Source organism: Gopherus flavomarginatus, chromosome 2, assembly GCF_025201925.1.
Source record: "Gopherus flavomarginatus isolate rGopFla2 chromosome 2, rGopFla2.mat.asm, whole genome shotgun sequence".
Taxonomy (NCBI): Eukaryota; Metazoa; Chordata; order Testudines; family Testudinidae; genus Gopherus; species Gopherus flavomarginatus.
Window position 1 is genome coordinate 88012457 of NC_066618.1, and position 576716 is coordinate 88589172.

General features: G+C 41.9%; 1 protein-coding gene across 11 annotated transcripts; it reads left to right on the forward strand.

The window, feature by feature from the left end:
* The first annotated feature begins 106613 nt into the window (after positions 1 to 106613).
* ARPP21 (cAMP regulated phosphoprotein 21) lies at positions 106614 to 372310 on the forward strand. 11 transcript variants are annotated; one of them, XM_050937943.1, is made up of 21 exons: positions 106614 to 106754; positions 228886 to 229054; positions 230760 to 230962; positions 231789 to 231830; positions 232568 to 232657; positions 236714 to 236864; positions 238165 to 238243; positions 239657 to 239716; positions 240682 to 240822; positions 263253 to 263361; positions 265202 to 265303; positions 271552 to 271589; positions 274914 to 274973; positions 283348 to 283577; positions 292171 to 292401; positions 298318 to 298487; positions 300620 to 300724; positions 303136 to 303396; positions 313299 to 313425; positions 367651 to 367802; positions 371509 to 372310. In XM_050937943.1, the coding sequence occupies exons 3-21, from the start codon at positions 230795 to 230797 to the stop codon at positions 371764 to 371766; spliced, it is 2574 nt and encodes an 857-aa protein (XP_050793900.1). In that variant the 5' UTR covers positions 106614 to 106754; positions 228886 to 229054; positions 230760 to 230794; the 3' UTR covers positions 371767 to 372310. The 11 variants fall into 11 exon arrangements, 10 of the variants coding, with proteins under 10 accessions (XP_050793900.1, XP_050793897.1, XP_050793905.1 ...); XR_007772330.1 differs by lacking the exons at positions 106614 to 106754; positions 371509 to 372310 and adding exons at positions 181289 to 181637; positions 346704 to 346912 and having other exon boundaries at positions 367651 to 367721; XM_050937940.1 differs by lacking the exon at positions 106614 to 106754 and adding an exon at positions 181289 to 181637.
* The last annotated feature ends 204406 nt before the right edge of the window (positions 372311 to 576716 follow it).

The following is a 576716-nucleotide window of genomic DNA, read 5'->3' on the forward strand; positions in this document are numbered from 1 at the left end:
TTGATAGTGCCACAATCTTGTGAACTGTTCTTGTGACATTGGCTGCACCTAAAGGAAAAAATAGGCCTCTTCCAGCTATGATCTGTCCCAGAACCGAAATCTTAGGGACAGGTTCAGAGAGGAGGATTCAAATGTAACTCTCCCCTCCTTGACTGGTTCTGAATTTGTCTCATCTCTAACAAATTCTACAAGAGACACAAACTCAAAATGGTGAAACCTGATGAATGCATCTGAAAAAGATTCAGATTAGTTCAGAGAAGTATCTAAAGTTTAAAATGTTCATCTAGATCTTATATGGACTCATTGAGTCTGAAAAACTGAATTTGAAATCTCAGGGGGGTGGGGAAAGCTCAAAGGTTTAGCTCATATTGTCACTGGAGAACATTTTAGCTGGTGTTAGACTAGCCACAGGGTTGCTAATTTGCACTGGAAAGCCTGGTTCACCTTCTGGCAAGCCCAAGATCAAGGCAGGTGTGAAGATAGTTTAGACATACCCCTTATTTGCACTGAATAGGAGCTTAATGTAGTTTGGGACTGAGCCCAGTGGGTGTGAAATTCCTCACAACATAATGATCATTTTTCTGCAAACTTTTCCTAAAAACTTTCAGTGGTTGCTTCCAGTTCTAATGATGAGTCTAATGGACAATGTACTACCTGTTATGGAAAGAAAAAAGTAATTCTTACCAAAGTAAGAAGAAAAGCCAAGATTTAAAAAAATAGGAAGTTAAAGTTAGGCTTCTAACAAAGTGGCCTGGTTTTGAGAAGTACTGAGTACCCAGCCGCTTTCATTGATTTCAGTGATTTTGAAAATCAGGCCACGTAAGTTCCTAAACATGGATTTTATATAACTAGTATTAGCCTCTACTTTTTACAATTTATACCTCTATGTTATCATGTATGCAAACCTTACTCTCAAACACAGTAATGCACAGACTGGATTGAAAGCTTTTTAGTAAAGATAGCAATGTAATATCATATGAAGACCTCATTGTATAGTAATTTTCAAGTGCATTATGTTAGCATCATATTACATTATTACTCATGTTCACTAATATGGTGTTTAGCAGATAAAATTACATTGTCATGCCAGACTAGTAAAGAGAGGCCCTAATAGGATCTGATGGGAATTGCTGTTACGAAAGATGTTTGCTAATCTGATAGGATAGATTTCCTCTAGTAATGTGTGTTATGAAATTTCCCATAACCCCTTTCAGCTCTCCTCACCCAGGAAATAAGAAGGAAAGGCTGAGTAGAAAAACTCATGTTGAAGTTAAGGCACTGGATTGGGTCTCAGAAGATCTGGCTTCAGTTACACACTCACTCTCTCTCTCACACACACACACACACACCCTACCTACCTACCTAGGTTACATTGGGCTGCTTGATCTCTTTGTGCCTCAGTTTCCACTGGAAAAATGGGAGCAATAATCTTTCCATTCTTTATATTGTCTATTTTGACTTGTAAACTATTTGAGGCTTCTAACTAAATGTATGTACAGAACTTAGCATTACAGGGCATTGATTTTTGGTCTGGACCTGTAGCTGCTACTGTAGTACAAATTAAAAAACAATAGTAGTAATCTGCACAAGGGGCTAGGGCAAGTGATGGGTGAAGCTCAAATGGGTCAAAGGTTTGGATAAGTATACATAAGTTCGGATGCTTTATCTGAACTTCCCAAGACAGTCAGATCTCACTGGAAATCACTGAACAGGCTGTCTCATGAGTTCAGGTGTAACCTACTTCAGATCAAGGCAGCAATACCTTGAGAACACCTTGCGTCTGTCATCTGATAACTTCTGCTTCCTATTCCAGTTGGACTCAGAAGTGCAGAAATTAGTCCAAAAAAAAAAAGGGGGAGAGTGACTATGGGATTCATCAAACATTTTGAACCCATCTGTTTATGAATGATGGTTCAACCTGTGTTGTGTTTAATTCAAAATAGTTTTCCTCCCCCTGCCTATGTTTGGACTAGCTTAGCAGTTTGTGGGTCAGGACAAAGGTAAATTGACAGATGTTGAGACAACTTGCACACTGCATAGTCACATTGTAGCTGCCGTGACTAACATTATCCTCTAACTTTTATATAATCATCGTTTGCACAGGACAAATGAAAAATCTCTGTATAATATACATGCACCCACTGTATATTGGGTGTATGTGGGGAAAAAATTCTCTCAATCTCTGCAGCATGCAGAAGGCATCCACATTCTGCTGAAGAAGCTAGACGTTCCCTTTTGCAGGACCTTAACAGTTCATCGTGCTCTTGAATAACAAGTGATTGATCATGTACCTTAATTACAAGAGCAAATTGAAGGCAGTTGTATATTCATCAACAGAAATGGCATATTAGTTAACTAATAAAAAAGTCAACAGAGTGAGGAATAATACTGCCACAGTGTTAGTAAACATTAGGGCAAGATCTTCCCCTGGTATAACTGGCATTGCTCGGTTGACTTCAGTACAGTTAGGCTGAATTACACCATCTGAGGATCTGATTCTAGTCTGGTAAATGAAGATTTTTGAATAGCTATTTACATTAAATTTTGCAGTGAAAAAATCAAGAAAAATGTTGATCTCTGGCTGATGTTTCTATGTGCATTTTTTGGTGTAAAAAAATTAACCATGCTTCTGATATAATGGGACAGTTTTGTTTTCATTCTGTAGAAACATGATTTCTTAATTCCCATCTTCCATAATTATTTCACACATTTACATGCAGATATTTAATGTTGGGGATTAGATAATTCAGTCACCTGGTGAAATGTGACCCAATAAGTATGAATAAACCCATGGTATCACTTCTGGAAGACTTTGAAATCTAGCTAGATAAGAAGTTGAGTGCCAAGGAGTTCCGTGTGCATGAAGAAGGAAGCATCACATGTAAAGTTAACTATTTTCTTTTGGAAGAGAGCAATGCTCATTTCCGGTAAGTGTTAGGTCACATCAATTAGCATCACTCTGGGCCCAGTCCTATATTATTGTTACTGTTTTGTCTGAAGGAGTGCTTTTGTTTGAAGGAGTACTCTAGGTGATTTCCAGATGTTCAAAAAGGGATGGTCCCTGCCATAAAGAGCTTGTGGTCTAAGAATGGATAAGGAGATTAGGGAAGAGGACCAACAAAAACAATTTTCAATATGAATCAATAAGATTCACTGTAGGCAGCAGGGCAGAAGTGGGTTTTGAAGTGGGACTTAATTACAAGGTGCTTACTCTCTCCACTTTTGAATTAGTGAAGGTCCATCCACACATAGAGAGGACCACATGGAGATAGGCATAGAGGTGATTGTTTGAGATGATGACAAAGAGGCAGCAAAAAAAATCAGAACTGTGGCAGAGAGGTGAGTGGGCAACACAGTCAATTTTCAGGTTGAAGCCAAATATCTGTGTGACATTTAAAAAAGATTTTGAAATCATTCATTTACTAATTGCACACAAAACCAGTGTTACAAGACTATTTGGGTTGCAAAGCTAAGCACTCCAAAGTTAGGAAATGCCAAACTTATAGTAGCCAGGCAACTTTGTTTCTGCCCCTTTGGACATTCATCCTGGGCACTGGATGAGGCAGGGGTCCATAGGAGAAAAATAGTGTTAGATAATGTAATGAAAGACTACATCATAATGCATATGGACAGAATGATGCTTGCACAGGCAATTGTAAATCTGGCATTCCCTAACTTTCAAGTGCCTGACTTTGCTGCAGCCTAACTAATGTTCCATTACCATAGGCTTTTTTGTATGAATTTTCCCAGGGCTTTTCCCTTAAAAAATTACAAAAAACCTTTTTAATGTGTAACCTGTATGTCATCAGGGTTTGCACCCTGAACTTCCAGCAATACTGCATAGACTTGTGCTACTTAAATATGAAACTAACTACATCATCTGGGGGCTGAGGCGGTGGGGGTCTGTCCAACAATGCTTGAATACTGGATGGCACACCACAGGCAGTTTCAGTTGTGTCATTTACCCAAAGGGAGGAGCTGTAAGTCTGTGTGGAAGCTGGCTGATACGGAGAGAAGAGACAGATCTGGGGGAAGAATTGTAGAGCAAGACCTATCCTGTCTTCACCAGGTTATTGTATCCGTGTGGGAATCTGAGAACATGCCAAATAATTTCAAAGATAAAGTCATTCCTTGTGTAGACCTGGATGAATGCTGCATATTCATGAAATTTTTTTAGAAGAAAGAGTAGATTCATTTAATCACCCTGTGATGGGGTCTACATAAGAACGGCCATGCTGGGTCAGACCAAAGGTCCATCCAGCCCAGAATCCTGTCTTCTGACAGTGGCCAATGCTAGGTACCCCAGAGGGAATGAACAGAACAGGTAATCATCAAGTGATCCATCCCCCATCGCCCATTCTCAGCTTCTGGCAAACAGAGGCTAAGGACACCATCCCTGCCCATCCTGGCTAATAGCAAATTGATGGACCTATCCTCCATGACTTTATCTAGCTCTTTTTTGAACCCTGTTATAGTCTTGGCCTTCACAACAACCTCTGGCAAAGAGTTCCACAGACTGACTGTGCATTGTGTGAAGAAACACTTCCTTTTGTTTGTTTTAAACCTGCTGCCTATTAATTTCATTGGGTGACCCCTAGTTCTTATGTTATGAGAGAGTAAATAACACTTCCTTATTTACTTTCACCACCCCAGTCATGATTTTATAGACCTCTATCATATCCCCCCTTAGTCGTCTCTTTTTCAAGCTGAAAAGTCACAGTCTTATTAATCTCTCCTCGTATGGAAGCTGTTCCATGCCCCTAATCATTTTTGTTGCCCTTTTCTAAACCTTTTCCAACTCCAATATATCTTTTTTGATTTGCATTGACCACATCTACATGCAATATTCAAGATGTGGGCATACCAAGGATTTATATGGAGGCAATATGATATTTTCTGAATATTATCTATCCCTTTCCTAATGATTCCCAACATTCCGTTAGCTTTTTTGACTGCCACTGCAATTGGGTGGATGTTTTCAGAGAACTATCCACAATGACTCCAACATCTTTCTTGAGTGGTAACAGCTAATTTAGACCTCATTATTTTATATGTATAGTTGGGATAATGTTTTCCAATGTACATTACTTTGCATTTATGATTATTGAATTTCATCTGCCATTTTGTTTTCCAGTCACCCAGTTTTGTGAGATTCCTTTGTAAATCTTTGCAGTTTGCTTTGGTCTTAACTATCTTGAGTAGTTTTGTATCATCTGCAAATTTTGCCATCTCACTGTTTCCCCTTTTTCCAGATCATTTATGAATATGTTGAACAGCACGTGTCCCCTGGGAGACACCACTATTTACCTCTCTCCATTCTGAAAACTGACCATTTATTCTTACCTTTGTTTCATATCTTTTAACCAATTACCAATTCATGAGAGGTCTGAGAGGGTCTTTCCTCTTATCCCATGATAGCTTACTTTGCTTAAGAGCCTTTGGTGAGGGACCTTGTCAAAGGCTCTCTGAAAATCTAAGTACACTATATCCGCTGGATCCACCTTGTCCACATACTTGTTGACCCCATCAAAGAATTTAGCAACACACACACTGGGCCCAAAGGGATTAAAAGGCAGTACTGCACCCAGATAGCCCTGCCTGTCCATGCCTGCCAAGCATGCTCTAACTGGAGGAGCAGGTTAAAAAGAGTTCAGAAGCCCAGGTAATGTGTAGTGGACAGGCTGAAGGTGAGAAGAATCCTTCTCTGGGAAGCCAGATGGAATGTTGAGCCTGAGAAGGGACCACAGAGCGGGTAAGGCCCTGGCAGTGCCTTCTCCAGCCACCACTCACCTCCTTTGAGAACCTTCAAGGTCCTGCTCCTTTCGACTCTTCTTGTTAAAGTACAAACAGTCAACTACTTAGGAGCTATGCCCCAAACTGAAGGGCCATACAGGTAGGAAGTAGCCCAAGGCAACTGACTTAGACTCCTACAGGAAGGACCTGCTCGTGTTGCTTTCCACAGGGTCCTGGGCTGGGACTCAGTGGACAAGGAGGGCCTAGGCCCCTCTACCACCCCACTTCCTATAGGAGCTGAGGCCCAGATTGGATGGAGATGTCATAAACAGATAGCTAAGGGTTAATGTCTCTTTCACCTGTAAAGGGTTAACAAACAGTGACCTGCAACACCTGACCTGAGGACCAATCAGGAGACAAAATACTTTCAAATCTCGGTGGAGGGAAGCCTTTGTTTGTGTTTTTTGGGTTTTGCTTTGTTCTCTCTGGGCTCTGAAAGTGACCACACGTACCTACAGGCTCTCTAATCTTCTATTCCAATGTTGTAAGTATAAAGGTAGAAAGGCGGTATAGTCTTTTTATTTGTTTTCCTTTATGTGCAAATGTGTATTTGGCTGGAAGTATTTTAAATTGTATTTCTATAGGAGGAGGCTATTTCTCCAATTTCTTAAGCTGACAGACCCTGTAACTTTTTACCATCTAAATTGCAGAGGTAGACCTTTTACTTTTTTCTTTCTTTTTATTAAAAGTTTTGCTTTTAAGACCTATCTGATTTTTTCCCCTTGTTGAGGCTCAAGGGAATTGACGCTGTACTTAACAGGGAAGGAGAAGGGAGGGGAAGGGTGGAATCCCTTTGTTTTAGATTCACGGAGCGTGAATCTGTCTCTCTCTCCAGGAGACCTAATTTCTCTGTGTTGTGATTCAAGGGGTTTGGATCACAGTAATTTTCCAGAGTAACCCAGGGAGGGGAAGGCTGACAAAGGCAACGGTGAGGAAAGGGGTTTACTTTCCTTGTGTTAAGATCCAGGAGGTCTGGGTCTTGGGGGTCCCCAGGGAAGGTTTTGGGGGGATCAGAGTGTATCAGGCACTCGATTTCCTGATTGGTGGCAGCTTATCAGATCTAAGCAGGTAATTAAGCTTAGGGGAATTCATGCTAATACCCCAACTTCTGGACTCTAAGGTTCAGATTGGGGAAAGATACTATGACAGGAGGCCAGAAGATTCCCAGTTTATGGACAGGAATCAGTCCCCTTTACTGCCCTGACAGAAACAATGGAGTTTGAGTGCATTAATCACTAGCCTGTATTGCCCTCCAAGCACCCCATCACACATCTTTTATTTGTTTATATGGGTAATTTCCTTTAACAAAAGAAAAGCATTGCAAATTTATGTAGAAATTTGCATTTCTGACAAAACAGAAAGTGTGTGTGTGGGGCCATCTTGAAAGCTATTTATGGATGTTAGGAGACATCCACTCAAATAGCAGAAACAATATCCTATGACTTAGGTGATCAATCACACAGCATGAATAATGAGTAATGAATAACAAACATTCAAAGCAATAGCCATATTTGCATAAGGCATTCATTGAAAAATTCTGAATAACTGCCAAATTAATAAAAATCAAAGTCAGTTCATGCATAATTTGAATGGGAAAAAAGGATAAATTCTTTGAATAAATGGCTCACTGAAAATAACTGGCAAAGCTCTGTTTCTTTAAGAAAAAGAATGGCAGATTAGTGTGGAAATTACCAGGCTACCACCTTTATGGCTCTTCTTGCTAAGACTCTGACAAGAATCCTTCTCAGTCAGCTCCAAAATATGTCATATTAGCTCTTCCTCTGATTTCAGAGCAAGAAAGTGTGCCTCCTGTATGATCTCTGCTCTCCGCCTACCTCTAGGAAAAAGCATGTGAAAAATACTTCCACTTAGTTGATCTAATAGGGACCTTTTGCAGTTGAAAGAGGTGTTGTAACAACTCCTTAGGAAACACAGTTGCCTAGAGAAGTTTGTTGCCAACCATCACCTGTTTATTTCATTAGGATATATCTGGAACAATTCCTTGTTATAATGCCTCTTCTGATACCTTTCAGATTGGGACAGGTGTCAGAGGGAAGTATGCAGGCACCTTGACTGTTCAATTTTCTCTTCACTTTTCTGGGATTGCTGAAACTACTGACAATCTACTAGCAGGAGCTGAGATCCAGGTTCCAGAAAGTAAGCTTTTCAAGCTGTCAGACCTGAAGGCAAAAATTAAAATCAATGACTAGCTTATCCCCAGGTGCTTTTTGCTTCTGCAGCTGCAGCTTTTGAGCGTGTTACCATTTCTTGGAGAGCCTTCTCCAAATGTTTCTACATTTAAATGGTTCTCTCCGGGCCAAATTCTGTGCTCCTTAACTGAGCAAAACTCCCACCAAAATCAATGGGAATTTTGCTGGATTGAGGATCACAAAACATGTCCCTATGACAGTTTAAAAATAAAGACAAAACTTCTGCCAGTCTGTCTGGTTACCTACCCTCTGCAGAATCTGAAACTTCCCTTTGTGAGCAAATATTTCTCTTGCTTTCACCTACCTTGGAAATGTCTACTGATATTTTTATGAATGCCAAAATTACCACCCAAATTACATTAGAACATAAGAACAGCCATACTGAGTCAGACCAAAGGTCCGTCTAGCTCAGTATCCTGTGTTCCGACAGTGGACAATGCCAGGTGCCCCAGAGGGAATGAACAGATAATCAAAGTGATTCATTCCATCACCCATTCCCAGCTTCTGGCAAACAGGCTAGGGACACCATCTCTGCCCATCCTGGCTAATAGCAATTGATGGACCTATCCTCCATGAATTTTTCTAGTTCTTTTTTGAACCCTGTTATAGTCTTGGCCTTCACAACAACCTCTGGCAAAGAGTTCCACAGACTGACTGTGCATTGTGTGAAGAAACACTTCCTTTTGTTTGTTTTAAACCTGCTGCCTATTAATTTCATTGGGTGACCCCTAGTTCTTATGTTATGAGAGAGTAAATAACACTTCCTTATTTACTTTCACCACCCCAGTCATGATTTTATAGACCTCTATCATATCCCCGCTTAGTCGTCTCTTTTTCAAGCTAAAAAGTCACAGTCTTATTAATCTCTCCTCGTATGGAAGCTGTTCCATGCCCCTAATCATTTTTGTTGCCCTTTTCTAAACCTTTTCCAACTCCAATATATCTTTTTTGATTTGCATTGACCACATCTACATGCAATATTCAAGATGTAGGCATACCAAGGATTTATATGGAGGCAATGTGATATTTTCTGAATATTATCTATCCCTTTCCTAATGATTCCCAACATTCCGTTAGCTTTTTTGACTGCCACTGCAATTGGGTGGATGTTTTCAGAGAACTATCCACAATGACTCCAACATCTTTCTTGAGTGGTAACAGCTAATTTAGACCTCATTATTTTATATGTATAGTTGGGATAATGTTTTCCAATGTACATTACTTTGCATTTATGATTATTGAATTTCATCTGCCATTTTGTTTTCCAGTCACCCAGTTTTGTGAGATTCCTTTGTAAATCTTTGCAGTTTGCTTTGGTCTTAACTATCTTGAGTAGTTTTGTATCATCTGCAAATTTTGCCATCTCACTGTTTCCCCTTTTTTCAGATTATTTTTGAATATGTTGAACATTACTGGTCCCAGTACAGACTTCTGGGTGACACCACTATTTACCTCTATCCATTCTGAAAACTGACCATTTATTCCTACCCTTTGTTTCCTATATTTTAACCAGTTACCAATCTATGAGAGGACCTTCCTTCTTATCCCATGAAAGCTTACTTTGCTTAAGAGCCTTTGTGAGGGATGTGGGTAAAGGTTTTCTGAAAATCTAACTACACTATATCCATTGGATTTCCCTTATCCACATGCTTGTTGACCCTCTCAAAGAATTCTAGCAGATTGGTGAGGCATGTTTTCTCTTTACAAAAAACATGTTGACTCTTACCCAACAAATTATGTTCATCTATGTGTCTGACAATTTTGTTCTTTACTACAGTTTGGCAGGTACTGAAGTCAGGCTCAGTGGCCTGTAATTGCCAGGATCACCTCTGGAGCCCTTTTTCAAAAATTGGCATCACATTAGTTATCCTCCAGTCATTTGTACAGAAGCTGATTTAAATGATAGGTTACAGTCTACAATTAGTAATTCTGCAATTTCACATTTGAGTTCCTTCAGAACTCTTGGGTGAATACTATCTGTTCCGGGTGACTTATTACTGTTTAGTTTATCAATTTGTTCCAAAACCTCCTCTAATGAACCTCAATCTTGGACAGTTCCTTAGATTTGTCACCTAAAAAGAATGGCTTAGGTTTGTGAATCTCTCTCATATCCTCAGCCATGAAGACCGATGCAAAGATTTAATTTAGTTTCTCCTCAATCGCCTTATTGTTCTTGAGTGCTCTTTTAGCATCTCAATCATGCAATGGCCCCACTGGTTTGTTTACAAATTAGAAAAGCAAGTGACAAATCCTATATATATATAGACATCAGTCTTGGATGCTGTCAGAGGGTCCTACAACTTATTTTGCTCTTCTTTGGCCTGGACTCTTTGAGTGATGTCTTCCGTCTAGCGTTTTATTAGGATTTTCAGGATCAGCCTACAGGGCCAAGTCTCCAGTGTTATAGTTCTTGATCAGTTAAAGCTATTAAGTGCTGCTACTAACTTCAGAAAATTGTCTCTTTTTTGTGTAGTTTGTCTTTGTCTATTCTCCCTCTCTCCCTCACTGCTTTTCAAGAATTTCAAAGTGGTTCATTTTCCTAGTGGTGCTGCCCTTGCTGCATTTCTGTGACACAGAAATCTTGACAGAACCTTATATCGCTGTTATGCCGGAGTCTCATGTATCCTTATTTATTTCTCTGATATTTCACATCTAACTCTCTTTATTCCTACCTTACTAAATTCGTTAGTGCTCCTAAATTTACTGATTTGAGATATTCATGAACAATTCTGGGAAGACTGAAGAAGTATTTTCCCAATTACTGAGATCACTTCTGTTGTAGAGAAAGGATGAGCAAAAATGTTCCTGCTGTGTTAGCTACCATGAAGTCAGCCCACCTAGAAATCTGTGATTATCTGCTCTAATGCAGTAGCACAAAGTGTATTAATAAAGGCTGTCTCAGTGCCTAGTAACAATGAGAGCTCTACTCTCAAACATGAGGTTAAGTGCTGAAATCTCAGTTTGGGTGCTCAGTTTAGCATGTAGTAATCTGAGGCAGGCATTTTGAGTGCCTAACAGTTGGCCCAAACTTCAAAATTGGGCCTACTTCGTATGTGCTTCCGTATTTGTTCTTTGGTTTGGAATTCAACATGGCAAAAATGGAACTTCTCAGTTACTGCACTTCCTCCTGCCTTTGTTTTGGTCAAGAGCCTGATGTTATAATTGCTTCATCCTCTTTCCTGTGTAATTCCCCAACCCTCATCCAAGTCATTGGTCATTGCTGCTGGTCTTCCTCTACAGTATACAGACATTCCTATTAATACTCAGGTAGCCTTTCCCCTGAGGTATGGCTCACACCGCTTGCTGGTGCTTGCTACTCGGTGTGGCTTCTCCCCTTTCCTCAGCTGGGTGTAGTGCTGGTTCCTTTTCTATGATGTTCCTTTCTTCTACTCAGGATGACTCGTTACTGTGCCCCAGATACAAGGGGTACTATCCCTTGGGAAAATGAATAATGCTATCACTGCTGGCAAGGAGTATAAAACCCAATACACAAGAAATAGTGAAGTACATCAACGCAATCTCTAGCACACAAGTGATACATCCAAAAATAACAGTGTGACAAAGGTGGACTTGATTGGGAATTGGCAACTAGGATCTGGGGATAGCAATGGTTAAGTTTAGTTAATATTTAGTACTTATTCGTTAATCAACAAATTTCCCACCTCCCAACTTTCACAACGCTTACCAACCCCCAGCTCCCTCCTGGGCAGATGGTACACTCAGGATGAGTCTAGAGATGACTGCTGCAGCATTGTGAACATTGGCCAGCTTAAAAAAAAAGGGAGGGAGGTCCTCTTACAGTGTCTTCACTTCCGGGTGGGGAAGGATCCTCGCCTGTCTCCCTGGCCTGGAGTCCTGTGGAGATATCAGCTGGCTCTAGGTAGCTACCACTGGGATGATTCTGTGGGGGAAAAGATGACCACCCAGCTGATTTTGAATCAGACAAGCCGAGGCTCCTTTATTACTATAACAAAATTACAAGTATGCATACAGGGAGAGACAGCGTAACCCCATGCAAGGGGTAGGCTGCTCTGCCCTTTACAATTTTTACCAAGCTTATAAAGGTTAAAACCGCAAAACGTCATATTGATTACACAAGTTATTTGCCTTTTCTGGTAAATTAATATTGCAAATCAGCAGGTTATTTTACTGTTAGTTCAGTTTGGGGTATTTCCTGTTATTGTTCTTTTGCAATTATGCTAACTGTTCTATAACCCCCTAATTGCAATTACATATTGCAAAAGCCATTACCATATAAAATATTGCACATTAGCAAGCTATTTTAACATATTTCATGTGTTTTGGCAGTGATTGAGCTGGTCATTCGGTAGCCCCTCCTAGCAGTTACCCTGAGCAAGCAATAATTATCACCCTATATTTGCTTATAGCTGAGCTGGCACTTAAGGGACCCCTTGTTCCCCGCCCAGTTCCTCTTTTGTCAGTGCTTCATACCCTGTTTCTTCATACTCAGTTTTATCACACCCCAGTTTCTTTATGCCCCAGTGCTTAATATGCTGATAAATGATTTTAGCAGAAGTTTGTAACTTTTGCCTTTATTTAGCATAGTTTTATGCTAAAGGCTTTGGGCCTGAAAGGTCGAGGGAGTATAGGTTATTCTTATTCTGAAACTCTGAATCAACAAGGGGGGTGGCTATTTTCCCTATCAGTTCTCTGCCTCCCTGTATGGTTGTCTCCACAGGGCTACAGCTGACTGACCCATGCACTAGATCCCTCAGCAGTTCAAAGATTCCCTTTCCATAGAGTGGGAATTAATCAGAGACTCCCCAAGTCTTCAGCTTATCTCTTGGCTCCCAAACTGAAAGCTCAGAATTGAAACTAAAACTTGTCTGAGTCAGTCTGTCCCCTCCTGCTGAGGCACTGCTGAGCAGCCTTGGCTCCTGACTGGCCCAGAAAACCATTTGTCCAGATCACCCTATGGGCCTCAGCAGGACTTTCTAGTCCATTCTAGCCCCACCCCAACTCCAAGCATGCTGGGAAATGATGTGAGAGGGCTCTGTTATCTATTGTCATTGTAGTCGATAGGGTAGGACCCCCTAGAGGCTCAAGCAAAATTTCCATGAACTGGCAAACTCCACATGGGGTTACTCCTCCATCCCTACTGCAGAAACCTTAGTCCATGCCCGTGTTCGTTCTTCTCCAGTGCTACAGCCTCTCTGGCCTCCTGGCCTCATCATGCTCTTCAAATCCATCCAACAGGCTGCAACTAAAATCAGTTCCCTTGCTTACTCTCTTGTGTCATCCCATTTCTCAAATCCCTGCACTGTCTTCCACATGAAATCCAAACTGCTGTCCTCACCTTCAAGGCTCTGCATGTTTCATCTCCTATCTAAATCTTCTCTCATTTCCTACTATATTCCTCTCTCATCCTCTTCGCCATACTACCGCACTCTGATGCTTCACTAACCTTGTCTCATGAGTAAGTCTAGGTCTTCTCACACAGAGCTCCCAATCTCTAGAACATGCTCCTTGTTCCTGTATGTCATGCAACGTCATCCTTCTACTCGATTAACTTCTTCCACTTAGGCTTGGTCTACACTACGCTTTTAAACTGATTTTAGCAGCGTTAAACCAATTTAACGCTGTACCCGTCCACACTATGAGGCCCTTTATATCAATATAAAAGGCTCTTTAAATCGGTTTCTGTACTCCTCCCCGACGAGAGGAGTAGCGCTAAAATCGGTATTACCATACCGGATTAGGGTTAGTGTGGCCGCAAATCGACGGTATTGGCCTCTGGGCGGTATCCCACAGTGCACCACTGTGACCGCTGTGGACTGCAATCTCAACTCAGATGCAGTGGCCAGGTGAACAGGAAAAGGCCCGCGAAATTTTGATTTTCATTTCCTGTTTGCCCAGCGTGGAGCTCTGATCAGCACGGGTGGCAATGCAGTCCCAAATCCAAAAAGAGCTCCAGCATGGACTGTACGGGAGATACTGGATCTGATCGCTGTATGAGGAAACAATTCTGTTCTATCAAAGCTCCGTTACAGAAGACGAAATGCCCAAGTGTTTGAAAAAAAAATCTCCAGGCTACACAGTGCTGCGTGACAAGCGTAACGGGAAGCCAGAGACTCAAATGGACGCTCGTGGAGGGAGGGAGGGAGTACTGAGGACTCCAGCTATCCCACAGTCCCCAGCAGTCTCCGAAAAGTATTTGCATTCTTGGCTGAGCTCCCAATGCCTGTAGGTTCAAACACATTGTCCTTCGTGGTTCAGGGAATAGATCGTCAATTTACTCCTCCTGCCCCACGTGAAAGAAAAGGGAAAGAAATTGTTTCTTGACTTCTGTCAATGTCACCCTATGTCTACTGAATGCTGCTGGTAGACGCGATGCTGCAGCAGTGAAGACCTCTCCCCTGTCCGGTGGCAGACGGTGCAGTAGGACTGGTAGCTGTCCTTATTATCAACCCGTGAGTGCTCCTGGCTGGGGACGCCTGGGTGAAAATAGGAATGATTCTCTGTCATTCCCAGTAGATGGTACAGAACGGCTGGTAACTGTCCTCATGATAGCAACTGGGGGCTGAGCTCCATCAGCCCCCTCCCTTTCCTGTGTAAAGAAAAGATTCTGTCCTGTCTGGACTATCATAGCAGCGGCATGCTGGGCCCCTCTCCCCCGCACCACTTAATGTCCTGCCTGGACTGTCATAGCACCGGGAAGCTGCCTCCCCCCTCATTTTATCTCACTAACAAGTCATTGTTTCTTATTCCTGCATTCTTTATAACTTTATGACACAAATGGTGGGGACACTGCCACGGTAGCCCAGGAAGGTTTGGAGGAGGAGCGAAGCAACGGGTGGGGTTGTTGCAGAGGCACCCCCCATGAATGGGATCTGACACAGAGCAGCTGTGCTCTCTGATACACTGGTTCTCTAGTACACTTGCCCCATATTCTAGGCAGGACTGACTCTATTTTTAGAAACCATAAAGGAGGGATTGATTCAGGGAGTCATTCCCAGTTTTGCCTTTGCGCCTTCGGCCGATCTCAGCCAGGGGCACCCATGATAGCAGCAGACAGCACAGAAGGACAGATAACCGTCATCTCATTGCCAATTTACACCGGCAGCAGACGGTACAGAACAACTGGTAACCTTCTCTGCTATCATGCAAAAGCAAATGAATGTTGCTGTGTAGCGCGGCAGTATCGCCTCTGTCAGTGGCATCCAGTACACATACGGTGACTGTAAAAAAAAAAAAAAAAAAAAAAAGGCTGAACGGGCTCCATGGTTGCCGTGTTATGGCGTCTGCCAGGGCAATCCAGGGAAAAAGGGTGTGAAATGATTGTCTGCCGTTGCTTTCCTGGAGGAAGGAATGACTGACGACATTTACCCAGAACCACCCGCGACAATGATTTTTGCCCGAGCAGCCACTGGGATCTCAACCCAGAATTCTAAGGGGTGGGGGAGACTGCGGGAACTATGGGATAAGTACGGAATAGCTACCCACGGTGCAACACTCCGGAAATCGACGCTAGCCTCGGACCATGGACGCACACCGCCGAATTAATGTGCTTAGTGTGGCCGCGTGCACTCGACTTTATACAATCTGTTTTACAAAACTGGTTTATGTAAAATCGGAATAATCCCGTAGTGTAGATGTACCCTTAGCCTCCTGCCAGCTTGCCTGCCTTGACTCCCTCAGATGTAATATTCACATTACAACAAAATTAAACACTCTTGTAGTATTGAAGGTAATTCATTATTAATTATGAAAATATAGAGTATGTAGCAAAAATGTATCCTTCTGCCTGACTATCACCTTTGCCCCTCACTGCGCTTTGTCTAACTTAGGCTCTGGTGCTGCAAGCTATTGTGTGCAGGTGGATGTGTGTGGAGAGACTACTTGAGGTCAGCAGGGCACCAAGTGAGTGTAAGGGCACTTCTGAGCACAGGGACAGCTTTAGGGCAATTCCCCCAATTCCTGGAAATCGGGCTCCGCAGCATCTGGAAGACAGCAGCAACCGATTGAGCTGCCACCAAATTGCCACCATCTTCGGTGGCATTTCAGTGGCAGCTCTTTCAAATCGGCCCCTGCACATTCTAAAGCCGGCCCTGTCTGAGCAGGATCAAGACCTTAGATTGCAATATCCTCAGGCCAGTCACCTGTCTTGTCAAGTGTCCGTTGAAGTGAAGTGAGACTCATCGGCACAGCACCTCCTGCTGGTCATCCTGGGAGCAGAGCATCCTTTGCGCGCCAGTGTCTGCTGGACCCCGGTGCCTCAGAGTTCTGCCCCTTGCAGTACCCCCACACACTGGGTCTCCGCTCCCAGGGGAACTCCCAACCCTTTACACCCACCTTGTCTCAGTGGCTACTACCAGTCATCATCTAACTCCTCTCACTGGGGCAGACTGCAGTCTGTAAAATGCCCCTCTTCATTGGCAAGGGGGGGTCCTGACCACCTGCCTCTGCCTAACCCCGGGCTGCACCTCTCCAGCCCCAGTACTTGCTTTGGCCTTTCCTACGGCCTGCAGCCTGGGGAGCTGCCAGGCCGGAGCTCCCCAGCTCCTCTTTCTTTCCCCTAGTCCTGCTCTATTCCCAGTACCCTGAGCTCCCAGGCAGCCAGGTCCTTCTCCCTCCAAGGCTGGAGAGAGACTGGCTCAGCTCCTGGCTCACAGCTCTTTTATAGGGCCAGCTGTGGCTGCTTCCCTAGTCAGCTCAGCCTTTTTCAGAAGCGGGGCAACTGCCTCCCTACATCCATAAAGTACCATTCAGAGCTATGGTGCTATAGAAGAAATAAATGATAATGTGGAGAATTTCATCACATCACATTGCTTTGAGATGGGAGCATGCTACACACAATGCCTATTCAGACTCCAACTTTGATGATGACTTCTTCCAGCCCTTTTGGTGTGCATTCCTCTATAGACATAAGAGTAGCATGGAGATCCTGGTGGTGGTTATGTGATGCCACTGGATAGTCTACCATAGCTACATTTTCCTCCTCCACAACCTCACCAGAGGCTTTTCAGAATTTGTGAATGCCATCTGCTCCCCTCCAAGCTATGTAATGGAGAAGCAAATATGGCCTGAAGTTATCCACATCTGAGAATGTGAGCAAAAATCAAACATCTGAACTGGATATTCCTGCTTTATTCTAAGCCCAGTGAATAGTTTTATAATTAGTGATTTTCAATTTAACACTGCACAGAGCTGAAGGGTATGATATCATGTACACTTCATTCCCACATGAAAAGTGATAATTCTTCTAAATATTCATGACACTTTAATGCAGGTTATCAAAACCAAAGGCATTGCCAGCTTTTAATTAAGAGTACAGCTCAGACATTTTTCACTTGTAGCCATAAGAGGTTTTTTTTATTATTATTTCTTTTGCCAGATTTCATTTTGAGTCTGGAGTGTGCATACAGATGGGCCATAAATCATAAACTTCCACTGTCACAAGTAGACCCTTATTTATTTATTTATTCATTAAAAAAAAAATTACTCCGGAAACATCCATGTTGGTACATTTTTAATTACTACAGAAGCATCCATGTTTATACAACCAATCAACACAATGCACCAAGACACAAAACAATAGGAAGGCAGTCTTTGATTGTTACTTTCTTCTCCTCTTTGGTTATGTGCATCAAAATAAAACGTACACATCAGTGCAATAGACTGTTTAGTGTATCAGTCGGTGGGTACTTGCCCAAGAAAACAGAATGTGCTCAGTAGATCTGAGTTTATTCAGGAAAAAATAGGACTTGCTTCAGTAAGAATAGAAACAAAACATTGTTGAGGCTTTCATCAGCCAAAGTCAGAGAGAGAGAGAGTTCCTTGTAACTTAAAGGAAACAACTGAGAGAGCTCTTGCAGCTCCAATTTCCAGATTCAAAAGAGCAGGAACTTCCCGCTGTTCTTCTTGCCCACTTTTATTTTTCCTTTCCTAGGAAACCATTTGCAGCATGCAAGTTAAATGCCCAGGTGGACAGCAGGAGTAAAATGTTCTCTTCTGGATACAGGCAGCAAAGAGCCTCAAGTGGTTGTTTTCCTCTTTAACCACTCAGCAGGGCCCATCTTGGGCAAGGTTTTAACTCCCTGGTTCCCAGGTCTCTTATGAAGTCCACCTACACCATCCTGAACAGTCTTTTCTAAATAGCCCAAAATGGGAGGAAGAAGGGGCTTTCAAGGAAGCTGGCAAAGGTGGTAGATGTGCATTACAGAAAATGAACTTGAGGTGGAGGAGGAGGTTTTTATTAGAAACCTTTTTTAAGGTCTGACAGGAGCACTGTTCTATAGGGTTCCTGGTAGGTACATGCATGTTAGTCAAAACCCAGCGGTCTTGATTTGCTTCACATCTGATCAAGAGGGGGAATAGTGTCCGTGCAATGGAAATGTTGGGGGTTCCACTCCCCACAATAACTCATGCACACCTGGAAGAGGTGGGATGGAGGGAAAAGTGGAACACAGAGGTGCTGGAGTGGCTACCATGAGGCCTGGGATCAGGCCCAAGAACAGGTAGGAACCCCCCAAACTTTCTTTGCCCAGAGTAGGCTGTTCTACCTGCCCCCCTTCCCAACACACACACGTACCCTAGTGAGTCTCAGTACCTCCTTCCGCCTCCCTATTTGCAGGGAGCTTCTGCACCCCCTGCTCCCTGCATCTTATGATGTTGGTGCTTTTTTTGCTGTAATTTATTACAGTATCACTTAAATGTCTCAACTGAGATCAGGAACCCTTTACGCTAGGCACTGTAAATAAACGTAGCAAGAGAGTCCCTGCACTGAAGAACTTACAGTCTACATGTACAAAGTAGACAAAGGGTGAGAGAGAGGCAGTATTATTATCTTTCTTTTTCAGATGAGGAACTGAGGCACAGAGAGGGAAAGTTATGTGCCTAAGTTCAATTAGGAAATTTATTACAGTTTGGGAATGGAGCCTAGATTTCCTGCGTCCCTGTCCAGCACACTGTAGTTTGTCAAATTTCCATTCTATCTTGATGCACCAAGATATATAACTATCTGGTTAATTGGTTAAAAGATGCCTGAGCATAAACTTGCTGAGCTCAAATTCCCTACATTTGTAGTGCTCGTGAAAATTATCCGCATATTTGTGAATATTCAAGTTGCAATGAAACTGGTTCACCTATCCTTAGTCTTCACATCAGTGGTGGCTTTTCTGCAGCTAGAGACATGGCTGCATTCCATCAAATTACCAGTGCCAACTTAAATGGCCTTCTAGTGGGAAAAAGTTCACTTTAGAATCTCCTAGGATCTTCTTGATAAAGTTTGAATGATTGTATATTGATCCTTCTATGTCATTTTTAAGGCTGTTGCTTTTGGCAGCTTTGAAGTTTGGAATTAAATTGATACTTGTGTAGCAAAGTGGTGATTTCAAAATGATGCTTTGGGTCTTCTTGTCCTGTCAGAAAGGCCCTGATCAATTTGACTACATAAGTCCTTTTAGACATTTTGAAGCAGCACCATAAACACTTGGTGTTGAGTTTCATGTTTCTTTGACTGAAATACTGTGTCTCTGCATGTCTTTAAAGAGGAGATTGTGAAGTATGAAGAACCCTCAAATCCCATCACATTGAATTAAGAGATTTGGATTATTTCCTGCCTGATACAGATGATTGCTTAATCTTAAATTGTATCCATAAAGGAGAATGAAGTAACTTTAGAGTTTTCGTTTCTTTCTATTGCTGAACCCTAAGGAAAGTTGAGGGGCACCTGATGGAAGAGGTTATTAAATTCCTTCTTAAGGACTTAAAATATGTTTGTTTTAGTTTTCCAGTTGTGTTTAACTACACCTAAACGGTGTTTTGTTTGAGACTAACACTAGTGAAAGTTGCTGGGTTGATGTCCCTAGATATTAAGGCCCTGAAGCCTAACTTCCATCAGGAGAGTTAGGTGCCTAAATGCCTTTTGAGAATCTGGGCCTACAGTCCTCCATTTATTCACAGAACAGGTACAATGGGTAGCACCAGCAGATTTCCTCACAGTGCTCTACCAATGTGTCTCAACCCTATTCTAATGGGACAACCTACAGGGGCAGTGAAAGTACAGTAGTTTGGCATCCATTGCCTGTTTGGAGCAGTCGAGGCAAGGAGCACCAATTGCTAGTTTCTGAGTGCCCTGTGTTAAAGTTTTAATTTTTGGCCTCCCTGCTGACATTGCCAACGAGATCCTGTTAATACCCATGTTGGGAGTGGTTTAAGTAATGTGGACACTGCCCACTAGGCAGTGGAGAGAAGCAACCATCTAATTGTACACAGACTACTGCACTGAACAGTTGTCAGATGGAAAGACTTATGCTCAGTTCCAACATGGACTAAATTTGAACCAGCAACCTCGAAATGAAAGCTGTCATTAAAGTCCCCACTCTTACAGTAGGGGAAATATACTGTTAAATAAAGTAGATCTTTAATTACTAGCAGATACCTCCCCCATCCAGGTGCTTTGCTGTACTCTGTATTTAACTAGGAGAAAGAATTATGTGCAATGAAATTATTTTCAAATTTTGCTGTGGACTTTGTACGAAGATTGTGATGAAATCATAAAGTGCGAGGTTTGAAGAAGATAAATCTGAACACCTTGATGCAGTAATTTAATCTTATAAATATTAAAAACAAATCCTACCCATAATTATGAAGTGCAGTAAAGAATAACAATTTCTATTTTTATAGTTGGGTTTTTTGTACATAAGTGACTGTCTTTAAAGGGCATTTAATTCCCTCCTGGAAAGGTGGACTGAGAAATCTGGCAGCATTCCTGCATCCAGCAGTATCCCATGTACAGCTGAGAAGTTTAAAAAGATTTTTTTCTCTCCTTCCTTCCTTCTCACCTCATCCCCCCATTAAAATATATATGTAGTAAATGTTGTGCTGTGTTGACAGTCCTGAAGACTGACCCCCTCAGTTTGCCAGCAGAGGTGCACATATTCTCATCTCATTTTACCAATGGGCATTAACCCTGATCTGACAGGATGCTCTCACACATAGGGGGTGGGATTTTCAAAAGTGCTCAGCCCTGCCCCAACTGACCACTGAACAGTCATCACATTTGGGCACTAATGGCATAGGCCCTATTTGAGCTGGTGACCTTGAAGTGAAGGTATCCTGCTACCCAAATTGATTGGTCATCCAGGCCTACCCAACACAGATACATTTCTAAGGAAACAATGAATACCTTCAAAGCACATGCTCTGGAACACATACAGGAGGAAATGGATTACTGTCACAATGCAAAATGCTTGACAGTCTCCAATTTTGTAGATTGGGTGAGGCCCTTCATTTTTATTTTTTCTGATTATTTTTTTAACTGAAAATTTCCTGGATTTTACAAAAAAGCTATTCACTTTGCTGACTGGTTTTTTTCACTTGAATTTTGGACCACTAAAGTACAGGAAAGTACCGATTGTGTTAAGAAAATCCAATATATTAGAAGTGTTTATGTTAATAAGAAGTTAGACTAAGTGTAAATGTGAGAATGTCAAAGTAATGCAATGTAATAGATGATGCAGACTCATGCATGTGTGTGCATATATGAACATACTGTTAAAATACAGTTCATGAAATAAAAGCAGTTTAATGCTGTGGTTTCAATATGCTTATTTTTCTCTATTTGTTGCTTTTTGTCTGTCTTCCTGTCCCGACAATGTTACCACTGATATTTATCCAGAAAAGTATGGAGTTAATTGTTCCCTGATTTTCACCCATTTTTTAATTTTTCTAATAAACACTGATACAGTCCCAAGAAATTTTAACTGAAATGAAAACTGAAAATGAAGGGTTTTGGCTATGGGTTTCATTCACCACTACATTGCTCTAGTTTTATGCCTCCACTGAGGTCATGGAGTGTAAAACCACGTAACTCAATGGTGAATTGGGACCTATGGCTCTTTCCTGCTGTTGACAATAAAAACAGTCTGTTATTTATTTATTCTAATGCTCGTCCATGCACACACCAATACACCCATTTCACATCTCATCAGTTGCATTACTTATGAATAGTTGATGATTAAAACTCAACAATTTATTTAGTACGGACTATTTGATGGAATAAGAAAAGAGCCTCTAGATGTTGGAATAAGAAAAGAGCCTCTCTGTTCTACATGGGTATTAAGCATGGTACTTTTCATAAGATTTGCCCTAGTTTATTTGGACAAAATTTCCAATCCCTCTTCCCATTATTATGCAGCATGTTTTGTGCTAGTTAGCTATTGTCCTTCACCCTTAGCTAGCTGGAATCAATAGTATTGTATTTCTATAATTGCTTAAACCTTTTGGAAGCCTTCATAATAAAAGGCACTATATAATTAAAATAGTATAACAACTAGCTAATACTTTGTTCTGTATGGGGCACAGTGAGGCAGGAATGTGTTTATTGTTATGCTCCCCTGCCCCCAGGCATCCTTATCTGCTTGTTTGACAGGGGAGGATATTGAAAGGCTTTTGATTGTTTGTCTTGTGAGGTGGAAATCTTTCTATATGGTATTCAGCACTGAATCATTAACTGGTTAAAGTTGTCAAGCCATGGTTTTTACTCAGCAACACAAAGTGCCTTCACTTTTATCTTAGCTTTTTTTTTTTTATTCCTATATCCCATATTGTCCCTTTGGTTATGCTTATGACTCATGTTTTCTGACTGTAGTGGCTAAGTTATTAGCTCTACAATAATTGTCTAAAACTACAGCCTAGTTTGTTTTATTAGAACACATCATAGTAAGCAGTGGCATGTTTCTGTTCTGCTTCAGAAGTACCCCAATGAAAGAACTGTGACTTACAAAAGTGTAATTTCTAAAGTTGGCTGAAAAGCGGGCAGTTCTTTCCTGTGGAAATTTTTTTTTAACAGAAATTATTATACCAAAACACTTCACCAATTAACCAAAAATATTGGTTTTTGAAATGCTGCCATGGTGCCAGATGGGAGTTGTAGGTCAGGTATCTCATGCTCCCATTTTCCTCTATAGACCGACCAACCTCCCTGGCTGGACTACAGTTCCCACAGTGCATCATGGTCTCCTCTTTTGAGAAGAGCAGAGATTGAGTCCCTGGTCCTAGCACATCTTGGAAGATTTAGACTGGCGAGGAGGCCCTATAATGAGGAATGGGCGCACGAGACAACCAAACTATCACTCCCATGAGGGGCTATGGCAGCATTTACAAATCAAAATATTTCAGGTTTGGAACGTTCATTTTGACAAAAAAAATCAAAATTTCTGTGGAAAGCAGACACATTTTGTGAAAAAAAATGATTTAATTGAAAACCCAAATTTTCACTGTAGAACTATTTGGACTCTTCAGATACATTCATGATTTTTTTAAAATTACTCATATGACTGTAGAAAACAAATATTAAAAAGTCACAAATGTGAAAAAACAGGTCTTATTCAAGCACGCTTGTGGAACTTCTTTGCACTACTGCTTAGATGCAGCAGTATCTACGTGTTACTTTTCAATTTAATTTTAATATAAATTCATTTATCTTTGTGGAAGTGTCTTTAAAGCTAATAATCCTAAAAGAATTCAGATTAGAAAGTAATGCTATCAATGACAAAGCTCATTAACGACTTTCATCATTAGAAGCTGGCGAACTCTAACCAGGATAATTGGCCTAAATAGAATAAATTGTTTCTTTAGCCAGGTATTCTTTATCATGCTTTACAGTGATAACCCAAAGGTTTAATTCTGGTCAAATAAAAATTGAATAATTCATCCATCTTCTCTCTTCTAAAAGCCAGAGGAAATGCCAGGAGGAGTTGTTGGTGTACATCTGTGTGGAGTCAGTAAGGGCAAATCTGCCGCAAGCAAGATTAAGACATAAAAGAAAGGCACAAAGGGAGGGCAGTCCAACTGGCAACATTGATAATTGGAAACTAATTGCAGGTGAATCTCAAAAGATGAAGCTTTCAGACGTTAGCACGCTTATCCATAGCTGAAGAGTTCAATGAACCACTTGCATGCTGGAAGCAGAGGCAGGCATCTTAGGAGAAATGGGAAGAGAAGTTCAGGCTAAAGATGTTTATCCTCTCAGCCAGTGAAAAGACTGGATCAGGTTTCCTTGAGGTATGAGTTGTTTTTTTTCCTCCCTCTGAGTTTACAAATTGTTTGAAAGCCTAGTGAATGGGAGAGACTCTCCAGGCCTCCTTGAGACAGAGGAGGGTTGGTTCCTTTAGAACTGATCATCAATCTATGTCTGGCTTGGGGTGCCTAAATTATAATTGCGAGTAGAAATTTTTTCTCAGTCCTATCCTACATGTCTCTTTTCTGGCTCTTGCTATGATGACTTGGCTCTTCGTACCTGTGATTCCTGTTAATATGCATACTGTGACCAGTGTTGCTACTTTCTCTCCTTGTTTCTTGTCTTTATTAAACTTTACAAGGCCAGGTGAAGGAATGTTGGTTTTTGTTATTTTATTTTATTTTATTTTATTTTATTTTATTTTGTGGAGCCAGCTGAAATGTTTGAGAAGCTTTTGTTTGAAAAATGAGATTTAATTGAAAACAAAAAATTGTGAAATATTTACACAATGTTTTATTGAAAAATTTTAAGTACATATTTTTTGTTTTGAAATAGTGGAGATATTTCCCCAAATACCTCAGATTTGAGGGGGTTTTGTTTGTTTTAACACACACACACCAACCACCACCACTGGCAGTGAGACTAAACCATTTTCTCTCACTTATTGCTTCCCATTTGCAAAAGTTTGGAGAGAGGGAAAGGTTGTTTTTTTGTTGTTGTAAAAAAGCACGAGATTTGCAGGGGGAAGTGAAGGACAATTTTTTGAATTTATCAAAAAAAAATCCAATGCAAAATAGAAGTGCCTAGGGGGTGTGAAGGAGGGAAAAACCCAAACCTTGAAATTTAAAAATGAATTTTTCCATAACAAAAGAATATCTTTTTTTAAAAAAAAAACACAGTATTTTGTTTAGAAGGCTTTCATGGAAAAAGTGTGTGTGAAAGAGAGAACGAGTGAGAATGAAGACTATAAATTTCAGCTAGCTCTGTCTTGTATTCCGGTGTCATTTTTGACTCAAAGACCCCCTGCTACAAAGTCACTTATGCTAAGCCTGGAGTTTAGGCACCTAAGTTCCTGTGGGAGTCACAAAATTCCAACCAAATGCTGTAGGTGCCTAACCTTACTTGACCCCTACATTTTTAGGGTAAAATTTCCCTTGTTACTTAAGTTTCTCCCTGTAGCATCCAGATTCTTGTCTCCTTCCTAAGCCCCAGAGCAATCCACAAACCAGAGGAAGAGAGGCGCTCAGCTGCCTATCTTATGTACTCAGAGGCCACCTACTGGATACGGTCCCATTCACAGTCTGGCTAGAGGAGATGCCACTGCCCACATTTTAACTTTTTGCCCAGCAGATAGAGAACTGGCCTGGAATGTGAGAGATTCAGGTTCAATTCCTCCCCTCAGCCCATCCTGAGGAGGAGACAGAATTTCAGCCGAAGTCTCCCTTCTCCCCATCAGGTGTGTTTTGGGGGGAATTGAACCTGGCCACAGGGTTACATGTTACAAAGTGAGCAGCACAATGACCTCCTCCTTCAGATGTTTCGTGTGGAGTGAGGCAGATACCTAACTCATTCCCTTAAGAAACTACTTAGATGCTTAAGCCACCTGACTTCAGGAGACAGATTGCAGCTTGTGGATCATTAAGCAAACTAGGTGCTTCCCTGTAGCCAAGACTTAGGTGCCTATCTCTGTGAGGATTGGGTCTTAGGATGCATCTGTCTTATCAGCATCTCCCATTGGCTAGCTTAGGTAGCTCCCCACCTACTGTGCTGGCTTTTGTAGATTGCATTCTAAGCTGTCTTATTCTCCCTATTCATTGTATACAGAGCCTAATTCAGGCTTTGTGGATCATAGTGTTGTTCCTGTGTTTTTTTTTAATAAGATCCTAAAAGTTAGGTGCCATGATACTCAGCATTGCAACACCTAAGTCCCTTCATGGATCTAGGCCAAAGGGCCTATTTGTCAGCTGTCCTAGACCTGGTTCACTCCTTCACACCTGAACCTGGCTTATAGAGCCTCTCAAAGCCTAGCGAATTCAGTGCAGTTGGATGCCAAGTAAACAGATTCACTTATGTTTCTATGAACTAATATGTAACTATAACATTTTAAATACCTTTTATCACACAGTGGGTGATACCTCTCCCAAAGCTTTGCCATATTGGTGAATAGTCCCACTACCCAGGATATGTGCAGTTAAATGAAGTAAAATAGATACTTAAACATTCATATAACACATTTGCAATTTTCTAACTGAATTCAAAGCATGATATATACAGCTGAGATTAAAAGACTTTCATATCCATTCATCAATTGCAGTTGCAATAATGAATATACCTTCATTAGAAGAAAGCTGATGCATGTTGAAAAGAATGACCAATACTCTTTATTTCCATGTTGAAATAATGGTTGCCATTATAAACTTTTTTATTTTAAGAGGATACGGATTTATAATGCCCATGTGATTGCTACAGGGCTCTTTTCTTTTTAATCTTAAATCACCTCACAAGAATTGACCATGTACTACTATAACCTAAGGGCTAGATTTATGTAAACCTGTGAAGCAAATGTTAAAACAAACAGCAAGTGCATAATTACATTCTGGGATGCCTGCAAATTGAAGTGCGCTATTATAGCAGATCCATCCTCCTTCCTCAACTCTGAGCTCAGAATACTCATAATTGTAGTTCAGTCAGCCATAGAAGATGTGGCTGGCTTTTTTTTTTTTTTTTAATAGCTACATGTCCTGAAGGTGTCATCTCCTTGCTGACTGAGCACCTAGCACAGCCCTGGAGACCAGATGGAGCCTCACCCGAGTGATGACTGGAGAGGAATTGAAGGGCTTTAATTTGATCACTTGAACCCATAACTGTAATAAGGGTAGAGGTCCCACCACTGACTATGGAGACTGAAGACAGGTGGTCCTTTCAACAGCCTGCCTCCAGTAATCAGTAACATCTCTCCCATCCCAAATGTATGTTAATTGAACAAAAAGGGAATCTGCCAGGGAGCAAGGATTGATCTGTCTCCCCTTCATTAGGCCACATGCTACAGATGCATATAACACCAGGTTTGTTGTAACACCTATGGCTTACACAGATGTCAGAGGCAGAGAAGAAATGAGCAGAGTTTGCTTACATGGGCTCTCCTTTTCATCACCTCCTGCATCTATACTGAGGCCCTGTGCTGTCAAGCTGGGTATTCTCTTCTTGCCCTGGCCTACTAAGATAAACTTTTCCCCTAGGTAGCTCATCACACTGCATAGCCAGCATATATGACCTGCGTGCCTGCAGAAAACCATATTCCAGACATGTCTCTCTTCAACTGAATGCATTAAGATTTTTCAACAGAGCACGTTGTACCTAGCGCATAAGTGATGACCACCACATCTATAATAACACAGTGTTTCATTATTGTATGCACTCCTTTTTTGATAATTTCTCCAACTTGGTTTTGAAATTAACCATATTGAGCACATCACTGTGTGTGGGATTGGGGTGGGTGAGCCTTTTTAAAGAAAGATATTGGAGAACAGTGTATCCACCAAAGTGACAAACAGCTGCAGTTCAGTAGGACAAATAAGGCTATCTAGATAAACTGATTGTGCACTGTTGTATTGTCTTTAAAATTTTTCTTCAGTGACAGTCTCACCCGTAAACTAGGGCTGCAGTGACTCACACACAAGATCAAAGTAAAAATTATTTATAGTATGACTGTAGTATGTATAATGTACACAAGGAAATTCTAGTGGGATCTGCATTACTGGATTTTATATACAATTGAGTTATTAACCTAACACATACATTAGTTGAGGATACTGTATTTTAATCAAGTGCCTTGCATTCAGTCCACTTACTGGGACACAATGCCACTAAGAATTTAAGTATTAAACAGTGTTGAATGAATGAGCTCATGTGTTAACATTTGCCTTTGGTTACATATTACTTCTAGTGTACTTCCTGTGGCTAGCAGTCTTGTGTTTGATGGAGATCCCCATCTGGATATGCTTACCTTCTTTAGTCTTGGGGGTATATCCTATAATCTGCTTTCTTTACCTCAGGTTCAGGAGCATTCCCAGTGTCAAACTCCAAGCTATTGGAGCAGACCAATTAACTCCAGAGTGGTCCTGTACAATGGGGGGTGGAAAGGTTTGTAAGCTTTGGTTCTAAAGAAATCCAAACTCTTAATAACATAACATATGTGTCATATATTGTAAAATATATTAAAAATATTATTTTTTTTACCCAAGGAATTATAAACAAGACAGATAGTTGCGAAGCTGGTATTCTGCAGAGCATTAAACTGAGTTTATGTCTGTGACTTGAAGCTGAGTTAGAAAAAGAACATTATTGTTACCATACATGCAGAATTGAACTTGATGAGGAATCTAAGGTGCAGCCCAATGACGCTAGCTTGGAAATGTTGACTGTGGCAGAGACCTAATTACATCTAATATCACATACAAAAAAAAGGGAAAATGTACAGTATAACTTAAGTGTAGGAAAAATCTTCTTTGTCTCATATATTTTGTTGAAGGAGCAGGATAGACAGTAAGTCCTCATGGCATGAAAATGTACTTGCATGTATACCTTGGTAGGCATCTCAAGTCTTTTCCATACTGTTGCCCCATGTTACAAGAGAAAAATGTTGGGATCCTCTTCCCATTGAGCCGTAAAAAGGGAGGGAGGTCATGCTCCTCCTGGACTTGTTTGAGACCCCCACGGGTAATGACCCCCCAGGATGAGTACCCATGAACTAGGGAACACAGTTTGTGTTACCTTTATTAAGGGAAAAAGTTACTCTCGGTATATTTCTGTCCCATCCAGACAGAGACTTATTATTCTCTCTTCCATCTCTTCTTCTCATAGGCTACTGGCAACAGAAGTAAATGCAATAAACATTGGAGAGGTTAGAAACTGCAACTTGACCAGTGCTAGCATACCCAATCAGGTAGAACCCAAACCTGGTAAAATCAATCTCAGGACTAAAGTCAGCCATCTTTTGTTGTACAGTAGGGAGAAGGAATTTCAAAGGTTTGTCACCCTTACATAAAACTAACATTATCCCTGTGTTTTCATGTCCTGTATTTAACAGCCAAGTTGTATGGTTCTATAACATACTGTGTAATTTACATATTTGTAATATAGCATTTCTATGGTCTGTATACAGGAAAATCCATATTAAACATCAGCTTTTTGAACAGTCAGTTACATCTTTATAAATAGTGTTTGGAAGCAGAAGTTCTAGAGGAAGAACAACTCCTTGTGTATATGAGCCCATGAAGGAAACCGCAATTCTGCACTTCACTTCCTCCCTGTTCCGTATTTCATGCCACACTGCTATGTTTGCATCTTCTGTTCAACTGAGATTTCGGCCAATATTAACGTAGCCATTTTTTTGTGCTCGCAAATTCAAGCCTTATTTGCAGGCGTCAGTTCATTTTCTGCATTCAGTTCAGCTTAATCTCCATGGAGTTCACCCTCCATTGCTCTTGTAGGGCTGAAAGATCTTTCTTCACTTCTCAGAGTTTCAGCATCAAGAATTGTTGTCTTTTCTGTGTCAAAGACTAAAATCAACCGATGGTAATTCCTCCTATCCACTCCATGGTGCCTGTTCCTTCCAGGAGTTATTTTCCAGTCAAAAATAGCTTCACTCTTATCTGAACTTTCTACTTGGGGCCACTTTATAAGACATCCCTTCTCCAACAAGTCTTGTGCTAGTGAGAAGTTTGTGTTTTTTCTTGTTCTCCACCTAAAGAACATTCTTTTAACTTATACTCCTCTATTCTATTTAAGAATTAAACTCTAGGTTTCCCTCCATCAGTTTTCTGTTAGTCACACTTACAAAAATTTTATACTGGGTTAGTAATTAACAGTGATTAATCAATTGATATAGATGTTAAAGACCAACAGATCAGTAGATTCTTTTTAACCAAGTAGAACCATCTAGAACACAACTACTGATGTATTTATACCTATCTATGACACATAGTACTCATGTCTGTAATATGCTTATTTATTAACCCTATAAAACTATTTAGAAATGTGCCCTTAATATAAAGTGTGACTATTATTTCTCAGAACTAAGAAAAGTCAAGCTCTAGTTCTCACTCCTTCTGTCCAAGACATGATCCTTCCACCATCATCTCCATCAACTTTTACCAGGATATTTACAGCAATCTAACAGCACATGACCAAATGATCTCTTCTAAATCTCAATCCTCCCACCCAGATATAGCTGGATCAAGCAAAACAGAGCCCATTATGATGCTAGTCAATTGAGCCCATGACCTCAAGATGGATGGTCGCTGTGTATAAAACCACTTCCTCTCCCACTTACTCCAAACTGTTCTGCCATGGCAGTTGGATCAGAATTGTAGGCAGTGAGAATGAGCCCGAGAGGTCTATAATTGAGGGGTGGGTGTTTTATGGAGTGAGTTAACAGAATAGTGGGTGGAGGTATCCTGCTAACAGAACAAAGGGGAAGGCTCTGTGTTCCAGACAGGCCAAAAGACATCATGATTCCCCATAGGACTCAAGTAATTGCTGTGTAGACATACCCCCAAATAGCAATAAAACACCTGTGGCTGGCCTCACAAGGCTTGGGCTGTGGGGCTGTAAAACTGCTGTGGTGACATTTGGGGTGGAGTCCAAGCGCTGGGATCCTGTATGTCTACACAGCAGTTTTTAGCCCCTGAACCCAAGTCAGCTGACCAGGGCCTGCTGCAGCCGTATCTCAGGTCTTTTATCCCTATGTAGACATATCCCTAAGAGATCTCATTCAGGGTGGAGGAGCTTAGTCTACGCCACTTGGAGCTAGAGTAGGTCCTGTGTATACTGCAGTCACACAGCCACATCATTGTACATTACTTTTCAATTGCTATGTAACTGAGCTCTGGAAACTAAGCTTTTTAAAAAAAAATAAAATAAATACACAGTAAACCTCACACTGACATCTCAGTTTAACCTGGTGGGATGGGACATCCCAGATTAGGGGAACTAGGAAACCTGTGACTGCAGGTTTTGCTTCAGTGTAGTAACTAGCCCTGCGCAGACTTCAGAAATAATGAATTTTTCACCTTCTCCCTCCCATTCCAAATCCAGCTCACTCTTTCCCCTATTCTACAAGAGTTGTTAACCTTTGCTGTCATTTCATTCATTCTCCCCACTCATGTCTGATGCTCTGGCCCTATTCAGGCATCCTGACTCTCTCAGCCTAGGTTATGGTACATCTGCAACCCACTCTTCTGCATCTTGTTCTCTCACACTCTTTTTTGGTTCAGCAAGACATGATTGCTCTTGTATTTTGCTGAACTGATGATATCCTAGTCCCTGAGCATAAACTCTACCTCTCTGTGGAGACCCAGTATAAGAACTATACAACACTTGGTGCCTAACCTATTGATTATATATTAATGATATTGATTACTTAAGAATGCCCAATTGACAAATTAATACACTGAGGCTTGTAGGTTCTAGTCCCCGTCCCCCCCTCCAGATTAGGCTCAGTGTTAGAATTACATTAATTTGGGAATCCCAACGTGCACGTTGCAATACTCTCACTTAGGAAAAAAGTCTATGTTTGTAATGCAAAGTTACAAACATTATAACCCAGCAAGGTAAATAGAGATAACGTAAAACAGGTTTCTGAGCATCCATATATTCTCACCTTCCCTTGCAGAACAACCTGAAGTGTTAATTATCTTCCTAATCGCCATCACCAGTGGTAGCCCATACTGACATCTCCCAAGGCACGCAGGCCGGAATAGAGCTTTTATAATGTGTTATGTTGATGCCATTATGCCTAATGTATATTCAAAAGGGTTTCAGCCCCTTTTCCTTGTCTGTATTTCCTTATCCTACTAATATTGGGGTGCCCTGTTTTCTCTTAGGCTAACTCATTAGTTTCCTGTATGGTCATTAATATTTATATCACTTAGTCATCATGACAACTTGTGGCTAGCACATTGCTGACAACCTATATTGGCAAAATCCCCAAAATACTCTAACTGGCTAACTGGTACATTGCAGCATATATAAATACCAGCAGTTTAACACACTTACTCCATGCAGCATTCTGTATGGTAACTTATGATCTAGGGTCACTTACTGGTTAGGTGCTTATGCTAAGCCTGTTTTTGGCCCTATGTCTTGATTAGTTAGCTATTTTCTTATGGGCTTTGAGCTTGTAGGCTTATTGCATTACTTAGGGCTTGTCTACATTACCTGCTGAATTGACGGGCAGTGATCAATCCTGCAGGAGTTGATAGACTAGAAGCGATAAATCGACCGTTGATGCCAGTACTCCACTAGGGTGAGAGGTGCAGGCGGAGTCAATAGGAGAGCGTTAGCCATCAACTTAATGCAGTGAAGACACTGCGGTAAGTAGATCTAAGTATGTCAATTTCAGCTACTTTATTCATGTAGCTGAAGCTGCATAACTTAGATTGACCCCTTCCCCTCCCTGCTGTAGACCGGGCCTTATTGCCTTATCTAGCAAATATCTGCCTCTAAAGGCTACATTTTTAAGTTTGACTTAAGACCTCAAAATAAATGGGACTTAAATGGTGCACCATTGTTTTCTGGCCCTATGCAGTGGTGTCAATTCCAACACCACCAATTATTCCTTTCTCAATCCTGGCATTTGGCATTACAGGCCGGTATGTTCAACTGTAAAAATACAACTGTATTTGTGCAACCGTGTTCGGTACAATGATATGACAAAGAGTAGGAAAGGATTCTGTGCTCCATCTTCAATAGGCAGCAGCACTTTCCTGCTGTAGCTATATGCAATATATCGCAACAATGCATTACCATTATTTCTCCCATTCTTTAAACATTGTAAACAATAAGTATATTAATCTGTGCTGGGCCTGATTCAGTACTGACACACGTGCCCAGCTTTAAATTAATGAAATTACTCACATGCTTGAAGTTAGGCAGATGTTTCAGTACAGTGTTGAATCTGAACCTTTCTTACATCCTCTTCAGTACTTGGCTAGCAGTTCACTATGTATGTTTATATAATCTCACACCTAGAAGGTAAAATGCTTTACTTACACCTTCCAGGCCTGAAAGGTCCCTCTTGTTAGGCACACCTTGCATAGTCCTATCTTTGTTGCAATCACCTTGTAAGTAACGTTAATCTTTCAATTATTAACTGTCTTCATTCTCAGGCTTGGTTTGATTAATTATTGTCTAGCTGAGGTTTTCTTTCAGTTACTGTCCATTTGGGTAAGAACATAATGGCATACAGGGCATGACCAGTGGTGGTTCATGCATTATTCAAGCTGTGGGCATATAATGGATTTATATAGCGGTATTATGATATTTTCTGTCTTATCTATCCCTTTTCTATTTGTTTCTTACATTCTGTTAGAATGACTGCTGCTGCACGTTGAGCAGATGTTTTCAGAGAACTATCCACAGTGACTCCAAGATCTTTCTTGAGTGGTAACAGCTAATTTAGAACCATTATTTTATATGGATAGTTGGGATTATATTTTCCAATGTGCATTACTTTGCATTTATCCACATTGAGTTTCATCTGCCATTTTGTTGCCCAGCCGCCCAGTTTTCTAAGATCCCTTTGTAACTCATTGTCATCTGCTTTGGACTTGACCATCTTGAATAATTTTGAATCATCTGTAGATTTGGCCACCTCACTGTTTACCCCTTTTTCAAGATCATTTATAAATATTTTGAACAGCACTGGTCATAGTACAAATTCCTGGGGGACACCACTATTTACCTCTCTACCCTGTGAAAACTGATAATTTATTCCTACTGTTTCCTGTGTTTTAACCAGTTACTGATCCATCCCTTTTATCTCATGACTGCTTACTTTGCTTAAGAGCCTTTGATGAGGGACCTTATCAAAGGGTTTCTGAAAGACAAGTAAACTATATCCACTTGTTCACCCTTGTCCACATATTTGTTGACCCCCTCAAAGAATTCTAGTAGATTGATGAGTATGATTTTCCTTTACAAAAGCCATGTTGAATCTTTCCCACCAAAGTGTGTTCCTTTTTTGTGTCTCATAATTCTGTTCTTTACTATAATTTCAACCAATTTGCCTAGTACTGAAGTTAGGCTTACTGGCCTGTAATTGCCAGAATCACCTCAAGATCCTTTTTTCAAAACTCATGTTGTATTAGCTATCCTCCAGTCAGAGGCTGATTTAAATGATAGGCTACATACCACAGTAAGCAGTTCTCCAATTTCATATTTCAGTTCCTTCAGAACTCTGGTCCTGGTGACTTATTACTGTTTAATTTATAAGTTTGTTTAAAACCACCTTTTATCAACACCTCAGTCTGGGATAGTTCCTCCAGATTTTATCACCTAAAAGTAATTGCTCAGATATGTGAATCTCTCTTACGTCCTCTGCAGTAAAGACTGATGCAGAGAATTGATTTAGCTTTTCTGCAACAGCCTTGTCTTCCTTGAGTGGTCCTTCAGCACGTTGCTTGTCCAGTGGCCCGACTGATTGATTGGCAGGCATCCTGCTTCTGATGTACTTAATTCCATCCCCCCCTACCTGTTTTCTTGTCCTTTGCTACTTGCTCTTCAAATTCTTTGTGGGTCTGCCTAGTTATACTTGACTTGCCAGAGCTTATGCTCCTTTATTTTCCTCAGTAGGATTTGACTTCCAATTTATAAAGAATGCCTTTTTGCTTCTAACTACTTATTTTACTCAGTTATTTAGACAAGGGGGGAAGCGATGCTTTTGCTCGGTTATTTTTAATTTATTTTTTATTTGAGATACACATTTAATTTGAGCCTTCATTTTGGTGTTTTTAAAAACAAATCTCCATGCAACTTGCAAGTATTTTGCTCTTGTGACTGTTTCTTTTAATTTTCATTTAACTAGCATCTTCATTTTTGTGTAGTTCCCCTTTCTGAAGTCAAGTGCTACTCTGGTGGGTTTCTTTGGTATGCTCTTCTCTTCCCCCTCCCCCCACCCCACATATAAAATTCAATTACATTATGGTTTCTATTATTGAGCAGTTCAGCTATATTTACCTCTTGGTCCAGATCCTGTGCATCACTTAGAATTAAATCAAAAATTGCCTCACCCCTTGTGGGTTCCAGGACAATCTGCTCCAAGAAGCAGTCATTAATGGTGTCTAGAAATTTTATCTCTGCATCCTGTCCTGAGGTGACTTGTACCCAGTCAATAGGGGGATAGTTGAAATCCCCAGTTATTATTTGGATTTTCTATTTGTATAGCCTGTCTAATCTCCCTGAGCATTTCACAATCACTATCCCCATCCTGGTCAGGTTGGTAGTATATTCCCCTGCCGTTATATTATTATTATTCTATAATGAAATTTCTATCCATAGAGATTCTGTGGTGCAGTTGATCTAAGATTTTTATCATATTTGACTCTACACTTTTTTCCCACATATAATGCCACTTTCCCACCAGCGTGACCTACTCTGTCATTCCTATATATTTTGTACCTGGTATTACTGTGTCCCATTGAATGTCATCATTCTATCAAGTTTCTAGGTTGCCTGTTTACATCAATATGCTCATTTAATACCAGGCACTCAAGTTCCCCCCCTCTTAATATTTAGATTTCTATCATTTGTATACAAGCACTTATAAAATTTGTCAATATTTAGTTGTCTACCTTCATATGATCTAATTGATGGGACATACTTTTATCCCATTCCAGTTGAAACTCCCTCCTAATACTGTCTGTCCTCACTAGTGTTCCTTACATAAGCATGCCTATATTAAGTAATAGTGGTGGTTGTGTACTTCAACAAATCTATAGCAGTTTGCTGAAATTAAAAACATTCTAATTTCCTTCATCTGTGTTCATGTAACAGCCACCATCTTGACAGATACCAGGGTTTCTATCTGGAACTTTTAAGGCTAAGAACTTGAGCTAATGATCTTGTCTCGCTGGCTGAGAACTGTAACAGACTGCTGTGATAATTGGGCCTACCAACTTGTTTTACAGTTGAGTTCACAATTAGGGCAAAGTGAAAGTTCAACAGCTGTCACAATAACCTGTGCTAACAAATGTTGATGGGGAAAAGGCTCAAAGGAGAGACAAACACTGAATTGGTACAAACAAAAACGCCTACATATATAACTGTAGGACTATGTTAAAATCATGTTTGGTAAACAAGAACGGTGTGAAACCAGAAATCAGTGAACCAAAATTGGTGTGTCAGAAACTAGGCCTAATGGTTGGACAAAATTAATGAAGGAATAGGCTATTCCACCCACCATTCCCTTTGTTGGTCATTAAAGACAGAATTTGTGGAGAAAAACTGGCTACTGAAGCAAGCTTCACCATTGTGGCTGCCACGCTCACACACATGCACCCCAGCTCCTGGGGCCCCGACCTTGGTTATCCTGATCCTGAGAGACTTCCTAACCAGACCAGCGAGGGGGCCTATATGACATTGCCACCTCTACCAGCTCCAGCTGAATCCCAAACTCCACTTGGGATAAAATTTGGATTGGATTTCAGCAGCTCCAGCCCATCTCAGTTAACCACTTCTCTTTTCCCCAGAAGACCGTTATTACCATCTAAGGCCATGTCTACACTTACCAGGGATCTACACTGCTGTGATCAATGCAACGGGGGTTGACTTAGCAAGTCTACCGAAGACCTGCTAAATCAACATCTGAGCGCTCGCCAGTCAATTTGAGTACTCCACTAGAACAAGAAGAGTAAGGTAAGTTGACCAGAGAGTGTCTCCCGTAGACACAGCGTGGTGAGACACCCAGTAAGTCAACCTAAGGTACATCGACTGCAGCTATCTGAGTAGTGTAATTTAGGTCAATTTATCCCCGTAGTGTAGACAAGGCCTAAGAGACTGTCAAACAATTGGGTTTTTCCTTCTGAAAACTCTTTTTCCACTACAGGGAATAAGGCATGTTGTCAACATGAAAGCCTCACTTCATACTTTACATTTCAAATGCTTTAACTGTTTTTCCTTTTAATAAATAATCTCTTAAAGACAATTGTCTTTACCTCAGGAGTCAGGAAGACTTCCTGGGGGGTGCAGATTCTTTCTCCCAGTTTGCTCAATAAGCTGTTTCCTCAACTGTTTGCTTGGTTTACCTTATACATAAATATACTTTCATTGTCCCCTGCCTGTGATCAAGCCAGTCAGACAGATAAATTCGCTTTCCTTTTTCTAGGGCTGGCTTGATTTGTGCGCTGACCCCAAAATGCATTTTAATGATGTTTCCAACAAACATGTATAACTCGTACAGACATCACACAATGATATTCCTGACCAACGCATCACCAGTGTATACAATACCTTTTAGATACACACCCAGCCCCACACGGTTATAATATGTATCAGGCCTGATATAAGTTATAGTGCCCCCTCTCCTCCTGCCAATGAGCTTTGAGGGGCTCTAGAGTTAAACTTGTCCAACACTGTTTAATGTTGGACAGTGACTGGGTTACATTAATTCCATCTAAATTAATACAAGACTCGCATCCTCTGGATCAGGTACAGAAGAGGACACAACTTACACTGATCAATGGGTTACATTCACTCCCCTTTGTATGTTCACTTCCCACAAACAGTCTGCTGAATAAGTTCACTTTCTTAACACCAAATTTTAAGCATCTCATAGAGACTATTCACAGAGAGCAAACTTGGAAGTTTTATGTGTAAACGGTCACACTGGAGATCTGATTCTAGGAATTGTGCTGAGCCAATTAGGGAACAGGAACACCATGTGACCTAATGTTCAATTAACAGTAATGCAGCTCAAGATGAAAATATTATAAGCTCACGCAAACTGTCTACAGAACAAGATTCATTTGTAGAAATTGATTTGTTGAATAGCTTTGAATAACAAATTTGAGACTAATCATAAGCTTCCCATGGACAATTCATAAAAGAAGCTAAATTTTTGTCAGATAAACGTGCTAGGAATCTTTTCTAGCTGTATTCAGTAACTACATCATATAGTGTAAGCGCTTGTTTTTTTGAACGGTGTCCCCAATCCTACAAATGGTTATGAATCTGCTTACCTTGACTGCCACGAGCAATCCCATTGAAATCCAGGGAGTAGTTAAGTGAAGCACATACTTAAATATTTGCAGGTTTGAGGCCTGAATTTGTACTTTGCTTCCAGCTTCAAAATTCTTTTATGGTGTATCACATCCTCATCTTCCAGTGGTGAAAGGCTGTTCCTGATCATTGATCTGCCTCAAAGTATTTCCTTCTGCTGCATTTCCAGGGGTGTATGGTTTTTGCAAGACCTAATTGTTAGGCTGTTCTCCCTGAAGGCATGGGAGTCCTTCATATAATTTGTGTCCTATTAAATGTTCTAAAGGAGAGAATCTGCATTCTAATAGTGCTGTGAGATAAGCAATTTAGCTTCTCAGCTAGGCCTAAGCAGGCAGTTCAATTCAAATCTGACATGCTCTGTGCTTTCCTGGGTCAAGTATCAGAGGGGTAGCCGTGTTAGTCTGGATCTGTAAAAGCAGCAAAGAATCCTGTGGCACTTTATAGACTAACAGACGTTTTGGAGCATGAGCTTTCGTGGGTGAATACCCACTTCCTCAGATGCATGTAATGGAAATTTCCAGGGGCAGGTATATATATGTGCTAGCAAGCAAGCTAGAGATAACGAGGTCAGTTCAATCAGGGAGGATGAGGCCCTGTTCTAGCAGTTGAGGTGTGAAAACCAAGCCAATTACAGAACCAGTTTCTCTTCTCTTGCTAGCACATATATATACCTGCCCCTGGAAATTTCCATTACATGCATCTGAGGAAGTGGGTATTCACCCATGAAAGCTCATGCTCCAAAACATCTGTTAGTCTATAAGGTGCCACAGGATTCTTTGCTGCTTTTCCTGGGTCAGTGGCTCTCCAAAAGTCCCCTATCACAAATCCTCCTCATAGTCCTGCTGGGCTAGCTATGTCCTTCATTAACCATTCTCGATCACTTTCTAGGTCTTTGGAGAGCACCTTTTATCCACAGAGTTTTCTTCCTTGTGTGAGACTGTCACTATTACAAACTATCTTTGGGTCAGGAAAAAGAATTTTCCTATGCCATGAAGCAAAGTCACTTTTGGGACTTTCCCTAATATATATATTTTTTTAATACTTCGATAGGTTTCCCCCCTTAAATCACCTCTTCCTCATTCTCTGCTTTCCTCTATCTCTTGGCCGTTCCCTCACATTAAAAACCTGAACTGTGTGCCTTTTGCCAAGCTGGAGAGGGAGAGTTACAAATTTAAAAGATGTTTGTTCTCTCCCCTGATGCTGTGTGAAAGACCCACATAAACGAGGTGGCACTGATTGGCTATAGAGGGGAAACAATAAAAGTGACCATACAAAAATATCTGGCAAACACACAAAAAGAGCCTCTTTTTTGCTAATCTTTTCCAGTTATAGTAATGTTAGGTGTTACTCGTAGCAATAGTCATAAGTGATTCAGTGATTGTTTTTGTTTTTCAATGTAATTTGACTGTCCCTTTAAGCTTCCTCTCTGCTTAAACTGCCTGGGTTAGCTTCTCAAGGCCCTGCTGAAATCAATAGATATTTTGCTATTAACTTCTCTTGGAGCAGATTCTGCCCCTTATTGTCCAGACACGAACACCAGAATAAAGGTTTCATCAACACAAGAATAGTATTGCTGCAGGGATGCTGAACTAACCATGTGTAGGACTCTATATTTGTCATGTTATAGTTGTCCGGACGAGTTACCGCATTTAGCTTACGGTAGTCCACGCAAAAGCGTATTTCCCCATCTGGTTTGGGTACCAGAACCACTGGAGATGCCCATGCACTGGTAGATGAGCGGATTATACCCATCTGTAGCATGTTCTGGATCTCCCGTTCTATAGCAGCTTGGGCATGAGGAGACACTCGGTAGGGTGGGGTTCTGATTGGGTGAGCATTACCTGTATCAATGGAGTGGTATGCCCGTTCAGTCCGTCCTGGGGTGGCTGAGAACAATGGGGCGAAGCTAGTGCACAGCTCCTTGATTTGTTGCCGCTGCAGACGTTCCAGGGTGGTTGAGAGGTTCACCTCTTCCACGCCACCGTCTTTTTTTCCGTCGTAGTAGACACCGTCAGGCCACTCAGCATCCTCTCCCTGGACTGTAAACTGACAAACCTGTAAGTCTCTGGAATAGAAAGGCTTGAGAGAATTAACATGGTACACTTTAGGCTTTAGTGAGGAATTGGGAAATGCTATGAGGTAGTTTACAGCTCCCAGGCGCTCTTGGACCGTGAATGGCCCTTCCCATGATGCTTCCATCTTATGGGCCTGTTGCGCCTTCAAGACCATAACCTGGTCTCCTACCTTGAAATAACGTTCTCTGGCATGTCTGTCATACCAGGCCTTTTGCTCTTCCTGAGCATCCTTTAGATTCTCTCTAGCAAGGGCTAAAGAGTGTCGGAGGGTGCTTTGCAGATTGCTTACAAAGTCCAGAATGTTAGTTCCTGGAGAAGGCGTAAACCCCTCCCATTGCTGCTTCACCAACTGTAATGGCCCCTTAACCTCGTGACCATACACAAGTTCAAATGGTGAAAACCCTAAACTGGGATGTGGTACAGCCCTGTAGGCAAACAGCAACTGCTGCAACACTAGGTCCCAATTATTGGAGAATTCGTTGATGAATTTTCGTATCATGGCCCCCAAAGTTCCATTGAACCTTTCCACCAGGCCATTGGTTTGATGGTGGTACGGGGTGGCAACCAAGTGATTCACCCCATGAGTTTCCCACAGTTTTTCCATGGTCCCTGCCAGGAAATTAGACCCTGAATCTGTAAGGATGTCAGAGGGCCAACCTACCCTGGCAAAGATGTCTGTTAGGGCCAGGCACACAGTGTTAGCCCTGGTGTTGCCTAGAGCTACTGCTTCTGGCCATCGGGTAGCAAAGTCCACTAAAGTCAGTACGTACTGCTTTCCTCTGGGCGTCTTTTTTGGGAAAGGGCCCAGAATATCCACAGCTACTCGCTGAAATGGGACCTCAATTATGGGGAGTGGCTGGAGAGGGGCCTTGACCTGGTCTTGAGGCTTTCCCACTCTTTGGCATACCTCACAAGACCGGACATACTTGGCAACGTCCTTGCCCATCCCCTCCCAGTGGAAGGACTTCCCCAACCGGTCCTTGGTTCTGTTCACCCCAGCATGGCCACTGGGATGATCATGGGCTAAAGCTTAAGAGCTTCCCCCGGTACTTAGTTGGAACCACCAACTGTTTTTGCGGCTGCCATTCTTCCCGGTGTCCACCAGAAAGAATTTCCTTGTATAAAAGTCCTTGGTCTATAACAAACCGGGATCGATTAGAAGAGCTGAGAGGCGGTGGGGTGCTCCGTGCCGCCGCCCAAGCTTTCTGAAGGCTGTCATCCGCTTCCTGCTCAGTCTGGAACTGTTCCCTTGAGGCTGAGGTCACCAGTTCTTCCTCAGACTGTGGACTTGGGCTTGGTCCCTCTGGAAGCGATGTAGGTGATGGGGTTGTTTCCGTTGCTGGTGAACCGCTCTCCGCTGGTGCACCTGAGGGTATTTCAGGCTCTGGCTGAGCCTTTTGGGTATGGCTGTCTTTTGCTTCTGCCAGTTCTGGCTCGCTGGCGCCCTCTGGCGTTGAGGTTGAAGATGTGGTTGCACTTGCTGGTGCTGGTTGCTGTTCCAGTTCCGGGCCTGGGACTGGAGATGCTGTGGCTGTTTCAGTGGTAGGCATGGAATCCGGGTCCACTACCTCTGTCTGGGTCTCTGGTAACACAGACGGGGCCTCTGTGGACGGTTCAGGAACAGGAATGGGTCTGGAAGCTTGCCTGGTTTGGCTACGTGTAACCATTCCCACTCTCTTGGCCCGCCTCACCTGGTTGGCCAAGTCTTCCCCCAGTAGCATGGGGATAGGATAATTGTCATAGACTGCAAAAGTCCACATTCCTGACCAGCCTTTGTACTGGACAGGCAGTTGAGCTGTAGGCAAGTCTACAGCTTGTGACATGAAGGGGTAAATTGTAACTTTGGCCTTTGGGTTGATGAATTTGGGGTCAACGAAGGATTGGTGGATAGCTGACACTTGTGCCCCCGTGTCTCTCCACGCAGTAACCTTCTTTCCGCCCACTCTCAAATTTTCCCTTCGCTCCAAGGGTATTTGAGAGGCATCCGGGCCTGGGGATCTTTGGGGTGATGGTGGTGTAATGAATTGCACTCGCATGGTGTTCTTGGGACAGTTGGCCTTGATATGTCCCAGTTCATTACACTTAAAGCATCTTCCATCTGATGGGTCACTGGGCCGAAGTGAGTTACTGGAGACTGGTGAGGTGGAAGAGTAGGGCGTCTGTGGCTTGACTTGGGTTGTATGTGGGGTCTTTGGCTGTCCTCGGTTGTAGGGTTTATGGTCTGTGTGCCCCCTGGGGTAATCGTTCCCCTTGACAGTAGCTTTCTTGCTTTCTGCCAGTTCCATCCATTTGGCTCCAATCTCCCCCGCCTCAGCGATATCTTTGGGATTTCCATCTTGTATGTACCGTGTGATGTCTTCAGGAACACCATCCAAGAACTGCTCCATTTGTATGAGGAGGTTCAGTTCTTCCAAGGTTTGAATGTTGTTTCCTGTTATCCAGGCCTCATAGTTTTTTGCAATGTAGTAGGCGTGTTTGGGAAATGACACCTCTGGTTTCCACTTTTGGGTTCTGAAACGCCGACGGGCATGATCTGGGGTTATCCCCATTCGGTATCTGGCCTTGGTTTGAAAAAGTTTATAGTCATTCATTTGCAGCTTAGGCATTTCAGCTGCCACCTCTGCTAAAGGTCCACTGAGCTGTGACCTCAATTCTACCATGTACTGGTCTTCGGGGATGTTGTACCCAAGACAGGCTCTTTCAAAATTTTCCAAGAAGGCCTCGGTGTCATCACCTGCCTTGTAGGTGGGAAATTTCCTGTGCTGTGGAGCAATATTTGGCGCCGGGTTGTTAGGGTTGGCTGGCACAGGCAGCCCAGCTTTTGCCAACTCCAGTTCATGTTTTCTCTGTTTTTCCTTCTCTTCATTTTCTTTTTGTTGTTTTTCCAGTTCTCGGTGGTGGGCCGCCTCCTCTTCTTCTTGCTTCCTTCTGTGGGCCAACTCTTCTTCTGCTTGTTTCCTTCGGTAGGCTACCTCTTCTTCTTCTAGTTTTCTTTTGTGTGCTGCCTCTTGGGCTGCTTGTTCTCTTTGGTAGGCTGCCTGTTCTCTTTGGTAGGCTGCCTCTTTGATCTGTTCTTCTCTTTCTTTCATCTCCATCTCTTTTTGTTTTATTTCCAGTTGTCGCCTGTGTTCAGCTTCTTTGATTTGTGCTTCGGCCTCAATTTTTGCCTTAGAAGTCATGATTCCTGTTTTCTTGTGTTGGGGTGCCCTCCGGTGTTTATCTTCTGAACTGCAGGTTCTCTGTTGCCTCCTGAAGTCTGCCTAGCAACAGTGCCTTTAGCTAATTTTCCTTTTCTCTCTCTAGCTAATGTTCAATGAAGGGAAACCAGAAAAACCACTTTATTTGCATGCATATAAGTGCTGGTACTTGCCTCCTAATGGGAGGGCTATTGCATGACAAAAGACCCTCAACAGTTTCTTAATGGCTTCTCGCTTAACATGCAAGCCACAAACTGCCAGAGAGAGCAGAAAAAAAAATTCTCTCTGGTTCCCTTTTAAAACCAACTGTTTCTCTCTGCTAAAAAGCCCTTAGCAGAGAAAAGAAAAATATAATATTTCTACTGGCTTCTGGATTCTGTCTATATCCCACCACTGCTACACCATATCATAACCTTAGTCCCAGATTTGGATCTTAGCGTCCAAAATATGGGGGTTAGCATGAAAACCTCCAAGCTTAGTTACCAGCTTGGACCTGGTACCTGCTGCCACCACCCAAAAAATTAGAGTGTTTTGGGGCACTCTGGTCCCTCTGAAAAACCTTCCCTGGGGACCCCAAGACCCAAATCCCTTGAGTCTCACAACAAAGGGAAATAATCCTTTTTCCCTTCCCCCCTCCAGGTGCTCCTGGAGAGATACACAGACACAAGCTCTGTGAAACTACACAGAGAGACTCCCCCTCTCTGTTCCCAATCCTGGAAACAAAAAGTACTTTCCTATTTCCCCAGAGGGAATGCAAAATCAGGCTAGCAATCCAACACACAGATCTCCCCGATTTCTTCCTCCCACCAATTCCCTGGTGAGTACAGACTCAATTTCCCTGAAGTAAAGAAAAACTTCAACAGGTCTTAAAAGAAAGCTTTATATAAAAAGAAAGAAAAATACAAATAAATGTTCTCTCTGTATTAAATGATACAATACAGGGTCGATTGCTTAAAAGAATATTGAATAAACAGCCTTATTCAAAAAGAATACCAATCAAAGCACTCCAGCACTTATATTCATGCAAATACCAAAGAAAAGAAACCATATAACTTACTATCTGATCTCTTTGTCCTTACACTTAGAAACAGAAGATTAGAAAGTAGAACTACTTCTCCAAAGCTCAGAGAAAGCAGGCAGGCAGACCAAAGACAAAAGACTCAGACACTCAATTCCCTCCACCCAAAGTTGAAAAAATCCGGTTTCCTGATTGGTCCTCTGGTCAGGTGCTTCAGGTGAAAGAGACATTAACCCTTAGCTATCTGTTTATGACACATGTGTAGGATTCTGTGACTTCCTGCGACCTCCGTGACTTCTGCAGCAGCCAGTGAGGCTGACCCTGGGGCTGCCCGAGCAGCTGGGAGGGGGCTAGCTGCTCAGGCAGCCCTAGGGTCAGCTACGCCGGCCACTGCTGGAGCGGCTCTGCAGCCAGCCACTTGGGCGACCACGCAGTCAGCCACACCAGCCGCTGCTGGAGCAGGCTCGGCCCTGGGGCCGGCTGCACCGATCGCTGCTCTGACAGGCCCAGGCAGCTGGCCACAGGGACTGCCTGAGCAGCAGCCAATGCAGCTGGCCCCTGGGACTGCCTGAGCAGCAGTCCTGGATGCTGCAGGAGCAGCCGCAGTTTGGTGGCTCTTATTAGGGCTTGGCTACACTCAAAACTTCAAAGTGCTGCTGCGGGAGCACTGCCGTGGCAGCGCTTTGAAGTGCGAGTGTGGTCGCAGCGCCAGCGCTGGGAGAGAGCTCTCCCAGCGCTGCATGTACTCCACCTCCTCATGGGGATTAGCTTGCAGCGCTGGGAGCTGCGTTCCCAGCGCTGTGGCACTGTTTACACTGGCGCTTTACAGCGCTGTATCTTGCAGTGCTCGGGGGGGGGGGTTTCACACCCCCGAGAGAGGAAGTTGCAGTGCTGTAAAGCGCCAGTGTAGCCAAGGCCTTAGAAGTGGTCCTGGGGCAGCCAGAGCAGCAGCTGGTCCCAGGTCTCCCTCCCACAGGGGCAGACAGAGTGGCAGCAGGACCCTTGGGGTTCCCACCCCCACCACACAGCCACCCCCCCCCCCCGAAGATTCAATCAAGGGCATTTATGGTATAAGTCATGGACAGGTCACGAGCTGTGACTTTTTTTGTTGCTTGCCCTGACCTGTCCATGACTTTTACTAAAAATACACATGACTAAATCATAGCCTTAACTATGTGTCATTGTTTGCCATTGAAAAGCTGCCATCAAAGTAATACAGTATGCCTTCAGATGATGATGATAAGGTGTGTCTATTGATATTTTCCATTAACTTCTGAGAGGCCAGATTCCTTTCACATAGTATGTCACCCTTGGCAAGTGACAGAATCTGAGCAACTCTTGGATTTTGATGATCTACACCAGAAAGTCCTTAGTTTTGGAATAGTTCTGACTTATGCCTCATTTCTCATTAATGGGACAGCATATGTTGACTATAGTGCAATTCGAATGTCCTGTAGATAAAACAGAATAACTTCACAGCACAGCAAGTAATAATTCTTCACAAAGAGGGAATACTCTGGTTGAGAATGTCTTACGTATATTGTTTTTAATTTAAGTTTTGTATAAGCGATTTTTACATTTACTATAAACTGACAAGCAGGCTATGATTTTTTTCAGAACTGTTAGGAACTCCTTAGTTAAAAAGAAAAACACAAAATTCTAAGGTGTGTTGGGTTGGTTTTGTTTTTTTTTATTGTACCATGCTATTCAATTTCCCTCTCCTCCCCCCATGTTCATCCATTAACACACAGATAATGAGCTCATTGCGTTGCTGCAGAATACACTTATCACTGGGATTCATTATTCTGTCACGGCAAGGCTATTTTTAGCTCAGACTCCAGCTGGCAACTAAAAAGAAACAGAATAAAGGAAATTGTCTCAGGTGCTATTAGTGCTCCCTTGCCCCATGCAGTGTCTAATGTTCAACACGGAGTGCGCTGGAGTGCACGACTCCGAAATTAATTTCCTAGACTGAGAAACAATATTCCAATTTGGCTTGTTCTTGAAACAAATATATGCCACCTGGTTTGAGGGAAGCAATTTAAAGTTAATAGAGAAGGGCAGGAAAAACTGGAAATATAAAGCGGACTGGACTACTGAGTGAATTTACTATATTGAGTGTATATAGTATTAGATGTACTGAGCTGAAGCTAACATCATGCTGCTGTTGCCACATGGTTGGAAGATGTTCGTCTAGCAACTGGTGCTATGAAGTGCCAGCTGAATTTTACTTTTCACTAGCCCATACCTTACTTTTATTTCTTGTCAGTATCTGAGAAGGGATTTAAATAAGATTGAAAACTTGTTAAGAATTCACATCAGCAATTTCTTAATGGTTCTCACACTAATAGGGATCATATTTTTAAAAGGAAGTATTTTAAATTTATGAATAGCTTCCTGGCCCATCTCTGTAGGGCTGAGATTCAAACGTGCGTAGTGCAGGGATAGCAGTATCTAATAGCATAAAACTTCTATGGCACTATGCTTTGCAGCAGAGATCACTTAAATAAATCCAACTCAAGTCAGTAGTTGAAACTTGCTGCCATATGCCTGACTGTTGGCTTTAAGGAAGTGAGTTTGAGGATCTTAACTGTGCTCCCAGTATACAGCTTGCTGTATCTCAAAAGCCAGCATTGGTGGTTTCAGAAAAGAGGCAGAGGGTTGAATGGGCAGGGAGCCTGAACTACCTCTTTAACCCAAGAAGCCCTCCTTGGTCTGGATTTACGCGCATGTGTTGGAGATGATGGTCAGTCTTGGGCTGCTTGTTTCTTCCTGTGACTTGCCCCTCCTGGGTCTAGTCCTGCTTCCTTTGAAATCAATGAAAGCAGGACTTCACACTCTAGAGCTAAATACTGTAGTTCTGGAATGATCATTCTGGTCCCTTTTGAAGCACAAATAGTTAAATAATTTTTAACATTTTTCCCTCTAAAATAATATCAACAAACGCCTTCTTTCTGCTGAATGTAATCCACTTGCATAATTCTCAGGTGTATATAAAAACGTCACAATTTTACTATAGCCAAATCAATTTTGGAAGAATGTTTTACAAACAAAAATACCCTGGGATTATTTAGCACAGGATCAGGTATATCAAATTTAATTCCTTGCTGGCAAAATTCATTTCAACTCCTTAAAACCCAAGTAATAAGGCTTTATGTAGATGAAGAGGGAAGAATTGGAAGGGAATATCTGCCCCAAACTGGAAGCTCAGAGGCAGGGGTGTATCTCAGTGATCCAGCAGCTGCAACTCTGTTCTGTGGGTTTGGCTAGTGGCCACCGCCTCTCTGTACCCATGGCTCATGATGCTAGGAGTCACAGTGGTCCACAAAATATTAGATCCTGTGGCCTCTCCCAATAGCTTATTGGTGCAAGGACCATATTTTCCTTACATGTATATGCATAGTGCCTATCCCAGGAGGTACCAGTCCCTGCTTGACTGCAGCCTATAGGCACTACCACAATACAAATAGGTTAATAATGCTGACTCCCACACCAGTATCTGGGGGGCCAGCATGAAGGTCCTCTCCACTCCTGTACACTAAAGACTAGACAGCAGTGGTTAGAAACCCTTCCCTATTGATATTTTATTGGCAAATCTTCCTTTTCCATAAACCTTCACAATGAAACTTAAGCACCAAAAGATATTTGCTTTTGGGTGAAATTCACTCTGAATATATAGGCTATGCAGGTGCTTAGATGTCAGTGATGAGATCCACCTAAATAACTTGGTTGTATGCTTCATCTATCAATCAACTATAGGAAACACATGTCTCTGCGAAGAAAACTTTATGCCAATTTATAAATGGCAAATTATTCATTGAGAGAGAGTCTCTATATAAAACTTAACACTGTGCTGCTGGGAGTCATGACACATATGAAATTAAAAAAATTAATTATTAGGGAGGAAAAAAGTAACTGCAAATTATTTCAGAAAATTATATCCTCACTAAGATCCTTTGTAAAGGGTATTGCCAACAGTTGTAAATTGATTTGAATTAAATCAAACTCTCTGCTTTGCCTCAGGCCTCATTACTTCCAAACAAGCCTAAAATGACTATAATATTTTCCATTATATCCTTAATTAAGCATCACAGGACAAAGAACAAAGATGCGTAGCAAACATAGAACATCTTTTGTGTGAGTTGTGGGGGAGGGATTTGTTTTGGATGACATCCTTCATTGTTCTGGGCCAGCACTACGGAGAAAACCTTTTCAATATTTTTAAGTGATAACTTTAATCAAATTATGTTATGAACCTATGGCTGGATAACGGCCCAACTCTGAGGGGGAACACCAAGGCAATTATCAAAAATAAACTTTAAAGATAGACAGCCATAACATCTTTTCAGTGGTAAATATAATGTGGTCACAATATTTAAATCCATTATCCTCATTCCTATAATTCCAAATAATTGGATTTAAATAATAGACAATATAATAGAGATGAACCAGCAGTCTCTTTCTTTTAAGCTACTGGATATCTTATTTGGCAGCATTCAGCGAGAGAGAAATGAATTTAAAAAAGATAATTTAAAAAACATAAAAGAGTAGAAGATCAAACCAACTAACTAACAAGCCATGAGGTAAATTGATTGGCTAAGAAAATAGCCATTTCATTGAGTCACTTGGAAGCTAGTTAATTAATAAAAATATGTCAAATTATATTAAGCTAAGAATAAGCTAGCTTCCAATTAAGTCTAAATGCAATATTATTCACTGTAGCTTTTCAAAATGTCTCCTCTAAATAATTCTGGCTACTCTTTCGACAATTTGATATGTTGTTGTGATTGTTATTTGTATTACAGGAGCACTAAGAGATCCCAATCGAGTTGGCTCCCCATTGTATCAGGTGTTATATATCTCCATAACAAAAGACAGTCCCCCTTTGAAAGAAAGATCAGGAGTTTTGAAGGGCACTGGTGTAGCCCTTATTGGGATACAAGGATATTTTTGGAATGATTCAAGATCAAGATAAAGAATTTGGGATTGCCAAGGAACATCACAAATGCAGGATACCCATGGGCAATTTCCTCTGCTACTTAGCATTTCAAATATAGCTTTTTAAAAGTAAGTAGAAATAGTGCTGCATCAGTCACTGAAAAAATATTCAATGGCCTTCACTACTTAAAGGTAGAAATCCACTGTTTATTGTACCCATAAGGTTTTCAACAATTGCTAATGCGCAAATTTCTTTCCAAACTATTACTTCCCATTAGTGCAAGTAGAACATTGCTGATTACTTATAAAACCAACATTCCTTATTTCCACCCCACCTGCTCCAAGGGAAGTACTCAGGTGGCACAAAGCAGCCAAAAAGCTGGCAAATTCAGATATGCGAGGACTCCCTTGAGGGGCATCCTCAAGTCAGGAAGAGCTATTTTAGTGGCTTCTATACTACCATTCCATGCCATCTTGAGGCCAAGAGGACATATTGGGTGAGAAAGGGCATGGCAAAGCCTTCATTTGTGTTGATCTCTGATTGTCAGGACTTGACCACTGGCAACCAGAAGACTGAGTAGCTTTTAGATAGCTCTAACTTGTACCAGGGAAAGAGCAAGTGATGGCAACCCTGAAACTGGGAGAACAGCTCAGCCTAATTTGTTTGGCAAATATGACTCCTGTTTTGCAAATATTTAAGATGCATGAATAATTCCTGCAAATAACATCTGAGATGAATGTACCATCTCTTTTTGGTCCAGGAATTTTCTACTTTATTTTTCATTTATTTTTATTCAAAAATTTGTCTGAATTTCTGCAAATAATTGTATTGTGGATTAGCCAGCAGCTCACTATGTAGATTATCTAAAACTCAAATGTTGTTGGTTAGTTCTCATTGGACTCAAGGGTCATATGGTAATTTTTCATTTCTTAATCAGATGAACATGACTCTGAGGAGACCTGATCCAAAACCCACTGAAGTCAGTGGGAAGATACTCATTGACTTCAATGGGCTTTTGGACCAGGCCCAGAACAAGGTTTCTGGCATAAGTACTTGCAATACAAGTTTAAAATTGATTTTATTTAATATTTGCTTAAAATCAATTAATTCTGAAAGTGTTCTTGCCAGTCACTTGCTGGAATAATAATGGAAAATGAACACCAAAGGAGCACGAATGTAGCCAAAGTGAACTCAGTTTTTTTATTTCAGTGACTGTTTCAAGAAACTATGAGGTATTCTTCTAGCTGTAATATGTAAGCATGTTTTTCTGAGTGTTCAGAATATGATTAGTGAGTATAGTGTTGTTAACTTTATGATTTTAACCAATTTGTGCACTGTGATTGTCTTTAAGTAAATAATTGGAGGTAACTGGAAAAAAACTAAGATTATACTTGTCTGTCTTTTTTAGAAAGTTTTTTTTCTCCAATTACTCCCATTTATTCACTGAAACATTTCTGCATCTATCTCTTTCTAATTCCTCAACATAAAATGAGCAGGTCGGTTTTGTTTTTCTCTTTAAACATAGCCATGGTTTCATCCCCTTTTCTTCTTTTTTGAATGATAGTCAGAGATTGATTACGTTTTTAAAGATCACATTCTCTCCTGGAGAACTGTGTCCACAATACATTGTTTTGATCCAGTACAATAAGGAAAAATTCCTTGTTTACACTACTATATTTGAGGTTGGAATAAAATGATCTTTAAAGAAAGCTCTGTTTATACATACAACTGTTGCACACAAGCCAAAGTTACTATAGGGTCAGTGGTTGTTCTACTGTAGTTTATTGAGGGCATGGCTACACTTGCAAGTTAGAGCTCATTAAAACAGCCCAGTGCACTCTAACTCACTGTCATAAACAGATAGCTAAGGGTTAATGTCTCTTTCACCTGAAGCACCTGACCAGAGGACCAATCAGGAAACCGGATTTTTTCAACTTTGGGTGGAGGGAATTGAGTGTCTAAGTCTTTGTGTCTGTCTGCCTGCTTTCTCTGAGCTTTGGAGAAGTAGTTCTACTTTCTAGTCTTCTGTTTCTAAGTGTAAGGACAAAGAGATCAGATAGTAAGTTCTATGGTTTCTTTTCTTTGGTATTTGCATGAATATAAGTGCTGGAGTGCTTTGATTTGTATTCTTTTTGAATAAGGCTGTTTATTCAATATTCTTTTAAGCAATTGACCCTGTGTTGTGTCATCTTAATACAGAGAGCCCATTTGTATTTTTCTTTCTTTTTATATAAAGCTTTCTTTTAAGACCTGTTGGAGTTTTTCTTTACTTCAGGGAAATTGAGTCTGTACTCACCAGGGAATTGGTGGGAGGAAGAAATCGGGGAGATCTGTGTGTTAGATTGCTAGCCTGATTTTGCATTCCCTCTGGGGGAATAGGAAAGTACTTTTTGTTTCCAGGATTGGGAACAGAGAGGGGGAGTCTCTCTGTGTAGTTTCACAGAGCTTGTGTCTGTGTATCTCTCCAGGAGCACCTGGAGGGGGGGAAGGGAAAAAGGATTATTTCCCTTTGTTGTGAGACTCAAGGGATTTGGGTCTTGGGGTCCCCAGGGAAGGTTTTTCAGAGGGACCAGAGTGCCCCAAAACACTCTAATTTTTTGGGTGGTGGCAGCAAGTACCAGGTCCAAGCTGGTAACTAAGCTTGGAGGTTTTCATGCTAACCCCCATATTTTGGACGCTAAGGTCCAAATCTGGGACTAAGGTTATGTCATGAGTGGCAGTGGTGGGAGGATCTAGACAGAATCCAGAAGCCAGTAGGAATATTATATTTTTCTTTTCTCTGCTAAGGGCTTTTTAGCAGAGAGAAACAGTTGGTTTTAAAAGGGAACCAGAGAGAATTTTTTTTCTGCTCTCTCTGGCAGTTTGTGGCTTGCATGTTAAGCGAGAAGCCATTACCAAACTGTTGAGGGTCTTTTGTCATGCAATAGCCCTCCCATTAGGAGGCAAGTACCAGCACTTATATGCATGCAAATAAAGTGGTTTTTCTGGTTTCCCTTCATTGAACATTAGCTAGAGAGAGAAAGGGAAAAAAGGCACTGTTGCTAGGCAGACTTCAGGAGGCAACAGAGAACCTGCAGTTCAGAAGATAAACACCGGAGGGCACCCCAACACAAGAAAACAGGAATCATGACTTCTAAGGCAAAAATTGAGGCCGAAGCACAAATCAAAGAAGCTGAACACAGGCGACAACTGGAAATAAAACAAAAAGAGATGGAGATGAAAGAAAGAGAAGAACAGATCAAAGAGGCAGCCTACCAAAGAGAACAGGCAGCCTTCCAAAGAGAACAGGCAGCCCAAGAGGCAGCACACAAAAGAAAACTAGAAGAAGAAGAGGTGGCCTACCGAAGGAAACAAGCAGAAGAAGAGTTGGCCCACCGCCGAGAAATGGAAAAGCAACAAAAAGAAAATGAAGAGAAGGAAAAACAGAGAAAACATGAACTGGAGTTGGCAAAAGCTGGGCTGCCTGTGCCAGACAACCCTAACAACCCGGCGCCCATTATTGCTCCACAGCACAGGAAATTTCCCACCTACAAGGCAGGTGATGACACCGAGGCCTTCTTGGAAAATTTTGAAAGAGCCTGTCTTGGGTACAGCATTCCCAAAGACCAGTACATGGTAGAACTGAGGTCACAGCTCAGTGGACCTTTAGCAGAGGTGGCAGCTGAAATGCCTAAGCTGCAAATGAATGACTATAAACTTTTTCAAACCAAGGCCAGATACTGAATGGGGATAACCCCAGATCATGCCCGTCGGCGCTTCAGAACCCAAAAGTGGAAACCCGAGGTGTCATTTCCCAAACACGCCTACTACATTGCAAAAAACTATGAGGCCTGGATAACAGGAAACAACATTCAAACCTTGGAAGAACTAAACCTCCTCATACAAATGGAGCAGTTCTTGGATGGTGTTCCTGAAGACATCACACGGTACATACAAGATGGAAATCCCAAAGATATCGCTGAGGCGGGGGAGATTGGAGCCAAATGGATGGAACTGGCAGAAAGCAAGAAAGCTACTGTCAAGGGGAACGATTACCCCAGGGGACACACAGACCATAAACCCTACAACCGAGGACAGCCAAAGACCCCACATACCACCCAAGTAAAGCCACAGATACCCTACCCTTCAACCTCACCAGTCTCCAGTAACTCACCTCGGCCCAGTGACCCATCAGATGGAAGATGCTTTAAGTGTAATGAACTGGGACATATCAAGGCCAACTGTCCAAAGAACACCATGCGAGTGCAATTCATTACACCACCATCACCCCAAAGATCCCCAGGCCCGGATGCCTCTCAAATACCCTTGGAGCGAAGGGAAAATTTGAGAGTGGGCGGAAAGAAGGTTACTGCGTGGAGAGACACGGGGGCCCAAGTGTCAGCTATCCACCAATCCTTCGTTGACCCCAAATTCATCAACCCAAAGGCCAAAGTTACAATTTACCCCTTCATGTCACAAGCTGTAGACTTGCCTACAGCTCAACTGCCTGTCCAGTACAAAGGCTGGTCAGGAATGTGGACTTTTGCAGTCTATGACAATTATCCTATCCCCATGCTACTGGGGGAAGACTTGGCCAACCAGGTGAAGCAGGCCAAGAGAGTGGGAATGGTTACACGTAGCCAAACCAGGCAAGCTTCCAGACCCATTCCTGTTCCTGAGCCGTCCACAGAGGCCCCGTCTGTGTTACCCGAGACCCAGACAGAGGTAGTGGACCCGGATTCCATGCCAACCACTGAAACAGCCACAGCACCTCCAGTCCCAGGCCCGGAACTGGAACAGCAACCAGCACCAGCCATTGCAACCCCATCTTCAAACTCTACGCCAGAGGGCGCCAGCGAGCCAGAACTGGCAGAAGCAACAGACAGCCATACCCAAAAGGCTCAGCCAGAGCCTGAAATACCCTCAAGTGCACCAGCGGAGAGCGGTTCACCAGCAACGGAAACAACCCCATCACCTACATCGCTTCCAGAGGGACCAAGCCCAAGTCCACAGTCTGAGGAAGAACTGGTGACCCCAGCCTCAAGGGAACAGTTCCAGACTGAGCAGGAAGCGGATGACAGCCTTCAGAAAGCTTGGGCGGCGGCACGGAGCACCCCACCGCCTCTCAGCTCTTCTAATCGATCCCGGTTTGTTATAGACCAAGGACTTTTATACAAGGAAATTCTTTCTGGTGGACACCGGGAAGAATGGCAGCTGCAAAAACAGTTGGTGGTTCCAACTAAGTACCGGGGGAAGCTCTTAAGCTTAGCCCATGATCATCCCAGTGGCCATGCTGGGGTGAACAGAACCAAGGACCGGTTGGGGAAGTCCTTCCACTGGGAGGGGATGGGCAAGGACGTTGCCAAGTATGTCCGGTCTTGTGAGGTATGCCAAAGAGTGGGAAAGCCTCAAGACCAGGTCAAGGCCCCTCTCCAGCCACTCCCCATAATTGAGGTCCCATTTCAGCGAGTAGCTGTGGATATTCTGGGCCCTTTCCCAAAAAAGACGCCCAGAGGAAAGCAGTATGTACTGACTTTAGTGGACTTTGCTACCCGATGGCCAGAAGCAGTCGCTCTAGGCAACACCAGGGCTAACACTGTGTGCCTGGCCCTAACAGACATCTTTGCCAGGGTAGGTTGGCCCTCTGACATCCTTACAGATTCAGGGTCTAATTTCCTGGCAGGGACCATGGAAAAACTGTGGGAAACTCATGGGGTGAATCACTTGGTTGCCACCCCGTACCACCATCAAACCAATGGCCTGGTGGAAAGGTTCAATGGAACTTTGGGGGCCATGATACGAAAATTCATCAACGAATTCTCCAATAATTGGGACCTAGTGTTGCAGCAGTTGCTGTTTGCCTACAGGGCTGTACCACATCCCAGTTTAGGGTTTTCACCGTTTGAACTTGTGTATGGTCACGAGGTTAAGGGGCCATTACAGTTGGTGAAGCAGCAATGGGAGGGGTTTACGCCTTCTCCAGGAACTAACATTCTGGACTTTGTAAGCAACCTACAAAGCACCCTCCGACACTCTTTAGCCCTTGCTAGAGAGAATCTAAAGGATGCTCAGGAAGAGCAAAAGGCCTGGTATGACAGACATGCCAGAGAACGTTATTTCAAGGTAGGAGACCAGGTTATGGTCTTGAAGGCGCAACAGGCCCATAAGATGGAAGCATCATGGGAAGGGCCATTCACGGTCCAAGAGCGCCTGGGAGCTGTAAACTACCTCATAGCATTTCCCAATTCCTCACTAAAGCCTAAAGTGTACCATGTTAATTTTCTCAAGCCTTTCTATTCCAGAGACTTACAGGTTTGTCAGTTTACAGTCCAGGGAGATGATGCTGAGTGGCCTGACGGTGTCTACTACGACGGGAAAAAAGACGGTGGCGTGGAAGAGGTGAACCTCTCAACCACCCTAGAACGTCTGCAGCGGCAACAAATCAAGGAGCTGTGCACTAGCTTCGCCCCATTGTTCTCAGCCACCCCAGGACGGACTGAACGGGCATACCACTCCATTGATACAGGTAATGCTCACCCAATCAGAACCCCACCCTACCGAGTGTCTCCTCATGCCCAAGCTGCTATAGAACGGGAGATCCAGAACATGCTACAGATGGGTATAATCCGCTCCTCTACCAGTGCATGGGCATCTCCAGTGGTTCTGGTACCCAAACCCGATGGGGAAATACGCTTTTGCGTGGACTACCGTAAGCTAAATGCTGTAACTCGTCCGGACAACTATCCAATGCCACGTACCGATGAGCTATTGGAAAAGTTGGGACGTGCCCAGTTCATCTCTACAATAGACTTAACCAAGGGGTACTGGCAAGTACCGCTAGATGAACCTGCCAAGGAGAGGTCAGCATTCGTCACCCATGCGGGGGTGTATGAATTCAATGTCCTTCCTTTCGGCCTTCGAAATGCACCCGCCACCTTCCAGAGGCTGGTAGATGGTCTACTAGCTGGACTGGGAGAATTTGCAGTTGCCTACCTCGATGATGTGGCCATTTTTTCAGACTCCTGGCCCGAACACCTACTACACCTGGAAAAGGTCTTTGAGCGCATCAGGCAGGCCGGACTAACTGTTAAGGCCAAAAAGTGTCAAATAGGCCAAAACAGAGTGACTTACCTGGGGCACCAGGTGGGTCGAGGAACCATAAACCCCCTACAGGCCAAGGTGGATGCTATCCAAAAGTGGCCTGTCCCAAAGTCAAAGAAGCAGGTCCAATCCTTCTTAGGCTTGGCCGGATACTACAGGCGATTTGTACCACACTACAGCCAAATCGCTGCCCCATTGACCGACCTGACCAAAAAGACCCAGCCAAATGCCGTTAAGTGGACTGATGAGTGTCAAAAGGCCTTTACCCAGCTTAAGGCGATGCTCATGTCTGACCCTGTGCTCAGGGCCCCGGATTTTGACAAGCCATTCCTAGTAACCACAGATGCATCTGAGCGTGGTATAGGAGCGGTGCTCATGCAGGAAGCAACGGATCACAACTTCCATCCTGTCGTGTTTCTCAGCAAGAAACTGTCTGAGAGGGAAAGTCACTGGTCAGTCAGTGAAAAGGAATGCTATGCCATTGTGTACGCCCTGGAAAAGCTACGCCCATATGTTTGGGGACGGCGGTTCCAACTACAAACTGACCATGCTGCACTACAGTGGCTTCATACTGCCAAGGGGAACAACAAGAAACTTCTTCGTTGGAGTTTAGCTCTCCAAGATTTTGATTTTGAAATTCAACACATCACAGGAGCTTCTAACAAAGTAGCTGATGCACTCTCCCGTGAGAGTTTCCCAGAATTCAGTAGTTAAAAAGTGTTCTTAAAATGTAGAAGTCTGTTAGTTATATACTTAGTGGTATATGTAAAGGTGTATGTGTTGTATTAATCTGTTTATTTTCAAGTTCTAGAAGGAAATCGCCGCCAGTGAGCTTCCCCACTGTCTGCAATTTGGGGGGCGTGTCATAAACAGATAGCTAAGGGTTAATGTCTCTTTCACCTGAAGCACCTGACCAGAGGACCAATCAGGAAACCGGATTTTTTCAACTTTGGGTGGAGGGAATTGAGTGTCTAAGTCTTTGTGTCTGTCTGCCTGCTTTCTCTGAGCTTTGGAGAAGTAGTTCTACTTTCTAGTCTTCTGTTTCTAAGTGTAAGGACAAAGAGATCAGATAGTAAGTTCTATGGTTTCTTTTCTTTGGTATTTGCATGAATATAAGTGCTGGAGTGCTTTGATTTGTATTCTTTTTGAATAAGGCTGTTTATTCAATATTCTTTTAAGCAATTGACCCTGTGTTGTGTCATCTTAATACAGAGAGCCCATTTGTATTTTTCTTTCTTTTTATATAAAGCTTTCTTTTAAGACCTGTTGGAGTTTTTCTTTACTTCAGGGAAATTGAGTCTGTACTCACCAGGGAATTGGTGGGAGGAAGAAATCGGGGAGATCTGTGTGTTGGATTGCTAGCCTGATTTTGCATTCCCTCTGGGGGAATAGGAAAGTACTTTTTGTTTCCAGGATTGGGAACAGAGAGGGGGAGTCTCTCTGTGTAGTTTCACAGAGCTTGTGTCTGTGTATCTCTCCAGGAGCACCTGGAGGGGGGGAAGGGAAAAAGGATTATTTCCCTTTGTTGTGAGACTCAAGGGATTTGGGTCTTGGGGTCCCCAGGGAAGGTTTTTCAGAGGGACCAGAGTGCCCCAAAACACTCTAATTTTTTGGGTGGTGGCAGCAAGTACCAGGTCCAAGCTGGTAACTAAGCTTGGAGGTTTTCATGCTAACCCCCATATTTTGGACGCTAAGGTCCAAATCTGGGACTAAGGTTATGTCACTCACTAACCATCCATGCTGGCCAGGCACATAGAGCGCTCTGACTCTGTGGCTAGAGCGCTTCTGGTACTCCATCTCAGCAAGTGGAATAACATTTAATGTGCCCCCGCTGGAGTGCCACAGTGCTAGTTTGGATGCCCTGGTCTGTTAATGTGCTCTGATTGGCCTCCAGAGGTGTCCCACAATGCCTGTTCTAGCCACTCTGGTCATCAGTTTGAACTCTACTGCCCTTCCTTCAGGTGACCAACTGTCAGACCTGCCCTTTATATTCTCTGGGAATTTTGAAAGTCCCCTTCCTGTTTGCTCAGCAAGGCGTGGAGTGCTGTCAGTGAATCTTTCTAGGTGACCATGCCTCCACACAGCAAGCAGTCCCCAGTATGGAGCAATGGAGAGGTGCTGGACCTCATCAGTGTTTGGTGGGAGGAAGCTGTCCAGTCCCAGCTGCACTCCAGCCGTAGGAATTACGATACCTTCGGGCAGATAGCAAGGGACTTACCTGATGGAAAGGGGCCATGATCGGGACGCACTACAGTACAGGGTTAAAGTGAAGGAGCTGAGGAATACCTACCGCAAAGCCCACGAAGCAAACCGCTGCTCTGGTGCTTCCCCCGCAACCCGCCATTTTTACAAAAAGCTGGATGTGATATTTGGGGGCAGTCCTACCTCTACTCCAAAGACCACCATGGACACTTCAGAGCCCAGTTCAGCAAGGCAGGAGGAGGAGAAAAGTGGGAGCAAGGGTGCTGAGGCGGAGTAAGTGGCTTTTATTTTGTGACAGAAGTTACTTGGTGTGAGCTCTTGGGGAGAGGAGGGTTAGGGCTGCATGCATGCCTAGATGCAGAAGAGGGCTTTGATGCAGTATTTCACATCACGGTAATCAGCCTTAGTGATCTCTTCAAAGGTCTCAGCCAGAACTTGGGCAATGCGCTTATGCGGGTTCTTGAGAGAGCCACTGTGGTCCTTGTCCCAGTCAGGCTAACATGTCCGCGCCACTGTGCCATGAGGGGCGGGGGGACCATTGCTGCACACAGGCAAGCTGCATATGGGCTAGGGCGGAAACCACATTGTAGTAGAAGACTCTCCCTTGCTTCCAATGCTTCTATATCCTGGGAAATTTCCCAAAATCTGGGAATTTTTGAGTAAAATATTTTGAATGAAAATTCACAATTTCCCAAGTTGAAACATTTTACTCACAAATTCCCAGATTTTGGGAAATTTCCCAGGATATATAAGCACTGTAAAAACCTTCATCTGGGAATTTTTCACCAGATTTGGGAAATTTTTAGCACTAGGTTGGGAAAAGTTGGCATCACAATATAGAAGCACTGGTAGCCATGCAGGCTGGAGCACTACTGCACTCCCCACCCCGCAGCCCTTGTACCAAAACTCTTTCCCTTGTTCCTCCATGTCACCTCCAACCCACTTTCCCCCACATCTGGGTTCTTATTGCCACCAGCTGCCTCCAACACCTGTAGCTTCACCACCCAGCCTTGAAAACTACTACCATTACCCACTGTCCTCAACCCGATCACCATGCAATATAGCTAGCCTGAAGTGCAGCACTCATTGCATGGCACTCCAGACAGGGAGGCTGAGTATGATAACAGGACATTCACAGATTTGTGTTTGTTCTGTTCCTCACTCCACCTCCTTGCCCTTTCTGTTTCCCAAGCAGTTGTGTTTCTTTTCAATAAGTGGATTTTTTGGCTTTGAAAACCTTCTTTATTATTGCATACAGTAAAAGATACCTTAGCCTGGGAAAGCAACAGGCCCTGCAAGTCAGCATAGCAAACATAGATTTCTAGTAACATTGGAACTGCTGCACTTCATGCCCATGCAGGGCACCAGACATTACTGGTGGCTTTCAGCCTCAAATTGCTCCCTCAAGGCATCCCTAATCCTTGCAGCCCCATGCTGGACTCCTCTAATAGCCCTGCTCTCTGGCTGTTCAAATTCAGCCTCCAGGTGTTGAACCTCCGAGGTCCATGCCTGAGGGAAGCTTTCACCCTTCCCTTTACAAATGTTAGGGATATAACCGTGGGGATGCTGTCATCAGCCAGATCCAGCTTCCCATACAGAGAGTGCCAGAAGCCCTTTAAAAGGCCAAAAGCGCACTCCACAGTCATTTTGCATCAGCTCAGTCTGTTGTTGAACCACTCCTTGCTGTTGTCAAGGCTTTCTGTGTAGGGTTTCATGAGCCATGGCATTAAAGGGTAAACAGGGTCTCCAAGGATCACAATGGGCATTTCGATTTCACCTATGGTGATCTTCTGATCTAGGAAAAAAAGTCCTGGCTTGCAGCTTCCTGAACAGGCCAGTGTTCCAAAAGATGCATGCATCATGCAACTTTTTGGGCCAGCCTGCGTTCATGTCAGTGAAACATCCACGGTGATCAACAAGCACCTGGAGAACCATAGACAAATAGCCCTTCTGATTAACATACTCAGAGGCTAGGTAGGCTGGTGCCAGAACTGGAATTGTGACAAAGTTCCTCCTCTACCTTGGTGGGTTCTGCACTTATTGCTGGATTTGCTTGCCTCACAGATTTACCCTGTGTGTCAAGAAACAGCCCAGAGACCTTCCCTCTCTGGTAGAAGCCACAGTCCAGGTCAATTCCTCCTGTGTTTGATCAGGACTTGGGTGGTTTGGGGGGAACCCAGGCCCACCCTCTATTCCGGGTTCCAGCCCAGGGTCCTGTGGACTGCAGCTGTCTAGAGTGCCTCCTGGTACACTGGTGCGACAGCTACAGCTCCCTGGGCTATTTCCCTATGGCCTCCTCCCAACGCCTTCTTTGTCCTCACCACGAGACCTTCCTCCTGATATCTGATAATGCTTGTACTTCTCAGTTCTCCAGCAGTATGTCTTCTCATTCTCAGCTTCTTGCACGCCTCTTGCTCCCAGTTCCTTGCACGCACTTCCTCTCCTCTGGCTCCCTTTGGCCTAACTGGAGTGAGCCATTTTATAGCATCAGGGAGCCTTAATTAGAGTTAGGTGCTTAACAGCCTCACCTGACTCTTAGCAGGTTAACTGGAGTCAGGTGTTCTCATTAGCCTGGAGCAGCCCCTGCTCTGGTCACTCAGGGAACAGAAAACTGCTTATCCAGTGGCCAGTATTTTTCCCTTTTACTACTCTGCTGTTCCCAACTCTGGTCTATCACAGAATATGCGTCCCATCTATCGCCCCTCCACAGTTAGGTAAACCCATTTGTGCAAAGCCAGCCACAATGTCATGCATGTTACCCAGAGTCACGGTTCTTCTGAGCTGGATGCAATTAATGGCCTTACAAACTTGCATCAACACGATTCCAATGGTCAACTTCTCCACTCCAAACTAATTAGTGACTGATCAGTTCCAGATTGCAATAGCCACCCACTTCTTAACCGTCAAGGCAGCTCTCAATCTCGTGCCCTTGCACCGCAGGGTGGGGCGAGCTCATCACACAGTCCCATGAAAGTGGCTTTTCTCATCTGAAAGTTCTGCAGCCACTGCTTGTCATCCCAGACTTCCATGACGATGTGATCCCACCACTCAGTGCTTGTTTCCCAAGCCCAAAAGCACTGTTCCACGGTGGCAAGCATGTCCATGAATGCCACAAGCAATCTCATGTCGTATGCATTACTCAAGTAGATATCATTGTCTGAGTCCTCACTGTCAGTTTGGATCTTAAGGAGTAACTTGACTGCCAAACGTGATGTGCTGGCGAGACTTGTCAGGATATTCCTCAGCAGTTCAGGCTCCATTCCGCAGACCGAAAGGGAAGACAGAGCGTGTAGCACAAAAAAGGTTGAAAGATGGTGCCAAATGTGGATGGAAGCAGAGGGATTGCTGGGACGCAAACCGATGCATCAAGGGGCGTTGGGACATGACCCAGTATGTCCCACACCCCTTGCCCCCTTCCCACAAGCCACAGCGCCAGAATGGAAAGAGGTGCTCTGTGGGATAGTTGCAGTGGCATTGGGAGCAGTGCATTATGAGCAAGTGCTGCAAATGTGGCCATGCCAGTGCGCTTGCAGCTGTTTGTGTGGACAGACTGCAATGCTTTCCCTACTGTGCTCTCTGAAGGCTGGTTCAATTCAAAGCGCTCTACATCTGTAAGTGTAGCCATGCCCTAAGCAATTAGGTGGATAGAAAAACGTAACTGTATATATCCTAACATAAGATGACTATTTTTAACACTGCCATGAAGTGTGTTAAGAAACAGATTTTAAATTGTGATGTAGTTTTATTTATTTTATTTTTTGCAAGGGTTGGAATAAGGAACAAATTTTACCAAAAAAGAGAGAGAGACGGGGGGCTGGAGGAAGAAAAAGAAATCCCTTCCTTGTCCTCTGTAATGTGAGTTTTACCAACCTCAGATTGACTAGTGAGCTTACTTATTGTTTTGAGCAGCTGTGAGATGAAGAAAACTGTCATATCAATGCCTAATGTACTGAATAATGCCCTTCTACAGACAGTGCATTTGCTTTGTTCCTATAATGACAGATGCATGGAATTAATTTTTCTTAGCAAGAAATGTTCACTGAAGATAAGGCCTGAAACAAATGCTGGCACACAACTGTGAAACGCCCTGAAACTGTTTCTTGGTGACAAATTACTGCTGAGGAATATAGACTCTTCCATGGAAGTGACACCTATTGAATTTATTAGACAGGTTATAGAGAGAGAACTGCATCTTTTTTGTTCTGTTTGCAGAGCTGACATTTATCAGCTTCTACTAATGAAATGGATATGGGCTGATGAAAACAAAATGAAGTCTGAAGTCTGTAAAAATGTAGAGGACTAATAGCCATGAGCCATATAGATATAGATGCATCGTGTATGCATTGTAGTATTTGTGTATGAATTTGAGAGTTAGATCATTCACCTTTTTATAGGGAATTGGGCGTGAATTGCAAGTGAACTTGTGAATCCCTAGTAAACAAGCCTATTAAAGCATGCAAAAAATGGTCTTTTGCCCACTAGGTTTGATCTTCATCCTAAGCCTGAGTGCACCAACTAAATTCTCAGCAAAGAAAGAACGTAAAAATGTTAAAAATCATGCTACTGAGTCAGTGGGAAATTTAAACTTTATCAACTCTAATGGAATTTAAACGGATGGAATTTAAACTAACATTTTAAAGTCAACTCACTTATAGGGAATAAGTGCAATCACCTAGTTCTGTAGACATTCAGCTCTGGAGACTTCAAATCCTACATTGGGTTACAAAGTTAGAATGAGTTTGTTCTAATCCAAGTTGTTGTCATTTGTCCACACCACAAAATCATCCCAACAATTGATGGCCTCAACTCGTAAGAGGCTCAAGAATTCTATAGTGGTATAGATTAGGTGGAGTAGGATACAAGGGCATAAGTGAAATGAAATTTACAAAGTGCTTGTGTGTTATTACTCTAGGACTTCATTTCCATGGGAATTTATTTCAGTCCTATATTTAAAACACAAATGAGAAAATAAATGGTGTTTTAGTGTTGCTGTTCTACCAGAATTACTCTTAGCTGTAGAGAAATTTTAAATCATAAAAGGAGGTGAAGGTCACTAAGGTTTCTGAAGTAGGAAAGGATAAAGTATCCTATGGTGACTCAAAGTCCTGGGAGGCTGTGAAACATTGGTGATGAGCCCACAGCCCAGGGTGAAGGAGGATCTGCAAGGATGTGTCAGCAGATTGTCTCTGTCTGTTCTTTCTGCAACTGTGTATGATGCCTGTTCCTCCCTCCCCCACACCACTGAGCAAAAGAAATCTGTCTGGGAGCAAGTCCAAAAGCAGAGGCACATGCCACACAAGAAAGGAATTACTGGCGGTGCTGAATGTATGCTACAGCTGATACATCTGTAGGATGTGGCACATGCCAGTTGCTTCACTAAGGGTGAAATTCACCCCCTGTGCAGAGTGCCAGCGCAAGGGCTATGCACCATGTAAGTCTCACTTCAACTCTGTTTTGTGGCTTAAATGGGGAATAAGTACTGGTGTGAATTTCACCCTTAGAGTGGGCAGTTGCAGGAGATCCATGGATGAAAGAGTCCATGGTATTAGATAGTCGTATTAACAAACAACATGCTGTTTCTTCCTGTTTACCTAACGTGGGTACTTTAAATACTCTATTGATTTTAGTCAGATGGTTCAACTTGCCAGCCTTGAAGTGTTCTCCAAGCCTTCAAAACAAGGGAGACTACTCTTCATGAGCTTCCCTATAGAGCTATTGATTCTTCTCCCATTGCACTCAGTGGGGCAAATTTCATTCATGCACGGGGCATTGGTGGGGAGGGAGGAGAGGGGCTGCACTTGTCTCATTCTTGGGCTGCAGTAGATGGTTTGGTCCTGGTGCAGACAGAGGCAATCCCAAAGGCTGCCCTAATTTACACTCAGTAGTTTGAAACAGGTAGGGGAACACTCCTCACACCAGCCAAAGAAGGGGGGAGTTGTGATCCCTCTTATTTTACAACCTGATTGTTTTCTCTAGTGCCATGGCTCCTATGAGTCTGGGGTAGGAGGGAATTGCTGGGACCAGGAATTCTCTGGCCACACCTCCTCCTGTGCCCAATCTGCCCTCTCTCTTCTATTGCCCACTCAGGGCTTCACAGAGCGCTGTCTGTGTTTGTCATAGAGCAGTGGTTCTCAACCAGGGGTACATGTACTTCATGGAAGACCTCTATGGACCCCAAGGGGTACAACAGCTCATCTAGATATTTACCTAGTTTGACAACAGGCTGTATAAAAAGCACTAGCCAAGTCAGCACAAACTGAAATTTCATACAGACAATGACTTGTTTGTATTGCTCTATATACTATACATTGAAATGTAAGTACAATATTTGTATTTCAATTGATTTATGTTATAATATATGGTAAAAATGAGAAAGTCAGCCTTTTTTTTCCCCAGTCAGTGTGCTGTGACACTTTTGTATTTCCATGTCTGATTTTGCGAGCAAGTAGTTTTTAAGTGAGGTGAAACTTGGGGCTACACAAGATAAATCAGACTCCTGAAAGGGGTACAGTAGTCTGGAAAGGTTGAGACCCACTGTCATAGAGGCTCCCTGCACCAATGCTGTCCACCAGAGAGCATAGCCAGAGCCAGCACAAAGGGATTGTGGGGCAGCTCTGAATCAAACTAATGCTGACAGTGCCATTAAAGTTCAGTGAGCAGGATCGGGCCCATTTAGACAATTGTAAAAATAGTCACATCAGAACAATGACAGTCCCGAATGCTTTGGATCGCAGAAAGATTGTTTTGATATTCCGCCATCTGTGTACCATTAGTATTTTTCCAGTGATTTAAGTGAATTTGAATCAGCTCATTAGGTTTCAGACTGGTGCAGAATATCATGACTCATCCCTAAATTAATTTTGTCTACCCTGGACTACTCCTGTCTGAATCGCTTTAATCACTGGGAAGATTCAAACTCCTCAGAAAGACTGCTCCATTCAAATGAATTCTGCAACAGTTCATTAGGTAATGATGTAATTTATGTGCCCTGGGTCAGCAAACGTTTTCCTGCTGCAATTTAAAATGCACTGACCATAGGTAACTAAACAGGTACTCTGTATGCTTTTGACATTTGCTAGTGTGGAAAAAAGAGTTGTGAAAGTAGCTTAAATTGGGGCAAAATTCAGCATACAGAATATTATACATTTCCAGCTCCAACCTCTCTCTTTTCCTAGGATAATGTAACATTATGTAACAAACCTGCATGTCTCGCCACAAATTCTGTTTTATAAATGATGTGCCTTGACACCAGCACTTTACTCTTTCAAGTATAGTAAAGAAATCTGCTAGTGTGCAGAATAAATGCACATAATTAGAAAGAGTTCAGTGGTCTAGGTTAAACCTTTGTATAACTGAAGTCAGTCATTCTAGATGCTTGCAGTACATGGGTGCTCTCCTGTTCCTGTATCGTTGTACCATGTACTAATTGTGCTCTATTTTAGTCACTCTGTTATAGCAAGTCACTCTGTCATACTCGAAATTAAGTGGGCCAGATCTCCAGCTGGTGTAAATAGCATAGGTCCACTGAAATTTACCTCCTCACTGATTTACACGAGCGGAGGATCAGACCCAATATGTTTAATTGTTATGCTGATTCCAATTTTGGCCAGGGGCTATTTGTTTATGTTCCCAAGCCCGCTACTAAATTACCTGCTTTTCTGTACACCTTGACTGAGAGGCCATGAGATTTCAGACTCTAGACTTATGTAAGCTTGGGTATCCTTAGGGGGAAGAAGCTATGAGTTGTTCCGTATAATGAATGGTATTTTTGTGGTATGAGGCATTGCCTGTAGTATTAAGCTGCAAAAAAGCATGTCTGTGTTAGAGTACGAAATGCCAGCTACTAGTTATGGTAGCTTTTATAATGAATTATTGAAGGATATATCTTAACATGCCTCATTTTATTACATACAATCTTTATTTAATTTTCTGTTTTTTTCATGAACTAACATTTCTACCTAAATCACTTTTTGTCCTCTGTCTTCATTTTTATAATCCAAAATACTTCTGTGCTCGCTCCTTCCTCCTCCCTCCCCACCACCACTTCAGTTGGGATAGGTGGTACACATAGGTATAATTCTCATAATATTCTTCTTTTCTGAGTAATAGGCAGAAATTAGTCACTGGTGAATTATATGACCAGTCTAGCCTGCATCAAATACTTCTGTAACTTGCACATGTTAAATTTAGCAGAGTTTAAATGTTTCATCATATTTACCTATTGTTCACAGGAAGTGAAGTCACAGCTTTAGAAGTCTGAAGGAACTGCTTAGCTGAACAAAGGAAAGGTTAAGGGCTGATTTGATCAGTCTGTAAGGACCTACATGGGGAACCGATACTTGACAAAGGGGTCTTTAATCTAACACACAAAGAAGTAACAAGATCCAGTGGCTGAAAGCTGAAGTAGACAAATTCAGACTGGAACTAAGGCATACATTTTTAACAATGAGGGCAATTAATCACTGGAGCAATTTACCAAGTGTTGTGGTGAATCTTCCATCACTGGCAACTTTTAAATCAAGATTGGATGCACTTCTAAAACCTATGCTGTAGTTCAAATGGGAGGTTATTTGGCCTTTGTTATGCAGGAGGTCAGACTAGATGATCAATGGTCTCTCTGATGCGAATGATATGATTTAAGTTGCATCCACTATGCTAATATAGAGGGCATCTGAATAATTAAAACACCACAAATAACCAGTGCTTTTAAGGTGCCTGTGGATAAGCAGTATTCGTATTAACATATGTTAGTTTCTTATATTCTGCTTTCTCAGAGGACTTCCAGTATTTCTGGCTTCCATTTGGGTTGGAAATTCTGTAATATGAGATGTTTAATGGCTTATCACAAAAGATCAGAGCCATTATAATGATCAAGGAAAATTTCAACAAACATTTCAGATCATTCAGTAAAGGATTGCTTAGGGTTTGGTCCTACAAATGAATAATGACTTATTTTCATCCATTCTTCTTAACTGAAGGTTTAAAATATATGTGGATTTATACATTACAATGTATGTCAGTAGAAATTCACTGATCGAAGCATTGAAACAATAAACACCAAAGAACCTCCTCAGTGAAATATTTCACTGCAATTCTATAAATGCTATTGTTCAATCATGTAATTTTCTCCTTTAGCAGATTTTCAACATTTTCAAAATATAGATTGTTCTGTAATTTTACTCCACACAGCTGTGGCATGGTTAATTTCCTTACTAGTGAAGCCAATCTGCATAATCAGGATATGAAACAATAGTCTCTACTGGTTTTCCTGCTAAATGCCTGCTTAAAGAAATTCCTGTCCTATGACCTGTAACTTGTAGGAGTACAGTGCATAAAGCAACGCTGTAACATATGATAGCAGAATAATCTCATATGCAAGTATACAAGCAGTGATATTAATACTCATGCAAACTGAGGTGTGTCTTTTACCAGTGCCAGGGAATGTATATTTGCTAGTATTTATCATTTGACAGTCCACTCTTCACTTCATACTGATATGTTCCTGCTCTGCACTAAACAGCACCACACTCTTCATTTATTCAGATGATTTAAAGAAGACATCATCCTCGGGGCAGAGGGAGTAGTAGGGGTTGTCATAAACAGATAAGTAAGAGTTAATAGCACAGAAGTACTTCATATCTCTTTTGCCTGTAAAGGGTTAACAAGATCAGTGAGCCTGGCTGTCACCTGACCAGAGGACCAATCAGGGGACAGGATACTTTCAAATCTTGAGGGAGGGAAGTTTTTGTGTGTGCTGTTAGGGTTTGGTTGTTGTTCACTCTAGGGGCTCAGAGGGACCAGACGTGCAACCAGGTTTCTCTCAAATCTCCCTGATACAGGTTCTTATAGATTCAAAATAGTAAGTACTAGGTGATAAGGCAAGTTAGGCTTATGTTTGTTTTCTTTATTTGCAAATGTGTATTTGGCTGAGTTCAAATTTGTATTTGACTGAAAGGATTTTACTTTATACTTGTATACTTAGGCTGGGAGGGTATTCCCAATGTCTATAGCTGAAAGACCCTGTAACATATTCCATCTTAAATTTACAAAGATCATTTTTACTGTTTTTTCTTTCTTTAATTAAAAGCTTTTCTTGTTTAAGAACCTGATTGTTTTTTTTATTCTGGTGAGACCCCAGGGGACTGGGTCTGGATTCACCAGGGAATTGGTGGGGAGAAAGGAGAGAAGAGGGAGAGAGAGGTTAATTTTCTCTCTGTGTTAGGATCACTTTCTCTCTCAGGGAGAGTCTGGGAGGGGGAGAGAGAAGGAGGGGGGAAGGTGGATTTTCCTCTCTGTTTTAATATTCAAGGAGTTTGAATCACAGTGATCTTCCAGGGTAACCCAGAGAGGGGAAGCCTGGGAGAGGCAACGGTGAGGGAAAGGGTTTACTTTCCTTGTGTTAAGATCCAGAGGGTCTGGGTCTTGGGGGTCCCCGGGCAAGGTTTTGGGGGGACCAGAGTGTACCAGGCACTGGAATTCCTGGTTGGTGGCAGCACTACAAGTACTAAGCTGGTAATTGAGCTTAGAGAAATTCATGCTGGTGCCCCATCTTTTGGACGCTAAGGTTCAGAGTGGAGAATTATACCAAGACAGGGGTAGCGAAGAATTAAGTTTATTCAAATTTCTAGAGTTTAGCCTCTTTACGATGTGTATAATAAGAGAGAGAATGATAGACTAATATGCTGTCAGGTGCATGCTACAGTGAGATTTTATGAGATCTATAACATTCCAGGTTGTTGTAAGCATATGAGTTGCATGTACGATGAGCACACTAGACAAACCCAAGGTTATGTATGAACCTTGATAATAAACGCTATCATAAATTATTTGGGAACAATTTCAGTGGTGCCAGTGAGATTTAGAGGGGTGAAATAGCAAAATGATGTGCAGGGCTCCAATCAGTGATTTTGAGACTGGAAACTCTTGCAGATCAGGGATCAAATCCTGATCTCAGTGAAGTTAGTGGTTGTTTTGCCACTGATCTCAGTGGGGCAGGATTTCATCCCAGGTCTTTCTACTTTACATACTCCTATGACCCACATAACTGTGGCATCTGCACACCTTTACAGTCTCTTAATGCATTTAGCCTCATGACACCCCTGTGAGGTAGGGCAATGCTATTATCCCTATTTTAGAGATGGGGGAATTGAGGCACAGAGAAGCTAAGTGACTTGTGCAAAGTCTGTGGCACGCAGGGAATTGAACCCTAGTGTCCCAAATCCTACACTTGTGCCCTAACCACTGGACCATCCTTCCTTCTTTTCAGTGCTCTGTACAGTGTGCTGCATGACTTATGCCTCTTTATGCCATGCAGAGCATGGGGCCTTCACAACTGCCTTCCATCTTTGGTAATCTCTTGCTACACTCTTGGCTTTTTCTCCTGTCATTTTGATGACCTTCAGTTCTGCTTCTGTTGTATGTTTCCATGTTGTTCTTGGTCTACTCATCACCTCTTGCATTTGGGCTTCCAGTCCAATACCTGTCTTATGTTGTTTGGTTCCTTCCTTCAAGTGTGTCCTAGTCCTCTCCACTTTCATTCCATAATTTTCTATCCTATTCACTTTGATTTCATCATCCTCCAAAGATCTTAATTTGTCACACACACACACACACACACACACACACACACACACACACACACACACACACACACAACCCCCTGTCCATTTGATATTAGGGATTCATCTAAGGCAGCTGTTTAAAAAAAAAAAGACGTTTAGATAGTAAGATCTTGATAAATCTCCAACTTTCAGTGCCAGATAGCAAGACAGACTTTTACAGTAGTATTAAATAGTCAAGGTTTGAAGGTCCAGATAGGCTTACAAATATGAAGGCTGGTCTGGCTTTTGCTATTCTAACTTTAGTGCTCTCTTCTGTCCCACCTATTTTGCTTACAATGCTGCCAAGGTATGTGAAATGTTGGACCTCTTTTATGTCAAACCTAGAAAATGTTATTGGTGTGTGTTTTGTTGTGTGGTGATGCTCATGGTTTTAGTTTTCTCAGTGTTGATTTTCAGTCTTAACTCTGTGTAGGTCTGGAGATAATTCGTTTTAGCTTGTATATATCTGGGTGGTATGGACAACAGGTTGAGATCAGTTGCAAAATTGAGGTCTTCTTGGTTCTGTGAGAAAATCCATTGTATACCCCTTATTTTCTCTGTGGTCTTTCTCATTACCCAATCCATTGCCAGTGAGAAGGTCATGGGAGACTTAAGAGATCCTTGTCTAATGCTGGTAGTTATCTTGAATGGGTTAGTCAATTCATCGTTATGTATTATTTTACGTGTTATTTTTGTTGAAGTTGTGAATGGTATTCCAAAGGATATTTCTGAAGGATTCCATAATGGCATAGCAACTTCCATAAGATTGTACTATCTATTGTCATCTATGGAAATCTATTATATTAATATAGAGCAATGACTGCCATTGCATCGACAGTTCTATAATGACGTGTTGGGCTTCTATACAATTATTTCTTCTGTCTGAACCCTACCTGTTCATGTTGTAGCCTTGAATCTATTGCTTTCTTTAATCTAGCTTCCATAATGCATATAAATATTTTATTTGGGATGGACAGCAATTGCATGCTCCTCCAGTTTTTATGCTGACTGAAATCTCCTTTCTTTGGCAGCTTCACTATATGACCATTTTCCCACTCATTTGGTTCTTTTCTTCTTCCCATATCTTTTGCAAGAGACCTATCAAAGTATCTACTGTGTTGGGGTGCTGGAACAATTTTTATATTGGGGGGGGGGTGCTGAGAGCCATTGAACCAAACTGTCAGTCCTGTATATGATGGAAACGACTTCAAGCCAGGGGGTGTGGCAACACTCGTAGTTCTAGCACCTGTGTACTCTCTTCTTTGCGTCTACCTTATGGACCTCATATGGGATGCTGTCTGGACCTGGTGTCTTTCCACTTTTAAACTCATTTACTGCCCTCTGTACTTCTACTCTAGTGATAGGTCCTAATTTCCAGCTCTTCTCCTTCCACTATGTCGGGGGGCTAACCACTGACTTGCCTTTCAGTGACTGACTGAAGTACTACTTCCAAATATTTAATTGTTCTGATGTCTTTGCTGTTAAGTTGCCCTCATTGTCTTGAACTGGTCAGCTGGCTTTTATTCTTCCTGACCTCTGTCTAGTGATATTATACAGTGTCTGCACGTCATTTTGTGTTGTGGCAATCTGTGCATCATTTTGTCTATACAATCTGATTTGTGTGTTCTGGTGTTCTTTTTTGACCTCTTTGTTCTCTGTGCCATATTACTCCTGGAGTCACTGTTCCTGTGTTCTTGCTTGATTTAGTTTGTTCAGTTTGGGGTCCTCCTTCTATTTTTTGACACATGTCCTCAGACAACCATTCAATGTGGTGTTTCATCCTGAATCCCAGCACTTCTCTCACTGGTCTTGGTGAAAGTTTCCCTTTATATATTTCCATTTGCCTTCTACTGTTTCATCGTCTTCCTTTTCCTTTTCAAGTGCGTAGTATCTGTTTGCTACCACAATTCTAAACTCTTGTTGTGTTGTCATCTGTTTTAGCTTAGCTATATTGTAATGTGGGCATCTCTATTGTCTGACTCTTTTTTTGTTCTTATTTTTATTCTCAGTTAGCTGCCACTAATACATATTCAATTCCCTTTTCTGTCCCATTCCTGCATCATACCTTTTATAAAGTTTTTCTCCATTTGTGCTGACTTGTAATGTTATCACTGGTTCCCTGTTCTGTGGTCTGGTGACCTCCAAGTTATCTTATGAACAGTACAGTTAGTGTAAATAGTTCCTGCAGTGGTCAGGTTATTAATTCATAAGAATCAGCAAATATTTCACCATTTTAATTCATTTCACCAAAGCCTTGTTTCCCCATTATTACGTCCCTGCCAGTATTATTATTCCCCATATTAACATGTAGTCTCTAATTAATAGGAGGGCATCCCAAATAAATCCATGCTGGAGGTCAATCACTGACTGGACACTTATGCAACAAGTTACCAATAACAGAGAATTGAACAGGAGCTTAACCCTCAAAATTTACCCTAAGAAGTCTGACTCTATATTCTTCTAATACAAAGAGCTTCCATTTAAAAAAGTGGGAGTTCTTGATGTGCAAAAAATTAATAATCCTAGCACTAAAAAGCCCAACTTCTATTCGTAGATCTCAGAGCACTTCACAAAGGTGCATAAGTATCACTATTTCCATTTTATAGATTAAAGAACTGAGGTGCAAAGTGCTTATCTTGTCCAAAGTGTCACAGTGAGCCAGTGGTGGAGTCAAGACTAGGATCCAGCATTCCTAATTCTTATCAGTGCTGTGTTCTATCCCCGGACCATCACTTTTCTCTCATGAAGAACTGAGCTCAGGGTGATGTAAGTCATAGAATGTAAGGCCATAAGGGACCAGAAGGCCAGACCATCTAGTCTGACCTCCTGTGTACCACAGGCTACCAATATACTCTTTCTAAACCTAACAACCAAAATTAGGCCAAAGTATTACAGTCCACAGGAGACTAAATTATTATGTGCCGCAGGCAGAGGATAGGATGGAGCAAGGTGCACCAATGCATGAGGCACCTGCAATGGCAGGGAATTAAATGAGATATATCCAGATAATACCAGCAAGTGACCACCATGCTGCAGAGGAAGGCAAAACCAAACCCTGAGGTCACTGCTAATCTGACCTAGGGGAAAATTCCTTCCCAACCCCATGTCTGGAATTAGTCCTTGAGCATGCGAGCGAGCCCCAGTCAGTTAAGCATCTGAGAGAGGGAATCCTTGGTGCCACCCCAGAGCACAGGCCCCACACCATCCAGTGTCCTATCTCAGCTGTGGCCATCTTTGATGCTTCAGAGGAAAGAAACAAAAAATAAATAAAATCCAGAACATACCTGGGAGAAAAAAAATCACTTCCCGACCCTTGAAGGTGCCCAGCTGAAGCCCTGTAGCATGAGCTTTTGGGAACATAAGACATAAACCAGAAGTGAGCTCCGTGGCTGTTGAGCCCTGCCCTGTATCATCGCAAGCAACCCCATGGCACAATTGCATTCATAAGTTTGTCCAGCTCTCTCTTAGAACTAATTGTTGTTTGCCCCCACAACTTCTATTGGCAGGCTCACTTCTCACTTCTCTAATGGTTAGAAGTCTTCTTCTAATTTCCAGCCTGAATTTGTTCATGGTCACTTTATATCCTTTTGTTCTTGAGTCAACATTGTCCTTTTGCTTAAATAGCTCTTCACTCCCCTGGTGTTCACTCTCCTAATATATTTATAGAGAGCAATCATATCCCCTCTCTGTCTTATTTTTGCTAGACTAACCAAGCAAAGTTCTTCCAGCCTTGTCTCTTAAAGTAGGGCCTCCATTCCCTTCACCAGTTTATTAGCTCTTCTCTGCACCTGTTTGTTTGAATTAATCTTTCTTGAACATAGATGACCAGAACTGAAGATACTATTCCAAATGACATCTCACCAGTGCCTTGTACAAAGGAATTAATACTTCACTATCTCTACTGGAAAAGGTTATGGTCACATTTGCCTTTTTTACAGCCACGTCACATTGGTGACTCATTGTCATCCTGTGACACACCCAGATCTCTCTCTCTTCCTCTGACTTCCAACTGATGAGCCCACCACTTGTAGCAGAAATTCTTTTGATTAGACCCCGAAGTACATGACTACATTTTGTACAATTGAATTTCATCTCATTTGTGTCAAGGGCATCCAGATTTTCCTGTAAAATATTCTGATCCTCCTCTGTATTGACAGTGCCTCCCAACTTCGTATCATCAGCAAACTTCATTTAGCGCACTCCAGTTCTTTGATCCAAGCCTTCTCCTATTTGCTGTTCAGTATTAGAGACTATTATTCAAATCAGCTATGAACAATAAACAGAAAGACATTTAGAAGTACTCTTTTTTTCATAAACATAGGAGATGTATCTATTTAATTAAGAAAACCGGCTTAAGTCTATTAACTTTTTAAAAAAAGTAATAAACATTAAATGCTGGAGTCTGATTTTTGATTTCCATTGTGCAGTTTTTTTATTAGCCTAAAAGGTATTGCACAAATACTTTGTTTATTCATGCAGACTAGTGTATTGCTTGATAAAGATGTACCACCCTCCTTTCCAGTGATTTTTGAGATATTATTTTAATTGCACTAAATAATTAAACTGTTTTGCATATACAAATAACATTTTATTATTTCACTGCTGTGCAGGATTTTTTTATTTCCATCATAAGCAGGATGCAGCAGAGATTAGATAAATCAGCACTTGTTACTGATGCTAAGAGTCAAGGCTCTATTAATTCTTTCTGAATCAAATATGGTTTGCTCTACTAAATATTCATTAATTTTCAAATTCCTAATATATCTGAATATTGAGTGCCATTATTTTCTTTGTGTCCCCTGCTGTTCTATGTCATCCCACCTCTTGAGACAACAACCAATGTGTGATAGTGTATGCTGCTGCTTCCATCTTTGTAGATGTAGCCTGCTTTACCTGATGAGACTCTACGGCTGTCAGATTTCTTTTAATAAAGCTCAGAACTTGGGAATGAATTTACTGCTCAGGAAAATGTTCTTGGCTGCAGTCTGCAACTGTTGTAGAGGTGTAACTGTGACCAGAACTTGGCTAGGAAGCTTTAACCGGGCTTTCAATAAGGTTTTCTCTTGTGAGTGCATACTTACTGAGCTGGCTGAGCCTGGCACATTCGCAGGTAACCATGAAAAGGAGTAGCTTCTGCCAGAGTGGAAGGACTCTTGTCTGAGGATGTAACTTGGAGAGGAAGTTTGGGGTGTGTGTGTCTCCTCTACCTGGGGAGAAAGCAAAACTGCTTGTGCACCAACTGCAGGACAGGTGCTGGCTCTCCAACCTCTTCCAGTAGTAAGTGCATGATCTGTTGTTTACTGAGCTCACATCTGTTTTGTTATTCCACAGATGCCTGCCTGCTTGGGCTGAACCACCAAAAAGGACACCATGAGGTCATGTAACAATATCTTTATCTTCATCTGCAGCAACAAATGCTATCCCAGTCCTCAAGTTTCATTGAGTGGAGATCTGCCACTCATGCTGATCTGTATGGTGGTTTTATGATGCTGAACGTACAAGGGGTTTTATTTAATTTTTTCAGTTGAGGCCTTGAAAGCAAGGGGCAATGTTCCAATAATAGTAATAAATAATAATGACTATTTCTTATATAGAACTTTTCATCTGTAGGTCTCAAAGTCCTTCACCATCTTTAATGTAGTTAATGTATTCATTTTATCCTCTGATCCATGTGGCGGATCTGACCTTGCTCTCCCTGACTGTGCAAAACTCCTACTGATTTCAGATGAAGCTCTATGCCTGTCGAAACAACAGAATATCTGAGGTGAGATCCACCAGGGGGTCTGAGAGCAGAATTTAGTCTAGATCTTGTACTTGGTTCTGCATAAGTGAAAGGCTAAGGCAAAATCACTGCATCATAAGCTACTCAGGGCACCATTAGTTTAAAGGAAAAAAGGGTAAAGTTTTCAAGACAGGGGGCCTAAAGTTAGGCTCTGGCATCCATATTTAAGCTCCTAAATAAAAGCAGCCTGATTTTCAGAGGTAGTGTACGCCTATTGATTTTGACATCTTGAAATATAGTGCCCAAAACTGGACATACTACTCCATTTGAGGTGTAATCAGCACAGACTAGAGTGGAAGAATTACTTTTCTTACAACACTCCTGCTAATGCAGCCCAGAATGTTTGCTTTTTTTTTGCAACAGCTTTACACTGTTGACTCATATTTAGCTTGTGGTCCACTATGACCCCTAGATCCCTGTCCGCAGTTCTCCTTCCTAGAAAGTCATTTCCCATTTTGTACATATGCAACTGATTGATCCTTCCTAACTAGAGTACTTTGCATTGGTCCTCATTGAATTTCATCCTATTTACTTCAGACTATTTCTCCAGTTTGTCCAGATCATTTTGAATTTTAATCCTACCCTCCAAAGCGCTTGCAACCCCTCCCAGCTTGGGATTGTCCACAAACTTTGAGTGTACTCTTATGCCATTATCTAAATCATTGATGAACATATTAAACAGAACTGATCCCTGTGAGACCCCACTCATTATGCCCTTCCAGCTTGACTATGAACTACTGATAACTATTCTCTGGGAACCGTTTCCAGTCAATTATGCACCCACCTTATAGTAGCTCTATCTAGGTTGTATTTTCTTGTTTGTTTATGAGGAGGTCACACGAGACAGTATCAAATGCTCTACTAAAGTCAATATATACCACATCTACCGCTTACACCTCCCCGCCATGCATTCTACTCCCCAGCTCAGACCTGTGATTGCTAAGCTCTCTGAGTAAGAGTGGGGGTCAGCACAAGGCCTTTGTGCTCCACTAGTCCTATTGAAGCCCTAACTGATGCATAGACCTTATGCTGGCATTCTGTACAGGGGTGATTGTCATCCTCTTACTTTACCATACGTTCCTTGTTCTCTCCTTCTCAGATGAGACCTGTGACAGAATATTACACAACTTTCCTCTTCTAACTTTCAACACCACCTTATTCCTAAAGTTTGCACTCCACTTGAAGCAGTGGAAGAGTTTTTCTGTCTTTAACTTTATTTTTTCCACCTTGCATGTTTCCTAGTGAACTTCAGACCATTGTTATGCCACTGTGGCTTCAAGTCATGCTGTTTCTCTAATCCTCTGCTGACTGGCTGACTGCAGAGGAATATTAACTACTCTTGTCTTCAGAGTGCTGTAGGAATGACAGAGCTACCGGTAAAGTTTGTTTTCAGTTCTTGGGACTGAAGTGGTTGACAGATGCTTTGAGGATTTCTTGTCTCTGGACCAATGCTTCATCTGTTCAGAGTTATTCAAAACACAAACACCAGGTTGGCATGAGGGAAATATGCTCAGGACTTGGGATATCAAAACAAAAATATATTTTTTAAAAGACAGGTATCAGAAGTGTTAGTGCATTTTTTAGCAAGATATACTTAAATATCTCAGGGTGTTGTTTTTTTTTAACCCCCTGAACACCTATCAAAAGTAAAATTCAACTGATGCTGGAACAGTTTTTCAACTTTGTGAAGTGTGTTGTGTGTTTGTTCTGGTCCTTAGTGTATTGTGATGGATCTGCTAAGCAGAGCACTACAACTCCCATCAGCCTCCTCCCCATTGCACAGCTCCTTCCTCCCAGCCGGGTAAAGAGGAAGTTCCTGAACCATGAAGCAGTTGGCTGTGTGGGGAAACAGTGGCTGCATGGAGAACCAGGAGCTGGAGAGAAGCTGGATGCAAAGAAGATTCCCTAGGAACTGTATATAGAGATGCGTGTGGAAGAGACTGTGACTGCTGGACATTATAGCCAGGTGCAGGCCTGTTTGGGACTTATGGAGGTGGAGCAGAAGCAGCTGGGCAAGGAGCCAGTGTGTTGGGGTCCCAATGAGAGACACTAACTGAGCCTGGGCTGAAAAGCTGTAAGCACCTATTTTGCATGAATAGAAACTGTACTGGAAAAGGCACCCCAGGCACAAGGCCTGAAAAGCCCTAATTCTCAGTTGGACTGCTCCCAGGTGCCCAAACATTTATCTGTATTGCTCACTTTGAACATTGACTGTTTAAGTCTCTTTACTTAGGTGATTTGAAACCTTTCCCTTCCCTGCCAGCGCTTATAAAATATCCTTTCACTTAACCATGGGTCTGAGTATCACAACCTACCTGGGCTAGCACCTACAAGGCGTAGCTGCTGAAGCGTCTACAGTAGCTACTAGGCAAGCTAGTGGTTTGGTGTACTCTGGCACTGAGCAGCCCCAATAATTATAGTATTGATGGACCTATTAATGTGGTAGTCTGGGATTGGACTTTTTATTAAACTAGTGTGATTCAGCAAGTTTGATGACAAAATTTCACCAGTTAACAAAATGGCAAAAGAAGCATTTAGTTACTTAAATCCATTCATTGGCTGTATCTTGTTTCACCCTCTTGGACTTTAAAATCACAAAAATGAGTGTCAAATGGAATTGGTCAAAAAGCGGGAGGAAAGAATTGCAAAACATTGTTGGAAAAATTTCCCAAAATTTCAAAATTTTGAAATTAAAACCATGTTGAAGTGAGTTCAGGATTTGAGCCCTGGTGCACAGCCCCATAATGTTTGTTCCCTGTTTTAATAGCCTCCTGCCACTCAGGTGGCAAGTTCTGCTTAGTAAAGCAAGACTCATTTTTGGTGAATCATCCTGGTGTCATCTGCTACAATCTTGTGAAGAGATGCTGAATTTTTTACTGACTCACTCAGATGCCAATAGTCTGACTAGTAGCTCCAGTCCAAGAGTACCAAAGGGTCTGAGTTTTTCTCTGTCTCAGAGAGAAACCCTAGGACCAGCCAAACTCAGAAGTAACTGCAGACTGAGGTTAATGTTTGTTGTTTGACAATGAAAGCATGGCCCTGATAGGATGAGTTTAAACTCTATCCAGTGTGTATTTAGTTTCTTGGAGTAGGATGGTAACTCCACCTCTTGTAACTATTAAAAACAGTCCCCTAACCCCACACACAATTTTAAAAGTTGTCATTTCCTGATTTGGTTGGTCAGCATGAAGAAAGCTCACTCTTCTATAGCAAATGGTATAATCCAGCAACCTCTACATTTGTAGCACTTAAATATTTCTGCAACTGGAGAAAGTCAAATGAAGAAATATTACTTTGTCATTGATGTGGTGCTTGTATTTCATGTATTGCTGACCCCTACATCAGTTTCCATTCTAGTTATAATCCTTGCCATTAGGATACAGTCATGAAGTGATTTTCTCTGACCTCATGATAATCTCTGACCTGAAAATTAGACCGTTACCATGTATTCTCCTGAGAATCTTTGCTGTGCGAATGGGTTAATGTGATGTTGTCGCCACTTGTTTTCATGACAATGTGTTCAATAGAAACACAATTTTTTAGATCCATTTTTAATTCTTGTTGCAAATGGAATTGTTGCTGTGGCATTTTCCGTTCCTGTCACAATCTTTGGCATGAGAAAGAGATCCAAATATGAATGCCTGATGGGTTTATGAGTTATAGCATAGAGCTGTGCTATTTTTATTACCTTTTTCTGTGGTCTGAATTTTGATCAAGTGTTCATTCCACTCTCCTACAGAGACTGATTCTCCTCTCATCAATGAGATTAAGGAACCACTTTGCACTCAGGCAGTCCCATTATGCCACACCTGCATGTATGGTCTGAAGGAGGAGCTCAAAAGGAGATCAGTAGCAGGAGGTGAATAGACTTACTCTCTTATCTCCTGGGAGGGAGCATTGCAGGAGGTTCATCTGCCTGGGACCTCTCACTATTGCGATGCTGTCAGAACTGCTGAGGGAAAAAGGACTCTGGGCACTCAAAGGTAAATCTCAGACCTCTTGATTTATTTTATTTCATGTCTTCACTTTGCCCTTTGAGAAAAGGGGACTGGTGGGAAGCAATCCCTGGAAGCAGTGGTAAAGCGCCTCTGGATGTAGACATTTGCTGCTCAACATGGGTCCCTGGATTGGAACTCAGTGGTGAGTATGTGCCTGGGTTCCCACTGCCAAACCCTAGGGCATGTGGAGGCCCATGAGCCTACCCTGGCACAAGAGAATTTTGAAAGAAAAAAAGGCCTCAAAACCTGGGAGTAGGGACCTTGAGACATAGATTCAGGGGAAGCCTGGTGACCCCTTGACTGATCCTTTGACTGGGCTCCTTCAATATCCCAAGAATTGGCCTATCTGACAGGGTTTTCAGGCCTCTGGAACTAGCATCTCACACGTGAGGTCCAAACCAGATGGCAGATGAATGACTAGGAGCAGTCTTGCCATGACACTGCGCTCAGGTATAAGGGGCCATCCCGCCAGTGAGTGGCCTACTATATAGACATTCATTCTCAAGTTAGATTTTAACGTAAACAGACCTTACATATTCATAAAACCATATAAAATCAAAGAAGGAAAACACCTTTCTGGGGCAGGGACTGTCTTGTTTCCTCTCTATTTGTACAGCATTTAGCACAATGGAGTCCTGCTCCATGAATGGGCTCCTAGCTGCTTTATGCAAATAAATAATAACCTGTTGAGACAATTTTTCAAAGAGGCCTCAATGCAGCCAGCTTTTGTGCATGTGCGGTAACCTGCAGTAGCACAGTGTGTATCTTTGTCCCTCCCTAGTGGCTGGTCTATATAAAAGTCCACTACTACTAAGCTAGAAGAGTTATTCCTTTAACTAATACAGCAGAGGCTCTTCCCTTTACTGCTGTGGTCTTGTGTTCAAACCCTGCTGATGGCACAAGCAGAGTGGTTGTATGAATGCTTTCCAGGGATCTATTTATATGCACACAATACATGAGTATAAAGTGGTAGCACACAAATAAAAGCTGGGTTTTGAAAAAATGTGGCCCATTGGGTCAGCTTGTCCATTACCCTGCCAAAATATTTCTGGTTTTGAGTGGAAGAAGGATGAGTCCCTTTTTCTAGTCATGTTAATGTATCTTAACAAGATTGGGGTCCCAAACCCACAGCAGCTTCAGGATGTTATTCCAGATGTACAAGAGTGTAAATGGGAACAGTCTGGGCTAAGGGCGCAGGAATTGTGTAAACAAAATTCTGCAGTCATTAAAGGCATTATGGTCCAGGTGACAGGAAACCAGCCTGCGATGTAGGAGTTGTGGGTTCTATTTCATGTTTTGTTACTGACCTGCTGTGTGACTTTGGCCATGTACCTGTTTCTCTTCCACCCTTGTCTGTTTTTTGAGTGTAAACTCTTTGGGTTGAGAACTCTCTCTCTCAATAAGTTTTTGTAAAGTGTCTCTCACAATGGGACCCAGATCGTGGTCGCGGCCTGTAAGCGCTACCATAATACAAATAATGGCATTATTGTCTCTACTCTTTCCTTTTATTCCAAACGTCTAGTTCCATAACTTCTTTTAACTTCCTTCTAGATGGCAACCACCACTACACCAAAATCCCCTGGCTACCCCGGAACATCAGTCTCAATATTTGTTCTTTCTCTTTATTCATCTTTATTTTAGAAAAAAAACTCTCTCTTGTAATTTTATTTCATTATTTGTGTCTCTGCTCATAGCTACAGTATCTGCATTCATTACATAGATTGAGGACCCGATTCTTGACCTCAGTGAAAGCAAGTGACAGGGTTTTAAATTGAGCTGTCCATACTGCAACCATCCTTTGTCCTTGTATCTCCTCACCCAGCCATAAATAACCTGGCAACAGAAGGCAGGGAGTGTTATAAATTGTCAAGCTACACAATTGCCTCATGTTCAGCATTCTGTTCTCTTCCTCCGTTATCATCCATTTTAAATTAATGGTTCCTCAATTTGTGGTTCTGCTATGAGATGGTGCCAAATAAATTGGTAGCATAGTATTTAAAAAGTGCTAAAGGATACAACTAATAGATCAACATACTGAGAATGTTCAGCAACTGAAGAATTATGTTGTATGGTAGCTGTTAGCTGGATAGTAGCATTCTGTTACTGCCATTTAGAAAACCAGAGGGAATGAAGTATAATACGGCGAAGAATAACTATTACATCATAGTGTCCAGTGTAAAAAGATGAGCACTGGTTTCATCTATCACAGTGCTCTATGATCTACTAGGTCTGTTTCCCTTTACAGTACGTACTCATAAAGCGCTTACCGTTTCCTTCTACCAAGCCAATATGTCATCTCTCTTGTGCTTTTATACCAACTCCACTGAACAGTCCCAGAAAAGAATACTAATGAGTTATAAGCATCTTACTTTTTCTAAACCCTTGGCCCAAAATGATGTTTGTTATGCAGTAAATGCTGGGCTTCGACCTACTCTGCCTTGGTTTTGGATTTCTACTTTCTCTGCATTCCCAACTGCTGCTTTTCAGGCTGTTTAAATCTATCCTACCACACTCGTGTGGGGTTCTTTTTCCAGGGGCGCTACTATGTGTGTAACTTCTTCCACATTGTAATTTATTTTTTTTTAGCGCACACCTTCACTGTTGTCATCACGATTGGCATTGGTTTTCATTTTGGAACAGTGCCATCATAGTCCTTTTAAAAACCATAGTTGCCATCCACCTATTACTTTGCCTTTGTAGCACTGCTGGGGAAAAACTTGCTCCATTCTTCATTGCCACTACAAGCTACTTCACAAACACCCTGACTGGAGTGAAGAGTCGGGTTTGTGGATTAGTCAAGCTCATCAACCTTCATTGTAACTTGACATAACTTTGCAATTCCCAGTTCTTTACCTTGGCGTCATCCTGGCTCTGGGTTTCTACAGCAATTGGTCGAGCCCTTGGTGTACCTTAGGACTTGTCTTAACTGCAGGTGAACCACAATGTAACCAGTCACAAGTTAGTCAACCCCTGGTAGCCTAACCTAAGAGAGTAAGACTGCATGTACTCTGCTGTCATCCCCTGTGTTCGTGCTGGCACTGTATCTGGCCGTGACAAGCAATACAGCTATCTGGGGGTGTATCTCAAGATTCATAGTACCACAACTCACTGTCACTGTATGCCGCATTCACCGGGTTTTGTGGGGAAGCTCTGGAGATTGGGGCGGGAGTAGTTTAATAGAGAGAACACTTCTGTAAATTCCTTATTTTGAGTATATAACAAATGCCTATCAAAAGAGGAATTGAAATCAACTAAAATAACATCAAATAGCACAAAATGAGTCAAAAGAAAACAATTATAAAATCTAACTATTTATTCTCGCAATGAACTGTATGGTCAGAGAAGTGTGGAAAGAGGAAGTTCTTTTAAAACTACCTTTAAATGCTTGGAACAAATCCAAATTTAGACCAGGCTATCAAGGAGTTAATGACTCTCACTCAAATCTCAACTGCAGGTGCTAAGGGAGTCTGGGTGTTATCTGCCTAGTGAACTGCGAGAGGGGGAAAGAGATTTGGAGTGTTTGAAATGTAAGGGTAAGTCCTCACTACAGATTGACCTGGGCTTTTTCTTGGATCACTTTTAACTTAAGCCGTCCTACTGTCTACATACAAAACTCTTAAGCCCAGTCTTATATGTGCTTTTGAACCTGGGCTTGCTCGTCCAGCTGGGGGTATAGAGTAGAGCCTGTGTTTTGCTTTAACATGAGTGCTAACCTACCAAGCTTGCCATGAGGATGCAGCTGAAGTCACTTTGTAGAGCTCAGGTTTTGATAGTCCTCCAATGCCATCCCACAATTCTCCGGGCCTGTATCTTCCAGCCCTTCTACTTATTCACCAGAAGCTACCTGCTATTTTACGAACACCTGTTTAACCCCTCATTTCACAGTCCCATGGGATTTTTAGTGGGCATTTTTCTACTGTATCAACCACCAGAGAGGGGTTCAGCTGGAGAAACTGCAAGCAAGATGCTGAGCAGAGGTAGAATGATAGTCCACTACTTAAAGGAATACTACTCTATTCTTAGGCACTACAAAGTTTGTCCTTGCAACAAATTCTTTGCCAAACCAGTTGGTCAGCGTATGACTAGAATTTTGCCAGTAGTGAGTCCGGTGTAATTGTTGCTCAGTGCTGGGGTTGCTCAGTGCTGGAGTACACTAAACCCCCTAAGGTACCACTGGCACGGGTGGTGTACTGCAACTCAGAGGTAAGCACCATAAGTGCTTCAGCAGCTAAGTTTTGTAGATGCTAGCTTCTGACAGTGATGGATTGAGAGGTTATATCAGTTCATGATGAGATGCTCCAAAGTCAAAAAGAATCCTCTGAATATTTATCCATAGCAGCTCTTAAGGTCTGACTTTCCAAACTAGGCAGGGGAGGGAAAGATTGCAAATAAACTAGGTAAAGAGGCTTAAACACTTACGGTTTAAAGTGAGCAATAGAGGTAAATGATTGGTCCCTGGTGCAGTCCATTTGAGAATGAGGGCTCTTCAGGCCTAATGCCTGCTGTGCCCTCTCCAGTCCTGTCTCTATTCAAGCAAATTGGCACTTGCAGGTTTCCAGGCCAGGCTCAGTTAGTGTCTCTCATTGGGGCCTGCTGCACTGAGTCCCTGCTCATATGCTGCAACTCCTCCCGGTAAGTCCCAGCACAGACCTGCATCCAGCAGTAATGTCCGGCAGCCGCAGCCTGTTCCTCCCACAGCTCTGTGTATGGTTCCTGGGGAATCTGCTCTGAATTCATCTTCTCTCCAGCTCCCTAGTTGCCCTATGGCCACTGCTTTTCAAATACAGCCCACTCACATCATGGTTGAGATGGTTCCCCTGGCCTGACCATCAGTTTTTAAGCAGAACCACTCTCCCATCCCAATGAAATTAATATGGGGGAGAGATGATGTAGTATGGCCCACTAGTTTGTTGTAAAAAACTAAACCAGCTAGCTAGATGGACCTGTACTTTTGACAGCACACTTAATGCAAAGCTTATTGTGTCTGATTTTTGCAACCCTTGGATGGAGGACAGGTGTGATGTTAATTAAAAACCAGTATCAAGCTGGTATCGGTCAACTCCCTTCCCCTCCTCAGTCTTCTAAAAATCTTAGGCCATGTTTTTGCAAGTATGCATTTGTGTGTAAATACTTCATGGAACAAATGTGAGAATGGAAGAATCTGCCTAGGGTACCTAATCTATTTTGCTCAAGCCAAGATTTCAGATTTCCTTTCATGCCTCACATAATAGCGCTGCCAATCTGGAGAAATCTAAAGAGATGGTGACAGAGAAAGCTGAAGATTAATGCCCCAAAGACCAATACGGTCCTAGAAAGAGAATGATCAAACAGACTGGAGCATCCCTCTTCCTATATCTCTTGATTTTCATGCTATGACTTCAGTTCTTAAAACAGGACTTTTAGAAAGGAGATAGAACTGTTGCCACTGACACAGCAAAGCAGTAGGTAGTATCTATGCTGTCATTTTCCAGAGGAGATTTAAATACACACTCTGGGTATGTCTACGCTGCAAGTGACGGTGTCATTGTAGTGTTGGTAGGCGTAACTGTGCTAATGCTACTTTAGATAGCATGGGTATGATAGTAGTGTAGACATGGTGGCATGGCTTAATCACCTGAGTACATACCCAGGGCCCTCAGGCTTGTAGTCAGGCACCTAGCCTGAGCTGACATTTGTGCTGCCAGGTCTACACTGCTATCCTCATTAAAGTTAGCCTGAGTATGACTACCCGTGCTACAGTCACACTTTCCCTTGCAATGAAAACATACCCATGGAGTCAGTGGCTCTGAGGGTATGTCTACATTGGAGCTGGGGGTGTAATTTCTATCTTGGGTAGGTCTATGCATGCTAGCTTTGATCGAGCTAGCACACTAAACATAACAGTGCAGCCGTGCTGGCATGGGAACTGGATGGCCTAGCCATCTTGAGTAGAATTCTCTCCGATACCCTACCTAGCCCTTCCTGCTGCTCCTGCCACTGCGGCTACACTGCAATTTTCAGTACACTAGCCCAATCAAAGCTAGTGCTCTGAGGTGTACCCAAGCTGGAAAATACACCTCTCTCTGCAGTGTAGACATGCCCTTAGGTAAAGAACAGTAGGTTTAGTGAGAGGCTTCATGGACAGCAGTATGGCACCAATACAGAATAGCAGGCTAAGGAATCATCATGAGGTACATGTGTATTTGCCGAGCCTGGTATCAACTTCACCAGCTGAGCTGGCTGACAACAAATCTAGATAGCCAGTCTTGTAGGATTTACAAAAAGTGCGTCTCCCTTCCCCTCCCATATTGCCTATCAGGGCCAGCTCCAGGCACCAGCATTCCAAGCTGGTGCTTGGGGCGGCAATCTTCAAGGGGCGGTAGTCCCTGTTGTTTTGCCCCCAAGCAGTGCACCGAATTGCTGCCGCGGACGGCGGGGACAGTCCGTGTGCCTTTAGGGTGGCATGTGTGTTTCCACAGTGGCGGCAATTTGGCAGCAGCTTCTATGTTTAGCTGTCCACGGTGGCTTCAGCTAAACATAGAAGCTGCCGCTGAATTGCCGCCACCATGGAAACGCGCCTGCCGCCTAAGGACACACGGACTGCCCCCGCCGTCCACCGCGGCAATTTGGTGCGCTGCTTGGGGTGGCGAAAACTGTAGAGCCGGTCCTGTTGTCTATAAAAACCTACAGATACACAGGCCATTGAAACAGCAAAATTTTCACAGACCCATGGTTACCCTATTTATGTATGAAATCTGGGACTGATTCACTTTATTGCGAAGCGGGGTCTGATCATTGCAGATTACATTTAGAGGTTGGCTTTTTTTGAGAAAGTGGGCCAGGAGTCAGTATTGATTTTGATGGGGATAGTAAAATGTTTTGTGGCCCTGGTAAGAACTGCTAAGGCTGGCCCTGGCAGCAGCATGAGAAGGTCTCCTCCCATTCTTTAGTGATATAATTATGGCTTGCCTTGATGGTAAGTGTTCTCTTTAAGTTCTCCTCCTCCAGTGTTTTGAAGGCATTTTCAGTGCAGCTGGGAATGCTGTTTCTAACCAATAAGCAAATGTGAACGCTAAGAATATGAAACCATTGGCATTTCTAAAGGTAAAACATAAAGGCTTTTCATCTGGAAGATATTGCAGACTGCTAATAGCTTCTGACAGTGATGGATTGAGAGGTTACAACAGTTCATCATGAGAGGATACAAAGTCAAAAGAAATCCTCTGAGCATTTATCCATAGCAGATCTTAAGGTCCTATCTTTCCAAACTAGGTAGGAAAGGGATAAGTCACTATAAGGAGGAAGAAACGCAAGCCAAAATAGGAAAAGAACAAGTTTAAGAATACTTAAATAAGTTAGATGTATTCAAGTCAGCAGGGTCTGAAGTAATTCATCCTTGGGTACTTAAGGAACTAGCTGAAGCAATGTTGGAAGCAGTTAGCAATTAGGTTCAAGAACTCATGGAGGCTGGGTGAGGTCCCGGAAGAGTAGAGAAGGGCAAACATAGTACATATCTTTAAAAAGGGGAACAAATTATAGACAAGTCAGCCTAACTTCCATACTGGGTACTAAAAGATACTGAAACAAATACAGAAAGATACCAGAACAAATTATTAAACAATCAATTTGTAAGCGCCTAGAGGATAACAGGGTTATAGGGAATAGTGAACATGGATTTGTCAAGAACAAATCATGCCAAACCAACTTAATTTCTTTCATTGACAGGGCTACTGGCCTAGTGGAAGGGGGAAACCGTAGACGTAATGGATCTCGATTTTAGTAAGGCTTTTTACATAGTCCCACATGACCTTCTCATAAGCAAACTAGGGACATGTGGTCTAGATGCAGTTTACTATAAGGTAAGCACATAACTGGTTGGAAGACCATACTCAGAGAGTAATCATCAATGTTTGCTGTCAGAGTGGGAGAGTGTATCTAGTGTAAAGGAATGCTAAACTGTATTATATACTGTTCAGCCACTATATGGTGCGGTGTGTATCATACCTTATTTAAGCTAGCCTCAGCCATAGGGGTGGAATATTAAAGGATCATATATTGAACATATCTAATGCATCTCTTTCTCTCAGAAGGAAGCTCTGTAGCCAATCCATATCTGGTGGTGGTGCATGGCCGTTCTTAGTTGGTGGAGCAGTTTTGTCTGGTTAATTCCGATAACGAACGAGACTCTGGCTAACTAGTTACGCGACCCTCGAGCGGTCGGCATCCAACTTCTTAGAGGGACAAGTGGCGTACAGCCACCCAAGATTGAGCATGACATGGTGTAAGAAGTAAACTAGTGCCAAAAACAGCAAAGATTGCAAAAGCTCATCAGTATGTCACTCTTCAATGCCCCAGGAATCTTCAGTTTTGACAAACCTTCACAATAGACAGACTAGAAACAGTATTTTGCAAAAATCTAAATTGTTACAAAGCTCCACCAACTAGTCAGAAAGATTTTCTTAATATCTAACCTAAATCTCCCTTGCTACAGATTAAGTCCGTTTCATCTTGTCCTGCCTTCAGTGAATATGAAGCTCAACTGATCACTGTCACCTTTACAAAAGCCCTTCACATATTTGAAGACTTTCTCAGGTCCCCCCTCAGTTGTCTTTTCTCAAGACTAAGCGTGCCCAGTTTTTTTAACCTTTTCTTATAGGTCAGGCTTCTAAACTTTTAATCATTTTTATTGCTCTCCTCTAGGCTTTTTCCAATTTTTCCACATCTTTTTTTAAGTGTGGTGCCCAGAATTGGACACAGTACTCCAGCTGAGACTTCAGAGCAGGACAATTACCTCCCAAGTCTTTCATATGCCACTCCCATTAATACACCCCAGAATTATATTAGATTTTTTGTAACTTCATCATGTTGTTGGCTCTCATTCAATTTGTGATTGACTATAACCTCCAAATCCTTTTCAGTAGAATTATCACCCAGCCAATTTTTCCCCATTTTATAGTTGGGCATTTCATTTTTCTTCCTAAGTGAAGCACTTTGCACTTGTTTTTATAAAATTTCATCTTGTTGATTTTAAGCCAATTCTCTAACTTCTCAAGATTTTGTGAATTCTAATCCTGACCTCCAAATGCTTGCAACCCCTTCTAGCTTGGTGTCATCCTCAAATTATATAAGCATACCCTCCATTACAATATCCAAGTCAGATTAAGGACTGACCTCTCCAGGACCCCACTAGATATGTCCTCCCAGTCTGACAGTGAACCATTGATAACTACTCTTTGATTATGCTCTTTCAACTAGTTGTGCATCCACTTTATAGTAATTTCCTCTAGACCGTATTTCCCTAGTTTGCTTATGAGGATGTCATGTGGGACTGTATCAAAAACCTTATTAAAATCAAGACATATCACCTCTGTGGCTTCCCCTATCCACTAGGACAGTAACCCTGTCAAAGAAGGAAAACTGGGAGCTCTTCCCTTCTCATGGGTGGAAATATCTTATTGCAACACTTTAAAAGGTGCAGTTTGCTTCCCACATTGCACTAATTCAGTTCTGCTGGCTGGGGCACTGAGGGACTACTAGAGTCAAAACAGATGAATTTTCATTGCCAGTATAGGATTGTATCTATTGGGTGTCTGGGAAGTGGGCGGGCAAAGCCCACCCACTGCTAAAGGATCCCACCACAGCCTAAAGGGAGGACCCACAGGACCACAGAACCCACTGAGTTCGGGGGACAACTAATAGAAGAACAGGGACAGGAGTCAGGTCAAAGTGTCATAAGAAGGGAACCTGACGGGGACACCGAGCAGAGAACCCCGGACAGCGCCCACTGCTCCTCGAAGGCGTCAAGGGAGCCAGTGGACGCCGCCCAGAGGAACTCCGCCCGGATGCGTGAACGGACCATGGATCGGAAACAAGCCCCACAGTCGCCGGGGTCTCCATCGGCCAACCTCCTCTCTCTGGTCGCGTAGATGGCCTTTTTTGCCAGGGCGAGGAGGAAGTTGACCAGGAGGTCCCGGGACTTCGTGGGGCCACGGATAGGGAGTGCGTAGAGAAGGAGGTGAGGGGAAAAGTGCAGCCAGAAACTTAAAAGGATGTTAATGAGGAGCCGGTGTAGGGGCTGCAACCGGGCGCACTCTAAGTAAACATGCGCCAGGGTCTCCCTCACGCCGCAGAAGGGGCAGGTGTCCGGGACAGGGGTAAACCGCGCCAAGTACACGCCCGTGCTCACGGCCCCATGAAGGAACTGCCAACTGATATCCCCAGTGGGCCTTGGGACCAAGGTGGAGTAGAGGCTGACCCACCGGGGCTCCTCACCCTCCAGAGGTGGCAGGAGGTCCCGCCACTTCGTATCGGGGCGGGACACGGGGGTGAGGAAGTGAAGGGTGTGGAGCACAAGCGCATAGAGCTGCTTCCTAGGCGCGGTTTGGAAACGGACTGGCTGCAGATCGTGCAGCCGGCTTGCGGAGAAGGGGCAGGGGGGCCGGTCGGGCCTACGGGGCAGGGGCCCGATGAAAAGGTCCAGAGGGCTTGGGGTAGGGGCTGGGCGGGGCGTGCCTTCCCGCAGGACCCGGTCGAGGTCGGCCCGAGCAGCGGGCGGCAAAGCGGCCTCCACCTCCTGGAGTACGCGCCGGGGAGTGCAAGGTCTGGAGAGCCCCATGCGTTGAGCGAGCGTCAGGGGATCCAGCCAGCCTCCCCGGTCATAGTCCAGGAGATCTCCGACCCTGGTAGCTTCCGCCAGGACCAACCTCCGGCGCACCGCGGGGGACTCCGCCACCTGCACACGAAGCTGGGGATTGTGTAGCAGGGGCTCCGCGAGGAGGTCGGCCCCCGCGGTGGCCGCCACGGACCTGGTCGCAGAGAACAGCTTCCAGGTCCGGAGGAGGTCCTGGTAGAAGACCGGCAGCCCGGAGAGGTCTCGCGGAAGACCCCTCGGTTCGAGATAAAGGAGCTGCCGGTCGTATCGGAGCCCTCGGAAGCGGCGGAGGAAGGCGTGCGCCAATACGCTCCATGCCGGACTACCCGCACCAAACAGGAGCCTCTGCAGGGCCTGGAGGCGGAAGACATGGACCTGAGTGCGTAAGCACGTCAGGCCCTGCCCCCCCTCCTCCAGGGGCAGGTGGAGGACCCCTGCAGAGACCCAGTGCGTCCCAGGCCAAAAGAACTCCAGAATCGCCGTCCGGAGGTTGGCCAGGAAACCCGGGGCCGGGACCAGGGTGTTGAGTCGGTACCAGAGCATGGACAGGACCAGTTGATTGAGCACCAGTGCCCTCCCCCGAAGGGAGAGGCACCGGAGTAGTCCTGTCCATTTCCGGAGCCGCTCCGTCACCCTGCCCTGCAAATCCTGCCAGTTCTCCGGCGGAGACGGATGCGTGGCGGAAAGGTAAACGCCGAGATAGAGCAGCGGACCCACGCTCCACCTGATGGCCTGAAGAGCGGGTGGGAGGGAGCCTGCCTGCCACCCGTCCCCGACCACCAGGCCAGAGCTCTTGACCCAGTTGACCCGGGCGGAGGAGGCCGCCGAGTACACCGCCTGGCAAGCCTCCACCCACGCCAAGTCGCCTGGGTCCTGGACCACGAGAAGCACATCGTCGGCGTACGCCGACAGGACCAGCCGCAGCTCCGGCTCCGGAAGCACCAACCCCGTCAACCTCTTGCGGAGGAGACAGAGGAAGGGCTCGATGGCCAGAGCGTACAGCTGGCCCGAGAGGGGGCACCCCTGCCGCACTCCCCGCCCGAAGCTGACCGGCTCGGTCAGGGTCCAGTTGAGCCTGACCAGACACTCCGCGGAAGCGTACAGCACCCGGAGAAAACCCACAAACTGGGACCCGAAGCCCAACGCTCGCAGAGTGCCCAGGAGGTACCCGTGGTCCACCCTGTCGAACGCCTTCTCCTGATCCAGGGACAGGAGGGCGAACGACAGACCATCCCTGCACCCAAGCTCCAAGAGATCCCGGACCAGATAGAGGTTATCGAAGATGCTACGGCCCGGGACGGTGTAGGTCTGGTCTGGGTGGATCACGTCCTCCAGCACGGACCCCAGCCGCAGCGAGATGGCCTTGGCAATGATTTTGTAGTCCGTGCTAAGGAGCGAGACGGGACGCCAATTCCGTAAATCGCGGAGGTCCCCCTTCTTCGGTAATAAGGCGAGCACAGCTCGCCTGCACGAGAGAGGGAGGACCCCGCCCCGCAAGGACTCGGCCCAGACACCGGCCAGGTCCGGGCCGAGGACGTCCCAGAACACGCGGTAGAACTCCACGGTCAGCCCGTCCATGCCCGGAGACTTGTTGGTGGGCATGCGACGGAGGGCGTCCGAGAACTCGGCTAGAGAGAGAGGCAGCTCTAGCCGGTCCCGGGCGCCCGCGCTGAGCGTCGGGAGCCCGTCCCAAAGCACTCTGCGAGCGGCAGGATCGGTCGGATCCGGAGAGAAAAGGCGCGCGTAGAAGGTCCGGGCCCTCTCGCACATCTCCGCCGGATCCGTGAGGGGGGTGCCGTCCTCCGCCAGAAGGCAGGTGACGTGCTTCCGGGCCCCCCTCCGTTTCTCCAGGGCGTAGAAGAAGCGGGAGCCGCGATCCATCTCCCGCAGGAGGCGGATGCGGGAGCGAACAAAGGCGCCCCGAGCCCGATGGTCCTCGAGGACCCGGAGCTCCTCCCGCTTCTCCTGGCACGCTCCGCAAAGGGATGGATCCTCGGGGCTGGCGGCCAGACGCCTCTCCAGCTCTAAGACCTCCCGTTCCAACTGCCCTATCGCCGCATCCCTCCGTCGGCTGACGCCCCGGGTGTAGTCGCGGCAGAAGAGCCGGGCGCGCACCTTCCCCACATCCCACCAGCGCCGTGCCGAGGGAAAGGCGCGCCGCTGCCCTCGCCAGGCCAGCCAGAACTCCCGGAAGGACGCCACGAAGCCCGCATCCTCCAGCAAGCTGTTGTTGAAGTGCCAATAGGCCGGCCCCGGCCTCTCCGCACTGAGAGAGGCCGCCACGGTGACGAGGTGGTGGTCGGAAAAAGGGGCCGGCCGGACGCTGGAGGACAGGGCCCGTGAAAGGTGAAATCGCGACATGTAAATGCGGTCCAACCGGGAGTGGCACGACCGATGGGCTCCCACCCGGACATAGGTGAACGTGGAGACATCGTCCGGGTGGTGGTCGCGCCAGACGTCCACCAGGGAGTGATGGTTGACGATCTCCCGGAGGACGTCCGCGGCGGCCTGGCTCTGCTCGGTCCCCGAGCGGTCCCGCTCCTCCAGGATGAGGTTGAAGTCCCCGCCCAGGACCAGGCACTCACGAGGATCCAGGGAGCCGAGGAAGGCGGACGCCTGCTGATAGAACGGCAACCGCTCCGGGGCCGATGTTGGGGCGTAGACGTTCACGAGGTTCACCACGAGCCCCTCCAAGCGGACCCGGAGGTGCAGCAGGCGGCCCGGCACAGCCTCGGCAACCCCCAGCACCTCCGGCCGTAGGTCGGGGGAGAACAGGGTAGCCACTCCAGCACTACGGGTGGTAAGGTGGCTGAAGTAGACCCCGTCCCCCCACTCCAGCCGCCAGCTGGCTTCGGCGGCTGGATCCGTGTGGGTCTCCTGCAGGAAAATCACAGAGTACCGCCCCTCCCGAAGGAAGGAGAGCACCTGGCTCCTGCGGAAACCCACCCTACAGCTCCGGGAGTTCAACGTGGCAAAAATGATGGGCGCCATGAGGAGGGCTGGGGGGGATCCTCGCCGGCAGGGACGCCCACGGCCCCCAGCGGGCCGCGCAGCAAACCGTGACCCACCCCGTAGGCGAGTAAGGAGTCACGGAAGCCGCGGACCCGCTGGTAAGTCGCGGCACCCTGCTTCCCGGTCCTCTTGCCCTCCCCCATGAGGGCCCTTGCGGCTCGGAGGGTCTGATGGAAATCCCCCCAGCGCTGGAGAGCAAGCGCCACCTTGTTGCGGGAGCCCCTGACGTCTTCCAGGAACTCCCGCAGCTCCTCTCGCAGCGCGTGGGGGGGTGGGGCCCCTGGCCCCTGGTGACCCACCGGTGGGGCCTCTGGGACAACCCCGTGGCCCAGGGGGACGGGAAGGCAAGGGGCGGACCCCCGACGTGGCGCCTGATGGGCCGGCGCCACACGGTCCGCCACAGAGCCCGGCTCGACGGGGGGCGGCGGAGGGAAGAGTGCAGCCCCGAGGGGGTCGGGACAGTGAAATGTAAAGGCCGCCCTCTGGGGGTCACCCTCCGGAAAAGGGAAGGGGACAGCCCCAGGGGCGGCAATAACAGCAGGGGCAGGGGAGGGGACAGGGACGGGGTCAAGGGCAGGGGCGGGGCCGAGGTCAGGGAAAGGGACAGAGAAGGGAGCCGGGACCGTGGGAGCTGAACCGTCAGGAGTGTGCTCCTCGCGGCCAGGCGCGGAGGTCAGAGGGGCAGGGAGGGGGTCCCCAACGATGCCGGGCTCGGGCTCGGTGGTAGGCGCGCGAGCCACGGCATCGGGAGATGGAACACTGTCGGTGGGGCCCCCATCCGGGAAGGAAGTCGGGTGCCCCGCACCACCGGGGGATACCCCTGTGAGCCCGTCTCCCGGCCGTGGGGCACCGGCCGTCGCCTCAACAGGCCCGGCGGCTGTCAGCGGGGCGCCAACCACGGCCAGGCAGGGCAGGGAGTCCAGGGGACCCCCGGAGGCGGGAGCGGATGCAGCGGCCAGGAGGAGGGAACACGGGGAGAGGGGAGCTGGGGTGAGGACGGCGAGGTCGAGGCCCGCTGGCGGAGGGTCATCCTCCCCCTGGGTAACCGGGGTCAGACCCAGGGCCTCGATATCCTCAAAAATGGAGGGGTGCTCACCTCCCACCACCCCGAGGTCCTCCCCGCTGGAGCCGGAGGCAATAAGCGCCCCGACCGTTGCAGGGGGCACAGGCGGCAACGGAGCAGGAGGGACCAAAGCCGAGGCCGCCACAGAGGGGGCCTGCAAGGGAGGGACGGTGGAACCCTCTGGTGCCGCCACGGCTTCCCTGGCTGGAACTGGCGGACGGGCCGACCCCGAGGGCACAGCGGAAGGCTCGGCATCCGTGGCCCCCTTTCTGGTCTTACAGGGGGCTCCCGCATCAGGTGGTAAGAGCGGAGCTCGAGCCTTCCGCTTGCCCCGCCTACCCTGGACCAAGGTCCAGCCCTCCATGGCGTCGCTGATGGGCTGGGTGTCAGGGGTCGGGTCGGAGGGCAGGGTTGGTGGGTCGCGGACCTGGAGGGGCACCGGGGGGACAGCAGGAGGAATGGAGGATACCCCTCGGGGAGGGCTCTCTCCCACGCCCGGCAAGACCCCTGCCACGCCCTCCTCCGCAGGCCCCGCCAGAGTGCAGGCAGCGGAGGCAGGGCCCACCCGCTCATCTGGGCATGCCGAGGGAGAAACCCCTGCAGCCCGAGCGGGAGCAGCGATGGATGGAGGAGGAGGAGGGGCGGCCCTGGGCACCGGGCGGTCAGGGGTGCCGGCGATGACGGGGCCGGCGCCCCGCCGGGGCCCGGGGGGCCCGGGCGCTCCTCCGAGCCGAGCCAAGGGGCAGTCCCTCCGGACGTGCCCCGTCGCCCGGCAGAGGTAGCACCTGGCCTCCCCCGTGGAGTAGTGCACCCGGTAATGGGCCCCCTGATAGGGGACCAGGAAGGACCCCTCGAGTGCCTCTCCGCCACGTGCCGCCGGCGGCAGGTGAAGCTGCACCTGCCGGCGGAACGAGAGGACGTGACGGAGGGCGGGGTCCTTGCAGCCCAAGGGGAGAGGGCTCACCACTGAAATGGGCTTCCCGAGAGTCGAGAGGACAGGCAATAGGGCGGCATTGGGGAGGAAGGGGGGGACAGAGGTCAGGGTAAGACGGACCCCCAGGTCCTCCAGCGGCTCCAGGGGGACGAACACACCCCCCACCGCCAGGCCCTTCTCCACCGCTTCCTGGGCGGCAGCCTCCGAGGCAAGGAAGAAGACGACCTTGCCATACATTCTGGACGCCGCCACGATGGCCGTGGGCCCCACCACCCTCGCCAACGCCCGCACGTAGGTCTCCACGTGGGGCGAGGCGGGCACCAGGAGGCAACGGACGCCGTGCCTCCTGGTCAAGGTGGGGAAGGGGCCTCGGCCGCCATAGATGGTAGCGGAGGCGGCGGCCTGGGGAGATGACGAAGCGGCAGGCGGGGGGGCCGTCGCCACCTGGGCGTACGCCCCGGGGGCCGGGGGAGGGACACCCGCAGAGCTGGTGGAGGGAACAGCAGGGAGGGGCGCCGCGGCCGGTGGTGGGGCCGCGGCAGAGGTGACAGGCTCCGCCATGGAGGGCTTAGGTTTCCTAGCGGGGCCCTTTCCCTTCTTCTTGCCCTGGCCCTTCCCGCCAGCCGGAGGGGGTCCCCCAGAAGCAGGGGGGGGGAGGGACGTGGCGGCAGCAGAGGACACCCCTGCACCCGCCGCTGCCGGTGCCGCAGCGAGAGTGGTGGCAGGCGGTCCGGCAGCAGCGGCAGCGGCGGAGACCAGGGGGGTCGTCGAGGGAGCAGGGTGGGCGGGGGGAACAGGGGTCGTCCCAGGGGTCCCATCCGCTGCAACCCCCGCCATGACGAGTAGGGGGGGGGGGAGAAACACCAGAGAAAGGGAGGGGAGGGGAAGCAGGGCAACCACTCCTCCCTGCTAGGCTGTAGGCAGGGGAGGAGGGTGCAAAAAATGGGGGGGGGGCAGAGAAGGGGTCAAGCAAGGACTCGGGGCGGGGATCAGTCACCGGACACGGGAGGGAAAAACCGGCTCCTCTAGCTGCACTAGGGGAGGGAAGGGATACTAAAGCAATGGGGGGGGTGCAGTGCCAGAGGGGAAAACTCAAATGGGGGGCACAAGCGCACGAGAAGGGTACAGGCGCACGAGGGGGGGGGGGCGAACAGGGCAAAGGGGCAGTAGGGAAGGGGCTCAACAAGGCAGGGAGTGGGGCAGAGGGACCAAGGGACCGGTTGCAGGGCTGAGGCAGGACAAACAAGGCTACAAAGGGGGATGGGCGGGGCAGGCCAACAAACTGAAGCCGGGAGTGGATGGGCAAAAAAGCTACAAGGGGCAATGGGGCAGGCAACAAGGGGAAGGCTGGGGGGCCTGACACGGAGGGGAAGGGATCAGGTTGGGGAGGGGGCTGGGGGGTGCGTGCACCCTCGAGCACTTGTGCAGGGGCGAAAGGTGTGGCTGGCTGCAGCTGGAGGCCCAAACGGTGGAAAAAGGGCGTGGCTGGCCAGGCAAGCAGCTGAGTCCCAGAGGTGGGGACCGAGGCAGATGGTAAGCAGTCCGTGGGGGCGGTGGAGGGGGCAACGGTGGTGGGGGGGGTTGGGGGGGGCACAGATGGACCAGGGGGCAGGCTCCACGCCACACCCCCTGTGCCCCCACAAACACAGTCTGCACCCCCCCCACTAGAGCACAGTCAAAGAGTTACTCAGTTCCTGAGGGCCCCCTCCACGGCGGTCTTCAAGGTCGTCCTGTGCACTCCCCCAGCAGCCTGTGGTCTTCTCAGTCCTCACCTTCCTCCAGGCTCCAGCAGCTCCCAGGCAAACACAGCTCCAGCAGCAGCAGCAGCTCCTTCTCCAGCAACCCTGGTGGCCAGGCAGGAAGGACCCCACGTAGGTGGTAGCAGCAGTGGTGGTGGTGATGGGGTCCTGGCTTCTCCCCCCAGAGGTGGAGGAGTGGGGGCTGGCCAGCAAGGCCCCCCCACCCCGCCTCGCCAAGCAGCAGCAGCAGCAGTCCAGCAAAGAAGCACTCCAGCCAGCAGCAGCAGCCCAGGAAGGGAGAAGGGGTTCTAGCCAGCAAGGTAGCCAGAGAAGGGGGAGCACTCCAGCCAGCAGGGCAGCCCAAGCAGAGAGAGCGCTCCCGGTACCAGGGAGGTGACCCTGGTCCTGCCCTGAAGGGGTGAAAATAGCCCTGGGAGAGGGCTGTGGCAGGGAAAGCTGGGCTGATTGGGGAAGCAGCCTCAGCTGTGGCCATTCCCCAAACAGACCCAGCTGGCCCTATAAAGGCCAGGGACGCCAGGAGCAGGGGTAATTTCTCTCTAGCTGTAGAGGGAGATGGACCTGGTTGCAGGGACCTGAGCAGAGTGCCTGAGTGGAGCAGGACTGGGGAGGCTCCAGCCTGGAAAGCCCCAGGCTGTGGTCTAGCAGAAGGCAGGACCAGCACCAGTGTTTTTGGCGCCCTAGACTCAAGGCCATTTTGCTGCCCCGCGCGCTCCTCCCACGGCTCTGGTGGTCTGGTGGACCTGCTGCAGGCATTCTTGCGGAGGGTCCACTGGTCCCGTGGCTCTGGTGGAGCTGCCGCAGGCGTGCCTGCGGGAGGTCCACCAGAGCCACAGGACCAGTGGACCCTCCGCAGGAATGCCTGCGGCAGGTCCACCAGAGCTGCGGGACCAGCAGACCCTCCGCAGGCACGCCTGCGGCAGGTCAACTGGAGCCACCTGCCACCCCCCTGGCAAAATGCTGCCCCCCAATAATCCTGGCACCCTAGGCGATTGCCTAGGTCACCTAAATGGAAGTGCCGGCCCTGGCAGAAGGCCAATGGGTACTGGGGGTTGTAAGGGGCAGCCTATGGGTAGCCAGAGGCAGCAGGTCTAAACCCTCCTTGCCAGTGATAAGTGGCTTATACTGCAGTCTGCCCCAGGAACTTGGGCTAGTTGGTGAACGGCAGTAGCCCATGACTGAGGTAAGGCAGGGATAAGGGTTGGGGGTTCCCTTGGGTGGGGAGACTCTGAGACTGCAGGGGTATTGCCAGAGGGCAGCGCCCAAAGACAAAGGGCACCGGGTCCTGGGAGGGATGGGGGCCAGCGGCAGCGGGACAGCAGCCTGCAGAGGGTGCTCTGGAGGCTGGATGAGCTAATTTCTCTACACAACCAGCAGGAGGCACCGCAACAGTGAGTCCTGCACGTTTACAAGGATATACTTTGAAAGATATAACAGGATGAGAAACTGGACGTTTTCTCAAATATTAAGATTGTATAGCATTGGACCTATGATGTATAGTGGGCTCTGGACAGCTGAGTTACTGCTCTCTGGATCTTCCCTCGTGTACTCATTCTGGAATCACTTCTCAGATGGACACATAGCTGATCAGAGGGTATTCCTCAGCTCACCCCTTCAGGCACCCAGAATAGATGGAAACTGGAAGGAGAGAGACTGGGTAGCCATTAGATGTGGTTGGATGCCTGAGTATGAATGGCTTTTATTCTGCTGAATGACTGCCTCCGTAAAACCAAAGCAGTGTATGTATATACCATGGTTGTAGCCCTGTTTCATAATTGCCTGGCTTTGTGCATACTTACCCTGTAGAATTTTTAAATTTAGAACTAAGAATCAACTAGACCTTGAGGGAGACACTATCATAAGTTCCTGGAGGATATAGAAACACAAGTCTCATTTTAAAGTCAGTCCAGTCTGTCTTCCTGCAAATGCTCAACCCATACATGGCACAACCTAGCTAACCCTCTGCCATGGCAGAGGGTTGCAAGAGGGGGTCAAGCTGTCCCGCATGCCTCTTTTTCTGGCCTCATGGATTTACATGCTGGTTGAACTGTTTGAGTGCTGAGGATGCCAACTGTCAGGGCTGTAACCAGGGGCAGGGCAGCTACCTAGGGCACAAAGCCCCAGGGATGGAAAAATGACTAAAAATGGTCCAGGGTGCAAATATGCTTGCTCACCCCGGGCGCTAAAATGCCTAATTATGGTTCTACCTGCTGTGGTCCCTACTCTGTGCCAGAGGATCCATATAGCAGGCCTCTGTGCCACCTCTGGGGTTCATACTCCTTGTGCAGGACATCTACAGCTGGCATTCTTTTCGTCAGTGGAGTTGCATAATGACCTCTTGAGGTCCCTTCCAGTCCTATGATTCTATAATAATACTACAAACTGGCTATCATTTCTGAGGAGCCTCTGGATTATTTCATTCAGTCAATCCAAGCCTCAGAAAACTGGAGGTGGTAAATATGCTGTGTTCTAGAATAGTGTTGCAGCGTCTGCAGTAAATTAACCTGAGTAGTCTTTCTCAAAACTTTTACAGCACTTTCCTTTGTCTTCTGGGGATACTGGTTTGTAAACTTGCCAGTGCACTGCAGCCAGACTAGATGAGTTCTCATTATGGTTTGACTTATGAATGTGTAATTGACCACTCTACCATCTGTGGCAGTGTGTGGTGGTGTGTATACACCATTAGTCATACTCACTAGAACTTCCTCCTCCTCCTTACTTCAGTTAAACTGTTAAGTGCTTCAGTCATAGCGTATGTGTCACTACTTTCCTGCCTACTTCTGAATCGCAGTCCAATTAAGGTTTTTTTTGTTTTTTAATAATGACATTTTTCCTTGATAGGGAGCAGTTTGTTCTGTTAAAACAGGCATTGGTAAAGCCTTGTTTAGTATCTCTAAAAACAAAAAGCGGCTTTCTAAGCGCGCAACACACTGTTCTGTTTCTCTCTAATGGAAAGGAGAGGAGGGGGGGAAAAAAGCCCTGAAATGCCGCAAGTACTGAAGATGGATCCTAAGTGGTGCCCAAATACACAAATAGCAATCTGGCACACAGCAGGAGGTGGATTTTGAATTTGTCAGCTAGTCGGCAACAGCTAGATTCTTTTGAATCGGAGAGTGGAAGTTCCCAGAGTCCCCAGTGCTTGAAATGGAATTGGTGATGCCGTATTGATTGGAAAAGCAAAAATATTGGTGCATACAATCACTACTTCTTCCAATCTGGCTACTGAATGATAAAACAAAGTTAATCTGCTATTACTGTTTCCACCACTAGTGTCTCCCTTCTCTCCTCTCCTTCCCTCAAATTTTGGGTCACTATAATCAATTTAGTCTCTTTCTCTACACATGAGATTTTACTTCCTCATGCTTCTGTGTGACTGGTTCCATTAATTATTAGAAAAACGTTATTATTTATCTCTAGTGACTAGAGGTCTCAATCAGGAATTAGGGTCTTATTGTGCTGTAAATGTATAAGATGAGTCTTTCTGCAGCAAAAGTTTAGCATATGAACATGCTGTGCATAGCCCAAGGTGAATCAATTCAGATAAAACTCCACTCACTTCACCCAACACGTTACTCAAGGCCAAAACTCAACTTGTCTGAGTATCAATGTTTAATTATTATTTAATATGGCCACCTTTCTCTGGGACCGGAGACAAAAATGCTGCAACACAGCAGTATGAGAGAAACTGCCCTTGGGAATCAAGAGGTTTGGGTTTTATTCCTGGTTTGTTATGCCACTTGTCGGTTGCTCAGTGTACCTCCATTTTCCCATCTGGAGAATGGGTGAAGCAGCATACTCCGCTACTTCACAGGTTAAGGGTGAGGCTTTAATTTGTTTTTACTTTATTTATTGATTTTTGAGATCCTCCAGTGGAAGGTTTTTGTAATAGGGTGATGGGATTCTTTTCTTATGTTGTGGAAAAGACCACCATCTATTCGATTTTGGTCAGACAGGTCGAGGCACCTTTATTGATAAAACAAGAGTACAAGTATGCACACAGGGAGAGACAGAAAATCCCATGCAATGGGAAAAACTGCTCTGTCCCTTACAATTTTCACCAAGCTTATAAAGGCTAAAACCACAAAACGTCATATTGATTACACAAGTTATTTGCTTATTTTTGGTAGTTAATATTGCAGATCAGCAGGTTATTTTCTGTAAATTCAGCTTAGGGTATTTCCAGTTAGGGGCTTTTGCAATTACATTGTCTTATGACTTCTTGATTGCGAATACATATTGCACAAGCTATTAGCATATTGCATAGGTCACACATTTTGGCAGTGATTAAGCTAGTCACTTGACAATGCCACCTGGCAATTTTCTATAAGCAAGCAGTCTTATTATGCTATATTTTGCTTAAAGCCAGACTGGCAGGAAAAGACCCCTGGTCCTTCCCTGCTTAGTTCCTCTTTTGTCAGTGTTCCATACCCATATTTCTTAATACTTGGTTTCCTCTCCACCCTGTGGGTCAGACATTACTGATAAACAAGTTAGGCCTGGATATATGGGCCTATAAACCAATAAAGCTAAAAACATTTATAATTATTACAATATTATATATTAAAATTACAGAGGCTTATATCAATGTCAGGGATCTGCAGCCGGGACTGATTTGCCTTATTATTTCAATCAGGGTCCCGCTGCAGTATCCATAGCAGTGACAGCAAATTCTTAGGCACTGGTTAAACAAGATTTTATGAAAACAAACGTTTACAAGTATTTAATTATATTTGAACCGTAGATGCTCATATTACTGTTGGGGACCTACCACTAGGGTACTTGATCGTACATGGTCTTCAATCAGAACCCTAGGGCAGGAGCAACACCAGTGACAGCAAGATTCTAAAGGCAGTGGCTAAACAAGGGCAGAAAGCTACAAGTATTCAATTATATATCAGGACCACAGATGTCTGTATTACTGTTGGTAACCCTCCACAAGAGTACTGTTTGTGTGTTATTTTCCAACCAGAACCCTAGGGCGGGGTCCACACTAGCAACAGCAAACCTTTAGAGGCAGTGGCCGAAGATGGCCCGAGTTGGCTGGCACTAAAGCTACATATGAAGGGTGGGGGTTATGATTCCTTACACTTAACAGGTTGTGTTGAAACCCTGGGGAGATGCTAATTGATTCATGCTCTTGCTAAAGTCATTGTGCCACGGGAAGGATGTGAATATGGCAGTCAGAGCAGAGTCATCTTGGGGCTAAGCAATTCTAAGGGGATATTTTAAGAGCCACCAAAGATCTTGACTATTAGGTAGATTACATCATAGAGAGACCACAGAAAAGTGTGAAAATGTAAAAGAAACAATCAGATATGTGAGAGAGCTCAATGGTGGGGTATCAGCTCTTGTGGGAAATAAACCCAGCCACATTCAAAGGAACAGGCCCAACACCAGTTTCCTGACAGAGTTTGGGCAGCTTGCTTCACATTGCAATTACTTCTATGATACTGATTATACTGAGGGCTTGTCAACACCACACAGCTTTTAGCAACAAGGCTGTGTTGACACAGCCTTGTTGCAAAGGATATGTCTAAACTACCCGCCAGATCGGTGGGTAGTGATTGATCTATTGGGGATCGATGTATCACGTCTCATCTAGATGCGATACATTGATCCCTGAACGTGATCCCTGTCAACTCCAGAACTCCACCAGGGCGAGAGACAGAAGCGGAGTCGATGGGGGAGCAGTGGTTGTTGATCCCGCACCGCGAGGACTCGAAGTAAGTCAATCTAAGTCGATCTAAGATCCGTCAACTTCAGCTACGAGAAAGTTCCATATCTTAGATCGATTCCCCTCCCTCTCCCCAGTGTAGACCGAGCCTAAAAGTCAGCGTGTGTAAACGCTCTTTGTCAGTACTTTGTCAGCACTTTTGCTGACAAAATACTTTCAGCCCTATGAGCGGTGTTAGCTTTGTCATCAGAAGAGCACTCCTGTTGGCAAAGCCACGTTTACACTGCCACTTGCATCAGCAAAACTTTTGTCTTTCACAGGGAGGCTTTTTTAAGTACCCATGAAAGACAAAAGTTTTATCGACAACTTCGCTGTATAGACATAGCCTAGCTGTGTTAGGGTTCATCCGTTGCTGCCGTATGGTGGCATTAAAGGGTCACATCCATTACTACAGAAATTGTTAGCTTGGTTCTGTGTCAAAGTACAGCAGTTGGTGGTGAACTGAGATAGAGAAATGAAATGAACGGTCATTGGATCTCCTTATTTATTATTAGCGCTCTGAGTACATGACTTTGTACATTAAATCCCTGCCCTAAAGTTTACCATTTAAAGACATATGGCGTATGTTACAAGTAGCCCTATTGTACTAGCTGATGTATCAGATGAGCCCAAACCAGAATATTGGATCCAGACAACTTCAGGCCTGAGAAATGTTCATTTCTGTACCTGAACTTTGCAGTTAGAGCCCATCTCTATTTGATGTAGGGCTCCCTGTGATATGAAGCGTAACTAAGGATCCAGCCAGAGCCCTCCAAAAAATGTGCTTTACACTCTCTGCCCAAGCAGCAAATATCCTTCATTAAATTGATTTACAGATACAGTTCTCCTAAAAAGCACTGTGACTTTGCTCTCCATGTAGCTGTTAGCTCACTTGACATGAGACTGAGCACAGTAAATGGAAAATTAAGGAAACAACACTTTCCTGCAATGGCCAGTGATACCCAGGAGCTTTTCAAAACAATCTGCATAGCTATTTTAAAGTCTTCTGAGGCCTACCTAAAGATTTGTACTGGTTTCAGCTAATATTGAGAGTTCTCAAAATACAGAAGGACAGCACAGGGCAGCTGCGCTTGAAAATGTGTGGATAGTGCAGATCAGCTTGCTTCAAGCTGGCAAAAAAAGGCTGTGGTCAATAGGGAAAGTGAGAGGACCACCTCCCCTACCTACTTGCTGCTATCAGAAGACAAGAGAACTTGGGCTATGAATATGAATCAAGTTCTTTCTTCCCAGAGATAAAGGAACTTATTCACTAGAAGCAAGGGGAATATAGGGACTTGTTTGTACCAAATGCTCTGTCTGTCTCCGCAGGACCCAATTCTTCACTCCCCTCTCAGCCTCCTAGTTCTTTCAACCAGTCAAACCTCACTTCCTGTGAATACAGTCTCCCCCATCTCTTGGTCTGACCTCCAGTCCCATCCATTGACTCTCGCCTATCAAATGGCTGTAATCCCACTCCACACTTGCAACCCTCAGAATCATTTTGGCCGCCTTCCAATTCTCCCCTTCCACTTCAGCACTTCCCTTTCCTTCTTCTCATGTCAGACTGCATGTACCTCAACTCCTGCCCAGATGCCTGGTCCCCCCATTTTGGCATCCCCCACTGTTCACCACCACCAGTCAGATGTGGCTGAAGCTGTATATTTTGTGGCAGAGCTATTCAGCTCTCCTCCCATCTTCCGTAGGGTGGAGGGAGAAGTGTGCAGTGGGTTTTCCTCTCCTCAGGTTTGAGTGGCTTTCTGCTTCTCCGGGTATGTCATTTTTGCAATGTAAGCCCAGGGTTTCAACTCAGGCTCAAGCCTAACCCTCCTTCTGTCTACACACAAATCACATTAACCCGGGGGTCAGACCCAGGGTCCAAGGACCACATGGGAGTGGAAAGTCCAAGCCTAAATCAAGCTGGAACCCAGGGTTCTAGCCCTATTGCCTTGCATTGTAGACGCCGCCCCACTAGACTTATGCTCTGAGAGGCCTCCAAAACTAGCCCACAGTTCCATGGGCTGACCTTCTTTGTCTTCTGGACAGTCAAGTTTAGTGGACGGTCAGGTTCTCTGTACACTGCACCATGAACAAAGGACTAGAGCAGTCACATTTTGGGAGAGTGTTAGGAAGTCTGGGATATGGGTGGTTGGGCTCAGCCCTGCATAATTCAGTGCTGATGCTGGAGCCCCAAGTTGGGACCCAGGGTTTATTAGTTCCTAACCAGGGGTTACAGATGCATGTAGATGCTCAGGACCTAGGTTAATACACCCAGGGTCTGCTTACTCAAGTTCTACTAACTCTGGGTTTACATTGCAGTGTAGACAAACCTTCTACGTCTAGGTCTACACATGCATTCCTTTTGCAGGTGATCATTTGTCCCTTTTAATTCTTATACACCTCCACAGATACTCTTAAAATGGTTATTTCAATTTATGACCTTTTTCTAAATGTGCACCATCTCGTGAGTGTCTTTGACATGGTTTAAAATAACAAAACAAAGCCAGCAGCAACATTGCAGATTCCAGACCCAATGCAACCAAGTAGGCAATGCTTAAAGTGGTCTGAAAAAAAGTGTGTGTGGTGGGGTCTCTCATATTAGGGTAGCAGCAGCTTTGATATGACACAGCTCCATTTTTACTGTTTTTTTCCCCCTGGGTCTGTGACCTCTTGTGGACTCCCCTCCTCCCTCTGCCAAATACACACACATTTCCAGTGTCTAGCCACAGGAAAGATTTTTCACCGTTCTTCCATAAACATTTGCCCCCATCAGGCTCCACCTTCTTCAGATGCCCAGGCAAAAATATGGGCCCTGCAGCCTCTTCTTCTCCATTTTTAAACATGATTGTTTGTAAAAGGAAATTGGTGCATCAAAAGAGCTCTACATTTAGAACTGTGGAAAGGTTACCTTAAACTGATCTGAGTCAGAAGCTGAGCTGGAGTTCAAGTTGCTTATTCAGGCTGCCCTCTTGTGCCTATTGGTACAGCAGCACAGAATACCAAGAGAACAGACGAAACCCCGAGTTTCAAAATTCACTTAATTCCAGCCTGTGGATGGCCTTTAAGCAGGACATTGACACACTGTGTTAGCACTGTGAGACGAGTGGGGTTTTTTGCTTTGTCTGTTTTTACAAGTGACTTTTTAATAAATGGCAACTTATTTTATCCTCTTACCACGTGACGTAGTGCTGTAGTTCAGTGACTCTCATGTTGCTCTTCCTATTGTTGAAGGATCTGCTATCGTGAGAACTGTGGTTACTATGTATAATTAACTTTTTGAGGGGGAGTTCAAGCAAAAGTGTTTTTAATTAAAAAAGCAAAAACAGGACACCTTATTTTCAAGGAATCATTTTATTCATCAGTTTTCCCCGTTGCATTTTACTCCGACCAGCAATTTCATTGGTTAATATTAGCTGAACAGCTGACTGTCAAAAGTTTATGACTGACAACAGGTGCTAGATCAACACAGCGCTTGGAATCCGGCATGGCCTGATGTCGCCTCTTTGGCACAAGGCTTGCTATTATATCAGGAAGGGCCTAGCAACTTTGCTGTGATGTCCCATCCGTGCCTGCCTGTCTCTGCTGCCCAAGGGACATGTAAAGCAGTGGTGAGCGCTGAGAGACATTGAGCGGGAAAAGGAGAACAGTGACTTGCAAGAATCAGAAATCAGTGAGACTCCTTAATGGAACTATTGCTGCTTTGTGGAAAGGGTAAGGGAAAGACTTTAAAGAAGCTCTGAGTTTACTGTTTTATGGAGCTACTCTTAGAGGAGTGAGTGACAGGAAAAATATCAAATGTCAGTGGTGCAGAAATGTAGCAGATATGGATTCCTTTTTACTAGTATATCTGTGGTGGCTTGTTCTGTAAATTACAGTACAGCAAAACAGAGTACTATGTATTTGCATTAATTTTAATCAATGTTGTCTAATTTTAGAATGCTCCAGTGCAGAGTCACTTTTGATTCCAATGGTGATTAAGCAGAGATGACTTGTTTAATAATAACCATGGGAAATATATAAAAACAAATCAAACATGCTGACTGCAGTGAGGTTGGAGGAGAAGCAATGTTGCTCTTCTTGAAAGTATGTGTCTGCTTGGTGGTAACATCGTAAAGTATTCTGCCTTTTTCATGTGACAGTGATTCTTGAACAACTTGATAGCCTCTGCTGATAAAACAACAAAATGTCTAGTTAGACTAAAGGCTGGAGAGAAGAGAGGGAGTTGGAAGACCCGTCATACTTTACAATATCATTTATATTTTTCTGTCATGCAGTGTTTATTGGACAGCTAGTTACCAATTCTGAGAGCAGTGGATATTCATTAAGCAGATCAGAAGAAATTGTTATACCACAGTATGCATGTTGGTTGAATAAAATTGTATGTGCACACCCTCTGTACGTGTGCATAAACTTATAGAGGTAGCAAATCCACTGACTGGCTTTAGCAGGCTCTTTTTGCAGTATGTGATAGGATTGCTGTTTGCAGTTTGTTGTTTGAAGTCGGCTGCACATGTTACTTCCTTACTAGAAAAAAGAAGCCTGAATGGCCAGTGAAAAATGGTGCAGCATTTGCTTCTTTGAATAATACCTTACAAAAGACAGGAAGAAAATCAGGCCTTGTCATCTTCCTAGAGAACTGAGGCCTGAAATCAATGGGAGTCTTTCTCTGTACATCACTGGGATTTGGATCAGGCACTTTGATGGTTTTCAGCTAAGGAGCAGCCTGTGGAAAAGAATTTGGGCCAAATAAGTGCAATGCAAAGCAGACATGAAAAGTCATGTGAGACTCAAGTCAAATGCTCCTGAGTGCATAATCCAGCTTGTGTGTGTTTGTTTGGGTAATATTTGAATTTATTATTCATGAAAGTGAGGTACTAACTTGATCTAAACGTGTCACAGGTAGGCTGTTTAAGCTTTCCCCAGCAGCTCTGCGAACTGTCTATAGTTGGCATTACAGATACTTAGATACATATTTACTTAAAAAATTATTAACCTGTGCAACTGTGAGGTCTCATTGTTGCCTTCATCCTTCCTCAGCCTTCCCTTGCAGTTACGTGTCAGACTCAGTTGTTGCACAGAATCATAGAAATGTAGGGCTATAAGGGACCTCAAGAAGTCAGTCCAGCCCCCTGCACTGAAACAGGACCAAGTAAACCTAGACTGTCTCTCACAGGTGTTTGTCTCACCTGTTCTTAAGAACCTCCAATGATGGGGATTCCACAATCTCCCTTCAAAGCCTATTCTGGACCTTAAATACCCATATAGTTAAACAGTTTTTCCTAATATGTAACAAACATCTACCTTGCTGCAAATTAAGCCCATTACTTCTTGTCTTACTTTCAGTAGACATGAGGAACAATTGTTCTCCAGTCCTCTTTCTATAACAGCCCTTAACATATTTGAAGACTATCAGATCCTCCCCCCCCCCCAGACTTCTTGTCTCAAGAGTAAACATGCCAGTTTTTTGAACTTTTCCTCATAGGGCAGGTTTCCTAAACCTTTTATCGCATTTGTCGCTCTCCTCTAGACTCTTTCCGCAATTTGTGCACATCTGTCCTAAAGTGTGCTACTCAGAACAGGACACGGAACTTCAGCTGAGGTGTCCCTCATGCTAATTAGAGTGGGACAGCTATGGCCCATGTCTTACATACAGCACTAGTTAATACACCCCAGAATTGTATTAGCATTTTTCACAACCACATCACATTGTTTGTTTGTTCATATTCAATTTGTGATTCACTGTAAGCCTCAGACCCTTTTCTGCAGTACCACCACCTGGCCTTATGGCATCATGCTTTAAATCGGACTGCAAGCTCTTTGCAGAAGGGACCATGTCTTCCTGTGTCTTTGTTTGTACAGCACTTAGCATAGTGGAGGCCCCTAACTGGGCTCATTTTGTGTTACTAGAATACTAACTACTACCCCTACAGCTTCTCCTGTGCCAATACTACACTTGCAACACTGTGTGGTGGACTGGTGATATGGACACAATGGAGACTACAATAAATTCATCCTGGCTCAAGGTCTCAGCCAGCCTTTAATCTGGTTCCTTATATACTCCCCAACACCCTGTTAACCTGGGTTCAATTCCTCTGCTTTCATATGAGGGGCAGATTTCTACCTGTCCCCTACAACTGTTGCTAGTTCTGGAATAGCGGCAGGCACTTAGCACTTTTGAAGTTAATTATTTAGCAATCAATAATGTAGTCCCTGTGAACTACACCTTTAGGATACATTTTTATGAATGCTAAGCAGTAATTTAATTCTACTCCCATTGAAATCAGTGGGAGCCAATGACTTCAATGGGAGCAGAGTTGAGCCAGTGCTGAGTGCTTCTGAAAATCCCACCCATCATCACTAAGAGGGAAATTTTCAAATGCACATGGAATTTGGTGCTCAGCTCCCCCTCAAAGTCATGTGTGATTTAGGGCTTGGCTTCACACATAGTGCTACAGCAGCACAGCTATGCATCTCTGGCACTTTAGTTAAGACGCTCCTACACTGACAGAAGTGCTTCTCCTGTCAGCAGAGTTAATCCACCTCCCTGAGAGGTGGTAGCTATGTCAATGGGAGAAGCTCTCCCATTGACACAGCACTATCTACGTGGGGGTTAGGTTGATATAACTACATCGCTTAGGGGTGTGGATTTTTCACATCCCTGAGTGATGTAGTTACACCAATATAGGTCTGTCATTTAGACCTGGCCTTAGAAAATCTCACTGTAAGTGACTTACAGAGATCAAGTCAATTTGGATAAAGACAGCGATTTTTGTTATGTCTCTTTTTAAAACTCAGTGACTTAGCTGTTATAAATTAAGTTAGTAATAATACATTTCATCTCTGATTACTAGACTTCATTTTCACTGCACCAGTTCAGGATCTGGGACAATGGCTTTACAAAATATCTTATGCTCAAGCGTACAGTGCAAACTATACATGTGTTGCTTTGAGGGGTTAGAAGTCTATCGTGTACTAAGAAAACCCCAAGGGGTCAGTCACTTACCCCAGGTCAACAGATGCCCTCGGTCACACACCAAAGGGAGGGGGAGAGATAGCCCAGTGGTTTGGGCACTGGGCTGCTAAACCCAGGGTTGTGAGTTCAGTCCTTGAGGGGGCAATTTAGGGATCTGGGGTAAAATCCATGATTTAAAACAAAGTGGAGAACTCATGAGGCAATGTAGTAAAGAGATTAAAAATTGTTAATTTTTGTGTAACTGTTATGTGAAAATTTCCAGAGTTATGAGATTTTCAGATGGAAAATCTTCTCCCCTATTTTACACACAGAAATTTTCAAGCCAATTGTGCACTTAGATCAAAAGTTAGAAGACGTGTCAAAATAAATTTTAAAATTGACCTCTCAGACTGGCACAACTATGGAGTCACTGCTGTGTCTTCATAATTTTATTTTTTATTAAAATTATTTATCAATTTCATAGAAAGTTGACCTTATGGTTTTCTAGGATATTGTATACATTACATAGTACATTACACTCATCACTTACCCTGCCATCATATTCTAATAATTTCCTGTGTATTTAGCTTGTAATAATGTTACAAAACTTTGTAAGAACACTTTGCTACTGTAAACACACTACCTGGCCAGAGCAGCAAAGAGTCCTGTGGCACCTTATAGAATAACAGATGTATTGGAGCATGAGCTTTCGTGAGTGAATACCCACTTCATTGGATGCATGACCTGACCAGAGTTATTTTAATTTGGTGATACGGAAAGAGAAGAATGTACCCCAGTGTGAACAGTGTAAATCGCCAGGTAATGAGTCCACTGATAAACATTGTAAGAGGTAGTCTGAGAAGATTAAGCCCAAGGAGTCTATGAGGAGAAAATTTATTGTGAGCATCTGCTATAGAAATATAGGAGCTAAAGAGCTGTGTGTGTGTGTGTGTGTGTGTGTAATTACTAAAACAGACCTGTATTTCCAAAATCAATCCTATTATTATAACAGGGACAGAGTTAAACTAATCAAATTATGAGGGTTTCAGGAGGTAACCAAATGAACAAGCAAACTGCATCCTCCCCAGTCATATACAGATCATTGAATGTGTAATGCATTTATTATATTCATTGTAATCGAATATGTGAATGTCTATAAAGGGAAAGAGTTTCTGTGTAATTTTAGATCTGTGTTGTACCCCGCACCCACCCCCTGTGTTTAAGTCTAATCAACTCAATGTAACATTGCTGTATGCCAAATAAAAATATCAGAATAATGAAGTCTGACGTCAAACTGAGTTCTTGAAAAGCCAAGGTGAAAAAAAGTCTCAGGGGAAATCTCAGTATGTTTTTGATAGGACACCTCATTTCCTCTCTGCAACAGGAATCACATGGACAGTTCTGCCCTCTTCCACTGCCAGGTGACAGATCAGAGCAAGGGAGAGGCTGGGAGAGGAAACTCAGCATAGAGGTGCTATCTGATGTCACTTCTCCAGAGCAGAGACATTTTTGTGGGTGGGTTTTTTCATCGATCAATTTCTGTACATTGCCAGTTGTGGGAAGAGACGTTGATGGTGGGAAAGTGACACAATGCAGAGCAGCTCAAATCCAGACATGAGTGTCCTTGCTAGCAGTTTCCAGTGTAGCGGAAAGGCCTGAAGTGGGAGGCTAGGTGACAACAATGATGGATGACTGCAGAGAAAAAATGATATTACAGTTTGTCTGACAGTAGGCAGTGTTTGGATAGAAGTGAAGGGGAATAAATATAGTCATATTGCAACATATCCTCTAGGCTGCATGGCATTTAAAATACTACTTGATCTGCCTTCTCTAAGAGAGTAGAGATGCAAGTACTTTTGTTTCTAAAAACAGTGCACTGATAAAGTTTTGTTTGCTGCATATAGTCTGTATAATCCAAGACTAGTCTGTACCTGCACCAAGTATTAGAGCACAGTCATCGTAGGGTTGCAAAACAGTTTCTGCTGTTGGTATTACAGTATTGCCTAGACTAGAGGATGGGTCTCCATTGTGTTATACCTCCCTGTTTTCGTACACTCTTTACTTTCGAAACGTTCATGTTTTCAAGTGAGGTTTTTTAATCTGTCAATCTCTGTCTGAAAGTAAGTACAATGCACGCCTACTTCTTCTACAAGGATCCATTCTGTAGTTCATTACATTCACTATTACTGGGCAAGTAATTTTTTAATATTAGTTGAATAGATGCATTGTGAAATTCATCAAATATAGTATTTGAAAATCTAGTCATTTTATCATTTGTTTTATAACTTGGCAAAGGTGTATTGTTTAATTCTTGAAAAATATTCAGAATAACCCGGGATACATTTGTTGACTATTTTTTAATATAGCTCCAAAGGTCTGATCCACAATTCATTGAAATCAATGGAAGAATGTCTTTTTCTCAACTTGTCTTAAAAATCTAAACATTCCATACTGAAAAATATTTTAAATTAAACCTTAAGGTTAAAAACAAAGCAGCCAGGAAATGCCCAAGTTTAGATGGTCTGTGTAGCCTTAACACTTACCCTCTTGTATGAATGTATTATAATACCCTAATGATATGATCACATTCTCTTTAGTTTCTTCATTCAGTAATCAGGTAGGATTGTGCAGAGGTTCTCAAACTGGGAACATGCCCACCTAGTGGGGGTTCAGAATGTATTGAGGAGGGGGCATGAGAAGAGAGTGGTGGCTGCTGGCTGGGCACCCAGCTCTGAAGGTAGCACCACTGCTGCAGCAGCGCAGAAGTAAGGGTGGCATGGTATGGTATTGCCACCTTTACCTCTATGCTGCTCCTGGTGGCGGTGCTGCCTTCAGAGCTGGGCACTTGGCCAACAGCTGCTGCTCTCCGCTCTGCCTTCAGAGCTGGGCAGCCATTTATGTACTTGTGTGGTGGGAGCAGCGGGTGGCATAAATGACTACAGACACAAAGAAGCGGGGTGCGATCCAATCAGTTTGAGAACCAGTGGAAGGTGCACAGTCAGTGAGACAGGAACATGTGATAAATGAGACAGATCCTGCAGAAGGAGGCCTTCTATTGAGACCAGTTCTGTTTACAGTTATGGTTTAGATCCAGAGTATCTCTGAAATTACACCAATGTAACTGAGAGTTCAGTTGGGACCTCAGTGGCCAGGATGGATGGCATGTAGTGAATGAGGTAACAGTCCAGAGGACTGCAATGGGACTACTAGAACTGCTCATGTGAGTAAGGGTATGCACAATCAGGAGCTAAGTAACTGTTGAACCTTGTGAGTTGGTATGTGTGAGAGAGTGTTTTACATGCTAAGAAACAGAGCAACGTCATTTCAAAGGCTTTTTGTGTGCCTTCTTGCTTCATCTATTTGACTGTCAACTGTGGGGTTTTGTTTGGAATTTTTTGTGATGGACATACTGCAACATGATTGACTCATGATATTAGGGTACAGTCTAATGGTTGCTGCTTGGACAAGCCAGCATCTTGCACTTTAAATGCTGTCTTTTTCTCCTGCAACACAGGACCATTTTTTGTTTTCCACAAACACCATATATCTCATGGCGCTCGGTGGCTGGATAGACTCTACTTATTATATTCTGTGATATAACTAATAAGCCAATACTAACTCGATTTTAGGATTATTCACTGTTCAGTCTCATATTGGCATCCTATGATTATACTGCAGGACTTTCAGACCACTAAAGTGTACAGTATTAAATCCTGTAATGCTGTTTCCATAGTGTTTCATGACATTCCACGCTCATCAAATTCCTAGTCTTTGAAGCTCTGTATTTTAATGATCATATAATTGTTCTAGTACAACTAATTCTAATGTGGGCAAATGTAGATGATAATCAAGGTTATGCAGTTTTATATAAAGAATGGGTGTATGGGGGAGATAATTATATTTGGAAAGTAATGGCTCCAAAATTTTATTTCAAAATTTATTATAATCTGATAGAGAAGTAAAAACAGTTCCCTAAACTCTAGATAATAAAGGTAATACTTAGCTCTTAAAAAGTGCTTCTTAGTCATAGATCTCAGAGCACTTTACAAAAAAGCAAGTAGGGATCATTATCTCCATTTTACAGATGGGATAACCTGAGGCATAGAGAAGTAAAGGGACTTGCTCAAAGTCACAAATGAAGTCAGAGAGAGGATCCAATCAGATCTTCAGACTCCCACTGCAGCTCTTATCAACTACCTCTCTCCATATGTAGCATTTTTTAAGTTTCCCATCCATTGCTATTAAATACTTCTAAAAATAGGCATCTTGTTGAATGACCTAACAGAAAACAGTCCCAGATTTTGCCCTCAGAGCTGGGCATGAATATCTGAGAGCAGGACTTCAGCCTTGACACTTCATTTTGCTGACATTGTAGTAGCAAACAAAAACAACACACTATTCCCAGACCTGCCCAGATGTTGTTGATGTCAACAAATAAGTAAAGGTTATTTGTCATGACAAGGTACTACTTGTATAACAACAACCGCTTCAATGTAATAAACAAGAAAATCTCTGCTGATCCTGGTTTCTCTTCAAAAAATAGGGGAAAAAATCAATATTTCCAAAATGGAAAAATATATAAACTTTGTAAGTAATTTTCTTAGCAGTCTGACAAAGGGAATGGAAGGTAAATACAAATATCCCTCCACCCTGACCCCCAAATAAAAATATGCCTTCACAGTTAAGGTCTGGGTATTATTTTCTGTCATAAAGAATAACTGCATAGGGCTGTTCCATCCTCAAACTTCAAGGCGAGAGGGGATAAAAATAGCATCAGATCAAGCCAATAAATTTAGGAGAGAGAGATACAGATTTGAACTCTCCCTCTTGTTCTTCCAGGCACAGGATGAGCTTGTTTTAAAAAATGCTGCATAAGGGCTCCATTGATTGTTAGGGAGTAAGAGAGCTGGAGATACCAGAGCAGGAACAGTCACTTTGCATGGCATCATTTCCTGAGAAGATCTTGTTATGTCTGGGGGAAAAGTCACAGGGAGATAATGTTAAGAGTTCCAACACCTAGGCTCCAGTGCAGCTAGGTATTTAAGCGCAGGAGTATTTCCATGAAAGTTAATATGCCTAAAGTAAGGCACATACATAAGTACGTTGCTGAATCAGGACCTTATTCTAATTAGTTTTGGAGGAAGAGGAATGAAGGTTCAGACAATCAGCTAGTGGCAGCGTGGTCCTTTAGTGCCAGAGAGGAAGGAAAGGTCCTTTAGAGTAGCACAGAGGAGTGGGGACTGTGGTACAGCAAATAAGTCAGCAAAACCTCATGATCAACAAAATTCACAGGCACCGACTGATCTATAAGAATTGACACGGACGCCCGCTCTTCTTTCAATGTCAGGCAAAGATCATCCATGCACACAACTAAGTGCAGTATCTGTGCTGTATGCAGGTCTGAAACCATACTGGTTAGGAAGTCTGAGGACTTGTCTCATTGCAACCTCCCTGACAAGCTTTTTCCCAAAAAGAGGAGATGCAGAGCAGGTCAATATCTGGCCAGATTTTCAACACCAAGAGCTGGTTCCTGGAGCACAGGACTCAGCCATGTTTATCGTAAGGGCAACTGGAACCTCGCCCTCTATCGAGGAGGCATTAACAACTCTAAGAATGAATCCTCTTCTTCTCCATCAACATTCACCAGCCAGGAAGGAGATAGGGATGAATTATAAGGTGTTTGTTCCAAAAAAACAAACAAACAAAAAATGCAGCACTGCCAGAGCCTTCATGTATGATACTGACCAGAAATCAAGCAGAGAATTCCCCTGTACACATACACACTTGCAACTGTCCCCTAGAGATGGAGGCAGACAGTTGGGTCTGATCTGAATTTTGTTATCTTGTGGATAGACTTAGAGTTCCTTGCAGCAAGGAAAGACTTGATGTTTTTCACTTAGTAAAGGTAGGACAGATTAACCAGACTTCCCACCACCAGCAAAATAGCCACTGTTCCTGGCATTACTGATGCCTGGGTAGAGTCAAAGAAAGTCATCTGTACATCCTGCACAGCCACAGGCTGAGATTTCAGGAAGTCTATATGGTGCGTTTGTTCAAATCTGGCACAGGATTCATACCACCGGCACTCTACTTGTCGTTCCTTTCAGGTCACCTATTGTAGGTCATCAGTAAAACATGATGACCTTGTGAGGAGCAGAGGGACCTGTGCACCTCACAGGAGCAGACCCATAATTTTCACAGTCAACGTTTATGTATCCTTTTCTACCATCTGGAGCAGCTTCAGTGTTGCACTGGAACTGGTACTTGGCATTTGCTAGGTGTGGGAAATGTAACTTTAAAGCATCAGTGCAACCATACAAGGGATGCTGCTTATGAAGCTACCTGGGGAATTAACATTTTTTGGTCAAGGGAGATGGGGCCCAGGGACAAACGCCAACTGACAACCTCCCGACAAGCAGCATTATTACAAGGATATTTAGGGAATATCAGTGTGGTGTATACCTGACATAGGAACAACTAAGAAACCTACATAAACAGCCTGACCCAGACTGTTTGATTGATGGTAGTGTAGGGAGGCAGTGTGCTTCCCTGGTGCCATGGAGAGGGACGAGGTCCACCAGACACCAGAGAGGGCGGAGCCAGAGCACTTCAAGCCCACCCCCCAGAGGGTCAGAGGCTGGATAGGAAGTATAAGAGCTCAACCCCAGAGCTCACTCGAGAGGCAGCTGCTAAAGAGACCAGACATCTCCGACCCAGCTCCCGCTGGGGAGACTCCAACAACCAGTGGCGGACCTGGAGACTGGCCTGACCAGCTGATACTCAATGCAGACCAGCATGTGGGAGAGTTGCTGACCCGACCCCTTGCCAACTACCCCAAGGATCCAATGGTGATCGATCCACTCCCCTCCCCGCAAGGACAACACCTTGACCCAGGTACCTCCAGAGGGGGAGTTGAAATAGTCTGGGGGCAGCCAACCCAAGTCTGGCTGCAACACAGCTGCAGTTGTGTCAATGTGTTGTGGCCAGGATCCCCACTGACACAACAATGGGCCTTTGGCCACTGCTAGGGCCCCGGGCAGGGACGCAGTGAAGTGGGAGGGCCTACGTCCCCCCCTTCACCCAACGCATGGGTGGCAGTCTCCCCCTCTCCCAGGCCGCTTGAAGCCCAAAGCCTGGGTTTGCTATTTACCTGGGTTTGCTCACCCCTTGCCTAAGGGCCTGGTCTGTGACTCTTTACTGCCCCGCCCTACCCCACGGCCCGGGCTAGTTATCTGTTTGTTGTTAACTGTGTGTGCTCAGATGGACAGCTTGAGCCAGGACTCCTGCAGCCCAGCTGATTCCCCAAGAGGTCGTGCAAGGACTAAGGGAGGCGATGTAGGTCCCCAAAGAGGGATGAACCCCAATGAACCCTCTCTACAGGTGGTCATAGAAGCCCATAATCTATTTGTACTTGTAGTGTGAGTGGTGGTTAATGGAAGGAAGAGGGAGGGAGAGAGGACTATTGGGATGATTTGAACTGCAGTGCCTCTTTCTTTTAGATCAAATGCTTGAGTGACAGAGGGATAGGACGAATGGCTTAATGGAGAGGTCCTCAAACGAGGCCAGGGGAGCTCTGGGTTCAAATTCTGGCTCAACTGCAGACTTTCTGTGTGACCTTGGGCAAATTGTTTGCCCTATTCCCCACCTGTAAAATACTCCACAATGGTGTTGCCAGGATAAAATCACCAGTAAATGTTAGCATGTCTTTCCTAGCCTGGTATTTCCAAAGACCTGTCAAAAATTTTCCCAAGTTTTATAAGAATTCACTCCTCCATGAGTTTGACTGTACAGTACTTCACTATTGCTAAAACATTCATCTCTGAAATGGCTGTTGCATAGGCACCTGTCTGACATATCCTGAATGAGATTGAAGAGGAGTATGGTTCTGTGACATACTGTATCATCTTGTTCTATTTTTTCTCTGTTACTCTCGCACAGACAAACAATCTAAATTTCCTGGTCACTTTCTCCCCCTCCCCCCCCCCACACAACAGAAATGAATATGGGAATGGACAGCATGACGTCTTTTGGTCACTGTTGGGGGTGGATGAGGTGCTACAAGTTAGAAGTGGAGCAGGAAATTTAACTTAATTGAAATGCTCTGTGGTTTTTACTTGCTCAGGAGACTCTAATGGTAGCATACAGCTTTGTACGTTAGCAGAAAGAAGGCAAACTAGATGTTTTGCTGATCTTAGAAATCCTTTGCTAGTTTTCATTGCTCTTCTCCAACCACTGAGGATGTAGCTACTCCACTGAGGGAAACTGTTACAGTAGCAATATAAAAAGGACAGTTAAGACTAGACTTGAAATGACCTGGAATAGAGAGTAGCCACCACTAATGCAGAAAAAGAGCCCATTGGAGAAAGATGCTAGACGCTAATTGTAAAGATTGACTATGCAGATACATTAACTCCTCACTTAAAGTCATCCCGGTTAATGTTGTTTTGTTGTTTGCTGATCAGTTAGGGAACATGCTCGTTTAAAGTTGTGCAATGCTCCCTTATATGTTTGGCAGCTACCTGCTTTGTCCACTGCTTGCAGAAAGAGCAGCCCATTGGAACTAGCTGGTGGGGGCTTGGAACCAGAGTGGGCCAGCAGCCCCCCATCAGCTCCCTGCTCCACTAAGTTCCCTGTATGGCAGCCGCCCATCAGGCTATCAATTGCCGGCAGTTCACCTGTCACTCCCACCTCTGCCCTCTGCCTTAGGAGGCTCCCGGGAGCATCGTGCTTGCTGTGCAGGGGAAGAGGGGTGCTAATGTCAGTGTGTTCCCCTCCCACCTGATCCTGCCCCCCCTTACTCCATCTCCATAGAGCCGGGGGCGGGCACAACAGGGCTCAAGATGGAGGGAGCTTGCTGGCAGCAACTACTGTCTCTACTTGCTGATCTACTTAAAAAGGCAATGTACTTAGAGTGGGATCAGCGTACTTAAAGGGGAAATGCACATTCTCTCTCTCTCTCTCTCTCTCTCACACACACACACACAGTGTCTGTCTGTCTCTGTCTGCCATGCTGTCTCCCCTCCCTCCATTTGTGCTGCCCTGTAGAGTGCGAGGCTACATTAACAACAACATGTTAACCCTTGAGGGCTCAGCCAAGTGCTAGTTCAACATTTAGCAGTAAGGCATTCCCTGGGAAATATCCCACCCTCTGACTTCACTACCTCAACCAAGCTTCACAATCATCATTGCTGTGTACAGTAGTAAATTGCTGTGTACAGTAGTAAATTAAAACTTATACTGTGTGTATATAGGCGTGTGTGTAATATATATATAAAATAAATAAATACAAGTCTTTTGTCTGAAAAAAATTTCCCTGGAACCTAACCCCCACCATTTACATTAATTCTTATGGGGAAATTGGTTTTGCTTAACATTGTTTCACTTAAATTCACATTTTTCAGGAACATAACTACAATGTTAAGCGAGGAGTTACTGTACAATATAATCATAGTGCATACAGAGAAAGAAAGGATCTCAAGACTTTAAAAATATGTTGGAGAATCTTGAGGAAGAAAGCACTCTTGCATTTGATAATGGAGAAATGGTGTCTTTAGCAGCTCAGTGGCATCAGGTTAATACTAATTGCATCAGACCACAGGAATGCAAATACAGTAGCTCTGTAAGATCAAAGCCTTCTTCACCTCTTTATTTTGGTGGTGTGTTACAGCATCATTCCTGTACTAGTAGGTAACACTTTTCACTCTTGAAATTCGTTCATGAGGTTTGCCTGGAAACTAAACCCTGCAAGTTCAGGTTCACAAACACCATCTATCTTCTTCCCAGCCAGTTCCTGGTTGCAGTTATGCCTTTTAGTGCTTTACAGTAGACCTTCCCACCAAGCTTCAGGGGCCAACTACCCAGTTTTTCAGGAAGCACTGAGTAACCATCTCCCCTAGCAGCTTACATGGGGGAATGCTGGCATCTACGGATTTATGCCTTTTCTTACGATACAGTGTTCTTCTGACGGCTGGGAAGTGCTTGTTCCCAAACTGGATGAGCAGGAAAATGTTTCCACTGCCAACCTGCTCTGTACTGAGCCAGTGGAGTTCATCTCATCATCCTGAGCATGTTTATTAGGGAACCTCCAGAGGTTCCCTTGCAACTGCACTCTAGCTTTCTGGAGCTTCTCTTCCACAGTATGTGGCTGCACGTGCCCCTTCCCTTCACCTGGCTACAGCATTCAGGATGGCAGAGATCTGGCTGTCAGCAAGAAACACGGTTTCTCACCCCCTGGTGGCCTATGCAACAGGTACTTTCTGTACACCCCACCCCCCAAAGACCTGTATAGGGCCTACAGGAGGCAGTGGCTCCTGCTGGGCAGTCCCCAAAGAAAGCACTATCAGCACCTCAAGGCAAATCTGTAGCATATCTTTAAATGGTTTCTAGGTTGTATGTCAGCCTGCTCTCCATCTTATCCTGGAGATCTCTAAGTGCTTTAATACCACAGGATCTTCTTCACTAACTGCTATTTAATAGCAACATCGAATAACACTGTAGGACAGGGAGCAGAAAGAATTCCATGTCCAGTGGAAAATGAGCTGAATTTACATGGACAGAGTCTAGCTGTATCAATCAGAATTTGTTCCCTTCCTTTCCCTTCCTGCCCTTGGACCACTGATTTTAATGGTGGTAAGTGACAGCCACTACTATGTGTTAAGGACATGACATGGTAGTTAATGGAAAGCAACTTTTGGTTTTTGTTTGTTTTGGTCATTTTGCCACATTGGAAGAAAAGGTCAGTCTGGTTTCACTTAATATGCATTTAAATATACTCAGCTCTATCAGGAAGTCAGCTCTTTCTGAATTAAATTATTAAAAATGATCTGTGGCCTGCTGTGTTAGATTTGCACATTGTGTATATACTGAAGTCCAGTATATCTGTATTTCCACTTTTTGGGGTAGACTCATAGACTCATAGACTCTAGGACTGGAAGGGACCTCGAGAGGTCATCGAGTCCAGTCCCCTGCCCTCATGGCAGGACCAAATACTGTCTAGACCATCCCTAATAGACATTTATCTAACCTACTCTTAAATATCTCCAGAGATGGAGATTCCACAACTTCCCTAGGCAATCTATTCCAGTGTTTAACTACCCTGACAGTTAGGAACTTTTTCCTAATGTCCAACCTAAATCTCCCTTGCTGCAGTTTAAGCCCATTGTTTCTTGTTCTATCATTGGAGGCTAAGGTGAACAAGTTTTCTCCCTCCTCCTGATGACACCCTTTTAGATACCTGAAAACTGCTATCATGTCCCCTCTCAGTCTTCTCTTTTCCAAACTAAACAAACCCAATTCCTTCAGCCTTCCTTCATAGGTCATGTTCTCAAGACCTTTAATCATTCTTGTTGCTCTTCTCTGGACCCTCTCCAATTTCTCCACATCTTTCTTGAAATGCGGTGCCCAGAACTGGACACAATACTCCAGTTGAGGCCTAACCAGCGCAGAGTAAAGCGGAAGAATGACTTCTCGTGTCTTGTTTACAACACACTTGTTAATGCATCCCAGAATCATGTTTGCTTTTTTTGCAACAGTATCACACTGTTGACTCATATTAAGCTTGTGGTCTACTATGACCCCTAGATCTCTTTCTGCCATACTCCTTCCTAGACAGTCTCTTCCCATTCTGTATGTGTGAAACTGATTGTTCCTTCCTAAGTGGAGCACTTTGCATTTATCTTTATTGAACTTCATCCTGTTTACCTCAGACCATTTCTCCAACTTGTCCAGATCATTTTGAATTTTGACCCTGTCCTCCAAAGTAGTTGCAATCCCTCCCAGTTTGGTATCGTCCGCAAACTTAATAAGCGTACTTTCTATGCCAACATCTAAATCGTTGATGAAGATATTGAACAGAACCGGTCCCAAAACAGAACCCTGTGGAACCCCACTTGTTATACCTTTCCAGCAGGATTGGGAGCCATTAACAACTACTCTCTGAGTACGGTTATCCAGCCAGTTATGCACCCACCTTATAGTAGCCCCATCTAAATTGTACTTTCCTAGCTTATCTATAAGAATATCATGAGAGACTGTATCAAATGCCTTACTAAAGTCTAGGTATATCACATCCACCGCTTCTCCCTTATCCACAAGGCTCGTTATCCTATCAAAGAACGCTATCAGATTAGTTTGACACGATTTGTTCTTTACAAATCCATGCTGGCTATTCCCTATCACCTTACCACCTTGCAAGTGTTTGCAGATGATTTCTTTGATTACCTGCTCCATTATCTTCCCTGGCACAGAAGTTAAACTAACTGGTCTGTAGTTTCCTGGGTTGTTTTTATTTCCCTTTTTATAGATGGGCACTATATTTGCCCCCTTCCAGTCTTCTGGAATCTCCCGTCTCCTATGATTTCCCGAAGATAATAGCTAGAGGCTCAGATACCTCTTCCATTAACTCCTTGAGTATTCTAGGATGCATTTCATCAGGCCCTGGTGACTTGCAGGCATCTAACTTTTCTAAGTGATTTTTTACTTGCTCTTTCCTTATTTTCTCTTCTAAGCCTACCCTCTTCCCGTAAGCATTCACTATACTAGACATTCCTTCAGACTTCTCAGTGAAGACCGAAACAAAGAAGTCATTAAGCATCTCTGCCATTTCCAAGTCTCCCGTTACTGTTTCCCCCTCCTCATTGAGCAGTGGGCCTACCCTGTCCTTAGTCTTCCTCTTGCTTCTAATGTATTGATAAAAAGTCTTCTTGTTTCCCTTTATTCCCATAGCAAGTTTGAGTTCATTTTGTGCCTTTGCTTTTCTAATCTTGCCTCTGCATTCCTGTGTTATTTGCCTATATTCATCCTTCGTGATCTGACCTAGTTTCCATTTTTTATATGACGCCTTTTTATTTTGTAGGTCACGCAAGATCTCAAGGGTAAGCCAAGGTGGTCTTTTGCCACATTTTCTATCTTTCCTAACCATTGGAATAACTTGCTTTTGGGCCCTTAATAGCGTCCCTTTGAAAAACTGCCAACTTTCCTCAGTTGTTTTTCCTCTCAGTCTTAATTCCCATGGGACCTTGCCTATCAGCTCTCTGAGCTTACCAAAATCCGCCTTCCTGAAATCCATTGTCTCTATTCTGCTGTACTCCCTTCTACCCTTCCTTAGAATTGCAAATTCTATGATTTCATGATCACTTTCACCCAAGCTTCCTTCTACTTTCAAATTCTCAACAAGTTCCTCCCTATTTGTTAAAATCAAGTCTAGAACAGCTTCCCCCCTAGTAGCTTTTTCAACTTTCTGAAATAAAAAGTTGTCTGCAATGCAGTCCAGGAACTTATTGGATCGTCTGTGCCCCAACATTTTATCATGACACAACCTGACCTTTTTTCCTTTGCCTGAGTCTCACAGGCCATGTCTACACCACCGCCTATGTTGGCATAACTTATGTCACTCAGAGGTGTGAATAAACTACCCACCTGAGCAACACAAGTTACACCGACATGAGCACTGAGGTGGACAGCGCAATGTCGGTGGAAGAGCGCCTGCCAACATAGCTACCGCCTCTCGCAGAGGTGGTTTTATTATGCAAAGGGGAGAGCTTTCTCCAATCTGCTTAGAGCGTATTCACCAGATGCGATACAGCACCGCAGCAGTGCAGCTGCATGTGTAGACAAACCGTGAGAACAAACATAATTCCCACCTGGAAACTTCTGAGCAGCAGTATCAACAGAAGAAACAAAGGCAGCTGTTGAGCTGACTAACTTTTTCTCCTGTTCTGGATGCCTGCTTGAGTTTTGGAGACTGGTTACATAATGTTTTCTGTCTTTGCAGCACTGCTGAGTGAATTTCAAGGCCCAGGGGACATTTAACACTAAGCCCTGGGCTCCTTTAGCCCATCCAGTTGTAACTCATATAGAGTAGATACAATTTATCAGGGCTGCCAAGAATGTGCTGCCAAATTGAATTTCTTCCTAAACTAGTTATTCTGAAGTGACTCTTGGCTGAGAGAAGTTTTTAACACTTTTCTTACTAGCTCAGCTCAGCTAGTAAGAGATGGCCTTTCGTTATGACCTAGGAAGATCACTTCCAGATCCTTGACCAGAATATTGCAATGACTAAGAGACTGTCCCCAGAAAACTTACTTATGTTTTTTATAATGATAGATTATAAGGGCATGCTTAGTGAGCTAGCTCTTCCTATGGTGTAAATCAGTATAGCTCCATTGAAGTCAATGCACTAAGTTAAGTCAGTACTGGGTGGATAATCATGTAATGCAGTCGTGATCAGTAAAGCTGATAACTACATACCTCAAAACATAGTCCTGATATTTTTCCTCCAAAGAGCTCCTGGCAACTGGGAACTGAAGCTTGGAGAGCTATTCAAGCAACTTGTGTAGTGATTTTAGCCCTTTATTTTCTATTCACAATCTATTCAGAGATTTGATTTATAACATATTTATTGTTCCTAATTTTGGCTCCAGCATTTCCGTGTATGGATTGATCTCTGACTGCTGTTCATTATTTGTTCATAGTGTACGTTTAGTTATCTAATTCACATGATTTTTTCGCAAATGTGAAATAACGCAAAACGAAAAAGAACATTTAAAACAAAAACCTCATCCAACAGGGGCAGATACTGTGGATCCTGACCTGCAGGGCTGGGCTGAGTGCTGCTCAGGTTTGGCCATCTGCCTGTCTGTCATGACCAGGGTCGGCCATGCCAAATTTGAATGAGTGGTTTTGCAACCTAGTGCAAAAGGATTGCATGATGACGAGGCAGTCAGGCCAAATGGGAGGGGCAACTGGGCAAAACCTGAGGAGCACTGTGACCCTGCATGTCTGATCACATTGTCAAGAGGGGAGCCAAGCCCAGGCCCATGGGACAGAAGCCACCACCGTGAGGTGAATGAGGGGTGGGCTTGCTTTGTAACCACCACTCCCCGAGCATCCCATTTCCCAGGGGCAGGACTCAAGCCTCCTCAAGGGCCTCCTACTCTCCAGGGCAGGAAAAAATGAAACAACATGAAATTCCCAAAAATGAAAATGAAATGTTATAAGAAATGAAAATAATTTCAAGGGACTCTACAAATGATATTGTTTCTCCTTCCTAATTGATGATTAAAACTCTATAAACAGGGAGTGAGCACTTCCAGAGGAAACCGTGCAAGTCCATATTTGCAGAGGATGAATATATTTCTCTCTCACTCTCTCTCTCTCTCTCTCTCACACACACACACACATTTGCATGAAGGACAAGGAGTCCTCAAATAAATCTTGATTTGCATAAATGTTCACAGAAGGAACCATGAACTTGGTTGAACTAATAGCTATTTGCAACTGGCACAAGTCTTTGTTAATGTTATTTTTGCAGTATTTGCCCAGCTGTACCTGAGACATGACACTTCCTTTTTGTTAGTTCAGCTACTTGAATCCGTGCCCAGTGACACATCGTGAGGGACCTGGTTTAAGTTCCTTCTGCAAACAATGTATGGGGTTGCATGGATGTTAAGTCCAACCATAAATTCTCTGAGGTGGGAAACGATTCCACTGTTAGGTTAAATTTGCTCGTGAGGTCTGTCTGCCCAGTGGTTGAATACAAGTGACAAATTCAAAATATATCATTAAAAATCAAGAAACAACCAAAAAAAATCACGTGAGGGACACATTTCTGACAGGTGAGACTACTTAAAATAATATTTTTTCCTTTGATTTATATTTATCCCATTAAAAGATGACATGCAGTTACACATCTGCTAGTGAAATAACTGTTCTATTAAGCACACAACTGCTACAGAGAGGAAATTAGAGAGACAAGGTGGGTGAGATAATAGTTTTTATTGGACCAACTTCTGTTGGTGAAAGAAACAAGCTTTCAAGCCACACTGTTCTTCAGGTCTGGGAAGGTCCTCCTAGCATCACAGCTAAATGCAAGGTGGAACAGATTGTTTAGCATAAGTAGTTTGTACATGTTGTAAGGGACCATACAAGATAGTGGCCCATTAATACCTCTGCAGTCACAGGACCCAAAAGAGAGGGTTAGTGTGTTACGCATTGCTGTAATAAGCCATCGATCCAGTGTCTCTGTTTGTCCATGAATTTTAGTGTCTAGCAGAGTTATGAATTTAAGCTCTCAGGCTTGTCTTTTGAAAGCGATGTGCAGGTCTCCTTTGAGGACGAGGACTGATAGGTTGATACAGAGTGATTGCTTTGTGAAAAGTGCTCACCCAGAGGTGATGTATTTTTGGCTTTTATCATTTTCCTGTGTGAGTTCATTCGCGAGTGTAGTGATTGTCTGGTCTCAACCACATAATTGTTATTGGGGCATTTAGGATGAAGTACACCACGTGTTGTGATAGGCATACATAGGATCCAGGGATCTTGAAAGGTGTGTTGATCATTATAGCAGTGGAGATATGCTTGCAGAGAGGAGGTGTTTATTAAAGCTTCTAAGAGTAGAACAAAGATGCAATATGCTTTATTCCAGTCTGCAGCCAACATGCTGCCAGCAAGCACACTTTTTTTACTATAAATTAAATTTCAAAACAAAAAATAATTTTGACCAGAACTTTTTCATTTCAAAAATGTCAAATTGAAATACTGTGTCAATTTTTAAACTTTTTTGTTCAAAATGTTTCTTAAGAGGTAAGATGTCAAAATTAAAATTTCCTGCAAACAGCGTTGACAAACTGGCACCTTGTCACCAAAAAAGTTTCATCAAAAAATTCCAGATCAGGTCTACTCACACCTATATGCCAGTTGTGACCATAAGAGTTCTTCTATTAAAGTTGCAAGGTGTCATGTGAATCAGACAATAAATAAGTTTTCAGACTAGTGGCTTGACACAGTATGTCGCAGTCTGATTGTGGGGGGGAATAATCAGTCAAGTGTATTTAAATTTTAAAAATCCTGCAAATCATTGGTCACATGATTTGAAGTCCAGTTTTGTGATTTATAATTTCTGATTTATAAGAAGAAAAACACTTTTTAAAGGGTTTAAATAATGTGGACTGGTTATGAATAGTTAAAAAAATAATTAGTACCACTCTCTCTCTCTGTCCCAGTTCAGACCTGTAGCAGCAGTAAAGCTGGTTGAAGTTTTGGTATTTTTTGCAAGAAAATACTTGCAGTTTCATTCAAAATTTGGATTTTCTTCCCTCTCCAGTTTTTCACAGGAAAAAATTCTAAACAATTTTTTTTCAAAATCAAACACAGATTGCATTTCCTTTTTAAAAAAATTGTTTTGAATGTTAGGGGGTTTTCTATTTCTCTCCCTCTTACTTTTCTTCCCAGTGGGGAAAAAAAGGAGAGAATTGGTGGAAGAGATGAGAAAATATTTCTTAATTCAAAAAGTTCCACCAGGCCTAAAAAGCTGGCCAGGAGATAATCATCCACTGCTGTTTATCTGCCAAGGAATTAGCACCTATAAAGATAGCAGGAGCAGTAACTTTGGAATATGTCTCTTTAAACTTGTTGTGGGCCCCACATCCCTTTCTACACGACCACCACCACACAGGAAAGTTGCAGAATGGCTAACAACTACCATGGTGACTCCATGACAAATGTATAGTCCTAGCCCTTATATGAGTATGAGTATGCAAAACACATTTGAACTTGGGTCCAGAAAAAGGGGGGCAACTTTTAAGATGAAGCTGTCAGAGCTCCCCGCCAGCTATCTGTCAAAGCATTTTTGCATTAGAGCATTGAAAGGGAGAGTAGATGAGATTTTCATGTCAAGTTTGCAATCATCAAAGAGGGCAGTCTCAAATCTTGGGAATGAGATGATTGGGATTCTTCCACAAGAGTCCTGCTCACAAGATAAATACAATGTGCACACCACCTGAACACATGAAAATGTGTTTGTGAGAGAGGTGTGACGACAGTTTTGTGTTCACAACATTCATCCCAAGGTGGCTGTGCACATCTGTACCTGGAGTGTGTTGTCTGAGGGGTGATTTTATAGGTGGTTCATTTCCTATGCTTAAATTGCAGTCTGCCTGCCACTGTACTCAAGTAGGGGTGGAGGGGATAAGCTCAGAAGAAACATTAGCTCCCTCTGTGTCCTTGCTCACAGAGCCCTGTCTGAGAAAAGTGTCAGGAATGTTGAATAGAAACAGGATCTGGCCCTAAGTGTAAGCTCTTTGGAGCCGGGACTGTCATTTTTATTTTATGTTTGGACTGTGCTTAGTTCAGTGGGATTTTGGTCCACAAGTAGGTCTTCTAGGTGCTTCTATCTTACACATAATAGATAATGCTAATCATAATTTTGAAATATTTGTGAAATGTATTAAAAGAATTTTGCAGCCATGGTAAACTCATACTTATCCTTCCTTTGGGTAGCTGTCTAGATTCTATCCACTGTGTTTAGAAAAATAAAGAAGTAAAGCACAACCTTTGGTTTCGTTAGCGTGGAAGTATTCTGTTATACTTTATAATCCAGCCTCAAACATTACTTTAGACACATGCCTAGGCTAGTTTCACTCAAAGCACGCCAAATGCTTCTCTGCTTGAGGGCATCAGAAAGACCTCTTGGGTAATTTGTTTTCAGCCAAAAGACATTAGTGTTTCGATGTGATAAACTGTTGTTTTCTGTTTTATCTTCCCATGGCATTAACATTTCCAGTGCATCACACGTAGATGAATGAGATGGTTGCGAAACTGAACAGCAAATCTAGCACAGTGAAAACTGAGATGCAAGGTGGAGAAATGAGAGCCATCTTTTGAGACATGATCATGCAGTGGGGCGGGGGTGGAGATGCTGTGCTGTGCAGTCTCCTCTATCAGCTGGCTGTGTGACAGATGTGCTGCTCGTGCCAGTCATGACCTATAACTGTGAAAGACTAGCCTTTTCACGTGGTGATCCATTACACAAGCCTCAGCATACTGCCAAAAGTTGTTGCCCATATCGACGGTATGATTACAATATAGATAAATTGTTTTTGCAGTTTGGCCAATAGCATAATTACTTATGTAAGCTGTATCTTAAACACCTCTGGCAAGTAATGGGAATTTAAATTCTTTTGATAAAAGCATTTTATTTATATTTAGTCTTGCTGCATAATAAGCTTCAACGTGAGAGACTGACCGTTAACTGCTGACTCACCTCATTACTGTAAATATCAGACTTATATATTCATTGCATAAGGCTTATGCGTGCAATTAAAGCATGAATTCTAGAAACAAATCTCATGGCTTGTGTTTTTACTGTGATCAAGTTTTGTGTGCCTGACGGTAAACACATAGGACACGGCAGAGTTTTTATTTTTATTGCTCTTCCTCTACAGCTTCAAGAGGAAGCTAGGATGAGTTTTTAATATTGCTAGACTGTTCGAGCCTTTTCAGCTGGGAGATGTCAGAAGCAGCTGCAGATCTAAATGAAAGGAGCTCATCTCTGGAAATTTGCTATGCTGTAATAGGTGCAGGGTTCTGCTGGGTGAGCTGCTGATGGCCATTTTAATGCCCTTGTACTATAACAAGACTCAGAGTCACTATGTAACACAGTTCCCAACTTTCACGTGGTAAAGTCACCCTGACTTTCACAATAAGCCAGAAATCAAGCTAATCCCATTTCAGAACAAGGCCAAAACAAACCAATGCCTAAGAACCTCAACACTCTGTGACTGGATCCCTCTAGAGTGCAGTCTGGTACTGTGGTGGGCCTGCTGTGCACCCCTAACTTTCTCCCCCTTGCCCCTGCTTGCTGGGAGCTGATCGAAAAAAAAAAAAGCAACAAGACAAACAATCAACAAGCCAAAAACTAGCCAACAAGCAACTCACAAGCCAATTAAGCTGAAAACAAGCCCAACTTCTGCATTTTTTTCATGGGTTTGGCATGGCTGCTATGTAGGTGTTTTTTAATTTCCTTCTCCTTAGCAGTTTAGTTTGGTTTTTATACCACCACCACCCTTACCACCTGCACTTCCATGCATAGCATTTCATCATATGAATGAAAGAGTTCAGTGTAAGATTCAGAAGTTGAGCTAGCTGTGCATGTGTGGGGGATTTTTTTATCAGAGAGTTGTAGTTTCCCTTCCGATAATATTGGAGGATTCAGCTTACTGGTATCTTACTTATCAGTCCAGTGGTATCTTAGCCACATTGAACTGGTATGTGCTGCTGATGTAAGCAACATAGGGGTTGTTATTAATAAATCCTTACCATTTCCTGGTGAAGTATTTTCTCTAGTTTAAAGGCACAGCATGTTAGGATGAAAACCAGTATTTTACCATCTGGTTTCCAGTCCCATGTATGTAGCACTAACCCACACTGCCTCTTTTGTGGCTGTGTAAACCTGATGTCTGTCTGTCTTTTGCTTATAAGCATTGAAAAGTATCATGATGGAAAGCATAAGGAACATGCACTAAGAGCCTGAGAAATAATAAAAAATAAAAATAAAACCCCACAGTAACAACCAGCATGGAACTCAGAGGGAGGAGCACATGTTTCAGGAGGGAAGCATTTGGAGGAGGTACTGGGAAGTCAGTCTGTACGTTCATGGCTGGAATGCAGAAGCAAGTACTCTGTAAATAGTTCTCTTAACAGAGCCAATTCAGTTTTAGAAATATGGAGTCCTTTCATGTTCTTTCCCAGCATGCAGTACATGAAATAGTTGGTATTAGCAATGCTGCAGTGAAATGAACCAGCAAAAACTGAAAACCTCATTGTGGTGGTATGATACAACTTACAACTACAGTGTTCTCTCTACCTTGAATTTTGCAGCAGAATCCATTTGGGAAATGAGCCTTTCTCAGTAAAATGATAAATGCTAATCTCAGGGTTGCTTTTTCTACCTTAAATATCCCTGTCATTTGCATATAGAAGAAAGCAATACTTACCCAAAGCAATACAGTTTAATTTGATTCTTCTCAGAATTATTTGATACAAGATAGGTCAAAATGTATTTTCTTCTGTTTCACTCATCCATTTCTCTGCTACTGTAGCAAAACTGCTTATAGGCAAGAGATGCTGAGAAAGTAGAACCAATGTCTCACACCCATTTTCCCCAGCACACTAACCAGCCATCTTGAAGGCTTATTGCCCTTTTTGCTTTTAAATCCTTGGAATTAAAGTAAAGGGAATAAATAGACTGGCAAAAGTGCCAGTCTGAGCTAGTTATGGATCATGATAGCTAATCACCATACTGAGCTGGATAGTTTTAAATAGGTGGTGTTTTTAAAGACTCACACTATAAGGTGACTGAATGCTTTAAATATTTATTTTTAATTTTAAAGTAAAAAGGCCTAGTAAATTAAAAGCATTCAGATTCTATTTCCAACTAGCAGGGGGTCTTGTTGTGCCAGCTTTCCAAACATTTGCAAAATTCAAATGTAATTCATCCCTGATATTACAGCATGGATGAATTTGGCCCCAGGTCCATAAATGATCTTTTAAATCTCCAGTTTGACAGGTATGGCAAATACAATACATTTTGGCTATCTGCTAAGCATCACAGACTGTGGTAACTTTTATGTAAGGTGCCTTCAGAGACGTTACTGTTAAGTATTTTCCGTAGTATTATAAGCATGAGCAACAAATGTTCGTTCAGCATAAAATATCATATATCCCATTGGCTAAGGGTGGTGTATTCAGATCTCTCTGAATGAAATAATTTAGTTTATATGATGAAAAATAGGATTTTAAATTTTTTTTGAATCCTTAGCTAGCTAAAGTGGTATAAAATACCACTGTCTTCACATGGTACTTTTCAACCATAGATCTCAAACCTCTTTACAAAGGAGGTCAGTATCATTATCTGCATTTTGCAGATGGGGAAACGTAGGTACAGGGAAGATGTGACTTGTCCAAGGTCACCCAGCAGCCAAGTGGGAGAACTGGGAAAGGAACACAGTCCTCCTGAGTCCCAGTCCAGTGCTACCTCTCCTATTTCTAAGCTCTTTCTTCCCATTTACTCCCGGTGTCTTCAGCTCTGCAGTGTAAAGTGTGTGGTCACAGAGATCTTCCAGCCCATACCAAGTTGCAGGATTAGGACAAATGTTTGTAAAGTAGAAGTCCTGTTAAAAATAATAGGAATCTCTCTGATGTGCCATGTATATACAATCGAATAATGGAATGTTAAAAAAAATTATACTCAGCCACAAAAAATGCTATGCCTTGGATTGGGGGATGGCGGAAAGAAGCTGTAAATTGAGAAATGCATAAGAAAATGCATATTAGAGAATTAGTTGGGTTCCTGAGCTTGGCTTTCACACCTGTGAATTGCTTAGCTAGTGAAGGCAGAATTCTCCTGTCAGCTCTGCATAACAAGTGTTGACTCCAATATTCTGCTCTTTCAACATGCACTAGTCTCTCACTGGAACCATTACTCCAGATTCTCCCTGGCATTTTGGTGCAGGCATATCCAACTTGCAGTCCCTCTTGGTCTCAAAAGTGAATCTTGTTTGTTTCAGCTAAACAGTTTGCCGGTGTAAGAGTCAAACTTCAGAATTCTACATATTCCATATTCTCGAGACCAGCCTGCGGCAATAATGATAACAAAAACTTGCCAGCCACATGCAAGAGCTTAATTTCCATTGAGATCAATAGTGGTAGAACAAACGTCAGTGGAAATTTGGTATGTGTGAGGGGAGAAAAAAAATTTGGAGTCAAGATCTTCTATATGGATCTGATAGGACAACTTTGCCCTAAGAGTAATTCCTGGCTTTATCTCATCTTCCTACTCCCAATAGAAATATAAAAATTGGAATAGGTCATATTAAAACATCCAACTGGAAAGTTTCTGTTTTAGGTCTTTCAGCTATAATTTGACAAGAATGTTAGAACTTTCATAAGCCTGAAAGGAATGTCTGTATTCTTTCAGCAACAGAATAATCAAATGGCCAAGTTCTGACACTAGTACATAGGTACATTGCTCACATTACGAATTTGAAAGGCATATATATCGCAAATGAGGTTGTCAAAAAAGGCCATTTTCAACAAATCGAACTAAATTATAGGATGTGAAAAGTATTTCAGATTAGCTACTCTTAGTTCATTCAGTGCTTAATGGTCAGTTTTCAATGGTAGGCCAAGTGAACAAAGAAGTTGATAGCACTAAAAATTGCATGCAGCTATGTAAATACAGGTAGGGCCCTACCAAATTCACTGCCATGAAAAATGTGTCACCCCCCTGAAATCTGGTCTTGTGTGCTTTTACCCTGTACTTTACAGATTTCATGGGAGAGAACAGCATTTCACAGATTGGGGGTCCTGCCAAAAGGGAGTTGCAGGGGAGGTCACAAGGTTATTTGGGGGGGGAGAGGTCCACAGTATTGCCACCCTTACATCTGTGGTACTGCTGTCAGGGCGCTGCCTTCAGAGCTGGGCAGCCAGAGACTGGCGTCTGTTGGCCGGGCGCCCAGCTCTGAAGGCAGCAACCTGCCAGCAGCAGCACAGATGTAAGGGTGGCAATACCATACCATGCCACTCTTATTTCTGTGCTTCTGCCTGCAGAGTTGTGCAGTTGGGGGGAGGAGGGGGCTGCTGACTGAGGGCCCAGCTCTGCAGACAGCAGTGCAGAAGTAAGAGTGAAAATACCATATCATGCCATTCTTACTTCTGCGCTGCTGTTGGTGGCGGCTCTGCCTTCAGAGCCACTCTCCAGCTGTCCTGCTCTGCAGGCAGCACCTCCACCAGCAGCAGCACAGAAGTAAGGGCAGCAGTATCACAACCCCGCCCCCAAACAATAAGTTTGTGACCCCCTCACAACTCCTTCTTGGTTCAGGGCCCCCACAATTACAACGCCATGAAATTTCAGAATTAAATAGCTGAAATCATGAAATTTACAATTTTTAAAATCCTATGACGATGAATTTGGTAAGGCCCTGAATAGAGGGGAGATGTTATGAATCAGATTGTTTTGCCTGTGTGCTGCCTTTAAATGTCTGCTGAGAGGCTAAGAACCAAGTGCTGCGAGTTCATAAAATGGCTTATAAAAGTCTTGTCACAAAGTTAATCAGTGACTAGTCTAAAGTACTGTTTTGCAGCCATCCTCCTTTTGCCTGGTTAAGAAGGAAGGACACTGGACTGAGTCTGATCTCCTGTGTTGTGTTGCTGAGTCGGCTGCTGACTTGTTCTGTGACCTTGGGCAAATCAATTCATGTCTCTGAGACTGTTTCCCCATCTGTAAAATGGGGATAATGATACTTTCCTTCCTTCTGAAAAGTGATTTGAGCATTACAGATGAAAATCTCAATATGAGAGTGAAGTATTATTTATTATCATAGTGCACATACTAGCTTTTGGCAAGCTTCATCTTTCAAAGGCCGTGCCATTATTTAATTAAGATATTTTAATCAAAGAGAGCCGTCTATAATTAATACAAGGATGCTCTACTTGTGTTTTTTACCTTAATCATTGATCACTTCATAAACATTCAGGTTCTCAGTCATGTTGTAACACTGTTTGCAGTTTTTTCCATACATGGTGGAATAAATAGAATGAAGTAATTTCACCATATCTTAAAACCCTGTGAAACTGGTAGAGAAGTTCTATTAATATCCCCAGAACCTATTATCACTTGTGATTGTTTATTACATATTGTGGAAGTACTGTATGATATTCTATGGGATAAGATATCTTTTCCTAAGTTTTTATGCTATATTCTTCCCTATGGTATATGCACCTATCATAAGCCTAACTTTAAAAAAAAATTAGTTTATAGGTCTTAATTTTCTTTCCCTTCCTCCCATCACATAGATGTTGGGCTTTTTAACTGAGATGTTTTATTGCTATCATTCTAATAATCAACTTGTTGTCCAAAATGCGTATCACATACCCACAAAAATATACATTGTCCCTTTTCGACCTATGACACTGCACTAGTTTACCTCCCCTCCCTTCCCTTAATCAACTTTCTGATTAAAAAAAAAATTACTGGCAATTTTCTTGGCTAAAAACTGATGAATAAAACTGGTGAACTTGGAGGCCATTTATTATTTCACTCTATTGGAAGCCTGTCACTCAAAATGGCCCCCTTAAGGAAGAAATAGATCTTTTTTTTTGGTAAATGATTACCCCGATACGTGTTTAAGGGCAGTTAAAGAGCTGAAATTTGATTTTAAAATTACTGGTGGCCTCTTGGGATAACCTGTCTGGTCACTTTTCATATTAAACACTATTTTCTGTACTCAGTGGCCGGTTATTAATCAAATTGCCAGATTCTAGCTCAATGGGATCATGGAAATTAATTGTAAATCCAAAAGTGATCCATTGCAAACTTCTGTACTATTTTAGATGATCTCAAGGGAAAGGGATTTAGAGAGTCATTCTCCAAGATTGCACCTTCCTGAAAAGGTTGCTTACCCATATGTGCTGGCAGAGAGATTTCTGAATAGCTTCCCACCAGTGATATTAGCCGTTAACGCCCCTTCTTGTATTTGGCAGGGCAGATGAAAGGGATATAGTGTGAACAACAGAGTAAAATGGCTTCATAGCTGTTGGCCTTACAAGGCTTGTATTCATTTCAAGCTATTATGCCCTGCATGTTCACTGGAATCCCTAAGCTGCTGAGGCACGTATGGGCACCCAGGACTTTATTTTCATGGTTAAATCCCTTGCTGCATTTGAAATCCTTGTTTCCATTGTGGCAGATCACTTCCTGCAAGTGCATTCTTGAAAGATGAAAGGGCTGTAGTTTGTAGATTTGTATGCGATGGGTATGTATTTAAATCAGCCAGGTTAAATTTCATGCAAACTGTTCTGCAGTGAAATGCCCACTTGCAAATGTAAGGGAAATTAAGGCAGATGTCTTTTAAAGATGCTTTTATTTGGGAGAGTGACCGAGTGTAGGGATAGGTGTTTTGGCATGAGATGAACTTTCTCAGATCTCCTGATTACCTCTCTCAACTGGTTACAGTGGCACAAGAAAGAACCTAGGCCTTGATTTAAGAAAGCACTTACATGTGCTTAACTTGGTATTTAAGCACATGCTGTGGTGCTTTCCTAAATAGCTATGTTTAAATAAATCTGAGCCTTAAAGAAGTACTTGGAAGGGAAGCACTGTCTTGAAACTTCCAGATGATTAGCCATGCCCTTGCTTTGAGCATTTCTGGAAACTGCATGAAAAGATTCACAGCTAGAATGCAAGTGTGTGCGCTCTCTCGCTCTCTCTCTGTGTGTGTGTGTGTGTGTGTGTGTGTGTGTGTACACACACACTATATATTTGGCTACATTCCTATGCATACAGGTTCAGAATCATCTCAGGCATAAGTTAACATGGCAAGGTTGTATTTTTTTTTCAATAAGGAAATACTTAGTGTTACAACATCTATAAGCTAATGCACATTCCCATGGGTACAAAGAAAGGGATATTGTAAGGTGCCTATTACATTATTATTACTGAAAGAAACTAAAAAAAAAAAAGAGAAAAGAGAATTAAGAAGCTAATAACAGCGAGAGCTTGCTGCCCAGGCTCTGTCTCTTGCTGTGTTTAAATGATTTTTCTTTGCAGACAACCTTGCAATGCACTATTTTTAGAATCTCTTTAATAATTGAGCTGTAGCAATTGTGCTCAGCAGTCAGAACAGGCAGGGAAAATAGCATCTCAAAGAAACAGTGCAGCAGAGTAATAATTTAAATCAAACTGCATTATACTGCATCCTTTTTTGGAGGAAAAAAGGGTGAAATGCTGCAGTGCACTAAGTACTTGGAGAAAACGAAAAATGGACATGTTTACAGCATGTAATAAAATCAAACTGTAGGACTGAGGGTGGAGGAGAGGAAAGGGAGACCTGGTGATTTGCTAGCTGGTGTCTGTTATTTGGTGGTTTATGGTGTTAAACACCTCAACTTCCTACTATAAGCACCAAATTAAGAGCAATGGTCCATGGCTAGTTTACAACAAAAATGAGAAAGGAATCATCAGTGACTCTAGGGTAAAAATATTTCTGGAATGGAGCTAAAATGAGCCTACAGCAACCGTCCAAGAATGTAAATAAGGGAATACAGAAAATTCTGGGTTCTAATTCTGACTGACTGTAAGCTTAGGAAGTTCACTAACTGCTCAATCTAACTCCCACTGGAGTTGGATCAGGTCCTGAAAGCATTATCTAGTGAAGTGTTGAGTACCCTCAACTCCTATTGGCTCCACTGCCCACGTCAGGAATCTCTGCAACGAGCACACCAAAGTTACAAAGCAGCTGTACTGTTTCTTGGTTGGAAGGATTTCTTACTGGCCCCAGGGAGGTCCCCATGACAATGTCCATTGATTCAGGATTTTTCCAGTGACTAGGATATAGCCTTCTGTATCTGAACTAGGAGTCCTCCCTGACTGTTAATATTTCTATTATGTGGTTATTCTGTAGTTGAAGTCATAAAGCTGATTTTGAGACATCACAAATATTTTCATGGTAATAGACTGTGATGTCGTAAACTGAGGAAATAATGATTTTACTGCAGCATCAGATGGAAAGGGGAGCTTGGGTCTGTAGGCAAAAAATCTCTTATTCAAGTGTGTGTGTGTGTGTGTGTGTGTGTGGTGTCTGGAATAATAAAAGCTACACCAAGAATACTGACAAATATCTATTGTGTAAATGTTCTCTTTTTTTTTTTAATTTCTGATTTGACCTGGTGAAAGTCCCCACTTTGAAATTCAAGTGGCTTATTAAAATGAGTTCAGTTGTAAATATTCTCATTTATTTGTTTTTCTTTATGTATTGTATTTACAAAGATTGATACTTTTTAATATGACTGTTTTGAAAAATAGGAGTTCCAATTCTGCAAAGCACATGTAATTAGTCTTTGGTAGATTTGGGGTTTATTTAGACATACCAGACTCTTTCAAGTTAAACCTAATATCTGCCTCAAAAAGGGAATTTAGGATTTTTGGAAATAGAAGCCTGGAGCCAAATCCATCTGATTTTAAAGGAATTCTACTAAGAGATGAATTTGGCTCTCAGTTTAAAAGGAACTTACTTTTAAGATGTTGTTGAACATAGTGGGACACTGATAGCTTTCTCTAAATGTCAGACAGGGGAATATATCTATGCTAGTATATGGGTTTACGTGGGTTCAATGTATGTTTCAGTCCTTTTGGACCAATACTGAAAAGTTATCAGGTGTGGGAACTGTGAGAGATGAAAGAGAATGTGAGCAAACAGTATCTCATTTTTATTTATCATTTTCTATTAAGCTTATGTTGGGGTACATTTTTATTGAATACTTACTGTATATCAGACACAAAGATCAGCACAGTGGTTATTTAAATACAATCTATATAAAAATAGTGAGATTGAAATCCATAGCCACAAAGCATTCATTGTTCATGGTTTACCAATTGGTCGATGTGCAGAGAATGCGTGTGAGTAACATCTGTCCACAGGATGATAGAAATATACATATATCATTATACTTGCAGGCATTCAGCAGAATGGCAATTTTCAACTTCACAGACTTTCCCAAAGCTCAACTGCATGAGCCAGTTGGATCCGTGACATTGAAAATGAGCTCAGATTGGTTTGGAGGGATTAGAGTTACAAAGAGCAGCCTCAGTGTGATGAACCTGGCCTTTTTGAATTGTCTGAACCTGACCCAAGAATTTCTATCTGAAAATTCTATCAAATAAAGTTTCCAGTACCCTGGAGAGAGTCAAGTGGACCTCTGGTCCTGGCAGAAGCTTTGTGGCTTAAATGTTGTGAGCCCTCAGCTCAAATCTGGCTTCCCCAAAGCCCGAACTGATCTACGTAGGGTATTTAGGTGGATTACATGTCAGCCGGAAAGTCTGAAAGTTCTAACTGTTCATTTAAGCTTGTAACTCTAGTTCCCACCCCCTCCCTCTTCCCCTTGTGAATGATGAGCTTTGGATTTAATTTTTCTTCAGAGGGAGGAGGAGATAATCAATGGAATAGGCTTGAATTTCCTTATTTTAACAGTACTCAGTAAACCACTTTGAGAATCCCGAAGAAATAAGTTTGGCCCTGTTAAGATGTTCACAATCCGCTGTGTCAACTCCTAATCATTTTCCCCATACACTTGCTAAATAATAACTGCTTTCTATGCTTCCATCACTCCTCAGTGTGTAGCTTCATGGTGAAGGAAATGTGAGAATGTGTACATAATGAGATGTATAGGGGATGAAATCACCCACTTTCCAGATAACAGAAATAGACTATGGACAACTGTTGTGAAGCTGTTTGTTGCCTGTCCGCATTGTATGGCATTCATTGTCACCAAATATCACACTTTCAGTATCAATCTATCTAGGTGCAGTGAATTTGCCCTGAAATGCTATATGTTTAGATGCTACCTGCAGGAAAAGACCATTCGACTGGGTCCTCAACACCTTTGAAATCACACCACTGGCCTACTAAGAGCCCACATTTGTGAAACTTGCAAAGTCTGCTGACCAAGGAAGTAATAGAAGGGGGTTTATGAATTTTAAGCATTTGGTGCTCCACTGTAGGTTTTTAATTTGTAACTGTAATTAATTGCATCAACCCAAGACTCTAATTAAAACCTTATTGCAGCATCTGTGCATTTTCTAAAGGTCACATACAGTTCACGATGTACTGGAAAGGAGAGATTTAGTTAGCTGAAGTTCAGTTCCTTATGGTTCTGGAGACTAGATTTTGGTAAAATGCAATAGTTTGTTGTTCTTATAGTCTCCAGTGCACCTTGTGGTCACAATGTCACTGTTATGGCAAATATTTAGAATTAATGGTCATTTTTGTTATATTTCATAACTGAATGGTATATTTCAGCCATGACTGGTGCAATACATCTTCTCCTTCAGATACATTAATGAAAAATTGCCATATTTCATAATAGTTGCCATCTCTCCTTCGTTTTATGGGGATGAGGGAGGCCATAGCAGATGTCTGTTAAGGCAGAGGTTCCCAACATGCTATAAAAACTCCACAGTCCAGCGTTACCGCAACAACTGCTTTTCTGCATATAAAAGCCAGGACTGGCATTAGAAGATAGTAAGCAATTGCCCGAGGGCCCAAGCCACAGGAGGCCCCACAAAGCTATGTTGCTTAGAATTTGGCTTCAGCCCCGGGTGGTGGGGCTCGGTGCCCTGGGCTTCAGCCCCACCTGATGGGCCTTTGGCTCTCTGCACTGGGCCCCAGTGAGTCTAATGTCAGTCCTACTTGGCAGACCACCTAAAACCTACTTACAGCCCCGCCTGCCCCCCCGGACTCCTGGTTGAGAACCGCTGTGTTAAAGTACCATCTTTCAAAATGACCACTGCCTCCCATTTTTGTCCTGTGAGAGTGAAGCTGGCAACTACCTTTGCCTGAAAGCGCGGAACTGTATATGAAATTCTTTCTGTAGCCCCTAACAGAGTAAACTTTCAGTTCTGAAGAATAAGGGGAGGAAAATGACCATTAATTCTAAAAAATGTTGTCAAAGGTAGCCTGTGCATAAGATTTCACTGTGTTCTAACTACAAGGGAAGTTTGAAGAGTTTGAATTTTTCTGTGATCATTTGGGACAAAGAAACTATCTATTACACCATGTTACATTTGCTGAAGGACCTATTTTTTAAATTAACAAACTACTTAACCAATGTATTTGTAAATTCATAGAAAATTGATTCTGTACTGAAAGAGTAAGTGCTTTAGTTTTGGGGGGATTGTGTTGTATTCCTCATACATTACAAAATGGTTAAATTCTGCTTTAAATGCAAAACTCAATCTACACTGAGCTAAGGAACTACAAGTGGCACTTCCAAAATACAGCTAGGTTGATAATCATGCACAGTATTTGTAGTCATTTTTTCATTTTTCATTAATGTCTGAATTTTTTTCCTGATTAGTAATTGATTAAAAGTTGCAAGTTATATCTGGCACTTAAGGTATATCTGGCACATAAATACGTTGCAATGCTGGCTACAACAGTTCTCTGTGAACACCTTTTTCCTCACTTTCAGTTGACGTAAATAAGAAGCAGGCAGCATTATCTCCTGTAAATGTAAACCAACTTGTTTGTCTTAGCAGTTGGCTGAAGAAAAAGTAGGACTGAGTGGACTTGTAGGTTCTAAAGTTTTACATTGTTTTGTTGTTGAGTGCAGCTATGTAAAAAATTATTCTACATTTGTACGTTGGATTTTCACAATAGAGAATGCACTACAGTACTTGTATGAGGTGAACTGAAAAATACTATTTATTTTATCTTTTTACAGTGCAAATATTTATAATAAAAATATTAAGTGAGTACTGTATATTGGGTATTCTGTGTTGTACCTGAAATCAATATATTTGAAAATGTAGGAAAAAATCCACAAATATTTATAAAAAAAATTAAGTTGGCATTAATTGTGACTATTGGTACATCCTTGATTATCTTTGATCAGCCTCAATCAGCCTTGTGATCACCCTCCCCCTGGGTGATTAACGAGGGGGTAGGCTGACCTAAGAGAGAAGGCCTTAAAAGCCAGAGGCTAAGCAACCAGGGACAGAAAACAGGGAAGTTTGAGGAGTTTGTAGGAGGGAGTTGTAATATAGTCATTATGGTTAGGAAGGGCCGCATCGCCAGTGCCAATGCTGTTCCTGTCTCCTCCACCTGCGCCTGTTTCCAGACAGACAACCTAACCATGGCTGCCTCTACTCAGAACCTGGTGTGGATTTGAGAGACTGCGGCCTGCATTTCCCATTCTCAGAAAGCCATGCTGCGGGGAGGACTATCCAGTGTGAAAGGTGCCTGCTGGTGGAATCGCTCAGGAAGCATGAGGGAGAGCTACAGGAGGAGGTGGCTAGACTGAGAAACATTCATGCCTATGAGGAATTCCTGGAGAGAGTTCACATGGAGACATCCAAGACTGAGGAAGCTTTCCAGCTACAGAGGACTGCTATCATGCCACCAGGGAAGAAGGATATGGCTCTGTCACAAGGAGGACACTGGCAGCTGGTTACTTTTGGCAGCAGGCAATGTTTCACCCCTCCTCCCAGCCCACCCACCACAGTGATAGAAAACCGATATGCTGATCTGGCAACAAGCAATGAGGAATCACTCCCAGAGGAGGAGGAGAAGACGTGTACTTTCAAGTCTGGGAAGATTGCAGCTATCACTGTCAGGAGGGAACATAGGGTAGTGGTGGTTGGCTCTCTTCTGAGGGGGACAGATGCACCCATCTCTCACCCTGACATGGCATCCCTGGAGGTATGCTGCCTGCCAGGGACCTGTCTCTGAAACATTATGGACTGATTGTCGAGGATCATCCAGCCCTCTGACTTCTACCCCATGCTATTCATCCACATGGGCACTAATGATACTGCAAGTTATCAGCATATCAGAAATGACTACAGGACTCTGGGAATAAGGGTGAAGAAGTTGGGAGCACAGGTGGTGGTCTCTCCGATCCTTCTGGCCAAGGATAAGGGCCCAGGCAGAGACAGATGCATCCTGGAGGGGAATGCCTGGCTGCAAAGATGATGTTGCCAGGAAGGCTTTGGCTTCCTTGACCTTGCGATGCTGTTCCAGGAAGGACTGCTAAGCAGAGATGGAGTTCACCTATTGAGGAAGGGGAAGAGCATATTTGGATATAGACTGGATAACCTAGTGAAGAGGGCTTTAAACTAGGTTTGAAGTGGCTAGGTGACCAAAGACCACAGGTAAGTCAAGAACATGGAGACCTGGAAGAAGGTTTGGAATTTGGAGGGAGCATGGGCTCTTATAGCAGGGATAAAGGAGAGCCAGGACAGAACTGGGGTGAGGGGAATCAAATCAGTATCTTAGATGTCTGTATACTAATGCAAGAAGTATGGGGAATAAGCAGGAAGAACTCGAAATGCTAGTAAACAAAGACAACTATGACCAGTGATGAGCTCCCAAAATCCTAATAACCGGTTCTCTACCGGGTCCTCGGCAGCACTTTGGCGGGGAGGTGGCGGGGGACGGTCTTCACTCACTCCACTCGGCGGCATTTCGGCAGCGGCTTCTTCACCCAGAGCGAGTGAAGACCCCCACACCCCTCCGGCCGCCAAAGTGCCGCTGAAGACCTGTGGGGAACCACGTGGTGAGTACAAACCCTACCTGCCTGTCTCCCCCAACCCACATCCTGCCCCCGACTGCCCCCCTCAGAACCTGCAACTCATCAACCCCCGCCCCCCGCACCCTGTCCCCTGACTGCCCTGACCCCATCCAGCACCACCCTGACAGACCCCTCCCCCGGAACTCCCACGCCTACCCAACCCCCCATTCCCTGTCCCCTGACCGCCCCTCCCAGAACCTCTGCCCCCTCCAATCACTCCCTGTCCCTTATCCAGCCCCTCCTCCTTGCCCCAGCCCGGCCCTCTTACCATGCTGCTCAAAGCAGTGTCAACATGATGCCTTTTGATTAAATGTTTGTTTTTTCAGTTTGCTTTTTTTAAAAATTAGGAAATTACATACATATGCAACCAAACTATGTTAAAAGAAAATTAAGGTTGCAAAATCAAGCACTCGGAGTTAGGAGATGCCAGAATTATGGTTGCCTGTGCAGCCTTAATTCAGCCTCCTTGTACGTATGCATTATTCAATCCTTAATGAAAATGATCACATACTACTTTTTTCCAAAGGATTGCTGTCTCACTCAGTGCACAGCATGGATGGTCCTCTAAGAATAATGAATAATAATACCTCACTTTTATGTAGCACTTATCAGTAGATCTCAGTGCTTTACAGAGGAGGTCAGTGTCATTATCCCAATTTTACATATAGGGAAACTGTGCCACAAAAAAGTGGAGTGATTTGCCCAAGTCACCCAGCAGGCCATGGCAGTGCCAGGTCTCCTAAATCTAGTCCAGTGTTCTACCCACAAGGGCACCTGGTATGGGTTTTGTAGTGAAGGAGATATTGACTTGTCTGTAGACCCCCTGCTTTGTTTGTTGCAGAAGCTGGAAGGTGGGTGGTGAATGAGAAGAGGGGATTTCAGAATGAGAAAGGACCATCTCAGGGCTGAAGCAGTGGAATGCTGTCCTGAAGAACTGGATTCTCTCCCACAGAGTTCCTATGTGATGTTAGGCAAGCCACTTAAACCAGACTTTTTGTAGGTGGTTGTCTGACTTGAGACCCTTGGACATGATCTACAGAAGTGCTGAACACTCACAGCAGCAACTCAGGTCAATGGGAGATGAGCTTTGAATATAGAAAGTGCAATATAATGCTAAGTACTTTGAAAACTCAGGTCCTAGTCATCTCACAGGAGTGTGTGGAAAATTAATGCTTATGGAGCTCTCAAATGCTATAGTGATAAGTGCCATACAAAAGCCCATGAGGATATTAATAATTCTGTCTTCAAAGCAGCGTCAGCACAGTGTGCAGTAAATAATGCCCAAGGCTGCACATAGTTCAATGAGGAGTAAATAAAAAATAGAGTAACTGCTAATTAAGTGAGTACCATCCATTCTAAGCAATGAATGAGGCAGGGCTCCTGCAGAAAAAATAGCATGTGATCATATAATTAAAGATATTAACATAATGCATACACACAAGGGGGGCAAATTAAGGTTGCTCTGGCTGTCTGAAGCTGCTCATGGGTTTGGAAGGTTTAAAGTAGTCATGGGAATGGACTAATGGACAAAACACAGGTGAAGTAGTGAAATGGTTATTTAGAAATTCTGTTTATAACATGTTTCTCCTAATCTTCATATGGGTGTCCCTACTGCATACATGCTGAGTATCTAGAATTATAGAAAAAATTAGTCATTAAACTGCTTGACTCTTTTAAGAAGTGTAGAGAAAAGAAAGAAGAGGTGGTGAGGGGAGAGATTGTCCTTCCTGACTATCAAAGTATGGTAATTGCAGTGGTGGTGTAGCCGTGTTGTTTTCAGGATATTAGAGAGACAAGATGGGTGAGGTAATATCTTTTATTGGATCAACTTCTGTTGGTGAGAAAGAGAGATGCTTTTGAGCTTACACAGAGCTCACCCACCTTGTCTCTCAAAGATATTACCTCAACCACCTCGTCTTTCAAAGTATGATATTTAAGACTTGTAGATGCTTTCTAATTCATCATCATCCTCTTCCAATCTGTGAATTATTAATGTGTTAATAAAAACATTTCAATGTGTTTATTAACTTCTACTAATTGTAACTCTTCTTGCTTTTTATATAAAGGCATCTTTGGGTCCTCTTTGTCATCATTTATCTGTAAGTTGTTTTTACTGGAAATTAGTTGTTTTCAGGTCTTTTTAGAAAGCAGAATCTCTGCATTACGTTATTCCAAGCATGCGTGCTGGCCCCTGTTCCAAGTCTGGTATGTGCTCTTTTACAGTGAACGGTTTTATTGAAAACAATGCCAACAGCAACAGTGAGGAAGGGTTCTGAGTCAGACTGTGTCTCAAACTATGCCTGGGATCAGCAACACCTCTGTCTCTGTCTGTCTTTCACTCTCTGTTTCCCTTTTTGCAAACACCATGTGTTTGAGTTTTGTTACTTAGATATGCTGAGCAACGGGTGCTAATGGCTAGAAATAGTAAAGTGGTTTAATCAATGGTTTAAACTTATCATTCTAGGTCCTGGGGATATCAGAGCTGAATTTGTAGGAAAGGCATTTACTTTGTTTTGGGGGGAAGGGGGTGGGCATTGCTTTGTTTTGTGTGTGTGTGGGTGTTGGTTTCAAACATTTTCTTATAAATAAAATAACAAGGAATAGATGTGTCGAAACAATTGGATGTTCTCTATTTCAAGAAAAATAAAGGTCAGAATTAGGGAGACAGCATGTGAATATTCCTATTGGCAATTATTGGGCTGAGGACAACAGACACAGGTGGTGTGAAGTTATGACATGTACATTAAGCTGCCTAGCAATATAAGTTCAAAAAGCCTTGTCCAGTCTGTTTCAATAATCAGGGCCTACTACTTTTACTAAGCAACTAAATCTGATACCACGGATTTACAGTGTCTGATTCTACAGACCAAGTGTGTTGCGTTTGCTCTACTTTCCAGGTTGGTTTGCGATGGAAACATCAACATGAGTGAGGTAATATCTTTTATTGGAGCAGCTTCTGTTGGTGGAGGGTATGCTATTTTCAGCTACACAGAGTTCTTCCTCCGGTCTGGGGAAGGAAAGGAAATGAGTGTTTGAGCTAAATATAAGTTGGGACAGGTTGTTAAGAATAAGGATTAATGCATGTTGGAGGAGTGGGTGATGGAAGAAATGGATTGGGCAATAAGGGTTAGATTGTTATGCATTGGGGACTTAAAGTGGGCTATGAATGGTTAGCTTTGAGTTGGTGTATCCTGGTCTGCGGGGACCTTGCTTCTGATGATGAGATTGGGTGGGACTCCCAACAATCTTGCAGACAAAGGCTATATCTACACTACACACCTTTTAGCAACACAGCTGTGTCGCTACAGCCATGCTGCTAAAAGATGCTGTAGGATGGCACTTGTACAGTGTCACTTGAGCTGCTAGAAAGAAAAAGAATACCAACAAAATTAATACACAGCTTTTAGTTTTCAAAATTTTCTGTAGCATTAATTTTGAAATTGGTAATTTTTGAAAATGAATGTTTTCTAGATCAGGTAGAACATTTTTGAAAACTAATTGTTGATTTTTTTTTTTAAAAGTCTCATCATGTAATTAAGCTGGCCAAGCAACACTGGCAATGCAAAAACCCCAAAGTGACAATCTAAAATCAGACCTCCTGATGCATACAGTGCTTCAGGGCCACATGAAAAATGATTGGCCTGCCATGTTGAAGAATATCTAATGGACTGACTCTTTTCAGTGAAAAAATTGAACAAACTAAAAACTGTGGTGAAACCAAAATGGTTCACAAAAAACCTTTTGTTTTAGAAAAAAAAAAGTCATGATATACAGATGACCTCAGACTGATGAACAGAGGCAGAAGACAGGAAAGAGTAGAACAGAAAATTCACTCTGGGTCCTGTCTATTTCACACGGCGGAATTTTTGTATTCTGATGCCATGGCTGTGGCTGAAGTGAAGAGAGGGGTGTTTCAGGCAAAGCATCTATAAAATCTAGACAAGCAGATCTTGTTTATTTAAATCTAGATTGCCTCAACACAGTAACAGAATCCTGTATTTCTCATGGGGAGGTATTGTCAATTATTTCTTGGATAAGATCTATTTGAATATGAACTGTATTGATATTGTCGCATGAAGCCAGATATAATGGAAGTTAAAGTGAGTTAATGTGGGTGAGCATTTAGCGGAATGGACATAAGTGTGTCTGCTCAATCTATTAAGGATTTTCAGAGGCGAGCTTTTAACTAAATGAATTGCAGCTTCAGGATCCTATTGGATCCATTGCTTCTTATGGCCTCATAGTTGTAGATATAATTATCAATGGCTAGCAGGTGTACCATTCAGTATTTAGAATGATCAATGGATTCTACTCATAACTCAGATCACAGCTCCCTGCCACCTATGTAGTGCAGTACATGGTGAGCATGTAACACTTGAAATCAAATTTCTGCACTGGCTTTAGATGTGGTTCCAGGTGTAGTTTAAGGTGTTGGTGGTATTCGTTAATTCTCCTAATTGTTTGAGGCTGTTACTTGAGAGACCATCTTTCATCCTTCACCTTGTCAGTGTAGTAAAGATAAACTGGGATAGTCTTTCTAATTCTGGACACAATATGACCTTCACCAGTGATCTCTGTTAAGGATCACCTTGTCTTTGGAATTCACCCCAACTGACAGACTGGTGAGCTAAATCCAAGTCACCATGGTGTAAGACGCATTTATTTGTTCACGGTTTTTGCTTTCTTTTAGATTTTGCAAATGGCATGTATAATTTGGATTTCAGGACGCAATGCAGCACCTAGCTTCCATGGTTATACATGCTAGACTACAGTATTCAGTAGTAATTAGTAAATAAATCAGCCCATTAGAAGTCAAGAGGCCATGGTGGGAAGACCCAAAGGTTAACAGTTATCCACCTAACAGTTATCCATGCTTAGAAAATGATCTGGAAATGAAATACTGCCACTGTGTTATTGTTGTTCGCTATGTTCTCTCTACATTTACTTGTACTATGGGTTATGCATTAAAGGACACCTACATCTGTTAACAGTTTAATTGGAGCGGAAAGGTAATTGCATAATAGAGTGCCAGACATTAGTTAGCCACAAATATATAGAGATGTGCTGAAAAGTAAAAATAAGAGATCAAAAAGTGGATCACAGTTTAAGATACTTTTCAGCTGTTCGTTAAGTCAAAACAGATGTCTAGCATTAACACTTTGGAGCAGGCTATTTTTAAATAGAAGGGATATTGAGCAGGGTTTTGAGTCATGAAGATCATCTTTGGGGGAGGAAAAGTATAGTCAACTTCTGAAAACTGAAAGTGCCTGCAATTTTATGTCATGGTGTACAATAAAATGGAAAGCAGGCAGTTTATAAATAATATCAAAGAAGGGGTTGCTGTACTGTGGTAAATGATAGTGAGGAGGAGAAAGGGATTCTAAAACAGGTGAATGAAAAAACATAAGGATTTCAGATCCTTATCTCCTGTTGTTGATATAATCTTCTTTTCTCTGACCACATTGCTCCCCCTTCAGTTGCTACAGAATGAAACTGCCAAAATTAGTTCCCTTGCCTATTGACGTGACCATATCACCTGCGCTGGATCACTCCACTGGGTCTTTTTCCTTCACTGTATCAAATTCAGGTTTCTCAGCCACTATCAAGACCTTGCATAACTCTGCCACTTCTACCTATCTTCCCTTTGTCTCTTTACATGTTGCTTGCTTCCTCCCATTTCATCTGCTAATGAAGCCAATCCTTATGCCCTAGTTGTCCACCTATCCCACAAACCTGCCCATACCTTCTTCAATGTCATCCCCTACACATGGGTTGCACCTTCTGCTGAGGTACACAAGGCCACTACCCTCCCTTCATGCATATCCTTCTTGAAGTCCTATTTCTGCTAATACATCTAAGAGACCAATTGTCTGATTATGGCAAGTTTGTACATACTTTAGAACAATTTATATATTTTGTGGAGGAAAAATGCCAATTTATTAAGAGGTGGCCATTTACCATCTTGACTGTTGTATTTATATATTGTGCCTCTATCACGTATCCTTTCTTGGTTTGTTATTCTCTTGGGCCCTCGTTTTGCAATTCACTATGCATGTGACAACCAACTAAGACATATGTAATATCAAAACTCTTACAAACATTTTTGATTAAATACATTAGCACTGTAATCACAGCAGTTATAAGATCTAAAACTAACAGAAGTAATGTAAAGTCAGCTTAACAAAAGCGGTAGCTAGAAAAATATGAACAACAAACAGCAATTGAAGCAATTTATTGTAACATCTGGAAAGTTTGTTTGCAAAAAATGTACAGATCATGTTCCAAGGAGATTTAGATGGGTAATAAAACTTAATGGTGGACATACTAAGCGCTAAATAAAATGATTGTAAAGAGATCCCACTATCAGCAGTAATTATACATTTTAATATGTGTATGTAAACTAATTTGGATGATTATCTGGTGTCCGATTATATAATTTATTTACAATTAACCTATTAGCTGATATTTATTTATTTAAAAACTGATACATAGTACAAGTCAATAACAAAAAGAACAATGAAAGCTGTTGCTATGCTTTGTTCTTAAGTGGCCAATCTTTATATATTTCTGTCTACAATTTTGATGTTAAATATATGGTCGGTCAGTCATTTTAATACATCATTGGACATATTTTCACCAGTCTTTCAAGCATCCTCGATTCTGAATACTGCAAGCCAGAATGCTGATACAGGTCTGTCGCATTGTAGGCGCATTTAACATGTGCAATTTCAGCTTTACGTGGTCGGCAAAAACAAGAAAAAAAAAAGAGAAAAATAATTTAAATACTGTTTCTGTAGTGCGGGCAATTCCGCCTGCCATTACACTCAATGTAATTTTGACTATACGCAATTTTTGCTTTACGCGCTAACCGCGGAATGGAACCCCAGCGTAAGATAAGACAGACCTGTACTGTATGTTTTATAAGGTAACTGGTTATAGATGTTAATTGGAAATGAAATAATGCAACAGCCTTCTTCAATACACAATAAGAGGGGAAAAAAAATCTAGATCCACAATTCCAGATACCATCTATGGGTTTCACAGGAACCATTCTGCTGAAGTTTTGTAGAAAGTTCAATAGTAGAAAAACCCACAAACCAATTTGTCACCTCTGTCTTCATTAACAGGTGAATCACACCATATATTAAAATAGGGCCAGTGTTATGTCCCTAGTTGCACTCATGAGGCCTCCCAAGCTTTTAGTTTCCTGTAATGTCAATAGTTCCTCCCATTAGCCACCTACAACTTCCTCTCCCCATTGTGATCTTCTACACTGAAACAGGAGATGGTAGCCCAACCTCCCTATAGTCACACAAATAAATATCCTCAGACCTCCCATGACAAGTGCCCCAATTTTATGCTTAGTGTCCCTTAATCATAGACTTTAAAGCCTGTAGGGACCATCATGATCGTCTGGTCTGACCTCCTGCACATTGCAGGCCACAGAACCTTGCCCACCTACTCCTGTGATAGATGCATAACCTCTGGTTGAATTACTGAAGTCCTCAAATCATGCTTTAAAAACTCCAAGTTACAGAGAATCCATCATTTATTCTAGTTCAAACCAGCAAATGACCTGTGCCCCATGCTGCAGAGAAAGGCAACCCCCACCTTCCATCTGACCTGGGCAAAAATTCCTCCCAAAACCAGATATGGCAGACCCTGAGCATGTGGGCAATACCCACCAGCCAGACACCTGGGAAAAAAGGTTCAGTGTAGTATCTCAGAGCCCTTCCCATTTAGTGTCCCATCTCTGGCCACTGCAGATATTTGCTGCTAGCAGTTACAGATGGGCCAAATGCCATTATAAGCAGACTCATTATATCATCTCCTCCATAAACGTATCCAGCTCAGTTTCGAAACCAATTAGTTTTTTGGTTGTTGTTGTTTTTTTAACCCCACTGCTCCTCCTGGAAGGCTGTTCCAGAACTTCACTCTTTTGATGAGTGGAAAGCTTTGTCTAATTTCAAGCCAAAACTTGTTGATAGCCAATTTATATCCCTTTGTTCTTGTGTCCACATTGGCACTTAACTTAAATAACTCCTCTCCTCTTCTAGTGTTTATCCCTCTGATGTATTTATAGAAAGCAATCATATCTCCCCTCAGCCTTTGTTTGGTTATGCTAAGCAAGTCAAGCTCTTTAAGTCTCCTCTCATAGGATAGGTTTTCCATTCCTCTGATCATCCTAGTAGTCATTCTCTGCACCTGTTCCAATTTGACTTCATCTTTCTTAAACTTGGGAGACTAGAATTGCACACAATATTCCAGATGAGGTCTCATCGGTTATAACATTCCCCTGTCTCTACTGGAAATACCTCACCTGATGAATCCTAGGATTGTCTTAACCTTTTTCATGGGTGCATCACATTAGCAGCTCATAGTCATCCTGTGATCGACCAATACACCCAGGTCTTTCTTCTCCTCTGTTGTTTCCAATTGATATGTCCCCATCTTATAGCAAAAATTCTTGTTGTTAGCCCATAAATGCATGACCTTGTACTTTGCACTATAAATTTATCTCATTTCAATTATTTCAGTTTTCAACCTCCCTCCAGCCTGACAGTTCACCTTTCAGTATGACCCATTGTAGTCTTACCCACTTGCAATTCTCGTATTAATCCCCACCTTCCCCAATTTAACTAATAATTTCCCATATGGAACAGTATCAAATACCTTATGCAATCCAGATAGATTGGAAAGAGATCAGGATGGCTTAGCAAGATCTACCTTTTGTAAAACCATATTGTATTTGTCCCAATTATTGTTTATCTCTATGTCCTTAATACTTTCACTTTCAAAATTTGTTCCAAGACCTTGCATATAATTGAGGTCAAGTTAATGGGCCTGTAGTTTCCTGGATCACTTTTTTCCCTTTCTTAAAAATAGGTTCTATATTAGCAATTTCGCAGTCAGGGTACGACCTCTGAGTTTAAGGATTAATTAAAAATCCTTGATACTGGGCTTTCAATTTCTTGTACTAGTTCCTTTAATATTCTTGGATGGAGATTACCAGGTCCCCTGATTTGCTCCCATAAAATGCTTGAGTTTGACTTCCACCTCAGATGTGATAATTTCTACTTTCATATCCTCATTTTCATTAGCCACCATGCCACTCCCCTAAGCTCCTCATTACCTTTTTTAAAAACTGAGGCAAAGTATTCATTTAGGTGTTGGACCATATCTAGTTTATCTTTTATCTCCACCCCATTCTCAGTGCTTAGTGGTCCCACTTCTTCATTCCTTGTTTTCTTTTCTTTTCTTTTCTAAAGAACCTTGAGTTTAATTTCTTTTGCAAGGTCCAACTCTGCTTGCCTTCTGGCAGTTCTCATTTTTTTCACTACATTTCCTGACTTCCAAGAGAAAGGCTGGATCAGCAAAGAAAGCTTTCTGCTTTCTCTTAATAACCTGATGAACAAGCATCTCAATCTAGTTTGGTATGTAATCCTACCCTACGATTTTTTCCCCCTTGCTTGGAAAGCAGGCTTCAGATAGTTTCTGCATTTTGATTTAAGATAATTCCAAGCCTCCTCCCCATTCAGACCCTTGTTCTTCAATCTAGTCCATCTTCCTAACTATTTCCCTTATTTTTTTAAAGTTTGCCCTTTTGAAATCAAGGGCCCTAGTTGCAGTTGCATTTTTCTGTATCCTTCTATTTAGTTTAAGCTGAATTAGTTTAGGAGCATTCAAACCAAGGCTGTCCTCTACAACCAGCTCTTCTATGAGGTCCTTGCTACTTACTAAAACTAAATCTAAAATGGCATCGCCACTCGTTGGTTCGGTGACTGTCTGGTTTGGAAATATGTCAGATATCACAGCCAGGAATATCTGGGCCCATTATTAGTAGCACATGTCTTCCAATCTGTTTCAGGAAATTAAAGTCTCCCATAAGGACACAAAATTCCCAATAGTACTGATTTCCTTAAAAATATTAAAAAGGTCTCTTTCCATTTCCAGATCAGATCCTGGGGGTCTGTAGCATAGTCCCAAGCACTATCCCAATGGAGCTTTCTTCCTCAGTGTTTTGACCAAACAAATTCAATTTTATCCATTCCATCACTTGTCATTTTTTATAGTCTACCTCATTAATATACAGTGGTACTCCACCACCATTACTTCTGTCTTCCCTGAACAGCAGATACCCTTCAATACCTAAACTCCAAACATGACTACTATTCCACCATGTCTCTGTTATTCTTATATCTGATTTCACTTCCTGCACCAGTAATTCTAATTCCTCCATTTTGTTACCCAGGCTCCTTGCATTGGTATTCAGATACCTTAGTAGTTTCTGCTAGAATTTGCCCAGATTCCCCCTTACAGTTATGTTGTGTGAATTAATGAAGTCTGTGTAGACTATTTTGCATAGCGAGCCACAAAATGTAGGATTGTTTCTGAATGGAAATGCTAATGCAGTGTAACTCTGCTGTCTTTGCAACTTTTCTGTGATTTTTCTTGAAGCCTTAGTCCTTAGAATTATGTGAGAATATCTGCTTTCATCTGAAAAAGAAATAAGTTTCTATCCTTCATGGGTACGGACAAAAGCTGGAAAATGTGCCATGAGTGCAGTCAAAAAGTTGAAGGAACAGAAGGCAAATAAAAAGAACCTAGCATTTATTTCCAAAAAAAAAAAAAAAAAAAACCCTCATGATTTTTTGAATGCTGACTCTTGATTTTTGAACACATGCGGATGGCAACACTCACTCTATCCAAATAAATGTATTTAGCGTGTGCACAATCGTCTAGCCAAGTGATGGCATCTTCAATGGCGTGATGCAGTTCTTCTAGGCCATCGCTGAACCTAGTCAGCAGGCATTCATCGACAATGTGCGTCATCGTCTGTGTTGTGCCACAGCTGAACAAAGGGCTGTCACAAAGGCCCCAGCAACAACAAAATCAAAGAAAACCAATGGTCCTAACTTTTAATTTTTTAGATTTTTTAAAGACTATTCTACAGATGTATTCCTAAACAATCCATTTGATAGCATCACTCCAGTACTATGGAGCATTACTGCGGAATTGTTTATCCTGCTGGAAAGGTATAACAAGTGGGGTTCCGCAGGGGTCTGTTTTGGGACTGGTTCTGTTCAATATCTTCATCAACAATTTAGATGTTGGCATAGAAAGTACGCTTATTAAGTTTGCGGACGATACCAAACTGGGAGGGATTGCAACTGCTTTGGAGGACAGGGTCAAAATTCAAAATGATCTGGACAAATTGGAGAAATGGTCTGAGGTAAACAGGATGAAGTTAAATAAAGATAAATGCAAAGTGCTCCACTTAGGAAGGAACAATCAGTTTCACACATACAGAATGGGAGGAGACTGTCTAGGAAGGAGTATGGCAGAAAGAGATCTAGGGGTCATAGTAGACCACAAGCTTAATATGAGTCAACAGTGTGATACTGTTGCAAAAAAAGCAAACGTGATTCTGGGATGCATTAACAGGTGTGTGGTAAACAAGACACAAGAAGTCATTCTTCCGCTTTACTCTGCGCTGGTCAGGCCTCAGCTGGAGTATTGTGTCCAGTTCTGGGCACCGCATTTCAAGAAAGATGTGGAGAAATTGGAGAGGGTCCAGAGAAGAGCAACAAGAATGATTAAAGGTCTTGAGAACATGACCTATGAAGGAAGGCTGAAGGAATTGGGTTTGTTTAGTTTGGAAAAGAGGACTGAGAGGGGACATGATAGCAGTTTTCAGGTATCTAAAAGGGTGTCATCAGGAGGAGGGAGAAAACTTGTTCACCTTAGCCTCCAATGATAGAACAAGAAGCAATGGGCTTAAACTGCAGCAAGGGAGATTTAGGTTGGACATTAGGAAAAAGTTTCTAACTGTCAGGGTAGTTAAACACTGGAATAGATTGCCTAGGGAAGTTGTGGAATCTCCATCTCTGGAGATATTTAAGAGTAGGTTAGATAAATGTCTATGAGGGATGGTCTAGACAATATTTGGTCCTGCCATGAGGGCAGGGGACTGGACTCGATGACCTCTCGAGGTCCCTTCCAGTCCTAGAGTCTATGAATCTATGAATTTATGTAGATTTTTTTCCTAGGCTTTTTCATATGTTCTTCCAACCTTAAAAATGAAGGTTACATAATATACAATTCATTGTGTAACTGTGATTACACACACAAGGTTTTAAAATGTCATTTAGCAATAATTGGTTTTTATGAGTCAATTTAAAGCTTGCACAGTTTTCTCAATAACTCTCTCCAGATAGTCAACTGCTTTTACTAGAGTTCTGTCTTTACTGTGAGTTCATTTTCCTTTCAGCTTTTGCTTCATGTAATGGAATAAAAAATTAGAAAACTCAGAAAGATGTAATATGAAAAGGTTACAAATAAAAAACTTTTAACCCACACAGTGAGGAGGCTGCATTAGCTATATATTGTTAACAAAACTCCCTATTTTCTAATTGTCCAAAGTAAGCTGCTTAATATTAGGCAAATTTGATTTTTTTTTTAAATCAGGCTTTGTTTAAAAGTGACTATAAAGATCCAAACATGATTCTGTTATCAACTCCCCATATTCAATATACATATATAATAATTATATATGTGTACAGACTTGCATCCAACACTTACTTTGGATGAAACAATAATTAAAAACTGAATAATAAAATACTAGGAGATCCTACTAAATGATAGAGCCTAATCAGCTCTGTTGTTGCAAAGGAAAATTGTGCTTCACTAATCTATTAGAATTATTTTACCCTGTCAGTAAAGTAGTTGATAAAGGAGAATAGTTGACATATTTCAGTTTAGACATTCTAAAATAATTTTATAAGGTCCATCAGAAGAGGCTAGTAAATTAAGTAGCCCCAGGGCTGGTGGAGCTATCATCTCCTGCCATGGCCCTGAGGCCAGAGGAGCTCACTCTTCCCCCTGCAGCCCCAGGGCCAGTGGAGTTCTCTGCCCCTGCCAATTATTGCGAGGGCAAGTGCCCCTGCTTGTGCACACCCCTGCATGAGAGGACTCCATGTTTTTAAAACTAAATTTGCTCTTTAAGAGAGCTATTTACAGAGGTGCTACAACTGTAGTTAGCATTTCAGCCATGTGCACACAGATTGATTTCCTGGTGCCTTCTCCAAATTCTTCCCATCTGCAACCTGTGCTCCTCCCTTCAAATTCATATTTCCCACTCTCCCACTTTTAGCTGTGGAGAGGGAAAACTGCTTCTCCTTATTTTATAACCCCTGCATACACTGCAAATGGTAAAGAATGAATAGTGATTATTTCTACCAACCATTTTGCCAACAAACCACAGGCTAAAATTTGCTTGCAAAAACCTATCAAACTGCAACAAATGAAGAAAATTCATCACTTTTTGGTGGATAAATTACAAAAGGGATGGAAAGGAATCAAAAATATTGGATAGGTTATTCATAGTGAGTAATATGAACAGCTAACTTGTAATGGAAATTATATCTATAAACTTACCCTCTTTCGTGACAATCTAGTGTAAAATCACCTTTGACACTGGATTTTCCACGTTACAGCTTAAAACATATTGATATTTATTTTTAACATTTCTCTTTGGTGCAATGATTGTAGAGTTTCTTTTCTTTTATTTGTATGCTTGATATTCCAGGATCTTATTCTTGATGTCTCAGATGGATTGATTTGTTTACTCAGTAAAACCTGGGTAGTTATTAGTGGCTTCCTATTCATCTGAAAATCCTTTCCAACATCATGATTGATCCTGTCTGGCTTTGATTAAATTATTATTTTACAAAATATTTCTTCACCTGGACTATTTTGTAACTTTTCCAGTTTTATTTCACCCCTTCTCCTCTCCCCCCTCCCGCCCCCCGGGCTAATTTCCCACAAAGTCTAACTGGAAATCATGTACCTAAGAGATTATCATCTAGCTAAGAGAAGCAAAACTAAGAATTTCCAGTTTTTATCTAAGGGTGCAGCTCAGGTGCTCTCCTTAGCAGAACACCCAATAACCATCTCTCGGATATTAGTCTGATTCTTCTCCAGAACCACTAGTTATTTTATTTTTCTATTCCCACTGCAGCACATCACTGGGAGATCAACCTTTGGAAAAGGAAGTTGGTCCAAAAGGAAGTTTTATATTGGAAACAGTAAAGATAAATGGGACAGATTGTCCATCAATTGTAGTAATGTTTCTCTGTTGCAAGTGGACTAAGGAACAGTTAAGTTATGGTTGATAAATTACTTTCTGTGCCTGTGATGTGGTGTACCTGGCCCTTCCTGGGCCCATGCGGGAGGCCCTGAGGTCCCACTACACTCCATTCCAGGAAAGAGCAAGGAGGTGGGTCCTTCAGGCCTGCTTAGAGAGGCCTCAGGAAAGAAGCCAATCAGAGCCCAGCAAACACAGATAAAAGGACCTACAGGGACTTAGCAGGGCAGTTCCTGGCTGGGACCAGAGGGGTGTGCTGCTCTGGCCACAGGAGCTTAACTGGGTGCATTTGCTAAAACTGGGAGTGAGATGACTTGAGAACTTAAACCCTAAGTTAATGGGTGGAGGTAAAGGAGCTAGGAGGAGGAGGCCCAGGGAATGCAGCAAACTAAAGGAAACAGTACATGTCTGTTGTTTGTGGGGTCCCTGGGTTGGAACCGAGAGTAATGGGTAGACCTGGATTCCCCTTCTCCCTCAGCCACAAGTAAAATGGCCTAGGCCCTGAGAAGGCACAAGGCTCTGTTAGAAGCCTGAGAGAAGGGCTGGATTTAAAGGGCCCAGAGGTGGGGCTGAAGACCCTGATGAGGGCAGATGGTTTGGTGAACTCTTTGCTAGCCCGGAAGGGAATCATTTTGATGGTGTCACTTGCCTAGAGAGCTGAGTCACTGAAGACCTGACTAGTGAGGTCAGCAACCTACTGGGGGTGCTAGAAGTGGGGAAAAGATTGTAGCACCAAAAGATTGCTAGAAGGGGCTCAGGAGATGAGTGCCCTCCTGTTACAGTGCCTAAGAAGTGATCAGCTACAAACACGTCTTTAGCCCCACTCCCATCCCACACTTCTGCATGGGTGTAACATTTTTACAGTGGGGATTGTGCATGTTTTCTTGGACTGTAATCCTTTGCTTTTCTCTCTTTTTTTTTTTCCCCAAGCTCTAACGGGCCAGCAGTAACATCTGTTAGTGTTAAGATACAATACAGTGACTCTTCTGAGACTGGAGCCCTGTAGCATATTGGCTACTCAGTAGCAAGGAGATAGGCTTTTCTGTCTACATGATCTATAACATTGTACTGCTAATTCAAGAAGAGTGAACTATATTTAGATGTTCCCAAATAATTCAAAATATAGAAGAAGTTGTATAACAGATGTATAGCTGAAACCAAGCATTAAGATTAGCTGACTGCTAAAAACCAGGAATAAATTAAACTAATTCTTGTTTATCTGAAGAAAATAGGGTTATTTAGCCTCCTCCAAGTTTATGTAAATTGTGTATGTACTTGTAAAATCTTCAGTTTCATGAGCTCTGTAAAAAACGGTAATGGCAGATATGAATTTTACCATGAGAGATTTACTCTAATGTTTGATGTAGACTGCATTGCACCTAGAGTTTTAAATCCCATTAGTAACTCCTTAGCTTATTAAGTGAGAGTCTAATATTATACTTGGATAATCTACAGGCAAACCAAGATCAGCACTGCTTTCATATTCTAGATATGATGAATGAATATACATAAAAATTGTTAGCTCTCTCAGAACCATGGTCTTGAGATTTTAATATTATACTCCCCAAACCTTATTGATTGTCATTACTTAAAATTCCAAAGCTCTTCTCAGATGTTTCAGGCACACTGGCAATATCACTATAACATGAGCTTATGATGAGTTTTGCATTCAAGTTAAAAACTGGTTACCCTTAAACTTGTAAATTGTCTGAGACAATGAAATAGCCTTAATGTTTGCAGCATTCAAGATATTTTCTGTACCAATGTATTAGGAGCACTGCAAATTTTAAGATAAAAGTTATTGAATACTAACTTGGTAACTTTTAAAATGTGACCAGTTCTTAAAGTGTAACATGCTGTCAAAGATCAGGAGTAAAATCCTGGTTCCATTGAAATCAATGGCAAAACTCCCATTGATTTGGACACAGTGGCAAATGAGGACTGATACAGAGAAGGATTTTAAGTGACAGGCTACAGCTTTGTTCAGCATAACACAGAGGAGGCACATACCCACCCTGTCACCCAGACTGCCACCAACCAGGCATTTTGTGTTTCCAGTGTGAGGGTTACAGGACTCCTACCCTATAACTCAGGGTAAACTCTCCTCAGTCTACCCCGATGACTCAGCTTGCTCTTCTGAATCCCTTCCCACTCCTCACACTCCATGAGTTGTTAGGGAGTCAGGGAGTATAAAAGTAGGGGAAGGACCTTGGCCTGCAAAGGCCACAAGGTCTCCCCTGACCTATGGGCACAAGGCCCATCAGCAAAATCTCAGGTCTTTTTTATTTGTGGGAGCCCTCCCTTTTAACTATACTGGAAACTGGCAAAACTAACATCCCTTCCAGGTATACTACTAATTACAAAATCCCATTCCTATTTAACCCAACTGTGCCTCTAGGATGCTGGGAGGAAGATGAAAAAAACCTACCTGGCATATGCCAATTTGGCCACAAAAGAAAGAAGAAATTCCTTCCGGACCCCCCAAACAGCTGATAGGTCAGACACACAGTAGCTGCAAAACACAGCTTTGTTACTACAGTTAGTGTGTAGGGGTGTGATTGCTGAAATGGAGCAAGAAGCAGGTCCTCTTGGCCCTGGCTAGGGTTTAAATTAATGAAATGGGAGAGTGAGGGACCAATCATTTTCCCTACTCCTCTGGCTGGCCAATGGGAGGATGGAGCTTCTGAAAGAGGAGGGGCCACCCTGGCTTCCACAGCATATCCTATCCTTCCCCCTTTTACAGAGGCTGTCCCAATTGCTGCTGGTTCCATCAGGTTTCCCTCTTATTCAGGTGGGTGGGTGGCATTGAGTTCAATGGAGCCACAAATTCACCCCAGCTGGCAAAAGTCCCATCCTCTTTCAACAGTATTTTGTTTTTGTAGCAATCTTTGGAATATTTATATTTTTAAAACCCAATCACAATAAATATGTTCTGTAACAATGGAAAAAGTGCTGTGGAGTAAGGAGTGCCCTCTTGTGCATCATATTAAACTTGTGAAGAAACAAGAAGAAAAGTTAGGTGATGGAGGGGAGGGATGCGGGGAGACCATGACGCCTTTTGGCTGAGATGAGGACTGACAGCAAGTTAATAGAGATGTGGAAGTTCTTCACCTCTGTGGGATTTGCAGGTTTACATAGTGGACCTCCTAGCCTTTTCTATGCTAGGGGTTAGAGTGAGACAGAAGCATGTACAGGAAACACTACAAGCTAAAACCTGCAGGGTTTCCACTCCCCTATGCAGAAAGAATGAGGCTGTGACGGTTACTGTACCTGATCTTGCTGTATAATTTTAAATGCATGTATTATGCACAACCTATTGCCTACGGAGAGCTGTTTTAAAGGTGGTGGTGCGGGAACCCAACCCTATTAAATTTTATCCAAGTGGATTTTCTGCTGTAATGAATGAAAACTCATCAGGAGAAATTATAATTGGGTTTGACACTACACAAGTAGTAGCTGTAATGGAAGATGAGTTCTCAAATAGACAGTGTGATGATCTGACAATCTATATGAGATAAACCAGTTTAAGGCCTTACTACATTATTCATTAATTTGCTAACGCACTAATCTTTACAGTACACTTCCCAATTTGTTATTGTCTCTATTTCTCTAGCTACAGGCTCTGTTGTTTATCGGAGATAAAGCCTCTTCTTTCACTAATGCTTAGCAGTAAAAACAAATGCTCCCCAGCATTTTCCTCTTCTCACAATAGCCAGTAGGACAGTAAGTTCATATGGCTGCTGTTTTATCTTTAATGGCTGGGTAACCAGATGAGTTGATCAGTGAGGCATTCTTAGGTCACTAGTGTTGCGGATTTTTTCTTTTTTTAAATTAAAGTACAAAGAATTCATAATGCTTCCAATGGATGTTCAAGACATGTTTCAACACAACCTATAGAATATGTGCATTTTCAGGAATGGTCAAATTCCAGGCAAGTAATATTTCATTGCCTAAAGCGAGTATCTAAGTAGCTGGTTAGAAAGTTGTGTGTTAATGCCAGTACAGGCATTAAAAAGGACAAAGAGGCACAACATCTACAATTCTGTGCTGAATGAATTAACACTGGACTGCAAGAATGAGGCCATATACATAAGTCTTTGGATAATATTGGACATGTTTAAATATCATCAGTAAAATTTTAGCAAAACCTACTTCATATATGAAAATAAATCCTCCGTATATAAAATCATATATGTGAACAACCTTTTCTGCTCTTTACCAATGAAATTATTTCATGCCTTTCAGAATAGCTATATAATATCTTCAGACCAATGTAGAATAAAACCCCACTTGTACAATGTAATATATTAGTTTTCCGTCACAGCTTTTCACTTGAGTGGGCTTATGTTATTTTTTCATAGTATTGTATTAACTGGCAGGATATAAGAATTGTGAAGAAAGGAGTTGCTGTAGTACCTCTGTCTCATTAGATAATTGTAACATGGGCAGGGGGGGAGTGATGTTTGCATCGATAGCAATCAACAACTTAAATGTATGTAATAGAATTTTTTGGTCTTTACAATTTCACAAGTTTATTCCCTTAAGTCTTACTATTAGTGCAAATGTTACTAGTCATCCCCCCAGGATAAGGAAGCTTTCTTCCAGTATTTAATTGAATTTATTTATTTTGTCAGTCAGTGAGCAAATGAGCATGGTGTGTATCATGGGAAAAGCTGTTCTGAAATGGAGTATTACTGAAAATGAAACATTTAAAATATTTTTTGTCCTAAAAGGGAAAGCAAGAAAGGAGGATAGTTTATAAAGACATTCATATTTAATCAGATGCTATAAAAACCTCATTGTCATGGTAAATCATTCCTGTGTTATTTTGTTATCCACATAATCATGGAAAGGCTAAAAACCGCTTATTAACAAATCTTGTAAAATCTTATAAAATGGCATTTGCAGATCCTGCCGTCATATTAGTTAATTAGCCATGGCAATATTCTGCCATAATGCAATGAGTCAGACTTCTTATTAGTGAACCTCCTCATCAAGAGCCATATTATGCTCTCCAAGGGGGAGTGGGAAGGCAACAGAAAGCCATGGAAAGTCTGCAAACTGAATCTTGCAGTTTTCTTTGTATGCCCTCATTAGAGGGGAGGGGTGTAGAGAGCCATGAAGGAAGCAAGGGGCATGTGCCTTCAAACTAAGGATCTGTAAGATAAGCTGTCCTCAGCCTGAGTCTTTGAACTGGCCCCCTCATACTCATAGTAGACTGGCTTTGTCAGGGCATGTGTTGCCAGTGGTTGCCTCCCTTACAGCTGGTAGCAGTTGTGGAGGAAACTTGGCAGAGGTTTCTCTCTCTCTCTCTGTCTTTTTTAATGCTGTTCATTTTATTGAACTGTTGTTCACGTATGGCTTTACCAGCTACTGCCACAGTAGGGGGTAGTGCCAAGGGGCATTAACCAGTGATAGTTCCTGGAGGCAACCTTCCTACAGGGAAGAGAAGCTGGCAGAAGGCCTCCAGGAATACAAGAACAGCATGTGCGTGCAGAAGCAGCAACTGCTACAGGTTTTTAAACATGTCTGGTTCTCCGTGTTGGGGAGCAGTGGCAGCACAAAGCCAAATCCTGCTGTTTTGGGGTCTGTGATGCTAGTGCTGAGGGCAGTGCTCTGACTCCTCTGCAGCTTGCGTTCTGGGAAACAAGCACAAAGATTCTGGCTATTTGCTGCTCTGGCGTACAAGGCAGCACAAAGGCTCCATGTGCCCTGGCCATCCATTATGCTGAGGCTCAAAAGCAACCAGAATCTAACCCTTTATTTGTGGAGGAGCAATATGCAATAAGTGCAATACAAATAGTTAGAGTGATGTGCATTACAAAAACCCACTTAAGCCTATAAGATACTACTGCATTTATCTGATGAAGCTGATCTCCATAAAGTAAACTGTTGTATCCCTTTCTCCATAGTAGGCTACCATGATATGAGACCATCAAAATGCAGTATAACCAATGGTTTTATGCCTGAGCATACTGTTGTCATTATCTGTCACAAATTCAATAGGGCCATGTCCTCCCCAGGTATAAATCAGCATAGCTCTATTGATTTGAGATTTGTAAATTTACACCAGAAAATATGCCCCCACCTATTCCAGCAAGCTGGTAACATTATGGGAATGTCTGTTTTGTGTCTTTAATGTAGGGGAGCTGGTGGCAGGACATTCCCCAGGAAGGCCCCTAAGTTCAGAAGTTAACTGCCTTTCTTAGTCTGTTAGGCCCATCTCTTTTTCTCAGGTATTTTAGGGAAGAGGCTGGAGACAGGGTTAATAGATTTTTATGGTAATGTTTGTTGACAAGGAGAGACTGATCTAGTTTATTTTTGGTCTATTTTTCTATTTGATTTGATAGTTTTCTGATTATGAGGGGCACCCAGGGCCTGGTACAGGCACTTATCATCATTATTATTTTATAAACCAAAATAAATAATCCATTGTGTGTGCTTTTTAAAACTGTGTCAATCAACACCAAGCAGTGCAAAAGAATACGTGTGAATTATATTACTGTTCTTTTCTAACCTGGGAGACCAATCGTACTCCAACTGAAGTCAATGGCAAATTCCTGTTATCTTCAATGAGCATGCTTGGGCTAATGTTTTTTTAGCAGGATGCTATGTACAGCAAAGTGCTCTATACAGTAGTAGTACCTAGACACCTGTACTAAGTTGCAGGCCCTACTGCAGTGGGTGACAGTCCCTGCCCCCAATAAACAGAAAAGACCAATAAAGTGTGGAAAGGGAAACAGAGGTGGCATGACTTAGGTGGCCTAAAGTCTCATACTATCAAAGCTGGGAATAGAACTAAGGTCTCCTGAGTTCCAATCCTGTGCCCTGTCCACTAGACTATATGATGCTTCAAAAATAGCTGTCCTTTCTCAGGAAATAATACAGATTTCCTGTCTTGTTTTTTTTAGTTTGATTGGAATATTGAGATCTCTTTACACTGTATCTGTGACCACAGGAACCCCTCAGTGTCATATGGCAGAGGGACACCCATACTGTAACTCACATCAGGCCTGATACACTCCTTGCCCCAACACACTGCTGTCATTGATTTATTTATATATATATCTCCCCAAAGTGTCATGGAAAGATCACATGTAAACTGGTGACATAGTGGTCCCAAAAATCATTATGTGATGTGTGAATGGGTTGCGCACAATCAGTTAAAGATGTATGCTGAAAACGTGTTCTTAAAATGTGTTTGGGGGGCAGATCATAAAACCAGCCTGCCCTAGAGAATGGAATGTGTATTTACCTTCTGACCAGCTTGGTTAGAAGCAGAGAACAATGGAAGTATATTTAAATATAAGGTAAACACAGCCATCAAGCTAAGCAAGTGTGGAAGAAGACTGTTTAACAATCATAGTGGGGACAGAATCTGTACCCCAGGAAGACAATGGACTGAGTAATATCAGAGGAGCAAAAAAGACATTTTAGTTATACATCACCTAGGGGACTTAAGGGGACAGCACCCTTTGAGCCTATGAATGCTAAATCCTCTTGGCATGAAAGGCTTCGAGCTGCTGGAAACTTGATGCAAGTCAGAAACCTGCTTAGACAAAGATTATAACTTGCTGAAATTAAATTCTAGTCACTTGAAAACATGTTTTGATTTGTTTTGTTTGTAACCATATTTGTCTTATTGATTCCTGCTTAGTATCACTTAGATATGTGTTCTTTATTAATAAACTCATTCTTCTTTTATTACAAAACCATCTCAGCACTGTGTATTAATGGTAGAGGCTGAGACCTCAGCTAACTCAATAGGCTGGTGTGTCCGCTGCTTCTTTGGAGGCAGTGAACTTAACTTCTATGAGTGTCCAGTGAGAGGGACTGGACACTCTAGGGAAATGTCTGGAGAGCTTGGGAATTGGGATTCAGTGATTGCTACCTGCAAGGCCAGGTTTGGACTGGCAAAATCCTGAGGAGTTTGCTGGCAAAGCAGAAAAGCTGGCATGTCAGCAACTGACATACATCTTAGCCGTGGCAAAACTCACTTCTTGTGAGGCAGAGCAGTAACACAGTGGCTCATAGTTCTGGATATACTGAGCAAAACGTCACAGTATAACAGCAATATCAATTGCATGAACATGCTTCCCCCTATGAATCCCCATCAACACCAATTACTTTGTACTGTAACATTCCACCTTTCTCCCACCCCATCCGCTATATAGTAATTGGTATAGTATAGTATAGTATATACTATACTATACTATACTATACTATAGTAACACCAATCAACATAATTGGTGTTGATGGGGAATCATAGGGGGAGGCATGTTCATGCAATTGATATTGCTGTTATACTGTGACGTTTTGCTCAGTATATCCAGGAGGAGACATACAGTAGTTTCGGCATTGACAGAGGAATTTATGTGGCAAGAAGTCCTCATGTGATTTCCTTGTCATTTCCGCACACGGGTACAAAATGGGGACCAGGCTGCCATGTAAGTCTCCTTCATGTCTCTAAAGAATAGAATGCCTCACTCACTTTTTAATTATTTAATACATATTTTTTCCTCATAAATATTCTCACAGGGCCCACAGGTAATAGGAATAAGGCAATATCTCAGGACAGAAAAATCCCTAGCATATTTTATTGCTTCGAACAAGTAGAATTTCATAACAAATGTAAATAAAGCAAAAAAACAAAATATTCTTTAAGGTTAAACAGTAAAAATATAATGCAATATTTTAAACATAATGTAAACTTTTAAAAAATTATTTTACTGTAGGTTATATTATTAGTACGACAATCCTGCAGATTGTTGACTTAATCAGGAGTTTGACCTTCCTTAAAAATGGCTCTTAAAATTCTGGATGCAAACTATCCCACCACCTGCTAAACTATGATTAATTTTCCTTCATGTGACTGCTATAAATTATAATCATCTCTAGTTGTTTTAATTTCTTTGTATAGAAAGGTTATATAGATTGGTTGAAATGTTATTTCTATTGTAAATTTTGTGTCCTATCCTTTGATCAGCCTCTTGTCCTTTGTGTAAGTGCTATTAATAGTCATCAAGTAGGTTAAAAATGTTCATGGACTCCACCATTTTCTTTAGAATATTATGTGTGCAACTTTCTCTGAATGATATTGCAAAACATATCTTATTTAACTGCATGTACAACAGTTGCAGCATTTCAGTACCCAGTATCTCAACTATTAAAAGAAATGTTATAAAGTTCCTGTGGACCACACATCTTCCAGCAGCTCCCATTGGCCGGGAACAGCAAATCACGGCCACCTGGAGCTGCAGGGGGAGGGGCCATGCCTGAGGACGGTTAACATATACAAAATGTCTCTCAGCCCGCCAGCGGATTACCCAGTTGGGCCGCATGTCAAAGGTTGTCGACCCCTTGTTTATCATCACTATTAGTGTACTACAGAAAAAGCCACCTTCTTCCAACACTTAAAGGACCATTATTAGAATAAGAAAAGCAGTATCATCCCTAAAGGTACTGTCTCTCCCTCTCTGCTTTACTCTAAATCTTCTGCTTAGAGCCGTCCTCAGCCTCTGGTGCCTTGCTTCTAGCTGTAGCTTTAAATAAATAGCACAAGTATCGGTACACCTCTTGGTTCATAATATATTCTCAATAGCAGGAGGCAAGGTACGCAAAATGTAAAGTAACATCAGAGAGAATTGAGGGCCTGAGTCTGATCCCTCCAGTGTTTTAAAACTGCTGTAACTCCATTGATGTCAGTGGAGTCTCTTAAATTCAATCAGAATAATTGAGATCAGAAAGAGGTCTGGAGTGAGATCAGCCTTCATCATTTTAGGGCCTGATCTAATGCCCAGTAAAGTCAATTGGACTCTTTCCATTGACTTCAGTGGGCTTTGGATTAGGCCTATAGGAAATATTTTAAAAACTTCACACTATAGGGCGTGGTTACAGACTTCCCCATGCTCAATTGGCTGTTCTAGGCCAAAGCAGAGTGGTTTCATATAGGATTTGGGGTGTGTACAATGTCTATTGGCCTTTCAGGGAACTCTAGATCACATGAAATAGAATAGTTTTCATGGGTGGGGGTTCTGCAGAAACTGACTCCATATTTGCCTAGCTGATTCAGCAATTGGAGCATATGGTAGTTATGCAAGCATATCAAAGGGCAGAATTTGAGAGAGCAGGCAGCCTACAAAGCTCTTTATCAGAACAAACCCAGATTCCATGTATGCAGCATCAATCTTGGGGATTAATACGAGGCAGTAGGTTGAAGTTTCAAGCAAATGATCCCTCCTTCTCCTCCAGTACATCACAATCCTCATTTCAGCTGAATTTTTCAAAGTTCATCCATGGTTATGCATTGAATTTGGCTCCCTGGGTAGCAGGGCTGTTGACTGAGGTCTGCCAGGCAAGCTTTCTGTGGAATGGCATCAAAGACTTCTTTGCACATGCTCTGTGGGGGCTCCTCTGGTATCAGGTTCGAGTTCCATCTATTGCAAAAAGGACTGGAGTAACCATAGTATCAATTAATCGCCTTTCATGTGATTGCCAGCAAATTTAAATTTGGCTAGTGGAATCAGATTCCCAGTGGCAGTGCAGGCAATGAGAGGTACAACTTTTGCAGGTTACAGCTCAAATCATTGCTAAAACAGAGTCCTAAATTGCTTTCCAGCACTGTTCTGTGCTCCAAAATGTCTTTCAAAGTCTTCTGGGCTCTGGTTTATTGTATTATCTTTGTTATTCTGGTGAGCAGTAATTTATATTTGTCACGACTACTCTTCATTTGGCTGGTAGCAACCTTGTTTTCTTTTTATTTTAACTGAGAAGGAGTCTTGTATTTTGAATAATTAAACCATATCTTGGTGATACAGCATATAACCCTGAAACCTCTTATGTAAAACCCATGTTTTTACCTCTGCTGTCTAATGGGCTTGAACGACATTTTAAAAAAAGTTGTCATGAAAAATTAAAGATGATAATAATAGGCATTATTATCCTCTTTGTTACATGCTGCTAATTTAGGGAGATTTAGATTTCTCCTGGGGAACTGCTTGATGTATATTTGTTTTCAATTAAATTTGCATATGTTGTTTTAAACTTGATTTTATCCCTATATTTGCTTTTGCTGAGGCGGGAAAAATTATCATGTCCTCCCTTTATTACAACAGGAACCTAAGATTGCGGGCATTACAAAGAGGTGGTGACGCTGGATCATTACTCATAAGCTTTTATGTAATGGGAAGCTAAAATTCACTAACTTTATATCAGAGTGACTGCTGAGAGAGGGCATGTTGTGAGGGAGTGTAAGTGTGTAAATGATAATGAAAGTCATTAGTGCCATTTGGTATGTAAGACTGTCATAAATGTAATTGGAGCAGTAAAGTGAAATCCATGATGACAAACATCAACACAACAAAAAGAGTGAAATTGTGGTTATTTTTACTTTGATAGATTATGCCAGCTTCCTGGGGGAGGCCCAGATGGTGTACAGGAACATGTTATGAACAGTGATATTTTAATATTTGTATTATATGATATTTGGGAATACAATGCCACAAACACACAAGGAGTTTTTGCATTTTGTGAACCTATAGCGCCTTGCAGAATACAGAGTTTACTGCTGACTGACTGAAACAATAGATAGGAAAAGTTCTCGGACTGCTTAGAGATTTGTTCTTGATGTTGTGATAACTATGAGGCACAGTGCAGCATGGTGTTACGAGGTTGTTAAGTTTCCTGTCTCTCTAGATATGCAGTTTGAATGTTTCTTTCTTTAAAAAAAGAGGGGGAGGGAGAAAAGGAAGAAAATGATTTAACAATTATGCAGGAAATTATATGATGCTAAAATTGTACCATGTTCTGCGGTTTCAAAGGAGGGACTTTCTACAGTATTGTGCATTGCAAAGGCTGTAATTTTCAGATATGAAAAAAATGTAGATTACAAAACAAAGAAAAATTTAAATATGTCTACTGGTTAAAGCAAAGCAAAGCAAAACAAAAAGAAGGCAGCTGGAGAAAATTTGGGGGAATTAGGGATAAGAAAATGTATTATTTTAAGGGCAGTGAATGATAAATAACTGTGCTTGGGAATAAAGTCTGAGGGGCGGAGTACTGGAAACTAAGTAGTTCTTTCTGTGTTCTGTCATTTAAGGTGTAGTGTCATTTGGTGTTGAACAGATCCAATTTTTAGATAAACAATTGTTCATTCTTTGTAGTAACTCTTCTGCAATAGACTAACAGACATGAAAGTCTCTTCCAAATGGAAGAGAAACTGTAAATTGCTGGACTGATACCAATCAACCATGTTTTGTATTAGATCCTTTGGACCTGAGACACAGTCCTTTTTGAGTGAGGCCAATCAGGGAGGATCTCCAGGATGCTGGCAGTAGGAGGATTACTGTGATTGACACTAGTATACACTGATATTTATTTCTTGGCCCATGTCATGTGAATTGGACCATCATTGTAACAGTTGTCACTAACCCATACCTCCTGTGGAGACCAAAATTCTCCTGTTACATGCCAGGAATCAGGCTCCACTGGCCACATAGAATATCAGTATCAGAAGGTCATCTAGTCCAACCGCCTGCTCAAAGCAAGGCCAATCCCCAGACACCTAAATGGCCCACTTAAGGATTGAACTCTCAATCCTGAGGTTAGTAGGCCAGTGCTCAGACCACTGAGCTATCCCTCCCTCATCTTTGATAGAGTTTTATAACTTTACCCTCACTCTTGTGTGTCACACCATTTTTATATGGGTTAAAAAGAGTTCTACACTGTTACACAGCAGGGAATGTTACCACTGTACTAGAGTTTGCTGTTACGCTTTGGGGTTGTGCATGTGGCATAACAGTGCTATGCAGGAGTAATATACTGACTATACTGCAGTATGGGCCTATCTGCCTGTTTTAGTCAGTCATCTAGTGAGGATAAACAGTAAAGAAAGGGATGTCAGATAACTGCTCCCTCTAGAAGCTTGTAAAGTGCTGGTATTGGAAGACATGATGCGGCACAGTTCTTAATTCCAGTTTGCTTCAGATCTTTTGGCACATTTCTGCGCTGTTTTGCACATAAAATATGATGTGATCCTGAGGGGGCAAACAATTCATCTCACATTGAGTATGCAGGAAAATTATATGTCAGAAAAGTGCATTAGGCTCTCTACTCCCTCTTGAGTCTTCTAATCTTCTCCAGTGCAGAGTTCCTGACCTACATTCAAACTTGCCTATGTGTTACCTGCTGCTCCTCACACTGACTAGGTTAATGGGGGTAGTTGTTTTATTTTATTCTTTTTTTTTTTTTTTTTTTTTTTTACAGAGGTAGAAACTTCATTATTTTAACACGGATGCAATTCGCTCATCACAGGGGCCATGGATTTTTATATTAGCTCATGTGTAGGTTCTGTAGCAGTATCTCCCTTATTTTGAATCATCCTTGTTTGGCTGAAACATATTTGTAATGATGTGTTAAAACTCCGGTTCATCTATTATTGCTGCAGCAATAGTGTTTGACTAACTTGGATTCAGCACCCACAAACATTACAGGCCCATCTTGAAGTCCTTTCTCAGTTTGTACTATGTCCTTACTCAGGAAAATTCCCATTTTGACTTCAATAGAAGAGTTACCTAAGTGAGGACACAATAAAATGGAGGTTCCAATTGCCTACTTCCACATGTAAACCCCCAAGAAGTGGGGCCTCAACAAGAGGAGTTTTCTGAGAACCTCAGAATGTGGGGAATGTGTCCCCAATCATCAAGGAGGCACATGTTTTGATACCCTTATCCCAGGGCTAGCCCCCAAGCCTCACTAGGGTTGCCAACATTCTACCGGCACAAAACCAAATGCCCTGCCCCTTCTCCAAGGCCACATCCCGTCCTCACTCACCACCACCACTCCCCTCATCGCTTGCTCTCCCCACCCTCCCTCACTTGCTCTCTCATTTTCAGTGGGCTGGCTCATGGGGTTGGGGTGCGGGAGGGGGATCTGGGCTGGGGTAGGGTGCAGGGGTGCAGATCAAGGCTCTGACTAGAGGTGCGGGCTCTGGTGTGGGGCTGGGGATGAGGGATTTGGAGTGCAGGAGGGTGCAATGGGCTGGGACCAAGGGGTTTGGAGGTTGGGAGGGGGTTGGGGTGTGAGGGGGTTAGGGGTGCAGGCTCCAAGTGGCGCTTACCTCAAGCAGCTCCTGGAAGCAGTAGCATGTTTCCCCTCCAGCTCTTATGCGTAGGGGCTCTGCATGCTGCCACCGTCCACAGACGCTGCCTCCGTGGCCAAGGGGATCTGTGGAGCTGGCGCTTGGGGCAGGGGCAGCATGCAGAGCCCCTACGCATAGGAGCTGAAGGAGGGATATGCTGCTGCTTCCAGGAGCTGTGCAGAGCCAGGGCAGGCAGGGAGCCTGCCTAAGCCCCGCTGTGCCACCGACCAGACTTTTAATGGCCCGGTCAGCAGTGCTGACCGGAGCCGCCAGGGTTTCTTTTTACTGGGCGTTCCAGTCAAAAATCAGACACCTAGAATCATAGACTTTAAGGTCAGAAGGAACCATTGATAGTCTAGTCCAGGGGTAGGCAACCTATGGCACGAGTGCTGAAGGCGGCACACGAGCTGATTTTCAGTGGCACTCACACTGCCTGGGTCCTGGCCACCGGTCCAGGGGGCTCTGCATTTTAATTTAATTTTAAATGAAGCTTCTTAAACATTTAAAAACCTTATTTACTTTACATACAACAATAGTTTAGTTATATATTATAGATATAGAAAGAGACCTTCTACAAACATTAAAATGTATTGCTGGCACGTGAAACCTTAAATTAGAGCGAATAAATGAAGACTCGGCACACCACTTCTGAAAGGTTGCTGATCCCTGGTCTAGTCTGACCTCCTGCACAACGCAGGCCACAGAATCTCACCCACCCACTCCTGTATCAAACTCCTAACCTATGCCTGAGCTACTGAAGTCCTCAAATTGTGGTCTGAAGACCTCAGGCTGCAGAGAATCCTCCAGCAAGTGACTCGTGCCCCATGCTGCAGAGGAAGGTCAAAAACCCCCAGGGCCTCTGCCAACCTGCCCTGGAGGAAAATTCCTTCCTGACCCCAACTATGGCAATCAGCTAAACCCTGAGCATGTGGGCAACAGGGGCAGCTCCAGGCACCAGCATGCCAAGCGCGTGCCTGGGGCAGCAAGCCGCAGGGGGCACTCTGCCGGTCACCATGAGGGCATTAGGCAGGTTGCCTTTGCCTTGTCTGCCGTGTTTGGGGCGACAAAATACCTAGAGCCACTCCTGGCGGGCAGGACTCATCAGTCAGACATCTAGGAAAGAATTCTCTGTAGTAACTCAGATCCCACCCCATCTAATATCCCAACAGAGGCCATTGGGCATATTTACTGCTAATTGTCAGAGATCAATTAATTGCCAAAATTAGGCTATCCCATCATATCATCCCTTCCATAAAATTATCAAGCTTAGTCTTGAAGCCAGATATGTCTTTTGCCCCCACTTCTCCCCTTGGAAGACTGTTCCAGAACTTCATTCCTCTGATGTCAAGAATCACAGGGGTAGCTATGTTAGTCTGGGATCTGTAAAAGCAGCAAAGAGTCCTGTGGCACCTTATAGACTAACAGACATATTGGAGCATGAGCTTTCATGAATCCGACCAAGTGGGTATTCACCCATGAAGGCTCATGCTCCAATACGTCTGTTAGTCTATAAGGTGCCACAGGATTCTTTGCTGCTTTTACTCCTCTGATGGTTAGAAACCTTCATCTAATTTCAAGTCTAAACTTCTTGATGGCCAGTTTATATCCATTTGTTCTTGTGTCCACATTGGTACTGAGTTTAAATAATTCCTCTGCCTCCCTGGTATTTATCCCTCTGATATATTTATAGAGAACAATTATATCTCCCCTCATCCTTCTTTTGGTTAGGCTAAACAAGCCAAGCTCTTTGAGTCTCCTTTCATAAGGTTTTCCATTCCTCGGATCATCCTAATAGCCCTTCTCTGTACCTGTTCCAGTTTGAATTCATCCTTCTTAAACATGGGAGACCAGAACTGCTCACAGTATTCCAGGTGAGGTCTCACCACTGCCTTGTATAACAGTACTAACACCTCCTTATCTCTACTAGAAATACCTCGCCTGATGCATCCCAAGACCACATTAGTTTTTTTCACAGCCATATCACATTGGCGGCTCATAGTCATCCTGTGATTAACCAATACTCTGAGGTCCTTCTCCTCCTCTCTTACTTCTAACTGGTAACCCTAAGCCTCACAGATCTTAGGGAATCAGCCAGAGGACAGGACTAAACACTGGCTAGATGCTGCAGGGTTTTGTTTCAGTTTCAGGTCTCTAGTGCAGCTCAGTGGACCTATTATCAGGCTGTCTCAGCTGGTAATACGCCCCAGAATGCTACTATAGAAAGATTCACATTGCAGCAGGATGGAGTAGGCCATGGGGAAGTAATACAGTCAACGGACTGAGCTACTCTGTCCAGGATGCTCTACAGCAAAAACAGCTATCAGGGATCAAACCTTGCGCATGGAAAGATTGCAAAGGGAATAATGAAGTGACATGCATTGAAAGAATATAACCCAACATTTACAATAGCCTGACACTTTTAGGCAGCACTGAAACATTTGTAAAAACACAGGGCAATGAGGTAGTGGATCTTTCAATGTAACAAGTAATTTGACATCTTAATTGAAAAAATATGAGGAATCCCCCTTGCCCTTGTGTATTTGGATGAAATAACTATTTATAGATATTTGCTTTGTAAGAACCTACAACACCCAACTCCTATTGGCATCAGGTACAGACCCATCCCCAATGCTAGGCTCAGGTGTTAAAAGAATAAAAAATGTATGTGTAAGTTATGGGCCTGATCCTGCACCCCCTGAAATCAACTGGAGCAGTATAAGCCTGTGAAAATCTTAAGCAGCCATTTTAGAGCAAATCAGATGTTTGTGAGTATGAACTAGGAGGATGACACACATGCAGGGGAAGTTTCAAAGGGGTGATTTGGATGGACAGTGCTGAGTACTCTTGAATGCTTTGGGGTTTAGGATAAGGTAAGAAGTGCCAGAGTTGGCTCACAGAAGACAGGAAGAATAAGTAGAGAAGTCACCTGCAAAGACTTCTACTCAGCACTCCTCTACCCATTAGAAATCTACTAACCACTGTGTGTAAGTCATCAGCTAACTTTGCACTCATTCTAAAGGATGGTGCCAATCCACCCGATGGCAGGATGTAAACAGAGTGCAGGCTTCAGCTGGGGAAAGGTCTTCCTGGTGCACTTAAAATGCTGCATAAAAAATGTGCTTGTGTGAGCAGCCAGGGCTTTGCTGAAGGCATCAAGGAGACAGAGTTTTGAGAATTTCAGCAGTTGTTGTGCTGCTCCCTCCACGCAAGTAATGCTACACAGCCATGTGTAGTAGCTGATGGCAGGAAGCAGCACAGGATTGAAGGGGTATGGTGACAAGCCATTTATAATGCCTAGTCAGAAAAAAGCACAGTTAAAACAATGGGTTTTATTTAGAAACTGCTGTGTGCTTCTGTGTGTTGCCATTAAAAAGAAGAAAGGGCAGGCAGAGGTGCCCCTATGTAACCAGCGGGTGAAGGAAGGGGAGTAACAGGGCTCTCTCAGTTGCAATATGCAAATTCAATTGACATGGAGAGCCTATTAGTATGGGATTACAGACCTCTAATCTTTACCTATTGTGCTTAGTATAGCTGGTGTCATTGCCATGAAAAGCAGAGAAGCTCAGGCTCACCCATAGTTATAGACAATGTACTGGACTATACACATCTGCCTTGACAGATACGGACAGAAATGCATCTGAACCTCATGTAGCACATAATAAAGTACAGGGCAACCCCATTCATATCACCAGGGGCAATGGGCAATTGAACAGTTTATCAGTGGAAAGCCAGGGAGCAAGAGAATATCTCTGTCCACTCATAGTGATAGTCCCCTGTATACACCCACCCACATGCCACAGTGTCTCAGTAAGGGCCCCTTATTTCCACCAAAGTATATCATGGTCACTAGGTAATGTTACACTTTTCTTCACCAAATAACCTTTTTGTTTTCACTCCACAAAGGTTGTCCTTTATGTTGTTGTTCTATCATCACGGGTTATTTGTAGAGGATTAATAAGGATTCCTTTCTTCAGACATGCTTCTCTATCATGATTTTACAGATCCACCTGCTCCCCTAGGAGGGGAACTCAGCCACTAGAATCCTCTAGTCAAGGCTCTTTTCTGCTTGTGCAGCTCAAGTATCTAGAGCAGGGGCGGGCACACTTTTTGGCCTGAGGGCCACATCAGGTTTCAGAAATTGTATGGAGGGACGGTTAGGGGAGGCTGTACCTCCCCAAACAGCCCTACCCCCTATCCAACCCACCCCTGCTTCTCACCTGATGGCCTTCCCCAGATTCCTGCTTCATCCACCCCCCCCATTCCCTGGCAGCCCCCCCCAGGACCCCTGCCCCATCTACTACCCCCACTCTCTGTTCCCTGACTGGCCCCCCCTGCTGCCCCATCCAAACCTCCCTTCCTAACTGCCCCCCCGACCCCTGCTCCATCCAACCATCCCTTCTCTCTGTCCCCTAACAGCCCCCAGAACCACTGACTCTGACTGCCCCCCCACCCCACCACCTTGTCCTTCCTGACTGCCCCAGAGGACCCCTGCCCCATTCAATCCCTGTTCCCCACCCTCTGACCACCCCAACTCCTATCCATACCACCAGCCTTTGACCACCACCCCAAATTCCCCTGCCCTCTATCCAACCCCCCCACCACACTGCCTGGAGTACCGGTGGCTGGCGATGCTACAGCTACACCACCTGGCTGGAGGCAGCCACACCCAGCTGGAGCCCACCATTGAGAGCATTGCGCTGGCTGTGGATTGAACAGAGGCTTCAGGAGAGGGGGAATAGCAGTGGAGGGGCCGAGGGCTAGCCTCCCAGACCAGAAGGGTCCCACGGACCATAGTTTGCCCACCTCTGATCTAGAGAGTAGAAGAATACACTCATGCTTACAGCAGATCCACCAGCTGCTTCCAGTAGCTCACTTCACACCATTCAGAAGCACAATCTTTGCAAATGGGTCACCACTAAAGCTAGTCCTATGTGGAGTTTCCCTATGGATCAGGCACCCATTCTCTAATCTGGATGCAGCTTCTCAGACAGGAAGTTGTTCTTCTAAACTCCACTACGGACTCACTGCTGCAGTACAGTCTTGCCTTGCTGCTCCCCAGGGCAACTCAAGAAATGGGTGCCAATGACATTGCTTGTGCTCCTCTGGCAGGCTAAGGACTACAGTAACCCTGATAGGGATGGGGAGGGTGTGGCTTCCCATGTCTCCTTTGAACTCACCATCTAGGGGCATGATGGTTTCCTGGGCAAGTCTGTGCTGCTGGATTAACTGTGCCTCCATTAAGCCTCCTTAGGTTATGGATTCTGTTGAAAGGTATTGGCATCTCCTCAGCCTTTGAGAAAGAGCAAACCTTCACTCTCTTTTCTGGCTTGAATGGAGACCGCTGTAATATGGTCAGGTGTTGTGCAGTCCCCACACTGAACTGCACATCCCAAAAGAACCACCACCACCACCCACCTCAATTCTCTCTCTCTCTAACCCCTCTTCTAGACCCTTGTAGTCACTTTTCCTCTAGCCCTGTTTTAGCACCTGCCTACTTCCCCCTTAGTGACTACTGGAATTTCTCTGCTTTTTGTATTTATGCCCTCCTGCATATTTGTTTTTATAAAATCAATTGCAGTGGGATTCCCAGGTGTGCAGAGTCCTGAGCAACCAATAAGGAACCGGTGCCTGAATTGCTTAATCTGCACCTGCTGTTAGTTCTGTCTCTAATGTGACTAAAAGTCTGAAAGCAGCTGGCTGAGTATTTTGTGGGGCTTCTGAGCACTTTTGAAAATCCCAGTTGAGCAGCCAGTCCCACATCTATCCAACTGAACCCCTAGAATGCTCAGGTAACTTGAGTGCAAACTGCTGATCTGCTCTGAAAACTCCCTATGCCCCCAAATAATACAGTGAGCCCTATTTTCAGCATGCAATTGGTCATTTGCACCAATGCCAGCTTTTGAAAATTTCCTAAAACTCAAATTCCTACTAACTTCCTTGAGAGCTATAGCTGAACAGGGACTGGCTCTTAGATGGCTCAGAAGGCAATATCCTGTGGGGTGTTGGGGCATGCTTAAAAAGATAGGCATTACTCTCTGAACTTCATAAAAAACATGTTTTCAGGAGATATAGATTTGGTACATCAACCATTTGGAATCTCAGAGAGAAACTTAAAGGGGATTTAGAATGTCAAACACAAAGAAATGATGCTTTGCTTTTAGTGGTGGAAAAAAAATCTTCCTGAGCACTGTTACCAACAGATTTTTTTTTTCTAAAAAGGTAGTTCATTGATGTTCCTCTAAGGAGAACTAGTCAATAGAGTAGGGGTCTGATCCTACTCTTAATGAAGTCCATAGCAAAACTCTGACTTCAATAGGGATCAGATCAGAATTTAGTTTTCCTTTACATTCTCATACGTGTCTGTGCCTGAATGACTTTGCTAATTTTACATTAGTCATGAGGTACTATTGACTGAAACTAGAGTAAATATTTCAGTTCTACGAGCAATGTATTTAAAAGCAGAACAGTGTTTGACTATCTTTGTGCTTCAAATTTTCATTTTAATTAGGACTATAACATTTCTATCCCCCATCTGCATAAGGTAACTTTGGTACAGTGCTTAAGACATCAAAACTGAAAAACAGGTTTTTTTCAAAATAAAAACTAACCTCTTATCAGAATATAATCTTAAAATGATGCAGTTATTTACATTATAGTAACTTAATCCAAATCATCCCAGATCTCCAAACCATCATTTGCAATGTGTATTTTGCATATTACGTAGCTTTCACTGCAAAATGATTTAAGCCTAAGGAAATGTGCAACCAGTAACACAAGCTCATAATATTATATTAAAAATGATTATATGATGTAATAGCACAGTGATTCAGGGAGTACAGGTGTGAATCTCTGTGCATATACATACATATCACATTTCTAAACTAATTTATGCTTTGGAAACCAAACAACTTTTCTAGATTTTTGAACATCAATCTATATTGCACACAGAGCACAAGCACAATGACTTGCCCACTCAGTTTGAAAATATCAGGCCAAATGCCATGTATGGTCCTTGCTCAAGCCAAAACTTCCACTGTTGTCAATGGGAGGGAGGAAGGGGGGTGTGTGTGTGTGTGTGTGTGTGTGTGTGTGTGTAAGAACTGCACCATCTGGCCTATTTAGACCCCAGTCCTCCAAGCTGGTTGCCCTGCACAGGGCAGTTTGCAGGGTTAGAGCCTCAAGTGTGCACTGCACACCAATTGACATGCTAAATCTTAAGGTTCCAGTGGAGATTTTAGGTCTAGATATCATTTTTTAAATACTCCTGAACCCAGATTATGCAAAATATAGCAATGGGCACGATATAGTTCTGAAAAGTTTGTCTTGAGTACTATGTGCCAAATTCTGCTCTGTTTACAGACACAGCTCCTGACATGTGAAAAAACATGTCCCTATGTGTGTTACAAGTCAGCACAGGGAGCAGCAGACTGTGGTCCTGATGTGTCACTTCTCAGAAATAGCTATGATTTTTCTTTCTATGTGTAGGGAAGATTCTAAAGAAAGAAGTAAGATACATTGATTCAGGTCTTTGAAAATGTCAGACACATACCTGACTATAAAAAGGTCTGAGGGGGTTTCTCAGGATAGGGGCAGATGTGTTTGGCATCAGTCACCTTTCCCAGGTCTGGAGCTTCTAGTACAGGGACTAATTTGCATATCTGATTTTGGGTACGATTCATATTTTTCAGAGTATTTTATTTAAATTGCTGGAGTGATATTTTTCTCTAGCATTTGATAAATAATGTTTACCAAATGGTAGAAAATGAACATGCAACATATGTTAGCTCTAACAGCAAACTGCCACCATCAGATATTATCCCATAGGGCTGGTTGGACCAGACTGCCAAGTCTGCAGCTTGTATGTACATATACACATAGAGTCCAAATGTAACAGCCATAGACTTCCATCTCCCCCATCAGAAATCACCCATATAACCCGTGGAGTGGCTCTTCTGCTGTTTTGCATATCCATTATGTGTAATAACAGAGTCTGGAAACACCACCTAACTATGCTTGCTTTCTCTCACTTCCTCTTCCCGCCTTACCCTCTCTTGCAGGCAGGCAGGCAGATGTTGCAGTGTCTGGTTAGGGGATGAGTGATCCTTCAACATCCTAATGCAGTCTGAGTTCTCACTGCTTCACTCGATAGCCTGCTAAGAAGGAACTTGGCCAGTAGAAGTGCCGAAACTGGCTTGCTCTATTGGATACATGAGGTGTGTCATTGTGCAGAATCAGGCCCTCTGTATTTACATGCAAAGTAATTAGCTCTAATAGACACTTGGTCTATAATAAGGGAGAGCAAACATTTTAAAAGTAAAGCCAAAGGGACTGAACCTGCCCTGTATATAAAACTTAAAAGCTTATTACCCCTAGTGTGAAAAAACATCTTTGCACTGTCATGAGGAACTATTCACCCTGATAAGGATTGCGTATACCCTTTTCTAAGCTATTTTTGTTTGAACTCTGAGTTATATTTCACAGTGTAAGAATATGTTAAATAATGAAATTTAAAATGGAAGGAGCCATACATTAATAGGAATAAGCCACATCAGGAGATGCGTTAGAACTGTTGGCTTTTGGTGCACTTGGCTGAATGCCTCTGATCACTTCAGGCATGCACCAACAGTCGGCTAATGTACACCCTGTTGTGGCTCATTGCTTGTTGTACTCGTCTCTGTTTTTAAAAGCAGGTGTTGACTTCCAAGGGGAGAGTGATTCCCGGGGCTTCAGGATAATCCTTCATAAAGCAAATATTTTGCCCCTCGGTGTAGTTGTCATCACTTGCCTTGTAAATTAGTTTTTTTACATTCGTGATCCTGGAGAATTGTATCTCGTGACAAAGGATTTTGTTTTAAAATACATAACTAAGATTGCATTTTAAAACTATCTTAGAAAAGCAATCTCTGTGTGTGCAAGTTAGATTATCTGTATTGCTCTAGACAAAAGTGTCTAGAGACAGCATATTTCATACTATTTTACTTGTTTATGCTGTATGCTTATTTCCTGTTTGTTTTTCATTTACAGGATTACTAATGACAGTTACTACCAGAGGCTTCTGTCTCCTTTCAGTTTATTGTAATATGGGGCATTGTATTATATACACGATTATTCACAGATCATGCATTTCCAGCAGCTGACTTACTGGATCTGCTCTAAATGATCTATGGCTATTACAGCTGGGACTGTGCAGTACAGCTATAATTTTGGTGCATATTAATAACCACCTAGCAAAGATGTAAATGCCCTTTTCTCTGTTGGGGGCAGAATGAACGGCTGGATGTATTCAAGTGGGAAAACGGGGCTGCAATTGTCACAAGGGTTGATCTTTAGAAATGTTTCTCTCTGCTTTATTGTGTGCAGCAAAACTCTTAAAAGAAATATGATCAAAGGGGAAACTAGCTGCAGCCCTGCAAAGGTGGGGGAGGGAGGAAAAGAGGAGATCATTCATGTGCCCCCTTTTCAGGGGGCTTATCTCCCCCCAACAACCTGCTGCAGTGTCTTTTTCCTCCACCGGCTCCGCTGATCAGTGCAGATGCTGTCAAATTTCACGGAGCAATACCACCACCAATAGTGATTAATCCTCCTCTCTCCAAACCTGCGCTAAACTGTCTTCCAGCGTAAAGGGGCCACTTCTTTTTTTTTTTCCAGTGGGGTGGAGGGGTGCGGAAAGGAAGGAGGGGGAGCCAAACCCAAGAAATTGCCAGAGATTAATGAGCCTTCTCCTTATTAGTGTGGCCGTGGGCTTTGTCTGCTCGGGGCTGGGCGGGGGGCAGCGTGAATGGATGGCACAACGTGCAGGAAACACACACGCTGCAGCTCGGGCAGCGCCTCTCCCTCTCCGCGGCGTCAGGGTGAGGGCCTGGGGGGGGGGGCGACGGCCCGGCCAATGGCAGCGGCCGCGGCGGAGTCGCTGGCAGCAGCTGCGGCGCAGCGGCCGGGGTCGAGCCAGCATGAGCCGGGGCAGCGCGCGGGGAGCGCAGCGGAGCTGGCGCGAGCAGAACGCGCTGCCTCGGGGTCCCGGGCGCCGCGCGCCGCAGCGTGGGCGGGGAGAGGGAGAAAGAGAGGGAGCCTCGCGGGCGGGCAGCGCAGAGGGGACAGGCAGGCGGGGAGAGAGCACAGCCCGCGATAAGAGCCAGAGTCGGGGCTACAGCGAGAGGACAGGCAGCGGGATCCATAAAGGGCAGAGGGAGGGACAGGCAGCGGCGCAGCAGAGAGAGGGAGACAGAGAGGCAGTGGGAGCCCGCTCGGCGAGTCAGGCAGACCCACGCGCCCAGAGAAGTAGCGTCGCCTCCCGAGTAGCAAAGGGGGCGAGGCGGAGGAGGAGGAGGCAGAGACCATGTCTTTCGGGAAGACAGCCACTGTACTGTAACAGCACCAGAGCTGCCGCCACATAAACACACACGCCAAAAAAGCCCCACACCACCAAGAAGCTGGGGGCAGATCCAGGGTGCTGGCAAGGTAAATCCAAAAAGCTGGGGGCATCCGTGTGCTGTGTGTTCTTTGTTGTTACGATGTTGTCTTCCCCCACCCCACCCCTCGCATGTGTTTTCTGTCGTTTTGTTGAAACCATCCTCACCCTCCCCCCAATTTTTAATTTTTGAGGTCAGCGTGGCTTAAGTGTTGGAGATCGAGGAGCAGAGAAATAGAACAAATGTTTGTGTGTATTGCATACAGTATGCAATGATCTGCGGTTACTTCAAGGCTCTTCCTTTACGATGTGATATTTACAACATTGGATTCATATTTTAGTGGAAGAGGGATGTTGGTTCTGAAATTGCTAGACTGGTAACTGAGTATTGCACAGGAGTACTGTAGTATCTAGGTTTTTACACAGTAAAATATGAATTTGCCAATAAAAAGACTTTAAATTTATTTCTTGATGTTGTATGTAGTGTTGTACCTTGTGAAGAGTTCACATGGAAAGATATGGACAGATGTTTAGAAAGTTTTCCTGGTGAGGTCGGACACATTTCTGATAGCTAAATATAAAGTAGATGCTATATGCAGTGTTATTATTCAGACCATAAATGTTTCATTTGCGTTGCATAGTAAATAACAGATGGCAGATAATTTAAGGATTACATTAAAACGGGGGGGAATACAAACGTGAAGATGATCGAGGTGGTAATAGGTGCTGCAGGATCTTTCAGGAGCATTGTTTTATGATAGGGCATTTTGGGTAATAGTAATTGTCCAATTTTAGTAAGTTAAAATAATTAACCCCAGTCTGCTTTTCAGAATTTGAATTCAACCTTATAGGGAAATTTCAAATAGCAATTTAAATAAGAAATACAGAAAGACGTAGTCATTCTAGCAACTGTTTTAGTAATCAAAGCTTTAAAACTTACCTATTGATTTGTGAAAATTAATGAAAAAATTGGGATGATTTTTGCATTACCTTTGCTAGAAGGAAAAACATTTGGGATGGTTTAATACTTGAGTATTACTGGATAGTAATTTTGTGTGGCAAAACGTGTACCATGTGCTTTGTTAGCATAATTATTTTATAATATTGTGATCATGCAAGAGAATAATAGTCTGGAAGCCATAAGTTTAATGTTAATTTTTTTAGCAGTTTACCATGTTCATAAATAATGAATGTTACTGTGCTATTAAAAATTTACATACTTGAATGTGTATTGTTTCAACTGCGTTGTTTATAGATATAAACAAGGCATGTACTCATTCTGTGCACCCATTCTTGTGCAACTTTGTTAATGTTGTTATTATTGTTATTTATTTTACTTACTGTTTCAACCACCTGGAATATCCCCACATTTCTGGTTCATGTTTCTATAGTGGGTCTGTTGTCTCCCTGCTCCCCAGGTGTATACATTGCTTTTTTTTTTAAATGCATCCCAGTGTTACTGTAACATGACAGTCCTGTAAACATATCAAGTAATGAAATCAAATGAGCAGATATCAACACAGTAGGTGGTTTGATTTGCTGCTGTGATGCTTCTGACACTGTACTTAACTAGATGTATAAATCAATATGTATTTCTCTTACAATCCTCCAAAATTGTCTTTGCAAATTTTAACCAAGTACAAAGAATTAAAGTTAGTTATTGGGGTGGGGAGGAGGGGAAAATTGTTAAGCTGGCCTTCAACTTTTCGGTTACGTAATTTAACTGCACACTAATTTTTGTTTTAACAGTCTTCATCATGGATCAAGGCAAGTTTGTGTGCACAATTAGGCTTGCAAATTACTAATCTCACCTTGACTTTGCCTCTCAGTTCCCAACTGAGCATGGTTACCTTGAGAACTGTGGCATTAGCGCTGTTAGAGCATGCTCCGCTTGGGAGTTTGGGTGTGTTCTATTTTTAATGCTATTTAATGAAGAAGCTTCTCACTCTGCAATGAAGGAAGCATAATGGAAGAGCAGAGCAATGATTGGTTGTGGATACTGAAAAAGGAAAATTGCAAAGGTAAAGGTGGACAATGGGTTATGGTGATTATTATTCAAATCCTTTCGATATATTTATATTAGTCTAAGATAAATGAAAATTCAATTATAACAAACAGCTGATTGAGTTGATGTTTTAAATAAACCCTTTTTTGGGGGAGGAGGGTCTAAAAAGAATTTTTAAAAATAAAATACCTTAAAAGTTGTAGGAGACGTAAACAGTGGATAGAAATTGTTGCTTTGTGGAACTGTTGTTTAATCTGTATATTCTGACATTATACAAAGATATCATCTAAAGAAAATTATCCCATTTTGATGCAGATCATTTCATGGTGAAATGTTTAATGATGAAATAACATTATTATAAGAAATATTTTTAAAGGTACATGTTTTCTCGTGAATTTAGTGCTCACTTCTGTTGCTTAAATGGTGTACATTTTATGGCGATAAGAGTCAGAAGCAGAAGTTTCTGAGTTTTTCTGCCTTTCAGTATTTAAAAGTTGTTTCAATGAATACCACATAGCATATAATATTTTCAGAAAGCAAACAACTCTAAACCTCTAGTGATATATGTTTTAGAAAAGAAAATACCTATAGATTTTATTACAGTGAATATCATTATGCAAATACATGTCTAGATACTCTTTTAAAATGCTTTTCTTTATGGGGAAGTGTTCCATAAATCTGTAACCAGAAAAATATTCATTGTCTGTTTGCAGCAATCCACGTATCCAGCGTTGTATAAAGTGGCTAGTCCTTGATTAAAGATGTCACATATAAAATAATTTTGTTCTCCCACTACTGCCCCTACAGTATTACAAAATATTGGTCTAAGTAATTTTTAGGGTCCAGTCCTGCAAACATTCGTGTAACTTGTCCTTATATCTGTGTAGTTCTGGTGATTGCCTCGGGGTTAAGTATGCAAGTAAGGGATATTCACTTGAGCAAGGATTTGTGAGATCAGACCCTGGGGAAAAGAAATGACATAGACAATATAAAGAACAGAATTAAATCAATGAGAAAATTAACACAGTTCTCATTGTAGGAAATAACACAACTGTGGTACAAAAGTGTCTTTGAAACTTGACCCGTGCAGAGTAATCGGACACCAAACTGAGCTTGCCTTAAGGATGCAAGTTATCCCGAAGACATCAATGGGACTACTTGTATGAGTAAGGCAAGCACGAGTTGGCCTAATAAAACACTAATATGGGGTAGCGAAAAAAAGAAGACTAAAAGGATATAAGAAGTTTTAAACTACAATGTGTTCTTGGTTTCCACCCAGTTAGAGTGTAGTATGGTTTAATCAAGTATTTTAGCTTAGAATTATGAGTAAAAAGGAACACGAATTCGAGAATCATTTTCTCATAGAGTGTAATCTTGAGTTCCTTGTGCACACAAAGGTCCCAGTACATAGAAGGACTGCGGGATCTGGTCCAAAGGTGGCATCATTGTCACAAATACTGGGATGAATCTTTAGCTGCTGTAAATTGGTGTAGCGCCATTGACTTTAGTAGAGCTGTGTTGATTTGCACCAGCTGATGATCTAATGTACCAGATTCTACTATCCAGACTCACATTGAGTAGCCGCTTATTCCACCATGGATTTCTGTGGGATTAGTTGCAGAGTAAGGAACTATATAGTGTGTGCAAGGGAGCAGTCACAAAATAATAGCTTGGTACAAAGCTTGTTGAAAACAATGGGAGTCTTTTTAGCCCAATGTCTTTATTTAGATGTAAAGAGAATTTGTAACTCAAATGATCATTTAAAGGGAATGCTATGAATTTTCAAGTAACTTATTATTAAAGATTGGTCAGTTGAAAATTAATGTAACTGCAATACCAATCAACTTGCAAAATTTTTTGTCCCTTTGCTCATTCATTTATTAGATGTGAAGTTTTGTTCTGTGCAGGTAGTAACTCAAGCAAGCGTGTCACTGGTTTTCGTCCTGAAGAATGAAACATATATTAAATTAAAAGGCATAAGTGCGAAGGATTGTGTAAATTCCAGTGGAAAGTGAGCGGTTCTGAAGAAGTCCTAGAAACACTAGATACAGACAAGCAAATCTTTGCATATGGTAATATGCACTTCTGTAGTACATTCCATCCCAAAGTTTGCTTAATTAAGCCTTATTCCATCCCTGTGGTGCAGGTAAGTATAACTTTCCCCATTATAAGGATGGGTAAACTGAGGCACAAAGTGATTAAGCGACCTGTCCAAAATCACATAGCTAGTTTGTGACACAGCCTGAAAAAGAACCCTGTCCCAACTCATATTCCTGTGCTTTAACTAACAGACAATGCTTTCTGTCTTATTGCTGTTGCTTTGTTTTTCAAAGTTTTAGCACTTCTGATATGCTGTCAAAATGGCTTTCAGAAAGACATAGATAAAAATAAAACTATATTAAAAATCGTGTTGTGTGTATCGTAGTGCAATTTTATAGTTATTTTTGCTTAAATTTTTTTTTAAAATTGTGCCAAACTGGCAAACAAGGCACCTTTGACAGAAGTAATCAATGGTCTGGATAACTGATAATTTTAGTTTTTTATGGATAGCATATATATACACATACACACCCATTGGCACGCCATTGTAAGTTATGAAATGGATAGTTGATAATTCCATGTTAAGAAATGTTTCTAGTAGGATACTTATTATAGGGCAGTAGTGCAAATTCCACCATAAGGTTAACTGCTTGCTAGCTGGAAAGGTCAATATTATAATGATGTGTATGCTTTTCTAGAAAAATAAGACAGGTGAAGCTTATGGTACTGTTTTTTACTGGGACCGTGAATAACTTATTTGTGCATTCTGTTCTTGTGGAATTTGTACCAGTTTATCTACGGAGGTCCAAAATACTTAGGTATAACATTTACATACAGCTACTTATATTTGCTTGACTTGGGTTTCCAGTTTGAGTACCTTCAATTGTAGGTTCCATGGATTAGAACATGTGGTAGATGTACACTATGTAAATTTGTCATAGCATTTTCCTGCATATGGTTTCTCTGTAAGTATAATGTTTTCTATATCTTTTCTTAGCTTGATTTTTTTTTTGTTTAGAATCTAAGAACACACAAAACATCTACATTAACATTTACCATATCTGCTCATAAAGCTCATGAAAAGAGACTGTGGCTGAGAGTGACATTTCTGCAAAAAAATTCCACAGGGTCCTCATAAAATTGTCCTAACACAAGCTTTGTGTTAATTATACTACAGTTTTGTGTACCTAGCTCTTCCTTTTTATTAACACAATTTCCAGTCTTTCCAGTAATACTTCAGCAATAAATTCTTTAATTTATTCTAGAAGAAGGATATTACTGGGAAGCTGTCCCTTTTTAAAATCTGTTTATCATTTTTGATCATACAATGGTATATTTAATGGTATTACTTTAGATATATCTAGATACCTAAATAATATAATAAGCCAGTATCTGAAAACCCATGTCATATGATGTTTGTTTATTTGCATTTCTACTCCTAAATGAATTCTTACTAAGAGAAAAGGAACTTAATGTAGGGAGACGGAGAAAGCTGGAATAAATAAAATAAACAAGACTTTAGATTTTATAGGCATCAGTTAAGGGAATTTTAAGATTAAGTGGCTAGTCACCATTGTGATAAACTTGGTTGAAAATCTTAGATACTGTAATATGTTTTTCTACTACATTTTCAAGAAGCCATGAAGTTTTTTTTTTCTATACAGATATAATACAACACACTTTTAATTGAAACAGGCAGACAGACACACACACACGCAGCAATGTCTGGGAACACATTTATGGTTTGGATAGCTAGTGTTGTAAAGCAATGGATTTCTGAGTAATTTGTAAGCAAATATAGGTTTCTAGATTCAGTAACTGTATATCACTGTTCTCATGGCAAAATTTCATTGTGATCGTTCAGATACTGTATATTAAACTATCAAAAGAAAAGTAAATTTTTTTGGTAAGTGAAACATAAAGAGCTGCCGACAGAGAAACTGGCACTTTTTTTATTGTACTTGCAGTGAATAAGACATCTGCTTCTGATCTTCCTTCCAGGTGGTGACTCACAATTTAAAGGGGCGGTGGGGGGGAAGGCAAGCTACTAAAAAACCCCAACCATCAAAAAAAACCCTCCAATATCTTAGTGCTTGTTGATATGTTTCCAGTTTAGTGGTAGGCAATATATCAACTGCAGGTACTGTATAAATATTTAATAAATATTAAAGCCGTTTGAGCTTGGAAAAGTCCCCAGATGGATAAAAGCTACCTTTTTCTAAATCAGAAGTCCTCAAACTTGTGAATCAAAGGATGGACAGTGGAAGAGTGTCCAAGTTGCGGGGGGGAGGGGAAAATCACTTAAATGCACAATTTTTGTTCCAGGATCACCAAGTTTTGCTGTCTTTGTCCTATTGTTCTCACTCTATGCTAAAATACCCAAATCAAATATGTGAACATCCAATTGCTTTCAGGCTTTTTATCCAGTACCTAATTGGCAAAAAGCAGTGATTTCACTGGATTTGTGAAAATAAGACTTCCATATGTAATGCGAATCCTGTGATAAACAGCACATTGGTACATTTTAAATTTCCTGTACATTGCAGTGTTTTATATTTTTGTTGCATTATGAGTTGAACTTTGTTGTATTGAACACAGTAGATATACTTAGAACATACTACAAATTCTGACTGTCATTTACAGCAATGGTTTTCAACCTTTTTTTTTCATTTGCGGACCCCCTAAATTTTTTTGAATGGAGATGCAGACTACTTTGTAAATCTTAGATATAGCCTGCAGACCCCCAGGGCTCCATGTACCACAGTTGAAAACACTGATTTACAGAATAAGGATCAGATAGTAAGTGATGTGAGTCTTATTGATTGTAATGGGGCTTCTTGTGATGCAGTGCCCTGTTTAGCATCAGCCTGGGTGTCACAATGTGGCCAAAAGTAAAGAGAATGTGACAGGACTTTTTCTGATGAATGAGACCATAGTATGTGAATTACAGTGATGACAGCCAGCTTATCAACTTTATAAGCAATAGTCAAATTGTTCATGGTCAGATGATCCTTTTACAGTTTTGGGTCTGATAGTGCAAGCACTTACCTGATCAATGTCCCATTGAAATCAATGGGGAATTTTACCTAGGACATCCTGATTGGTCGTCTTATATTAAACATTATAGTAATGTGGGTTTTAACAACGGATGGGGAATTAGGTCAGTGCAACCATTCGTGTGATTGAACTTCTTCTTTACTGCAACTGAAAGTAAAATACTGAATTGTTGCGGTGCAAACCAACCTTCAAGGTGTGGAGGTCATTTGAGCACACAATTTAATTATATTTCTGTTTAAAATAATACTCTTCCGTTTCTGAGGTGAAATGCCACCTTCGAAATTTATTACCAGAGGCATAACATTAAAAATAATTTGAACTAGCTTGCTTAATGTGTTAGAAAATGCTTGTCATGGAGTCAGAAACGTTTATGATGTCATAAAAGCTTTAAGAGAAACACATCAAATAAACTGCTCACTTTTTACAGTAGGCCACCAATTTTAATGTGAACCTGGAAATATCTGATAGTTTTATCACTTATAAATCATGCATTTCATAATCCATCATGTTTTAAAGGAAGGAGGTTTGACTTTCATGCTTTCAGAAAAATTAAGACCACCTTCAAATGATAGAAAAAATTGTCTACATAGATCTGTAAAGTAAGTATAATAACTTTTAAAAAGGCATATTAAAGTACACTGTCAGAATATATGCTCTCATTTATCTGCTTCCAGCACAGTATAATCCAAAATATTGTAGACAATTGCAAACTCATTTCTGGTTCTGATACAATTGCTGGGGAAAGAGATCTTTCCTTGCTGTAATGTATAGGACAAAGAATAGATCAAAATAAATTAGTATATTTTGTCATATTTGACCAAGGTATTATATATTACTATATTTAGTTACTATGGTATAATAATAAAGAACAGGAAGGATTACCTAGGACTACTATGTGGGCTGCAAATGGAACTAAAGAATCATATTTAGCAGATATTAAAAAAATAAATTAGCACTGATGTGTCAATGAAGACGTCTGATTGCTTTACAAGAAGAAGTATAGGGGTATACTCAGTCCTTGATCTGTTCTGCTCATGTTGAGGGAGCCATATACTCGAAGTGACACGTACCCCTGCATACAAGGCCAGGATGAGGTCTGTGCATGATGTAATGCCAACTGTGTCTATATAAACTCTTCTCCTCTATGACTTTCCAGTGCTAATGGAGAAATTGGGAGCACACAGCAAGTTGGGGGTAACAAATGCCAATGCAGCATTTTAGCAACTTTTAACTGTGTTGTTGGAGATGGAGGGGTATGTGTGTTTGGGGGGTGGGGAGGACATGGATGGCTTTCAAGTTCTTGTAGCTGCACAGGTATCCATAATGTTTGAGCTCTAGTTCCCATGGATGCTCCGTCTGCTCACCTTTTAGCTAGCCTTGTCCTCTACTGCATTGCTACCGCTACCATTCCCATTCCCACAATTCAGGAGAAGAATGTGGCAGACATGTCTTTTTTCAAAGCCATGTGTTTCTTTGATGTATTTGTTACTCTCCATGCATATGTATATACTTTTTTCCCCCCAGAAAGGGGAACAGAGGGGGACTCATTAATTATGATTGTTCCTTTACATATAATTTCTAACTTTATTCTCAGTTATCATGATGTTCAATATCCGGGGCGGGGATGAAAAGCCAAGATGCATTTTCTTTGGGCATCTTGTGTCCTTATCAATGTTGCAAGCCGCTATACATCTAAATTCAATAAAACAGTATCAGTACTTATCAGAAAAAAGAAGATGCATTTCACATTTTTCTCATTTGTTTTTTTTTTTTTGCTGATAAATAAAATTAAGCGAAATAGGAAAAATTTCAACAAGTTCTAATCAACTAAGAACCCAGGCAAAACTACAGCAAACATATAATTCTTTAGTCTTTCCTTTAAATAACACAATAGATGGGGCACTTCCAAGTGTAATTGGTATTGGTACAGAATTTATTAGCCAGAGAGTATAGCTGCTAAATGTTTGATTAGAATATCAGATTAGAACAAGGAAAAATCAAAAAGTAACAATACAAATTTTTGAAGCACGATAGTCATGTTCCATTGAAGTGTGTTAGTAGCAGCTAGAAGTTCTGACCAAGATTGGGGTTCTGTTGTGCTAGGTACTGTAGAAAGACATAATAAGACACAGTCCCTGCCCCAAAGAGTCTACACAACAATATAAATGGACAAAATGGACAGTGGATGGGAGGAAGGATGTACTATTTTGTCTGCATTTTACGGATGGGGAGTTGAGGCACAGGGAGTCTAAGTAATTTGCCTAATGTCACATAGGAAGCATACGGCAGAGCTGGGAATTGACCCCAGGTCTTCTTGAGTCTCCCTCCGGTACCTGAATCACAAGACCTTCCTTTTCTTTAAGGATCTCTGAAAAACAGGGGTGCTGGAATAATGTGTATAGTGGAGGTACTGGGAACCATTGAACCAAACTGTATACCCTGTATATGATGGAAACAACTTGAAGCCAGGGGGGTCAGGAGCATCCCCAGCAGCCCAAGTTCTGCATCTATGCTGCAAAAATGTAGTAAGTTAAATAACCGAGAGCTTCTCATGCTTAACATTTTTTCAAACAATCGTAAATTAAAATCCTTCATCTGCATTCTTCTGCCTACTTGTACCTGTGTCTCTGCTTCCCTACCAGTCCCCCTCCACTCCTCTAACTTTCTGTTCCTTCATGCAGTCTTACTACCCTTAGTGCAAGTGCTTTTCCTTTCTCAGATTGCTCCACTAGAAACAGCTTCCCTTTATCTCATCAACTCTCTTAACACTTTTCAGATATCTCAGAATTTATTTTCCCTCTCTTGCTGATGCCTTTTAATTTTTCTCTGAAATTAATTACATGCCTTATATTGTATTTTATTCATCATACAATGAACTTACACTTATTTTGTAATTTGATGCAGTGGGCAGTCCTGACTTATTTAACTCTTTAAAGCACTATGGGATGCAGTTTGTTTTAAAACATGTTGTACAGAATATTCCGTCATGATTCAAAGAGTGGAGGTGTTCAGATCCCCAGGCTCTTCATGTTTGTTTTGTTGGATCTTTAGGAGGAGGCATGGTCAAGCTAAAAATATGCATTTTCTCCAGACAAGTTATTTGTGATATGTTTGCCTGTAAAAAGGAAGATCTTACAATTTAATTTTTAAGGAATAATTTATGCTTTGGAGCCTCTTCAGATGTGCAGCTAAAATTAATTTGTTTAGTTTCATGAATTTTTATACATTCTTCTGCTAACTCAGAAATCTAAATCCAGATTCCAGAGGTCAGTGAAATCGTGGATTTATGATGCTCCTTGGAGGATTTTGTGTCCTGATATCTGTCTCCATTAATGTAGGTTATTTTTTCATTCTTGATCAGTAATGTTTGTCATATCCCTTCATTTTACTCAGTTGCTCGAAGAACAAAGTAGAATGGAAATTGCACAAAATTGTGAGAGGCTTTTACAGCCTTTCTGTGATATGAAAGGCATTTTATATGCAAGCTCTTTGGCTGTGGACTGCTCACTAAGGTGTGGCCATGAAATGCTGCAATTGCTACAACAAAACAAAATAATGGTCATATGCAGTGTATTTTTGAACGAGGTGTAGTTTGTAACTTTAGCTGTCACTTTTGGGTAATAAGAATTGGGTTAAATTATTATATGGAGATTTGTATTGTATTATATACAATATAAATGTTGGATAAACTTAGATCCTGCACCATTAATTGAAGATTATGCATGCTTTACATAATAATAATCATAGTTATTATGTGAACCTAGGTTATGTTTGTTGGGGACGGGGGAGCTAGCTGATTAGGAAGCTTGTTTAGGATTGCACAACCTTTAAGATACATGATAGATATCAACAGTTGAAGTAGAGATTCATTGGCAACAGTAAGCCATACCACATTTTAAAGACGCGTGTAATGAGAAACCCCATGTAGAGACAAGGATTCACAAAAATTGAACAACAATGTCCAGTTGAAATTTTATGTAGAGATTTGCCATAAATTGCAAGCTAGGTATGTGGATATTTGAAGAAGCAGAATTTGTTTATAGTGCCTAAGACTCAATCTTTCTTTAAATCTAACTTTTTCTCCTACCCTTTTCATTCCTTTACTTCTGCTAAGATGTAGCAGGAGAACTCCTTATTTTCAGTTGCCAGTTTACTAATCTAATTTAACTAATCTAATTTATTCACTTTTCAGTATTCTGATTACTGAGAGTGCCTAAATCACTATGCATCATCAGTGGTCCGCAACCTTTTTGTGGCCAGTAGCACAGTCATGTTCTCAGAAGAGTGTGGCGGGCGCCGACAATTTTTCGAGGCTTATTTTGTATTTGTACATTAAATAATACGAAAATCGTCATTTAATATTACATAATATATGAATCCAGAGAGAAGCTGGGAAGAAGCTGCGAGGACAGAGAACACCGGCGCCCGCAGCCTGCAGCCCCGCAGTTCTCTGTCCCCGGCAGGCGCGGGTCCACAGCTTGTCTCCCCTGCTGGGCATTAGATGGTGCCCTGCACCTGCTGGGAACAGAGAACACCACGCCCGCAGCCTGAGTTCTCTGTCCCCGTCAGGCACGGGGCTGCAACTTCTCTTCCCTGCTGGGCACTAGGTGGGCGCACATAAATGCCCCAGCGGGTGCCATGGCGCCCGCGGGCACCACACTGGGAACCACTGCTCTATACTGTTTAATTCTGGCATGAAAATAACACAGACTAGTGACAAGAAGTAATAAACAGATGTGGGAAGTTGTCTGCCGAGGTGAAATAGGGGAGGCATGGGTGATTTCTGTTGTGGTCTGATACCCGGCTGGGAGTTATGCAGCATCTATTCAGTTAGCTTTAATATGGCATTGAACAGTAGGCCTCTCTGGCCAACTGATGACTAAATTCTGCCACCTTTATTGAATAATCCTTTGTTTCAATGGGATCACTTGCCATTAAGGTTCTACTCACCACAGACAAAGGTGCCAGAATCTGGACTTCAGGAGCAACACACTGGTGGAACTCTAAAAAGAGTCCTGCGTAGTTCTTGGCTAGACTGATAATTGTGACATAAGACCTTGTGAATGTATGTACATGTTGGGAAGTCATACTGATGACCTGGAAGAGGCTGGTGTGAGCTGTTTTTAAACACCGGCAACCTGCAGGCCCTATAAAGGAAAATGTCCACTCTTATTAACAAAAATGGAAGTTTCTAACTGTATACCTTGCAAAGATAGACTTGAAAATGTTAATCGATATAAACCAAATGCTATGAATGAAAAGAATATGCAACAGGGCTCTAATTCTGTAAACAGGAGGCGGGTATAGTATAAAGATCACACTCTCCGCACACATATAAAATGAGTAAATTAAGTTTTGAGCGTATCCTCATGCCAGTCCTATGCACAGTGGAGTGATGATCATGGACAGACATTAGATTACATTTGAGGGAGAGGGAGCAAAACACTTCTTTGCAGCCATCCCAAAAATGCAAAAGGCTCTGTTAAAATTTTCAGCGCTATCTAATTGTACCCATATTGCTGTGAGTGAGGCTGCAGCTACCTTTTTACACAGCACCCTGATGTCCCCCTGTCTCTCTAGGTGCAAAAGAGAGATGAACTATGTAGTCTCTGCAGCCCCAACCCCATCCTTCACCTGCCACTGCAGCAGCATGCTCAGGAGGAGAACACATGGGACCAAATTGGTACTGTACCGAGTGGGAGTTCACTAACTGCTTCTGCAAATCTTTCTCCATTGATACCTTCCCAGGCTCATCCAATAGTATGAAAAACTGGTCTTGGAAAGGAGCCAAGGAGACCTGCTCCTCCACCCCCTACACCGTCTAGAGGAGGTGAAGGCCATTCTGGGTCGGAGAAGGCCTGTTCTCAAGAAATGAAAAGGAGACCCATTCACCAGCTGACCACCAAGCCCCCACTGGAAGGGATGTGTGCTCCCACTTTATCAGTCTCAGCCAGACACTGCAGGATGACTTGCCTGATACCACTGATATCAGCAGAGGTCATAGGACAATCCACCTTCCACAACTACTGCTGCTATTAGGAACAGGTGCTAGGTAGGGGAGTCATAGATGAGTCTTCATAAGGTGCTGAGGCGATGAAAGCTTGCTGGGTTAAGAAGAAATGAGCCAAAGTTCAGGTTTGGAATCCAGGAGAGTATGAAGTTGATGGAATTCTGTAAAGAGTATAGATATTTTTGGCAGGCTGAGTATAGGAACGGTGAATAGTATTTTATTTAGGGTATTTGAAGTATATCACTCACTGAGGTTCGAATATTGAGATAGTCCTCACTTTAAAAAAATAGTGGGATTTTTAGGGCTCTAACATGGAAATGTAAGGAGTCTTTCCCTCCCCCCTTCCATGAAGGAAAAAAATGGAAAAGTGCAGTGAAGGCTCAGACTTAGGTACATATGTTTTTTTTCAATGAAGACAGACAATGGAAGTTTTACATTTAACAATTGGACAGACCTTTTCCTGATCACCGCCTTGATGAAATTCATTTGTGATATTGAGTAGAATAAGGGTTCTCTGCGGTGGGGGCATGGGGTGCAACCTCCATTCGTGTGTTGCTAAATGGAAAGGAGTCCCATTAAGGAAAAGGGGGTCACCCTTGCAATATAAGAGAACAAGGACCATGCCTGATTCAAAAGGATATAAAATCTGAATGAAGGACACATTTTACTTCCATTAGCACTAGCATGAACTATGAACTCTTCAAAAAAGACTATCCCAGTGTAGAGTTGCATTAGTAGGTACAGGTGTGGATTATAAGCATAAGGAAAATTCAAGGCAGCATGTTTGTTTCTGTGACTTGACTCATCTCAGTAAATAGAACATGAAAATGAAATTGACTAGTTAGTTAATAATGATCTTGACAAGAATTGTCTGTGCTGCTCTTTGCTGCTCTCTGCATCTATTGGCTCAATGTTGTGACTTGTGTGTTCAGGATCCTGTGTATGTTTGGTACATTTGTTTTTCTCTTAAATAAAATATAATCACTGTCTGTAGTGCTTATTATTAATGAAGTCATTGCCTGTCTCCTTCTCTGTGGGATGTAGAATATTCTTAGAGTGGTAAAATAAATCAAGGACTTTAATTGAAATGGTCAGTGGCGTATAGGGAAAAGTCTTTCTTTTTGGAAATATATCAGAAAAACACTTTGTTGTGGTACTTTGTGTGGCGTTCCATGAAGATATTTCCTTTTACTGAAAAAGGATGTGGATGGTCATTAAGAAAAATAAAAAAAAACCCAAAGTCCTCAGTACTTGCAGAAATCAGGAAGTTCTGAATACTCTGTCTCCTTCCCTCTCCCCAGTATGGATATCTTTACAGGGACATTTTTCCAATGCAAGTATGTTAACAATATGAGTGTCTTCAAAAAAAAGTCCTTGGCAACAATGTGAATGCCTTCAAACTATAGTCATGGCCAGGGGCGGCTCTAGACATTTCGCCACCCCAAGCCCGGCGGCATGCCGCAGGGGGTGCTCTGCTGGTCGCTGGTCCCGCGGCTCTGGTGGACCTCCCGGAGGCATGCCTGCGGAGGATCCGCTGGTCCTGCAGCTTCGGGCATGGCATTAAACATGGAACCCTATACTATGCTAATACTCGCAAAGAAAGGACACCTCTAAACATGCCTATTTGATGAAAGGCAAGGTCTCCATCAGTGGAAGTCAACCCCAGTGAAGTAAAGACTGTCAAACGGGTACTGAACAATGTGAAACTCTTCAAAGAGAGGAGGCTCAGCCTTACATGGAACAATAGTTCAGAGGGAGAAATCCCAGCAATGTAAGTCCTCATTGTTCTGCATTTCCTTTTACAATGAACATCCTTTTGCACTGGATTCTCTTTTCCTCATGAAAATTTTTAGAATGCAAAATACCCGCTGGGAAGGAGAATAGGACTCCTCCCACCACTCTACATTGTGAAGCCATTGAACAAAGGTCCCTCTCCAGAGGGAATTTAGAAGACTCCCAAATGATTTGATGTAAAAACAAAAATGTATCATCAGCATCATGTACATCACAGATAAAAAAACCAACCAACTATAACAGCAGTTCTCAAACTGTGGGTTGGGACCCTGTTTTAATGGGTTCGCCGTGGCTGGCTTAGACTTTTTGAGGCCTGGGGCTGAAGCCTGAGCCCCACCTCCCAGCGCTAAAGCTGAAGCCCGAGGACTTCAGCCTTGGGTTGTGGGGCTCCAGTTACAAGCCCCCTGCCTGGGTCTGTAGCCCTTAGGCTTTGGCTTTGGTCCCCCCACCTGGGGTGTGCGGCTCGGACTCTGCCCCCAGCCCCCTCCCAGGGCGGGCTCAGGCTTTGGTCTCCCCTCCTGGGGTCGTGTAGTAATTTTTGTTGTCAGAAGGGCATTGCACCCTAACCAAGTTTGAGAACCCCTGAATTATAACCAGATCAAAGAAAGGTATGTTTGTATAATGTCCAGGCAATTTGAGGACATTGAGGACAAAATCAATTGCACACATGAAAATTTCAGAAAAGACGTTGAAAAGCTTTGAGGATGGAATAGATTGGAAGGAGGATTGAAGTGAAATTCCTCATCATTTACTGATTGCCATGCTGGGTTTGAATTCATACTTTACAACATACTCTATTACAAGGTACTCTATTACTGTACAGTCCTGATGTAATTAGGCATCCCAAAGATATCCCAAGGAAATATTTCCTTTTCCTCTTAATATCAGAAGCCTAAAACATTGCAACATCAAGGAATTTGAGGAAAAGTGAACTTTTGGATAGCACATCAGGGTCACAGAGTAAAGAAAACAAAAATAAAGAGTAGTTATATAGTGATCTTGCTTTAGATAACTGAAGCAACATTACCAGGATATTTGCAGTATTCCTTCTAAATATTACTTGCATGCCTATAGTAGAGATGTTGATATTGCTGCTTCTTTTCTTCCTTTTTATACTGTCAGTATTATGATGCAACTTTGAACTCTCTTTAGCTCTCAAGTCACTTAGCTCTTCCAGCAGCACAAGCATGAGGCATTGTTATAAATAGCTTTTAAATGCTATTTCCATCTCATTAAACATGTAATGATACTTGGTATTATATTGTAGACAGGATTTTACATATATATTTCGTGTGCCCTGTCTCCTTAAAAATTGCATATTAAACTGATAGTGAAGAGAGGAAAAATCTATGATTTTTGTCCCTGGAACAGGTTGTTTTCCCATTCTTAGTTTCTAAAGCAGTTTGGGACACAGAGTTTAGACTATATTGTATTGTTCTGAAACAACAAATCCATATATACAAAATATTTAATATATCTGCCCTGAAACAATTTACCTATACCTACTGGTGTCCACATGTGTGTGTTTTTCTCATGTATACATTTTTTGTTTTTATATCTAAGCATAAAATAATAATTTGTTTTACAGTTTTTACCATCGTTATGTTTCAAATCCAGTATGTTCTGGATGGGTATCAACAAACCCGTGTTATAAATAGGGAAAATTAAACTCCATTGGACAGAGATTAGAACAAGAAGCTCTTGAGGTTAGAATAAGAGTTTGTCTACCTCTGTCAGGAGTGAGGGTCCCAGAACCTGCCTCCAGCCTGAGTCCGAACATCTATACTGCACTTTGACAGCCCCGTAGCCTGAGCCTCATTAGCCCGAATTAGTTGATGCAGCCAGCCACGGGTGTTTCATTGCAGCATAAACATACCCTAAAGCTATCAAGTGCATAAATGCATTAAAGCACAAGTCTCAGGCTCGTTGATATTTGAGAACTTGACTCAAACATCAAATAAGTCAATGGGAGTCTTTCAGTTGATTTTATTTCAACTTTGGATCAGTCCTCATGTGCATAGTCACATATCAGGTACCTATACTTAGTTCATGTAGGGTCATTTTTCAAAGAATGCCTTTCAAGCATGTAAACATTTCCCACAAGTACAAATTTTAAGTGTTCATTGTAGTATAAGTAATGGATTTTATGCACTTCATTGTGTGCTTAACTGAGTAATCACGCGCTCAATTTTGCAGAGCAAAACAAATTGACAAAAATATTAGGGAATTTTCTGATGCAGTTGCAAACCAATCACTGCTTCTTGTTTATTAGCACAGGAGTCCCCTTCTATTTGCATCCTTATTTGCACTTGGTGGATAGATGCTGTATAATTGTTTCCTTTGTTCAAACAAATAATGGCTTTTGTAATTAACTGCAATAAAAGTTTGTTTGGGACAAAATATTGATTACATTAGGTCCCCCTTAATGTCTCAATTATTAATTACAGTTTTCTTGACTAAACTATACTTCTGAAATAATTGACCCATTTAAAAAAATGAATTTGTGTGTTTGTTGTTGTTTTTCCCCCTTTATAATCTTTTTCAATGTATGTAATGATTATGTAAGTAGGATTTGGTAGCCCTTACAAATTTACTTGAACTTTGTGATATCTAAATTTTGAAAATCCACATACATTTGTTATGTGAAATAGTCTCATCCACTGGCAAATACTCTTTACTGTTAAATGTATTTTCAAACTAGGGTTTTCTTTTCTTAAGTGTGACTTCTTAATATGTTAGAACTTTGTTTAAAATATCATCTGTATCATTTCTAGAATGTTCTATAGGACAAAGAGACAAATCCTTCAGCCCACACTCAGGTAGAACTCCTGCTAACTTTAGGATGAAAATGTGAAATCCTGGCTCCATTAGAATCAATGGTAAAACTCCTGTTGTCTTGATTAGGGCCAGGATTTCACCCAATGCCGTGGCCTAGATACATCACTTAAATTTAGGTGACAAATTAAGTTCTTAATTGTGTAATTGGGTTGTATATGTTCTTGCTGCTTAGATCGATGGCCTGTGGATGAAAACATGTTTTCTCTCTGTTCCTATTAACCCACCCAGTAATTCTCATTTAGGTGTACAGTACTATAGTTATACTCTTAAGTGGCAATACTGCTTTAGGTGCAGATGGAACCCCTAGCGTATTAACAGTTTGAGGCATCTGTAACAGGGTCGTGTCTCATCCTATGTCAGAGCCTGCCTCTGTTTCAGTTTCCCTCCTGGCCCAGCATGACTTTGCTTTTAATTGTGTTCCACTTCTGGATCTACTTTATTAACATAAAATAGTTTCCGTCAAAGCCAGAATTTCTTAACCTTCTCTTTCAGGCACATCAGTTCATTATTCCCCTGTTGGTCTCCTAATTCCCTCTGAACAGGCTTTTTCCCTGTGACTGGAAAGGAGAGCCTACCTCACTGACCCTTCTGACATATCCCTGCATCCCTAACAGGTCTCTCTCCTATATTTACCCTTATATCCAGTCATCTTCTCTCCAGATCTCTTTGAGCAGGGTAACTTTGCTAGGTCTCTCCAGAAAGATGTCCTCTAGATTCTCCTATTCTCACTCTCTGCCACAGAAGCTCCCTCTTATAGGAAGCTTTAGCTCAGGCTAACATCACGTGATGCCTGGTCACCTAACCTAATCACCAGCCCAAGCAAAAATCCGTCACCTGCGGGGTGAATAACTAGGCACAGCAGGGGTTGAACTCAGCTCCTCTTAAGGAGCCAGACCATCCTGTGACAGCATCCAGCATATACACATCTATTTTTGAAAATGTATTATTTTTGTATTTGCAAGTAAGAACAGAAGACAACCAATATATAAGAATAAAGAGTTGGCACAAACCCGATAAGAGTATGAAAACATTATTGTAATAAGTGTAGTCCTTTAAGTGTAGTATTTCCTGATTTTACACTCTGTATCGATCAATAGAGCCGAAATGTAATGTTTTCACATTACAATGAAGTGTGGATTTAATAACAAAATTTTAAGAAACACTTTTCAAAAAACACATGCAAATGAATGAACAAGTAAAATGTGCACCTAAATTGGGTACAGCTGCCTACACAGCAAACGAACAGTCAAAATAGTCTGTATTTACCCATGTAGTTATCTAATCTGTATGTGTAGTTGTGGTGTCTGGGCACACAGATATACAACTAGATCTTGCGAGATGGTGGGGGCACTCTGGCTTGATCCAGAAAGCACTTATGCTTAATATTAAGCATTTGAGTAGCCCAGTTAGCTTGAAGATGCATCTTCACCCCTTCCCTTTCAAACAGGGCAGAATTTCAGCTTTATTGACTGACTAGCATGTGACTTACTGTAAACAATGCATATATTGTCAGAATTCAGTGATAATGTCCTGTTTTGTCCAGGGGCAGCTCTAGGGATTTTGCCGCCCCAAGCACGGAAGGCAGGCTGCCTCCAATGGTTTGCCTGCTCAGGGTCCGCTGGTCCCGCGGCTTCGGCGGACCTCCCGCAAGCATGCCTGCAGGAGGTCCACCGAAGCCGGGGGACCAGCGGACCCTCCGCAGGCAAGCTGCAGAAAGCAGCCTGCCTGCCGCCCTCACAGTGCCAGCAGAGTGTCCTCGGCGGCTTGCCGCCCCAAGCATGCGCTTGGCATGCTGGGGCCTGGAGCCGCCCCTGATTTTGTCATCTACTTATGTCCAAGCAGTATCTGCCTCACCCTGCTCAACCAAATCATCATTTTCACTGTTCCTAATTACAGAAGAAGAAATGTTATGTTAATTTGTTTTGTATGCACACTAGAGCTGATATCTTCAGCTGGCGCAAACTACCATAGCTAATGGAGTTTACGTCAATTGAGATCTGGCCCCACAATCTTCCTACCAGTTTCTAGAGGTTAGTTTGTAACAGAAGATGCACAACTATGCTTAAGTGTGTCAGTAATTACCAAGTATTGGAAATGGACATAGTTCCTCATTTTTTCTAGGAAAAAAGACACACACACACACACACACACACACACACAGCCAAATAAAAAGTAGAAATTGAGGAGAAACACAAATAAAAAGAAACTGTATTAATCTAATTAGGAACCAGAATTCTTAAAAATAATATCCAATATTCAACTAAAGTAGGCATATAAAATTGATGAGAGTTCTATAACACTAGTCTACAATTTTTGAGAAGTTGTCTGCTTCAGAGATAAAATGTGATATTTATTATGTATTTTGATGTGCTGGATTCAAATATGACAATTAAAATAACTGATTGGCTACTGTTTCTAAGATATTTAAGTTTTTACGTTTTTATGTCTATGTATATTGTGTAGATAGAGTTTTAATCATAAATTGTAAACCTAGGTCTTTTCATGTGTTTATGGTTGCTTTACATGATAATATTTCACCTGTCCTGTTTATGTAACACTTTAAAAATCAGCAAAAGGGTTATATAAATAATATTTATTAGGAAACAAAAGGCAAAAAACTATGATGTACATAGTTTAGTCTTATTCAGTGTCTACTCAGCGCTTCTTGGCTTGTCTCTTGTATTAATTAAATGGAGCATCACTTGTCACTGTCCAGCAATAGTCTGCAAGCATTGATGGGCTCCATTTGCCCTGATAGCCTGCCAGGAGATTCCACTGCTGTAGTCTGGAGCCCAACAGCTCTGCCTTGCTCTTGGCTAGTTCCAAATCCCTGACAAGGTCATTCAGTTCACCTTGTGTTATGAGGTATGGTTCAGAGGAGGAGGATGGGAGAAAATGTGAGTCCTGTGACATTGATGGTTCAGGACCAGAAGTTTCATCCTCTTCCTCTTCCTAGTCTGACTCAAGTGAGAATGATTCTGGTGCATCAGGAACCGGCAGTCCTTCTCCGTGGGGTACTGGGCGTATAGCTGATGGAATGTTTGGATAATGCACAGTCCACTTTTTCTTCTTTGACACACCTTTCCCAACTGGAGGCACCATGCAGAAGTAACAATTGCTAGTATGATCTGTTGGCTCTCTCCAAATCATTGGCACTGCAGAAGGCATCCTTTTCCTGTTCAACCACTGGCGAAGATTTGTTGCACAAGTGTTGCAGCATATGTGTGGGGCCCACCTCTTTTCCTGATCTCCAGTTTTGCAGCCAAAATAAAGGTGATAGGCTTTCTTAACCATAGTGGTTATACTGCGCTTTTGTGATGCAAAAGTCACTTCACCACAAACATAGCAGAATTATCTGCACTCTTCCCACAAGTACGAAGCATCTCTGCTCACTTTGGCTAAACAGAAATGTGTCCCTTTGCAAAATCAAACACTGACAAATAAGAGAGCATGACACTGTATGATTTCTAGTGCTGATATAGGGCAATTTGTTCAGCAGAGTGATGTAAGCTTCGTTATGATTGCATCATCCATGACTTCTAGGAATAACATGATGCAATTCATATCATGTATGATGCAATACCAGCTTCAGATTGCATCCTTCATTATTTTGCCTACAAAGCAAGTACTGTCCAAACCCAGTCATAGATTTATTCATAGATCCAGTCAAAGATGTATTTTAGTCATTTCTGGTTTAAATTGAGATCCCTTCCCTTTATAACTCACTTATCCTCTGCCATTCCCAAGTCAAGGGTCGTATATACTGACCCAATAGCATATCTTGAAAACTAGAGCCAATCAAGAATTTTAACATCATTTTCGTTCTCAGTGACCCAGAATTAGTAAAGTTGGACTACATTTATTTCAGAAGCATTTTGGCTGTAGAGCAGTGTAATCCAAGCAAAACTGTTAATGCAATAAGGTAACTTATTGCTTAAACAAAGACAGCCACTTGTTATCCTCTTAGGGAGTAAACTCGTGTCTTTTTTTTTTTTTAATTTACTGCTTTTAAGATGCTCAGTGACAGTGTCCCAGGCTTCATATAAACCATATACATTCTCTCTCTAAAGTCAAGTAATATAAAATGTTTAGGGCATGCATTGTAGGAAAGTTAGAGGTCCATAAATAGTTTGATAGATCTTCATGGCCAGTCCATTTCAGGAGAGTTGTTTTCCAAGAGACACCCCATCGTATAAAAGCCAAGCCAGTTCCTGTGGGAGGTTACCTAGAAACTAAAGGCCACCATAAGATATTGTGTAGGAGTTAGCAGGATGTTGCCATCACCATTTTATATCTGGAACCAATAATGAGCAATATGAGACAACCCAGAAACAATGGAAGAAAGATCCAGCCAGAGTTTTTCTCTTAGGACATAATTTCGAGTATAGAACACACCCAGCAAAGCATTTGGCAGCAGAAATAAGGGCTCTACAGATGAGTTTATGTTGTGTCTCTTGAAATAGAAATACATTTAATGGACTTAAACTATCCCTCCAGATGTCAGGCTCTACGTTACTTTGTATTTTTTTTGTTTTTTGTTTTCCCCCTGAGCAAGCCAGAGAGATTCCATAGAGCTGTGGCTTGGAAGCTTGTCTCTCTCACCAACACAGGTTGGTCCAATAAAATATATTACCTCTCCCACCTTGTCTCTCTAACTTGAAATCATTAGAAGTCATTTTAAAATCATGATTTAAGAGTTGTTTCAGGTAGGTCATAGGTACCATATAAATGATACAAAGCTACAGTGTCACGGACTCGCCACAATACTTGAACACATAGATGACCACAGTGGTGATAAATGACTTCTTCCATCATAAGCTGTCTAGGAAACTGTAGTCTTTTCTCTTGGGCAAGAATCTAGTCATGGCAATAGTCACTTTATTCTCCTCCAGCATAGCTTGCAGCAACTTGCTCTGCTGGGGGCTGAATTCAGCAGTCACAAGAGTGAAGCCGATAAAGTTCATGGCAGCACATCTCATAATGAACAATAAAGGCAAAATGAACACACCATTCCTGTGATTTCTGGTCTCCACTGGTTCCTCATTTACTTCAGAACAAATTTGAATGTTCTGTTCTAATTGTGATCTTCCAACACCACCAAAAGGTACAATGCAACTTGAGAAAGTCCAGGTTTAAACTACCAGATGCAGGAGGCCGAGAGGCTTCCGTGATCAAACTCCTTGAGAAAGAGATCAGACTGAAATCAAGCCTGATTGTGTTTGATAAGGTTGTCAGGCATGACACCAGGAAATAAATATAATCTTTGAATACAGAACTTTCCCCCACATCTGAAAGCCTACGGAAATGAAGAGACGAAAACAACCTTTTCTTGTGGACTATTTTGTTTTCTTCATAATTTTATTTGTTGCTCATATAGGTCATAGGTACCATATAAATGTGATACAATTGATTAAACTGGGGGGAAGGCAGCTCAGTCTTTTCACTTCAAGGTACATGTCACTGGTGTCCCCTTTTGCCTCTATTATTGGCCCTTCTTAGATCTATCCTTTATGCTGATGACATACAGTAGCTCTTTAAGTTTCTGATTCCAGCACCTCATTACTAGCTACAATAGAGGCTATTACTTTGCTAAATTCTTGGGGCTGCTGATACACGAAGACACTGACATTTCAGCACACTAAAAATACTTTAATGAGCTACATCAACTTAAAACTCACGCAGCTGTCTGTAAATTTTCCTCTCATATTGTGACAAGTTGCACCTAAGATTACTAAAGTTCAAAGGTTAGGAAGAAAACGTTCTTTCATATTTTCCAATTTTACTCTGTGCAATTGACAGCACATTGTGCATCACCTGTTTTATATTTCTCCTTTCTAGTCAGTTTCCCTTGCTGTTTATGGAGATCTTTCACATAGCAACAGATGAGAATATTTATTTTGTTAAGTAGGAAAATGTTACTGGCAGTGGGACTTGGAGGCTTCACTCTTGTGACTGCTGAATTCAGCCCCCAGCAGAGCAAGTTGCTGCAAGCTATGCTGGAGGAGAATAAAGTGACTATTGCCATGACTAGATTCTTGCCCAAGAGAAAAGACTACAGTTTCCTAGACAGCTTATGATGGAAGAAGTCATTTATCACCACTGTGGTCATCTATGTGTTCAAGTATTGTGGCGAGTCCGTGACACTGTAGCTTTGTATCATTCTAACAGTCTGTTGTCTGATACCTTCAGTCTTGGGGAGATGAGAATATCTACAAGTTCCTTTAAAGCATTTATTTCTTCTGACTTTCTTGGGTGGAGCTTTTGCCTACTGCTGTTCATCAGTCTGGTGATCCGTACCCGCCAGTGGGATGAACACGTTTTATATAACCTCAGTGGAACAGGCCACCTACAGTTGAGTGTCATCCACAGATCATTAGCAAATAAGTCCATTGCATCTAATGTTTTCTCTGTGCAGTTTTACAGAAGTGCTGAAGAGCAAGTGGCATGATAACAAACCTAGTGGAAATTCCATATAACATGGGCCAAACCGATGTCCATTGTGATCTGAGAGCATTGAATGAATCCCCTGTCTACTTCTTCAAAATCTGATGTGCATTCAGTTCAACTCCATAGGATTAATTGTTTATTAGTATTTGATACATCAGCATAGATGAGAAGACAGAACTAGCTGCTTTGAAGCCTTGCCATGAAAAGAGAGTCAGGAAACTGGGCAGCAGCTGGTGTGGTCATTGGTGTAAAGTATAGGTTGCTTCAGAATTATTGTGTTGTTAGGATGTCTTGTAGTTTGCCTTCTCTGAAGGAGACATTAATGTTCTCCCATCATGGGGTCAGAATTTTTTTTTTCTGGGCTTCACCAGCCACAAAGTATAGCGATCATAGATTCACAGATTCCATGGCCAGAAAGGACCGCTGTGATCATCTACTCTGCCCTCCTGTATATCTCAGGCCATAGGGCTTCCCCAAAATAATTTGTAAAAAAACCCCCAAACTTGATATAAAAATTGTCAATGTTGGAGAATCCACCATGATCCTTGGTAAGTTGTTCCAATAGTTAATTACTCTCACTGTTAAAAAATTACACCTTATTTCCAGTCTGAATTTGCCTAGGTTCAGCTTCCAGGCATTGGATTTTGTTATCTTTCTCTGCTAGATTGAAGAGCCCATTATTAAATTAGGTTCATGAGTGATGGGATGAACATTCCTCTCAGCTGCTGAGGCTTCTGTTTCAGGGATAGTTCTAAATCCATCAATGACTAGGGAATAGGTAGGTATTGTTCCTCTGTCTCTATGAGGTTTATCTGATTTGTTTTAGTCTGTGAAGTAGGCTAAGAGCTTTTTTTGAGTGAATGAGACTTGTGTGTATGTGTAGGTTGTTGTTTTTTCTGCATGAAAGTGTGTTGTATGAGCTGTTATTTAGCTGAAGCAAACATGTCTGAGAGGCTGTTTTAGCAACCTTTATGGCTGCCGCGTGTGTCTTTTGGTGGCAGCTGAGTGGGTTTTGCTCAGTAGGCACTCCAGCCTTCTGCATGCTTGTTTCATTTTCCATAGTTCAGACAACTGTTATGACCTCTAGGAGCATGTCATTTTGGAGCTAGTTCCTCCCATGAACTTGGCTGCAGTATTTTTTTCTACTTTGCCAATGCCTTGGTGTTTTGGGTGGGTGCGTTTTCCCCTGCAAAGTCCTGCTTTCCAGAACCAAGATTTCTGGGAAAAAACTAATTTTGATTGAGCGATTTAGTCATTACCTTTTAATTACTTAATCTCTGTTTTTGAAGAGATGATGGTCTGGCCTGAAGAGTGTTATGTTATCCACCATTCTGCGATCTAAGTCTGAAAGGAAGGCTAGTGCATGCTTGCCATATAGGAGAGGTCAGAGAGAGCCTATGTTTGTCAAGAGAAATAGAAGGACTTGGGCTATTCTATCAGATGAATTGCCCACACATAGATGTTGAAACCTGTTAGGATAATTAATCTTTTATGACTCTTAACAGTTGTGGTAGAAGCCCTTTTAATTCTAGGAATCTTGCTAGGCCCTTGATGGGCCTCTTGTCTATGTATTAGAATTCCTGGTTTGGGGTATTTTTTATGTTGTCCTCATTAACAACAACTGAGCTTTATGATTGCTATAAAGAGTTTGAACACGCTTCATAAAATAGTCTGCAAAGCCAAATCTGCTCAGTTAGGTATTTTTTAGTGTATGAAAATGCTAAAGTGGACTTTAGACTTGGTTCACAGAGCTGCCTGCAGCAACACTCTGAATTGCTGTATTCTGAACATTTCTGCCCCGCCACCGCCCCGGAACAGATATTGCAAACAAAACTCCTTGAGTATTTTATTAGAGCTTTCCTTGGACTTGTTCCATCAGAAGGCCTCTGTGTTTTGGCTCCTGAAACCGGACATCCCAGAATCTTGGGGAATTAGAGCCCGTGTAAAGCACCTGCACCTCCCACTCCTCTGTTGCGGCATGTCTTGCCTGCGAGTGGCTGCTTCAGAAATCCCTTTCATAGGGAGAGATACTGTTCAGAACAGTAATAACTTCCAGTCACACACCATACAATACATTTTGCCTTTTTTCCCTTTCCTTTCTCTGGTCCATCTCCTGAAGGGCTATGAATCCAAAGCCCTTTCCAGAGGCTTCTTGGGGCTTGGGTGTTGCACACAGCAGGAGTCATTCCCCACAGGTTCAAGAAAAGTAACCTGCCTGCAGGACCGGCGCCAGTGTTTTTGGCACCCTAGGCACACAGCCATTTCGCCGCCCTGCGTGCCTGTCCCTCGGCTCTGGTGGACCTGCCGCAGGCGTGTCTGCGGGAGGTCCACCGGAGCCACGGGACCAGCGGACCATCCACAGGAACGCCTGCGGCAGGTCTACCGAAGCCGCAGGACCAGCGGACCCTCCGCAGGCACGCCTGCAGCAGGTCCACCGGAGCTGCCTGCCGCCCCACCCCCCCTGCCGGCAAAATGCCACCCCCCCAATAATCCTGGTGCCCTAGGTGATTGCCTAGGTCGCCTAAATGGAAGCGCTGGCCCTGCCTGCCTGAACTCTGTGGTTGAAATATCTCATACCAAAACTTTTTGGAAAAGTTGCTGATATTCTTTTCTGTACTCTGGTCTTTACAAGCACAGACCACACTGATGTCAGTGTCTCTCTCTCTCTCACACACACACACAGGGACTAGGGTGACCAGATGTCCTGATTTTATAGGAACGGTCTCGATTTTTGAGTCTTTTTCTTATATAGGCTCCTATTACCCTCCACCCCCTATCCTGATTTTTCACACTTGCTGTCTGGTCACCTTAACAGGGACAATCGAGGCAAGTCAGGAGAAGCAGCTTTATCCCCTGGGTTGGCCCTCTTCTGGTTTCCATTGAGCAGCCTTAGTATTCTTCCTTGCAGATCAACTGGTGCTGCAGTACCACAGTCTTGTCTAGTGGTAGGTAATGCCAACAGAGAAGAAAATGACAAGAAAAGGGAACAAACAAAAACCAAGACAAATGAAAATGTCTCTCTCTTGCTGGAGTGCATGTTCTGCATTTTTGCTCGTAAAGAGCTCCCACTCCCCCTACTGGGCCTTTCACAAGGGATTCACTAGGCCTGGAAGCCAGTCTCTAGTCTGAGCCTCTAGCCAGGGGACTCAAGCTTGTCTAACCTGGCTAGTCACTGTGTGATGATGGCAAGGCAAGTACAGAATGATGTATGTAGATAAAAAGGAGCAGGAAGCCCCCTGTCTCTCACCTGTTCCTCAGACATACTTACTTGCCAAGATAAACAAATTTTTCCTGGTCTCTTAAGGAAAATTGGATCCCTAGAGATCACCACTTAAGTAAAAGTCAAGAAGCATTTGTTTAGGGATTTTGATTCCTCCTCCAGACCCAGTATTTCTCCCTGCCAGTCAGGGTCGGCTCCAGTGTTTTTGCCACCACAAGTGGCAAAAGAAAAAAAAAAAGGCATGATTGGCGGCACTTTGGCCGCAGCTCAACTGAGGGATCCACCGCCAAATTGCCATCAAAGAGACGGATATGCCATCCCAAGCACCTGCTTGCTGCACAGGTGCCTGGAGCTGGCCCTGCTGCCCATCCTCCATGCATGGGTCCTAAGGCTATTATCTCCAGGGCATTGGCCAAGTTTTCTCTCTTAATTCAGCATCAGCTACCAGAGCAAACTGCTCTGGAACTACCTAGAAAGAATTTCCAACAGGACTAGAAATATTTAATCAGTCAGCTGCTTTTGGAAATGGAATTGGAGGAACCAGAAGCGCCTGGCTTCTAAACAACTTTTCCACTTTTTCTAGGAGAAAATAGACAGGAGAAGTCTCTTCCAGTCTGGTTAGCAGTCCAGAAAAGATTAGCATTCCTCACCCTAAAAGGATCTCTTTAGGTGAAATTGTGTTTTAATTTGAACAGACGATTCAGTGATGGAAGCATTTCAACTGCATAAGAAGGACCAGAGAAAGTGAGTTCGCTGTTCAGTAAGGAGAAGTCTATCTGCAATCTATCAAAGCACTGTATGTGGTAGGGAAACCCAATCTCTAAGCCAGCTGGTTGAGAAAAAAAAAGATCCTTCCAGGGGAGTAACCTTTAAAGCAAGAAGTCTTCAGCTTGAGCACCAATAAGTGGGGATCACCCCGCTGAGATCTATTTATGTCTGTGACCAACATGAAGGTACATCAGTTATGTATCCACCACAGGGAAGCAAGAGCCTTATGCAAGACACTTTATTCATGGCCTATACATGGCATTTACCTATGACCTATGCCTATACCTATGACATACATGGGCACCTCCCATATAATTGTCCTTGGAAAACTGAATGACTCCAACTACTAGAACTAGTGAAAAATGTTCAAAAATTTCCCAGAAAGCAACACTTTGTTTAAAATTTTCATGAAAATTATTTTGCTTTTTGACAAGCTCTAGCAATTTTTTTTTAAATGGCTCTTGAATGGACAAGGATGCAAGAGGTCAGATCACTTTTCACAAGGACTTTGCATGGTTTGTTACAAGGACAAGGTTGTACTTCACACCTGTCCAAGTTTTCTCCCCAGAATAACTACAGAGCTCTACATAAAAAAAGAGAGAGTGAGTCCTTCTCAATTTTAGCGCTGATGCTAAGATTGAAAAAAAAAATCTGGCAGACCCTCAACTTATGAAGCTTTCTCAAACACTACCTGAGGAAGTTCTTCAGGAAATTGGATGCTACCTTCTTCCTTGTCAACACATTGAAATGGGGACTCAGATTTTCAAGAATAATGATACCCAAGTGTATGAGAATGCATTCAGGAAACTTACTGAGAAGGAGAAATTTCTCTTCTGGGAATAATCAAAATCTTATTCCATTAGATAGTTGGCTGCCCTTATATTGAAAGTCAGCACTCTGTGGATGAGTTTTCCTGTTAATCCCTGTTCACCTTCACCAAGGACTGCCACCTGAATGTGATGACATTGGCCAATACTCTTTAGTCTTTGAGAGATTAGAGAGATTCCTTTCTCATGAGGGAAGAAACTGAGATCAAAAGTTCTTTTTGTCACTTTTCACCACCACATCCCCTTATTTGTTAATGGCATCTCTGTGGATTAATTTTCCTGCTCCTGTTTTTCCTGGGAACTGCTCAATAAAACATGTCTGTTCTGGTGAAGACTAGGACATGGAACAACATTTTTTTTCTTTTTTACCTGCTCTTTTACTTTCTATCGTTTGATCAAGCCAGCACAGCAGGCTCAATGTTATTCCTTTAGAATAGCAACATAGTACAGGCTAAAGAATTTTCCCTCTGTTATGGAAGATCTCACCTGGGCTGCTTAATGGAGAACAGAGGGATTGGGGCTGACCAAGTACCGTGGTTTTTTCCTGACTGGCTGCATCCTATTTATAAACATGAAAGAAGAGCTACACCATGGTCTATCTAATGCAGACTAGACCATAGCATTAACATGTATGAGTATCTCTGTATTGCAATTGGAGACGTGACTGCAGCTTGGGTAGGCATGGCAGAACTCCCTTTAATATAGCTAGCACGGCTAAAAATCAGTGAGGATGGAGCAGCATGGATTCTGCCTCAGGCTAGCAATGTGCCACCGTGTCTTCACTGCTATTTTTAGTCTGGCTACTGGATTCAAGGTAGCACAGTATGCCTTCCTGAGCTGCAGTTGCTCCCCTAATTGCAGGGTAGACATATCCTAAGAGGGGAAGAAAATGCTTTAGGCCATTTTAAAGGTATCTTAGTATAACTATGTGTCTCTAGTTGACACATAGTTCAGAGGCTTTTTTCTTTTGCACTTGAATGACTGACTGAAAAATGGCTTGTTTTTAAAACATCAAGCTTTCCATGGGTTTAGATCATTATATCGCGGTCAAATAAAATCAGTTGTTCCTATTCCTTTTTCTCATTTTATTTCCTTTGTCTCTTCTCCTGTCCCCCTGCCCGTGTTTTAAACGAACAAGGAGATTAAGTCCAAATAACTCTATTAATATAATATTACAATTGAGAATGAAAATGTCAGGAAATTCAGTTATGGTTCCCACAACAATCATAACTAAGTCACATTGCACATATATATATTAAGACACCAACATCACTACAATATACAGCAATACAGAACTTTCATATAGCATGTTATGGTTCCTATGGGAACCAGAATTTTGAATTTCTTAACTTTTGTATGCTTAAAATCTCAACTGAATTGTATCATTAATGTAATTATTTTACATTTAATTTTTTGTGGACATTGATGATAAAAAATGGTGTCATTCATGCCATCTGTGTATCTTTGTATAATGGCTCCACAATGAATCAGTTCTTTTCTTATTCAGTTTTTCTGCAAATGAATTGCAGAGCAAATGAATGTGTGCAATAAAATGAAAAATATAGAAATGTAATTTTCAATATGGCCAAACTGTAACATTATTTTATAATCCAACGGGTCTTTTTCCATATGTAATTTTATAAGATTAAACTGAAATATTATTACATTGTATACTTCTACAAATAAAAACTTATTTAAATAACATTTTTAGTCTGCTGACTTATCAAGTTCTTATTGTTCTATAATCTAGCCAATTATCTTCAAAGGAAAGTGTTTTGTATGATATTGGGAATTAATTCTGCGAAGTTCTGTGTGTCCTCAACTTCCACTGCAGTAGACAGCACCATGCTGAGCATTTGTTGTAACATAAGGCTTCAAGCTCTCTCTTTCCATCATCTTCTGCTTTGGACTCTCATTGAAATCAATAGGAATTTTCTGTACCACAGCAGGATAGTTTGTAATCAACAGCAGGATATTGTCCTTACACTGGTTTTGTTAATTTTTTCTTATAGCTGACCTTAGAGTGGCTTTTTAAAGATTTTTAAAAAAATAACTAAAGGCTGGGATTTTCAAAGAGACTGGAGTGAATTAGATGCCCAGTTCCCCTTGAAAGCCAATAGAAGCATGCCTAACTCCCCTAGACAACTTTGGAAACCTCAGTTTAAAATCCCAAATCAGTTAACAGAATCTATATACAGACTTAGGAACCAGGTTTTCAAAAGAAACTCACCTGAGCCTCTGATCTTATGTGCTCACATCTGATGTTGGTTTAGACAATGGAATTTAGACCTTGTTCGTTTTGTCTATTATGGTAGCCCCAGAGGCTCATTTTAGGATTCACAATGCTAGATGAACACATTAAAAATAGACTGCAGTCAGTTTGAGTTCTTAGTTCTAATTACAAGCCATTTTTGAAAATTCGGCCTAAAAAACTTTAATTTTGAAATATTTCTAAAAAGCAGTTTCAGCTTTACTTAACTTTTGCTTCCTGAGCTCAGGGGACTATGTTTCTATTGCAAACCTAATAATACCGCAGCCACCTAAAATGGTGTTGGAAATTGTACAGCAAGACAGTAATTATGGGTCAAGACCTCAAGCCTCTTTGCTTGCAGATCAATCAAAAGATGACTCAACAAAACAAGCAACATTAATTATCTGATAACACTGCTCTACAGCCAAAATGCTTCTGAAATAAATGTAGTCCAACTTTACTAATTCTGGGTCACTGAGAACAAAAATGATACTTACAATTGTTGATTGGCTCCAGTTTTCAAGATATGCTCTTGGGTCAGTATATAAGACCCTTGACTTGGGAATGGCAGAGGATAAGTGAGTTATAAAGGGAAGGGATCTCAATTTAAACCAGAAATGACTAAAATACATCTTTGACTGGATCTATGAATAAATCTATGACTGGGTTTGAACAGTACTTGCTTTTTAGGCAAAACAATGAAGGATGCAATCTGAAGCTGGTATTGCATCATACATGATATGAATTGCATCATGTTATTCCTAGAAGTCATGGATGATGCAATCATAACGAAGCTTACATCACTCTGCTGAACAAATTGCCCTATATCAGCTCTAGAAATCATACAGTGTCGTGCTCTTATTTGTCAGTGTTTGATTTTGCAAAGGGACACATTTCTGTTTAGCCAAAGTGAGCAGAGATGCTTCGTACTTGTGTGAAGAGTGCAGATAACTTCTGCTATGTTTGTGGTGAAGTGACTTTTGCATCACAAAAGCGCAGTATAACCACTATGGTTAAGAAAGCCTATCACCTTTATTTTGGCTGCAAAACTGGAGATTGGGACAAGAGGTGTGCCCCACTTATATGCTGCAACACTTGTGCAACAAATCTTCACCAGTGGTTGAACAGGAAAAGGAAATCTATGCCTTTTGCAGTGCCAGTGATTTGGAGAGAGCCAACAGATCATACCAGCAATTGTTACTTCTGCATGGTGCCTCCAGTTGGGAAAGGTGTGTCAAAGAAGAAAAAGTGGACTGTGTATTATCCAAACATTCCATCAGCTATACGGCCAGTACCCCACGGAGAAGGACTGCCGGTTCCTGATGCACCAGAATCATTCTCACTTGAGTCAGACTAGGAAGAGGAAGAGAATGAAACTTCTGGTCCTGAACCATCAATGTCACAGGACCCACATTTTCTCCCATCCTCCTCCTCTGAACCACACCTCATAACACAAGGTGAACTGAATGACCTTGTCAGGGATTTGGAACTAGCCAACAGCAAGGCAGAGCTATTGGGCTCCAGACTGCAGCAGTGGAATCTCCTGGCAGGCTATCAGGGCAAATGGAGCCCATCATTGCTTGCAGACTATATTGCTGGACAGTGACAAGAGATGCTCCATTTAATTAATACAAGAGACAAGCCAAGAAGCGCTGAGTAGACACTGAATAGGACTAAACTATGTACATCATAGTTTTTGCTTTTTGTTTCCTAATAAATTTTATTTATATAACCCTTTTGCTGATTTTTAAAGTGTTACATAAACAGGACAGGTGAAATATTATCATGTAAAGCAACCATAAACACATGAAAAGACCTAGGTTTACAATTTATGATTAAAACTCAACTATCTACACAATATACATAGACTTAAAATGTAAAAACTTAAATATCTTAGAAACAGTAGCCAATCAGTTGTTTTAATTGTCATATTTGAATTCAGCACATCAAAATACATAATAAAAATCACATTTTATCTCTGAAGCAGACGACTTCTCAAAAATTGTAGACCAGTGTAATGGAAGGTAGGTTCAATGTGGCATTCATTGCCAAGATTTGTTTGGATGATTCAGCTGGCTCTGTCTTGGCACAGCTGCTTTCATGTATATAGGCCTCAGGAGTGGGAGGGACCTCTGTGCTTTGCATCTGACTCTGATGTAAAAGGTGTCATATACCAGATATGAAGTGCTTTGGAGGCATCCACTTAGGACCAGACTTCAGAGGGGTTCTGGTGTGTGGAGCCAGTTGCAAGATCAGGGTGCAATTCCTGAGATAAAACAAATGTGGTGTACAGGCTACCCTGAAATGTATTGGGCTACTTAGTCAAGCTAGTTGAGTTGCTGTTGGACCTGGTACTAGACCTGCCTAGACTGAATGATTTGTCTTTGGAGAACTTCAGCAAACATTCACAAGACAGCACTGACCTGCTGGCCCAGGATCTTATGGACCTTCTGACAGCTCTGGGCCTGCATAAGTTGGTATTAAACTTCATGCAGTCTTGTGGAGCCACTCTTGATCAAGGGCAAACTCTTGATTTGCTATATGCTGCGGCAACAAAGATTATAAATAACTTCTCTCTTGCATTTGGAAAAAGGAACTTTTGAAACTAGTCCAGCTATTTATTCTTTGTAAGAGCAATGCTGAATCTGAGGAACCTTAAATAGCCTTTGAAAATCATCTATGACCTATGGAATCCCAGTAATGCTGTTCAACACAGAAAATGCTATATTTTAAGGGGAATAGAGAGATTATTCTTGTTAAATGTAAACCCTTTTTATACAGAAATATTTTGGAGAAGCAAACTTTCCAAAATATTTAAAACAAATTTCAAGTATCTTTCTATTGCAATAGCATTCACTTTGAATCCTCCCTCCCATGGATTTGTTTTGTGATGCTACTGTGTTATAATTTTATACTGTCATCTTATCACTCATACCTATGGCATTGACAAAAAAAAAAAGCTAAGTTTTTTAAAATTTTTGTTCTAGGATGGGATTCAAAATTTCTTTCAATCATATAAAGTCATTTCAAACTAATATATTATTATAACTCCAATGAATCTCCAACTGAGTTGTTAGTGTCTGATTATTTACACTTGCTCCCACTGGTCTCTGCTAGAATTAGAATGTCTGGAAGCTTGCTTGCAGTCAGCATTTGTAATAAATTACCAAGTCCCTGGGTATGGTAACCATACGCTGATAAGTGGCTTCTTTACTTTTTTTTTTTTTTTTCCAAAGAGTTGTTCACTGCATTTCTTGTCTTCCCTGGTTGGCCTTTCAATACGAATCAAAGGAAATCTCAGAGCTTTCAAAATGCTAAACCAATGCATTATTAATCTGTATCAAACAATGCATATTCCACTTGAGATTTTACAAATAATGTATGAGATATTCTGTTGAATTTTTTTTAGAATACCTTCCAGGTCGGAGAAATTAAATTTTGCTACAGGCAGCATCATAAATACAACAAAACACACCATAAGTCAATTTCACATGTTTTATTGAGTTTTGCAAAAAATTCAGGCATATACATATAAAATGTCAGAAACAAATATAAGGGAATAAATTCATTCCCTTGCACTTAGATGAGTTACAATAAAGCACACTTTAGAGTAAGGTCCTTTTTTTTAGGAAGCCTATTTTACAGGGAAGATCGTTCCTCAGAATTTGGCTTACAGTGATAGTTATTGGTCTGCTTTTTCTTGTAGTTGGATCATGGAAGGCTTGAAGGTATCAAAAATAAAGCCTATGGGTCAAAGGCATAGTATTACGTAATGAGAAATATTGACTGAACAGATTTTGTGATATATAAAGTCATAATTTTAATTCTTGTCAGGGACGATCAGGTTGGCTTCAAAATATGATTAAAATAGGTGAAAAATGACTTTTGTTCAGAAATGAACCTTTAAAATGTTTGTACAAATGCACCAGAAATTCACTGGGGATGATGAGGATGAATACTTTAACAAATGGTTAGTTTTTTTTCTGGCATGTACATTTTTTACTTTGTGGAATATTTCTTTAAATTTCATTTTTCCTTGTAAAAAGTTGTAAACCAGGTACATTCTTCTTTTCTGCTGTCATGGACAACGCTACTGCATTCATCAGTATTTGAAATGCTCTGTTTGTTACATTTTGAAATTAACACATTTAGAGTCATAGCAAAAGACCAGGGGAATCAGTGAGTCACAGGCTTCTCAATTAGAAGCCTGTGAATCAATCGAACGCTTCTCACTTCCTCACAATAAATCTAGGAATACTGGGCCAGATTCTCAGCTGATGTAAAGTGGCTTGGCTCCACTGACTTAAGTGAAACTCTGTCAATTTACACCAGTTGAGAATCTAAACCACTGAATTTTTACAAAATTCATTTTTCTCCATTATAATAAACTGTTGATAGTGGAGGGTAAAATGCATATTTAAATTAATAACTACTTTGAGACTTTTCGAAGCTGGGCACCTTGACCTCAACCCTGAAGTCACTGGGAGTTTTTGTCCAAGTAAAGACTGTAAGAATGGACTCATAGACAGCAGTCCTGATCCCAGATAAGTAGTCTGTATATCCAAAAGCATCAGTCTAAAACCTCAGAAATTTTGAGGGGGAGGAATTTTTTTATTTGAAAGAAGATCTTCTCCAAAGACTATTATTAGTTGAAGGATCTTGACGCAATGGAAAGATTTTTTTTTTTTTCAGTTCATAAATTGTTACATGATTGGGCAAAAGTTTGAAAACGTACCTTTACCCCCAAAGGATCTGTAGTGCAAGTCTGTCTTTTGATATAAATCTACTTTGTGCTGACTACCATAGTCAATAAAGAGTGAACACCTATACTTTTTTGCATGAGCTTTGCCAAAATACTCTATGTGAATTCTGTGCTAAGGTTTTTGCAGAAGTGCATTTTGTAATCAGATTGATATTTAGTTTGAGGTACTTAGCACAGCAAGAAAACTATGTGATGATATGGCCATTTCTGGAATGGAAACAGAATATGTTATGGCATATCAAACTTTTCTCCCACATTTCCATTCTGTAATTTAAATCTTATTTTTAGATCATTGATGCAGTTAGTATGTTCCACTGACAAGCAAGACCGATTGCCTCACAGAGGGTAAACACAATTTTGGATATTATAAAAGCCTATTTAAAATAGTGATGTTAAAACCACATTTGAAGCTTCAGAAGTTTAAATTCAGGTAACAAGATTTAAAGTTATAAAATAGAATTTTGTTTTTTTAATTATTTATCTTTTAAAAAATGCATCCTTTTGGATGTTTGTGTTTAAACTTTAAATGGCCTAGAACTTTGAGACACTGAACTGAATACTTGATATCTGCAGTAGTTTCGCTATTGTTTTTTATTTATTCAAGTGACAAAAAGCTGTCTGAATAGGCATATTGTATATTCCTCCCTTCCCCAACTGGTTAGCTCCTTCTCTTGTCCATCTGTCAGCATTTCTTTCCTGTCCGCGAGAAGAAACCAAGCAAACAGTTTAAAATTATATCCCCTTTTCGTTTTGTTCATTTGCCGCTTGGGGGCTAGAATTACCCTCTGGAAAAGGTAACATAAATGTAGAAACCACAGGACTTTGACAGCAGTTCCTCACAAGCCACAGCTGAAAATCCGCCATTGTGAATCAGTGCTGATGTTTTTCTAAGAAAACTGTTTTGACTTTCACCTTTTTTACTGATGTAACTGCTTTGAGGAGGACTCCTTTCTCCTTCTTAGGTGCTAGAATTCTATGCTTCATTCTGTTTTGTGCTGTATCACTTAGAGGTGATTGTTGCTGCATTTATTGCATTGACAAATTCAGTATAATATGTCTGATGAGGAAATGTGTGTGCAGCAATGCATCTTGTATATTGAGCATTCAGTGACCAGTATTTTAAGAAAGAATGGTAATTCTCGATTTTGTTTTTTGAGGGAAGGTTTGAACAAGATAAGACATAAATGTTCAGATCATCATTTTTATTGTAGGACTTGATCCTCCGAGCTGCTGAGCATCTTCCTAGAAGTAAACCTAAGTTGAGGGTGTTCAGAACCTTACAGTAGCAAGTACAGAGCCTGATCCAAAGTCTCCTGTTGTTTTCAGTGGGCATTTTATCAAGCTCTTAATCATTTTCTTTTCTTTGTAATGAGTGACGTTCATCACTTAGCTGCATTTAACCGACACCCAAAATACCACGAAAAGAGTGCCGGTGTGTGGCAGGTACTGTATTTTTAAAACTTCATTTACGTTTCTTTTGTTTTCAGAGAGACTGTAAACAGTGAGGAAAAGCTATACAGAAAGACTCGCACAAAAAATTTTGTGATAATCTTCAGGACATTCATGAAACCTACAAAACTGAAATTTTTTTTAAAAATAGAGATGATAATGTTAATATCTGGATTAGATTTGAGGCCCAAATTCAACACTGCCAAAAATCTCATCAACTCTTCTGACATGAAAATGTCCTTGGGAGAGTTCTGCTATCTGGAATGCTACAAATGCCATACCATCCATTGTTCTCATAAGATTTATACCATTTGGGGCTGAGATCGTGCATAAATGGTTGCTCTCATTAGTTTGTCATGACCATTTCCAAACTTAGACAAAAATGACTCTTCCTTGTTCTGTACAAGAGGCTCCAGGAACCTCTTTTTGCTTTGTATTTGTACTAGGACTCCTAGGCACTATAGCAGTACAAATAGGAACATTTTGGAGATTCAGGATCAGGAATTCTAATCCAGTCCTCCTGTCCCCAACTTCATTCTCTTCTGAACACAATTAAAATCAAGGTGTAGGACTGTTTTCCTGCCAACAGGAAAAAAAAAAAAAAAAAGCAATACGGAGTTTTAGGGTCTGATCAAAAATCCCCTAAAGTCACCCTATTTACTTCAGTGGGTTTTGGATTGGCCTCATATTTTGCTTTTTGCATAGAGTGTTAGGTTTTTTTAAACTAATACATTCTCCTGGCATCTCTGACATGAGTATTACTTCAGCCAGAGGAATGATTTAGGTAATTATTTTCTTTGAGAAGATATCAGATAAAGAGATTAACGTTGATATGTTGAGATCCTCTGAATCTTATAACTATACAGGGATATGCATACAAAACAAATAATATTTGTTCTTTTTTCCATATACAGTGTATTCTTTTGCCTACTATGTGTTTTTTATCAGTGTTAATACCAATTCATGGAAACTTTGTTCAACAGAATTGGCAGCTGAGAAATGCCATATTGCACATCATGGGCTTGTTTCTGGCCTTTGATTTGAATAGATGGTTGCATCAGTTTTCTTTAAGTTAAGAATGCAGTAGCAGATTGACTTACACATTAGAGTCTTTCTTTATATTTACCGTTAGATGTATCTGCCCAGGAATTGTATTTGCCTGTCTTCCAGTTGGTGTTAATTAGAAAAAAATGATAAAGGCATGGCTCTTGTGTACCAAATAGGAAGAGCTGAGAGACACTTATCAGATCTCCTCATGTCTCTTCAAAGCTATAACATTCAAGATTTAGGCAAATTAGAAGAGGTAAACTAACATAATCCTAATACAATAATCTTGCAGTGGAAAGTATCAGAGGATCTATTTCCTCTCATTGGCTTCAGTGGGTATAGGATTAAGCCCTGAATATAGAAATTGTTTGGAACATGTACTTACAGTGTATTCTGTATTAAAAGACGTTAAACAGTAAAAAATGTATGTTAGTGAAAAAAAATAACAAAATCTTCCAGTTTCTATGGGGAAGAGGGTTACCATTAAATGGAAAAAATAGACCTTTTCTCCTATTATCTCCCTGGTAATTTGTAAACCTGAAAGAGATTTATTGATTTTTTTTTTCAGAAAAGAGTATAACTTTTCTTTAACTACATGCTAGCTTTGTGAGAGAGAATAGATTCATAGATTCATAGACTCTAGGACTGGAAGGGACCTCGAAAGGTCATTGAGTCCAGTCCCCTGCCCTCATGGCAGGACCAAATACTGTCTAGACCATCCCTCATAGACATTTATCTAAGCTATTCTTAAATATCTCCAGAGATGGAGATTCCACAACCTCCCTAAGCAATTTATTCCAAATAGTATTATGACTAGCAGGCATAACCATAATATTTAATTTAAGTGGTCAAAAAGTGGGGGGAAGGGTAAATCCTCTCCTTTTTAAAAGGCCCTGGTCTTCTGTGGTCAGTATTTGTACAGTAAGATAACTGTAGTACTTAGTCTCAGGTATGTTCCTATAGAACAGTGTTCTGCTGCTAGCAATTGTTTTCCTTGAGTATTTGCCAATTAAGCTACTTTGTGAAAATACACAGTTTTGACAAGGAATGGAAGGATGAGTACAGGAACTATTATAAACTGGGAGTTAGGAGAACATTAGGTGGATAACAGGAGAGGCAGAGTAATGCGTAATTCATTTCTGCAACTTATTATAGGAATCAGCGTTGTTGTAGCTGTGTCAGTCCCAGGTAATTTGGAGAGACAAGGTGGGTGAGGTAATATCTTTTATTGGACCAACTTCTGTTGGTGTGAGAGACAAGCTTTTGAGCTACACAGAGCTCTTCTTCAGGTCTGGGAAAGGTACTCAGAGTGTCACAGTTAAATACTGTCCACTAAATGTAACCCACTAACCCCTCTTTTTGTCCTATGAGTATAGGAGTATCACCTTGAATGTTCCCTTAGAATATGTGCTAACTACTTACGTTAAACTATCTGTTCAGCCTTGTATTTAGCTGTGACACTGACTACCTTTACCAGACCTGAAGAAGAGTTCTGTGTAGCTTGAAAGCTTGTCTCTCTCTCACCAACAGAAGTTAGTCTAATAAAAGACATTACCTCACCCACCTTGTGTCTCTATTACAGGAATGCGTCAGTCCAGTGACAAGTATCAGAAGAAGTATAGAGCAGTGCTTATGAAATCATGTTTCATCCATATACTGAGTTGTTATAAGAGGACTTGCTCCAGGAGAAACTAGCCAGAAAAATTTCCCCAAGGAGGAGATCTATAGTACTTTTGTGCACAACCTGTACTTTACATGAGTTTGATCAGTCTCATCCTGTGCTCTTTTAAGACATATTTTTCTCAAAGATGACTTAGCTAGACTCAGTATGACTTAGGAAGGCACCAATGCATCATTCCCAGTCCATTTAGACTTTAGTTCTTCAGAGGCAAGGTACTTTTGGTGTTATTCCAGATAAACTTTAAAAAAGTGAAGAAAGAAATAAGAGAAGCCTTACCTATAGTTAATTTACATGTGAGGCAAACTAGAAGTATCTCATGTTTTGGGAGAACAACATTTTAGAAAACTGTACTATACTGTGAGACACTGACAGAAAAAATAAGCCGGGATACCTTTGCCATTAGGAAAATAGGAAATATTTTAAGTACTCAAAATATAGAGTATTTTATTTGGATTTTAAGAGGTACAAAGTACAATTTTTAAATTTTCCTTAGTTTCTCTGATTCATTTGATGTGTATGGCATACAGTCTGTATTTTCTCTCATAGAACTTGGTGGGTGCCTGTAGCAATAGCACCTCAAACTATGCCAGTTCCCACACTGCGGGTTAGTGCTGAGTATGATAAGTACTTGGATGAGACTGTTCCAAGGAAAAAACCCAGGATGCTTCAAGAACTAGTGTTGATAATTTAGGCCCTGATGGTACAGTGAGTTATATTCAGGCAAAGTTCATTGTGTATAATCAGGAGTTTAAGAGTATAATCCTAAAAGATTATACTCTTACAATATGTCTACACTGCAGCTGGGAGCATGTTTCCTAGTGAGAGTTGACAGATGTGCGCTAGCTCTGCTTGATCTGGTTCTCAAAAAATAGCAGTGTACCCAAGGACAGTGCGGGTAGCAGCTCAGGCTAGCAGCCTGAATACAATCTGCCTGGAGGCCCTGGGTACGTATTCGGGCAGCTAACCTGAGCCTCCTCCCGTGCTATAGTCGGCTACACTGCTAATGTTAGCGCAGTTAGTGTGTGTCTGTCCACTTGCGCTGGGAGCACACTCCTAGCTGCAGTGTAGATGTACCCTTAATCAGTACTAATTGTATACCTGGTTTTACGATACACGATGTTGATGGAATGCCTGTCATTCTGATAAAATATAAAGCTATTCTCTTGACTGTTTGAGATTAAAACTTCCACGACACTTTTTGCAAGATAAGGAGTGTTTATTCCAGTGTCCTACTCAAATTGTAATTTGAGTAACTGCATTTTGCCCACTTAAATTCCTTCCGCAGTTTCAGTTGTATAAGGTATTCTCTACTTTCGTATCTGCTCATTTTTGTTGTTGTCTTTTCGATACTTCACATTTAATATGCCAGTTCAAAAGAGAACCCAACATTATTTGAGTTTCCCTCTGTTCCTCTAGCAGCAGCCAAAGATCTTATCATTTGTTGTCATCTTTTCTTTTTAAATGCAATTGGAGATATCTCAAATGGTCAATAATGTGATCCAGAACCATTCAAATTCAGTCTAGTTGTCTGGGATTTGACAATTGTTATCATTTGATGGTTGTTTGGAGGTCTGTATGAAATGTATTGGTGGCCTCAGCACAGTTTGTAGTAAACCAGTATTCAAGGGTATGGCTACGCAGCAAAGAAAAACTTGCGGCTGTCCTGTGCCAGCCGATTTGGGCTCGTGGGACTCAGGCTGTGGGGCTGTTTCATTCCTGTGTAGACTTATGGGCTTGGACTGGACGGAGCCTGGGCTCTGGAATTGTCACACCTCGCAGAAGCCCAGGCTCCAACCCGACCCTGTGAGCCTGAGTCAGCTGGCACAGGCCAGCCATGGGTGCTTTGAAGACATACCTCAATTAACATTCTCAGTTGAGAGGCCAGTAATAAATGAACATAGAAACTGAGGTAACCTCTTACCCAGAGAGGTGATCCTGCCTCTGCCTGCCCATGGCTGGGAGATATTGGTAAGGGAGTGTGGAGAAACTTGATTTGCTACTGCCATTGCAGCATTTGTTTTGTGTGTGGAGAACCAAAGCTTCAAGAACACTAAGATCACTTTTAAAATGTTTTCCAATCTTTGTATTTGAGGACTTACCTTCAGCCTTTTAAGAATAATTGAACAACTAGTAGCATTCCCTCTGTTTGTTTTTCCATAGTGGGTCTGAGGTTGATTATTTATTATCTGGGATAGATTGATTATTCATATCCTGGTATGTGAAGACCCAGAACTACTTCTTGTCTTTTCTCTCAAGTATATGCATGTGTTTCTGGTGTGCCGGATATAAAGACAGCAGTGAGAAAAAGCAAGAACACAACATTGCCAACCAAAAGGGTTAAAACATTATGAGTTTGGTTAAAAATTGTGTTTTTAAACATAAATAATACATTATTTTTATTTGCCTTCTGGTTTTTGAGTCTTAAAGGGTCATATTTTCAAACTTTTCTTTGCAACCATGAGGGCTAGAAAGACCCTTATTTGTTTTTATATTAAAGTTGAGATTTTCCCGTAATCACTTGACTCCAGGAGCTTGGGTTTAAACAAAACACTAAATAACATGGAACTCATGCTTGTTATCACAATAGTTGACAACCTTGAGAGAAATATAGGCAGAGCTGTTTTGTAATACTTTTTCTGTATGCAGTGTTATTATTGCTGTGCTGGTCCCAGGATATTAGAGAGACAAGGTGGGTGAGGTAATATCTTTTATTGGATCAGCTTCTGGTGGTGAGAAAGACAAGCTTTTGAACTTTGCAGAGAGCTCTTCCTCAGTTCTGGGAAATGTGCTCAGAGTGTCTCAGCTAAATACAAGGTGGAACAGATTGTTTAACATAAAATAGTTAACACATATTTCAATGGACCAGTCAAAATGAAGACGACCAATCGGTCATGGGCGGGGGGTACAGGGGAGGAATGAAAGGGGAATAAAATAAATTTCCTATGATTTCCAGGATTCCAAGGAGAGCACTAATTACTGGTGAGGGTTGCCTTTTTATTGTTGAATCATGTATATTGGGAATTATGAGTGACATTTCTTTATAGGGAGAGAATCCCTGATTGTATGCTCTTATATTTCATGGATCCTCTGAAATACTACATCTGTCAAAATCCCACCCAAAATCTATTGTACGGTCTCATATTTTGTGAGTTTGGATGGATGAGGGACCTGTCCTGTAAAATTAATGTTGTTGAGAAATGGGAGGGAACCCAATATCCAGCCACAGGCTATGTCATCCCTTTTCCAGTCTGGTTACCCACCCTAGCCCTACAAGCACTTCTTCAGCCTTTTTACTTAGCATATCTGTTTAGAGAATATATTTGTGATTAGGGTCTGATCCTGTCAGGTGCTGAATGTCTCAGATGAGCACCCTCAAATCTGTTAGAGAAGGGTCTTCATTGCCTTACAGATGTGAGGCCTGATCCTTTGACGTGTTGATGGACATTCTTAGGAGACATCAGTAGGAGCTGAGGGAACACAGAATCAGGCCCAAGATTTGTTTGCAAGCTTTTAATACATACAATGCCTTTTATATATTGCTAACTTTCTTTTTCAGATTTTGTCAGAGGACTGTTTCTATTTCAACATTCAACATTTCAACTTCTATTTCAACATTATTGTGCAAATGTATTTATTGATACTTGAAAGTTTTCAGTCACCACTTTGTTGTATTATATATATTTTTATCATTTCCTTTTCCAGGCAGTTTTTTTTTTAAAGCCTTGCACTTAAATTACTCAGGTTCTTTTTTAACAGCTTTTTTTTCTCAGAATCAGTGTGCTATGTGCTGTTTCTGAATAAATTATGGTACATGGTTTAACGCTCATGCTATCTCTTTTTCTTTGCATTAAAGTAGCATCCTCACCAATTCACCTGGGCTTAGCACAAACCATGGGTAGGGCAAGTCCCCAGTTACCACAGAATAAATTAACAGATGACAACTGCATTTTCATAGCATACACCCATCATGGGGTTCTTTAAACTGGTGTATTAACCTATTGCATTATTTTTATTTAAGTGGTTCTCTAAAAATGGCATTGTAGGGTGCCTTATCTTCTCTCTCTGACTTTTTTGAGTAGGGGGTCACTGTGCCCAAATTTGAAAACTTGAAAATCCTACCTCCTTATGCTTAACTCTGTCCTCACCCTTGTTCTTAGTTCAGACACACTGATTCCTTTCTCTGACCTGAAGAAGAACTTTTTGTAGTTCAAAAGCATGTACCTTCTACCAACAGAAGTTGGTCCAATAAAATTACCTTATCTGCCTTGTCTCTTGAAAAATCTCAGCAATCCCTATAAAATTTGCTCTCTTGCAAGTTGGAAGATTTTTTTTTTCTAAGAGCAAGTTTTGCAACCTCAGCCTAGAGACTGAAAGCAGAACTGCATGTATTCTGCCTCACTCTCCATAGTGAAGGTTTGGCAGTAAGAACATAGCTGACAATTTCGCTGATGTGCAAGGTAGAGAAGAATCCAGCATGCTTTTTCCATAGCTGTATAGAGACACTGCAGGACTAGCAATAGTAAGATATTTGTGTTGATCATTAAATAAATCGATATCTTGAAAATGCACAGGGAGCAGAAATGTATTTGGAGTTAAAAGGTGCCATTTTACAGGTATTTTTGTGACTATTTTCCCTTATTAATATATACCTTAAAGTTTATTATATAACACGGGGAATTTCAAAGGCGCCTAAGGGAGCTCCCATGGAGAGCCAGTTCAGCATGGGTTCCTTTGAAAATCTCAGCCTGAAAGTACATCTCACATATTGTAATATGAATGATAACTATTGTATATAAATTTCCTGCTAAATGAATAGAAATGTGTATTGGAGGAAGGATGAGAAAGCAGAACTGTGGCTGATATCCCACCCAGTTCTTTACTTCAGTTGTTCTCTTGGCTCAGGGAATAATTACAAATGGTTACAAAAATATTTATTCCCATGAAACTGTATGATTGCTTAAATCCCTATGTCCATATGTCTGTATATACCCATTGAAGATTGCTTGATTTCAGCTCAAAAAAATCCATTTTTTCTTGGGTTTTCTACAACAAAATGCTGAAATGCACTCTGGGAATATAAATTTTTTTATCTTTTTTAAAGATGTTGGCAGGGCAGGTCTGAGAGATGCTGCTCAAACACTGTGTATGCTTCTTTTCCCACTGACTTATGCAATGTTGGTGAAATGCCTGTATCTTTTGTTCAATCTCTAAGATTCAGCAGAGTTCCCAAAGTCTTGGCATTAGATCAAGTTGGCATTATATATCTTAAGCATAACAATGTGTGGGTCTCCATTTATAAAAATATTCCTTAATGTGTATGATAAGATTTCATTCTGAGATCTGTGGCACAGAACCAGAAATGTTGTTGTCTGCTGGAGATTTGGCAGATTTCTCTAGCTGGTGAATATGAGGAAATCTGCGATGCCTTTTTGTGAATATTTAGCTTATATGTGGCAATGCTGCAAAAAGTGTGTGGAATCCTGAAATTACATGCTAATTTTTGGCGAGGTTTTGTTACAACTACCTCCTATTTCCCTCGTAGCTTTGGAGCTTCTGGACTTCACAGTGCTCTGTCTTTCTTTTCTTTTTTGTCTTTCTTTTTTTTTTTTTTTTTTTTTTGACTCCTGTATTGAATTGAGATATACTGGATCAGTTTTTTTATTTTGAGGTGGGGGCAAAAAAGGGTCATGGGAGTAGTGTGCCTTCCTGCCAATCTCATTGGGTCAGTGAGTTAATTTTTTACCTCTGTCGGCTCCATTAGTAGGCTCACTTATATATAATTGCTCTGCTGTATGCTATTAAGATTGTTTTACTGTTCCCCTCACCTTAGTGTTGGACCTCCGAAAAGTACATTTTTCTGAGAGGACAATTAATGATCCTGCAACGAGTAGTTTTATTGCTATATACAGATTATATACTGGTTTAGGGGATGAGAGGATACAATCTTAAAATGTATATTTATGTTTACCTCTTGGGAAATATAAAAGGCTGTGTAACTAAATATTCTTTGCCTACACAGCACTGAATTTCTGGAGAGATCAGAATATGATCTTAAAAAATGTTACATTCCAGTTCTGCTTTGTAGTGTTCAGCTAAATTAAATGGGTTGTAAGATACAGTTCGTCATATCATACAGTACAGCAGTTGCAATTGTTGGCAATTTAAAACCATGTACATCAGAATAGAGTTTGATAATATGCCGCTTGTTTTTCTTACCAAGTGTACTTCATTTCTGTTCCTTTGCCTTTCTTCTATCTTCTTCTCCCAAATTACCTTGGCCACTGCACATATGGAAATCTCAACAAGACTCATTGCATCATGACAATTTTTCCACATGACCATAGTTTGTAAATCCCTCTCAAAATGTTCCTTTTCTGTCAAACTTCATACTCAGCTGGCAGTAACAGTCCTGACGAATGGCGTTTGCATTGTGTTTCTGAAGTAATTGATCCCGCAGTCTTGCTCTCTGAGCAATAATATATATATAGAGAGATCTCAGTATGTTGTTTTTTTACATACTGCCTAAAGGAAAGTTTGCTCCGATTTCCATTGTTCGGGGGAATTGGTTTTTCGTGGTCCCTCCCCTGATCATTTCAGCTTTTATTTGAAGATATGCCTCATTAAACCGACATGTAAATGAACTGTACCCTTATCGAGATTACTTTCTAAACGCAGTCATGGAGCCTCTTTAAAATATTGTGTAATTCTTAATTGGGGCTGAAGCTTTGGTTAAAAAGCAGAGAAGGCTTTTTTGCCCATAGATGATAATGATTTCCATTGAAGCAAACAGATTATCTTAATTTTTTTATGTGAAAAGTGCTAGAATTCACTAAAAAAGGTTAAAATTGAAGTGAGTAATCTTCAGTGCATAATGCAATTGATAATTTTAGCTCTTTGCGTAGGAGCTGTTATGACTTGAACAGCCGGCTCTAGCCTTCATTAGAGAAGAAGCAGGCAGTTTTGAGACAGGTGGAGCTGGATCAAGCTGTGAAAGTGATTTGCTTGAAGCTGGTCATTAGTGTTAGAAATCTGGTCCTATTTATTGCATCCTTAACCTTACCATGATTATTACCGTGATTATTTACTTTTTGTCTTTTTCCAGGTTGATGATGATCTGTAAAACTGTCTAAAGGAAGAGCATGGAGATTGGCATTCTGAACTGTTAGTGGGGACATGGGACTCATGTTGTCATTGATCATTTGTGTGGATTTAACCGTTGAAGAGCAACAGAAGCAGCTGGAAAGACATAGAGAATTAAAGCTGCTTTGAAGGTACATGGTTTGTTTGTTACAGTTGTTAATCTGCATCAAAATTATGTTTGTATTTGTGAATATTTTCTGTGTATAGATACACTATACATACAATGTATACCTAAAGACTCTGTGTGTGTGTGTGTGTGTGTGTGTGTGTGTGTGTGTGTGTGTGTGTGTGTGTGTGTGTGTAAATTTCAGTGAATTTGAGTTACACATATAAGTGCACAACAGCCAAAAATTAACCAGCAACATTATGTTTTTACAATAAAAAATTGGGCCCTACTGGCAGCAATACATTTCTTTGAGAAAATTATTAAATTGCTTATGGACTGTACTGTGTGTGGATTGTAAACGTACAGCCCCTGTCCCAGTATTCATAAACACACAGGTATGAAACTCACAGTTCAGAAAATCTAATTCTGCTAAATCTCCATGATCTGTTGCAAATTGAGATGGAACAGTAACATATCTTTATGTAGGAACCTCTTCAACATCGTTTACTTAACATGCCAAAAATAGATAGTAGAATTCTAAATCCAAATGACTGATGTTTTAAAATCTTTTGTATTTCCATTCAAAATAACAGACAGAAAAAAAAGTGCTGAATGTTTATTACAAGCTGTAAAAGAAACATGGCAAAATATAGTTTTGTGTAATAGCCATTGTTACACTGTTGGGAAAGGGCAAGCTATTGCACTGAAATCTGCTTCTGAAATAACTCCCCTTTTCCACTACAGTTGTTTTTCTTTCAGATACATCTTAAAACAAGAAAAAAAGAAAGGAGTGGGGGGGAGAGAGCTAAATTATTCATGAGACTCATTTGACAATTGATCAGTGGGGGAGGTGCCGGGAGGGTGTTTTGTGGGTAGAAAGAGGAAAAATAATAATAGGCTTTAACTTTGAAAAGCCTTTTAGAGCTTCTGTACAACAGTTCATTGTGAGCTGAGAGTAATGCAGTGCAGTTAAGATATCTTCATTAGAGCTACCTGCCAAGGGCTTCCAGTAGGATTTCCATAGTGCTGGAGCGTGACATGGGGTTTGGGAAGAAGCTTTTGATTTTAATAATGGAGCTGTCAGTTTGATGTCTGGAGATGTTGATCCTGAGAGCTTTATTGCCAAATATAGATTTCATATTTATATTGAATTATTATCTCTTCAACTGAATTTAATTTTTTGTGTGCCTGTAATGAATGTATTGGCTCTCTCTCTCGATACACCAGGCAATAGCTGAGTGATAGAAATCTGCAGTAGTCCTCTTGGCGGTGCTTTATTTGTGTGTGTGTATGTATTTATTATGAGAGAGATGCTAGAGGAGGGGAGCACTGGCATGCCTATGACCCGGAAGTGTAAATGGGACATCTATTTGACCAATCTGACTTATTTTGAAAAAAAAAATTCCTTTCCATCCCGGTCTTCACCTCTGCAGCAGCTCCTTGGCTGTGGCAGGAGAGCAAGGGGTGAGGGCTTACCGTACCTTAACTGTGGTTTACATTCTCTACCACTAAGTGTGTTTGAAACCAAATTGTTTTATTTATCATATCTCACCTCCACTCTTTCCCAGTGTCAATTCAATATATTTGTTTTTCTGCTGGAGTGTATTGCCCTGCATGCCTGACTTTGTTATTGTGGTTTGTTTATCAAAGGAAATGATAAATATCTGTTCTCAAATGAGTGAAAATTTCACCTCCCTCCCCCATTTTTTTTTGATGTCTTGACCATCCAGGTCACCAAATCTTGTTTTAATTTGTGTCTGGGAGAATGTCTGAGCAAGGTAAATTGAACCAGGAGACAATGGAGGAAACTGCCAAAGAGCAGGAGTCTGCCATCTCTGATGCTACCCCAGAGAACTGCATCATTAATAAAACGGAAAGCTTGGAAGCAGAAGAAAAGGAGGAGAAGCTGAGTGATGCCAAGGCGGACCTCCAGGTAAGGAGAAGAAGGACCTTGGATGGCCATGTCACTGTGTTATTATTACATTGCCATTTCCACTGTCTTTTGTTTGGCTAGATTTTTTCTATTCTGCTCTCCTCGTGCTTTCTTTTTCTTTCTTTCTTTCTTTCTTTCTTTCTTTCTTTCTTTCTTTCTTTCTTTCTTTCTTATTGTTGTTATATTATTGGTAGTATTTTTTATTGCTAAGGAGCCTGTTGCTGGGTACCCATTATAAAATACAGTAAAATATTTGTCTGACAGTTTTCCCTCTTGGGATATTTCGGACATTATCTTAATCTGATGGACTCACAGAATTCATAGAGACTGATGTATTTCTTAGTTTTACAGTGAGTTTCATTTTAAAAATAACAATTATTACCAACAAAAAGCGGTAACTCTCTTGTTATGCAAAACTAAAGAAAGATCATTAAACACTTGAGTCTTTATCAGATTAATATTTTTTTTTTACTCAAAAGGATATTAAAAGAAAGAGGGACTGCAATTTATGGGGCTACTGACCAGCTCAAAAGGGGAAGGAGTTTAGAGGGAGGGAGAGAGGCTTACTTCAGTATTGTCTTTTTATTGTGTGTTTTATTTGAGCATAACATTGCAAAGCATCAGGTTTGCATCTTGTTTATACCGATCAGATTAATGCATGCAGCAGAGGGAATTCTTGGCTCCCTACTCTTTTGCAAAGTAACAACATCCTAATGCAACTCCAATCAGCAAACGATAAAGGGTTGCTTTGAGAAGGATTTAATGAAGTATGCTGATATTCTTATTGTGTGCATTTTCCACTAAAGTGACAATTTGTTACACACAGAAACGAGGTGTAAACCAGAACCAGCAGAAAAAGAGATCCAAGGTAAGGTTTCACATTGCATGCTGAGCTGATAAGGTGATAAAAAGTTCCATTCAGGTGGCTGTTTTCATATACAACAATGAGCTTTTATTCAGTTTTTCTTCATAATTGTGTGGCATAAAAGCAGAGGAGTTTCACAAGATATTAAGTGTCAATCTCCTCTTTATTTAGCAATCATACATTGGTTATTGGGCTTGCTATGTACTTGTATGTGTGATCCGAGTATGTGTTTGTGTGTGCAACAGAGGAAGAAAAATCTCCGGTCATTTTTCTTTTGTAATTAATGTTTTATTTGAATTTTATTTAAGTGGAGTAATCAAGTTTCCAAAGCTTTAGGGATTAAAAAGATTTGAGTAGGAGGAAGGCAGCTAGTTAGTGTGAAATCTGCTAGCTCACTTGCTATTCTTTTTTTTTTTTAATAATGTTTTCCAAGGGTAGGTCAATGCAACTTTTAAAATTTGTCACTGTTCAGCTCTGTTGCTGTTGGTTACAGGATATAGAGTTGTTGCTTTGACAGATTTTTTTTTGTTTTTTGCTTTTATGATTTTCAGTTGAAGTGAAGTGTAGCAAAAGCGTTACAAAGCCAAACCCATGTGTCAAATGACTTGCTGGACAGAATCTGCTGTAGTTTTGCTGGACAAGTACCTGACTATTTGAAATTCATTGGGATGATTGGCACACTTGCAGATTTGGGGTCAGCAGTAGTTTCCTTTGTTTTGTTTTCTTTCTATCTTATTCAGTCAGGAGCTAAAGGGAAATTGGTCCGGAGTCTTGCTGTGTGCGAAGAATCATCCCCTCGACTGGGAGCAGAAGGTCTTCATGATAATCAGGTACATCTGAAATCATGGCCGTTAGCTGCATGGTTGACTTCCACTTTCACTTGCATGATCATGTTACTTAATTGGGCTTTTAACAATATTTTTGGGGAAAGCAAAAAAAAAAAAATTACATTGGACAATGCACACGATTTTATGAAGTTATCTGGCTTAGCATATACTTTGTTTTGAAATATTGAAGTAGTCTTACAGTATGTCACAGGGTGTTATTTGCTTTTTTTTCCAGACCCCCTGAAAATTTCAACAAATGGAAAAGAATTCAAAAGAATTCAGATTAAAATTAAAAATAAATAAAAGATAGAATTGTTCTTTTCTCTAAGGCTATCTCTTTTGAGGCTACACCAGATACAGTTCTAAATACATTCTGGTTTCTAGTTCAGCTGAGATCCATTATGTATCAGTCCCCCAGTATGCACTTCATAATACTACACAGATATTTGACTCTCTATAAATACATTGGCAGAGAAGAGAGGGTGCATTATACTGAGTAGGATTCCATTTTGTATTCCATTTATTCCAAAGAAATACCTTTTGGACCAAAACATCTTGGCAATTCAATTCAGCAGATTCAGATTCTGGAAAACAGTTCTAGGCTCGCTTGCAAAAAAACAAAAAAACCCCCAAAAACCAAAACCACCAAAAACTATCGTCGTCATTTTCACTTGACAGGCAAACAAGATTTTTTTTAAATAATAATAAAAAAAACCCTGAAAAGCTGCCAGCATTGCTACTTGAAGATTCAGTTGTTTTATTGGCAAATGAGATTAGCCATAGAGAGAAAGAGATTGAGAAAATGACTTTTGTGAGCTCAGAACAAAACAATCAATCACTTTTAAGTGTACTTTCTTTGACTTTCCTCTATTGACTTGAAATGAAACAAATTGAACTCTCCCCTTATGCTCATAAGTTTGGAGAGGATTTTTATTTATTTATTTATTCATTCATTCATTTATATTTATTTTTTTGAAAGACCAAAAACCAGATCTTGTTTAGCAGCTGAACTTCTCCAAGTGTTGACTGCTTTACAATGATGATTATGCAGTAGGGAAATTGACAGGTTATTTTAAAGTTGTAGGTATATATTTAAAAAACCCTATGCTTTTAGCTTAACTTGCATTATTCAAAAATGTGTGGCTTTTGTTCTGCATTTTATTTGTGTTTTCTATTGTTTAATGGAGAATGAAAAGGAGAATAATATAAATATAAGAGATTGTATTAAACATCGCATGGTAGTTGATAATGTACTGCAGAGGACATGTGTTTAACTCCATGGAGGCAGGCAGGTTTTGGGATAAAATACTTCTCCCAGACCGCACCCTGATGCCAGACAGAGGAGGGGTCACTTGCACACATCCTCTGGTCCTACCCCGGTCTGACCAGTTACTGGGAAGAATTCTTTGATTACACTGAAAAGATCACAGGAGTTAAAGTACCCCTGGACTCCCAACATCTGTCTCGTGTAAAGACAATTGGTTTTGAATTCTCGAGTAGATAGAAACTATGCTTTGCTCTTATATTGGCCTTTTGCTTACTAATGCAGATTAGCTTTGCAATAGAAAGCTAGACCTGCACTCTCCTCCTTGGACTGGCTGAAGGATACTGGAAATGTTGTGCCATTTGAAATGGTTTACTTTTACTTTAAAGGAGAAAGAAGCATATTTTGAGTTTATTTTGAATTACATTTTTATTAGTTTATCTTCGCGGTTTACAAAGCACAGGGTTTTGATTACCAGAGAATGTACGGTACATTGCCAGAACTACAGAGTATGGATTGTACTGCAACCCTGATGTTTGTATTGATATTTGAAAATTTGCCTTCATTTTCCTGTGTAGGAAAAATCTTGTTACCTGTATTACTTGATCTTGAACGCTTACCTGATGATTCACTATGTCCTTACTTAAAAGGAATGTTGCCTCTAATGTTATACTATTGACTTATCAGTGTATTATTGCAACTTGAACACTTCTTTTGTTATTCACTATACTTACCTTGTATCAATGTACTTATAAACGTTGTATTTTACTATTGAGAAAAATCAATAAAAATAAATATAACAAAAAAATAATAGATTGCTTTCACGACTCTGCAGCCCTTTTGTGTGTTTCTTCATGAGCAACCAAATATTATACGCAGAATCGTATATGTGTAACACAAAGTAGATTCTGTATGTTTACATGTGTGTTGATGCTACATGTAAAGTCTGTCATTTTTTCTTCTCGTCAAAATAGGTGCAGCTTAATAGCCATTTTAATAGTTCAGGATTAAAGTGTGGAGGATGCCAGTTCCATACTTTTCCTCTGTTTTGAAGAACTAATGACAGAATCACCCAGCATTAAATAGCCCAGGGGATCTGAAGTTGTTCTGAAAGATATTGTGGCACTGATTCATACAAAATCCTGTCATCAGAACAAAACATTTACCTGCAGTTTTTCCTCAGCAAGTGAAAGGAGAACATACTTTAGTCAATTAAGTGCAACTTAGCAGTTAGCGGATATTCTCCTGCATATCCTTATTTCATATGATTGAGATTTCCCATTCTTTTTCTATGTTCAGTGCAGCATTCTCCTAACATTTCTGCCTTATGGTAACAAAAATAGAGATTGAGAAAATAAACCCCAGTTAATTTTTTTCTGCACAGGGTTTTGCTTTCATTTTTACAGCGCTTTGCATCTCAAGTCTTCTGTACCACATTTCAGCTTCATGAAAAGAATAAGACACCGATTCAGCAGAGGCAATTTTGACTTTATATCTTACTGTGACACCAGTAGCTAGTTTTGTTAGGACTTTTGTCTTTTGTTTTGGTGTCTGATTTTTAGTGGTTCTTTTTAATAACTAAGGTTTGTATTAGTTATTGCAGGCATCATTTGAGTTACTAATGTTCTGCTTCTGAAAAATACCCTTTAGGTTAAAATATTGTAATGAGATTTGTTTTTCTGTACATCAGCAATCTATGAAAATTTATGATAGAAGGGAATTTGCTAGAGATCAGGCTATTTTTAAATAATTGTTAATTTGGATGTTGTCAGTGATGCAGCCGTAGCTTACCAATTATATAGGCCCCCAGTGTGTTAAAGGCACTTTTAATACTGCTGATTTTGCCACAGTTTGATGTAAGCATGTATTTTTACAAAACTTAAATATTTGATTTTGTTCATTCATTTTTCTTCAAAACAGTGTGAATACTTAGCCATACTTTCTTTTCCTTCTTGGAGTCAGATTCCATTCTTTTGAAGTTTATCACAGCACTGTTTATGTATTTCATCAAATAGCAACTCATTTTTTACTGTTGTCTAAAAAATCCAATGTAAGTGGAGAATAATGATTTCTCAAAAGCAAAACAAAAAAGGCCAAACACCATGAATTCCCAGTTTTCAAACAAGTGCAGTTTCAAAGGAATTCACAATCTTTGAAATGTCAAAATCTTTAGGACATGGATTTCTGATGCACTAAAGAAATTCAGTTAGCACACCCACTGTACTGAAAACTGCAGTACTTTTTTTTTTTTTTTAACCTTTTGCTAAGGGTCATGTTTCCAGACGGTTTTTTTTTTACGTGATAAACCTGATAGCTAAACTCAGTTTTCTGCAATGCATATTATCACTTATTGGCGTTCTCTTATTCTCAGGGCCTGAAAAGTGAGTTTAACTTATATAGCACCGTATGTGTGCATAACACTTTTTATATGAATTTGCACAAAAAATTTCTGTGGACATTATTTTGGTCTTTATCTAGCATTTGCAATATCTTTAATTACTGAAAGTGGAGAATAGTGTATCTTTAATATCTGTAAACTCAGAGGTCTTAGTTTGCAAATGTAAAGGAAGAAATTCTGACTTCAGTGGGAGCAGCACACACACATATCTGAGGGCAGAATTTGAGCCAAAGAATGCATTATTCTACCGATAAGATTTAATTTTACTCAATAGGAAAAAAATTATATCTGGCTTCAATTTTTCTAGCTGTGCACTCCCTTATGCAAATCTCTTCAGATTGGAATCCATGTAAATTTTACTGAATCTGGCCCTAAATTATTATATTTTTTTCAACAGGAATCAATACAACTACAGCTTTCGAGCTTCCCCAGTCTACAAGAAGAGGATAAATCTAGTAAAGATGACTCTGAGAAAGAAAAAGAGAAGGATAAAAACAAAGAAAAAGATAAAAACTGTGAAAAATCCAAGATCAGAATGTTATCGAAAGGTGAACTTCAAAATTTTTGAATCCTTTTTCAATTATTTATTATGGTCACATCTAGAAATTCTTGGATATGCATATGAATGTATATACCTGGGTGTATATATGTATTATACCTGTGTGCATATGTGAACCCTCTCTCTCTCTCTCTCATATCTTTCTGTCTGTCTTATAAATACACATAAAGTAGGAATGCATTTATCTAAAAGAGGGAATGTGGAACATGAAATTTGTATGGATAAGAAAAAGCAGTTTTTTCATATAAATGTTGGGGTTTTGAGATTGCAGAGATTTTGTGTGAGAGGTGTTTGTTCTGTGTGTGTGTATAATGTTTGTATATATGTATATGATTATAATAGTACTCTTTCATAGAATATTTTATGAAAATATAACTCCATTCCTGTTAATCATAGTATACTGTACAACTTGTTACCAGTGACACAAAACACTTAGTCTTATATTTTGCTTTTGGCCCACAGATGAATCTCTCATTAACATTATTGGGAAATCCACACGTGGCCCTTAACCTTAACTCATGGTCCGTGTACTGTAATACACTAGTGAATTATCCATCACATATTATAATTATGCCTTACTACAGCAGGTATGCATAAAGTGACTCTAACGATAATTATTTTTATACCTATAATTATACTACTTTACTAAACTGCACTGTAGTCTCTTAAGGATAAGCATTGCCTACTCAGGGGCAGATCCTCAGCTGGTATGAATTGTCATAGCTCCATTGACTTTACTGAAGCTGGTGATTCAGACCAGCTGAGGATATACCCTTACTTTTGAGTAAGACAAAATAAGCTATGCCGTAAATTAATTCCAAATATTCTGTCACGTGCTATTGTCATCTATCCACTTTTAGACATCAATGGATTCTAGTCTGTTAAAGATTTTGAATTCCCAGTGGCATGGCATATCACTTTATATATTGAACATATGAACATATTAAATTAGACAAAGATGTATTTATGGACAGTACTGCATATTCAGCAGTAGGAGAGGGAAAGTTGGAAGGAATTTGGATAACATTATATATTTCGTGTGATTCTAGAAAGGGCAAAACTTTGTTTGCTTCGATTCTGGCACTTATTAGTACAGTGCAGGGAAAAGACAGATTTCCTCATGCTGTTTTGTCGGGTAGATTGTCACATAAGTAAATAACCTGTATGTATTTATTCTTTCTAATATATTCTTTAGGTTGCTGTCTGGAAAACCAAGTCTGCTTTGCAGAAATTGGCTTAACGTTAACTTTTGAAATGAAACAGTTGTTTGTTTGTTTTTTGTTTTTCAGATTGCAGCCAAGAATATACCGATTCAACAGGCATAGATTTGCATGAATTTCTGGTGAACACATTAAAGAATAATCCCAGGTAAGTAGCTCCAGCATGTTGTTAACTCCTAGTATAGCCCTAGAAATCATGTCAATTAAGCATCTTATAATTTTAGTTCTAGAGAATGCTGTTGGAAAAGAAATAATGGAAGCATCTTAACTGAGCAAGAAGCCATAAAACAATAAATTTCGACTGCCTAGTTTTTTCAGTTTCCCATTGTTTAATTACTTTTCCTGAAATTTGGTCTCTGTGCTTATCTTCACTGCTGCACAGCTCCATCTAAAGACTCTTAGCACTAGTCTATTATAACCTATGTGATTGGAGGTATTTGCAACTCATATCATATTGTGAGTGCCACTTCTAGCCTCACTACACCCATAGTCTTCATTTGGAACTGCAAACTCATCTTAATATAGAATTTCATCCTAAATATATAAAAAAGTTTCTACCAGGATTTTTTATATATTATGTTTTACATGCTCTTTTCAACTGAATCTGTTCAGTGTGCACAGTTTCATCTTCCACTTACTGGGCATCAAGAAATAATTAGGTAAATACCCATCCACAGAGGAGCTTAAAAATCCATGGGATTTCAAAATGCATGAATTCACATTTTGTATTAAAGGGCACATTTCTAGCCTTCAAAGAAAAAGTCTCTGAATTGTCCAACCTGTACAAGCTGTAATAGCTCAAAGGAGCTTGAGAGCAATGCACTCTGTAAGGTTTCTTACTAGTGCTGTTAAGTAAATGTGTAGGAGGTGTGTTTGTGGAAAATTTCAACTTTTCAGTGAAAGATCAAAAACCAAAAACTTGCAGTTTAAAAAACAGAAAATTTTGGATTTGGCAATGCCGCTGCAGTTCCTCATGGAAGGTGGTGTTGGGTGCCTCATGTCCCCATTCTCAGTGGCTTTCCTGATCAGACTACATGTCCCATGATGCATCATGGTCTCCCTTCTTACTGAGCCACAGTGGTGCACCAGGAAAGGCGGTTATTTTGAGTTTGAGGTGTTAGATTTTTAGATAAAAAGTTGAAATTTTCCACAGAAAATCCAATTTTCAAAAATCCAATTTTCCATCAAAAACATTTGTGATGAAAGTTTTTCAACTACCTCTACAGCTTACTTTTGTTTCAAAAAGAAATACCAACATTATTCAACCACTCCACAAGCCAACTGAATGCAGTCCTTTGAGGCTGCGAATGCTGCCAGGCTGAGCCTTAATGCCGAAGGGAGTTAAGTCCATATCTTACCTTGCTCTGGTATGGATGGGGAGAAGGGGAGACTGGATTCTTTCCCCAGCTGCATCAACGCAAGGGAGGTCGGCATTTTAACTAAAATATTTACATGGTTTTTAAATAAAGGGAAATTTCCATAATTTGTTTTTGAAGTATCATAAAAGTATCTAAAAATGGTTGTGGTAGCTGACTCTTCAAATCGTTGTATGTTTTTACAGGGACAGAATGATACTCTTAAAAATGGAACAGGAAATTATAGATTTTATTAGTGACAACAAGTAAGTTAATTTCAGTATTTGGTTAGTTTATCATATTTGCATGCCTCATATATCTTTTGCATAAAGCATATGTAAGTGCTATATTTTTATGAGACGTGTGCTCACTTAGAGGCCCATCCCACACTGTGCTGGAGGTTGGCACCTTGTAAAATCAGGCCCTAAATTCATCTCTAATAGCTGTCAGGAGGAGCCACTGCAGTAGGTGTAACAAAAAGCAAGGCTTTTCATTTTTATTATCGTTCTCTAATGACTTCCAGCTGGTTCCAGTTATGCCCAAAAATAATGGTAAAGCTTTCATTGCATAGGATATAGAGCACGTAGCTCTAGAGGGGGATATATAATCAAATATTATGTCATGCAATTTGCTCTATGCACTAAGGTATCTTTAATGTGGTAAAAAATAAAGTTAAGCTTTTGTTTGAAGGGATACAAAACCCTGTTTTGCTGTCACATATTCTACATTTTATAATTATAAAATTATAGATTGCAACTTGGTTAAAAACAAACAGATTGACTTTTGAGGGGAAAAATAGAAGTAAGAAGATTTATTGTACTAGAATAGCCCGTTGGTGTCTTGAACATTGCCCAGTATCTGCTGCTTTGGAGGAAGGCATACAACTTTCATGATGTCCTTAGCCATTTGTGCAAAATTGTAGATAGGGCGAAAGTGTGTATGACAAGTTAGTCCTACCTGATTCCTGCAGCGGTCAGCTGATGCCATGAAATATGAGATTTGATTACCTTAATTTAGCATGTAAAAGTACCAGTTTTATTATTGCTTATAAATATATCCAGCACTTTCTGAAAACCAGCCACTGTAGCTGATTGTCTGCTTGACTGCAGCATACATATATGCTGTATAAATGTACAGAGGAAAAAAATAGTTACATCAAGTTTTAAAAGGTATTGTTATATTATATCTTAGAGATGATCACGTAACTGATCAGTGTGATGATTTTTTTCAGTAATCACTATAAAAAGTTCCCTCAGATGTCATCGTATCAGAGGATGTTAGTGCACAGAGTGGCAGCTTATTTTGGAATGGATCACAATGTAGATCAAACTGGAAAATCTGTAATTATCAACAAGACCAGCAATACTAGAATGTAAGTACTAGCTTGTGCTTTTCCTGTTTCCCTTTCATAAGGGTCAGTTTGCATCCTGGCTACATGGTGTTTCAAAATTCCATTTTTGTAACGCTGAGCATTATTTTATCACTCATTCTGGTGTAGAGTGTCGTTACGTCTGTCCTTGGAAGATTGTATGAGGATTTGAAAGATATAGAAATGAGTCAATCCGGTTGTTTCGAGTCAAGAAATTTGTATAGTGCCTCTGGAGTGGAATGTTTTGCTGACCCTCTGACACCACCACATAGCTATAGAAAGCAATTTATTGCTTAACACATTGCCTGGAGCTGTGCAGGTTATGAAGTACAGGTACTTTTAAATAACCCAAAGATGCTGGGAAAATATCCTATTCCCTCTTTCCATTTCTTCTTTTTTGCAGTTTACGCTCCTGCCTGCTGAGTTGTTTATTTTGCAGCAGATTTCTTCCTCTGTGCTACCGTTCATTTTTTTCACAAATTGTAGCTTTCTCCCCTTCTTCTAACTTTTAAACCTCTTTTATTATCATTCACTCTGGATTATAAATCTGTAATGGGGCTGTGAAAACTATTTGGTCCCTGTGAAATTAAAAATATCCATTAGACTTAGATAGTCAGTGGTTGAAGCGAGTGGGCAAACTTTTTGTCCCGAAGGCCACATCTAGGTATGAAAATTGTATGGCAGGCCATGAATGCTTTCAAAATTGATGTTGGGGTACGGGTGGGGGTGAGAGCTCTGGCTGGGGGTGTGGGCTCTGGGGTGGGGCCAGAAATAAGGAGTTCAGGGTGTGGGCTCCAGGCTGGTGTGTGTGTGGGGGGGTGAGGGCTCTGACTGGGGACGCAGGCTCTGGGGTGAGACTAGGGATTAGGAGGGTGCAGGAGGGGGCTCTGGGCTGGGACCAAAGGGTTAGGAGGGCGGGAGGGGGATCAGGGCTGGGACAGGGGGCTGGAGTGGTGGGGGGTAGCTTAGGGGTGCAAGCTCTGGGCCGTGCTTACCTTAAGCAGCTCCCGGAAGCAGTGGCATATCCCCCGACTCTGGCTCCTACACAAAGGTGCATCCAGGCGGCTCTGCATGCTGCCCCCACAGCTCCCATTGGCCTCAGTTCCCGGCCAATGGGAGCTGCGGGGGCGGCGCTTAGGGTGGGGGCAGAGTGCAGAGCAGAGCCCCCTGGCTTCCCCTAGGCACAGAAGCCAGAGTGGGGACATGCTGCTGCTTCCAGGAGCTGCACAGAGTGGCCCCTGAGCCTGCTCCCTGGCTGGACCGCTGGAGCGGGGCTACCCCCAGATCCCACTCTCCAGAGGGAGCTTGAAGACCGGACTAAAACAGCTGTCAGGCCGGATGCGGCCCATGGGCCATAGTTTGCCAACCCCTGGGGTAAAAGAAATTTACACAGATTTAGCTGCAGAGAATAAGAAATAGCAAAATTACAATTTATGTAGATCTTTGTTAGACAGTATTTCCTCATAATCACTTTTTTCATAGCACACTATTCAAGTACTACAGGCTTCTCAGGGCCTGATTTTAGCACCCTCACTCTCATATAAGATCTCCCTTTCCAGCTTACCTGCATTTGTGTGTGTGTTGGAGGGCATATGTTTATGTGTGTGTAAGGGAGTCAGAGGAGAGAGAGATCCAGCATACCATTACTGTCATTCAATTAAGAAAAATTTGGAGCAGCCTCTAAAAAACCTTATATTTTCATTGGTTTTATTTTTCCTATTTGTTTCCAGTTGTCCTTTTCTTCTCACACATGCATCGACTCCTCAGTACAACAAGAGCAGTAGAATCTCGCTCACAGCATAGTTCTCTTTCTGGCTAGCACTGACAGTGTTTTTTGTGCTTTGGGCTCAATTGGTTGCCTTGACATGCACCTTGCAGACCAGTGGCACTAGAGCTGCTTTATATTACCTTGCAAAGCACACTCTCAACAGGAATTAAACTCCGAACAGTGGTCTGAAGTTTATATGACAGCTTAGGTGAAAAGTCTGAGTGATTTCACGTTGTATATTGTGGCTCATGGCCTAGTGGGAGAGACAAGGAGAATCACTGAAAATTGTTTACAAAGCCAGCGTCGCAACTGGCACTAATTGGCACCTTTGCTGGCATGCTGAGCAGAGAGGCCAAAAACTGAATGGTCTTGCAGACTGAAGTACCCTTTTTACTCTGGAGGTGCTCCCTGAAGGTCATAGTTAAGGCACATAGATAGAACCATGGGGGAAAATTTGTCCTGCCACTGTCCATAGTGTACTTGTTCCACAGAGAAACAGAAATTTCCCACCTTGTGCATTGTCACAGTCTAGTTTCTTTCATTATCACTAAGTAAAATTGAATGTTTTTTTGTTTTGTTTTTGTTCTTTTACATAGTTGTTTAAGGAGGGGGATAGCCTAACCTTAAAGACACATTATTCTACCATGCAGCGTGTAGTATATTATTTTTAATATTTCAAGATACAGTTCTAAAATGAGGCTTTGTAAATTTCTTTTTTTTAATTTTCCAGATGCAGGAGACATCTAAAATTTCTTTTTCTGACAAGAGTCTGGGATTTTATTATCAAGAGAAACAGGATGCGTTATTAGTTTGTGTGGTGTGGGAAGGAAGGAATTACACAATGTCTGATTTTTAAAAAATAATAAAAAAGTGGGGGATCTTTATATAAACTGAAATAACTTCTGTTATTGCAGAGGAATAGTATTCCCACAAGTATTTTAAATAGAAAAACTGCAAATTTAGAATATTAAAACAAACTAACAGTAATAGCAAACAAGGAGCTACACAGATTAACTGTATGAAGAGATAGATGGTTTTGAATCCGTTAAATGTTCTTTTAAATAGTATAAGATATAAATTAATAAAATAGATATTGGAAGTCCCTATTGGCCATCTAGGTAGCCATTATCAACTGGAAGTTTCTCATAGAATTTTAATGGGAGCAGGATTAAGCCCTTTGGCTTAGATTGTGACATGAGCTACACAATCTACAAGCAAGAGAGAGAGTAAGAACAACCCTTGAATCCTTCCATAGGGCTACCTTGACCTTAGGTCTGACTGCACAGGGATAAGCAGGGCTACGTGTCCACTTACTCCCATCCCAGAATAAATGGGTGGGAAGATGGTGAGGACTGAATAGAGCATTTGTTGTCCCCTCTTTTTACTGGCCAGAGTCAGCACAGAGGAGAAGTAATATATATATATATTCCTAGCACCCAATTCTCTTTGGGATTTGAATGGTCTGCTATGTATTCCTGAGGTCAGCAGCATTCCATTGAAGTCCAAGCTTAATGCCTGAACAGTCAACCCATGGGGATTTCCATTGACCCTAATTATAAGCTTCACCAGTATTGCCTTCAGCGTTTATAGTTGCCATAAGCTTCATATTCCAGGTTTCAGTAAAGTCATAAACTCCATTGGCATAACCCACAATGGTCACAATAGTAATAAATTCTGCAGAGTCCAGGATTTTTAAAGATTCCAATATTGTATATGTTAGAACCTATTGTTCTCAGAGGGAACAGTTTTACGTGGCTCAGAACCAGAGCTCAATTCTTGGAACCTTCTGACTCTAACAACTACCCAATGTAAAGCATCCAGAACAGAAGCATTTCTGAAAGTGATGGAAAAATTGCTTGGTGTGGTTCATGTTAATTGTAGCTTAAACCTAAATAAATGTTGACTATATTACATATGTAAATTCATATATGATAGAGAAGGCCTGACCTGAAGGCCAGAAAGTCCAAAAGCTATGCACTTCAAAGGAAGCTGGAGCTCTGGAGTAATGTGCTGCTTCCTCTTTCTCTTTTCACATGCTCATTTGGTAGCGCATTCTGAATCCCAAAGCATCACAGCCTGACACAATGAACAGGGAAGAAAGCTTGTCATAAGTACTTCCAGAATTCACAGATTCTATTACCTTTTTTAAAAAAATCTTTTGCTTGAGCCCTCTATCATGTGTTTGTGAGTGTGGGTGGGTGGATTTGATGGAAAGTCGTTGCTGTGGCCGAAGGTGCTTCTGCTTACTCACTTTACTGAATGAGGGTTTGTGTGAATATTCTGCTGCTGCCTGTCCCCCACAAGAGGGGAATGAGGATTCTACCAGCGTGTACCGGTGAGGTGAACATTCTGATAGCGTGATATGATAGCATCCTCTGTCTTCTGCCTCTTAGTGGACCAGTTGAGATTTAATGGGATAGAAACCTTTGTGTGTATGGGCATAAACCATCCACCAATTGCTTGGGGTTAAGAAGAAACTTTGGGTAGGTTGTTCCATACTTGTACACTCTGGAGTTTTCTACGTTCCTCTGAAGCATAAATTTGTTATCACCTGGCCCACTGTAAGGGGTGTGTGTGTGTGTGTGTGTGTGTGTGTGAACAGATCAAGGAGCAATGGTCTCAAGTTGCAGTGGGGGAGGTTTAGGTTGGATATTAGGAAAAACTTTTTCACTAGGAGGGTGGTGAAGCACTGGAATGGGTTACCCAGGGAGGTGGTGGAATCTCCTTCCTTAGAGGTTTTTAAGGTCAGGCTGTAGGAATTGGTCCTGCTTTGAACAGGGGATTGGACTAGATGACCTCCTGAGGTCCCTTACAACCCTGATATTCTATGAAGGTGCATGCCTCAGGGGCAAGAACTTGAGGAGCTCTGGAGGCTGCTAGTTTCATTGTAGGAGGAGGGAGAAAGAAGCTACAATAGTGTGAGTTCAGGAGAAAACGTGATTTTTGTGTGAATATTCTGCTGCTGCCTGTGCAACCTGTGCTTTTTTTATTATTATTATTATTATTATTATAGTGGCAAATATATATTCCTAGCACCCAATTCTCTTTGGGATTTGAATGATCTGCTGCGTATTCCTGAGGTCAGCAGCATTCCGTTGAAGTCCAAGCTAGTGTACCCTAATGGAGGTTTGGACCCTAGTTATCGTCTGACATTTTGAAAACTGTCTTTGTAATGCAGAAGGACATATATATATATATATATATATATATATATATATATATATATATATATATATATATATATATATATATATATATATAAGGAAATTTCTCATGGAAATATTAATGTGCATGGAGAGATCATCTCTTATAACTAAATTTCTTGCATCCAAACTTGATAAAACTAGTCCTGTGCAGTAGTTTTAGATAAAGGAGTAGTGGATTAATACATTTTAATACTCTACATTAATGCTTTCAATTATGACTAGATTTAAAAAAAAGTTTAAAATGGCCTGTCCAATTAAAATCTAAAAACTTTTCCAAAAAAATACCTTCTGGACAAGTAGTACATGTGAGAAATATTATGCAGAACAGAAGTTTTTCCGAACGTTATATAGAGATGGTCACAATGTTGCTTAGTATGGAAAATATCTTACTCTAACTGTGATATTGCTGTAGTGACTCCATTGTATTATATTTGTCTGTCATCTGTGTCAGTCTATCATCTATCTAAAGCTATACCAAAATGTAATGTGAACACATGACAGTGCAGCATGATAAAAGCATACATTTGAAATGGAGGCAATGTATTATGCAGGGCATTCCAAATGAGTGCCAACAAAAACTCTACATGCCACCTCTTTATTCTGTACATGCCACATTTAAAAAAAAATTAGAAATAGATAAGAGAGCCTTGCAGCTATTGTCAGTACTTTTACATACCTCTGTCTGTATATTCAGACTGATTATCTCAGTGGAGATAGATAAGTGGGGCAGATGCAGGTGATGTGTTTAAAGGTGCTTGATAAATACAGATTTTAATTTGGCTTTGCAGTTTGCCGCATGGATTTCCTCGCATGTAGTGTGTAAAAAATATGTTTTTACGGATGCACACACATAGCTGCATACATACCTGCACATACGGCAGAGTTACTCAGCATTCAGAATGTAGGGTGTGAATAAAATACTGTGATTGTGTTTAGAAAGTGTCTTGTGCATTTGGAGAGCTTAACAAAGGGCACATATGTTGTGAACTTTAAGACTTAGGATGATTTTGTAAACCCTTTTCAGTGTTGCATACCTTCTAACCCTTGTAGTAAAGCAGCCTTTTGATATTTTGTTTTACTCTACATTATTTTACTCTGCTGCTGTAGAAATGCTATGTTATAGTAGCCCTTTTGGAACTTTTAGGTGTTTTCAGTATATATCCAAAACTTGGAGTAGTATTAGCACCTGCTGTATATATTTCATGAGTTTCTTTTTAAGAACGGTGTCAGCAAAATGATACATACTGTACAATATGTACTATCTGTGTCATAACTAAAAAAGCATTGTAAGATATTCTATCCATCTATTTTCTCTTTGTGTCTATACAGATGCATGGATTTTTTTTTTGAAACCTTTATTGTGATATGGCTCTTGCAAGTAGTATAGAATCTTTAAGACATCCCTATAACATGGCAATCAGTGAAAGCAGGCAATTTCAACAACATGAGTTAGCTCTTAATGGAGATAGCCGTCTCCGTCCCTCCCTCCCTCCCTCCCCCCGCATCCAGGCATGCCAAGAATATTGGGATTTAAAAGTTACTAGTTTTGTACCGAAATGGTGGGATTGGTTACATTATAGGCTCAGTAGCCACAAGTTATGACTTCTAGGGTACACATCAAAATGTGCTTTTTCCCCTTCACTGATTTTTGTTTCTTTTAGAATGCGTTTGCGAGGGGGAGTTTATATGTAAGTTGACACAAACAAAAATGTTTGCAGCTCTTTTTCAGCCAGGTATATATTCTGTAATCTTACATTTGTGTAAGGGAATGCTCATGTCTTGTTAGTTATGAGTGAACCTCAATGACAAGGCGCAAACATTGTTTTGTTGGAACACAGCGCAATTAACTCTGCAAACTCTTTTGTTGCACTTATCTTTAAAAAAAAAATCATATTGTCTCTATTGTAAGTAGAACACGATCAAGGCAGTGATCTCATGAAGTTAGACTCACTGTAATATGACCCATGATCTAGGAGGCTATACATGTAAACATCTCTCTCTCTCTCTCTCTCTCTCTCGTTTTGTGTAGTGTGTGATGTTCTGTAGGCCAAGATTTGTAGCTTCAAGGAACTATGAACCAATTTATTTTAGTTTCATACAAAGTCTCCCATTGCAAGAAATTCTGTTTTCCAGTCTTGGCTATATTTTGACTGCTATTTTATTACTGAGATATAATTATACTGTGATAAAGCAAATCCCGGCATTCTGACTAACAGTCATTGTTGCCCAGTTAGGACTCACATGCTACACTGGTATTGAGGAATATCTGTGCAGTGATTATGCCTATCAGATATCCACAACTAGAGTGCAAGGGAATGACATGTCTGAGAAATAATAGCATCCTGTTATCTCATTGGCTGAGATGATTCCTTTTTATTTTAATATTTATTAATACATAAAGCACTCATATTATGGTCCTAACAATAATAGAATAAAAATCAATAAAGCAATAAAACAACAAATGTAATGTTTACAACATTGAGTCTTCTTCATGCTGTCGCTTTGAAGCAATAAATGGATTTTATTTCATAGACATTTTCCGTATAGTCATCTGGGACTTGCTAAAAAGTATAATGATTAGTGACTTGTAAGTCTAATTTGTCTCAGTAGGGGACTCCTGAGCAATAATAAAAATATTTAGTGCTCTTTATCCAAAAAGCTTGAAGCACTTTACAGAGGAGGAGCAGTATCATTATCCTTATTTAACAGATGAGGAAACTGAGGTGAATAACTCTAATGCCCATTTCCTTAAAAATGCACAGACTAAGCTAATAAACATGTCATGGATTTCAGTACTACACTGTATATTATACTGTAGACATTAGCTTTCATTATTACTTTACTTGTTTTTGACTGAATACTGTTACACACTGTAATGTGAAGCCTTCATACAATACAATTTAGGAGAAGAAACTACATATGTCATTATTCTTGAAACTGTTCTTGACTTTTTTTCTTTTTTAAAGGAATGATATTTGAATTGAGACTGCTTTTCACACAAGACTATCTCTTATTTCAGTCTTGCATCCATTCTTGCAGGAAGACATATAAAGAAAAAGAGTTTGTCAACTGTTTGTTGAGCTAAATTTGGCCCTAGGATGTGCAATTTTTATTCCCGTCAGTGAGAGCTATGTGCATGCATCCAAGGACAGAATTTTCCTGTAAATGAGACATTTGGATTAATGAACCATTTCTAATGGTTCCATTATTAATTTTCAGTCTAATATAATTTATCTAAACTAATTTGTTTGTAATTGAGGTGGACATGTATTTTAGAGCTGTTTTTAATATTGTAATGAAGTATTAGTTAAACGTTAATCAAAGACACCTACAGTATTAGTCTGTTGTTAATCCTTGCAGTCACACAACTTAATCTTGTCATGAACTCGGAATTGCGTAGATGCGTGGTTGAACTTGGAAGATGGGACACTCTCGTCTTTGAATCAGTAATTAACCACTGCCCTGGTGTGGTGTTAGGGGGTGCCCTTCTTGTGATGTGGTTTCTTTTGGATGAGTCAAACTCCTCAGACTTGCGGTGATTACTATTTGTGGTTATTAAAAAGATTGAGGCATTCTTGGTAAAAGTAGAGTTAGCCAAATCCCAGCTCAGATAATGACACTTTTCTAAATTCCGCTGCTCTTTCATGTCACTGTGCTGTAGAACTGGAGGTCCGAAATGGCTTCTGCATTTCCCACTCCCACTCTGATTCAGTAATGGATGGAGTATTTCCTTAAATGCAGGAGTCCATTTTCAAAAGTGGGTTCCTCAGTCAATGGGTGGATCCCCTTCCATTCTATTTTGGTGTTGGAGTTATGAAGTCTGAATGCGTGGTGCATCTCTACAATGTGATACACCAGGAACGATAAAAATGTTTTCTTTGAGCAATCCTTACTTCTGCACTATAGGCAAAGGGGAATGGTGCTCCTGTGTTCACATGGCAGACTTGGAGGTTTGTCACATGGAAGTTGCTGGATTGCTAATAGGTAGCTCCACTATCCAAGCCAAAGGGTATTTGGGGATTGGCTTCTGATGCCTGTCTAATGATGGAGGAATTATTCATGACCTGAAGTGGAACTAAGCACATGAATTTATTATGTAACACTGTTTTTATCTTCATGTACAGGGCTTTTCTAGAGAACTAACGGTCTCCACATTAGCCAGTCAGCTTTTGGGAAGTATGCTGCCATTATCAGTGGTTTTCAGATCTTTGATTAATTTTTTTCTCTCCTGTTTAATTCTTGAATTCATTAGTTAGATAAGGAATGTCATTTGAACTATTTATTTGTGGTTATGCAACATCCTAATGTTCAGCTGCTTATAAGGTATGACACATACCTAACATTGAATATTAATATATTTTGTAATAAGATGTGCTACCACATATGAGCCTCCATTAGCTGGAACTAAATTGAAGCTGCACAAAATGTTCAACCTAGGTAAAAATATTAAGGGTTAAATCCAATCCAGAAGGGTGGGATGGAAAGGTGTGTTCTACAGGTGCAGAATCATTACCTGCCTCCCCCAGTGCCTGGTCACACTGGCAGCAGAATCGCTTTGCAACTATATATACTGAAACCTTGTTATTCACAAGCCAATGACAGCTGGCTCCATGGAGCAGCAGATCTACTGTTGCTGCTCCTCTTCAGCCTGTCCTGCCCAAACCCCACTTCCTGCTGTGCACTGCCTGGGGCACAGAACTAAGTTCCATGGCATATAGGGTGTGACTCTGAAATTGACTTTGGGGGTCAAGGTGGATAACCAGTGCAACATGAGCTCCCAGTGTGACACTGTGGCCAAAAGAACGAATGCAATCCTTGAATATATAAACAGGGAAATATTGAATAGGAAAAAGGAAGACATATTGCTTCTGTATTTGCCACTGATGTGGCTGCTGGTGGAATACCATGTCCAGTTCTGGTGTCCACAACTTATGAAGGCAATTGATAAATTGGTGAGAGTTCAGACGAGCCAGGAGAATGAGTAAAAGATTAGAAAACATGTTTTATAGTGATAGACTCAATCTAAGTAGCGTGACCAAGAGAAGGTTAAGAGGTGGTTTGATCAGAGTCTGTAAGTACCTACATGGGGGAACAAATACTTAATAATGGACTCTTCAGTCCAGTGCAGAAAGGTAGAACAAGATCCAGTGGCTGAAACCTGAAGCTAGACAAATTTTGGACTGGAAATAAGGTGCAAAGTTTTAACAGTGAAAGTAATTACCCATTCGAACATTTTTTACCAAGATTTGTGGTGGATTCTTCATCGCTAGCAATTGTTAAATCAGGGTTGGATGTTTTCTAAAAATTATGTTGTAGTTCAAATGGGAATTAATTCAGGGATGTTCTATGACTTTTGTTATGCAGGATGTCAGACTGGATTATCAGACTGGTCCTTTCTGTCTTTATAATCTCTGAATCCCCTGCATTTCATCCAGCAATCCTTTTGCAAAGCTGCACAAGCTCCACTGTATCTGGGGCCCACGTAGACTGAATCCAGAGGTCAATGGTTTGCCCTAATTGTGTTGGACCAAATCTTGAAGTCTTTACTCAGGCAAAACACTCAATGAGTAACTTTCCTTCACTTGGGAAAAGATGGATTTTCCATCTTTTGATGTCTTTGAGGCTGAAAGAAGGCCTTGATGGAAGATATGATTTAACCAAACAAAAGTTTTGGGGCTCAATATGAGGGGAACTGTAATGGCCTGTGACATACAGGAGATCAGACTAGATGAAGTAATGGGGTGAAAACTTTGGCAGGACAAGGCCTCTGCATGAATGGACCCTAGTTATTTGCTGATTCCTCAATACCAGCAGTCCAGGGCCAGATCTACAGGCTGGTTGGTGTGCAGAGGGGGCATAGGCCACCCTCCACGTAAAGCCATTGTGGACAAATCTCCAGAAGAAGGACCTTTGAGAAGTTTAGCTTTCATGTGGGCTAAATCAACACCATTTGTTAGAATCCACTCATGTTTACCTTTAATGATGATGACATTGTTCACCTTGTAAACTATCATGGGGTAACGCCAAATACAGAAATACATTTTTGGCTTTTATATCTTAATTACTTTTATGGTAAATAAAGAATGTATGAAGAGAAAGGAGTTCTGGCAGGATTCTGAGTAAAAAATTACAGTCCTTACCATTAACAAGTTAGCATTGGGATTGGCTTTCCCTTTACTAGAGAGTAGAAGCTTTCAGCAGAAACCTTGTGGTAATATCCGGCAAAGGTAGGCTTTGTAATGACTTTTGCTGTTGAAGTGTCACCATACCAGAAATGTGTTGACTTATACTGTTAAATAGTCTAATAATGTGTCATTGGCCTTCAGATACTTTAAACACCTTTTTAAGTGGCTTTGTGGTGTGTTAAGTTGTATAACTGTGTAGTGCTTTAAGTCTTAATAAGATGAATTACATTATAGGAGGACAGAAATCCCCCATTGGTCACCGTGTGACATTAAGACTGAGATTTTAGAAAACCGGATTAACTTCATATTTAAGCATCTGTCTGATTTTCAAAATCAGTTGAACTGCAGCTCCCAAATGCCTAAATACGGATTTCAGGTCCTGATTTTAGGCTCCTGTATTTGAGGACTGTAACCTTTAGATAGCTGCATGCTTCCATTATAATAGATGCCCCCTCATCAGGGGCGGCTCTAGGCATTTTGCTGCCCCAAGCACGGCAGGCAGGCTGCCTTCGGTGGCTTGCCTGCAGAGGGTCCGCTGGTGCCGCAGGACCAGCGGACCCTCTGCAGGCACGCCTGCGGGAGGTCTGTCAAAGCTGCAGGACCAGCGGACCCTCTGCAGGCAAGCTGCCGAAAGCAACCTGCCTGCCACCCTCGCGGCGCCAGCAGAGCGCCCCCCACGGCTTGCCGCCCCAAGCACACGCTTGGCATTCTGGGGCCTGGAGCTGCCCCTCCCCATCATAGTTAGGCCTGGAATTTAGCCTTGTATCATTCAACTGTGACCTGTTTAATTGATAAGTATTCCACCATCTCCAAATGCGGAAATTCACAAAATATTTACCTGCCTTCATATTTGAAAATGTTGATCTGGAGGCAGAAATGGTTTCTGCGCCATATACAATAGAGTTTTGATTCAAAGGGGAAAGCACAGAGACAGTAAAACTTTAATAAGTTTAATACTCCTGTTCTATAGAGACTTATGATGTCCTCCAGCATAAGTATAAACCAGGGTCAGCAGATACAGTAGATACTCAAAATAGAGGCCAATGTGATGTTGGACTGAGCAGCTGGTTTAATTAAAGACAAGTACAAATAATGGAAAAATGCAGTAAAACCATTTGAACACCCGAATATCAATACCCTAATACTACACAACTCCTTTGAATCTTCTCTGCAACAGCACTTATCCCATCTCCTTATATTATTACCCTTCTATTGGTATATTTGGGTAATGCCATGTTGCCAATTGCTCCATTTGCTTGCAGACTGCTGATCCTGCATCTACTCTGATGTATCCTTGTGTCCTCGCCTACCACTCTTGCCCTAGCTGCCTGTCATTCCGTGATTTATTCACTTTAGGAGGATTAACATGCTGTAGCCCATTCATTTATTTTAACCTCCCATTGCCAATGTAAAATGGATTGTAATTTTTACAAGAGTTTCTCACAGTGCAAAGATCTTTGTGGATGACTTCTCCAACCACATCCTTATTTCAACATTTTCTGGGATATGTTATGCATACTGGCGTACCTAAGCCCTCGTCCAGACTAACCCGCAGCATCGGCGGGTTAAAATCGATTGCTCGGGGATTGATATATCGCGTCTAGTCTGGACGCGATGTATCGATCCCCGAGCGCGCTTACATCGATTCCGGAACTCCATCAACCCGAACGGAGTTCCGGAATCGACACGGAGAGCCGCGGACATCGATGCAGCGCCGTCCAGACGGGTGAGTAACTCGATTTTAGAAATTCGACTTCAGCTACGTTATTCCCGTAGCTGAAGTTGCGTATCTAAAATCGATTTTAATTCCTAGTCTGGATGTGACCTAAGACACTGTAGTGCTAAGCCATCTTTTCTGCACAAGGTGGGTTTGTTGCCTCTTTTGAAAGCAACTTGTGACAAGCTGTGTGTCACATTAGTGTTGGAAATGTATGCCTTGTAATAAGCATGTATGTACTGTATCAATGTAAGGCAAGCTTTAGAATTCCAGAATGTTTGTGTGCTTGGCTGACCGAATGTGTAAGTCTCTAGAACCATAACATCCAAAGTTCATGCTTGTCTTTTTTCATTTGTCCTTTCAATGTGATGTCTGTATTTGGATTTCTTAACCAATCTTCTTTCATTTCAGAGTTAACTTCCAGCATTTTTTTTAAAAAAAGAGTCTATATGCACTTTAGAAACAAAACTGATAAATATTTCAATAGTCAAAATAATTCCATGCTCTTAACCCAAATATTAAGACTGTCTGAACAGATTTTTATGAAATTGTTTCGGTATTTCTGGACATGAGCTGTCTAACAAAGAAACCTACTTTTTGAGGCTACTGGTAATTGCTACTCTGTTACCCAGGGTTCTTTCAATCCAAAGCTCTTGGTAACTTTTACTCTGTGCTAGGTGGTTTCAGGAAATAAAACAGGGGAGACACGGCCATCCGACCAATAGATGGCTGACACAAACAGGACAACGCAAGAGTGCTTTCACTTAAAGCTAAACTTTACTTAGTCTCAAAGCACTTACACACATCCGCAACAAGATTAGTAAAACACCCCCAACCTTTGATAATTACCAAAGCTGAGCGTGGCTCTTGAGTGAAACAACGGCAGGCTTCCGATTTCCAAATGCTCCGTCTACCGGTGGGGACCGCAAGATGTAACCAGAGGGCAAGTCCAGAAAGAGTCCCCAAACGAGTCCAACTATCTCAAGCTTTTCCCCTTATTTATACATTAGTAATAGAATGACATGTCCCTTAAAGAAAACTTGTTAAGCAAGCAGTTCCAGTGGGCAAGTAAGAGGCTCCTTCTGATTATTGATTAACCAGGTGTTGGTTTTTCCAGAGTTTTCAACCTTGAGACCTCAATAGACATTCCTGAGGCACATCCTGCTCTTTTAAAATGCATGTATCAGTAACTTCAACACAATTCGTATCAGGAAGGATGTGAGGTCAAGCTGCCCTTTCTGTGGGACCCCAATCTCCCCCTCGCCCCCCCCCCACCGCCTTGGTCAAGCTGAGACTGCTGAATGGCCAATTTACAGCTTGCTGACTAGGTTACCTTTAACAATAAGCCATAGTGGTTTCAGGCACTTTACTGGTTTGCCAAAATCTCCCCGTACAACTCTTTCACAAAGTGTGTTCAAAAGCTGCAGTTTTGCAGATAAAAATACAATCTGATCAAAGAGAGACTACCTCCTTAACATAGTTAAGAGGACTTTGTTTTCTTACAACTTCCAATTGTTGACTTTGAAATTGAAGGACTGTGTATCCCTAGATTTGTAAGCAATAGGGAGTTTTCTGGGTAGGTCCAAAACAGAATGTAATCCTTAGGGGCAAATTCTGTTATCTTTTTACTGGTGTAAATCAAGAATAACTCCATTACAATGGCTGGAATTATTCCAGATTAAAACCAGCATAAATGATGGTAGAATTTATTTTGTTATGTATTACATTGTTTTGTGCGATTAATTGCACAGTACTGTTAAAGCTTATTACTCAGTTCACTGATGGAAGAACAGATAGATGCTGGTTTCACAACAGAAAACTCACAAAACAGCTTGATGATACTACCAAAATTCTATACATCTTTCTCCTCCCACATGGAGGAGCTTACCCACCCTCTCCAAGTTTACTCCCTCTAAAAATGGGCCTCATTATGCAGTATTTACTCAGGCAAAAGTCTTTTTTCTCCAGTGGGAGTCTTGTCTAAGGTTTTCAGGCTCATGTTCAAAGTAATCTCAGAGGTGTAGAGGGAAAATATCAGTAGACATTTTTGGAGTTATGATGAGGAATTCTATTTTTTTTTTTGGTTTGAGAACTGCAAAATAATTTATGTGTGTAAATAAGTAGGGGAGAAAAGGGACTGATTCCATAATACAATTACTACAGTTCAGACCCTGTGTTAACTGTGTGCAAATTCAGATAACTATATTTTTCAGCACTCCAAGGGCACAGAAATAAGAATCCCCTGAGCTTTCACCAGTATTTCAAATTGAATAATTGAACATGAACTCCCAGTGCAATGCTGTAGCTATGCAGGCTAACATGATATATGGAGTTGGTGTTACCTCTGTATACAAAATTAGGCTTGGTCTAATTAAAAGTTAGCTCAACATAGCTACATTTGTCAGAGGTGTGAAAAAACCACACCCCTGATCAGCATAGCTCTGCTGACCTAACCCCAGTGTAGGTACAGCTATATAAATAAATGAAAGCTTCTGTCAGCCTAGCTACCATCCTTTGGAAAGGTGATGCTTTTGTCAGCATAGGCTGCATACACTGTGGGGTTATGCCAGGATAGCTATGCGAACACAGCTGTGCTAGTATAGTCTCTGTAGGGTAGATGCAGCCTTAGTGAGACCATTACTGGAATACTATGTCTTCAAAAAGTATATTTAAAAAAATTGGAAAGGGTTCAGAAAAAAACCTACAAGAGTAACTTGAGGTCTGGATAACACACTTGAGACTTAAAAGCTAATTCTCTTTAGTTTATCCAAGAGATAGTTAAAAGTTAACTTGATCAATTGTTTAAAAGTACCTACATGGGGAAGAGATTTCTGATAATAGATGTTTCTTTAATACAAGAGAAAAAGGCATAATAAGATCAAATAGTTCAAGATTAAGCTGGACAAATTCAGACTAGAAATAAGGCGCATATTTTTAACAGTGAGGGTAATTAATCATTGGAACTTACCTCTAGAGATAAGGTGGATTCTCCATCACTTGAAATCTTTAAATTTAAGGCAAGATATCTTTCTCAAACATGTGCTCTTGCTCAACCAGAAATTATAATGAGGTTCTATGATCTATGTAATGCAAGAGGTCAGACTAGATGATCATAGTGGTCCTTTCTGATCTTAGAATCTATGAATCTATTAACTTTAAAAAAGTCTGGGAAAGTTTAGCTGAGACCATCTACAGAAAAGGAGATGGAGAGTAACTCACATGGACCTTACTTTTTCCTATTATCTTGTTCCCTTCTTTCCTGCCGTGTCACATTATACGTAAACACTTCCGAGTAGATTAGTAGCATCCTGATCAAAGGTTCCAGTGGCTAATAAAAACCCTTAGGTTTAATATACAGTTGCAATAATTGTCCAGACCTAAACTTCTTGGAGATAGTTGTTACATTCTATCTCCTAACCAAGCCTGTGGATTCTCTTATATGCATGTTAACACAAGAATATAACCATATACAGGGTAACCAGGAAACACAAGTGCAAGCCTGCGTAGAATTTGACAAGTTCAGACAAATTATACTATATCTTTGACCTTTTAAATTGGCATTTGCTTAGTACATTTCAGTGTTTTTTTTTTAATGCACAATTGCATTGCTGTATTTGATTTTTCACAGTGGTCTTATGGAAAGTTTAAAATTAGACTAGAACTAAAAGTAGATAAGAACAGCCATACTGGGTCAAACCAATGGTTCATCTAACCCAGTATCCTGTCTTCTGACAATGGCCAGGAGTGAACAGAACAGGTAATCACGAAGTGATCCATCCTATCACCCATTCCCAACTTCTGGCAAACAGAGGCTAGGATCGCCATCCCTGCCCATCCTGGCTAAAAGCCATTGACGGACCTATCTGCCATGAATTTATCTAGTTGTTTTTTGAATGCAGTTATAGTCTCGGTCTTCACAACATCCTCTGGATGACTGTGAATTGTGTGAAAAAATACTTCCTTTTGTTTGTTTGTTAAACCTGCTGAGTATTAATTTCATTTGGTAGCCCCTAGTTCTTATGTTATGAGGAGTAAATAACACTTCCTTATTTACTTTCTCCACACCAGTCATGATTTTACAGACCTCTGTCATATCCCCCCTTAGTTGTCTCTTTTCCAAGCTGTAAAGCTCCAGTCTTCTTAATCTCCCCTCATATGGGAGATGCTCCATGCCCCTGATAATTTTTGTTGCCCTTTTCTGAACCTTTTCAAATTCCAATTGGAATAAATAACATGATAAATATCATGTCAGCATAATGAAAACCATAATTTGGAAGTTTGTATGCTTAGTAATTCTTGCAAGTGCATATAGGTGTCTGCCAATACATATCTAGCAATATTTCACATTCTGCACTTCACAGCATTAATTCCAGGCATAGGTGTTGAAGAGGAAATAGCGGAACCATGCAGGTAATGAGAAAAATGTGCAAAGGCTTAACTGGCTAGCATTTTCATACTTTCCCAATCTACATGTATTTGTCTACATCTCTTGTTTACTTTTAACTGTTATACATTGGAAATATAGCGAATATACTATCTTCATTTTTATTAAAGGTTTTATTTATAAGTCACTGAAAAAAAATATCCAGCAAATGGTTGATTAGGCAAGAGGGTTTTTGATGATCCACTGGATTTTGATTTAAAGTTCTAAGAGCAAGTCTGTTGCTCAGGTACCAAATCAATGTTTTGTTTTTAACTTGTAGCTTGAGGGGGGAGGGAAAGGAGGGAAAGCCAAACAACAATGCAGTATATCCTGAAACAGTGGGGATGATCAGGGCCTTTAGGCTGTTGAGCAATAAGAAAGACAGGACTGCACAGTATGCTGCACACTGTCGCACCTGGCATTAATTAACAACCTTGTTGGCACTGATATCTTTGGTAGATGCCAAAGAATAAATGGTTATGGAACCAGACTTATCCTTTGACAGTGTGAGAGAGGTTTTTTAAGGTCAGGCACAGGACACATTAACAGAGTAGTTTTAATAAATTAGCGCTTCCACTGTCCCTACTCTATTTATAAAGTGAGTAAATAGGGGACTTTGGTTTCCACTGTTGAGAGTCTTGGGCCTTTCTTTAAACACTAAAATCACCATGTATATGTATATCTGTATCTTTATATAAATTCATTGATATGTGCTGAATTCATAATAGACCTACAACAAAATATACTGTACACATATCAGAGGGATAGCCATGTTAGTCTGGATCTTCAAAAAGTGACAAAGAGTCCTGTGGCACCTTATAGATTAACAGACGTATTGGAGCATAAGCCTTCGTGGGTGAATACCCACTTCGTCAAAAAAACGCATCAAACAAAGTGGGTGTTCACCCACAAAGGTTTAGGCTCCAATACATCTGTTAGTCTATAAGGTGCCACAGGACGCTTCATTGCTTTTTACTGTACACATACTATCCCTTTCTGCCATACCTTCCATTAACAAATATTTTCAATATATTTTTCGTTTTGGTCTTTTGCTTCATATGGTTAGACTTTCCTACCCCTTAGAATGGAAGTGATTCTTTGTTTGCATGCTGTACTATAGGTGGACTTGAAGATCAAGGAGCTAAAAATAAGCAATGTCTTCTCTGAAACAGATAAATAATTAATTATTCCATACATTTACAGGAAACTTGTTAGAGAATTTTAGTCAGTATAGTACATACATTGTTTGTACATCAGATTCAGCTTGTCCTGATTTGGTCTTACAGTAGAAGAGAATAATGACAGAAAAATAATACTGAGTAAGAAATAATCTTTCAGATTTCCTCAAGGAGTAGTACAAGGTATAGGTGCACTTCTTTGTTCTCTTCAAGTTTACAGTACCGCAAACCCCAAGCAATGAGTCAGACCCCAAAACAAACATGACTGGGTTAAAATAATTACATATGTCAAATAATACTTTTTGGATTTATTTTATTTGTTGATTTCTAAGCCTTTAAGGTGTGTTTGGGTCATGTTTTCAAGCTTTTCTCCGCAGTCATTAGGGCTAGAAACTTAGGGTGAAATCTTGGTCCCACTGAAGCCCCAAACAACAAAACTCCCATTGATTTAAACAGTGTCAGTGTTTCACCCTTCCTTTTTTTTTGTTTAAATGGAAGTTAACTTTCTTACATTATCACTTGACTCTGGATGCTGGGCAATGTAAAACACCAAATATTCACAAGCAGTAGTGAATAAGTGCAAGCAACTGAGTGTGCAAAATTGTGAATTCACAAATTCTTTGAACTGATTTGGCTTATACCACAACTGAAAATTCATTCCCATGTGTCCACAACCACTCCACAGTTTGGTACATTTTAAAGGCTGTGCTTCAGAATGACTCAGGTGTAAGAGAGCATAAAGGAGAGGGGAAGGTGTTCGTTACAATTCAGGTCCCAAAGGAGATTTGTTAGCAGAACGTACTAATGCTGTGGCTACCTACATTCAGATTCAGAATGATTTTATCTGTCCTTCCCTTTCATGAGCAATGAATTCACTCAAAACTTCTTAAAGTAATGTGCCAGATTCCACTGAGTAGATAAAACATGAAATGAAATAATCCTAACATATGATCATTGGCAGCCTTATCCTGCAAGCTTTGTGCCTAGGACTCTCATTGGTTTTCATAAGAATTCCTATAGTCCATATCTTACAGGGCTGGGCCTTTGGTCTATATGTTGTCCACTTAGTGTGTGAGCCCTTTGGGGGCAGAGACTTCCTTTTTGTGAATGTTCTTTTCTGAACTCAAGTGTTTATTTAAGAGCTCGTTTTCATTGAAGACTGAGACCTGTAGATTGGTTTAGATTAGAGTATTTTGGCCCCATTAGCTATACAATTAACAAAGCACATATAATTTTATTGGAAGAAGCATTTTTAAATAATCTTACAGGGTTTTTTATGTTTCTGTTTCTGTTGGGAGATGAAGGTTGTCCCTCAGTATTTCTAACGGAAATTCTTGTTCTGGTCTTCATTTTCTAACTTACCTCTGCATTTTCATTCTAGGCTGAAACCTGGCATCCAAGGCACCGATGTTGTAGGGAGAACCATACGGGCAGATCCTACAGTAGTACATGAAGTGCCATTGAAGTCAGTAAGTGCCACATGTGCACAGGGGTCTGCCCGTACAGTTCCCTTTCAAGATCAAGGCCCAATATCTCAGCCTTGTATTTTTGTTTAATTTAGGAAATAATCTGTTTGAATTTTCTATGTGGTTTTAACACTGAATGAAAATATATAAATAAATGAAGTTACTGGTTTGGGATCATATTTTGTACTCATGCTTCCCAAAATGACCTGTGGAGAGGTGGAATTAGCAAGGGATTAATTCATCATAATGGTGGTCTCTTCATTTTTGGTATTTTATTTAAAAATACAGAATTAAAAGAATGTTCAAGTATGAATCTACATGGATAAGGCATTTGTATAAAGCAGTAATTACAGAGGATATTTACCAAATGGATTTTAAAAGTCTGTATTTTCTTGACTTTGATACAATTAGATCATTTGTTTTTTCCCTCTTTCTTTTTTTCAGTAAACCCCAGACAAACTGAAAGACTCAAAATATAGATTTACAACTATAAGCTCCACACTGACCCTCCCTCCAGTCCTAACACAATGGTGGTATCTGTTTGTCCTTTAATCGTGCTGTCATTTATGGAAGATAGATTATATATATATTTTTAACCTCTGAACTTTTTCACTTGCTCATTTTAAAGCAAAATTTTGAGGGTCTCTTCTTCTCCTGAAAATTTAAGTATAATACCCATTAATGGGAATGAAGGCAGGATATAATATGTAATATCCTATCTACATTGGTAGGCTTTTCCTTTACAAGCAGCATCACTGCACTGTACTGTTCATTACATTAGAAAACTGTACAAGTGAGCACACACCTTTGCACTTTCCAGAGATATTCAGAAAAGAACAAAGTGGGACACTGGGAGAATCTGAAACTTTCTATGTTATGGACCCAATTTCCAGTGGTGCTGATTAGCCGCAACTCCTGTTGAGGTATGTTGAATTATTGGATGCTCAGTATCTCTGGAAATCGAGTCATTGTTTTCTGAACCAAATTGCAGTCTTTGCCCAAAATGAAGGCCGTGAACAGAAGTTATCGGAGCCCTCCAAAATTCACGTAAATTCATAAATAAAAGGATGTCAGGAAAGTTACCACCTTGTGAGTTTTTTGCATTTACAATAGTTCATTACAAGCCTTTCCTGTATATTTGGTAATTAATTGTAATGTGGCACAAATATGTGTTATGTTTCACTCTGGTATAACTCCAACACTGTGCATTATAATCAGCAGAGTGTTAGTTTGAACAGTGTGTCAGTAAAATAGTGGTTGATTTGTACATCTGGATTAAAAAAAACCATTTTGAATGTAAAAGGTTGTGAGGATTTTTTGGTATTATTTTACAGTACTGATTTTTGAATTTTTGAAAAGACAAGATAAGATAAATTCTGTCTCCAGTTTCCTCACTGTACATCCATTAATGTCAATGGGAGTTTTACACACAGTTTGGATGCATCATTGTACGGTGTATGATCCCTAAGCACTCTGTTCTTCACTGACAAACATAAATTTCCTGTTAACACTATCAGAATTAACAAATGTGCGCCGAGGGGCAGATGAGCCCCTTTCTTTAGGATAAGTTTTGTGTTCCCAAAATTGTGATGCTATTGAATTAGCGGTCTATCATCACATCACAAAATGTATTACTGTTTTGTTAACCAATTTATGGTATAATGAAGCCTTGGCAGACAACTCAAAAGCAGGACATTAAAAACAGACACAAGATGAAGTATGTCAGGAAGAATGAAATGTCACTAAAAGAAACAAATTCTGATAATTGTTAGCTCCAGGACATGAGACGCTTCTTAGCATTTCCTTTTTATGCAAGGTGGAAAAAAATACTGAGCAGTTATTCCCAGTTACTGAACCTAGAAATGTTATGCTCTTAGCCAGCAGTATTTAGCCGTTTAAAAAAAGAAAGCCTGGAAGAGTTTAAAATCAATTGGTTAATCAATACTATGCGATTGTTCTGAAATATTTCCCTGTTTATGAGCCACTGGATAATTATTTGTTTAAACAAAATACCACGAGGTCCTCCCCAATTACTAGTTTGATTTATTAGGAGTGAGAAGTTCTATAAAAATATTTCTATCCGTTTTTCCTTGTTTATAAATGTGGGGAAGCCATATTCAGCTGCAGCTTAGCTGGAGGTCAGGACAACTGAAGGAACAAATTAACATATTGTATGTTAACTTGTTTTCTTGTCCTTCAGTCACAGGGGCTGATGAGGCTGAGTATCTTAATGACTGAGACTTTGCATTCACATTCCTTCCTACATAACAACAACAAAAGATATTTATAGCAATAACAGTTAGCTGCATTAGAACCTCATCAGACAGCTGTAGTCAGTATCTCCCAACCACAACAAATATAAACTAATTTTGCACTAAGTGGCTCTGTGAAAAACAAAGAGCGCCGAGAATTTAAAAAAAAAAAACAAAAACAAACAAAAAACCCAACGAAGCAGATTTTTTTTATTGATATGTTTTACTTTGCTGGCAGACCAGAGCAAAGGTTTTCTGAACATTTAAAAGATGAAAAAGGTGAAGAATCCCAGAAGCGATTTATCTTGAAGCGAGATAACTCTAGTATTGATAAAGAAGACAATCAGGTTGGTTCTCGGTTCGAGAGTTGCTGAAATTTGTTCTGTTTCGAAGGTGGGCTGACTGATGTTATTGTTGTTCTTTTGTTGTTGCTCCCCCCTTCCGCTTTCCTTTTCCCATTCCTCACCCCACCCCACTCCTCCTCTTTGGCATACAGTGGAGAGCATCAAGCCCTAGTGTGGTTGCTTTAGCAGTGGCAGTGTGTGGGTTTGCATGGGTGATTTGCTTGGCACAGGACTTGCTGCATGTTGAAAGGGGATTGGAATGTCAAAGGTTCCAAGCTGTTGGAAGGCTTTGTCAGTCGCATTTCCAAATGTCTGTGTGACTATGGCAGTTGTTCCACTCCCTACTGCTTTATCCTTCAGTTATATACACCCACATGTGTACACACACACAGATCTGGATATCAGTATGGACCAAAGATAAGTGAGATAGCCATAAAGGAGGACAAATCTCTCAAACATGTTATAGTGAGGCTAGCTCAATTTTGAAATCATCCTAAAATAAGTTTTGATCCCGTCCACCCTCCCCAAAAAATAACAGTTTAAGCTTTTAGTTTCTGTCCTTCCCTTGCCCCAACATCATTTTATTGTCTATGTAACTTATTTGCTTGTTTTGCATGTATTGTGGCAGAACTTTTCCCTTCCGTGTGTTGCTTGTGACACAACACTGTTATCTTAGACATGTCTGATACATTACATGTAGGAGAGTGTCAGGGAGCTGTGTGTTTGCACACCACTGAAATTCAGCATTTAAAAAAAAACCTGCTATAAGTAAGCATTGTGTTCATAAAATCATTTTAATCCAGTGCAAAATGTATATATGACAAAACAAAAAATCAAAAGGAGTTGTAACACTGGAATTGCTTTTCTGAGAAAATTCCTAAAGGTAAGACAGTGTGTGCTTTGTCACTCAAGTTGTCATTACTGTGATAGATTCCAGTGAATCTCTCAAAGCCATTGAGTGCCTCTCTGCCTCCTGCTTCTAATTAGAGATTATTTTTCTTTTTCCTTTTATCTTCAGCTGTGTGTAGTAGCTTTCCCAGCTACACTGCATCTCAGTTGGCTTTGAAAAAAAGGTTTAATGAGTAATGGATGTGGGAGCGGACCAAAGGCAAGCAGTGTGATCATATACACAAAACACAGTGTGGGAGAAGGAGCAGCGCTGCAGTTAAAATCTAATTGCAAGCAAGGTGTTTCATGAAGGGTGTCTTTTTTCCCCCATTGTGTTCATGTACTGTTGTTGTCTAAAATGTTGATCATTAAAAGGCTGACATGACTCTTTTTCCCCACTAAGTTGAATTAATGGCTAGGCTTGGTACTGAAAGGGTTAAAACTCTTGTGCAAAATATTCTGGAAAGCATAATTTATCGTCATCGTGATAGATGTAATCTTTTAGGGTTCTTAGTGTTTTATCATCAGTTCCTACCATTTAGTTTCCCTATGCTTTTGCTTGGCTTCATGGATGGTTAGGTATTCTGTGCCATTTCCTTCCTCACAGCCAGTAGGGAAGATAAAAAAATCTGCCTTTTCCTGATCAGTCGGAAGCAAAAGGCATGGGATGAAGAGACCTTGATTCAGGACTGCAGGCTCACAAAAGTCATGCACAAAACCTTATTTCAGTCACTTGATCTAGGAACACTCCAGCAGCGTCTAGCTTGAGAGCCTAGAATACCCAGCATAACACAGTGGTTCACACTCCCCCTCAGAACTGAAAGCTATCCATTTCGTACTTCTCCTTCTTTCTATTTTTTTACGGGAACATTTATTATTCTTAGCTGACAGTTTCTAAACTGCAGTTTTTAACAGCTCAACTTATATAACCCTCCTGATTTTTTTTTCTGCTCAGCAAAACAGAATTCATCCATTTAGAGATGACAGACGAAGTAAATCAATTGAAGAGAGAGAAGAGGAGTATCAGAGAGTGAGGGAGAGAATATTTGCACAAGATGTGAGTAGTTGTTTTAATTGCCTCTTTGGTGACATATCTTTATCAGTAGTCAGCCAGTATCCTCTCCCTCTGACATTGACATTGCAGCAAGATTGCACTGTGTAGCTGGAGATGGTAGCGAAAGATGATTAAACCAAAGGGTGTAAAATGAGTTCAAGAGATACCTAGATTGGTTTCTGGAGCAGGAGGTGATTGAGAGCTCTAGTGAAAAAAGAGGATGGTAGAAGGAAGATCAGCCAAAACAGGGCAGGCATGTTGGTCTAAATGGCCTTTTCCTGTTTCTGGAAATGTTTGTGTGTGCGCAGTATAGGTTTCGGTCTGTTCAGTATTATAATACTTGCAAGCAGAAGAGCAGTGATTTAAATGGACACTCTCAACTAATTTAAGCCTCATATTTGCCATTGCTTAAACTTACTCAGATCTGTCAATCTGTTTGTTTTTTGTTTTTGTCAGTTGAACAACTCTGGAAGCAAGATGTTAAAAACAATCAAAAGCCACTGGTTATGCATGACCTTTCAATATTTAGCTGAACTGACCAACTAAGTAGTAAAGGAAACATAGATTAATGAAGAAACTCGATTTCTTCTGTCAAAATCAGTGATGTTGGAAGACAATAAAGGGAGTAAAACAAGAAGAGGCAAAATAATCCCAGCTTTACTGGGGGATGGGGAAATGGAGGGAATCAAAGTTTACCAAATAAAATTGAGTAAAATTACTAGGTAAAGACACGCAAATGTCAAACTTCTATGGCTTCATCCCCATTCTCCTTAAATACATAAATTGATTGGGTCCTATCTGCAGCCAGTTCCTCTTCTTTCTGGGTTCGCTATATTACCCCATAATTTCCCAGTGCGATGTATGGATCAGCTCTGACAGGGTGCTCTGAGGATAGTGACTTCCAAGAGAACATGTCTGCGTCTTTCACTGTTTCATGTCGCATCTCAATGGAAGTTTCACCAGTTCAAGGAATATGGGAACAGTCCTGAATTAAAAAAAAATCAGTATAAATCATGCTGGCAAAACAAACAAACAAACTATGCAAAATTGTTTTTGACAGTGTCCTTTTAAATTAGAGCTTTTCACATGCCACAGAAGGAATCATGTTGCTTTTAGATGACTTTTTTTAAACGTGATGCTTACGAGTTCTTCTGATTGTCTTTGTTTTAAGCGGAATATACTGCAAATATGTGAGTGTGTATTGTCTCACTTGTGACTTTCCTTATGATAAGTAATGTCTCTACTTAGCAAGTAGTCCACTGATTATAAAATGCAATTTGGGAGGGAAAATTATGCACAGATATTCAGCATAGTATTCTCTGTTCTTGTGACTGAGAAAATCCCAGTATTAGCTGGCTCTTTGTTTTTAATTTCACTTCAGTATGGCAGCCTAATGTCAATACAGCTGCAATATAAATTGTAGAACTGGCTGTGTCCTTGTTTGTCTGCTATAAGCGAATTACTGTTTTTGACTTCATACAAAGGAGCGTATCTTAAAATGGATAACTGCAGGTGATAGATTTGGAACATGGCAACAAGTGACAAGATAGGGAATGGTGTTGCCAGAGTGACTTAGTTTGTGCATCTTAAGGGCAGCTAGAAGCAGAGAATGTGGCCCCAAGTGTTCATGAAAGATGCGGTGAGATTCTGAGTGATTAAGCATTCATCCCCAAATGCGCTGCTGTGTTTGTTGTTTATTTCGATACTTTTACCTTCAGTTTGAAAGACACATGCAAGTGGTGAGAATTTTAATTGCCATAACTAGAAGGTTGATGTGAGCTGTCAGGTTAGCCAAGAAGGGGTTTTATCATGAGTAAAAGCATGGCTTGTGGCAGGAGCTGTATCAATGGATTAGGACTACGCCTTTTTTAAAGGTTAGCAATGCAGATATCTCTCCCTCTCTCTCTCTCATATACACTCATTTGCTTTCTCTCTCTACTTATTGTAGGTATTAGTGAGCCATCAATAAATCATATTACTGTATTTCAGCAGGCTACACTAATGATGCAAATAACTAAATATTTCTTAGCTGTGCTGCAGAGTGGAGCATGCCTCACAGATGAGAGCCTCTCTGGCATGGTAGAAATATTTATACATGGTGGTAGGCATTGTAATATATTCTTTATTTTCAATTTTAGGAATAACCACTATTGACTGCCTACCATATATAGCCACTTACATATGGCACTTTATATTTTTAAAGCCCTCTACAGTCATTAACTAATCAGTTTTCACAACACATCTGTGAGGTAGGTACCTAAGCATTATTGTCCCCCAAATTGTAGATGGAGAAAGTGAGCTGCAGAAGTGACATGCCTGACATACAATTTTATTTTCCTTTGCTATTCACACCACTGTAGTTAAATTTATGTTAATACGCTGATTGTGAACCTTAGAAAATGTATTAAAATGCATCACTTCTAATTACAGTGTGTCTGAAGAGGTGTCTCAAATGCAGCTGATGGTGTCCTAAGATGATTGCTTTAACACCGAATTGTAAATATTTGTTTCAGGTTGAAACCATTTGGGTGAGATTTCAGTCCAAGAGAAAACTTTGTTGAACAAAATTGAAAAGGGAAAAAAATTAATCTAAAACTCTAGACATGTTTCAGATGATATATCTGCTTTTCAGATTCAAAAATAACTAATGAATATGCTCCTGCTTACTCTGCAGCAGGCTGGACATAAAACCTGCATCAAATTCTCTTCATTGTGCAGCGCTCCATGCATCATACTAGAAATTATGAACAGCTTCATTTTAAATTTAAATTTAAATTGGAGGTTTTAATGAATTAAATATGGCAATGTAATGTCATCTGTACAATATTCCTTATGACATTTCTTTCAATATTAATGTCACTTTAATTAATGCTTTTCCCCACATTTTCAGTATGCTGCACTTTTTTGTATTGATGATGCATAACTGCATCATCGGTGTTAGGGAGACCTGGATGTTTTGACAACAGGGTAGCAGAAAATCAGAGCTTTTGGCATTTGGGGAAGCACAACGAGCAGTCTGAGGTTTTAGGAGAGGCACATTAATTTGATGTTTCCGCGAAAATGTGTGGTAAGAGAATTGTTAACATGGGCCACTTTAATTGCCATTATTAGTTCTCAGGATCAACAACACACTGAGATGAATGGGGAGTTCTTCCCATCTTCTAGAAACCTTTCAGGCTTCCTGCAATAAAACATTGCCTTGGTTACATTAGGTTCACATTTTCAAGGCAGTTTTTAAACCATGAGGACTAGAAACATATTTTTTTAATGAAAGCTTAGTTTCAGTTCTGCAACAATGGGTGGGGTCAACAGCAAACTGCACTGCAGCAGAATTGCAGAATACATGGGACCCTGAATATGAGTGTCTGTTAATCCAAATTATGTTTTAATTGCTGTTAGCATTTTGAAAAATAATTGGCCAAGATATTAAAGGTGGGTGAGATAATATCTCATTGGACCAATTCTGTTAGTGAAAGAGACAAGCTTTTGAGCTTCACCATGAAAGATGTATCCTTGTAGGATGTGTACATATTGGGAAAATAAGTGTTTTTTACCACACAGCACATGCTGCAATTCTAGTGAAAACAATGGGGCTGTAGTTTACACAGGTATTAACAGGTTAAGGTAAACAGTAGTAAGGAGCCTACTGTTTACCGCCCGTGTGCTAACGTGTGAAAACTGCAAACCGCCTTGTCCATGCTAAGATATTACTGTCTGCTAATTATCCCGTTATCTAACATGTGGTGAAAAACGTCACTCTGTTCCTAGTGAACCCCACAAGACCAAAGAATAGGCTTTTAGAGCTTATGTATGTCCCACTGGAGAAAAAATGTTGTGGGACAGCTAAAAATGGGGTTGCAAATGAATGGATAAAATATTGGTTCCAGAAGGAAGGACAATGAGGTACACATAGAACCTGAATGGAAGTTTTGAGTGTGTAGGTCCTTAGGAAGTGAGCAAATAATCTTGTGTAACATTTTTCTCATTCTAGATTTGTTTTGATTTCCCTTAGATCTATAACTGACAGAAAGGTGATTTAAAAGCTATGCTATGGTTATTTAAGCTTTCCCTGGGACTTTAAATTGAGAGTTATTGATATTGCAGAAATGGAAAGTGAATCTTGACCTCCTAGTAGCTAAATTGCTACCCAAAGCTTTTAAGCCCTCTTATTTTTAATAATAAGGATAATATAATAAAAATGTGTCTGTCTTCTGTGCCATGGAGCCCCACATCAGCCTTGAAAAATGGATATTCCAGGAATTGTATGGCCTTGTGCCAGCTTCTGCAGCATGGAAGATGAACGGAGTTTTCATTGAATCTGTCCATAAGGCTGTAATGCAGATTACACTGATACTCTTCAAGATACTGAAGAGGTAACAGACATCTCTCAAGTTTTGAATAAAATGTAAATCCATGGTGCTTATTTATCCTTATGCCTGACATGAACAGCAGCAATGCTCCTGAGCAAAATTTTTCAAAACATGGCCTCTGTGGGCATGTATAGCTTTGCTTGGGTAGTCATCTGCATACACACATTAGCAGATTGACAATGCAAAAACTCATTGTGCACAAAACTTGTATGTGTGCAGTTGGAGGACAAAGTGAGGCCTCTTTGAAAATTTGGCCCATCCTATCTATGCAGACAGGAAAACCATTGTGTTAAGGGTTGGAATAAGAGGACTTTTGCTTTTCATCTTCATTAGGAAGAGAAGCAGTTTGACAGGTTTGTTAATATTAGGGAAGGGGCCTCTTAAGAATGGGAGAAGAGGGAGTGGAGCAACTGTACAAAGGAGCACAGTGCTCCATAGTGAAAAGGCATGCGACTCCACGTCGGCCTCTCAGCCTGGGGCGAAAACCTGAACCTGTTAAAATCAATGAGAGTTTTGTCATTGACTTTAGTGGGGCCAGGATTTTACCCTTAATATCCTGAGGGTTTGCCTTACAGAGAAAAGAACTCGCCACCGATCCACCCCACTAGTCCTGCTCATTTAGTTGGGATCCTGCTTAGGAAGCCCATGCCACTCAAGCTATACAATTAATGAGAACTCTCGGACACATTTTCTACCAAACTATGCCCACCCAATATACTCTGACAACAATGCTAAATGGAAGGATTACAATAATTGCATTATTTTAAATTGTGGGCCAAATTCTCTGCTGGTGCAGATTGGCACAATATTTCAATAGAGCTAAGCGCAGTTTACACCAGCAGAGAATTTGGCCTTGTATATTTGGTGAAGCCCAGGAATGGACACAAATGTGTTCAGCTTTTAGCCCACAAGTCATGAATCAATCCTGTTGAAAATAGGAACATACTAAATAAAAGCACTTCCTATGGCATTAGAATTTGACATGCCTGATGATGGCGTGCTATTATTCCATGAACCGAGTTCTATTGTTATGGAAGTTATGGACATTTTTTCCACTCTTTTTCCTTTTGTTTAAATTCAGTGGAAAGACTATCTGTCTTTTTTCTTCAGTACCTTGTGGAGATATAATCCAATGACAGCAACTGTGCACTTGGTGTAATTAACATGAAATAGGAGGGAAATGAAAAAAATCAAAGGGAGAGAGAATTATTCATGGGAAATTGAGCACAGCTTCATTTCTCAACATAAAAAATTAAGGAATGTTAAAAGAACTGCATACTTGCCAGTAGGATTTCTTTCTTTCTACTCTCTCACCTTGGCCAAAATCTAAATCCTCCGAGAGGACTTTTTACAATGCTTTTATTTTATTTCTCAGTACCAGATGCATTTGTTTCTTCTCTGTTTGTGAAATTAAATTATGTAATATTTTCTAAGTATTACAGCATCTCCACTCCCTTGCAGAACTGTACTCATTTTGCATGCTTTTCTCCCATTTGTCCTCCTCCCCTGCAGCTGTGTGTTATGGTGTCACTTTATTGCTAGCTGGTAGGCAGACTAGTGGAACCTTCTGCTTCTGTTTCCCTTCAAAACGTCAGCGCTTTATATACATCTGGCCTCTTCTGATCCAAAAAACTGAGAAATCTGAGTTTGTTTCAAAATTGAGATAAGTTGCAAGTAACATATTGTAATGCATGGGAATTATTTTACTGGTGTGACCTTATTCTTGACTTTTTTCCCCCTCTTGTCTTCTACAAATGCAAATGATGCATGAATTAAAATCCCCTTGAGCCTGAATGGGGAAGATAATTCTAAAATCAAGCAAGAAATTGGACGATAGCATATCTAGAATGTCTGGTTCAATCCTTTTTTTTTATTTTTCAGTCAGTTTGCTCCCAGGAAAACCTTTTTGTGGAAAACAGGTAAAAAAATTGCTTTTTTTTTTTTTTTATTTGTAGCTGTTAGTCTCAGACTCATTGTCAAATTAATTTGTGATCCAACTTATTTGAGGGCTTTCCCTCTTTACTGGGATTTGCACTTAGATTGTCTTCAGGTATATGGTGATATAAGAGCATATCAGATGTTGCTTGCCACTTTCCAAAGCTGTTGAATTTAAGGTTAAACAAGTGCTTGTTAAACCAGCAAAACACCAATGTAATGATTGATTATCAATGACCCACCTCTCTGGAGTGCTGAGAGGATTTAACTAATTAGTTAATCTTTGTGAAAGGCATTGAAGTTATTGGATGAAAAATTTTATAGAAATGTGGAATGTTAGTCCTTACTGAATTTCATCCTATTTACTTCAGACCATTTCTCTAGTTTATCCAGATCTTGAATTTTAATCCTATCCCCCAAAGCATTTGCAACCCCTTCCAGCTTATCCACAAACTTTGTAGGTGTACTCTCTATGCCATTATCTAAATCATTGATGAAGATATTGAACAGAATCGGACCCAGAACTGATCCCTGTGGGACCTCACTTGTTATGCCCTTCCAACATGACTGTGAACCACTGATAACTACTCTCTGGGATTGGTTTTCCAACCAGTTATGCACTCATCTTATAATAGCTCTATCTAGGTTGCATTCCCCTAGTTTGTTTATGAGAAGGCCATGTGAGACAGTATCAAAACGTTTACTAAAGTCAAGATATACCACATCTACTGCTTCCCTCCCCTATCCACAAGGCTTGTTACCCTGTGAGGTTGGTTTAACACAATTTGTTTTTGACAAATCCATGCTGACTCTTATTTATCACCTTATTATCTTCTGGATGTTTGCAAATTGATTGCTTAATTATTTGCTCCATTGTCTTTCCGAGTACAGAAATTAAGATGACTGCTCTGTAATTCACTGGGTTCTACTTATTTCCCTTTTATAGGTGGGCACTATATTTGCCCTTTTCCAGTCTTCTGGAATATCTCCCATCTTCCATGACTTCTCAGAGATAATCGCTAATGGCTCAGATATCTCTTCAGTCAGTTCCTTGAATATTCTAGGATGCATTTCATTAGACCCTGGTGACTTGAAGACAAAAATCCTTGGATGAATTAGATAACTTGTTCTCCTGTTTTAGCCTGTTCTGTTCCTACCTCATTTTCACTGGCATTCACTATGTAAGATGTCCAGTCACCACCAACCTCCTTGGGGAAAAAGCGAAACAAAGAAGTCATTAAGCACCTCTGCCATTTCCCCTCCCTCATTGAGTAATGGGCCTACCGTATCCTTGGTCGTCTTCTTGCTTCTAATGTATTTGTAGAATGTTTTCTTGTTACCTTTTATGTCTCTGACTAGTTTGATCTCTTTTTGTGCTTTGGCCTTTCTAATTTTGTCCCTACATACTTGTTTTGTTTATAGTCATCCTTTGTAATTTGACCTAGTTTCCACTTTTTGTAGGATTTGTTTTTGATTTTTAGATAATTGAAAATCTCCTGGTTAAGGCAGGGTGGTCTCTTGCCATACTTCCTATCTTTCCTACACAGTGGGATAGTTTGCACTTGTGCCATTAATAATGTCTCTTTGAAAAACTGCCAACTGTTTTCTATTGTTTTTCCCCTTAGACTTGCTTCCCCTGGGATCTTACCTACCAACTCCCTGAGTTTGCTAAAGTCTGCCTTCATTGTCTTTATTTTGCTGTTCTCCTCCTACCATTCCTTAGAATCATGAACTCTACCATTTCATGATCACTTTCACCCAAGCTGCCTTCCACTTTCAAATTCTCAACCAGTTCCTCCCTATTTGTCAAAATCAAATGTAGAACAGCTTCTCCCCTGGTAGCTGTCTCCACCTTCCTAAATATAAAATTGTCTCCAATACATTCCAAGAATTTATTGGATAATCTGTGCTTTGCTTTGTTATTTTCCCAACAGATGTGTGGGTAGTTGAAGTCCCCCATGACCACCAAGTCCTGTGCTTTGGATAATTTTTTTAGCTGTTTAAAAAAAGCTTCACCCACCTCTTCTTCCTGGTTAGGTGGTCTGTAGTAGACCCTTGCCATGACATCACCCTTGTTTTTTACCCCTTTTATCCTTACCCAGAGACTTGCAACAAGTCTGTCTCTTATTTCCATCTCAATCTCAGTCCAAGTGAATACATTTTTAATATATAAGGCAACAACTCCTCCCTTTTTTCCCTGCTGGTACTTCCTGAGCAGGCTGTACCTTTCTATACCAATATTCCAGTCATGTGTATTATCCCACCAGGTCTCTGTGATGCCAACTGTGTCATAGTTGTCTTTATTTACCTGCATTTTCAGTTCTTCCCTCTTATTCCCCATACTTCTTGTATTAGTATACAGACATCTAAGATACTGATTTGATTCCCCCTCCCCCAGTTTTGTCTTCTCTCTCCTTTATCCCTGCTGCAAGAGCCCATGCTCCCTCCAAATTCAGAACCTTCTCCCAGGTCTCCATGTTCTTGATTTACCTGTGGGTTTTGAACACTTGCCCCCTTCAAATCTAGTTTAAAGCCTTCCTCACTAGGTTAGGCAGTCTATATCCAAATATGCTCTTCCCCTTCCTTGATAGGTGGACCCCATCTCTGCTTAGCAGTCCTTCTTCCTGGAACAGCATCTCATGGTCAAGGAAGCTGAACCCCTCCTGGTGACACCATCTTCACAACCAGGAATTCACCTCCAGGGTGTATCTGTCTCTGCCGGGGCCCCTACCTTTGACCAGAAGGATCGAATGTACATGAAGTTAAGCATGTGTTTTAAATGCTTTGTTGAATCAAGGCCTTAAACATGTGCTTCACACCACTTCTATTCATCAGTTCACCTGAGCATTTCTTCAAGCTTCAATGACTTCAGTGGGACTTACAATGTTCTTAAAATTAAGCATGTGCAGTATTTTGCTGATTTGGAGTTTTTAGATCTTAATAGGTGTAGCTAGGTTTATTTTCTTTAAGAAATTTTTAAAAAAAAACGTTTTTCTTTGGCTTCTGAGAGTTGCAATTTGTTTATTATTAGAAAGTGGTAAAAGATTTCCAGCCTCTTGCTGGCAGGTGTTTTATGGCACAATTAGGCATCACAGAAAGACCGTCCTGTGGCAAAATCATCCTGGGAGTAACTCCAATGAGATCAAAATAGCGGTGACTTTAGCTTCATTTCTTTAAGTGTGGGTACAGAAAACTAGAAGTTGTTGCTAAGGAGCAACATGGGATTTAACATTAAAGACGTGAAGTTGAATTTATCATTAAAACTCCCAGGTCTATTACCATAATTTTTCTTTTCTTTTCATTTTCAGTAGGCTCTTGGAAGACAACAGTATATGCAATGACACCCATAAGAAAAGACAGCTATTTAGGTTTGTATGGTTTACTTTATTAAAGATTTCTTTCCAACTAATTTCACTTGTGAGTTTATCTGTGTCCTCATAGATGAAAACAAGTATCTTAATAGGTGTGAGGGTACAGGTGTATGTATGGAGAGGAATTATGGACACAGGACTGGTAGTCAGGACAACTGAGTTCTAATCTTGATTTTATCCATACCACCTATGTGACTTTGGGAAAGTCTTGCTTCAAAAGTCTGAATACAATAGGAGTCTTTCCAGTGACTTGAATGGGATTTGGATCAGGACCTTAGACCTACATTTCCAAAATTGTCCATGAATTTGAGGAGCAACAATTTGGAGGTGCCTGTAAATGGACTAACACCACTCTGCACTAATACAACACACACACACACACACACACACTCTCTCTCTCTCTCTCTCTCTCTCTCTCTCTCTCTCTCTCTGTTGGATTGGCACCCAAACTCACCCCATTTCTTATGATTATTTTCTTGCCAGTTGAAAGACAAGTAGCACTTAATAAACCTTGGGTGAGGCTTTTTCCCTCAAGTTGTACTTTTTGGGGGGGTTTTCTTCTATGTTCTTTTAGTTCTGGATGCTAGTTCCCTTTTTTCAGAGATCCACTCCTTAATATCTATAGTGGAGTTAACAGGCTTCACATACCACTGTGAATCAACAGCAGTCAGTTCACATTTCATAGAGAGTTTCCACACCTTCCAGCATGGCGAGGCAATGGAAGACCCTACCACCTTGCTTAAGTACTCAAGTTGAGTCATCTAATAAGGGACTGATTTAAATAATTTGGAATGCATGTGCTGAACAACTCTGAAAACCAGGTCCCTACTACTAGGTGTCTCAAACTGAGTATGCAAAAATAGTAAAGCCTTTGGAAAATATAGGACTTAACCTACATAACACATGGATAACTAGGGTGGTATTATTTCTTTACTGCGTGTGTGTGAATGAATGTATATGTTTGTTTCTTAGCATGTAGTATGCACTCTTGCTGTTTTGGGGGCAGGATTTGAGAAGCCCATGCAGGTCTTTGGGTGTCCCTACACAGCAGGGCTGGAAGGTAGAATAAGGCTGGGCCAAGGAAGGGATGGTGTTGTGACCAGTGGATCCATCACAGACAGATCCACAGCCTGTTGCCTCAGGCAATAGGTAAATTATCTTTTTCCCATAGTGCAGGCCAACCTTGCTTGTCTGAGTATCTTGGGATGGGGAGCATCTAATCTTCAGATAGAGTGAGGTTTGTAGTAATTGATGTCGGTTTCTAAATCAATTCTGGATTTTCGGGACCGGAAGGAATTTTGGATAACCCAGCATTGCAGATAATGAGATTTCAGGTCATCAGGGTACAGCCGTACTTCATTTATCTCTCTCTTTTACGAAAACATAAATACAAGAGGGCCATTGTTTTTTAAAGCAGAAGAATGTAACAGAATCAGCAAGTAATGCTTGCCCATATAGTCTTCTTTCTTGGTAAAATCTAAAAACATTTTTTCTTTTAAAATGTTTACCTTTTTTTTTTTTTTTTTTTTTAAATTTTATTGCATCTGTGGTCTTTCCGCTGTGCTCTCCCATTGTTTGGTTTCCCAAAAATTGACAGTAAACACTGCTGATCACATCTTTGTAAGACTCTGATCAAAGCCAAGCAATGCACTAAGCTTGTCTGGATCTTTGACATTCAGTTCCTTCACCTCCCCAATAACACAGATTATCTAAATCTCAGGTTCTCTAAATGAAAGAGAGAAGCTGTTTTTGCTGGAAGCAAAAAAAACAACAACACCCTAGTACTCCAACAACAACAACCAAGGCAAGCACCCTTTGCTTTTCACTTATGGAAAATGTTGTGAAATGGCCAAGTACTAAAATCTAGTTAGAAACTCACAAAAGTTCTGCTTTGAGTTTTTACACAGCTGTGAAAGGCATTTTATTTTTCATTTGGAGGCAGTTTGTAAACTATTCATAATAAGCCAAATTCTGCTCTTAGCCTTCTGCTCTCAGCTCATAGTGTACTTGGAATTATTATTTTTGTTTATGCTAGCAACCCCCATGTGCAGGATGTTTTGCAGGCATTCAAGAATGGGCAGTCCTTACCTCCAAGATGTTCACAGTCAAAGATTGGGCAGGCAGATGGACAGGGGAAGGGAACATATAGTGATTCACTGAAAGCAGCATGACTGAAGATGGTCTTTAAGAGGCACTTAAATGTGGTTGGGGTATCAGCCATGCCTGGGAGGTTGTATCGTGAGTAGTGGGCCTCAAGGAGGGAAGCCCTATTTGTGATTGTGAGAGAAGCTGACAATTGGGAAACAAGAGTGGGAACATGAGTGGAGTGGGAACAGGGTGCACACTAATAACAAGGGAGGATAAGTAGGGAAGAGTAGAATATATTTATGCCTTCGAAGTTAGTGACAGGAAGTTTAAATTTGATTAAATAGAGGGGAAGCTGATGGAGGGGTTTGCAGAGGGAAGTGACGTGTTCAAATCAGTGGGCAAGTAGGAAACTAGGAGGTGTAATATAGGCTGAAGAGAGGCAATGTGTTTGTTTGGGTGGCCTGAAAGAGGAAAGTATCAGAGGGTAGCCGTGTTAGTCTGGATCTGTAAAAGCAGCAAAGAATCCTGTGGCACCTTATAGACTAACAGACGTTTTGGAGCATGAGCTTTCGTGGGTGAATACCCACTTGACATGCATCTGAGGAAGTGGGTATTCACCCACGAAAGCTCATGCTCCAAAACGTCTGTTAGTCTATAAGGTGCCACAGGATTCTTTGCTGCTGAAAGAGGAAGGATGTGACAAATGCTTCAATAAGGAATTTGATTATGGGGATGTGGGTTGGGAGGATGGTGGGGAAGGACAGATCCTGGAGATGTTGAGGAGGAAAAAGGAGTGGGATTTGGGTATGGCCTAGATATGTGAGCTAAGGGAAAGGAAGAAGTCAAAATTAATCCTCACATTTATAGGCTGTAGATTATAAAGCAAGAAGGGAACATTGAAATCATCTGGTCAGACTTCCTGGATAACACAGGCTGTAGAACTTCCCTGAATTAGTTCCTATTTGAACTACAGCATGAAAGACATCCAGTCTTGATTTAAAGGGTTCCTGTGATGGAGAATCCATCACAACCCTTAGTAAATCATTGCAGTGATTAATTACCCTCAATGTTAAAAATATATGCCTTATTTCCAGTCTAAGTACATCAAGCTTCAATGTCCAGCAGCTGGATCTTGTTATACATTTTCTCTAATAAATTAAGAGCCCTCTGTTATCAAACTACTACTTCTCCTCATGTAGGTATTTATAGAAAGTGATCAAGTTACTCCTTAATCTTCTCTTTGTTAAGCTAAACAGATTCAGCTCCTTGAGTCTATTGCTAGCATGTTTTTCAATCCTTTAATCATTCTTGTGGCTCTTCTTTGAACTCTCTTCAGTTTATCAACCTTCTTCTTGAATTGTGGATACCAAAACTGGACAGAGTATTCCAGTAGCACATGCACCAGTGCATACCAGAGGTAATATAACTTCCCTACTTCTGCTCAATATTGTCCTGTTTGTACATCCAAGAATGGCATTGGCCTTTTTAACCACAGTGTCGCACTGAGAGATCATGTACAGCTGATTATCCATTATGACTAAGGCCCTACCAAATTCACGACCATGAAAAACGCATCATGGACTGTGAAATCTGGTCTCCCCCTGTGAAATCTGGTCTTTTATGTGCTGTTACCCTATACTAAACAGATTTAATGGAGTAGACCAGCATTTCTCAAATTGGGAATCTTGCCCAAAAGGGAGTTGCAGGAGGAGGGTCAGAAGGTTATTTTAGGGGGGTTGCGGTATTGCCACCCTTCAGAGAGTGGCAGCTGCTGACTGAGGGCCCAGGGTAGAAGTAAGGATGGCAATACCATACCATGCCATTCTTATTTCTGTGCTGCTGCTGGCAGTGGCTCTGCCTTCAGACCTGAGCTCCCAGTCATCAGCTGCCACTCTCCAGCTGCCCAGCTCTGAAGGCAGCGTGGCTACCAGCAGCGCAGAAGTAAGGATAGCAGTATTGCAACCCCTCCCCCCCACACGCACTGACCTTGCGACCCCCCCACCACCCATCCACACAAACTCCTTTTTGAGTCAAGACTCCTACAATTACAACACCATGACATTTCACATTTAAATAGCTGAAATCATGAAATTTAATATTTTTAAAACCCTATGACTGTGGAATTGACCAAAATGGACCACAAATTTGGTGGGACCTTAATTATGACACCCAAGCCCTTTCCAGAGTCACTACTTCTTAGGATAGAGTCTCCTATCCTGTAAATAATGCCTACATTGTTTGTTCCTAGATGTATGAATTTATACTGGCCATATTAAAAAGCATATTGTTTGCTTTGCCCAGTTTACCAAGCAATCCAGATCACTCTGTACCAGTGACCCTGTCACTTTCATTATTTACCACCCCAATCTGCTGTCATCTGCAATCTTTGTCAGTAATAATTTTTTCTTCTAGATCATTGATAAAAATGTTAAATAGTGTAGGACTAAGAACCAATCACTGCAGGACACCAGTAGAGAGACACCACTGGATGATGATTCCCAGTTTACTATTCAGTTAGCCAGTTATTAATCTATTAATTAATATGTGTCATGTTAATTTTGTATTTTTCTAATTTCTTAATCAGTGTTGTGTGATACCAAGTCAAATGCCTTAGATGTCTAAATATATTACATCAACCCTATGACCTTTATTAATCAAACTTTTATTCTCATCAGAAAAGACATTGTTCTGATAAGATTTTTTTTTCCAAAAACACAGTTGATTAGCATTAATTATATGACCCTCCTTTAATTCTTTATTAATCATGTCCCATATCAGCTGTTTGTTTCTTTTTCCAGGGATCAGTGTCAGGCTGACAGGCCTATAATAAAGTAGGTCATCCCATTTACTCTTTTTAAATATTGTCACAACATTAGCTTTCTACTAGTCTTTGGAATCTTGTGCAATGTTCCAAAACTTATTGAAAATCAACATTAATGGCCTAAAGAACACTTGAGCCAGGTCTTTCAAAACTCTTGGATTGAACTTATCCAGATGCAAATGTAAAATATCTAGCATTAGTAGCTGCTGTGTAACATCTTCCTTATTTACAGTTGGAATAGAATGTATTGCATCACGTGATATGACCACATCATCTTGCTTTTTCCCAAATACAGAACATGAATATTTATTGAACACATCTACCTTTTCTGTATTATTATTGACACTTCGACCATTCCATCTAGTAATGGACAAATATCATTGTTGGGATTCCTTTTGTTTCTAATATACCTTAAAAAACTACTTCTTAGTGTCCTTAACTCTGCCAGCCATACATTTCTATTTACATCCTTTTGCTTCCCTTGTCAGTTTTCTACTATTCCTAGCTTTTGATTTATATTCATTGCTGTCAAGTTCCCTGTATTCTGTGTGTTATATATGTTATGTTATAGCTGCTTTCTCCCTCTGTGGCAGGTTGGTTTTTAACCAGCCAAGCCTTCTTTCTCGATTGTGGTTTTTTGTTCATCTGGTAAAACGTTTCTGAACAGTTCCCAATTATCAGTCAGATTTCTGTTTAAATTCTGTCTCCCAACTGATCTGGTTCATAATTGTTTTAGGTTTATGAAATTAACCCTTTTAAAGCACCAAGTATAATATGTTATGGGTTTGGACTATATTCTATATTTGCATGTTATAAATGTGATCAAGTTGTGATCACTTGTACCTAAACTACCACTAATTTTTAGTTTTGTGATCAGTTCCTCTTTATCTGTCAAGATGATGTCTAAAAATATAGAATGCCCCCATTTAGGATGCAACACTTTCTAAGTTAGGAAATTGTCATCTATACAATTTAGAAATTCCAAGGATATTTTAGTACTGGCAGCCTCAGGCCTCTAGCATATGTCACTCAAATTGAAGTCCCCCATGATCGTGCAGCTTTTTTTCGGTATGCATTATAGGTAAGTGCATATATAGATAGGTGCACACTATTCTCTAGTGTGATTTGATGGTGTATAGCAGACACCAGCTAGTGCTCTTTATCTGTTAGAAAGTTGATCTGTAAGCACACAAGATCATTTGTTTCTGAGTTGTCAGTAAATTGGAAATAAATAATGTCATTTTGACATAGTGCCATTCTCACACCATTTTTGCCCCTATTATCCTTCTTAAATAGGTGATAGCTAGTGATTTTAACATTCCAGTCATGCAGATGTTCCCACCAGATTTCAGTAGTACAATCTGAGTTGAATTTATTCATATAAAGGTTCGTCTTCTGCTGAGGTGAAGACCATCCTGTACAGCCCTCTCTCCCCATAGAAGGTAGACCAAGGTTACATAAGACCAAAACTTTCTACTTTACACCATATACCGAGCCAGCAGTTCAGTTCAGTTCCAAGATCTTTTGTCTTCTTTCCTTTGAGGGATGCAAAGAATCTCCAGGACGATCACTTGAACATTCTTCTCCGTTGTCATCCCTGAAGTCACCTATAATCTATGAGGTCTCCCGTGAAGCAGTGTGGTTATTGCTGATATGCACCCCATTGCCAGTGGATCCTTGCCCACTGACTTCAGAAGCTTTTCCAATCTTAGGGTCACACCTTATGCGTTGGCTCTGAGAAAACAGTACACCATCATGCTTCTGTCCAGTCTTGTCTGATTGACAGGGAAAATGGAGGTATTCTCACCAGTGTCACAGAATCACTGGGAGCCATGAGGGTCCAATATAGTTGTCTCCATTTTGGATAGATTTGTTTTTTTTCTCTCACAGGTTGTTTAGTCTTTAAGGAGAGGTTATCTTGAGAACTGTCATTTTTCAGACAGTAAAGTCCCGATCCTGTAAGATGCCAAGTATTGCCTGCAACATGACAAATGCCCTTGATTCCAGTGAAATTATGAGCTGAGAATATTCAGCATCTTACAGCATCAGGCAGGGTTTTTAAAAATGGGTTTACAGTTTGCCATTTTTTTCCCCTACAGGTACTACAGAGCAATATTCTCTCAGACCTGCATGATGGATTCCTAAAGTCTAAACAGGAATATGGAAATCCTGTTGCTGTCAATGGGAATTCTGTACATGTAGAGAGAGCGGAATATTGCAGAACTGAAAAGACAGTTTTGCCCAGAGTTTGAATCCAAAAGATTGTATTGTTTAAATGTTTCTATTGCAGCTTTTGTAATTTTGCTTTTGAGTTTTTCATTTACATTATATATTTTTTGTTGTGTGTTCACGATGTGGTAATGTAAGGGGAAGATAATTATTTATTCAATTGCTGAATCTCTAAGTAGGATATGATATGATCTCCATTTTTTCCCTGTAATTCAGAGCCAATGAAGAAGGCTAGCACTTTTGATGTAAAACATTTGTCAGATGCATGTGTAATTGTTCTGATGTATATGCTTCTGGTGAAGTTTACACACACACACGAGAGAGAGAGAATGATAAGTGCTATATACAAAGAAAGGCATGGCAGTGTTTATATGTTGAATATGTTGGGCCAGGTTCCATTTTCTGTTAGACTCCTTGTAGTGATGCAGGACTCACCTCTGTGGTGTCTCCAGCTGGTCGTCTCTGGAAACTAGCTCTCCAGCCATCAGAGCGCCCTCTGCAGGCTAGTGTCCCGCTGCTGCGTGGCCCTTGTGTCCCTCCCAGACCTGGTGCCCTGTTATCTGGGGTGCTGCCCCTAGGCAGTAACCCCTTTCTCTCAGGGTCTCCCCTCCCTGGGGAGCCCCCACCCACTATCCTCACCTCGCCTCAGTTTAAGGCTACTGCCAGTCATTATCTAGCTCCCATGCCCTGGGAGACTGCAGTATCAGCCTACTCATCATTGGTAAGGTTGGGTTTGGACCTGCTGCCTTTGCCTACCCCTGGGCTGCCCTCTGCAACCCCCAGTACCCGTTGGCCTTCTGCTAGGCCACAGCTTGGGGCTTTCCAGGCTGGAGCCTCCCCAGCTCCTCTGCCTTTTCCCAGCCCTGCTCCACTCAGGCACTCTGCTCAGGTCCTGGAAGCCAGATCCATCTCCCTCTACAACTAGAGAGACACTACTGAGCTGCTGGCTCCCAGCCTCTTATATAGGGCCAGCCGAGGCCTGATTGGGGCGTGGCCCAGGTGCGGCTGCTTCCCCAGTCAACCCTACTTTTCCTGCCCTAGCCCTCTCCCAGGGCTGATTTAAAGTCCTTCCAGGCAGGAGGTAGGTGATCATACCGCTACGCTCCTAAATCCAGAATCACCCCATTGACTTCAGTGGATTTACTCCAGTATTACACCATTGTGACCAAGAGCAGGATTTTGCCAATATGTTTGTCATTTTTATGCATCTTTGTTTTTCTGATGGTGCTCTAGGGGTAACAGAGATAGCACAGGGAAGGCATCTGGCAGCCGGCAAAGCAGTACAGAGAATGAAATGAAATGGACAGACCACCAGAGGCCATGGAGCAGCACAGATTCAGACAGCTCTAATCGCAATTTAAAGCCAGCCATAACAAAGACAGCAAGTTTTGGTGGAATAACTGTTCTGACAAGAGGAGATAGCTCATCAAGTAACAGGAGTACCGGCAAACTGTCTAAAACAGGTAGCTACTACTTATTGGGTTCATAATGCTTGTGTGTCTGCCATGAGAAATGAGTATGATTGTGTTTGTCTGCAGCCATTCTGTATTAAGAATTACAAGTGAAGTATGTACTTACTGCGAGTACTGTGTATGTGTGCGTGTCTGTATATAGTAGCTGGGTCTACAGTGTTGAATTTTTAAACATGAATAACAAATCCTGATTTGTGTTTTCATTGTTCTTCATGGCACAATACTTGTGTTTATTCTTGCATATCGTATGCAGTTTCTGTGGATTAGAAGATGATAGTCCTTTCTGGCAAAGAAAACACTTTTTTTTTTTTGTATTGCACAGGGAGTTAAATGTGGTAAAACTTGGCCGCGCTCAAAAATCCAAAGCCCTTTTTCTGAAACGCAGACCTCTGAAGTGGCCATCTGCTTCTCAGAGTGGGGCCTCTGCAGATAGTCTGCTGCCAGTCTACCTCATTCATGAATCACATGATGTAATGGAAGCTAATATGAATTTTGGATTCTGAAGTCTTCATTTTATATTGTAGTTCCAATGAAATGACAATTTGAGAAAAATTTTCTCCTGCTTTTGTGTTTACCTTTCATGATTATATTAACTTAAGGGTGAGTCATGGTGCATTGGTCTACGTAACTCCAAACCATGCCATTTAGCTCTTTTATATGTTTTGTATTTATGTATAAATGTGTAATATAAATAATCAGCCCATCAGATTCCTTTCTCAGTTTGGGTCATTTGATAAAAACAGTACAACCCCAGTGACAATCAATACTTAGCACTTAGTGCTTTTCAGTTTCAAAGTGCTTTACAGACCTTAGTTAATTAACCCCAATTCATCAAACCTCGGTTAGCCAAATATCACTTATCTCCCCTGAGGTTGTACTATATTCTTTGCTGCACTTCAGGTGCTGTATCCAGGAGCACAGTGGAGATCGATCAGGAAGCCCAGCTGACTGGTGGAAGAAGTCTGCATTTTAGCATCTCCATGATCAAAGTGCAGTGAAGAGTTTTGGCCATGTCTGCATATCTGCCAGTTTTAAAGGAGCAACACTAGTTTGAATGCAGCCCCTTTAAATCTTGCTTGTCACGAAGCTGGCTGGGAACCTGAAATACATTTTTATAAGCCCCTGGTTTCAGGTGTCTTTTAAAACTGTGGCAGGTGAAGGTTGTGCTTTTAATGGGCCAGATCCTGAGATCAGTTTTTCTCTGTCCTTATCGCTAGGTAAAATCCCATTGAATTAAGAATGGAATATAACCTGGATAAAGACCTCAGAATCTGGCCCAATATAGTCATATATATCTCAGTAGTATATGTGCATAGAGTCATACATATCCAGATAGTATCTGACCCTATTTAGTCATACATACGTAGTTAGCATCTGTGGGAGTTACATGGCTTCAGTAGTGCTTAAATGACTTTGAAAATACTTGCCATGTTCTCAGCCAGTGTGAATGATAAATGCATTGTACAGTGCTGCACACAATATATTGTGAGCATGATCCTTTCTGGTATGAATTGACAAGGACACCAGTAGATATTTGCATCTTTTTAGAATTGAGCCCAATATGCATAAGTGAATGGAGAAGCACAGCAGCTCAGTGTAATCCGTAGTACAGTTCTGTGTTGACTGCATTCCTCTGCAGCAGCACACTGCAGAGACACAAAACACTTGAACAGTGTCAGGGAAATCCACTTTGGTGGATTTGGACCCATGCTAACTGCAAAAGATTTAATAGTTTAAATAGCCTTTATAGTGGTGAAATCAATCATATCAAATGATGCACTTACAAAAACAAAATCCCCAAAGAGCTCTAATAATTTTAAATATATCTGCACGATATATTCACTAAACCCCCACTTTCAAATGACAGCTCTTATAACACATTTAAAACACTTCAGTAGTATTAAAATACCATGTTCTTTGCAGAATGATTAGGTATTGTAAGTGCTTTGGAGGTTTTGGGTTTTTTAAAAAAATTATCTAAGTGTTTCAATTTGAAAGCTTGTCAAGCCACAGGAAAAGAAAAAGAAATTACATAAAAAAGGAGGAAAAAAGTGCAATACTGGATGTCAAAACAAACTCTCACTTTCAAAACCATGATATAAAGTGAAGCTGTCAGTCACTCTGGGAAAGTCAGGGGAAATAAGGCTATGGGGAAAAACAGATTCAGATGTTATCATTGAAGTGTTATTTTATGGCAATATGGCAGCTGAGAACGACTATTCCAAAAAATGGAAAAGTTCAACTTAGTATATTGCTGTCTTACCCCCAGACAACACTATGTGGATTCATGCAACTGTCAGACCTCAATACACTATTGGCCTATTGACTAGCTGGTTAAAATTTTATTGTTAACACTTGACGTAGTCATATTCACCATGGCATTTTCAGTATTCTGTAATCTAATTTTACGGAGTACTACTAATATTGCAGTAAAGCTTACTCCTGGGGGAATTCTGCACCAAAAATATTAAAAAATTCTACTCACAATATTTTAAAATTCTGCAAAACTCTGCATATATTTGTCAAAATAACACAATATAATCACTCTGGTTTCAGTGTTGGTGATTTATTTCATAATACCTGTCAACAAGTATGTCAACAATACAGACAACAGCAAAAAGTAGAGAGCTAAAGAAACCCCTACAACAATCCAGTTCCAGTTATGGGTGCTGGAAGGGCCCCAGAGCCCAGACACCAGCAACCTCCTCCCTCCAGAGCCCAGCCGCGCCGCAGCCCCCAGACACTAGTCCCCCTTCTCCACAGAGCCCAGCCACAAGACAGCCTCCAGCCCAGACACCAACACCACCAGAGCCTTTACTTCCCCCAACTTCTTTACTGTCCCATCGGGGGACATGGTGTGGTGTGTCCCTGCCCTTCCTCACCCTTTGCCAGAGCTGGGTCTCCCAGGCCCTCTCCCGTCCCTGGGAAAATGAGGAATGAGCACTCCACTCACTGCGAAACGGGCTCTGCAGAGTCCAGCAACCCCTAGTGGCAGTCAGAAATTCTGCAGGGGAAACAGGAAATTCTGTGAAATTCTGCATTGTGCAGTGGCACAGAATTCCCCGAGGAGTAACAGCTAATCAGAGGTTGGCAACCTTTCAGAAGTGATGTGCCGAGTCTTCATTTATTCACTCCAGTTTAAGGTTTCATGTGCCAGTAATACATGTTAACGTTTTTAGAAGGTCTCTTTCAATAAGTCTATAATATATAACTAAACTATTGTTGTATGTAAAGTAAATAAGGTATTTTAAATGTTTAAGAAGCTTCATTTAAAATTAAATTAAAATGCAGAGCCCTCCGGACTGGTGGCCAGGATTCAGGCAGTATGAGTGCCACTGAAAATCAGCTTGCGTGCTGCGTTCGGCACGCGTTCCATAGGTTGCCTACCCCTGAGCTAAATGCTGTTGTTCAGCAAACATTCAAGGCTTTATTATGTGTTTCTATTGAGATCGCAGACAAATAATGCAGTTAACACATTTTCATTTATGCACAATATATAAGAAGCCAGCTTGCATTCAATGATAAGTCATACAGTTCATCATCAACTAAAAGACAATAAAAGATAAAAGGATAGGTGACCTTTAAGCAAGACTTTAAACACATGACAGTCATCCTGATGCCATAGCAATGTTATCAACCAAATAACTTCAACTGGAAAAATATCAAGGTTTTAATTAAATCCAGTGTATGCTCAGAGATAATTTGAGAAAATATGCAATAGTACAATATCCGCCAACACAATCGTTTAGTGTCCTGCTTGGTCTAACTTCTGGCTGTGGCTTGGGGTGGGGTTGGCTGAGTGGTGTTTAGTGATATACAGGAGGTCAAGCTAAAAGATCTGATGGTCCCTTCTGGTCTTTCTTTTACTCTGTCTCTTCTGTATCGCTTCAGACATCTGGTCCCACCTTACATAGGACACAGAACGTGCCCTTCTCCGTGCTCCATTGCGCGCACGCACACACACAAAAAAAAAGTCAGCAGAGAAATGATGGTGCTGTGCTCTCAGAATGAAATGAGGTGCTCTAAATCCACCACATGGCTGGCTTTCCTTTTTACTGTTTATTGTATACTGTTCCTGTGACACTTGCTAAAAAAAAAAAACATTTTAATTTAAAAGCTCAGTTTGTATGTCGCAAATACCATGTTACCTACTGCTTATATATTATGAAGCATAATGTATTTTGAGAGATGAATTATTAGAGCTATCAGTCAATACTGTGGGGGCAGGGAAGAGGAGTTAATAATTCAACAAATTACTCATGCTGCATTCCTGCAATTTATGACATCGTCCACATCTTCAGTTGGTTTAGACGTCTGTAATATAAATGACTTATTTTCAGGATTGTCTAAGCATGCATATTTGTGGTAAATGGATGTCCTTGTATGTATCTATCATAGATATTCAGCTCCCATCCACACTCATGATGGCAAAATGTGGCTCTTAGTATGATGACAACCTTTTCCTTTACTGTTTACAATCATTTTTATTTGTCATATAATAAAAGAAAACCAAACATGCATTCTATCCATATCTATATATATGTAGCATATTAATTAAGAAAGAAGTGGCTATTAATAGGAAGGCATAAACCAAATATATCTTTAACTTCCTTCTTTATGGTGCAAAGTTTCCATTTTACACTAGTAGAGGATAAACGCTGGTTGAAACCTATTTCTTCCCCTCCCCCCTTTATAAACAGTTTGCTGCATTCCAATCCCAGTTACATTTGATTAAATTTGTAGTGCCAATTAACTTCACTGGAGGTACTCCAGACTTCTACTGTTATAACTGAGATCAAAAATCGAATCCAGGTTGTTGAGTGCTCTTTACAGGTCCTGCAGAGTAAATACAATCTATGCTGCAGGCATTTAAAAACATTAACCATTTTGATAAAGAATCTTGTAAATTATGATTTAACGGCCTGATTTTGCAACCAGATTTCTGCTCCTTTATGGTTTGCTCGAGTCAAGGTGATGTGATAAATGTTTCCCCAATAAACTTCGGAGTGTAGATGCGTGGGCACCTGCAAACCTACTATGTTGAAGAATCATTCCTCTTTCCAGAAATGCAAGCTGCAGACCAGTATCACTTTTACAGCAGCACTTAAGTACCAAAGTGATAAAAGTGATATAAAAATGAACGATGATTAGGTGGAACAAATTTTTAAAACTAGCAAATCAATTTTTCTGGTGCTGTGAAACTGCATCTAAGAGGATGGTACTTACAAAAATGATGAACAATGTATCACTGCTGGGAAATTGGCCCCTTAGGGCAAGTAATGAGTGGATAATTATATGGGCCAACTGGCAGGGAAGGGAGTATTTTTCACTGTTTCTAGAGATACCTTTGAAGTATGTAAACAACAAGGAGGTAGAAGAATTAATAAGGCTTGTCCAAGAGGTGAAATTAGGAACACAGAGATGAAACCAAGCAAAGGAAAATTTAAGTTGAACATTGGCAGGGGAGATGGGGCAGGAGTTCAAATGGTAAGATCATGTGGACTGTGAAATAGTCACTCGAGGAAAGTGAGGGGAGCCTCATTGTGTGGGTCAGGTTTGTGGAGAAAGCTGCCAGGTTTTCTCTTTATCCCCCCTCCAAAAAAAACCTAGTAGTTGTTTTTTTCCTGTTTCTTCCCCATCACCATCTCTTTCTGAACTTCAGTATCACTGTGAGGTACTTATAAGAACATAATTCATCCAAATGTATGTTAATAAGGAAGTGATGGGTTCTTGTTATGCCTATTATCAGGGCCGGCTCCAGGGTTTTTGCTGCCCCAAGCGACGAAAAAAAAAGTCGTGATCGGCAGCAGCTCCACCATGCCACTTTCTTCTTCAGTGGCAATTCGGTGGCAGGTCCTTCCCTCCGAAAGGGACCGAGGGACCCACCACCGAATTGCTGCCGAAGAGCCCGACATGCCACCCGTTCCCATTGGCCGCCCCAAGCACCTGCTTGCTGGGCTGGTGCCTGGAGCCGGCCCTGCCTATTATGAAATCTTTAAAATGTTTTAGAACTATCAAAAAGCATAAAGGGGAACTGTATAAAGGTGGAGTCATTGATGATGGCAAGAGGTACATTAGCCATTAGTTACTGAAGAGAGGGGTGAACTTGTGGATCAGTAAGGTCTGGTTTGCTAGAAAATCAGAACTTCTGGAAGGTGGTCAGGTCATCTGATAACATGATTCCATCTAAGGTTGACTAGTTAGTCTTATTTTTCCAGTCTTCAGAATGTTCAACGAATTAAATGGTTGTTTCTCATCTAACTGTAGTAAATGTGAAAGTGACTGACCAATACAGCAAAAGGGAAATAGTTTTTATTTATTACCAAACATCAGTGTTTGAATTTAACTGACCTAGGATGGCTAGAGTTGAATGAAATGGTAGGAAATAAGTCATTGTAATGAAGAAATAATGAAAATAGATAAGTCTTATAGAGTATTATGTAAATACGCTTAAGAGTTGTTAAGTAAAAATATTGGAATGGATTAATGCTCTTTTCCAAAAGTTCAGAAATTTTGTTTGTTTCTTCAACATCAGTTGTGCCACTAAATGAAACTATTGAGGTAGAAGAGCGGATCACTGATGATCCTGCAAGTGAGCCAATTTAAATACCATCACCTTAGTTGAAATATAGCTTCACAATAACATAAGTGCTTGTTCGAAGCCTGTTCCAGCAGTTCTTCAATATCAGCTTAATACAGGAGAACTCTCTACGTATTCTTCTACACTCACAAAATGGTAAAGATCAATCTGTGATTATGCCATAAAAACATCTGAAAGACAAAGACCCAAACTTCATTAAAAAATTTGCAATCTTCTTTTACATGAACCATATTGCCTTCAATGTAGCACAAAACTAGCAATTTAAAGAATCCTGATTGGGGCCTGTGGGGATCACTTAAATGTTTTTATTAGAAATAATAAAGAAATCTCTTGATTCACTTTGTCTTTGATAGAGGCCTCCCAACAGTTTTCACATTACAGATCCATTATGAGTTTTTGCAAGTGGGAAAAAAAGAGGAAAAAAGTAAAGCAAGAACTAGAAGAAAGAATCAACACTGAAATTAACGCAAGGTGGCTATATATGGGAAAATATCTGATAATTGCTACATATTCTATTCAGAGAAAAATACATTCTTGCTTAATGCTGTTGATGCTACGTCTGAAAAAACCTAAATGAGCAGAATATTGTCTGTAAGTTGCTGAATGTGCCATCCAAGAATTCTCCCATCCGAGATGTCTGCCATTTGTACAAGCAAAATGATAAAATGAAACAGCTTCTCAGGAGTAAATGTCCTAAATTTCTGATATATAGTTTCTCAACAAACTATATAGACCTTTGTTGGGAAAGAAAAAGGAATAGCTGGCAGTCTCAGAATACATAGTGGAAATTCTTCTGCAACCTCCATTATCCTCTTGGTTGGTTGATTGATTGATCGACTGATTTGAAAAGAGGGGGGTTTGTGCCCCTGCAGTCCAATGGCAGTCACTGGAATCTTCAGAAAGATTGTTCTTTCTTTGTTTGCATTCAGTTATGCATGTTGAAACTTGCTCTGAGCATGAAGATGACCTTGATGAAAACGCAACTCAGATTTTACACAACAGGGGACTCCACAGATGCCCTATATTTACAAAAGCTACTGCAGGAAGATTTGACAAATTACACGCTGTTGCTCCCTTTGCTGCAGTTTCAGTGAAAATCTGGCCTAGTCTCATTACCAAAAAAGAAATGGATCCAGACAAGAACAAAACTGAAAAATGATTCAGGGGAGCTATGTAACCTATTACTAAGCCCACATGATTGATCCCAAATATAAAAGCTATGTAGGAGGAAAACGCTGATGGAACATAATCCTGAGTTCTTTCCTTCCTTCCCTTTTAGAGTTAAATTGCAGATCCAAATTTGTTTGTGAAGGAGGTTGTATATGTTTGTTGTATCAAAATGTTGGAAAATGGTCTAAGTAAAATCATAAAAGATTGAACAGTTGTATTCAGAACGTTGTTAATTTTTAAAACATCTGCATTGTCGCCATCTGAGCATCACTGGACTGTGTTTTACCATATTTGTATTGGCTTGAAACTTTTTAATAGGCTTGGTACTGAAAAAGCAAGTAAGTTGCTAAAATTATAACTGTATCTAGCAGTGAATAGGGAAGAATGGTACATCTAATTAGTTAGTAGACTAGGGATTCAATTGCTATGTTCTTGTGGTTTTGCTTATGGAATTGTAAACTTTGTTCTTTCGGACAGAGTGCGTGTGCCTTTTATGAATGATTAAACATGACAGTAAAGCAAATCGCATAGCATGTATTTTGTGTTTTGGTTCATTACATTTTTTATGGAAGGGGAGACTTTTCACGGGGGGGAAATGGGTTTTTGTAGGTTGGGTTGAATCACAATAGTCCCTGCTTACAACTGAGTTTGCTGTAGAGTGTGTTATCATAAGGAACCATCATGGTCCGAGGGGTTAAAAAGCTGATTATGTACTAAATGCTTTCCATCTTTAAAAAGTTTTATTCAATGTAAGTAACAACTTGAATGGAAGGCCTGGCTTCCTTCATAACTGAGATTCTGTATCTCTTCCAGGTTCAGAGTCTTCCAGCAGCGCTGGCTCCTCAGGATCACTGTCACGAACACATCAGCCTCTCCAAAGTGCATCCATTGCCCCTGGAGTGACAGCCAGCCCTTCAGGCAATGTCTCATATACAGAGAATGGGATGAATGGCCAGGTAGCACCAAGCAACACCAGCTATATCATACTTCCACTTGAAGCTGCAGGGATACCACCTGGCAGTATCCTCCTCAATCCACACACAGGTCAGTCTGACATTCTTCCATCTTGCATTGCTTTTTAGGGAACACTGCCAACAGCATCACGTATAAAAATAGAATGTTACCAGTAGCTGGAAACGCAGCAGCTGCTAGCACTGTTTTGTTAGTGGGGAAATATCTACTTTGGTTTGGAAATCAGATTTGTTTGGATGTTTTTACAGTGGTGAGAAAATATGTGATGGCTTTGCAAAGACTCTGCAGCATCGCTGGTAGGAGCCAGGTGCACCATTTTAATGTTATTACATTGGATTCCGCTATAAAATAAGGCCCCAATCTTGCGGGGTGCTGAACACTCTCAGTTCCCATTGGCTTCCCGATGGGCTTCAATGGAGGGCACTCAGCATCTCCCAGGATCAGGAATTCAGAATATCAGGACTTTGGAGAGGACCAATCTACAATATCCAAACCTTAGAGGTTTAGCTTGATGACAGGAGAAACACAAATGTTTTGGAGGCTGAGTTTGAATTAGTACCCAGGAGTCTGTATTCTTACCCAAGCTACTTGGTCAGCTTAGGTCTGTATAATTAAACTGGAAGTTGTGTGCAAACAGACACTTTCATATTGTGGCATCTCCACTTCGGCTTCTAACTGGAACAAAGCAGTACAGAGGCACAAAGGGAAATATGAAGTAATGGGCATAAAAGTTCATCTAAACATTTGTTAACCTCAAAAACATTCGAGTTCAGATTTGAGTTGTTGGTCTCGTCATTAGTTCAGATGACGTGTCAGCAACTTCTTGCTTTCGTTTCCCCACAGTATTTTGCAAACATTATAAAGAAGGCTTGGAAGATGGGGACTGCAGGGTCGCTTCAGTGATTTGGGTCCATTTCAGTGATAATGATTGAAATATTATCTGGCTCTGAGTCTGCATAAGTTCTGTCTCCTTTAGCTGAGTTGTATTGGTTTGAGGCGGTAATAAAAAACAAGCAGTGCATAACTATTCCCACTATACCCAGAGCTGGGAGCTGAAGCCTGTTTTCAAAGGTCTTGGCATTATGAAACTTTTAATTCAGGAATGTTATTTGTAGTGAGGGCCACCATTTTATGTTTATTATCTCTCCCTTTATGCTAAATAAAAATATTTCCGTGTCAAGACACAAACCTACTTATCAGCATTGGAAGTACCTTTATAATCAATATAATAGGAAACTGAGAGATGAGGAGTTTAATAAAAACATCAGCTTGAAAAAACATATTAAACCAAGCTTCCCATAATCACTTTAGAAGATAATTGCATTTGAGGCTCATCAAGATGCTTCAGCATTTGTAAATGCAGAAGAGTATTTTAAGTTCATATTTATATCGTAGGATTAATTTAACAACTGATTATTGAATATACATGTGGTTGGGTTTTTTTTCAAGCTAAGCTGTTACAGTCTTGATCTGAGAGCCTGGTATTGGAGACGGGAATTGGGGGATTTTAAATAAGTGTTCTTTGCAATAAATGGAGGAAAAAAGAAAACAAACCAGTCATTCACTCACACTTTTCTAGTAAAGAGTTCCGTCCACTGTGCTGGAATCTCTTGAGCAATAGGAAAGAAGCCATTTGTATGTACACTGCAGGCCACTTTCAAGAAGCCCTTTCGTATGTACCTCAGCACACCTGGACTGGGGAGAGCAAGTAAGAGCAGCCACTGCTGCTTCTAGGAATAAAAATGGCTGAGAGGGTATGTACATGTTTCTGGGCATGGCAAAGATGGGGCCATAGCTGCACCACACTTGCATGCCGGCAGAGTTATTCTGGGAGAGCATTCATTACACCCACTGTACAGGGATAGCAAGTCTCACTGCCTAGCATATGCCCCCCAGTATCCAGGGAGCATTATGTCACTCACAGGCATAGTACCTCCAGGTAACACCATATGAATAGAGTGTCTGCTCCTCTCTCCCTAGCATGCCTCATCCTCTTAGAGGCATAACTAAGCACTCTGTGGGTATGTCCACACTGCATTTGGGAGCATGCTGCCCAGCATGAGTAGACAGATGCATGCTAGCTCTGCTCGAGCTAGACGCTAAAAACAGCAGTGTAGCCAGTGGTAGCACGAGCAGCAGCTTGGCTAGCCACCCAAATACAAACCCACCCAGACCTCCTGGGCACATATGTGGGTGACATGCCCCAGCTGTTGCCTGTGCTACCCTCAGCTGCACTTCTGTTTTTAGCATGCTAGCTTGCTTGAGCTAGTGCATGTCTGTCTACTTATGCTGGGAAGCATGCTCCCAGCTGCCATATAGACATACAGTGGGGGGGCGAGGGAAAGGAGGAGGATGAGGGGGCGGATAGTCTGTATCTGTAAAAATATTGTTCAAATAGTATTTGTGTAATTTATATTTGTTTATTAGCACATATCTGCACTTCTTTTACACTAGACAAACTGCTCTGTTTGTTGCTGTAGCTGATTTTTAAATACAGTATAATTTTTTAAAAAATAGAAGAAACAATTCAATTTAAACAATCAGGTCCTAGTCTCAGATTTATAGCATACATCACATTGTCACTTGTGTTGAAAATAAACCCCGTGCGATGCCTGCTAATTTTTTTTAAAACACATGCTATAAATTCGTCTTTATGATTTGAACCTAAATCTCTCTATCTTCTTAAAATAGAAAAGAGTTTTCATGAGAAGGAGGCACTGATACTATAGGAGATGATCAAATATTATGAACAGATAGAAGATAAATGAAAAAAGAAGCTTTGTTTCTCATAATGAGTTGATTTTCTTTCACAATGCATCATCATCACGTTTTAGCTCTGTCGTCGTCGTCGTCTTCTTCTTCTTCTTCTTCTTCTTCTTCTTCTTCTTCTTCTTCTTCTTCTTCTTCTTCTATTGGTTTGGTTACCTCCAATTCTATCCTCTTTTTTTGATTCTCACTGCTTGGCCTTTAAACATTTGTCCTTCCTATCACACTACATAGTCACTGTACCTACGTGATCCTCTTATAGCACCCAGAGACACAATAATCAGGCTGACTCTAGGCTGATTAGTCTCCATGAGATCTGTAAATCTTACCAGATACCTCTCAACACCCTCTCTGATGTTGTAAACCTTCATTCTTTCTTTTAAATATTTCCTCTTTCCTCCAGCTCTTCTTCACTCCACCTGCAAGAAGTTTGCTGATTTTTTTTTTCTGTGAAAGTTTTTCACATGCAGCAAATAATCATCTCTGCTTTCTCTACACTTCAATCCCCCCATTCCATCAGTCCATTTTCATCTTCCTTCTGGTCTTTCCTGACACCCTCTTTGATGTCATCCCTTCAACAATTAAAAATGTTTTGTGTTTCATTCTTATTCCTTATCACTTTGGCTTCTTCGTCATCCCTTGCTCCCTCTCAGAGAAATAATTAATTCCTCAATGTTCACAAGTGTCTTCCCTAACACTAGACCCTCCTTTTCATTTCCTGTTTCAAAATTTTGCGCTCCATTAGCTAATGCTCCAGTCTTATCTTTAAGTTTACCTCTTTCTGTCCAGTCATCTTTCTTGAGTGAAGTGTTGTATTTGAAACAGTCGTCTTTGATATTGTTCTTGAGAACCTAACATTGCCTATCATCTTGGTCACATAGTTTCATTCCTAGCTGTTCAGTTGCTCCTTTTGGAAGCTCTTTCCTTCTCGACTTCTCCACTGTGGTATTACCCTCAGTGAACTTCTCTATCTATCCCCGGTGGCCATTTCTGAATTTAACTTGGCAAGTCCCTTCTGGGCAGATACTATTTCAATTTACCTCCTTCACTGTTCCAGTGCTTGCTTTATTTTCTGCCTTGTCAGTTCCTGGCATTCTCATAGCTGTTGCCCTTTTGTTTCAAAAGAAGATCATCCTTAATCAATCCCCCCTGTCCATCTTCCATCTCCTTTTAAGCACTTTGAATCAGAGCATGCCCTCCAATTGATGTGGCCTCAAACTTGGGGTGAGTAGGCATGAAGTTCCCCTCTGTGGCATCATCTTTGCCTTCCACAGACCCTGCTGAAGTTCTTTCGTGGGGATCAGGCTGCACAGTTGGGACCGAGTGCATGCTCTTTCTGCTCTCCATGCCATCATTGTCTCCCATAGAGCTGGGCCCCTCGTCTCTTTCACGCAGTTTAATCTGTGTCCCTCCCCATTCTGAGTGAACACATGGCGAGCATGCAGCCTGGAGCATTCACATTTTAAGTGGATCAGGCTACACTCCTCTGAAAGGTGCGTAGCTCCTAAACCTTCCCTGTGTGTCAGAAGTGAGAAAAACAGATGGGTGTTGAACAGCTTGAGCAGGTGGTGGAAGGAACTGGGAGCTGGTGGGTGATAAGGAGAGACTGCTGGGGAGTGAGAGAAAAATACCTAATGTAAGACAGCCTTACTTCAGTCAGGAATCGTGGCAGTCTTGTGATGTTGAGGTGAGAAACTCTTTTTTTTTATTTCACTATCAGCTCTCTAAGCCATGCAGTTCACCTGCATTTCCCTCTCCATCTAAAATCTCACAATTGTTCTATAGAGTCAATTACCTACTGTAAGTGTTTCACTTAATCTGGAAGTTTTAAAAAGGAAGGGAGAAAGGACTGACGTTGCATTAAAATATTTCACAAAAAAGAATCTAGTTCCTTTTGGCGGTTCAACAGTTTTGTGCGAATTGGAAAAAGACTGATTTATTGCCATGGCTATTTACAAGGTGGTTTTCTACTTGCTTCCTCCCCACTCCCCCGGCATATTAAAAGATGAAAAGCAAAAGGCAAAAAGACTTCGTGAAAATAGAAAAGTTCCAACTGATTCAGGATATGGAAACAAAATGAATACCGTGTATGAAGTTCTACCTTCAATATGACAGAGGGAAGAATTTGCACCATACATTCAAAGACACTTCTAGGGCTTCTGCTTGTGAATTTCCAGAACGGTCTCCTCTAGTCTCTTAGGACATTGTCCTCAAAAGTATAGTGCCTTGTTTCTGAGATGTGAAGCTATATTCAATTGGCAGGTTTTTTTCCTCCTATTTGAACTACAATGCGTTAAGCATAGTCTTATGGTTTGCATTCCATTTATATAGGGATGAAATGGGCATGAATATCGTCTATCCCCAATATTTGTTCCAGGATGCAATTTCAGCATTAATGGCTTAATTGCTGAATTAACTTAAAGTTCATCCTTGAAGTACATTCTTTCAGTTTCTACCATAGCATCTGGACATCTTTCGCACAGTCATTGTCACCTTCCACTCATTTATGCACTGGACAAAAAAGGGCTGCTGTAACAAAAGCACATTCTGGCATACGTGAAGGAGTTAAAAATGTAAGCTTCATGTATGTTGTGCAAAGCTGTACAGTAGAGTGCATGCACACCTCTACTTTTAATCACTCATGTAATTGTGTGTGGCACTGCAACTCTATTATTTATCAGCCTAGTCCCATTTTGTGCTTTACTCTGGCATAAACTGCAGATGGAATATTTTTGATCTCCCTCTTAATGCCTGTCTATGCCTCTGCATTTAAAGATCTTCAGTTGTGGCCTGAGAAGTTAGAGAAAACAAACCTGAAATGTGTTTGTGATCAGATCAGTAGGAGCCCTCCATAATCTTTCCACTGGGCTTGTCATTCTCTTGCTGCATGCAAAAGGCTATGGGTATTGACTGAGGCACAAACATGTAGTCAGAAGTACCACTCAGGGATCCAATGGACAGCGATGCATTAAATCTCTCTGGTGGAAGAAAAATGATCAGTTACATCTTAAAGTGCTATTAACTAACAGATGCTACCAGGCTCAGCAGCAAAAATAGATAGATGCTGCCTTAACTGGAGGCATTGTGAGGCATGAGCACTTTACTGTTGAAGATCAATTAGTACAAAGAGAGAGCTGCCTCTAAATATGTGCCTGTCTAGTTTCTTTTAGTGGATGTTATCTTCTTAAAATTATTCAGTGAATTAAGTGTATTTTGTTTCAGGCCAACCGTTTGTAAATCCTGATGGTACACCTGCAATATACAACCCTCCCAGCGGCCAGCAGCCAATTAGGAGCCAGCTTGTGGGACAGTCTCAGCAGCAGCCTTCATCCCAACAGCAGCAGCAAGTGCAACAACCACAGCAACAAATGGCAAGTCACCTTGTCACACAGGTACGGCAACTGTTGAAAGGGGAGAACAAGCTTTCATCAAGGCTGAGATGATTAGGTGTGTTTACCTTCCCCGCACAGCAGCACTATAATCTCAAAAAATCAACTAGACAAAATGTGAGGGTTTTTTTTTCTTTTGAAATAAATATCAAAAGAAAAGCTATCAGATATTTTCTGGGTGGATGGAACACCCAGAAAGATTTTCGTTTGGAAAATGATTATTAAACCAGGTAGTGTATATGTGGAAAGTCTCTAGTTTCCATTTGAAAAAATTGAAATGTGACTAAAAGACCTAATTATTCTTTCATAGACAGGTGCAATATGTAATTTTGTAAAGGGCTGGGATATGTGTATATAGCTCTGTTGATCTTTTGCAGAACACCTTGTAATACTCACAGCTTCTGAAATCAATTATATTGGTAACTGTTTCTAACTTCAAATTATTAGTTTCTCTTCAAGTTTTCCTTATGAGATCATTATATATTCTCAATTATAATGATGTAATAATGATACTATTGGTAAATTTGGTCCCCTAAAGCTAATTTAGCATTAGAGGACCTATCTTTCTGATTGTCTAAAATATTATATGACCCTCTTTGATGTAGCACCTGAGCACCTTTCCTCATATAGTGTATGGATATGTCCCATTTACTTTAATAGGAGGTTCGTGAACATACAAGCAGATAGCAGGGCTGAGTGTTTAGTTGTCACATTTTTATTCTCTCCTCTCAATCTGCTGAGGTCCAAATGTGGGCCAAAAGAAAAGCCCTGAAGGCCCAATACTGGACCCAGTTAGTTTGGTATAATTTCTCTCATTGAGGGCAACATTGCAATCTAATACTAGTAGTGCTGGAAGCCTTAATCAGTGTGGTCAGTGTAAATAATATATTGGCACAAATTGAGCTCTAGGTCCCAAATCAGTCCCTCTCATAATAAAAGGAGACTTTTTACGAGAGAAGCTGAGTGTTTCTTCATGGAGATTCCCACACATCAGTTAATGAGTCTAAGAGATTTTTACCCCTAAATCTCCACAGAAAAGCTATTCACAAACGTCTGTCTAGATCCCAATGGCTCTAGCCTCTGGATGTCCGCAGATTTCTCGCAGTATTGTGTGAATGGAATCATGTTGCCAGAGAACTTTCAGGGCTCAGCTTTTAGAGGTGAGAGGTTGGACCCATAAAAGAGTAAATGCAGCCTAAGGCTCTACGAACTTCTTATTGTATAGTACACCAGAGAGGGGTCCCTGGCTGGCCCAACTGAATGTCAACCTACTCCCTTACCATGAACCCAGAACTACATGGGGAGCTCTCTTTAGGGCAAGGGTAGGGGACAGATACACAGTATTGCAGTGCCCTATTTATGGGCAGAGAGCAGTCCAGATTTGCACATGGAGAATTCCTCCATCTGTAGATCTAAGGAGACTCATTCTGGTCCCAGATCACCCAAGTGTAAATCCAGAATAACTCCACTGAAGCCAGTTAAATTATTCTGGTTTTACTGAGTACAGAATATGGCCTAATGTCTATAACCTCAGTTTCAAGATTCAGCCCTTCCCAATAATTTATAACAGAAAAGGCAGAATAGTACCAAGCTTGTGTAGGATTCATGTAAATGAGAGACTAAAATGAGAAGAATGCTAAAGTTATTCCTAAGTAAAATGCCCATCATATAGTTCTGTATAAACGCTTTCTTATCTCCTCCACAGTAACCTGATAATCTCAACTTCGTTCTTACTTTTCAGCTTTATAGTCATTAGTTTTCTACCTGTGAAACACTCTGAGTTTAAATCAACCATTAACAGAAAAATTCATGTCTATGCATATGCAGGGCTTTTCTCCCTTGATCTCTGTGAGTTATATGCAGCATCTTGCTTTAGCACACTAACAATAAGAGAGTAACCACGGTTTTATTTGTGTATCTCATGAACTTGAAAGTCTGTTAGTCAGCAGAAAACAATAACAAAGAATCACAAGACTGAGTGACCAAAATGCAAAATTAAAGTCATAGTAACTGATCTATTGTCTTGACCTGAAGGTGGGTCACCTGCATTGCCGTAGTTTTAGTTCCCAATAACGGTGTTTTGCTATTATCTAAGTCTTGGAGCATTGTATTTATCGTCTCGTTTTATTTTGCAGCCTGTTCAGGCTTTACAGCCATCTTCCCAGTCAGTCCAATATCCAGCAGTTTCTTATCCACCCCAGCATCTCCTGCCAGTCTCTCCAACGCAGCAGTTTCCTGTGGTACTACAGATTTTTATTTATTTTTGTGGTGATTGTTGATGTGAGGTGGCTGAGGTGAGCATGCGTATGTTTGTCAGCAATGTGTAGGAATTCAGGGCAACTTGTGTTAAGGTCTTTGTAAATCTCTCTTTTATTCAACACTTCTGGAATACTTTCGCATTTTATGCCCACAAAGTCTGGAGGAAAACCTCTTATTGATGTGGTGAAAGACTTGCGTGACATTCTTGATTCGGAAACTGTAGAAACCGTTGTACTCTAAATCCAACGGCTGGACTTATTCCATGATCATATTGGAGCACTTGGATAACAGAATATTTGTGAAAGAGCTGCAGCTCTAGAGGCATGTGATGTACTGTGCATCAGGACAAAACACTAATGGACATGGAGAATAAAAATAGTATACCTCTGGAGTCTGAATCTGGCTTGATGCTTACAAGGTTAAAATTATACTACTGTAGAACGAAGCTGACATTTTAGTAGGCGGTACAGGATTCTTTTGTCCTCCGTCTTTCTCTCACATTTTTATTTGTGACTGATATCCCCAAGCTAGAGATGTCACCTGGTCATGTTAAAAGATAGAAACAAAATGGAATAATGCCTTTGGGGCCAATATAGTACTACTAACACATAGGAGAAAAGCACTACGTTTAAAGGTTCAGTAGTAGTTTAGTCTACCCATCCACACACTGGAAACCCAGTTGAAAAATTGTTGTCATGCACAGCAGATGTATGTCCCAGTGCTAGCTCCCATGACAACTTTGTGACCATCTGTTTCATAGTCTCTCTTTCATAGAAATGGGTAGAGGTAGCTTAATAATGGTTAATTTATCCACCGAATGCCTCATTTTTCTCTGTGTGAATTTTCATATTTTTTTTTCAAATTCACTTGTTTAAAACTATTTGCCATCAAATCAATGGAAGCTATGGATGCGCCACGTTTCTGAAATTCAAGGCAACGAATTCAGGTACCTAAGTATGGATGCAGGAGCCTGGATTTAGGCACACAAGACCAGATTCTGGCCTACAGTTTTGAGAATGATGGCCCATATCTGTTCCCAGATGGAATTAGTGTAAACCTTAAAAAATGAGATTTCTGCATGTGATTGTGAGTTTGAAATTGGCTTACAACAAATATTTTGATGTATTTATTTAAAAATCCATACTTTCTTTTAAAAAACCCTGCCAATGAATGCATTGTGCTAGAATATTTTTGGAGAGTTAACATAATAGGGGTATAAACACAATCCAAGCAAATTCATTTAAAAAAGTCATAGGAATATTTGAGGAAAAAATTATTTGCCTTCTTCAGTAACGGGGTGTGAGCAAGTAGTTGGGGAACTTAGTATGCATGTTTATGCACAATGCACTGATAATGTTTTCTTACTTCTTGATGGAATGAAGCTTTCTTCAGGCCGTTTACCTCCAGAATGCAGGCAATATTAAGACAAATGGACCTATGTAGTCAAAGCCCTTAGTGCCAGATTTTTAAAGGTATTTAGGCTCCTAACTCCCATTGATTTCACTGGGGCATAGGCATTTAAATACCCTTTTAGAATTTCACCGTAAACCCTCACAGGGTCCTATTGAAGGCAATAGGATTCTGCTCAGGCACAGAGCTCCACTCACATGGATCCTTTTATAAGGTCAGGGCCTGATACTGTTTTACACCATTATACACATTAAGGGTATAATTTGGCTCCACTGAACACAAGGGAAGCATTGTCATTTACTTAATTAGGGGGCAGGATTTCACCTTATATGCCTGCTTGGTATGTTGGTCTCTGCCCTAGCTAGATGGTGGCCCTAAGATTGCTATATTACATGTTTATTAACACCAACTGCATAAAAAGTCTTTAACTAGTAGCTGAGAGCTGCAAACTGCTCAGTCTCCAGATTACATATTTTTGCCTAATATTATATTAAAATGTATGGATTGGGATATTCAAAGGAATCAAGGGTGCCTCAATCCCATTGAATTTCCCTTGGGATACTTACAAAATCCCAACTCTAGTTATTAGAGTATCCTTGGTTAAGGAATTCTGTGTTTGTGAAGGGAGCCCATACTTTCAAAGTAGTGCTTATGTCCTTTCAGTTCAAAATGTGTCCCTTTGAAAGCTTTAGAGTTCACTAGTTTTTAGAATATGGGTAGGATCAGAGAATCCAGCCAATGAGGAGCTGCTGTTTCTCCATGTGGTGTAATTTACCTTACAGTCTGGAAGCATTTTTCAAGCCATTCTCAGTGTTTTATTTTTATTTTCTATTTATTTTTGTTGGTTACCCTGACTTGTTTGGTGATGCATGAATTTATTTTCAACTGCTTCTCATGTTATTCTTAGAACCTGGTATTTTGTTTTTCAAATGTCTACTGCAAAAATCATGTTGATAATTTTCAACTGACTTTTGCCCCACAGCGAGATGACATGACAACACAATTTAGCCAGATGAGTTTAAGTCGTCAGTCATCAGGAGACAACCCCGAGTCGCCTTCTGGTCCTGTTTACCCATCACCTATTATACAGCCATCTGGCCAGCAGACTGGTTATGTCATGGCATCCCCAAGTCAGCAGCTTCCTCCAGGAAGTTTTACAGGTTCAGGTCCACCAGTATCCCAACAAGTACTGCAGCCTCCACCACCACCCCAGGGCTACGTACAGCAACCACCACCTGCTCAGGTAAGTAGATTTTTTACCTCTTTATTGTGAGTTTAGCACATAGCTCTAAACTCTGGGGCCTCTGTATAGCATCGTAAATGGAACATCCAGCATAGACTTGGGGGTAACTGGAGAATATCTTTTCAAGGAATTCACAGCTACTGTGGAGCAGATTTTTCTGACAGTGGGAAGTTTCCATCAGTTCTGTTGTTTCATTGATTCCAACGACTCCTCCCTTCCCCCACCATCATTTTCTGAGCATTCATCTGTCTTGCAGGGTGTATCTGTACATGAATATGAAGGAGGAGGGTGAACAAACATTAGAGTCCCCTTTCTCCTGTGAGCCACATGCATGCTAGCAGAGGTAGCCATTCATCATATTTAATTGACTTGAACATGTGAGACACCATAGATCAGTAATTTTTACTGTCTTCTTGAAGACTGATTATGTTTTACTGTTCGCCACCAAACATCCATGGATGTCTCCTGGGTATCCTTGCAGAACACAGAAAGTGATTACTGTCAAGAAGTAAAATGCACCGATGATATTCTGGCCCATTTTCAAGGTATTCATTTTAAAAAGTAAAATTTCCAACTTAATTATAGAAAACTGCATTTAACGTGCAGCTTAAAATGATAAAATGTTATTAGTCGGGGAGGGGGGAGGAGAGTTATTTTATCCTCTAGAAAAATATTTGTTTAAAAAAAATCCCACCAAACACTTTAGCATAAAATCATTTTAACCCGTGGTGTTATTTCTGTTTGTTATGCCTTATTATTAGTACAACTGCAGTTGTTGGTGTGTCTCTACACTATTGTAATAACAAAGAATGTGGGCTACTAAGCTACTTTTAACAGCCTTGGGAGTTAATATTAGTACAGAAAATTGCAAGAGTAAGGGCTGTTCATGTCACAGAAGATACAGTGGCACATGGTATTTCTTAGTCTTAATACTGTACAGCTATTTCCCCCATATATGTAATTTCCTGAGTAAAGAGCTTGCAAAATATTTAATAGGGATAAAATATTTAGCAGAAAATCTTGCTTTTTACGTGTGGAATTTGCCTATTTGTCAAATTGCGAAAGTTCCACAAAAGGGCAAGGTTATGAATTTATTTTATTATATAAAATATTACAAGAAATATTTTTCACTCTGTAGCAATTTTCCTAATGTCAAAAATTTACAGGTGTGAATTTGAAGAGGGCGGGAGGACAGAAGAAGTTGTAATATCCCCCTTTTCCCCTACCCAAACTACATTATCTACACGAATAAGCAATAAGCGAAAATCTTACAAGCTGTCCTGGGTTCCGTTCCCACATCTGTCACTAGCTTTTCTTAATACTATGTGTTCTATAACATTGTCAAGTATTGTTTAACCAAACTTCAGAACGCTCCTAGTGAACTAGATAAATATAAGCCACCTCTGTTTTACAAACTGAGGTTTAGAGAAGCTAAGAGATGTGTTTCATGGCTGTTGCAGTGAGTCAGTGTTAGGATTAGAACATAGGTCCCCTGTCTCAATGGGCCATGTTGATGCTGCTGTACCACTGAGTGTGCCTTGTCAAGTCACTTAACCTTTCTGATCTTAACAATTTCCAAATCTGTAAAATGGGGATAATAATACTTACCTACCGGTACCTGCCTGCCTGTTGCTGGAATATTATTATCCTGTATATTTTTGGATTTTATGTATGGAAAACGTTACCAACATTTCTAGGGTTGGTAGGGAAGTGTGGAGGAAGGCATTGTGTTTAAATAGATTAGCCATAGGATTTTGTGTCAAGAAACCAGAGTTCTAATTGTGCTTCTGACACTGGTTTACTGTGTGATGTTGTACATATCACTTAACTTCTGAGCCTCCGTTTCTATGTCTATAAGCAGTGGGTACTGGTGCTTATTTCAGAGGGGCTTTGTGACACAATTAAATAATGTTAGTAGAATGTTATATTGGTGCAAAGCATCAATAATGGATTAAGACTACCTTGGACCCAGATCCAGTCCAACCAAGAGACCCCCTTGCAAAATTACCCATTCAACTGAGGCTTTCCTACCTGTCACATCTGGCTCTCCAGTCACCATGGTGGACCTTAGACATTGGACATTTGGATCCAAATATTGTGGGTCTGTGAGCCCCCTCCCAGCATGGAGCCCAGAACTATGGATCCTCCTTTAATTCAGATTTTCAAAGAATTGTTAAGTGGTGAAGATGGGAACTAAGAGCCTCCTGCTTCCCAATACTGTGTTCATTTTTCTAATCCATGGGATTTGGGTAGGAGAGAGGACAGATACCAGCAGCAACTTCTTAAAAATTCACAACTGTGAATTTTGTGAGACAGTGGCTTTTAGAGTCTGCACAAGATTAATTGTAAAGAATTTTCATTTGTCTGATCTCCACAAAATTTCATTTTTTTTTTTTTTTTGGTATAAAATAAGAAATGACAAATTGGGGTTCATTTTTACAAAAACAAACTACACTGGTTTTGCTCAACTCTAATATTTAATTAGAGACTTTCTGAAAATTTTTTTCTCAAAAATGAGGTTTCAGTAGCACTGAACTACAGGAACAAAGAGCGATGTAACTCCATATGTGTCTGTACTATCATTTTTCATGATTTCTTCACTGTATGGGAAATTCTCAAATCAAAAGTCGATGTTCATTATCAGACTGAACATCTTCGTCTTTTGAAAGGATATTGTAGGTAACCGGGTAATTTTGAAGGGGTGCCCTTGGTTGGATTGGATCTGGGTCCAAGGTAGCCTCGTTATGGTTAGCAGCCTTTAAGAGGTACAGTTCTTCTGTATTATTATACACTATAATTAGTGATAGAATAAAACAAAAAAGTGTTCTGTGTACCCAGATGGAAAATATATTCCATATATCAATTGCATTGCATGTTTCATACCATCTGTTATACAACAAAGTGTATACATAGTCATCAATATATATTTTTAAACAAATTATCTAACTGACCGTGTTTTAATTTAAAATATATGTACCATAAAATGCATTTTAAATAGTCCCACAATTAATTTATATAAATATCCATGTGAGGGCTCTCGTATTATGCAGCCACTCAATCATCTGCTCTGAAGTTGCTGCTTAATTGTGTTCATGTAGCTAAGCTGTCATTTTGAAGAATAAGGCAGATTTCTTGCTGTCCTGGTTTTGGAGATAACCTTCAGTGTATGGATGTGTGTTCCTCACTTGTTCTGATCATGTCATGCCCCTTTGAATCCTACTGACTTCCTTTTCCTCTGCATGAACTTCAGACTTGTCCTTGTTTTCAATGCGCTTCACAGCTCTTCCTCACTGTCATACCATGGCATTTTTAATCACTTGTCACATGGGTGTCTAAGCATCATATATGAAAGCCTTGTATTGGTCCAACTGATTCGGAGGATGGGTAGAGCTGCAAGGATGGGGACGTAGAGCACGTTCCTTAGCTGGAACCCACAGAACTGCTGATGGGGTGTGGAGCTCTTGTGCAAAGGCCTTCTTCTACTGTAATTAAACTTTAATATACATGGAGACAGTTGCATTAGAGAGTAGCATCCCAGTACGCAGATGGGATTCCCCTGGATTCATAGATTCCAAGGCCAGAAGGGACCACTGTGATCATCTAGTCGGACCCACTGTATAACCCAGGCCATAGGACTTCCCCAAAACAGTTCCTGGAACAGATCTTTTAGGAAAACCTCTAATCTTGATTCTAAAATGGCCAGTGATGGAGAATACCGTAACCCTTGGTAAATTGTTCCAATGGTTAAATACTCTTACCATTAAAAATTTAAGCCTTATTACCAGTCTGAATTTATTTAGTTTCAACTTCTGGATTGTGTTACACCTTTCTCTGCTAGATTGAAGAGCCTGTTATTAAATATTGGTTCCCCATGAAGGTACTTACAGACTGTGATCAAGTCAGACTTGACTTGTTAGACTCAAAGAGCTCCATCTGTTTAGCTCATCACTATAAGGGCTGTTTTCTAATTCTTTAATCATTCTTGTGACTCTTCTCTGAACCTTCTCCAGTTTATCAACATCCTTCTTGAATTGTGGACATGAGCACTGGACATAGTATTCCAGCAGTGCCAGATATAGAGGTAAAATAACCAACTCAACTCCTACTTGAGATTCTCCTATTTATGCATCCCAGGATGAGTAACAAACTGGAGCTGCGGAATGGACTGAGTGGTCTGTAGGCTGCAGATGTAGTGGATTGTTCTGAAACATAGCTATATAGCAGTGGCAATAATGGGTAGGAGGATGTTGCTTTGATAAAGTAGGAAAGCAAAATGGGACAAATCATGACCCATATGCTCTGTATCACAAAGACCTATCCTATAAAATCAGCATCTTCCTAGTTACTATTGTCATTGCTATTTAGCTGTTTCAGGTAGGCCTTGAAATCTTAATAACTGATCCAGGGTGAAAGCTGTTGTTCTCTGTAGGAGGAGAAGCAGAGAGACTAAATAAACCAGTTGAGATGCTTATGCATGCAAAATGTTATAATGCAATAATCAGTGTAATGCAATCAATGTAAAAGCACTTTTATATCATAGAAGTTGCTGTCGAATTTATACCAATACAACAGAGGCTTCAGTCTAAATGGCTAATTAGTTCCTGTAAATGTAGTGGCAATGTGGTTTCTAGTAGTTTGCCTCTGGTATCATGCCACTTGAATAAAGCAGAGCATTGAAAATTTTGGAGCAGGTCCAGCGAGAAAGAAGAAGAAAGAAAAAGTTGTCCAAGCCTGCAAGCCTAAAGAGATTTTGCATTTATATATTAAAGTTTAATTAATGCTGGCTTTATTGCTATTTCCAAGGCTCCCTTTCCCATTCTTCATCAAAAGAGGAACTGACAGATTTTAAAGTGATACATCTAAGGAGGAGGGAGCCCTTTGTCGTCTTCTGCTTCCTCCTCCACCATTGCATGTTCTAAATCTGATTAACAGATTCATTATTCAGTAACATAAACATGATGATCTGTCGTTGTCTAGCCTCTCCTCTGTGGGATTCGCCATCATCCTGTGAGAAACAAGTTCACCAATGGAAACTAAGTACAGTGATCTGGCTTTGCTTTTCTCCATTTCACTGGCAAATTCCTGCTTTACTTGGCTTTCCATAGCCGTAACTAGGCATTTCTGTGCCTGGGACGAGCGAGCATATTTACGTCCCATACTGTTTTTTGGTCATATTTTCTCCCCATTTTTAACCCCCCCACCCCACCCCATCCCCTTCGGCTTTGCATCCTGGACAGCTGCCCCGCTTGCCCGGCCTGGTTACGGCCCTGTCACAATTATACACCTCATCCATCCTGTCTGTTTTCCTCTGATGCTGATAGCCATGCTTACATGCTCATGGCCCAAGCACTCCAATAAAGGACCAGATCTCTATGCTCAGTGAAAACATCGCCAGCATCCTTTCCTGCACTGACTAAAGGGCAAATTGTCTCCTCTGCCTGCGTGATTGAAGGGATAAAAAAATTGCACTGAACAGAGAGATAGTAACAGAAGCAGCATCCCTCATGGAAGCAAATCACTCTTAGGAGAATGGGATCCACAGATGAGAAGGACATAGGGGTTGGAGGATAGTAATGCTTCAGACACCATACACCCATGGATTCTCTGATGGTGCTCAGTCTGTGTTAACTTCACTTGGTTCTTTGCCTGTGTTGTGGAAGCTCCTCAAAGGGTGGAGGACCCAGGGCCACTAGCAGGCAAGAAATTTACTCAGAAAGATGCAAAAAGCCTCCATGCACATGGTCCTTGACTAATGCTTTGGAATGTTCAATAGTTTTGGGGGACATACCCCTTATTGTTCCGCACAGGGGACTCCGTCCCCCTGAGAGAACAACTCTCAGATCATGAAATTTATTTTCCTGCTCTCAGCATGGGAGTAGCCAGCTTAGAGGACAATAAGTAGCTAAATTAAGACACGGACAAGCCACCTAGGTGACTAGGAGGCATTTGTGTATCCAAAATCTCCATAGGTCAGTGCAGACCCTGTAAATTCTCTTATGTAAGTGTAATTGCCGTTAGTGCTGATGGGAGTTACACATGCCTATAGAGAGAATTTATATTTTCCACCCCGCAGCAGAACTATGAAATATGACAGCATTACAACTGACTTCATAAAAAATCTTTTGAGGAAGGTGTAAATTCAACTCTAACCAAATTTGTTGATAACATTTAGAATAGAAAACCTACATGCAGACAGAATCAAACTGTAAATTGACCAGGAGAGATTGGGAGAGTGTAGTACGCTGAACAAAATGATTTTCAAATGAATGTAAAGTCCTGCACCTAGAGTGAGAAAGTAAACAGCACACCAACAAACTAGAGAGAACCTCTCTGGAAAGCCTTCTTAGAGGGACCCTAGGGTGCTGATAGATAGCAAATCAAATAGGAACAAAACAAGAAAAAGCCATTGCTATTCCCAGATCTCTATATGTTATATAGGGGGTCACATGAAATATGTCAAAGTGATAATGCCATTCTACATAGCACTGGTCTGAGTGTCCTTGGAATATTAGGCAAACAGTTCTGGCACAGTTTAGGATAGACAGGAAGCAAATATGTTGGAGAACAAAAATTACGTAAGGGTTGGATGACAAAACACACAGACTGAGTTAAGCTAAAATACTGTAGTTTAGAAATAATAATACATTCTTAAATAATTCAATAAGAAAACTCAGGAAGGAAATGGTAGCCTATACATGGCTTCAGAATAACAACATAAATGAAGAAAGGGTTTTTTTTCACAATGTTAGGAGGATTGAAGCAATGAGTTGAAGCTGAAGAAGGAAACATTTAGGCCCAGTGTACACTAGAAAGGGTTTGCTGGTATAGTTATTTCTGTATAACTATAAATCTATTGAGCTATAGCAGCACAGCCTCCTAGTTCAGGCAAATTTTTGGCCAGTATAGCTTATACCAATTCTCTGAATGAAATAAACCGTGCCAGCAAAAGTTTATAATGGAGACCTACCCTTAGAGTAGAGGAAAAGTTGTTAACATCAAGTACAGTTGGACATTTCAGTAGACTAGCCAGGAGATGGTAATGATTTGTAGTCAATCACAAGTAAAAGATGTTTGTGGGATTGAGGTAGTGAGTAATTCTGCAAAGTGCAGGAGGTTCAGGATAGATGACGTAAGTGGTCTCTTCGGTATCTATGATTCTATGAATTCTACTGTTCGTTAAAGTAATATCACAGTGGGCAAATATCAGGTTTGGATTACTTTGGGGGTGAAACTTTGTACGCTGGAGAGCTGTGCAGAAGACAAATTAAAGTATGTCCGACAAGATCAATCAGTTATTGATTGTCAGCCTGAAATCCACTTTAACCCATGTCTAGATTCTGTGCCAAGCCATTTTTTTATGTCTAGTCTCTTAACAAAAACGTCTATTCTTAGCAAGTCATCCATGCATGATTACTATCAAATTCAACCATTAATCACCCCAAATTAAATGATTTTCCGTCTAATGCTCCATGCCACTAACAACATTTTTCAAAGTGATAGATTGCTGTACTGATAAGCTACTAAATGGAATATATAACGAATGTATTCAGTTTCAGTGAATTTAAAAAAAAAATTCTTGTAGCTACAGAGATGAATTAGTTCATGGCTGTACAGTACTTTTAAAGTGTTAGAGCAGTTATTAGAATGGGCTAAGCAAGCTCAACTAAAACTTATGTTCCAGACCTAAACTGTTTGGGCTACTTTTTTAATTTAATACATATGAACTTTCCATACAATGATTAATGGCAAGAGGTAACTCATATTGTTCTCAGATGGTCATTTATTTTTAAAAGTTTTAAGAGTGTAGCTGCTTTTACCCATGTGAGTTTGCCTCACTAACCTTGTCCTGCTGGGGTAAAAGTAGATCATGCATTTAAAACTGGGATTTTTCAACTCCAGACAGTTAGAGTTTTCATTAGATCTGGGGACAAATGTTCTCACACTATGCCCATCACTCGAATTGCAGTACTCAAAGATAAAGCACAGTTCAAAGGCATGCTACAATTCAGCATTACTCCATGTTATTCAGAGCTGGAATAGCTTAAAACATGTTCAAATTAAAGCATTCATGGTTTCATTCTCGCTGGTTGTACCTGACAAAACAAAGCAACAGTATTTACATAGGTTCAAAAGAAAAACATAGGCAAAGATTTGATATCTGGTCCTCTAAATTCTGCCAATTTGCCTGGAGTTCTCCCTTCAGCCACCTTCCCCCGTACAGGTTCCCTGATTCTAAATTTGCCTTCTCCTTATAATTCCTTGAGTCCTCTCCCCACTTCCCATCTATGGTTCACCCTCATAAACTGTGTCCTTCCCTCACTTTCTTCCTTGCAGTTTTTCCTGTTCTCTTTTTCCTGTAGTTATCACCATTTTGTAAAACAGTGTCCATTGGGAAATTTTTGTGAGAATTTTCTTACAGAGCTATAGAAACATTAACCAAAATGGCACATCTTGAGGTGATTATGTAGTGGATAAAAAACTTCATTAGACCCCTTTCAAGTGTCAGCATGGCACTGTATATTTCTGTAACTTAGTTCTGTTGCACTTGGTAGTTTTTCTCTGGTGATAAAGAGCCTTGTGTCTCTCTGAGATTTTTAGCCTGTTTTTAAAGGGATTCTGTTGGCTTTTTAAATACCTGTCGTATATGGCCTTATTCTATTTAACCGTTACTCTCACTGAGCAATACACCATGAGTAGTCCAGTTATCTCCAGAGGAACTACTTCTGAGCTAAGGTACTGCTCAGCATGAATAAAGGTGGCAGAATCTGACCCACATTTACTAATTCCTGTTGTGTTAAAAATAAAAAGCATTTGTGTCTCTTTTTTGAAACAGGCCAAATACTAAATGTGGAAACAAATATAATTCCATTGGTTTGTAAAGAAGCACAGACATACATTTCAAATAGTCTAAGAACAACAGCAACAAAAGTTCTCTTGAAGATCTTGTAGCGGTGCCCCTGTATACTTTATATTTTATCTTACTAACCATCATAGAATTGTTCCAAATGTGGAGTGCTATTGAACTCACTAAGGGCCAGCGCAAAACTGTTTAGCTCAGATGTCTGTGTTATGGTGATGAAGAGTGTGCAAGAAAAGTCACTGTGTTCAGTTGCTCTCAAACTTGCATTTTCAAATGTGTGGTGAGGCAGTTTAGTATACTCTGTTCTGTAAGATAAAATAGCTAGCAATACTAGCTGACGCAATACCTACTAAAAGCTTTTGCAAGAGGAGGGATGCTAATCATTTTTAATTCATAATATATTCTTGCCAAATGTGCTAGAGGCTTTAAAGGGAGAGATTCATGCAGTTAAGCACTTATCCATTAAAGAGGGATAGGCTGACAATGGAGACTCTCTTCCATACATACAAATATCTCACTTTCATACAACACGCACATTTTGACTCCAGGCCATTTCTGCTCTGTTGTCCATTTAATATCTTCCCCAGAGTTTATTTAATTGTTTTCCATATGGTCTATACTACATTCATATTAGCATTATAATTATGTGCAATATGATACTTCTGTGATTATTTTTTGGGGGGGTCTTTTATTTTTAAAAACTGTGTAAGCAATGTTACATATAAACAACTGCTATTTCTCTCTGCTTCTCTCTGTGACATTAAATTTGTTGAGAACAAAGTAATTCAGTATTTGAAGAACATTTTTATTCACATTCCTGCTTCATTTAGGGTTTTTCAACTTACACACTAACATTGTTTAATCCTTAAGACATCGATAATCACATTGCAAGAGAAAATTGGAACTAAGTGAAGTGCTTGAAAATGTACTATGCAAATCTTTTCTTTTGATTACAGTAAAATTAAACTACTTCACCTGACTTTTTTCTGTATGTCTTCAGCTTCTATCACAAGTACTAAGTCAGTGTTCTTGCTTTCCACAGATGCCAGTGTATTACTACCCATCTGGTCAATACCCTACCTCAGCAACTCAGCAGTATAGACCCATTGCCTCAGTTCAGTACAATGCACAGCGGAGTCAACAAATACCCCAGACTGCACAGCAAGCAGGTATTTGCATCTGTTACTCATTTCTTCAGCGGTTCATGTTGCATTTACTGATGAACCTATTGATTGTACTTTAATTTTGGGCTTGAAAAGCTAGCGTTGGAAATTAGCCATTTAAGTAAGTTGAAACAGTCAAAAAACAATTTTGCTTGGAAAGCCATACCATGCAAGACAGGAAAGCATGCTTCAGTGCTGTCATCTAGCATACATCACACAGCGTGATTCTTCCTGCATTAATATGTTACATCTTGGATCAGAAGTAAGGCAAGTGGCAAATTACTGTGATCATTCATGCTTCATTTGAAAGCCAAGAGTTACATTTTATGGCCTGCATCATATGTGGTCCCTAAACATTTTTTAAAACAAGAAACCAGTAATGGAAACATTTTGGGGGCATTCTGCTCTGCAAAGCTGAAACTATATCTGTGATATGGAGCCAGCCAGATAAAAGGCAGTCTTTATCTTGGTAATATTCCATTATTTTCCTCCTTTCGAGGTTAATGTTCATGAAAACAGCAGGCAATGAGGTGCTCTAGGTGTGGCACCCACTTGGATGTTAACTCCCTGCAGCGATGGGCAGTTGGAAGGGGGGCCGTTACACTGTAAGAGAGTGAGTAGCAGGTCTCACAGTGAACCGGTCTCTTTTCCTACTGTGTCATGCCACTCCTAATTAAACCCTGTTAAGGATGGGGGAGACAGAGTGAGACTGATTTTGGTTGATTTATTTGTGCTGGTGCGATGTTCTTTGTGTTCCTAATGAATAAACAGAGCTTCTGTAAAAATCATTGATTGTCCGTTTCTCCATTGCAAACCTCCCCCATGCTGTGTCTCAGACAAGTATTAACTTTGGTAGGAGGGATTGTTTTGTCACAGGGTACACAATCATAATTGTGTCATGTAGGATAAAGCGCGCTGTCTGTCTGTCTATTACTATCTAGCTCCAGAAATGCAAATGGTTTGATAAAAATGCCTGTGAATTTTGTAGTGGTGTTTTTTTATGGAAAATCAGCTTCTCTGCCAAGGCTTTGATCCACAAGTCCTTTAAGATAAAAGTCAATAGCATAGACATGAGAGATGGAAAAGATTTCTGGGGTCATCCAGCCTACTCCCAATCTCTTTAAGGTGATCGCTGACAGGCTTGTCACACTTTATCAGGTGTTCAGAGAAAAAAAGCCATAGCAATACACAGTTATGATTGATTTGAATGATCAGTGGCTCTTCTTTTAAAGCTGTCCTGTGTTCTAATAAAATACGTGTTGGTTTTGGTCAGTGTGGCTGGTGGGGCGCTTACTGTCAGATTTCATAGCTTTAGGAGAATACAATTCTCAGAGAGATGTAATATTTCATAAAGGCCATCTATCTCTTCTAATTTATCTTGTCTTACAGTATGGTACCATATTTATTATCCATATACAGTAGATCTTTGAACCTAAGTGTAGATTGAATTGTATGGTACTATTTTGGTTGACTGTATTGTTATAAAATCATATTTACTCTATCAGTTAAATGGTAGATCAGTAATGTGAAAGTTATGGTAATTAAAGTACACATGGGACACATTCTGAAAATGCTTCAGCAAATTTTTCACAGAAAATTCATCTGATCTTCAGAGACACTATCTGAATACCAGGTTTAATTATATACCATAGTGTAGTAACCATTGTGTTTGGGTACAGACTACATAGGGACGTCAGTTGTATTTTTGTTTACGTGTTTTTCATATTGTTTTTCACCTGTGTGTGTGCCAAGGAGTTAGGTTACTACGAGAAAAATCTCTTGAGTTGGGAAAATTGTCAGTATCTCTAAAATTCCTCCTTTCAATTATTGACAGCTCCATCGGAAAAATAATTATTACATCATGTCAACATTCTGTGGTGAAAGTTTAGTATTTCTTTGATGGTTGTTTTAATTCTTTACCCATTGCCCAGGTCCTGAGACTTACTTTAGAATCAACTCTTTTAAATGGGTCCTAGCTATGGGCCAGATTGAACCCTGTCATAGAGATATTTACATGAGGGGAATAAGGGTACCAGGATACTCCACAAAGAAAATCTTGCTGTTTCCTACAGACTTTCTCTTTAAGTGATAGAGATTAGGGGACAAGGCATGGAGAGCCAACTTCCCAATCTTGCTGGCCTTTCAGATTCACAGGGAGGGGAACCCAAAGTCCCATGCACAAGGTCAGCCCCTCCATGCTGCTTTTGAGACATCATCACGCCTGTTGGAGTCGTGCTCTATTGTGAACGAATCCTGGGCCATCACTACAGCTGCTGTGTGAAGAAGAGTTAAGTGAAGTACAGATACCCAAAAGGTTTTCCTCTGCCTTTATGGGAGAGAGTTCCACAGAGAGTACCTTCTACAGCCCCTTATGGAGCCAGAACTTAAGGAGACTGAGCTCACAAAGGGACTTCAGTGGGGTGAGGTAGAGAGGAGGATGCTGTGAAGTCAGTGTTCTCTTACCCCTACCTTCCAGAACTCTAGGGTGATCCACCTCACCTGCTTCCTCTCTGCTTGAAGAGGCAGGGAGGATACTTAGGTCCTATGGTTTTTGTCCTTGATTTTTGTAACTGAAATGACTCATGCCCTCAAATTTTTACTCATATTTATAAAGGTAAATCTAATTATCTGAAGAGATGCATTTTCTTCCATTACCTGAAGCAATATTGATATCCATCTTGCTATTGACTTATGCTTTGAAGTGTCTGAAAATGCCTCTGAGAGGTAAGTATGGAGTGACAGAAGCTTTTCTTGGGCATTAACTATATATTTAGATTATATTTTCTTTATATTTGTAGCCAGTGAATAAATGGGTAAGGATTGATTATTCTACTTTTTCATGTTCCTTCACTTCGTATAGCGTTTGGAAAGTCACTAATCTTCTGGAGGTTGACTGATGGATTTAAATTATGTTTCATGAAATACAATAAAGCACACTGCTTATGTTACAAATTTACTGCAGGCTATTCACTAGACATTCAAACTCTGGGGGAAAAAAACTCCTTTGGATATCCATTCAACTACTACAGGAACATACGACCACTTAACACCTGATACCTTTCTGAGCTATGCTACTTTGGGTTGGCTAAGTATGTGTTCCAATCAAAAGGCAAATGTTTCAAGCTTTATGCAGTGTTGCAGGAAATTTCCTTCATATGTACAATTAGAGGCCAAGATTGAGGTTAGCATATGAGCAAAATGTGAGGCAGCCATGGCTAAGCATGGAAGTTTAAAAGAGTCATACAGATAGTAACGATGGCCGCAGAGAGTGCAGAAGATTGTGTGAGGGAGAACAAAGGAGGCAGACATGAATGAGGAGGATGAAAAGATTATTCCTGAAGATTTAGCACTATTTGCTGCCGGTGAGAGAAAACTGCTGCAATATAGAGAGGCATATGGGAGTCAGAGTTGTGTGCCTACCAGTAGAATAACAAATGTGACCAGGGACGTGTTGGGAACCTCAAGAGCTCAAAGAATATTGTATTAAAATAAGAAAGTTTGCCTGCCCAGGAGGGTTTTGGAAGCTTTCATAGCTCCGGCAAGGTGTTGAGGTCTATCGTTTTCCCACTTTGGGCTCCATAGGGTAAGGTTTGATCTAATGCCAGCAATTTGGTTTTGTTTTTCTTAGAAAAGGTCTCTATGAGTGGAGCAATAATGATGACTTTTACAGCAAACGGCTAAAGTAAAATGTCAGTACAGCATCTTTAATGGTTAAGGGACTCTGTATTCTCTCATGGTTGTGTGAAAAGAGAGCAATATAAAGTTAAAATGGCTCCAGGGCAGAAAAAAAGATGAGCTCACCTGAAATTAGATTAGGATCTAACAGCAATAAATCATTTGGCGAGAGGGATGAGGACTCTTGATGGATAGATAGATAGATAGACATATTTTAGAGTGCTGCCTAGTATGAGAAGATAAGTGACCCATTTCTTGCAAGACGCAGCTTCACAGAAGGTTTCCCATAGAAACCTTTTGTCATTTACAGTATATTAATTTAAATTCAGCATGAAACCACAAAGAGACAGCCTTACCAGTGTTGCTTATTGCAGAGCGGTGGTGTAGCCTTTGAAATGCTTAGCTTTACTTCATGTAAATAAATAATTTGTTGTTCTTCTTCATTGCATTTCCTCCGCACCAGCCCTTGGGCCCGATCCTGCAAAATGCAAAGATCTTAGAAGTCAATTAAAGTGTTGCCATTAACTTAATGAGAGCAGGGTCAAGCCATTGGCTAGTACATTTTTATATGGATCATTAGAATATTTTCAAATGACTTTTCTCAAAGAATTAAAAATAATAATTCTATGTGATGTGTTCATCTTTGAGCTTTATAATAAAGAACATTGCCTTCATTTTCTTTGACAATCACGATATAAAATCTGCACAGGTCTGGGCTCAAGTGAACATTGATAGTAATGATGTAATGTAAGGATCTGTGTCGTGACAAGGCATTTCTGTAATTTTTAGAACTTCCCAAATATGTCTCCGTATTCCTTGAACTGTGGAGTTTAGTTTGTCTCTGGTTAATGAACATTTTCCACTCTTTGCTGTTGTCTCATCTCGCTAATATTTCAATATAAAGAATACTGGCCATTTCAAGCAAACAGATGTACCAGTATCTCTTTTTGTACCATGGAACACCTGGTTTCTTGACTGAGTGAAATGATATTTCTGTATTCTCATACAGCAGTACTATAGAATTGTATCTTGGCCACTATCAGCAGGTATTTTATTCTTTAACATCAGTCTCTCAGTAGTAGTAGTTTGAAAGCATTTAAGCATCCTTCTTCTCCTTGGATGATAAAATGGAAATGTATTCAGAAATGAACATTTGTATTTTACCACAGTTGATGAAATCAGCAAGGGAATGATTTATATCAGTGTGTCGGTGTATTTATTTTCAAAATAATAATGCTTAGCACTGAGAGTATATTTCATTTTTAAAGTGCTTTACAAATATGAGCTGATGAAGCTTCACAAACACCACTTTGGGGTAGGTAAGTATTATTATGTCCATTCACAGATGAAGAAGAATCTGAAGTGGACAAGCCATTTCCTTCCTCTGTCTCACTGTACACTATATATCAGACCTGTTCCAGACAATGTGTGATGGAGCTTTGCTGGATCACTTTATATACATCACTTTGTCTGGGCTTCAGTTTAACCATGGCAGTTAGTCTGTCTGATCACATGCCCTCCTCACTGGCAAGTTGTGATATAAACAGTGATCAGTGCTTAATTTGCACCAGGGCTTGCCAGGACTGAGTCCAAGCACCTCTTTGCTGGGCAGTTCATAGCCCCAGCACCTCTGGGCTTGCTGCATCAGTTATGAATGTAAAAAACTTGCTTGAGCCCTGGCGCCTAATTACTTGAGCCCTAGTACCTCTTTCATTACAAATTAAGCACTGACAGTAACTAAATCCTACAGTACCTTCTTGAGCTCAGTAATGAAGACTATCTATTGAGCAAATCAAAACCTAAACACTATTGTGTTTGGTTGGAATACCTTGCTGTCAAAGCTTTTCAGAAACATAACAAGCCCACAGAGATTAACACGGGGTTGGATGTAATTGGATTTTTGTTCTGTAATTCTGTTTGAATATATAGATTTTAGGATTTCATAGGCATTTGAGACCCAGTAAACGTTGCCATTATAACTCCTTTCAATTTGCATAAAGTCGACAATTCCTATTCAAATTTGCCTGCGTTGCTCCAACATGTTATCTTTTTCTTTTTTTAATCATCACTGCTTTTTCCTGAAAAGCAGAATAATTATCTGAATACAGTAGCACCTCTGTCAAAAGAATGTAATTATGGGAGGCAGATACATATTTGAAAACTACATGGATGCAGTGGTTCCTTTTATGATAGGTATGCATGGATATTCTGTCAACAGCAAATGTTTGTCTCAAAGGAGGGGTAATATTTCTGTTGTAATACCATATTGTTAGCATTTACATTCTCCGGTAAGAAAGAAAGGGTTTTGCCTCTTTTAATGTTGCTCTGAAACAGGTTTTAAGCTGGGCAAGATGAACCTTAATGGAGCTATAAATGTGTTTAACTAGAATAATTGAGTCAAACTGGCAATGAAATAATGCTTAAGCTAAGCTAAAATTCAGTCAGGTGTCAGCATAATTGAAGAGTTTTTATTTTCAGATTTCCTCTACTCTTTGTTGTCTACTTAAAGCATCTTCCACTATGAACTTTTCTTTTTCTTTTTTTGTAAAGTGTCAGGCTTAAAAAATAAAATGATTTGATTTGCCATCAGGGTCATTACAGGAGCTTCCAAAGAAGGATTGCAGCTTTGTACCTTCATTAGCAGCCTGACAAGCAAGATCTCATGGTCCATGACAGATTTGTTTACATTATTCCATCTGTATTTTACAGGACATTCTTTGTACTTATACAAGCAGTAAATAACTTTTATTTATTTTTAAATAGCTTATCCAGATAAAGTAATTCCTTAGTGGTAATTGTTCACTGCAGTAGTGAAACAGAATTGTATTTCTGGTGTCCATTTATGTTTGATAATCAAAACAGTAAAGGCTAAATTTATCAAACCCTGTTTCCCACTGAGAGAGCCTCACGAGGTAATTTTCCTGTTTTCATGAAGGCTTGAAAGAAGGAAGATGGACATCAGAATTACAGTCTTACGGCACCGTATTTTAGTATCATGTACTGCTGCATTACACTAGCACTGGTATAGCACTCTGCCACTTCAGAGCACTTCATAAACATTTACTGACTAATGCTCACAATGCTCTGGTGAAGAACAGTAGATAAGTGTTGTTCCTGTAATACTGGTGGAGACACTGACAGAGAGAGTACAATAATGTACTCTCAAGACCTCTTATCAAGTCAATGGGAAAGCCAGGACTAGAATTTAGATGTTCTTAGCCCCTCATGAAATCATGTCATCCTTGTAAGTTTAAGAACACAGTCATACCAAACAAGCGCTCAGCACATTCAATGTTAAATAATATGGGGATTTAGTCATGTGACTTTGGTTAAGATCAGCAGTAGTCCTGCTGCTACACTCGCTGCTGCATATTTCACTTGGAAAATTCAGGGGTAAGAGCAACATTTTCATTGAAAGATGATTGCTTCTCATTCAACAGACTAGCTTAATTATTCATTTTGTACACAAAGAGGAAGCTAGGAATGAGGGAAGAATATACCTACACTCTGAACGCTGAAAGAACCATAAGCAGGTCAAGTGCAGTTTGTGTGGGGTTTTTAAGTCCTACCAGTGGTAGTTAAAATGGCAGTCATTTTGAAAGTTTCTGATGAAATGTCAGGAATTTCACAGTAATATATTGATTCTCTAATCAATATGCATGTGCTAATCCGATACCAGTTACTGTGCATGAACAAATCTAGGGAGGAACAGCCAGCTAAGAAAAACATGCAGTGTAGATAGGCTCTTTAGTGTTGTCCACTCCATGAGTGCTGGAGATGGAGAGACACTTGATGGCATTCAACAGCTGGCATGAAGAGTCTTGTTTGTATTTATTGCATCTGAATCCTATCTGCTCTCTGCCATGAGGAACACTGCGTAATCGCTATTGCAGATTTATCACTCAGTCAATGAACAATGCTCCCATTGCTGCCAATGGAATTTTTAAGCACTGAGCAATTGAAAGGTTTATATATAAAGCTCTTTCAGGCAAGGGCTGTTTGCATATTTATTTCTACACTAGCCTTTTCCCCCTAAAACTTCCCACCATTGCTATGACCGGTATAACTCCAATGGTTGTAGCAATGGTGGGAATGCCAGTACAGAGTGGCTGTTGGCATCTCACTCACCACATCCTCTAACCCTGCTCACAGCGGGTCTAGACAATGCTTCTGTTGAAATGCAAACAGCTGGTGCCTTGCCTACATTAGCACTCCCAGTATGGGAAATTTTAGGTAGGGAACAGCCTGTTTAGTCAAGGTTGTTGTGTCTGGTACAGTATTAAACACATTATTCACATTTAACAAATTTGTGTTTGTTTGTTTAAGTGTACAATAGAGGTCAGCAATGCAGATAGGAGAGGAGACTTTTGCCTTGCATTTGCGAATTTTGCTTAAACTCCTAAAACATTCATCAATACAAATTGTGAAATAGAAGAATTGTTTTGATTTGGGTACTGAGTGGAAGAGTGTGCACACAGTAGGTGACTAGAACCAAGTGTGTTCAGTATTTTAGCACAGACACATGAGAGAGATCTCCTGTGTAACTGAAGCAATATCTCAGGGGCCAATCTCACAATCCTGATGCAAGTAAAATGGTGTTCAAGTGGAGTCAGTGGGAGTTTTGCCTACACATAATGCAAGAATAACAGTGCTTACTTGTACAGATTCCAGGATATTTTCATTTTGATTTGCCATCCAAGGTAAAACAGTAACAATGTTTAAAAAATGAATTTGATTTCTGTTTCATATCCCAAATCCAATTGAAATATTTCCTAATAACTATGCCTTCCTCTAAAAAAGAGAGAGATGGGAATCTTCATATCGCTAACTTGCCATTTCTTAGAATTATGCTGTTATATTGTTTAGTATTGTCTTAATTTCCCTTTGTTTTCAAATGACATGACACATTCTGAGAATGGGTATCTGAATGAAGAAGCTTTTCTGATTTTTCCCAAACAAAGGAGATGGTTTCCCTAGCAACAGAAGGAAAACCTCTCCAAATAGTTCCTCACCTCTTCTTCAGGGTCTGTTCAATTCTGCAGTTTGCTCATCATTTGCTAAAGCAGATACCATTCTTGCAGAAAGAGCTAGATGAAATTCAAAGTGGTTAGTAGCAACAACTGTTGTTGGCCACAAAAGTAAATGTTGAATTTGCTGTTTGAGTGCTCATCTTTAACAATAGCTTGATTGTTTCTGTTATTACTACAGAGTTCCTGTGAATTCATATTTATGGTTTAGAAGAAGTACTGTCTGATTTTAAGAAAGAATGTAAGTGGCCTTTTTTCCTGTACTAGTACGATCCTGCTGTATGAATTTAGTAGGAGCCGCAGTGGATTTTCAGTGGCGTTTATAATTATGGAAAATGGATTTTCAGGTTGTGGACTCTGATGAGGATCCCCTAAACCGATGGTTCTCAGCCCGTGGGTCACTTTTGGCCCAATCAGCACACAGCTGTGGCCCATATGACCCCCTCAGGGCCATACAGGTAATATATCTATTGTCTGGATGTGGCCCACGTAACACACAGAGAGCTGCAGATGCAGTCCACAATGGCAAATAGGTTCAGAACCACTGTCCTACACTAACCAAGGCTAATGGATCTTTAGCATGGTACTGCACTAACCAAATGACATGTCCTCAGCTGATCTATATGGGAGTAGATTTAGAGTGGAAACCTTTCAGGGCAGAGGTTTTCTTTTCTATGTCTCATTTCTATTTTTGTGCAATGCCTAGTACAATGGGATCCTAATTCTCACTGGGGCCTCATTGGGTGCTACCAGAACCTAACCATTTAATAACAACAACAACAAGGGAAAGAAGAAGCCAGTCAATTATTATTATTTTATATTACAGTAGGACTAGAAGCCCCAGCCACAATGAAGTCCCTGTTGTGGTAGGCTTAGTAAGTGTGTATATATAGGGTGAGATTTTGTGATATACCTTTAAAAGGCACAGCACAAAACTTGTAACCCAGTAGGAGAAGAGTCTAAGGTTGCTCTTAAGATCCCTTTGTGCCCTCCCAAAATTGGACTGTTCTGGGGGTTGGAGAGGCCCTGGATCAACTTAGTCCACTCTTTGGGGTGTTGCCTGAGTTACCACAGCCTTCTGGGGTTGCTCAGTAGGTCACAGTACAGCCATCCCACCCCCAACATGCCCCTCCAATCCCTAGTCCCATTCACTACATATTCCTTTCTCCAGGGCTTGCGATGGGCTCCTCTGAAAGAGACCTGCAATCGTCTTCCACAATGCCTGTACTAGGGGAGTCCTCCCCCAGCTAGAACTGGGGCTTCTAGAGACCTTTTACACCAACCTGACCCTTTTAGCCACATAAAAGAATGGGCGTAAGGCTCTCTCCCATAATAAGAGCCAGACTGTGCCTGAACAACCTCTGGTCTAAATATAACTTCTCAGGTAAAGTCTTGGAGCCCTGTCTGCTAACCTTGGGAGCAAGTTCCTCATGCTGCAGCTTGTTCTTCATAGGTGGAAACTTGCACCCCTGAAGACTGAGTGAGTTTAGTGGGGTTCCATGCAGGCAGAGAAGTCTGTCCATGTGGAACAAGTTGTAAGATCAGGGTCTGTTTCTGGAGACTTCAGTTTGATTTGCTGCTTTTAATCTGGAGGGGCGGAGGGTGGCCTGGAGGAAACCAACTCCCAGCTGCTCTTATTTCTTACCGGTATCTAGATGATACCAAGGTAATGAAAATCAAAGGATTAGTAGACCATTTGCAAATTCTCATGTATCTAACATTTCATAGCATAAATACTGTAGCTGGCATGGAGCCCTTTAAATCTGACTTTTTAAAGTTATTGGAGAAAATACTGAAACACATAAAAGTGTTAGTTATTTATGGCTTATGTGAATAAATAGACTATGAAATATTCAATTATTTAAGGCAGAAGGAGAATGTTTTTCCCTGTGGATATTATTTCCCTCAGTCCATCCTTCATCTTCCCTTAGGTTTCTTTTATCTGCATTTAATGTCCATGCTGCCCCTTTCCCATGTCTACATTTGGCCATTCAGAGCCCACTCTTGCAAGATAATGGGCACCCTCGTCTCCCATCAGCTTCAGCTGGAGTTGAGGATGCTTAGAACCCTGCAGAATTATTCATATCTGTGATCTGACCATACAGGCCCTCCTAAAAATCACCATTGGAAAGGTTACCGTGTTTGTGATAGTTTGAACTACATGCTGCTTGTCATTTGTTAGACTGGTTTTCTATTACAACCATTAATGTGAGTTGCAGCCATAATGAAGAATGTACTTTTAATTGGGGTAATGGACTAGTGGTTGCTGGAATTTTGCTGCAATTTTTAGTGCAACCTAAAGCCTCAGTCGTACGAAGTGCTGAGGAGGTTGAGCCCAACCAATACAGATATATGGACAATCCTTTTTAAAAGTTAAGAGTCATATAAATCTGAAACAAGAAGGACCTATTAGATAAACAAATCCACCTTGTGCTTCCGGTGTAGGAATATGTGCTGTGTCCAGTCTAGTTTTAAATTCCTCAAATTGCCTAAAAATAAAGTGTTTGTCAGAAATATCTGAGCCTGAGGCCTCACTTAAAGAAAGCTGACATTCCTGAACAAGCTAATATTTAGGCTTAGTAGATATCTTGGTTCTTTTTGTCAGCTTATGTTACCATAGCCATTGATTATACGGTTCGTCGCTGTCCCCCTGGGCTCTTGTTAGTGGCACACTGATAAAATAGAACTGCATCTACTGAATAGTGTTGAAATTTTGGTTTGCTTGCTGCTAAATGCTATTTTTTGTCAGGTAGGACAGTAGGCATTTGGGAGCTTGGAAACATTTGTTGAATTTTCTGTGCAAGAACCTGCAGAAAAAGAAATTGCAAAAAGTTGCCAGATGCCATCTCATAACATGAGCAGAAGTGGAGAGAGACGTTAAACATTGTGAGAATCCATGTGCCTCTCCAAAATGGCTGCTGCTTTAATAGTTCCATCGGGGATCAAGTACAATATCATCCCTCATTTAAAAAAAACAAACCCTGAAAACAATTAATCTTTAGCCTTATCCACAAGGTATTGTGAAAAATGTGGGTCTAACAATATGTTGGTGACTCTATTCCCTCACTTAACCTTCTGCTGGGCAATAAATAATTATGAATATTGCACACTAAAGTGATTTGGTGCTGCTGAATCATAGGATATAATATGGGACTGGAAAGCTGAATGAAGTTGGCCTGATGTACTTTGTTCCAGAAAAGTATGAACTTGGATATGAGTTGGGTGTGGAGAGTGAGATTGGGTTTTAGAAGGTTCCTTTTATATATCACAAAATAGTGAGCTTTGCAGTTGTACTGCAGTGACTGCATAGGCAAATGCTGTTGTGCTTTCTCAACTATCATTCATGTACAGCTCCTGAGGGAAAAAACTTGTTTTATTGATAGGGGAAATGCTGGCCAGGACACTTGGGAACTATCTGAAAGGAGTGGGAGATAGCTCATCTCATCCAGAGGTGCCCCACCACCATCAGTGCAGCACTGCTCTCCTAGTGCTGCACTGCTGTGTCATCTGTGGGAGTGTCCATGTGGCCCTCTGGTGAGGAAGCTACCTAGTAATATGCAGATTCACAGATGCCGTGTGACCCTTTTGCATCTCAGCCTAATTTAACCTAGCTGGCTAAAGCAGGCAGGTAATTTAATTATCTCTCAGGAACACTCCCAGCATACAGAACCTATGTGCCACCTGTGCAGGAACCCCTTGCATATGGGATGTTCTAGGGTAAGGCTAGACAGGTGGAGCGAAAGTGCACATGAGATGATGGAGGAGGCGAGAGTGAGGAGTTCTTATATCCCATCAGTTTTGCGTTACTGAAATGGCTCATTGAAGCCATGGTGCTAAGGGCCAGAATGTCTCCTGGCCATCCCTGAATAGTGGAGGGGCAGGCCACCTCCTATCAGTGTCTGCCCTTCATCATTGATGCAAAAGAAGCTCTTTCAAAAAGTTTATCATCTCTAGTTCTGAATCATGCAACTCCTGATCAGGCAAAACCTATGTTCAGTCCTTACTGAGGAAATACTCTCATTGCAGAGAGTTTTGCCTGAGTAGAGACTGCTATGTTTGTCATTAATAAAAAGAAATATAACCCCTTTAGCATTATTCTTATATTAATTTGTTTTGAATTAGGTAGTAATTGTACAGGAATTTGGAGATACAAAGTACTAAGTATTGTAATTCTCAGTAAACATTCATTCCCACTGACACACTCCCAGTAACTCTGAACTAGCAGTCAGTAAGTCACCAGTGGAGAAACAGTTGAGAACACTGTTGAGAGTGGCTTATATTTTGTCCATTACATTGCTGCTCTGTGAGCCTCACTTCTGGGTACCAAATATGATTTTTGAACTGATGTTATGAACTGCCTCTTAGCTAAAACATGTTCTGTATGGAAATAAGTATCATCTTCACTGGTTTAAAAACGAATAGAATTTTTCATTTCTGTAGCACTTTCCATCTAAAGTTCAGAAACCATTAGAGGTAATGTAGGATACAGATTATTATCCCTCTTTCACAGATGGGGAATCTGAGGCACTGAGAAATTAAGTGGGTTGCCCAAGGTCACAAAGATGATCTCTATTAGAGTTAGGAGAAGAATCCAGCCTCTCTCAGTCCCAGTCCTATACATTAACCACAACATCATGCTTCTTTAATAGAAGATGATATGTGTGTGTCTGCCTGCCTGTCTGTCTCTAGAAAAAATTATTGGGAAAGAATATCTGTAAAGTGCTATAAACTGCACAACTGACTATTTGTGGAGTGTTCCATGTCAAGGTCACATTAAGAAATAAGTTCTTCAGTAAAATACAATAAATGTTTTGTTTTTGTTTGAACCACTCACTGTGCCTTATAGAAATATAGCCTTAATACACTATGAACTCAATTTCTTCATGAAGCACTGTAAAATCCAAATAGCACTGTAATCTACGTTGACTTCCATGGGGATCTGTATGAATGCAGTGGTCTACTAAAGTGGATTTGATTGCAGGGTCACGGATTAAATTTGTAGAAATGTCCCCATGCAATGTAAATGTCTCACACTCACACAAAGTCTTCTCTACTAATTTAGAAATAGCCACTGCAGTAATAGATGGCTACAAAAGGTGATTCAAGTTGCTTTACAGTAGTAAATAAAAGGAAGCACAATGTGTGTGTGCTGCTTTTTTCTTTTAGTCTTGATGTTTCTAACAGCTTCTTTAAAAAAAGAAAATATAGTCAAAAGAGAAGCACTCAGTTATTTATGGAACTTAATATATTTACTTATCAAATGAATCTCAAGAGCTTCTTTGTTCATCCATTCATTCCTTGTTCAGATTTGCAATCAGGTTAGTAGTCTATACTGGGATTAAGCCTTTTTATTCCTCATGTTGTCTGACCAGTTTAAACTCTTGAGGAAAGCAAAGTTTATCTAATTATCCATGCCTGCTCCTTCTACTCAGTCCCAATTAATACATAAAGCCAGGGTACTTTGGTGTTTAAAATACAACAGGCAGTTCATTTATGCCTTAGTATGGACCACTGTGTAAATATAGACTAGGATGATTTATTGGGGAAACGTGTGTGTGTGTGTGTGTGTGTGTTTAATGGTTTGCCTCAGACAGTTGCTTGTAATTAACTAGCTAAGTGGCATATGCTGCTGTTTCCAGGCAGGTTGTAGTTAATCAGCCAGAACTCTCTACATATTCAGGAACAGACTCGCCATCCATCTGATGGAGACTAAGTAAATCGTAGCAGTACAAGCACTCAGTCTCAAGTATGCAAACTGGTTGCATTTCTCTGCAGCTTTCCCAGCAGGCTGTGCTGAGTTGCTGTAGCCCTGAATCAAGAAGAAGCTCTGCTTTTTGTGTTTCCCATTGGATTTTAAAGTCTTAATAGTTTGGGAGCATCTACTGGGCATGTTTAAAAAGAGAGAGAGAGATAATGGCACAGAAAAGGGCTGGCATAGCCAAACAAATCTCTGCTAATGCTTTAAAATAATGGTCTTACTCATTATATTCTAACTCTTGTCTATTCAGGTTCATTGTGGTATCTGAGCGCTTTGGTATTCATTGTAATAACCCTAATGGCACTGAACTCTCTTAGCATTAATGTGGATGTCATAAAAACTTCTATCAGATATCCACTTTACAGCAGCATTAACTTGTCTATTACTCTGTTCCCAAAATTATATCATTAAGTGCTGAGGTAAAGCAAGTGATAATTCAGTTGTTTTATAGCATATAACATAGTAACTCAAAACCATTGCACGTTTGCCATTTGTGCAACTTCATTTTCAATGAAAATAAAGAGATCTTTCTGTAACTTGACCTTGCTCTTTCCTATAGCAGTGACAGGTTTGCAGCAGTAAGAGCTTGCCTTTCCACTATATAACTTGGTGTAACTGAATCATTCATCTCTAGGTGCTCCCTTGTGGCTAGGCATGGTGTAGCAGCTCTCTCACTGGGCTAGTGTGTTGCAATGGTTCCTCTTCCAAGAGGAACCACTGGGTTACCATCTGAAGTCCACCCCTTCCTGGTTCACAGGTGTCCAAATTGAAAGTCCTCAAAATGTCTTTAACACAAACAAATATATTTTTCCCCTCTCTGGGATTCTTCTTCAACCTGTCTTTGACTCAGCCTTTAGACCCTTGATTGGGCTCGATAACCCCTTTCATAAGCTCGTATTCCCCCTTCCTTGGGGCTGGTAGGGGAACCCAGGTCCATCTTTTACTCTGGATTCCAGCTCTGGGCTCTGTACTGAGCAGCTAGTTCTTCTCCTTTACCTGCACTTTTGTTTTCCTTTGGCCACTTCCTACACAGCCTTTAAAGTTTTCCTCTGGGTCTCTTTGTCTCTTCCCTGCTTAATCAGGGTTTCTCCCCATCCTCCCTGCCTGGAGTGCTTTCCTTGCTCTGAGTTTTCTCTGCCTTCATCAGAGTCTCACCCAGCCCTTCCCCCAGCTGGGCTTTTGTCACCTCTTAAGCCTGACTCTCATTCCCGTTACTGTAACCATCTTCTACTCTTTATGGGGAATTTCCCTGAGTCCCCTCAGGTGGGTCTTCATTCTGAGTGCAGGACTTGCTGGGGTTGAAAAGGGCTGCTTTGAGGATTGAGAGGCATTTGGGAGAGAGAACAAAGGCTCTGACTTTATGCAGGGTGGTGCCCATATTCAGCTTCTTTAGTGTGAAGATCCATGTTAAGTAGTAGGAGTTGCTGTACTTCCAAACCCTAGGAACCAGCCTGCAGGTTTTGATTCACGAATTCACCTAGCTGCACAGGAGGGGAGAATTCAACGTTTAACATTGGGGTTGTGATGTAAATCAAGCCATAAAATTCTAAATAATGGTTTGATTCCCTAGGTTCAGATGATTTACTTTGATATTACTCATCTACTTACACCAGAAGCCTCCTACTGCAAGACAAACCCAAGAAAGAAACCAACAGGACTCCACTGGCCACCACATACAGCCCCCAGCTAAAACCCCTCCAGCGCATCATCAAGGATCTACAACCCATCCTAGACAATGATCCCACACTTTCACAGGCCTTGAGTGGCAGGCCAGTCCTTGCCCACAGACAACGTGCCAACCTGAAACATATTCTCACCAGTAACTGCACACCGCACCATAATAACTCTAGCTCAGGAACCAATCCATGCAACAAACCTCGATGCCAACTCTTCCCACATATCTACACCAGCGACACCATCACAGGACCTAACCAGATCAGCCACACCATCACCGGTTCATTCACCTGCACATCCATCAATGTAATATACGCCATCATATGCCAGGAATGCCCCTCTGCGATGTACATCGGCCAAACTGGACAGTCTCTACGGAAAAGGATAAATGGACACAAATCAGACATTAGGAATGGCAATATACAAAAACCTATAGGAGAGCACTTCAACCTCCCTGGCCACACTATAGCAGACCTTAAGGTGGCCATCCTGCAGCAAAAAAACTTCAGGACCAGACTTCAAAGAGAAACTGCTGAGCTTCAGTTCATCTGCAAATTTGACACCATCAGCTCAGTATTGAACAAAGACTGTGAATGGCTTGCCAACTACAGAACCAGTTTCTCCTCTCTTGGTTTTCACACCTCAACTGCTAGAACAGGGCCTCATCCTCCCTGATTGAACTGATCTCGTTATCTCTAGCTTGCTTGCTAGCATATATATACCTGCCCCTGGAAATTTCCACTACATGCATCTGAGGAAGTGGGTATTCACCCACGAGAGCTCATGCTCCAAAACGTCTGTTAGTCTATAAGGTGCCACAGGATTCTTTGCTGCTTTGATATTACTGTGGTTTTGGAATTGTGGATAATTTCACATTCCCTATCAGGGTGCACATGACTTGCTTCGGAAGATAACTGTACTATATGTGCTCCACAGTCTAAGCACAAAAGCATAAGTTAAGGCAAGAGTGTCAGCCTCAACTTGAAATTTGCTACACATAGAATGGATTGTGTTAACATTACTTATCCATAGATAACGTGTTAAAGTGGAACGAAACTGTGATAGGTCACTGAATCGTGCCCTTTTAAAAACTCCTTAGTTCCAGGCTCAAAGTCACATTACAGGCATCCCTAATTTGACTTTTCCATGGAAACAGTTGTTGCAGTTACCATTGGGAGGATGTATGACTGAGAATGGGAGGGAAGGTGGTCAATGAGACAGTCTCTGAGATAATAAGTAGGAAAGCGCTATTGAAATAATTCTTTCAATTCACGTGCTTTCATTTGGCAAGAAAAAGTTTCTGTCCATCTGCCTGGTGCATTATACCCCTGGTCCAGGAAAGCACATAATCACATGTTTAAGCCAGTTTCTATTTAGGAAAGCATATGAATTACTGTATGTGTTTGAGCCCATCTTCAGTGGGATTTGTATCCAGGCCTGAGTGCTTTCCTGAACAGGGATGATCCCTTGAGTCAAGGCAATAACAGGAGCACCATTAAGCACTACTGCAGTTAAAGAAGCTGGACATTTCCATTCTAGTCCCATTTTGTCAGTTGCTTATAACTTTGCTGAAATGTTCACCTTCTAGATTGAAAATTTTCCTGAGTACTTTGGACCTAATCCAAAGCTAATGGGTATGCTTCCATTGATTTTTCAATGGCTTTGAATCGAGCCGTCTCTTCCCAAAGATGAGTGCACCAATGAAAACTTATTTGGATTTGCATGCACAACGCACTTTGCTTGAGATTTTTCACAAAGTGCACAGCTGAGGAAAATTGCACCCTGTTATGCCTGCCCAGATAGTTTGCCTGCACACTAATAGTGTAGTCTTAGGTGTACAGAGGCTGAAGCAAGGATTCTCTAAGCCCTCATTCTCTCTGCATTCCTGGCACCTTTTTAAGATCTTCCTAAGGTTCATAATATTGGAGATCTGAGAGAAACCCTGCCATTAGGCACTTTAGCAATTTTTAGGGCAAATTTTGTTGTAGTGTCTTTGATTATTATACACAGTTAGAGTTGGGGTTGCACATAAAGTTAGAGTTGGGGTTGCACAGGCAGCCTTAATGTAACCATTTCCTGACTTTTGGATGATATTTGGCCATGCTGTTCTCTGAAAAGCAAATCCAGCCTCCTGCTCCATGAACTTGGAGGGCCTCTTGGCAATGGAATTGGTGTCATTGGTGGCGCTGGATGAGAGGGAGCCTTGTAGAGGGTATGCACCTTCTACTCAGTGCAGAAGCTTGCTCTTCTCATGGGGTGGGACTCCACACAGTGTTGGAGGGGAGGGCGTGTAAGTGCCCTACATAGGCTACTTCAGCCGTTGGCCTGAAAAACAGATTACCAGCTGAGCCAGAATTGTATTTGCTTTTGTCAGTACATGGGACTATAAAGTCTTTTTAAGAAAACAGATAACAAAATTACCCTTCTTTATGCAGAGATACTGATCTTGAGATGGTGGAAAGGCTTTTGTCTCCTAATTGTAAACAGTCATTACATTTTCAGTTTTTACTATGTCAGTATAATGTAATATGGGAAGAATTTTGCTTTCATTTAAGGAACATCACAGGTATGAAAGTGAAAGGTACTATAGTATGATAAGTGGTATGGAGAAGTGGTGTAACAGTCCAGGAATTTATTTGAGTTGATTTTCGTTGCTCTTCGGGCTCTGGGACACCTGCAGCCACACATCCCACTTTGGCCTTAGGAACTAAATCTGCAAAGGAGAACTTATGCTTTCTTTTTTTTTTTTAATGTACAAGTCCATTTTTTATTGTTTTATTTATTATCTATATTGCAGTAGTGCCGAGAGGCCTCAACCAAGATTAGGGAACCGCTGTGTTAAGCACTGTGCAAACACAAGGCAAAAAACAATCCCTGCCTGGAGGAGTGGGAGGAGAAACAGAGGACAAGTCACTTCTTCTCATGGTGCCCAAGTCACACAGCAGGTGGCCTTTGCACAGATATGAATAGACTCAGGTCACCTGGCTTCTGTTCCAGTGCCCTGTCCTCTAGACCACGTTATCACAGTTCAAGGTAACTGCACCTATGTCCCTCCTCAGTGTTCCTCAAGCGCACCCACTGTCAGCTTCCGACTCTTCAGCCATTACCTCTCTTGAGTAGAGACCCACCTTGCTCTCCAAGGTTTCTCCAGGCACCACAGCCCCTGCCTACACTATGATGTTCCCAGCAAGTCAAAGCACCTCAACAGGCCTGTGTTTGCACTTTGCTTTCTCTTGAAAGGCTGTGAACAGTGTCACGGTTCAGCATTATAAATTACCAGAGACCTCTTTCTAAGCAAGTACACATATGCTTACGGTGAAAGTATTACAGAGAAAACATATTAAAATCATAAAAGTTTATATATGGGTGCTAACCCAGCCATCAGTTTTAGGGGGTCCTTGCAACCCTTCCTCAAGGATTGGAGCCCCCACCTTAGAGAGAAGGTCCTCTACCTTTGCTGGATCAGAATGACGGCCTTCAGTCCATTTAAACTCAGGCTATTTATCCAAAAATCCTTTCTTTGTCTGTTTGTCTGTGGAGAATCTAGTTTGAATTTGTATACTTGAGCCTCTCCAGGAAGTTGTACCTCTGTGAGGCTGGGAGGGGGGAGGGGTTTACAACCTGGCTGATTTGCCTTAATCACCACTCACTGTTTTAGTTCCTGAAGGAGCTGTGGTAACCCTCCCTGCTGGAGTAGAACACAGTTAGACATAAGCCATTCATTTAAAGCAATGGACCCCAAAAATACTGCATCAGGTTGCAATATTTGCCACATCTCCCCCATAAAGAAGTTACATGCAGTCCCAGACCACAATAATACCAGAATAAACTGAATACCATAAGGTCTTCCAAGGATCTTGCCATATCTGTCATACACTCTATTTCTTTTCCTCGCAAAGGTAATCCTAAACCAGTGTAAACCATTTACTAAGGCTGAAAGGAAAAAGCAGCTGGACACCTGGAGAACATCTGCATTTTCCTTCATTTAGGGACTCCAAATGGTCTCTTCTCGCTGGCTGGAAGAATTTCATTCACATCTTGTACTCCTGTAATTCTGTTCTGTAAAATGCTGTAAAAATCATAATTACAGTATGTTAAACTAATTCTTTTACACTACATTGAGCTTAAAATAATGTTGAATCTATATAATTTTCATTAGCTAGCGATTAAAAAAACTATTACGAATGACATTTAACATATAATCAATTAAATTCCTGAAAGTGCTTCTGAAGACTAAATGGTGCTTTGGCACAATGAAGCAATGCAATTGGTAGCTAGCACTGTGCTGTAATACCTGTATAAGTATGAATTTTTATTCAAGCAAGGTGCATTTTTTCCCTAATTGCTAGATTCAAGCTTTAAAATAATTTAAAGTGGTGACAAGGAGTCAGATCTCACAAAGTGCTGAGTACTTCCTTCCCACACTCCGACTTCCATGGCAGTTCAGGGTTCTCAGCACCATGGAGGCTCAGTCTTGATGTTAGTATTTAATGAGAGAATTCTGTTCTAAATATGGTACACCACAAACTGGTTAATGTCACCGTTAACAGCCCTAGAGAGCTCTATCCTGACACAGGCAACAGTCCTGTTAAATTCGGTTAGAGTTTTGTCTATTAGAATTGCAGTGTTGTGGTAGCCATGGTGGTCCCAGGATATTAGAAAGACAAGGTGGCTGAGGTAATATCTTTTATTGGACCAACTTCTGCTGGTGAGAGAGACAAGCTTTTGAGCTTACACAAACCTCTTCATGTTTCAGATCTTTGTGTAAGCTTGAAAGCTTGTCTCTCTCACCAGCAGAAGTTGGTCCAATAAACGATATTACCTCACCTACCTTGTCTCTCTTAGGTTTGCAGAGTCAGACTCATATTGCCTGCAACTCAGATACAAGACTGTCATTGACACCAGTAGGAGTTTTGCATGTGGACTAAAGGTGCTATTTGGTACTAAATGCAGGTACATGAATCCGAAAATATACCACCAGAAATAAAGGGCTAGATTGTCAGCTGTGCCTAGCCACCAGATGTTCGCCAGATGCAAATCACTGATGCTAGGGCTATTTCTACACCAGTTGGCAATGACACCTTGTCGTCCCTGTTCCCTACATCAGGGGCTGCAGGCAATGATGACTATCCCAATTCTGCACCCACTGGCAACTCCATCCTGTTGAGAGAACAACTGAGAAGATCTGATTGTTTTCTGTCCCCATTTATTGCCAGCTGAGAATCTGCCCCTGGGAGTTTCAATTCAACATACCTTCAGTTCAAGGTTTTGATACATTTCCAACTTTTCTAAACAGCCATCTTTAGGGAAAGTGTTTCACCCTGTTTCACTTTAAATGTTTCTTATGTTGATGGATATTTTTTGCAAATTCAGTAGTCCTGTTAGCAGTTCATTTTCACTTGGACCCTCAGGAAGCTGTACAGGTCCTCTCAAGGATTCTCTGGTATGCAGTCTAGAAACTTCCAGCTTTCACAGCATATCATCTTAATTAGAAGTTGTAATACCAAATTCTAAAAATCTCTTCACAGGTATGAGGGTCTCCGATATTTATATGGACACCATGTAAAAACCAAGGAGACAGGTATCAGTTGCTATTTCCCAGGACTATTTGCAGTATGGGGATAAGTAAAAATCACAAATAAGCAAATGGCTGGGAATCCCTGCCATAATGCAACTAATTGCTAAATGTGATTTATCTTTTAGTGAAGACAAGATGACTGCATGATGGGTACTAAACTATCTCTGTAACAAGAAATAACTACTTAGATTGAGTCATTGATTCTTCCACTTGTGTTTAATTTCGGTATCCTGACAACACAGATCTGTTTCCTAAGGCACTGAAAGGTGGGCTTTCTAATAGCTAGAGATGGATATGGTAAGTTAAAGACCCAATCTGGCAATTTTCAGCACACGGGCAGGCTGCTTCATGCAGGTGGTGAAGCAAATGTGGGCGCCCTGCAGGCACTGCACTCTACCTATGTGCTATCAGTTGCAGGATCAGGGCCTAAGAATGGAGAGACACATGGTGTTCGGGCACTAGAATGTTGCATTGCTATGCCAATATAGTTAAAGCAGTACAATTCCCAACCCCCCAAGTGTACATAAGAACAGCCGTACTGGGTCATAACAAAGGTCCATCCAGCCCAGTATCCTGTCTACCGACAGTGGCCAATGCCAGGTGCCCTAGAAGGAGTGAACCTAATAGGTAATGATCAAGTGATCTCTCTCCTGCCATCCATCACCACCCTCTGACAAACAAAGGCTAGGGACACCATTCCTTACCCATCCTGGTTAATGGACTTAACCTTCATGAATTTGTCCATGTTTTTAAACCCTGTTATAGTCCTAGCCTTCACAACCTCCTCAGGTAACGAGTTCCACAAGTTGACTGTGCGCTGTGTGAAGAAGAACTGCCTATTTTTCGTTTTAAACCTGCTGCCCATTAATTTCATTTGGTGACCCCTAGTTCTTATATTATGAGAACAAGTAAATAACTTCCTTATTCACTTTCTCCGCACCACTCATGATTTTATATATCTCTACCATATGCCGCCTTAGTCTCCTCTTTTCCAAGATGAAAAGTCCTAGCCTCTTTAATCTCCCCTCATATGGAACACATTCCAAACCCCTAATCATTTTAGTTGCCCTTCTCTGAACCTTTTCTAGTGCCAGTATATCTTTTTTGAGATGAGTATTCAAGTTGTGGGCGTACCATGGATTTATATAAGGGCAATAAGATATTCTCCGTCTTATTCTCTATCCCCTTTTTAATGATTCCTAACATTCTGTTTGCTTTTTTGACTGCTGCTGCACACTGCGTGGAGGTCTTCAGAGAACTATCCACGATGACTCCAAGATCTTTTTCCTGTTTAGTTGTAGCTAAATTAGCCCCCATCATATCGTATGTATAGTTGGGGTCATTTTTCTCAATGTGCCTTACTTTACATTTATCCACATTAAATTTCATTTTCTGTTTTGTTCCCCAATCACTTAGTTTTGTGAGATCTTTTTGAAGTTCTTCACAGTCTGTTTTGGTCTTAACTATCTTGAGCAGTTTAGTATCATCTGCGAACTTTGCCACCTCACTTTTTACCCCTTTCTCCACATCATTTATGAATAAGTTGAGTATTATTAGTCCTAGGACTGACCCTTGGGGAACACCACTAGTTACCCCTCTCCATTCTGAAAATTTACCATTTATTCCTACCTTTTGTTCCCTGTCTTTTAAGCAGTTCTTAGTCCATGAAAGCATCTTCCCTCTTATTCCATGACAGCTTAATTTATGTAAGCGCCATTGGTGAGGGACCTTGTCAAAGGCTTTCTGGAATCTAAGTAGACTATGTCCACTGGTCCCCCTTGTCCACATGTTTGTTTACCCCTTCAAAGAACTCTAATAGATGAGTAAGACATGATTTCCCTTTACAAAAACCATGTTGACCTTTGCTCAACAATTTATGTTCTTCTATGTGTCTGACAATTTTATTCTTTACAATTGTTTCAACTAATTTGCCTGGTACTGACGTTAGACTTACCGGTCTGTAATTGCCAGGATCACTTCTAGAGCCCTTTTTAAATATTAGCATTACGTTAGCTATCTTCCAGTCATTGGGTACGGAAGCCGATTTAAAGGACAGATTACAAACCATAGTTAGTAGTTCTGCAATTTCACATTTGAGTTCTTTCAGAACTCTTGGGTGAATGCCATCTGGTCCCGTTGACTTGTTACTGTTAAGTTTATCAATTAATTCCAAAACCTCCTCTAGTGATACCTTAATTTGTGACAATTCCTCAGATTTGTCACCTACAAAAACTGGCTCAGGTTTGGGAATCTCCCTAACATCCTCAGCCGTGAAGACTGAAGCAAAGAATTCATTTAGTTTCTCCTCAATGACTTTATCATCTTTAAGCGCTCCTTTTGTATCTTAATCGTCCAGGGGCGCCACTGGTTGTTTAGCAGGCTTCCTGCTTCTGATGTACTTAAAAAACATTTTGTTATTACCTTTTGAGTTTTTGGCTAGCTGTTCTTCAAACTCCTTTTTGGCTTTTCTTATAACATTTTTACACTTAATTTGGCAGTGTTTATGCTCCTTTCTATTTACCTCAGTAGGATTTGACTTCCACTTTTTAGAAGATGCCTTTTTATCTTTTATCTTTTACATGGTTGTTAAGCAACTGTGGCTCTTTTTTAGTTCTTTTACTGTGTTTTTTTTAATTTGGGGTATACATTTAAGTTGGGCCTCTATTATGGTGTCTTTGAATAGTGTCCATGCAGCTTGCAGGGATTTTACTCTATTATTGTACCTTTTAATTTCTGTTTAACTAACCTCCTCCTTTTTGCATAGTTCCCCTTTCTGAAGTTAAAAGCCACAGTGTTGGGCTGTTGAGGTGTTCTTCCCACCGCAGGAATGTTAAAAGTTGTTATATTATGGTCACTATTTCCAAGCAGTCCTGTTATAGTTAGGTTTTGAACCAGATCCTGCACTCCACTCAGGACCTAATTGAGAATTGTCTCTTCCCTTGTGGGTTCCTGTACCAGCTGCTCCAAGAAGCAATCATTTAAAGTCATTTAAAGTGTAGATGCATTTATATCAGTATAATGGTACTTTATACTGGTATTGATATTTCCATATGAGAAGAGGAATAATTATGCCAATAAAAGTCACCTTTATGCAGGTATAACTGCATTCACACTAGGCCTTTTACCTGTATAATTAGTTCAGTAAAAAGCACACCTCTAACTGACATAGTTATACCGGTAGAAGTTTTAAATATAGACCAAGCCTTAGTTATACCTGTGTAAATCCTGTTTAACTTTGCTGAGATCAATGGAATTACTCTAGATTTACACCGGTGAAATGGGGAGTAGAATTTGGCCAAGTGAATGTTTATACACCTCTACCTTGATATAACGCTGTCCTTGGGAGCCAAAAAATCTGACCGCATTATAGGTGAAACCGCGTTATATCGAACTTGCTTTGCTCTGGCAGTGTAAAACAGACCTAAGGCCATTTTAAGGCCCCTTTCTATTCCCAGAGCTGTGTAAAGAAGTGTACACTCAGGTTTTGTATAACTATTTTGGTTAGGGGTGTGATTTTTCTTAACTGATGTAGTTACACAGGTACAGCCCCTTGTGTGGATGTAATTATACTGGCATAGCTTATTCCCCTTCCCATTAAGAAATAAGCTATACCATTATAAATACCTTTATGCCTACATGGCAGCATCCACACTATGGAGGGCTATAAAAGTATTACTATACCCGTATTGATAAAGTAATACAACTTTTATATGGAGACGAGCCGTTAACAGTAACTGAGAACTCAAAACTTCTGTCCTAGAGTTGGTAGCCTGTATTACTCTTATTATCTAAAAATAAGCAGGCTTGTTTCTCCACTTTGGCTTAAAAATGTAGCTTCCAGGCTGTGACCTTCTGTGCCAAGTTTCATTCCGGAGCCAATTTGTAAACCCTTGTAAATTTCAAATTTAACTACAGAGACTCAGCCACTCTTGCTATCACAATATTATCTTCCAAAAAGTAACAAAAATACAGTACTGATGTGGTTGTCTGCTTGCTGTGGATGCCATTGCATGTGAGGTATTATCATGAAAACTACATTATCACAGTAATTTGGAGCCTTTGGGTATCTGATGTGCCAATTGCCTTCACTTGGTTTTGGTATGTAATTTATCATTGGAGTGGCCTACCCTGCTAAAATGCGCCCTTTGTGGGCAGAGGCGAAGCTAATATACTTTCAAAGTGTATTTGAATTGCTTCAATAAATCACAACTGTCACTGTGAGCATTTTTATCATTTGCCAGAACAATATATTATCTTCATGTTTCATAGTCTTGACGTTCTTCTGGACTTTTATTTGTGTAAATTGTAATGCATCATAACCTAGTTTATCAAATAAATTAGGCAGCCCATAATATATATTTTTTTAATTTTAAGGTGGAAACTTTTGCCTTGCCCTGAGAAGAAGGTGTTTTTATGGTAGTTGCTTTATAGCAGTAATTAATTTTTTTAAAAATTATTATTTGGCTATGAAAATATATGCAAGTTAGTTTAATTTGTTCATTTTCATTTTCTCAAATAGTTTATGCAGCTAGTAATATTTTCCTTTAGAGTCTGAAGTACATATGCATTTCCTTTCGGCCTTTGCTGTGCAGCCAGGAGAAGAGCAAAGGTGCAAGGGTAGAACAAAGGAGTAATGCAGGATGCACCCTCCTCCACATAGCTAATTTGTCTATTTTGCAAAAATAGATGTACAGCCTGATTGATGGCATGGGTAAAATGAAGTAGGGGCAGGTGCTGGGGAGCAACTGTACTGTGAAGTGCTGCCCCCATTCAGAACTTCAGCACAATCTACAGGGGAAGCTGCAAGGAGTGAATTGTGACTGACTGTATACAGGGCCGGTGCAACCATTTAGGCGACGTAGGCGGACGCCTAGGGCTCTAGGATTTGGGGGGTGGCGTTTTCTTTGGCAACGACCACGGCGGCCGGATCTTCGTCTGCCCCAGTCGCCACCAGCGTTTAGGCAGAGGGAGCTGGGGCAGGGGAGCGCGGGGAGGGCCGCCTGCAGCAAGTAAGGGGAGGGGGTGGCACACAGGGGAACTCCCCACCCCACCTCACCCTGTCCCGCCTCCTCCCCGAGCATTCCATGGTTGCTTCAGTGATGACGTGCTCGGGGAGGAGGTGGAGCAGGGGTGAGCTGCTTCACTTCTCCCACCTCCCAGTCTTGCAGCGCCAATCAGCCAAGCGAGCCTGGGAGGTGGGAGAAGTGAAGCAGCGAGGGTGTGCTCAGGGTGGAGGCGGAGCAGGGGTGAGCTGGGGCAGGGGGTTGCCTCAGGGCGGAGGGTGGGGAGCTGCCGCAGGGGAGTGCCTCAGGGCGAGGGGACGAGGGAGGGCACAAGTTGGAAGTTTCACCTAGGGTGCGAAACATCCTTGCACCGATCCTGACTGTATATGTTGGGATTCTTTGCAGAATTGCAAAGCAAGGCTGAGGCAGTGAGCCAGTGACAGAATGGTCCTGCTGTGAGGGTGCAGAGAAATGGGGAGAGGAAAGCTATTGAGATGTGTCCCTCTGTGTAGGTGGACACACTCTACAGGTTGGGAAGCAAGTATTCTTCTGAACCCACTCCTTGCCCACTCTACATCTCTCTCTGTTCTTTGGACCATGGATGTGACTGAATTCCTTGGCTGCAGGGCTGCCACAGTCTGTGCTTTCATTACTGTCCCTCTGAGCATGTTTGCACAGCAGAGGAATGTGTGGACCAGAGTTAAGCTCAGAAGGGGAAAAGAGGGAGGAAAGTAGCTAGTCCTGTCATTCTAAGCTGAGGACATAAGCAAGTTTACATTTTATGTCAGTTCTGCTACTCTAGCCATTTATGACCCCAAAGTAGATGTGTTTATTGGCATGACATATAGCCCATTCAAAGTTCTCCTTTCTTGGGAATGTTCAAACACTAAATATGGTCTGCATAGGGCAGCTAATAAATTGACTTCATTTTATGGCCTTGCCTAAAGTATCAGTAACTTAATTTGCCATCCCTTCTGCTATGATGAAAAAAGTCCTTTTCTTTTTAATTGATACAATAGCTCATTCCAGAATGTGAAAACAAGGCCTATAAAAATGTCAACTTTTGTAATTAGAAAATAATTTATTTGCTGCAGATATATTTTTCAAGATGTGTGGATCACATTCCTCTGTCCTTAATTTTAAAAAGTCACCATTGTATAATAGCTGTGCTGCAGGAGATTGAGTTCCTTGCCATTAGAAGTAATGTACGGGTCCTTTATGATTGTTTTATTTTTAATGTTTAACCTAGGTATGGGCACGAGTTGTTGAAAAACATTTTGCTAGTATTTTCCCACATATTTGTACTTATCTCTCTCTTCACAAATTTTGAACGCACAGACATTTTGAGTAGGTTGGCTAGCAAAATCCAGTTTTGCTCTTAAATGTGTGTTGCAAATTTTACATGGAGGCACTTGGGCAGCTGTGTTTGGCAGTTTTAAGTTTGAGTAGAGAAGTTTTACACAGATGCAAGGGAGTGCCTGCATCACATGCAGATCCTTTAGCAGGATTGGAGCCCAAGTCAGTGAAGAGAAGTAACTTTGGTAATCATTCACTCATTCACTAGGATTTATGCTATGCCTTGTTTCCTTGATATTCCTCCCTCCAAAGACTGGCAGGAGCTTGGGTATTGGCATTCTGGTGTGGATATTTTGCCCATCTCTAGTTTAAAACATTTTAAGCAATCAATAACCATTATTAAACTTGTACAAAGCCTTCCAAGTTCATTTCAGAATGGATTCATACACTGCTAGAAAGCTGTGAAATTTGCACAGACTGGGTTCAAAAGAACTGTGGTCCCATGAGTGGATTTCATTGTGCACCCATAGGCAAAACAAGGTTCAAGCTGCACCTATTCTCATAGGATCCACTGTATTGCTAGAACCAGAGGGGGATTTGTACCCCTCTTAGGGAATTCCATGTGACTTGCTGCATATTTCTTTACCCAGTAAATGTATTTCAATGCCTAACTCTTATAGTTCCTGATCCAGTGCCCACTGAAGTCAGTGGTAGTTTTTCCACTGACTTCACAGGACTCTGGATCAGACCCATATAGCACTTTTCATGTGTCGATCTCAATATGCTTTACAAAGATGCACAGTATCATCACCTCTCTTTTACAAATGTGGAAAGTGAGGCACAGAGAGGTTAAAGTGACATGCCCAGGGTGACACAGCAGGTCAGGAGTAGAGCTGGGAATTCAACTTATGTATCCTGAGTCCCAGTCCAACCCTCTATCCTCCAGGCATTAGACTCTGAGGGTAGACCTACACTTATGGTGTGTAGAGTGCAGCTGCTGCATGCACAGCTAGCATGGTTTAAATAGCAATGGAGATGGTTAGGCACTGCTTAGAGTAGGGTAAAGACACACTAGAACCATAGGATATGTGCCCTACAGGCTAGCTATATACCTAAGTGGTGCCTTCCACATCTATACTGCTATTTTTAGCAGAGTAGTGTCCTGCTTCCTCCCAGCTGCTGGAACCTTTCCCCATCGCCTTCCCCTGCCAGTGTTTTTTCATGGCCTCATATAGTTACACACCACAATGTGGATGCAGTGTATAGCTATGTGTACCCTGGACACCGCCACCGCAGATGTAGACAAGGCCTAAATTCCCTCGTGAGGAGCAGATACTCAGACAGAGAAAAAAAATCTGCCAAAGTTTTTGTTGGACAGAAGAAGAAAAAATCCACTGCTGGTTTAGAAATGTAGTGTGAATGCAAGCCTGAACTGATTGAGTATTTATGCTATTTGAGTTGAATATTTCATACAGCCCTAGTCCTTATTGTCTGTTTCTCATAGCTGTAGGCATTTATGATTTGATCCTGCTCCCAGATACTACAAATATCAACTGCCACATGGCTTATAAAATCCTCTACTTGTTTGCTAGTGTAGCTGATTTTACAAAGCATTGTATGAAACAACCAGTCAAGAGTGGCAACCTAGACCCAGTGATTTTGGTCATGCACAGTAGGTCTAAATCATAGAAAAGTGAATCCTTCACAAATACTGTAATTCAGAAACATTCAGAAGATGTATGTACAATATAAAATGCTATTCTGTATGTTAGTTTCTGCATATATGGATGAGTTCTGCCTTCATTTACACTTGTGCATTTCCCATTGACTTCAATGGGATTGTATAGGTTCAACAGAGGGCAGAATTGGTTCCCTGGATTTTAAGTATTTCACAAAACGAGCTTGTACGAGGAAGTTTATTTGACAGTTTGCCCATATTATGGTAGTACACAGGACAATGACCACGACAAGTGTACAGGATTCCTTTTGGAAACATAAGATTGATCCTGTTATACTGAGTTTCAAAATGGCTAATATATTATGCAGTGGAAACTTGGGGATTGGTAGTGGAAGAACGGAGCTTTTCACATGGAGATGACCAGTTCAAATCCAGCCCAGGTTAGTGGCTGAAAATGTTTACATCTGCTGACTATGGGCCTGATTGAAAGCCCTTTTGAAGTCGGTGGAAAGACTTGCATTGGGGTTTGGACAGGCCCTGTATGAAGAGAGTTGATGATCTCTGACCAATTCCCTAGACAGCAGGTGCCCGTGTCCTCACTGTCAGTCCTGTTGAAGATCTCAGCAGAGAGCTTCAGCAATAAGCAGGCATGGAGACTGCCGAACCCTCACTCTTCTAAAGGCAGTCTCTCTCTAGCTTAGGACTCAAGCATATCCATGTGGCTCTGGAGGGAAGCTTGCTGCATGCTGCTGTCACTGCTGTATTTGTTCTTTGGTTCTATAACTATTCAGGGGGCTTCAGTTTCCAGGTACTAATGCTGTCACTTTCCCAAATGTCGCTAGACTCAAGACAAAATAAAAGACTAAATGGGAACATTGCTGTGCTTTCCCTTTCTGTGTTTTATTAAGCTGATGGTTATTCTGTCTGGCCAAAGTGTAGCTAAGAATGTACTGTTTTCAGTATGGTGTTGAGACGTATCCCATGGGCAAACTATATTAAAATTTTTGTACCTGAAGTTAAGCACCTGAATTCATAATTAGGCCATTTTTATTTAGATCCCTGATTTTTTTTTTTCAAAGATGCTGAAAATCTGCTGTTCCCATTGAAGTTAATGGGAATATGTGTATACTAGAAGCTGAGAATGCCAGAAGCTGGGAATGGGCGACGGGGGATGGATCATTTGAGTACCTGTTCTTTTCATTCTCTTGGGGGCACCTGGCATTGGCCACTGTCAGGTGACAGGATACTGGACTAGGTGAACCATTGGTCTGACCCAGTATGGTCGTTCTTATGTTCTCAATATACTAGTCAGTATAAATGTAGCAGAATCTCATCAGGCCCTATGTTTGTAGATACACAATGATATCAAGTTGACTTCATGTATAGAATATACTTTCTGTTCTGCAAAAAAAAAAAAAATCTGCAAGGCCTTTTGGCTTGTGATTGAAGGACATGTGGTGGTAGGGGTCCTGTGCTGACATTTGGTTTTGTTGGTGAAAAATAAATATGGTTCCTTTGGTAGCCCCATCAGCTCTCAGTAAGGAAAAGGATTGAAGCTTTGCCTCCAGGGATGAGCATATGTCTCCTTTGCAGCACATGTAGCCTCTGCCCCCTACCCTTCCGCCCCCTCCCGAGACCAAATGATTAGACTCTACTGCGGTGGCCATTGTTTTATTAGTTGTACAGTCCTTTCATAAATGATTGAGGCAAGTCTTGCAGATTTCACATTTTTAACAGTTCAGTGTGATAGGCTGACACCTTTCTTTGTCTCACCCACAACCCACTTTCCATAAGGGTCAGTGAGAGGTGGCTTAACATACTTGTGACAGACAAGCCTTGAGATGATATACATTAATACATCTATTTGATATGGGCCACCTTTATTTCTATTGAGTAATGCCTTCCTCTGCAAGTTGACCAGTTGATTTCTTGGGGATGATTAATGGACTAAAATACTACTAAGCATGCATAAGAGTAACAGAATCTTGCACTAGAAGAGCTGCAACCTGTGAAGTCTTGAGTATTATGGCCCTGATACAGCAAAGCATGCAGAGCACTTAAGCAAACTGGAGTCAAGGAAACTACTCACATACTTAGGAATAAGCATGTGCTTAAGTGCTTTGCTGGATCAGGGCCAAAGTAATCCTCGTGTTAGAGGTTTGAGCCCTCAGAGGGTGATCCAAAGCCCATGCAGGTGAATAGGACGGCTCCCACTGACTTCAATATGCTTTGGGTCAGATCTTGTGTGGGCATGTGTAGACATACATAAAGGGCCAGACTCTGCAATTAGATCCATGCTGGGAGATCCCTGTGCTCAGCTGGAGCTCTGTTGACTTTAATGTGATCCCTGTGTCTGTGTGGCTCCAGTTGAAGGATCTGGCCTATAATTTGCCATCCACTTATCTTTTCTTCAAAAAACACCTTTTATTCTGTTGCTTTGGATTTTAACCTGCACACTTTATATGTTCGGAAGCACAGAGGAGAAAGAATTTCACGACACAATGGTCTTTGCTGCAAATGGTATTTACTGTACAGTTGGTGTCCCATTTGCAAAACTGTCTCTACGAACTCCGTGGAGTTGGGCTGCAAAACAAAGCTCAACCTATAAGTGTGACAAGCGTGTATCCTGGGAGAGAATTTACACTGCTCAGCAGTGATTTACACAGTTCTGCCCTGACCGATACTCCACCAACATGCTCAAAACTTCCCTTTGTTCACAGAGCTCAGTAAGGATTCTGGAGACAGAAGAGCTTTTAGAATGGAAGCAACATACGGGGTTTATGCCTCTTCTCAGCCATTGAAGTGATTCTCCCCGCAGGGAGACAGTCTGCCTACATAATCATTTTTTAAAGCAAGACTGTAATAGACAAAATTGTTCTCTGATCTAGTGGCTAGAGTACTGAACCATTATCTAAGGGACCTGTATTCTACCCTTACCTCTGTCACTGACTTGCTGTCTGACCTTGTCCAAGTTACTTCACCTCGAGTCTCTGTTCCCCCCTCCAGCCTCCGGCTGTCTTGTCTGTTCAGACTGTAAGGTCTTTTGGACAAGGACTGTCTCTTACTGTGTGTTTGTACCATGTCTAACCCAGTGGGGCCACTAGTCTCATTTGGTGCTTTTAGATGCTACCAGAATACTAATATTAAATAATAATATATAATAAATGATGGATTGTCTGTTGACCTTTCCTGCTCTTTCTTGGGGATGGAAGCCACCTATTGTAATAGAAATAGTAAGTAACAATAAAAACAATGCTTTGACAGCTTGTTTGTGCATACAGGATGCATTGTAAGCTTTGCAGGTGCAATGATTTTGTGGCACAATTAATGTCACTTAAATGTCCAACTAGCTCATTGCACACAGTTATCAGGTAATTAGACATCTAAGTGATGTTAATTGTGTGAACAAATAATTGTGAGTGCAGAATTGTGGTTGGGGGAAAAAAAGGGGGATATAGGCTCTATATATAGTGTGGAGAGAGAGAAAAATATCCCCACTCTTGGGCTGTAAAGCACATTTCACTTTTACATGCAAAGGTGACTTAGAAGGGCAAAGCAGCAAGCATATAATTACATTGTTATCTATTCTGTGTAGGCATGAAGGGCACAATTCTGCTTTCCTTACCTGTGTGAAATTCCCATTGGCATCCCATTGACCCCTGAACAGTGATTCATGGAATCAAGTTCTGTCATGTGGGTATCAGAGAAACCATCCCCTGGACCGCAACATCAGGCAGTTTAATACATACTTGTATTGAATATATCTATATGTACGCACACTAATGGTGCATGAGAGTTTAACAGGTATGTGCTATTTGTGGTAGGAGTTTTTTTTATTTGTAGCTATATTGTTATGTGGTGCTAGTGCTGATGATGATCGGGGCTGAGGCCAGCAAAACCTTTCACTTTAAAAGTATTTACATGTTAAAAGGGATAAATTTGCAAACAGTGATTGGTGAAAATTCACCATTTTCAATACTGAATAAGTTTTCCAAAGGAGGAAAGGGTGGGGGAATCAGGAGAGTGAGAAATTCTCCTCCTCTTTTAGCCCTTCTATTCAAAATCATGAATTTATCTCCAACTGAAGTGGGTTGTTGTGGGGAGGAGGGTGTTGAGAAAGAGAAAATGAACAAAATGACAGCAGTGTAATTGTTTTCCACATGTGACATTTCTTAACAATTACTGTAGCTCTTAGATTTTGCAAAGAATTTTGCTTTTCTATAAATCCAAAAGAACAACCCTTCCCTGAACCCTCCAGTACTTTGTGTTACTTTTCTGTAGCCCTTCCAAACAGGACTATGCAAAAGATCAGCTGTAACCACATACCTTTCAATGTCATTTAATTTGGGGCTTGAGCCAAAGCATAATGAAGCAGGTGGGAATCTTCCCATTGATGTCAATGGGCATTGGATCATCAGGGCCATCATCGATGATACGTTTCTGCTGTATTACACAGATTCACTGATCAAGACCCTGCCCAGAGGGAGAGCAGCAGGCTGCAGCCACTGTTTTAACTTATGGAGTATAGGAAAGGCTGCCTCCAGGCTTTGCCTCCAGTGTGCAGGAGCTTCCATGTTTAAAGCTCTCCCACAGCAAACTAAAATTTCATTGAGAGGGTTGTGTTGTGCTCTCCATGAATCTATGCTGTTCTCATTACTGTCACCGGGAGTGATCTGTGGACATGAAGAGCAGAATAATCATACTTTGCTTCACCGGAACATTTTCAGTCCCTCATTGACACCAGTAGGGCTCCACACATGGTTACAGTTAAGCACATGTTTAATGGATTAGCTTTACTGGGACCAGAGTGCTCAGCACCTTACAAGATGGGGCCTTCCCCTACAGGTGGACTCTTGTGCCTACGTGGAGTTCATTGGACTGTAGGGAGCCACATGGCTGGATATCATACAGGATCAAGGCCACAGGGTCCTCACTCTGATAGAAACAAAAATATTTTGTAACTTTTACCCTGTACCTCATTACACCATCCAAGACCTACTCTTTCATTGTCCAACTCCTCAAAGCCATGGCCTATCCACATGACTCAGTGAAGTAAGTTAGCTCAACAGCATAAAATACTCCTTCCCTCTGTGTATCACCTGTGTCACTCACTGGCTTGGTGACTCGCGTGTGTCTCCAATAAAATTCAAGGGCTTCAGATTACAGAAAACAGCTGCACATGCTTCATCTGGGTTAATGCATTTATGTCAGGCTCAGGGCTCTGGGTAAGTGCCAAGAGCCTAGATCAGCTGTTTTACCGGAATAATACTGCTGTAATGAAACCCTGCATTATTGTGTTGCAATTATTTTTGCTTGCAGCTGGCTGTTCTCTATATATTTTTACTGAAGTGAGATGAAAGTATTTTGTTCTTAAAAATAGAAGTTTCTTTTCTGAATCATGCAGAAGCTTTGAATTACAGGTTCCGTCTATAAAGGGTGCTTCTCTAGAAGCAAGAATTTAATTTCAGAGAAAATAGTAAATAATTTTTTAAAAAACCTCAGAAACAAAAAAGCTAAAGTGTCCTGAAACATGAAATAAAAGACTTCCTGAAGGAGGATAAGGTTAGCTATTAGAGTACTACACAGCAGGAAAAACAAGGTTATTTTTCAGCAGCAAGCCACTTTCTAATAGCAAGTTATTCTTAAAGCTGTTCTTGTAATTTAGAAATCCTTTCTGTACAGAAATAAAAGAATAGACTTGGGTTTTTTAAACTGAAGAAAAATGCTTCTCCAGCCTTGAATCCCTGCATTAGCATCCATTCAAGCCCCTTCAAAGGCCTATTCATTTACATTCTTTCAAGTAACAGCTCTCTCTGGTTCTCCAGTCTGATGGCAAAAGGTAACTGAGTGCAATCATTTATCTTTAAATTGTTCCACTATGCCCTTCTTCGTGTTCTTGTTAATAATGCCAGGTCTCCTAGGAGCTATATTTCATGCAGTTTCATTGCATATGCTTTTTGTGTGACCTTACCTGCTGTTTCCTTGGGGAAAAAAAGCTGAAATACCAACATACCTTAATTAAAACCTTGATCTCAAAAGATATTACTATATGTTTTTATTAAGTAAATAATGAAAGCACTTAATCATGTCTCTGCTTTGTCATGGCTTTTGTAATTTAGAAGTGGTGACGCTGAGTTTTAAAGCAACTCTGCAAAGGTGTAGACAAATCCATGTGCCTGTTTGCAGCTTTCAATGAATCATAGAACTTTTCCTTAGTACCCAGGATGTTGCATGTTTGCCATACAGATTAGATGGAAGGGTTTAAATACTGGTTTAGTGCCCTTTGTGAAGAGAAATATCTTAAGATTGTACCTTTAATAATGTACCAATGTGTTACCACTTCAGAAAGGGAGAGTACATTTTTCTCCCAAGTGACTATTTTTTTTTAACTGATAAGTTATTTCTAGTCCTTGTCTATTGCAGTTGGAATGCAGACTGAAGAAAAAGATTATTAATCAAAGACAATGGAGTGAGTCTCTTTTTGTTGTTGTACAGGAAGTGGAAAGGAAGGTATGAATTTCACATGTGATGCGAAATGCTACTTTCCACATTTCTTACTGGCATAGACAAAGCCACCACAACAAAAACTTTTCCACCACAGAGATGCAGCCCATTAGTTTATGCTGTTACTTTCCTTGAAATAACATCTCTGCACAAAACACTAAGCTTTTGTACAAAGATCCCATGTGGCCCCAATCCTTCAACTGATTCTATGTGGGCTGATCTTTGAGTGGGAGAGCTTGGATAGTTATAGTAGTTACGCTATTCTCCCATTCCACCCCTCAGTTGTTTGGCACTAGAGATGTGCACTCCAGCTGATCATTCTGTTTCAGGGCATCATAGGATGCCACTGTTTGGATGCTCTGTGGCTATTGGGCCATCTCCCAATTTTTGAGATTGCATAGTGGGTGAAATCAGCATTTTACATGGCTTTTTCTTCTTTTTTGGCTGGTTCAGCTAGATAAGATCCTGCATTAACGAGTGGTTATAACCAGCTGCATCTGGGATTTCTTAGCTGTTATTCACAGAACATTTCTTTTTCCTCAGAAAATCTCGATATTTTCATCAGTAGCTTTCACGAAACTTAATAAATGTGCTGCTCTCACATAATGCAAAATTGCAGCCAGTAGCACAATTTGATTTCTTCTTCCAACACCGAAGGAGTGATAATACCATGTTCTGCACTACTGATTTTCCGTTAGAAGGAGCTCCGTTAGGCAGAGGCACAAAGGTGAGGGGGGAAAACAAACTGTCTTCTCACCAGTGTCGTCTTCATTCCATTGCAATAATTCCTTCAACATCATATTGCCAATGATGTGCACACACAATCACACGCTAAGCTCCTTAAAAACAACAGAGAGCTGTCCTTTTTTTGTGTCTGTTAAATGTGTCACTGATTGGATAACACCATGCTCAGGAAACTTGGGTATGTTTAGTGGAGTTAAAAAGAAACAGAATGCTAATATGCTACGGATAATAATGTTCAGAGAGGCCTAGTTCAAGGAGCTGCAGTTGTGTAGCTCCAGCTATGCAGAGGAGTGTTAAAATCTTTGGAATATTTGCAACATTTTGTATATTCGGTAAAAATAAAAGGCCATCAACTAAAAGTGTTTTGATCTTGCACAATTTGAAACTATTGATATGCTTAGCTGTACAGAGTTGGAGAAAGTTGTCAGAATCTCCACACAGACTCCTGTAAACCTCACTGCAGGGATGCAGCACCTTTTAAGGTAAAAGGTATCTTTTGGTGAAAAAAAAATATAACTTTGTAAGCCATCTATTTGATAGAGCTTGTGGGTAAGGCTGAGGGCCTGGGTCTTAGGATGGAGTAGTTGGGTATCTATTTTGCTGCTGTATTTTCTGACTGATGTGCTAATTTTTTATGTGTGTTATGCTGATGGGTGGAATCCTTACATGGATTATCTGTAAAATTGTTGTCAGGACACCTGAGTTTCAAGTATAGGCTTTTTTTTCTTCCTTGTGTATATAAAATTCAGATAAATGTAAAACATGCCAATATATTTAAGAGGTAGTAAACCACTACACAATTATCCTTCCAGTTCACAAAGTGTCAAAATTTGCACCCACAAACTGTCTGAGTCACCATGCAGTTGAATACAAATATTAAGTCTAACAGGGCATAGAAGGCAGATACATTTGAAGTAGATTTAACATCTGCAGCAGGTCTGGTTTTCAGCAAATCCAAAAGACATTCTTGGATTTCAGATCTAAGATTAAACTATAAAATTGTTCACAAGGCATATTGAATTCCTGTTCAGATCTGCAAGATGTAGTTTAGGGCTTCAGACACATACTGGAAATGCCACAGCAGCATGGAGATATTAATTAGTATAGCTTCTGTGGGAGCATTCCAAACGACAGTCATTCTGGAGTGAGTCTAAAATAAGAATTAGCTTAATTTTACAGTCAGATTTTGGTGAAACTTGCCAAGCTTGTTACCAACTACATGAGGAAAAAATGGTTTCTGTAGGGAGCAGGACTCACCCCTGCAGCACCTCGTGCTGGTTGTCTCTGGGAATTAGCTCATCCAGCTTCCAGAGCACCCTCTGCAGGCCAGTGTCCCACTGCCGCTTGGCCCCCCATGTCCCTCCCAGACCCGGTGCCCCATTATCTGGGGTGCTGCCCCCATGGCAGTAACCCCTTTCTCTCAGGGTCTCCCCTCCCTGGGGAGCCCCCACCCACTATCCTCACCTCACCTCAGTATTAGGCTACTGCCAGTCATTGTCTAGCTCCCATGCCCTGGGGCAGACTGCAGTATCAGCCTACTCATCACTGGCAAGGTTGGGTTTGGACCTGCTGCCTTTGCCTACCCCTGGGCTGCCCTCTGCAACCCCAAGTACCCGCTGGCCTTCTGCTAGGCCACAGCCTGGGACTTTCCAGGCTGGAGCCTCCCCAGCTCCGCTGGTCTGGTCTGGTCTGGTCTGGTCCGGTCCATCTCCCGCTACAGTTAAAGGAAGACTGGTGAGCTCCTGGCTCCCGGCCTCTTATATAGGGCCAGCTGAGGCCTAATTGGGGCGTGGCCCAGCTGCGGCTGCTTCCCCAATCAGCCTATTAGATGCTTTCCCTGCCACAGCCCTCTCCCAGGGCTGTTTTAAGCCCTTAAGGGCAGGAGCAAGGTAACTACCCTGCTACAGTTCCCACAGCCTCTACTCCACCCTGGTCCCAAGGCCCACTGGGGATATCAGTTGGCGGCTCCTCCATGGGGCCGTGAGCACGGGCGTGTACTTGGCGCGGTTTACCCCTGTCCCGGACACCTGCCCCTTCTGCGGCGTGAGGGAGACCCTGGCGCATGTTTACTTAGAGTGCGCCAGGTTGCAGCCCCTACACCGGCTCCTCACAGCCATCCTCTTACGTTTCTGGTTACACTTTTCCCCTCACCTCCTTTTGTATGCACTCCCTATCCGTGGCCCCACGAAGTCCCGGGACCTCCTGGTCAACCTCCTCCTCGCCCTGGCGAAAAAGGCCATCCACGAAACCAGGGAGGGGAGGTTGGCCGATGGAGACTCCGGTGACTGTGGGGCTTGTTTCCAATCCATGGTCCGATCACGCATCCGGGCGGAGTTCCTCTGGGCGGCGTCCACTGGCTCCCTTGACGCCTTTGAGGAGCAGTGGGTGCTGTCGGGGGTTCTCTGCTCGGTGTCCCCATTAGGTTCTCTCCTTCTGACCCTTTGACCTCACTTCTGTCCCTGCTCTTTTATTAGTTGTCCCCCGCACTTAGTGGGTTCTGTGGCCCTGTGGTTCCTCCCCTTAGGCTGGGGGAGGATCCTTTAGCAGTGGGCGGGCTTCGCCCGCCCACTTCCCAGACACCCAATAGATACAGTTCCCAAAAAGCCACCAAAGTCTATTACATAATTCAGGAAAGAGTGAAACCACACTGAACATAATATGTTGAGCAGTGTACAAGAAAATTGCTTTTCTTTGTGAGAATTGCATGTGTGAGAGCAAATTTGTCAGTCTTCTTTAGAACTGTGTGTAGACTAGATACCTTTCCTCTTTCTTCAGGTCTCTACACAATACAGCTCTGAATCAAGGAAATCTCTTTTATAGGCTGACAATTGCCATGCTCCAAAACCAGGAAGGAAAAGAGCTTCCTGTCTTACTCACCTGCCTGTTATCTCCTTAGAAGACACAGTATGAATATGGAACTTTCTGTGCTCTGATTTATTTACCCTTTGGGATGCTATCTTGGGGTGCCCAGAACTGTCAATTACCCTGTTACCCCTTTCCTCAAGAAGAGAGGGACTTGCTTGTGCTTAATTGGTTGTCAGCGCCCTAACCACCAGCAGCTTGTTAGCCAACCAACCAAACTCCTCAGGCCTCTGCCAGCTCTTACTTCGCTGTGCAGGTTAAAAATAGGTATACACCCTATCCCTGAGCCCCTCTGAAAGTGCCCACTTGTAGTGTGTCCAGTCCCTGCCACTGGACATTCACAGAAATTCCCAAGGGAAGAGAATACACACAGCTTGCTTGCTACAACTCAGGATCAGCGCCTTTATAGTATCACGGCACTGTGATATATTTATAGTGAAACAATCAGAAGTTTATTGTCAAAGATTAAGATTTAAGAGAGCGATAAGGATAATGAGTGGAAACAGAAATGTTTACAGATTAAAAGAAAAGTAGAACATTCATCTTAGAGTCTAACTTAATTTTAACAAGCTAAAATCCTTGTCTAAGTTAGTTTCTCACCTAAAGCTATCTCCTAGCATCATCAACCCACATGGCTGGGATCCGCCATCTATGGATTCAAAAAGCACTGTCTTTTTGCTCCCTCAGTGAAAGGTAAAGGTGCTGACCCTATCCTCCAGTTATAGTCCACTAAACCTTTGAAATGCTCCTCTAGACAAAGCTCTTTTCCCCCTGCTGTTCTTCCCTTCCTTTTGACTTTCTATCCCCCCTCCTGACTTGTATGTAAATAGTGCTTCCATTGTTTTGCCTTACAATACCTAATCTACATATGTACCTAGGCACATTGGTGAATATACATCCTCTTATCTGGCAAAACCAGTTTTTCACCTCTCTGGGTAGTAACACCTTGCAGAGGTGGCTCTAGACATTTCACTGCCCCAAGCACGACGTCATGCCGCGGGGGGCGCTCTGCCGCTCGTCGGTCCTGCAGCTCCGGTGGACCTCCCGCAGGCGTGCCTGCGGAGGGTCCTCTGGTCCCGCGGCTTCGGTGGAGCCACTGGACCAGCGGACCCTCCACAGGCACGCCTGCGAGATATCCACTGGAGCCGCGGGACCAGCGAACCCTCCACAGTCATGCCGCTGAAGGCATCCTGCCTGCCACCCTCCCGACGACCGGCAGAGCGCCCCCCGCAGCATGCCGCCCCAAGCACGCACTTGGCTTGATACAAACTATAAGGACATATTATCAGTATATAGACATAACTTTTTAAATATCATCCGTACATATATTCCACAATGATATTAATGACCAGCATGATCTTGTCTTTCATTTAAGATCTCCTATGACATTCTTTATAGATCAGTACTATGATATCAGTGTATGGGGTGTACTTTCAGGCCAGTCAGGGGCTACCGTTACAGAACAGTGAACCCTTTGCCAGGTGGCATTGAGGAGTTCTTAGGGACACAAAGCCTTCTGTATGTGTCTGCGCATTTTTGTCCTGTCAAAGGGATCACTGTTTACTATAGACAGGGGGTAACAAGTGTTTAGTCATTCTTGTGTCTTGTCATGCGTCTTGTGTCGTAATGGTCTTTACACTGTATTTCTGTTCAAGCTGATGACTGCAGTATTGAGTCATAGTGCTGCCATGGCCTTGGCCTTCTGTAATTACAAACTCAGTACAAGAATTATAAGATTCCATTGTTAGAGGTCAGAATTATAACCGCGCTTACCCTTAGATACTACCCATGTCAGCTTTTGTGGTGGTGGTTTTTTATTTAATTTTTAAAACAGTCTAACAAAACCTGGGAATTTTCAAGGTGATGGTGACATGGGGTGAAGGGAGGGAGCCAGGGAAGAAAGATTATAACATGTTTGAGTGCTCCATCTTACAGTGAGGTCAGGCAGTGTAGGATCAGGGAGGTGCAACAACATCCCTGGTGGCTCCCCCTCTCTGCTGTGTCCAGTGACAGACAATTTAGGAAGTAGATGTATTGTTATTTATTAGCATTAGAATCTCACACACATCTCAATGACCCTTGTCTTTGGAAGTTTAGGGATGTAATAAGTGCTAAATGGCCAACCCCAATTTTCATAGATATTAAGGCCTGAAGAGACTGATCATCTTGTCTGACGTCCTGCATAACACAGGCTATAGAACCAGTGATAGCCGCATTAAGCCTGTGACCTCTGTTTAATCTAGAGCATGGCCCTTAGAAAGATATGCAGCTTTGATTTAAGGATTTCAGGTGATGAAGAATCTGCCTTATCCTAGGGAAGTTGTTCCAATGCTTACTTACCTTCCCTGTCTCAAATTTGCAACTTATTGCTATTCCTCATTTGTCTAGCTTCAGTTTCCGGCCGTTGGATCTCTTTTGCCTTTCTCTGCTAAATTAAAGAGCTGTCTGCTATCAGAAATCTCTTCCCCATGTAGGTACCTAATAGACTTTAATCAAGTTGCATAACGATAAAGACAGGTGAGTGATATAGGGTCAAGCTGGATTGTTTGGTAAAATGGGCTCATTTGAACAACATGCATTTTAATACAAGCTACATCTGAGTCTTCTCTTGGATTAACTAAGTAGATTGAGCTCCTTAAGTCTCTCTCACTATAAGGCATGTTTTTCAGACCTCAAACCATTTTTGTTGCTCTTTCCCTTTCGAGCTTTTCAACGACCTTTTTGAAGTGTGGGCACCAGAACTGGACATAGTAATCCAGTGATGGTCTTATTAATGCATATAGAGAGGTAATGCCACCTCCAGCTTGATATTTTCCTGCTTATGCACCCGAGGGTTACAATCACTCTCTTAGCTATAACATTGCACTGACAGCTCATGTTCTGTGTATTATCTGTCATGACCCCATGTCCTTCTCAGTGTCATTGTATTCCAGGATACCGTCCTCTACCTTATAAGTGTGACCTCTGCATTCTTTGTTCCTAGATGTATGACCTTGCATTTAGTTGTATTAAAATGCATATTGTTCAAATGAGCCCAAGTGATCCAGCTTGGCCTGTATTACTGACCTGTCATTGTTTACCACTCCACAATTTTGGTATCGTCTGCAAATTTTGCCAGCAATAGTTTTATATTTTCTTCTAGATCATTGATAAAGATATTGAATAGCATGGGGCCACAAACAGATCCCTGCTTGAACCCAGGAAAAATAAACAAAACAAAAACTCCACTCTGATGACGATCCCCATATGCAGTTACTTTTTGAGATCTGTCAGTTAGCCAGTTTTAAATCTATTTAATATGGACTACTTTGATTTTATATAGTGCTAATTTTTTATCAGAATGTCATGTGGGACTAAGTCACGTGCCTATTGAATTATAGGTAAATACATCAGTGGTTATCTTAATCAAACTTGTAATCTCATTATAAATTATACTGGGTTTTTTAACACACGAGACCTATTTTCTATAAAACCATGTTACCTTTGCCTAGGGTCAGAGTCAAGCTAACTGACCTATACTTACCTGAATGATCCTGTATGCCCTTTTTTAAATATAGACACAACTTCAGCTTTTTTCCAGTCCTCTGGAACTTCTCCAGCATTCCAAGATTTGTTAAATATCAACATTAATGGATCAGAGAGCTTCTAGGCCAGTTCTTTTGTAACTCTTGTGAGCAAGTTATCTGGTCCTGCTGGTTTTAATCTGTGTAACTTTCAGAGTAGCTTTTTAATATCCTTCCTACTTATTGATGGAATGGAAGAATTTCCTTACCACTACAAGACATGAATACAAGACCCTGCTTCTTTCCAAATTTTCCTTACGCCGGTTGTAGTGAGCTGGTTGGATCTTCTTTTGAAGTATTTCAGTGGATGTTTATCTAAGGCTACCAGCAATGTCATATAATGCAGTGGCTGCAAATCTCTAGTCAAGTCCCCTAGAAAGCCTGTGCGATGACGGATATCTTTCAGTAGGTCCCAGAAAAGTTAATGGGAAATCCTATTTCACAGGAAAAGGGGCTGATCATCTCCTGCATTTCTAGGTATCCTTTTCACAATTATGAGAGGAACGTATGCGTGTTTGAGAGAGAGGCTGGCTGGCAACTAACTGCCTACTTCCTACCAGTCAAATCCCTTTCACAAGGAGGGAGACATATCCCCATAAAGCTGACTAGTTAGTAATTTATTTCCATTCCTGAAAAAGGAAGGGAGAAGCGGAGGGATGTGTTGTACTAGAATATCACCTCCTTGGGCTCTGCTGTCTTTAATCATAACTAAATCTCTCATGAGAATGTGATCCCATCAGGTTTCTGTTGAATTGCTTGGAGAATGAATTTTTTTGGATTTAAATTACAAAGGCTTGGTTCATTATAGCACTGAGAACTCTCTCTGGCACGTCTGCATGTGGGATGGGGAAAGACTAGTGAGTGCTAAAACTACTTCCTGCAAAACACTTTGTGAATTTATACATTGACATCAATAATGCTACTTAGTTGCAAGAGCCCAGTTAATGTGGGAGAGTAGAGCAAAGTCTGCAGTTCAGACACTTGCCAACCAAAACCCTCCTTATCTAAAGGCTAAGGCTGTGTCTACACTAGAGAGCTAACAGCGGTGCAGCTGTACCGATGCAGCTATGCCTCTGCAAGATCCCTTGTATAGCCACTCTGCGCTAACAGGAGAAAGCTCTGCCATCAACATAAACCATTCCCGGTGAGCGGCAGTAGCTGTGTCGGTGGGAGAAGCTGTCCTGCCGACATAATGCTGTGCACACTACCACTTTTGCTAGCGAAACTTATGTCACTCAGGGGTGTGTTTTTTCACTTGATATACTTACCCTGCTGATCTTTGCCTCAATTCTGAATCTAGGAAAAGTCCTTCCAAAGAGGGGCATGTTACTCATAAAACTTGCTTTAATCATACTTCTGGTTTATGTTGCTGGCAGAGGTGTGAGACCACTGCATTTTATCTTTTAAGCTCTGTATCCTTATTAAGAAATTAAAACATTTGTGGGCCTTTCATGTAATCTGCCTCCCTCTGGGATGTTTAAGTTATCTGTCAGCATGGTGATATGAGCCATAAAGGTTCAGAGAATTACCTCAACAGTATGACAGCCTCTTCCATTTAGACTGGAATCCAAGGCTCCTTTTCCCTCTGAGGCATTCATTGAAATTCCATGCACGGTTCATTCCTCTGGTTGTTTAACAATGTCTCTCATGTTTGCCCTGATTTTAAAAATCCTCCTTTGTAGCAGAGATAACATGGAGCAGGATGATATAATTGCAGTAAAGAGGCCCTGGAGCTTGCCGTAATAGGATAGTTCATCTGATGTGTATTGCCATTAGGAAATAACCTACGTATGTATGTTCTCAGGGGACAGTAAAGAGGCTTTTAAGGAATACACTTTATGTAGTATGAAAGCTAATGAGCAAAAGAGCAAGTCTGAAGAAAAACTATTGCTGTAAAAAGCATGGTTCCACTTCCTGTCCTTTACGGATCTCCTTGAACCCATCCAGTCTGAATATGGTCTCCTCTACCCAGTAATGTGATACTTTTCATGCAGTACAGTCAGTTTCTGGTCCCATTTTCACAACACTGTGGTCTTTTTCATTTTCATCTAAAAATAAATAGCATGTCAAAAGCGTGGCAACATTGAACGCAGGATTGAAACTGCTGCTGTATGCATAAAATAAATACTATTGTAGGATAGCAATCTCTGATATTCCATCCCCCATTTCCCCTCCCTCACCCCAAAGAAAAGATTTTCTAGGATAGTGTAGTTGCGTGATCTCCCTGAGAAGGTGATAAATTAAAGCTCCGTTACACAGAATCTGAAATATCCCATCTTCATCCTTTCCCCATGCAATAGCCCACCTAGCCACTGTGCAGTGAGGGGATGCAGACACCAACCCACAGCAGTGAATATTGAACAAGGGAGGGAACCATCCCCACTGTGCAAGTTGTGCCGATCCACAAATGCAAAACTTAGAGAAGAAACTGACCTGGGCAACTTGTGTCATTTACACTTCCATGAGGAGGAATTCAGTTTTGCAGAGGATGTGGTTTCCTTGAAGATGAACATGGGCCAGATTCATAGGTGATGTGCAAGGGGGTATAATTTATATGTTAGTAAATGGGTAGAAGAGGGCTCAAACTGGAGTAACTTACATGCTGATGGGACCCAAACTTACACCAATATATACACTTAGGCTCTTTTCCACAGAACTTCTGAATGTCTTTTATGTGTCAGACAGAGACTAGCTGTCTGTCAGCATATGAATTCAGATATTTCATTTCTACCTTGTTTCCCTGGAACAAATATATTTTTATTGCCATTAGAATGAAAATCTCATTATCCATTTGTGTTTGAATCCTCAGTATTTTCTCTTCAGTCCTTGTAATGCAGGATCATATTCCACACTTACGAAAAAAACAACATACAGTTTAATGCCCTTTAAAGGCCACAAGGCCACAGAAGTAGTGGTAGGTTTTAATGATTTTTCATAGCAGCAGTGTTGCTTTTGAGCTTGATGCAGATTCTGTTGATGTGATGTGGTGACCTAGCATTCCCACCTTGACACTTTGCCTGAGAGTGTGAAGTGGAAACAAAAAAAAGAAGATAAAGAAACAATATTTCAGAATCACGAACACCATAATTTTGAGAGAGTGTGATGCTAAGGATTCCCACATTAATTTGTTTGTCCTGCAATATGTTGTGGAATAGGATGTGTAGGATTTTCTGTGGTGCTCATAACCACAGTACTGTATCTGAGTGCTACAGAGACATTAGTAAATTTATCCTCACGGTGCCCCTAGGATTTAGGGAAGAGTTTAATTCCCATTTTCCAGATGAGGAACTGAAGCATAGAGAGATTAAATTATTTACCCAAGGTCACACAGGATATCTTTGACAGAGCTGAGACCAGAACCCAGATCTCCTGAGTCCCAGTCCAAAGTCTTCACCTCATAGTATAAAAATAATTATTTCCTGGTGCCGGGCTTGTATAAATACTGAAGAAGCATCTCTGCTGTTGAATATCTTCAGTTAAGATGAGGGCTTTTGGATTGTCTTTTTCATGGTAATAGAAAATGGAATCTCTCTGCCAAATTTGAAATCCATAGTTGAGTATCTAATTGCCATGAAAGTGTATTGTATTTGTTATATACGGTGCAGCAGTTCCTAATATCTTGACACACAAAAGGTCTGCCAAGAGAGCGTGAAAAATAGAAGTGTTTTCAAAAGGAAAAACACATAAATGCCATATTGTTCCCTTAGTCCATGCAAACAGCTCTAATTGAAATCAGTGGAAGTTCTATGTGCATATCAAGAGCACACTTTAGCCTTTTCAAATAAAATTTTTAATGGGCTAGATCACAGTTATACACATTTATTCTGAGAGCAAGGTATAGGATCTGATCCAACTCCCAAGGAAGTCACTGAGATTTAAATCAAGCCCATGTAGAATATCCTGGGAGCAACAAAATAAGTCTTGGTGAAGCAAGCATGTTTTTTCCACTGCCTCTCATCACCAGTGCCGCCCCAAAACTGTAGTGGTTTTAGACTTCTAGTTGTCATCTCCTCTGAGAATAAGACCCATTAAAATGCTACATTTTCTGTGTACCTAGTCAAACATTCAATAATGCAGTGAAATTCTAGCATCCAAACAAAAGTCATTTGAATACATGTGTTACTCTAGGAAAATATATAGCCAAAGGGTGTGAAAATTCTACCCCCATCCCCAGTTTTTGCTGAAGCAGCAAACTGTCTAGCCCAGTAAATCTAATTTCTCTCTTGTGGACATGCAGAGAGGCTGGCCACAATCTAGCCCTAAATTAATACTGAACTGATTGGTTTTTTTTTTTTAAACAATTCATATCCTCTTGGCTATAACAATATTATGGATGTCACACAACACACCATAGTGCAGAACCCCAGTAGTTGGCACCATTCTTTACCAAAATCAAACTCCTTATTTAGGACTCCAACTCAAAGGTATGCAATGCAACTCAATGGAAGCTGCTTGTTTTTGTCCAAGGGCAGAATTTGGCCTTTCCACATGTTAGATACACGCACAAACACAGGGAGCCCATACATGCCACAAATGTAACAAGCACAGTGAAACTGGCAAAGTGAAAAGTGATTGACAACTGCACCAATGGGTAACAGACATTAAACAAAGTGAGTTCCTTAATTCATAGCAAGATTCGTGAGCAAGATGCAAACATTGTAGAAACAATAGCCATCCTGAAGGGGTTAGGGATATGGACCCATCCCCCCTACATATAACCTACAGGAGTTGGCAGGCTAGATAGCACTGTACCTCTGTAAGGATTCTAGGAGTCGGTACCCACACTGCAAGCTCCAGGAGACACTGGGCCTGATTCTCATTTACATTAAAGCCCCTTTACTCTGTTCTAACAATGGGAAGGGGCCAAAAAGTGTGTCTAGATTACATTCCTCCTCACTTGGAAGCTCCTTTACACTATGAGAGCAGTGTAAAGAGACCCTAGTGTAAATGAGAGGTCCATTGTGTGTCTCAGTGGAGCAGTAATACTAATGAGAATTGTGTGATCATGGGAGACTTTAACTTTCCAGATATAGACTGGAAGACAAGTGCTGGTAATAATAATAGGGCTCAGATTTTCCTGGATGCGATCATAGGTGCCAACTCGGTGGGGTGCACCAGCAGCTCCCCACCCCACCCCCTGCCCCAGCTCACCTCCACCTCCACTGCGCCTCCACCTCCTCCCCTGAGTGTGCCGCTTCTCCCCCTAGCTCCCAGCAGTTCCCGCTGCGAAACAGCTGTTTCGTGCAGCAAGCACTGGGAGGGAGGTGGGAGGAGGGGAAACACCGCACGCTCGGGGAAGAGGCGTGGCCGGGGCAGGGATTTGGGGAAGGAGTTCTGTAGGGGCAGGGAGGGGGTGGAGTTGGGGCAGGGACTTTGGGGAAGAGGTTGAAATGGAGGCGGGGCAGGTGTGGAGTCGGGGTGGGGCTGGGGGCGGGGGGGGGCTCGAGCACCCACCAGCACCGGAAAAAGATGGCACCTATGGATGCGATAGCTGATGGATTTCTTCACCAAGTAGTTGCTGAACCAACAAGAGGGGATGCCCTTTTAGATTTGGTTTTGGAGAGTGGTGAGGACCTCATAGAAGAAATGGTTGTAGAGGAGAACCTTGGTTCAAGTGATCATGAGCTAATTCAGTTCAAACTAAATGGAAGGATAAACAAAAAAAGATCTGGGACTAGGGTTTTTGATTTCAAAAGGGCTAACTTTAAAAAATTAAGAAAATTAGGGAAGTGGACTGGACTGAAGAATTTATGGATCTAAGGGCGGAGGAGGCCTGGAATTACTTCAAAGTTGCAGAAACTATCTGAAACCTGCCTCCCAAGAAAGGGGAAAAAAATCATAGGCAGGAGTTGTAGACCAAGCTGGATGAGCAAGCCTCTCAGAGAGATGATTAAGAAAAAGGAGAAAGCCTACAAGGAGTAGAAGATGGGAGGGATCAGCAAGGAAAGCTACCTTACTGAGGTCAGAACATTTAGGGATAACGTGAGAAAGGCCAAAAGCCATGTAGAGTTGGACCTTGCAAAGGGAATTAAAACCAATAATAAAAGGTTCTGTAGCCATATAAATAAGAAGAAAGAAAGAAGTGGTGGGACTGCTAAACACTAAGGATGGAGTGGAGGTTAAGGATAATCTAAGTATGGCCCAATATCTAAACAAATACTTTGCCTCAGTCTTTAATGAGGCTAATGAGGAACTTAGGGATAATGGCAGGATGACAAATGGGAATGAGAATATGGAGGTAGATATTACTACATTCGAGGAAGAAGCCAAACTCAAACAGCTTAATGGTACTAAATCGGGGGGCCCAGATAATCTTCGTCCAAGAATATTAAAGGAACTGGCATGTGAAATTGCAAGCTCATTAGCAAGAATTTTTAATGAATCTGTAAACTCAAGGGTTGTACCATATGACTGGAGAATTGCTAACATAGTCCCTATTTTTAAGAAAGGGAAAAAATGTGATCCGGGTAACTACAGGCCTGTCAGTTTGACATCTGTAGTATGCAAGGTCTTGGAAAAATTTTTGAAGGCGAAAGTAGTTAAGGACATTGAGGTCATTGGTAATTGGGACAAAATACAACATGGTTTTACAAAAAGTAGATTGTGCCAAACCAACCTGATCTCCTTAATTGAGAAGGCAACAGATTTTTTAGATAAAGGAAACGCAGTGGATCTAATTTACCTTGATTTCTGTAAGGTATTTGATACAGTTCCACATGGGGAATTATTAGTTAAATTGGAAAAGATGAGGAGCAATATGAAATTTGAAAGGTGGATACGGAACTGGTTAAAGAGGAGACTACAATGGGTCATACTAGTGGAGTTCCTCAGGGATCGGTTTGGAGACCAATCTTATTTAATCTTTTTATTACTGACCTTGGCACAAAAAGTGGAAGTGTGCTAATAAAGTTTGCGGATGACACAAAGCTAGGAGGTATTGCCAATACAGAGAAGTACCGGGATTATCATACAGGAAGATCTGGAAGACCTTGTAAAGTGGAGTAATAGTAATAAGATTAAATTTAGTAATGGAAAGTGCAAGGTCATGCATTTAGGGATTAATAACAAGAATTTTTGTTATAAACAGGGACTCATCTGTTAGAAGTAACAGAGAAGGAGAAGGACCTCAGAGTATTGGTTGATCACAGGATGACTATGAGCTGCCAATGTGATATGGCCGTGAAAAAAGCTAATGCGGTCTTGGGATGTATTAGGTGAAGTATTTCCAGTAGAGATAAGGAAGTGTTAGTACCGTTATACAAGGCACTGGTGAGACCTCATCTGGAATACTGTGAGCAGTTCTGGTCTCCCATGTTTAAGGATGAATTCAAACTGGAACAGGCACAGAGATGATCCGAGGAATGGAAAACCTGTCTTATGAAAGGAGACTGAAAGAGCTTGGCTTGTTTAGCCTAACCAAAAGAAGGCTGGGGGGAAATATGATTGCTCTCTATAAGCATATCAGAGGGATAAATCCCAGGGGGGGAGTGAAATTATTTGAGCTCAGTACCAGTGTCGACACAAGAGCAAATGGATATAAACTGGCAATCAGGAAGTTTAGACTTGAAATTAGATGAAGGTTTCTAACCATCAGAGGGGTGAAGTTCTGGAACAGCCTTCAAAGGGGAGTAGTGGGAGCAAAAGACATATCTGGCTTCAAGTTTGATAAGTTTATGGAGGGGCTGGTATGATGGGATAGCCTAATTTTGGCAATTAATTGATTTTTGACTATTAGCGGTAAATATGCCAAGTGGCCTGTGATGGGATTTTAGGTGGGGTGGGATCTGATTTACTACAGAGAATTCTTTCCTGGTTGTCTGGCTGGTGAGTCTTGCTCACATGCTCAGGGTTTAGCTGATCACCATATTTGGGGTCAGGAAGGAATTTTCCTCCAGGGCAGATTGGCAGAGGCCTTGGGGGGGGGGGGTTGCCTTCCTCTGCAGTGTGGGGCACGAGTCACTTGCAGGAGGATTCTCTGCACCTTGAAGTCTTTAAACCATGATTTGAGGACATCAGTGGCTCAGACTTAGGTTAGGGAGTTTTTTGCGGGGGTGGGTGGGTGAGATCCTGCGGCCTGCGTTGTGCAGGAAGTCAGACTAGACGATCATAATGGTCCCTTCTGACCTTAAAGTCTATGACTCTGACTCTAAGCAGCTGTGCTGTCCAGGGGATCTCATCTCTGACCTGTCCGTCACCACCACCACCGTCCTCTGTGCATTCCCTTACGTATCATAAGCAATGGTAATCCATGCTTATCACTTAGTGCCAAACAGTACTTTACTGCTGATGTAGTAGTGAATTTTATTTATGGATTTTGCTAGGGCAGAGGTTATGAGGTACAGTATTCCAGTGGGATGATTCCCATTTATTCTGCATAAGAATGGATACACAGTGGTTCCGCATTATAGTAAGCTGAAGTCAAGGTAGTATCCTTACCTACCACTGAGCTCATTCGGTCAGTGGAAATAGACCAAATCAGTTTTACAACTAGAAGTAAAAACACACACAAATAGTTCACGTGTAACTACAGCCGTATATAGCTGTGGTAATCCCACAGTATTTTTGAGGGATAACAGAAGATTTTCCTTTGCTTGATCCTACTTATCTAAGGCACCAATTGCCTTACTGTATAGGTGTGTCACATTGCTACTTGATGTCCCCTTCCTGCAGTCTGTTTCCTGCTCCCATGATAGGCTGTCATCTTGATCCCCAGTTGACTGCCTCTGCAGGGTAGACTTGAAGTATGATGGTACTTTGGGGAAAACACGTGAATTAAAATGAATTAATTTTTCTCCCACTTTTAAGTGATTCCACTTGTTTTAGCTCAGTCCTTCAAATCCCAGATGTGTAATGCTAGGCTTTTTAATGTGTGACATCACCCCAAATAAGGGAGACGCAGGGGCAGAAGAGGATGTGAAACCAACACACACATATATCTTGTGCAAACTCAGTTTCAGTGTTTCACATTTATGATGTCGATAATTTACAGGACTAGGCAATATGCTGACACCAGGTTTGTGGAAAAACAGCAAATTAGAGTCTAATAATCCCAGTGCATTTGAGAGAGATATGATGCTGTATTCCAGCCAAATTAATTTGTCACCCAGGGAATTAATTCTTTTTCATCAGGTTAGGTTTACTGGAAATGCTGATCTCATATCTATTGGGAAAACATTTTTAAGGGGAAGCAAGCCAAAAATTCTGGTCAGAGGTGCCATACATTTCTCCTATATAAAAATCTTCGGAGGAGAGTTATCAGCACACAATGATATGGCATATACAGTGCCATTGGTTACTTTATATTTCTTTATATAATCAAGAAATGCCCAGATGATCATTTCCAGTTTGTGGAGTATAATGAAAAATGCACTGTATTCATGAATATAAATTGAACAGATGTGACACTTATATTGTCACATGGAAATAACACAGTATTTGCTCTCTCTAATAACTCTTATTTGCCTGAAGTATGCTTACTCAGAGACAACCACTACAAAGTAGAGAGAGCTGTGCTATGCATAACTGAATGTTAAACAACAAAACTAGAGAGGAAGAGGTATTGTTAAGGAAAAATAAGCTCAGATTTACAAGTTTTCCTTCGCTGGAGATGTATTGTAGGGCTGGGATCCTTTTATGTTCTCCACACCTGGTTTCTGTGCAACATGTCCATCCACCTCCAATTGCTATCTTTACTGCAGGCAGGACCCCTCTCTTCAGTAAAACTCCCCAGTCCCCTTGTTCAAATGGTACTGGTGAAACCACTGACACTGGCACATACTATCTCCTAAGACTGCCACTGGTCACAGCTGGTTCTCTTCCTTCTCTCCTTTCCATGCTGCTACTCACTGCAGAGCTCTCAGCCCCACTCGCTTACCCATAAAGGGACAGCACATTACAAAAGGAGCAGTCCCAATCGATATTTTCAGACCTGTCGCACTGTGGTGGCTTTGCATGCAAAGCTGATAGTAACTGGAAGCAGAAGTCATTTTTCCTCTTTTTATGCTGCCTTTCTTTTTCAGTTGTACCTTGGCTTTATTTACACTGGAGCACAATGAAGAACCCCAGATAGCGCCTGTCTTGAAATTATTCGAAAATTCTCTTTCTTGGGCGGTGAATAGGTCACTAGGGCAAAATATGAGCATCAGCATGCACTAGCCATAAATTAGAGGCAACCTTATAATGACAAACCTCCATAAGGAAGCAGAGATGTGTGTGCGTAGTGATAAAAATTGTTTTCCCGTTCTCATTTCTGCTAGTATCTTCACACTTTGTTAGAGACATGGTGGCTCATGGACTAGGTAACACAACAAGGAGCCAGGACAAGAGCACAAACCTCAGTCCTTATTTAGGCAAAAACTTCCATTAACTTCAGTGGCCATGTTGCCTGAGTGAGGACTTTGTGATTAGAAACTAAAGGTGAAATCCTGGCTCCCTTTAAGTCAATGGGATTTTTGCTATTGAATTCAATGGGTCTAGGATTTAACTCTAAGTGGCCAAAAGTCATTATAAACTGGTATCTGTTCAGGTTCTTATGTCAAATGCTGTGGTTTCAGCTAAGTGTCCCTTAGGGATGTCTCTAGCTCAGGATTGAAGAACATTAGCTGGACAGTGTACAGAAACTCACACTGTCATTGCTCATGATGCCCCTGTTCTGTATCTAAGGACAGTACTTTACCTTCCAGAACTGTCAGTTCACCTCCATTCCTAAGCGTTATATTCACCTAGATTTTTATGTCTGGTAGTGGTTCTCTCAAAGGGGATGAGATTGCACAGGACATGTGACGGGATAACTAGTTTTTTAAAACAGGGCTTTAGTTTTGCCTCCATGAATGATGATTCATAGCCAATGAAAATGATTGTTTCTTCCAGGTTATCAGCCTGTCTTGACTAATCAGCAACAAGGGTTCCAAGGACTCATGGGAATGCAGCAACCTCCCCAAAGTCAGAACTTGATGAATAATCAGCAGGGAAATCAGGTGCAAGGCTTGATGGTTCAGTATCCAGCCATGTCATCTTATCAGGTACTTACAAGCTGTACTTAATTTCTCTCTTTGAAAATATATACTTACAGTAAATGATAGTGTCATGTCATGGAGGGTGACCTGTCTTGCTTTAGTCTTTTAAAAGTATTTCTCTGCCTATTTCTGGCTTCAGGCCTCGTTATGCACATGTCTGACTCAAATCTAATGCACTCTACATGCTGTCTTTAACCTCCCTTGTACTTCCGTTTTCATTCTACGTTACACTACATTGATGTGATTATTATATTAATTATGGTCGAACTGGTCAGCACTGCACTGGATATAAAAGAAAACTTGGTTCCTTCCCTGAGGAGCTGGAATTAGAAAGTGAGAGAGAACATGAGAGAAATTGTTTTCTTCATCCTAGGCCAATGCAAGATTGTTCCCTACCATGCATATGAGTCCTTTGTCTAATCCAGTTTTAAATTACTCATCTGTGGAGAGGGATGTGGAGACATTTTATATAGAAGAGGTGCTGAGAACCATTGAACCAAACTGTAAACCCTGTACATCATGGAATCCACTCCAAGCCAGGGGTTGCAGCAGCACTCCTCATTCCAGCACCTATGTCTGCGGAGGCTCCTGCCACTTCACAAGGGGACACTGTCCCATAGTCAAACAAACTTTACGCTATGTATACTGGTAGATAGACTAGCCATATGGAATTATGTTTGTTAGACCTTGAGAAGAAAGGCGGTAACTTGATTTTAAACGGATTTCTTGACTCTCAGCTTCAGCTAGATTGATTGAAGTACCACGAGAGCCTGTGTGGTGAGGAGAGGGCCTATGCTTCTATTTTCCACTAGTTCCTAGAAAACCAAAGGAAGATTAATTCATTTTAAAAGCATGTGGTGGTTGCGAGGCCTCTCATCTTTTCCATAGTCTGTTCCTATTGCCTAAAGTGTAAGGATAAGTCTGCTGGAAATTGAGGGCAGGGAGAGGAGGAGGGGAATGAGTGTTTGATAGAAATTGTTTTTCTGTCCTTTAGCCCCAGGTTTGTGGGTAAATGACCCCTTGCTTGGGTTAAAGACAGAAGTGTGAGATAATAAAAGTGAAAACTATGTGGATCCTTTTGCATGCACTGATCATGGAAAATTTTGGTCCAGCTAGGATCTGACAGTGTCGCATATTAGTAGGTGATCAATCTGCGTTATAGCCTACGTAGTGAGGCAGCTTTGAAAATCTCAGCCAGTATCTTTAACCCATTCAAATTATAGTTACACAATACAATGGTAACAGAAATGGGCTAACATAGGAACCTTTTATTAACATGTCATGGGGTCTGCTCACAGCTAGTACGCTTCCTCCTGGTCACTCCAAGGATTAGCTGATTCCAGGTCCGACATCTCCTTTCTGCCTCTCACCACACGCCCTGCCTTCATTTCCTGGCTAACATCAAGGCAAGATGATTTGTGTTCACGGCTCAGCCCTCCGCCCAAGTCACATGCAGTCTTCCCTCTAATTTTTTCCACCCATGTGTGGAATGAATTTTGTTATGTGCACCAATATGGAGATGATGTGTCACACATCACCTCCATATCGGTGCATATAACAAAATTCATTCCACACATAGGTGGGGCCGACAGGTTTGGAGTGTGGGAGGGGGCTCAGGGCTGGAGCAGAGGGTTGGGATGCAGCGGGGTGAGGGCTCTGGGGTGGGGGTGGGGCTGGGGCAGAGGGCTGGGTGCAAGGGGTACAGGCTCCAGATGGGAGTGTGGGCTCTGGAGTGGGGCCGGGGATGAGAGGCTCAGGGCTGGGGCAGAGGATTGGTGTGCGGGGGGCTGAGGGCTTCTGCTGGGGCTGTGGGCTCTGGGGTAGGCCTGGGAATGAGGGGTTTGGAGTGCAGTGGAACTCTCTGGGGCTACAGTGGGAGAGGACCCCCCCCAGCTCTCTCTTCTCGCAGCAGCACCTTGGCCAGGCTGGGTTGGAGCCGGGGAAGGGCGCCTGTCCCCCGGCCGTGGAAGAGACGCTGATGTCCCAGCCGTGGCAGGTTCGGGGGAGGGGCAGCTGGGCTGGGCCAGGTCGTGGCCAGGGGAGTGACACCGCAGCGGCTCCAGGGCTTGAGGAGAGGCATCTCTCCCCATTGCTACCCTGAGCATCTGTGCCACACAGTTTAGAGGGAACTTAGTTCACGTGTCCTCCCATTCCGGGGCATCAAAGTCTCATCTCTATGAACGGGCTCAGGCAGTCTTCCCATACACTTCCTCAGTGGCAGGTAGGGGAGCCCAGGCCCACCCTCTACTCCAGGTTTCAGATCGGGGATCCTTGAGTTAGCAGCGAAGATCTGTTCCACTCTGTCCGTTATTGCCTTTTCCTTGAGTCTTTCCTAACCTTCTGGCTCCTCCAATTCTCTGGGTTTGCCAGCCCCCAATCTCCCTCCTCATAGGGAGTAACTGTAACCTACTTTGGCTCTGTAGCCCCCAAATCCTTCACCAAGAAAGTGACTGCAGACTAATTCCCTGTGGCCAACTTCCTGCCTTTACAAAGCCAGCCCACCTCATTCCTCGTCGGCTGGGTGCCCTCAGTATTCAGTCAGGAGATTACTTAAGCCACTGATTTCCTTCAGCTATGGCCTGTCTTGTTAATTGGCCCCTTTCTTAGTCCACATTAATCTGTGCAGGGCAAGTGTGGGGTGAAAACCCCATTGAAAAAAACCTTCCTCCTTTTAGCCTCCCAACTGAACTTAGATACAATAGGAAGGGGATTCATAACACCCTTGTTTTTCCCAGTACAAGAATTAGACGTGTCACCAAAACCTTTTGTCCATGTGCAAACAGAACAGAAGTTCGTTTAGAATCACATCTGGTTTTACAAACACAAAACCCAACAGATGAGATTTTGGCTCAACAGAAACAAAATAGTTTGTGGTCTTGATTCTCCAATACTCTCCAGCTTTGCTAAGAACAGGGGAGAGGGAGAACTGATTTGCAAATGGCCAGCCCTGGCATAAGTTAAAGCTGCAAACTTGCACTACTGATTGTAAAACTCCTGGGGACCACCAGCTTTACGTCAGCAGAGATTTTCCAGCAGCTTTACATTAATTTTATACTGCATAAACCAGTGGTGGCCGATCTGTGGCTCTGGAGCCACATGTGGCTCTTCAGAAGTTAATATGCGGCTCCTTGAATAGGCACTGACTCCGGGGCTGGAGCTACCAATGTGCCGGGGGGTGCTTACTGCTCAACCCCTGACTCTGCCACAGGCCCTGCCCCCCACTCTACCTCTTTCTGTCCCCTCTCCTGAACCTGCCGTGCCCTTGGTCCTCCCTCCCTCCCCCCGCCTCCTGCATGCCAGAAAACAGCTGATTGGGAGGTGCAGGGAGGGAGGGGGGAGCGCTTATCTGTGGGGTTGCCAGTGAGTGGGAGGCGGTAGGAGTGGCGGGGGCAGATGGGGGGCTGCTGACGTATTACTGTGGCTCTTTGGCAATGTACACTGGTAAATCCTGGCTCCTTCTCACGCTCAGGTTGGCCCCCGTGGCATAAGCAGTACAAAATGAATTTGGTGGACCAGTGCTTCTTCCTCAACCCATTGCTAATTAACAGTAGATTTTGTGATAGTTCTGAATAGAAGAAAGTGATATGCCCTGTAGAACACACTGAACATGCAAATCAAAATAAAAGGGAATGGGCAATTCGGAATACACTGGGGATACTTTAATTCATTTGGATGTAATTTACCAATTTGTTTTTCATATACTATCTTCTAGGTGCCAATGACGCAGGGTTCTCAAGGACTGCCACAACAATCATATCAACAACCAATCATGCTACCTAATCAATCAGGTCAAGGAACAATTACAGCCACTGGAATGCCTGTTTACTGTAATGTCATACCTCCCACCCCACAGAACAACTTAAGGTTGATTGCCCCACACTGCCCCTCCAATAACGTTCCAGTTATCGCTGCCAGCTGCAGGACAAACTGTGCAAGTATTAACAATACAGGGTGGCAGATCAAGTACTGATACTGCGGCTTAGTGTGGATATACAAGGATAGCGGTGCATTATTTGACAAATAACTCATGGCCTTCAAATGAAGAGGAGCACAACAGGATAATCAGTTGGGGACATAAGTATTGACAGTGCTCAAGTGATTGCTGCTGGAATTCTGTAAAAAAACTTAAATTAAAAAGATATTTGCTGGTTAATGGTGCATATTTTGTCATGTCTGCTAGGTATGCCTTTATAGCTTAGCTAGTGACATGAATTCATTGAGGTAAGATTTTTTCCTACCACTGAACACCACTGTGTAGATTGTAATATCCCTGATTCGGATTAGTTTTGTACTTTGTGTTGAGTTTGTGAAGCTAAAAGTATTTAAAAAATATATAATAAAATCACATTGTACCAAAGCTGTAATGGAAATTTGAAAAAACAAAAAAAAGAATTGCTGAATGGAAGGAATAATTTATATACACTATAGAGTTTTTTTATGGACATATACTGTATTGTAGTGTTTAATCACAATAAAGCTATTTGACCTCATGGAGAAAGGTCATGTTTCTACCACCTGTTTGTTCTCCTCTCTCTTTTTGAATGTTATTCTCCTTTGTTTTTTGTGTTGCTTGATTTCTGGTCTAGTTAATGGGAGAGCTGTTTAATGATGGGCTTGCTGCAATATGCTTAAGGAGAGGCGTCAAGCTGGGTCTCAACATGCAGGTTCAGGGTCAGTTTGGAAAGGTGTAAGATGTTGGGACAGATACTCCACTGCCCCCAGGAAGTGCTAAGTGCAGCTGGGAAGAGGATCCAAAGATGATCTTAAGCTACATAAGAATGGCCACACTGGGCCAGGCCAATGGTTCATCTAGCCCAATATTCTGCCTCTGACAGTGGCCAGTGCCAGATGCTTCAGAGGGAACGAAGAGAATAGGGCAATTTTGAGTGATCCATCCCCTGTTGCCCATTCCCAGCATCTGGCTGTTGGAGTTTTAGGGACACTCAGAGCATGGGGTTGCATCCCTAACCATCTTGGCTATTTGCCATTGGTGGACCTATCTTCCATGAACTTACCTAACTCCTTCCTCAACCCAGTTATACTTTTGGCCTTCACAGCATCCCCTGGCAACGAGTTCCACCGGCTGACTGCGTTGTGCAAAATACTTAGTTTTGTTTGTTTTCAACCTGCTGCCTATTCATTTCAGCAGGTGACCCCTGCTTTTTTTGTTTTGTGACGGAGTAAATAACACTTCCCTATTGACTTTCTCCACAGCAGTCATGATTTTATAGACGACTATTTTATCCTCCCTTAGTTGTCTCTTTTCCAAGCTGAACAACTGTAGTCTTTTTAATCCCTCCTCATATGACAGCTGTTCTGTACCCCTAATAGTTTTTGTTGCCCTTCTCTGCACCTTTTCCAATTCTAATACCTTTATGCTCCCCCAATCCTGGGGCCATTCCTACACTGACTGACAGTGGCCATAGAGGCCATTACTACAGCTGGGGATAGCACAGGAATTCCCAGCCACGCCGCCATCACCCCTGGTAGAAGGAATGGGGCTGGTTTAAGAGCTACAGTAGTGGTGCCACAACATCCCAGGATCACTCTGCGCGGCAGAGATTCTGCTGGGGCGAGCTTTAGTGCCCTTTTGCAGCAAGGGAGCAATAAAAGGCTGTCCTGACTGTAGACCAGGATCTGATCCATTATGTTCAAAGAGCAGGGGTGGCTTCTGCATTTGTTACCAGGAATCTTAAAACACATCCATCCTGTAGAAAGATGGAATTGGCTGAGATGACTGTTAAAAGGTTTATGGAATTCTTACACTGTTCCTCCATGATTACATCCTGATTCACTAAAACACCCACTTCAGTTTCATTTGGAAAGTTATTCCTCATGCTGATTCTGAAAAATGTTACTTAAAGTCATTGATGAAGACAGCTGTATTCCACTCCAGTGATGGCTGCACTCAGTGATGGGTGAATGATCCCTGAACAGTCCTGCAGCCTGCACGTGGGCTCTCGGGTGAAGTCCACTGATCAAGTCAGAATTTCTGCAGGACAGGTTCAATTTTCAAACCCCAGAATTGTGCATATACCGGTTGTAAAAAGCACTTTGTGAGACCTTTCTTATTTAAAGAAATCCTAGTACAAATGTACATTTGTAGAAGTGAGATTTTATCTATGTTCAAGAGCATTTCTAATCCCAAGATGAAACAAATTATTATGTCCACTAATTTAGACATATAAAAGTATATAGTTATTGTCTCTTCCCTTTAATTATAGAGCTGCAGCTTCTATACATCTACCTGTCATAAATGTAGGAACTGGGAAAAGGCTACCGTCCATATTTAAATCTAATAGTCTTCCCTACTGTATGACAAATAGCCTTTTAATGGATCGCTCTTCTTGTGTAACTTAAGTTTCTAAAATGTGGAATTGTTCAGGGTCATAGGTAAGACCAACATTGAACTTTGTACAAATTAATCACAGATGGTTTGCTGAGAAACAGTCAAGTCATGGGCAGGTAACGTAAACAGAATTCAGTTCTCAATTACTCAATTACTGATTGGTATTTTATTTTATTTTATTTTATTTTATTCAAGTTGCAGCATTTGGATTTTGGCTGGGATCCCGAACTCATTGCAGGTGTTGGGTTTTATTTTCTTTATACTATTTTATGTAATATCTATGTTTCTTCTCATCACTCCTGTAATTAGATATAACTGAGTGACACAAACCACTATGAATTGAATGAAAATCTCACTGGCATGGCTATAACGTAATCAGCCATCCGTTCCAAGACCAGAGAGCATGGGTGGCAAGTTTGTAGAAATTTTGGTGGTGCCCAGAACCCGCCCCCCAACTCCGCCCCCTCAAACTCCGCCCCCACCTGCCTAAGGCTCTGGGCAGGGTTTCGGGGGCGAGGTCTGGGGTGCAGGTCCTGAGCTGGGGATTAGGGTGCAGGAGGGGTGCAGGCTTTGGGAAGGAGTTTGGGTGCTGGGTGCAGGCTCCGGGCTGGGGCAGGAGGTGGGTGTGCAGGAGGGGGTGAGGGCTGCAGGCTTTGGGATGGAGTTTGGGTGCAGGCTCTGGGCTGGGGGTGTAGGAAGGGTGGGGGTGTAGGAAGGGGGAGGTGGTGCACGCTGGGGCAGAGGATCAGGGTGCAGGGGAATGAGGGTTGGGGCTGAGGATGAGGGATTCATGATGCGAGGGAGCTCGGCTGGGGCAGAGGATTAGGGTGCAGGGGGACGAGGGCTCTGGCTGGGGATGAAGGGTTCATGATGTGGGGGGATGAGGGCTCAGGGCTGGGGCTGAGGATTAGGGTGCAGGGGGATGAGGGTTGGGGCTGAGAATGAGGTGTTCATGATGCAGGAGGGGGCTCAGGGCTGGGGCTGAGGATTAGGGTGCGGGGGGATGAGGGCTCTGGCTGGGGATGAGGATTAGGGTGCGGGGGGATGAGGGCTCTGGCTGGGGATGACGATTAGGGTGCGGGGGGATGAGGGCTCTGGCTGGGATGAGGGGTTTGGGGGTGTTGGAGAGGCTCAGGGCTAGGGCAGGGTAAGGGCAGCCTGCCTTGCCATTAGTGAATGGCAGGCGCTTGGACCCTGGGGCAGCAGACAGCAGTTCTGCCGGGAGCCGCTCTCTGGCAGCACGAGCAGGCAGGGGACAGGCACACGCTGCTCTGTCAGGCAGGGGCGTGGCGTGGCGGGGCGGGGCAGGAACCGCGGGGCCCGGGGCCCGATCCAGGCAGGGCCGGGGGAGAGACCCAGCTCCAAGTATTGCTGGAGCAGGGCCCCCAGCCCTGAATATTCCTGGTGCTTGAGCACCGCAAATGTGTATAACCTGCCGCCTATGCCAGGGAGTCCAGGCCAGGCCTCAGGGAGGGTATGTTTAGTCAGCCCGGGAGCAAGAGAGCAGTACAGGAGTCCCGTCTCTGTGTGTGGATTCAGTACATTGAAGAAGTAATCCCCTTTGCATTCACTACATCTGAGTCCTATCTCTTCTCCTCCATGAAGGACACTACGGTTATTCACTTACCTTTCCTTCCCACCTCGGAATTAGAAATAATACAACTTGTTGACAAACTGCATGTTGATGGAAAATTGGTTTTCAACAAAACAAAGTTTTTTGTGAAAAGTATCCACTTTCTGCCATAAATGCAATTTTGTTGTCAAAAAAACCAACCATCCAACCACATCCATATTTAAACCAAAACCCAAAATATTTCAGACTTGGATATCCAGACTTGGTGCTTCACGAGAGTTGTAATTTAGTTTCCTCATGTTCCCATTCCCATTTCATGGGCCATGCTCCCCTGTCAGACTTAATCTCCCATGATGCACCATGATTGGGCTCTCATGATGAAACTTCCTCTCCTCACCTTAAGGGTAGACCATGATGCATTACGAAAGATGTTGTCTAAGCAGGGAGCGCTGTCTGAAAAGGAGATCATGAGGCACCTCAGCAGCATTTCTGAATCAAAATAATTTGGATTCTGGCTAAAACATTTTGGTTTTCAGTTTTTCATCAAAATATCAAACATTTTCTATAGGGGAAAAGTTGATTTTTTTTCCAGTCATCTCTAGCTCAAAACCCAACGTAAATATTATATTAAAATCAATTGGACCATATCTTACACCTTTCAAATGTCATTCTGTAGTGCTCCAACTATTAAGAGAGGAAGGATAGTTAAGTTATTAGACCACTACCTTGGGCCTCCGGGGACCTGGCTTTAGTTCCCTGCTCTGTCATAACTGTTCTGTGTGGTCTTGGGCCCATCACTTAGATCCAGATCCTCAAAGATATTTAGGAAACTAACAGACGTTGAAATCAATGAGAGTTAAGTGCATAAATACCTTTGAGGATCTATGCCCTAGTATCTCTGGCCCAGATCCCCAAAGGGGTTTCAGTTTTTAAGTCCCAGATATAGGCACTGCAAATAATTAAGAGTCACTAGAGCAGAGGGATTGGACTCTGGGTCATCCACCTCCCAAGTGAATGCCCTAACCACTACGCTTTAGAGTCATTCTGACTCTACCCAGGATTAAGTATCTATCCAAAGTGGAACAGCTTCAACAGGAGAGATAGATGAAAGCCTACATCAAAATATTCGATAGCCCAGGGCACTTTGCTGAGAAGTGGGAGACCCTTGTTCAAGTCATTTCTCTCTGTCAGGCAGAGGAGGGAATTGAACCTAGGTGAGCACCCTAACCGCTGGGCTAAAAGTTACAAGAATGACAGCCTCACTCGCATCCTTTCTTACACAAATAGCTTAGATACCTAAGCTATGGCTCCAGGAGACGGGTTCCTCCGTGTGGATCACAGGCAAAGATAGGCAGCTTCCTGCAGATCAGACTTAGGCACCATAATTCTGTGAGAGCTGGGATTTGGGACACACCCCTTGCGTTAGCATCTCCAATTCTTTATCTTAGGCTTCTCTCCCTGCTCAGCTTGCAGGCATTTGCTGGATCCAATTGTTAAGCACCTCTCTCTCTCTCTCCATGCATTATATATGGATCTAAGGCACCTAATCCAGGCTTTGTGGATTCCAGTGATAATCAAGGTCATCTAAATCCCTTTGTGGATCCAGACTTCTGTGCCCCGGATCCCCATCTGTAAAATGACGATAATAATTATTTTCTACCACACAGAGTGTTGTGATGCACTCGGACACGGTAATAATGGTGACTATCGAAGTACCTTAGCTAGTTTAAGACCTTAGTTCAGGGGTAAGCAACCTATGGCACGCGTGCCAAAAGCAGCACATGAGCTGATTTTCAGTGGCACTCACACTGCTTGGGTCCTAGCCACCGATCCGGGGGGCTCTGCATTTTAATTTAATTTTAAATGAAGCTTCTTAAACATTTTAAAAACCTTATTTACTTTACATACAACAATAGTTTAGTTGTATATTATAGACATAGAAAGAGACCTTCTAAAAACATTAAAATGTATGACTGGCACATGAAACCTTAAATTAGAGTGAACAAATGAAGACTTGGCATACCACTTCTGAAAGGTTGCCGACCCCTCCCTTAGATAGTAACCGTGGATTTACACCCCTGTAACTAAGAGTAGAATTTCACCTAATGTTTTGCTCCTCTCCTCCCCGAAAAAATTAAATTTATATTCTATACTCATCTGTTGTAAAAATAAAACAAAGCTTTTCTAAATTATTTTGCCCCTCCACTAATAGGAATGTTATAAGTAAGATTGCACAGTCACCTTGAGAAGCTTAAGTAGAAAAAATCAGGTCTTAAAGTATTGTCAGAATGTGGAGGAGGAGGGAAAGGTACCTGCTAACAAATTTAACCAAGATGGGTAGGTCAAGATTAGGGCTTCCAAACTATCCTTTCAAATATTTAGTGGAGTAGGACGTGACTGCCCTCCCCATAATAAGATGGCTGTTAGGAACTGGTACTCTATATGACCCAAAGTTCAAGTGCCACCTACTGTAATCATTATATACAGTATTTATTTTAGAAGGTGCAGTAAAGCTGGTCTGGTTAATGGTAAGCCTTAATCAGAATATCCACTAAACCTGATTTTGAGCTTACTTTAATCAGTATGAATCAGGAGTAACTCCACTGAAGTAAGCAGAGGTATGAGTATAACAAAAGCATGCTCAGAATCAGGCTTGGGATATAGCATTGATACGTGAAAAGGACAACCCAGAAGCTACTCTCCCATTGCCTAACCCCCATGCAGCTTTCTCCCGTGTAGGAATTCCATTCCCAGCATGCTTTTCTGCAGCCTGGTTCTTTAATTTGGCAGAGACAGGCAGCAGCAGCAGTGCTACAGTGGCCATTTTGCATCTGTTCTGCTGTTTGCTGCATCTGGTAAGTACTCTCTATGTATGTTATGTTTTTCCTTTTGTTTTATTTTTCCTATTCCAGAGCCAGTAGCACATTCTCACAAGGTCCAGTATGTGTTCAAGATGGAACTGTTTTTATCTGCCTGGTATTTAGTTATGTTACATCAATGACTGAATATGTTTATTCCTAATGAAAATGACTACACCAAATGATTCTAATTAGCCTGTTTGGGTAGGCTGAACCAATTGGGGCTGTAATTTTCAATGCAGCTAAAAAAATTGTACATAATGACAGACCCAAGAAACTTTGCTCTCTCTCTGCCTTCCCTGTTGCCTGGAAAGTTAATGATTGTCTTTCAGAATTGTTTCCCCTTGTTTTCAAATCCTCTCTTCAGGGGGTATAGGCCCCCACCAGCACAGACTGCATCTGGAATGAACACGCCTGTGAAGGAATTGAGTTTGAGAGCCATAGAATGGATGAGCATGGGACTGAAGCCCAGGAATTCCTAATTTCTAATCCCTGCTCTGCCACTGATTTATGATATGGCCTTCAACACACCACTTCTCCTCCTTCTGTCTGTTCTCTCCTTTTTTTAAAAGTGGGCGATAAAGTTTATCCCACCATGTAGGATGTTTAATAATTAATACAGTACAGAACTTTGAAGATCATAAGTACTACATCCAGTAAGTGCTTTGAATTTTATCAGTACTATCTGAAAGTGTAATTTTGTCAAAGTGTGCTCCTGGCAGTTCCCATGCTACGCTATTAATAGCATAATATACTAGCCGATAGTCCACAGTGTAACACTTCTTTCTATGGTTTCACATTGTCTACCTGATTCCAAACACTAAGATTCAGTTGTGATCTGTTAGCAGCTGTCTCTTAGTCATTGGGAATATCTGATGTGTGAAGGGTTGCAGAGTGGAGGCAAGTCCTTGAAGATGCAGCACATTTTGATAAATACAGAAATAAAAACATATTGATCATTCTTTCCAAGATGTGTGTTAGAGATGGCCAGAACAGAAGTGCCTAGCTTTAGTTAGGCCCTGTTGAATCCCTAAGGACTTTATCTACGGTAGGCAGTTATGCTGAGGTACATGCAGGGATGTGTGTTAGAGATGGGCCAGAACAGAAGTGCCTAGCTTTAGTTAGGCCCTGTTGAATCCCTAAGGACTTTATCTACGGTAGGCAGTTATGCTGAGGTACTGGTGTTGCTGTGCTTTTGTCACCCTCAGGAACAGACAAAGGTCCCTGTGGGAATGACACCAAAACTGCAACCAGTTGCTTTCCCCAACACTCAAATGTTCTAGGAAATGCTGCTTTAGAGGTGTGGGGAAGAGGTGTGTGCTAGCATTGAAGGTAATGGCTGCTATTTTAGCAGCAAGAGAAATACATCAGCTAAGAGGATGAACCCTTTTCCACCATCCACTAACACTTAACTCCCACAGACTGCCAATTTAATCCTTCTCTTAAGTTCAATATTTGTACAACACTCTTGAATCCCATTCACAGAGGGCCATAAATCAAAGCCCTCCTGTGTGCAGCAGTAATGTAACACTATGAACAACAGAAACATTTGTGCTGAAAAAACTAAGACCAAGCTTTTCAAAACCAGGGGCTCTATAGTCCATGTGAGGCAACTACAGAAGCAGCCTGGTTTCAAAAAGGACTGGGGCCTCAACAAAGTCCATTTATTTCAGTGAACTGATTTCCATGGGTACTACTGGGGGCTCAGTGATTTTGAAAATGGAGCCACTTCTGTAAGCACTGACGTGTGAATTTAGGCACCTACGTTTGAGCCCCTATTTTTTTTAAATCTTTGACAGTCATTTTATCAAGAGTTTTGACTGCTGTGCTACCTTGCTGGCAATGTCGCTTGCCCAAAAAAACAGCATAGGAAGAGCCATATGGGTTGTGAACTGTTACCATTTCCGAGCTGTTCTGAAAGGGGTATTATCAGGTAATTAATAACTCCTTGATTAGCGAGGATCCTACCTTGCATAAAGTTCATGGCAATCAAAGGGTTAATCAAAAGATACAGACCGTTTAATTTTTCCTATTCCAGAGCCAATGGCTCTTAGAGTGGAGGCAAGCCTAATCTTGGATTAGTTCTTCCACTTCATAAATGTTGCATAATCCTTATTGCCTCAGTAATAGGCCAGGTGTTCAAAAGTAGCTTTGTAGTGGTGCTATTCAAACTAAAGTAGTTTTGAAGAAATGCTGTAACGATTTAGTAATCCTTCCAGTGGGAAACACAGGTTTCCCTCTTCCTTCCATCTCCTCTTTGTAGTGGGGAATTGTTCATTAGTATTTTAAAGGTTAATTATGCAAAGCCTGTGGTATTTATCCAGTAAGAATTGGGAGTTGGGGGAATTTTTTTAGCTGACAATATATGGATTTTTTCAGGCAGGTATTTTTCTTTAGATGCAGTAAAAATACATGTTAAAATATTGATTGACTTTCCTGAGCATTAGGTGTAGAGGCATGTTCCACTTATAGCAGTATTACCGGGGTTTGCAGTTGATTTAATTGGGGTTAATTGATGTAGGAGTTTCACATGTAGGCTACAGAGGAACCTAGAGAGAGTAGCTTGGAAGCTGAAAGAGTAACAGGTGCTTCTGTGTAAACTGGTGGATGGTTTGCAGAAAAGCAGTATTGAATTTTTTTCCTGGTTTTCATTTAACGACATCAGCTACAAATTTACAAGATGAGCCTAATGACACACATTGTGTTTCAAATGATTCTTACCTATGTAGGGAGTCATTGTTTGGGCTTGGGGGCTTAGGAAAAAGAGGGAAAGGACTCTGGTAGAACTGCACACACAGCATAAAACCCATAGCGGCAGCAGCAAAGTGGCAATATGGGTGGAGGACAGTGATATAACCAAGAACATTTCTCCACAATATAGAAATCCTCAGAGTTGAACTAATCAAATGTCTTGAGGCAACCTTTGAAATATCCTCGCAAACAGTGCTGTGCACCTGGAGATAAAAAGCAAGGTTTACAGCTACCAAGGTTATAGTATTTTTAAAACTGTAGGGTAAATTGTAATGTTCGTGAAACTGAGGATCTGATTGCCCCAGGCCCTCTGAATCCTCTGGGAGGTCCTTCTCTAGCAAGGGCTAAGTGGGGGAGCTGCGGTGCTTGCACTCACCCGGCGGTGGTCAGGGTCTTTGGTGGCATTTTGGCAGCGGGGGGCCCTTCAGTTACTCTGCATCTTTGGCAGCACTGAAGGGCCCCCTGCTGCCAAAGACCTGGACCCCCACCGGGCGATGGCTCGCAGGGCCCCTCCAGGGCCCGGGGCCTGTGGCAAATTGCCCCACTTGCCCCTCCCCTTTGGGCGGCCCTGTAGTGGAGCCAGGAATAGCATTCATGCACATTTATGTCAGAGCATCTACACCGTTCTGCACTGCACTCCTACTGGTTCATTCCAGGGTGTCCCTCCAAGTAGAAATGGTAAGTTTATACAATTTTGGGATGATTATGTTCTGGGTAATAATAATAATACATAGCTCTTCTATAGCATTTTAATCTATAGACCTCTAAGTGTTCTGCAAAGGAGGTCATGTCCATTTGGACTAATGGTGAGTGAATCAGCAGAGCATAGAATTTGTTTTTTTCCAGAAATTTTCATGGAAAAAATAGTTTTGAAATTTTTAATACAAAAGAAACAATTTTTGACAGAAATGTTCCAGAAATGCGTGTTCCCATTTTTTAAGTAGCTTGACCAGTTTACTGAAAGTGATATTTGATCTCAGGACACCGGAGTCCAAAGGATGCTGTTGTGTCAGCACTGTATAATACCCATGTGTACAGTTTCTGTTAATATATTTGGGCATTTGATTGTTTTATCTGGAATAACACCCCGCAGGAAGGGGAAAAATGGACTTTGTGACAAAAGTTTGAATTTAAAATTTGTTTGTGAATTCTGCCTTTGGTTTACATGAGAGTCTTAAATGCTTTAGAGAGGATTTTCACCAGAAAAACCCACCCCAAAACAAAACAGGTTTTTCTTCAAATACCATGTTTTTAGGGCATGATTCATGCACTGTAAGGGTCTTATAGGTCGTACCTTGAAGAAATGTTTTCAATCCCTTTTTTTTTTTTAAAAGCCTTCTATAAGTAGCCTTTCTGAGTGCAACTCTCATGCATAGTTTTTTTTGAAGTTAACTACACCAATCACAGGTAGAGATGAGTCCAAACCAAAACACAGTATCCAAACACCTCCCACAAAATTTAGGGAGTTCCTTATCTTGATCTGAACCACCCCAAAACAGGTGGGAGCTCAGGCCCATCTCTAATTCAAAACAGGTCCGAAGACATTTGTGCTACTATTGTATCTGATCATTAAAGGAAGCTCCCACGTGTCTTGAAGGCCAGTGTTTCATTTTGTATCATTTCTGAAGATATGAAACAGTAAGAAGTACAGCATATTTCTGGAGCTTGTTTCAGGCATCCATAGTCCTGCTTCACCTTGGATGTAGGACAAACACCTTCCTGCAAGTCTGTCTATTAGGCAACATACGTCCTTGACTATAAGTTGATTCACAGGTTGGCACTTCTTTTGTTGGTATGGATCCCCAAAAACCACATGACACTGACACTTCCATCCTTTCCCACATGGCTAAAATAAATAGGGCATTTTTTGGAAATGGTGAAATAAACATATGTTAAAAATAAAATGAAAGATGTAAAGGAAATCTGGTTGCCATGCTTGGAATCTTTGTGCATATCAGGATATCCTGAGAGGAAAAAATTAAAGGTAAGTCATAATTGTTACATTAACCAAGTCTAGAGGTGCACACAGCCTAAGTGCTTGTGGCATGCTATGGAAAGAACTTCCTCCCTAAATAAAGGTAAGAACTCACATATAATACTGAAATGAACTATGAACATAAGGCACAGATCCAGCAAAGTATTTAAACATGATCATAACTTGAAGCACGAGAATAGTCTTCTTGAAATATGTAGTTACTCATGGGCTTATATGCTTTACTGGATTGAGGCTGTAGTTCTCAGAAACGCCTCTAGCCCTGAAACACATGGACTGTGTTGCAGAAGTGTAAGCATTGCTTCTTAAGGCTTCATAATAACTTAGCTTTTGATCAAGCTTTTTGAAGTTGATAGTTTAATTGACTGAGAGGATATATGTACCCAATTAGCAAAAAGACTAGGTTAGTGAAAGGCTCAGGTATTATTCACAGTACAAGTGTGTATGATGTTAAACTGTAGCCCCTTCAAATTGTTCACTTACTGTGGGACCCTTCTGCTATTTTCTCATTGCTAAAAAGTGTGCTTTAAAAAAAAGAGAGCCACAATTGACCACTAAGATAATGGTTTTTGACACTGTTTTTGGCAAAGGAACGCACCTTTAATATGTATAATCAAGGATAACAGCTCCTCTACTAACAGAAGCAGCAGAGGCAATATCTCAAAGTGCCGTAGTGGCAAGCCCTTTTTGCTCATTGCTGATGATACAGGATCTTCAGATGCTGTGACACGACCAAGAGTGTCTACAGAATAACATTTACTTCCTGTTTTCCTTTTGCCTTCATCATGCTGAACAGCTTTGTTCCACCCGAGTAAGCGACTATTGCAGGGCGCTGGGGTGAAGAGAGCTCAGAAATTTAGCACATAGAAAAGTGCCACCATTTCAAACGTCAGCGATAAATCTGTGTTGGTAGCTTGCTTTTGAAAGAGTGAAATGAGATCCATGGTGAGACGGAACAGATAATGTGATGCTATGCACTGTAGGCATGATTGTTCAGTCCAGAGAGAGATTACGGTAGCAAAGCCAACTGCAGCCTCTCTCTGAAGTCAAGAGAACAAGTGCCCAGCCCTTATCCAAAAATAAAACCACTCTCAGGGTGGGAGAATGCGTGTGACTCAATGTCAGCTTAGCTGGTAAATGGGATAACACAAAGACATCCCTGGGCACTATGCCCAGGGACTTAGACAGTGCTATGCTACTCTGTGTTTAGGGTAGGCCTGGAAAGGCCTAGTGAGTCCATCTTCAAGGTACCAATCGAGACCTTTTGAAAATGAATAATGTTGATACTGTTGGATACAGATGTATTTTGGTACCATTGGGATCTCAAAGTGAGATGAAACAGACAACTGTAACCATATAATATACAGAGATCTGTAGCAAAATACTGCTAGATTGAGACCAAAGAAAACCACAGCCAGAAAACCCCAGGCTGGAGCAAGTCCAAACATAAACAAACCAAAGCATTCATCCCCACCGACAATGACTGTTTTCAGCAGACTCGTGAAGAGTGAAATCATGACTCTTTTCCACCAGCTTATTTCACTGCGGTACAAGGGCACTTTGTACTTGGGAACCTGTACCAGCTGGAAGAGTTGTGCTAGCTCTGTAGGTTGCTTTGGTGCATTTCTGAAAGCTGGAAAAAGAAACACAGGCAACTTGACCATGTGCTCATGCCGGTTAATGTAGCCCTCTCTCCCAGGTCCTGCCTTGCCTTTCTCAGGCAGTGAAGAATGCCAGCTGCAACTCCAGGAGGAAGGTAATCACTCAAATTAGAATTTGGGCAAAGGGTTGAGGCTGAAAGTCCTACTCTTCTGAAAGCTGCTCTTGGATTTTGAATGACCACAAATAATAAAGGCTCTGTTTTTAATCACCCCCTCAAGGGGAGAACTTCCTGCACCGTGGCTCTTGCCTGGTTAAGGTGCTACTGTAATACTCTTCCTCAGGGATGATCATCAGCTACTGCATTGCCAGAACTCCTCCCTGACTACCTTACCTGCATGCATGCCTTGCTCCATTATGATGACCCATCGGTGACATTAAAGCCAAACTCAACTTTTAAACTTTTTTTTCATTTACCATTATGATTTGCCAGGTCAACCCTATTATAATGGATCCATGTGGATAGTTACAAGAGAGAACATTTATAATTCTGTAATGTCTCTATTTAGAATAATGTATTTGTTCTGAAGTAGGACTGTACCTACATTTGAGTGAAGCCAGGGAAACACTCATCATGTATTCTTTCTTATTGACCCAGCATAGCTCAAGAATCTTTAATTAAGTGTCATACCTCTGCAAATCCCCAAATAAAGTGACTACGACACTGAATCTAGCGTTTGTGTTGCACCTTTGCTCCGCAATATTTCTTTCTGACAGCAACTATAGTGAGACTTCTCAGTTGATTAGTGTAGCCTCTTGTTTGATCTATTTCATAGTAAAATGTTGGACAGTAGTTAGTGAGAGAATTGGAGAATACCTGTTAGTTAAAAACCCTGACAGCATGCATCCGTGTTCTCAGTGGTTATCAGATAGCAGAGAGTGCCATTTGCAGACACTGACTGCCTCAGCAGCTGTGCATTCCTGTCAGTCAGTGTTGGTTTACTTCCACACTTAGTTTGCAAATAGTGTCTTGTATGCATGGTCCTAGACATGCAGCTATGTGACCTTCTGGTCACTTGCGTAGATCTAGTCATTCTAGCATCTGTCAAGCATACAGCCACGATAAAACAAGCATCTAGTTCAGTAATGTGCTGAGATACTTAATCCTGCATTTGTTTCTTGCTTACCTACATCAATCTAATATCACATTATAGAGGCTCATTCTTGTAATGCTAGAATCCAGAGCGACGGCAGTGTGTCATCCTAGAGGGGTGATGATAATTACTTGGCAAGATTCAGTGCCTAAGTAATCTTATATGATTAGTGTAAATATCATTCATACTCAGTTCTGAGAAGGCCCAAGCCCTCTCTGCAAATGTATGAGGAAACTTTTCTTTTAAGGTATTATTTCCTCTATGTTACAGTTATACAAATATCGTCCCTTAAAATCTATGTATTAAGGCATCCTAGAAACCAGATTTATGACCTTAGTATAGAAAAGGCATTGGTTAATATTGCATATATAGTGGGTCCAACCCAATAGGAATTTTCAGTGTGCAAGGAATGTAGGATCAGCCCCTAAAGAGCTTTTTCATATAAGTGGGATAGCTCAGTGGTTTGAGCATTGGCTTGCTAAGCCCAAGGTTATGAGTTCAATTCTTGATGGGGCCATTTAGGGATCTAGGGCAAACATCTGCCTGGGGATGAGTCCTGCTTTGAGCAGGGGGTTGGGCTAGATGATCTCCTGAGGTCCCTCCTGACCCTGATATTCTATAAGTGTAATGAGCTATTAGCATGTCTCTTTTTTATTTAAAATATAAGCCCTATTCCTCCATTCAGACTGAGGTGATTTTGGATCATCTCAGAAATAAGGCAACCACGATAGCTCATCTCAGACGTGAAAAAGGGCAAATGTTAGATCAGAAAGAGGGTGAGGTGAGAACAAGACTACGAAATAATTGTAAAAAGTGAAAAAGTGAGCATGAATCAAAAGGGCTGATATAAAAGGTAATGGTGATCCTAGATTGTTCTCCCCTGAGCCTTTTTGTGGGCCCAATCCTAACTTTGAACTAGACCAGCTCTGAGAGCATGTAGGTAGAATTAGCCAATGCTGAGCGCTATGAAAAATCCAATACTTGGTTTACTTGACTTGCAGTCATCATTTACGTTTCAGACATCAATGAAAGGTTTTAAATGGTCCCAGGTTTGTATCAATACATATACATGGTGGCAGTAAACAAAGGTGGACATATTTAAATAATTAACTCTTTTAAATGTCAACAAGAATGCTTTTTATTTAAAAATGTACTCTGCAGAACCGCTTCATAAGCTATGCACATGCTTAAACTGGCATTGTCTATTTGTCATATAATTACTTAAAACAAATGAAGATAAGTTTTGAGTTACACCTGCCCCAGACCATCCTGCCAAATTTGGTGGTCTTACAATCACTATTTCCTTTTTTTTTTTAATGTTTCTCTCTTCTGTCTTGCTGTGGGAAAGACCCACAGAAACAAGAAAAACTGACAGTACACAGTGCTATCAAGTGCACAAAGACCATTAAACAAACTAAGAAGTATTTTTTCCTCTAATCAGATATCGTAAGTGGTATTGGTAACAGAGGTACAAAAACATAAGAGACGTGATTTTTGTTTGGCCCTGTCCCTTTAAATGAATATACCAATCCACAGTATAAACCCCACTGCAGTTGCTGAGTTATTGGGATTGGAAAAAACGAATAGTGGCATCCGAGTGGCTGGGTGCTCATGGTGCCTCGCACATACAGTATTTCTTCTTCCGTCTTGGTGATGTGGTGACAGACTCCTCCTGCATGTGAGCTTAATACAGTTGTGAGCTTCAAAGGGCACATTTTTAATGCGGAGCTTCTGGCCTCTACATGTTTACATGAAAAGGGCTGTTCATGCATCTGTGCACCCTCTGCAGGGGCTGACTTCAGCATTCCATTGTACTAGCATTTGCCCCTGGGGAGGAGACACTTTTGGGGGCGCACAATTGGAAGCTGGTGACTGAAAATCTACTTTATGCTACGTTGTGTAATAACCATATAGACTTGAGGCAAAAATTTTTAAAAGGGATTTAGGCACCTAAAGATACAATTAGCAACCTAGAGGGATTTTCTAAAACATGTGGGCATCTAACTCCTATTGGTTTCAATGGGAGTTTGGCACTTAAGCCCTTGCGCAAACCCCACGAGGTACCTAACTGCATCTGTAGGCATTTAAATACCCTTCAAATCTGGCCCTGGGAGTCTCAAAATTCTACCCATCCTACAGGGGATTTCCTGGCCTTCTGAGGGTATTCCAGTCAATAACAGTGAGTTCCTCTCAGTAATAATAATACCCAGGTTACATGGCACTTTCCACCTGTAAATCTCAGAACACTTTACAAAGAATAAGTGTAATCCCCATCTGACAGATAGGAAAAGCGAGGCACACTAAAGTGAAGTGGCTTGACCCAAGGTCAGGCAGAAATTCAGTGGCAGAACTGGAACCAGATCTCCTGAGTCCCAGACCAGGAGCCGAAGAAGAGAGAGAGACTAACTCCTTCCTACAAGATAGGTAAAACTTCTGTTCACCAGCATTCTACAGTAAAGAACTGTGGAATGAATTCCCTTTCTCCCATTTTGCAGCTGCAGATATAGCATGAATTCCAGATGTAGGACTCATACTTGCCTGTTTTGTGCATATGAGCTGCATAACTTCAAAGGCCAGAAGCAAAATTTGTGTGGTTTATACCCAGGTCTACCATTACTCTGTCTTCTTGCTCAATCGATTTTCTCTTAAGAGTCAGTTAACAGCCCTAGACAGTGCTGCTGAAATTCTAGTGACAGGAGAAATCCATCTCAGCATTTTATAAAAATTGACTCTTCAAGATCTCACCTTTTTTTAATATACTTGTGTCTGGTTACTACCGAATTAAATTGTCCATAGATGAAACCTAGGAACACTGAGAGATCTTGAAAAAGATGGACAGCTGTTTTGTTTTTGTTTTGTTTTTCCGACTATAGCCTCGGTCAGACAAATCAAATGTTGCTTTAAAACTTCCCTGCATGAATCTTCTCCCTCCCCTCCCTCAGTTTCTGTTTTAGAACTCTTGAACTGATTTGTCAAGACAGATCAAGGTGTAAAGTATTTCTCAGCTGGTCTTATTTCTGTAATTGGGTTCTCGTAGCAGGAGACTGGCAGCTCATTACAACTGGGAGAGGGCTTCTGTGAAACCAACTTCATTACAGCTGATAAGAAAAAATAAGATTCTGCGGGGGCCATTTTTCATTCAGTCCACAGCAGAAGGAAGTTATTAAATAATAAAACTGCATAGCTTTGAGATTAGGCCATCACCTGAACTAAATTGTCTGTTTGATCTCTGGGACAGGGATGGTGGTTTTCTCTGTTTTGTCCAACTCCAACCACATGGCAATGAAAATAGTAACACATTATTTCTCTCCTAAGAGATGTCTAACAGTGCTAGACAGTGGTGCTGAAACTCTGACAACAGGAGAAATCCATTGCAGGACAGGTCATCTTAGGTTTTTAATTTTTTTTATTTGTTTTCAAATAGCTATTAAAAAGAAAGTAAAAACAGCACCACCTGGAGAATTCAATCAGGTGCAAAATCCAAGTGCCTTAAATACTGTAGTTGCCAGACTCTCAGAAAACAGTAACATAAATATTTTAACTCTTATAATTTTTGATAATTAGGGTAGTACATAGAGCCATGACAGAGTTCAGGCCCATTTGAGTTAGGCACTGTACAAATACAAAGTAAGAAGCAGAGTCCTGAAGAGTTTAAAATCTTAACAGATTTAGGATGTGTGTCTTTGCTGCTAACTGAAGGCTTAGCATTCCCTGAGGATATCCTATAGTGTCCTTTGCTGCTGAGCAGCATGCATCCTGGGATGGTTTTCACAGTGAATTGTGGGAGCCAGGTGGGTTCAATTTTTTTTAAATCCCCATGTTTCTGCTGTCTCCACCCCATGCTTTCTTTACTCACCTCATACTTCCCTCACGCTATTTTAGAATTGCTGTCAGCCAGCATGGACCCAACAATGCTTCACGCCACTGTGGAGACAAGCATGTATGTACAGAGGCTGCTTGGGAAGTATTGCAGTATCAGAGCCAGACAAATTTGGCATTGGACTTTTCCCATCACACCCAGTCCTGTAGTGGGCTGGATTGTGCTGGAAGAGCAAACTGGCACTTTTGCCACATGGAGGATGCCATTTTAAGAACAAAATGGCTTCTCCGACACAGTGTGACATCATGTGCACTGTATGTGTGGGGCCTTGCACTTAAAAAATCAGGACTGCACCACTGGTCACATGGCTGAGCAGATGATGTGGGAGCAGGAGAATATACAATGGCAGCAGCAGGAGGATACTCTGCCACAGTGGCAGCAGGACAAGGCAGAAGAACAGGAGGATGTGGAGCTGTTGGAACAAAAGGACTAGTTCCTGTGTCACTTACCCAGCATTCAGTGCCATTTCTGGGACCAGGAAATCAGTCAGGACTGGTGGGAAAGGATCATTCTGCAGACTGGGATGACCAACAGTTGAGAGAACTTCAGGATGGGGAGAGGCTACCTTTTTTGAGATCTGTGCAGAACCGGTACTAGAGCTTCAGCAGCAGACTACCAATTTGTGGTGCCCTGTACCTGTGGAGAAACGGGTCACCATGGCCATGTAGGAGCTAGTCACCTCAGACCAGAATGCTACTGGTCTGTAGCCAAGCAATTCAGTGTGAAGATATCAACTGCTGGTGCCATTCTCATGCAGATCATAAGGTGCCGTCAAATCTGGGCATAAAACTGGGTAATACTCTAGTTATTATTAATGGCTTTGCACACATGGGGTTCCCAAACAGTATTAGGGCAGCTGATGGAACTCATGTGCCAATCATTTGCACCCCCTGCCCTGGCACGGTGCAGAATTTATAAACGGGAAGGGTTATTTCTCCATGGCGCTCCCAGGTCTGTTGGACAACCATGGCAGATCTACAGAATAAATGAAGATAGTCTGGGAAGGTAGGATGCTAGGATGTTTCGTAACTCAGTACCATTTTAATTAATGGAGAAAGGTCTGTTTGGCCCCTGGAGCACTGTAGACATTAATGGTGTGAAGATTGATCTGGTATTTCAGGGAGACCGATTTATTCTTTGATGCCCTAGCTAATGAAGCCATCCAGGAACATTTTAACTATTGTCTGAGTAGTTGCCAGATGGTAATCAGTTCTGCATTTGGCCATTTGAAAGGCTGATGACACTATTTATGAATGGGTTGGAAGCAGCCAAATAAAGTTCCAACTATTATAACTGCATGTGTGTTCTACCGATGGGTGAAAGGCTGCGGTGCAGAGACTTGCTTGAAGTTCAAGCAGCCAGCAAAGTGTCCCCAAGAGAACACACATACCCATGGGAATGCTGTCAGGGATGCCTACTGTTCCTATTTTGAACCACATGCCTGAACATGTCAGCCCATGGTGTGTGTTGGGATGCAGACCTTGCTAGCAGTAGGGTATTGCGTGTTGGTGGCTGCAATGTAATGTTCTCTATGTGCTTTCGTCAAAACCCTAGGAATTATTTCAGCTTTCCTATAAGGATGTTCTGTGTTAAATGGGTTTAGTGTGTGGGTGCTGTGATCTACAAGAGGTCCCTTCTGGCCTTAAACTCTATGACTCGTAATGGATGTATTGTAAACAGTGTGGTTATGAAACCACAATCCAAAAATGTAATGGAATCAATGGAAATGTAACATCTTTGTATTTGGAAATAAACCTAACTCACCAATCTTCTTAATCAGCCAGCTATACACACACCTTTAATTACTGCACCAGTGCAAACAAACCTCAAAGCACAACAGTAAGAACATTCCTAGTGGAACAATTTGGGGAGTGAGGGTGCATAAAGATACATGCGAGTATACACCTTGCTGCTGGTTCTTCTTGTCCACATGGGTTCTGGGGTTGAGTGCCATGGCTCAAAATGTTCAGGGCTTGCAGGGCTCAGAAGAGCTGGTGTCCTAAGTGCAGGTGTTCTCGGTGCCTAGAGGTTGGATCTCAGAGCTGAATGAGAGCCTTTGGGAGCCCTTCCGTGGGGATGTGGAGGTTAGCAGTTGCTGCCAGTCCCAGGAGCCAGCATTGTCCAGGGGCTGAACCACATGGTTGTGTCCCAAACTGCAGGGCCTGTTTGCCTAGCAGGAGCATGTTTTGCAGCAGGTCATTCTCAGGATAGCCTCCATGAGTTGCATCTGCTTCTCCGTCTTTTTCCATGCTCTCCTTCACCATGGCAATGCTCTCCTGGGCCACTGCCATGATCTCCTGGGAGAGCTGCATAGTTTTCTCCCTCTGGGTCCACGTGTGCAATCTCTGCCTCTCAGCCAGCCTGATTTTCCTCTGTGACAGCCATGAGTTCTGCAAACATCTCATCCGAAGCCTTCCTTTTTCTCCCCGTCAGGATGGCCAGCCTGTCAGCAGTACATAGAGGCCCTGTCCTTGATGGTCTTGCTGTTTCAGGTGCTGTGGATGATCAGGAGGGGAAAAAAGAGTCGCTTATTGTTCATATCACAGACAAGTCATGATAGATTTGTAGTATGTCTATATGACATTACCTCCCTGAGATTCTTCCCATTCTTATGGGAAGCTCAGAGATGGTAAGTGGTCTGTATGTGCAGAAGGTGCTGGGAGCATCTGGGTTTCAGTCTACGGTATGCGCTTTTATGTGGCTTGGGGTGGGCTGGAAAGGGGTAGCCGGAGCTATGGTCCAGGTTTGTTTTTTGCAGTTTTGTTTGTGTGCTGGAAGTGTCAGGGAGGTAAAGAGAGAGTTATGGGAGTACGGGAGGCGAGCTGGGTAGTAATCCCCTCTACACCCCCTTTAGGCTGCCCCGATTCTCATGATGTTACACCAAGGCTGGTGACTAGGAGGCAGGGAATGGCTTTATTTAAAAAGGCAAAAGGCAGATCAGTGAGATACATTGTGAAGCTATTCACCAGGATGGTCCCCCAGAAGTGCTGCAGGAGCAGAAGGTGCTTGCAAGACGTACCCACGGGCATTCCCTATAAAGTGTAAAACGAAATTGAACTATTTCTCAGTCTTAAGTTCTGCTATATCTCCCCTGCAGACATGGAAAACTTGCAGAGAAAAATAGATAGGATCCAGGATTGTCAGCTACAATGTGTGTTCCAGGGCATTTGTACCTCAGCAGGGAACAGTATTTGTTTGTGCCTTGACTGGGCAGGCAATGTGCACTTATACCTCATGTACCCTAGGAAAACTAACCACATTTCTTTTCCTGTAAGCATAGTCTCAATAAAACATTGAATTCTGGCAAAGGAATGCTTTCTGTATTCCATTCTGCCGTGGGTGGAGGGCGACACTGTGCCTTGCTAGCAGAAGTCATTTTGAAGCAGCACAAGGAGAGGTGGGGGAAGGCTTCTAGCTCACAGCCTCCACCAATGATAATGCATTGTGAAGAGAGGTTCTTACATGCTGAAGTTCCCTCCTGGGTTTCTGGCTGGGACTTGGGCTCAGCTGATGCAGGGAAGGGATCCATTGTAGCAGGGCAGAACATGATCAAGGTCTGAGTCACGAAGAGATCCTGGCTCTCAGGGGAGAGCTCCTCTGTGGCTTCCTCCTGCTCATCCTCCGATGGGTCTTGCTGGTCATCCGTTGCAGGGGAAGGCTGCAGGCAGCAGGCAACAAGGGGTGCCTGGGATGGGTTGTGCTATAATTGTGTAGAATCCTGTCCAGTTAATCAAAAAATGGAAGAGTGAGATGTCCTCTGCTGGATGGTCTCCTTATCTCATGTGAATGTACTGTCTCCTGAGCAACTTGTTCTTCACCCGTCACTGGTTTGCGTCCCACTTGTGGATACGTGCTTTGCAATGTCCCCAGAAAGTTCCTTATTTCTGTGGCTGGCCATAAGAGCTTCCTGAACCACTGCTTGTCCCCAGGTTGTGATGAGATCCAGGGCCTCAGCACAGCTATAATAATAATACACTGCAGCAAAGGGGCAAAATCTGATCATGTGCCACCTTTAAGAGGGGGCCAGGATCATCCTGGCAACTTGACACCAAGCACACAGATAGGTCAGCAATGGTTGACCTGCAAACACAGTGGCTGAGGTAGCTGTTGCAAGCATGCAAAAGATGTTGTTCAGCAAGTGTGTGCCCACAGATAGAGGACCAAACTCATTACATTTGAAGCAAACCTACTTCACATTGCAAGAAGACTCCAGAGTCAGTGCACAGTGATGGGTTGTGTCATGTGTGTGCAAGCATTATAAACTGGATTAATTTGATTGGATCCAGTTTCAAACCCCTGTGTAGACAAGCCCAACATGTGGGAAAGAAGCAGGGAAGAGCTTTCATCCTAAACAGACAATGTGTATGGGAGAGGAGACAGACACACAGAGAAGTGACTTGCCTACGGTCTTACTGCAGATCATTGGCTGAGTCAGGAATAGAACTCAACTCTCCTAATGCCCAGTCCATTGGACCATGCCAGATGTTGAAATGATTTTATGGTGCACATAGCTATGTAATGGAATAGAGATACTGTTGTTCTGTTTTTCTGTGTACTGTACCTTTAAGTGTAGAGGACTCTGCCAGTCCCCTGCAGGGTCTATTGTGTTCCAGTTCATGTATAGAATGCTGCAGAGTGTTTTCTCTCTTTTTCTCTCATGGAGACTTCATAATTGTTCTTTGTAACTATGTTGTTTTCCTTAATCCAAAATGAATCACAGGCAGAAAAATGTATGTCTGGTCTTCGTTTGTGGGAAAACATAACTATTTTTTCAGCTGAGGGTGTGGTTCCCAGCTGGAGGAGACATAATCACACAGATCCAGCTTGCATGCTACAAATAGCGTGTAACTGCAGTGATCCGAGTGGGGCTCTTGATTCATGCCAGTGGAGCCTCAGAATTTGGCCACTAGATTTACAAGCCACAGGGTATACTTATTTCATAAGAATACTTGTTTCTGTCTCTGGGTTCTTTATCAGGTAATTCCATGTATCACAAGCAAGAACACCTGAGGTGATTTAAAAAATAAAAAGAAGACTATAATTACATTCAAAATTTCCTGAGCAAGTTCTTGCAAGGAAGAAAAATAATGGTCTGTGTGTTCCGAGCTATACGCAAGAGCATAATAGTCCCTCGTCTGAAGAACTCCTAGGCCAATGACCTAAACCTCCAATGTGACACCCTAACTATTCACAAGCAGGCAATCACAGCCACTGTATGAAAACTGAATGTAAGCAGGAGGATGACTGAGCAAAAACGAAGCACGGTACCAGATAGGAAGGTCTGCTCAGCAGCAAAGTGTCTTTATAAACACAAATCAAAACAAGACTAACATAAGCCAACGGCAGTTGCATGCAAAATCTTTCCCAGCCTGAGGACCAACCCAGCCTTAGTGGGGCAACCCTGCTGTTTTGTATGCACTCTTTGCTGTCTCCCTTCCAAACGCTGTGCACTGGGATGACAGAAAGGAAACTTGAATTAATCGCTTGTGTACAGGGGACTAGGTAGAGCCTCTGCACACTTTTGCATCAATCTCCTGGAGAAACTACACATGGACAAAAAGCCCCCTGATACAATAGTGAGACAAGCGGAACTTTCTTCAAGCATGAATGAGACTTTAATTCAGAACTTCCACTGGAACAAAACTAACAACTGGGGCTCAAATCCTGGATCCATTGAGGTTAGGGAGAGTTTTGCCATTACTTCATTAGGACCAGGATTTGGTCCTATTTAATTAGACCTTGGCCTTGATTGTGGAGCTACAGAAGATTACTGATTTCTATAGGAGCTGATAATGTAGCAGCTGGAGAACTGATCTCCCTAATATAGTGTATGTGTTCCCCTCCCTAGAAGGGGAAGAGATGTGCCCTGAGCATAGGCCTGACAGCAAAGAAACTTGTGAGTTCTAATCCCAGCTGGTACTCTCTTACTCATTGGCTTTAGCTGAGTTGTGACCATTTTGCCTCAGTTTCCATATCTACAGAATGGGGCTAACTTTTATTTCTGTCCTACACAGAGGTATTCTGAAAAAAAAATAGTTAATATATATGAAGTTCATTGAAGATTGAGTGCTATACAATGTACTATATATGCAGTTGGGGACTTCAGCATCAAGACAAGGGCAGCAAATGGTGTTAGCACCTTGCCCCCTCCCCCGCATAATTCTCCGCCCCCTACACACACACACACACACACACACACACAGTTAACAAAGTTACGATCTTGAGGTTTTCTTCGGGAATGCTCTATCAAAGGAAAGCAGTAAGGCTGAGCTGGAATATGTGTGTCACAGAATCTGCATCCTATTGTGTATGCAAAACAAAGTCCCTCTCTCCTTTATAAATAATGTATGTTGTTTATTAACAGGACCCTGGGGCTCCTTCCAGGATATTGATTCCCAAGGAGACTACAAATTCTGTTTTGAATTGAGGATACTGTAAACTCTCCATTATATGGAAGAGGCAAACTAGAATTAGATCAGCTCTCCCTTATTTTCAGACATATAATTTTAATGCCTCCTATTAAACTCCCCCTGCTGTTAGCAGGGAAGATTAGCTAAGGGTATCAAAACAATTTCAAAGTCTTGAAATCATAACAATATGTACCACTGTGCTCTGCCTTAGCAGCATGAAATATCCTCATGATGAGTAAAATCAGAACATCCAAAAGACAAGGCCTGCTTGAAAACTACATCTTCTTTCAGCATAGCTACCCACTGTATAAAATGATCGTGGCTGTGTTACCCTGGCTCAAATCTTTTTATGGATAATTAATGGGGTGCATTAGCCTGTTCCCATACCATACATGCATCATCAGGGATCCAATTATCCCACCTGTCAAGAGACAAGTTCCATTTTTTTAAGATGATTAGATGTAATTGACACCAGACAAAGATGCTACCTGATAATCCTAGGTCAAGGATAATGTACACTTTTCAAAAGTACTGTAGGCCAAGTGGGCGTGGACTCCCAGAGCTGTGGCCAAATCCTTCAGTCAGCATGAAACTTCCCAATAGCAGCATGAACTAGTTATTTTAGATAGCTGTTGCTTTGCACCTTTGTCACTCCACACACGGGACCTCAAAATACATTGTCAGTAATGGGTTCTTGGTCCTCGAGGAACTCCAGTGTATCTACAGTGCAATATGAATACAATACTGTATGAAACTCATTGGCCTTATAGACATCATACTGATCTCAAATGAACACTATAAATGTAGCAGAGCCTGTGTGCATTGAGACTCGTGCTGTTAGTTGTGGGGAACATTATAAATGTATCTCTGAATGGGTGAGAGGGATACATGGTATAGCTGTATTCCCTCTTCATTATATTGTGGTGGTGTATGCACTGCACTTTCAACTACATGTGCATCAGTGGGGAAAATAAGCCCGTTCCCAAGCTGACAGGCCTGCACAGATACAGTAGAAATAATATTGTCTGAGTCAACTGAACACTTCTTATGCACATCTGCTTTCCGTCGCTGGTTGTAGATTAATATCTCTGCTGGGATTCAAGACTGCAAACCCATTAGTCACTCAAGTTTCATACTTGTACTGTCTGTTTGCTTCTGCTGATACCATCTGCTGCCACGACTACTGAGTTATGCGTAACAGAGATCTCCCACATCTGACTCTATTGCTTTGGTTACAGGCACCCTTCTGTATCTTGGGTTACCACGAGCCATACATAAGAAGGTGCTTTTGCAGCATTTAAGTAAACATTGCCTTTTCTTAGATGTAACAGCTTCCTTTTCTGAAAGCACAGCTATTGGTTGCTGCACACACTGAAAATTTGCATAGATCCAATAGGATGATGATAGTGTGTAGTTTGCTCTTTCCTGTTTACTCGCCCCCCTCTGCTTTGAGAACAGGCAACGCCACCCCCAATGCCAGGCTGCCCACCGGCCTCAGTGCTGGGCTCCCACCAGCTTGGGGGAGAGGGCAGAGTGAGGATGGGGCCACAGCCTGGGTTAGGGGAGGCTTAGCTTCCCAAGGCCTATTATACCCGCCACCCATAGAAACTACACTGCTAAAAAATAGTAGCATAGATAGGGGAGGCACTGTTTGGGCAGCAGAGAGTTGTGAGGGGAATAAACCTGAATATATATCCACAGAGTTCAGATGTGTCTGTACTTGCCTGAACAATGCCTCACCACCTACACTGCTAGTTATACCCGGGCTAGGGGTTCAAGTCATGTATGTACTCTCCATTCTGTCATAAAAGTGTGCAGTGCAGAGGGTGAAATTAACCCCATTGCATGTAGGCACAGTGTAGGCCAGTGAATCACTTAAGTCCTCAAAATGGGACTTAGGCGATGCATAGGCCATGTGCTGGTTGCTCTGCGCAGAGATGAATTTCACCCAAAGGAAAAACCCTGGAGGAAAGGAAACTGAAACAATGGATGACAGTATCTATTGTATTCAAAAGCACCACAATGCATCGTGAAACACATCTTAGTGACCTCTCAAGGATCTGATGCAAATCTTGTTGTTTATCAGAAACGGCCTCCTAAAAGCGGAGCAGAATTTTACTCAGTATGCTTGATGCACCTTTAAGACAATCCCTTAAGACAGGAGATTGCCTCATGGGATTGGTCTCTTATACAGTTTTAGTTTTTATACAACAGTATTAATAGGTCAATAAGATGTACTTAACCCTAATGGAGTCCTCCCTTTCAGCTGACTGGAGAAGGGGGCAGCGTTTTTGCTGTTATCGCTATTCACCCTGCTTCTTTGTCCTGACTAATTCACAATTTTTCTTCAAGTTATCCCTCTCGCTATTATTATTTGTATCAGGGTAACGCCTAGGGGCCCCAATAAAAAATTAGAGTCTAATTGTACTGGCTCTAGGGCTGCCTCTTTACCACAGAACAGGACTGTTCATTGGTCCAGCCCTCTTTATTATTATTTAATTAGGTTTTCAGCATAGTACAGATATACCAGTAGCTGATCTATTTAATGTGCAGTGCTGGCTGTTGTAGAAAATGAGCATGTCTGTAATCAGGCATGATATACTATAACTCGGTCCATCAAACAGACTGCATCTGTTGTTCTCCTTATTGTTATTCATTACACATTGCAGACCCTGATGTTGTGTTTTCATTAATTTTTCTATTAACTTTTCCCCATCAATGTGATTAAAGATTCATTAACCTGAGGCAAAGAATAAAATAAAACAGAGATCAGATCAAAGCCATTGCATATGTAAGCTTAGGCAAAGAACAGTTCAGCCAAATAAAGATGTGATATTGGTGAAAACAGATGTAATGGCAAGGGTTTTTCAAATGGTCACATCAAACAAGACCCAGTTAGAGCACGCTTGATACCTTCTTTCCATTTCAGAGCTCCCATCTGTGGTTTCGTATCCCCTTAGATGGATGGTTAAGTTAGTATGAATGGTCTCTTATTTAATTTGGCCATTTCATTGATAGACATTTGTAACTAATTTTTGTTTATGCCACATGCTTATATATATGAATTATTTCTCTTTCTAGTTTCACTCCATCCTTCCCCTCCTTTCTTTCTCCTGGTGTGTACGTTGAGGCTGGTATCCCTCTAAATAGTTTGAGCCCTACAGTGGTGCTGTGTTCACCGTTTTACAAGCTGCCAGGAACTAGCCAGAGCAGCAGTATGTATGCACCCAGGACATGTGCATTTGTGTTTGTTTAGCAAACACAGGTATATGGGACCCAGCTGTGCCCGTGTGGTTGCTTCACATTATTTTTGTTGAGTACGGCACAAAAGACACATCTTCTTTTTCGTTTCGGTCAGGCCTGCACAACATGTGGCCCGCGGAGGCTCACTGTGCAGCCCGTGGTGGGGAATCAAAGGGCTCTGGGCTGCCCACAGCGGCAGGGAGCCCAGAGCCCTTTAAATCTCAACCGCGGCCAGGATTCAAAAGGCTCTGAGCTGTCTGCAGTGGCGGGAAGCCCAGAGCTCTTCAAATCTCAGCCGCGGCCGGGATTCAAAGGGCTCTGGGCTGCCCGCAGAGATTCCCGGCCGCGGCTGAGATTTAAAGGGCTCAGGGCTCCCCGCCGCCCCGGGCAGCCCAGAGCCCTTTGAATCCTGGCTGTGGCTCCAGCGGATGGGCTGGGGCTGGGATTTAAAGGGCTTGGGCTCCCTTCAGCGGCAGGAGCTCTGATCCCTTTAAATCCCTGCCCCAGACCCACAAAGCTCCGGGTTCCCCCAGCCGACGGAGCCCTGGGCCCTTTAATTTGCCCCTGACAGCTCCCAGCCACCTCTTTAGCTGAGAGCCACTGGCTGATTTAAAATCAAGTATCACCTCCCCACCCCCATCCTTCCTTTTTGGCCCACAGCTGTTTTGGTGGGGCGGCGCTGGGGAAGGAGGGTTTGTTTCTGCAAGGCTGGGCGGTGCTGGGGTGGAGTGTTTCCGCGGGCCGGGAGGTCCTGGAGGAGGGTGTTTCCGTGGGGCTGGAGGTTTCGGCCCTCAGCTGTTTTCTTTGGAATAATGTGGCCCTCGCTGCTTTACGAGTTGTGCAGACCTGGTTTAGGTAAATGTAAAGTTTTTGGAACAGCTAAAAAATAATGGTTAGTGACTGGTACAACTTGAAGCCAGTTTTTGTGACACAGGAGAACATACGAGGAGATGACATAGGGCTTGTCTATACAGTGAGATAACGTCCCCCATGGGGAGAGGATTTCTAAAGCACACTCATGTACTTTAAAGCACAGCAGGGAGCCTGTAGTGTTCACCAGCAGGGTCTACACAGGCCAATTAGCGCACAACACATTCATTTAGAAAGCACACTCCCGTCGTGAGCGCTGCTGCTCCGGGTAAACAAGCCCATGGGCACTTTGTAAAAACAAAGAAGGGTGAGAGGAATCCTAGTCCTTTGCTGCAAGAGGTTATCTATTTTAGGTCCTTTTGCCAAGGTAGAAATGTGTTAATTAATGCAAAAATAGTTTATATTGAACAGCCAGGAGTAATAATGGATGGAGGGAGGATTTCAATTGGGAATATATTTCAAATATGTTGTTTATGGACCTACTCCATCTTTCCTACAACAAACTGCATATTTAAATGCTTTGGGTTTCCTTCACCCTGACAGCCACAAAGGGGTGCAATTGCATTTTTTCCCTTCTTTTCCAACCTCACAGAGGCAGCAGCACCAGAGCCAGGATTCTTCGCTGGATGAGGCTGGGGGTTATATGGCTGCTGCCCCCTCAACCAGCTTCCCTCCCATGCAGGGTTACAGCACAGGAGAGAAACTTTGGGTTTTGGCCAGAGCAACATAGAAGCCCGACTGGCAAAAACTGCCCAGAGGATGTTGCAAATCAGTGCATCTCCAAGGTATTCTGTCCTTATCCATCTACTCTCTAGCACCTGTGGACTCTAGGCTTTCCCCCGGTTTATGGGTTCATAGATTCCAAGGCCAGAAGGGACCACTGCCATCTACTAGTCTAACCTCCTGTATAGCACAGGCCAGAGAACTTCCCCCAAAAGTCTTACCACAGATCTTTTAGAAAAACATCCAATCTTAATCTAAAAATTGATGTAGAATCCACCATGACCCTTGGTAAATTGTTGTATTTGGAATGTATGCCTTATTTCGAGTCTGAATCTGTCTAGCTTCAATTTCTAGCCAATGGATTATGTTATACCTTTCTCTGCTAGACCAAAAAGCCCATTACTAAATATTTTTTCCCCATGAAGGTACTTATAGGCTGTGATCAAATTGTGCCTTTATCTTCTCTTTGTTGACCTAAATAGACTGTGCTTTAGTCTATCCCTGTAAGGCAGGTTATCTAATCCTTTCATCATTCTTGGGTTTCTTCTCTGAACCTTCTCTAATTTATCAACACCCTCCTTGCATGCTGGACATCTCCAGAACTAGACACAGTATTCCATCAGCAGTTGCACCTGTGCCAGTGAAAGAGGTAAAATAACCTCTCAATTCCTACTTGACACTCGCCTGTTTACATATCTTAGGGTTGCATTGGCTCTTTTGGTCACAGCATCACACTGGAAGCTCATGTTCAGCTGATTATCCACCGTAGGCCCCCAATCTTTTTCAGAGTCACTGTTTCAAAGGATAGATCTCCCATCCTGTAAGTATGGCCTATATTTTGTGTTTACAGATGTATACATTTGCATTTACTTTTTATCACATTTTGGGGTGCAATCCAGACTAGTGAAGGGTTGTGTCACCACCTGCACTGCAACCTTGGGTACCTCATAATGTTTTGGTGCTGTAGCTCCCAACTGGGGCCTCCCACACAGAGCCAAACAGCACGCAGGTCAAACCCAGATTGTCTGTCTATAGCTGCAGCCTGCCAGCAACGTTCCAGTCAACACTCTGGCTTCCACCAGGCTTGGCTGCCACTTACAGGCTGACCCCAACACTCTCAGTCCTGGATTTCCCCTAAAAAGATGGGTTCTTCATTGTCCAGCCCTCTCCTCGACAGCTCAGCTCTTAGAGGTTTGCTGCCCCTGTATGGGGTCAATATACAACCGTTTGCTACTTTAATTGGAGTTACCAAACAATTCCATTTAAACACAACACTGGATTCATTTTGATTAAAGAATAAAACACGTTTATTCACCTACAACAAGAGAGATTTTAAGTGAGTACAAGTACAAGATATTAAAGTCAGAAACGGTCACAAGAGACAAAAAGATAAAATGCTTCCTCGTAGCTAAGACTTAACAAACTAGACGTTGTTCAAGGTAAAATCCTTACCACATGTTCCCAGCAACATAGCTGACCAAATTCTCAAGTCAGGATGCCTCTCCGAAGGGCTGGTTCCTTTGTCTTCTCAGGTGAGAGAGAGAGAGAGAGACTGGGGTGTTTTTGCCCCTCATTTTTGTAGTTTGCTCCCCCCCCTTGAAGTAGATGCTTCTAAGGGTTATCCGTCAAAGCAAAGTTTATTTAAACAGTGAAGAAGGCAATGTGGAGTTTGGGGGGGGTGAAGATGCTTGAATGCTATTTCTTCTTCTCTGTGTATGCTGAAATGCAGATTTGCCTTGCCTCCTTCTTGCTGTCTCAAGTACCCTGTTTACTACCTATATATGTAAATTGAGGTAAACACACATTCCTTTGTTTAAGATGGACCCGCTTAACTACTCCTGCCTAATCGGGCTATGTGGGTTTGAACATGTGCTATCAGCATCCTATGGGGGAAATTCATAACTTTACATATAATGTTACTACATACAGTTCACCATGATATGATTGATCATAGAGTTATTAGTTTTCAAATGATACCTTACAAGGCATATTTGTACAAAGATTGTTGCAGTTGCATGTGGGTTGTGAATCCAGGATTGCATTTGGTCACAGCAATACTAAAACATTTAGCCATTTGTGGGTAAAGCAGGTCAGAAATCTTCTGACAAAATCCAGCTTCAGCAAAAACAAACAAAAAAAAAATTAAATTAAAATAAATGGTGGTGAAGGGGGGAATTCACAAACTTTCACCAAAAAAAGGGTGTGTTCTATTTTCTCACCAGATCTTGTTGCACTACTGTGATGCTTCCCCAGAAGTATGGGAGGGACCTTTCTGCCATTGGGTTTTTCAGAAGCCACTAGTGATTTTGGGTGCCTTGCTGTTGGGGTGACCTATTTGAAGCACCTTAAAGGGGCCTGATTTTTCAGAGGAGGTGGCTGATTCAGCACTTCTGAGTTGGGTATCTGTGAATTTGTACTACTAGGCACTGAGAGTAAAGGGAAAGGAACAGTTGTAGCTCCCTGGCTGAAGATAAGAGTAATTAACAAACTGAATAGAGCCTACACATGTGACTGGAGGATCCAGATGAGACCATGGAAACCCAATGGCTGGGGCAGTCACGCCAAGTTTGGTGTTTGGGAGAGTAGTACAGATAGACAAACTCATAGGTTATTCAACCAGAACTTGTATGGTCCGCTCCACAGGGGCAAGCACAACAAGTTGAATTGAAGATAAGGTTGGTGGTTTGAGCTGAATCTGTGTGGATTTGCAAGTAACTTTCAAGGGGATGAAAAAGGAAAGTGTATCCAGCAAACTTGTTAATTTCATCATAACTGAATATAGGAAGAATAGGCAAGTTGTGGAGCTGGAATGGGGCGGGATTTTGGAAGGGCTGATTTTAGAGTTTTCAGAAGTCTATCAAATTCCCTGGGAAAACCTGGGAGATTATCAGGATGCTCCTTAGTGATGAACTGTTATGCTGAGGGGAAAATAGAAGTATTTATAGCTTGTAGCAGAGAGCCGTGGCCTCCTTTGGAGATTGACAGGGAGGGATGGCCAGATGCCCCTGATGGGTGGGGCCAGGAAAGCCACGCCCACAGCACCAGGGGTGGAACAGGAATAGGAAGTATAAAAGGCAGACCTTGTAGCTCATCTGAGGAGAAGCCACTGAGAGAGGCAGATGCTTCCACTCTGCTGCTGGAGCTTGAGCCTGCTGAGGACTTCTGCTGCTCCGAGGACTCATCTGAACTGCCTGAGCTAACAGACATGTCTGATGCTGAGAAGCAGCTGGGATTATCGCTTGCAGTGACTCAGGGAAGATGGAGGACAACCCAGAGATCCAGGTACACCCCAAGGGAAAAATAGGAAGTGGCCTAGGGACAGCCGACCACAGGCTGACTGAGTTGCTGCCTGAGTCTAGTTCAGCATGTTGTGGTTGGATCCCTGCTGACCCAGAGGCAGACCACTCTGCCACTGTTAGGGCCCTAGGCTGGGATGCAGTGGAGTTGGGTGGGCCTGCATCTCCCTACCCCCCTGCCATTCAACCCCTAGGGGTGGCAGCAACCCCACCTTCAGCCAGGATGCCTGTGGGAGTCTGCCATCTGCCTGGGCCTCCTAGATTGCATTGGGTGCTCGCCCCTTGCTTGGGCCCCCTAAACTGTGTTGGGTGCTTGCCTCTTGCCTGGGGGCTGGAGTCCTAGATTGCAGGTGTCCACCCCGCTTGTGGGCTGGGGTCCTAGACTGTGCTCGGTACCCTGCCCTGTCTGAGGGCCTGGATTCCCAGGCTATACCTGGTTCTACTCTGCCTCACGGTTGGTCTTTAGATTGTTGGTGTCCTGCCCTGCCTGAGGGGTTGGGCCCCTGGACCGCTCACTGTTCGACCTCGCTGGAGGGATTGAGCCCCGAGACTAGCTTCCCTCTTGTCTAAAACTCTTATTCCAGGGGCATGAAAGCCAAGAGGTATGGCCTCCCTCTGAGATTGACAGTTTACACAGCTGTAAGTAGGGAACTAAATCTTAGGTGATGAAGAGTGAGCTCTTGAATTTGAAAAGGAAATGGATAGAAATATTGCAGACAATAGAAAGATATTGGAGAAAAAACAGAGAAACTGTAGGACGTATCCATCTCAGTCCTTCAGACACACTATCCTTTCCATCACCCCTTGATGTTTAAGAGCAAATACATTATTTGAAAGCCATCTGTCCAACTACAGACCCTCTAACAGGACTGATCTGTAGAAATGATATGCCAGGTAAGTGCTGGATGAATCACTTAAACTTCTTGCTGCTTGATTGTTTTTGTTTGATTCATTGTTATTAAATGAATGCTGCCAGGTGCAGGAGGGCATCTGCCCAAAACAACACAAAACAGTGCAGTGAATGAGAGGAATCCATTCTCGGAGAAAGAGGTGTGAAGTGGAACAGAATGTCATGTTCTGCCAAAGTCATTTTTGATATGTGTTGCTTTGTTGCGCTAAGTATGGAAGCAAGCTCGTACTTCCCATTGTGAATGGAAATTGAATCTGATAGAGATACAGGCCTATAATAGGTTACCAGTTACATGCACATATAGCTTTGTTGGGATTGATTGCTTTTCTGCGTGGGGTTGCAAATCCATACCACTGGCATCTGACTAATTGCAGGTTTTAACAGACAGAGCGAAAGAGAGAATTCAGATGAAGATCCGGGAACATCTCTTCCCCACCCCTTTCTTCCAATCCCTCCATGGGGTTTTATTATTTCAGTCAGTTAGCTAAACAAACATGTAATCTGTAACTGCTGGCATAAATTACCTATTTCACAGTTTGTACTGAGCATGAAAAGAATTGTGGATTCACAAAGAGATTCTTTTTGTAATTCCGTCAATTGAAAGCAAATTGATGAAACAGCTTATCCAGATCATTAAATAAGTGAACTGACCCCTGAAGGTTAATGGAGAACTGCTGGAAGTGTCAAACTAATCGAGGAGAGTGGGCAGAGCTAGAATGAGTTTGACTAAAGCATGTGTAATATAACTTGCTGCCTGAGTATGGGAATGGCTGACAGTTCTTTCAGTCATTCCAGAACCTAGTACTCAGTCAAGGTATTTGCTTTATTCAGCCAAGCAGGATATATCACTAGTTGGACTCAAAAGACCCGATGATTTGTATATTTAGTGGATTTACTTACCTGTTCTTGAAAGAATCCTAGGCATGGGTTTTTAGTACTAGATTCATTACCTGACAGTGTGTAGCTGAGTTGGTTTGAAAGGTGGGATCATAGAAAGCAAACCTCCTTCCCATAATCCAGGCACAGTCAGAGATAGGAGAGTAAGATCACAAATGTCTACATTCAGAGAGATGGATATTTCTGAGGAGCCAGTGGAAAATTTCAGTCACTGCATGACTGGGAAGATGTGCTATGCCCAACTCCAAAAAGAGTTAGAGATGAGAGAGATTTCCCTGGTTTGAGGCTCCACCATTTGACCTATGTTGTGACAGCTGATTTGCAGTCATCCTTCAGTTGTTTAGGGTGCACTGGCGCTGACTACTTTGCTGCTCTCGCTTCTGTGTTTCTTGGAGGAGACAACAAGGAGAAAGAAATCACGCTCCTCTTGATCATACAAAGTGATGCACACATTAAGCTCCCTCTTTATATCTTGATTTTTCCTGTGCTTTGAGGCACAAGGTGTGGAAGGTGGCGGGTAGAGAAAAGGAGGGAGAAGCAGTGAGTGAGTGTGAGCTGGGCTCTAGCAGAGTCTGCTGGGCTAATACCGAGAGGAGGGAGGAACAGAGCAAATTAAGCTCAACACTGCAGTCATTACTGGAGATAGGCCTCTGAGACGGCATGGCAGCCATTACTAATGCTGGTGCTTCTCTGCCCGGCTCACCCTCTGCAGCCTATGTCTCTCTCTCAGTACTGATAATCATAAAAAAAAAAAAAGTGGAAAAATATAGTCAATTTTCACTCTGTTTTTTGGCTTTGACAGCATCACTTGTTTTATTACCTTGTGACTTGTAAATTAAACCATTCTCTATGTTGCTTTTGAGTTTGGCTCTAAAACTTCCCTGGGAGTTTCACCTCCTCCTTTCCTGTCTTTAATTAGCCCTCCGTCTTTAGCTGATTCTCCATCCAGTGAACCACAAGTAAGGTAGTAAGATGCAACCATGTGCTATAAACAGATCAGCAGCAATATGCAAAGAATCTGAAACTCCTCTCAAACATACCCCGATCTTACATTGGTATAACTCTACTGGCTTCAGTTAGTTACTTCTGATGCATTCTGAGAGGAGTAGCAAGCCTGTATAGCTGAGCAGCATAATGGGTGTTGCACAGAGAGACTGTGAAAGCATTAGGTTTTTCCATGTGACTTGGAGTTAATAGTCTCATTCACCTGACTTTAGTCAGTGAGATTCTGTTTCTCATTTGGAGACTGCTTTGGCCAGGGCAGGGACCAGCTTAGCAAGCAGGTGCTTGGGGCAGCCACTCTGGAGAGGGGCGGCACGTCCAGGTATTTGGCAGCAATTTGGCGGAGGATCCCTCGCTCCCGCTCAGAGCAAAGGACCTCCCGCTGAATTGCCGCAGATTGCGATCACGCTTATTTTTTATTTTTTTGGCTGCTTGGGGCAGCAAAACCCCTGGAGCCGCCCCTGGCTTTGGCAGAAAATAGATTAGCACAAATACAAATGGAGTCATTATTACTGTAACTCTTATTATGCATACATTGGTACCTGCTGTCCCTGGAATATCTCTTGGTCCCCCTCTATTTCTTGGAGCAGGAAGTGGAAGATACAGTGCAAAGAGCATTTTGTATTGCTCAATTATGTTTTACTCAAGTTGACATTCAATACTGACAATATGCAGTTCTACAGCAGGTCATGTTGTTTTCTTGAACCGTACCCTAAAGATGCTATAAGTGCCAGCAACAGAGAATATCAACATCATCATTTTCTCTAAGTGAGTTTTTGCTGTTATAGGACTTGGAAAGTCTTTGGCACTGGGACCCATAAAAATGTCTTTGATTATTAGTTCTAATAATTCCATCTTTTTTCACTTTGTTTGAGGCTGAGCATGAGCTGATATCTCAAATGAAACACTCTAAACCGAGGAGATGACACTTCCTGGAGTATGGGACATATACACTACAGCATGATGAATTGACATAATAAGTTTGTATTTGGAATTCATAAAATAGAATTCTTGCCAATTCTCTACTTATTCAAAATAGGTTTTACAGTACTCCGGTGCTAGTGTGGACATCCACAAAGTGTAACAGCAGAGAGACTCTGCCAAATAACACTAAAGATGGTCCAGAATAAATCTAAGGCATCGTCTACACTAATGAGGCAAGTCGATCTAAGTTACTCTAGTTAATTTATATAAATGACACGACTTAAGTCAACGTAACTTAGCTGGACTTACAGCAGTGTCTGCACCACACTATGTTGACGGGAGGTGCTCTCCCACTGACATAGCTTCTGCCTCTCAAGCAGGTGGAGTACTGAAGTCAACGAGAGAGTGCTTTGACATCAACTTTTTGCATCTTCACCAGACTGACTAAATTGACGCTGCTGCATCGATCGCAATGGCACCAGTTTAGCCTATAGTGAAGATAAGCCCTCGGTCTTAGACTAGAACTTTGGGATGTTCAAAATTAAAACGGGTTGAAAAGTGATAATTTTTTTCCCACTAAAAATTTGCAAAAAATAGTGTCTCCATTCCCCCCCCTTTTTTTTTTTTGGCATCAAAAAACTTCAAATTTTGAGAAATTCCACCAGCTCTATTCAAAATCTGGATCTTGGGTTCAAGCCTGTTTCTAAATAAAGCCTTCATCTCACCTGCTAATGCTTCCAAACCATAAGCCAAAAATAAAATCAATATTGAAGCCTGTCTGTATATATGTCCTGATGGGACAAGATTATTGATGGCATCAGTACAACTTGTGCAAAATGAATCTTGCCTGATGTGTACAGTATTCAGGTGCTATTATGCTTAGCAAACCTCCAAAATGATCTCAGTTATACTGTAATAAATATGGAGTGACTTCAGGGAAGCCAAGGAGTTACTCCATATTTACAGAAGAGATTCTACCCCAGGGCATATGCAATAGTGTCTTGAGAGTATAGGCAAAATAAAATATAGTGCTCTTGACTCCTACTGCCATCTTATTTCCCCTAGGTAGCAGATTAGCTACAGTCCATAGGACAAAACCCCCAAACCTTCCCCACAGGTACTTTATCCTTCAGAATATAAAAAAATACATCTAGAGAATCTTTTTCCCAAGACTTTAATGTATCTTAGTTATATTTGATGGGAAAAGGGGAGGTCCATACTCATTATTGCCTATCTCAGACAAGCTATAATGGTACAGGGATGTCATTGAATAATCAAAGAACTAGGTCTTCCTGCAATGAGTCTACGTGGCTTGATCCCTGCATCCATGATTGTCCCCCTTGACTTCAGTGGGGCTCTGTGCAAGTGCTAGAGTCCATCCACATGGAGCTCATTGCAGCATTGGGGACCATGGTCAAGAAACATTTGACAGGCGTTTCTAAACCAGTAATCCGCAGTAGTGTGGGTTACGGCCTTCATTCAGCAAAGCATTTATATGCATGATTACATCCCACTGAAGCTGTTGAGATTTAAACACGTATTCCCAATCTTGGTGGGGCTGCTACAAATAATAATAAACATGTAGTGTTTCTATTTAGCTTTATCCACAATGCCGTTCTTCTGTGGTGCTGAACTGACTGTCCTGTGATTTTTGTTAAAAGACAGCAAGATTTTATTGTGATGGGACAATTCCGGTCTTGACCCTTCTGCTCTTTTCACTCTTTACATCCTGATACTTCAGTGTGTTAACTAGAGCAAACCAAAGGTTTAACAAAGCAGAACATCGTTAGCAAATGCAGCCCTTTTTCTTGATCATGAATGTCTGCAAACTGTTACAAACTTGTACAGTAGTCAAAACTGTTCAATGACTGGTTCATATCGTCTGGTTATTAGCATCCAGGAAAGACTTAGTGTCCACCTGTTTTCACTGAACTAGAGTGCAGTAGCTACCAAATGAAACACATGTGTAAGTGCTACCCTCAGATCTCCCCCAACCAGCCCTGGGATTCTTGCACTTGACCACATTAACTGCCTTTTTAACCTGGTGGTTGATTTATTGACAATGTGACAAAAATAATTACCGGGAGACTCAACCTACTAGTGTACTTTCTGGAAATGGTATTTAATCTGTCTGTTTCTGTTAAGTAAGACTGATTGCACTGTTAAATACACGAGCAAAGGGCTCTGTGTAGGAATGAAGTCTGCATGCTCTCATCATGAGCATAACCACAAACATGGGACACATTGAAAAGCATAGAGTGTAGCAACCAACAAGCACAGCCTCATGCCATGGGACAGAGAGAGAGAGAGGATCCACACATGGGAGGTGCTGAGCACTTCCTGAGAAATGCTGAGCAACCTCACTAAAGTTGGAGGATAGGGCCCCTTGGGCGAAATTCATCCCTGTGTATTGGCCTTGTGCTAGTCCTCTGCACTGGTGTGAATTTCACCAGAGGAAACCACAGTCCTGATTCCCCATGCAGGTGGACTGGATCGCCCCCATCCCCACTGCAGTCAAAGGGGCTGAAAATCTCATTCTGAGGTCAGAGCTAAAACAGAATAAAAAATCTGATTTACACGCACCGGCCCAAAGTTAATAGAGTTAATACATGAGGGGCGACTTTGATAAATCCTAAAGAAGTGGCAATGGGATGATTTAAAGGTATAATAGGCTGCCACAAAAGAATTACAGAAGAAAATGAATGCTAAAAGGATGCGCCTCATGTTAAAAAGACCATGACTACTGGTTTTAATTTGCATTCCACTCTAGAATTTGGGGGTTGGTGTTTGGGTGTGGGTTTTCAATACCAACAGTTATATTTATATAATTTTTAAAAATGCATAAAAGAGAACCTCAAAGATATTAACACCCATCCATTGTATCTTTTTATAGTTAGGCACTGGATAGTGCAATCTTCACTTGCTTTTTACCCTCTCCTGCACAAGCACAAATGCCCTATTTAATGTCAGTGAGTCCAAAGAGAACAAGGACTCAGGGCTTGGCCCTCTAATAAAAAATGCAGATGCTGACAATTTACATGAGAAGGTCTCCTTGGCTGAGTTACAAGGCTCCTCTCCCTGGGATGGATCAGGAGGGTTCAGTGTTTCTGTGTACAATCAATGCTTGCGTTCTTTTGCACATCATCACTGGAAATCCCACAGCTGCTTCAACAACTCCAGAAATTGAACCAGTCTCTCAGGTCATCAGCTTCTCCCTCCCATCACACTCTGGATTTCTTTTTAATTAGGAAAAACGCTGTTTCTTACAGGCAAGAGACTTCTGTCATTAGCATTGTGTCTGTTTTTGGGTATTTAGGTCCAAAATTAATTTAGAAATTGAAACAGGAACCATTCTCTTGAGCAGTGGTAGGTTTTTCCCATCAGCATGATGGATCAGGCCTACTCTAAAACATTTTAAGGGGAGAGGTCCCATTTTGAAATGGCCTTTTATACCATTGAGTTCTAATAGGCTTCTGAAATGCATGTGGTGATCTCAAAAAGTCCAACGACAGTCTGACTTCTCATGCTGATAATCCCTTCACAGCAGCCAGGAGATTAACTATAATTTTCAATATATTGAAATAAAACCCTTTCAGGTCTCTGCATCAGGCACATGGCACAACTGGAATGTCGGTTCCACTAACTCTCTTCCCCTCTATAGACCGCTTAACCTAATCCACCGTCTAATTGCCTCAAACTTCCTTCTATCCATTGACTTGTTTTGGTCCCTGGCTGGGTCTCATATAGCACATTTCTAAAGAGCCACCTCAATTTGGCCTCCCTCAGCCCTCTGGATGTTTGCCTTGCATTGATCCTCTACTCGTAGCTGCCTCTCACTCTGAACAGCCCCAGCTATCCACCCCAATCTGCGCCACCTCCTAGCTCTCTGCCTCACCTTGGCGTCCAGCCCACCCTGACACAGCTCAGCGTTTCAGTATCATTCCTCCTACATTCCAGACATTTCACTGTGGTCCACCTTCCAGCTGCCTCTGCTCTGAGCATCATGTATGTGCACCCCTGCATTTGGAACTGTCCTTCCCTTTTCACCCTCCCAGCTATGCATCCTTACCTGCTGCCACTCACAGAATTCAAATGCCAAGATGTTTGGCGTCAACTTGCGTGGGAAAGCATGTGTTGATTTACAGAAGACAATCCTTCCACAAGGCTCTGCAGAACCATCTTCTGGCACGATTAAGAAGATGAAACAGCTCAGTTGACAAGGCTGACAACAATGTGCTTTGCATTCAGCATGAATTGGCCAATATGATTTCCATTTGAATGTTTATTGCAATATGATCTTTAAATGTTCAGTCTCATTGGCTTCACTGTGGCGCAGAATAATTTTTCTGTAGTCCTGACTAATTCCATTACTTATTACTGTGAATTGATGCTAAACAATTATTTTTTTATTGCCACACCATTGTGAATTGCCATCATTCAGAGCTATACGTTAGCACTTGAAATATGTTCTGCCACTTCTCATATGTGTGATTCTATTTTATATCCAGGGTGCTAGATCTTAAATTTAACTGATTTATATGATGGTACACTTTAAGTCATTGAATGACTGTTTAGGAACTCATCATTTCAGATGATTTACAGTTTATCAAATATTTAAGACATTGTTTCAGGTTCCCCAGTGTAACTTCATTGACTTCGTTGATGAAGGGATGTATTTGGCTCTCAGAAATGATTTTTTTTTTAAACATAGACTACTAAGTGGGATACCAAATCCTGTCTTTGGAAGCTCATATTGGCATCAAGGTATGCAAATACCTGTTTTATGCTCCATATAGCTGATTTGAACATGCAGATGCAAGATCTGGATGTTATATTTGGCTCTTTGAAAAGTGGATTTAACGTGCCACAATTTTGTGCCCTCCCACTCTTTCACTTCAATTCACACCAATACTTCACGTGTTTTGTATCCACTTAACTGGTGGTTTTTGTTGTGAAATGTGAGTAAATGAGACAGATGCTAACAGCTTTGCACTTGCTTGCTAACTTGGAACATACAATGAAACACATCACAGTTCTATATGGCACCTTTCATCATGACTAGATAGCATGGGGCAAATTCTACTCTATTTTTTTCTGTATTTCCAGTGGCATTGCTCCATCAAAATCCTCAGTTATTCTTGATTGACTGGAACAGACATTTAATGTCTGCAGTTATGGACAGACAGATTCAGACAAAATAAAAAACCTGGCTTCTGATCAATCGTGTTAATTTCAAGCAAATCCTCAAGAGACAGTGAATACAAAAAAATCTTCCCCGCCCCACATCTTTGCTTGTATTCTAGTCCCTGTGATTGCACTATTTTATCTGACTCTTTTCTCTCTGCCATAACCTCCTGTAATATAGTGTTTGAGTGATCCTTCACAGGGATCACATGTATTTATACAATTCCTAAAATATTTGAAGACACAATAGGCCAGCTCCTTGAGAGTGGCTCTCCCAGTGGCCATATGAAATTAAAATGCCAGAAGGTACTGTCCTTTTTATTTGACTGGTTGTTATTAAATACTGCAGCGAGAGAACTGACTCACTGAATTTCTCTAGCCTGTGAGCTGTTTGTGTTGAGACCTCAGTAGATTCTGGGCTGAGAAATGTATGTAACTGGATTATGGAATGGATTAAACATAGGCTATGGATTTTGTTAACTAGATTTTGTAGTTATATTCTTCCTGGATTGGGGCTCCGCTTGCTTAGCAATGCCAGTTTTCAAATTGAGTACTGGAGTATTTGTTCCTGTGGAAGGATGTTCTCTTAGATGAACATCAGCGATGTTCAATTAACTGATTGTTTAACAAAATTCTTGTTTAAGAAACTGAATTAGCAACTAGTCTGCCTATTTCAAATCATGATTTTTGCCATAATAAAAATCTATCCATTATTCTCAGACTCAAACTCAGATTTAGACTTTAAGGTCAGAAGGGACCATCATGACTATCTAGTCTGACCTCCTGCACGTCTCAGGCCACAGACCCTCACCTAGCCACTCCTAATAGATCCCTAACCTCTAGCTGAGATACTGAAGTCCTCAAATCATGATTTAAAGACTTCAAGTTATAGAGAATTCACCATTTACACTAGTTTAAACCTGCATGTGACCCTTGCCTCATGTTGCAGAGGAAGGTGAAAACCCTGCAGGGTCTCTGCCAGTGTTCCCTCTAAGCTGCATGGATGCACAAACACTCACGAGTCAATCAAGTGCTGTGCACTTGATTGACGAGCCGTGCACATCCAGGAGCATTAGGGTGACCAGATGGCCCAATTTTATAGGGACAGTCCTGATTTTTGGGGGCTTTGTCTTGTATAGGTGCCTACTACCCCCCCCACGCCCCATCCAGATTTTTCACATTAGCTATCTAGTCACCCAAGGGGGGGGCATCTGTTCAGATGCCCCTCTTCCCTTGCTCTGCAGCTGCGTTGTTCTTGTCCTCTACCTTGTCCCTGGCCAGCTGCTCCTAGGACCCTGCTGCTTGCTGTGCAGGGTGGGGTAGGGGGTGATGGAGACTCCAGGCCAATCCTGGAGGGTTGGCAACCCCACATAGCTACCACCTCCTGGGAGGTGGAGTACCTACACTGACAGAAGAAGCTGTCCTGTCAGTGTTGCTAGAATCTTCACGTGCGACAGTGGTGCAGCTAGACCGCTGCAGCGCTGTAAGTGTAGACAAGCCCCAGCAGAGCTGTGGCACCTATAATACAATGCAGGGGGAAAGTCTTTGTAATACCTGGTTGTCTGCACTTGGTGGTGGTGCTGGCCTTGCAGGGTTTTTTTCAAATGCCTAACCTGTTCCACAGTGACTGCTGCTTCCCTTCCAATGATACCTGAAAGGTCCAGGGTGAACCTTAGTCTGAGTGATTTCACTAGATTATTTGTTCCAGAGCACCACAGCCCTGGCCAGAATACCAATGGAACGATCACAACATCGGTCAGCATTTGACAAGATGTGTAGATTTGGCTATTTGATCAAATCCACTTAGATCTCTAGATGCAACTATAGATGGTCTCAGGGACAGAATATTTCAGTGGCTTCATGTGGAGAGACTTCTTGCAAACTTGTGTTGGATTCCTCCATAGCCTGCTGTGAAAGGAAAGAAGAGGGAGTGCGTGCATAATCGTCTTGCTTTTATTATGTATGGGGACCACAATACCCTAGTAATCTGCACGCAACAGCCTTACAACTGAAATGTCAGTGTTATAATTGGGCATGTGCTCACAGCACTAGGTCTCCTGTCGCTGTAAATCCTCCTCAAGCATCAGGCAAACAGTATGCTGGTTAATGGCACTGTAGTTAGTACTCCTAGCGTACCTCAATGTCTAACCTCTCAGTGGGGGAATGGATGTTTCATCCAGGATTAATTTACATTTTGTACAATTTAGGAAATCCACAAGGAATTGTTGATTTATTCCTATTCAGTGTGAGTAAGGATGGCAGACTCTGCCCCTATGATTCATGGTGGGGTAGGAGTGGGGGTGAAGGGACATAGGGAAAGGGTCAGTAACACTGGGAAGCATGCTTTCTAGTTTGCATTATGAACAGGAAAGTGTCACATGTCCCTTTTTGTTTACTTAATATTTCTCCTGCTTTATTGACAAAGGTTTGGATGTCAAAACAACAAGGACTTTTTCATCTCAATCTCCTGTGAGTCTTATTAGGATCTTAGCTTGTGCCTGGGCCCTGAAAAACCCTGCTACATACTAGAATTCCAACAGAGAATATATTTGGAATTTCTTTGAAGTTGAGGACGGTTGGCTTCTGGCGCTACTGAGTCTCTGTCCAGCCCCACCCTTACAGACCCTGTGAGACTGCTGCTTCCCAGCTCCTTCCCACCCCTCAGTGCCTGCCAGCTGCGACTGCAGCCCCTATTCCAAAATCCTTTACACTGAATCCTGTCTTCTGTACAGTACCTGTGTGACTCTGCCATTTTTGAGATTTTCCTTTTAATCTATTTTATTAAGTATATTTTGCCCATTCCATGTATATCTAAGCTGCTATCAGATCTGGGCAAGTGCTATCTCTTGTGAACGTTCACTTCCATAGCATTTGTGACCCCATCTATTTGCTTTCTGCAAATGTTTGTACAAATGAATTTTGTTCTCAAGAATAATCATGGACAGAATGTCACAGATATCCATGTAGACATTGAAGCAGCCATATTTATACACTTTTTTTATTGGTTTGGGACTCATCTAATCAGGAAGCAGAAACAATACTTTGACCTGTCACCCAGCATGAATACCAAATTACAGTTAGAGAGTTCTCAACATAATAGTGGTGGTGAAAATTTCACAGCCTGAAATATGTTTACATAAACCGTTCACTGAAAAATTTTGAATACCAATTTCCTCTAAAATTGAAGCCTGTGCATAATGCACAGGTAGAAAAAAGGAGCTGAACCCATTGAATAAATTGTTCTTTGTTAACTGTTTGCTCAGCTCCATAAGTAATACATTTTGTAGGGCATATTCTATGTCTTAGCACAAACCTGGTTTATTCTGATGCCACCACCCATGTTCAAATTTTATACACTTTAGGCTCATTGCTCTGTGGGGAATTCCTCAGTCTGAATAGAGTAGCAGTGGGACCCAGAAAGAAGCCAAAGGCATACCTGGAATAATCCTTCCCTCCCTTCCCCATCCCCCAACAATAAAGAATCAGTGAAAACAAGTGGTCTCATGGGGGCATGGAATTGGAAGCCAGGTTACAAGAAGTCTAATAAGAAACTACAGGAAAGAGTGGAAGAGGTCTTTGAAATGTAGGTCCTGTTGAACTGATAGAGCCCACTATTTCCTAAATATAGTTTGGCATGATAGGATCCTGATTTTTGTCAGTACTTGAATTATCTGTGTACTTCCTTAGGGCTTGTCTACGCTTACTGGAGGATCAATGCTGCGGCGGTCGATGCATCAGCAGTCAACCGCCAATCGCTTTCCCATTGACTCCTGTACTCCACCTGATCGAGAAGAGTAAGGGGAGTCGACGGGAGTGCGTCTCCCGTTGACATCACATAATGTGGACCCCGTGGTAAGTAGATCTAAGCTGTGATGATTTGAGTTACACTATTCACGTAACTCGAATTGTGTAGCTTAGATCAACTTTTCCCTTTAGTGTAGACAAGGCCTCACTTTCAAGCAGTACCCAGACACTTGGGGGAAAAAAGCCAGAATGCTGCACAATCCAACCTCACCCAGAAGGCACATAGGGGTCGCAGCGCTGCTCAGATTTGGCCCTGTGGCCTGAGGGTCACAACACTGCTCACCACAAAACAAGTACTAGAACAGGTCCAGGTGGAGAGGACACTCGGACTATGGGATATACACTCATAAATCCAAGAGTGAAACACCATGTAGCTACAGCATCAGTGTGGATGTGCTATTCAGGGTATGGCCTGTATGCAGTTCTGCAGTGTAGACTCTGGCTGCAGGCTTAGCTAATGCACAGACCATGTGTGCGAGCAAGGACACGGATGCAAACAATGCAAATATAGCCTAAATCGGCTTTCTTCATTGAGGGTGTCATAAACAGATAGTTAAGGGTTAATGTCTCTCTTACCTGTAAAGGGTTAACAAACAGTCAACCAAAAACACCTGACCAGAGGACCAATCAGGAAACGAGATACTTTAAAATCTCAGTGGAGGGAAGCCGTTGATTGTGTTTTTGGGATTTTGCTTTGTTCTCTCTGGGTCCTGAAAGGGACTAGATGTGCAACCAGGTTTCTTGCCAATCTCCCTGCTACAGTCTCTTATATATTCTGAATAGTGAGTATTAAGTAGAAAGGCGATTATAGTCTTTTAATTGTTTTCTGTATTTGCAAATGTGTAGTTTGCTGGAAGTATTTTAAATTGTATTTTGCTGGGGGGAGGCTTCTCTCTAGTGTCTATAAGCTGAAAGACCCTGTAACTTTTACCATCTAAATTACAGAGATAACTTTTTTACTTTCTTTTTATTAAAAGTTTTGCTTTTTAAGACCTGTTTGATTTTTTTCCCCTTGTTGAGGCCCAAGGGAATTGAGTCTGTACTCACCAGGAAATTGATGAGAGACAGGGAGAGAGAAGGGAGGGGGAAAAGGTGGAATCCCTTTGTTTAGATTCATAGAGCTTGAATCTGTCTATCTCTCCAGGATAGCCCAGGGAGGGGACGCCTGGGAGGGGGAGAGCGGGGGGGGGGGAAACCTGATTTCTCTGTATTGTGATTCAAGGAGTTTGAATCACGGTGATCTCCTAGTGTACCCAGGGCAGGAAAGATCTGGGAGGAAGAAAGGAGAAGGAGTTGAAATGGTTTATTTCCCTTTGTTGTAAGACTCAAGGAATCTGGGTCTTGGGGGTCCCCAGGCAAGGTTTTGGGGGGACCAGAGTGTACCAGGCACTGGAATTCCTGGTTGGTGGCAGCGTATCAGATCTAAGCAGGTAATTAAGCTTAGAGGAATTCATGCTGGTACGCCAACTTTTGGACTCTAAGGTTCCGATTGGGGAATTATACCATGACAGAGGGAATGGGCAGAGGGTTGCAGCTGGGAAGCACTTAATATTTTAGGTCTGGGCTGGGAGCAAGGAAAAGGATTTGTGCATCACTGACAAGTGGCGGTTGGGGGGCATAATCCCTAGAAAGTGTTTAAGTTTTTTCAAAAAAAGCGTCCACTAATTTGGGATGCCTGATTTTTGGGAATCCAACCTGAAACAGCTAGGGGCTGATTTTCAGAAGCATTGAGTGCCTGCTGCTTCCATCAAAGTCAGGACCTCTGCAAAAACAGATCCTGATGGATGTCTCCAGTTGGACACCTAGAATTAAGACACTCAGAATTAGTGGGCACATTTGAAAAGAGACCTTAAATAATCTCAGAACATACAATTCCCTGGAATCTAGAGAGCACAGTTTTAAACATGCAAATCTATTATTGTGTTCATGCCCCTGTAACATGAGACAAGTAAGGATGGGCAGTGGATAGTTACTAGTATACCTGGCCTCTTCCCTGAAGGAAGGTGCCGTATACCAGCAGAACAGGCACAGTAGAAAGGTATGCCATACTGTGCATATGATTATTGATTACAGGTGGATGTTAACAATGATGTCAAGCTGTCTTGAAATGGCTCAAAAGCCAATCTCAAGGCAGATTGTTAAGAAGCAGGGCACAAACCTCAAAGCAGGTGCAAGTTCTATACTTAAATTTCACTAACCAAGTATCAAGTGTGAACTCCTCCAGAACTATAGCAACCTTAACATGGAGTCACAGACTTTTGGGTACTCAGGTCTAGCTTACCACCGAGGCGAGATTGCCTATGTTGTATGTAGATGGTCCCTTACACCAAAAATCACAACATTATTCAGCTGACTCCCATTCCCAAAGGACGAGTCACCTACTCCGGGTCAACTGCACCTTTGGCATAAAATCTAAGACAATGCTTGTAGCCAATTATATAGTAAAGTATCTAAAGATTTATTAAATAAGAAAAAGAGATATGAGAGTTATTTACAAGCTTCAAGCGAGTAACACATGAGTTACAGTCTTAGTTTCAAAAAGCGATGGAAGCTGCTGTAATATTCATGCTCTCTATATCCTTTAGGGCTAACCCAGGCTAATCAGCCAGGGATCCCTTGCTTAGACTTAGAAATCTTGACCTCCCAAAGTCCAAGCAGCATAGAGATACAGTTCCTTCTTGTTCAAGCTGATTGGATGAGTTCACATGCACACCTGCTTTTCATGGGGGGCTTGAGAGGGTTGGAATGCAATGAACAAAGTCTTTGTTCTTCGATATTTCACAATGACTCATTTGGTTTCAGTGGGCCACTCAGATTTAGCCAAATGGTTCCTTTGTTATGAACTGAATGAGTGGGGTGTCTAAATCTGAGTGGCCTACTCCTCCTCACTGCTGCCATGGGGCTGGCTCCCACAGCAGGGCTCCCCTACAAGGGCCTGCCCTGCCTCACCCCACTTCTGAGCGTTTGTGTCTCTGCTCAGGGATGGGAGCAACACTGCACCAGGACAGACTGGGCTGAAAGGCAGGGGCTGATTGTGGTGTGGACTTGTGTCATAAACAGATAAGAAAAGTTAGTAGCACAGAAGTACTTTATATCTCTTTGACTGTAAAGGGTTAACAAGTTCAGTAAGCCTGGCTGTCACCTGACCAGAGGACCAATCAGAGGACAGGATACTTTCAAATCTTGAGGGAGGGAAGTTTTTGTGCTGTGCTGTTAGTTTTTTGGTTGTTGTTCACTCTGTGGGCTCAGAGGGACCAGACGTGCAACCAGGTTTCTCTCCAATCTCACTGATACAGTTTCTTATAGATCCAGAATAGTGAGTACTAGGTAGATAAAGCGAGTCAGGCTTATGTTTGTTTTCTTTATTTGCAAATGTGTATTTGGTTGGAAGAAGTTCAAATTGGTATTTTGCTGAGAAGATTTTAATTTGTACTTGTATACTTAGGCAGGAGGGTGTTCCCAGTGTCTATAGCTGAAAGACCCTGTACCTATTCCATTTTTTTTAAATTTACAAAGATAATTTTTTACTGTTTTTTCTTTCTTTAATTAAAAGCTTTTCTTGTTTAAGAACCTGATTGTTTTTTTTATTCTGGTGAGACCCCAGGGGACTGGGTCTGGCTCCACCAGGGAATTGGTGGGGAGAAAGGAGGGAAGAGGGAGAGAGAGGCTAATTTCTCTCTGTGCCAGGATTACTTTTCTCTCTCAGGAAGAGTCTGGAAGGGGGAAAGAGAAGGAGGGAGGAAGGTGAATTGTCCTCTCTGTTTTGTGAATCAAGGAGATTGAATCACCCAGTGATCTTCCAGGGTAACCCAGGGAGGGGAAGCCTGGGAGAGGCAATGGTGAGGGAAAGGGTTTACTTTCCTTGTGTTAAGATCCAGAGGGTCTGGGTCTTGGGGGTCCCCGGGCAAGGTTTTGTGGGGACCAGAGTGTACCAGGCACTGGAATTCCTGGTTAGTGGCAGCGCTACAGGTTCTAGGCTGGTAATTGAGCTTGGAGGAATTCATGCTGGTACCCCATCTTTTGGACGCTAAGGTACAGAGTAGGGATTATACCATGACAACTTGATTCTAGAGCCAGCAGCAGCACCAATGGTGGCTCCAAAAGCCACGTACTATGGAAAAAATTTCTAGGGGATGGCCCTGCTCCTCACTGTCTGCTGCAACGACAAAAAGCTCCTCCATGGTCCTTCTCATTCTGAACTGCTGCTGGCCAGTTGTAGCACCCGTAGTCCTAAGTGGGAGGCTTGGGCCAGTGGCAAGATAGGATGAAAGCATATCTCGGGGGCTTTTACTGTCACTTTGACTGTGTTTCAAGCAGGGGAAGGCCTTGATTTTTGAATATTTTTTTGAAATACCAGAATGGAAAGAAGAAGCAATTTTCCAGGCAGGTTGCACAGGATATCAGTGAGTGGAGCAGTTCAGTGAGCTACCAGGGGTTTCCAAAAATTTTTCTTTACTCAGAAATCTAAAAAATCTTCTGCAATTTGTGCTCCATGATAATTTTTCAAACATCACTTACCAGGAGTAAAAGAAAATCAGAAGTAAATTAACCAATTTTTGGATTAGGACGCACACTTTTGGAAGTGGCGGAACTGATTCTCATCCCCTCTCCTCATCAGGCCACAGAAAGAGACAGAGCACAAGAATGCCTGCTTTAGCAACATTAATATAAAATAGTCTTTCAAGAAGCCAAGGAGCAACCAGGATAAAAATGGACTTGCGACGGACATGCAATCACTCTATGGGACAGTAATTTGCTAGCCATAGTATACATCTATAGCATTAACAGGATGAATGCACAACAAGCATTGACTGTCACAAAGAACTTTTCAAGTTTTCTGAAGCCCAATAGACTTACTAGTCTATGAGACAGTAATTTGGTAATCAAAGCATACACCTGTAGCTTTACATAAGCGTTCTCCATTTTATAAAAAGCTGTACTTGCAAAAATGGGCACTCCTGCCCACTAAGCCAGTTACCCTTTACCAGTTTTGAAAGCTTTAATTGAAAACAAAGTTTGAAACAGCATTCTGTTCTCTGCTTGGCATCCATTCTGGATACCATGCAGTGGCAGGGGACAATCCTGAGAAGAGAGAGGATGCCCTATGGGAATCCCTTGTATAAACACCCATCCTCCTGGTACGCAGGATCCTCCCCCATAATAATAATTTCATTGGGCCTAACCCAGAAATCTTGCCCCAACAAACCCAAGATTGACCACATGGCAATAATAATAATACATTTGGTTCACTCTTACTGGGCTGCAGATCAGTGCCTTGGCCCAGCTTCATCTCTCTCCTCAGACTCTGTCTCTCTAAGCTGTTCCCTGGCTCGTTCCCTGGCTCAATCCCTGAACAGGGCCTCAGAAAATGGGCTCAGAACATCCACTACCCCATCCACCTTGGTGGGATGATTCAGGGCTTCAAGCTCCACTGTCTGTTTCTGGGATTGTGAGTCCCCTGTGGTCCCATCTGTTGCTGCACCACCTCCCCTGCCTCCAGCCTCACAATAAGAAGGATAAGATAAGGCTCTGTGCTGGGGGAGGTGCCAAGCATCCTATCAAGTTCTTCCTAGTAGGGGCATTTTACCAGATCTGTTAGTCCTTGGCCTTCAGTACAGGCATTTCAGATGTTTTATCTGTTCCCTGCACTGCACTGTTGCCTAATAGATGCCTGACCCCTCCAGCTCCTGTGAGCTACTGCAGTCAGGATGACTATTCCTAGGGCTTCTGCTGAAATCAGGGTCCTGAGTGTACTCAGACCAGAGGTTAACTAGCACCCTTGTGCGATTCTCTGGCCAGCTGACAGCACACTGGAGGTGAACATTTCCAAATGGTGAGGCAGGACTGAGTAGGAGGGCGTTGTGGAAGTGGAGCAGCTTGTGTGGAAGGAGGAAAGGTTGAACACTGGGAAAGGTTATATAAACAGCAGGTAATTTCCAGTCCAAGGAGAACAATTGGGAGGGAAGTGAAGAGGTTGAAAGGCTGGAAGATACAAGACAGGGAATTGGAATGATGGAGGAAGAGTAAGTAGACTCGATGGTGGGTCAACACATCATCTCTATGTCCACACCACAAAGTGGGTAAGTAGAGAAGCAGGTCACATATCAATGTGTGGTCTTACTCACACCGCTGATAGGTATGCTCACTCAGTTTCTACACGCCTCTGAATGCGCGTCTAAGGGCTCTGAGTGGAATGATAAGATGTAGGGGAAAAACCCACAGCTCGACATGCAACCAGTCAGAAGAGTAGACATATCCGTAGATTGTCCAAGGTACCTGTGATAAATTCATGAAACGTGCCAAACTTCAAGTATACACACAAGAATGTACTGGGCATGGTGTCCAAACAATCAGAGAATTGTTCAGGGAGCTATTGTTAAATGCAGCATTAAGTCAAATCAATGTGGAAAAAGAATACATAACTTTCTAACAGTTGCCCCCTTTCCTTTTGCTCATCTGGCCCATAGGTTAGTATACAGCAGCTCTAGGTGCTCACTCACTTACCTTCCCCAGGAAGCTTGCTTAAAAACATGTAGTGTGTTGTACTTGTTTCTCCGCAAAGTTTGAGGATTATGATGTTAAATGTTGACTACTGGCTCAGCTGCTCCTTCTGCGCAAATAGCAGAATACTTTCCTAAAGAGCCAGGGTGTGTTCAGGGCCGGCTTTAGGCCGATTTGACCGATTCCGGGGAATCGGGCCCTGTGCCTTAGGCACCTTTTTAATTTTTTTTTAACTTACCCTGGTTCCCGGCTGCAGTCTGCTCCGGGGTCTTCCATGGTCCCGCTCCTTTGAGCGAAGCGCCGGCGGGAGTGCGGCACAGCCCCGCTCTCCCAGCTAGAGCTCCAGCCAGGGCGGCAGGGCTTGCCACGCTCCGGCCGGGGCTCCAGCTGGGAGAGCTGGGCGGCGGGGCTTGCCGCGCTCCGGCCGGAGCGCGGCAAGCCCCGCGACCCCGGCCGGAGCGTGGCAAGCCCCGCGACCCCGGCTGGAGCTCCGGCCAGAGCGTGGCAAGCCCCGCGACCCCGGCGGGAGCTCTGGGCCCTTTAAATAGCCCCCAGAGCCCTGCGGCAGTGAGGGGCTCCGGGGGCTATTTAAAGAGCCTGGGGCTCCAGCTGCCTTTGCCACCCCGGTCCTTTAAATAGCTGCCGGAGCCCCGCTTCCCCCATGCATTCCCCAGCGCTCCCGCAGCTATTTAAAAGGTCCGGGGCGGGTAGAAGGGGGTTTGGGGGCTGCTTAAAGGGCTGGGGTTCCAGCTGCCTCTGCTGCACCCCCTGACCTGCCCACAACAGTCCGCCCCCTCCCTGCCTGCAGCCAGCTCTGCACCCCTTGCCCACAGCCAACCCCTGCCAAACCCCCTGTCCTGTCTCCAGCCAACCCCTGCCACACACCCCTGCAGCCCTGCCCAAAGCCAGCCAGCCCCACACACACTGTTGCCTGCACCAGCCCTGCACACCCTGCCCAGCCCGCACCCTCTGCCTTGTCTCCAGTCAACCCCTGCTGCACCCCACCGCCTGAAGCCAGCCAGTTCCACACTCCGCTGTCTCCAGACCTGCAAACCCCTGCTGCACCCCTCTGTGGCCCTGCCTGAAGCCAGCACGCCCCACACCCCCTGTCTCCAACCAGCCCCACACCCCTTGCCCTGCCTCCAGCCAGCCCCTGCCCTGCCTCCAGCCAGCCCCATGTCCACTGCTGCCCTGAAGTTTCCAGGGCAGTAACCCTGCACACCTGCTTCAATGAGGGGGGCAGGGAGCAGCTGGGATCAATACATGTGCACACCCCCAGGGAGTGGCAGGGACCCACACATGTGAAATGGCGGTCATTAATAGCCAATCAACAGCATATATGATGCAATGTATATAATATATAATTTTATTATTCATATAGTTATGGAAAGTAAATAATACATGACAGAAATGAAAGGCTTTTTTTTTTTTCCACTTTTTTTTTTTAAGTCATCCCTGGCAGGGCCCTGCCGAAAATGTTCGAATTGGGCCCCGCACTTCCTAAAGCCGGCCCTGGGTGTGTTCCAGCGCTGACCTCTCTCTATGTTGACAGGTTGACTTGAGTTAGTTGCAGCCACTGTAACACCAAATGTGCCTAGAGAATGTTGTATGAGAGATAAGAGTCCCCACTGCTCTTAGGAGTCTTGCTGAGGTTTTTTTCACTGTCCTTTTATCTCTTCTCTTTGTTTTTCATTTTCCTTCCCTTCCAGCTCTGGCAGTGCTGCCAAACTTTGATGAGACAATGGGCCAGATGAAGCTAAGAGATAACAAGTAGGTATTTTTTTCCCATTCTCCATAGCAGTTTCTAACTGGCAATGATTATGTGTCACTTAGCTGCCTTCCTAATTTGAATGACTGGCTGTACGATAACTACTGGATTTTCTGTTGCAATCCAGCTGTTCAGTGTAATTTATATTGTCTTTAATACTGGATGTGGGGCCCAAAGGAGCATTAAACGAAGGCTCCTAAGGTGTATGTTTTAGGAAATCCAAAACAAATTTAAGCTACTAAAAACTGTGGCAAACTCAGCATTAGTGCACTTCCATATTTTAAAGAGAATTTTCTATGCATATAAAAATGGTGTAGCTATCACTGAACACAGAAATCAATTTTTTTTAAAATAAGCCAACTCAATGTCACTTAAATAAATCCAGGCAAAAGCATAGTTTGACCTAGCCAGGCATTTTATACTGAATACCAAAACCATCTTGTGCTTTTCAGCTATCCCGTTATCTCCGGTATTGGAGCAGGAGAACATGATGGGCAGCCCTTGGGTACAGTGAGACATGTTGGTTTGGAAATAATGCAATAGCTGTGTCTACAGCTCATCAGCTAAACCAGCCTTACAAAACTATTGCTCACTCATCTGGGCTGAGTAATTTATTTGACAAGTGAATAAAATATCATTAATTGTTTTTCTTCACCATCCTGATAGAAAGCTGTTGAGCTGAGTGAAATTTGTGCTTGGGCTGATACATTTTCTTGACAATTTTGCAAGGCTAAATTTAAGCCTGTAGCAGCAATGAAAGGAGCAGCCCAGGAGATGAGCCCTCTGTCTGAAGTTTCCCTTGTGTCTAATCATCTCGTTATCTCTGCTAGCAAGCGGCTACAGTATATGTCACCTAACACATAATTTGACCACTAAACACTTGAATCCTAAAAAATTATGTTTACTATAAACAGTGTTAAAAAAAGACAACTGTAGGGCCTTATCTTACAGTCCTTACTCAGGCAAACCTCCCATTGAAACCAGTACTAGTTTGGCTGGAAAAGGTCATTTTCTCTCACAAGATGGCAATAAATATAGAAAACATGTAAAACAAAAACACAGTTAAAATCTTTCCCTACATTATTAAAAATAGTATTGTCCAAATTCTCATACCCTCCCACCCCACCACCTTCCAAAAAGCCTGTGGAGACTCAGAAAAATGTGGGGGGGGAGAGGAAATAACACATCATAAGCAGCAAAAACACATGGCAAAATGTCTGGCTTGTATAAGGTCAAATAAGTTGCTGTGCAAAATGATTACATGAAGTTGTAGTTCAGACACGATGCTGTAAGAGCCCATCACAGCAGATATACGTGCACAGGAACCTGCCTTAGATGGAATAGTTTTCAATGTCATGCCTAGTAGCAATGATGTGCATGTGCTGAGATGCACGTCTCCTTTGCAAATCTCATCCAGGCCAGGATCCTGCAAAACACGCTTATAAATGATTCACCAAGCCTGCAGAATATGGGTAAATTGATTGTCCAGGCACAGCAGCTTTAGGCTGTCTTGCAGTAGCATATTTCTGCACTTTTACTGGCATGCATTCAGGTATATCTGCCAGAAATTGGAAATAATAGTAGGCCAGATTCTCAGCTGATGCAAATTGATACAATGTCATGGACTTCAGTAAGGCTATGCAGATTTATAGCAGGAGAGGATCTGGTTCTGAATCTGTAAGCAGTGAAATGACTGCATTATCTGCTAAAAAATCAAGTCAAGCCAACCTCTGTGCTCTGACATTTTCTCTGAAATGTACTTAATAAGGTAATATTTTCTTCCAGTTCCATAAATGTAAATCAGTTGTACTGCATCTCATAAACTTTCTGCTTTAATTGGAAACTATTGGTCCATCTATACTGCAACTGCAGGTTAAAGTGAATTATTTTAAGTTTTTCATTTTAATTATCTTGATTAACTTTCCTTTCCTTTTAATTTTATTAAATCTCATCTCTGGAAATGACCTTCAATTCAAGACAATAAATAAACTTTTATTTAGCAAGCTGTGGAAGTTAAGGGATGTGATGCAAAGAAGATGCAACTCATTAAGCACTGATGTTACTAATACTCTTATACTAATTACCCGTTCATTAAGTTGATTGTTTTAGCAGAAAAGCAGGCTTCACTTCTCCCCTGGATCATCACATTTATTTACATGTGCCACAAAAAGGCAGAAACAGCAAAGATTAACAAAGTTAATACCGCAGTACTTCAGAGGAGGTAACATAGTTAAACATCTTTACTCATGGGAATTCATTAAGGGGTGTTCTTTGTTTTTTTTTGTTTTGTTTTTTGTTGGATTTTAAAGGGAAAAACTCCAGGTTTTTTTTTTTTTTTTTTTTTTTGCTTTCAGACATTGTGTGGATAGAGAATGATATTCACAACATAACAACCTTCCCCCACTCCCCCTACAACAAATCCAACTCTTCATCTTCACCTAAAGAGAAAGGGGCAAAGAAAATAAAGAACAACAAGTGATCCAAACAGCGGCGGCTCTAGACATTTTGCTGCCCCAAGCACGGCATCATGCCGCGGGGGGTGCTCTGCCGCTTGCCAGTCCCGCGGCTTCGGTGGACTTCCCGCAGGCGTGCCTGCAGGAGGTCCACGGGACCAGCAGACCCTCCCTAGGCATGCCACCAAAGGCACCCTGCCTGCCACCCGCCCGGCGACCGGCAGAGCGCCCCCTGCAGCTTGTTGCCCCAAGCACGCGCTTGGCGTGCTGGGGCCTGGAGCCACCCCTGGATCCAAACCAGCAATAATACAACTATAAAGAGAGCTTGTATACCTCCCAAAAGGGCGAAGACTAGATACTCCATCAAGTTCACTAGGGACTTTGCTATTGCCATTCTATTTTACCTGGAGGGCACTAAGATAGGACGGTGATAGTCAACACTGTAAAACTCTTAAATATGACATGGGGGTTATCTATAAATAAGTATAATTTGTTGAAAAATTGGAAAGGGTTCAACAAAGAGCTAGAAGCATTATCTAAAGTCTGCAAAACGTGCCTTACAGTGAGAGGCTTACATTCACATCTATTTAGATTTTCCAAGAGAAGGTTAAGAGGTGACTTGATCACAGTCCACAGGTATCTCCACGCAGAATTGATTTCTGATACTTGTTGGCCTTTAATCTAGTGAGAAAAGGCATAATGGAATCCAACAGGTTGGAAGCTGAAGCTAGACAAATTCAGATTAAAAATAAGGTGCAAATTTTTAAGTGAAGGTAATTAACCTTTGCAACAAACTAATTAGGGATATGGTGAATTCTCCATCACTTTAAATCAAGACTTCATGTGTTTCTAAAAAATATGTTCCATCTCAACCAAAAGTTATGGGTTTGATGAAGAAATGACTGGGTACCCTTCTATAGCCCAGGGTATGTAGGAGCACCAATAAGATAATTGTAACAGTCCCTTCTAGCCTTAACATCTGTGAATCTACAGCAGGCCCCGTTCTGACCTCAGTTATGTCAGTGCAAATTGGGAGTAATTCATTGTCAGTGAGGTGAGGTGAAGATCCATGCTAAAGTGGTAGGGAGTGGATTAGCTATGTCTGGGTAGGTGGAGAAGGAAGAGTGAGCTAACAAGGAGTGATAGGTCTCAGTCTGAAGATGGGGGTGGAACCAAATGCTGCAGGAGAGAAGGCAAGTCTTGTGTTAGAAGAAACGGATGTGAGTCTGAGGTATCAAGGGTGAGACAGTGGTTGGATTGAGCTAAAATCTCATATCAGCACTGATCTAGTGGTATCATCAGTTTACTCTGTCAGGGTTATATTTTTTAATTATGTTCTTAGCCCTTGTAGTTGCAAAGGAAAAGTTGGATATATAAAGTGATGCAGCATTGTGCTTGGTCCTGTCTACACGGTAATGCCATCAGGTTGGGGGACACAGCTGAAATATTGCTTGGACTTGGACATCAGGTGAGATCGAATTGTATTCTGACTATTTTCCATAACCATTCTTCAGCTCTGGACTTTCATAGGGCTTTAGCATGATTCAGAGTCAGGTAACAAAGTTGAATCCCAGCATCTGAACCGTGGCCCTGATCTTGCAAAGAGATGAGTACAGGCACACTCCTGAACCTGTGCAGGAACCCAGTGAAGTCAGTGGGGCTCCATGTGGAATACAGGGCCACCCTATGCATCTCTTTACAGCCTGCAGATCCCATGTTTGCCACAAGTAGGGAGACTGCCATGTTGCCACTAGATCCCTGAACATAGTAGAAACTATAGAGCAGACAGAACTATAGTGAGTATGCACACAAAACAGACAGAAAACAATTGCTCAAGGAAGTGGCATGTTTAACTAGTTCACTGTAACTCGCTTTAGCTGAAACATCCAGCTATTCTGGAACGGTGGGCAAAGATTAAACAGGCAATTTTCACTTTTTGCCCTCTACCCCCAGGTGAAACACTGAGATGATAGTATCCTTATCCTAATGATCCTAATAATACCTATCTTTTATTAGGCACTTTCCTTCCATAGATTTCCAAGTGCTTTACAAAGCAAGGTAGGAATGATTATGCCTATTGTAGAGATGAGGAAACTGAGGAGAGGGGAAGTGACTTGCGCAAAGTCACAGATCAAGTTAGTGGCAGACCCAGGATTAGAACACAGGCCTCCTGAATTCTACTCTAGGGTCGCTGGCCCCCAGGATAACTGTTAAGAACTGCTCTATGTTTTAGTCATGTCAACATCAAGACTGGGGAAGCAATTCATCAAATGCTGTAATTAATACTAGTCCTTCACTGCAATGCAGTCTAGTACGTTATACTGTGTGAGTTCTTATGCCTTCCAGTTCTATTAGACTACATATAAGGAAAGGAACTAACTGAATTATTGTTCTTATTAGTATATGTGGCAAATTAGGTCAAAAATCAATCCCAATTTTAAAAAATAGTTTAAGAATCCTAACTAATTATTTTTAATTTTTTTTCTTTTTCTTTTAAATTTGAAACTGTTTAATCTATTTTAGAAATAATTCTTCCTCACTCCCACTTTTTCACCTCAAGCAGCCTGGACAGTCCAGAACTGGCTACCACTCGGCATGATGGCTGGTTGATAATGAGCACTCTATTATCCTGCAGCTAGGAAGGAGGACTAGTTCTGCCATAAGTAAATGCGTATTGAAAATAATTACTGAGTATGATGATTGCCTGGTTTCAGCACTGTGTTGTGGGAGAGGGTGCCCTCCCACTATATTTTGTTTTATGAATCATGATTTATGATGTGCCCATAAAAGCCATATTGTCTGGCCCATGGCACACAGTGTATTTTCGAAGGGTGCACAGTTGATTAATGTAGGATTTTATGTAGAACTGAGCTTATATAATATTGAAAGAAAATCTGAGGAGACCCAGGCTACTTGCAGGGGTGTTGCAGTACATACAATAGGACCCTCTGCTTTATATCTGAAAATTAACATTCAATTTTAGCTTAAACTCAGAATTATTTTGTTCAGTAATGATGTTCACTAACATAATGAAAATGTTATATACATTAAATGTGCATATATGTATACATGTAATCTTATTGCAAATCAATTATTTATTCAACACATTTATATGCAAATGCAATAATTAACCAAAATTACAAAATGCTTATTCTAACTGACCATAAAAACCAGACCCAGAAGCCTTTCCATAGCCCCCAACCTCTCCCATCCATCACTGTTAGACCCAATAAAGAATTATGTTACTGATATGTTTGAATCCAGCCACTTAGAATTCACATCAGCCAATCCTTTCTTGGAATTTCCAAAACTTCACTCTGGATAACAAAGAAACTCAAAGCTGGCAGCATAAACAGAGCTGAAGATGGTCTAAGGAGAAAGGCAATCTAAGAAATGGTAAAGAAAAAAGGTAAGAGAGAAGTACTGTACGTTAGCGTAAGCTGAAAATCAAATGCTGGAGTCGGAATTGGAAAGCTATAGCAGGGGAAGTGAATTGGAAAGGAAAAGCAAACATAGGGCTTAGACCTGCACCATTTGAAGCAGGGGAAGGCGGAGGAAGATTTGCCATTGGCTTCAGTGAGAGTAGGATTGGATCCATGGACTGGAAAGTTGGAATAAACAACAGAACTGCAATGGATCAGCTAGTTTAATCACTCAGATGTTGTTGTTATTACTCATGTAGTGTTACAGGCATGATAGATGCTTTGTCACTATTAACCTTTCAGTGCCGCACGGGAAAGGAGTCAGTATGAATTAATGGAATCACATCAGGGAATCCTGGCTTCTAGTATCCAAGAAATAGGTGGGAAAGTCTCAGAAAGATTCTGATTAAAAACACTTGTGTACCAGGTCACACTTTCATATCCACTTTGCTGCTGCTTGTGATTTTTTTTCCCTCCCTCTATCTTTTTCTGATCTTATTCTATCCACAACACTCTTTGTCTCTCTGACCTTTTTTTCCTTTTCTTCTCTTCTCTGTTTTGGTCTAAATTCTCTTTTCATCTTCCTCTCTTTTTCATGAGCTCTTCTTTTACTGCCGCAGCAGGAGGGCTCTTGGCAGAGCTGTGTGAAATTTATCATTTCTCTTCCATGGAGTTTTGCATGGGATTGGTAGTATACATTTCATCCCCTCACTTTTTGTGCATTAATTTCAATTTAAACAAAATTGGCTATCTTCATATGGGGGTGTGTGTGTGTGGAAAAACCCAACAAAAATTCATCTTTCCAATACAATCCCCTGAGAAATTGAATCCTTTCCACTGGTATATTAGGCCAGTTTTTTGCTCCAAAAAGTTGTATAACTTTTTTTTTTAAAACCAAAAATGAGCCCATTTCAAATTTGTAGCAAAATGTGACAAGCTTTGAATTTTTAGTAGCTTTGGTTTGTGTTACAAATATCTTGCATATCTCTAGTTGGCATCAGCAATTAGTCTGCTGGATTCAGAACAGGTTCATTGCACTCAAGCATTGGCACTAATTTGGTCTGGATTTTTTCCCTTATAAATTTTTCACCAAAATCTGGCTCAGGTATAAATGCTTCTAACACCTCGCTGCAATGTTCTGAGACTTTAATCTCTCTCAAGTTTTTTGAAATCATTGCCTGGAAGAAGCTATAGATTCAACCTTCTAAAATAACAAACTCCAAACTAGAGAGAGGCCCAAATCAAAGCTCCTGTTCTGATCACACATAAATTTTGGATTTAGCTCCACACTGATTTTACCCTTACCATCGTAGCTCTAGGCCTGAGTGTTGAAGCTGGTCATTAATTTCTAATGGATGGAAACAAAACCCCAGATCCAAACCCCCTCACACTTTTGCAAAGGCCAGATCTCAACTTTACAGTTGTGCCTTAGCTTTAATATACACGAGCACTAAATGTCAACTTTGCAAGATGGCAGAGTCACGAGTGTGGGGAGGGACAAGGCAAAACTGTTTGAACTGTAACTCGTGCAAAACACACATCAGTGTTAATGTTTTCTTCTGGACATAGATACATGAGCTTTGGCTGAGCTGGGACTCTTTAAAGCTTAATTGAATCTAAGGCCACGTCTACACTACCCGCTGGATCGGCGGGCAGTAATCGATCTATTGGGGATCAATTTATCATGTCTCGTCTAGACGCAATAAATCGATCCCTGAATCGACGCCCATAATCCACCTTGGCAGGAGGAGTAAGCTGAGTCAACGAGGGAGCTGTGGCAGTCGACTTGCCACCGTGAGGACGGTCAGGTAAGTTGAACTAAGATACTTCGACTTTAGCTCGCATAGCTGAAGTTGCATATCTTAGATCAATCCCCGCCCCTCCAGTGTAGACCAGCCCTAACAAGTGTATTGCATTTTTGTACATCATCTATATTGTTGCTTATTCAGGATAGTTTGCCATAAAAACAGTTGACTCCAGTTAACCTCAATTGGCTTTGACTGACACACACACACCCACCCACCCACCCACCCCCTCAATTGGCTTTATGACACACACACACACACACAGCTATTGGCCAAAGAAGTGAAGTGCTAATGAGGTAGCACCCCTCATTCCTTTGTCTTTACCCTGCTCCTCCAAGGTGTTGCTGTTTTACAGTGATGTTCATTAGCGTGGAAATGGTTGACTTTAAAAAAGAAACACCAACTAAATTGCTAGGGTGTAGAATTTCCTTTCAGATCATAATTATAGGGGATCAGCCAAGTGTGTAATTAGTAAGTTGGGTGAAGGGTCTTTCCAGAATAATCAGCAACAATTCCCTCCCTGCTGTTCCTTTCTCTGCTCTAGAGAATTTTTGTCAGCTTTAGTAGGTGTGGCCCATTAAACCTTAAATGCAAACATGAGAACTCTTGTTGGATGGGGCCACGGTGACATAACTAATCCTTGCAACCTTCCCTGTAATAGCTCTTAATGATTTCCACACCGCTACTTGCACTTGAGTCGACAGTTGTCCAGAGCAAAATAAGAGGCTTATTTCCAGACAGACCTGGGAAAATCATGCTTTAGCTGAGATTTGCAGTTGCACAGCAAAAATGTCAAAAGCTGTCATTGTTTTCAAATACCAGAGGAAATGCTGGGGCCATTTTCTTGGAGCTATGAATAATTCATAGAATAATTCAGTGAATCTGGCCAGCAGGGTAGCTAAAAATAGCTGGGTAAAGGGAGTGCTTGTGACCTGAAATGAAATCTGTGAGGTGGGTAAGAGATACAAAATCAAAACAACCACCCCACCCCCATCAAGGAAAGGTGTCAGTCTATAAAGTCTTATTTGTTTTTATATTGGAGCAAAATAAGGGTCTTTCTTTTAAAAGACCTCTCTGCTTGCCTCAGGTGGCTGCATTTGGTTATAAGAAACAATGTTTCCCGTAGTTATTAAGGGCTGGGGCTTTGGTTCAGGGCTGGGGCTGGGGCTTTTCTCTAGAGAACACAACCTTTGTAGGAGCACAACTTGTACTGTGGTGTCTGAGTAACAAGGGTTAACTCTTGCTTGCTCAGTTGCCCCTCCTCTTTCCCCAGTGATCAAAGGAACAGATGTCAGAGAGGCTGCTCTATGGCTACACTGGCACTTTACAGCGCTGCAACTTTCGCGCTCAGGGGTGTGAAAAAACACCCCCCTGAGCGCTGCAAGATACAGCGCTGTAAAGCCTCAGTGTAATCAGTGCTGCAGCACTGGGAGCGTGGCTCCCAGCGCTGCAAGCTACACCTGTAAGGGATGTGGTTTACGTGCAGCGCTGGCAGAGCTCTCTCCCAGCGCTGGCGCTCCGACTACACTCACACTTCAAAGCGCTGCCGCGGCAGCACTTTGAAATTTCAAGTGTAGCCATATGAGAAGGTCAGAGTCTGCACTCAGTGTCAAAGAACTGGGCTGAACCAGAAGCAGAGTTTTTCTGCTGCTTTCTGGTTATGTAACTTAGGCCCCAGCCCCTAGAGGTGTTCATGCTCCTAACTTCCATTGAAATCAATGAGACTTGGGTTCCTAAATGCTTCTGAGGATCTGGGCTTTACTAACAAACGTTCTCCCTTGTTAAACAGACTTTGTTGACTGTGACTGTATTTGAATTTTCTACTCAGTCATTCCACTTGCTCATTTCCCACCCTCCAAACACAGGCAGCCAAATTCAGCTCATAAGCAGATGAAAGGTACAACTCCTTTGGAGTCAGCAGCCTGTTCCTGCATATTCATGAGGTCTTAATTTGACCCAGTGCATGTGTATTTGTATTAGATTCTGTCTGGCCCTTGCATAGGTGTTTGGGAATTGTAGGGCACAAGCAGCTTCCCCCCCTTCTTCACTCAGCTTTACACCACTTGCACAATGGCTAGACACGATCACAGTCTGTGTATGGATGAGCAGAGTGACTGCTAACTCTTACCACCCCATCAAGGGCAAGGAGAAACAGGAAGTGGGCAGGGCCATGGTTGCCTCCACAGCATACCAGCTGACAGAACTGTCCATTTACAGAAGGGGACTGTGGCAGGGTGCTGGTTGAGTAGCTCTTCATTGGCTCCTTCAACTCCAGCCCCAATCAGGGTGAATAGCCCTGTGCCTGCCTGGTAACTGGCTGCACCTGCCAGTCTTATTAGCCCAGAGTGATAAAGGCTGGGGGGGAAGCCGGGAAAGGGAAAGGTCAGGCACGGCACAGAAGGAAGTAGGATCTCCCTAGTCTGTTGCTGGCCAGACCTGTTGTAGGCAAAGTAGCTGTGAAGCCTGTATATAGTTGGGAACTGGTGGTGGGAAACCTTTTGAGAATAAAGAGTATGGGTATTGCACCAGACTGAAGTGTCCCTGACTTATTGTCCAGAATTTGAAGCCTGCCAGGGTGTGGCGACCCGAAGATGGAGGGGACATTGCACTGGCTAGCCAAGCAGCAGGAAGAGATGCAGAAAGCATTGCAGGCCTTCCAGCAATCCTACCAGGTAGAGAGGCAGGACTTACTTGCCTGGCAGGCTGAACAGTAGGATCTGGGCTAAAGGACTTTATCAGGGAGCAGGCCAAAGTGCAGCAGCAGCCCCTGCAAAAGCTGGTGAGTCCCCTGGGAGGTGATGGCGCCCGGGCTAGGCCTGTGTAAGATGGGCCCCGCTTATGACCCCAATGCCTTCCTTAGTACATTTGAGCAGGTGGCCATGGGTGCCGGGTGGGATAGGGTAACCTGGATGCTACAACTGGCCCGTGAGGTGCAGACTGCCTATATGGTGCTAAACAACGAACAGGTCAAGGATTATGACAAGTGAAGATGGCTGTCCTAGACCGGGTGGGACTCTTGGTGGAGAAGTACCAACAGAAATTTTGGTTGGCCCAGTGAATGGGGGGTTTGTGGCCCCAAACCTTTGCCCAGAAGCTGGCTGACTGGGCCACACGTTGGTTGCAGCCGGACGTCCACATGGTGGGGGAAATTATGGACATGGTGATCCTTAAACAGTTTGTATAGAGCCTCCGAGAGATGCAAGTCTAGGTCCAGTGACACCAGCCGAACAGGGAGGAGGCTGCTGTTAAATTTATGGAGAAGTACATAGAGGTGGATTTTCCACAAAAGGAGGGTAGGCTAGGCCATCACCTAGAGTGTGTGTGGGGGGGAAACCTGAGACCCCCTCCTACACATCCCTGGCAGAAGCCCAGAGAAGGAGGAGGAGACCAAGGGAGCTCCTAGTCATACGGGGCAGCTTGTTTACTGGCAATGTGGATGGCCAGGACATAAATGCAGGGGCTACCCGGAGATGGAATGCAGCCTAGCAGAGTTTTGCAGCTGGACTGAGGTGAAAAAAGGGGTGAGGACTGGCCACCATCCCCGTGCGAGTGGAAAGGAAACCCCAGAGGGGCTTGGTGGACACGGCCTTGGCATCAGCCTGCTTGCTCATTCAAAGGGGGCTGGTGCCATGTTGGTTTATCCTCAGGGCAAGGATGAAACTGGAATGAATAAATGGGGATTGGAAGCCCTGCCCTGTGGCCCAGATGCCTCTGGAAGTAGGGGACAGGTTTGCCTGGCAATGAGTTGGGGTAGCAGAGGGGTTACAGTACCCTGTGGTACTGGGGACAGACTGGGATTCCTTCCCCAACGGGAAAGGAGGCCATGGGAGGGGATCCACTGGCAGGAAGAGGGGAGGGACTCTGAAGAAGGGAGGAGAAACCCCTACACTAGTAGACCCCAGTGATGAGGAGGGCTCAGGTCCCCAGGGAGAATGAGAAACAAATCCTAGATGACAGAGCAAGAATGGAGATGGGGAGGAGGGGCCAAAGGAGTGCCACATTATGGAACACCCGGGGAAGGGGACCTGAGGAATAGAGGGGGAGGGCCCCAGGGAAGGCCGGAAAGTAGAACCCCCAGGCAGGGAAATCTGGGCCACATAACTGAACCTGAGGCCCTGGGCAGCCTGGGTGAAGCCCAGACCAACCCGGCTCCCCTGCTGGAGGGACAGGGGGAGCAGCCGGGAGGACACTCCAGAGGCTCTGAATGGTGTGAGGACCTGTGGGTAGCAGCAGAACAGGAGGGAAGTCTGCCACCTGCCCAGTGTACCTTCTGTGAGTGGGGGATGGACAAACCCGGCGAGGAGGACCCTGGGGATCACCCAGTGGGAAGTGGTGGGCTTCCCTGGAGTAACCTCACAAGCAGGAGGAGAAGAAGCTGGACCAGGCCCCTCCTGCTGGTTGCTTAAGGCGGGAGGGGCGTGGTAGCGTGCTGGTTGAGAAGCCCTTAATCAGTTCCTGCCACTCCAGCCCCAATCAAGGGGAATAGCCCTGTGCCTACCTGGTAACTGGCTGCACCTGCCAGTCTTACAAGCCCGGCGCTATAAAGGCTGGGGGGAAAGCAAGAGAAGGAGTGAAAGGTCAGGCACAGAAGTAAGTGGGAGCCAACTACTCTGTTGCTGGCCAGGTCTGTTGTAGGCAAAGAAGCTGTGAAACCTGCATATAGTTGGGAACTGATGGTAGGAAACCTTCTGAAAATAAGGGTATGTCTACACGGGCAGAGGTACAGTGCTGGCAGTTACATTGCCACTCAGAGAGCACTGAAAGGAAACTGCTGTTGTGTGTTCACACTGCCAGCTTCCTGCACAATAGTGTTTTCACACTTGTGGCACTTGCAGCAGTATTCGGAGCAATGCACTGTGGGCAGCTATCCCACAGCATCTCTTTCTCTTCTGCCGCTAAGAATTGTGGGAAGGTGGGGTCACGAGGCATCCTGGGTCCTGTCCCAATGCCCTCTTCTCGATGTCCCACTACTCCTTCAATTCTTGGTGTTTTGGCCATGGAGTGCATCATGACCTCACTCAGAAAGTCCTCTTTAGTTCTTCATGGCTGCTTTCTAATTCTGCACAGCTGTTCAGCTGGAGATAACAAAGAGGGAGACTGGGCTCCCAGGGTAATATCTGTGAAGCCAAAGTGCAACTTTTACAGAAGCAGTATTGTTTGCAATCCACAGACCACTGATTCAGTGATTTAAAACACAGCCACTATTCACGCACCTGTCACTAACTGGCTGACTCCAGGCAAGCACACATGAGCCACAAGACCCCCCAAATGGTGAGTAACCATAGAGGCAGGGGAAATCAGTGTTCCAGGACCATACTGTACACTGGGCACGTGGCTCTTGGGGAGATCCAGCACTGTAGGGGGGGCCTTACAATCATTACTGTCCCCACATTTTCCACAGGCTGTGATCATTATGGAAGATATTTTCACTGCTGTGAGTGAGCAAGGAATCAAGGGAGGGTCTTCTCCAAGACTGCGTCTTCCGGCCTGGCCCCTATGCAGCTCACCTGTTTGCAGCAATGACAGCAGAGTGGTGCAGGAAAGTTACCCTTAATGGGGCAAGAAACAAAGCAGCTTTGCCAAAGAATCTGCAGCAGGAGATTGCCCAGTATCTCCATGAGAGTTTCCTGGAGATCTCTGAGGCAGATTCCTGTGAAGTGAGGGAGTCGATTGACTCCCTGTTCCACTGCTCAGAATAGGCATGTGGTGGTATGCACATCATAGAGACACAAGCCTGCTTTCTGCAACCCTCCTGCCCCCAACAACTCACTTTTTTGATTCCCAAAATCAAAGTCACTTACCAGGGGCCTCCTCTCCTGTTTGCGCTTTGCCAAGCTCCCACAGCTGTGACTGGTTAGCCTCTGGGGTAGAGAATAGCTCCTAGCTGCATGCATCTCTAGCTTCTGAGTCATCCTCTGCCTCTGGGTCCCCCTCCACATCCTTGTCCAAGATTTCCTCCTCAAGGCTTGGTCCACACTCGACTGGCCCGCGAGACACCGAAGTCTCCACAGTGGCCTTCGCAGTGGAGGTGGGGTTGCCACCAAGTATCACCAGCAGCTTGTGGGTGCAATACTGGAGTGGCATTTTGCGTCCCGTGCCTTGTGGTAGGCGTTCTGCAGCTTCTTCACTTTGACCCTGCACTGCAATGTGTCCTGATCATGGCCCCTTTCTGTCAGCTTTGTGAAATTTGTCCATAGGTATCATAATTTCTTTGGCTGAGGCGCAACTGGGACTGGACAGCCTCCTCTCCCCAAATGCTGATGAGGTCAAGCAGCTTGAATTACCTGGTGCTTGGAGCAGGCATGGTCGCCTGGAAAGATGCGCTGAGACCACTGCATGCATCACCAGACAAACAGGAAGGGGACTTTCAAAATTCCCAAGGAATTTATGGGGTGTGGATGACAGTTCATCACCTGAGGGCAGAGCAGTAGAGTTCAAACTGATGTTTCTTGTTGTTGTTTGGGGTTTTTTTTGTTTTTTACAGTGCTGCAGCTGCATAGTTTCTGTGCACTATGTGGCTTGGCAGGATGTACACCTTGGGAGTTACACCGCAGAAAGCTACTTTACTGCACAGAAACTTGCCAGTATAGACAAGGCTTAAAGAGCATTGGTGCTGCACCAGACTGAAGTGTCCCTGACTCATTGAATAGGGAGGCCCATGGGCTGAATATCCAGAGGCACAGCTTGAAACCCGTTACAGGGACATACTGCATTATTAGCACCCCCACTCTCTGAAGCAGAGTGTCTGCTAGAGCTGAGCTAGTTGAAAAATGTCATTTGAAACATTAAATAAATGAAAAATAGCTTTGTCTTTAAATAGAAATTTCCAGAGAAAATCGCTCTCCTCCTGGAAACGTTTCAGGTTTTCATTGAAAACCTGAACATCAAAGAAAGTTCAGGTTTTTTGCTCTAAAATTGAAACATTTCAGTTTAAAAAAAACAAAACTTTTTTTTGGCTTTTCAGTTTTTCAACAAAAACCTGAAAACTTGTGAAGAATATTTGGACAAATTGGAAAGTTTTATTTTTTCCCCCTGAACACAAAGCATTTCACAATCAGCCATAGTCCTTGCATTCCCTCTGTCGCTGGGCCCGTGCTGCATTTCTGGCCTGGGCTGCATTTATTGGTGCCATGATGCCTACAAAAAAACCTTGGCAATGCTTAGGTCACTGGTGTGTCAAGACTGCTGCCTAACTATTGTTTTATACATACAATATGATGGGGGCTAATTTAGCTACAGCGAGTCAGGAAAAAGATCTTGGCGTCATCGTGGATAGTTCTTTGAAGATGTCCACACAGTGTGCAGAGGCGGTCAAAAAAGCGAACAGGATGTTAGGAATCATTAAAAAGGGGATCGAGAATAAGACAGAGAATATCTTATTGCCCTTATATAAATCTATGGTACGCCCACATCTCGAATACTGTGTACAGATGTGGTCTCCTCACTTTAAAAAAGATATTCTAGCGCTAGAAAAGGTTCAGAAAAGGGCAACTAAAATGTTTAGGGGTTTGGAGAGGGTCCCATATTAGGAAAGGTTAAAGAGGCTAAGCCTCTTCAGCTTGGAAAAGAGGAGACTAAGGGGGGATATGATAGAGGTATATAAAATCATGAGTGATGTGGAGAAAGTGGATAAGGAGAAGTTATTTACTTATTCCCATAATACAAGAACTAGGGGTCACCAAATGAAATTAATAGGTAGCAGGTTTAAAACAAATAAAAGGAAGTTCTACTTCACACAGCGCACAGTCAACTTGTGGAACTCCTTACCTGAGGAGGTTGTGAAGGCAGGGACTATAACAATGTTTAAAAGGGAACTGGATAAATTCATGGTGGCTAAGTCCATAAATGGCTATTAGCCAGGAAGGGTAAAGAATGGTGTCCCTAGCCTCTGCTCATCAGAGGATGGAGATGGATGGCAGGAGAGAGATCACTTGATCATTGCCTGTTAGCTTCACTCCCTCTGAGGGCACCTGGCATTGGCCACTGTCAGTAGACAGATACTGGGCTAGATGGACCTTTAGTCTGACCCGGTACGGCCGTTCTTATGTTCATCTGTTGTCTCTTGGCATATACGTAGTCTGTAAGCTCTTTGGGGCAGAGGCTGCCTTTTAATTCTGTGTTTGTACCGTGCCTAGCACAATGGGGCCCGATCCCTGACTAGGGCTCCCAGGTGCTACAGTAACAGTACTACTACTAATTAATAATTCACCCAAGATTGTTCCCAAGGGGGAAATTTGGAAGATGTTTCCAAACAAATGGCACTTTCATTATCTATTCACGGCTAACACAATATTAAAAATCAAAGATAATAGGAATTTTAACAAAGCTGCAGCTGCCCATTCAAATGAACTTCCTGTAGATACCAAAACAGGAGTTAATAATGTTGGCACTTGGCAGCCGTAACAGCGTTTGCTCCCAGTAAATAGCATCTTGTTCTAACGTGATAGTTTCCTTGAGATGCTTTTCCTCGTTTTCTTGAATTGATAAAGCTGCAAATTTGTCGCATGAGTGACGTGGAAAAGCCAGTGATCTCTGGATGAGACTATGCAGCACGGGGTCATGTGCTCTGTTTTCCAGTTATGAATTCAGTCCAGGCTTCTTTTTTGTGTGATGCTTTGAATCCGAATGACTTTCATTTATTTTTTTTTTCACTGGGATGTGTGCCTCAGCTCTTTGATTTGTGTACAAGTGTTTTTTTCTCCTCCTTTAATGGTGATGTGCATTGAATAAGTTAGTGATGGTGCGTGTCTCCTTTCTGGACTGGCAGGGAACAGGTTACTGCTGTTGTGTACCCAAGGATTATCAGGATGTAACAAGGCTGGGTTGGCTGCCAGGAATTAATTTGTCTAGCATTGCTAGAAGAGGATGATGGGGTTGGGTGGGTTAAGTTTTGGGGAAGCTAAGCGGCTTGATACTAAGACCCCAACTCTCCTTAGAAGATGCTAACCATAAAACACTTTCTTTCTGGCATGACAGCGCAAAGCTTCTTGGAATGTTGCCAAGGGTCTGACTATAGGAAGTTTGGTTTGTTTATCTCCCCAGGACTCCAAAACCAAGCTGTAGGGAACAGGCTCTGTGACCCAGTGTATATGGCATTGGCCTGGGACTCTGACAAGCTGGATTCTATTCCTGGCTCTACTGCCGCCCTGGGTGGTGATCTTGGGCAAGTCACTTTACGGCCTGGTGCTTCAGTGTCCAAATCTGTAAAATGAGGATAATGAGACTGACTCTTTTTTATAAATGTTTTACGATCTATGGATGAAAAGTCTTACATAAGCGCTCCAGGCCATCAGTGATGATGTGAAAAGCCTAGCCCTGCTTCCTCTTCCCTCCATACTCCTGGAGATTGTCAGAGTGCAGAGAATGAGATGCCTTTTCCCTAGCCAGCAAAGGGAGAGTAGGGTGGTGCAGGAGCCTCTACACCAACTGAGAAGTCCCACTTGGCTTGGGTAACCTTCCCCTGGGAAGCTAAGATGGCTTTGGGATAGATTCATTTCACCACAGTGGTGCAAAACTACCCTAACATACAGAATGCAATCTCCCCAAGCTCTGGAAGCTATTACACTAGGGCTTGGTCTACACTACCAACTTATGTCAGTATAACTGTATCGCTCAGGGATGTGGGAAATTCCACACTTCTCAGCGATTTAGTTATACTGACCTAACTGCTGGTGTAGGTAGCACTGCTCCTCCCATCAACATAGCTACTGCCTCTTGGAGAGGTGGAGTACTTACGCTGTCCCATCTGTGTAGACGGCATCTTCTCTAAGCACTGTAAGTGTGGACAAGCCCTAGGTTCGGTGAGTTGGTTCATCTAGCTCTCTGACTGCTTGTGTCAGTGTGTGGGGAAGAATTTAGCCCCCTAGGAAGCAATACTTTCCAGGCATACTGAATGAAATACTGCCATCAGCACAATTGCAAGTCCTCTTCAAGGGCCAATACTTCCACATGATTTATCTGTGGGTGCTTTTTGAATCTGCTCAGGATAACAGGTTTTCATCTTAATTAAATACATCTTCCCAGCCTCACAAAAGAGAACATATACGTGTTTAACTGGTCCAAAGGCCACATTAGTCCTTATGCAGTGTAATTTTAGCTGTGTCAGTCCCAGGATATTTAAGTTCTTATGCATCTTTTGATTTTGGTAAAGTAGTACATACAAAAGGTGCAGTTCCTGCTAAATACAATTGCCTTGTCTTATTCATGAAAGTGATAACAACAGAGAACTGCAGAATGTCCTATTGCACAGAGTGGGCATGAACTACAGACAGTATAGAGAGAATCAACGCCCTCTAATGCTGAAAAAGAAAAATGGGGGGAATATCTGCTTCTCTGCTTTTCTGACCCTTCTTTTCCGGCAATTGCTGACTGTAGTTTGCACATACCGGATGGCCTGGTTTATTTGGTCACAAGCTTATTTATCTTGCTGAGTGAATTTTGGTCATGATGGCTTGTAGGGCAGGGCTGTGTCTCTGCTGTCCTCACCAAAACATGAAGCAGAAAAACAGCCCATGCAAATCTTTGTGCATTTTATTTCCAGAGTGGACGGATGTTGATGGAGTTCCAGATGGCTGAGGCATAAGTCCTTTGGCTTCCCAACACCCAAAGGGTCGCATTGCCACCTGCTCTGTGAAATGCACATTTGCCCATACATTTTGATTTGCAAAGATCACGCTTTATGCTATGTGATAATGACCCCATATTCCTTTTCCAGCAAACATTCAGATCCAGTTATTTACTAGCTTTGCTTTTCTCGCTTGCTGCCTATTTGCAGAAATATCTTTGGCAGACTGACATCTTGAATTCTCACTTGCTCACTGATTTTATTCCTCACACAAAACCAGACAGCTCACCTACATTATCTTTTACTGACATATCCCTGACAATGAAATGGTGGTTGTTGGGGCTGTTAGGAGAAGCCTTTGCATGCTGACATACAGAATGTATATAGAGCGAGTGTCTCTTGCTTTAAGCTTTTTGGAAAATGGAGGCATATCTCATTATCTGAGATGATAGGATTATACTCTGGAGAGTTTAGCTGTTTGAACTATTATTCAACCCCCTGCTTCCCAGAAATCTCTTCTGAGTTTAAAAAACTGGCACTGTAAGAGTACTATTCCTACAGGCTAAATCATTTTAGTGTGAGAGCTCTATACATTTGGATTTCAAACCATGTCATTCTAAGTGGTCTGTTCTCTTCTTGCTGCATGCAGATTACTTTTACTAATATGATTTACACATGCTCATCTAACCAAGAATAGCCTCTTTTGACCAGAGCGGTTAGCCAAAAATTCAGTCTTGAGGATTGTTTCAGCTAGGAAGGAAATTGATGATGGAGTCAGGTATCTTTGGTGCAATACTATTTATTTGCAAAGAATGTAAAATATCCTGGTTCCTTGAACTCAGGAGGAATGAAACTGGGGACAGTTTGTCTGGGTTTTTTGCTTATGGTTCTAGGACTCTTTCAATCAGCACTCAGTCCAAAATATCTCTCTCTCTCTCTCTCTCTCTCTCTGCTTTTTCTTAGGCATGCACGCAGAGCTTGTGTCTATGGTGCTTCACTGCTCTCTCAGCTTGTCTGGTCTTTCTGTTTCTGTTTCACAGAAACACAAACCTTCTGAAAGCAACAGCCAGCAAAACCCCCTCCCCTCACACGTTCCTTTGTTTTGGGCAGTGACCTGTGCCTATGACTAGGATGGAGGCCACTACCGTTTCAGCTCTCTGGTTACACGGAGGGCCTGACTGACTTCTTCAGTACTGCCAACGTCAAAAGATCAAACCATGAGTGAGACCCCTTCTGGAGATTAAAACAAAACCATAAGTTAGAAGCTCCAAAAGCAAGAGATTGGTCCCCCAAATCAGGAAATTTTGTTTAAAGCAAAACATGTTTTTAGTCTGTTTGTGACCTTTTTTTTTTTCCACTGCCAACGTTTGTGATCATTTCCAGTTGTAAATTCAACTTTTTAATGCACACACAAATGTAAGCCTCTCCCTGGCTGTGCAGATGACCCTGTCGCCCTCGCCTCACTCTTAAGGTAAGGGAACTGCCATCCATTTACTATTACTGGCTTGACCCAGTAGCAACACTTCTCTCCTAGAGTTTAAGGACAGAAGGGAGCACTAGATCATCTAGTCTGACCTCCTGTGTACACTACTACCTGCACGCTAACCCAGCAACTGAAGCAAGACCAAAGTATTACATCCCACAGGAAACTAGACTTTGTTTTCTGCCACAGGCAGAGAATAGGAAGGACTGAGGTGCACCGGTGCTTGGGGCCCATGCAGTGGCAGGGAAATGATAAAAGTGAGAGAGACCCAGATAATCCTGGCAAGTAAACTGCACCCACATGCTGCAGAGGAAGGCGAAAATCCCCAAAGTCCCTGCCAAGCGGACCTGACAGAAATTTCCTTCCCAACTCCACATATGGCAATCCATTAGATCCTGAGCACGTGGACAAGGACCAGCCACCCTGAGCCTTCTCTACCTCCTGCTCCCTCAGGATTTCTCTACCTGGGACTCAGCCACAGCACTTCCCCTTCTGCTGTCCCTGGGCTTCTCCTCTGCCTGGATCCCAGCAGCCCCACTTCCCCCTCCTAGGGCCCCAGGACTCCTCTTCTGACACAGGGCTGTACATGAAAGCAGGACTCAGTGGCAGGTCAGGTCAGTGTCCTCAGCCCCACAGCTCTCAGACAGGCCCTCAAAATTGCAGGATAAGAGGAGTTTCTCTTATCAGCACAACAGCTCCTCTGGTAGGTCCCATATCTTGTGATCAATTTACAAGAGTTGGCAATGCTGCCCTCCCCTGGCTGCTCTGAGGGAGCTCCCCTTTCCTACCATCACAGCTGGGCTGGGGGAGCTGTCAGTCTCTCCTGTCCATCTCCTACCACCCTGACTCTCTGCACCACCATCAGCCTCCCTCCTGCCCCCCACAGGCACTTCTCTTTAGACTTATTTCTGCTACTAAGCAGTAGTAGACTCATAGACTCTAGGACTGGAAGGGACCTCGAGAGGTCATCGAGTCCAGTCCCCTGCCCTCATGGCAGGACCAAATACTGTCTAGACCATCCCTAATAGACATTTATCTAACCTACTCTTAAATATCTCCAGAGATGGAGATTCCACAACTTCCCTAGGCAATCTATTCCAGTGTTTAACTACCCTGACAGTTAGGAACTTTTTCCTAATGTCCAACCTAAATCTCCCTTGCTGCAGTTTAAGCCCATTGCTTCTTGTTCTATCATTGGAGGCTAAGGTGAACAAGTTTTCTCCCTCCTCCTGATGACACCCTTTTAGATACCTGAAAACTGCTATCATGTCCCCTCTCAGTCTTCTCTTTTCCAAACTAAACAAACCCAATTCCTTCAGCCTTCCTTCATAGGTCATGTTCTCAAGACCTTTAATCATTCTTGTTGCTCTTCTCTGGACCCTCTCCAATTTCTCCACATCTTTCTTGAAATGCGGTGCCCAGAACTGGACACAATACTCCAGTTGAGGCCTAACCAGCGCAGAGTAAAGCGGAAGAATGACTTCTCGTGTCTTGTTTACAACACACCTGTTAATGCATCCCAGAATCACGTTTGCTTTTTTTGCAACAGTATCACACTGTTGACTCATATTAAGCTTGTGGTGCACTATGACCCCTAGATCTCTTTCTGCCATACTCCTTCCTAGACAGTCTCTTCCCATTCTGTATGTGTGAAACTGATTGTTCCTTCCTAAGTGGAGCACTTTGCATTTATCATATTGAACTTCATCCTGTTTACCTCAGACCATTTCTCCAATTTGTCCAGATCATTTTGAATTTTGACCCTGTCCTCCAAAGCAGTTGCAATCCCTCCCAGTTTGGTATTGTCCGCAAACTTAACAAGCGTACTTTCTATGCCAACATCTAAATCGTTGATGAAGATATTGAACAGAGCCGGTCCCAAAACAGACCCCTGCAGAACCCCACTTGTTATACCTTTCCAGCAGGATTGGGAGCCATTAATAACTACTCTCTGAGTACGGTTATCCAGCCAGTTATGCACCCACCTTATAGTAGCCCCATCTAAATTGTACTTTCCTAGTTTATCTATAAGAATATCATGAGAGACCGTATCAAATGCCTTACTAAAGTCTAGGTATATCACAACCACCGCTTCTCCCTTATCCACAAGGCTTGTTATCCTATCAAAGAATGTTATCAGATTAGTTTGACACGATTTGTTCTTTACAAATCCATGCTGGCTATTCCCTATCACCTTACCACCTTCCAAGTGTTTGCAGATGATTTCTTTAATTATCTGCTCCATTATCTTCCCTGGCACAGAAGTTAAACTAACTGGTCTGTAGTTTCCTGGGTTGTTTTTATTTCCCTTTTTATAGATGGGCACTATATTTGCCCCCTTCCAGTCTTCTGGAATCTCCTCCATCTCCCATGATTTCCCAAAGATAATAGCTAGAGGCTCAGATACCTCCTCTATTAACTCCTTGAGTATTCTAGGATGCATTTCATCAGGCCCTGGTGACTTGCAGGCATCTAACTTTTCTAAGTGATTTTTTACTTGCTCTTTCCTTATTTTCTCTTCTAAACCTACCTTCTTCCCGTAAGCATTCACTATATTAGACATTCCTTCAGACTTCTCAGTGAAGACCGAAACAAAGAAGTCATTAAGCATCTCTGCCATTTCCAAGTCTCCCGTTACTGTTTCCCCCTCCTCACTGAGCAGTGGGCCTACCCTGTCCTTGGTCTTCCTCTTGCTTCTAATGTATTGATAAAAAGTCTTCTTGTTTCCCTTTATTCCCATAGCTAGTTTGAGCTCATTTTTGTGCTTTTGCTTTTCTAATCTTGCCTCTGCATTCCTGTGTTATTTGCCTATATTCGTCCTTTGTGATCTGACCTAGTTTCCATTTTTTATATGACGCCTTTTTATTTTGTAGGTCACGCAAGATCTCGTGGTTAAGCCAAGGTGGTCTTTTGCCACATTTTCTATCTTTCCTAACCATCGGAATAGCTTGCTTTTGGGCCCCTAATAGCATCCCTTTGAAAAACTGCCAACTCTCCTCAGTTGTTTTTCCCCTCAGTCTTGATTCCCATGGGACCTTACCTATCAGCTCTTTGAGCTTACCAAAATCCGCCTTCCTGAAATCCATTGTCTCTATTTTGCTCTACTCCCTTCTACCCTTCCTTAGAATTGCAAACTCTATGATTTCATGATCACTTTCACCCAAGCTTCCTTCTACTTTCAAATTCTCAACAAGTTCCTCCCTATTTGTTAAAATCAAGTCTAGAACAGCTTCCCCCCTAGTAGCTTTTTCAACTTTCTGAAATAAAAAGTTGTCTGCAATGCAGTCCAGGAACTTGTTGGATAGTCTGTGCCCCGCGGTGTTATTTTCCCAACATATATCTGGATAGTTGAAGTCCCCCATCACCACCAAATCTTGGGCTTTGGATGATTTTGTTAGTTGTTTGAAAAAAGCCTCATCCACCTCTTCCACCTGATTAGATGGCCTGTAGTAGACTCCCAGCATGACATCACCCGTGTTTTTTACCCCTTTTATCCTAACCCAGAGACTCTCAACACTTCCATCTCCTATGTCCATCTCCACCTCAGTCCAAGTGTGTACATTTTTAATATATAAGGCAACACCTCCTCCCTTTTTCCCCTGTCTATCCTTCCTGAGCAAACTATACCCATCCACACCAACATTCCAGTCGTGTATTATCCCACCAAGTTTCAGTAATGCCAGCAATGTCATAGTTGTATTTATTTATTAGCACTTCCAGTCCTTCCTGCTTATTACCCATACTTCTTGCATTTGTATATAGGCATCTAAGATACTGGTTTGATCTTGCCTCCCAGCTTTGCCCTGACCCTCCTTTCTCTGCCATTATAGCCATGCTCCCTCCTGTTTCCAACCCATCTCCCAGGTCTTGTTCCCCACTTACCTGTGGGGTTTGCTCACCTGTCCCCGTCAAACCTAGTAATATCCATCTATTGTATTTATATACCCGTTAGCATAGTAGCTGAGTACCTTTTAATGTATTCATTCTCACAACACCCCTGTGAGGTAGGGAACCATTATTTTTTGAGGCACAGAGAGGCTAAAAGACTTGCTCAAGATCACATAAGGTCTTCCAAGTCTCAGGTAACATTCTAGCTACTGGACCATATTGATGGCCACAAGAGCAGCATTCTCATGAGCGCAGAATGTGGAGGGAGACATCACCCTGTTTTGGATCTGCTTTTTACTTTTCAGTGTTCACTCTGCACCTATAACAGGCTTGATGCCTCACAGTATGTGCCTTTAATCAGTTTGAAGGATGTAGTATTGAAATTTACCCAGTGTTCTAAATATTTCCTGTCTCTACATTGCTCCAATCTGTGCACCCATTGTTCTGACCATGTCACCTAATCTTTGAATCCCTCAACTGTGCTCTTCCCACTGCATCAAGTTCAAACATCCTGTCAGTGCCTTTAATTCACTAGAAAACTCTCACTCGTCATGGCCCTGCCTTTGTCTCTTTTCACATTCCTTCCTCCCCACAAAAGAGGTTGGCTCCTCCTCTCCTTTTGTCAGAGTCCTGCCCATCTCTGTTTCATCTTCCAAGTGTGGAACACCCTTCATGGTTCATCCCAAGAGAGTAGAGGTAGAGGGGCACTTCTCCTCCTTGTCTCATGGTGTCAGGCTTCACCATGCAGAAGAATCTGAAGGGGGGAAAGGCAGGCGGAGCTGGCATATCTGCCTGAGTAGATGGAACAGCATCAGCACCTGATGGGAGAAGAGTTGTCCTAGCAGGGAGTCCCCTGTTTGCCACCTGTAAAGGAAGATGTGTTTCCCCTGCTCCCCCATAGATGAAGAAGAAAGACAAACACGAGATACTGGGCAAGGGGAATTACAAATCAGAAGACTGATCAAAGCCATGATTTTATTTATATATATCATGATTTTTGTGCCAAGTTCATGAGTTTTTAGGGGGCCTGGTTCACGATTTTTTTAGCTTCAAGGGTTGGCAGTAGTCTGATTTAAAGTTCCTTGAAAGAAGTTAATCAGACACAACACTCACTAAAATTCCTTAAGACAGCTTACCTGGGCCTTGTTTTATTTATTTATTTTTTTTGCCTCTAATCTTGCCAAGTACCTTCCATTGCAGTTCTTTTCTTGGAAGAATTCATGACTATCCTCAGTATACTGAAATAGTTAAAGGAAGTTTTGCCTGCATGAAGTTTGAAGGAGCCACACCTGGGGGTGTGTTGAGAAAGAGTAACAAAAATGAAATATGCACATCCCATAAATAGTTTTTGAATAGCTTGTTCATAATTGCTTGCAAGAGTAGGGAGAGGATTTTACCTTTGTATATGGCATTGGCAAGACCGACCATGGAACAAACTACCAAGGGAAGTGGTGGATTCTCCATCTCTTGCTGTCTTCAGATCAAGATGGGATGTCTTTCTGGAAGATATACTTTAGTCTAACATAAATTATTGAGGTAAATACAGGGATAAATGGACTTCTATGGCCTGTGTAACACAGGTCAGACAAGAAATGTTAATGGTCCCTTCTGGCCTTCCAGTCTATGAATAATGGACTTGATGCTGCACTCTGTCTCAGAACCAGTATAATTATCTCAAATGTTTCTACTATTTCCTACTATTATATATACTTTCTTCTTCCAAACTTTTCCATTTGAACTTTTTAAAATGGCAATATGTGGTGAGATTTATAGTTATGCTTGTTGTCTATTGTGAGTCTATGCTTTTGGACTTGATTATGCTCCAATTGGAAGGCCAGATTTTTTGGTATAACATGACCACTTTGCACCACAGAGGTGGCACACAATGTGATATGGAGGTGGCCCAGAATGCCAGCTTTGCTGGGAGTGTAGATTCTGACTGTACATGGACAGCGGAGAATTCTTCCTCTGGAAGGGAACTCACTGCTGGTATAACTGAGCAGAGGTGGCCCTTATTCCAGGCACCCTGGTCACTCCAGAGTCGATAATGTGCAAGGAGATAAAAAGGGATGGGTGAGGGATTGTTGGGTTTGTGGTAGTGCTAACTTCCTGATATTCCTCCCCATCTCTGTTTGGATGCAGGAGAGAATTGAGCCTAAAGTCAATGACAAAATCCCTGCTAACTGCAACAGCTCCAAATATACAATAAGATAAAGTGTAATCATAATTATTCAGCAGAGATTGTGCAAAGACACAAGCTGGGACGTATTATAGGAGAGGAGTTTAAATATCCTCAGTAAAATAACTTACAGATGCAACAGGAGAGTAATGGACATGCATGTCCCAAATAATAGACTTCCACAGCAAGACAAATAAAAGATTATTGAGAAAACATTGAGAACAGTCGACTCGATGATTTCTGATTATGGACTCTGTAAATAGGAGCATCTTTCTTTCTGCAATCAGTTAAGACTCATTCTCTATTCACTTTCTCTAGCTAGAATATTCCTATCTTTGTAAGGGTATTTAAATTATACAGCACAGGATTCAGTTTTGAAGATGTGAACTTGAATGTATTTCTTCTAAGCAGTGACTTTAAAACAGCATCAGTGGTTTTCTGGAATCAGGTTTTCTAAACTTCCACATGCAGAACAGAAGATGGAGCTATTTGCTAACACTAACCCATTGTCTTCTGCAGGGTTCTGCTATAAAAGCACAACCCCTTTAGTTACTTATTAAAAATAGTCTCAAAATCACCTTGTTGCACAGTGATTGAATTCCCTCTTAAATGTCCTCTTTTAATGTTTAGTGGCAGGAGATGAGAACAATAAGATTTAATTTAGAGGCTGGCCGAGACTTGGGAGAAATGGAATCACCATTGCTTTGGTCCCTGGTACAAAAGTATCACATGACACTGTCTTCTGTCTAGTGAAGGGTAAATAGATCCTGGAGGTAGTGATTCTTTTCCAGGTAAGGCTGTCCACATGGTACCTAATCAGATGTCAATCTCAATCTGTGTTCAAAGTTTAACTAACCTTGCAAAATTCTCTTTGTCCACTCATCTGGGCAAGTATTTATGTTTAAGTGAGTAATTAAATATCTACTTACACCCATCTGCCCCGTAAATGTTGTAGTGAAGGCCAGAGCAAGTAGATTCTGTGTCTGGGCTGGTAGATTTTCATGGCAATTTTGGAAAGCTGATTGAAACTGAACCTGAATCAAAACTTTCTTTTGTTTGAAAAATTTCCACATTTTAAAAAATGTTCTTCATGCTATCCACGTCCTGAATACGACAAGGATCGGAAGCAAAAGGGGGGAGGGGGAGAGAGAGAGAATAAATGTAGTTGCTATATTTCCAGACTGGCCAGAAGCAGGATCTAGAGGAACCCTTAGAATAAAAACCTATTATCTCATCTCTTTTTCCATCCCAGTCTTTCAGACTCAAGAGGTTTTGGCTGTGTATCAGTTATTAGGCACCGATTTGAGAAAGTTCTGAAAATATTCGGCAGGTGCCTCTCATTTTCATCAAAAGCGTCATGAAAATGACTCACCTGTTCTGTGAAACTATCCTCACCCCACACCCCTTTCATTGTCTAGGTCAGGTGGTACTGTATTGCACTGTATCCATTCAGGTCTTTAGACTGTGAGGTCTCCCAGGCCTGCAGCATTGCCAGCTCCCACAATATGAGTGTAAGTAATGTGATTTTGGTCCCTGCTGCAAGGGTATTTTGCAATAATGCTTTCATGCCATTTTGAGACTTGCCAAGGGGAAATCCCCTCTGATTGGTTGCCTTCCACACCCTCTGGGGAAAAACAGACCCACTGGCAGGCTCAGCTCTGTTCGCTTCCCCTGGGAGCTGACCAACGTTTGTGGGTAGGGGATGGGCAGGAGGGAATAGGATGGGCAGGAGGGGATACCGTTTTCAAAAAGCAGGGCAGGAGGAAACAGACATTTTTCAGTGGCTCAAGGTGACACTTCCTCCTCCACCCATCTTGTGAAAAATAGATTGGCTGTTCTCTGCTCCTTCCCCTGCATGACTGGCCTCTGTGCAGGGTTTCCAAGTGTGAAGGCATCTTGTGCCCCTCCCATACCTTTGTATGCTACCACAGGAGCCGGAGACGTTCCAGCCCTCAATATTTCAAACTGGCTGGCTGGCTGTCCCCTCTGTTCACAAATTGTCCTCAAACTGTCACATAAGACACATTTTCTGTCAGCAATTTATGCCCGTTACAGGTTCTCTCAACCTTTGGCCAACACAATAAGAGGAGCTCGCATCTTCTCTAATATAACAGGAAACATCTTTTCATATCCGATAAACTTCAGTCACATTAAATTAAGGAGTAGAATGCAAATATTATTAGATCCTTTCTTATCAAATTTGTGGTGGTGCCAAATAAAATATTTGTGTATGAAACTTGACATAGTAAATTATTTCTCCAAGCGCTAAGGTACTATAAATAGCTTAACTTCTTTTTGTTTTGCATCCAAATAATTAGGATTTAGGATATTGTTTTCTTACTAGTTTAAAGTTTCTTTAATTGGAAAACCAAACCAAACCATGACAACCTTCCTGTAGGACCAATGGGGAGGCAGTGTAGTCAAGGGGAGAGTATTGGGGTAGGAGTCAGGAGACTTGAGGTCTCCTCTTAGCCTCAGTCACTTCTATGCTGTGTCACTTTGAGCATATGATTTAATCTCTTTGTGTTTCTGTCTCACCTCCTACCCTTTGTCTGTCTTGTTTGTTTATACCTTAATATCTGGAGGGAGGGGCTACGTGTCATTATCTATTCATGCAATGCCTAGCACAGTGGGGACACCGATCCCAGTTGAGGCTACTAAGCACTACCTCATTACAGATTAATAATACTGGCATTAGACATAATACAGGGCTGAACTTGGTCATTGACCTGTCCTATGTCTTGAGGTTAAACTTTCCAACAGATTAGCTGGTTACATGTACTAAATTTGTATTTATGCACTAAAAGGCTTTACCTATAGTTAACTGAGTGGCAATTAACTCAAAGTGTTTTACTTTGAGTTAATTGCCACTCAGTTAACTATAGGTAAAAATGCTAGTGTAGACATACCCCGAAAGGGTTCAAATGTGTAAAATGGAATGAGCATCCCACACAGGCCTTTGGGACATGTTTGATCAGAGGGCATATGCAGATTAAGCATTATTACTTAAAGTAATTTCATTTACTGCCACAGGACCAATATTGTACTTCAGTTGAAGAAATAAATAATAAAAATTGTGAAGAATTTTAAGAGGCATGAAAAATGTTTTAAAGACTGGGAGGCTCTTATGCAACAACATCTACCAACAGCGAGACATATAAGCCATTCTCATTCTCTCCACAAGTGAAGTCCGGCTATCTTTGCCTTTCTCCAATAAACTATGATTGACAAACACAAACATTATCAGATGAATAATTTATCTGGTAGTTCTAAACCACTTTGACTCATGCTTAACCTGCTATAATGTTTGATATCATACCATAAGTCACATGCAATATGATCTGTCAGATATATCCAGGGTCATTTCTTGCTATCTTCAGAGCTAGAAGGTACAAGAGGATCTCCAAGCTATTCAGCTAGCTAATTTTAGAGAGTGTTCATGATCTTTATTTCTAAGGCCAGGTGTTGTCAGTATCCTCTCCAGTTCACTGAAAGAAATACAATATTTGATTAAGCATTAAAAGGTCTGGCTTCAAATTCTGAGAAAGAGAACTGGAAATGGAGGCAAATCTCTAGCCTTCAAGAGACATACAAATCATTTCAGGAATATGGGCATGAAGGAGAGTGGCTGGAAATGAGCCAACAGGTCTTGGAGAAATCCACTTTCATATATTACATCTAATCTGCTTCTTCTGCACAAGAAACATGAAAGACTAGCTCCCTTCTATGCTTGCAGTTGGAGATGTTGCAGGTAAGGATGATGGGAACACCAGCGCTTGAATGAATGACCAGGGTAGAGAGAGGTTTGTCGGTACTGATCCTGAGGCACATTACATTTACAATCAAATTTAAGTTTTGTGTGGATAGTATAGTTTCATTTTTGACCTTGTAAACAATATGTGGCTCTCATTGGGGTGGGGGAGGGAACACAACACTCCTATTGTTGATGAAAGCCTAAATGCACGTGGTTTGGAAGTAGTGAGAGATTGAAGCATTTTAGATCAAACCCTACAAACTCAGGCTCTTGGTGAAAGCTTTTGCTTTAGATTTTGGTCATATATAGCACGACATATCTGACATGAAAAAGAGTCTACTGCATTGTAAGTATAGCCAGCAAGAAAATGGGATTTCTATTCTGCAAGCAAGTTCAACGTTTTGAAAGTTGTGTTCATTCCAAATCAGAACAAAAAGATATTATTTCAAAAGTTCCCCTGGAATGAAAACTCTGAAGTTTTTCAGTTTAGAAATATTGAATCATATTATTTATTTTATATCATTTATTTAGAACATGTAAAAACATTGTGTTTTGATTTGATGTTTTGATAATGTCAAATCATTATAATATATAATTTGTGTAATATGACAACATTGTTTTATTAATTTCAAGTCAAAATGAAACCTTTTGATATTACTAAAGCAAAAGAAAGTCAAACTGATTCATTTTGACTTTTTCCCTTTCAAAATTGACATTCCCCCAAGATGTTTAGATTTCAGTGAAATTTTCCAACAGAATATTAAGCTGAATTTTTTTTCAAACAGCTCTAATTACAAAGATATTTTGTTTACTGTTTCTTGCTATTTTATTTATGGTTTTACCATGGCCTTAATGAGGACGAGAGAACTGAACGATAGAGAATAAGAACTGATCTCCACTTTCACCCAAAACTTGAACCAAACTTTCTTTTAATATTCTAAAAGCCTTTTTATTTATTTATTTATTTTCACTTCCCCATGACCCTGAATTTCCCGGTTCCAACTGAGACCAGCGGATGAAGTACAGAACACCACAAGAGGGACAGTTCTGTCAGCTCAAGGAGGCAATGGTAAAGCCCACTTAATGGTTTGGGAGACTTGGAGCATTGTTGACTGAACTCAACCTAGGCACATCTTATCAAATGGTGGTCTAAGCAACTCTGCATACATATCTCAGGCCCTCCTTCACCCCAGGCAATGTCCTTTTCCTTGGGATTTGTTTGTGGGCACAGACCTTGATAAGTAAGATGGGATTTTCAAAAGTGGTCAGTATTAGCTGGCCCAATTTGCTCTCACTGAAATTAGTAGGAGTTCTAGTTCACTCCTATTAAGTGCTTTGGAAAACCCCACTGTTGGTGTTTTCTTAGCTAATACCACCTTTTTCAACTATGTTTTTGACTATTAAGCTCCTGGAGTTCCATCATGAAGGGGGAAGGCTCAGATTTCTAATCAAACACAATGTATTAAAATATGATACATCTGTTCCTACAGGCTCTAGAATTTTGGGAGAGTGTCATTCATCCCCAACAGATTTCTCCATCTCCCACCTACTCACAAAACTCTTAATTAAGCCCTGCTTCTTCCTGTCTCTAACAGCATCACCTTTCTTCTCCAAAGGAACTATTCTCCCTGCCCATCTTCTCCAAAGGAAAAGGATCATTTGAAATGATTCATAAACGTCTGTCTTATAATTATTTTCTCTCACCTCTGGTTAAGCAGCTGTAGGTAGAGGTAAGATAGTATCCTGACCAAATAACGGATGGTGTGAGTAGAAGCCAAGTAAATAAGCAGCAAATATTTCATTAGGTAGCAGTTTCTCTCCCACTCCCAATTATTTCTGAATCATTTGTCACAGGGAGAGTGAATACAGCAGGAAATCCAAATACTGTGTATAATTTCAGCACAATAATTTTCTCGTCTAAAGCTCAGACCATTATAAAATACTGTTTGCTGATAGCATATTCTCAAGGCTGCATTTCCCCCTTGACTAAGTTGAGAAGGCTTGTTTCACTATAGAGTGAGAAGTGTGACCACACCTGGCTCCTTGTAGAGTTAAAGGGGGTGGCGGTGCTGCCGGATAGAGGGGGTTAAAAATCCATACAAAATGGCACAGGGGGGTTGCCTGAGGGAAAAGGTGGGTGCCTGTGTTTTTCTCCTTCCTATCACATCCTCATGCACACTTTGAAATCACCTGAAGCCATTTCACACCAACAGGCCAAGAGCAGGCAGAGGGAGGAGGATCAGGGAACATGCTGCCTGTCAGTGACCCTTCTCCTCCCCAGTTAGAATTGTTCCTTAGCACTCTGCTGAACCAATAGGTGCCAGCACAGGGACAGAGAGGATTATGCTGGAGATTGTTTTCTTTTAGATGAGGAAAAATATCACACTCCTGATGTCAATGTTCCTGTGGCTTTTTCATAAGACTTATGGAGGTCTTGGCCAACTTACAATTAGATAATTGACTTTGAATATAGTATTCTTTATTGTCAAGCTAAAGCAGTCGAGTAGCACTTGTATTCTACCTCAGAAGTGGCTGTATTTTTGTGATGATTGTAGCAATTCCTGCTTCTGAAGTGCTTGCATAGCCTTCAGAAGGGTGAACCATATTTATAATTCAACACATTTTTTTCCTTGTGTGCTCTGCATAGCAACCAGTCAAATTGAAATGAAAAGACAACAGGAGCCATATTCCCTAACAACATTGTGATAACATTTGTCTTTATTACAATAATAAAAGATGCACCATAAAATTACCTTTTAAAAAGAAGAGCTGGTGCTGCTCTGATTGATTTCTAACAAAGATATATTAAGCATATTAAAATATTTTGGATAAACAAATATGTGTCAGCCTTCCACACATATTTAACCATTAATAGTACCCATATGATGAACTAAATGGCCAAAATTCTTCTACAATTAATAGGCAAAGAAACACAAACACACACCAAATAAGGAGCAGCACCTTCTGGCATAAAACGTCAGGGCATGAACAGCACAGAGCCTTTTCTGCTTGCTACAGAATATCCTGTGCTGCAAATCAAACAATAATTCACAGGAGACATGCTAAGTGCTAGTTAAAATTGCTTGCACTAGAACACCATTTTTCAAACAAATTGTTTCCTTATTAATTTTTAATGCTGTTTTATTTTTACAACTGGCCTGTAATGAAAGCAGGTTGTTAGATATAGATAGGCTAAATTGCCACATGGCTATGCAGGGAGGTAAGACATTCCATCCCCTATTAGTTCTCTGTGTAGGCTGTTTGACCATGGAATCAGGGGCTTCTCACCTCCCTCCCCCTTGAGCAAATGGACTGAACCTTGGATCCACTTTGCAGCTGTGATAGGCCAGCAGCAAATTACTACACCCCATCCTTCAGAGTAAAGGGGAGGTAGGATGGGACTGTACCTCAGAGTGATGTCTTTGAAGCACAGTGCATCCTGGGGCTATACCTGGGATTGTGAATGCTTAAATGCCCCTTACTCAGGACTGTGCTTAATAAAGGCACAATCTAGCCCTAAATATATAGGAAGAAACAAATCAAAATCATTTGGATGATGAACACAAATTAGATTGTACAATGTCTTACGGAACATGCCCTGTCACCAAACATCTATCTGCTGCATGATTTGTCTAATTGGAATTTCCCTAGTAGCAGACTGACTGTGTCATTAAGTCTCTAATTAATACATATTTATATTTAAAAGACATTTTACTGCTATGCTCCATGTCTCTCCATATTCTTAAAGACTCTGACTGAAACTTTAAAACGTTCTATAAAAGGATCCTTAATTAGGTCACAGTGAGAGTGCCAAATTAGTAAAAGTTTGAAAGCAAGCTCCCAGATTACTTGCAGTGCAGTTGAAGTCTATAGAAAAGCAACCAGGGCAGGCAGTAATGTTCTCTCATTGACCTGCATTATATCAAACTGAATCCAGCCCAGGTCTCAAGTGACCAGACAGTGCTTAATCAGCAGACACAGGCTTGTTTCCTCCTTGTGGTTCAAGTATTGTCTCAGCTAAAGTTTTTCTTTTTTTTTTTTTTAATTGAAATGCTTTCCTAGGGCTCAGCCTTGTGGAGAGACAGCTAACAGCTTATAGCAAGTCTGTCCATGAAGCAGACTCAATCCCAGGCTGCTTATAGGTACACACTGTGTCAGCAAGTAACACAACCTAGATCCTGTGTAAATGGTGAGTGAGAAGTGAATGTGTAGTGAAGATTTTATACTTTCTGTCTTTTCACAGTGTGAAAGTCACACCAAAACAATGCCCCAAAATGGCCTCAAGAGAAAACAAAAACAGACAGAAAAAGAATGTGTCAGACAATAAATCAGCTGAGCTGGTTAAGATCACAGCCAGCTCACACCTCTGTGAGGGCAAGGAAGCTCCCCACCAGGCAAAGTGAGAACAAGGAAGCCTCTCTCACTGCCAGAACTTTACATCCAGATAGAGAGAAGAGGAGGAGGCATCCGGGAGGTGGAGCTTGAACTGAAGTAAAGTGGCATTGTGTTTACTGAGTTTAAAGTAAAATAAAACATATTAATAGCTGGGTTTCCTGTTTTCTTTAATTTGTCCATTCCCTGACTTCAGTGTTTAACTGCAAACTTAAATCAATATCTTGTGTGAAGCTCCCAAGGTATGGTTCTGCATCTCTCCATAGTTCTGATTTGCAAGAAATATTAACTAGGTTCACTGCTAGTTTGAGTTGCAGAAACTCTCGGGGCTAGAAGGGTAGTAAAACACTATTGCACAACCATCACTGTCACTTTGACCATTCTTTGGCCAAGTAGGAAGGGGAGTGAAGTGAGCCTCATCCTTTTGAAAGGGGAATGGTTATGGTTCTCTGTTCCCCATGTAGCTCTAGGGATGGTACCATTACATGTTACCCTTTGCTTAAGACTAAGCCCCTAGCTCTTTCCTGTCTGATAATCAATTGTACCTAGGAAAAGGGAGAAACTAGTATAGAAATTTTTAAAACTATCTGTTCCTGGGGATGTTAGCCAATCAGTGGCCTAGAAAGTTACAGATGCAACGAATACTACTTCCTACTGGACTTATTTTGTTCTAATGACCAGTGTTGATACATTTCTGTCTGTCTACTTGGAAAGAGCTGTGCTACATATGCATTTCCCTTCCTACCCACCCTCCCGAATCTTTATATTTGTTACTGTGTTTTGAGGAAAGGGACTTTGCTCAGGGCAAATGATAATTTCTTTTTCTTTTCTCACTAGCATTCAAATCAAAGGTTGGGGTAGCATTGCGTAAGAATAGCTGCCACTGATAAAGCACAGTGATTAGTGTGGACAATGCTTCTCTGTCAACGTAGTGTGGTCTGAGAACCTTATTAGGGGCAGCTGGTCAGGGTTTAAGGTTGACCTGCTGGCGCCCAACCCAAGTCCTCCAAGGTTCTGGCCCCGGGTTGCTTACTGAAAGGTATGTTGACTGAAAGGTATGTTGACTCTACTTATTTCTATTTTATTTAATTGTGTTAAAACTCTTAAAATAATATCAAGAAAACCTTTCACCAAAGCTAAGCTGTTATGAATATTAATAATTACAAACTATCAAATCAGAATCAAATCAAGATTTAATCAACAAATCACAACAAAGGTAGTCTTAGTTTTTAAATGGAGTTAAATCATCAAATGGATACCAAAAATAATCAATCCTTACATAAATTTTAAGAGGGAGTCTAAGAAGTTGGCTTTCCATTTAATTAAAAATCCCAACTAGTGAATTCTACGAAAGTCAGTCAAACCTGTAATTTAACGCTTGTTTAGTGTCTTAATGTGGAAGATAAATTATCTAATGTCTGAATCCCACAGTCAACTATAAGTTTCCTTTTCTGGTGTCAGTTGTTCTGTGGTGGCTAGTTCTCCTCTACATATTCATATAGCCTGTATTACAGTGTCTTTATTAGTAGAAGTTTAGTAATTCATAATAACCAGAAATTACAGATGATGGCCTCAATACTTCTAAACAGAGAGAACACTTTAATGAGTATCTTTGAGACAGTATATAGGGCTGTACAAACCTGGGAAACTTTGCTTTCCCAGTACTTTCCACGTGTGGGTTTTATGGGCACTTTCACACAAAAGCAAGCAGATTGTCACACTTTTACGTCCACACCCTGGAAATGTGGGAATGTTTTCCAGTTAAAAGATAAAGAAAAGAAAAACAAAAATAAAATTCTTAAAATAAGAGGGGCTTTGTAAATTCTTCAGTTCTTGTAGTCTTCTAGACCCTAGTAGAGGAGGAGTGGTACTGCAGACAAGAAGCCTGATGGGGATGGTCTGCTGGCACAACACTTCTCGCGAGCATAGGGTGACCAGATGTCCCAATTTTATAGGGACAGTCCCGATTTTGGGGTCTTTTTCTTATATAGGCTCCTATTACCCCCCATCCCCGTCCCGGTTTTTCACATTTGCTGTCTGATCACCCTATGCTCGCGGGCCTTTTCTGGGTGCACGTGGACACTGGCCAAAGACTGGAATGACCTGTTTGTTGGTGTCATGACTTCTGCTCCCCAAGGTGATCAGTCTTGGACATTCTGGAATGTTAATCTATCCCTGATTCTTATGCTATAGGCATTTCATGCATTTATTTTCTGGCTTTGGTACCTTCTCCAAGGTCTTCAGACCAATCAGATATGAGGCCTGCTGTGGAGCCGTGCATCTATATCCAATCAAGTTTTGAATAAGGTCATTGTTAGTGAGTTTGAAGCCCCCCACTCCATAGAAGAGCAGCAGTGCTCTGCTTGGCAGGGGGACAAGCAAACAGGAGAAACAGGCCTCTCCACCCCACACCCCCAAAGTTCTAGTTGCATAGAGAAAGGGCAGGAAATCCCACCCCATATTCCTGTTGCAAACTCTCCCAGGAAGAAGAAGAACCAGCATGTGTTGGCAGTAAGAGCAGTGTGTGGGTTCAGCAAAGTGGCAGGCTTTCATGCAGCTCTGGGCAGGGGGATAGGCCCATGTTGCATCCTGAACCTGCGACCCTGGTGAACCTGCATCATTCTGCATTTAAAGGTCAGCCAGAGCCCAAAGAAAAGGAGGCCTTGATCAGTGGTCCAGTGGGGAGGGGGTCGGGGCACGGGACACCTTTGGGCCTGATGGCTGCTGATCAAGGTGACTGCTGCTTCTGAGGCCACGTCCAGACTAGGTATTAAAATCGATTTTAGATACGCAACTTCAGCTACGGGAATAACGTAGCTGAAGTCGAATTTCTAAAATCGAGGTACTCACCCGTCTGGACGGCGCGGCATTGATGTCCGCGACTCTCCGTGTCGATTCCGGAACTCCGTTCGGGTTGATGGAGTTCCGGAATCGATGTAAGCACGCTCAGGGATCGATACATCGCGTCCAGACTAGACGCGATATATCGATCCCCGAGCAATCGATTTTAACCCGCCGATGCCGCGGGTTAGTCTGGACGTGCGCTAAGGCTGAATGTTTGCTACTGATAAGGGTTTGAGAGGGATTTGAGGGTGCATTCCTGTTTCTGTAAAGGCAGTCTTCTCCGCAAAGTCAGGAGGGGGAGTTTGGAACTGACTATTAGAAAAGGAAAGCTCCCACCCTAGTGAGCGTCAACAAGTGCTTAAGCCAACAATTTAAATATATATATCTTTTTGGTTTCTATATTACAGAGATACAAAATCCAGACACACAAGACCACTTTTGAGGACACTGTCATGGTCTTATCTGGGTGAAATGGCTTAAGAAGACATTGTCACCAATTTACAGAAAATTCAGTATAACCCCCCTCCTACTCCTAACACTACCTGATGGGAAAAACCTAACACAACAAAGCCAGTCACTCAATATTAATTCATCAGGAAAAAGATTCAGTCTTATGATACATTTTGTCATCTTCCCTTTCTCCTCTGTTAATCTAAAGACAGACAAGTGAACTTACTTTTCTTCCAAACAAGGCAATTACAGTAACCTTCCTATTTTGGAAATGGGCTATCGGTCAGACAGCTGATCCTCTAAAATTGAAATCTTGATAAAGAACAGTTACTTTAAAGCCTTTCAAAATGAAACCCATTTAAATTTTTAATGTTATAGAAGTTTGCCGACCATACCTCACAGCCTGTTCCAGTTAGCGAATGCAGTGCTTTTAAGAACAAAAACACATGAGGGTCAAGGAGAGTTTACCACTAACTGCATTTTGCAATCCGATGGTCTTTTGACATAACAGGTCAAATCTTTGGCTATCTTAACAGCCCAGCTTTACTAAAGTCAGTGGACATTTGATAGTTTTGGACTTAATTTGTCTTTGTCCAGATCCCCATCTTTAATATGGGAATTAATAATACCATTTTCCCTCACAGGTTGTAAAGATAAAATCATTGATGTTTATAAAGGACTCAGGTAGGACAGTGGTGAATGCATAGAAAAGCCCATGAGGAAATTAATACTGTGTTCAGTGCAGGATTTAAATGGTGTGCAGTAAATACAGCATGGGGCATACCGCATACAGATTTAATGATGAGGATAAAAAGAAATATTGAATTCTCTGAGCAATGAATGAGGCAAGATGCCTGCAGGAAAAAATAGTATGTGATCATGTTATTAAAGACTTTATCATTATACACACACACTAAGTACAACCCACTGAGCCCATTTGTCCCAAAAAACACCTGGGAGAAAAGATAAATTTTGCAATGTGACCTGAAGTACAAAAACTGAGGTTCTGGCAGAACAACAAAGGAGACAAGTTCTAGGGGTCCAAAATGTTTTACTGAGAGGTCCTAACTCCAGCACCTCTATGGTTGAACCAGGGGGCTGCTACCATAGCTGTTGCAGCTGATCTGGATTACAGTGAGATAGACTCAGGGCTAATCTACGCTGGCAATGCTAAAGCGCTGCTGCAGTAGCGCTTTAATGTGGCTTGTGTGGTCACAGCAGCGCTCTAAAATAACCACCTCCACGAGGGGCGTAGCTCCCAGCGCTGGGGCACTGTCTACACTGGCGCTTTACAGCGCTGAAACTTGCTGCACTCAGGGGAGTGTTTTTTCACACCCTGAACGAGAAAGTTGCAGTGCTGTAAATTGCCAATATAGACAAGCTCGCAGTCTCTAAATTACTGAGGATCCAACCTATCTGTGAAACTCAGATCCTGTGGCACGCATCGCAAAAAACACATTGTTAAATAATCAGTTAGTATTTCATTAACAGACAATAACTGGACTACAGGGAGAACGACTGGAAAGTCAGCATATGTGAACAGATACCTCAGTGTGCTCTGATTTTTCTCCTATGTCTGGAATAGGAAATATCTGTAGTGGTGCACAAGTATCTATTGGCAAACATTGGCTGTTTAATGTCAACTACTATAGCTATCTAAGAGATGTCATACGATCCAGCAAGGCATCTGTTTTCTAATTCTATTTCTGTTCTATGGATGAAATTCTTCCATCAAACTGCAAGGGTCTGACTCTGATCTTACACCAGTTTTATATTGGTGTAACTCCACTGACTTCAGTGGTGTTACTGCTGACTTGGAATGGTTTCCTGGAAAGTAAAATCAGAATCAAGCCTGAGCTCTCCAGATTCTTTAGACAATGGGCCTAATTCCCCAAGGCTTGGTGTAGTTGTAGTAATTTATACCTCTGCAAAGTAGGAGTAAAATGCTATCACTGGTGTGAGTGAGAGATTGTGTTTTAGGTTGTGTTATATCCACTTTGCACAAATGTAAATGACTAAGCAAAGTACAAGGCAGCAGTTAATCTGACCCAACCTGGCTATTAAGCTGTGATCCACAAAAGTCCTGAGTTAATTACAGTTTGGGAGCATTATACACCAATTCGTACAGGGGTAATTTATTCAGGCAGTGAAGTGTTTCTTCTTTTCCAATTTTTCAGATTTCAGGAGTGAACAAAACAAAAAGGATTTCCTCTTAAATATTTCAAAACACCATGTGTGAGCGAGTATAGCAAAGGGGGAATAGCTGCTGCAGAATGTCACAAGATTTGTGGTAGGCCCACTTCAGCTGGGCTATGTGAATTTTCTGATTAAAAGTCATGGTTAGGTTATAAGGATGGCAGTAATACTTTGTCCTTAGCTCAATGTACTTTATAAAGGTTAATTTTTTATACCTTCCATTTTATAGTTGGGGAAACTGAGGCACAAAGAGGTCACATGACTTGTAAAATCTCAGAGTGGATGCTAGTAATAGGCAATTGAATGGAGTCCTGGTCCCCTGCTAGTTTGCTATAAGAAATAGGAGTGTGTAGCTAGACCTCTATAGAGAAAGGACCAGGTCCTCTGCTGGCAAAAATCAGGATAGGTCATTGACTGACTACAACAGAACTGCAGCAATTTACCAAACTGAGAATCTAGCCCTTTCTCTACATAGACTATGTTGACTTCAGTGGAGTTAGGCTGCTTTACGCTAGCTAAGGATCTGGCTAACAAAATATGTATTTACTATATAGTAATAGACAAAAAACTTAGTTATAATGGAGTTAGAGTTGTTACACACACAACACAACTGATGCAAACAAACAAAAGCAAGGATATGAAAAGATAAGCAACCAAACAGTACTGACCATTCTATGCATCCATCCACAGGCACACACTTATCTTTAGCAGAACTCCTATAACCCACAGCCAATGCACCACTATCTTCACTCTGCCCCCTTCCTCCCTTTTGTGCATACTCGTCCATTAGATTACTTTTCCACCAGCAACTTTAGTCATGGAAACCTGAGGTAGTAATTGATTACTCTGGGAGAAGGTGGTTTGGTTGCAATGATGTATGAAGGATGGTTAGAGGTGATGGAAGTCTGGCATCCCTCGAGGGGGTGGCCTATCAGAGTGTGCCCAGCCCCAACCAACCATTCAGACCTGTGTTTGCCCAGCCCTACTCCACTCCCCCATTAATCAGGTTGGATCTGCTCACACTCCCTCACCCCTAATCAATCAGATTTCTGCGTGCCCAGCCCTAATCAACTAGACGTGTATGCCCAGAACCAGTCAATCAAGCATGAGCGTGCTCACCTTCCACCAAAGTCTATGTGTTGTGCATACAACCTGATTTAGTTATAACTTGAATAGCAGTTAAAATGTTTCCCCTTGCACACAGTAACAAATTACATAAACCTCAAAAAATGAACTCACATGGGCACTTGTATGGGAAACGGACTATGAACCTGTATGCTAGTGCTGCAGCCCTGAATATATTCTTGGCAAAAGCAGTGGTACCAGGGGAAGAATTTCATGGCTTGGAATATAGCGCAAGCATTGCAGCATTCCTGCCTCTATGTTCTTCTATTATACTGCTATCACAGGACGTGAATGGAAGCCATGTGGCTATCGAATTACTGACCCATTTCAGAAAGTCAGAGGTTATAGCAGTTGTTCAGTGCTACCTGACTGTTTCAAATAGTTCTGTAGCCCATACCCTTTTATTTCCAATATAACTAAGGATGTAAAAGTAAGGGATTGGTATTAAGTTCTGTCCAAAAAAAAAGTTTTGTCCCCTCTAACATTTTTAAATAGAGTTAGTCATGGTCTGGCCTTGAAACACAGCATTGTGCCAGGAAAGCCCTTCTGAAAAGAAATCCTTTCTTACTGCCTTTCAGAGCTATCTGTTCAAGGATAATGGGTTTTAAAATTTATTTATTATTTTTCAACTTGTTTGCTGTGTATGTTCTCCTCACTCCTACTGCCAGAGTCCAGAGCTCCTTCCAGAGCTTGTAAATCACCTCATACATACCTTACTTTGATAGTCTTCTGATCATGGACCCATCCCTATCTTGGACTCAAACTATATGAATTAGGAGCATTACAATTCTACATCTTATTTACCAACTGATGTTTTACTGTTAGAAGGGGTCACAATCTTGCATTCCTTGTGTAACTGAACCCCCTCTGATTTCAGTGGCAGTCTGGGCTGAACAAGAAATACAAGATTGGGCCCAAGGTGACAGAGAACATATGAGGCCACTAAAATAACAGAATTAAATATACTCCTTTGTGGTTTTGATATTCTAATGAAATCCCTCACTAGAATGAGGAAACTTCTCACTTATGTGTTTACAGTAATTCCTCACTTAAAGTCTTCCAGATTTACATTGTTTTGATATTAGGTTGTTGATCTATTAGAGAACATACTCACTTAAAGTCGTGCAATGTTCCATTATAAGGTTGTTTGGATTGCCCCATTCTGCCCACCCGATGCTCTGTGCCCTGACCCCACTACACCCTGCCTCAACCAAACTTCACAATCATCATTGGTGAGTACAGTATTAACTTGTTTGTTTAAAATTATTTAAAACATATACTATATATGCATATAATGTCATTTGGTGAAAAACATTTCCCTGGAACCTAGCCCCCCCATTTACATTAATTCTTATGTTTAACATTGTTTTGCTAAAAGTAGCATTTTTCAGGAATGTAACTACAATGTTAAGTGAGGAGTTACAGTATATTCTGCATTCAATTGTTCAAAAATAGAAATAATTTCTTGAGGATAGTGATAATTGTACAAGCAGACAGATTCCTTGCCAGTCAAACTCCCAATTGCAGACAGGGCTGGGATAGGTAGATAACTATATGGAGATATACCTATGTCATAGAACTGGAAGGGACCTTGAATGGTCTTTGAGTCCAGTCCCCTGCCTTCACAAGCAGGACCTGACAGTTGTTTTGGTCTCAGATTTCTCCTCAATGATTGAGCTCACAACCCTGGGTTTAACAGGCCAATGCTCAAACCACTGAGCTAGCCCTTTTCCCCCCCCCCTTACATGAACAATATGTACAGGAATGAGACACTGAGAAACTTGAGGTATCAAAGTCTGAGATTTGGGCTGAACTCCTCACTTCACGTAATGACCTGATTATATTGCTATGTTTTATGGTTCTCCATCAGAGCTCCTTGTGATTTTATTACCACAGATTCCTGATGTAAGCAGTCAGGATGAGCTCTACTCTGACATCTGGTGGTGAGCCATGGAAAAGGACTTCAGGGGCTGATCTAGTTTTATGACAGAGGGACTTGCCAGCAAGTAAGTAGCATTCGCTAGACAAGGACATGGGTTCCAAAACCTAGTGAATACAGAGAGCTTGGGGACAGGCATTTGTGCCTGGTGGTGTGGGCCCCTTTTGAGGGCCTGAATTACCAACTATACCTCTCCCTCTCTCCGCCGTGGAATATCAGAGCTAATTTTGATTCCATTAGGATGTCTAGTTATAGGCTGCTGAGCTGAATTCACTTTGGGCCAATGGTACACCAGCACCGAGGCTCCCCTACTACAAGCTGAAATCACTAAAAAGCTAAAATTACTAAGAGCTGAAATCACTGAGTGCTGTGTTAAGTAGTGTGGTGGGGGCAGTGGGCTGAAGATATATTGCTGAGTGGCTGGCAGAGCAGAGCAGTTTGCGGGATGGTTGAGTGGCTCATGGGACAGCTGGTGGAGTGGAGTGGAGTGGCTGGCAGAGCAGAACAGAACAATTCACGGGATGGCTAGAGTGGCTCACAGGACGGCTGGTGGAGTGGAGCGGAGTGGCTGGCAGGGCAGAGCAATTCATGAGACGGCTGGAGTGGCTCATGGGATGGCTGGTGGAGTGGAACAGAGTGGCTGGCAGAGCAGAGCCGTTTGCGGGACAGCTGGAGCAGCTCACGGGATTGCTGGTGGAGTGGAGCAGAGCGGCTGGCAGAGCAGAGCAGTTCATGGGATGGCTGGAGTGTCTCACGGGATGGCTGGTGGAGTGGAGCAGAGCGGCTGGCAGAGGAGTTCACAGGACAGCTGGAGCAGCTTGCAGGATGGCTGGTGGAGCGGAGCAGGTGGCGGAATGGCTCGCAGTGGAGGCTGCAACAGAACCACATGGAGAGGCGGGGCAGTTGGCCTCGGACCACAGAAGGTGCCCCTTAATACGCCTACCCCCCCATTTCCACCCAGGCTGGAAGGTAAAATTCTGCAGATAAACTTTTGAACTCTGGGGCTGCACTGACCAGGAACAGAGACTTTTGGGTTGTTGGACTCTTGGGAATTTGGGGATTTTTGGGTTGCTGGACTTAAGACCCTGAGGGGAAAAGGACACTGCCAAACTTACTTGGGGGTGGGTCTTTTGCTCATGGTTTGTGTTATGAATCCTATTCGTGGTGTTTCCACAACATAATGCCACATTGTTTCCTTCCTTTATTAAAAGGACTTTGCTACACTCAGACTCCGTGCTTGATAGAGGGGAAGTATTGCCTCTTAGAGGCGCCTGGGGGGTGGTGCGTAATTGTCCCAGGTCATTGGGTGGGGGCTTGAGCTGGTTTTGCATTGTTATTGAAACCAGGGCTGGCTCTGAGCACCAGCAAAACAAGCAGGTGCTTGGGGCGGCACATTTCTAGAGGTGGCATTCTGGCGCCAGCCATCATAGGTGCTGACTCTGGGGCTTGGGGAAAAAGTGCCCCCGCCACCCCAGCTCACCTCCACTTGCTTCCCTGAGTGCGCTGCTGCTACTCCACTTCTTCCCCCTCCCTTCCAGCCTTGCTACACATGAAACAGCTGTGGGAGTGAGGAGAAGCCAAGTGGCGGGGCGCTCGAGGGAGGTAGTGGTGGTGGAGTGGAGGTGAGCTGCAGCAGGAAACGGTTCCTCTACTCCCCATTACTACTTGCGCCCCACCACCCTAGCTCACCTCCGCTCCGCCTGCTCCCCTGAATGCGCCGCTGCTCCACTTCTCCGCCCTCCCTCACTTGAGAGGGATGGGGAGAAGTGGAGTAGCGGTGCACCCGGGAGATCAGGCGGAGTGGAGGTGAGCTAGGGTGGGAGGTCACAAGGGGCTCCCAGGAAGCAACGGGCGGGGGAATGTGGCACATGTGGGAGAGGAAGTGGGGCTGGGAATTTGGGGAAGGGGCTCAGAAGGGGTGGAGTTGGGGTGGGGCTGGGGGCAGGGGGGCATGGAAAAAAAAAAGGGGGGGCAGCCAAAAATGTTTTTGCTTGGGGTGGCAAAAAATCCTAGAGCTGGCCCCGATTGAAATGGAACCCCTAGATATTGAACCCGGCCCTTGTTGCTGCCAGCTCAGAAGGGCAGAAGGGTTATACTTATTTTTTCAGACACATGCACTTTCCTCAGCGAACAACCACAGCAACAAACAAATACTTGCTTTAATAAATAGCTTTGTTTCTCTATGCTAGAACTATCTTGCTGCGGGAGAAAATGTTTGTAAATATTTAGGAGACGTTAGACCTGAGGCTTTGAGGTTCAGAGTTCACTTGGCTTCCACTGAAGTCAATTTGAGTTGACATGTCTCAGCATTCCCCAGGAAGCATAGTTGTCAAAGGGCCAACTTTTAATCGTGAAAACTTGTTTAGAAGTTAGATGAGGAAGATCTTAATTTCATGTTTGATGTCTGTGAAAAAATCTAGCAATTTTGCTTTGATTTGAGATCATCATAATTGGGGCATTTTCATCCAGTGTGAAATAAAATCAACATACATTTACATATTTCATGTAATCAGCAGAAGTGGAGGGATACGTGGAAAGGAGGAATATTATGATCAGAGTATGTAACTCTTTTTTGTTTTTATGAGACAGTTTAAGAGATGTTCCTAAATACTAACTGGGTCTTTCAAAATATGCACCTGAATCCACATTTTTGCAGTTGGAACCCACCTCCAATTTACAATGTTCTTTGAAACTGCAGTTCCAAACTGACTGGTTTCTGTGCAAAAACAGCAACTTCTTACTGAACAGACACATTCCCTATATGTATTCAGTCAACACTCCTGGCTTTAGTGATGAAAATAAGAATTTATTTCTTTTTACTATTTTTAGGCCAATACAGCTCCTGCATTATCAACTAAAAACTATAAACTGGCCATCAGGAAGTTTAGACTTGAAATTAGACGAAGATTTCCAACCATCAGAGGAGTGAAGTTCTGGAATAGCCTTCCAAGGGGAGTAGTGGGGGCAGAAGACAGGTCTGGCTTCAAGACTAAGCTTGATAAGCTTATGGAAGGAATGGTATAATGAGATTGGTGTTTGACTATTTGCAGTAAATATGCCCAATGGCTTGTGATAGGATGTTAAATGGGGTGGGATCTGAGTTACTACAGAAAATTCTTTCCTGGGTGTCTGGCTGGTGAGTCTTGCCCACATGCTCAGGGTTTAGCTGATCACCATATTTGGGGTTGAGAAGGAATTTTCCTCCAGGGCAGATTGGCAGAGGCCCTGGGGGGGGGGGTTGCCTTCCTCTGCAGCATGGGACACTGGTCACTTGCTGGAAGACTCTGCACCTTGAAGTCTTTAAACCATGATTTGAGGACTTCAGTGGCTCAGACACAGGTTTGATACAGGAGTGGGTGGGTGAGATCCTGTAGCCTGTGTTGTGCAGGAGGTCAGACTAGATGATCATAATGGTCCCTTCTGACCTTAAAATCTATGAGTCCGAGTCTAACTAAATATTTACTAAATTCCAGTTAGTTACATTTGTCTAATCCTAATGAAGAAAATGTGCTTGTACAGCTGTCACTCAAGGCATACCTGGAAGACAGTGGGGCTGTACAGGTGTAACTGGGGGTATACTTTGGCTTCCATAAGTTTTATACTTTGATGATAAGGAAAGAACCCAGTCTGACTGTGTGGAATTTTCAAAAGTACTTATGCCAATTAGGTACCTCACTCACATTGACTTTGAAAACCCACAAGTACTGCTGTGTATCTCAGAGAAGGAGAGAACTTCTAGCAGAAAAATACAAATAAGGGAAGGTCTCTTGTGCCAGCCTAGCTGTTCTCCCTTTGTAACAGTTAGTATAACTAGAAAAAATAATTTATCCGTACTGTTACTCACACCTTCATGTCAACTGTCTGTAATGGGCCACTCTCTTACCACTACAAAATTATTTTTCCTCCCTTGGTATCCTGCCGTTAATTGATTTATCTCATTAGACTGACCTCACACTTGGTAAAGCAACCCCCATCCTTTCATGTATTTATACCTGCTCCTGTATTTTTCACTTCATGCATCTGATGAAATGGGTTCTAGCCCACAAAAGCTTATGCCCATATAAATTTGTTAGTCTCTAAGGTGTCACAAGGACTCCTTGTTGTTTTTGCCGATACAGACTAACACAGCTACCACACTACAAAAACATACTGAGACAGCTAAAGCTATGAGGGAAATCTGCTGAGGATGTGGCCCAGTGTCTTCTAATACTGTATTAACCTTGGGGCATATGAAAAATGGATACAAAGTAGAGTAGAGTAGAAAAGCTAGAACATTATAGGTCAGCAATGTCAAACTAGTTTTGAAGTGTCCAAATTTGAGAGGTTCACAATGTTTTGAATGCCATGAGATTTGCTTAGCTAAGCAACTTAGGTCTGCAAATGATGGGGCTGAAAACTTTGTGGGAGCTGGCAGATTTTCAATACTGTCTGGTTTTCAGTTTGGCTGGAAGTAAGGTTTAATGGAAGGGCATGCAGGGGAGATGGTCAGCTGCTAAACACAGAAGGAGAGCTCCTACTCTCCATCATGGCTTCTGTAGGCAGAGCCCCCCCTCCAAATCTTCCCTCCTCCTCAGTTGGTGTGGTAGGGCTATTTTTTGGCGCTCCCTGCTCACCCTGTGAATACACATGCCAGCAATGTGAATCTGCATTTTCACTCTGGTGCTCTTCTTACAGACACAACTCATAGTGTTTCTGTTACCTTTTGTGTCTGATTTACCATGGATGTAAAACAGTAAGTTCTTTTATCCCTGGCAGGCAAAAAAAGATCATTGTTCCAATATAAGAAGCTGACATAAGTTATTTATATCAGCATACGTTATACAACCATGTGTTTCCCCCCATTTATTTATCAATGAAACCTGTGAGAATGCTTTTCACTATAGAAAAGATCCTTGGAACAAAACAGTATGTCATACTACTGATTCCCTCTGGCTATAGACCAAACAACATACTGGCTCTTTTAGAGAAAGAAAAAGCTAGAGATGAACCAAAAAATTTAAGGAAAAAACGAGGACTCTTCTTCTGGGCCAGAGCTTCATTTTTCCAAGGTTTCCTGGATCAACTGAACTGCTTGGTTCTCATTCACACTTGCTGCACTCAACACAACAGCTTGTGTGACTCGGGTGCAGGAGCAGTGGTGTGATAGACAAATGAACCATGGCTGGTGATGGTAATTCTTGGAATAACTGAGTACTCAATCATATGAAATGGGGAAAAATGGATTTTAAAAAATCAAAAAGGCTTTCATTTTTTGGTGGCATTCTCTTTTGTTCCCATTAGAGATTGGTCCAGCCAAAAACTCCAGACCCCAGACGCTGTGAGCGGGATTTTCAAAAGCATTTTAGTGATACAGGAGCCATTGAAAGTCAATTTGATTTGTGCTTCTAAGTCTCCTAGATGCATTTGATCATCCCAGCTTGTATCTCTATCACAGCCAGTAAAAAAAAAACAAAAAACCAAAAACATAAATAAATAAATCCCATCCCTCTGGAAATTCTGAAATTTTCTTTTGTCCCAGCTCAGAACCAAAAGTAGAAATCTTGGGTTTTTTTGGCAAAATGAAAGAATTTGAAATATTTAATTTTAACTGTTTCATTTCTACTTTGTCATTTTGATATGTTATATATTAGTTGAAATGATAAAGTCTAAACAAACCATTCAGATAATTTTCCATTGCATGTTTTGACAAAACTGATATGTGTTCCCCCCAAAAGTTTTGCTTTCATTGAATCAGACATTTCCAATGGAAAAACATTGCAATGGAAATTTTTTGAGTGGTTCTAGTCACTATAATGGTCTGAATCAGAACCCTGAATTCCAACACTTCTAAACTTAGGGATAGATGAAGGTTTTAGGTTCCGCCTTGTGTCAGAGGTGCTGTGTAACTGGGCTGCACCAAAAAGAATCCTGTTCCTCTTAGGGGGCAGTTAGTTGTGAAACCCTTTACAGTTACATTTATTTCCCCTGCACTTTAGCCTATCTCGGCTGGGAAATGAGGTTATTGATTTTAATTGTAGCAGTGAGGAAAACTTATTTTATTTTGACTATGAGGGTCCCACTCCCAATCTGGAACTCATGGTCTACTTTAGTGACTCTGGGAGAAGAGTCAGTCCTCAAGATGACCTTAACTATTAAGAAGTGGATGCTGTGAAAATGTTGGACTATCCCTGCGCTCGAGATTACATCATGCTCCTTTCTCATCTTCACTATTTTTCTTTTATTCTTATGATGTTCTGGTAGGAAGGTTAGGTTCTCCTCCATTCTAAGACAGGGGTGCCCCAGTTCATTGCTAAGAAGTAATTTATCTGGCTGCTGTATCTTGAACTTTGAATTTTTTTTCTAGGTCTCCCAAAGAACATTGTATGTAAGTGTGGTGGGTTCGAGCACAGGCGGTTGTTTTGATTCTGATCCATCGTTAGTGGATTTTAATGAAAATAAATCTGAATGTCAAATGGTAGGGGGGAGGGAGGCGGGAATAGAAAGAAGCTGTTTACACTCATTGCAACCCATGGTTGAATTAATGGAATGTTTCTACACAAAAAAGGAAAAAAAGAAACACTGACCCACAGGGAACAGCAGGTGCTCATTAGAAGTGTTAAACTGACTATTAATAATCCCAGTGCGTATGTGGAAACCATGGCAGCAGCAGGGAGTGGCAAGAAAGGTCACTTTCTAGCTTCCAAACAGCTGAGTAAAAAATGTGCCAACTCATATTGCTGAGGCCAAGAGTAGCAAAGTACCGTAAATTATAGTCCAGTTTTTGCATGGCAATAACAATTTTGGGGGATAAACAAACAAAAAGCATCACTAGGTATAAAATATGAAGGGTGATGGGAAATATTCCATTTCTTTGGTCAAAACTTGAATATAAAAATTAAAATTTTGGTCACAATAGAGGCAAAAATCTCCATCAATTGACATGAGTACAAGCAAGACCAGTAGGCGTTAAGCATGCATTTGTAAGCCCTGGCCACTCAGTGATGTTTTCCCGTACCACTGACTGGTTAGGGGTATGGGTCATGCCCCCAAAGCACACTGTAATAATTAGTTAATAACCAATGAATCCTCACTGTGCACCACACTTGCCAGAGGTCTTCTTTGGTACAAAGTTCAGTTAGACATATGATTGTATTGATGCATAGATTGACACCCAACCATTCTACTGTAACTGGTAAATCTAATCCTTCCTCCTTCATATCTTTGTATCTCCCTTAGTTGTGAGTGCGCTATCTGTCTGACTGCTAGAGAGAGAGACTATCCCTGCATGTAAGATATCCCAGCGGTTCATCCGGCTACATTACCAGTAAGCCAATCGCAGGTTAAAGTGACCATAAATTGTTTTTCTGTGCACATTACTTCCACCACTACCTGAACAAACGCCTCGGCCTAAGCTGTTGAGACCAGCTGATCAACCATGTCGCTAATGTGGAGAAGGCAAGACAGTATACCAACTCTGAAAGGAAGATTAAGTCCTGACTGTCTATCTGAAACGAAAGCATTAGGCCAATTTGAATTCCCCAGTGCAATCCATGGATCTTTGACTGCCTTGTTGGGCTACAGCAAATTCCCATGGATTGCCAGGAGAAAGAATAGTTTATGAAGTTTATGTAGCTGCAATCCAAACAGGTAAAAGGCTTGAATAATTGGGTGTCTGGCAAAGAGAGGGCAATCAGTCCCCTTTTTTGGAGGAGCTGACTAAATGCTCATAACCAGGTTTTTCACAGAACCCATGAAGCTTGTGGACAATGAGGAATCCAAATCCAAGGGAAGGCAAGCCTGACAAGCCTTTCTGGCCACAGGACAAGGATAAACATGATCCTGGTGCTGATCTGTGTCCTTACGAATGAGTCCTGTTTGAGAATGCAGTTTGAGGCTTGGATTGTGAAGCAGGAAGAGGGGGCAGGGCTGGAATGGAGCCAGCTCTGGCACCAAGTGCATTAGTGCTAGTTTTGTTGTTGTGATGACAGTTATATAACTGTCTTCGTAGGAGGGCAGAAATTGTCTTGTCTCTTCTTGCGGCCTGCAGTGTGCCTAGTTGATTTATCTTTTCTTGATCCTGCTGCTGCCAGGATCCAGTCATTTCCTGATTAATAATTTGTAATGTTGGTGGACAGTACCCTATGTGCATGAGGTGTCAGGAAGTAAGGCAATTCATGCTGATAGTCCTGACTGTTTTCAGCCTGCCAGCATTTATGTAAATACTCTACCAAAAGGCCTAAGTGGGGTCATTAGTCCAACCAATGTGAGGGTTTACTGATATGGCCCTGACTCTGGCAGGAGATCTTCTTGCAGCTATTTATGTCGGGCCATTAACAATTTTGCTACACTAGTATAATGCTCATTTTACAGATATGTAACGTGGGACATAGGGGGAGAGTAACTTGCCCAAGACCTCATGAGTCAAAACGGGACAGTGCTGGAATCAAGGTCTGATTAGTATAGATCTAAGGGGGAGTAAAAGACTGCCTTCTAACTGGAAGTGCCAGGAATTTATTGTACATTGGTAAAAGTCTATCAAAATCATTGTCTAGGTTTAGTGGTTTTAATACACTGTACAAGGCAAATTCAAGCCTAAAAACCACAGACTTTCAGCCAAGTTATGTATATGTTTTCAGTTTCTCGTTCATATTATTTTCATTTGGCTAATATTCACCTTGGAGGGGCCTGATATCCAAAACCCAAATAAGACTTTTCATTTTACTTACCTGCTGCTGCTGCCTCTGCTGGGATTTTTGGCCCCAGACCTTCCATGGGTTGGGAGAGGCTCGCTAGCCAATGTTTCACTCTGGTCCTTCTCTTCCCTGGCCTCAGGGGATCTCCATTTCTTGGTCGTAGAATGGGGGCTGTGGATCTTCATTGCAATGAGGACAAAGGAAGGGCTGACACAAGGGGGTCAGATAAATTGCAGTATTGCCAATTCCAGAAGTTCAAAAACCACAAGTCAGACCTCAACAAGTCTTGAGCTTGGCCTCCAAATCACAGTATTATTTTTAAAAGTAATCATGTTTTTGGTCTGTTTCCTGAAACTCCCTCTTTCTCTCCCTCCCTCCCTCCAGTAAAACCTCCTCTGGGCTTCTAAGGGGAGGAAGAGAGAGCTATCTGCCTCATACAGCAGCTCTAACTGGCTGCTCTTCCCCAGGAGGTTGGGAGAACAACCAGTCAGAGGGGGTTGCCACATGGCAAGTCTCAAAATGACTTGAAGAGTCTGAGGCTGCCTGCAGCAGGGCCAACATAGCATTAGCAGGCTAGTGCATTTGCTTGTGGGCAAGACAAGGTTTAAAAAAAACAACAACTCAACCCTCTAGCTAAATTGTCTTGAGGCAGACAGTGGCCTCAGAGCCAGCAGTGTGGAGCTCCAGGGAGCCCAACACAAAAAAAACAAGCATCTAGCATGTACGCAGAATCCCCCGCAGCACTATACATGCATGGCGGACTGTCCTGGATGCCCCAGGCTTGGTCAATCTTGGTGCAGTGAACTAGCTTGAGAAGTGGCATGGGAGCCCAAAGCCAGGTAGCCAGTCATTTGGCCTGATGTTGATGTGCAAGTTCCTAGTAGTGGCTGAGGTGCTCTCCCATTCTATCTGCCATAGTGAGCTGTTGCTGCTATCAGCTAGATGGAAAGTGTCCAGCACCAGCCAGATAGGATTTCTCTATAGAGCTGATGGCAGGATGCATCTCATATAATCCTGAACAGTGGTAAGTGTGACATTTTTCTGTACCCTGGTGATCAGTTGGTTGGCCGCATTCTAATGCTGGACATTAGGTGGAGGAATATTGACTAGGACTATTAACCATACACTTTTTTTTACTTCAGTGTGCCTGTGATAATTCTCATTATATGATTAAGCTGTGTGTCTACTAGTCTAGTGTCGACAGAATTTAACCCTACTGGGGTATAATATTCACCAGCTAAATAGCAGAAAATGAGCCACAAATTATAAAGTGTTTGCACAGTCTTCCCAGGTGGACCCTACCAATTTGTTCATGAGAGAGTTTCTTCTCATGATCTTTTGAGCTACTTTAGTGAGATGGTATTGGTATATGAGTGTGAAATCCCTTAGATACAGTACCTTTGGATCATGTGCCAACCACTGTTCATTCAAAAAGTTGTTAAACTCAAGTTGGCTCTAAGCACAGTATAACTGAAAACATCTTGACATTGTCTTTGAGGTACTTGGTTTAATTCTCTGTTTCTTCAATAGCCACCTATGGTGACCATATCAGTGTTCAGGTTCTCTTCAGTCTCACAGTCCCTTGAGGCCAAGTAAATATCATTGGCATACATGAAGCACCTGGAGATAAGTCATTGGTGAATACATAGTTTATGCCAGCACTAAGCCTTGTAGTAATCCATTCTTTTGGGCTCTCCAGGTGCTTATTTTATGGCCCAGAGCCACCTCAAACATCTAGTATCATCTCAACTGTCATGACAGCCCATCTGGGAAGAACACTTAATATATTGTACTGCAGACCAGTGTTTTAGATGTGTCATGGGCTGCTGTAAGGTCAAAACAGCCATCTCCAGTTTTCTTCTCTTGAAATCCATTCTCAGTGTACGTCATAAATGCGAACGTTTGGTCACAGGTGCTGCCTGTGTGGGCATAATTCTTTGTAGGATCATCTGCTTCAGGAGTTTGCAAGTACAACTTGAATGATACTGGGCAATAGCTGGCTGCTAAAGAGTGGTTTTTACCTGGCACTGGTAAAGCTATCACCTTAGCTTGGTTATCATGTTCTCCTGTAAAACACAGGACATGAAGATGGACAACTTGTGTTGGCTTTTCTCCCTAAGATGATGTAGTAGTTCTGGTGATGCATGGTGAAAGTGGTAGGCTTTCCCTGCTTTCATTTATTTCGGTGCATTTCTGTTTCTTCCCTAGAGAATGGTTGGAAGTTTTTCACCTTGGTTGAGATGTAGAGACTGCTTGTATTAATGCCACTCTTTTTTGATTGACACCTCAAAATGTGTTTCTTTGTCTGCTATTGTGACACTGGTTGGAGAGACATACTGTTGCTGTGTATCTGGTGGGTTTTGTGCTACACCAAACTTCCTGTGAATGTCAATGCTTTCCTTGTTAGATACTGGAATGTCCATTTCTGAGACTGCTTTTTCCCAGCATGCTCTTTGGGCTGCATTTAGACTGTCTAGGAGGTTATTGGCTATTTCTGGACCACTGCATTTTTTGTAATGTTTAAGGAGGCCTTCACATTATTTGTCTAGACATAATATATCTTTTTGGGCAGCCACCTGGGATGGACTTGTAGGTGGCCTTAAAATTGCTTTAATAAATGCTGAATATGCTTGATGTACTGGAAATGCTATAAATGTTGGTCCTTCCCTCAACATGCTACTTTGAATGTCAAGGGCCTATCAGCCACAAAGAGATCTTGAAAACATTGACTTCTGACAACGTCAATGTCCTCTGTCTTCAAGAAACCCATGCTAATTCCCTTATTGCCAATCCGATCATCATGTCTGGTTTCAACCTCATAAATTACATGAAATTGCATGAAAAATATGACCAAAGCACTTATGTAAGATCTAATTTAGCAGTTGTGAAGAGCCTACCATCTACATCTGACTACTATGACATCGTAAGGGTCAGTCAGCTTAAAATGACTAATGTCTACAAGCTATCTAATTAATTTTGGCCTGTTTCTGCTCTACCATAACTCCAGAATCCTTCCATCTATGCCGGAGACTTTACTTGACACCACACGTGGGGCTATAAGGAATCTGATCATATATCTTTCAAACTGGATCTCCCTCAATGAACTATGCCTTCTTCATGACCTGTTACGACCAAAAACTTTTCACTCTGCCCTTTGGAACCAGGGCTATTCCCCTGCTCTCAGTTGGGTCACTTCTGCTAGAGATGCCTTCTACCATCCTTGGAAATTTCCCCCACAGCCAGCATCACCACATTCTCATCTAAATAGGGATTATCTCACCTATAGTGAACACTAGCCCAAGGTTACAGAAAGGCAGAATGGGGCAAGTAAACTAAACTCAATGACCAATATACAGACTGTATCCTGCATAAAATCTCAATCATTAGGATTGTTGGCAACAGTGAGTCCATGGAGGATCCTCCCTACTCCCATGAGGCTTTGAGGCATCCCTTGTTAAATGTGTATAACAGCAGATGTTTTGCAGCCATGTTGGTCACAAGATATTAGGAAGACAAGGTGGTTGAGGTAATGTCTTTTATTGGACCAACTTCTGTTGGTGAAAGGGTTCTGAAGCTAGGGACAGGGGTGGGCTCTCAGGGCTGAGTGGCAACTTCAAAGCACTAGCCATATGACTCTTTTTAGAGCGCTAGCATAAGCCCTGCAGGGCCAAGTCTGTCAGCCTACAGTGGAAGGCTAATTTTGCAGTACTGTGTAGACATATCTAGAGAGGCTAAGTGATTTGCCCAAGATGGTGGCATGGGAATTAAACCCAGATCTCCTAAGTCCCAGATTAGTGCCCTGAGCACTGGACCATCCTTCCTCTTTGACTTGACTTTTTTACTGAAAGTTTTCTATCTATAAGCACTTGCTTAACTCTGTACCTATTTAGCAAAGCATTTATTAAGCACATGCTCAATTTTAAATACAATTGACTTCAAAGTGAATAAGGTATATCATAGAATATCAGGGTTGGAAGGGACCTCAGGAAGTCATCTAGTTCAACCCCCTAATCAAAGCAGGACCAATCTTCAGATTTTTACCCCAGCTCCCCAAATGGCCCCTTCAAGGATTGAACTCACAAGGCTGGGTTTAGCAGGCCAATGCTCAAACCACTGAGCTATCCTTCCCCCTGTTAAACAGTCCTTAAATGCTTGTTGAATCAGGGATTTAGTGGATGTAAATTTTGTGTAATTGATTTTTATGTTTTACATTTGCCTAGGATGAAGTTCAGGTGTTAGTTAAAAATTTTTATCAACCATTTGGTATGTGAGATATAAAATTGTGTTAGTAGAAACTTAGCACAAGGCCATACATTGTCTGCATGATTCCCAGTGTAGTAAGATGAGGCCCTGAAATATAAACTCTTGTATCAGAGGCTTAGTCTGAGGCCTGAAGCCTGAACCAAAGTACTTCCAGGTACTGCTAAGCAAAAGCTGGGCTGTGAGCCAGAGGCAGGCCTCACAGAAGTGGCAAGAAGAGGAACTTGTGCCATGACGACATCAGGACACTCCACAGACATAACAAGGAACAGGCAGGTGCATCTTAAAGACAGGATAGCATGATGGATAGATCTGTTTGTCTGGAACAACATGATCAAAGGGGAGACAGCACCCTAATGAGCCAAGGGGCTGTACCTCAATACGTCAGGAGGGATGAGTAATTTGTCCTGTAATTGTATATAAGTAGGTCCCAGAGTGCACGGTCTTTGGCCAGCCTAGGGGGCAGTGGAAAGTCCCGCCACTGACTGAGCTGTGTCCATTGCCAGGGGGCACATATTCGTAGTATGTCCTGTAGAGTCTATAGGAAACTATTACTGTGCTTCGTTTGACAATAAGCCTGGCTCGGGTTCCTTCGTACCTTTCTAGAGTCTGTGGTCACTGGGGGTTCTCTTGGGGTTTGCTGTGTCAGTTATCTGTGCAGAACTGGGGCAGCACACAGAGGGAACACGCACACAGTCAACTGTTATCATCCAACAAGAGCAGAGCACCACACTGGTAGCTACTGACAACACCCAGCAGTGTGTATGTATCTTAGTGTAGGCTAAATAATACTTTAAAGTGGGTGATCTCATTCTAACTTGGAGATTGTATGAGACAATCTAGATAGGTTATATCTAGTTGATGGGTGATACAAACATTAGCATGGTTACTATAAATGGCTTTCTTTCTGAATCACAGTTACCCATGCTTCTTAAATAATTAACCTCAGTCTTTCAGACTGTCATAAGCTCTTACTTCTTTGACATCTGCAAGAACAGTCAAAATAACTCAGATCTCTTCCAAGGATATCATGACAACATTAGCATTTTAATAAGTTTGATTTTTTTAAACAAATCCTGGTGTCCATTTCTTAATTTCTAGAGGTGTGTGTGTGTGTTGTTTTTGTTGTAACAAGGGAGAATATAGTGATAGAATGAGATTTAGAAAGTTTGTGGTACATAAAGGTTCATAATAAAGAGCTTTGCAGTGTTGCTTACCCTTTGTTGGTTATTATTAGAGGGATGCAGACACATATAAAGAATACAATAACATTGTTGGGCCAAATCCTCAGCTCATGCAAATCAGCTCCCTTGGCTTCAATGGAGCAATGCTGTTACACCAGCTGAGGATTTAGCCTGTGACGTTAAAACACCATCTGCTAGTTAACTATAAGTGCCTTTGACCCTTTTATGATTTTTTTCTTCTTCAAAAACATTGCATTATTTATTTAACTGGAACAGATTGATTTCAATGACAGGCAAGAATCACCCATGCTAATCACACTATTTTTTCAGTAACAGCTATTTTTTTTTTTTTTTTTTTTTTTTTTTTTTTTTTTTTTTACACACACATTTTCCCCTCCCCCCACACTTTGATTTGATTGTTTTTCTCATTGTATAATGGTGGCAATTATTTTCCCTGAGCAAAGCCCTTCTAAATGTGACCACATAATGATTCCAGGAAAAATAGTGAATTGCATACGTAGAACAGCTTTTTCCAAGTAGCTAGCAAAGCTTTAATGTTGATTATTAGTACAAAATAAGTTCAATAAAAAGAAGTATTAGTTGCCTCAGGCTGAATTTTTAGATCCCTGCCTGGGTAATAAATCCTCAGGAGCAGGTGATTAAAAAAAATTGTTTTCAATGTCCAAATTAGCTGCTCCCTCTTATTTGGTCCAATTGATTATCAAGCAGCAGAGTTATTTTTAAAGGGCTGGACAAAACCTTTAGGCAAAGCTCTTAACAAGAGGTTACTTGTAACTGGACCACCCTAGGAGCAACGCGGGGAAGGAATCACGAGTCAAAGAATCACAGTGTGTCTCCACTCTCCTTTTCAAACGTGCAGCTCTCTCCCCCTCCAGTGAGAGATGGAGCTCATGGAGTCAAGCCTCCACCCACTGGCTCTCAATGGGAGTGTCTGGCAAGCAGTGTCTACCCTCCACACCCAACTGGAATCCCAGATGTGGGTAGGTCAAGCACAGGGCAGGCAGGCTTTATTCCTCTGTTTGGCTGGATAAGAACAAGCACAATAAAGTCATGAAAAAGGATAACGTATGGAAATGTACACTCCATAGTTCTACATTATATTCCTTAAAGTATGCTTAAAAATTGATTATGAATACAGCATTGTGTGACAAAGTTCCTCCTCTACCTTGGTGGGTTCTGTGCTTATTGGCAGATTTGTTCACCTCAGTGATCTTCCCCTCTTGTGGAACCCACAGTCTGGGTCAGCTCCTCCTGTGTCTGATCAGGAGTTGGGAGGTTTGGGGGGAACCCAGGCCCGCCCTCTACTCCAGGTTCCAGCCTAGGGCCCTGTGGATTGCAGCTGTCTATAGTGCCTCCTGTAACAGCTGCATGACAGCTACAACTCCCTGGGCTACTTCCCCATGGCCTCCTCCAAACACCTTCTTTATCCTCACCACAGGACATTCCTCCTGGTGTCTGATAATGCTTGTCCTCCTCAATCCTCCAGCAGTACTCTCTCTCACTCTCAGCTTCTTGCTCCCAGCTCCTCTCACACACACTCCTTCTCCTCTGGCTCCTCCCTGCCTGACTGGAGTGAGCTCCTTTTTAAACCCAGGTGCCCTGATTAGCCTGTCTTGATTGGCTGAAGGTGTTCTAATTAAAGTAGCTATCTCTGCTGCCTTCTAGAAAGATCTTAATTGGCCCCAGGTGCCTTGATTAACCTGGAGCAACTGCCATTTGGTTACCAGGGTCCTAGGGATTTGTTTAGCCTGGGGCTAACATACCTGTTTCTCAGTACTTTGCTGTAGCCATCTGGCCTTGTCCCATCACAATTGCCAAGCTCAAAAGTTAAAAAATCATGAGTCACAAAATCATGAGATTGGACCTAAAATCAATTTTTAAAAAGATTGTATTGTGATTTTGGTCTGCGTTTTAATGTTTGAACCCATCTCCCAGTGCTATCACTCTCCCAAATGCACAGAATAATGTGACCGTGGCCTCTACTGCAATGACTCTCCCTAGAAGCGCCATCCCAAGATCGGCTCTAGCAGGGGCAAAAATTCTGTTACTCCTGATTAAATCTTGGGAATTGGTAACACTATATCAATATAAAAGACCTATCTCTCTGAGTGTTACACACAGTGATGTACAAGTTGCAAATGTTTGTTTCCTTCACATTAGAAGGCTAGCATCTGCATTTAAATAGATATTTAGACAGCCTAAGGGAGCCATCTTTGTCAGTCTGACACTCGTTTGGGGAGGCTCATTATGCATTTCTGTGGATTACATATCCATTCTGAAGCTGCAGATGAGAAGCTGAATTAATAATGAAGCTTCCATAAGTGTCTGTCAACATTTCAGTGGCCATTCACTGCATGTCGCAAGCTGTCCAGTGTCAGCCATGTTTCCTGTTTCTCGCTTCTGCTAATATCCTGTTGGCAATGTGTGTGTCAGTCAATTTCTGTTCATTTTCACCCAAGCAATGCAGTTCTATATAGTCAAGCATCATTAGTGTGATCATGTCATCAATATCCTTACAGGGATGCTTTGATGAGTTAGACCTGGAATACTCAGTTCTCTTACAAGAAATAAATAATCTGAGCTGGATACATGTACATTTCCCTTGGGCATTATCAGGGATCTCAAACATTGGAAGTTCAAGTGGAAGACAGTATACTGCTGTTGAACTATAATATCTGTTACCAAGTGAGTGTTACACTTAGTCTGTGTTATCCTTCAGACTAAAAGCAATTCAGCTAGACAGTTAGAATGTTCATATCCAGAAGCCAATCCTTTTAGCAATGATTGGTATGACAATCTTGTCCATAAATGGTGCTCAAGGAAGACCTGAACATGTCAACAAGTGTATCTGAATAGGGGATTTGTCAATGTAATCTTGGTTGGTCTATGAAATGTGTGTCAGCAGCAGCAAAAATTTCCAGTGTAGTAAGACCTTGACGTGGGGACAAGAAACTTATTTTTGCAAATAGCTCATGGCTGTGCGGCACATCATCAGGGAGCTCTACTCATGGGGAGGGGAGCTACATGGCAACCTGGCTGATGGTTTGTATGGGATGTGGAGTGACTACTCAACAGCTTCACAGTAGGGACCTACCTTCCCACTGATCCCTGGCCTTTGTTATTGCCAACTTCTCCTTCTCTCCACACAGTGCCTTGGAGGTCACAGCAATAGCCCCAGTTGAACTATCTGGATAGTGGAGAGACAGAGGGAAGCATCCAGGGCTAAACATGAACCTCCAAAGAACTGTGCCTGGGGAAGAGATGGCTCCCTCTGTTGCTGTTTTCTTGAGAAGGGGGCATGTTTCTTCAGATTGATTGACTCCTTACTGATGGACAGCTCCAACCTGGATCTGTTAACTGAGACATGCTTACTGGGAGAGGGAGATGACTGCTGTGCTCCCTCACAGTCCCTCTAGCTTTCACTCCAGTGAGGTGTCCCCATGCCTCCTGCTGGGGCATAAGGGAAGACACCACCTTGCCCCTGAACTTCTCTCGTTATTGGCGCCATTATAGAATCCTAGAAGATTAGAGTTGGAAGGGACAGCAGAAGGTCATCTAGTCCAAACCCCTGCTCAAAGCAGGACCAATCCCCAGACAGATTTTTTACCCCAGTTCCCTAAATGGCCCCCTCAAGGATTGAGCTCACAACCCTGGGTATAGCAGGCCAATGCTCAAACCACTGAGCTATCCCTCCACTCCAAATATCCCAGACTCTGACTGCAGAGAGGAGGGGCTGGCTGGATGCCAGATGAACAGCACCTCTGTCTCCAGTGAAGGGGCTCTGGCTGCTGGACCTGGCTGGGCCAGGACCTCCTCTGGACCTGTAAGCTGATTTCAGAGACCAGGTCGTCGCAGCTACCGAGGGGGCAGATCTCCTCACAGAGCCCCTGCTACACAATCCCCAACTTGGTGTGCAGGTGGTGGAGTCCACCTTGGTATGCCAGAGGGTGGTCCTGGCTGAAGTTACCAGACTCAGAGACCTCCTGAACTATGACCGGGGGACTGGGTGGGTCCCCTGATGCTCACTCAGTGCATGGGGATCTCCACCCTTCGTACTCCCCAGCGCATACCTCAGGAGATGAGGGCAGCCTTACTGCCCACTGCTCAGGTTTTCCTCGACTGGGTCCTGCAGGAGGGTACTCCTTGCCCACCCTGCACCTGGGCCCTCCGGACCTTTTCATGAGGCTCCTACCCTGTGAGCCCCCTTGACCCTCCCACCCATACACCACGAATCATGCAGCTGGTTCACTTCCAGACCGCGCCAAGGAACCATCTGTACACGTTCATGCTCCACATCCTCCATTTCTTCATCCTTGTGTTCCATCCCAATACGAAGTTGTGGGACCTATTGCCACCTGTTGAGGGTGAGGAAGCCCAGTGGGCCAGGTTATATTCCACCTCAGTCCCAAAACCCTCTGGAGGTATTAGCTGGCGGCTCCTCCGTGGAGCCGTGAGCATGGGCATGTACTTGGCATGGTTCAACCCCATCCCTGATGCCTGCCCATTTTGCAGAGTGAGGGAGACCCTGGCACATGTATACCTGGAGTGTGCCAGGTTGCAGCCCTTGTTCCGGCTGCTCCTCAAAATCCTTTTATGTTTCTGGCTGCACTTTTCCCTTCACATTTTCCTATACTCACACCCTATCTGTGGCCCCATGAAGTCGCGGGACCTCCTCATCAACCTCATCCTGGCGATGGCCAAAGCAGCCATCTATAAAACCAGGAAGAGGATGTTGGCTGAGGGGGTTTCCTGCAACTGTGGGGCCTTTTTCTAGTCCTCCCTTCATTCACGCATCTGGACAGAGTTTCTCTGGGTGGTGTCTGATGGCTCCCTTGACACCTTCGAGGAGCAGTGGGTGCTATCCAGGGTTCTTGTCCCCTTCAGGTTCCCTTTGTTTGACGCTTTGACCTTTACACCTGCCCCTGTTACATTTTTGGTTGTCCCTCATAATTATTTGAGTTCCTGGACTGTGTGGCTCCTCCCCTAAGGCTGGGGAGGGTCCTTTAGCAATGGGCAGGCTTGTGCCCGCCCACTTACAGGAACCTAATAGGACCTGGCCAGGATGTGTAGCTATGCTGAGTTTCACACCCATAGAATAGGCAAGTTAGGATTTGGCTCGGTATCTTCTTTGACAGTAGCTTGTCCAATTCTGCCAGCTCTTCAGCTGGTATGCGTCAGCATTGGTCCACTAGAGATGCTGCACTGCACTGATTTGCATCAGCAGAAGACTTGCTTCTGTATGTTGAAACCAAAGAGATAGAAGAAATACAATTAGCCTTGCCAGAATGCAATTTTTATTTTTATAATGTCGGTGGATAACATCGATATTTAGTTTTTAAACATTTCTTTTATTGATTTCAATTTTCACAGTTGTACAATATTAGAAAAATGTTTATGTCCATAATTTCTTCAATTTAAGGTTTCACATTGTGGAAAATTATAGGGAGTCAGACAATGTGTGTGTGTGGCGGGGGGAGAGGGGGCATGCCAGACAATAATAATTTAATGACAGTAGACATTCAGATATAAAATGTTAAAGCTTTCAAACTGTTAAAATACAAATTGTCAACATCATGTCAAAATATATAAAATAAATATCCTTAAATTAAACTCTAAGAAGGTCTCAAGAAGCATTTTTCTAATTTTGCCTCACCGTAAACTATGACTGTTATCAATGGAAACATTTTTTCATTGGTTTGTGTGTATTTGGTGAAATTGACTTTCACAAACCTTTACTAAAAAATTTAGTCCCTCCAAGGCTAAATATAATAATTATAGCAAGAAGCTGGAAAATACTTGTGACTTACTGGTAATTCTTCCTGGTTCCTGGGTGGCTGGCACAGTGGCATCAAAAAATTAGTGTATTAAACTAACTCTCACTGATAAGAGTGGAATCCTTCCCCACAGGGATGGGGGAATAGCAAAGTCCAAATGGAAGGAGTTTATTAAAAGGGACACTCTCCCAGGAATGTGTGCAACTTGATGGAAATTGGTATAAAATTAATACTGACCTTTTGTAATTCAGTCCATGGCACTCATGTTTTCCCAAACCAACCTAGTTCACTTTGATCAGTGACAGGTAAATTGCAGAAGGTGCAGAGGTCTTTTTCTGTTGAGATAAGCATGTGAATATTTGGATAGCCCAATGGGAGTAGGTATCTGTTGAATTGTGCAGATAATGAGCTTCCTCAATTATTCACAGGAAGCAGTCTTTTTATAAAAATATCCATTTGTCCAAATCAATCATTATCCATCTGCTCTGGCATGATGCCTCAAGATGTCTAATATTTTGGGCAGGATACATAATTAATCTGTTGTTTACCTGTAAAATAGAGTTAAATATGCAACATATGGTAGAATTTTTTTGCATGTAGCAAAAATCCCATGCAAAACAGGAATGCTAGGGTCTTGCTAAATGAAAAAAGCGTTCCACTGTTTTACCCTGTTTAAGATTTTACATTTTGCAGAACAATCTTAAAACCTTAAGTTGACACAAGAATGTTGTCAAGGTTTTTTCCCCACTTTGAACTTTAGAGTACAAGAAGTGGGGACCTGCAGGAATACTTCTAAGCTTAATTACTAGCTTAGGTCTGGTACGCTGCCACCAGCCAGAATTTAGTGTCTGGCACACTTTCTGTTCCCCCAAAACCTTCCCTGGGGAACCCAGACCCAAACCCCTTGGGTCTTAAAACAAGGAAAAATTAACCATCTCCCTCCTTTTCCCCCCAGACTTTCCCCTCCCTGGGTTGCCTTGAGAGGCTTCACACAGATCCAAACTCCTTGGATCTTAAAACAAGGAGGAATTAACCATCCCCCTCCTTTTCCCCCACCAATCCCTGGTGAGTTCAGACCAAATCCCTTGGATCTTAAAACAAGGAAAAATCAATCAGGTTCGTAAAAAGAAAGCTTTTAATTAAATAAAGAAAAGATAAAAATTATCTCTGTAAAATCAGGATGGAAAATGCTTTACAGGGTACTCAGATTCATATAGACTAGAGGGACCCCCCGCCCAGCCTTAGATTCAAAGTTACTGCAAACAGAGGTAAAAAATCCTTCCAGCAAAAGAAACCTTTACAAGTTGAGAAAACAAACATAAGACTAATCCGCCTTGCCTGGCTATTACTTACAATTTTGAAACATGAAAGACTGATTCAGAAAGATTGGGAAAGCCTGGAATGATGTCCCATCCCTCTCAGTCCCGAGAGCGAACAACGAACCAAACAAAAAGCACAAACAAAGACTTCCCTCCACCAAGATTTGAAAGTATCTTGTCCCCCTATTGGTCCTCTGGTCAGGTGTCAGCCAGGTTTACTGAGCTTCTTAACCCTTTACAGGTAAAAGAGACATTAACCCTTAACCATCTGTTTATGACTGTCATAAACAGATAAGAAAAGTTAATAGCACAGAAGTACTTTATATCTCTTTGACTACAAAGGGTTAACAAGTTCAGTAAGCCTGGCTGTCACCTGACCAGAGGACCAATCAGGAGACAGGATACTTTCAAATCTTGACGGAGGGAAGTTTTTGTGCTGTGCTGTTGGTTTTGGTTGTTGTTCACTCTGGGTTCTGAGAGTGACCAGACGTGCAACCAGGTTTCTCTCCAATCTCCCTGATACAGGCTCTTATAAGTTCAAAATAGTGAGTACTAGATAAATAAAGCTAGTTAGGCTTATGTTTGTTTTCTTTATTTGCAAATGTGCATTTGGCTGAAAGGAGTTTAATTGTGTATTTGGCTGAAAGGAGTTCAAATTGGTATTTTGCTGAAAAGATTTTAATTTGTACTTGTATACTTAGGCTGGGAGGGTGTTCCCAGTGTTTACAGCTGAAAGACCCTGTACCTATTCCATTTTTTTTAAATTTACAAAAATAATTTTTGTTTTTTCTTTCTTTAATTAAAAGCTTTTCTTGTTTAAGAACCTGATTGTTTTTTTATTCTGGTGAGACCCCAGGAGCCTGGGTCTGGATCCACCAGGGAATTGGTGGGAAGAAAGGAGGGAAGAGGGAGAGAGAGGTTAATTTCTCTCTGTGTCAGGATTACTGTCTCTCTCAGGGAGAACCTGGGAGAGGAAGAGAGAAGGAGGGTGAAAGGTGCATTTTCCTCTCTGTTTTAAGATTCAAGGAGTTTGAATCACAGTGATCTTCCAGGGTAACCCAGGGAGGAGAAGCCTGGGAGAGGCAACGGTGAGGGAAAGGGTTTACTTTCCTTGTGTTAAGATCCAGAGGGACTGGGTCTTGGGGGTCCCCAGGCAAGGTTTTGGGGGGATCAGAGTGTACCAGGCACTGGAATTCCTGGTTGGTGGCAGTGCTACGGGTACTAAGCTGGTAATTGAGCTTGGAGGAATTCATGCTGGTACCCCATCTTTTGGACGCTAAGGTTCAGAGTGGGGAATTGTACCATGACAATGACAAATGTCAACATCAAATCCTTCCCCAAACAACTCTAAGATAAACTCTATAACCTTATCCCCCTCAACCCACTCCAGGGATATTTTACATGCTTCTCAAGATACACAACTAAGAGAGCCCAGACAGACCCATCATATCTGGCCACAACACTCTTACTAAAGGAATATGAAGACTCAAAGATACCATTCTCAATCCACTCACCACACCAAGGGTGAGTTTTTTCCAGGACACAACCGACTTCCTCCAGAAACTCTGCAACATCAACAACCTCACTCATACCACAACACTTGCCACCATGGATGTTACCCCTCTACACCAACGTCCCTCACCATGATGGCATCTTTGCCTGCCTCAACTATCTAGAAGTCAAGGGACATCATTCAGACATCTACCCCAGGCACATGGCCAAATTCATCCATTTCATCCTCACACTTAATTTTACAGTCAACAACAAACACTTTGTCCAAACAATGGGAACAGCCAAGGTATTAGGATGTCTCCCCAATATGCCAACCTCTTAGTGGGCCACCTTGAGGAAGAAGTTCTGGAAAAATTGCAACATAAAAGTATTTATACACCTGATACAGCAATGATATTTTCATCTTCTGGACAGCCTAAACTCCCTAATAGATTTCCAGTGCAACTTCACCAACCAGCACTCATCCATCAAACTCTCTCTAGAACACCAGCATCAACTTTGCAGACATCACGGTCAGCTTCAGCACTGGAACTTTACAGACAACTATGTACAAGAAACCCATTCATCACCACACCTAACTCCACAGATCCAGCAACACCCAAACACACTGCTGCTTACGTCAATGTAAGTTATGTTGCTCAGGGGTGTGAAAAAATCACCCTCCTGAATGACATAACTTACATTGACCTAATGCTGTGTTTACACCGTGCTATGTCAATGGAAGATGCTCTCCGGCCGACTTTCTTTCCCCCTCTCAGGGAGGTGGAGTACTGAAGTTGCTGGGAGAGTGCTCTTCCATCAATTTTGTGTCTTCACTAGACCTGCTAAATCAATGCTGCTGCATCAATCGCAGCAGTGCCGATTTAGCATGCCAGTACAGATGGGCCCTATGCCTCCAGCTTGAAGTGTAGACATACCCTAAGTGACTTGCCCAAGGTCACACAGGAAGAGCAGACATTAAAGTTGCCATCACTGAGGTGAAAGGAATTTTGGTAATAATGGCCTTCTGCATATGAAGCAAAAACCAAGGCAATTCTTAATATAATCTATTAATAGGACAGATTGCCCTTGGTCCTTTTCCAGATGTGTAGGAGAGAGAGTAAGCAGTCTTCTGTCACATTCCACCCTCCTTAACAGTTAGGGAGAACTTGCACTCAGGAGACCTTGGTGAAGCAATCACCCCAAAGGGTGAGGGGCAAGAAGGGGATGAAGCCATGGCCCTGCCCCTTCTGTACCAGCCTAGGGATGTTGTCAGCCTTGCAAGGGGAACAGATTATACTATCCTGGGAATTTCATAGGTTGGACACTTCTCCTATGCACTGAGGAGCTGGGACAAGGGCTGTGAGGTGGGGAGACTTTGGGAGGCAAAAACCTCTTGGAGCAACCTTGGGATGGTGCAACTCTGCACTGATCTCAGTATAGGTCAGTGCATTAATAAGAGAGTTGCTATAAAACTGAGTCTTCTTCCTGCATTGTTGACAGTTATAGCACCAGTTGCTATGACCAGACTGCTCACAGATGGCACTGGGCTTTTTCTTCTGCCAACTCTATTACCAGTCCTCATCCCTGACTATATTAAATTACAGCAAAGAAATTATATAACTCACTCCTACAGCTCAACCTGTACTGTTGAGTATCTGTGCTGTCACTTGAATTCCCACAGCCTTCTAGTGTGATCGTCTCAATAGATACAGAGCAAATAACTTATGCTGCCTATGCTGCTGTGCATAAGCCTGTCTGCATGACAAACATATTGGTGTAGACTCTCTGTAGCTCTATTTCAATATCTCTGTATGATTTCTCTTTCAATCAGTGAAATCTTGCCTCTTTTTAGCCAACACAATTCCTTCTTTCATATGCTCGTTTAGGCTAGCTACAGGAAATTTTATAATGCAAACATACCATTCTGCTTTACCAATAATATAATATTAAAATAATAGGATTGATAATAATGGCATGCATTATAGTCCCATGAAATTGGCTAGAACAGATTAGTGAAGTCTGGAACAGCAGCCATTAATGTTTTGTGTGATTTATCCATCAATACAAACAATCATAAAACTCATTTGATTTTTCAGAAGAGCCGTGGTCCATCTAGTTGCTTAAACATGCACAGGGAGTCAGGAAGCCTTGGGTCTGTCCCTGACTATGCAATGGATTAATGTGATCTTGGGCCAAGTTAAGTAATCTGTCTGTGTCTCTGCTTCTCCATACATAAAATAGGGATAATAATGGTTGCTCAACTTTGTAAAGTATTTTGAAATCTATGGATTAAACAAAGAGCTAGAGAAGTGCAAAATATTATTGTTTCCTGGGATTTTGTGGGTTTTAAATGTGGATGGACAAAGAATGATGTGTGTAAATCAGTGTGTGTGTGTTTTTCTGGTCAACATTTTAAAAGCTAAGTCTATAAAACAGAAAATAGTCTTCAGTAGCCTCCCTATATATATTATGACTTTAGTGTCATTTATGAATCACTTTTTATCAGCTCCTGGCCACCAACATTCACCTACTCCAAGCAGTTCAAGAGTATAGTTGGCTATTCCTTTCATCACCAGCATGGCTTTTGTTGTTGCAGACATTTTTCTAATAGTCCAGAAACTACTTTCATAGTTTGTTTTACCTTCAGTAAAGACCTTATCAAGGTCCTTACCAAGGAAGTCTTGGCTTCCTGATGGCTTTCTCCAAGACTTTTGACTTCTGCTGAGACAGAGTCCATTTCTTTGGCATGCTGTTTGCTAGAGTGGCTATCTTGTGTGTGTGTGTGTGTGTGCGCGCGCGTGCACGCGCAGATTGTTGGCCTATCACTCAACCCCCAACGTGGAGCACCAGTGGGCTCTTTTTTTTGGTCTGGTCCTTACTCTTTGGCTTGTCTGGCCTGAGTGGTTCTATCAGGAGTTAAAACTCCAGCTGGCATATCTCTCATGGACACAAAAGCACTCAAGCCTTCCCTAGATGCCAAGGTGCAGTCCCCAGGAAAGTTGTAAAATATTACCCTATCAGAACAGAAGTGTTTTACACTGACTTTGCACAGGTGGAAATGATTGCACAAAATTCCTACAGCACATCATTATTGTGTACCTATTTTGTTCAGTATCAGAGAGGTAGCCATGTTAGGCTGGATCTGAAAAAGCAGCAAAGAGTCCTGTGGCACCTTATAGACTAACAGATGTATTGGAGCATAAGCTTTCGTGGGTGAGACGCATGCGTCTGACGAAGTGGGTATTCACCCATGAAAGCTCATGCTCCAATACATCTATTAGTCTATAAAGTGCCACAGGACTCTTTGTTGCTATTTTGGTCAGCTTTTAATATTTTAGAGACAGTGTATGTAACTTGTTCTTTACTGCAGTTTTATGGCCTGTTTTTACCTTTTAAGATATGCATGTAGTCAAGTCTTTTCATCATTGCAAAAGGCACTCAGACACCATGTCTTAGAGGGTTAAATATCATGTTCATGACAACTAAATAAGAAAGCAACACTAAAATCCAAGATGCAAAAAGTGTGGACAATCTGAAGCCCTGAGAAACATAAGGAAAATACATTGAAGGTGGTGAATTTGATTGATTAAAGTTAATTTTCCTGTTGTTGATCACCCATACTAGACAAAACAAACTACTATTATTCATTTTTAAGATTACAACAGCACCCAAAATGTACTAGGTGCTGCACATATACACAGGAAGACAGTTCCTACCAAGTTGACTTTACAATCTGAAATAATATTCCACTGGTTTTATGTAACCATTCAAATGAGCTGCTCTTTAGAAACTCTGGGGCTGTGTTCAATAATGCTTGATAATGAACTTTGCTGGGTGATTTATGAAACGTGAAAACATCTATCTTTTTTTTCATCAAAACAGAAGCCCGATGGTATTGGGTAAATTTTCTGTCAAATTTTGAAGGTTAAAGGATTTCTGTCATGTAGTTCAGTTGGCTAGGCTTAATACATGAGGACCGACTCTTATTTATGTAATTCTCTTGTGATTATTTGTCTTGTTGTTTTGTCAGGTGTTTTTATATATCATTTCTCTAACAGATCCACTCTGGACTTAAAAAATAATATGAAAAAGTAAATAAACTGCATGTTTTCCTCTGGCAGAAAACAGGAACAACACAGAGATGGAAATACAAAGAATGGTTTTAAAAGATCATAGCAGGATGTGATTCTTGGTTTTAATATGTATCTTTTTACAATGACATAAAACAATGCAGAGATGGACATCAGAACAGTAACCAAAATGCAACATAATCATGAGATCAGTAAGCAAGTCAACAATTCTTAGAGGGAATTCAAATGACTTTCGCAGAGTAAAAAGTCAACACTGTATTGAGATATATATCAGAAAGGACAATTAATGTGCCAAATGAATTCAGGTTGAGATGTTCATCTTAAATGTGCAGCATTTTCTTCATAGATCATAGAACAAAAGGTGACTAAACAAAACAAAAAAGCTTGCACAAAAACATATTTAAATAAATATAAAATAGATGAGAAGTGGAAAATAATAAAGAAGCATGGTAACACCATATGAAACATCTACTGCACAGATACTAACCCATCAGCTTGAAATATGCTATCATGTAATGCAGGAGTAGTCAATTATTTTTTGTCAAGGTCCAAATTTCTTGGTCAAGGTATAGTCAAGGTCCTGACTCCACAGAAAATAATTTAAAAAACCAACATGGATAATCATAATAATAAGTAAATAAAAAGATGTTTGGGTCTGATCAAAAGTGTGTGGCAGTCTGGATTTGGCCCACAGTCTACCTATTGACCATCCCTGATGTAAAGTATGTGAGACTTTTACATTGACACATATAGTACTACATATGTGCTAAGAGTTATTGCTACAAGCCGTTCAGTGATGAGATTCTGCTTATGTTCTAATATAGATATAGATATATAGATTGATCTCAATTTCCTCCATTTTTAGGGCCATACTATTTCCCTTCATGCAAAGCCAAAGTAAACAAGTTGACATAAGCGAACTGAGAGTTGGTGGAAAGGTGCAGCTGTCCCAGCTAGCATCTTGGTGTGTGGCAGCTGCACAGCTAAACTCCTGTTATTAACACAGCCTGGGAGCTGTAATAATAGATGAGGACTGTGAATGCCACATATCTGAGGACTATATTGATCCCTATAGAAGTAGATTCACAGTGCTCCCTGTAGCCCTCATGCTCCTAACTCTTCTCACTACAAGGCAGAGGGACACCAAACAGGCATGCCGTGTCCTGCATAGCCTTGTATCTACTGGCCCTTGGCACTTAGTATGCTGACTTCCAGTTTTTTTCATAAATGTTTTTAATTTTAAACTGGTTTTAATTGTCCCCTGATAACCAAAAATACAGGTCATTTACCAGCCAGGTGAAGAGCCAGAGGGAGATCTGATTGAGGAGGAAAATGGTTTGGGGTCTGTAGATGAGTAGTAGAATCTGTGCTGCAGATGGTTATACCCGGTGTTGGTCGTGCTTTCGGCACAGTATCCTGCTCAGCCTGTGCTGGCTTGAATCATAATGATTGTGCTGTGTTTACAGCCTGCCACATGCATTGTGGTGAAGGGACGGCATTTGAGTCTCAAAAGGAGCAATTCATTCTGTGCATCAGTTCTTCACAAAAGGCAATGGGCTAAATCCTTAGCTGCACTGGAGAAGAGCTGGAAAGAGCTGTAGGTGAGAAGACAACTTGGCTTTAAGCCAGATCCCAGTTCAACTCACCCAGTGTAGGTCAGAGCAGACTAAGGGTCTGTTCTAAATTCTGCTTGCTCAAAATGGCTCCTGTGGGTCCATTATACCAGCAAGGTTTGCTGGAGTCCACAGCTCCAGCTCTGTCCCACCCTGAATTTACCTCCCAGGCTGCGGGAGAAAGGAGAAAAGGGTTGGGAAGTAGGTATTTTAGAATTGGCATCACTAGCGCTACCCAACAGCTAAGTGCCCGTCAGTACAGGAATGGCCGCCCTGCACTGAAAGGCTTTCCGGAGGAAGGCAGTAGTGCATTATGGTCTGTGGGGGGGGGAGACAAGGTCAGAAACTGCTGCAAAAAGGTGGTGTTGGTCATATTTGTAGCACTGACTCACCCCCTTAGAATGTAAGGGTGGAAGCAGGGCTGGCTCCAGGACCTAGTATGCCAAGTGCGTGCTTGGGGCAGCATGCTGCGGGGGGCGCTCTCCTGGTTGCCGGGAGGGCAGCAGGTGGCTCCGGTGGACTTCCCGCAGGCATGCCTGCGGGAGGTCCACTGGAGCCGCGAGACCAGCTGACCATCCACAGAAACTCCTGCTGCAGGTCCACTGGAGCCACGGGACCAGCTGACCATCCGCAGAAACGCCTGCGGGAGGTCCACTGGAGCCGCGGGACCGGCAAGCGGCAAAGCCCCCCTCCCCCCCCCGTGGCATGCCACCGTGCTTGGGGTGGCGAAATGGCTAGAGCCGACCCTGGGTGGAAGGATTTAAAGGTGTAAGCTCTGGTGTTGGAAAACCCCTTTCTCTACACAGCAGGCAAGGCAGCACCCACCCTGCCTCCCCTTGAGGTGTGATTATCCAGTAGGGTTTGAACCTGCTGTGGGCATTGTGCTAGTCGCTCCTTTTTAGGTGGCCTGGGAAGGAATTTTTCCCCTCACCACCATATTGGCTTCGGTGGACTGGGTTTTTTTTACCTTCCCCACAGCGGGGGTTAGGGAACACCTATTATGGTGAGCACAAAAGGTGAAGTAGGCTATATGTCTCAGCTTGTTTGGTAAATGTGGAGCAGATGTCCAGTGCAGGTACTCCATAGGGAAGGCATCTAGTGACCTGATATATGGCCTGGTAAAGGACTTAACCAGCACTTCCTTTTTAAAGGAATGGAACAGTGTGGGGTTTGGGGCTCCTATTGCTGACTCCCACCTTTCTTATAGCCCACCTTACCCCTCCTACGAGGGGTGGTGGTGGATGATAAGGTCCTGGCAATGGATTTGCTGGAGGGACCTGGATGGAAAAAGAGGGGGAGCTGGTGGAAACCACACCACTCTTTTCCCACGTAATTACAAAATAAACAGGGGTTACTTGCACTGTGCACTTTTATCCGCCGAGTAGACCCAGACATCTAATAATAAAGTTGCAGACTGATTAAATGCATATCAAGTGTCTCTTGCCCTTCTTTTGGTATAGCTGGACAATCTTCCGTTGTCCCTTGAGGCTGCTTTTTCTTTGCCTGAGAAACACAAAAAAAACACAGAATGTGGGCTGTGCATCTGAACCATTTTCTCCATACACAAAGTCCAGCCTTTCAGTGCCTTGTATGGGAATTTATTTTTCAATGTCCAAATAAAAATAAGTATTTTCGTATAACTGTGTTGTTATTTATTTATTTATTTATTTTATTTACAGACGGTGCTTACATTTTGTGTCCTGCACCACTAAAATCATACACCAAAATCAGTCTGGCAAACTGATATTATTACATCTGATGTATTGTCTGTCATTCAAGTGGTATTACTCCAGATAGTCTGTATGTGTGAAAAAAATCAAATGATAGGTCCGGTATCACAGTTAGCTCACTCTTTATTGTCTCTGCCATGCCAACAGGAATAAAAATTGCTAAATAAAGTACCTTTTGTGGCTAACGGTGGAGAAATGACTGAATCCACACAAGGAGTAGGTCTATTGAGTGAGAGGTGCACTTTTATATAATTATTATTGGAGTAGGTTTGAACTTCAGTGACACAACCTGAATAACATGCGTCCCTCTGTAGCACAAAAATCCCTATTGTAAATTGAGCTTGAACAGTCATATGGCCATGTGAGTAAGTAATACTACTATGGCGTTCAGCCCTCTAGCAGGAGCAGTTCACATCACAGATATTATTCCAGCTCTGCAGGACAGGGATGTAGTGCACTCATTACTGAATAGGACCAATAGAACAATGAACATATTCATGAAGATCTGCTTCACAGAAGGCAAAAGGATTTTCTGACTAGTGTCAGTTTTCAAAGTCACAAAAATTTGCACAAACAACAAGGAGTCTGGTGGCACCTTAAAGACTGACAGATTTATTTGGGCAGAAGCTTTTGTGAGTAAAAAACTCACTTCTTCAGATGCGTGGAGTGAAAATTACAGATGCAGACATTATTATACTGACACACGAAGAGAAGGGAGTTACCTCACAAGTGGGGAACCAGTGTTGACAGGGCCAATTCAATCAGGGTGGCTGTAGTCCACTCCCAATAATTCATGAGCAGGTGTCAATTCCAGGAGAGACAAAGTTAATTTTGTAGTGAGCCCAGGGGCGGCTCTAGCTTTTTTGCCGCCCCAAGCATGGCAGGCGGGCAGCCTTTGGAGGCACGCCTGCAGGAGGTCCCCGGTCCCGTGGATTCGGTGGCTTGCCTGCGGGAGGTCCACTGGTCCTGCAGCTTCAGCGTACTCGCTGCTGAATTGCTGCCAAATCCACAGGACCGGCGGACCTCCTGCAGGCAAGCCGCCGAAGGCTGCCTGACTGCCGCTCTTGCATGGACCGGCAGGATGTCCCCCACGGCTTGCTGCCCCAGGCACGTGCTTGGTGTGCTGGTGCCTGGAGCCGCCGCTGAGTGAGCCAGCCACTCCCAGTCCCTATTCAAGCCCAAATTAATGGTGTTAAATTTGCAAATGAATTTTAGTTCTGCTGTTTCTCTTTGAAGTCTGTTTCTGAAGTTTTTTTTTGTTCAAATATGGCTACTTTTAAATCTGTTATAGAATGTCCAAAGCTTATGCCCAAATAAATCAGTTAGTCTTTAAGGTGCCACCGAACTCCTTATTGTTTTCGTGGGTACAGACTAACATGGCTACCTTCTGCTACTTGAAAAAATTGCAGAGCAATTCAGGGTAGAATTTGGCCCAGGGGCCAAATTCCACAGCCCCTAGTCAGTCCTTAAATTAAGCAAAACCTATTTAGAACCATAATAAGACACCCAAGTATGTATGTGTTATGTTCTAATAATCATACATTTTGGGAATTAATGGCATGTTAATCTTGTGTATAGCTGCTGTTGTTTAAATGAATAGCTTTCAGAATTTCCTGGTTATGCTGGACATTTATACTTAATAGTTGAAACTATTTTATGATTGTATTGGCAGGAGCACTCAAAAGGCAGTAGCTGTGGCTGTGGCTGGGAAAAGCAGTGAGGGCAGCTGAGGGAGTAGGTGACCACAGGTGTGGCCTGCTGAATCAGGGCCCAGCTGGCCTGGATCAAAGGGCTGTGGGGCCAGGAGACAGAGAACTCTCACTCTAGCCCTGGAGTGGGAAGGGCTAGCTGCCTGAGATCAAGGTACCTGAAGTAGAGCAGTGTTGGGGAAGAGCAAGAGGAGCTGGGGAGCTCCAGCCTGGTAAACTCCTAGGCTGCAGGCCTTGGTGAAGGCCTACAAAGGTACTGGGGCTACAGAGGTGCAGCCTGGGAATAGGCAGAGGCAGCTGGTTCTAACCTTTTGCCAGTGATGAATGGCCATTACAGGCTGCAGTCTGCCCCAGTGAGCGGGGGCTAGATGGTGATTGGCAGTAGCCACTGAAGCAAGGTGGGTTTAGAGGGTTGGGGTTCCCCTGGAAGGTGAGACCTACAGTGTGGGGGTACTGCTGGGGCAGAATCCTGAGGAAAAGGGCACCGGGGTCCAGGAGGGATCTGGGGCAGGCAAGACACCGGCCCACAGAGGATGCTCTGGAGCTGGAGCTGAGCTAATTCCCAAGACAACCAGCAGAAGGTGCCATGGCAGTGAGTTTTCACTTTGTCATAGCTTCTTATAATTACATATTCACAGTACTTTACAATATAAATCTGGGATGTATTAACAAGAATATCATATGTAAGACATGGGAAGTCATTATTCAGCTTTCCTTGGGACTAGCAAGGCCTCAGCTGGAGTACTGTGTCCAGTTTTAAGCACCACACTTTAAGAAAGCTGTGGACAATTTGGAGAGAATTCAGAGAACAACAAAAATGAAAGGTTTAGAAAACCTGACCTATGAGGAAAGGTTAAAAATCTGGGTATGCTTAGTCTTGAGAAAAGACAACTGGGGGGAGACCTGATAACAGTCGTCAAATGTGTTAAGGGCTGCTATAAAGAGGATGGTGATCAATTGTTCTCCATGTTCGCTGAAGGTGAAGAAGTAATGGGCTTCATCTGCAGCAAGGAGATTTTGTTTAGACGTTAGGAAGAACTTTTTAACTATAAGGATAGCTAAGTATTGGAATAGGTTACCGAGGGAGGTTATGGAATCTCCATCATAAGAGATTTTGAAGAACAGGTTAGAGAAACACCTGTCAGGGATAGTGTAGGTATACTTAGCCTACCTCAGCACCACAGATGGACTAGATGACCTTTCAAGGTTCTGGTCAGCCCTCCTTCTATGATTCTTAACCACCACCATTGGCATGAAACATTGGTATGTCATAGACCTCAATCCTGCAAACACTTAGCTAAGCAAGTAATTTGACCCTCATGAGTAGTCCTGTTGAATGCCATGGAACTATTCACACAAGTAGGTTGCAGGGTCAGGATGATATTGTTTAATTAAAAAAAGGAGGGTGGATACTGAGAGTAGCCCATCTGATCTGCATCGCTTTATGGAGGATACATCTATTACAGCTATCCAAACACGGGAGGATACACTTGCATGAAGCTGAAGACAAGGGTAGGCAACCACAGGAAAAGCTGAAGGTCAAACAGACTGAGAAAATTATTCTGATTTAGATCAGCTGTTCCTTTTTCAAGCCAGCCCTCATTTACATTGATGAGGAAGTGGTTATTGCCATCCTTTGATTGCCCAGCTTAGCAATTGTTCTGAGATGAACAGTTAAAAATAACAAGAGAGCTTCACCTTTATGCAAAATGCTGCCAAATAACCTTTTCAGACAAAAGTGAGGAATCATAGTAATGTCTGAAGCAGACCTACAGGAATCCTTCCAAATTTACTCTCAGGACAGGAGTAGGATGAATGTGGTGATTCGGAGGAGTAGTAGTACTGCTGAGAAAGAGAGTAATGTAGTGATTTCTCTAGGTTAAATTACTCAGTCAATGGGTGTACGTAATCTTCCTCTACCCTCACTGTTCTCCCTCTACTCAACAGCGTACTGCCAATCACCCACACAATGACTCAGAGAGAGAGTCCTTTACACTGTACGCTTCTGGAAAAGGTTAGAAATATTAAGTTGTTCCTTTCCATCTTTTTAATATCACTTTAAATAACGTTTTGGTCAGAGTTGTTTCCCATCTTCCATCAGAATCTTTTTATAAAGTTAAATAAATTTGAAAGTGTTACTGGGGAAGCAGTGAAATTGCTGGAATTCAAAACAAACCAAACCAACAAAACACTTCCACATTTTTAACTAGCTGATTCATTGATGATCATAAGAGTTGGCACCCAGCTAGAGGTGCTCTTTAACCATAGTGATCTGTGGCCCACAGTCATTGATTTTTTTTTTGGCTCTGTGCTTACAACAGAAAGACCATGCAGCTGTTAAACCCATGATGTCAATTAACGAAATATGAAAGGAATTGGGAGCCTATGCTAATGAGCTGAGTCCTCTTCTTCCCCTTACCTCTTTGGAGGCAATTTCCTGATTCTGGAAGGTCACCCTCCACATTCTCTCTGTCTATATGACACATGTGGTGAAACCTAATTATGGAGCAAATCCTGCCTCTCCCCCCATGGGCACAAAGGCCCCTGCTTGCAGTGGACTCAGTGCAATTGCACAGCATTGGGGAGGGCAGGATATAGGGGCCTCCCATAGCATTGAGCACCTCTCAAGGAGATCAACTCTCCGAGGTGCTTGTTGTACAGTAGAGATCTGATAATGGGGTAAAGGGGTGGACTAAGGGTGGTGAAAGACAGTGATTCTTCGCTTACATGCAACCAACAGCCCTCTCCCCATAGTCCTGGCTTGGGGAGGCACTGGGTGGAATGAAACTGAAGTTGGTTCCTTTATTCCTGGTTCTCAGTTCCTTATTTATTCGTAATTGTTAATGTAAGTATTTCTGTGAAAACATTGTAGCTGGATTTGCAACAAATTGCTTGATTTTGTTGCTGTTTACATGTTCCTTGTGTGTCTGCTTGCACAGAAAATGCAAAGCAGCAGTGAGCAGGCATAATGTGTCAGAGTTTTCTCAGGAAATGAAGCTTTGTCTCTTCACAACAGCATAATGGATATAGGAGAGTGTCACTTGGGATGACCCAAAAGGCATTTTTGTCATCAGTGTATGTTGAAACCCCAGTTGTCCATATAAGAACTAAGTGCACAAGGAAAGATAATATTAAGGAGTTCTTTGTACAGAAATTAATCTTTAGGTCGGGGAGTTGCATGTCATAGGCTCTTCGATACCATTTAACAGTCGGGTAGATGTGCTATTTGGGAGGTCCCAAGAGATATTTTGTCATTTACTGCCAGTTAAAGGCCAGTTCTTCATCCAAGGAGTATTCACAAATTGGAAGGTAGGAGATGTAATTTGTGGCAGCATTATGGGCAGAAATAAAGCTTTGAGTCAGGGAGTGGCATGCTCCAGCTATTTAAGAAATGTCTGTTCACAAGGACCTGTCACTTGGGGTGGCCTAAGAAGTCATTAACACATTTTTGAATCTCAGTTGTCTATTCAAATTAAGAGGCAATTGTGGGACTGGAGCCTAGTTTGCATCTCAGAAAAGTATGTTTTAAAAACTTGGATGCTTATTTAAAAATTGAAGCTCATTTATTTTGATATTTCTAAACACTTCAGTTTCCTTGGATGAAATTTTGAAAGTCAGTCTTTGAGTAAAGAACAGGGGAAAAGGAAGTATCTTCAGTCTTCTGAGATATGGCCAGAGAGTGTAGCTCACTGATGGTTCTCTGCCTTATGGGATAGACGACTCTCTCTCTCCAGCCTGCTGGGAGCATCCCATAGCACAGCTGGCCCGCTCAAGCCAGGAGCTGCAAACAGGATTTTCTAACACGATAAGCCAGGGGTGGGCAAACTTTTTGGCCTCAGGGCCGCATCGGGTTTTGGATATTGTATGGAAGTCCAATTAGAGGAGGGGGACGTGGCCTGGCCCCCACCTCCTATCCATCCCTCCTGCTTCTGGCCCCCCAGTGGCCTCCCCAGACTCCTGGCCCATCCAACCCCCTTATTCCAGGGGGGCTGTCAGAGAACCCCTGCCCAATCCACCCATCCCACTCCCTGTTCCCTGACCACCCCAGGAACCCTTGCCCCTGACTGCTCTGCACCGCCCCATCCAACCCTTCCTCTCCTTCCTGACTGCCCACCCCAGGACCCCTGCCCCATCCAACCACCCCTTCTCCCTGACTGCCCCTGCAACCCCTGCTCCTGACTGCCCTCCCACCCCATCCAACCCCCTCTCCTTCCTGACTTCCCCCCCAGCATCCCTGCCCCCATTTAACCCCTGTTCCCTGCCCTCTGACCACCCCAACCCTATCCACACCCCACTTCCACCCCCTGACCACCACCCCAAACTCCCCTGCCCTCTATCCAACCCCCCCTTCCTCCACTCCCTGCCCCCTTACTGCACTGCTTGGAGCACCAGTGGCTAGCGGCGCTGCAGCATTATGAAGAAGAGAGCACTGGTCTGTTTGGTTTTTCATACTGGTGTCTTTGAAATTGTTTTTATATTCAATATCCATCAACGTTTTATTTCAGGGCCCAAATTGTTCAACTCTGGGCTTCATATTTTTAATTTTAAAGTGAATGTGGTGCTCATAAAATGGACCAGACTGTAGATGTTCAGGCTGGGGCTGAAACCCAGGTTCTAGGACCCTGCAAGGTAGGAGAATCCCAGAGCTCAGGCTGCAGACCAAGCCCAAATGTCTACACTGCAATTAAACCGCCCCTTAGCCTGAGCACTGTGAGCCTCAGTCAGCTGGCATGGGACAGCCATGGATTTCTAAGTGCAGTGCAATACCCAGAATGTCAATTCATTATTTGACCTGTCTGGCCTGGAAGGATCTTTATTATTGTTTTTTGGATGGGCACTTGTCTACTGGGACTTGGACTGACACCAACCTTCCTCCCTCCTTTCTTCTTTTTTTTCAGTCTAAACTAGCACACCTAATACAATGCCCGAGTTTTAATCAAGCAGCAGCTGCTGTCATCATTACAGAAACTCTTAAAGAAAATCTCAGTAATGCACATCAAGAAAATCTGACTACCTCAGCAGGACTGCATATAATTTGCAGATCTATGGATCACAACAGGAAATGGCTGCACATACGCATTCTCTCATGAGAATAACTTTTGAAGAGCTGAATCCCAGCCTTTCTCTTCACGGGCACAATTGTAATACTCAACATTTGTGTGTACACTGTTCTATCACAAAAATGAGAGGTATTTGCTTTCAGTGCCTATATATGATAATTTGGGGGCTACAATCTGCTTATGTATATTTGCACTCATAAATTTGTCTCTGTTTTGAAGCTACTGGGGAGTTATTCTGGATAGTCTTGATGTATGAATGTCAGAGGCCCATATTTACAGGTGTTTGAGTGGGATTCTTGTGATCACACAAAAGATGACAGGGGAGATTTTCTAGAGCCAAATGAAAGTTAGGAATTTAAGTGCTTAACTGCCATTTGTCCTTCTGAAAATATCATGACATTTTGTGGGGATTCCCTTTTAATTATGACCATAGAAGATATGAACACAGACTTGTGCCTGCAGAATGTATGCTGTAATTTCTTCTGCAACAAAAGGAAGAGGAAATGTCCTTTCCTTTCTTTTCCATGAAACTTTGTCAATTTACCTAAAACAAACTTCAGTTTAAGTGTTAATCAAGAAGTACATGCCTTGTGCATTGTATGTGCATTATAGGGGTATAACAGGGAGAAAAATCTGCAAAAGAGGGAAATGGGGAAGACCTTCTGCCTCCATTTCTTTAACCCCTTCATCCTGCTCGCCTCTTCCCCCAAATTTCATCACATACACACCCTTCATTCATGTGTAGTGAGGTTATTTTTACTCTAAAGTTATATTTCTAGACTTGTAACCATACTCACATAATTTTGGTCTTTGATCTCGCTCTGTGCTTGCCCTCTCAGCAGCCAGCATCCTCACAGCACAGTCTTACGCAAGGGTTGCTCATTTCCCATGCCTTGAGCAGCTGCTCAAGCTATTACTGCAGTGCTGCTTCCACTTTCCTTAAGGTCAGAAGTCAGTCTCTTTCCCTCAGGAGACTTCAACAGCTTTTGAACATGACACAACTTATAATTGCAATTCAGGTTGTTTAATCAAAGCTCAAGATTACAGAAAATGGAGAGAGAATCCTAAAATAAGTCCAGCAGAATTTAAATGTAGCTAAAATGTCATAATTCAGAGAGCCAGGCTGAACATTTTTAAGTTACAATCTACTAGCTAAACAACATTAAATATTTTACATATTGAAAGTTCATTTACTTCTGTGCCCACTGCAGTTTTTTGCCATGGACAAGATTTTGACTCGAATCAGCTAATAAGGCATTGTTGATGGCATTGGTGAGACCATTGCTGGATACTATGTCCTCTTCTGCACTTCAGTACATTTCCTGCAGGATTGGAGAGGGTTTGGAAAAGAGCAGCAAGGATGTTTCGTGGACTGGAAAATCTGCTTAAAGTGGATAACTTGATCACAGTTTTTAAGTATGTACAAAGGGAAATAATATGGGGTTCTTTAATAAGTGGAGAGCTCTTTAATCTATCTCTGCTTGTTTATTCCTGTCCTTTCAAATCTGCATATAAACATTGCTGGGGCTATGTACAGGGTCCTGCAAAAGCTGATCACAGTTTTTGATTGAAACACAATTTCAGTGAAAAAGAGCCTTTTGTCTAAACAAAAGTTTCTGCAGAAAATGATTGGTTCTTTTGAAATATTCTGTTTTTGACTAAAAACTGAAAACAAAAATTTTCAGTTCTCAAGAATCATAAAATTGAAAAATGTTCAGTGAAAAAACAGAAACATTCTATGATATAGGTAATATGAAAAATATGTTTCTTTGAAAAATTGTCATGGAAAATACTACTTTCTGACCAGCTCTGATTCTTACAGTAAAGTGGAATCTGTTATTAATGGCAGTTGAAGGACTGATGTTTTCAAGTCATTGTAACAAATGCGTTTAAAATGCAGTAGGATTGATATGGGACTCGGATTACTGACTATTAGACATGGGACAGTGCTTAAGCACATTAACGTTAACACAAGCTTCACTGTAGGGTTTTATTTCACACAATGCACTGTCAACAAATCTGGGCCTTTCACACTAAATTGTATTCACATGAGTCTTCCACCAGGCTTGTGATATAGTATGTTTCAAGCTTGCGTGTGCGCGGTCACACACACAAACAATTTAGTTAGTCATTACTGTGAAAATGTTTGCCCCATACCAGCCTTGAAAGGGTTAATGAGTCGGTGGATGGGACCAATTAACTTGATACACCAAACCTGGGGGGAATTAAACTGGATAAGCAATCCTTGATTGAAAATAGAGCACAGCTGAGAAGGAACAAGTGGCACTATGATCAAGCCAGGAAGCGCCAAAGAGGAAAGCCAGGAGAGAATAGAAGCTTTGGGGTCTTGTCTCTGAGGGAAGGACATACCCAGAGGATGGTGGAGCAAAAGCCTGATAGAGGTGAAGTAGGAGCAGCACAGGGAAACTGTACCAAGGCGTGGGACTGTACACCTTGGCTGCTGGTTATCAGGTCCTTAGGCTGGAACCTGGAGTAGTGGATGGACCCAGGTTTCCCCACCAGCCACTGGGGAAATGGTATAGACTAGGCAGTGGAGCACAAGACTGCCTATGATGTGGGACTTTGAAACCCCAGATGAGGACTATAATGATCTGGCCAGAGGGCTGAGTCATGAAGAAAGAGTACCCTGAGTCCCAAAGAGAGAGAGACCATGGGGTGAGCTGAGCTACTCCCCAGACATGGCTGTGAGGAGGCAACCCAGCAGTGAATAGTGAACCCCATGACAATTACACATACGTGCTTTTTTTCCCCCATTCACTTTTTAAAAAAACCTTCAATTTTGCTTTCACCATTGTTTTGTTACTCATGTTTCCCTCCTTCATCATAACATACACACTTACCTGAAATCTGTTAATGACTCCTCATTATTCAGTATTTACTTACAACTAAATGTGGGTCATTAATTTATGTGTAAACCATTTATTCTTTCTGAATCAAGCTATGATGCCCTTTCATCATTTGCTTACAGAATTGTTCTGATGTTAAGTTAGGCCCTTTCTTTTTAAAAATGCTTCCAGATCTTTTTTTAAAGACTATTTACCATTGATTCTTACTGTCACATATTATTGACACTCATTAATTTTAAATAAAACAGTTAGCTTTTGAAAAGTTAAACTTTTTTTATTATTTCATTAGAAAATGCATTACATGTCTTGAGGAAATGTTCTTCTCTTCAACACAGCATCTCCAGGCATTAATCATTTGATTTCTGGGTGAAAATGAAGATATGCTTATAATAGTTTGACTTTGCAGGTCTCTCATCTTTGGCTTGTCTCCTGATTATTGACTTGATAGATGTAATGTAGAACCAGAGGCACTGACATACTGACTGTTGACAATCTAGGAAAAATGAAGAAACTGCCCTTTGGAAATAGGTGTGTAATGTTTGGGCCCTGTATGGCTTAGCTAGGGAGGCAGTTTTCCCTAGTGGATAGAGCATTAGACTGGGACACAGGAGAATTAGGTTCTATTCTAGGCTCTACCACTGGTTTGCTGAGTGACCTTGGGCAAGTTGCTTCACTTCTCCCTGCCTTGGTTTACCTATCTGTCAAATGGGGATACTGAGCTCTACTGGTGCAAACCACTGAATAAAAACTAGGTGGTATTGTATTGCAAGGTGCTGTTGAGGGCCTTTTACGAGCTGGTGTGTTTTTTTGTTTGTTTTTTTTTTTGGACAGGAGTTGTGAGCACTCAGCCCTGCTTTCATATATATATATATATATATATATATATATACATATACAAAATAAGGGTCTGATCAAGAGAGGTGCTGAGCACTTGCAATTCTGTCCACTCCCACAGAGGCCTGTTTGACTTCAGTGAGGCTAGTAGGCTCTCAGCTTCTCTCTGGATCAGGGCTAAAGCTTCTAGGGAGTGCTTAAGGTTTTAGCTGTAGTTCCATTCCCTGTATTGGAGTATTCTTCTGCTGTTGAACTTGTGTCTAGCTACTTAAAATAAAATGGAAGCTTCCTCAACCAGGATGCCAAAGTTCTCAAAGAATTGCTTTCTCTGTGACAGGCCAAGAAGAGAATTACAAAACCCAATTTCAAGAGAAACATTTTCTTTTTCGAGTCTAGCTGCAATATTCTGTTAGTCCCTTCTGGCTTTGCATTCTATGAATCTGTCATGATCATTTAGTTTGACTTCCTGCACATTGCAGGCTACAGAGCCTCACCCACCCACTCCTGTAATAGATCTACAACCTCTGGTTGAGTTACTGAAGTCCTCAAATCATGGGTTAAAGACTTCAAGTTACAGAGAATCCACCATTTACTCTAGTTTAAACCAGCGAGTTACCTGTTTGCACTGGAAGGCAAAAATAAATAAATAAAACCCCCACCCCTCACTCCCCAGGTTTTTGCCAGTTTGACCTGGGGGAAAATTCCTTTCTGACCCCAAATATGGTGATCAGTTAGACCCTGAATATCTGGGCAAGATGCACCAGTCAAACACCTAGGAAAGAATTCACTGTTACAAACTAAAAATCATTTTGTTTCCAGTTTTTGTATACCACGATGCATCTTTTCCCAACATCCTGATCTAGGCCATATGGAGGATTTAGGATTCCTCTCTCAAAAGCTGCATATCCAACAGTAAATACAGTTAACAATAACTAATATTTACAGAACAAATCCCAACTAAGCAGAAGTACCTGGCACTCCTTGTCAAACTTATAAAATTCTGTATTGCTATTTGTCTTTGGAATTCTCTTTACTGTAGATATTTAGACATCACAATAATCATATCAGATCTATAGCACCCTGAAAATTTGTATGTGCTTCAGCACACTATTAGGTCTTGGTTCCTTGGTGACATGGTGCCATTAGTAGCTGAAAACGGAGTCCTGTGGAAGCCAATACCCTGGTCACTTAAAATACCCAGAGCATAGGGTGTAGTTAGTTTGGGTTTGAAAGGTTGAAGGGATGGGATCTCTTTCACCAGTTGGGACCCTGATGTGCTGGTAAGGTAATTAGCTTACCAGCTGTGTAGCTCTGAGAAGAAAAGCAAGCAGTATAAAAGGCTGAGCCAGGGAGCGGGAAGGGGACTGCACATAACTGCTGCAATGTTGCAATGTATTTGTAACATAAACAATAATAAAAACACTTGGTGGCGGTACACTGGTGGACTACATAGGCTGCCTAATTCACAAAGAGGGCCTACCAGCCAGCATTTCCAGGAGATGGAGGAACCTGTTCACAGGTACACTGCCTCCAAATCCAGATGTATCCTTCAAGGAGAGAACAAGCATGATGGTGACCTATGTCTTGTACCTGCCCTGGTCTATTAACCAGCCACAAGTTTCAGATCACAGACTATTTAAAAATGTAAATACTGATTTCCTTTTAGTGTTAAAAATAAAATTAAATCTATTTTGTGGGAAAATATTTAAAATTTCCAAGTTTTCTTTACCAAATGTGCAAAATTTACCCACTTTTCATCTTGTCTAAAGGTTTCACTCATATTTTGATTGAAGTAGTTAGAAATTTTTCATTAATCAAAAGCCATTTTTAGTAAATAAACTTCAATAGCACTACTTAAATCAAAAAGACATGACCCGTTTCGCACAAATCAAAAAACTTCAACAGTTATCGATTTTTCATGAATTTTTTTGAGAAAATAGACCATTTTGATTGGAAAAAAAATACCAGATCTAATCTTGGGGTTTGTATCCTATGTTTTGCAGAAACTGAGCCTTTTTTGCAGGTTTGATTCCTTGCAGGGATGACATTTGGTTTTTATTAGTGTGTTATGAGAAATATGCAGCCCGTGGGTTCAATTTGGCTTTCTCACTGGTTATAAATGTACAGCTCCACTGATAATTTTCAAGTGTAACTCCATTGGTGGAGTGTGCAAGATTAGGTTTGGACGTACTGGGTGTAACTGGGAAGCATTAAATTCTCCACTGATAATAAAAAAGGAAATTAATAATGAAAATATTATCTAAGGATATCCCCCCATGTTGTAAAGAATGTAGGATTCTCTAAGATATAGCATGACTTTGTTCTATTTTTAAATGAATTGTGGGCCTTATGGGAAATCTTTGTCTTCAATAATGTTGGAAAGTTATCGGGATTAAACATGTTTGTCTGAGCCTTCTCAACCCTGGCACTATTTGTAGAGGAGACAGATGGCTAAAGAAAGAGTTCACCTGAAATTTTGCACTATATTAGAAAATACACCTCTACCTCGATATAACACTGTTCTCGGGAGCCAAAAAATCTTACTGCATTGTTATATTGAACTTGCTTTGATCCACTGGAGTGTGCAGCCCCACCCCCCCAGAGCACTGCTTTACTGTGTTATATCCAAATTCAAGTTATATTGGGTCGCATTATATCGAGGTAGAGGTACTCATTATTGGATGTTAAAATAGGAGATTTGGGAAACCATTTAATATTTATGCAATTCAAAGAATAATCTCAAGTATCTTTTATCCATTGAAACTGAAGACATTCTGCAACAGCTCACCATACAGGGCATTGAATAAGAACTGCAGGATCTGGTTCACAGGGCCTGATTTCCTCTCACTTACACTGGTTATAAAGCAGCATAACTCCATTGGCTTTGTTGAATTATTCATAATTTATATCAGTATGAGTTACAGGACAATTAGGCACACTATGTCATTTTAGACAGCTGTATAAAGGCTGTATACTCAAGTCTCTATGTGGGTGCCTTGACAACAAATCATAGAGACAGTGTACTTGAATTAGTAAAACTGCTTTTTCCTGATGCTGTATTAAATCCATTGACTTAATTTGATTCCTTGTGTTTCAAAGAGCCAGTTAAGATAAAACACTTGAGAATTTGGAGGCTCTTGTGAACCTTCACAAAACTCTTTTTGTAAAACTAGGGTGAGAAAATTATGGGAATAGCTTCTTGGAAGTTTTTATTCTTCTAAGCAAACTGTTAATTCTTCAGACATGGGTTATCTTATGACATGTCAGCTGTTCCTGTTTCCGGTCAAAACCAAAACATGAAGAGATGGGTAAAAATGAAATCATATGTAACTGAAAGAACAAAAGAAGGAAAACATTAAGTGAAAAATCTCCTGCAAACTTAGAAATGTTTGAGCTTAGTTTTGTTTGAAGGTTCAGATCTGTTACGTAAAAGAGTCTGCTAATCCTTATTTGGCTGCCACTATGCTGACTTTGGGTCTGCTGCAGTTTACAAACATGTGTGGACCTGTTTGTTCACGTGGAGCCCCATTGACTTGAGAGGTTTCACACAGACACACCAATTCATCTTCGAGTTTCAAATGATAGGTTTGGCCCTAGCTATGTAAGGGCACATGGCTCTCCATTTCAGAAAAAGAAGCCAGATACGTATTGAATCAGGCTCAACAACTGGGGAAGATTTAGATGGCTGTGGAGTTTTTGTAGGTGCTATTTTATGTCTGCAACTCCAAATAAGGCAGTTAGATCTCCTTAATTAACTATGTCTTCAGTTGATTTTTTAAAAAAAAATCCTTAGGGCTTTTCTTATACACTTAGCAAAATGATAGCTCTTAAACAGCTTTGTAATACTAACCAGGAAATCGGACATGCTGTTTGCCTCTGCTTGCCTTTTTAAATAAATTGGTATCGTTTCTTCTAGGAAATTTATTTTTGGAATAGTGACTTTAACATTTCAGGGAAGTCTTTGCAGCTCTTATCACCTAGTTCTTCAGTGGAAACTATATTCAGCCTCCTTCATTCTTAGGGTCAGCCTCCATCTGACCACTCTGCAATTTTTTTTCAAGGCTTTTGGAGTTTCACCAGTGTGCAAATGAGAAGAGAATCAGTCCTATTAATACTAATTAACCTTGATGCGTGCTATATCTCTAGTCTTTATAAAAATGTCACTTAATTCTAAAACGTTCACCACTGATTCACAAGAGAAGCCTTCATCGGTTATTTAAATAGCAATTCAATTAGGATGAGATTTCTCTTAAGTGAATGAACATATATTATGTAACAAGCAGCAACACTTATGCCCTCTTATGGTTTCAATTTTATTTCTTTTTTTAAGCTGATCTTACTTCTCTTTAAAGTGTGGTTCTCCTTCTAAAAAGTAACTTATTAAAAAAAAAAGGGGCATTGTGGGGTTCTGTGTATATTTGCATGCCACAATTTAATTATCAAATGTGTTCAGTTTGCAAGTAAAAAGATATTTTCTCTGACTCGGAGTCTGGCAAACTCACTTCCGATTCTTGGGGTTGAACTGTGTCCTTTCCACCTCATTCATCATCGGCAGTAATAAAGTGTCCAGAGATCAAATTACACCTATGCAACCCCAGTGTTATGTCCTCAGTGATATTTCCTTCATTGAGATTGCACACCTGTAACTCACCCTTATCTGTACAGGTGCTGCAGGGCTAAACAGTGTCAAAAGCAGCAAACATTTATTTTCATCACTAAAGCCAGCAGCTCTGACTGAATACATAAAGGGAGCACATCAATTGCCATTTTTACGCTTAACTGGAGATGGCTTCAAAGTGCAAAAATGTGGATTCAATTTCCTGTTCATACCTCTGAAAGACCATATTAGCCCATTGGTCCATCTATTCTGACATCCTGTCCTTGAAACCTGAGAGAGAGGTGAAAAACTCCATAATGTAGCTATTTCATTATGCAATGCTGACGTACCCAGGAATTGGGGGGAATTCCCTTTGATTCCCACAAATACCTTATGTTCCAAGTATTTAGGTGTGTTACACTCAGTCATATTTCCCACTGTAATCTCCTCACTTTCTGCCTCCCTGGGGCTGTAGGGATCAGCCTGTTTTCTCCATTCAGCCACTAAAGTTTTGTTGCCCTGACTCCTTAACCTCCACCACCTTCTGTCCCTCCTCACTATTACCTTCATTGATAAAATCCTAAAAAAGATCTGTTTTGAGTCAACTATTTTGTATGCGATTATTTCACAAGGGGGCCTCTGGAGCTGAAATATACAAAAGTGGCTTAGAATTTCTGAAATGAGAGCTATTTAAAATATGAAAGCAAGTGCCCATTGATTCCTATTGAAGCAATATTGTTATAGTTCTGGTACTATGAGGTGGACTGTCCTTCAAAATCTACCTGGGCTGCCCATTGCATTTTGAGGGCCAGTGTGGTGCGCAAATCGGTACATGAATTTAGAAGGATAATGGTCACCACCATAAATAATTTATGGAAATGGCTATAGACAGGGCATACAGAACCAGAAAATTTTGAAGTCGGTCATGCAGTGTTAGAAAGTATTCCCTCAACCTGGAAAGATTTATGATGCCATGGACAAGGCAAACCACCTCCTACCCAGTTTAAATTTAGCTCTCTGCCATTCAGTACTGCTTATCTGGTTCCTTATCAGCATGTGTTACCATTGGCCAGACACCCCACACCCACACAACCCTCATCCCTTCCTGAGGGGACTGCAGGTACAGAGCCTCAGTTAATTCTGCTTGAAGTCAACAGAGTTTACCCCACTGTGAGATCAGTATCAAGTTTAGGTTTGTCCTCAGGTTTACAACAAACTGGGAAGAAGACGTCAACCTAATACAGCTTCAGGGGGAAATGTGTGTAAGTAAAAAGTATTTAGTCTAATGGAGTTTGACTAGGATAAAAAGATGCCAGGGTTAACTATGGATGCTATGCTAGAACAACGGTTTAGTAATGACTCAAAGGGAAGATTACTACCTGTTGAACAAAGTATACCACTTTATGCAATAACCTGGGTTTTCCTTATATGAAATAAATCTATCTGTTTCGGAAATGCTCTGTGAAGCAAATTTCAAATCCTCAAACTGTCTCATAATAATGCTGGAGTTATATATTCTGGCCACAATACTTCTCTTTTCCACATATGCCTCCACTTCAGCTGATTGCATGAAATATGTAAATGTATGTTGATTTTATTTCACAGTGGGATGAAAATGCCCCAGTTATGGTGATCTCAAACCTAAGCAAATTTGCTAGATCTTTTTTAAACACTTAAATCAAGATCACTCTTATCCAACTTCCAAATAAGTTATCACCACTAAAAGTTGGTCCTCTGACAACTATGGTCCCAGTCCAAATTGACTTCGAGGTAGGGTGAGGTTGAGCAAGCTCTGTTTCACAAGTTCAGGTCTTCTGAATATTGACACCCACATTCTTCTTTCAGCAAGATGGATTTGTTTCTCCATGCTCGAGCTACTTGCTAATACTAAGTATTGTTGCTGTGGCTATTCACTGAGGAAAGCATGTGTCTCAACAAATAATGAATCTATGATAATAAATCCACACGGAGCGGTAATGGAGGGCCATAAAATACACTGCCTATAGAACAATATAATCAGGTCATAATGTGAAGTAAGGAGTTCAGCCCATTTCTCAAACGTTGATTCCTCAAGTTTCTCAGAGTGTGCCACTATCTCATTTCTGCACAAGGTATTCATTATAGGGCATCCAGCTCTGTCATATCTGCACAGTATAGATTTGTGGAGATTTACTGGCAAGGCCTCTGCCTGCTCGTACAATGATCACTATCCTCAAGAAATGATTTCTATTTTTGAACAATTGAATACAGAATATAAACAATAAGTGAGAAGTTTTCCAAGTCTAGTAAGGGATTTCACTGCAATATCAAAATCACAAAGGACTCTGTCTAATTCTGTTCTCTTAGTGGCTTCAGATTTTATCTCAGCCTATCACTTTGGGCCCAATTCTGTATTTCTTGTTCAGCCCAGACTGCCATTGAAATCAGAAGGGGTTCAGTTACACAAGAAATGCAGGATTGTGACCCCTCCTACCAGTAAACTATCACCTGGCAGATATGATGCAGTATTGTAATGCTCTAATTAATATAGTCTGAGTCCGAGAAAGGGCGTTCCAATGATGAGGAGACTATCAAAGCAAGGTATAGGGGATGAAGCCAGAAGGAGCTCTGGGCTCTGAGGCAGCAGGGATAAGACCATTTATGAATGCAGCAAACAAGCTGGAAATTAATAAATGGACCTTAAAACCCATTGCCCTTGAACAGACCGCACTGAAAGGCAGTACAAAAGGATTTCTTTTCAGAAGGGCTTTCCCGGCACAGTGCAGTGTTTCAAGGCTTGACCATGATGAACTGTATTTAAAAAAAAAATGCTAGAGACAACAAAACAATTTTTTGACAGAATTTAATACCCATCCCTTATTTTTGCATCTTTAGTTATACTGGAAACAAAAGGTATGGGCTACAGCGCTATTTGAAACACAGTCAGATAGCACTGAACAAATGCTATAACCTGTGTTTTTTCTGTAAGAGAGCAGTAATTTGATAGCCACATGTCTTCCATGCTCTTCTTGTGATAGCAATATAATAAAAGAATGCAGAGGTAGGAACACTGCAATGCTTGTACTACGTTCCAGTCCTTGAAATTCAACCAATTTCAGGGCTGCAGTGCTACCATACAGGTTCAGAGTCTGTTGCCCACATGAGTTTATAATAGGCCTCTTTATGGTTGGTTTCCATGTGCCCCATTTTAGCTGACCAGATAGAATGGCATTCCTGGAATGGCCATGATTTTCTAAGGTGACTAGGTGTTGTCTTTTGCTCTCTTAAACAATACATAATGTGGAAGAACTACATGGTCACCATGGTGTTCAAATAATTGTGTTTCTGAAACATATTTAACATACAAGGCATGGCTACATATATGCACTGCTGCTCTGGCTGGGTTCTGGTGGCTTCTCGACTGACAGCCGCTAGTGGATTCTCAAACTATTTAATGGTATACTACCTGATTCCTATTCTCTGTGTTAGGGATTTTCAGTGCCTGTATCTTTCAGTGCCCCACTTGAAACAAACGCTTGGTATTCGGCATTTTGAGAGTGAGACTCCTTTAAGGTGTCTCAGATTGGGCACACAAACACTGAATCCCCTAAAATCACAGGTCACTTCACTATCTTGGCCTGTGTCTGTAGTGCACCCAATATAGGGTGGCATATAGGGAGCAAATGCTGGTTGAGTGGAAAAGCAGAGATGACCAAAAATCTGATATGCCTGATTTGATCCCTTTTCTCTCTCTCCCTTACCGCCACACTGCAGGACAAGGGTGACTCCCATTGGAGCAGGAAGTCTGCTGTGGACCAAGTTGCACCGATGGAAAGCACCTTTTACCTTTCCTCCACCCTAACTTGGCAACTACATGAGAGGTGAGGTGATCATGGCAAGCACAGTGATTGCTGAGGTGGGGATGCAATGAATCAGCAAATGTCCCACAGCAGATTTGAAATCTGTTCTCTCCTGGTGGAAGCACCACCTGTATTTGTGTGGGATGAGTCCCAGTAAATTACACTAGCCTTTCACTAACTTTGGGATATTGTCAAACATTTAAAAACCAAGTAAGCCATACTTTATTCTGACCTTTCAGATGTCGCTAGGCTGCGCCTTTGCTGTTTCCATCCTTGTTTCCATAGTAACTAACTTCAAAGGGGAAAGCACACTGCATGACTAAAAAAGGCAAAATATAAATGAGAGGCATAAACACAATATGCAATTGTGCTGAAAGCTAAAGATTCATTGCCATTTGTTTGCAATGACCAGGCTAATTCATGAGTAATGTGGCCATCCCAAATTCACCACAATAAAATCCTCACAGCTGTCCAGACCACTATGTATTTGTATTCATTCTCTCTCAACCTCCTCTCCTTCCTCATCTCCTGTATAGTAACATTCTGTTTGTCAGATCCTTAGCTGGCATAAATTATCATAGCTCCACTAAATTCAATATAGTCTGTCTGAAGAGAGGGCTATATTCGCAATTGGGTTAAACTGATGCAGCTCTATTAAAGGCAATGAGCTACACTGATGGATGCCAACTCAGGATCTGGCCTGTGTATTCTCTTTGTCTCTCTCTTTAAACTGGCATTCCCTGTTTTTCATAGCTGGGGCCCTACCAAATTCATGGTCCATTTTGGTGAATTTCATGGTCATAGGATTTTAAAATCATAAACTTCACGATTTCAGCTATTTAAATCTGAAATTTCAGTTTGTGATTGTAGGGGTCCTGACCCTACAAGGAGTTGTTGGGGTGGTGGGGGGGGGTTTGCAGGTTATTGTAGGAGGGGTTGCAGTACTGCTACCCTTATTTCTGTGCTGCTGCTTCTGGTGGTGATGCTGGGCAGCTAGAGAGGAGCAGCTGCAAGCTGGGAGCCCTGCTCTAAAGGCAGTGCCATCGCCAGCAGCAGCAGAGAAGTAAGGATGGCACGGTATGGTATTGCCACCCTTACTTCTGTGCTACTGCTGGTGGGATGCTGCGACGCCCCCTCTCCAATAACCTTGTGACCTCCCTGCAATTCCCTTTTGGATAAAGACCCCCAATTTGAGAACCGCTGGTCTCCCCTGTGAAATCTGTGTAGTAAAGGGTAAAAAGCACACAAAAGACCAGATTTCATGGCGGGCAAACCAGATTTCATGGTCCGTGACACGTTTTCATGGCTGTAAATTTGATAGGGCCCTATTCATAGCAAACTATCACAGGACTGGGAGTCAGAGACCTGCATTCTATTCCTTAATCTATTACTAACACTCACTGTGTGACATCTTACAAGTCACTTACCTCTCTGCCTCCATTTTCCCACATGTAAAATGGCAAATATAATGCTTATCCTTTGTTAAATGCTTTGAGAGAAGCACAAAATATTGCTATGATCCTTATAGCCTATTTCTGACATTTCATTAGTAGCTATGTATAATTCAATTGCAATATTCCTGATGCCTAAGTATCGTAACATTCTGTAGCAGCTTTTTTTTTCTCCTGTTACTGTCTTGCACACTGTGTTTGAAACATTTAGAAGGAAATGCTTTGCATTTTGCTCATCCCTGCAATCTGAAAGTTCAGAAGATAAGGAACACTTTTCTGCATAAATAAATTATGGTGAAATGTATTTAAAAATTCTTTGAGCTTTGAGACTACTAGGCTGTGTAAAATGAGTACAGTTTTATTTGAAAGAACGTGCAATATATTTGTGCAAAGTTATAGCAGTCTGACACAAATCCTTTGTTTCATGTTTGTGGACCCCTGATCCTGCATGGAATGTCATAAATCCACACAATGGGCCAAATACTTCTGTTAAATGACTGTAACCACTCTGACTTCAAAAGAATCGTATGAATGTAACAGAGAAGAATTTGGCCCAATATCCCTTTGAGACAATTTCTGCATTTGATTTAGCTTAAAAGTTTTGTAAACTCATACATCTAAACATTCCCTTTGGTTACATGTCCCAGGACTCCCAGGCACATAAATTAATATTTCCAATGTCAAATGTAATTTATTCTCCCAAATAATAGGCTCTAAATCTCTGCCCTTCCAGATGACAGCTTATGGCTAATTTTAATTGTAACCCTTCTGCCCCTCTGAGTTGGCAGCAACAAGGGCCGGGTTCAGTATCCAGGGGTTTTGTTTCAATAATACAATGCATAACTGGTTCTAGCCCCCACCCAGTGACCTGGGACACTTACATACCACACACCCCTAGGTGCCTCTAGGAGGTAATACTTCCCCTCTCGCAAGCACGGAGTCTGAGTGTAGCAAAATCCTTTTAATAAAGGAAGGAGACAATGCGGCATCCCACTGGAGAAACACCACAAACAGGATTATAACACAAACCATAAGCAAAAACCCACCTCCAAGTACGTTTGGCAATGTCCTTTCCCCCTTAGGGTCTTAAGCCCAATCACCCCAAAGTCCAACAACCCGAAAGTCTCTGGTCAGTGCCACCTCAGAATTCAAAAGTTTATCTGCAGAGTTTTACCCCCCCCCCAGCCTGGGTGGAAATGGTGGGGGGGAAGTCCACACAAGGTGTTAAGGGGCACCTTATGTGGGCCACGGCCAACTGCTCCGCCTCTCCGTGGAGTTCTGCTGCAGCCTTTACCACTACCAGCTCCACTACACCAGCTGTACTGCTCCTCCAGCCATCCCTGCAAACTGCTTCACGCCACTCACTGTTCCATGGGCTGCTCCAACATGCTGCAAACTGCTCCGCTCTGCCAGCCGCTTAACGATAGGTCTTCAGGCTCCCCCACTAGTTAACACAGCACTCAGTGATCTCAGCTCAGCTCTTTCAGTGGTTTCAGCTCCTAGTACGGGAGCCCTGGTGCTGGTGCACCATTGGCCCAACATGAACTCAGCTCAGCAGTCTCTAGATGGACTCCTAATGGAATCAAAATTAGCTCTCCTCTTTTACAGTTAAGAGAGGAGGATGTGCAACTGGTGTTCCAGGCCCCCAAAAGGGGCCTATACCATCAGGTACACACACCAGTCCCCAACCTCTCTCAATTTACTGGGTTTTGGAACCCATGTTCCTTGTCTAACAAGTACTACTTAATTTAGGTTGAGTCATTTCTGTCATAAAGCAGTCTCATAGTTCCTCATTCACATAAATAGGGTGACAGCACTTTTTTTTTCTCCTGCCCCAATAACAAAGAAATTAGGGATCCCAGCTGTCAAAATAACCATCCCAGGCTGCTGCGGGCTTATGCTAGGTGGGGAGAGTGAGCAATGCAAATATGTGGATTTCCTTTCCACACTTCCCATAATTCACCACCAGATGTCAGGGTAGAGCTCATCCTGACTCTGCTTACATAATTATTTGGCAAATGATGTGAAATGTTGATCTAGCTCTGACCCCTTCTGGAATTGCTTCAGTGCAAACATGCTATAGATGCTATGGTGAGTCATGCTATTTTGAAGGTTGGCTGAATGCAGTGGGTTATTAAGTAAGTTAGATGCAGTCAGCCCACTGTAAGCTTAACTCAACGCTTTCCATTTTTCATATTATGGACCATACCTTAATAGGCAGATTGGGTTAGACTTGCAGCTGCCTTGTACTTTGCCTAGTCATTTATATCTGTTGTGACAGACCTAAGCCAGTGGTGTACAGGAGTCTGGTAGAGGGCAAATATACTGGTCACTGGATGAATAGTTTTCTGTTCCCTGAGTGACCAGAGTAGGGGCTACACTAGAGTAATCAGGAACCTGCTAGAACCAATTAAGGCAGACAGGCTGATTAGAACACCTGCAGCCAATCAAGGCAGGCTAATCAGGGCACCTGGCTTTAAAAAGGAGCTCACTTTAGTTTGTGGTGTGTGTGTGATGAGCTGGGAGCAAGAGGTGCAAGGAGCTGAGAGTGAGAGGGTGTGCTGTTGGAGGACTGAGTACAAGTGTTATCAGACACCAGGAGAAAGGTCCTGTGGTGAGGATAAAGAAGGTGTTTTGGAGGAGGCCATGGGGGAGTAGCCCAGGGAGTTGTAGCTGTTATGCAGCTGTTACAGGAGGCACTACAGACAGCTGCAATCCACAGGACCCTGGGCTGGAACCCGAAGTAGAGGGCGGGCCTGGGTTCCCCTCCAAACCTCCTAACTCCTGATCAGACACAGGAGGAGTTTACCCAGACTGTGGGTTCCACCAGAAGGGAAGATCTCTGAGGCGAGCAAATCCACCAATAAGTGCAGGACCCACCAAGCTAGAGGAGGAACTTTGTCACACTGTGGAATATGGATGTAAAACATGACCTATAGCAGAATTCTCCCCTCACTTACACCTGTGTTAGCATTTTATACCCACTTTGCACAGATATAAATGACTACACATGTCATTAGAGAATCAAGGCCATTGTCTATAGTGTGATGGGTTGGACCTCTCACACACACCCTCAACCTGGGATGCCACCTGGTGTCCTGGGGTTTCACTGAACCCACCTGCTCCATTTGCCTGGGCTTCCTCTCCCTGTTTTGCTGAAGCAGGCTCTCCAGCCTCTGGCAGCACACACACATAGGGACGCACCAGCTGTAGAATCACACAGAGTCTGCAAGCAGCTCTCTATGGGAAGATTCAGCTAGGAAATTGCCCAGCACTCATGTGCACACCCAATTTGGGGAGTAAAACCAACATAATATTGTCTTGTGCTATATAGAAAAGTCTGCACAGCACAAGCTTATAAAAATCTGCCCTCTTCCTAATTGTGGAGAGAGAGATGCACACCTTCTCCCCTCCCTCCCTCCAGATATGAATTGCACAAACTAGGTTATAAACAAGAAATAAATTTCTTAACTATAAAAGGTAAATTTTAAATGATTATAAGGGATAGCAAACAGAACAAAGCAGATTACTAAGCAAATAAAACAAAACAAGCATACTAAGCTTAAGATCTTAAAGAAACTGGTTACAAGTAGTCATTTCTCACCCCAAAATGTTGAATTTTGGGCAGGTTGCAGAAATTCTTGAAGGTTAGCTACCCTGCTTGCAGCTTAAATCTTCAGATATTTTATTCACAGACCAAATCCTTTTTCCAGCCTGGGTTCAGTACTCCTCGCCCTTTCCCGTTGTCATTGTTCCTTAGGTGTTTTCAGCAGTCATCCTGGGAGGGATTCAGTGAAGAGTGGAGCAAGATCAACTTACTCTCCAGCCTTAAATAAGATTTACATAAAGTGGGAATCTTTTGTTTCCCAGGCTTGACCTCCCCCTCCTTTTAGTGGAAAATTACTAGAACTCCAAGGTGGTGTTTAGTAACAGGACCATCTGACCTAGTAGTGTCACAGCAATGTCCCAGGATGCCTCTCAGGAAGGAGAGAATATCTTCAAAGTCTTATTGTTTCTTCCTAATGGCCCATCCAGGCTGATGGCATGTGGTGGGTGTCTCCCAAGTACACACACAGTTGTATTTGTTACATAGTCAATATTCCTAACATTAGATATAGAAATGATACATGCATACAAATTGCATAATCACATTCAGTAAAATATAACCTTTCCAATGATACCTTACAAGTCCCGTCTTGCATAAAACATATCTGTTATGCCATATCCATATCATAAGCATATTTCCATAAAGAATATGGGGTGCAATGCCATACATAGTATTTTAAGATTTGATTCTGATTTTACTTACCTATACACCTGTTGGAATCAGCAGTAACTCCACTGATGTCAGTGGAGTTGTTACACCAATATGCAACTGATGTGAGATCAGAATCAGACCTTTGCAGTATGATAGCAGAATTTCATCCATAAAAGAGAAGAATAATTAGGTAAGGTACCTTACTGGATCCTATGAAATCATTAACATAGCTACAATGGTTGATGTTGTATGTCCAAGATATGCCAACAAATACCACAGTATCACTTATTCCTGGCATAATGGGAAAACCGTACAATCTCAGCGCCCACTGTGTGATAGCTGTTGGCATATGTTGACTTTGCAGTAGCCATCACTGTAGTTGAGTTACTGCATGTTAATGGAACAGCAAATGATTATTTCTCAATATTTTTTTTTGAGGTGTGCAGACTGGTCAGGCTAAATATAGGTCATGTGTGGTCCTGAACCAAAACCTGCCAATAAGTACCCTTGAATTTTGGGAGTGTTTTCTATCGAATAGAAAACAGGATCTGAATTACACAATGCTTTAGATACTAGATACCTTAGAGATTGAGTCTCTCCCATTGTAATCTTGATCTGCTGTGACATGTGTCAGCAGACCTCTAGCTTAATCAGGAGGATTCTGGAGAGAGGGTAATTAGTGGCTGTTCCTTGACTCCAGAATTTACCTCCTTTGTTGGTCTGCCCAAGCATCAGCTTTTGGTGTTTAGGTCATATTGCAAAGCTTATCTTTTTCTCCTAGGTGTTTTTTGGAAAATCAGTTATGTGGGTTGCACAAAGTGGTCAGGGAATGTTTGATGGACCTGGGAAGATTTTTTTGTTTACAATGATCCTAACTTATATTTTTATTATTTTTTGTGTACATTTTCCACAATCTTTAGATGGTTTTTAAAAATAAACTAAATGTCCTTATCCCACTCAAACCAACCCCCCATATCTCAAAACCAAAAACTTTGTGCTTTTTGAAATTTGGATCCAGATCTGAATTTTGTAGCTTGAACCCCCTTTAATATGAATCAGTTTGAATAGTTACCCAATTAATCAGTCCTATTTTGAAGTTTAAAGAAGTCTTGGATTTATGATTTCATAAACCTGTGCTGTGTACTATATGATTTCAGCAAGGACTGGATAGACTGGAAGAATCATGAGCCATGCAGCAAGTATAGTCTTTACTAGTGAAGAAACACCAAATTATTTTGAGATGCTGCACTGAGAGGGGTTCAAATACTACAGTTCATTTACTTTGCTTTACTGGCTCATAATTCAGCCCCGGGCAGGAGTTCTCACTCAATTCCTACTCCCAACCAATAAGATTCAGAAGCAGGTAGCAAACCTCATGACTTCTGCATGCTTTCCTTTTTTTAAATTAGCTTTTAACTTTTTATATGGAAAGAAGCAGTAAGATCTCTGCAGCTCAAGTTCACGGTGTGCCCTTGTGTCAGGTTAACCAGTTTGCCATGGGTTTTGTGACATGGGCATACCAATGCAAAATGATGTATTACTTTTCCAAGAAGAGCTAATGGCCACAACCAAGTTGTGCCATCATATTTCAGTATGAAATTTCTAGAGCCAATGAGACTTGGAGCAAGAGTGTGAGGGAAGGGAATAGTGTACTACATGTATGTCTTGATCCAGCCGGTCTTCAAGCAATGTTAGTCATAGAAGGGACCACTAGATCAACTAGTCTGACCTCCTCTATATCAGAGGCTATCAACACCACCCAACACCAATACACAAAACCCAACAGTGGAAATGAGACCCCTCCCTCACCCCGGGATACTAGGCTATTATGTTCCATAGGCAGAGAATAGGAGGTACCAAGGTGAACTTGTGCTTGGAGCCCATGCAATGGCATGGAAATGATTAAGTAAGATATACCCAGATAACCCTGACAAGTGACACTCACCCAGGCGCTTCAGGAGAAGGCGAATCTCCCTCCCCTCACACACACCCAGGGTCACTGCCAATCTGACCTCTGGGAAAATTCCATTCCAACCCCACATATGGCAATCAGTTAGACCCTGAGCAGGGGAGCAAGAACCAGCCAGCCAAGCACCTGAGAAAGAGAATAGTTGATGCCACCTCAGAGTCCTGACCCACCCTGCTCAATGTCCCATCTCCAGACATGGCCATCCCTGACACTTTAGCGGAATGAGATGATAAAAACCTTCCTGCATACAATGGAGGGGCGGAAATCCCTTTCTGACCCTTGCAGGTGACTGACTGAAACACTGAACCATGAGCTCTAGGAACATAACACAAAAACCGGAAGTAAGCCCCAGGGCTGTTGAGCCCTGCGCCTCAGCATCACAAGCAACCCCACTGCATTTATACATTTGTCGAACTCTCTCTCTCTCAAAACAAATTAAGTTGTTTGCCCTCAACTCCTACTGGGAGGCTATTCCAGACCTTAACTGCTCTGATGGTTAGGAAGCTGCTTCTAATTTTCAGCCTGAAGTTATTCATGACTAGTTTATATCCATTTGTTCTTTTATCAGCATTGTCCTTTAGCATTAATAGCTCTCTCTAGTATTTACCCCCTTATGTATTTACAGAGAGCAGTCATATCCCCTCTCATCCTTTTCTGCGAGACAAAACCAGTCACATTCTCCCAGTCTTGTCTCCTAAGGTCGTCCCTCCGTTCCCCTGATCATCCTAATATCTCTTTTCTACACCTGTTCCAATTTAAATTAATCTTTCTTGAACATGAGTGACCAGAATTGTACGCAGTATTCCAAATGAGATCTTATCAGATGCTTGTACAATGGCATTAATTCTTCTCTCTATGTATACTGGAAATGCCTCGCCTAATATATCCGAAAAAAGCTTCTAGCAGAAAATTTTATTAGATCACTCAGTGCATGACCTTGCACTTTGTACTATTGAATTTCATCCCATGTCTGTCACCCCAGTCTTCAAGGTCATCCAGATCTTTCTGTAAAATATCCCTGTCCTCCTTTGCATTGACAGTGCCTCCCAACTTCGCATCATCAGTAAATTTCATTAGCGCACTCCTACATTTTGTGCCAAGGTCTTTAATAAAAATAACGAATAAGATTGGCTCCAAGACCAATCCTTGAGGAACTCCACTAGAAACATCTTTCCAGTCCAATAATTCATCGTTTAGCACAACCCATTGCTTTCTCCCCTTGAGACACTTCCTTATCTACCTTAAAATGCTTGTACTGATCCACATCTTCCCTTATTTAACTGATTTCCCTTGTGGTACTGTGTCAAATGCTTTACTAAAGTCCAAATACATTAGATCTACTGCACTTATCTAAAAAATCAATTATTTTCTCAAAGAAGGAAATCAGGTTAGTTTGGCATGATCTTCCTTTGGTGATCCAATAATGTATGACATTCCCTTTATCATTCACCTCTGTGAAATACCGCCTGCTTCCTCCAGAGGGCGAATCACCCTGGAGCACAGTGGTCTTTCCTGATGCTAGCTAGTGCAATTTGCATTCCCGCGGCACCAGCCATGCTGAATCAGGTCCATTCAGCAAGTGAAACCAAGGCAGGCCTTAGGTCTTGGTCCTAAATTCTGCTGTATCACAGCCCTCAGCTTAGTCACAAAGGCAAGACTACACAACCTTCATCTATGGTTTAATTCAGATGTACCCTGATCTGTCTGTTAGCACTATACACTGTCACTAGCTTGGACTGTACCTTCTCCAGATCAGTGCCATTTTTGAATAAGCCTCAGGACCACCTAGATTACTAGGGTAAAATAGTACTCTGAAACCAGTGTCAGTTTGTCCCTGTTATGGGGAGAATTCTAATAATTAGTCTCCTGTTTAGTTCCTTTCCTTTTTACTCACTTTCTTCCTGAACGTTTCCACAAAACAGTATGAAGAGAGTCCTGCAGCTTTTAATGATCAACTTTGTTCCTCAGGTGACTGTGTATTACAATCCATTAATTAAATGCCACAGCCTATAAGTATATGCAGTGTGCTCGCTACTAGTACGTGGCAGAACTGTGGTGGCAGCACACCCAGAGAGAGTTTTCTTAAGTGAGAATGCTACCTTCCCCATCCATGATAGAAATCACTGGCATAAGCACATGTGTAGCCATATGTAGCCTTTCTTCACTACAGAGTCCACATCCATAAACCTCTCTTGACTATAATGTTACCATAGCTTGGAACTTGACATACCATTGTTAGCATTTACCACATAGCAACAGAAAGTTGTTTGTTTACATTCCAAATAGCGATGGACAAACTAATAGCCACTCTGACTGTGAGGTACTATCCTCAGTGTATGGACTTGAGCAATGTCTGTTAGCCAGAATAAAAATCTATTTGTCATCTCAGGATACACAATGCAGATGAACTGACTAGTTAAAATGAATTATCATAAGTAATGGGCACAGCAGAACCAGGGAAATGGAAAATGTATCCGGTCTCAGACAAGCTTAATTATTTGGGTTACGAGGGCAACATCACAACTAGAGCTGACTGAACACTGCAAAATGCTGGGCCTGATTCCCCTCTCACTTGTGCAACTCCATTAACATTACATCAAAGGAAATAAGTTTCAGACTCTGTATTTAGGAACATTGATTTGAATTCTGGATCACTGTTCAGTTGACCCAGGGTTGCACCCTTTCATGTTCACTATTGGCAAACATTTGGGAGAATAGGTTTTGATTCACAAGAATATTTGGGGAATGGCTGTTCTTAGTATTCCCACCATAAAAGGAGAGTAAACACAAACAAGAATGCTTATGTGTGAAATGTTGTCCTCCCTGTTCAAAAGTTTTAGTCAACGGTCAGAGCAAAAACAGTTTCATGTGATTTAGGAAGGGAAGATTTGAGTGGTTCATATTTGAACATCAATATGTTATGTGGCACTTTAAAAATACAATTCACGTTATTAAATTCAACCTTGCGAGGTTTTAAAAAAATAAAAGTGCATCTTTTTTTTATGGGGGGATGGAAGGTATTGGATATAGAATATTAGACATCTGTACCCTGTCCTCTTAATACTGTATATTAAATATGTTGAGTACTTCCCCTTAGCGCTTGTTAGGTGGTGTAACGGTCTGGCAATGCTGCTGTTAACAGTGACTTTGAAAGTGGCTGAGACGTAGTGAGTCAGTACTAGCTTATTAACATACATGGTTTAAAGGAAGTTGAAGACCACTGGGACCTGAACAAACTGGTCCAGCTAAGGTGGGAAGAGTCCGTAGAAGGACCCAGTCTAGGGAGAAGGGTTGGCTGGCACATTTCTTGCAGAAGTGCGATTAGAAGGGAACTATGCATTGTGAGAAGTCATTCCTCCTCCAGACTCTTTGCTTATGGGAAGTAATTTAGTTGAATGAACTGGAAATCTCAAACAGGAAATAGGCCAATAAAAAGCAGAGATGGAAAAATGCTTATAACTCAAGTAAAAGGGAAAAGCAGATGAATACCAGGTTTTGATAAAACGTGTGAAACCTCATCAACTTGACATTAACATCAGCCCAGTAGAGATGTCAAAAATACAGGCAATAATCGAGAAGCTGAAAAACAACAAACTGGCGGAGGATGATCAAATCATAGCAGAAATACTAAATAGACCTGATAACCTCTCCCTAATGAAAAGCTGTGAGAGCTGTTCAGTGAGGTCTGGGGGAAAAAGACCCCCTCCTGACCAATGTAAACATGGAATCGTTGTCAGAATTCTCCCAAAGTCTCTAACTAACTAACAAATGTAGAGGAGACACATGACTCTGTGTTGTAGGGAAAGCTTTCTGCAGAGTGAATCTGCACAGAATGAAAGAAGCAGTAGAGAAGATTTAGGCACAAGAAATCCACATTAAGGGCCATCACAGAAGAACACACATAGAATGGCTGGCACCCCCCCCCATCATCCGTTTTATTGATTTTATTTTTTGAAAGGCATTTGACAGCCTGAACACCGCAGACATGTACTGTGATTCTTCAGTCCCATGGACTACTCACTAAAGTCGTCAGCACCATCAAGGCCACGTATAGAGCTGCAAAGTGCTCTGTAAGAGTGAACCATCAGGCAACAGAGTGGTTCAAAGTGGATAGTGAGTAACAGGGCTGCATTCTGTCTCCACTGTTGTGTGGCATTGGTATAGACTGGTTAATGAAGAAGTGCATTAGCAACACGAACAGTGGTATAGCTTGAGGACATCGCAGATGCCTACAATATCTAGACTTCACTGATGAGATTGTGCTACTGAGCAACACCTGCAAAAAGCTACCAAGACAGATAACCTGGCAAAGTCAGTTATGCCAAGTAGGGCTCAAAATCAGTCATGCCAAAATGAACATCTTTCAAACCTAGATATCAAGCAGTAAATCACACTAGAAACCAAAAATATTACAGAAGTAGAACAGTTCACCTATCTAGGCAGAAACATATTGGCCAATGGAGACCTCAAGAAGGAAATGACACCAAGGATAGGAAAGGCATCCACTAAAACGATGTATGCAAATGAAAGATATACAGAAGAGGAACAAAACAGAGATATTTCAACTCAAGCATACTTTTGGCACTAACATAGAGCTGTGAGAACTGTAGATCTACTAAAATATTACACAGAAAGCCAGATGCCTTCAAAAATAAATGCCTACAAAAGATTTCAGGCATTGTTTTGAAAGATTTCATCCCCAACAAAGATCTAAGAAGTCATCAACCAGCAGCTTGTTGCCTTCACAATCAGAAGGAAGCACTGGACGTATTTGGATCATGTGCTCTAGATGCCAACACACAGCCTCCAACATGCAGCTGTCAAGTGGAAACCAACCAGTGTGAGGAAATGAGAGCACCCAAAAGAAACCTTAAGGAGAACTTTTAGCAGAGAGGGCAAAAGATTCAATCTCAACACAATAGAGCAGTTGGAAGTAGCAGCAAATGAGGAAGGAATGAGGAGACAGGTTTCTTCCCTGTGTGCCAAAATTTTGGCACAAAGGGTGTGATGTAATGTATTAGAACCAGGAGGGATAACTTTGTGGAGTTGTATGTGAATAAAGCAGATTCCTGGAGGGATGACCTTGACTGGAGACCCTGGATGCTTGTTTAACATGCATTGGGGAAATAGCACCTGTTTACGGATTGTATTACAAGCTATGTGTTTTCCATTAATAATTTGATAAGAGACTAAGTTTGTTTGGCGGTAGCAAGGAAATGGAGTTGTATTTAGTTTAGAGGCACCTCTTTCCACCTCGAGAGTAAGATTGTCACTACCTTTGGCTTAGCCCTGACAGATTCACACACAACTGAGGATTTATTTTGCATGTTGAATCTGATCACAGTTTAGGGGCATACTGTCACATCACTGCAAAAGAGGAGTTTAGATCAGAGATCAAAGTAGCCCAAAACATGCCTGAGTAGGTCTCTGCTGTTTATCTGAAAGCCCACGTCTCTGCATAGTGTATTGCAGGGAAAATGTTATCCTGACATGATGCAAGAATGACAAGATCATGTCTACACTTTGGGCTAGCTACACAAAGAAGACATGGGCTGTGACCATACTATTGGTGCAATGTAGAGTATAGGCACAACATAATAGTTACATGCCACAGTGGAAGGCTCCAGCAGCTCTCTGCTGTTGGAGCTTTTCCCTGCTGCCTCTCCATTGCAGGCTCCAGCAGTGGGGAAAGGCTCTCTCACTGTGGTGGGGAAAGGCTTTGGCAGCTGGGAGGCAGCAGGACACTACACTGCTACAAATGCAGTGTAGACGTGGGAGGTACTGCTTGGGCATCTACAGCCGTGCTAGATGTGGCAGTGCTGAGTGTAAATGTCTACGCTTATGGTGGTATGTGGAGTACAGACACAGCACGTCCAGCTAGCACAGGTATAAAGAGCAGTGTAGACATGGCTTAGGCGAATACAATGCCCTACATGCTGGAACCCTAGCATATATACCGGGGTGGGCAAACTTTTTGACCTGAGGGCCGCATTGGGTTTCATAAATTGTATGGAGGGCCGGTTAGGGGAGGGGATCATGGCCCAGCCTCCACCTACTATCTGCCCCCCACCCCCAGGACTCCTGCCCCATCCAACCCTCCATGTTCCCTGATGGGTGCCCCAGGACGCCTGCCGCATTCACAAACACCCTGTCCCCTGACTGCCCCTGGACCCCTGCTGCCCCATCCAACCCCTCCTCCCATTTCTGACGGCCTCTCCGGGACCCCGACTCATCCAACAACCCCTTCTCCCTGTCCCCTGAGTTCCCCCAGAACCCCAGCCCCTGACTGCCCCCTGATGCCCCATCCAACCCCCCCTCCTTCCTGACTGCCCCGCTGGAACCCTTGCCCCCATTCAACCCCCTGTTCCCCCCCAACTGCCTCAACCCCTATCCACCCACCCACCCGCTGACCATCACCCCGAACTCCCCTGCCCTCTATCCAACCCTCCTGTCCCCTTACTACGCTGCCTGGAGCACTGGTGGCTGGCAGGGCTGGAGCTGGGCCATGCTGTCACCACCGCTCAGCACAGAGCACTAGGTCAGGCCAGGCTCTGCAGCTGCGCTGCCCCAGGAGCTCACAGCACCACCACCCAGAGCATTGTGCTGGCGGCAGAGTGAGCTGAGGCTGCAGGGGAACAGTGGGGGAGGGGCCAGGGACTAACCTCCTGGGTCAGGAGCTCAGGAGCTTGGCCCAACTCTGATATATACCCTACACAGCTCTCTAAATGTGGAATTCACAGCCCTTAATTATGCACCCAGGCTCCCTATACTATGCCAGGGAGAGTTAGGCACACAAGAAAAGAGATCCATAGACACCATCAAGCTGAGCAGGAAGCCATCTAAGTTAGCTAGTAGGAAATTCCAAGAAGAGGGATAGGGCCTAAGCCCCTCAAGGGACTTAGGTGCCTAACTCTGAGCCAGAGGGAGGTGTCTATTTCCACTTGTAGTTTAGAGCCATGAATCCTCTCCTGGAGTTAGGACCTAAGCCAGGTCAGGCCTTTCTCACAAAAACTATGGGAGTGTTTGTCCCCCTTCTTCCCTCCCTCCACCCCCCTCATAGCACTTACATGGGAGGTAGGAGACTTGGATTTACAACAAGCATAGCAGAGCTTTGAACCTGGTCTCCCAGGTGATATAAGAGGTGCACCTACACAGCATCTTTGATGCGCTGTGCTGGTTAGGTGTCCTTTGTCCTCACCTACCCAATTGGTCCCTGCAGGTGATACCGATGTGGGAACACCTACAGTGTGAATCCCACCAGGGCTTAGGCACTGAACTGCTTGGCAGTCTCAGGATTTAGGCTTTGTTTACACTATGGGAGGAGATCGATCTAAGTTATGCAATTTCAGCTGCGTGAATAATGTAGCTGAAGTCATCGTACTTAGATCTATTTACCGCAGGGTTCACACTACACTATGTCAATGGGAGCTGCTCTCCTGTCGACTCCCTTTGCGCTTCTTGTTCAGGTGGAGTACAGGAGTCAGCAGGAGATTGACCACCGACGCATCAATTGCTGCACGTTGATCCCCCAGGAAGTGTAGACAAAACCTTAGTGGCTTTTGGCATGCCCACTGGGGACATTACTGGTGGAAATGTAGAGTATGTCTATAGTGTGTTTTTTAAAACCCACAGCAGCAAGTCTCAGAGCCTAGGCCTACAGACAAGGGCTCACGCTGTGGTGATGACAGCTGTGTGGACATTTGGGCTGAGGTTGGAGCTCGGTCTCTGAAACCTACCACCCTCTCCAAGTTTCAGAGCCTGGGCTCCAGCTGAGTCTAAACATCTACACTTCTATTTTTAGCACTAGAGTGTGAGTCTCGTGAAGTGCAGTCTGTAAACCTGGGCTCTGAGACTCGCTGATGTGGGTTTTTAAATGCAGCATAGACATTCCCTTAGGTGCCAAGGGAATTTAAGCACCTACAGGGCTGAGAGCAGCTGAGCAGAGGGTTTGAAGATCTACATTTTGGATGTAGATACTTAAAATGGCAGTTAAATACCTAAATCTCTTTGTGGACTCTAGCCCTTTGTGTATTCTACTTCGATTTTGCATATCCCAATTTCTTCTCCCTTAGTGGATTTAGGGTGCTAACAAGAAAGTTATTGTATAAATCCCTGCCAGTCAAGGTGAAGGTATACTGTAAGAACCAAATAGCCCTCAGTTCTGACTCAAATAGGAACAGTAAATCTGCAACTGAAGACAAATGTACAGAATTTGACTTCCTCTCACTTACATAGTAGTAAATTGCAGTGGACTGACTCTGGTGTAAGGGAGAACTCTGGTGTAAGGGCCTGATGCAAACCCTGTTGAAGTTAATGGGAGTCTTTTTATTGACTTGAATGGGCTTTGGATGAACCCTTAATGCTCAGGCATATCCATCTAATAAGGACTTTTATGAGGTTTTAAATAGTGCAGAACTCAGTGCTGTATTTGCATTTAGTAAGCAGTTATTGCTCAATAAAAGCTGCTTGCCAATGTGCCCTTTCTTTTCCATGTGTTGAAGCTCACTTGTTCGACATGTGTCTCTGCAGACTGGAGCCAGCTGCTCATTTCCAAACCCAGGTATGTTTTTCCCAACCTTTTTCTCTGCCCATAGCTAGAGGATTTAAAATTGGGGGGTTAGAAAGTGATATCCTTAAATGTATTCCCTCATTCTGATCAGACTGCCGAATTCCCTTTGGAGACCAAAGTCATGCATAAATACAGCTTCTGTCAAAATATTTGTGGATTCAAAGGGATTTTTGTTCTTGGAGGAGGATTAGAGGAACAGGAAGAAAAAGAAACCCAATTAAATGAACAGGCAAAATGGCACAGAATAACCTGAAACTATAGGTTTTTTTCATACCCAGCTAGAATTTTGGGCTGCAGTCTCCAGTCAGATTGATCTGATCTGGAGGTTGAAAGGGGCTGGAAACAGCCACAGCTGGCCTGCAATGAACACCTCTGTTGCATGTATGCTGATTCTGGCTATTGTGCCTCCACCTGGTGTAAAGGGCATATTGAGAACTGAGATTGGGCCGGACGCAGTAGCAATTCTGCACTAGTGCAGGGTCTAATCAGGACTCTGTATCAGTGGCTCAAGTTAGCGCTTCTAGGAAGCAGATTGAAGTCTTGTCTGAGACGACTTCTTGTTTTTTTGTTTGTATTACTGCGGCACCTAGCAGCCCCAGTCATAGAGCAGGACCCCATTGTGCTAGGTGCCTTATAAACGGAACAAAATTAATTGACACACATCTTATTTAAAGAGCCCCCACAGACTGTGCTTGACCCAGTCTCTGCTGTCTGTTGGGAAAATTCCTCCCCCCGGAGTTTATCACATATTTCAGGGCAGCACGAAATGAACACAGGGTTTGCCCTTCCCACCCCAGCCCCACAAAGCCAAGCATTTCCTGAGATCTCTCAAAGGCCCAGGATATCTTTGTAGAGAGCCTGTGCCTATGTAACAGATCTAGGTCTTCGTGTGCCCTGCTCTGCTCCTAGGTAATGCAACTGTATTGCAGCTCCACCTGCACCTCCACTCCCCACCATCAGGGCCGGCTTTAGGCCGATTCAGCCAATTCTGGGGAATCGGGCCCGGCGCCTAAGAGGGCCCCGTGCCTTAGGCACCTTTTTAATTTTTTTTTTTTTACTTACTCCGGCCCCAGCTGCGGTCTGCTCCTGGGTCTTCCATGGTCCAGCTCCTTTGAGCGAAGCGCCAGCGGAAGCGCGGCGCAGCCCCGCTCTCTTAGCTAGAACTCCAGCCGGGACGGCGGGGCATGCTGCGCTCCGGCCGGGGCTCCAGCCGGGAGAGCGGGGCGGCGGGGCTTTGCTGTGCTCCGGTCGGAGTGCAGCAAGCCCGGCGGCTCCGTCTGGAGCTCCGGCCAGAGCGTGGCAAGCCCCGCGACCCCAGCTGGAGCTCTGGGCCCTTTAAATAGCCTCCAAAGCCCTGGGGCAGTGAGGTGCTCTGGGGGCTATTTAAAGGGCCCGGGACTCCAGCTGCCTCTGCCACCCCAGTCCTTTAAATAGCCGCCAGAGCCCTGCCTCCCCCATGCATTCCCCAGCGCTCCTGCAGCTATTTAAAAGGTCCGGGGTGGGGTAGAAGGGGGTTTGGGGGCTACTTAAAGGGCTGGAGTTCCAGCTGCCTCTGCTGCACTCCCTGACCTGCCCACACCAGTCCAGCATCCCCTGCCTGCAGCCAGCTCTGCACCCCTTGCCCACAGCCAGCCCCCGCCAACCCCCCTGCCCTGTCTCCAGCCAAACCCTGGCACACACCCCTGCAGCCCTGCCCAAAGCCAGCCAGCCTCCCACACACTGCTGCCCGCACCAGCCCTGCACACCCTGCCCAGCCCGCACCCCCTGCCCTGTCTCCAGTCAACCCCTGCTGCACCCCACTGCCTGGAGCCAGCCAGTCCCGCACTCCTCTGTCTCCAGCCCTGCAAACCCCTGCTGCACCCCCCGGCGGCCCTGCCTGAAGCTAGCCCATCCCACACCCCCTGTCTCCAACCAGCCCCACACCCCTTGCCCTGCCTGCAGCCAGACCCTACCTCTAGTCAGCCCCTGCCCTGCCTCCAGCCAGCCCCATGTCCACTGCTGCCCTGCAGTTTCCAGGGCAGTAACCTTGCACACCTGCTTCAATGAGGGGGGCAGGGAGCAGCTGAGACCAACACATGTGCACACCCCCACGGAGTAGCGGGGACCCACACATGTGAAACGGCGTTCATTAATAGCCAATCAACAGCATATATGATGCAATGTATATAATATATAATTTTATTATTCATATAGTTATGGAAAGTAAATAATACATGACAGAAATGAAAGGCTTTTTTTTCCACTTTTTTTTTAAGTCACCCCTGCCAGGGCCCCGCCGAAAATGTTCGAATTGGGCCCCGCACTTCCTAAAGCCGGCCCCGCCCACCATAAAATAGGGATGGAGCAGCATAGAAGAGATAATGCAGTTTCAGATTTGAAGGAGATGATGTAACTCTTGGCCCTGCTTCATCTCTAGTTGTAGATCTTCAGCTGTTTAGATCTGGAGTAGGATGAGAGACAGATACAAAGGCAGTTGACTCTACTTCCTGAAGTGAGGGTGAGATCCGCACATGAAGGTTCCCCTTTGCATGTGGATTTCAGGGAGAGCTGATCCCCCATGCTTTAGGCACTTGAGTGACTAATTTAAACAATTAACATAGTGCCTTAAAGGCAAAGGTTCTTTTAAACCTAATAGGCTAAATGGCTTCCTCTTTATTAATAAGATAAATCCAGAAAATGCTGAGTAAGGGTTTGTCTAGATTGCAGCTGGGGATGTGAATGGCAGCTCATGTAGACATACCCACACTAGCTGTACTCTAGCTATCTCAGTAAACATAGAAGTGAGGACTCCACAGCATGGGCTTCAGCACCAACTGCACAAACCTGCTTGAATACCTGGGTATGTGCTTGCTTCTGCAGCTGGCCCTGAAGCCAACACAATGGCAATCTCATGTCTATTTTTAGCAGTCTAGCTAGAATACAGCTTGCGCTGGCATGTCTCCATAAGCTGCCATTCATATTCCTGACTGCAGCATAGATAAACCCTCAGGGGTTCAATGGAGCCAGCCCACTTTCCCAACACATAGACAGCAACCAAGGCCACAGCGGGACAGTGACATTTTTGTGCATGATAGGCCAGAGCATGTGTTCTTACTCTGAGATTTCAATGTGTTTGGAGTGGGGTTAAGCACCACAGAGACACCAATGCTTGTAAGCAGAGCCTGGAAGAAGCTGCAGACCAAGAACACGCTGGTGCCTGGCTGACAGTGTAATAACACTAGAGCCTTTCCTGGCAGTCTGAAAGTGGAGCGCCACACCTGTGAGTGGAGGACCTGCCTGCTTTTTATGCCATTAATCCATCTGTATTGTTTTTGCAAGGTAACACCAGGAAATGCGCATCTTCTAAACTAAAATGACCAGAAAAGAATGTCCTGTGTATCTGCCTCATTATTTCTCTCCCAACAATGTGCTAGTCCACTCCATGGGCCTTTCGTTGCAGGACTGAAATTAATGGAAGATATTCAGATCCTGTGTCGGAGAGGAAGAGGGTGAGGAGAGAATTAGAGTCCACAGCTCTGATCCTTCTTGACATCTTGGGCAATATGACACCTCCTACAATATGGGCCTGCTCTTGCTCCCATTCAAATCAATAGCAAAACTCCTACTGACTTCTGTAGTACAGGTTTGGGCACTATCTAAATTTGCATTTGGAAAAATATAGTTTCTAAACTGTGTAAAATTTATTTAAAAACCTCAGTGGAAAAATATGAAGGATATTTTTAAAAATAGTGGAAAAGCCAAGAGAGAAGACCTTCCAAATCCAGAAATATAGAATCACGGAACTGTAGGACTGGAAGGGACCTTGAGAGGTCATCTAGTCCAATCCCCTGCACTCATGGCAGGACTAAGTATTATCCAGATGATCCCTGACAGGTGTTTGTCCAACCTGCTCTTAAAAAGCTCCAATGACGGAGATTCCACAACCTCTCTAGGCAATTTATTCCAGTGCTTACCACCCTGACAGTAGGGAAGTTTTTCCGAATGTCCAACCTAAACTGCCCTTGCTGCAATTTCAGCCCATTGCTTCTTGTCTTACCTTTGGAGGTTAAACGGAACAATTTTTCTCTCTCCTCCTTGTAACAACCTTTTAAGTATTTGAAAACTGTTCTCATTCCCCCCCTTCCACAAATCTTCTCTTCTCCAGACTAAAAAAATCCATTTTTTTCAATCTTTCCTCATAGGTCTTGTTTTTTAGACCTTTAATCATTTTTATTGCTCTTCTCTGGATTTTCTCCAATTTATTCACATCTTTGCTGAAATGTGGTGGCCAGAACTGGACACAATACTCCAGTGGAGGCCTAATCAGCATGAAGAAGAGAAGAATTACTTGTGTCTTGTTTACAACACACCTACTAATACATCCCAGAATGACTGCTTTCTTTTAAAATCAATGTTTTTACACTGTTGACCAAGGCCGGCTCCAGCTTCTTTGCTGCTCGAAGCGGCGAAGCAGAGGAGGGGGAAAAGCTGATCTCAGCAGCACTTCGGCGGCAGCTCAATTGCTCTGCTTCATTCTTCTGCGGCAATTCGGCGGGAGGTCCTTCGCTCCCTCTCTTCCTCTTCAGCGGCAGCTCAAAGAGGAGGAGAGGGACTGAGGGACCAGCAGCCGAATTGCCACTGAAGACCCGGACATGCTGCCCCAAGCACCTGCTTCCTTCGCTGGTGCCTGGAGCTGGCCTGCTGTTGACTCATATTTAGCTTGTGATCCACTATGACCCCCAGACCCCTTTCTGCAGTACTCCTTCCTAGGCAGTCATTTCTCATTTTGTATGTGTGCAACTGATTGTTCCTTCCTAAGTGGAGTACTTTGCATTTGTACTTATTGCATTTCATCCATTTCTCCAGTTTGTCCAGATCATTATGAATTTTAATGACATCCTCCAAAGCATTTGCATCCCATTCCAGCTTGATAAGTGTACTCTCTATGTCATTATCCAAATCATTGATGAAGATATTTAACAGAGCTAGACTCAGAACTGATCTCTGTGGGCCCCCACTCATTATACCCTTCCAGCTTGACTGTGAACCACTGATTAACTACTCTCTGGGAACAGTTTTCCAAACAGTTATGTACCCATCTTATAGTAGCTCCATCTAGGTTGTATTTCCCTAGTTTGTTTAGGAGAAGGTCATAAGAGATAGTGTTAAAAGTCTTGCTAAAGTCTACCACTTCCCTCCTATCCACAAGGCTTGTTACCCTGTCAAAGAAAGCTATTAGAATTAGTTTAACAACATTTATTCTTGACAAATCCATACTGACTGTTACTTATCACTTCATTATCTTCTAGGTGTCTGCAAATTGATTACTTAATTATTTGCTCCATTATCTTTCTGGGTACTGAAGTTAAACTCACTGGTCTGTAATTCCCCAGGTTGTCCTTATTTGCTCTTTTCCAGTCCTCTGAAATCCCTCGCATCTCCCATGACTTTTTTTTTGAAGATAATCACTAATGGCTCAGATATCTTCTTTGTCAGTTCCTTGAGTATTCTAGGATGTATTTCATCAGGCCCTGTGACTTGAAAACACTTGTCTAGGTAATTTTTAAAGTGTTCTTTCCCTATTTTAGCCTCTGATCCTACCTCATTTTCACAGGCATTGATTCTGTGAGTCATCCAACCACTACCAACCTTTTTGGTGAAAACTGAAACAAAAAAAGTCATTTACACTTCTGCCATTTCCACATTTTCTGTTGTTGTTTTCCTTCCTCATTGAGTAATGGGCCTACCCTGTCTTTGGTCTTCCTCTTATTTCTAATGTATTTGTAGAATGTTTTCTTGTTACCCTTTATGTCTCTAGCTAGTGTAATCTCATTTTGGGCCTTGGCCTTTTTAATTTTGTCCCTACATACTTGTGTTATTTGTTTATATTCATCCTTTGTAATTTGACCTAGTTTCCACTTTCTGTGGGACTCTTTTTTGTGTTTCAGATCACTGAAGATCTCCTGGTTAAGCCAGGGTGGTCTCTTGCCATACTTCCTATTTTTCCTATGCAGTGGGATAGTTTGCTCTTGTGCTCTTAATAATGTCTCTTTGGAAAAACTGCCAGCTCTCTTGAACTGTTTTCCCCTTAGACTTGCTTCCCAAGGGATCTTACCTACCAACTCCCCGAGTTTGCTACAATCTGCCTTCTTGAAATCCACTTCCTTTATTATGCTGTTTTCCCTCCTACCATTCTTTAGAATCATGAACTCTTATCATTTCATGATCACAGTCACCCAAGCTGCCTTCCACTTTCAAATTCTCAAACCACTTCTATAGTTAAAGAAGAGATTAAAAAAAATAGTAGGCACTGTAATTCAGAAATGACTTTTCTTCAAAAATATAATGGAAACAAATATAAGCATAAGAAAAAAAATTCTTAATTGTATCTGTCTGAACTGAAATCTCCTCTCATACATTAGCCAAAGTCAATGTCCTAACTACAGTACCGTCTAAAGTTTAGATAATGTTTTCTAAATGGTTAATCTATTACTCCAGAATGGCTAGCTGGGATTAGGCTAACTGTGTCATCACTGCTGTAAAATAAAAGAAACATAACAAAAATCTCATGGAGGGGAGGAAAATTAATGAGCTTCCTGACTGTACTGTTCAGACTCTGTTTGTCTACTACACACTATTGCTGCCAAGCCCCCGTGACTGGACCAGCATGTTAGTAAACTAGTCTCTGGCATACAGTTGTAGTGTGTTTGCCATAGCTTTGTGGAGGGGAAGCCACCACATTTGTTTGTGCAGAACGACAATGCCATTTGCTAATGATCACTTGCCATGATTTTCTTCCTTTGAAGCACAACTGAGACAGCCAGTGATAAATGTCTTCCTGAAAATTCTTATTGTCTTATTCCTGGGTTCAGATGTGGCATGGTCAGGGTTTTTCTTGAAATACAGGTGACACTAAACGCTGGATGATGTAAACATGAAACAGACCGTTCTTACTTTATGCTGTGTTCTTGTTAACTAGAAATTTCCACGCAATACAGGTGAAATATTGGTCTTCACCAGCAGATGGCGCTATTACACACCCAGCTCGTGTTTTTCATTCACTAATGTCCCTAAAACTTTCAGCACTTCACTACTGCAACTTTAATTATGACCTCTGCAAAGCTCAGGCACTTACTCGCATGTTTAGTTCAGCAATAAGCATTGGCCAGACTATTTTTTCTGTGGTATTGGTGTTTCTGGACAGTGCTTTGGTGGCTGTGTGCATGCATCATCACACCGTTGGTGAAACCACTCAGAGCCCATGTCACCAGCAGCAGTGTACCAATAGCATGAGCAGATGACTTTCCATTCAGCTTTGTTTAGTAAGCCAGGAAATATGACCTCTATTGCAGTGGCTATGACCACCTTCCTTCTTATCTAGACACCTGAACTATGTATCTCACCAGGAGCTTGACTGTCCCGGTGTAACATGATGTCAGCAGGATGGAGAACACACAGAAATAAACAGCTGTGCTAATGCATCAGTACTGTCCTTCATTCCCTGGCTGCACAAAGCAAAGTGCAACTTTTATTTACTGCAGTTATGTCATAGGGTGGGGCCCACAGGAAATGATGATCACAAATAAAAAGTCAGTGTCAGAGCCAGTCATTGTCTCCAGCCTAGGCCACTAGATACCACAGTGATTGGTGCAATATAAGAACCACAACCTAGCCACTCATGAAAATGTTATCCATTCAACTATGTCATGCACCTGACTTGCAAAATTCCTCCCTCCCACACAAGTGTGCACAGATAGTCAGCTACCATGTAAACCTAAACTCCTGACTCGTGATAGAAATAGGGTGTCCCGGGATATGTGTGCACTGCAGCTGGGCGCTAACTTCTTTTGACCCAGCCCACTAAAAATAGCAATGTGGATGTTGCAGCTCAGAGCAGACACTCAGGCTAGCTACCCCAGCTCTGAACCAGGGGGTCAGGTGAGTGTGAGAGCCTAAGCTGCTGCCTGAGCTGCAGTGTCAACGCTATTATTTTTAGTGCGCTAGCTCAAGCCTTGCTAGTGCAAATCTGTCTACACTGGATGGGAGGCTCACTCAGCTGCAGTGTAGACATAGCCTGGGAATACACACCCTATATAAGTAAAATTTTTAAATGGATTTATCCTGAGAGGTTTTAAAGTAGCTTCTCTCTATCAAGTTGAAACTTTCAAAGATAAGCTTTTTGACTTATGGCTCACTTCCTAAATACAAAGATTGCGGTAAATTGTCTTGTCTATAAGGACAATAGTGACATAAAATGTGCAACTTTATTTTTAATTTTGCTGGCAGATGGATTTTTGAGCAGCTGGCTGTTGCTAGGGCCTTGCCAGACAGTTACCTAGGACTTGGGGTGGAACTTGCCATAAACTGGGGATATAATGTCATCTCAAGACTGTTTCACCCAGACATCCATGTCTGTTTTGTCAAAGTGGTCTCATGTTCTGTATTTTTGGTACTTTGGGAAAGAGGGTGGCATGGACTTAACCATCAGATGGTTTCTAAATTGGTAGGTTAAGCAGGATGTTTCCAAATTGACGCTAGCTAAAGATGACCAAATTCAGATGGACTGGGATCAAGTTGCATGGCTCCAACATAGGCGTTGCACCTGATTTGTCTGAAGACCTTGGAGGGAGGTGCAGCAAGACAGAGGTGAGTGAAGCTAGCAAACCAAATGAATAAAGGATATGGTCAAGATGTCTCCTTTTCTGAGGTCAACAAGCCACTGGAGGGAAGACCGACATTCCTAAAACCCTCAGGCTCACACCTTGAGGAGGCAAAGTCAAGACAAAAAGAATGTCTGCTAGCAAGAATCATTTTGCCAGCAACATCAACATCTGGCTCCTTGACTGCAATGCCAGCTCCTACTCCATGAGAGTCCAGAAGACTGCAAGAGCTGAAGAGCTCATGAACCCCGTGTTTTAAGAATCTTAGTTTTCTGTGTTCTATTTTTTGTCTTTTGTTTTTATTAGCTGAGACACATCCCATCCTTTTATTCTTTAATTTTAAGGTATGGGGGTGTGGTTGTGGTGTGCATGTTTGTCTCTGTGCACCTGTAATGTTCACGTAGGGAAGGTGCCAGAAAGAAGTTCTCCAGGTTAAACAGTCCTAAAAAAATCATTGAAGTGTGTTTTGTGTTTTAAAAAGCCTAAGAATCTTAAATTGTCATATGTACATTTTGGTACATAAGAGTTGTCAGATTCCTGCTTGCCAATGTATTCTGTTAAAATCTGTATTATGACATCTGGATTATGAGAGGGGAACGTGAAGGGTTAGCCACCACACTAGAACTGAAATCTAAGGCTGGAGCCTTTTAATTGGCTCTGAGGTTGTGGTTCAGACATTAATAATAATTTTTGTTTGACTATCAAAATATTTAACCAGCTCCAAGTTGAAGATCTGATTCTGAAAATTCTTCAGCAGGGGTTCCTAACCAAATGGATAACCACCTCCTTAGAGCTTTTCTTAGAATTTATAAGTATTGATTATTTCTTGTGTAAATCATTAGATTTATTAGATTTTAATTCCAATCCAATACTGCTATGAACTTGTTGATTTAACAATTGTATTGCTTTTATCCTTGGTTCAATTTAATATTATTAACAGATTAGCTTCGGTGATACTTTTTTATTTTTGTTTAATAGTTTTCATAAAACTAATAGTGAGTCAAACTTCTCTGAATAAGCAATGTGGGTCCAGAACATTGAGAACCTGGGCAGATATCATCCAGTCAACCAACGAGTTTGACCAGCTCCCCCGAATTTAGCCTTCAGTTCTCAAATCATTAAAAATCCTGAGGCACTTACAAGAATAAAGGTATTTACTTGAACCGGTCAGGAATTTTTCAACAAAACACGTTTTTTGTCAGAGTAACCACTCCACAACTGCCAATAGTTTGGTTGTCACCTGGGATGTAGGACACTCAAGTTTAACTTCTTGCTCCTCTGCACCCTAAATGGGGGGTGCTCTAAATTAGGTAGAGTAAGGGCTTGCACTTGCATTTCATACAGATCAGCTGAGTGCCCTAACCACTGGGCTATTTTGGACTGGAGTAGTAGGTCTCACATTTTCTCATAAAAAAACCCACCAGAGAGAGAGTTCAAAAGCTGTCCAGTTCTCATTTTGATATGGAACAAAAACAAAAGTATTTGTTCAGATTTATTTATGGAACATAAATCTTGTTTTCCAGCCAGTTCAAGTATTAACCACCGTGTCCTAGCTAAATTCTAACTTATGCTGTAAATTCTTGCTTACATAAGTGTGGTTCTGCACTGAAAAGTGATTATAAAACTATCAAGTATCAGAGAAGTAGTTGTGTTAGTCTGTATCCACATAAAAACTCTTCATTTTTTTTATAAAACTATCATTATTGTGCTCCATGTTTCTCCCCTATTGATTTCCATGTTGAACTGGCTTAGCTCACATTTTTGTTTCTAACTGCAAGCCTTGTAAACTCTGGATGGGATCAAAGACTCAAAGTGAGATGTAGCCTCACAAACCATTGCCATTCACACCGATACAAGTTCTGCAGCAGAACTGATGACTTAGTGACCCCTCTGCAAACCAGTTGCTATCTGTGGGTTTGCAATAGGACTAGCTGAAAACATTTTGACTGAAAATTCATTTTTTGACAAAATGAAAATTCTCAGTCTGCTTTCTGAGAAAAAAATCATTTTTTTTGGTCAAAAACCTGACATATTTTAATTTAGATATTCTGCCATAATTTCTTACAGGAGTTGTAATTCGGTGTCCTCGTGTTTTCATTTTCCTCTTTGCCAAATTTCCCATCCAGACTGTCTCCCATGATCCACCATATTCAGGGTCTTCTATGATGCAGTCATCTCTTTCATCATGAGGGGAGACTGTGGTAGATCATGGGAGATATAGTCTGACTCAGAAGTCTGGTCCACAGAGGGGAGTGGGAGTGGAGGCAGATGAACGACAATGCCCATGAGGCATCACAGTGGGGAGATGGAAACATGTTGAGCTTTGAAAAAAAATAGTTTTTAATTTTTCACCAAGTCAAACTTTTCCATAAAAAATGTTGACAATTGTTTTCATTTTCATCACATTTTTTTGTGGTGAGGAAAAAGCCCATTTTCCAACCAACTGCAGTTGCATCTGACTAGATTTTAGTTAATAATAATGTTGATGTTGCACAAGAAAAGAGAATCTAGCTCACTTTCTCTTAGCTGTGTGAAGGCTGCAGAATTACACATAGTAAAAACTACTTTTGCTACTAAAATAATCAGATTGACTCTGAACATATAATCCTAGCATCAGCAGCTGTGTTAAGAAGGTATCATTTTTCTACCTCCACCTTTCAGAGTAGAAGCACATTTTAATGTTCTTCTAGTATTTCATCCAGACAAGTTATGCCTTGCTTCCTTTTCTAAAATTGCAGTATATTGCTAATAAAGAACGAATGCTGTGTACATCCCACTGTGATATCTTAGAAACAGGCCTACCAGATGATGTAGCAAGTTAAATATAAGTCTAGGCTAGATAAATTATTTAAATGGGTATTGTTAAGATAAACACACAAACAAGATTAAATCTGTGCACACCATTGAAGTGAAACACAAATGTGTGGGACTCATAGGTGACTAATGTTCAGTGTTTAGCATAGAAAGTGAGAGAGCTAAGACAGTGCCATACCCAAGCTGAATTCCTTCCTCCACGTATACTGTTCTGTCTCATCAAACATTTCTGAAAGTAGAGTTCTTCTAGTTCCTATATGTGATCGTACTATAGCACCCTCTATTGGGGAGGCTATTGCTCATAACACCTAAGGGAGCTAGGTGCCCAACTCTCATTGAAAGTCAGGCACCTTTGTAAATCTCACACTCGGTGTAAAATCAAAGTGAGTATTGCTCCTGAAACCTTTCCTATTTCTATATAGAAGCCTTTTAGCTCTACATTCTTGCTTTCCTGAAAAAGGAGAGGAGATTGTTTAAAAAGGACTCCAGACATTCACCCCCACCCTCTTTTCTCAGCATGAGAGAGCATTTCTGAGCTTGCTTTTGTGAGGCCACAATCTCAAACAGAGGCAGGTTGAAAGCCAGGTCTTTCTTCTCTTAAAAATGGCTGCTCAATACTGCCAGTTTCTTTTCCACAGGTGAGTCCTCAGAGAAGGTTTGACTGACTTATTCTGTTCCCAGGACTTTTCGGAAGTTGGATAACACCTGAACACAATTACATGGGGAAAGCTAGAAAACTATTTTTGCCTGTATGCAGTGACTACACCAGTTTATCTAGCCTACCTCACAACTCCAGTTGATGTCAATGGGACTGCAGGTGGTCAGAACAAGTGAAAAACAGCACTCGGTACATTAGGTACATGATTCACCCAAAATCACTTGTTACTCTTGGAAAGTTTTGATCTCTATAAATAAGGGTATAAGCCTGTTCAAGTATAATTAGTTATCTGGTTTGCTTCACTGAGGGTGAATTTTCCATTACAAAAAGACTATATTTACACTGATTTCTAAAACTAATCAACAGTACTGCTCTAGAGAGGGATCTCTTTAATGTAGTGGTGGTTTCACTAATTAGCTGAACGTGAAACATTTTAGAAAATGCATTTAGAAAGTATATCTAGAAATAATGACAACGACTCGTTTATGAAATGCTGGCAAACTACATGGCCTGTCAAGAATACTTTTGTTTTTAAATCCTTGTCAATAGTTTACTGCAAGCTGCAAAAACTAAACAGTTGTTTTGACTTAGTGTGAGCAAAAAGAGACTGTGCAGTCCACTGAAACTGAAAACATAAGTTACTAAAGCTTTGAATATTCGTAGCCTTGGATTAATGTTCTCTACAAAAATGGCAATGAAATCTACATAGTGAAATTGCTGGAACCAATAATATGTTTGAATAAAACAGCACCATATGGAAGGGGATAAAAGAGAGGGAATCAATTTACCACAAATTGTTTTCCACCATTCATCTCCTTCGATGGGCATAAAAGGCAAATAGTTGTCATAGAAACAATAAAATAAAAATCTATTTATTGGGGTTAGATGTTTTACTGCTGTTGGAAATGCAAAGAAAAGTTAGTTGGATTGAATTTTGCAGGTCAACATGCTGCCTGTACCTCTGGTTCAGTATATTCCACTGTTGTCATTTGTGGTTTATTTAAATAGTTAATGATTTACAAGCCTGTTCTATTTTATCAGTGTGTGGTTGTTATTTTAGTAATTTCAGATCAGGCCTTGAACTCTACACTGCCATTTGGGAACTTTTTAAAAATTCAGTTGTAAGCAACCAGCTCAGGACTTTGTTAATCCAGAATGTATTTTATATCATTCTTGTCTGACAGACATTGTCCACTTTTTACCACATAGACTGAACTCACACATTACATACTGGTGTGTGACTTCTAAGCCTTTTGTGCAGGACCTGCTTAAAGAGGTACCAGTTCCAAATAGTCCTCCACATGTCAGAATACAACTACTCTGGCCCTGAAACTGATGCCTCCTGATATATATCAGCATGAAGAGCTTATAGATTTACAAGAGCACTGTTATAGTATAATTCCCAGATCTGAACCTTAGCATCCAAAATATGGGTACTAGCATGAATTTCCCTAAGCTTAATTACCAGCTTAGATTTGATATGCTGCCACCAATCAGGACTTAGGTAGAGCGCCTGATAGACTCTGGTCTCCCCCAAAACCTTCCCTGGGGACCCCAAGACCCAGATTCCCTGAGTCTCACCACAAAGGGGAATAAACCATTTCCCTTCCCCCTCCTTTCTTCCTCCCAGCTCTTCCCACCCTGGGTACACTAGAAGAGATAGACAGATTCAAGCTCCGTGAATCTAAACAAAGGGATTCTCCCTTCACCCTTCCCCTTACCCAGGGGCAACACAGATTCAAGCTCCATGAATCTAACACAAAGAGGAAATTTATCCTTCCCTTCTCCCCACCAATTCCCTGGTGAGTACAGACTCAATTCCCTTGAGCCTCAACTGGGGAAAAAAATCAAACAGGTCTTAAAGAGCAAAACTTTTAATAAAAAGAAGGAAAAAAAAAGTACAAGTTATCTTTGTAATTTAGATGGTAAATATTACAGGGTCTGTCAGCTTATAGACAATAGAAAGAAAGCTTTCTCCAGCAGAAATACAATTTAAAATACTTTCACCTAAATACACATTAAAACTCTACCAGCCAGATACACAGTTGCAAATACAGAAAAACAATTAAAAAGACTAAACTGTCTTTTTACTTTTGTACTTACAAAATTGGAACAGAAGATTAGAGAGCCTGTAGGTATGTGTGGTCACTCTCAGAGCCTAGAGAGAACAAAGCAAAACCCAAAAACTACAAACAAAGGCTTCCCTCTACCGAGATTTGAAAGTATCTTGTTTCCTGATTGGTCCTCTGGTCAGGTGTTTTTTTGGTTGCCTGTTTGTTAACGCTTTACAGGTAAAAGAGACATTAACCCTTAACTATCTGTTTATGACAAGCACTCACTGCAAAAACATGCCATCCAAGCTACCCATAAGATTCAAACAACCCAAAAAGACCCAGAAATAAGGATGAAATTTGGACCTAGATGTGTACATTCTCTAACCCCTGAAAGAATTGGGTCTAGGGAGCCAGTTCAAACCAATACAGAAAATACCCAGACAACAGGGACTTGAACTGGAATATTTTTGGTATATAATGCCCCACAATAATAGTCAAAATAAAATATATCACAAAGTTACTGAGAGAAAACATCCTTGGGATGGGAGTTTAAATGAAAAACAGTACCTTGAAAGACTAGCAAGACTCCAAAGAAAGGCAACAGAAAATAAATGCATAGTAGGTTATGACCTATAGTGTAGAGACAGGCATAATCTGGAACAAAACATGTGAACTTTCCATCTGCCTGCCCCTGAATTCTGAGCTGAACTGGAATCCAGAATCTAAAAATATATACCCAAATCCCTATTTAGGTGCATAAATAAGTGGCCTGATGTCAATATGGCTGAACTCCTCAGCTCTCATTTTTTTAAGCAGTCAACTAGAATTGGCAGCTTTGCTCCCCAGTCTGAAACTTAATTTATGATTTAAAGGGGGTTTAAAAAAGTAATATAAGTAAACAAACTGTTGTCCATTAATCCCCAACTTTTATTTTTCTGTGTTATTTGTGGAAAGGCCACTCGTGTGTTACAAGGCTTGCAGACAATTAAAGAGACAACAGCCAGATTTGCTTAAGTTGCTAGTGATTTTGTGTCTCGCCATTCTTTGGAGCCCCAATTCAAGACACCTGTCTTGAAGTGATGAGCCTTTGAAAATCAGGCCCCTGTAAGGTGTCATAAGTGGCCACCCAAAATCTCTGATCACTTTTGAAAATCATAGCTAAAGCTTCTGTCCCAAAGAGCTTGCATTCTACATAGACAACTAGACAGGCATATAGATGAAGGAAGGGAAGAGATAAAAAACATGATACACAATGTAGTTTTGCATAGGTGATTTTAGTTCCATTCTTGTCTCTCTCTCTCTTTTTATTGGGTGGGAGAGTGGTAGGGTTCACTGATCAAATTACTTAATACACCTCTAAGGGGGATAGATGGAATTAATAAGATTTTGAAAGAAGGCCATTTTTAAGGATGGTCTTACGGCTATGGATGAAATCCCAGCCCAGTGAAGTCAATGGGAGTTTTGATATTAACTTTGATGTGTCCACAACGTCATCCCAAATGCTTTGTGACTGATGGGGAAAGCACTATGAAAAAAGTAACTCTAAAAAAGGGAACTTGGCATTTGAAAAGTTAAATAGTTTACCTTCCCTGCCAAAAACCAGTTCATGATGGTCCCATGACATTACATATGTCATGTGAACAGTATCAGACAAGCTAATTTAGCAAGTCAATTATAGCTTTATTATTGATTTGTTTTACCATAGCACCTAAGACCCTTAGTTGTGAACCAGGACCCAGTTGTTTCCCTGATAACTGATGATAAATCAAAATGGAGACAGTTTTGTGTAAACCCTTTGACAGTATTTAATATAAAGCAAATGATTAGTGTTCCTTTAAGTACACGTATATTATATGCCTTAACAAGCTATCCATTCAATTTTACTCATTTAAACTTTGTAAATGTATTTGAAATGTCTCTTGAAGTTAATTGTCACATCCTTTTACCTTAATCTTCATAACTCTCCCAGTATGAGAGGTATATTTAATTTACATTATAGTCTAATCTGAAAATAAAGTAAAGTATGGGTTTTTATAATAGGTTTCAAGAGAGAAAATCAGTTTGGACAAAACAAGAACCTGTTGTACAGTTGCCCAACATGCAAATGAAATCTTTTGGTTTAAATGAAAAAGTTAGAACTTTTAAAAAGTTATACTTTTCTCTCTTCTTTTTACTGATGACTCTATACCTCCTTTGGCAGGATTGGCTCAGACTGGAAAGAGAAGTGCCTGAGCACCCCAAGAAACACTGCTATCATGAGACTTCTTTCCCACCAGATAGCAAGGTGTAAAAATCTCATGGCAAACCCTTTTTTTGGAAAATTTTCCTCCTAAAGTTGCAGAATTCAAGAAGTCCAGATTATGCAACCATTTAGATATTCATCTGATTAATTAGAGTAGCTGAAACTTTTGAAGATCACCCTGCATTAAAGTCCCCTTCCACTTTAATAGGAATTGCCCTGAGCAATGCACTGAAAATGTTAGTCTACTACAGTGACTGCAGAGGGAGCCATGCGTGAAATTATTATTGGCCAGATTCTGAAAACCTTCCTTTGAAAAATATCTTCCTCCACAAGAAGTCCAAGTTAGTTTGAATGGGACTACTTGGGAAGTACAGCATCACTCCAGGTCAGGGTAGCATAATCTGGCGCGTTGGCAATTACTGCCACAACTTTGTTGCACATTTCTTTTCTGAGGGAACGCAGCAGTGAACCTATGTGCTTGTCATTCCCCCCATTAAGACTTTTCAAATAGACATTTTGTCTTAGGTGAATGATATTTTTCGGTGCATATTAGCCAACTGACAACCCTCTTTGCACTGTGTGATGCAAATACTGATGGAATGGTGATAGGAAACAAAATACATTAGCAGCTTTTTTGATAGTACAGATGGAGGAAACAGAGGAGGGAGAAAGTGCCATCTGGAAAACAGTGATGAATGGTCAGGGTGGTCAAGAAGTCACAGCTCTGTGTAGAGGCTGCCCTCAGAACATGAAACTGGTCAGCTGCAAAATGCAGAATAGCTGGTTAGGCAGTAGTACAGCTAAAAAAGGATCTGGTGGTTATGGTGGATCGCAAATTAAATATAAGCCACCAGTATGATGCAGTTGCAAAAAAGGCTAATATCACTCTAGTGTCTAGTAACAGGAGTGTCATATGTAAGACATGGAAGGTAATTGTCCTGCTCTACTTGGCATTGGTGAGGCCTCAAGCTGAAGTAGTGTGTCTAGTTTTGGGCCCCACACTTCAAGAAAGATGTGGACAAATTAAAGAGTCCAGAGGAGAGCACCAAAAATGAAAAGAGCATTAGAAAAGTTGACCTATGAGGAAAGGTTAAAAAAATCTGGGCATGTTTAGTCTTGAGAAAAGACGACTGAGGGGAGACCTAATATGTCTTCAGATATGCTAAGCGCTGTTATAAAGAGGATGATGATCAATTGCTTTCCCTGCCCACTGAAGATAGGTCAAGAAGTAATGAGTTTAATTGGAGCAGGATAGATTTAGGTAACATGTTAGGAAAATCTTCCTAACTGTAAGGGCAGGTAAGCTCTGGAATAGAGTTCCAAGGGAAGTTGTGGAATCCCCATCACTGGAGGTTTTCACATGTATCTTCAGAAAATTTCAAAAGAAATCCCTTCGAATTTGAATATCTTATACTTTCACATACTATCGAACCCTAGGTCAGGAAGGCACTGGAATTTAGACCTCGTGTTTTGCTTGTCTACGTGAGTGAGTCATCCTGGTTGCTTTTTAAATACAAAAGGCACTATCTCTTCTGTTGCAAATGGAGCGCTGATTTCCTCTTGCAGAAGGGTTTGAAGAAAGCTGTAATCATAGAGTCAGTGATTCAAACATGTCACTGGTGACTGAAGTACCATGTTTTTAACATCCAAAGAAAGGCCATTTGTGATGCTTGAGGTGTGTCCATGTGAAACTGATTGATAAACTAAAGACTGAGCTTGGAGGCAGCCACTAAATCTTAAATAACTATAGTACTTTCTGTCTTTATTTTAGGCAGGAAATAAAGTGGAGCACTGGGTAAATGTAAAGCATTCTATACAAAATGAGCATTATGGATTATTAAAATGGCAAATACAGCATATGTGTATAGGCATATACATCGGAAAGATACATACGCAGACAGAAAGTCCACCTTTCCTTAACAATTTATTTTTTGCATGACAAGAAAAGCAGGCTCTATTGGCAAAACAGAAACTTACTTTGCAAACAACTTTATGTTCAATTCAACCTTTATTCTCCACTAGTTTTGAGTTCAGTTTACAGATGAGCCCAAACTAACACCAGGCACCCAAACACCAGAACTTTGTGGTGTGGGGAGAGGGGACTTTGAAAACTAAACCAAAATTCAGAATGTAATTCTGCAAATGGTCTCTATATTAATGAACTGAAGTAGGGTAGGGACCATCTTTTCATTCTGTGTTTGTACCCAAACTGTGACGAGGACTCCTAAGTGCTACAGTAACACAATTAATAAATGTTCAGATTCATACAGCCTTGGAATTTGGGATATGCAAGTTCTGAAGCTGATTTTTGTAGCATAGGCTCATTTCTGTCAAATAACTTTAATGTGCCGTATAAATTAGCTAAGGATTCTTTATCTGGAAGCATGCAAAGGTACGCTTTGCACCCAACAGCAGTGGTTTCAGTGGACAAATAGAACTGAAGAGTACTCTGTGGGCCAAGTGCCTTTTATTTATGTCATAGCTCATTTTTTGGATGTTAAGGACTACATATGTACCCTTTCAGATCCAAATGACCACTGGTTTTGTGGGTGTTCTGATATCTCATGGACAGAAGGGAAGCACCTCCCAAGAGTGTAGAACCGTGCAGCTAATATTTGAACAGGTTATAGTTAAATTGGATGGAGTAATGTTGGGCAACAAATTATGATACTTATATGTGATGAGACAGTGAAAAAACTGAGATTACATTTAGTTTCAGGAAACAGTGATTATGAAATTACTTGAGGCCCATGAGGAGTCCCATTGGTTTCATGGGGAGTATTCATGTGCTTTAAATTAGGTGTTTAAGTACCTTGTGGCCATAAGCTGCACAGCTGGAGAACATCTAAATTTCTGCACAGTCCATATGTTGCAGCCGACATGGGGGAATTCTTTATTAGACCTTGTCCTAAAAAATAGAGAGGAACTTATCACAGAAGTAAAAATTAATAGTACCTAGGTACAAGCGATAGTGACTTGATCATATTTCTAATGTGCAAGCAACATAAAGTCATAGAAGTTATATATATACACCTGGTACTTTTATAAGGCCAATTTCACAAAGCTGAAAACAGTAATGAGCCAAATCGGCTAGGAGGAAGAATTTAATCAGAAAAATGTGAATAATAATTGGGAATCGTTTAAGAACACCTTATTGGATGCCCAAAAAGCCACAATCCTGCCATTTAGGAAAATGGCTGTGCTGATTAAAAAACTGACTTGGTCTAGAGAGGAAGTGAAGGCAGCTATAAAAAAATTAATATATATATTTTAGTTAGGAATTGTTGAAAATTGATACAGGTAGCAAAGAGATACAAAGAAAAATCTATGTCCAGCAGAATTAAGGACAATAAGGAGTTTTTAAAATATATTAGGAATATATAATATATATATAATACATAAAAGGAACCCTGACAATGGTATTGGTCCATTACTTGATGGAAATGGTAGAATTAGCAGTAATAATGCAGAAAAGGCAGATGTGTTCAATAAATATTCTGTTCTGTATGTAGAGAAAAATAGATACTACAGTCTCATCATTGGGTGATGATGATACTCTTTCCATTCTTCTAGTATCTCTGGAGGATGACAAACATATGCTGCTAAAGTTAGACATTTTTAAATCAGCAGATTCAGAGAGCTTAGTAATAGGAGATATACCAATCTCCTAGAATTGGAAGGGATCTTGAAAGATCATTGAGTCCAGCCCCCTGCTTTCACTAGCAGGACCAATTTTTGCCCCAGATCCCTATGTGGCCTCCTCAAGGATTGAACTCACAATCTTGGGTTTAGCAGGCCAGTGCTCAAACCACTGAGCTAGTCCCCACAAGAATTTTAAAAGAGCTGGCTGAGCAGCTTGCTGGTCCATTAATGTTGGTTTTTCAATAAGACTTGGAGCACTGGGGAAGTTCCAGTAGACTGGAAGGAAGCCAATGTTGTGCCAATTTTTAAAAAGGGTGAATGGGATGAGTTGCTTAATTATAGGTCTGGCAGCCTGATGTCTATCTCTGGCAAGTTAATGGAGCAACTGATACAGGACTTGATCAATAAAGAATTAGAGGAGGATAATTTAAATAATACAAATCAACATGGGTTTGTGGAAAATATATGCCTGTCAAACAAACATAATTTTTTTAAGAGATTACAAGTTTGTATGACAAAGGTAATAGTATTGATGTACTGTACTTAGACTTCTGTAAGGCATTTGACATTTTGATTAAAAATCTAAAATGATATAAAATTAACAGGGCACACATTAAGTAGATTAACATCTGGCTAACTGATAGTTCTCAAAATGTAACTGTAAATGGGAAATCATCATTGAGCAGGTTTGTTTCCAGGGGGGGGTTGTAGGAATTGGTTCTTGGCTCTCCACTATTTAACATAACTTGGAAGAAAACATAAAATCATCACTAATAAATTTTTCAGTTGACCCAAAAATTGGGGGAGTGGTAAATAATGAAGAGGATAGGTCACTGTTTCAGAGCTGTCTGGATCACATGGTCAATTGGATGCAAGCAAACAACATGCTTTGTAGTAGGGCTAAATGTATACATCTAGGAACAAAGAATGTAGAGCATACTTCCAGGATGGGAGACTATTCCTGGAAGCAGTGATTTTGAAAATGATTTGGTGATTAATCAGCTGGACATAAGCGCCTAGTTTGACACTGTGGACAAAAGTAATAAGGTGATCCAGGGCTATGTAAATGGGAATCTTGAGTAGGAGTAGAGAGGTTATTTTACCTGTATATTTGGGACTGAGGCAATGGTTGCGGGAATACTGTGTCTAGTTGTGGTCAAGAAAGATGTTGATAAACTGGAGAGGGTTCACAGAAGAACAATGAGAATGATTAACGGAATTGAAAACCTGCCTTAGCTTGAGCTCCTTGAGTGTATCACAGTAGTGTGTAACAAAGAGGTTAAGAGAGAACTTGAAAACAGTCTGTAAGTACCTACATGTGGAACAAATATTTTATAATGGGTTCTCTAGTGTAGCAGAGCAAGGTATAACATAATCCAATGACTGGAAGTTGAAGCTAGACAAATTCAGGCTATGGAAATAAGATGTACATTTTTAACACTGAGAGTAATTAACCATTGGAACAATTTACCAAGGGTCATGATGGATTCTCCATCACTGGCAATTTTAAAATGTCTTTCTAAAAGAGCTGCTCTAGAAATAATTTGGGGAAAGTTCTATGGCCTGTGTTCTACAGGAGGACAGATGATCCCTTCTGTCCTTGGACTCAGTGACTCTAGGGCCTGATCCATCTTCCACGACAGTCATCTGGATTCTTTCTACTGACTTTAATTGGAGCTGCATCAGGCCCCGAGAGCACGAATAATGAATTACCACAAAAAAGACAGATGTTAACAAAGCCATTGATCCATAGCCACACGACTTCACTTTCAATCAGGGATCACAAGTTGGCATCCTTCCTTCAGTCATAGTAGGATACTCTGAATGGTACATAGAGAGAGGCATATCAAAAGCTGCATTGGATTCCAATGTCACACCGAGCCTTTACTCACAGCAGGAATCAGGGATGACAGCATTAGGAGAGAACTATTGAGGAGGATGTATTACTCAGCAGGTGCCTTGAGCCTTACCAGCAGATATTTCAAGATCTCCAAGATTATAGTGAGAAAACTGCTCCTCCTTTTCCCTTTTATGATTCGCAATAACTTAAGCTGTATGGCTTCTGTGACACTTAGGGGGTTTTCATTAAAAAGTCACCATTTTCCACCCCTTTTCTTTGTATAAAGATGTTTAGAGATGAGAGAGCTGTAAGAGCAAATAATTCAGGAATGTATAAGATGCTTTATCAAAACAAAACATACTAGCTAGTTCATTACATATATGCACATCTGTTTTGGTGTCTTATGGTCTTTATAGGTTTCTAAAATATTCATGTCAGCTATGAAAAATGTTTCAAATGGAAAATAAATGTAGTAATTAACATATTGTGTGCAAAGGCTTTATTTTTTTAAACTAAAAGTATGACTTGTATTTTTGCTGAGCGCACTTTTCCCATTGTCTGCCTCGACAAACAACCAGCTCTACTAATAAATAATTCAGCAGAAAGAGGCTGTTGGCTTGCCTGTGTAAAGAATTATTACCTACATTAGATGACAACCTTGCTACCCAGGAGAGTTTTAGGGTATGTAATTTTGACTAAGTGATGTTGCTAAATTCCCAAGCAGCTTCTTAATAGTTCACCCCTAAATTTTCAGGGTTGCTTTGCAGCAAGAAATGTACTGTGCCATGGGATAAACCAGTGGCTTAAATGATTTGGCATCCTTCAGAATTTATACTCAAAGCATTAATCCTTTTGAACCCATTTTGTAGCCATACAGAGATCATAAATCATTCTACAAGAGTCTCGCTATAAATCAGTGTTAATTGGGCTGTTATTTTGAAATGTTACCAAGATTATTTCTTTGGTTCAATCAAGGAAACATTTTGGGTGGCTGGCAAGTTAAAAGAGGAAGTAATAAAAAGATGCACTACCCAAAACCAGAATCAATATTCCATAGCTAAACTGCTCTGTTTATTTGGTGTGTGGGCACGGCACATTCAACATAAACATTTAAAAGCTAAAGAGCTTTTTTTTTAAGAAAATGAATCCATTATCCTTCGCAGCTTTCCTTATGCGAAGGGTTCACACTCAAGAAACACCAGGCATAGGAATAATTAGTAATTGAGAAAAGCTTTTGTTTGTAATAATCATCTCAATTTCCTGAGGTAAATGGATTTAGAGGATGAAGGTGAAGTATACTTGTTTATCTTCTGAAGTATAGTAAGACCAATTCTCAGCACAACTTTTCTGTAAAAATAATCACTCCAGTCTGATATTTTGTTTTTTTGGGCGGGGGTGTTTTGGGGGTTATGGGGGAGGAGGGGTAAATATATAGACATGTGCAAAAACCTGCATTTATGAAAGCAAACCAGACATTGCATGTGCAAATTGGTGACTGTGCATATAACTCTCTGGCTAGATCTACAGTTTCCCTATAATATAGTTCTATTATTATTTTGTATTACAGTAATACACAAAGACCAATACCAAGTTCAAGGCCCCCTTGTGCCAGGTAGTGTACCAGCTGTAGTGAGAGACCGTCCCTGCTCCAAAAAGTTTACAACCTAAATAGTAATTCTTCCTTTTCCCCTCCCTTTATCTATCCCTGTTTTACCAATGGGAAAACTGAAGCAAAGCAGAAATAAATACTTTGACCAAGGTCATACAGGAAGCTTGTGGAAAATCAAGGTGTTGAACTTAGATTTCCTGAGTCCTCATACCATATCTTACTACAAGACCGTCCTTTGCCTCTAGGCTAGCTGTTTGCAGTTATGTGGTGTCTGCAAGGAAGCACTTCTTTGCGCATGCTAATAGATTTAACACTACATATATTGGGAACATGCAGTTATAGAATTTGAATAACAAATTCATTTGTGTAATGTATCTGTTTGCCAACATTACACATCAGACTATAGACTGTAATAGGTGCACTTAAAATATTCTAGCTATTTGAGTGAGATTACGACTGGTATTCTCCATTTGCAATACAAGGAGTATCTCTGCAGAGTAGAATTATTCAAAACATAATCTTTTGGTGTTTTTTAAATAAAATATAGAGACAAAATTTCAAGGACTCACCTGTGCATACTCATGTCGGGGCTGGTCAGAATCTAACCCTGCCCAAACACATTCATCATTTCTAACTGCCTAAGGCAAGCAATTTGTACAAGTATTTCCATTTCAAATGGAACTGAATGAATAATTTACAGCAAATAGGTTACTCAATAAATTAAATCTCCTGTTCTGACATACAAGGTCTGCAAGCAGGTCAGTTTTTCTCAAAGGCATTTTTTATTCAAATTTACTTGGTGACATTTTTTTTAAGTTGAATTTTGGAATGCTTGCAAGGATTCAGCATTTGATGTCTGAAATTTGTGCTGTGTTGGTTAGTTGCAATGGGTCACAGAATTCACATGGTGTTCCTATTTGACATTTAAATGAGCATAATTCTTATAACCAAGAGTGCTAGAAGAAAGCACGGGGGAATTAAATCACCCGGGGAGAGGTAGCAGTAAAATAGGATTAGGAAAGTTTAGAACATTTTAATGGAGTTTTGATTTTCTGGGGCATGCAGACCTTGCCCAAGGCATCATTTCTACCAAAAACTAGGTCAATGTAGGATTTATCAGATGGCCATAGAGTTTAAATATAAACTTTCTCTTGTCACATTCACACAAAGTTATTGTGAATAGGTTTGCTGTCTTACTTGCAAAAGGTGTAGTCAGACCCTTATTTGATTCATTGGATTGCCTCTGTGGCAGGACTCTGGTGAGGGATTTGCTGTTTCAGCAAAGGCACCCTCCCATATAAAATAGGCAGCTTCTTCTGCAAATACTCAAACATGGAAGCTTGGCATTCATTTCCCATAATACATGAAATGAGTAAAATTCTATTGCAATAATGGCCTTGAAATGGAACAAAAAGGGTCACAAGAAGAGAGGAAGTGAATTTTATTCTTAAATTCAAACTAAAACCCAACAGAAGAATGTTTGTTGCCTAGTTTTGTATGGCCACATTTTAAAATCTGTTGTGCTTGTGAATTTTACTAATGTACTTGTAAATCTTTCTTGACATGGAGATTATTAGGTACACCAAATATTGTAACAATAGCTTTGGTAGTTACAGAAAGTCTACGAGGTGGAAATACAAAATAATATGTTGCTGACATTTAAAGCTTTAAAAATATCTGAACTTTAAATGCACTTGTCTAAATGATCACTAGATGCATCAACTACAGTAGATGTGAGTGAATATTTAAGCTACTAAAAATATCAAGGAAAATTTTGCAGCGGTGAGGTCTATTAGATTGTACATTCATCTGACATTAAAAGTGGCAAAAAGCCTTATCACTTGACACTGGAAAAACACTCTAGGGCTTTACATTATTATTCAATATCTACATTACAGTCATACCCACAACCCCAATCAGGCCCATTGTGCTAGGTATGGTATATATATCATCAGATGACATGTCCCTACTTCACTGTTATAGTAAGTAAAAGTAGACAAATCAGTACTCCAAGAGGCAATTATGCTTTATAAATGTAGTGGGCTTTATTCTTTTTTACACTAAGGCCCATTTATACTGCTACGACAGTGAAACAACACTTTATAGTCAGTGTAAATCAGTACCTTAATCTATGTTCAAAAAATAAGGCTAAAACATTCTCCTGGCCACCTCTCAGTAACAGCCAATTAAAAAAGCATTGTTGCTCTAGTAATGTCTGCCTCAGTGAGATTCACTTTACCTTAGGGTAAAGCAGTTCTATTGCCAAAATGGAACAGAATGGAGAAAGCAGTAGTCCTTCCCACTGAGCTTTCCTTTGACTTTCTTTGTCTTTCATACAAGAAAGGATGTTCTCTTCTGCTCTGTCCTCAAGGACAGCTCCTGCCCAAAGCATGACAGTGGCTATGATCATATGTCACTGGCCTTATTTAAAATTTTTAAAGGCCAAATGCATGCCTTTATTTAAGGATGTTTATATAACCCATTGGTGAGCATGTGCTATGGGTCTCCTTCTGTGCCTAATCCACAGAGGAGATAAGTCTGTTGCAGCATTAGCCAGAACGCTTTGACTCTTTAGCTCATGCTGTTGCAACTTATTTAGCTAGGGATGAGTGAGGAAACTGCTGAGCAAATTGCTGGCACTTCCTAGTGACAGGTGTCCAGTGCAAGTACTCATTCAGTAGGAGATCTGTTTCCGTGATAAAACTGGAATTAGGAGAAGGCATTCCCTAAAGAAGACAGGGAATGGTGATGGGGCTTTCAGTGACTGGTCCCACAGGCTTCAGTTTGCTACAAAAGTGACACTATTTAATTCTAATTGACTTACTAAATCTAGACACACTCATTTATTTACCATTTCTTTTCTGCTTAACACCATTGAGACGCTTTGTGCTCTGTCTATAAATCATGCTGTTTATTGCTGCTGTTATATTTTTTTTTAAATGTTGCAACCTGCTGTGAAGAAGTATAATGGAAATCAGTCAACGCATGTTAATTGTAAGTCTCTCCACATGAACCACACTCTTGACTCACACAGGTAAACAAAATGAATGGCAGCTTTCTAGAAATAACTCCCGCATTATTACCTCTCTGCACAGTGTGCTGCTTTTTATAATTGTTCTTTAAAAAGTGTTAAAACTGTCTCACTCAATTAAAATAACATTTGGTAACAACTCAGGAGGACTATCCTCATTTTGAAACAAATTAAGACAAATTGATGGTAAGTAAACTAGAAAACTGAACACGGAAACAGGTTGAATATTAGTAAGGAAACATCCATGGGCTGTTTTGACAATCTTTATAGTGTTGCCAACTCTCATGAGTTTGTCGTGAGTCTCATGATAATTATTGTTTTCCTTAAAGCCCCTGTTCCTGGATTCAAGTGGATATGTGATGATTTTGGCCTTCATTTTAGAAGAAAAAGTAAGTTTCTAGCCCTCGTGGTTCTTCAGAAAGCTTCAAAATGTGACCCCAGTGCACCCTAAAGGCTCAAAAAGCAAAAGACAGATAAAAAGAACATAAAATCTATTGTTTTTACATACGCTCTGTATTTTAAATCCAGTATCATGATTTTTGGCGAGCCTGACTCATGATTTTTGAACATTTGGGGTTGGCAATACTGCAATCTATCTTCTGTGAACCCGGCTCTGTAGGAGTGACTCTCCAAGCAAAGTGCTAAAAGTTGTTCTATGCCTAACATTAGTGTATGCATCAGAATAGCCTGCATTTGCTAATGTAAATGTGGTGAATCAGGCTTTGAGAGCTGGGATGATTGTGCATGGTTACTGCACCTGAAAGTCCTGGAACAGCCTGGAGATGGAATTTTTTTTAAAAAGCATCAGTTTGTTGACTTTCAATAAGTGTTCTCATGTTGAACTGCATACATGAGTAGTGGATGGAGGTTTGGGACTGTGGTTAGCAGAAGAATTGATATATCTGAAAATTAAACATAAAATGAATGGGTCGAATAGTGGCGATATTTTTTTCAGGACAATTTTTCACAGAAAAACCATCCCTTTGTCAAAAGTTGACATTCTGATTACATTTGTCACTGAAATTTTAGGACTGGTTCTATATCTGATTGGTAAATAGAGTGAATTGTTGGGGTGATTTTTTTCAGATTTTTTTCACATTTTTCCCTCAAAAGTCAAAATTTTGACACAAAAATTGAAATGTCCCAAATTGAGATAGTAATAGACCTGATCTAATCATACTGCAGTCTCACAACTACAACAGAAGAGTCATTGTGACTTTTGTGAATATGCAGTTGGGTGCTGGCTCCTAGCCTATGGAAAAGCAGTTGGACCATTTTTGGAACCCAACCCAAAACACCTTTGTATACAGGAGACTATCTGCAATCACAGGTGGGAGAAAAAGAAAGGGAAAAGTGCACCTGTGCAACTGCTCTGGCAAGATCAGCTTCCTTCAGAGTTCATTACTATTGATCTTGATTGATTTTAATATATTTTTTGCCTAGTTCTTTGGTGACTGGCACCCTGTAAATGCCAGTTTATGTGTTGACATCTATATACTACAGGGATAGGAGCTAATTGACAACAAAAGCTCAGGGCTTGTCTACATTTACAGCACTGCAACAGAGCAGCTGCACCAGTGCAGCAGCAGAGGGAGCTGCAGTGCATAGTGAAAACGCTACCTACATCGACCGGAGAGTTGGTATAACTGGATTTTCCACACCCCTGGGCGATGCAGTTATACCGACATAAGTTGGTAGCCTAGACCAAGCTTCAGCTCTTGCCACGTTATCTTCGATCTCCCTGTGTGTTGCTGGTGATAGATTCAGATACATCATAGAGGTTCAGTTTGAATGTTCTTGGATGTCTGGAAAGCACTTACCATATCATGGGTGCTTCCACAAACATATAAATTAGTGGGGCACTTAGATTATTAACTGCTAGTATCTAATCTCCTCGGGTTGTCTGTTGTCCGAACACTTTCTGCAGCAGGAAAATGAGATGAAAATGGGAGCAGCGATCTGGAGGGTGTAAACACTTTTATATCAGCTAAAGCAAACCTCCCCAGCATGCAACCTGATGGAATCGCAGACCTCATTCCCAGTTCATTATTAACATTAATAGGAGATACCCATGCACATCGAGGTGAATAGAAGCAAGGAGAATCAGAAGATATTTGTTGCAGAAAATACAGTAGAGTCTCTCAACATATCTTAATTTGTCTTTGTTCAATGTATTCATTAAATGAGCTATTTGTCTCCTAATCATTACAGCGCACAGCTGCTTTCCTCCCAAGTATTAATCAGCAATGCATGTTAAAAATTTGATTTGAATTAAAGAAAAATGTACAGTCCTATCATTGAATGTTAAAATTTAGAAAATGAATTCAGTGGGTGTGCTGTTTACAGAGCCACTATAATTGTGATTCCCAGTGACTGGGGAAACAATCTTGTTTTCAGTGCATGCCCTGTAATTATAGAATGTCTCATTAATTTTTAAGATCCTGGACTGCAGTACTCAAATCTCTTATCTTTCGGTTATTCGCATGGATGGCATATGCCTTGGAATTCACTAAATAATAAGCTAGGTTCTTATCCTTGCTTTAGTCTTTCCTCTAGTTGAGAAATAGTTCCTTCAATATTAATGCAAAATGAAGAGGGCTGTATGCTTCATTACTACCATTTACCAGAGGAGTGCCATGTATAATCATTCTAGCAATTTGGGTCTGATATTGTAATTATTTCCTGGAGAGAAATGCATCTGTAACTAGACTGTGGTACTGATATACATCATTGCCCTTCTGGATACTATTTCGCTACCCCCTAAGGAATCTCTAAGGGCTGTCTCAGAAGTAGTTCATATTCTTTTACTGTCTTTAGGAACTGTTCATTTTACCCCAGATGAAACCATTTATTTTTTTCCTGTTATATATCTATATGCATATACGGACAGGCTGTCTCATGATGCGAAGTGGGCCTGATCCAAAGCTTACTGAAATCTACGGAAAGACCCTATAGGGTTCAATGGACTTTGGTTCAAGCACCGAGTAAGTGGATGGAACATCACCCCTGAATGACACAGGAGAGGGATGTCAAATCTGAAACAGAGTTATCACTTGGAAAAGAGGCTGAAGAGCTACCTTTTCACAGGTAACTGGGGACTGAGGTGAGCATGACTGACCCTTGTCAACTCCACCTCTTGGTGTCTATTACATGAGGGGGATTGGACTGAGCCTCCCAAGAGGTCATCTTTCCCCACAGAGGCAGCCTGGGGAATGGTGTGAGATAGGGTGACCAGATGTCCCAATTTTATAGGAACAGGCCCAATATTCAGGGCTTTGTCTTATATAGGTGCCTCTTACTCCTAAGCCCTGTCCTGATTTTTTGCACTCACTATCTGGTCACCCTAGTGTAAGGGTAGGAGGTGTACTTGGAAAGCAAAAGAAATCATCATGACTCCTTCCAACTACTATTTTTAGGGGCTCCACTTGAGGTCTCTGAACCTCTCTATTACCGGGGTTGCTCTGTGCAGGTTACTGCTGTGGCATTATTTCCCGCAGCCCCTCACAATGTGGGACTTGGGAAGGGAAGGTCTGTGGAAACCCCTTTGAGGAGAGAGAGAGGTGAATCTCATTGGTATGCGCTCCTTGTTCCCAGATGGATGTTTCTGGGTCACAGCCATACAACCTCTGAGTCACAGTTCTTTGCCACCCTATTACATCTTCCTGGTTGCCCTGAAAAATCAGCCAGGCCCAGAGAGCATTCGCCTTTGCAGGAACAAGAGTTGGGACCTCTAAGTGAGGATCTGGCTCAAAGTTGAAGTGTTTTACATGGAGAAAGGACTATGTCACTACCAAATTCTCTGCTAGCTTTGCTCTGCTAAAGTCAGTGGAGCTGTCAGCGAAGAATTTGACCCTGTGTTGTTGGTTTTTCTTTTTTCTATAAGTTGCAAGCCTAGGATGGGTGGGAGTAGTATTCTCTGAGGTGGCACATACTTGCAGTTGGGGCAACAAATCTCTTAAAACAGATAAATATAATAGATCCCCATGACTTTGTCAATGATCAGTAAGGGATTTAGTCCGAAGGAGGTCTCCAAATAACCTACACCATTGTGTTATCTATAGCAATTGTTGGCTATATTATTTCTATTCCTACACTGGTGCTCAAGAAGGAAAGAGAGATTGGAACCTCCTGGTGAGTGTGTGTTATCTGTGCCATACCACAGAAGGACTGAGTCTGTTATAGGCCCCATTTCCAAGCCTTCCTCTTCATCTTAAGAGGTAGTTGCTCATGCTTTTAACTCTGGCAGTTCCCTTGTTTGATCCCGGATGTGTCGGCCCAGATAGCAGCATCATAAATCAGGTCTTGCATGGGATTATTAATATTTATCATTTGTATTATTGTAGAACCTAGAAGCCCTAGTCATGGATCAGGACCTGATTGTGGTGGGAACTATACAAACACTGATGTGAAGCTCTGTGGGGCTCAGATACCTGAGGTGCACTTCCTTTGAGCAGAGGAAATAAGTTACACACTGGTGATTGTGTTTTACAGGTTCACATCTGTGCCACTTCACAGAGGATATGAGTTGTTCTAGAGCCCAGACCTCCTCCCATACTTCAGAGTTTCATCTCAAGCTGTAGTAGCTTATGCTTGTAGCTCCAGAGGTCCCTAGTTCAATCTGCAGTATATCAGCCAGGGCCGTACAAAGTTCCAAACTGGAGCTCTTCTTATGCAAAATCAGAGGGACTTTATCTCTGACAATTGTTCCAGATGCCCAGGAAGGGGTGGGGTGGGGTCTTGGCTTTGCCTGCTGTATACTGATCAGCCAAACTGGCCCAGCATTGAGCAGCAGGAGTACGTGCTATGTTCCCCCAGCTCTCCTGGAAATATCATAACAGAGTTATTGTACTAGGTGAGTGGGTGTTTCTTGCAACACCCACACAGGCCCTAAAAGGTGTGTGGCTCCTTCAAGGCGGGAAGTACTTTTTAGGAAGTAACTGAGAAACTTACGGGTGTGTCTGTCCTTCCTCTCCTTTGAGAGAAAAAAGAAACTGGCAGCAGCAGTAGGAGGGAAGCTGACTTTGTAACCTCCTCCAGTAATAAACAATCATGAGGTAAAATTTTCAAAAGGGACTTTGAAAGTCAATGGGAATCAGGCTCCTAAGACACTAAGATGCTTTTTTAAATGTTGCCAATGGGTCTTTATTATCATTATTCCAGGGACTTTGCCTGTTTGTGTTAGCCTACCAGTGAGGAGACCGTGAGGTGTTACAACAGTATTATGCTTACTTCATATGCTGCTTCTGGGGGCTGTGGCTGATGTGTAGCCATAGCTATTCAAATTTAAGCGCGGTTGATATATTTGCTCTTGATCTATTTTGTACATAAGCAGTCTGAAGGCAAATTGTCACAACTGGCACATGCTCTAATTACTTAATTATATGTATGGTGATGTAGGGGCGGTATGCAAAACACAGAAGCAGCTCTTTCTTCAAAAGACCCTTGCTTTACCTTTGCTGGTCCCTGCTTACTTTCTTTCACACAGGGCTGGGACTCTTTCTTGGCTTGCCTTCCTGTGGCTGGCCCTTTAAGTTTAGCAGAAGCAGAAAGCTGCAGCCCTAATGTAGCCATTTTGTAACTGGCTGCTGCATCTCCTTCTCCTCCCAGCTGGTGAGTGTTTTAAACTTTGCCTAAGTTTTCCTGTAATTTTTCCTTTCTTATTGTCATGGTATTTCTGACCCCACTGCAAGCAAGTATCAGAAATCCTGTGAGAGCTCCTGTTCTTATGCAATTTCCAGCCAGTTCTTGTAGACTCTAGTGATTAAAGCAAGTAGCTGAGTTTCTTAGAGCTCACCCAACTTGGAACGTTCTGAAGTTCATCATGACTCTTCTTCTATGGAGGGAGTAATTTAGCTTTAAACTATAGACTATCAAGCCACCTACCTCAAGGCTAGTATACTCTGTCTGCCTGTGCAGCAACCCCAACGGCACTGGTGGGTCTAACAAGCATAGGGCCCAAGCATGCTCTCCTAGGAGTCAACAAGATCAAGATATACTTCAAACAGCGAGGGGCAGCAGGATAGAACTCAAAAGAATGAAGTCCACTGTATCACATAAAGAGTTTCCCCATTTCCCTTTCTCTTTGTGCATCCAAAGGAAGCCTCTTAGCTAAACAGCCCTATTTTAAATGTCATTTTTGCAGTGTGACCTGGTGGTTTATGTAGCCAAAGCCTTATCTCTTTCCGCAGACTCAGTACTTGCAGTGACTCAGTCAAAGTTTTGAGAGGTTTTGAGTATATATTTTAATGCTTATCCCTGATACGTTTAAGACAGATTTATATAAGCCACTTGCATCAATGGTTTTTTCAAGTGTTCAGATAAAAAAAAAGCCCAAATCTTTTAAACTGAAAACATTATATTATTTACTATATCAAATGTGAAGAAAGCCTTGAAAAATGTTGTTTCCAAGGACATGGATATCACTTGGATAAGCTATAGCTAGCATAATCCTTCCAGTGCCAATAACCACTTTATAGATCTCTTGAGTATTCAACATCCAGAACCATTACACTTCAACCATTCTCTTCTATACAATGCAGCTGAACATGTTATAGTTTCCAGATCTATTCTGGGGTTTATCTTTTAAAATATAAGGTGACCTGCTTATGTAACTTTATATAAATCATTTAGAAAAAACCCACCATCCCTGAACATAGCTTTCAGCTTTTTATGTTTTGCAGAAGCTGAAGAGCCAGAGATTGTGAAGTGTTCCCAATGATATATTCTTTAGTGCTATGTCCATTCTAATTTGTAATGCACCTGTTGATAAGTTATACACCACTTCCCTTAAGGAATAGATTTAATTCTGTTTTATTAGAGGAACTACCCCAAATCAAATGTGTCCCTCTCCCCACAATGTTTTTTGAGAGTTTACCAGTATTTTTCAAAAACATCCATCATTCTGAAGCATTGATATGACTGTAACATATATCTGGAGGTTTTTATGCCCGGATCACTAGGTTCTAATTTCAACCTGTGAATGAAAATGTGTACCAGTGTAAAAAGTTAAAAAGTCAGTGATGAAAACATTAAGGTGCTGTCATTCCTGCTAAGAAACAAGAAAGTTTTAGCATTGCCAGGAAGCTAGAGAGGTCGAGTCATAGCTGATTGGAGAGACAATTGGGGCATGGACTCATCAAAGCCTCTTTATATTCAATATGTGTGCTTCTGGAGAAAGTTCCAGCTCCGTTAGTTTTACAGAGAGAGCTGACTCTGTGAGGTTAATTGTTCACATAAAAGTCCTGTGCATGAGCACAGAGTAACTTGCATATTAGATCAAACCAGGAGTAAGCAACCTATGGCACGGGTGCCGAAGGCAGCACGTGAGCTGATTTTCAGTGGCACTCACACTGCCCGGGTCCTGGCCACTGGCCCGGGGGGCTCTGCATTTTAATTTAATTTTAAATTAAGCTTCTTAAACATTTTAAAAGCCTTATTTACTTTACATATAACAATAGTTTAGTTATATATTGTAGACTTAGAGAAAGAGACCTTCTAAAAATGTTAATGTATTACTGGCATATGAATCCTTAAATTAGAGTGAATAAATGAAGACTCAGCACACCACTTCTGAAAGGCTCCCGACCCCTGGATCAAACCAGTGATACATCTGGTCCTGTATAATGCCTCTGACCATGGCCAATAAAGGATCAAATAGAGTAGATATCTCCACTGAGATGTCCACAGTTATGCCTAGTTCTTTTCCATAAGTGGTTACCGTAAATTTAGAACTCATCAATGTGTGTGAGTACCACAAATAGTTCTTCCCAATGTGTATTCTGTCTCACTTATCTATGCTGAATTTTATCTGCCATTGTATTGCCCACAGGTTTGCAATCCCTTTGAAGTTCCTCATAATCCATTCCAGATAAAGCCAAATAATTTTCTGTTATCCACAAATTTTGCCATCTCATTATTCATCCTCTTCCATATTAAGGGATAGATTGTGTTTCTTCTGTGCTCCCATGGAAGGGAAGGGTTTACAGAGGTACCATCCCATGAGTTCCTTGGGTAAGGATTTGTACCAAAACCTGAAATGTAGGTAGAAGTGAAACAGTTGGCGTAAAATTCATCTGTTCAACAATACTAGGGATGTAGAGATGGACCAAAGAAATTACATTTTAGCTTTGCAAATACCTTATCAGTCAGGGCTGGTATAGATCCTGGTTTCTAGATAACAGGTTGCTTTATAAATGGATATGGGTTTTTGCTCATGGGATAATCAAGGTAGTTCTATTTTAGCGCATTACTTTTTCTGGTGCTTGCAATATCTGATATCTTTTCTATCTCTGATTTCTGTGTTTCTGTATAGCCCCCCTACTTCATTTCTGCTGTTTTCCATCACACATAGGGTATCCTCCAAGCCACATATGGGACAATATTACAAAAAGAGCTTGTAAAAATATAAAAGTGGCGTGGAGAAAAATGAGAGAAATCAGCAATCTGAGTAACATTACAGCTTACACATAAAATAGCTCAGTAGAACAGAATTGCCTGGAGACAAATTGTTTTACACCATCTATGAGGTTGGACTGCAATTCAAATGGCCATAGAAACATATGCAGAACATTAAGTACTCTTCACTGGACAGGTAACCTATAGGTACATCTTAATTCACTGAAGGAGCATATAGAATTTAGTTTCCATAGCAAAAGGAAGAAAATTCTAGAGAGATTGAGATCATGAGGATAGTATAACATTTATGGAAAGGAAGAGGAGGCAGCACAAAACAGGATTAAATATCAGAGAGAAACAGATGTGCATCAGATAATAAACCTCTGCTGACAATAATGGTAAATTACTTTGGAATTTCGAACTGTACCATCCTGTTTCTCCAGGGAAGATAAATGTTCAGAGAAGAGGAAAGAAGACAATTTATCAATAATATAATCTGTTTTATACACCCAGACTGTGGCACTGGATTTCTAATTATTTTAAATGAAAAATATTACTTTATAAATGTTTCTGTATAACTACCCTATAACTTCTGAATAAAATGTTATTTTAAAATAAGATATTTTAAAATGGGCAGTAAAAAAATATTGGCCACAGGATATCATAGCATCCAGACTGTTTAATAAAATCATGGTTACCAAATATTTTACCATTTACTTTGGAGTTTACGTTTTAAAAGAATGAGTTTTCAAACAATTGCTGGTAGTTGCCTCTCATTAGACATTGAGCTGTAACACTGTGCCTATAGGTCCTGTGACGGGGCATACAAACCCTGCACCAGATGGGGTTAAATACTAATTCAGTTAGCCCTATTCACCTGCACTGAGTGTTAGGCCTGGAAGCTGGACTTAAAAGGAGAGAAGCCTAACAGTTGATGCCTGATGATGGAGGAGAGCATACAGGCAGCCTTTGTGTGGGACAAGAAGGTTGGCTGGGGCCAGGAGGTGGCTGGAGACTGCAGACTGCCTGAACCCCTTGGTAGGAGGGTGGGCCTGGACCAGCTGTTTGGTTTGATTGAATTCCAGGAACTTATTATTGGGTGTTGAGACAGGCCATTGCAGCTGGGGCCTGCCTGCAAGGAAAGGGACTGATAGCCAATCCCAGCTGGGCCAAACATTCTATTGTTTTGTGCTTCTGTTGGCTATAGACTAAAGGACTCCCCTACCCCAGAAGGTGCTGAACTCTGTAAAGCAAGTTGGCTGGATGGAGAAGCCACATCTACATCAGAAGTAGGCTGAAGAGTCCATGGGGAAACTGAGGCAGAAATGCTGCACCGTCACTCCGCTCCACAAGAGGGTATGCTGGAGTGGAACCTCTGTTACAGGCCCCAATTCAGAAAAGCACCTAGGCACAGTATTTAAATCCCACTGACGTCAAGGGCATTTAAGCATATGCTTAGTTGTTGTTCTGAATTGCAGCCTAAAATCAGTAATCATAGAATCATATATTGGAAATGAGAGTAAATGTTTTCATACCTATTGTGCTGACCTTCACAATACCTTCATAAGAGCATAGCCTGGTGACATGTCATTCATTGCATGTTCCATCTCTCTCTCTCCAGTTCTACTTGGGAAACATCCTGCATCTTTCTCGTAGTATCTTAAATGTGGTGGAATTGTCACAGGGCTGTCACCACTGGCAGAGATGGCAGCAGACAGAGAGCATGGGAGGTCTTCATACCATGTGCTCACTGCAACACTCTGCTCAGAGGTGCCTCTCTCCATAATGGTGCATAAGGATATTGAAGGCATGGCTAGAGAACAGGTGTATAGGAGGATGGTATTGCAGTTAAGAGGCTGGAATGGGACTCCAGGGATGAAGTTTACCATTAACTTCAGTGAGACCCAAAGCGTATCCAAGAGATTTCGGTTCAGTCTCTGGCTCTGTCAGAGTTTGCCTGTATGATGTTGACAAAGTCACATGCATCTGATGAAGTGGATATTCACCCATGAAAGCTCATGCTCCAATTCTTCTGTTAGTCTATAAGGTGCCACAGGACTCTTTGTCTCTTTTTAAAAGTCACTTAAGTATCTCTGCCTCCAATCTCCATCTGTAAAATCGAAATAATATATAAGAGGTAGCTGATGTTGTTGTTTATTATTTCTCTACCTCATAGGGGTGTTGAAAATAAACACGTACGTGTAGGGTTCTTGGGTGCTAGAAACATGCTGTCATGGGGTGTGTATACCCCATGCAGGCCTGGCAACCAGGGGCTGAATGCAGGAACTGCTGGCCAGTGCTGACTGGCAGCCTCACAGCAGCTGGGAAAATAAAGGAGCTGAGGGGCAGGGTGGCTGTCAGAGGAGCAAGCAGTCTGGAGAAGGAAACTCCTGGTAACAAGCTGCTGAGAAGCTGCTCCGAGGCAGCACCCAGGAAAGAGATGATCAGAGCCACAAGTTGCAGAAGCCTACAGAAACCCAAGGAGGTAAGAAGGAGCTCCGGGCACAGTGGGAGAAATTGTTGAGGTTGGATTCCACCTGTCTGATTTAAGGGCCTTGAGCTGGAATCCAGCGGTGTGGGTAGGCCTGGGTTCCTCTATATCTGTAGGTCACCTGTCCTCAGAGGCTTAAGGACCGAAGGGGTTTCCAGACCCCCTGAGTACCAGGGTCAGCTGACCACACCAAGTATAAGGGGAATACCCACACACCCCAGCAGGACTGAAACTTACACTCTTCATAGCCCAGAAAGTGACTACTATAGAGACTCAGGGAAGAAAAGCCCGGGCAGACTGAGTGGACTTGGTGCACGTCTCTCTGACTAAAGCGGGTACTGCCACACCAGCTCACTCTAGATAAGCAGATGGAGGAGTGGCCAGTGGATGCAGCTGTGTGTGAATCCTCAGGCCTAAACTGCACTAGCAAAGGATGTGCAGGGACCCCAGATGCTGTAGAAGTGACAGACAAGTGACTCACAAATACTAAAATTAATCCAAACTATTTACAACACCCACAAAACTTCAGTGCAAATAGTGCCAAATCCAAGTCTCACTGAGTTCATGGAGAATAGTTCAGCATCATAGAGTTCTGTTTTGCTTCTTTCTTTACTGGAGATCTAGAACACTAATGGAATAAGTCAAGCTGGTAATGCTGCTCTTTGAACTTTAGGGTGGGCTAAATTCTATAAATTCATGGGCCTCATAGAAAGTAACAGAATAGAATAGCTCATAGCCTTAAAAAACCAGAGTATTTTGCAGGGGATTAAAGATACCGTAATATGGGTCACGTGGCTAGCTAGAAATACAGTTACTAGAACCTCCTAAATCCAAGGTATTAGAGTGTAGCATGTCCTCTCTGATTTAGCGTAGTAGTAAAACTGCAATGAAATCCTTCTGAAATGAAGCTATTTACTTGATCAGTTCTTCAGATCTTTTTCGGGAAAAGTAACTATTTTCCTGCTCTTCTGCCTACAGGTAGGTCTCTTGATGTACTTCACTTTAACTTCAAGCATTGCAAAAGCAATTATCACTAAGTAGAGTGAAAACATGCTCATTAAATGTGTGTCAGTTGTTATTAATCCAAGGAAAATAAACACTTCAAAGATGCTTTTTCTTCCTCTTTTTTTTAGTGGAATCTGGTCCCAGGTTTCAGCATCTGCTGAGAGCCAAAATAAGAACTGTGCATTTCTATTTCGTACTTGAGAAGTATGTCTTCATTAGAAAGATTTTGTTAAGAGTACTTGGAGATGTCATAGGATTGCTTGAAAGACCATTAGCGAAGTATGCTGTATATAATTGAGAGCCCTTTTCCTCTGTTTTCAGATAAAATTCATGCAACTCTTGAGTGGTTCAGTAAGAATCTGAAAACACTGGGCATACAGCAGCCTGATCTGGCAGATTTCATATTCCATTACATGGCATAAGAAATTAATCCCTTATTCAACAGACTCAAAATAGAAGTTTTTCTGCCTGCTTGGTAATTAGTCCTTTGCAAATTTGCATTTCATTGGTTTCTTTCCGATAAATACTGACCCAGCTGCTCTTTGTTCATGATAAATTGTAATGGGGATCAGGAAAATGTACCCAATTTCAGGGTGGTATCATTGCCTAATAAAACCTGTTGCATCTTGTGATTCGCATACATATAGGTAATCTCCTTTTAGTTCCAGCAACATTTTCTCCCCTGATCTATTTAAGTAAAGGTTTAGTAAAATGAATGCACATACCAACCATCTTCTATTGACAAGACTAATGGTCAGGGAGCAGTCTTAAATCCATGCAAATGTTAGGTTAAACACTTGTGCAAGGCTACAGGAATACAGGAGGAAGGAATCCAATAGTGCAGTTTATAGAAGCAAAATGCCTTTAACCAACTTGCTATTGTCTTGAGTGATCATTCAAACTAAGTGATCTAAAATCCTCATTGCATATAATGGACCAAATATATACTGGGGTAAGTCATCACTGAAGGCAAGCAAGAGACTTGCTATTGAACTTATTTGACCCCTTCTTTGGCTTTGATGGAAGCAACATCTGTGGAGTTGTACTGCGTATTCCAGGTATGCATGTGATTTCAGTGTAGCTGTGCTGACTTGTGCAAAAATAATTTAGTCCAATGTTTTTTGTGTCCTGCCTTTGAGTCACACTAAGTAGGGAACACTGAAAGTTCTGGTATATTATGTAAAATAACTATATGAAAATAATGGGAACTTGTGTGTGCGTGTGTGTTAGGGTGACCAGACAGCAAGTGTGAAAAATCAGGGCGGGGGTGAGGGGGTAAAAAATAGGAGCCTATATAAGAAAAATACCTAAAAAACAGGAGTATCCCTATAAAATTGGGACATCTGGTCACCCTAGTGTGTGGGTATTACAAAATACATCTAAGATATATGAAAGACAAGGTGGGTGAGGTAATATCTTTTATTGGACTGACTTCTGTTGGTGAGAGAGACAAGCTTTCAAGGTACCCAGAGCTCTTCATCAGGTCTTCAGCTGAGCTGTGGCTTTCCAAAGTTACATAGTTGAACTCATTAACTTCCCTGGGTTTTTCCTTTTTAAAGTGTATTTATTGAAGGTTTCCAATACTTTGAGGAAATAATACTAATAGATCAGAAAATCCATTGGTATTTTGGCAATGGTGAATATACCCACTTGTGTAGACACCACTTTAATACAAAGTATGACCAAGTGATCAAAGTATAAACCCTCTGTTCCCACCATTGTGTAATTTGAAAATGCGGTAATATAATAATTTACTAATGTATTGGCTAAGTGGTTCTGAAAGTCTCAAACTTTCTAAATAGTCATCTTTTTCTGACAAACTAGGCTCTTAACTGGACATTAGACAGGAAATGAAACAAATAATCTAGATCTAGGGGTTGACATTTTCAGATCAGTGAAGGATATTTAACCACACACTTTCCATTATGCAGAGCACTTAAGTTTTAGAGCAATGTTTTGAAAATCTCAGCCCAGATGTATAACTGAACCCATGAGGTCTGCACACTTTGGCTGGAAATATAAGGATGGGCTTTCTTACAAGACTTGAAGCCATTCCTTGCTGTTTCCAGTCTAGCTGGAAGTAATGCAACTAGTATCTTTCTTGTGGTATTTTGGAACTTCTGTCTCTGATCTAGGTTGCAATTAAGACATAGAAAGGTCTGAAATGTGGAGGCCAATGAAGTATACTTTTGAAAAAATATTAGCTGGACTTTTCCCAACCTATGAAAAGGTTCAGTTTGAGACTTGTGCTGAGAGTTGGAATGAGCTCTGGGTTTGATCCAGGCTGGCTTCATATGAAGCCAGAAATGTGAGTGAATGGAAGTTCTATGGAATACTTCTGTTACTCAAATGTTTCCAAGCAATTTTTTGTTTCCCTCACTTTTGTAATAAGTTAGACCATCCACATTCAGTTTCCTTCAGGCACTCCCATGATTTAATTCCATTCAAGTATTTGCCTTTAATTTTTGGTTTTTAATGTCAACATTTCTTCTCTTCCCATTTCATCCCTTTTAGGCTTGAAATTTCATCTTGGGAGCTTCAGTAACTTGAGATTGTTGATGTTGATCCTTGAAGTGAGAGGGCAAACCCCTTGCAGAAAAAAATAAACTGGAATGCATATTTTGATTCCTGCCTTTCCAGTTTACATCTTTAAGATGACATTACCAGTTCTTTTAATCACACCAGTAGAGAGTTATTGAAAATGCTTTGACATTTCTATGTTTTCTTTTGACATTAATCAGGGTTAACTAAGTGATGACAAAACTATGGGTAATGCTATCACAGACACTGATTACCCCCAACCATTCACCTTCTTAGGATGTGTCGTCATGACAGAGAGAATAAGAATAATGTTTGAAATATGGTATGGAAATATATTCAGCTTTTTCCCATTATTGGAATTTTGTTACAATAGCTAAATGTGGGAAGGTACATACTTCAACTTTGTTTCTGAATGTATATAAAAATATATTCTCATTTCCTATCCACTAGCTGGGTTTTGTTTTTCGTGTATGACATATGTTGGCAGGTATGTGCAGTCAGGATTTAGCTTTACAACATGCCGGAGCAAATTGGGAAGAGGATAATAGACCAGAGCCAATTCCCACTGAAGACAAGTTGTCTCTTTTCCGTGACTTCAGTGGGAGCTGGACTAAGCCACCACAAAACTCTAGCAGAAGGACAGAATTTCTGCGTGATGGGTTCCGTCACAGAGACTCCCTTGGCACTGTCACCTGATGTGCTCAATTTACCTCTAAGCCCATTTTCCCTGCTAGCTTAAGACTCCAGAACCCTGCCTTGTTGAGCGAGACCCACTAGCCTGCTGCAGCAAAGACTCAGGTCTGGTCCACGCCCCTAAAGCTGCAGACTTTTAACCCAAAACTGCTCAACAGGTCACCTATCTCCAGCACCCAGACACCCAGTTACTAATGGGATCCAAACCCCAAAAAAATACATTTGACTCTGTATAAAGCTTATACAGGGTAAATTCATAAATTGTTCACCCTCTATAATACTGAGAGAGAGAGAGAGAGAGAGAAATGCACAGTTGTTTGCTCCCCCTGGTATTAATCACTACTCTGGGTTTACTAATAAACAAATGTTATTTTATTAAGTATAAAAAGTAGGATTTAAGTGGTTCCAAGTAATAACAAACAGAACAAAGTAAGTTACCAAGCAAATTAAAAGAAAACATGCAAGTTTAAGCCTAATACATTAAGAAACTGATTACAGATAAATCTCACCCTCAGAGATGTTCCAATGAGCCTCTTTCACTGACTAGACTCCTTCCTAGTCTGAACCCAATCCTTTCCCCTGGTACAGTCCTTGTTAGTTCCAGCAGGCATCTTAGGTGAAAAGCAGGGTTTTTCTCATGACTGGAACCCCCTTTGTTCTGCTCCACTCTCTTTTATAGCTTTGGCCTAAGGCAGGAATCTTTTGTCTCTCTCTGGGTTCCCACCCCTCCTTCTAAATGGAATAGCACCAGGTTTAAGATGTATTCCAGTATCATGTGACATGGTCACATGTCATTGTAAGGCTTCATCACCCACTGGCTGGCTCACACACACAGGAAGGCTTACAAGTAAACAGAGCCATTTACAACCAATTATCCTAGTCAATGGGAGCCATCATGATTCTAAACCACAATTAATGGCCCACACTTTGCATAATTATAATAGGACCTCAGAGTTATACTTCATATTCCTAGTTTCAGATACAAGAATGATACATTCATACAAATAGGATGAACACACTCAGTAGATCATAAGCTTTGTAATGATACCTTACAAGAGACCTTTTGCATAAAGCATATTCCAGTTGCATCATATTCACACTTATAAACATATTTTTATAAAACATATGGAGTGCAATGTCACACGCTGCAAAGAACTTCAGAGAGGAATAGGAGAGATGGCTGGCTACCGATATTAAATACCTATGGGAGACCATCCAGGAGGTTGTGTGGACTGCCCCTCACTAATTGTCCCAAGGAGGGAGTGGCATCTTCATCTCTCATTGGCCTGTTCTTCCCAGCTAGCCTTGCTTTTTTAAACAGGTTTATCGGTGCTTCAGCTCATTGTCCCAGATATCAAGCTCCTGACCCCATAGCAGGACAATGGGAAAGCACCACATCTCACGGAGTTTTGTGAAGTTGTGTTTTGTATTTTCAATTTTTTGTGTGTTTTAATATTTCTGAGCTCTAGCCATGGCTGTAGTCAAGGGTTTTCTCTTCATGTCCCTCTTCTCTCTCTCTCTCTCTCTCTTAAAAAAATCAGATTGCCCCAAAGTGTGTGTAATGCATAAGGGATGTGATTAGCATTATCTCAAAAAATCTCTCTCATGCTAATCATTATTTATACTGTGGTAATACCTGAAGACCTAATTGTGATCAAAGCCCCATCTGCTAGATGCAGTATAAACTCACATTAAAGATGCTGTCCCTTTTGTGATGTATTTACAATATGGTAAGTAAAATACCAGATGAAGATTACAACTACCCCTGCTGTG

What these genes read in the sequence shown, in the direction of transcription:
- ARPP21 (XM_050937943.1), top strand. Translation starts at nt 230,795, where the DNA reads ATGTCTGAGCAAGGTAAATTGAACCAGGAGACAATGGAGGAAACTGCC. An exon ending in AGCAACCACCACCTGCTCAG is followed by an intron (nt 303,397 to 313,298) that starts GTAAGTAGATTT and finishes TGCTTTCCACAG; the next exon opens with ATGCCAGTGTATTACTACCC. An exon ending in CAGCCATGTCATCTTATCAG is followed by an intron (nt 367,803 to 371,508) that starts GTACTTACAAGC and finishes ACTATCTTCTAG; the next exon opens with GTGCCAATGACGCAGGGTTC.